General features: G+C 41.5%; 4 protein-coding genes across 6 annotated transcripts; 2 read left to right on the top strand and 2 right to left on the bottom strand.

The window, feature by feature from the left end:
- Positions 1 to 7,392: 7,392 nt before the first annotated feature.
- Positions 7,393 to 50,122, top strand: MRPL3 (mitochondrial ribosomal protein L3). Its single transcript, XM_036758610.1, has 10 exons — positions 7,393 to 7,542; positions 10,363 to 10,547; positions 11,714 to 11,805; positions 12,657 to 12,755; positions 21,174 to 21,273; positions 32,730 to 32,790; positions 40,572 to 40,680; positions 44,153 to 44,230; positions 45,703 to 45,780; positions 49,735 to 50,122. Exons 1-10 carry the CDS (start codon positions 7,475 to 7,477, stop codon positions 49,888 to 49,890), a joined length of 1,026 nt encoding a protein of 341 aa, XP_036614505.1. The 5' UTR covers positions 7,393 to 7,474; the 3' UTR covers positions 49,891 to 50,122.
- An 81,749-nt stretch (positions 50,123 to 131,871) lies between these two features.
- On the bottom strand, positions 131,872 to 400,035 carry NEK11 (NIMA related kinase 11). Its single transcript, XM_036761946.1, has 16 exons — positions 399,891 to 400,035; positions 397,488 to 397,761; positions 335,460 to 335,625; positions 319,378 to 319,496; positions 304,844 to 304,908; positions 303,408 to 303,534; positions 280,294 to 280,443; positions 280,115 to 280,193; positions 278,916 to 279,001; positions 273,554 to 273,673; positions 270,578 to 270,671; positions 263,687 to 263,864; positions 221,942 to 222,168; positions 199,346 to 199,406; positions 179,522 to 179,618; positions 131,872 to 134,116 (listed from the first exon to the last, which is right to left on the bottom strand). The coding sequence occupies exons 2-16, from the start codon at positions 397,655 to 397,657 to the stop codon at positions 133,909 to 133,911; spliced, it is 1,947 nt and encodes a 648-aa protein (XP_036617841.1). The 5' UTR covers positions 397,658 to 397,761; positions 399,891 to 400,035; the 3' UTR covers positions 131,872 to 133,908.
- A 23-nt stretch (positions 400,036 to 400,058) lies between these two features.
- ASTE1 (asteroid homolog 1) lies at positions 400,059 to 409,740 on the top strand. 2 transcript variants are annotated; one of them, XM_036758684.1, is made up of 5 exons: positions 400,059 to 400,390; positions 402,939 to 404,264; positions 405,856 to 406,066; positions 407,607 to 407,799; positions 408,839 to 409,739. In XM_036758684.1, exons 2-5 carry the CDS (start codon positions 402,960 to 402,962, stop codon positions 409,158 to 409,160), a joined length of 2,031 nt encoding a protein of 676 aa, XP_036614579.1. In that variant the 5' UTR covers positions 400,059 to 400,390; positions 402,939 to 402,959; the 3' UTR covers positions 409,161 to 409,739. The 2 variants fall into 2 exon arrangements, with proteins under 2 accessions (XP_036614579.1, XP_036614580.1); XM_036758685.1 differs by lacking the exon at positions 400,059 to 400,390 and adding an exon at positions 402,257 to 402,332 and having other exon boundaries at positions 408,839 to 409,740.
- An 18,553-nt stretch (positions 409,741 to 428,293) lies between these two features.
- ATP2C1 (ATPase secretory pathway Ca2+ transporting 1) lies at positions 428,294 to 536,434 on the bottom strand. 2 transcript variants are annotated; one of them, XM_036759225.1, is made up of 28 exons: positions 536,078 to 536,434; positions 535,440 to 535,648; positions 496,663 to 496,773; positions 495,536 to 495,652; positions 493,286 to 493,375; positions 491,955 to 491,990; positions 483,495 to 483,556; positions 482,922 to 483,030; positions 470,585 to 470,740; positions 470,047 to 470,115; positions 468,154 to 468,229; positions 462,856 to 462,922; positions 461,906 to 462,030; positions 460,830 to 460,927; positions 453,858 to 453,953; positions 453,680 to 453,769; positions 451,833 to 451,937; positions 448,969 to 449,125; positions 446,476 to 446,646; positions 444,045 to 444,142; positions 441,651 to 441,701; positions 438,365 to 438,531; positions 435,314 to 435,382; positions 434,326 to 434,442; positions 433,398 to 433,545; positions 432,674 to 432,769; positions 430,525 to 430,666; positions 428,294 to 429,142 (listed from the first exon to the last, which is right to left on the bottom strand). In XM_036759225.1, exons 2-28 carry the CDS (start codon positions 535,443 to 535,445, stop codon positions 429,000 to 429,002), a joined length of 2,772 nt encoding a protein of 923 aa, XP_036615120.1. In that variant the 5' UTR covers positions 535,446 to 535,648; positions 536,078 to 536,434; the 3' UTR covers positions 428,294 to 428,999. The 2 variants fall into 2 exon arrangements, with proteins under 2 accessions (XP_036615120.1, XP_036615121.1); XM_036759226.1 differs by lacking the exons at positions 535,440 to 535,648; positions 536,078 to 536,434 and adding an exon at positions 522,185 to 522,205 and having other exon boundaries at positions 428,303 to 429,142.
- Between the last annotated feature and the right edge of the window lie 40,282 nt (positions 536,435 to 576,716).

The following is a 576,716-nucleotide window of genomic DNA, read 5'->3' as shown; positions in this document are numbered from 1 at the left end:
AAACTATCACTCTTTGCAGATGACATGATGGCATACTTAGAGAACCCTAGAGAATCAACCAAAAAACTAGCTGAAACAATTAACAGCCCTCTCCCCTCCACAGCCCTTCCTGGTTCCCAGGTCCTGGCTCTTTGCCATATGTCCAGATCCTTCTTCTGTCCACACCATAGGACTAGATAACCACTCAAAATCTATCTATAATCTTGGCAAGTTCTAGTGAGCACTTCCTTCTCTGCCACTGTGGACAGTGCTAAAGGGAGTGTGGTTTCTTCTTGTGATACCTTCCAGACCTCATCCGTACCCAGGCTGCCTGACATCCACAAAACAGGGTTTGTTTGGTTTTTTTTTTTCATTTTTAGGATGCCATTTATTGTAAGTGGGACTTTATTTTCAGAGGACTCATGAACTATAATTTAATTATCATAACAGTGCTGTGTCTCAACCATCAGTCCCACAGCTAGTATCTTTAATATCGACAGTTCAGGAACTGTGAGTTGGTTTCCCATGGCAGGAAGTCAGAGTGCCAGCCTTCCCAGCTTCTGTTTCATCTCTCATTCCCCAGTGACAAAGCCCTTGGGAAGACATAGTGACAAAGTCCTTGGGGAGTCATAGCACCCTCAGTAGAACACATACAGGCAGACACATTAATATGAAGATGAGAAGGAGAAGGGGGGAGACAGAGGGGAAGGGAAAGGAGGAAGGAGAGGAGAGGAACTTAGAAACTACTTAGTTTGAACTAAATAGTCCTGCTTCAGGATTGCGTGGTTCTCCTTAATATCAAAGTAGGATTTGGAAAGAGGAAGAATAATATAGAATTTAGAGATGGAGGGGACCTCAAAGGCCATCTGGTCTAATCTCCTCTTTTTTTACATGTGAGGAAACAAAGTGACATATGATACAGATTACAATGTGATTGTACAGGGGAATCTATCAAGTTAAATTATTGGTGTATTTATCATGTATTAGTACTACAAATTGAAATTAGCTGAGCCCATAAATTAATAGGAAAAAGAGTTGGGACTAGATTGTTTTGGGAAAAATTGTACAGTACTATCAATGAATTCAAGATGCTAATCACTACAAAATCCCATCTTTATAATAGTAATACTGACCCTGTGGAAGACAACATAGAGGAATTCTTCCAGGAAGTTATTCTATGGAGCATTTAAGGAAGAACACTGAGGAAAATCACACAAAATGAGAAGTATAGATAGTAGGTGATTGGCACCAATGGAGGGAGTGAGAAGGTCACAGATTCACTAAAGCATGGAAGGATTTAATGAAATATATATGAAGTGCAGTGATACTATATGGATGTAAATGGTGGAACCCCACAATGTCAGGAGAATCTGCATTGCAAGCAATTCGATGGGCAATGGAAAGAAACATGATCAGGGTAAGTAGGCTGAAACACATGGTCAAAGATGCCCCCTGGTACACAGGGAGATTGTCAAGGATACAAACGATGGGACAGGTGGTTTCACGAGAGTGAAAAGATGATCATAAAAAAGACAGCCTCAGCAATGCACTATTACCCATGAAATGTTCAAAGCCTCAAAGGAAAAACTCCAGTGCATTGAACGGATCTGTCACTGAAGGTCCGTAAAAAGACATGGATGAGAATTGCACATGGCAAGAAGCCCTGAGAGAATCATGCACCCCAAATGGCAGGGGTCTTTAATGGAGGAGATCATGGTGCCAATGAAGTAGGGGAATTCCCAGGTAGCCACACTGAGGGGTGGTGCAAGTCTGACCGTCACGAAAGGGTTTTCATTCCAAAAATACTAATGTGAAAGTTAGAAAATGGCAATAAACTCCAGTACTTGCTATGATACCTAAGAAGGAATAATTTGCTTTCCTTGGAGAGGCGCAGTATGGTGAAGCAGCCTGCAAACTTGGAGACAGGGGAGGTCTGGGTTTGAACTCCATCCTATACTTATTGGCTGGGTACCTACGGGGAGATAAGGGAACCTCTTAGAGCCTTTTAAGTTGTAACTGAACTTCTATCTTGGACTTCATTTGCAGTATGTAGATCAGAGATACCACAGCACAGAGGATAAAGAATGTCAAGTACGGCGTCCAAAACGTAATAGGCTCTTAATAAACACTTAACTGATTGACGGATGGAAGGCCAAGCCTGGAGCCAGGAAGAGCCGAAGTCAGGGCTCACCTCTGCCATCGCAAGCAAGCCATTTCACCTGTCATTGTGCCCCCGGGAAATTCTCTGAGACTGTCAATTATAGATGAGCCCTGCCGGACTCCCTTCATGGGAGAAATACCACAATCTTAAAATAATGGAAATAATAATAAACATAGGACCTACTTCTCAATGTCACAATAATAATTATACATATTCCCATTTGATCCTTATTCTTTATCACTTTACATATTTATCTTTATAATGGATCATGTATATCTTTATTACTGATTATATAATATAGAACATATATTATCATATGATCAGCAATAAAAATATAACAAATCTTTATATCTTAGTTACTGATCATATATATCTTTATTACTGGATATATAACACATATGATATTACATTATCAGTAATAAAAATAAATAAAATAATAAAGAATAAGGATCAAATGGGAATATTATATATATTATTGTATGTAATATATAATATGGAACTATTATATATAAAATAAGGATTTATCATACAATACCTATATTATACATAATAATAAATACACGGAGCTTTCATAAACCTTGAAGGGAAAGGGAATTAGCATTTATACTTCGCCTTCTGTGTGCCAATTACTGTGCTAAGCACTTTAGAATTATTTTCTCATTGGATCCTCACAACAACCCTCCAAATTGATACTGTGCTTACCCCCATTTTATAGTTGAGCAAACTGAGGCAAAGAGAGGTTAAGTGACTTGCCCAGGGTCACATGGCTAGTAAGTGTCTGAGACTGGATTTGAACTCCAGTCTTCCTGACTCCAGACTCAGCACTCTATCAACTGTGCTACCTAGCTGCTAAATGCCAGCTATTCATTATATTTTTGTCTTAATATTAATAAGGAGGGCACAAGGAAAGACTATAAAGGGGCAAAGATACAGACATCTCCTTTTCCCAAGCACCTGGTAACCCCTACCTTGGCCCTACTGCCTCAGTCATGGTTTTGGTGTTTGCTCTATTCCTTCTGCTTATCTGGGAATACCAGAGGAGTGGCCTCAGCCTCATCCTTCCCCACCTCTCTTCAGTATTTGACACTGCTGACCACCCTCCCCTCCGGGAGAGTCCTGCTTTTCTCGGTAAAGCGACACTGGTTTCTTGGTTCTCCTCCCATCTGCCTGAACAACCCTTTTCAGTCTCTGCTGGATCATTATCCAAACCACACCCCTAACCACGAATGTCCCCCAAGGCTCCATCCCAGATTCTCTCCACCTCTTTTCTCTCTGCATTCATTCACTCCGTGATCCCGTCAAGTTACTATTGGTTCAGTCATCTTGGTGAAGATGTCTTCCAAATCTCTAAATCCAGCCCAAGGCTCTCTCCTGAGCCAGTCCCACATCGCCAATTGCACACTGGACATTTTGAACTGGATATGCCATAGACAGCTCAAACTCAACACATGGAAAACAGAACTCACCGTCTTTGCTACCAAACCCTCTCCATTCTTGAATTTACTCGTTTCTTTCAAGGGTACCACCATTCCTGTAGTCACACAGGTCCATAGCCTTGGCATCACTCTCCACTCCCCACCCTAAACCCCATATACCCATTCAGCTGACAAATCCTGTCATCTTTGCCCACATAACACCTCTCCCACTCATCCCCTTCTCTATACTCACACACCACCACCCCCATTCAGGCTCTCATCACCTGGATTATTGCAATGGTTACTTAATGGTTCTCCCTGCCCAAAATTTCTCCTCTTTCCAATCCAAACTCCAGACAGTTTCAAGAATGATTTTCCTAAAGAGAAAATCTCTTAACCAAGAGAATGTTGTATACAGTAAGAGCAATATTGTTCAAAGAATCATTGTGAACAACCAAGTAGTTCTGAGTGTTATAAATACCCACATCAACAACAAAGGACCCAAGAAGGAAGGTGCTATCCATCTCCAGAGAAAGAACTCATAAATGGAAGTATGCATAGTATAGTTTTACACATATTAATAAATCAGTGTCAAATGGTGAGCTTCTCTAGCGTGGGGTGGGGAGGGAAGGAAGGAGACAGTTCAAAACTTAAAAGGAAACCAAAAATAAATAAATGTATTTTTTTAAAGAGTAAATCTCACCATATCGTTCCATTATTCAATTATCTCTACCTCTTCCCTTTTACACTTTCATGAAGAATTATAAATTCTTTTTTTAATGTATAAACTCTTCACAACCTGACCCAACCTACCTTTCAATCTTTTTACACATTACTCCCCTCCATGCACACTTTAGTCTAGTCAAACTGGCCATCTTACTCTTCCCCATACACAACATTCATTTTCCATCTCTCCCATCAACAGGATCCTCCATCATCCCCACCCCATTCCCCTTCCCGTGGAATCCTTGGTTTCCTTCACGACTCAGCTCAACTACCACCTTCTGAATGAGGCCTTTCCTGCCTCCTCCCCCACCCCTTACACATCTTTCTCCACAAATTTGCCTTGTATCTGCTTCTTATGAGTTTTGCACATACTTCTCTCCTATAAGATGTGAGCTCCTTGAAGTCAGGGAATGTTTTGCTGTGGTCTTTATCTCCCTGATGACTGGCACTTGGTAGGTTAACTGATTGACTGATGGGTGTACCAGCAACCAAATAGGAGTCAAGAGACTTGAATTCTAGCCCTAATTTTACTCCTAATTCTCTGTGCTAATCTTCCACATTCAAGGTTCTATATGGAAGGCACACCTAATATATAATACATTCCTTCGCTTTAAAGATCAGAGAGTAACATATTTAGAGCTGGAAAGGACCTCAGAGATCATATCCAATCTTCTTATTTATAAATGGGGAACCCACAGCCCAGAGAGGTTTAAATGACTTGGCCCGAGGTCACCCAGGAGCTCACAATCAGGTTGGCAAAGAAAGATTTTCACACATGCAACAGACCTACATGGGACAGAATGTAACAAAGGCCAAAATTATTTATAATCAAGGGCAAAAACTTACCAGTGTGTGTTCAAGGCCAGGTAGAGGAGGAACAAGCGTTGGCCAGAGTTAATGGAGATGTTGTCATGGAAGAGTTGGGCCTTGAGATGAGCCTTGAAGGCTGGGTAGGATTTGGACAGAGGGAAGAGTGAGGGAAAGAGTATTTCCAATTTAGGGAGTGAATCCTGGAACTCACGAGCTTGTGTGGTGTAGCAGGGAGAGAGTTAGCTACCGTTAGAGGCCCAAAGACCTGAGGCCAAGTCTTTACTCTGATGGGTAACAGCTGTGTAACCCTGGGTAAGTAATTAAACCTCTGACGCTCCAGGCAACTCTTTGAGACTAAAAGGGGCCAAACTGCATGGGTCGTGTATGAGAAGTGGCTTTTTCTCAATTTAGAGTTTCCTCAACCGTTGAAACCACAGGTACATGCCATGTCGACTCTCCGCCATTACAGCCTTCCCAGGCCAGGATTCCCACTTATCAGCTCCCAATGAACAGTTAAACACTTGCCAACTAGAACTATTAGAAATATTGAAAGACTGCAACTAGAATGTCAATAGAACACAGAAAATAAATTGGATGAAACAGTGATTTCAGGCAGAGATTGCCTAATCCATCTAAAACTGTCTATATAATAGAGGCGGGAATCTGCTCTGGCATCTCAGCTGTGGAACTCATTGGCTTAGATAGAATGTGGGATTTGTGCCGTGAGGGCAGCATCTGGACGTTAGTTGGAGTTTCCCTCCCTCCCAATATTACTATTCCCCTTTTTAAAGTGGGAATAAATGCCCTGCCAGGCTTTACACATTAATAAAACCACAAGGACATCTTGCTGTCATGAGCCCAATAAGCTATTTTAAGTATTTTCTCCTGGGTCTTCTCTCTCATTTTCCAGTTACCGGCATGGGTGGGGGGTGGGGGGAGGGTGGAATGTCTCATCAATTTCTTTCCTTCTGTTTGGGTTCAGCAAACCATCCAGGCCAGTTGCTGGGAGGGTGATGCAGTTCCTAGTGGGGTCTAAGCACCACAGACAGCAGATGCTGGGGCTGCATGACCCGGGGTGGGGAGGGGCCTTTGGCCCCAGCTCATTCTTAGAAGTCTCTATCTCTCCCTATTCCTACCCTCCCCACCCCCACCCCCGCATTCCTTGGCGCTCACACAACACTTTCCAATTTGAGCTGGAGGCTTGCTGACCCCGGGACCATGGCTCTGTGCAGGGCCACGTGGAGGCTTCCCTGAGTGATAGATCTCCAGATACAGCAACTCTTGCTGTTACTTTCACTGATTTTCGCTATTATTTCTCACGGATGATAAAAATCACTAGACCCGACCAGCAGCTGGAACAAGGTTGTTGTTGGGTTTTTTTTTTTGGTGGAGGGGAGAGGATTGGACACGTTTCCGCTTGCCCTTCACTCACACCACATCCGTGGTCAATGTGCGTTGACTCCCCCGGAGGAATCGGCAACGGACAGACCCCGGGGAGGGAAGGTTCCACAAGGAGGGGTCTCGCTGTGCCCTTCAGGACCTGGTCTGTGCCCGGGCACGCAGGGTCGGTAGATCAGGGTCCGAGCTCTCCTGGTCTGGTCTTTGGAGTCCAGGCCCGACTCCTGTTTGCTTTGATTTTCCCATTTCCCCGGAATCAGACCGGGTTCAGAGGACGGAGACCCGGCCTCCCCCTCCTCCCGTGCTGGAGGCATCAGCTGTCTGAGCCACATCCTGGGGGTGACGGGCACTGGCCCCTGGGGCCCTGGGGTGTATCTCACTGGGTCCTCAGCACAGCCTGGCGAGGAGACCCCACTCCTACTCCCCCTTTCTACAGATGGGGAAAGCGAGGCCAGACAAGTGCAGTGACTCGTCCAAGGTCACCAGGCCAGACTGTCCAAGGAGAACCTAAGGCCCTTCGGGGGGTTGGCTCTTTAAGCGGACGATGCAGGATAAGAGGATCTGGGTTCAAATCCCAGCCTGGCAAAGCCACTCAGCTCCCTTCCAGCCTGTTTCCTCATCTGTAGCAAGGGGGCAGTTAGAGTGGAGGAGCTCAGAGGGCCCTCCCAGCTCCCCTCTAGGACGGTGCGGGCACAGACCCCGTCATTCCGGTTTGAGGGACTAGGACGACGACACCCCCCACCCCTCCAACGTCGTCAGTCCCCACCCGAGCTGGGGGAGGGGGTGGAAAGGATAGGGGTGGCCGAGTCCTCGGCCCCACGTGGGTAGGGAACTGCGGATTCTGGCCGGTGTTTCCGGCCGGACCACTTTGTGTGAAGGACCGGAAGAGGGGCCGCTAGGAGCGCCGGTTCCGGTGCTGGTTTGCCGGGGAGAGAAAGAAGAAAAGGCGGCGGAGCGCGCTGAGCTTGAGGCGGCTCGCCGCGCCATGGGGGGCTGGAGGCTGTTGGCCCGCGCAGCCGAGGGGCTGTGGGCCCGGGCCGGCGGGGGCTGCGGGTACGTGGGCCTCGGGGCCGGGGGCTCGGGTGGGAGGAGGCGCGGAAGGTGGGGGGCCAGGGCTTGGGCCGCCGAGGCCCCCCTCCTCCCCGGGGCAGGGGAGGAGGCGGGGCACGAGGGAGGGAGGGGGAGGGTCCTGTTCAAGGTCACCGCGGGAGCGCGGCCCGTCGTGCCCTCTAGGGCTGCGACTGCTCCGTAGGCGCTTAATAAGTGCTCGATTGAGGGTCACTAAGTAACAGTCAGTCGGCAAACGTTTATTAAGCGCCTACGATGTGCCATCACTATACTGAGTTATGGGAATGCAAAGAAGTTAGCCGGCATTTATTAAGCACCCATGATATGCCGACACTGTGCAAAGTTATAGGAATGCAAAGAAAGCAGCCGGCATTTATTAAGCGCCCAAGGTGGGCCGACACTATGCTGAGCTTTTGGGGATACTGAGATAAAGAATCAAATAATCCCTTTCTTAAAGAGTTTACATGGTGAGAGGGAGAGAACGCGGAAGGCAAAGAGAGCACCCCTAAAACTGCACTAAGACTTTTGGGACGGCACGTATATTTAAACAGAAAAGTTAAAAGTGCAGGAGGGGCGGGGGCAGCCCCCTTTGAGAAACAAAGGCCTCGGCCTCCAAATGCAGCATTCCCCCCGCCCCCCCATAGGCTGTAAATCGTCCGGCGGGTTAGAGCAGCACCGGTGCAGAGGCCGAAGTGAGGGGGTCCCAGTGGACCCCCGGCCTCGGGTCAGCCCTCCTTCTGGTTAGCGTGCCAGTGATGGGGAGGGGCATCTGAACCTGGCGCGTCCCGTTCCACAGCTTGGGCATCACTCAGCGTACATTCAGGATGGTAGCCCCTGGGATTCTCTGTAAAGGACAGCGTTGTTCTTTTGGGGATGGTTTTGGCCCAGGTGAGAACATGGAGGATTTCTCTTGATAGGGTGATGCCCTGCTGCTGAATCCATGCTCAAGGCATGTGGGGCGTCATCCATAGGAATACTACCCCCTTACCTTATTACTTTAGCATGGAGGTGTCTAACAGCAAGATTAAAACGTAATAGGAGAATATTTGGTAATATAAGAATAGGGCAGATCATAAAAAGAGACAGTGTTACTATGTGGCCGTCTAAGTTAATTGTTGCCTGCTAGGATCTTTATGTGTGGTCTAGGGGCTCTGGTTCCATGTGATCTTAGTATCACTGACACCTCTAAAATCAAGGAAAAAAATTATCTAGTGGCGGCTGTTAAGGTGAGCCTCTCAATTTTAGTGAGGTTGATCTTCAAGCCCCCCCTCGAAGCCTTCATTTCACTTTCATTCCACTCACAGTCATTCTGGTTCAGTCCTATATGACTCTCACCTAGACTGTGGCAGGATTTGACGCCCAGCCGGTCTCCCTGCCTCCAGGCTCCCCTTTCCAGTCAGTCTTTCTCACAGTTGCCAGATTGATATTCTTAGAGCATAGGTCTGAGCCAAGCCCTCCCCACTCAGGAAGCCTCAGTGTCTCCCTCACATCCAAGGTCAAACACAAACTTCTGCATTCGACCCTTTAGCAGCTGGATCCTGTGTAATCCTGACCCCTTTCATACACTCACTCTCCCATCCAAACTGACCTACTTGCTGATTTCCTTACATGCTGTTCTGTCTCCCTTCTCTATGGGTTTGTGCAGGCCCCCCTTCCCCAGAATGCTCTCCATCCTCACGTCTCCTTATGATCTCCAGATATTCCTGAAGTACCCATCATTCATGTTCAAGAAGCTCTAGGGACTCTTCATTGATTGCTTCTAGAGTAAAATGTCAACTCCTCTTTTCAGCATCTGGGTCCAGCCTCCTTCCAGGCTGATGACGCCATCCTTCCCCTCGCACTCTGCACTTCACCAAACTAGCTGGCTCCTGCTTCCTCCCACCTCCATGCTTTTGCCCAAGCCACGGGTGGGGAACCTGCAGCCTCCAGGGTACCTGTGGCCTTCCAGGTCCTTGGGTGCAACCTATTGACTGAGTCCAAGTTTTACAGAACAAATCCTTTTATTAAGGGGATTTGTTCTGTGAAGTTTGGATTCAGTTAAAGGGCTGCACTGGGGGACCTAGAGGGCCACATGTGGCCTCGAGACCACAGGTTCCCAACCCCAGGCCCGAGCTATTCACCCTACCAGGAATGCTCTGATGACCTCACAACCGCCAGCTTTCTTCAGCACTCATGTAAAGTAGTACCTCCTTCAGAGAATCACAGAATTGGCTCATTGAAGAGAATTCCTTCAAAAGGCTGAAAATATGTATTTTGTTTTTATCCTGTATCTCTGAACATGTATCTCTTAACTGATATCCATGAACTTATTTAATGCTAAGTGTATTGTGGTAAAATTGATTTCTTTTGTAATCCTGTGTGTTTCATGCATTGAAGAACATAATTCTGAGGAGTCCATAGGCTTCCCCAGATTGCCAGAGGGGTGCACGACACACAGAAGGTTTAAGAATCCTGGCAGCCTAGTAGAATAGAAACTGCTTGAGGCAGAGACTCCCCCACTTTTGTATCTGTAGCCCCAGTTCCTGGTGAATGGTTTATCATTGTTGAATCAAGTGAATCAAATTGGTAGAATGTTCTGGAGCTGTTAGAAATCAGGATTACCCAATTATCAGTGAGCATTTTAGTAGACTTGATAAGCCCCTAAGGAATGCTGCTAGGGCTTCAGATTAAAAAAGAGAGAGGGGTGACTTTTCAGTTCTTGTAGCTTTAGTTTCTTCTTTGGTCATTAACTTTTTTTTTTTTTGCCATGCTCCTCTGTGCCAGATTAGAAGGAATGATTTGACCTGTTTTCTCTTACCTTGACAGGTCACACTTCAGCCTTATTGTGAGAAGCACCCATGGGGCCAGTGATACCTGGTGGCATGAACATCTGTCTGAAGAAAATTACGAGTTTCTTAAACAGTTAACTGCTGAAGAGTATAAGGCCCAAACAGCAAGTAAACTGTGTCCTCTGAAAGATGAACCATGGCCCATACATCCTTGGGAGCCAGGTACATATCTTATTGGTTTGAGGATTTTAATTTTAGGCTCTGGTCACATTTTTTATGTCAGATACACGCATTTATATACTTATATTTCCAGTCTTCTGGTGGAATAACAACTACTTGGGGATGAATAAATGGTTATTTAATTGTATTTGGGGTTTGAGTTAAATGGTCTAAACCTCTAGCCTTTCATTGATAAGGTTCCCTACAAATAAATTATTTTTGAACGACCTCTTGTATTCCAGAGTTAAACTGTGTAAGGAGCAAGGATCATTTTGCGTAGATATTCAGTTTTTTAGAAAAATTACTTAAAAGCATTAAAGAAGATGACTAGGAGGGAGAGGCCCATGTTAATTGTGTGTTAGCTAGAGCATCGATGTCCATGGGATGTGTCTGTATCCAGGGGCTGCCATAGATTCTGCTTCTGTGGTCTGGTAGAATGCTTGCTATGAGTTCTTCCACGTGCTACAGTGAGCCAGGCCCTGTTTGTGCGCTTTCTGCGGTGATCGGAGGGGCTAAGTGTAGCTTCTTAAGAGCTTGTGCAGCAAAGTCTTCCTCGTGACGGCTGGTTTGATAATTTGCTGTGACAGTTTCCACCCTCCTGGACTCTCCCAGGTGCCCTGACTGTGGTCCTTTTTGGGACTTGAGTTCAAGAACATCCATTTAATACACTGAGAGTAGGTAGAAAATTGCAAAGAGTAAAAGTGAGCTTAATGCTTCAAAAAGTGTTGTGTTTGAGCAGGCAGCCCCTTGTTGGTTTGTATTATTCCTATACTGTTGGGTATGCTTGTACCAATAGCTGTGTTTCATCCATGTATGGACTATTTATATGTCTGAATAATAAATATTTGATATGCAGCTGGTGGTATAGTGTGCCGAGCACTGGGCCTGGAGCCAGGAAGACCTGAGTTCAAATCCAGCCTCAGACACTTAACCTGTTTGTCTCAATTTCCTCGTCTATAAAATGGGGACAGTAATAGCACCCACCTTTTGGGGTCGTTGTGAGGATCACATGACACCATGGCTGTGAAGCCCTCAGCCCAGTGACTGGCACACTGCCAATGCCATGTCAATGCCAGGTATTATTTGTGTTGAAGCCGTATTATTTGGGGAGAAAAGTGACTTTAATGTAGTGTTGCAAAGGGGTGAAATCTTTGTTTTTTAATTTCCAGGTTCCTCAAGAGTTGGTCTTATTGCAGCAAAATTGGGCATGATGCCTTTATGGACCAAGGATGGTAAAAAATATGTTGTCACGTTACTTCAGGTAATGAATGAAAAACAGAGTAGAGCCAAACAAGTGTCAAATTAATTATATCTAATGATTATTGATAGACTCTGTATATCGTAACTGTTCATAAATATGATTACGTGCCAACGTCCTATGGAAGACTAGAATATTTTGGCTGGAAAAGGAAAGAAGGCAGGAACAGAGAGGGCCTAGGATTTCATCTGTAGGGGGAGCCCCAGTAAGGATACACCCCAAACCAACGCAAATTGGTCGCTGCTCTGCAACTTATAGACTTGGGGAGTTCCTTAGGACAAGGACTTGAACCGAGGTTGGACTGCCTCCACAGCCAGCCTCCTCACACCCCAGACCAGACAGCTGTGGCATTGGTGTGTTAAGGAGCTGAGCATGTTGATGAGTTACTTTGATGGGTCTTAATAATGGCTTCTCAGATTTTGCCAGGGATCAGCATCAGGCTCACTGATCTATATGATTCCCTTTGACCTGGAACAAAAACAACTTAGTCTAGATCGAGTCAGGGTGCCCGATCACATCAAATAAACATGCGACTTGATTGACCCTGCTCTATGTGTTCTGGATTGTCCTGATACAAATGAGAACTTTCATTCATCCACTCATGGTTCAAACTGAGATTGTGCTTTACTTCTGTTTAATTCATCATGTGGGTCAGCCTCGAACTAGATGCCTCGTGGCTTCGTCCGGCTCCCCAAATGAGAGCTCTAGTTCCCTGTTAGAGACACGGTGACAGAAGTTAGGTTCCTACTTAGTTTAGTAAGTTTATGTAGCCATAGTTTAAGTGTTATATGAATAATGTCATTTAACTGGGATTCTGCATTTCAACCTTCTGCTTACTTGGGTTTATCTTTAAGGTACAAGACTGTCATGTCCTAAAATATACCCCAAAGGAAGAAAGTCAGAGGACTCGAGGAACCCTAATAGTAGGAGGAAGGAATGTATCCCATTTCTCTGTAAGTTACTATTTTAAATAGAGGAAGTAATTTGCATGAGTTAGTTATGAATTGTTTTGTGTCTTGAAGCTGTAATACTACAGGTTATTTTTTGGTCTATGAGCAAATTACTTAAATTTCTCTGTCTTAGTCTCTGTGGAAAATCATATTTTCCTAAAGGAATAAAGAGTTTGAGGTCCTAAAAAAATCTAATTATGAATCAGATTTTTTTTAAAAATAAAAGTCTTCAGATAGAATGCTAATGTGACATAATTCTGAGCTTTTCTAACTTCTATTTTTAAATTATATCACATGTCTTAATTCCTGAAAATAACCAACTCCTCCATATTCATGTTTTTCCTTAGCTCTTGGAAAGAAAGTAGATGTATTAGCTTAATGTAGGTGAGATATATTTTTCTTTAATTATAAATTATTTGTAAGCAGACAATAAGCTTAGGGTATAACACGTCTCACCTACTTTAATAGCAACAGACATTGTCTTTAACCAAGCCCAGAAGAGCAGTGGCTAAGCAGGGAAATGGTTCCTTTTAATTTGACCGGTTCTGTGTGTGCAGTGCACGTAGCCATTTAATCAGTTGTGATAAATGCTAGGAGTACAGAGATAGAGATGAAATTGTGCCTGATGACAGGGAGATAGCTAGATTCTGTACTGAATTAATATGAGCTAAGTTTTGGGTACAGCTCCAGAATCTGGGGCCATCAGGAAAGACTTCAAGTGAAAGGTGGTAGGTACCCAAGCAGAGGTCTGAAGGATTTTAAGCAAATGGGACTCACAAGAGGAGAATCATTTTGGCAGTCACAGAGAGGCTAGCCTGGGGACGGGGGAGGCTTGGGACAGAGGGGCCAGTTAGGATGCTGACATTGCTACAGTCCAGGTGGTGAGCAATGAGGCCTTGAAGCAGAGAGTGGTAGCTGTGTGAGGGAGAAGGGGCGGGATACCAGAGAGATAGGAGATGCAGAAGCACCTGATTGGATATGGAGAGTGAGGAAAGTGAAGAGTAGATGTCAGTGCCAAGGTGGCACAGCTGGGTACCTGGGATGACAGTAGGGCCCTAGAGAGAAATCACATATTCAGAAGCAGAGAGGATTGGTGGGGGAAGGGGAGATAAGTCCATAAATGCTTGTCAGATTGAACTGAAGGTGCCCTTTGTGGCAGCAGCAAATATGCATGCATGTCTCCCTCATCCTGACAGGACCTTCACTTGATGTCGCCATCTCTGCTATCCTTACCCCCTGCCTCTCCTACACTCCTTTGAGAAAGCTGTGTGCCCTTGGTATCTCTGCTGTCTGTCCTGTCACTCTCATGCAGAGTCTCTGTGTTCTGGCTTCTGGTCTCAATTCAACAGAAACTTCCCCCTCTAAAGTTGTCAGCCATCTATTCACTTGCAGATACCATCACCTTTTCTCAGCCCTCATCCTTGACCTCTCTATGGCATATGACCCTGTCAATCACACTCTTTTCCTCAATGCTTTCTTCTTTCTAGGTTTCTGTGACACTGCTCTTTTCTGGTCGTTTAAGGCTGCCCTTTTCTTTTTGGCTCTCTGTGCTGTCTCTCTTGGTAATCTAATTAGCTCCCAAGGCTTCAGTTATCTTGCATATGATTCCTAGATTTCTTTACCTTCCCCAAACTCTCTTGTGAGCTACATACTTTCCCCCTACCACCCCTTGCCTTTTAGGCAGCTTGAACTGGCTGTCCCATTGGCATCTCAAACTCAGCATGTCAAAAATATAACTCAATATCTTTTCACAAAAAAGTTTCCCCCTTCCAGTCTTTGCTGTTTTTTATAAGGGTACCATGATCCTCCAGGTTACCCAGACCCACAAACTCAGTGTCATTCTTGGCCCCTCACCTGCACATACCACACATCAGATCTTGTTTCCGCCTATACAACAACACAGGAGTGTGTTCCATTTTTGCTGCTTAGAGCTCCAGGCCTGTTAACAGAACCTCTCACCTCTTGCCCAGACTAGTGCAACAGCCTTCTGACAGAAGCTAGCCTGGTCTTGGGGCCTCAGGTCTCCCCTCAGCTGCCAAGAGGATTTTTCTGAAGCTTAGTTGTAACTATGTCACCCGCCCACCCACCCACCCACGTCAGGTACCTCCAACTCCTATCTCCAGGACCGAGCAGGAATTCTCGTGCTTTGTATTTCATAACGTGGCCTTTCTCTCCCATTCTCGTGCTTTACATTTGTTTCTCTTCCCAGCACTCTCAGATCCAGGCTCCTCACAGAAGAGTCTCTATCTCCTGCCTTAGTGCCCCCGTCCTGGCTGTCCCCCTGCCTGGCATTCTCTGCCCTCTCACTTCCTCCCTTAGCTTCCTGACTACTTCTTCCACCTTCTGCTGGAGTCCTTTCCTGGCTCCCCTCACTACTAGTGCCTTCCCCTCTCAGATTAGCTTAGTGGGCATCTCTTAATTTACATGGGGCTGAGGGCAGGGACTGTTATTTGCCCTTCTAAGGCAGCTACAGAGTATAATGGAGAGCACTGGACCTGGAATCAGAAAACCTGTGTTCCAGTGCTGCCTCAGTCACTCACTAGCTGTGTAACCCTGGCAAGTCACTTCCTCTCTCCGAGCCTTAATAATAGTTCCGGCCTCCTAGGTCTGTTATGAGGATCAAATGAGAGAACACAAAACACACTGTAAACCGCGAAGCACAACGTCTATGGGTGACAGCTGCCGTAATTATGGTTGCTGCCAGCATTGCCATTACTCAGAGGGCTCCTCCCCTAGTCAGTTTCCTGCCCTGATCACTTGGCCGTGGCCTCCAACCTTGCTCCCAGGTCAGAGCTGCACAGCTGCCGCCAGCTTCTGTCCTTGCCCAGTACCTGCCTCAGGCCAGTGATTGTACCTTGCCCTAGGAGGCAGCCGGCTAGTCAGTGTTCCTGGGTGCACGTGTCCTCCACGGTCAACGCTGGATCTGCCCATGATCTTAGGGATCATTGAGGTACTGCCACTTGGTTTCTGTTCCCTGCAGATTCAGGTCCTCACCTTTGGAATCAGGGGCCACCTCTTGCCTCAGTTCTTCCATTCCCCAAATTGGAAGGTTCTGTGTCACACCTTCCTGGATAGACCTTGGCCCTGGTGCCCAAAGATCTCTGTCCATTGCTTTCTGCTGACCCGGGCTGGAAAAGCAAATCCTTGTGATTTCTTCTTGGATTTCCCAGTTGTAGCTTGGTCTGGTGCTCATTCCAGACCTCCTAGGAGTATTTGGGGAGAGCTTCTTCCTTCTCTGCCATTCTTATACTCTCCTGTATGGAAATGTCAGTTGTTCCCCCCTTCCCTACCCTTATGTGGGCCTACTACCCCCTTTAATTAAAAGGAAAATACTTTGAGGACTTAATGAATTCAGGATCTGAAGACTCCCTTGGTATTTTTTAAACCATAGTAAGGTTTTTAGGGAATATTTTTTTAAATGTTAAATGTTTATATTTTTTAAATGGGGTCCAGACCTCAGGGATGCAGTTCTTTAGACTGATAAGTTGGTGATTTTTCTATAATTACTTTTTTAATGGGCAGTTGGTCCATCACCTTAAATGTTACAACTATGTTTGTAAGTGCCTTTCTTTTTTACAATGCTTTATCCTTTTGCAAATGGTTTGTAGCCTGTACTGCTTCCAGTGAACTTTGCAAATTAAACTAGAAATGGATTCACTTTTGAATATTTTGTTAAATTTATTCCAAAGATGAGGAATGAACCAATGGTCCAACGTGTGCTTAGAACCCCTCTCTAAACCAGTATTTACAAAATTGTTCCACAAAATCATGCTGTTTTTGGCTTTGTGAATATGGGTACTATGAGAATGTTTCTATGCTAGTGATAGTTAACATTTTAGATGGGGAAATATAAACTGAGATGTTAAAAATATGTATTACATGTGGCAATTTCAATATGAAATTCTGCCTTCAGCATTCCTCCATCTCCATCCCCCTCCACACATAGATACACCTTACTTTGGTACCCCAGAAGTACTGGATCTCCAGGTATGGGTTCTTTCAATATACTTCAAGCCCCAGTACTGCATGGCCAAATTAATTTTGGAAGTGTTCTTCTAACCTCTGTCCGTTCGTACTAATGATGAGATTTGACTTGCCCCACATTCATTAGTGAGTACTACTGCAGGAAACACTCCCGTGGAGCCCTCACATTCCCTCCATTGTTCCCAGGCCAGTCCTGCTCATCCAGTGAGATTCCGGCCATATTTGGCCTTATTTTGGCATGGCTTCTCCACAGGATCCCCTCAGCATGCCAGAGGCTTTCTTTGAGGCATTTCTATATTTTGTGGCTATTGGTAAGTCACTTGGACTATTCAGCTGTTTTCCTTTGCTCCAGTCTCCTTTTCTAATTATGTACTCCTTGTTGATAACCCTTATGCCACCTGGAGAGTAAGCCGCCATGTCTGCTGGGTTTTTCTGCAGTGCCTTTTGAGTCATCTGCAGTTTTTGCTTTTAATGATCCGTCTCATCATTAGCACAGTAACCACCACATTTGGACCATAACACCTCAGGCCTCGATTTACTTTTCAAAGTTGGGAACAAGACCAAGTATACACTGAAGAGATCTTTGCCAGAGATCTTGCTAAAACAATCTGAAACATTACAAATCACTTTATGCCTATCTCAGGGGAAGTAACATAGCAGAGGAATGGAAAAAGCCTGGATAATAATTGTGGCAGTATTTTTCTCGCCCAAAGCAGTACAGAGAACATCAATCACTGGTGACCCATGAACAGATTTCCTTATCTTTTTAGAATCTTTCACAGACTCATTCACTCCATTAATTGAAAGACCAAAAAAATACAAGTGTGCTTGCTTATGCTTGCTCTCTCTCTCTCTCTCTCTCGCTCTCTCGCTCTCGCTCTCTCGCTCTCGCTCTCTCTCGGTTAATTGTAAAAGACATTTGACTGAGCAGAGCAAAATACAGCCTTAGACTCCTTTCCAAAAAGGGGTCTCTTGCTTAAGTACACACAAGACTCCTTAGTAATTGCAACCCAAGAGATACCATTTTGTTCACCAATCTTCTGGTGATTAATGTCAGTTAAGGTAGAAAACAGGAAGTTGTATGGTTTTCAAAGACAGTCTTTATGGGAAAGAAGATGTCTTCCACGAGGTCTGAATAGAAGAATTCCCCATAGATTGCAACGGAAACCTCACTATAGATAGATAATATCGTATTCCCGAGTCTAAGGAATGTTCATTTTCATAAAATAGAATCGTCTGGGTGTCTGCTTGGGGCCTGTGTAAATAATAATTTTTAATGACAGCTAGGTGGCTCAGTGGATAGAATGCCAGGCCCAGAGTCAGGAAGACTCATTTTCCTTAATTCACATCCGGCCTCAGACACTTACTAGCTGTGTGGCGCTGGGCAGGTCACTTAGCCTTATTCACCTCAGTTTCCCCATCTGTAAAATGAGCTGGAGAAGGAAGCAGCGAACCATTCCTTTGTCTTTGCCAAGAAAATCCAAATGGGATCGGATGTGACCAAAACGACTGTGCATGTCTGCTGCGACGTGACCAGATACTGACCTTCGATTGGGTGTGGGCTTACTTAGGAACTAGTCTAAATCATTTTTTTTAAATCAGACAAAGAAAAGCATTTTATTAGTACTGGGGGAAAATGAATTACAATATGAGAGCATGGCAATAAATATCAGTCTCTTCAAATGACTCTTTATAATGATATATGAAAATAGGTTTTATGCAATTCTCTATAAATAAAATATGCCTTTCTGTAGAGTAGAGAGAGGTCTTTTTTTGAAAGAAAATCATCATTAGCCCACTTGCTGTTTGCCTGAGGACTACAGCATAAAATAGTAATTGAAAAATAAAAACTAGGAGTATAAAATATTTAGGCATTTTAAAATAAGTTTATGAAGACTGCATGTTTTTCTTGGGCTAGAGTTTTTTTAAACTTGATAAATTCATGTCTATAGTAAGTTAAACTAAATTCAGTTGCTTTTTTTTGCTTACTTTTGCAACATTAAAAATGCAAATTTAAGAAGTACATCGTACCTATAATTAAGGATGCTAAATGGCCCAAAATTAATGTAAATCATTTCATCTTAGGAGCAGAGAAGTATTTCCACTTTGAAAAAAGATAATTGCAGGAAACTTAGTAGGTCATGGTAGCAACCTCCTTATAGGTGGAACTATTCAAATGTTGCATGCCATCAATGTCCCTTAGGTTACCTTTTGAGAGTTTTCATTTGGTTGTTTAAAAAAACAAAAAAAAACTTTAGTTGTAGTGTTGCTGTTATTTCTTCCAGGCTTAATATATTTAGTTTCATTTGAGTGATAACCATTTTTACCTGAGAAGTTTTGTGCCTAAAAAATAGCTTTTGAAGTATTTTGCCATTTCATTAAAGATAATAACAAAATAGCATATTATTTTGTTTCTTTTTTGTGTGGAAGTGGTTGGACTTCGGCATTCTCATATTTATGTTAAATATAAAAATAGCCTCAGCGTATATTTAAAGGCTAATACTTTAAAACCATAATATTCCTAAAAACAGCATCATTGTTTAATTGTCATATGGATTGTTCTACTGTCAAAGTGAGTTTTATGTTCTGTCTTGAAAGTTATTAGACTGATTCCCATTGATCTGATCAGAAAGGAAATTCAGCAATATAGTTTTGCTATCGAAAGTTCCATGTCCATATTTGGTTTTTGTTATGAAAATAGGCATGATAGAGGTCATTGGTGAAGAACAAACAGACCTTGTAAAAATAGAAGAGATAGCTGTGCTAGTTTTCTATGGTGGGGACATAGATAGAAGGTAGATGAGCTGTAGAGAGTCCTTTAGAATAACTGAAATAAATTATGTCTTCGTCCCTTGGAGAATAAGTTCTTAATAAGAAGACCCTTAATTAATAATTGATTCATTCAAAGAAGAATTTTTAATAGTCTTCTATTAAAGGCACTGTTCTGGGTGCAAAGGGGATATAAAAATGATTGACAGTCATCCCTGCAACCAAGTGTTTGCTAGTGTGTTACTGAGAATGAACTGTGAGTGCTCGATGTGCAATCAGGCTTCAAATGCTGCAGCTGACACTTCCTAGTCGTGTGTTGATGGACAGATCCATAATTACTTCAAGTTATAGACAGGCCTGGAGTTTCCACAACTATGAAATCAAAAAGTTCCTAAGGTTCTAAGGAAGATCCATGTGTGTACAGATAATGGTCAAGGATGTGATCAGTGCTAGGGCATCTTTAGAGAGGGAGAACACCCATTGGTGGGGAGAGCCATGGGAAACTTCATGAAGAGGTAAGATTTGGGGCTGGGCCTCAAAGGACGTCAACTGAATAAGTGGTTCTAGGAGAGAGGGCTTGGAGGTGGGTGGAGAGTGGGAAGAAGCATAGGCCATGTTCAGTCATGGCAAAGAGTCTAGGCTGATGGGGCAGAGTGTGCAAAGGAGATTGAGAAACAGTTTAAGAATAAAATCAGTAGCATGGAAGAGGCTGACTGTCCATTGTAAAGTTCGAGAACAGTAGGTAGGTAAGCTGACGTGGCCCCGCGTAGGTCTGTGACCTGGGTGATGGGGGCCTTCCTTTCAGAAGTGTAAATCACAACTCGCCCATCTCTGCCAGTCCTCAGAACATCTCTCCTTCCCTCCTGTAAGTTCTCCACCAGGCGTCTGCCCAGCCTTTCATTTTCGGCACCCAGGTTGTCCATCTGCTGTCCTGTGCTCCATTTTTCTGTTCAGTGGTATTTTTCCCTGGTGATAACCTTAATTCTGGTTGTTCTTTGAAGTTCCTTTTGTGTTGTAGGTTACAGCTTACTCCAACCCGTCACATGCCTTCTCATGGCCTGCTGGGTCATACGGTTTTGATCACATTGAATGTTGACCTTAAAAAGATGGGCCTTTAGGTGGAGTAAAGAAGGTCGTGGGATTGAAAGGGGTGGAGGAATTGGGAAGCTGGGAATCTTGAAGTCCCTTAGTGCAGAACACGAGCCACACCTGAACTGGATAAAGAAGGGAGAGTGAGCAGAGAGGGAGGGCAGTGTAGAGTGCCCCCACAGCATCCATGACTGGGTCTCAGAGGAGGAGAAGTCACTGAATTAGGGAGTTTATGGGAGAGTCTAAAATGGCACTGGGGAGACAGAGGTTTCAGCTTCTCTTCCAGGCCCAATGGTTCAGGGTCTGGGAGAGAAGATATGGCTATGCTGGAGAGGACACCAGATGCAGCATTGTCAGGGTGGAGCCAGCTCTTAGCACCTGCTTTCAAGTCTGCCTTCGACTTAGCTCTTAAATTCGGGAGTTGTGCTAAATAACTTCTCACGTCCCCTCTGCCTCACTCAAGAAAGGCAGTAGGAAAGTGGCTCAGTAGCATGGGTGGCATTAGCCTAGAGTATGTTTTTACATTGAAAACTCTTCTCATGTGCTTTATTTCCCTAATGAGTACTTCTTTCCCCCTAGAAATCTGAATCGTTAATGAAAATGTACAGAGACGTTGGCGTGCCGCCAAAACAGAAATTCTCATCATTTCCTGTGACCGATAATGCTATAATTAAACCAGGTAACTAATTAAAGACCTAATTCTAGCACTTGGCACAGTATCTGGCACATAGTAGGCATTTAATAGGTGTTTATTGATTGATTGAGGTAATTGGTGGTCAATTGTAGGGGGAGATGAAAATACCTTAAGTATAATTGGTTTGATGCCGGGCCTTTTGGTGAAATTCGAGCAAAGTACAAGGCACTGAACCTTTGTTTGTATATATAAAAAGGTATCTGCTTTAATAATCACAAGAGACAAATTAAATCTTTATTTTTACATGGGGCATTTTATAGCAGACTTCATTTTTAGTAACAGAAAGAATACTTTTTTCTGCAATACTGAGAGTTGCCTATTTGGAAAAGCCATTCTAAAAAGAAGCATTTAATTTTTAAGGTTCATCATTTATGTGTTGGGATGTTCCATTAAATGAATAGTTTGAAGGTAATTAGGCAGATTAACATTTGGCTCTGCCAATAAGTAGCTCTGTGTCCAGTGAGGTGGAGATTAAAGAGGGGGTATCTTAACATCTAAAAGATGGATCGAGAGGCAATTAGACTAGGCCTCTAGATGACTGGAAATAACTTGGAAGACAGTGTGACTTCAGCAAAGCTTGCTGAGAATGAGGAAGTAGAAAAATTCTACTAAGGCTTGATAAGACCCTTCACTTTAAGTCAGCATCCTTTAATACTCTGTGATATTGGCACAAAAGGCATAGGGAAGAGTAGCAAATGTGGGTCAGGAGCAAGAAATGAGAGAGGCTGAAGATGGTTTATCGGGGTATCAAATTCAAATAGCATTCCTGGCAGACTGCATATTGACTTAGAAAACCACAAATTAACATTATCTGTGTTGTACTGTGCTTTTATTCATTTTGTTAAACATTTCCCAATTAGTTTGACACTGCTGGTTTAGCCAGGGTTGGGAAGCCTGCAGCGTCCAGGCCACATGTGGTCTTCTAGGCCCTTGGGTGCAGCCTTTTGACTGAGTCCAAGTTTTACAGAATAAATCTTTTTATTAGGGAGACAATATAGAAGCCTGTCTTTCAAGCAGAGATTTTAGAAGTATCAGACATAGTGAGTTCCAGATTACATCACAAAACTAAAGTTAATTATATTTTAATAGTCAGAAAATGACTGGTTACTGATGCAAGTCATTTCTGAATTAGCTCTGTGTGGTCAGCTCATCAACTTATTAGCACCGATGTCAAGATAAATACTAAGTTAAAAGGAAGAATAAAATTAAGATATGCCATGCAATTGAGAACTGCAACTTGATATATTTTTAAATGCTACTAAAGCTGAAAAAATAGGAAATCAATAGATTAATAAATGTCAACACAGATGACTACTATTTCCTTAGAAGTTAACTATTTTCAATCCATTGCCATAGTGAAATCAAAAGACCTTAAAAATCACCTCAGTTATTGGGGGGGGGCGGAGCCAAGATGGCCGCATGAAGGCAGCATCTTACCGGAGCTCTCTCACAAGGTCTGTCAGATTCCTATAAAAAAAGTGAATTTGAGCAGATTTGAGAGAGTCAGAAACCGCGAGCAGTCTGCGTGGGGCAAATTTCCGAGCCGGGAGAGTCTGAAAGGCCGGAGGAACGAACCTGCAGGCTCGGAGAGTGCTCGGTGCGGAGCTGCTCCAGACCAAGGCGGAAGCGGCTGGCCGAGAAATCCACGTGGGAGACACACGGGGAGAAAGCTGGGCGCCCGAAACCGGTCCCAGCCCTCCCAACACAGGACGGCAGTCTGTGGGAGCGACGAGAGGCGGCGCAACGCCACCAGCCGTGAAAACACCCAGTCCTGACGCTTGCAAAACCCAGGAACTCGGCTTCTTGAACTTCCGGAAGACTCAATGGCCAGGTAAACGGCTCTAATCCCTCCCCCCCTCACCCAGAGAATTCCTCGGGGACAAAAAAAAAGAGAACTGAAACAGAGGAGAGAGTAGCGGGGCCTCACAGGACAAATACTAGAAGCTCATTAGTCCCAGAGGGGCAGAGTGGCAGGGGTTAACACCGGGAGCCCAGACGTAATCTTGCTCCCCCAGGGGAAGTGCCAGACATCAGCTCAAACAACAAACAGCTGAGACCATTGCTGAAAAGCAAGTGCTGGAGAGCACCCACAGGGAGTGAGACGCCAGGGAGCCAGACCCTTCCCCCACACCTCAGGAAACTGAAGGTTATAATTCTAGACTCACAACCCCCAGAATAAGAAAGCTGGGACAGAAAGCCCTGAGACCCACAGATAGAAATTCGTTGAAACGCCAGGAAAAGGGAAAACAACAAACATGAAGAAGAATACAAAAAAACCAAGGACAATAGATTCTTTTTATGGAGACAGGCAGGATCAAAATATCGACATAGAAGAGGATAGCAATGACAGGGTAGATACATCAGATACCTCAAAAGCTAATATGAACTGGTCTCCAGCCCAAAAAGCACTGCTGGAAGAGCTAAAGGAGGATTTTAAAAACCAAATTAGGGAGCTAAAAGAAAATATAGAAAAAAGGGAGAAAAAATCCACTGATGAAATCAAGTCCCTAAAGAATAAGATTGGCGAAATGGCTACGGAGATTCAGAATCTAGAGAGAGAAAAGGACACCCTGAGAGGTGAAATCAACCAATTGAAAATGGAGGCTCAAAAGCAAAATGTAAACACTAACTCATTTAAAATTAGACTTGAGCAAGTGGAAGCTAATGAATCTATGAGGCATCAAGAAGTAATAAAACAAAACGTAAAGAATGAAAAAATAGAAAAAAATGTGAAATATCTGATTGGCAAAACAACTGACCTGGAAAATAGATCCAGGAGAGACAATTTGAGAGTTATTGGTCTACCGGAAATCCATGATGAAAAAAGGAGCCTTGACAGTATCTTCGAAGAAATTATCAAAGACAACTGCCCAGAGGTCCTAGAACCAGAGGGCAAAATAGTCATTGAAAGAATTCACCGATCACCCCCTGAAAGAGATCCCAAACTGAAAACACCAAGAAATATTATAGCCAAATTTCAGAGCTATAAACTCAAGGAGAAAATACTGCAAGCAGCCAAAAAGAAGCAATTCAAATATCATGAAACTACAGTCAGGATCACACAGGATCTCTCAGCTTCCACATTAAAAGACAGGAGAAATTGGAATATGATATTCCGAAGGGCAAAGGAGCTGGGACTACAACCAAGGATCAACTACCCAGCAAAACTAAGCATAATTTTCCAGGCAAGGCGATGGACATTCAATGAAATAAGGGAATTCCAGACCTTCCTGATGAAAAGGCCAGAACTCAATGGAAAATTTGATCTCCAAATACAAACCTCAAGAGAGACATAAAAAGGTAACCAGGGGGAAAAACCCCACAAACCTCATTAACCAATAAGCTTAGGTTGTTTACATCTTTATGTGGGATTATATCATCTTATGTATGTTTTTTATGTATATATATATATATGTATGTATATATATATATATGTATATATACATATACATATACATATATAAGTCATTCTTGTGAATGGTACAACTATTATGACAAATGAAAGGGATATACATAGGTTGTGAATGCCTGTATAAATTAACTGATGTAAAGATATAAAATATAAATAAGAGATATAAAGGGAGGGCTATGAGGGAAGTGGTAAGGAGGTTGTAGAAAAGGGTAAATTACACCAAAGGAAGTGGCAAAAAAACATATTATAGTAGAGGGAAAGAAGGGAGGGAGAAGAGCAGTATTTGAGCTTTACTGTCATCTGATCTAGTTCAAGAAGGGAATAACATACTCTGATAAGTTTAGAAATCTAACTTGTCCTACGGGAAGTGGGAGGGAAAGGGGGGTAAAAGGGAGGGGGGAGGGCAGAAGGAAGAGGAGAAGTAGCAAGTGGGTAACGGTAAGATAAGGGAGGGGCATAAAGAGGGAGGGTTACCTGAGGAAAGCGGCGGTCAAAAGCAAAACTTTGTTGGGGAGGAGAAGGGGAAAGGGAGAAATAAAAGCATAAACAGGGGGAATTAGGATGGAGAAAAAGACACAGATAGAAATCATAACCCTGAACGTGCAGGGGATGAACATTCTCGCAAAACAGAAGCAGATAGCAGAATGGATTAAAAACCATAATCCTACAATATGCTGTTTACAAGAAACGCATCTGAAACAAGGGGATACACATAGGGTTAAGGTAAAAGGCTGGAGTAAAATATATTGTGCCTCAGCTAAAGTAAAAAAAAGCAGGTGTAGCAATCCTAATCTCAGACAAAGCAAAAGTAAAGATAGATCTAATTAAAAGAGATAAGGAAGGACATTATATCCTGCTAAAAGGCACCATAAACAATGAAGCAATATCATTGCTTAACATATATGCACCAAGTGGTAAGGCATACAAATTCTTAGAGGAGAGGTTAAGGGAGTTACAGGAAGAAATAGACAGCAAAACTATAATATTGGGAGACCTCAACCTCCCCCTTTCTGAACTTGATAAATCTAACCTCAAAATAAATAAGAAAAAAGTTAAGGAGGTAAACAGAATTTTAGAAAAGGCACATATGATAGACCTCTGGAGAAAACTGAATGGGGATAAAAAGGAATATACTTTCTTCTCAAAAGTACATGGCGCATACTCAAAAATTGACCATGTACTAGGGCATAAAAACCTCACAATCCAGTGCAGAAAAGCAGAAGTAGTCAATGCATCCTTTTCAGATCATGATGCAATAAGAATCATTTTTAATAAAGTACCATGGAAAAATAAGCTAAAAACTAATTGGAAACTAAATAATTTAATTCTAAAGAGTGAGTGGGCCAAAGAACAAATCAAAGAAACAATTAATAATTTCATTCAAGAGAATGACAATAATGAAACAACATACCAAAACTTATGGGATACAGCAAAAGCAGTTCTTAGGGGAAGTTTTATATCTCTAAATGCCTACATGAATAAAATAGGGAAAGAGGAGATCAATGATCTGGGCATACAGCTGAAAAAGCTAGAAAAAGAGCAAATTGAAAACCCCCAATTAAATACCAAATTAGAAATACTGAAAATCAAAGGAGAGATTAATAAAATTGAAACCAAGAAAACTATTGAATTAATAAATAAAACAAAGAGCTGGTTTTATGAAAAAACCAATAAAATTGATAAGCCTTTGGCCAATTTGATTAAAAAAAAGAAAGAAGAAAATCAAATTACCAGTATCAAAAATGAAAAGGGTGAGGTCACCTCTAATGAAGAGGAAATCAAACAATAATTAGGAATTATTTTGCCCAACTGTATGCCCATAAATTTGACAACCTTAGAGATATGGATGAATATCTACAAAAACATAAACTGCCCAGACTAACAGAGAAGGAAGTGAAATTTCTTAATGACCCCGTATCAGAAAAAGAAATTGAGCAGGCCATCAACGAACTCCCTAGGAAAAAATCTCCAGGGCCAGATGGTTTTACATGTGAATTCTATCAAACATTTAAAGAACAACTAATTCCAATACTTTGTAGACTATTTGGGAAAATAGGTGAAGAAGGAGTCCTACCAAATTCTTTTTATGACACAAATATGGTACTAATACCCAAACCAGGTAGAGTTAAAACAGAGAAAGAAAATTATAGACCAATTTCTCTAATGAATATTGATGCAAAAATTTTAAATAAAATATTAGCAAAAAGATTGCAGCAACTCATTACGAGAATAATACACTATGACCAGGTAGGATTTATTCCAGGAATGCAAGGCTGGTTCAATATTAGGAAAACTATTAGCATAATTGACCATATCAACAACAAAACTAGCAGAAACCATATGATCATCTCAATAGACGCAGAAAAAGCCTTTGACAAAGTACAACACGCATTCCTATTAAAAACACTAGAAAGCATAGGAATAAGTGGAACCTTCCTCAAAATTATAAATAGCATCTACCTAAAACCATCAACAAGCATTATTTGTAATGGGGATAAACTAGATGCATTCCCAATAAGATCAGGGGTGAAACAAGGATGTCCATTATCACCCCTATTATTCAATTTGGTACTAGAAACATTAGCTGTAGCAATAAAAGAAGAAAAAGAAATTGAAGGAATTAGAATAGGAAAAGAAGAAACTAAATTATCACTTTTTGCAGATGATATGATGATTTATCTAGAGAATCCTAGAGAATCAAGTAAAAAACTACTTGAAATAATAAACAACTTTAGCAAAGTTGCAGGATATAAAATAAACCCACATAAATCCTCAGCATTCCTATACATTACTGACAAAGCCCAACAGCAAGAGATAGAAAGAGAAATTCCATTCAAAGTTACTGATGGCACTATAAAATATTTGGGAGTCTATTTGCCAAGACAAACCCAGGGCCTATATGAACATAACTATGAAACACTTTTCACGCGAATAAAATCAGATCTAAATAAATGGAGAAATATCAGTTGCTCATGGTTAGGCTGAGCTAATATAATAAAAATGACAATTCTACCTAAATTAATCTATCTATTCAGTGCCATACCAATCGAACTACCAAAAAATTTTTTTACTGAGCTGGACAAAATAATAACAAAATTCATTTGGAAAAACAAGAGGTCTAGAGTATCTAGGATATTAATGAAAAGACATGCTAGAGATGGTGGTTTAGCCACACCAGATATTAAACTGTACTACGCAGCAGCAGTCATCAAAACTGCCTGGTACTGGTTAAGAAACAGGGGTGTGGATCAGTGGAGTAGGATAGGTACACAAGTAGGTGAAATCAACAAGTTTAGCAATCTACTCTTTGATAAACCCAAAGAAGCCAGTTTCTGGGCTAATAATTCACTATTTCACAAAAACTGTTGGGAAAATTGGAAAATGGTAGGGCAAAAACTGGGCATAGACCAATATCTTACACCATATACCAAAATAAAGTCAAAATGGGTTCATGATTTAGGAGTAAAAGTTGATACTCTAATTTGGGAAAGCAAGGAATAGTTTACTTATCCGATTTGTGGAAAAGTAAAGAATTCATGACCCAACAAGAGATAGAGAGCATTACAAAATGCAAAATGGATAATTTTGATTATGTCAAATCGAAATGTTTTTGTACAAAAAAAGCCAATGCAACAAGAATTAGGAGGGAAGCAGAAAATTGGGAGAAAATCTTTGCAACTAGTATCTCTGATAAAGGCCTCATCTCTAAAATATACAGGGAGCTAAGCCAAATATATAGGAATACAAGCCATTCCCCAATTGAGAAATGGTCAAAGGATATGAACAGGCAGTTTTCAGAGGAAGAAATTAAAGCTATCTACAGGCATATGGAAAAATGCTCTGGATCGCTGCTGATTAGAGAAATGCAAATCAAAACAACTCTTAGATACTACATCTCTCCTGTCAGATTGGCTAAAATAACAAATCAGGAGAATGATAAATGCTGGAAAGGATGTGGGGAAATTGGAACATTGTTGCATTGCTGGTGGAGTTGTGAGCTGATCCAGCCATTTTGGAGGGCGGTGTGGAACTATGCCCAAAGGGCTATAGAAATGTTCATACCCTTTGACCCAGTAATACCACTTCTAGGGTTGTATCCCAAAGAAATCACGCAAGCGGGAAAAGGACCCATATGTACAAGAATATTTATAGCAGCTCTCTTTGTGGTAGCCAAGAATTGGAAATCAAAGGGATTCCCATCAATTGGGGAATGGCTGAACAAGCTGTGGTATATGAAGGTGATGGAATACTATTGTGCCATAAGAAATGGGGATGATGCAGACTTCATAACAACCTGGAAAAACCTACACGACATAATGCTGAGTGAGTGGAGCAGAGCCAGGAGAACGTTGTGCACAGCCACAGATATATGGATTCCGTGAGGACCAACCCTGACATACTGCGCTTTTCTCAGCAACCTAAAGGGCAAGGACAACTCCAGGGGACTCACGATGGAGAATGCTATCTTCATTCAGAGAAAGAACTGCGAAGTTTGAATACAGACTGAGGCACACTACATGCTCGCCTTTTCTGCTTCTCTTTTGTTTTTGTTTTTGGGTTTTTTTTTTTTTTTGGTTCTGTTTCTTCTTTCTCATGATTCATTCCATTGGTCAAAATTCTTCTCCACGACTTGACTAGTGCATAAATTAATTCAGTGCGAAGTTATACATGACAGTTATATGAGACTTCATGCTGTCTTGGGGAGGGAGGAGGGAGGGAGGGGAGAAAAACTGGAACTCAAAACTATGTAGAACCGTGTGTGGTAAACTAAAAATAAATAAAGAAATTTATTAAAAAATAAAAATAAAAAAAAAAATCACCTCAGTTAAAAAAGTAGTCCTTCCTGGCAAAGCAAAATAATATGACAGCCGATAGCAAATGAGTTAAAACGATGAACAAAGGATGATTAAAGATTATGTTACATACAGGATCATCTGAAAATAATGAGAAATAGTAGAGAGAAAAAGCATATTTGCAAAAAGCTCTCCTGCAAACTGGCCTCATCATCCAGAAAACATCTGCTTGAGGATGAAGCGGAGAGTATGAAGTGGGGAACAAATTTATGAAGGACGGATATCCTTAGATAACGGTTCTCTTTATCATGGACAGTAGAACAGCCACATTTGTGTGCTATGGTACCCCCAAAAATAAAAACAGAAAGCCCTGGGCTAGAACAAATGTGCACAGACGAGGAAGTCCATATTAGAGAAAACACAAACTGCAAAATGTTGAAGGATTGAGTCTCAAAATATAGGCAACAGGAAGATCCCAATGGCTCGGGAAAGAGTGTGGACTTTGTTGTTAACAAAAAAAAAAATGTAAAATGGTGACCCCTATGCCTACTTACCATAATGTACGTATATGTTGAAGCTAACCTCAACAATATAGAAGAATCACAAAATTATTTTACATCTTTCAATAGCAGACCCCAAGGTGGACTGCATGGTACCAGTGAATGACGTATACTTTAAGCACTTAACTCTGTGCACAGTGCACTGAGCGACAGGCCTGCTCTCAAGAGGAGACGTCCCATGGGGAAGAATTTGGAAAGTTTCATGGCCTGCCAAGAATGCCACATCCCGTGGGGCTTACTGTTGGACTCCAGAGAAACGATTGATCCCTTAGAACAGAATGCTTTATTAAAAGGTTCTCCTCCATTAAGATGATTCTCATTCATGTCAGAATCACGTAGGATTTGTTGAAAGAGGTAACAAATGCCCTTTTTCATATCAAATAAGACACAACAGTGAGATACTCGTTCTCCAAAGTTGTTTGTTGCTATTGGGGAGGCCATCCAGCACAGAGAACAAAGCAGAGATGGGCCAGGCAGTCCTGTTTGTCCCTCATATTGCTCTAATGATTCCGTCAAGCCTAGGAGCATTGCAAAGCCTCATAATGAGATCCACGATCGTTCGAAGAGTTCAAGCTAAATAGAACTACAATAAAAACAAAGGGGGTGGAGAATGCTTGCTGCGCAGCTTGTAAACAGACAGACCCCAGGGCTTTTCCATCAGTACACGAATACCTTGGGCAGGCACGAGTGGACAGACGTTGAACAGGGCTAACAACTGAAAATGCTCTAGGGGAGAATGGACCAGATTGCCTTTGAAAAATGACTTCTCCCTGAAACAGAGACCTGTTTTTTCAGTTACAACAATTGTAACAATCACTGGAATTTTCATGGTGCTTTAAGCTTTGAAAAGCACTTTACAGATATCCCATTTTATCCTCACATCCACCCTGGGAGGTGGGTGCTGTTACATTTTACAGATGAGGAACCTGAGGCAGACAGAGATTAGGTAAGTGTCACACAGCTGGTAGCCATCTGAGATCCAGCTTTGAGCTCAGGTCTTCCTGACTCCAGGTCCAGCCATCGAGCTTCTATAAGCTAAAGTTATTCAAGTAATTATGTATGACTGGGAGTCATAGAATTTCATACTCTCTAAAGCTGTGGTGTCAGACTCAAATAGAAACCAGATTCCTGCAGGCCACAGGTTGACTTAGAAAACCACAGATTAACATTAGCTATGTTATATTGTATTTTTATTTATTTTGTTAAATACTTCCCAGTTACATTTTAATCTGGCTCTGGCCACACTGGAAGTTTTGCCCGCTCCAATTTTGACATCTCTGCTCTAAAGAATTGAAATTTTAGGACCCCCAAAGAACATGATTCCCTTCTTATATCTACCCCACAGAATCCCTGTCTTCCCTCAGATAGTAGCTCAAGCATCACCTTCTACTTAGTATACTTCAGGTCTTCCCAGATCCCATCACCGATTAGAACCTTTCCTCCCAAATGACTTTGTATTTAACTACTTTGCCTTTGTTTGTATTTATTCTGCATGTACACATATGCAAATACATACAACCACATTGTGGGTCTCTGCTGTTATCTCCTAATTAGAATGTAAGCTCTTCATCAGGAGGCATCATTTCATTGGTTGTGTTTGTATACCCAGTGCCTGGCACATAGAAGGTACTTAGTAAATGCGTGTTGATTGATTGGTGGGCACGAGTAGGTCATAGCACATCACCAACAAACAATGGCCTGGCAGAAATGTCATAAAACATGTCATCAGACAAACACATGGCCAGTAAAGGAGGCGGGTCAGTCCTGCAGCAAGACAGTGATAACCACTGGGCAGTCAGCTTCCTCATTTGGTAACTTCCTGATGTCAGGATATCTAGAGCAAGGTCCTCAGGCTGTTGGGCAGGACTTTTGTCGAAGATTGGTGAGAAGATGTGATTGGTTGCCTTGCATTGTGTTTCTTTGGAGAGAGTACCCACATTAATGAAACCAGAGCTAGCCAAGGCAAAAGCCAGGTTCTGTAATTCTGAGTACCTCTCATGATGTTAAGAACAAAGGTTCTCTGTAAAGATTGGTGGCTAATTGGTAAATTTGCATCAAAAATTAGATACTTCTCCTAAAAGGCAATTTTCAATTTTAAAAAATGTGTGGGGTGATATTTCATATTCTATTACAAAATAAGTCTTGCTTTTTAAAATGATTCATCACCGAGTTCTTTTGAATAAACAGTTTCTTTAGTACTTTTTAGATGTTATTTTTGTGCGTGTTTTCAGAAACACATATATTGTATTGAGGTATAATTCTTTTCTGTTTGGAATTTGCCAGCTGCTAGGCTTTCTCTGTATAGTATGGTCAAGACAGTTAGCGTTTATTAAACACTTAAAGTGCATCTGACACAAGAAAAACCAAGACAGGCCTGGCCCTTGAGGAGCTTCATCCTAATGGGGGAAGTGGGAGCTGAAAGGGGGTGGGGGTAGCAGTGGCAGAAGTACTTCTTGTGGGGGCCAAGGCTGGAGAATCCAAAGTGTGGAGCGAAGTGAAGGCCAGCTTGCCGGGGGCTAGGGGGGCGTCACCAGTAGGAGGCATGGCCCCCAAAGGAGGTGGCATCTTCTGGGTAAGCGGGCAGCCAAGGTGTGGTGGGACAATTCAGATGGCATTCTGGATATGAATTTGTTTTGCTGGTTGAGGAATCTCATGGAAAGTTTTTCCTTTATAAAGGCACTCCTCTGTATGCTGCTCACTTCCGCCCTGGACAGTACGTGGATGTCACAGCCAAAACGTAAGTCCAGCAAGGAGCTCTTTTTCTTTTCTTTCTTCTCCTTCATGTATCTAGAAGCCACTGGAGAAAATTCATTGAAAATCTCATGCTTAAATATTACAGAACGTATATGTTTTAAAGCATTAAAATATGAAGGCCACTGGTTCCAATTAAAACTGAAGCAAATTAAAATGGAGCTGAGGAAAAGGCAGCATTCTAGAGGGAGGGGAGGTAGAGGTGTGTGTGTGTGTGTGTGTGTGTGTGTGTATTGAGCCAATGATCTGTTATGAAGAACAGCCTAAAACCCACATTCATTCTGGTGATGGGATGTGCATGAAAAGTCACCTCTGGGGGCCTATGGTATTCAGAGGATTGTTTGAACGTTTCCGGTGTTAGCATTAGGCTGTAGGAAGCATCAAGAGAGCTCACCTTGGATCTGGGGAGGCCAGGGTTCAGGCCCCACCTTGTCACATCCCAGCTGGGGGACCCCTCAGAACCCCAGGCACCTTGGTTGACTCCAAGTTCTAGGGAATGTATTGACCTGCATTGATTGAGGCCAGTTCCTCACCTGAGAGTTTCCTATGCAAATGAAATCACAAGTCCAGGAGAAATAGCTCAACTGATTATGAAAATACTGTTTCTATCTTGCTACTTCTCCTTCTAACTTGTACTGAGGAAACTTTTACATAGTCATGTGAAAACTGAATCTACCTAATATACCTATGGGCAACAACATAAAAATCCTGATTATGCATGTACTGCCAGGGGGTTAAATGCTGGGATGGCAGTGGGGTGCGGAAGTAAGGGAATGTCCATAGCAGCATTTTTGTGGTGAAAACCCATAGACCCTTGGACCTCACCTTAAAAGGGAAGGGGGAGCCTAAGAGTCTGAGATGAAGAGGTTGACCATCTCAGGCAGGGCAGACACGCTTAGCAAAGATGGACAACCCTGTGGGGGACGAAATGTCATATTGAGTACAACAGGTGGCCGAGGTGAGGTGGAATGTGGGAACAGAGCACTGTGAAATCAGTGTGAAAAGGTGGCTGGGCCCCAAGCTCCCCTGTGCTTAGAAATGGGAATCCCAGAGGCTGAGGAGCCTTAGGTTACATAGATTTGGGGCTGAAGGAACCCAGCGATTGTGTGTCCAGTGCCATCAAACTCAGAAGTGGGAACTGCTAAAAACCATTGACCAGGATGTCTGTGGGCTGTAGATTGACTGGCAGAACCAGCATGTTTATTATTTCTTTTTATTAATGTATCAGCATTAAAATCAGACAGGAATGACATTTTAGTCTGATATGGGCACCATTTGGAAGTGTTGTAGCTTGCCTTCCATCCAGGGCTGCAGGCGTCACACCTTGGTGTAGTCCATCCTTATTCTACAGGACAGGAAACTGAGTCAAGGGGCCTATTCAGGTGACTTACTTGCCCAGGGCTGTGCAGGTAGTAAGTAATGCAGACAGTTTGAACCCTGGTCCCCTGAATCAAGGACTCTTTCCATTCTAGTGCCTCTGGCCAGGAATTGGTTTGCTGGAGCCTTTTCAGAGAATTTCCATTCCTTCCTCAACACATGATAAGATTACCTGTGACTCCACTGGAAATGATGGGGGTGGAAGTGTCAGTGTATCAGCTCTTGGGGAAAATGCCCTTTGCCCTTGAAATAGCTGAATCAATGAGCTTCCAGTCCCCCTCAGGTGAGCACAGCTCTCTTGTGGGGTGGGATCTGTGTTTGCTGTAGGTGTAGGACTCTAGAGGTCGTCCTTAGAGGTCACTGAGGAAGACGTCCTGGTTTTACAAACGAGGAAACTGAAGCCTCATGCAGTTTCATGACAGGCGTAAGCAGACAGCCAGTATTACGCTCCCAAGCCTCTTTGCCTCTAGACTGCAGCCTTGGTTTAGGGCTCTCCTGATGGAAAAAATGCTTTTTTGAACTTTGGAGTTTGAGGCCATTCTGGATCCATCTGTATGTAGTGGGATGGTCTGGATGTTACTTTGAGATGGGAGGAAGACTGGGTGCCACAGAATAAACAAGACTTAAAACTGTCTTTCTAATGGAGCTGTTTTTATTGGCCTTGCTATGTTCACCATAACATTTCCCTCTTTACTTCGATATGTGTTCAGTTTATCACACAAAAACTCCATTTATAAAGAAAATAGTATTTCACTGCTTTACTTATGTTTTCACATAGCATCCTATATAAAAGTACTTGAATTAATACTGATATTTTGGTTAAAATGAACCTGAAAATTGAATTCTTTAGGAACTGGCTAGTTTTAGTATCTCCCTTTTCTTTGGATAAAGGAAGAAACTGATTTGAAATTAAAGTCTAATTTCCTTATTTCCTCCCTAATACTAATGTTCACGTTTTGATTATGAAATGAAAACTGTGACATTTGCCTACAAGGAAAATTGAGTCTTCCAACATTTTTAAATATTCCCAATATTTACTGTCTTCAACTTGCAGATTTAGTTGTTGAGCTAAATATACATAGAAGAAGAATTTTCTCTTGGGTTTACAAAAATTACCCTGGTGCCAATGGGATCTATTTACTTTATTTCCACAGACCTGAGGCTATTCAGGGCTTTAAAAACTGAGTAGGACTTTTTAAAAAAAATCCAAATTACATGTAGCTTTTAAATGTGTGTATGATGGTAAACTAGAGGCTGCCCACTCTTTTAAGTAAAATGCTTTTAATAGGATTTTTTATGATAACAGCAACAGAAAATCAGCTCAGATAATAATATTGAGGTACTTTGGTTTGGATTGTCATCATTTGGGATGCTACTCTAAGTAATCAATCTAATAAAAAATGCATTGATACTTTTAAATAGGTCTTTTTCAAAATATGCCAAAATCCTGAGTGACTCTTCTTATGTGAGGCTGCTTTTGAGAGGGATCCACATTCTCAACAAAAGATTTTTTTTTTCTAACATAAAAAGATTTTTATTTTTCTAACATAGGTATTTGCTCATCTAAATGCTTTGAGAAGATTTAAATTCAATTTCAACAACATAGGAGAGACTTGATATCTTCTCTATATCAAACACATCCCGATAGAAGGATTTTGACAGTGCAACTAAGGCGTTGGAAAGTCCTGGTCTTTGAAAAAGCACTCTTTATCTAGCTCAGTCCAGGCTTAACATGAAAACTGTTCATCAGGTTTTTACCCAAAAAACCCCAAACCTCTAGAGTTTATTCCTGTTGTGATAAGGGGAGTGATCCCATTGTATCAGATCTTGCCGGTCTGAGTTCTCATTTGCGTTACTGACGTTACTCCTTACTGTACCTGCTGCAGTTTGGTTTGCGTGGTGGAGGTTAGACCCCCTCACCTCCAGGACTTTAGAAGAGAGTGGTGATTTTTTTCCGCTCACTGGTATGTATGAAGCAGTGCTCCATCAGCTCTTGGGATGAGCTTTGAACCCATGACAGTGCTGTCTTTGTATGTGGAAGGTAGGCCAGGAAGTGGGGATAAATGGGACATTCCTTGATGTGCTCATGGTTGCTTCTTATTTATTTGGAAATTAAAATGAAATCTAAAAGCCTCAACTGTCTATTTCATCCATAGCATCTCTTAGCCCCTGTTTTTTAAAACTGGTCATCACTGAGTAGGCTTTGAATTAGGGTCAGCCATGTGGCCTGGCTGGGTGGGGAGAGGCCAGTAGGAGTCAAAGTTCATATAGCACCAGGCCTGGCATCATATCATCATCCTGAGTTCAAATCCGGTCTCACATCCTTACTAGCTGTGGGGCCCTGGGCAGGTCACTTAACCCTGTTTGCCTTAGTTTCCTTATCTGTAAAATGAGCTGAAGGAAGTGGCAAACCACTGCAGGATCTCTGCCAAGAAAACCCCAAACGGGGTCATGGGGAGTCAGTCACGACTGCAAAATGACTAAACAACGCCCTGTGGCCCAGCACGGAACAGTATTATTTACCACTTTTCTCTCCACTCTTGAAAATATGTAGAAAACAAAGTGATGGGAATAAAGGTGCTTTTGCACATTTGGAATAATCTGGGCAGTTGGCAGCTTTTGGTCCACTCTGTGAAGAGATCGTAAGAGATCCTGGAGACCAACACTCCACTTTATGAAGGAGGAAACAGATTCATGAAAGAAGCATTTGATTTATAAGATCACACTCCACGGCAGAGGTGGGGAGAAAACTCAGTTTTCCCGATTCCTTATCCAGCATTTTTCTTAATCTCAGTCTCAGAAGTTAGAGGTTCAGTTGTCTGGAGAGGGCTCAAAAATTGAAGGATTGAAAGTGGGTTAATCCTCAGCAGTAAGTGGATTTTTAAATGGAGCAAAAAGCCCTACAGTGTCATAACATGCTGATTACTTATGTCCTTCTCACAGATATTTCCTATATACAGGGGGATGTAGGGCACAGGGCAAGTGTGATCAAGCCTTTGGAAGGCTTCGAAGGCTTCAAAATAATTGGATTTGCAAATCTTGTAAAGTCTTGAAGTCCTTTAACAACTGTGATGAAAAATAATTTTAAAATGAATAGTTTAAAGATAAAATGATACAATCTAGAACAGTCTTTTCTCATAAATCACCTGAGCAAAGCATTTGGGAGCATTACATTTCAGAATCAGTGAAGGGTAGGTAGGTTTTCTTTATTGCAAACATGTTTTGTTGTCAGGGGGCTTAACTTCCTAAGGTTTTTTGTTTTGTTTTTGTTCAAGGTCAGCATCCTCAGACTTTGTTGGTGCTGACAAGATGGCCATTTGCAAAGAGCAGTGGATGTCTAGGCTGTGTGATGAGCTTAGATTGTCAGCTGTGTGTGACTTGAGCCAATCACTTGACCTTTTCCAGGTACCCAGGTTTTCATCCTTAGCCTCTTCCTCAACCCCTCATTCTCTCCCTCTCCATATCTAGTCATTGCCAAGTCTTGCTGGTTCTGCTACCACATCCCTTGGCTAAGCCCCCTGCTTTCCCCATCTTCATTGAGGCCCTTAGCATCTCGTTATTACAGTGGCCTCCTACTTGGTCTCCCTGCTGAGGTCCCTCCCTTCCCCAGTCTTCCAAGCATCCTTTAGACATCCTTTTAGAGCACAGGTCTAACCACGTCATTCCCCTCCTCAATAAACTCCAGGGGCTCCTTCTTCCCTTTGTGGGCTCATACAGAGTCCTGTTTGGCTCTCAGAGCCTGGCCTCAGCCTACCTTTCCAGCCTTATGCTGTAAGCAAACTGGCCTTCATGGTTTCCCCATGACCCTCCGTCACTGTTTCTTTGCACAGGCCACCCCCAGGCTCCCTCCCTCCCCGCCCCCTCTTAAGATTCTCTTTTCTATGACTGCTCAGTTCATGTTCCATCTTCTGCCTGCCACAACACCCTCCCCTTCAAAAAAAATCTTGTACTTTTTTATATATACTTAAAAAAAAATACACGGCTGCATAAACCCATGTTCTCCTCCAATAGATATAAGCTTGAAGCCAAGTTTTTGTTTTTATCTTTGTTTTGAGGTCATTTAGCCAGGAGTCTAGTCTGTGGTAAAGGGGGCTCTTAATACATGCTTATTGAGTGAGGGATTGAGTAAAATGTTCATGTAGTAATCAGTCAGTATACGTTCGGTAAGCACCTACTGTGTGCCGTGCACTCTGCTGAGCAGTAGGGAGAATTTCCTAGCGGACAGTTTACAAGTGTTAGACCTTGTAATGACGCTATGCAATATCCTTTGATGTCCAGCTGGTTTTCATTTTTCAGCCTGCTTTTACTTTCTGTTATCTGACATCCTGCACTGTTTGCCCCATGTTATTATGACTTTTGATGTGAAGTTGTCTTAGATGCTTGTAAGTTACTTACCAGATTGTTTTGTTAGTTTTTTCGTTTAAACTAAGTAAAGGTTATTATTTATTTTTGTCTAGAGAAAGAATGGTTAGAAATGCTAAGTTCACATAATACCTGCATCACCCAGGAGTCAACGCCTGTACTCTATTCTCTGTTCCCTCAAGTAAGCCAGTAATTTAGCAAGCCTGGTTCTCAGCCTTTTGTTTAAAGTTATTTATTGAAGAGGTTTCCATTGTGTGTAGTAGAACATTTAGATTGAAAAACAGTCTGTAATTAGGCATAGATAATTAGTATTGTTAGTGCACCACTGTCATCTTAGATCATTTATTCTTAAAGTGAACTAAATTATCTTCTATAATTTACAGAGAAGGGAAGGAGAGAGAGGGGAGGAGGGGGGAAGAGTTTTGTCAGGAGAATAAGTCTAGCTAAAATTACTTTGAAAAGATCTCTAAAGCTTTCTACCAAATATTAGGCAGGAAAATATAGGCAGATTTTTTTTATGGGTTTTCATTTTTAGATCTTTTTTTTTTTCTTAGAAAGTGCTTTGGGGGTTTCGAGGAGAGGCAGCAAACTGCCCAGCAGGGGGTTTGACACCTTGCCGCTCTAGATGCTGTTCACCAGTTTCAGTCAGTCTCTTACATCTAATCATAGAGTATAGATTTTATATTATGTAACTGTCAGGTGCTTATCTTAGCCCTTTGATCAGGAAAAAAAGCATCACTTTAGATTCTGAAGATTAGAAAAGGAATACAGTAAATTATGCATACTCTGATATGTGTGTAATTGAATGAGAAGGGTGCAAAACTATAATCTTTAAAAGCGGCACAATTCTTGATTTCTCTAAAACAACATCTGTTCATTCACTACCCTATCTTAAATCATCTGCAAACATTAACATCTCACGGCCGGGGCCATCTTTGGGACTCGTATCATTTGGGCTTTGCCCTAGACATACTACAAGATAACTGGTGGATCCTTTGGGGGAATATATGTCCCTCTTTTATGTATGTAGTTTGATAGATAATTGGACACTTGCCTACGTTAGCCGTCAAAACACAGTGGCACGTAGACAGACACAATCCGAAAGCTTGTCCGTAAGTATATTTATCTTGGACAGCTGCTGCAGATAAGATGCTGAATTGGTCTCAGAATTGACTAGGCTTAGTATAGTGGGCTAGATTCTATTTGGGAAATTGCACCATGCTTTTAACTCCATTACAATCTTTTATTCTTTTCATCTCCCTAATATTAGAAACTTTCTGTGGGGACTGACCATGCTTCATTCCTCTTTCAGGTCCCTCATATCAGGGATCTGAAAGAACATTGCAGAGTTAGCACCCACAGGGAGTTTATATATTATTACATATGATGTAATTAGAGTACCTAGAATAACGTCTCATATGCTCAAGAAATACTCAGATTGATTTTGAAATTTACTATGATTTAATTTAAAAATTAAACCTTACAAAGCATATAAATTGAAAATCAATTATTTACAAAAAGATTCTTCATAATTCTTACATAGCATTTTCCATTCGTGGTTTTCAGATAGGATTTTACTTCAGCAGTTTCTGGTACTTTGCATCTGTTCGATATGAAGAGGTAGTGATATAATCTGTTTTGTATTTTAAGAGTTTTGCACAAAGTTTTCCCTCTGACAGTCTAACTCATTTTCTTGCTCTCAAAACCCATTACTAACTACGTGTAAAGAGAATTCTGTGTGAAATATTTTAAAAGTGGTGATTTTTTTTTTTTTTTTGCTTTCAAAAGCATCAGTAAAATGAACTTAGGACATTTTAGAGCCCAGCTCAAATGTGCTTAAAACTGTTGTTCACCTTCTAACCCTTCCGTGAAATTATATCTGCTTAATTTGAGGGTGAAATGATATAGTAAAAACTGATATAATTTCCTGTACATTTTAAAATTTTAGAAATCATTGCCTTTTTAAAAAATTTCCCTGTCTTCTACTTTATTTGTGAATCTGTGATATGTCCTTTTGTTTGGTTCCAGGATTGGCAAAGGTTTTCAAGGAGTCATGAAAAGGTGGGGATTTAAAGGACAGCCCGCCACTCATGGTCAGACCAAAACCCACAGAAGACCTGGAGCAATAGCCACTGGGGTAAGTACAGACAGGCCTTTTGTTTCTGTCCAAGCCCCCTTTATAAGGGCATCCTCGTGGCTCTGATGCAGCTCAGAACCCTCTCCATGTCAAGAGTAGATTGTAACCATGAGTTGCCGTGGTCTCAGATATTCAGCATTTTATGGCCAGTGTCTGGTGGGAGGAGGACCTTGGAGTTTAGGAAGGTTGTCATTGAATGGCCACCAGTGGGCTTTTGTACCTTTCCTTCCCCACAGAACTTGCCAGATCTCACATTCTACTGCTGTGAACCTCAGGAATCTGAATTTTTAAACTGATTTTATTGAAAGAGAAGTTCTGTGGGTTACATTTTGTTAATTGGATCTAGCTATGAAGCACCTCGCTGCCTTCTCACTGAATTCATGGTCATGGAAATAAGCATGTATTAAGCACCTACTCTGTGCCAGGCACGTGTCTTTATGAGTGTCTTCTCATTTTAAATGTCCTATGTAAAGACATTTAAGGGGTGTGAGTAGGTTTTAGGCTACAGCCCACGGCCAGCCATGATTGATGTGCCAGGACCACAGAAGACATCATCAATGATAAGAAAGTGGATTGGTTTTATAGAACGTGAGGGATAACAAGCTTGAGCATTGGCATATTGTGCAGGAAATTAAAACAACCAAATGAAGCCTTCTTTCTAGCACATTGGGTTGATCTTTGGAAGAAATATTCAAAGGTATGTATAAATTAGACAAAAAAAAGCATGGAGCATTGTGATTGACACAGCTGAAGGCAACACTCACACTGATACCATTAGGAATTCATTGAAGATTTCGAGAAGCATAAAGGATTCACATATGGCCTTGAAGGATCGAATCCCTAGAATGTTGGCCTGAATTTCCAGCATGTGCTGGGGCTTCATGGTGGCTTCTGCTCCACTCCTGTCAGTGCATGTTCCCTTCTGTGTAAAAGCATGAGACAACTAGAAAGTTATTTGGCTTCCTGGAGTATATAAAGCTTCAACACCTTGGGCTCTCCCTGCTTTCATCTCTGTGTGCTTGCTGGGATGGACTGCTTCACAATCAGCAGTCTACGTGACCTGCGGGTGATCAGCTGGACAGGGTTGAGGATTGTGGACTTGAGAGCTGGAAGCGTTCTGGGAGGTCATGGAGTCCAGCCAACAAGCCCCAGAGAGATCTGCTTAGTGGCAGAGCTGGGCCTCAATCCGAGGTCCTCCAACTCCAAACTTGGCATTTGTTCCACTGTTGGAGGAGAGGAGAAGAAATGGAGGAATGAAGAATGGGACGAAGGAGGGAAAATCAGGAAAGAAAAGGTTGTCAGGAATGGTTTAAAGAGGAACAGAGAAAAGACCCAACTCTTTGTCTTTAACCTCGCCTTCTGTGGTTGTTGGCTGCCTTTGTCGTCAGTGCCCTCTGAGATGAGGAATGGGAGCATGAACGTTGGGCTTTCTTTAGATGGATGGCTCCCCTTTCCCTGCATGCATTCATTCTTTCCTTTGTGACCAAGATCATTTTCTTTGGATGCCGCAATCTGGACGTTGAGTCAGTGGAATATTATGGGGAGTCTGTATTATTTGAGTATCACCCCAGATTTAGGTACAAGTGTATGATGAGAAGTCAGAGCAGTGAATCTTTACCTTGCTTTTCCATGTATTACCTCTACTGCTTAAACCAGTCCTAGAGCGCCAGCTTCCTTTTTATCATCTGCAACATCTCAGATCATACTGATCCACATAGTCTATCCCAGAACATAGACAGTGTGGAGAGACTAACAAATCTTTGAAAGGAAGAAAATGTGTACACATGTAAGTGCATTTGATGTGTACACTACAAAATTAGTTCCTATCACTGCTCTGTTTTGGAGACAAAGAATCATAGGCCTTCTTCAGCTCTGCAGGAAGCCAACACAAATGGGTACTTCCTGCTTTTCTCAGTTGCAAAGCCAGCAGTCCCCAGGAGAAGGTTGGGGGAGCTTTAAGTGCCCTGTGTCTTAAGAGCTGTGAGCCGGTGTTTGTGGAGGTGACTGGAGCCCACAGCATCCAAAGGATCTTTTCCTTCTGTACCTTGCAACAGCAACAGATTCTATGGCCATAGCCTCCTCCAGTGCCCATGGGTGAGGAAACAGAGGAGGCCTAGTCAATGGCTGTGGTTCTAGACTATGAGCTCCTCCAAATTTGGGGGCAAAAAATGGGGCTAAAGAAAACTATGCCGTTCCTACAAACCAAGATCTCCAGCGAGGCCTTTGGAGTAATGGGAATGTGGGTGTCTGGAGGTAGAGCCCACCTCCTTCGCCTAAACCACTTCATCAGTTCCAGATGGTCTGCTGAATTATGTTGGGATGAGTACACAGTCACACATGACAGCCAGCTGGTACAAAGGCATCCTTTAACTTCTAATTGTCAAGGGCTCATGGTGACTGATCACGGTGTGGGTTCGTGGGGCTTTTAATCAGGTGATCTTGTCTAAAAGCATTCAGCTAATACTCTGAAGAACTTGGTGCATGACATTGTAGACTTTTTTTTTTTTAATCTAGATGATTTTGGTTCAGATTTGTGATTTCAGAGTGTAGGAAATTCCCTATGTGGAAAATTCCTCTGCCCCAGCAGGACAGCAGTGTCTCAGTTCCTTATATTCTTAGAAAGTTGCCTCGGGCCATTATGTGACATGCCCAAGGTCACTGAGCTGAATGTGTTGGGGGCAGAACTTGGAACCCAACCACACTCTCCTGTCCCAGCTAACTGCATTTGGGGAGACTTTGGTGCCAGAGTTATTAAATGTTACTAAGTGCCAAGTCTCAGATAACGTGGCTGTACGGCCTCATCTTGGAGCCTCCATCTTTCTCCATTTATTAACACCTACAGAAGTTTTACATCTTGAGAATTCCCACGCTGCAGGGAAGCTTATGCACAGTTCCTGCATGAGACGGCGACCCAGTCTGTTGTAGCCGTATCATCATTAGAATCAAATTGGCCTTCGCTGGGTGAAGCTGTTTGATTATGTGAATCAGATATTACCGGGACCCGACAAACAAACTCACTATCCTAGCAACCAGTTCTGCCCTCAAGGAAGAAGTAACATCAAAAGAATGGGTGAGAGGATTGGGGCTATTCAGAGAGCAGGGACTCATTTAGGTCGTGGCATCTGAGTGTAACAAGAGAGAGCTGTTCTGTTTTCTTCTCTTAGTGACTGTGTTGTAGGAAGGTCCTTTTATTTTCCTTTATTACTTTTTCCTAAGCAGCACCTTGCTGTGTTGTTGCAGTACAGTCTGTCATTGATATCGCTAGTAAAATCTCTTCTGTCTCATCCAATTTTTATCTTGTCACTCTAATTTAGAAAATAATCCTTTTAGACAAAGTATGTTTTGAATCAATATGTAACTTACTGAGGGTGTTTAACACCTTTTGATGTAATGGATTTTTTAATTTAATTAATGCCCTTAGAAATCAAGAAAGTACCAGATTCAACTTACTTTTCCTTTTTCTTCCTCATAGGACATTGCCAGAGTTTGGCCTGGAAAGAAAATGCCGGGCAAAATGGGTAACATCTATCGAACAGAATTTGGACTAAAGGCGAGTTTTAGATGTGTAAAGAAAATGCCTTCTGGGAACATTTGCACTAACAGAAAGATGCAAGATCTATTCATATATACCTAGATGTGGTTCTTCCAGTAGTTTTTTTTAGAAGAAGTACACCAAATGCTGCTTTTTTTTTAATGGAAAATTAAAATTCTCAATTTCTTGAGAATCTGACATTTTTAAAAAGTTTAGCCTGAGAGAGTTACATATGTTTACTCAGCTTTGTAGTTGCATACAGTTGGCAAATTTTATGTGTGTAGCCTTAAAGGTATCAGAAATAATTAGTAATTCGCTAACACTATCATCCTAAATGACATCAATGTAGTTGGATCTCCTGCTGAAATTTGTGGGTTTCCTTGAAATAAATCATCCGTAAATCTATAGAAATGCCCAACCCATCCCCAGTTAGAACTCAGAACATACAAGTTGAGTTGTTTTATACGAATTGAGTTCCAACCTGGTAAAAGTCAGAAGTTGGTTGGCCTTCTCCTTAGAGTTAAAGCTTTTCAGCTTATGCAAAAAATATCTTGGATGCTTCTTCTAAAAATTTATAAACAAATTTCAATTTTATTTCAGCAAACCAACCTCACCTTTCATGAATGATGATCCCGCACATTAGTCTCATAATTAAATTTCAAAAGAAAATCTGAAGTGAATCTTAAAGCCATTGATTATTAAACATCATTTTTGTGACTCTGGGCAGGGTCCAGGTTCTCTGAGCCAAGCATTCCTCCCTCATCTGTCAAGTGAAGAGTTTCAATAGATTTCCGATGATCTGATTCCCCATCCAGCTCTACATCCTGTGCTCTTCATGGTTGTAGAACTGGAAGGTGTTGGCTTGCAGAACTCTAATTATGTTACATCGGTTTTTGTGTATTACATCAGTCCTCTTCTCAGGAATCCAGGTGTGATGAAATAATTTTCCTATCTAAATTAAACTTAATGAATTCATTCTCCTCCAGGGAGAGAGAAGAATGGACCCTGGCCTCCCCTGGTTTCTTAGAGAGAGTCACAACAAAATGAGCTTTTGTCATTCAAAGTGGAGCCTCAGCCTCCATCATTTAAGACAAGATGGTTTCTTCCAAGCAGAGTTCAGACACTATTTGCTTTACCACCATTTGATACCATTCCTAATACCTTCTTAAAGAACTTCAAGAAAGTTCAATTAGAAACCAGCTTGGTATTTGGGAATAGTGCCAGGGTTCAACAGCATAATCCAAAGGATTGTGGCCCCATGATTTTTTCTATTGCTTATGCTTTCCTGCAGTCTGTATTGGAATGGTGTGAAGCACTTGTTTGATTCTTAGAGGGAACAATCCAAGGGCATTTTATAGGTGATTGTTTTCCTTGCACCTCACCAAAGCTCCTGAAAGTGCTAGGACGCACTTTGGACGCTCCTGTGTGCGTGTAGAAAGCAGATTTCAGAATTATCTAAGTGAAACTTTAATTTTCATTTTATGCCCTAGGTGTGGAGAGTCAACACAAAACACAACATAATCTACGTGAATGGTTCTGTGCCTGGACATAAGAATTGCTTAGTAAAGGTAAGTATCATTTTTTTAACTGTCTGGGCTTAAATATGTATGATCCAAAGTTTAATACCTTGAGTGAGACTAGGGAAATCATGAATTCCTCAAGGGTAATAACCTTCCTTAGCCCCCAAGCTGTGTGAAAACAGCCAGTGGTCCAGATTCGACCCTTGGGCCCCAGTGTGCCAGCCCCTGGTTTACTTTGTTCTCAGTCTCTTGTTTGCCTTTTCCAGCTTCTCCTTTCCTTTTCCAAAGCAAGGGTTCACATTGTAAAGGAGTAAGGTTTCTGTAGACTCTGCCAATCCTCCCAGGCTTTGGCCTCTCTCCTCTCTTTTCCCCTCTCCTCCCTGTTTCCCATCTTTGCATTTGAGGGATCAGATACCAGCGCAAATGTTGGAGAGTCTTATCAAGTTCGTCATAGAATTTCTCTGCTACTCTGCATCCCATGTTAGTATGTCAATCTGAGTTATTTTTGTGACAGTCCTTGGGCATATACTGTCACTCGTCCTGCAGGATGTGGTAACTCCATGTCCCATGAAGTAACACAGCTTGTGGCCAAGTGTCTGTGAGCTGCCCTCCCACCAAGCTGAGACTCTCCTCTCCCTAAGTTTGGAGCCACGCCAAAGTTGATGATAAGTCAGCCGTTGTAGCAGCTTTCAGTTGAAATTTGTGGGCAGTCCAGAAACCAAGATTCTTAGCTCCCACTTCCCCTTTACACTAAAGCAAAGGGGAATGAAGATGCATGGGACCAAGAGCTGTTTTTGTTTCTCTTTATTTCATGGGTTTCCATGACCCCCTCCCCAAGAAAAGAATTTTTCTGACGTATTGATGGTGTGCCTCTCTTGGATTAGGTAGGTGGGTCCTCAGAAAGAAGAAATGAAGTGGGGCATGATGGCCCGCACCTGTAACCCCTGGCTCCTGAGAGGCTGGTGGATTTCTTGAGCTTGAGAGTCTTAACTATAGTAGGGCTAGAGCCAATTATGTGTCTGTACTAAGTGCAGCATTGATGTGGTGAGGCCCGGGAGGAGGGGGCCTACAGCAGAGAAGTTGGAAGGGAATGAAGCCAGAGGCGCATGGAGAGGGTTGGCCTTGGCAGGGAGAAAGGCCACCTCCCACCAGCAGCTGGGGGAAAAGAGGGAAGGAAGGAGAATTTCAGGGGGTTGAAGATGAAGAGAATGGGAGAAGAAGGAGGGAGCTCACCTAGAATGGCATTAGTCTCCTCAGGGAAGGAAGAAGTGATGTTCTCAGCTGAGGAGTAGAGTGTGTGAGGGAACAGACGCCAGTGGGTCACAGGGAGAGTGATGGGGGAGTCTCCCCCAGGGTAACTCAGATTGGAGAAATACATGGGTTCAGTTCTCTCCCAGCTAGCCAGACCCAGTCACCCTCCTGACATCCTCGTAGACCTTCCAAATGTGGAATGTCCAGAGGAGGATTCATCATCTGGTCCCCAAACCCGCCTCTTTTCCAAACTTCCTGTTTCTGTTGAAGACATCAATCTTCTACTCTCCCACACTCATGGCCTGAGTATTCTCAACTCTGCCGACCACTCGCACCTCCAGTCACTTAATGAATCTCATTATTTGTACCCCCACAACATCTTTCCTTTACTCACACAGTGACCACCAGACCTCAGCCCTTCACCATCTCTGGCCTGGATTATGACTGTCGCCACTCTAGTCCATCCCATGCCACTGTGGACTTGGGAATGATAGATCTCCTCTGGCTCACTCGTGAAACCTTCACACTGGCCTCCACCTGATTGTCCTTTTCTTTCTCACACATGGTAGTTCTTCTCTTGTTTTCCTGCCTTTCTCCTCCCATCAGAACTTGTGTCTCTCTGCCCTGGCAACCCTGGGCTCTGAGAGATGAGCTGTCACCTTTCTGTGTCTGCCTCTAGCCACTGCCAGGCCCTGTCAAAATGTGGCCCCTCAGCATGACCGTTAGTGCCCCTGGGTTTGTCTTCCCCTCTTAGAAAGCTGCACTTTACACTTGGAAAGTGACTTGGTTATAGCATAGGTCAAGGTGAGTGCAGAGAATGTCATGGTTTGTACCTCTTTCCTAACTTACAGTAAAAATCCATAATGAAATGGGGGTGGCGGGGGGGCAGGCTGGACTGTCTGTCAGGTTGACCAAGCTCCATTGATATTGGAAACCTTACAACTCTCAACCTAGTTACACTTGACGCCTTAAAAATTGTTCAGCTCTAGTTGGGTAGCATCATTCCCTTGGGACATGTATTTTATGAGCCTTTGAATTTTTTAACCTTATTAAGTATAATACTAGGACTTTTATTGACATTAAATTCAAGTGAAATAAGAAAATTAGCTTAAGTTATTTTGATAATTTCATGAACAATCTTAGAGTTTAAAATCGATCTATTTTTTGTAGGTACAACAGCCGTGTACTTATTCAGCCACTAGTCATTTTCTTATTGCCAAAGTGATTATGCCTCATTTTTTCCCGTGTGTGCATAATTATATGTAATTTTTAAGAATTCTCTCTGAATGATGACTCTAGATAATAAGTCAAATGCTATTGAGAAATCACGGATTTTTTTTTTCCAAAAATATTGTCAACATTTTAGAATATATCAGTATTTTTACTGTAACTAAATTTTCTGTGAATTACCAGGTAACATTATGATGTCATAACATAACAAAAAATCACCACCAGAGATAATCTATAAAGTGTCCTTGGCTCCTTATGAAGGGGAGGGCCAGGACATAAGCAAGTTTTAAGTACCAGCTGTGTGCCAGGCATTATGCTAATCACTTTAGAATTATTTCATTTCATCTCTATAACCAGCCCTATGAGGTAGGAGCTATTATGATCCCTGTTTTACAGTTGAAGAAACTGAGGCAGAGGTTAAATGACTTGCCCAGAACCACATCCAGGAAGGGCCTGATGATGCTGGATTTCAGCTATTATTTAGCACCATAAATAGTAACAGAAATGTGTGTCACCATTAAGGAATGGCCTGTATGTAGATTCAAAATAGAACAGGAGATGTATGTAGACAAAGATATAAGGGGCTGCTACAAGGCACAGTGGATAGAAGCATTGGCCTAGGAGTAAGGAGGACTTGTTCAAATCCACCCTCAGACACTTGACACTTATTAGTTGTGTGACCCTGGGCAAGTCACAGAGCCCAGTTGCTTCCTCAAAAAAAAAAAAAATATATATATATATATATATATAGTATATATATATAGTATATATATATATACCCACACATAATTTATACATACTTTATATGTATCTACTCACACACACTCACACACACTCTTATACTGATGGTATCTCAGACCCACATTTCCACTTGCATTTTAAGATCCAGATGAGGTACAGTTCAAGATGTAGAGATTAAAAATTAAAATTTAAAATTTAAAGGTCAGTAGATTTGATGTTGATGCCTTCCTTTCCAACTGAACAACAGCAGCAGCTTGTCAGCATTTGGGCAGTGGACAGAGTGCTGGGCCTGGAGTCAGGAAGACTCGTCTTCATGACCCTTAACTAGCTGTGTGACCTTGGGCAAGTCACTTAACCCTGTATGCCTCCATTTCCTCTTCTGTAAAATGAGCTGGAGAAGGAAATGGCAAACCACTCCAGTGTCTTTGTCCGTTACCTCCCCTCCCCCCGCCCCCAAAAAAGAAAAGAAAAACAAAAGGGATACAAGTTTTTGAGTGAATGAATTTTGTGTATAATGTGCCACTACAGTTGGTGCTTTTGAATTTAAAATTTATACAGATTAGAAAGATCAGTGATCTCTGGAATGGCTGATAATCAGTGAAGCAGGTTAGCCAATGATGAAGAAAGGAGAAGGCGTGGCCAAACTGTCAGTGCTCATCTTGTCTCTCAAACCATAAATAACTTAGGGGATTGTTTTGTTTTGTATAATTCTTAGCACAATCAGCACTTAGGTCACCTTAGTGACAGCGTCGATTAGTAATGTATTACTTCTTTTCCTAGATCCGGGATTCTTCCCTGCCTTCCTATAAAGACTACGCCAAAAATTTACCATTCCCTACCTATTTTCCTGATGATGAAAATGGAGAGGAACTACCAGAAGATTTATATGCTGAGGATGTCTGTCAGCCCAGTGACCCTTCTATCGTATACACTTAACATCCCTGCACATGGCGGACTCTCATTCTCTCTGGACATCACAGAGCTATAACAATGAGCCAGTGACCCATCCCCCCCACCCCTTTTTCTCACTAGAAGCACACTGGGCCTTTTGTGTCAAGTGAACGACTCAACTTGGACTGTTAAATCATGGTATTAAGCAGAGATGATTGATGGTTGAATTTTAAGCTGAGCAGCAATTTGCATATTAAAAAATCATTTTTTATAATAATGTTGTGGACTTCATTCTCTCCCTATCAAATAGGTCCAATTATATTAGTCATTTTTCTTTTCAGAACTGAATTCCATTTAGTCAGTTTTTCTCCTATACTTTGAGAGATTAACATAATGGGCTAAGGAAGCAAGGAATAGCCAAACCTAGTGTGTTTCAGCTGACTTGTATAAAGCGGCTCCCTAAAGCATCCTTGTCCAGTCTTGTGCAGTGTACACCTTCCTTCTCCCTTTACCATCACCCCACAGAGACACACAGGTTATAGGAAGGACCACACAGCCATGACCTGGGTCCCTGGTCAGGTTTCTGGCATGAAGGGAAATGATCATAGGCAGTCTGGGAGATTTCAGCACTCATTCTGAAGCAGGGATAGCAATTTTTAAAACCACTTTCCAAAGCAGCCTATGTGTGTTTGTCTTGTCAAACACATGCCCTGTCCTACCGTAGAAATTCCACTTATTCCTTCCACATCAGTTACAGAGCATCTTCTTTATAAAAGGAATTCTGCTAGGTCCTAGAAAAGACCCCAGGTTTGGACCAGACAGGACTCCTGCCTTCATAGGCATCGAAAAACAGAAATACATCCCTGGGATTCAAACATTTTACACAGTAAATGCCTTGTGAAGAATCCCAGTGCCACGAGAGGAGGAATTACCACCCAATATTTACTCACAGCTTCTCCTACCCCACTGCCCATCAAGTTACTAGCATTAGCAGCTGTGATGTGGGAAGTCTCATGGAGTAGGCGACGTGGGAGTTAAGCTTCACAGGATCAGTAGGACTTCAGGCAGATGAGAAAGGACCTTGTAGTCCTGAAGATCAGTAAGCAAAGGCCCAAAGCCGAACTCAAGGTGCATTCCAGTAACAGAGAATATGGCTTAGTTTTATTAAAATATTCCTAGATGAGAAAAACACAAGTTAAGATTGAAAACATACAGTGGCCTCAGATTATACTAGTCCTTGAATAGTATGCAGAGACTGAGCAGTGACAAGAGTCTATTTTTTTTTTTAGTAGAGGAGAGTTCAGCATTAGCAAGATTATTTAGCAGCCCCAGAAAGAGGTGGGGGAAGGTTCATTAGAAGCCTTTTGAAAGAGTCTAGGCAAGTTGAGGAAGGCATCTATCATCGTGGTAGCAGTGGGGATGAGGAAGTGAGATACGAGTATGTGCCAAATAAGGCTGCCTTGGTGACAGCCATCATTAACAAGCGTGTAGACCCACACAGCTAGCCCTTCGCTTTCTAGGAGTCCCTGAGAATTGGCCCATGTCGCCCGTTTAACTCATCACCCACTGCGTAAAGCTGCTTCGATGTCTGTAGTGGTTGGATGGAGAAAAGTTCCACTATCCCCGGCAAGATAAAGAATCCTACAATAGCCAAGGACCACATCTCTTTATTTTGACAGAATAGCTTTCGATGGTGCATATGCAAGTCTGGGGTCTTAGATCAGAGCCTGTCATTTCAGTTTCATGGAGATAAGTACGTAGAATGAGAAACTTTGGAAAAAGATTTAAACCACATTTGTCAATTAAGCTGTTCGATGAATAAATGGATGCATGAAAGAAAATCCTCAATGTGCCAAGCACACCCAGATGAGACATGGAGATTTTACCCAAATTGTATATTTTGATAGAAACTGGCAGCTAGGTGGTTGCACAGTGGATAGAGCACCACGGTTAGAGTCAGGAAGAGTTCAAATCTGGCCTCAGACACTTCCTAGCTGTGTGACCCTGTGACTTCACCCTGTTGGCCTCAGTTTCCTCATCTGTAAAATAAGCTGGACAAGGAAATGGCAAACCATTGCAGTATCTTCGCCAAGAAAACCCTCAGTGGGGTCACAGAGTCAGATGTGACTGAAAAACAAACTGGCAAACACATAGTTTTAGTTAATGACCGCCTCTTTATGTTCAATAAAATAAAATCCCAAATATCCAGTATCCAGGCTATTTTGCTTATCCAGTCTTACCTACATTCATTTTCTTAAGACGAATTTATCCCAGTTTTAAGTGGAACAGGACCCCCATATGTAATCATTGCAGAGGGGTTTTCAATTGGCCTACTGTATAGTTTTAATAAAAGGTCCTTTTTCCTAAAAAACACTGATCTTTAGAAGGTTATATGAAGGTTGTTGCTCATTGTATATGGCTTGACACTTAAAATATTGATTTATAGATTAAAAGTGTGTTGCCTTCCTCTGCTCCTAAAATTAGCTGCAGATCATAGGAATTTAATGACCTAAGAAGCCTCAGGGAACGTGCTTAGGTGGGACTGCAAAAAAAGCTTGGTCATAGGAAAAATGGGATCTCTTCTGCCTAAAGTGCCTTCTTTGGAGTAGCAGAAGGGATCCCAGCATTTTGGGGAGGGGAAGAGGTGGTTTCGTCTTTAAAGGAAATGACCAGACCAATGCAATTTTCCACCCTTATCCTTGCCAGCACATTATGTTATGTTAAGCATGCTCTTCTCTGCCATTTCAAATAATGAAAGAACTGTAATCATAAACTATTAATTTTCAAATTAGTAAAATTTTGATAAGAGACAAGCTGCCAAATACTGATAATGCGAATTATCACTATTATAAAGAATCCAACACACTTTTTAAGGAAACCAGCCTGACTCCTATAATTGATTAAGATTCAGTGTTCCCGGGACTGCTGGGTCACATGGCCGGTAAAATGGAGGACTAGACATTATCTCCACTCCTCACAACCTCTCAACTCTCTCCAAAAGAGAAATTATGTACCAAAGATAAATCAACTTCAGTTCTCTCCATTATCTAGGACACAAAGTACCCCTAGAAGTCAAGAACCCTATGAATTAATACCCAATATTTACTCAGCATCTCCTCTACTGCCCATCAAGCAAGGCAGCACTAGCCACCTGACCCTAGCAAGGTCTTGCAATAGAACATGACTCCACACTCCAATGCCCCCATCCCCTTTCCCAATGCTAGAGAAATCCAAACTCCAAAAGGCAAGAATTTTGCTGGGGCTTCGATAGCTCATATGGCAGTGTTCTGTGCTTGAATACAGCTCAGCCAGAGTGGAGCAACAGAGAGAATGGAGCAGGGCATGTATCAGGGCTTGTAACATAGTTCACCTCTATACTTTGTTCTTAGCTTCCTTCTAATGCCACAAAGGTCCACCCTCCAAATGGCAACAATTTGCCCAGACTGAAAAAGAATCCATAGATTACCTCCAGGAAAAAAAAAAAACCCAAGGCTGCAAACTCCAAGACACATAGTGGTTACATTGAGTAGTTCCATTGAGAAACAAATTCTGCCAAGGATCAAGAGAAAAGCCTTCAAATACAAAGTAAAAGAAATTCAGATAACACAAGATTATTCTTCACTCACCAGAAAAAGCAGGAAGGAATGGACTAATATGTTCCAAAAAGCAATGATGCTCAAGATGTAGCCTGTGACCTATGGTTAAAATTTGAGCTTAATCATAAACGAGAAAAGATAAATAACAATAAAGAAGCATTTGAAACAGTGTTAGAAAAACCAGACCTAATGAGATTATTTGCTTCAAAAGAAATGGAAGTAGGTGAGAGCAGCAACAATGGACTACAACAACAAGCTGACATCAGAGACCCCATTAAGAGACTTCCTTCTAAATGTACATCAGGAGACAAGGGAGGAAGCAGAAATCAAATTAGATGTGACGGTGGAGAAACATGCCTGAAATATCACAGACTAGACTTTATAACACGTGGCCTACAGGTGAATTAGTGCTTTTTGTTGAACTAAACTATAAAATAGGGAGGGGGGTGCATAAAAAGAGGAAAAGGAGGAAGAAAAAGAAGAGATTGAAAAGAGGAAGGAAAAAAGAGAAATCTTGGGTGAAGAGATATATTCTAGAAAGGTAAACGAGGACCTTACCATAGATGTCATCTGAAAGGATCTGGTGCTTAGAGAGCCCACTAATCCTGCCTCAAGAGAAGAAGAAATCAGAGCTCCTGAAAGCAATCAACACCCAAAAGAGAGGGGAGGGCATGGACCCAGGAAAGAGATGTTGAGGCAAATGGGGAAAATTACCAAAAGTAGGGCAAAGGAAGAATCATCAAGGAAGAATCACCAAGGGGCATTATCTTCTCTATCACCTGCATCAACTGACATTTTTCTAAGATTGAGGCACAACAGAAAAAAAGCATTCAGGGAGCAAACCCAAACTAGGTACATCAAAAGTTTTAATTTCACGAGGAATACAGAGAATAAAGACAGAATTAAATGAGTATAAGGGCTTTGAACCAAAGAACAAAAGTCTATAATAGATAGCAAGGAATGATAAATAATTAATAGGGTGAAGTGGGAGGAGAGGAGGAAACAGCATAGAAAAAAGCACAGAAAAAGAAATTTATAAAAATGAACAAAGCAAATTGAATGGGAGAAGGGAGATTCTCCTTAACTAAATGAGAGGGGGAAAAAAGAAGGGCAGAATAAATTAACCAGATAAAAGCAGGAAAGAAAAAGAAACTAATAAGCAAACATCCAAAGAGAAAAGGGCTAACAAAAGTAAATATCAAATAAACGAAGCCATTCAGTGCTTATGGCTGGGCTGTGCCAATGTAGTTAAGATGACAAAACTACCAAAGTCAATTGGCACTTCTAATGCTATACCAATAAAATTACCAAGGGGATACTTTGTAGAACTTGATTAAAAATAATAAAATTCATTTAGAAATACAGAAGATCTAGAATGTCAAAGGAAATGACCAAGAGAGGTAGGGACATATGGGGGATGGCATTTCCAGACCTCAAATTACATTATAAAACAGCAGTCATCAAAAATCATCTGGTACTAGTTAAAAAATAGAGAGGTAGACCAATGGAGCTGACTTAATGTGGGAAAATCATAAACAGTGGAGTTCAATAAACTGGAAAACATAAATTGCCAAGGAAAGACCTCCCTATCTAATTAAAAAGTGCTGGGAAAACTGGAAAATGGTCTGACATAGATATTCCACAAAATCATATTCCACAATACATATTCCAAATGTATTCATGGCCTTAATATTAAGTATCAAGCTATAAAAAAAAATTAGAAGAGAAACAGATCACACACCTCTCACAGCTATAAGGTGGAGATGTGTGCTTAACCAAACAAGGGATAGAGGCAATTAGAAAAGATAAAATAAATAACTCTGAATACATGTAACTGAAAAACTTCTGTACAAACAAAAGGGAAGTGGTAAAAAAAATGGAGGGCATATGAACAATTAACACACAGATATACGTATGTACGCATATGCACATACATACATATGTATATACATGCATATGTAAAACTGCTAGCCATTCCCCAATAGATAAATGGTCAAAAAATATTTACAAAAATTTCTCAAAAGAAGAATAGAAAAGTATTAAAAGCCACACAAAAGAATGCTCCAAATCACTAATAATAAGAAAAATAGGAATTAAAACAAACTTCAAGTTTCTTCTCAAACCCTGCACAGACTGGATATAAGGTGAAATTTTTTTGTCATCTTGGGGAAAAAAAAAACCAAGAAAGGGCAATACTTAACACTGGTGGGGTTATGGGATGATAAGCTCACTAACGCATTATTGGTGGAGCTGTGAAATGGTACATCTTTTTTGGAAAGCAATTTAGCATTATGCAAACAAAGTGACTAAATGTCCACATCCATGGTGCCAGAGACTCCACTTATACACCAAGGAAGCCGATGATAAGAACAAAGTTCCCATAAATTTATGACAACTTTAAATATTTATGCTTATAAATGTTTGTATCAGCACTTTTAGTGAAAGCAAAGAATTGAAAACAAAAATAGATGCCTATCAGTTGAGGAACTGCTAAACAAACTGTAGTGATGAATGGAATAGAATATTACTATCTTGTAAGAAATGATCAATGGGTGGGTTACAGAGGAGCATGGAAAGATCTACATGAAATTATGCAGAGTGACGTAAACAGAACAAAGAATCAACTGACAGTAACAGACAGTTGAGTCGTGTCCAACTTTTCATGACCCCATGGACAAGAGCACGCCAGGCTCAATGCCATCTGTGGGTTTGTTTGTTCTTTGGCAAAGACAATGGAGTGGTTTGCCATTTCCTCCTCCAGTGGATCACCTTGAACACAGAGAGATACACAGTAAGTACAATAGTGTAGATGGAAAGTCATACAACATACAACAACAAAATCAAAAGCGAATATTGCAAAATTACAAAGATCAAGTAAGACTCAAGAGATAAGAGGACACTCCCACCCCGACCTCTGCAATTGTGTCAATTCTTTGTAACCTGATTTGGGGTTTTCTTGGCAAAGATACTGGAATGGTTTGTCATTTCCTTTTCCAGCTCATTTTACAGATGAGGAAACTGAGGTAAACAGCACTAAGTGACTTGCCTAGGGTCACAAACTAGTATGTGTGTATACACACATGTATATGTATGCACACACATGTGTATATACACATGTATATACACACACACAGACATATCTTGGAATAAATGAAGCTCCTAATCCCAAGCTCTGGATGCTGTAAGGAGAGAGGAAAGCAAACTGGTTTGTTTTCTGGTGTGGCAGCTCTTTATTTGAGGACTTTCTACTGCTCAGGGAGGAGCCTGGCTGAACCAGAGAGTCTCCATTCCAGTTCTAAACTTGTTACACTAAGCCAAAATCACATCCTGCTCTGTAGCAGTCTACCATCAGTCATGTGGACCAAGACCTCACAACAGGCATGACCCATGGTCATGGCAGAGTTCACCCATCACTTCAGACCATAAATGGGAGCTTAGAATCCATGGGAAAAGGAATTTAGGGCTAGAAGTGACCATAGGGACCATCTGCTCCAATGCCCTCGCTCTATAGCTAAAGAAACAGGCCCAAAGACACAACTGGTTCATGAGCCATAGACAGTAATACCCAGACTTCAAGCCCAGGGTCTCTCCAGATCTAGTGCTGTATCCACTGGGCCCCATGATTATCTCTCCCACAGGGACCTCTTCACTCTCAATAGTCATTCAAACATTTGTCTAATTGAAAAGGTTGCTTAGGACAACTTAGTTGCTACTCACAAAACTTTGATCTAATGGAAAGGACTGCAGCTCACTGACCACTCTGGACAATTTCTCCATTTTCCCCATCTGGAGGAGGATTTCCAAAACCCAAAAGCCAGTGTACTAACAGAGAACTTTCATCTTGGAACAGCTGGTGGCAGCTGAGTAGAGAATGGATTGGTTGGGGATAGACACAAGGCAGAGATATCAATTAGGAAGGGATTACAATAGTTCAAGTAAGAGGGGATGAAGGCCTGAGCAGGATGGTCACCATATGAGTGGCCAGAAGATAGAAATGACAAGACTGGGTAACATGGAGTCCGCACACTCAGCATGGCTCACTCCATGTTCTCTCCTAACAAGTTTGTACTAGAGTTAAGTCAAGGCGCCGTAACAACAGACCACTGGGTTGTTTCCACACCAGACAGAATGATGAGGGATATTCAGCATCTGCCTGCACAACCTCGAATTCTTGGAATAACAGGGGGAAAGGAAAGCGTCACTGTCAATTACAGAACATTAGAGCCCTGGGTGAGAGTGCCTGGCCCAGATTTCCTGATTTCTTGCTTCGTGGTTCTGCTCTCTTCCTCTGCTCTCAGACATCATTTCAGAAGGACCAGCAGCTGCCTTTTGTACCAGTCATTTCTTTTTTTTCCCTTTTTGTGATTAATGAGGAAGCTCATGTAAAAAAGACAGGCTGAATTAATCTTAACACATGCATTCCTTAGCAGCACAAAAGCAAATTATTTCAACTGGGCTGCCACCTTTGGTTCAGAAAAGGCTTGTGAGATTCACTGGCACATTTGGGGGTATGAGTGAGACAAAGATGAATAATGTATCTTTGGAGCCCTAACCAGGGCAGGGCATTGACATGAAAGGGGTTCTACTCTGAGATGGACCGTCCTGGCACACTCCTCTCTACTGACAACCTACTCCCCCCACCCAAAAATTTTTTTTTTCAACTGACTTCACCACAGGCAAAAGAATTTCTATTTGTCCTTCAGGCTCCAGAAGCAACTTTTATGTGAAAAGTGTTAGTGTTTATGGATGTTCAGAGGGAAGAGGAAAAGAAGAGGAATGAGACTTTTTAAGCTGAACTCCAAACTTCTGACCTAGAACTGACAAGGATTCCTGATCTGGAGAAGGGGATAATTGAATAGCACTCCCTCCTAGCAGTTTTGACACAGGTATATTTCAGAGTCAGTTAATGGGACCAAGACAATAACTGCCTACTTGTGCAGCAATATAAATTTGACTCTGAAGAAAAACTAGTTTATTTCACAGGAAACGTGTCAGTAAAATTGTCATCATCTCTGACAGAGAGAGTCCTAAAGGTCTGGGGTGTTGGATGTGATTTATCCAGGCTGCATTGCTAACTCAAGCTCTGTTATTAATAGCCAGTGTATGTTCCAACCCACCTCCTCGAAAACTGAGCCTTGGGGAACTTGACAGTGTCATGACTGTGCAGCCGCATTCTGAGGCTGATGCTAAAATATTCATTGTAAAAGAAAGTAAGAATATAGATGACAACTGGATTGGGCATGCCAGATGTTTGGTGAAAGCAGGAATCAACATGTATAGTGACTACAAAAAAAAAGTTGGAGAAAAGCAGCCACATTTTAAAGTAACTTAATTCCCTTCATTTGGAATGTTTTCCAAAAGCCAATTTTGCTTATGGGGTAGCTGGGTGGCACTGGGTTCAGAATCAGGAAGACTCCTCTTCGTGAGTTCAAATCCAGCCTGAGACACTTACTAGTTATGTGATCCTGGGTAAGTCACTTAATCCTGTTTGCCTCAGTTTCCTCATATGCAAAATGAGCTGGAGAAGGGAATGGCAAACCACTCCAACATCTTTGCCAAGAAAACCCCAAAAGGGGTCATGAAGAGTCAGACATGACTGAAATGACTAAACGACAACGAATCTGCCTTATAAAATAATTTCTCTATCAAAGAGCCGATGAGAAATTCTTAGCCCACGTGGTAATAGAGCAAGGGTTTTTGATCTGGGATCCACAGAGAGATTTAAGGAAGGTTTTGTGATCTTGCATGGGAAAAAATTGCATGTTTATTTTCACTAACCTCACACTAAAATTGAGCATTGCCTTGAACAATTGTTTTTAAGATTCTGAGAAGGGGTCCCTAGGCCCTGCCTACTGCCCAAAGTGTCCATGACACCCACAAAAAGTCTAAGGACCCTGTAATAGAGAAATTTAATGGCTTTTGAATTGACCTTTGAATCTCAGAAGCAAAAGGTAGTTCAGAGGCTGTCCAGTCTGGGGGGGGGAATGGTGATAACATATCAATCATGATATTATAAAAATAATAGCATTTACTTCATGAGGGCTTCACGAATATAATGTAAGATAGCGCATTATACAAATGCCAGTTATCATCAATCAACTAAAATTTAGCAAGTGCCTACTATTAGCACACCAGGGAGACAAAGGCAAAAAAAATAATACACAATAATAAGTGCCCGCTCTCAAGAAAGTTACAGCGTAAGGGGCAAGACCATATGTACACAATTATGTACGAACAAAATATATCCAGGATAAATTGGAGATAATCTCAAGGGGAAGGCGTTAGCATTAGGAGGGACCAGTAAAGGTCCCTTGCAGAAGGTGGGACTTTAGCTAATACTTGAGGAAAGTCAAGGAGGCTAGGAGGTGAATGTAAGGCAACCATCACCCCAACCATAACTAAGCAGGAATCCCTTAGAATAAACCCTAGAGGGATTGGAACTAAGAGGTAATTTAAGTCAACAAACGTTTAGCAAGTGTCTACTCTGAGCGGGCACTGTGCTAGGTTTAGGGTGTTGGGAAAGGGGAGGGTATAAGGATAGTATTTACAACAGCTCTAAGACACGAGTGTAGAAAGCTGCAGCCCAAACATGTGGGACAAATATTGAGGACAAGGAGAATTCTGAGACAGCTAAAGGTATTTGGACAGGGAGAGACTTGAAATAAAGGAAGGAAGAAGTCAGGGGATTGTGGGATTTCAACAGGCCCAGTTGATGAGAGAGGGCATTCTAGGGATGAGGAAATACAAGAACAATAGCATAGACGTGAGAACGTGCAAGATAATTTAGGGGAAGATAAGTGGTCCGCTTTGGCAGGAGAACACTACTTGTTGGCTTCTAATTGGATTTTTGAGTGTGTGTGTGTGTGTGTGTTTTCTGTTTTAAACATTAACTGAAATACAAGTAAAAAATCTAAAAGGCAAGAGAAAAGGAAAGTGTAAAAGCTAGCTTGAAGCTTAACATAAAAAAACCCCTAAGAGCCTGGCAACTGGTCCCATCACTTCCTGACAAATAAAGGGATAAGAAATGGAAGCAGTGTCAGATTTCATATTCTTGAGCTCAGAGATCACTACAGAACAGCAACCTTGACCGTGAAATTAAAAGATACTTAGTCCTTGGAAGGAAAAGGCAAATCTGGACAGCATACTAAAAAGCAGAGACATCACCTTGCAGACAAAGGTCCGTATAGTCAAAGCTATGCTTTCTCCAGTAGTAACGTATGACTGTGAAAGTTGGACTATGAAGAGAGCTGAGCGCTGCAGAATCAATACCTTCTAACTGTGGTGCCTGGACAGCAGGGAGATCAAATCAGTCAATACTTAAAGAAATTAATTCAGGCCACTCACTGGAAGGTCAAATACTGAAGCTGAAGCTTAAATACTTTGGCCACATTATAAGAAGACAAGACTCATTGGAAAAGACAGTGATGTTGGGGAAAAGTGAAGGCAAAAGGAGAAGGGGGTGGCAGAGGATGGGATGGATAGATAGTGTCATGGAAGCAATGGATATGAGCTGGGACAGACTTTGTAAGTGCCATGGTCCATGAGATCAAAGAGTTGGACGCCGCTGAATGACTGAACACCAACAAAAGCATTGACTGGATTTGGCAACTGATGTAATATTAGAGGGAAGGGAGAGAAATTGAAGGACAAAAGGAAACGCACTATTGGGGGAATAATGCTGCCACAACCAGAAAAAGAAAACCAGGAGAAAAGATTTTAAAGGAAAAATTAAGCTCTCTTTGGGACATGGTGAAGTACCAGTGAAATACCCAGCAAGTTCACAATTGAGAGGAAAGAACAGGACTATAAATATAAACTTAAGAGTCACTCACGTACAGATGATACAGTTAAAGCTGGAGAGAGAAGAGAATATAGTTAAAGAAGTGATCTTAGTGTCGAAAGACCTGTATTCTAGTCTAACTTTTAGTATTTATGAATCTGAATAAGTTATTTCAACCTCCCTAGGTCTCAATTTCTTATCTAAAATGGGGATGTGTGTGTCCGTGTTGTGTGTGTCTGTGTGTGTGTCCCCATATATACATACGTATGTGTTTTTACATGTATATATATATATATATCTCCCCATACACACACATACATACACACACACTACACACACCTCAAAGAATTAGTCAGGATCTCACTTTGTAAGCCCTAAAGTGCTATATAAATGTGAGATTACTATTATTAGAGACCAAGGAGAAGAGGTCTAAGGGAAAAGCCTTAGGGATTCCTAAATTAGAGTGAGATGAAGGAATGAGAGTTAGAAATCAGGAAAGTCAATTGGAAATAAGCTGATTATCTTTATGGATTATAAGGCAGATACTTTCAATTAAGATGACTTCCTCTAGGCTCTCTCTAGGTGCTGTCTAATTTTTTTTTCCATACAAAGACCACAAGCCACTGGTTTCTCTTGTTCCTTTCCCAAGAAGCAGTCGTTTTCCTTTGGATTACTCGAACATGCCCTCAATAGCCAAACCCAAGGACAACATCTGACAACATCCCTATTGTGAGACCACCACCCAGGTGAACCAAAGAAGACCTTATATGGTTGCTTACGAAGTTCTCACAATAGCAGACAAATATTAAGGCTGAAAAGCTCAGGTCAATCTAGCTATCTTTGCTATGTTTGGTTGCCCAGCTCTGGCATGAGAGGGAACATACCAGAATGTCTTTCTCTGGTTTGATCTCATGCAAAGCCTTATAGTTAACCAAGTATGTACCATCAAGAAAGGGAGAATTATTGTTAACTTTTAGTCTCTATTTTTTGTGCTTCATTTTAAACTAGGAAAACCCTGGTCTCCAGCCCTCAACAGGCTGGTCTTTGCCATATCAACAAAGTCACAGTCTTTTAACCACTTTTTTGAGCATTCTTATCAAACCAGGAACCAAGGGTGTGCCAGAATCAGCTTCTTTCACAAGAGCTAGGTGTTAAATTTTCTATGTGAACATTTACACCTCCAAAAGGTTCAGGGTGGTCTTAACACCTCCAAAAATTGCAAATACTACTAATCAGGGTTTAATTTATTGTCTTAATTGTCTAGACTTAAGAGTGATGGAGAAAATGTTAATAATGCAGATTAAATTTAAAAGTGTGTTACAAATCCATTCCTCCCTGACCAGAGAACAGGTTGTTATGCATTTACCAGCACACGACTGCCAGGAGCCCTCAGAAATTAAACTCAAAGTTGAAGAGATTGAATTGAAATTAGACATACTGAAGAGGAATAATTGGTATAAATTGGCAACTGGTTGGTCATGGGCAGATGGCATGGATGATATCTGTATACAAGCTTCTTCTTCCCAAGAAAATGAAAATGCTTTGAGGGCAGAGGGAGTTTTTGTTTTTGTGACTAGCACATCGAAGTGTGTGGCATATAGTATCTATGGAACAGATGCTGTTGAAAGAAGAAGTCCCTTAATCACCGTAGTTCTTTTCTCAGGACTTATCCCTTTGGCCTCCTACATCCTTTCTTGGGAAGGTCAAGATTGCTGCTCATTCCAATAGGATGCAGCTGAGCACACCTTAGTACAATCTCCAATGTGTGTGCAAGAAGAGGTTTTCATAGATAGCTAGAAAACAGCTTTTCACCCTATCCCAGAACTGAAAAGGATTTGTACATGCCGATGCTTTATTTCATAGGATTTTCTATCTCCCTCCTTATCTCCACCCTTTTTGATAGCTCAATACTCAAGAAGAAAGTGGGTTAAAAAACCAAAAACAACAATTTGCCAGTCTGCAGACTGAGGGACAGGGTGAAGGGCCATGTTGCTTGTGGGAAAGAATGCAGAAAACCAAGGAGGGGGTGTTGGGGGGCTGTGCGTAGCTGCATGGGCACATACGGCTCATCTGCTGAGCGGAGGGCCGAGGGCAGTTTCATCTTGTCCCTGGCTGGTCGAGTCTATGACAAGCCTTCAAGAATCTCCAATTTACAGTTCAGTGAAATTGCTCCATTTCGGCAAAGCTGTCTGTCTTATCACTCTCCCTTGAGGAGGGGGAAAACAGAATGGGGAAAAAATAGGAGAAAAAGAAAAGAGAAAGATCCCTTCACTTTTTTCTCTGGAATATAAGTCAACTGGCTCCATCAACACCGAGTTTATTACCCATCCAGCCTGGCTTGACTGCCTGAGCACCAAAATGCTTGCTCTGACCTGAGCTTGGGTCTTGGCCCTGTCTAAGAGAGTCATTGATCAAAGCTGTATATAGCCTTTGTCAGTGAAATATTCAGCTGTCTTCCTGGGCAGGGATCCTTTAACAAGGCCTGAGGTCCTCGAACAACTAATGAGGGCCAGACATTGTTGAACCATCTTCTTAAAAATAAAGCATTGATTGGGCACTTAATTGATTTGAGAACTGAGCCAACTCTGCAAATAAACCGATTTCCTATTTGTATTTTTCCCCTGAAAGACCAAATAAAAATATCACAGGCAATGAGCATCATATGGGAAAGAACCAAACTCACTGGGCCTCTAAGGTCACTTCTAGGTCAATTAACCTATGCTTATAACTGTCTCTGGGCACCTGAAAAGAGCAAAGGTAAGTTGGCCACAGTGCCTATGAATTGGGCATTTATCACTTATTTGAAAGATTGAACTGAAACATTCTTCTCAGCTGTGCCCATGTTCAGAGTAATGTTTTGCTCATCATCTTCCCAATCCACAACCTGAGCCCCCACCAACGTTCTCCCCTAAACTAGACCATGACGAATCAAATATGAATTCAAACAAAAAGTATTAATTAAAACAGACAAATACAAGGAGTTGGATCAGGTAGTAAAATGTCTCAGCACCCATACACCAGTGGCTACCAGAATGCTAAGCAACTATCCTCATTCCTCTTTTATTCCCAAACTAGCAGATGGACAGTTTTAACTCTTGGCTTCAGCTTAGAGTTCAGACCTCTGTTACCTAATTAGCTCCCCTTCTCACTCGCTTGGCAGGGTAGAAAAACATTTACCTCATGCCAAATATACAGAAGCTGCTGGGGTTCTAGAGCCACCATCAAGATCTAGATATGATGCTTTAGTTCAGGGACAATATGCTATGTCTTTACATGCTCTCTTCTCCATACAGCCACTACTCCCATCTTCACTGCCTCTCCCACCATATCACCATGCCTGAAAGACTCTCCTAGAGCTTTTCAGATTCTATATGCAGAATCTGAAAATCTATATGCAGAAAAGCCTCTTCACCCCATGAGAGTGTGGGCAGAATGATGTCATAGTTCTGTGGGTTCATGAACATCCTTCTAGAAAATAAAATTCAAAGGATTTCCTTCAATGAATAAGATTCCCTCATCCCTAAGCACTGTGGGAAATATTCCACATAGGCCCATATTCTGCCTAACTAGTTTGTCAGTTTTAAACATAGGACTGAAAGAAAAATCCTTCATTTTCTGAAAAATAGTCATGAAGGACAGCTGGTTCTCCACAGCCCTCCCTGCCCTACTCCCAGAACCCATTTTCAGATAAAGTTCTGAATTGTTCTGGACACATGGATATCGACTCCTAAAAGATCAGTCTTACTGTACATGTATAACCTATATCAACTTGCTTGCCTTCTCAATGGGGGTGGGGAGAGAGGAATTAAAAAAATTTTTAAAGAACAAATGTTAAATTTTTTACATGTAATTGGAGAAAAATAAAATATTAAATTAAAAGATCAGTATTAGAGATTCCTAGCATGAAGATCCTACAGTCTTCCTGTTTGGGACTGGGAGTAGAGGAGGTACCAAGGGGTAAAAAATAAAAAAAAAATAGGGGATGCCACCAAAGAGCACACTGAACTCTTTCCTTCATATAACTATCCAAATAATCTTGCTAATACTTAGGTCTGACCATGGCATTCCCCTGCTCAAAACCCTTCAACAGCACCCTCTGACTTCTAGAATAAAAGACAATTTAGCCCAGCTTTTAAAACCATAATCTTGCTTCAACCTACCTTTCAAGCCTTATATCATCTTTAATCCCTGTCACACAACTGAACTACTTTCTGAGGCTGCTCCTCACACTTTCAATTCATTTCTTTTCTATTTCTGACTTTTGGAATCCTCTTACTTCAAGGTTCCATTGAGGTCCACCTTCTCCAGGAGAAGCCTTCTCTAATCCCTCCAAGGTTTCTTCTTCCAATAACTTTGTACCTAATTGTGTATACATTCCATTCCCCAATAGAATGTGTGCTCCTTGGAAACAGGATCTGTTTCATTTTTCCTTTGCTTAGAGTAGATGTTTCATAAACATTGGTTGAACTGAATCGGACTTGGTTTCAAAGATTTGATACAAAAAACAGCACACAGAGGTTGGAGTTGTATTTTCTCATTAATAGAGAGGGACTTACACCAAGTCACCCACATTCACTCAGTACCCTTCCCATCCCTTTTAGAAGTGGCTGTCCAGTCAGCTGTGGAAATGTGTTCAATTAAAGTCAGGAGAGCAAGACTAACTGGCCCAATTTCCTTGGCACACTGTGTGTATAAGACTGGTGAGAGTGGAAGTGGGGGGACTGGCAATGGAAAAGAACATTGTCTCTAGAGGATCTGGGTTTGAATCCCACCTCTCACCTGACCTGACACTATCTGTGTGACCTCAGGCAATTTATTTAGCCTCCTTGGACTGCAGTGTCTTCATCTGAAGAAGGAGAGGGTTGAACTAGTGGCCCTCTGGATTGATGATCCTATGATCCTTGAAGGGAACTCACTGAGCTCAACATGGGATCCTGGACAAGTCCCACAGGTAACCTCTCAATGCCCCTGGCAGAGTCTGAGGAGGGGCCCATCTGCCTGGGGGAAGGGTGAAGCCACACTGGGAATTCCCCTCCATCAGTGTCCAAAGAGCAAATATGGAAACAGCGGGTTAAATAAAAAGTGTTTTGAGTAGATGTCTGGAAACATTTTCTTAACTTGAAATACCGTTTAAGGGATATTTTCCCCAGAGAAGTAACTAGGGAGGGGAAGACTGACTACCTATCTTCTCAGCCCTTCAGTTGTAGTCATTTGAACAGAAGCAGGCCCAGCCTGACCAGGACAGGCACTTTTAGGTGCCACCTGAGCCTTTGTGAATCTCCGCTAGAGACCAGGGATTGATGTTTCTAAACAGAGCTCACAGACAAGACCCTGAATCTGCTGTGAAGCCGATAATGGCTCAAGAAAATAACTAAGCTGTCTTTTAGAAACCTCCATTGTCACAGCCAAGGGCTTCGGAGGATCTTAATTACTTGTCACAAGACACAGCTCAAAGGCTCTCACGATGTCACTGGCCAGCCTACTATCATTCCCATCATTCGGTATGTGCTTACTCAGTCCCCTGGGAAGCAGGAGGATGGGCAGACTCAGGGAATATTTTCCAGATAAAAAATATTTTTTTTCCTCAAAGTAAAAATTATCCCAGACCTGTTCACTTTACCTTTTTTTTATTCGTCTTCATACTTTGTGCTCCTGTCTAGAATCAATAACCATTCTCAAAGACTTGAAATGAACACAGATGTTTACTCAAATCCTCCTCCATGTACCCACTGTACCAGTGGTGCAAAGAGTATTGGCTATGGAGTCAGGAGAGGTCTTGGATTCAAATCCTGCCTCTGACACTTACCAGCTGCATAACCCCAGGCAAGTTACTCACCCCATTTGCCTCAGTTTCCTCATCTATAAAATGAGCTGGACAAGGAAATGGCAAAACACTCCAGTATCTTTGCCAAGAAGAACCCAAGTGGGGTAATGAAGAGTCAGACACTACCGAAAACCAACTGAATGACAACAGTCGTGTTATCTTAGAACGTGCATTTAACTCCTCTGGACCTTAATGTTCTTATCTGTAAAATGAAGGTTTAGACTGGGCAGCCTCTGAAGTCCCTCCTAGCCCTGCATCTCTGATCCATTGTGGCATGGAGCTGATCCTGGGTTCCCAAGGTTCACAAGCCCCGTCAGGTCCTTGAAAGTAGAAAATGCTTGGTCAGCCTGGCTAAGTCCTAAGACTCCCATCATTTATGTGTTGGCCACCAGAACATGGTTTTGGTTTTTCTCCCACATTAACTCATTAAAAGGCCACCTCCTATAGCACAGGATCAACATGGGGGGAGGGAGCTCCAACAGCGATGGCGACCTCACTGGATCCCAAAGTGGGGAATTCATTAATTTACCTAAATAACTGATCTTTAAAATGGTCCTGTCATCCCATGTCATCCTATATCATCCCATGTCATCCTACTACCTGCCATACAAAGACTTACTCTTTTTCTTAAAACTCTCAAGTTCCAGTGGCTGTCCTCTATTTTGAGTATCCTGGCAGTTGGGGGCAAGTCCATATTCACTGTATCCGTAGACTTCAATCATCTGTCCTTGGCCTTCATCTCTCCAAATGAAAGCTCAGTAGTTTTGTTGTTGTTAGGCATTTCATTGTACCTGACTCTTCATGACCCCATTCAGGATTTTCCTGGCAAAGATACTGGAGCGGTTTGCCATTTCCTTCTCCAGCTCATTTGACAGATGAGGAAACTGAGACAAACAAGGTTAAGTAAGTTGCACAGGGTCACACGCTTAGTGTCGGAGGCCAGATTTGAACTCAGGAAGATGAGTCTTCCTGACTCCAGGCCCAGCGCTCTGTCTGTGCACTGTGGCGCCACCTAGTTCTTTTTTTTTTTTTTTTTTAGCCTTACATCAAAGACCAAGCCACTTGGTCAGTTTTGCAGCCCTCCTCTGGCCCTACTCCAGCTCCATTGTGTCTTTCTTGAGGAGACGTGACATTCCTCATTGAGCAAATAAAGCTAGTTTTTCATAAATGATGCTTTCATAAAATCAAGAACTCAGATGAAACACGTGACTCTATCATCCCTCTCTCAGTTGAAATCAATCACAGGTCGCTGACCACATCTCCATTTGGAAATGTTAATGGCCACCTTTCTCTTCCCCTCTGTGACAGGCAGAACTGCAGAGAAATCGAAGACAGGCATGAGACTCTTTGGCGGCAGACCGCACACCATTTAAATCAGTCAGACTCCTCTAGATATCACGGAACAGACAAAGGGCAAAGGCTCACTGGTGTACTTGGAAATGATACTTTACTGTTTTCGGTCAATTGGAAATACATTATAGGACAGTCTCTGGTGTGAAAGCAGCCCAAAAAAACTAACGCCATTTTAGGAAGCCTGAAGACAGTTCTAAAAACTAGTGCTTTCCATGTTATCTTAACTTCAGTCTTACACTAACCTGGTAAGGTCAACATTACCAATTTCATTGTTGCTGTTTTATTGTTCAGTCATTTCAGTAGTGTCCGACCCCATTTAGGGTTTTGTTTTGTTTTGGCAAAATTACTGGAGCAGTTTGCCATTTAATTCTCCAGCTTATTTTACTGATAAGGAAATTGAAGCCAACAGGGTTAAGCAACTTGCCCAGGGTCACATAGGTAATAAATGTCTGAGGCTGGATTTGAACTCAGGAAGAGGAGTCTATCCTATCTATTCCTATCCACTATGGTACCTCACTTAACTCCAATTCACTTGCATGCCATGGCGTCACCTCCCTGATGTCGTGGTCCTCTTCGAGAACAAAGGACAAACACCACCAGTCTAACTTGCCCCACAGTAGCATGACCAGCCTCGGATAGCCCCTCCTTTCATGGTAAACTCAGCCATAACCCTCCCCAGTCCCTATCCTCATCCGCCATTTCTTTCTTCGCCCCCTGGAACCTTCCTCTCTTACAAACTCCCATTTTCCTAAGTCTCTCCCTCTCATACTCCTTCTATCTTCTGGTGTTCCCTGAAACCTCCCATCCTCCAGAAGGTAGTAGCACATCTCAGCACCCTCTCTGAGGCTGGCTGGCCCTTCTTCCTCACCCTTGACACACGGGGCTAGGAGGAGGTGGCATACTCCTCGTTCCCCCTGGAACTACTTTCAGACCCTCTCTCGGTCACTGTCTCTCAACAGCTACTTCTTCTTCTTCACTCCATCCCGTCTAGATCTTTTGTGCTGACATCCAGGGATCTCTCATTAACTTTCTCTCCCCCTCCATAAATTCACATAGTCTTTTCCATGCTAACCCCCGCCCCCTCAAACACTCTGGTCTCTCAGTTCCTGAAGCTTCTAAACTGCCATGACCACTGTCTTCAATCTACCTCGGTTATGCATAGGAAGCGGTACTACCACCACCTTTCTTATCACCTTGTCTCTCTCTCCTTTACCTCCCCCTGTTCTAGCTTCTGTAGCCTCAATTTAAACTAGGCTGGATTTTTTTAAGCATAAATGTGTGATTACGAGCTGAATCGGGTTGATATAAGACATATTATTGAAGGCTAAAAAATGTCCCTGGAAGCCTTCCTAATTAAATGAAAAACACAGGACTATTGCCTTGGGGACCTACAGAAGCCTTGTTTTTAAGCCTGCCTATAAGAGCAAATGCGTGTACATTTATTTATCCCATAGGTGCAGCGCCTTCTACATGTATACGTAGCACATTTAAAAGGAGACCAAACAAGTGTCTGAAGAAAACAGAATAAACGTTTGTGGAACTGAAAACACCACTTCTGCCCATCCCCACATGTGGCCCAGGCTGGGGAAGCTTTTATTCACCAGTGACTGCTGAAGGCAGATTAGAAGATAGGAAGTGGGATGTCTTGTATGAGGAACAGCAACAAGAGAGATTGGACTGGACCAAAGAGCGTGGGGAGGGCAATTGTCCATCACAAGTCTGCAAAGGGAGGGCAAGGCTAGGTTGTGTGAGTGGTGTTAAAATTCAAGTCACTTGCCCTCCCTGGGCTTCAGTCTCCTGATCTGTAAAGTGGAGGGGGGGTGGCCTAGATGACCTCCCCATTCAGAACTTAACCTCTCTCCTTCGTTCCAAACCAATCCATTCGATCTTGTATCTATACTCTGCAGAAGTACTTAGGGGGCTTCCCAGGAGAAGCTTCTCAGTAGAAAACACTCAAGACGCACTCATGGGGACCACTTTGGTCCATCGTTCTGCTTTTCCCCCTTTCACTCCTTCCCCCCTCTCACACCTCCATTGCCTGGGCTCCCTAAAGCCCAAACCCCCAACACTCCGGAAAGCTCTTCCGTTTTCCCATCAGTAACTAACAGAGCAAAACACTGCTCTAGGAGCTGGGTGTTTGTTTCAGAGGCACAAAATCATTGGCAGGGGCAATTCTCAGTTTTGCAGGAGCAGAAGGAAAAAAGAAAGTTCACCTCAAGCTCAAGGAGAGAAAGACAGAAAGAGAGAGAGGGAGAGGCAGAGAGGGAAAGACAGACAGAGAGGAAGAGGGAGGGGGCAAGAGAGAGAGACAGGCGGGGAGAGAGACAGATGGCAGGGGGAGAGACAGACAGAGCAGGTGAGAGTGACAGACAGAGCGGGGAAGAGAGACAGACAGAGGCGGGGAGAGAGACAAACAGAGGCCGGGAGAGAAACAGACAGGGGGGAGGGGGAAGAGAGATGGACACAGAGACCTACTGTCATTAAAAAAGTCACAACAATTTTGATGGAATTAGAGAGGGAAAAAAAGCCCCAAATTCTTTTCCATCCGTGAGATAATCCCCCCAAAAGATGACTACAATCTTAAACTAGGTCAGATTCAAGTCCTCACCTTCTCTAGGGCATCCCTACAAGGAAGGAAATTGAAGTGCTTTCATTTTAATAGCATTTAAATGACTTTTGGCATAGAGTTTTAATTATTCTTCAAAAAGTACTGTATTTTTGCTGCTCTCTGTTGGGGGGGGAGAGAGAGAGAGAGAGAGAGAGGCAGACAGAGAGACCTACTGTTATTAAAAAGTCACAACAACTTTGACAGAATTGGAGAGGGAAAAAAACCCAAATTCTTTTCCATCCATGAGATAATCCCCCCCCCCCAAAATGACTACAGTCTTAAACTAGGTCAGATTCAAGGCCTTGCCTTCTCTAGGATGTCCCTGAAAGGAAATTGAAGTGCTTTCATTTTAGTAGCATTTAAATGATTTTTGGCATAGAGTTTTAATTATTCTTCAAAAAGTATTGTACATATATTTGCTGCTCTCTGTTGGGGGAATTCGCTGGCCCTAGTTTCCATTTTTATTTTCTTCTCAGATTAATTAATAGAGTAAGATTCCTTTAAGCAAAAGTCTCCCCTTGCGTCAGTCAGTTCTGTGAAGCACTTTGTGGACAAGGGGGCCGGCTGGTGCTTTGGAGAACCATGGCCAAGGGCATGAGAAAAACCATCCTTGGAGAGACTACACTGTAAATCTGGGAGGCTGGAGTCTAGCAAGACATAAAGGGTGGAGTCCAGTAGTAGTGGTCAGGGAGAAAACCAAGGAGAGAGGGAAAAATGGTAACTTTGAATGATGTTACAGTTAAATGCATTTAGCATGCTGAATGGGGATGAGAAGGGAAGAAGCATTTTTAAAAAGCACCTACTATGCGCCAGGCATTTTACCAATATTATGTAATTTGATCTTCACAACCACCATGATGCATTATGATCTTTATTTTACAATTGAGGAAAGAAAGGCAAACAGGGTTGAGCCACTTGCCCAGAGTCACACAGATACTAAGTGTCTGAAGTCAAATTTGAACTCAGGTCTTGCTGACTCCAGGCCCAGCACTCTATCCCCTGGGTCACTGGTTGCATAACTAATTGAATTATTTTTAAAGGAGAGGGTGGAAAAGAACTGAAAAGCCCCCTGCAGCTCTAAATCTATGATCCTTTGACCAAGGAATAGTGAAAAGGGCCCTAGAAAGGGAGGCAAGCAGGAAGCCTGGGACCTAAGCCCAGTTATCAGTGGGATTGGGTTTGTACAAATCACACGGTCTTTTCTGGGTCTCAGTTTCTTTTTGCATAAAATTAAGTGGTAGGACTCAATCAGGAATTCTAAACCTGTGCTCTGTGAACCTGGTTATTCATTTGTTTTTTCCCTTAATTTTGATAATTTTATCTTAATATAACTGGTTTCCTGTCGTTCTATTTTGTCTTTAAAAACGTGGCTCAGGGAAAGTGTCCCTAGGTGTGACAAGGACCCCTGGTTCAGATAACTTTGAATGACATTCCAGGAGCTCTTCCAGACCTCCTCAAAGGCTTTCTGAATAAGACTTTCTTTCCTCTGGAGCCAATGAAGCAAAGGAATCACAAAATCTCCGTGAAGGAAGGATTTTTGGCATTGGTGAGAGGGTAGAAGGACATCTAACTAAAGAAGCTGCAGAGATGGTCAAGAATAAGGAGGATCAGAGAGACAAAGACTTAGGGTTCAAGATCCCTGCAAGTTCCAAATTCTTCAACGCAGCGTGGGAAGAGGTCTGGCTGGGGCGGCGGAGCTTTACTGCAGGACCAGGGGAGGGTGATGGCAGCAGGAAGGAGGCTCAGGCCCAATCAGATGACTCGGCAGAGAGACCTGCGGGAGCACAAGTGTTTCTGGGGTCCCCAAAGAGGGCAGTGACCTTTCTACAAATGTCAGTAGCCTAAGCTCACCGGCAGAGTTCAGCTAGGCAAACAGCGGGGCCCGGGGTAGAAGGTCCCTGGACAAATTGGCCAGCAGTCCATTTGCCCTGCTGAGAGCTATTTGCTTAGTACAGTGGATGGGAGGAAACAGCTGACCAGCCCTGGCTGCCCAGTGCCTGTGCTCTAGAGGTGCAGCCTGTCCTCTCTTGGCTCCCACCATCAGCCTGTGGACACAGAACCACCATTTTGCTTCCTGTGAAGAATGAAGCCCACAAAGACATAATCTGGTGAACAAAGTGAGCTGTCCCTAGGGTAGCAGGGATGAAGTGGGAAGGGGGCTCCCCTGGGACATCTGAGGATCCTGGAGGAGTCCAGAGAGAAGCATAGAAGGAAAGCCCGCCTGACTCAGTGGCTGTCAGGCAGACCTACATCGAAGGTCTAGCTCCGATATGGATTTGCTGTGTGACCCCACAACCTCTCTGAACCTGCTTCCTCTGTAAAAAGAAGATGAAAATCATCCCAAGTAAAAATGGCTACATAAGGCCAGACGGGAGGAAGGTATTTCCAGTGTGAGAAGTGCAGGGCTGAGGTAAACCCCTGTAGCATGGCAGAGATGTAGGATCCCCTCCAGGATCACTGCCTCGTCATGGTGGAGGGGCTTGTGGAGCTCAATGAAACCAAGCCATGCTGTGCACGGCCACCCAAGAGGGACAGGTCATAGGGCAGAGTTCTGACAAAAGGTGATCCCCTGGAGAAGGAAATGCAAACCACCCCAGTATCTTTGCCAAGAAAACCCCACGGAAAGTACTGGCGGGCCATGGTCCATGGAGTCATGAAGCTGGGGACAAGACTGAACAACAACAGGGTGATGGAGGATGCGGGGACCAGGATCCTTGAGACCCCATTATTCTATATGCCCAACTCCTGCTCAGCATTCGTGTACAGGCAAAATCAGAAGTCAGTGAAACATGTGAAGGCAGCCTAGAAGCGGTGGTGAAACAAACAACCCCCTTTTCTGCAGCATTTTGAGAATTACAAAGTGCTTGCCCAACAGCCTGGTAAAGCAGGTGGCCCCATTCTGCAGATGAGGGGGTTGAAGACAAAGGGGCTTGTAAACAGTAGAGGTGGGATTTGAAGCAGCTTCCCTTGCCCCATGTCTTCCATAACCATAAGCTGCCTCCCGCAGAATATGTAGCCTGAGGAAGAGGCTTACCTGCTTTGCCACAGGTGATGTAGGGTAAAAATCTAAAACCCAGAGAGTAGAGCCCCCTTTGGCCTCTGCCCTAGTCAGGGACCAGCTGGCACTCAAGTCAACAGCCTGGAGCCATCCAGGAAGCCTCTGTGAAAAGCATTGGGTTCACTGAGAAGGGGGTGGACTGGGTTGGAGCACAGCCTCATGGAACAGGTCAGGATGCAGGTAGGGCCAGATCTTCTGTTGCCAGGCCCCAAGCAAATAATTTCCTCATCCTATTTCCCTCCAGCTGTATTACAGCAGCTTGGAGTCAGAGGACCTGGGTTCAAACTCCAGCTTGGCCACTGTCTGTCTGGCAAGTCACTCTTCCCTCCTAGGACCCAGTTTCCTCGTCTGGAAAGCAAGCATCTTTGTAAATGACTTTTGTGGTGTGAGCCCGAAGTCCTGTGATTCCCAAGGGGTGCTATGATGAATTGCTCCCTTTCAACAGGGAATGAGAAAGACGGGACAGAAAGTCTCCAACAGATCTTTAAGGCAATTTCATAATCACTAGAGAAAGATGCTATAAGCAAAACGGAACAGAGGACATGAAAAGGAGGGGGAGAGAGGGAGGGGGAGAGAGGGAAGGGGAGAGAGGGAAGGGGAGGGGGAGAGAGGGAGGGGGAGAGAAGGAGGGGGAGAGAGGGAGGGGGAGAGAGGGAAAGGGAGAGAGGGAGGGGGAGAGAGGGAAAGGGACGGGGAGAGAGGGAAAGGGACGGGGAGAGAGGGAGGGGGAGAGAGGGAGGGGGAGAGAGGGAAGGGGAGAGAGGGAAGGGGAGGGGGAGAGAGGGAAGGGGAGAGAGGGAAAGTGTGTGTTTTGGGGAAGAAGGGATGCTTGGTGACTTAGAGGGGATTGGATTTGGATCCCCTTCCTCTCCCTGCAGGCCAAGGCTCAGTGAGATCCCCCAGCAGCCTTTGAGCGCTGGAAGCATCAAGGGGAGGACCCCTGAGAGCTGGTGGGAGCCATGCATATGGATGGGCACATTTGAGGACGGTGACCTTTTCTCTCCCCTGGCTACTGTAAAAATAAATGCCTGTGACATCAATTCTTAATGAAAATGAGCCCAGCAGTATAATGAAAATGCAGCTGAAGAAGGGCAGAAGAGAGGGAAAGAGGCGCTGGGCTTCTGTATCTCACTGATACCGAAGGATTTCGTTATTTTGACCTCAGTGTTCCTCTTTGATATTAAGGGCTACTGTCCATCGCAGAATCACTGATAGGTCTGGGAGGAGGTGGTGGTATGTTGCGGGTAGGAGGGTGGGGAAGGAGCACCCTGGCAGCAATGTGATGTTTGACTTGGAGGCTGGAAGACCTTAGTTCCAATACTGCCTTGGACACTTACTAGCTGTGGGACCCTAAGCAAATCACTTAACTTCAGTCTGCCTCAGTTTCCTCATCTGTAATAATAGCACCTACCCCATAGGGTTGTTGTGAGAATCAAAAAAGCTATGCAAAGCTCTTCACACATCTTCAAGCATTATATATATGGTAGCAACTGAGGTTATTATCCTTTGTTCTCCATCATTCAACACAGAGTGATGCTTTACCCATGAAGGATAAGCTGCTCTCAGAGCCTCTTGCCTCCTCTGGGTCATCTCTGCCTCCCTTTACCCCGCCATCTGTCAACTGATGGCAGAAGGAGGCAGGGACAAAGATGGGCTTTGCCTGGTACCTGGCCAGCTTTCTCCTCCTCTCTTGAAGCATCAGTCATCACCACAAACCCACTGTAGTTTTATTTAGAGGCTTGGAGGCCTTTCCCAGCCAGCTGTTAGCCCTCCCATACCTCCCACCCCCAGCCCATACTACTTTGTCTGGAATTATTCAGGATCATAGATGTAAAGCTGGAGGGAACCCAAGAGGTGGTCTAGTCCAAGATAGTGCATATGGATCAGACCCGTGATTTCAATGGTAAAGCGAACTCTCAGGTGAGGAGACTCGCTCTTCCAGTGCAGATATAAACTGGTACCCTCTTTCTAGTTTAGTCACCCAGATGACTAAGTTATGTGATTTGCTCATGGTCACAGAGCTAAAGTATAAGAGAGAAAATGGACTTGGTTCCAGGTCTTCCTAACTTCAAGGCTGGTTCTCTATGCACTATGCCTTCCTGCATCTCATCTGGTCTAACCCACCCATTTTAGTGATGAAGAAACTGAGGTCCAGAGATGTTAGGTGACCAAGGTCATATGTATCATCAGGGGTGGGATTTATGAACTTGTCATAATTCCCCAGTCAGAAACAAGGCTGGTGAAAGAGTTGAAAGATTTGCTGACATAAAATGGTTGCCTTGGGTGTTCAAATCAATTCGGCTTCTGACCTTATCATTCAATTAAACTTTCCACTCCAAAGTTACCAGTGATCTCTTTAATGCCAAATCTAAGAGTTTTTCTTGACTGCTCTGTAACATGGTGCTGTTGACCACTTTCTCCTCCCAAGTACTGTGTGTGTGTGTGTGTTTGGTCTCCTCCTGACCACTGCTCAGTGTCTAATGTTGATCTTTATCTCTATCATGTCCTCTAACCACAAGTGTGCCCTGGGGGTGCCTATCTGGTGTCCTCCTCTCTATGATTTTGCTTGGTGATCTCCACTCCCATACATATTATCTCCATGAAGATGATTCCCCAAGCTCTTTACGTAGCCCTAGTCCCTTCTTCTGAGCTCCAATTCCACATCACCAACTGTCTGTTGGACATTTAGAACTGGATATCCCACAGGTATCCCAAATTTAATACATCTGAAACAGAACTTTTCTCTCCTTTCAGAATGTTTCCATTACTGTTAGACATCCCCATCTTCCTGTTCCCCAGGTTCATAATCTCATCAATTCCTCTCCTCATCTCTCACATACCTGATCAGTTCCCAAATCCCATCATTGCCTTCTCTAGAACACCTCTTGCTTCTGTCTCCTCTCTATTCACACAGCCACCACTCCAGTTCAGACCCTTATTAGACCTCCTTACCAGAAGTTGGCTAGGTGGTACAGTGGTTAGAGTGCTGGGCTTCGAGCCAGGAACATGTGAGTTCAAATCCAGCCTCATACACATACTATGTGACCCTAGGCAAGTCACTTAACCTTTGTCTGACTTAATTTCCTCCACTGTAAATTGGAGATAATAATAATACCTACTTCCATGGTGAGGGCCAAATGAAATAATATTTGTGAAGTGCCTGGCACATACTAGGCACTATATAAATGCTGTATAAATATAAACTACATAAATGCTAGCTAGTATCATTATTATTATTGTTTCTTGCCCTGGACTGTTGTAATTGCCTTCTAATTGGCTTCCTGCCCACCCCAATCCACTTTCCACTCATCTGGCAGTGGTTTTTCCACTGTAGGTCACTCCACGTCCACCATACTCTCAGCTCAACGAGCTCCAATGTCTCCCTCTTACCTCCAGGATGAAGTAGGAAGCCCTGTGTTGAGCATCTAGAACTCTTTACAACCTGGCCCCTCCTCCCTTTCTCATCTTCTGTTCCCCTCCATACATTCTACAATTGCTCATCGCAGTGCCCTAGGTCTGGAGTGCTCTCCCTGCCCATCTTCAGCTCTGAGAATCCCTAGCTTCCTTCAGAATTGAGTTCAAAGGATGCCTCCTTGGAGAATTCTTTCCTAGTGGCACCAATTTCTAGTAATTCCAGATACTTTGTAGTGAATCCAATACATTTAAGTGCCTACTATGTGCCAGGCACTGTGCTAAGCACTAGAGATAGAATTAATACAAAGACAGTTCTTACCCTCAAGGAGCTTACAGTCTATCATGTATGTCCCTCTTCATAGTCGTGCTTTCCCCCTCTGTTAGAAGGTAAGCTTCTTGAGGGCAGGGATGTTTCCTCATACCCGGCACATAGTAAGAATTGAACAAATCCTTGATTGACACCTAAAGCAGTACCTTGCTCATGGTAGGTGCTAAATAAATGTCTTATTGAAAGAAAGAAGTAGGCTGTGGGCATCAGTCTTGAGCTTAGAGGATCCGGCGTGACTCCTGGCTTCAATATTTGTTATCTCGTATTGTGTCATGACTAACTTTGATAGACTTGGCTCTTCTCAGCAATGCAAGGTTCTAAGACAGCTCCAAAAGGCTCACAATGGAAAATGCTATCCACATTCAGAGAAAGAATTATGGAGTCTGAATGCAGACTGAAGCAAACTACTTGCTCTCTTTTTTGTTTTGTTTCCTCTTTTTCATGGTTCATTCCATTGGTTATAATTCTTCTTTGCAACATGACTAATGTGAAAATATGTTTAATGTGAATGTATACGTAGAGCCTATATTGGATTGCATGCCATCTTGAGGAGGAGGAGAGTGGGGAGGAGAGGGAAGGGGAGAAAATATGGAAAAAATTTGTGAAACTGAATGTTGAAAACTAAAAATAAATTAATTAATTTAAAATAAAAAAAAAAAAGAAAAGAAAGACAAAAAAAGAAGAAAATTTGTCTGGGCCAGTGGAGTCAAACTCAAATAGAAACAGGGCCACTAAACCAAACATAAGGATTCCTGCAATCCATACACTGACTTAGAAAATCGCACATTAACATTATGTTCTTTTGTATTTTTACTTATTTTGTTAAATATTTTTCAGTTCCATGTAGAGGTTCTATCTCCACAAATGGACTGCACTCATTGAAATCAGGGCCTGTCTTATACTTTGTCATACCACCTCCCATGGTTCCTAGAGCTATGTTGTTGTTGTTCAGTTGTTTCAGTCAAGTCAGACTCTTTGTGACCTCATTTGGGGTTTTCTTGGTAAAGATACTGGACTGGTTTGCTATTTCCTTCTTCAGTTCCTTTTTAACAGATGAGAAACTGAGGCAAACAGGGTTAAGTGACTTGCCCATGGTCACACAGCTAGTAAGTGTCTGAGGCTGGATTTGAACTCAAGTCTTCCTGATCCCAACTGGCACCTCTATCCACTGCACCACCCTGCTGCCTCTAAGCCCTACACTTGGCATATAAATAATTGTCGACCGATTGGATGATTCGTTTTCCCAATAGCAGGCCACAAGCTGCCCCACGTTGCACAGAGTCACTGGTGAGGGACCCATTCTTTTCCACTGGGAAAATGGTGGATTTTTATCTCCTGCTATTAACGTCAGTTCCAGGTCGAAACCAGGCGGATCCCACAGCTTCCCTCCATTTCGAGCAGGGGGCAAGAAGAAGCTTCCTACCACCGCATATGGCACATGGGAGCCACGGACCATAAAAGCCAATGGCATAGACTGGAAACATACTGACCATCTCAGAGAAATCAATCCTTGGAGGCCACCCCGGGGGAAGAACTAACAAGACCAGAGAAATTCCTTTAAAATGAACCAGCCTGGTACAACTGTCAACACGAGGGATAGACTTCTGCTGGCTGGCTTGAGGGATCCTCTTAGCTCTGACTTATCACCTACTTGAGCATCTTTTATCTTTAGAAGGAGAGGTGTGGCTTCAGAACTCACCAGGGTGAAGGTGAGGAAGACAGATTGCAGAGCAGTGAATAGCTTGGGTGTGTAGGCGGGCAGAGACGCTGGCCAGAGAACTGAATCCCAGTGTTAGAGTCAGCAGGACCGGGCTTTGGATCCCACCCTAGAAGCGGTGTCACCCAATGGCTCCCAGCCTCGTTCTCCACATCTGTAAAATGGGCATATTACCAGCTCCAAATCCGACAATGCTGTTGTAAAGATCAGATGAGAAAAGGTACAAAATGTTATATGACTGTGGACCATTATTACCTGGGAGTCATTCGACCACGCTGAGCTTCAGATTCCCCATCAACAAAGTGAGCTGTGGGACCCAGCGGCTTTCCAGGGTCCCTACAATTCAAAATCTATGATCTGATGGTAACATCTCGCATCTATACAGATGAGGGGTTACGTGGAGCCCTTTGGCAGGCCAGTGAATCCCAAGGACCCCTTCTCAGAAGAACGGCGGGGTTTTTCACAATGGAAGGACATGCTACATTTCAGTAAGAGTTGGGTCAAAATAAAGATGTATTATTTTTCCCCACCCGAGTTTATGACCCCCTGAAATCTATTCAGGGAACCCAGGCTAAGATCCTCGATAGAAAAATATTTTCCACACTACAGACCCGTAAACTGAGACTGAGCGATTTGCCTGTGACCAAGAACCGAGATAAAAGGGTGATGGGGAGGAGGGAGAGACGTTTAACGGAATTTACCTACGGTCCCTAACTCCGGGAGGCGGGGAGGGGCAAATGAGGTCATTTATTTCTACACAAATTATTATTGTTGCTGTTGTGATTCACGATCCATAGGCAGGGTTTCCGTAAGTCACCATTTAAAGTAGAGTCATGACCGCCATCATTGGCACAAGGCTCTACTGCGCGCGACCTTGGACCTGGTTGTGGTTTTCTGGCCGAGTGGCCACGCGAGGAACTGTAAACTGTCCTCTTGGGAGCGCCCGTTGTCTCTCTGTGTATCATGTCCCTCCCTCCTCTAAAATTCAACCTGCAGACTTCCAAAGATCGTCAAGGTCACCAGCGGTCTTCCAAAGATCATCTAGCTGGACTTTCTCATTTTAAAGAAAAGGAAAAGCGGGTCCAGATTGGTGAAGAGATTAGCCCAGGGTCTCACAGCTAATAAGCGTGGGATTCAAACCTGGATCTCCCTGATGCCAGGTCCAGCTTTCTAACCACTTTACCGCACTGTGTCTCGGAAGGTCCTACTCTGGCTGTCTCCTCTTCTGGAGGACAGAACCCACATTCTCTACCTTGATGCTTCTCCACCTCAGACGGTCAGTTCTCCAGCAGTAAGCTTTGGGATTATACCATGACTTTCAACTTAGAGCTCAGATAAAGCTGTTGGTATTGAGCTTGGGTCTCCAGAAAATGGAGAGAGTCACAGATTGCTGGGTATATTTGTGAAAGAGGCAGAGAGAACAGATCTCCAGGGCCTCAAGCTTCCCCACAGACCAGCAGAGATGGAGCTTAGAGGCAGAGGACTCAGGTTTGAAATCTTTCCCTGCTACTGAAGTACTGGGATATCTTTGCTTCCTGGTCTGTTTCCTCATCTATAAATGAGAGGGCTGGGTGAGGTGAGCTCTGAGGCTCCTTCCAGCTCTAAAACTTATATCTTTTTGCCCCCCTCAGTAGCATCCCACCCTCCACTACCACATCTGCTCCACGGACCAAGGCTAGTAAGCTGGACTACAATGGGTCAGACCATGGAGAACTATGGATGCCAGACTACTGAGTTTGAACTTGGTCCTTTAAGGATAAAGGGGGAAGGGGGAGGTGGCACAGGAGGTTTATATGTGGATCTCTGAGTTGATCTGGTCCAGAACCTAACGTTTTTGGTATCACAGAACCCTTTGGCAGTTTTATGAACCCTATATAGCCCTTCTCAGAGTAATATTTTTAAAAAATTCATACTTAAAAGAATTACTAAATTTCAATTAGAAGTTAGTGAAAATAAAGTTCAATTTTTTTTCCCATCCCAGTTCACAGACCATCTAAATCACTGATCTCTTAGGAGGGGAGGAGATATGTTGACCGCAGTTTAAGAACTCCTGCTCTAGACCCACGTGTACAAAAATATTCATAGCAGCTCTTTTTATGGTGGCAAAGAATTGGAAATTGAGGGGATGCCCATCTATTGGGGAATGGCTGAACAAGTTGTGGCATATGAATACAATGGAATACTATTGTGCTATAAGGAACGATGAGCAGGCGGACTTCAAAAAAATCTGAAAAGACTTCTTTGCTAAGAAAATCCCAAACAGAGTCACAAAGAGTCAGACACAACTGGACAACAACATAAAAAGATCCAGGTACTGTCTCTGTCTGTCCAGCAAGGGCAGTAATTGGCAAGGGAAGGCTTGAAGGCCCTTGTTTAGAAAAAAAAATATATACACATGCCAAGGTGAGTTTTGCTAAAAGCCTTAGTGCCCTCCCAGAGATCAAGACCAAGACAGTGAACTTTGCACCTAAACTGAACCACTGTTGAGATGGAAAAAGAAGACAGGATGTCTCTAGCCATAACCACTTCTAAATGTAGCTGAAGAAGGGAAAGAGAAAAGCATTTTTATGGAAAACACTCTAAAACAAAGTCAGACTGAAAATGATTCCCCAACCCCAATTCCTCAGCTGTTAATGATGGCATTTCAACACAAAGAGGGTGGTGCCCATACCTGGGATAAAAGAAAGAAGAATGGATAGGGTGGAAGAGAATTCAAGCCCACATTTCTTTGACAACATATTATTTAGACTTAAGAAAACATCATGGGGTTTGTAAGTGTTAGTGTTCTGTATTTCTAATTCCTCTTTTGCATTCCTTAAGAACTCATCTGGAACCACAGCTCTGTATCATAGGAGAAAACCTTCGTGAGCCTGGGAGCTCCCAAGGCCCTGGCCCTCGCCCTCTCCTCCCTCCCTCCAAGCTAATAACAACAGGTTATTTCAGTCAGCACGATGTAGGGGAGGCCGCCTAGAGAGAGCTGGTCTGGAGCCAAGAAGAGCTCAGCTGAAGGCAGTTTTCTAAGATTTGAGGTTGTGGAGACACTACTGAGCTCTTCTAGTGGAGGGCATTCTCTCACCTGGAAGTTCCCTATACTAATGAAATCACAAGCCCTAGGAGTCAAAAGACCTGGATTCTGCTCTGTCACTCGTTGCCTCAGTGGCCTTGGCTAAGTTGCCCAATATTTTTAAGCCTCAGTTTTTATCATACCTGTAAAATATGGTGATAATGTTACTTGTACTAAGAGTTGTCCTAAGTATAACACCTTGAGCCTCACATTCTCCCAACCCCCAATGCCTCACAGGTAGGATCCCAGAAATCTTCCCCAGGTCTAAGGTAATTTGTATGATAGCATGTACCCAAAACTGCAGTTAACAAGCCCCCTCTATTTTATTTACTAAGATCGACCAGAGAATATCTTAGTTCAAAGTAAAAGATGTTTCATTAAGTAGCATAACAAAATAAATTCTAACCATCCAACAAACATGTTATCAGGTGCCTACTATGTGCCAGGCTCTATGCTAAGATGAGATTTCCCCCTTCACAACCCACCCCTGACTTCACACAAGAGTATATTTTCTCATGGGTTCCCACCAGTGGGAGAAGGAACATATGAAAAGGGACACTAATTCAGCTAAAATCCCACCTTCCACAGGAAGCATTTCTCAATCTCTTAATTCTAGCACTTTCCTTCTATCATTTCCTTTTTATCTTGTATATAGCTGGTCTGTATGCATTTGTTGCATATTCTCTCCCCCATTAGCCTGTGAGCAGCACCTTGAGGGCAGGGACTGGCGAGTTACTTTCTTTGTATCCTCAGCACTCACACAGCGCCTGGCACATAGTAGGTGCTTAATACATGTTAACTGGCTAATACGCATGGCCAGGGAATCTGCATTCCCTTAGCGAATCATACCTCAAACACTGCCTTGCTGCCGATGTCCTTTAGCGATTTCATTGTGCCATTCTCTGCTAGTTGTCTCCAATGAACTGTCCTCTTCTGGACACCTCTGCTCCCTGCTAGTCACCTATGGCAGAGCTGCTGCTGCTGTGCCTCACCGCTGGTCTCCAAGCGGTTTTTAACTTCTTTACTGAGATGCTGCTCCCCGCTGCCTTTAGATGGTCTTCAGCTTCAACTTGGCCATAGGGAGGAAAGGTCTAGTAGCCCTTTAGCTTATACACAGTAGTCCTAAAGACCATCTTTAGCTCTCCTGTGAAACAGACCAGAGGTACCTGGCCAGAAAAAGCCTTCTTAAGTCTATCTTTTAAACAACCTTAATCCTACCTACATTGGCACTCCGACTTTGGTCATAGACTTAGGTTTGACCCAGAGAGAAACAATCCCCCAGCTCCTTGGAATGACTTGAGGCCAATCACAGCTGATGCAAATCAGCTGACTTTCAGTTAGTATTCCTGCATTCTTGCCAGCAACAAAACTACCGGCTCTGCCTAAACTCGGAAAATGCTTTATACCTTTTAAAACCCAGCACTGGGGTGTTACTACTATTTCTTGTAACACCGATAACATCAATACTTTAATGGATCTGTGATCTCATTTATGTGAATGCTTTGAGCCAGGTGCTGGAGCTCTTGAAGCCCAAATAAGCACCCCTCTGGCTTTCCCTGCAGGTTTACTCAACACTGTGAGATTAAACCCGGGCTAACAGCTGGCTAAAGTAAAGAAGGATCAACACGCTTAGCCTCACAGTCAAATTCACTGAATTCACTGTCTTTCCCCCTCTCCTCTCCAGCCATCTGGGATGGGAAACTGACAAAGAACAATTTAATTGACTGAGTGGAAGCTCAGGGGCACCCTCGGAGACACTGGCCAGACAACAGAAATAGCTGATAATTTTCTGATATAAGCAAAATCACTGTGCCTTCTGTTCTGTGGTTCTAGTAGAGGGAGCAGAGAGGAGCTAGGCGCAGCTAGGTGACGCCATAGTGCACAGAGCTCTGGCCCCTACATCGGGGAAAGACTCATCTTCCTGAGTTCAAATCCAGCTTCAGATACTTACTAGCTGTGTGACCCTGGACAAGTCACTTTTGCCTCAGTTTCCCCATCTGTAAAATGAGCTGGAGAAAGAAACCGCAAACCCCTCCAGTATCTTTGCCGAGATAACCCCACAATGGGGTCACGAAGAGTCAGGCAGGACTGAAGAAATGACTGAACAGCAACAGAAGTGAGGAGCAAACCCCAGATCAGGATTAGTTGCTGTACTTGTGTGCCTTGCAGTCCATCTTGAATAGGAAGGCTCTCTCTTCCTTCTGTCCTGCCTCTGAAGATTATTCCTTGCCAAGGCTAATCCTCCACTTGTGCCCCTTAATCCCATCTCCCACACCTTTCTTCCTTCTTCCTCCATTAATCCAAGCCTCTCTCATTAATGTGGAGTATCTCCCATTCCATAGGTTTCTTCCTTAGCACCCTACATTTCAACTCTCACTAAAAGAATTCTCTTTTTAGAAGAGAGAAGGGAGGGACTTTCAACGTGATCTAATGCAACCCTCTCATTTTGCACAGGGGGAAACCCAGAGCAAAGGAAAGATTTGACCAGGCTTGCAAATATGATAGTAATGGCAGGACCAGAATTCGAACCCAGGCCTTAAGGTACTAAGTTTAGTGTTCTCATCCCCTATACATCCTCTCCTCCTCACTCTTCTACCACACACTGAAAGAACTCAAAGATGCTTTGTTTCAGCGATCCCAAGTAACGCAAGCTGATATCGAATGAGCTGGCCCAAGCTCCTGAAAGGTCACGGTTTATACTAAAGGTGAAGGCATAGCCGTCTATCCTTTAGTGTCTCATAAGAAGGCATTTTTGCTTATGTTTTAAACTAAGATGAATAAAAAATTCATTTCAGTCTTAATGGAATGCCTTATTTTGTTTAGAGCCAAGTGCAATGGAAAGAATACTGGGGCTGGAATGTCAATCTGGGCTCAAATCCCGGCTCTGCCGTTTACTACCTACGTGGTTCCAGACAAGCCACTTCACCCCTATGTGCCTCAGTTTGCCCATCTGTAAAATCTGAAGGCTAGATGAGAATATGGCGAAGAGGATTCCACTAAATGCTTTTTGAGAACCCTTCCGACTCAGATTTTGTGATTTTGTAAAGTTCAGATCATCTCATATACAACGTCTCTGACAAGTGGACACCCTTCAATTGAACATGCATAAACTAAGTAGCTACTACGTGCTGAGATCTGGCAACCCAAACTGAGTTGAATTGAACTGAACTGAACTGAATTGGCATTTATCAAAAGCCTTCTAGCACCACAAAGCTGCTCCCACAGCCTCGGCAAGTTCACTCAGTCATGAGGGAATTAGAGCAGTGAACAGAAGTGGGAATTGAGTGAACCACACCGACTCCATCTTACGACTCAACTCTGTATCTAACTCAGGTCCCTTTCTATTCAATTACGGGTCTAGTCCAATTTCTATCTTGTGAGAAAACTTTATTCCATTGTGGGAATTGGGAGTAAAACCTTATTGCATCATATGAATCTAGTACTGTATGGCTGGGAAGCTAGACCACCTCTTCCTGCTGCTTAGAGACCCTTAATTAAGGACTTGGGTTATTCTGACCAGAAACCCAGTCAGATCCAAAGACTGATGTGAGGAGTTTTCTCACAGTTATACATCTTGAGCAAGTTACGTGTCTTTTCTGAAAACTGGCTGCATATCGATCAATCGGTTGTTTCCATTTTCCTTTGCTTGTTCACAGACACTTAGGTGGAGTGGGACAAGCTCTTTTTCTGATTTCAGGGAATTGTACTTGTTTACTCTCCCCCTCCAAATTTGGAACATCTTTAATCATTCCTCCAATTAGAAATCTGATTACCTAATTTTGTATTCTGGTTAATTGTTTTCTTTTAATCAATTGGTCTTATCTGATTAATTGTTTATAATTCATAAAATCTGTCTCACTCTGTATTCAGGATCTTTGGACTGACTGGGGAATCCACTGAATCGTTCATCAAACCTGTTTTGCTAATAAATCATATAGCTCAGATTGTTTCCTCAGTTATTACTAATTAGCCATCAGAGTCACAAGTTAAGGATTTTCAGGAGTGGCCAGCAATCACTACTACTACCTGTTCCTTCCCTTTGAAGCACATAAGAAATGTTGGCTGAAGCTCTTTTTGCAGTGGCAAAGAATTAGAAATTGAAGGGATGCCTATTTGGTGGGGAATGGCTGAACAAGTTGTAGTATCTGATTGTGACGGAATGCTGTTGTGTTATCAGAAATAACAAACAGGATGGTTTTCAGAGAAACTTGGAAAGACTTCCATGAACTGAAGCAAAGGGAAGTGAGCAGAACCATGGTACACAGGAATAGCAATATTATAACAAGGATCAGCTGTAAAAGACTAAGCTACTCTTTTAAAAAAATTTATTGTTCATTTATTTTTAGTGATCATTTTTTAAAATTTTGAGTTCCAAATTCCCTCCCTTCTTCCATCCCCTCCCCCACTCATTGAGAAGGTAAGCCATGTGATATCAACTATACATGTGAAGTCATGCAACACATATTAACCATGTTGCGGAAAAAAGGCAAGAAAAATAAAGTGAAAAAGTATGCTTTAATCTGCCCTCAGATCGTCAGTTCTCTCCCTCTGGAGGTAGATGACATTTTTTTTCATCATGGGACCTTCAGAACTGTCTTGGATCATTGTATTGATCATAGTGAGCAATAATAATAATTTTTAAAAAGAGTAGCTAAGTTTTTCAGTGTTGATCATCCTTACGATACTGCTGTTACTATGTACGATGTTCTCCTGGGTCTGCTCACTTTACTTTTCATCAGTTCACATTAAATTGATCAATACAATGAGCCATCTATTCCCTCCCCATCTACCTCTCTCTCTCCCTCTCTCCCTCCTTCCCTCCCTCTCTCTCTCTCTCTCTCTCTCTCTCTCTCTCTCTCTCTCTCTCTCTCCTGTCTCCCTCCCTCCCTCTCTCTCTGTCTCTTTCTCCTCTTTCTCTCATCTTTCCCCCTCTATTGTCACATATGAAAATTCAGGTAAACTGAGAGACAATGGTCTGAACATGATCGATTTATTAGTTTGGCTAAGACTAATCAATATATTGGGTCAGTGGCCTTTCTCAATGATCAAAGACCCTGAGTGAGGGCTGGCAGGGTCTTTTACACTTAGGTGTGTCTTCCTTCTGATTGGCCATCATTCGGACCATCCCTGGCAAAGGTAAGAAAATCTTAATTGGTGGTGTTTTTCATCTTGTCCGACTCTTCATGACCCCACTTAGGCTTTTCTTGGCAGAGACACTAGAGTGGTTTGCCATTTCCTTCTCATTTTACAGATGAGGAAACTGAGTCAAATAGGAGTTAAGTGATTTGCCCAAGCTCATACAGCTGGTAAGTGTCAGAGGCTGGATTTGAGCTCATGAAGATGAGACTTCCTGATTCCATGCCCAGTGCTATATTCATTGCACCACCTAGCTGCCCTCTAATCAAATGTCAACAGGTCAGATTCCTTTGGAGGAGGCTGTAGCTCAGCATTCCTAGCCTCCTCAAGCCACACCTAGAGAATCAGTCAATGAACAATAACCAAGTTTGTAGCAACTACAACTGTTCTAAGAACTGAAGCAACAAAGAAAGACAAAAGCTGGGTCTCTGCACAGTTTTTGGATAGTCGGGGAGTTGAGTTCAGCTTGGGGCGACACATGTTCACAGGGAGTTAGACCTTCAGGAGAGCTCCAGAAGAAGGTGACCAGGATGGGAAGATCGGATATGGTTTCTTGTGATGAACAGATAACCCAGAGGAAGTTTAACAAAATTTCTCAAGGACATCAGTGTTTTAATGTTGGGTGGTAGATAGAGCCTTGGGCACAGACCAAGACCAGAGGTCAAATCCTACCTGTCTGAGACACTTGACCGAGTGACTCTGATCGAGTCATGTCACCTCTGCTATCCCAAAGTTTCATCATCTATAAAAAGGGATGATAAAAGCACCTAGAACACAGGGCTGTGGTGAGGATCAAACAAGAACAGCCCATGGTAATGCATTTTGTAAATCTTAAAAAATGAGAGAAATTCTAGCTATTATCATCATCATCATCATCATTATTATTGAAAAGATTCCAAGATTCGGAGGGATTATTTTCTAATAGCAGAATTCCAGGCACCAGTGAGAGAATTAGGGTGGGAGGATTTCTTAGGCAGGGGGCTTTTCTTTCCTGCCTTCCAAGACAACTCAGGGCTGTTCTGATCATCAGAAGCTCCCTTTGGCCTGGTCTAAGCATGGAAAGTAAGTCCATGCTTGGGTCACCCTCCTTGCAGGTCCTGAAGCATCTGTCAGATGAGGCACTCAAACCACTAGACAAATTTATTTTTCTGGGCTCGTTGGATGGGTATGTCTGTCTCAGGATAATCCTCCAGAAACAGTCCAACTGCTGTGTTTTTTAGAACTATAAATGAGGAAGGAGCTACAGGCAGTGATGCCAATGAGCCATAAGTGTAACATCTGTCAGAACATGGGGGTGAGCAGTATCGGGTAGGCTATGCTTAAAGTATTTCTTTGAGTATAACCCTTCTCTGTTTGGGAAGGTTGGAGCAGGAAGAGGTCTCAGAGACCATATACTACAAACCCCCATGAGGAAAGTGAGGCCCCAGGAGCAGCTGGACAGAGTGGACAGTGGACAGAGTACTGGGCCTGGAGTCAGGAAAAATTGAGTTCCAATCTTGGACACTTTCTGGCTGTGTGACCCTGGGCAAGTCACTTAACCCTGTTTGTCTCAGTTTCCTCATTTGTAAAATGAGCTGGAGAAGGAAATGGCAAATCATTCTCGTATCTTTGCCAAGAAAACCCCACCAAGGGGTCACAAAGAAGGGGACATAACAGAAAATGACTAAACAATAACAAAACTGAGATCCAGAACAGATTCTCAACTGATATGACTTCAGAGTTTGCCTAATTCAGTGTATTCCTCCAACAAGGGGTCACCTAGTCTTTGCCTGAAGAGCTCTAGTGGGGGTGAACCTACTCCCTCCCAGGGTAACCCATTTGACTTTGGGCTAGCACTAATTTCTGAGAAGTTCTCTCTCTCATGAAACCTCTTTACAATTTTCATACATTACTGCTAGCTCTGTCTTCCGGGGCTAAACCAGGCAAATCTAATTCCTTTTCCCTGGGATAGCCCTTTAAATACTTAAAGAAAGCTCTCCAGTGCACCTTTTCCCCCCATAAGAATTCTCTCCTGAGTGTTAGAGCTCTCCAGTTGTGGTCACTGAATCACAAATCAGAATTATGAGGCCTCATTGACCAGATGGCCACTTCCTCAACAAGACAATATTCTAGGTCAGGGATGGGGAACCTGCGGTGGCCTTGAGGCCTGTTCTAGGTCCTTCAAGTAATCCTTAAATGGCAAGGTCTCAAGGACCTTCCATCCTCTCTCGGATGCTTTCTAGTTTACTCACAGCATTACTAAAAAGGACACTCACTAATCTGCTTGGCTCTTTCAGAAAAGCCCAAGCACTGACTTATTTTATAATTCCTTCTATCCCACAAATTAAGAAATCACCAGACAGAATCCCATTCGCAGAAAGCCTCTCACAGCCCTGTCTTTCCTCCTTTCCAAGCTCCATGGCTTACTTCCATGTTAGAAAGAAATTTAATGGACAGTGAAATCTCCAAAGAACATCTCCCAGGGGGTATTGCTAGAAGTCAGAAGGAGAGGAAGAGGAAGAGGCTTTGACATGTTGCCGCTTGGGATTCCTTGAAATGGATGTTTTTATCTATAGAATTTTAGGTCTGGAAGTTAGAGATCTTGTAATGCAGGCCCCCCCATTTTGTAACTGAGGACAGCAGGGCCCAGAGGGGGAAGGGAAGGGAAGCCTAAGGTACCGCTGCTGTGAAGGGGTAGAGCCAGGATAATTCTTGGTGGTTAGGCCTTCACAATTTACCCCATAGGGTTCTTGTGAAGAGAAAATGAGATAATGGACATAAAATGCATTCTAAACTATGGAGCCCTAGGGTGATAATAGCCAACATTTACACAGCACTTGAAGGCGTGCTAGGTACCTCACATAGATTAGCTCATTTTGAGGCAGGTGCCATTCTTTTTTTTTTTTTTTTTGTAGTTTTTTAAAAAATCATTATTTATTTATTTAATATTTTTAGTTTTCAGCATTGATTTCCACAAGAGTTTGAATTACAAATTTTCTCCCCATTTCTACCCTCCCCCCCACTCCAAGATGGTATATATTCTGGTTGCCTCATTCCCCAGTCAGCCCTCCCTTCTCTCATCCCACTCCCCCCACCATCCCCTTTTCCCTTACTTTCTTGTAGGGCAAGATAGATTTCTATGTCCCATTGCCTGTATATCTTATTTCCTAGGTGCATGCAAAAACTTTTTTTTTGAACATCTGCTTTTAAAACTTTGAGTTCCAAATTCTCTCCCCTCTTCCCTCCCCACCCACCCTCCCTAAGAAGGCAAGCAATTCAACATAGGTCACAAGTGTATCATTATGTAAAACACTTCCACAATACTCATGTTGTGAAGGACTAACTATATTTCGCTCCCTCCTATCCAGTTCCCCTTTACTCAGTTTTCTCCCTTGACCCTGACCCTTTTCGAAAGTGTTTGCTTTTGATTACCTCCTCTCCCTATCTGCCCTCCCTTCTATCATCCCCCCTTTTTTATCTCCTTCCTCCTTCTTTCCTGTGGGGTAAGATACCCAGTTGAGTGTGTATGTTATTCCCTCCTCAAGTCAAATCCGATGAGAGCAAAATTCACTCATTCCTCCTCACCTACCCCCTCTTCCCTTCCAACAAACTGCTTTTTCTTGCCACTTTTATGTGAGATAATTTACCTCATTCTATCTCTCCCTTTCTCCCTCTCTCAATATATTCCTCTCTCATCCCTTATGATTTCTCTTCTTGTTTACCTTTTCATGCTTCTCTTGATGCTTGTGTTTGAAAATCAAATTTTCTATTCACCTCTGGTCTTTTCACTGAGAAAGCTTGAAAGTCCTCTATTTTATTGAAAATCCATATTTTGCCTTGGAGCATGATACTCAGTTTTGCTGGGTAGGTGATTCTTGGTTTTAATCCTAGCTCCATTGACCTCCAGAATATCATATTCCAAGCCCTTCGATCCCTTAATGTAGAAGCTGCTAGATCTTGTATTATTCTGATTGTGTTTCCACAACAATCAAATTGTTTCATTCTGGCTGCTTGCAGTATTTTCTCCTTGATCTGGGAGCTCTGGAATTTTGCGACAATATTCCTGGGAGTTTTCTTTTGGGGATCTATTTGAGGAGGCGATCTGTGGATTCTTTCAATTTCTATCTTACCCTCTGGCTCTAGAATATTAGGGCAGTTCTGCTTGATAATTTCTTGAAAGATGATATCTAGGCTCTTTTTTTTTGATCATGGCTTTCAGGTAGTCCAATGATTTTTAAATTATCTCTCCTGGATCTACTTTCCAGGCCAGTGGTTTTTCCAATGAGATAGTTCACTTTGTCTTCCATTTTTTCATTCCTTTGGCTTTGTTTTATAACATCTTGATTTCTCATAAAGTCACTAGTTTCCACTTGATCCAATCTAATTTTTAAGGTAGTATTTTCTTCAGTGGTCTTTTGGACCTCCTTTTCCATTTGGCTGATTCTGTTTTTCAAGGCATTCTTCTCCTCATTGGCTTTTTGGAGCTCTTTTGCCATTTGAGTTAGTCTATTTTTAAGGTGTTATTTTCTTCAGTATTTTTTGGGTCTCCTTTAGCAAGTCATTGGCTTGTTTTTCATGGTTTTCTCACATCACTCTCATTTCTCTTCCCAATTTTTCCTCTACTTCTATAAATTGCTTTTCCAAATTCTTTTTGAGCTCTTCCATGGCCTGAGACCAGTTCATGTTTTTCTTGGAGGCTTTTGATGTAGGCTCTTCAACTTTGTTGACTTGTTCTGGCTGTATGTTTTGGTCTTCTTTGTCACCAAAAAAAGATTCCAAAGTCTGGGTCTGAATCTGGGTGTGCTTTTGCTGCCTGGCCATATTCCCAACCAACTCACTTGACCCTTGAGCTTTTCATCGGTGTATGACTGCTTGTAGAGAGTACTTTGTCCCAAGCTTGAGGGGCTGTGCTGTTGTTTTCAGAGCTATTTCTACACAGCAAGCTCTGCCACACCAGTGCTCCTCCTCCTCCAAGAACCACCAACCTGGACCATAACTCAGATCTAGGCAGGCTCTGCACTCCTGCTCTGATCTGCCACTTAATTCCTCCCACCAGGTAGGCCTGCAGCGGAAGCAACTGCAGCTGTAGCTCTGTAAGCAGCCTCAGAGCTGCACCACCTCCACTGCTCCCGGAAGGGGTGGCCGAACCTGGAACTCCTTTCACTCCTCTGTCCCCACAGTTTTTCCCACTAACCTTCTCTGTTGTCTTTGGTGTTTGTGGGTTTAGCAGTCTGGTAACTGCCACAACTCACCGATTCAGGGCGCTAGGGCCAGTTCCACCAGGCTCCTGGTCTGGCTGGTCCGGGCCTGGCCCACGCTGGGCTCTGCTTCGCTCTGCTCCCAGCATGGTGCAATAGACCTTACCCAGCGACAATCCAGGCTGTCCTGGGCTGGAGCCCTGCTTCCCTCTGCTATTTTGTGGGTTCTGCAGTTCTAGAATTTGTTCAGAGCCATTTTTGTATGTGTTTGGAGGGTCCTGGGGGAGAGCTTTCCCTGCTTTCCAGCCGCCATCTTGGTTCCACCCAGGTATTATTTTTATAGAAGAGGAAATCCAGGGTGAGATTCCAACCCAGCTCTTACTGATTCCAGGTCCAGCTGCCACTGTAGAAATGAAGCCTATTGCTATTATATATTAGAGGCAGCCTTGGTATAGAAAAAAAAAATCACTGGTCTTAGAGTTAGGAGAGATCTGAGTTCAAATCCAGGCTTGTTCGCTTGCTGATGTATGGCCAAGGAGAGCCACTTAATCCCACCTCTGCCATTTACTGCTTGGGTAACCTTGGGTAATCACAACCTCTCTGAGACTCAGTTTCCTCAATTGTGAAATGAGAGGGCTGGTCTGGCCGGTTTCTAAGATCCTTTCCAAGTCCAAATCTGTAATCCTATGGTATTCTCCAGGCTTCACTTTCTTTCCTGATCTGCAAAGTGGGGACAATACCTATAGGATTTCCAGAACATTTGTGAGAATCAATCAATCTATATACATACATATATATAATAATACATACTCATATAATATGATATGATACAATACGATGCAATACAATGTGATACAATAGAATATAATATAATGTATTATGTATTATATGTACATCTTGTATAATCTATAATTTACATGTGTATATATGTATGTATATTATATATATATATATATATATATATATATATATATATATATATATATATATATGTACATAATGCTTTGCGAACTTGAAAGTGCAACAGAAATGTCACCCATTATTAAATCAGTCCCTCACCATTTCTGCACCCTTTTCAGGGTGAGGTTGGGTGAAAAGTGGAGAATCCTTGCCAAGGTTTTCAGCCCAGCTTTCTCGGATGCCTTCAAGTTCTGTTTGAGACATCTGTTTTCTCCTTCTATATTCCCCTCCTCCACCTCACCGACCTCCATCTGCTGACCTAACAGAGGTAGAACAGCATGGGAAAATGAGAAATTTTTCTCTGAGGCAAAATAAGGCCTTGGCTGACAGCCCTGAGAAATCCTTGAAAGAATCCACTGTATCTGAAATCATCCCAGCAAGGGGAGCAGCATGTTATTGGCTCCTCAAATAGCTCATGAGCTCTACCACAGACTCAGCAGTGGCTAGGAGGTAGAGAAGCCAAGACAAACAAATGAGATACAAGAGAAGCAAGAAGAGAGGCCTGGAGACTCTAACTTTGATGAGGAGATGGAGAATGGCAGAGGCTGAGATGAGAATCATGTCCTAGCCCAGAATGACATCCTAGCTAGATTCTCTATGCTGAACTTTGCTGTCATGGGTTGCACTTGGGGGGGGGGCAGGGGAGGGGAAAGAAGGGGCTTAGGAAAAGAATTCAGATAGGAGGAGGGGATATTGTAGGGAAGATTCTTTTGTAGGTATGGGTACTTTCTAAATTCTGAAATTCTACAATTCTGTGAAGGCCTTATACTTTTTCTGTTGAACTAGGGATGTCTATAGAGACACTCTCTGTACATTTTTGTCCCTTTCCATGTAGCCAGCATAAAGTAAACCAAGGCTCTAGCCTATGCTCTCCAATTATAAGTTCCCATCCATGAGACTTCTCCAGCCACTGTAGACCTACTATGTTTCCCACATTTGGAAGACCTCCACTACCCATATGGAATCTTCATTCATTCATTCATAGTTTATTGAGCATCTAGTACACTGGGAAATTCTCTGCCTAGACCCTGGAAGAAATTCAAAGATAATTAAGACATGATCTTTGCCATGAAGTTTTAATCTACTTAAAGTCCAAATTATGCCTTTGCTACTTACTACTTAGGGTGGTGGGAGGGGGAGTGGGCAATCAAGACTGTTAAGTTACTCATGAGTAGGCAGGGCAGCATGGAATCCAAAGTAGTTCGATGCCATTAACAAGGTCATGTAATTAATTAGAAGCGGAGCTGGCCTAGAATTCAGATTTTCCGACTGTGCTCTTTCCATCATAAAATCACATACTTTTAGGCTTACAAGACCTAAAATCTAAAGTCTTTAAGTCGAAAATTGAAAGTCTTTAAATTATTTTAACCAAGACCCATTTTCCCATGTCTGTCTTTCCCAAACCAAAGAACAAACCTCTCCCCCCTTTGCCCCACCCCCAAAACCCTAGCAATCTCAACTTTTACTTAATTCTAACATTTATGAAGCACCTACTGTATGCACACCATAACATCGGGCACTGAAGAGCTGAAACAAAGCAATCTTTCTCCTCAGTTTACAATCAAATAGGAAGTTATGATGAATAAAAAACAAAAACAAAACCTCTTCTTGTTCCTCAGTAGATCACAGCCTACTCACACCTTCTATCCAACGTGACTCATGTCTACGTCTTCCTATAAATCTTCCAAAAGTGGCCCGCTCAATATGCTGGAAGCCTTCCTCTAGTTCTCTTGACAATAAATAGCTACCAATGAAACATGCATACTGTGTATCAGTGGGTCAGTCAATAAACGTTTGTTAAGGACCTACTATGTGCTAGGCACTATGCAAAGTGATGGGTGTGAAAGAAAAGCAAAAGACAGTCCCTACTACCAGGGTGGTCATTTCTAACATCGGAGACAACACACAAGCAATTCTGTACAGTCAAGCTATATATATACACAGGATAAATGGGAAATAGCCAGCAGGGAAGGCACTAGAACCAAGGGGGGCTGGGAAAATCTTCCTGTAGAAAGTGTAGTTTTAACTGAGACTTGAAGGAAGCCAGGAGGCAGAGATAGAGGGAGGGAGGAGCATGTCAAGCATGGAGGACAGCCGGGGAAAATGCCTGAAATGGAAAGATGGAAAGTCTTGTTTGAGAAACAGCCAGGAGGCCAGCATCCCTGGATCAAAGGGTACCTAGGGGGGTATAAGGTGAGTCACCCCATTAATGGCTCCCTTTCTTTTCCAGTTGTACATTTTCTTGCTTTACATTTGTAGCACATGCTCTAGGACTACTATCCCACTACATTCCCACTTGTACTGAGGAGTGGACTCCTTACAGTATGGCTACTATGCACCTTCAAGGCTCTAGGGTTAATGCTAAAACTCATGAGCCCCCACCAGTGTACTTCGCACTGTGATTGTCAGATTGGTTTGCTATTTCCTTCTCCAGCTCATTTTACAGATGAGGAGACTGAGGCAAACAGGGTGAAGTGACTTGCCCAAGGTCACACAATGAATAAGTGCCAGAGGCTGGATTTGGACTCAGGTCTTTCTGACTCCAGGCCCAGGACCCTATTCACTGTGCCACCTAGCTGCCTCTGATAACCATCAGACAGATTCCATGAGCTTTTAGAAAAGGGTATTTACTGAAGTGGATATAGTAAAAAAAAAATAGCTGGTACAAATATTCCCCTAAAAGTTTGTGATGCACTCCTCCATAAGTACATATAAAGTCCAGGCTTAGAGAGCACAGGTGACAAAGCTTCAAAGTTCCTGGAAGTCCTTTGCTAGATTTTTCACAATGTCTTTTTAGATGGAATGCAGCTTTTCTGTTGGGCTATCTGTAAAGCCTTGGATCTGTGTCCATTCTATCCTTGCCTCCTAATGTAGCCACCGCAGTCAGCTATTCCAAGGATCCTAAGATGGAGAGTCCAGAATCCCTCTTTGAAATTCACAAAGTCCTCCTCTGACCAAGATGGCGGGTGGGAGTCGTAGGTTGAGATACTCCTTCTCAAGGGTTCAGCTGTAAGGCTCTCTCCTCTCATCTTGCTTGAATCTTCTGGGTCCTGAACTAGATGCTGTTTTTTTTAATTATTATTTTTTAAAATGGATGTAATAAAACAAGCCATTTCCGTAACATAGCATAATAAAAAAGATGATTACACATATGGACCTCACAGGGTATGACCAGCCTCCAGTTACTTTTACTACTCCAGTTGACTTTTTTCACACTAGCCTAAAGCCTATGGTTGATTGATTGATGGAGACATGTTCTTGTCTTGTACAGCTTTTTAAAAATTATTTATTTTAAGTAGAATGGAGTGACGATGAATTCACTCAACCAGCCTCCTCTCTTACACACTGCTTTTATTTCTGAGTCGTTGATGTCCAGGCCTTGAAGGTGAAAGGGACTAAGCATGGAGCAGAAGGGATCTGCTCACCTTGGCACAGCTTAGCACTGTAGAGACCTTGCATCCAGTACATTTCAACAGAACCCAGAACAACAGCACCAGAGGGAACAATGTGAGAACTTGAGCCTTAAGGCAATGTTTGTGTCTTTTTTGCATTAGTCACTGGGGATTTATTCCAACTTTGGCAATAAAGGAGACTGCATTGAAGAGAGTTTATTAAATTTTTTAATGTGTCAATTATAGGCAACATTATTATATTTTCAGAGACTCCCCATTTATCTTCAGAGCATTTATTTTCCCCATGAATTTAATGCCCTCCTAATCTTGTTAAACATGCAGGTTACTGACCTAGTAAGCAAAGGACATAGCCAGAGGCTGGAAATAGGAACTGTCCTTATGAAGAGATCTTCTACTTGCAAATCAGATAAGGCAGAAGTTGGCGGTCCAAAGCCAATGATGCCAGAGTTGTGTTGAAAGCGTCACAGGAAGCCAGCCAATCACTTCTGCAATGCAGAAACAGGCTAGAACACAGAACCAGGGACTCATGGGGTCGGAAGCATTCCTTCCACCAGGAGTGGTAGCCATTCATTCACTAGGACTCTGGAAGAATAAAGAATGCTAAAGCCAACTAGAGGAAATCGGAGGTGTTTCCTTGCCACGGATTTGCCAAACAAATGACACTTTATCAAATGGTGAATTTGTAGCTAGTTTTGATATCCTGAGTAACTATCGCCAAAGAACGCACCACCTAGTGGCCAACCCTCTGGTGGTGAGCTTTTCCATATTTAGTTAGGATGGTCCCCAGACATCAGAATCTATCTGTTATCACCACCATACTTCAAGATTTTCTCAAGAGGTAAGACTTTTCCAGAGCTTGTGCCAGCTGGCCTGGACTCTGAGAACCCAAAGTCACCTCCACGCCATGAAGAAACGTCTACCTCCATGGAAGCAGTAATTACAACGATATTATGGATTTATGAAAGCATTGAGACACAGTGGGGCAGTGGTCAGAGAGCTGGCCTCACCATCAGGAAGACTGTGTTAAAATGCTGCTTCTCACATAAACTGGCTCTGTGATCTAGCCAAGGTCCCGTTAACTCCTCCAGACTTGCCAAGTTATATCATTAGAGGGAGATTTTTCTCTTGAGTTTTTGATACCCATGAAATAATTCCCCAACACCATCCCATAACAAACAAATAAATGCTTCATTCTCTAGACAAACACCTCAGTATCACCTCATAATTAACCCTGCTCCATTGCCTCCCCCACAAAAAAGCATAAGTTGAGGAAGTCCCCCCAATCACAGCAGTGAGTAGAAAGTTTGGGTCTCCCCCCTGTACTGGTTTTCATCAGTGTGGACAGTCATTCCAATTACACAGATCAGACCCCTTCCACAACTTTGTAGTTATCTCCATAATGAAAAACTTACATTCCTTGGTGAGCAAGATACAAGTTCTGGGCTCCGGCCACCAGGTTAGAAACAGAGATCAGGATCAAGGTCAAGAACCCTGGAAATCAGACTGAAAATCAAGTTTAAGAACAGAGGAGAAGATTGGAATCACTGACTGGGTAGGATTTGAGTGAGAGATAACCGAGCAGTGAGGCAACTGCTGACACACTGGACAGAGCACTGGCCATGGGGTCTGGAACGCCTGAGTTCAAATCCAGCCTAATCATTTAATAGCTGAATGACCATGGTCAAATCAACCTATGTCTAATCTAGACCCTATAAAGTGGGGATACTAATAACACCTACCTTCCAAGATTGCTGTATCAAGTGAGATATTATTTGTAAAAAAAACCCCAAAACCCAAACAACCCTTGGCACAATTCCTGGCACACAGTAGGCACTATATAGACACTTATTCCCTTCCTCCCATCAGGAGAAGAAAGAATGATTCGGTAGAAAGAGCACTGGCCTGTTCCCAGGGACCTCAGTTCAAATCCTGTACCTGATACTACCTGTGCATCCTTGGACAAGGAATCCACCCTGGGTCTCAGTTTCCCCATTTGTAATATGATGAGCTTGGACTAGATGGCTACTGAGGTGCCTCCCAACTCTCAACCTATGAATTGAATGTCTGGGGTCCCTCAAGTATCTCAGAGTGAATCTTCCTTCCTGTGCCTCTGGCTTCAAGGCTAGTCTCTGTGTACCCAGCATGGCTGCTTACTCCCCCCAGGGTCCTGACATAGAGGGAGCTCTTGACCCTAAAAGCCTCAGAGGTCCATGAAAAGAGGGTCTGGTCCCCAGATGCATAGTTAGGGCATTGCTGGGAGCATTGTGCTAAAGTTTGCTTTGGGGGATCCCAAGGTGATGTCACACCCTTGTCTCTAAGTCATCATTTTTGAATCAATATTTAGAGAATGTTCAGTAACACAGACTATAAATCTAAATAAGGAATGTTACCTTTCATCAGAGAATCTCAAATAGTTAAGACTCTCTGGAGTTGAAAGCACAGATCTGGGCAGAGATATAGGGACTCTGTGGTATCTGAATTCTGGAGGCATACTCTGATATTCATTGGAGAAAACAGTTTCTTTGCTGGAACAAATAATCCCACACCCCTCCAGACTCCAGCTTCTGAAGGTCAGAACCTCGGTTGTCTATCAGATGGGAGGATTTTCATACTGGGAAGTTCACAAGGCTGCTCCACTCTCCTTGGGAAGATTTGATTTATTAGGTCTTTTCCCCCATTGTAGGCTGCACTCCATATCCACTGTCAGCCAGAATTAATCTTTCCTATTTCTCATTGATTTCTAGAGTCTTGTTGTTTGTGATCTTGAGAGGTTTTTCAAGGAAACGTAGCAATCTTATAAAAAAAATCTACTGGTAAAAAAACCAAGAGCCTTTACTGCAGCCTTCCCCCACAGAAGACTATCTCAACCATTTATCCGTTACTACCAGGCACAGGAAGTAGAAAGCACTCTAGCTCTGTGAATTTGGGCCTCAGTTTCCTCATTTGTAAAATCAGAGAGCTGAGCTAAGTGATCTCTAATGTTCTGTGATTATAAGTTTCATTTCCACCCACATACACACATGCAGCTCTTAAGTCTCATTAGGAAAGATTTGTGAGATAAAATTAAAGGAGCTGGGAAGAGTTTAGCAGAAGAGGTTGTTTCCAAGCATATGGGGGAGATACACCTGGGTCTAGGGAGGCTTAAACAAGAAGCAGCAGCTGTTATTCCCGTGGGACGGATGTTATGGAGGCTGGCTGATTACTGCTAGGTAAATCCTGCCCTTAACTTTGAGCTCCATGTCCCGTAGCCTCTGACACACCCTCAGGGCAGGAAATCTCACACGGACATTTTACCTGATTCTCTAATGAAATGTGCTATTAGCAAACTACAGTAGTGTAAAAACCAAAAGACATAAATGAAACATTTATTTGTAAAAATTCATTTTTCGATGGGAAATACACCCTGGAATGTAGGCGCTCACTAGCAGGGGAACAGCTGGGATCCTTGGAAGATACACAGCAGGAAATAATGGTGCCCTGCTCTTTGTGAGTCACAGCCACTCCCTGTTCTACTCAGAAGATGCACCATCTCCTTTCTTCACCCTTTGTCTCTCTTGGGGGCACTGGCTTCCCTCAAAACTCAGCTTAAGCCCAGCTTCTTCATGAAGTCTTTCCTGGTCTCCCAGTTATAGAGCCCTGGACCCCGAATCAGGAAGACCTGAGTTCAAATGTGGCTTCAGATACTTACGAGCTGTATGACGCTGGGTGAGTCACTTAACTTCTGTCCACCTCAGCTTCCTCAACTGAAAAATAACCCCTCCAGGGCTCAAATGAGACGATACTCATAGAGTACTTCACACAGTGAAGCACATAGTAGGTGCTTGGTAAAGCTTGTTTCCTTCCTTCCAGCTGCTAGAATACTCCTTTCCCAAACTACCTTCTACTCATTTTGTGTATATGCACATGCACACACACACACACACACACACACATATACACATATACATATATGCACATAGATATTCTACAAAGACTCCCGTGTCTGTATGTTGTCTCCTTGAGGGCAGTAACGGTTTTGCTTTTGTCTCTGTATCCTGAGGGGCTTAACAGAGGGCCTCCCACATAGTAGGCCCTTTATAAATTCTTATTAATTTATTGATTACAAATGAAAGATACGGCAGGCTTTGGGCGGGGTGGGGGGGCAGATATAATCTCCTAGTACCTAGCATTCAGTAATATCACCCACTGATGCCAGCATCTTAACCCTCACCTATTCTTTGCTTCAGAGGCTAATATTCCATCTTTCTCTTCTATTTACAGGTTTCTTTAGAGAAATCACCTTTTCTTTTCCTCTTCGTCCCTTACCCAGTTCCAAATTGGGTCAACTTTAATACAGCCAGAAGAAAGAACAATGGCTTCTGACAAATGTTCCTTTGGGGGCATCAAGAAACCATCCCTGATTCCTTTAGAAGCCAGGCCTGAGTCATCCCCACTGCGGGACTGTTAAGCTGAAGTTATTAAGACTATAGATTTCTCCCCTATTCAGACAGCAGAATGAAGGGCTCCCAGACATACTTTCAAATGGAATGCTCCCCCACTGCCAAAGAGTCACACATGTCTACCACCCCTGCAGGACTTCCTTGGACCTGAGAAGAATTATAAAAACAGTTTAGAAATGAGGTATACACTGACAGTTTCCTTTCTGGACAGCTAAACTGGACTCCATGGCCAGTATCAGAGGGTCCCCGTAATTGCCTGAGCTGACCCCTCCCTTCACAGCCACCCTCTTTGCCTGTCTCATTATGGTTCTCCTTTGTGATCTGATTCCCCAGATAGTACAATCTGGCAATATTTTGCCTTTGCATGGTGATTTGTTGACGATTACCACCATGGCTTGGCCAGATACCCTGCTCTTAAATAAAACAACTTGGCCAGATTTGATTTAATTTCCAAGAGGGCCTGGAGCAGAAAAGGCCAGGAAGGAAAGGCCTCTAAAATTCTGTTCTGGTTGAAGAAAGAATTTTGAAGCTGATAAAAGAGAAAGGATACAGGCTTTTCTTAGATAATGGATAATGGGCTTTTCTTGGCTTATTAGGATTTAGGGGAATAGGAGATAGTGACTGAATCTGGGACCTTTACTGGGAGCAAAGTTTTATACTAACATTCCTGAAAGACAAGGAATTTTAGGGTAAAGTACTCATATGAATCATCCAGAAGAATTATTATTAAACTGCTTTCAGCATTTCTGACTCATTGTTAAAAATGGAGGAGAAAAAAAAAAGATGTAACCTGGATTTGATTTGAGAAACAATGAAAGGATTAAAATTAAGCGACCTCCTTCTCCTCCTTTAAAATGGTTAGAAGATTCAAGGAAGAAATCATCTAATTCAACCCACTTTTTTTTTTACATATGAGAATACTGAGGCCCAGAGGTGTTAAAGTGACTTGTCCAGGGTCACACAGGTGGTCCACAACCATCCCCCCTCCCCATAATACACTCCTCTTGCACTCACTATCAAATTCCTATCTTTCATAGCCCATGTAGAGTTAGGAAGACCTGAGTTCAAATCTAGCCTCAGACATCTACAAATTGATAACCATGGGCAAATCATTTAATTTGTCTGCCTCAGTTTCTCCAATAGTAAAGACATGGAATCTCAAAACTTGAAAACTATTTTCACAAGAATATAATATTACCAAGAGGAGGCTGAGTTGAGCACTTGTCTCCATACTCGGTCAGCCCAGAGCTGTTCTTGAATAGAGGAGGTTCACTCCAAGTCAAAGCGGGCAGGGACTGTGCTAGTCTCATCAATGCCAAAAAATATGGCTATCCAGAGGTGGGATTCCCACAGTGGGACTTCAGCCTATCTTTCCAGCTTCTCTTCACATTCCTCCCCTTCAAATACTCTAAGCTACAGCCAAACCACACCTCTTGCTGATCCTTGAATCAAAGATCCCTCTCCAGCCTCCTACATTCCCTTCTCACCTTGGCCTCACCAAAACCCTCTTTCCCCTTTTGGCTCAATTCAGGTACCACCTCTGACAAGAAGTCTTCCCTGATTTCCTGCCTCCTCCATCTTCAATAGCTACATTCTTCAAATCACCTGATATTGACTGATCTGTGTACATATTTCATCCACTAGGAGTGGTTCAGCCATGACTAGAGATGTTCAAGCAGGGACAGGAAACCACTTGGTAGGGATGTTTTAGAATGGACTCCTGCTCAGGTACAGACTGATGAGATGCCTTCCGAGGCCCCTTCCCCCTGGGAGATTTGGTGATTCCCCAGTAGAGCAGAGTAGAAGGTATGTCAGATGAGGAGGCAAATGACCTGGCTCTGATACGTGTTGCTGCTGCTATGCTGACCCCCAAAATGGAGCACCCATAGGTTGCAAACTGGGCTTGGCCCTCCCTGTGATAAAACAGCCTTAGTCACTCATCTTCATTCCTATTTCAGCCCCTTTTGCATATCCTCTCCTCTTTCCTACCTCTTGCTTTAAGAATTGTAATCAAACACTATTCTGGAAAGAAGTCAGAGAACTACCCCATAGTCCCACTTACCATCTGTAAGACATCCCCGACCAAAATGTCCCCCTTGACCCCCCACTCCTCATGTGTGATGTCTCCCCCCATTAGAACATAAACTTGAAGATGGGGCTGTCTTGCTTTTCTACTTGTATCCTGAGCACTTGGCACAGAGCTTGGTACATTGTAAGCACTAAATAAATGCTTTTTATTTAATCATTCATTCATACTGAAAGTAAAAGCCAGGTGCTTGGATGAGAAGATGGGAGAGCTGTGACTTTTAACTTACAAAAAGGTCTATTTTTTCCTATAAAAATGAAACATTGACTCCCCAGTTGAATAGACATATACTTGTGTGAATCACCTATCAAGGGGGTAACTACAGCACCCGTTCCCTCTCTGAAGGGCATCTAACAGAAGAGTAAAAGAAGACTTGGGTCAGAGGATTGACCTCAGAACCGCCACAGTCTTTACCAATCAGATGGGAGGAGACAGACACCAAGGCAAGCCCAAGACAGGAGGCAGAGAGAGAAAGCCTGGTCTAGACAAGTGATTAAGGGGCGAAATGATGTTAGGGGAGAGATCAGAAGCTGGGAGATGGACTTAAGGGCCCAAGAAGATCCCCTAGCAGAGAGAAAGGGAACATGACAAACATGATTCATTACAACATTTCTCCCCATGGAAGAGACAAGCCTTGTGGTTGGAAGCTTGTGATGGAGAGATAATGATCACCGTCAGGGAGACAAGTCTGACTGTCTGTAGGAAGCAGAAATTCAAAGGTGTACTGGATGTGGTGAGGCAGAGATGGGGGGGAAAAGATCTGTTCCTACTTTCAATTCTATCCTCATAGCACAAAACTAGGGCTGTTCCTACACACAGACAGAGGAGGTCACTGAAAATGATTCAGAAGAAGGGAAGACAGGGAGATAAATGCTGCCCCTACTTTCATAATTTGTCCAGTGACTGGGACTAATACTATTAATACCTACCTCCCAAGGTTGTTACAAAGAAAAGTGCTTTGAAATTCTTAAAGTGCTTTGGAAATGTTACTTGAGAAAAGGAAAAGGAGGAGAAAGGAAGAGAAGGAGGAGGAGAAGGGGAGGAAGGAGGAAGAACAGAAGGAAAAAGAGGAAAGAGGAGGAAGAGGAGAAGAAGGAAGAGGATAAGAAGGAAGAAGAGAAAGAGGAGGAGGAAAAGAAAGAGAAGGAGGAAGAGAAGCAGAATGAGAAGGAGGAGAATTTCCACAACAGGCAGCTTGTATTTCTTTTAAAATTACATAGTAAATCCAACCCATTAATTTCAAAGCTGTCCTGATGGTCTGTCTCTCTCCAAATCTCCTTCTATTTTCTTTGTTGTTCTTTGATAATTTTCAGTCATGTTTGACTCTTGGTGACCCCATTTGGGGTTTTCTTGGCAAAGATACTGGAGTGATTTTCCATTTCCTTCTCCGGCTCATTTTACAGATGAGGAAACTGAGGCAAACAGGGTTAAGTGACTTGCTCAGGGTCACATAACTAGTTTCTGAGGCTGGATAAAATGAGTCTTCCTGGTTCCAAGCCCAGGGTTCTATCCACTGTACCACCTAGCTGTCCCTTCTATTCTCTTTAATGCATTTTAAAAACTGCACTAAGACAAGGAATGCCATAAACTTCTTTTTCGGGGAGGGGACGGAGTTTGTATTTGAGTTAACAAATGAATACCTTTCACAACATAGCTGTAAACTGAATCAGATTCAATAATGAACTCACTTTTTTCTATACAAGGGACATTAACATCATGGCGGCTCCCTTAGGCCTATACAGAGTATGCCAAAAGTCTTAGGGCAGTGTTAAGCTATGAAAGCCTTTACAGCTTGCATTAAGTATTCTCAAACACTTAGAGTTCTGGGTGTTGTATCGAGCAAAAATTTAGAGATGAAACCTGCTCAGTTTCCTGAGAATTAATGAAGTGCTTAGGAAAGCAAATGGAACACTTTGACAGCTAGGACATGAGTAAAAGGTGTAATTAAAGCAGGATTGCCCCACCTCCATACATACACACACACACATGCACACATACATGCACACATGCACACACACACATGCACACACACACACGCACACATACATGCACACACGCACACACACACACACTTTGGAGGCCTAGCCATGTTGTCTCCGGCTTTCCCTGGCTCTCTCATCTTACAGTAGAAGGGGAAGCTGGCCTGTTGCAGGGAGCCCATCTGTTTCTACAGGACACCTTCCTCCCCAACCCTGCTTTCTGCACTCTCCAGCCTTCCACAATTACATGGATTTTAAGTTGCCACTGAAAGGAAAGTTTCAGTGGAATGTTGCTCTCATTATAAATAAAATATTAGGGCACCGAAGTAGTTGGATAATGTATATGAGGGAGAAAAAAAAGAAAAACGAGAAAAGCATTGCCTAGCCATGTGCTAGCGTAAGCTCTGGCTGAAGGGTAATTCCAGGATATTTAAAATGCTTCTGCTCGACTGACTTCCTGGGCTAGAAATAGGGCTGGGGCAAAGAGACTAATTACTAGAGCTACCAATTTACTTTCATCTGGAAGTGGTCTGGAGTCATCTTGTCTAACCCCTTCATTTTACATATGAAGAAACTGAGTCTCAGAAAGGTGACTTGGCTTGTCCCCCAAACCCACTGGTAACAAGTAACAGAGATAAGAACTGCACCCGCGTATCTCTGACTATACAAGCGTTCTTCCCACAACGGGGTTGGCCATAGCAAAGCCCAGTTTGTCCTCAGGGTCCTGGAATTCCCATTCCTCTCTGTCTGCTCTCCAGTCATGCTCCCTCCCTCCTTACTTCTAATCTGCCTTCCTCCATTCACCTAGGCTAGAAATCTATTAATTCAGAGTAGCAAGTCTCCCAACCCACACAGCATAGCCAGGCCACTCTCCAGAGCACGGGAGGCTATATCTCTCAAAGGATGTTTCAAGTTTCAAAAAGCGTTCTAGTATTTTATAGAATTATAGAATCTTAATTCCTTATTTAAAAAAAAACTAAAAGGTTACTTGGGAGGAGGGAGAGAGAAGTTCCCCACAGCAGGGGAGAGGTTCTGGATGGGTCAGGGTTCTTAATGGTGTTGGTTCCAGCCCCCACTCTGGTATGTTCTCTCCACTCAGCCCCTTATCAACTGCCCAGAGCTAGTTAATATCTTCTCTATATCATAGATACTGGTGACTATTGCTGTTTTCAGTCATGTCTGACTCTCCATGACCCCATTTGGGGTTTTCTTGGCAAAGCTACTGGAGTGGTTTGCCATTTCCTTCTTCAGCTCATTTTACAAATGAGAAACTGAGGCAAACAGAGTTAAGTGACTTGCCCAGGGTCACACAGTATGCATCTGAGGCTGGATCTGGACTCACAAAGATGAGTCTTCTTGACTCCAGACCTGCCATTCTATCCACTATGCCACCTAGCTGACCCACCGAGCCAGCTAGGTAGTGCAACAGATAGAGTGCCAACCATGGAGTCAGGAGGACCTTAATTCAAATCAGGCCTCAGACACTTGGTGTCTGTGTGACCCTGGGCAAGTAACTTAACCCTGTTTGCCTCAGTTTCCTCATCTATAGAGAAGGAAATGGCAAACCACTCTAGTATCTCTGCCAAGAAAACCCCAAATGGGGTCACTGAGAGTCAAATACAACTGAAATGACTGAACAAAAGTGGTGAGTGATTCACTGTTTATTTAATCAGACGATTTCTTCTCAGAATCTATTACTCAATTGATGCCAATTATCTTTTACAAAGGGAAATTTACTGAAGCAATATCACAAAACCCAGCACTGGGCCTCATTCCCCCCCGTCCACTCTGGTCCCTTGGGAGAGCGGACTCAAACTCAGAGTGCGGATGGTGAACATCCTTTCCACCACCAAGCTCACTTCTAGGGGTATCAAAGTTGATGCATAAGTTGCCCCCTGACTTTCAGGACATGGCACCTCAGCCACTGGGCTGGCTCAAAATGGTCATTCCTCAGGATCACCTCCTTCCCAGGCTGGGTTGCCAGGCCTCTGGTGGCTTTTCTAACCTTCTGAGATCTCATAAGGCAAGATCAAGAGGAAAAAGACACGACAGGAGGGGCTCTATCCCAGACACAGGCTTCCCTGGGGGGCCACAGGCTAACTGATCTCATGGGGGAGGAGGACACTGACCTGCCAGTCCCCTAGAAAAGGGAGAGCTATCTTTACATGATACAAAAGAAAGGAAAGAGAAAGATTTAGCTTATTGGTGGCTTTCATAGGCACACTCATTTCTGGCTCAGCAGGCAGTTAAAAGGCTTTGCATCATTTCCATCATCGGGGCATTTCGGACAGAAACAGTCATCATGTACTGTGAAGCATAAGGCCCTCTATTCCACTTTTTCAAAAGCAGGATCTTTTTATCATCTATGTAAGGTGGCACCACGTTGAGCAGACTATACATACTCCCATGACTAATCCCTCATCAGCCAGTCCCCTTCCTCCTCCCATCTAAAAATTTGTGATTCTTGGCAAATCAATCTTGGTGCATTTTGAATACATTGTCCATGTCCTTAATGGACATGGAAAAGAGACTTCTGGAGTCCCAGGGAGGCATAAATGTTGTCTTCTCATTTGTCTCTCCAGGGCCATACAGAAAGAGTCCCCAAATGATTAATGAAGCATGTATACATCTCAACACACATAGGTGAAAATCACAATTATCTTCAAATATGGGGTTATGTAGAGTTAACAGAGGATATATCACAAAGAGGAAGGGGAAAGGAAGAGAAGGAAAGAGAAAGCAAGGGGAAAGGAGGAAGGGGGAGAGAGAGAAAGAGCGAGAAAGAAAGAAAGAAAAAGAAAGGAAGGAGAAGGAAGGAAGGAATGAAAGAAGGAAGGAAGGAAAGGAGAGAAAGAAGGAGAAAAGGAAGGAAAAGAGACTCAAGCCTTTTCATCTCAAAAGATCCTTACAGGCTTACCAGACCACATAGAGCTCTTCCCTAAGAGATTTAAGACTTGGGGCCAACTGGCAATCACCAGGCCCTCATCTCAGGTGAGAAATTAAACCAATTTGATTTTGTTGCAAACTGGCTTGTACAGGGATGGGTAGGCCTGGTTCTAGGGCACTCAGCCTCCCCCTCTTCTGCTAAACCTCTCACTCTGGATCCACATTCACAGAACAGTTTTAATGCTGTAAAATTCCCCTGGGTTCCTAGGATAATAACAGGATCCTCAATATCCCCCCTCCACTTATCCCTGAAACACATAAGAAATCCAGTAGTAGGTCCAGGCAAAATGTCCACGTATAAAGTGACTTGCATGGTAACAAGGATCACTAACCTTGGAGGGCTCACTCTGGTTTTCCAACCTCAGCATCTGAGTTTTTCTCTGCTGTTTGACTGAGGAGTTGTTAGAGGCATCAGCAGTTACAGCAGCAGTTGTCAGGAGAATTTAAGATGAACCTTACAAATATCCTGTTAATTTGCTCTCACTCAGGATTTTTGAAAATCTGAACGGTCCTCAGGATGAATACCTCCCAAGCAAATTTTAAAAAAAATCTTTAGAAAAACCTAACGTTCTCTAGTTTCCTAGCTCCTACAAATCCATTCATTGTGTTTGTAGAACTCTCCATCTCCACCTAAGAAACCTCACCATTTGGATGCCTCTCTGCCACAGTCTCTTCTGAAGAGAGAGAGAGAGAGAGAGAGAGAGAGAGAGAGAGAGAGAGACAGAGACAGAGACAGAGACAGAGAGACAGAGACAGACAGAGAAAAAGAGACAGAGAGAGACAGACACAGACAAAGAGAGACAGAGGCAGAGAGAGAGAGATAGAGACAGAGAGACAGAGACAGGGACAAAGAGACAGAGAAACAGAGAGACAGAGTGTGTATATGCAATATACTCCATATATACTCACATGTATATACATATATACAAGCACACATACGTATGAATGTCTCATATATAATATATATTTCTATCGTGAATATAAACATATGGACAGATGTGCATGCACGTGCGCGTGCGCGCGTACACACACACACACACACACACATTTATCTATCTCTTCTTCCTGCCAAAAAAGTTAATACCCTTAGAGTTGGGCTCCCCTGCCCTCCACTTCCCTGGGTTTGATGAGGCCTCCACTCCCATTACTGCCCACTTTTCCATGGCCTGAGTGTCCTCACTACTTTGCTCTCTTCTGCCTGGGCTGTGTCTCTGTCCTTGGACTTGGCCCCCTTGGCTTCCTTTTAAGGAGCACAAGACACACCCTATTGGCCTCTCTCCCTCCTGTCTCACAGATTCCATGGACCGGCTCTTAAAGGTCACGTCCGCCCCTAGAAGCCTTTGAGGTCAAGTGCCAGACATTTCTAACTATTTCTTGCTGGTCATTTCCTTCCATTTCCTGATTATTGCTTTAAAAACGAGCTCACAGGACACCTGTGGTCTGAGGCCTAGCTCTCCTAGCCTTCCATGCTAAGTCTCCATGGGCAAGGGTCCTGGTCTCCATCAAGGTCAAGTCCTTCTTTCTTGGGCACAGGCCAGGTGGGGAGAGGAGGGGATGATGCTCCTATTATCATCCTCATTGTTCATGTTTCTCCAAAGCATGGCAGTACCATAGATAGAGAACTTGCCTGCCTCAGGGTCAGGAGCACGTGGCTTTCCATCCTCCTTCAGACTCTCAGGAAGTCACCACTTCCCTGCATGTCAGCTCCTTCCCTCTAAAATTAGGGACTTGAGCTCAATGACCTCCAAGGTGCTTTCCGGCTCTAAGCCAATGGTCTTAAGACCCTAAGTCCTGCCCCTGACCCATACTGGCTGTGGGGCCCTGAGCATCCCTCTAAGCTGATCTGCTTTGGCAGACAGCTTCCTCACCCAGAATTCACTCTATGAAATGAAATCATGGATTGATTAAAAAAAAAACAACAACAAGAAAAAAACCCACAAATGCTCACATTTATGCAGCACCTGAGGGTTTACAAGGCACCTTCTTCACAAAGACCCTGCGAGGTAGGGAGGGTGCCTCTTATTATCCCATTTCACAGATGAAGAAACTGTAGCTCTGTCTCACCAAAGGCCACCCAGCTAAGAAGAGAGTGAGGGTGAGATGTGATCTGACTCCCATCCAGAATCTCCCCACTGCTCCTTGAAATCACTTCAAGAGATCAGGAATTATATCCACCCACTTTGGGGGTCGCCCTTCTGAGAACTCAAGTGTCTAGCAATCCCTGCCTGATCTGCCACACTCCCTCCTCTTTTTTGTCCCCACTTTCTAATCTTGTGACCTTAGCCTTGATTCACAGGGAATATGATGATGTCAGTAAATAGCTCATTCCCATTCCCCCTTGGGGGCTCTGGAAGAGCCTAGCCTAGGCTAAGGAATCAATGAGAACCCACTGAAGTTGCCAACGTGACTGAAGGATGCTGTGGGTACTTCAGTGGTAGAAGTAATGCTTGGGGTGGGGCAGTAGAGGGGACTCCCTTGTCAAGTAGTCATGGTTTACTTACCATCAATCACAGAATCTCAGAGTTGAAAGGGACCCCAGTAGCCAATCCCTGACACTCAAAGGGAAGTCTTACTACACCATACCTGGCAAGTGATCATCCGTCCTCTAGCTGAAGACCTCCAGGGATGGGGACACCTAATGCCTCTCACCATGGCTCATTCATTTTCTGGACAGCTCTAATAGTTATTCCTGGATGCTTGAGTCCTATGGACCCAGCATTGTGTTCCTTCCCTTTTACCGTAGTGATGTCCCCAGGCAACTGAGGCCAAGAGAAATCCTTGGATTTGGAGTCACTTTGAATCCCAAATCTGCCACTCCTAAGCATGCTATTCTTTTAACCCTAGTTCTTTCAAGTAGAAGATGAAGATGCTTAGACCTACTTTTGTTGTTCGGTTGTTTCTGACTGTTCATGACCCCATTTGGGGTTTCCTTGGCAAAGATACTGGAGGGATTTGCCATTTTCTTTTCTAGCTCATTTACAGATGAGGAAACTGAGGCAAGCAGGGTTAAGTGACTTGCCCAGGGTCACACAGCTAGTAAGTGTCTGAAGCCAGATTTGAACTTAGGAAGATGAGTCTTCCTGACTCCAAGCCTGGTGCTCTATGCCTATGGCACCACCTAGCTGTCTACTTGAGAACCAATGTGAGGGAATGGAAAAAATTACTGGGGCTGTAATCAGAAGATGCAGATTCCAATCCCAGCATAGCCAGGTAAATCACAGCTTCTATGGGTCTAGTCCCACATTTATAAAATTAAATCCATTGTTCATATCCCTTCTAGTTCTAGAACTATGCTACTTATAGACTGTATGACCTTAGACAAGTCACTTGTCATTTCTAGGACTCAGTTTCCTCATCTTTAAAATTAGGTGAGACTAAATGATCAATAAGATTTCATCCTGATCAGAATCTCATAAAATTAGAATGTGCATAGGAAGACTTAAAAACAAACCATGAAGCACCATGGAATGCTGGCTATTATTAGAAGCATAAATCATACTTCTTTAATGTTGCTTTGAATGAGGATCAGCACTAATTGCGCATTCCCATTCTCTTCCTACCTCTAAGAAAATCTTTGTAGTCCATAGTGGAAGGGTCCTGAAGGATCCTCCTCAGATCTCTCTCAAGGCATGAAAAAAGGAGGACACTGCCCCCCTTTACATCTTCCTTCTCCCAAGAGCCCAGGCCACCATCTTGCTGTGGGAGGCAGCCACCTGGCAGATGGGGACTGCAGCCCACAGAAGGATATTAGGAGAGCAGCCAAGGGAGGCAGAGCCGCAGCTGGGAGCTCCAGGGTTCCGTCTTTCTGGGAGATGATGGCTGGGGTTCAGGATCCTGGGATGGCTCTCAGAGCCTAGCCATCTGAAACCCATCATGCATAATGAGGAGGAGGTGGATGGGCCTTGAAGGTCGGAGTAAAAAAAAAAAAGATATCTGGGAAGGAGCTGAAAGAAAAAGGGGAAGGGGGCGTGTTTCCTCAGCTCTGGTCCTTGAACTGCCCACCTCAATAGGACAAGAGAAAATTCAACAGCTGAGCCACCTCCCACAACATCTTATCTCCGTGAATCAAGAAAAGAACTGAAGAGAATAACAGAACCCAACCTTGTGGAAAGGACTAAGCATTTCTAAGGCACCTACTATGTGCCAGGCACTGTGCTAAGTACTTTTACAAGTAGTATCTCCTTTGGTCCTCACACCGACCCTGCAAAGTAGAGTAAAATTAAAAATTGATTTTAATTCTATTTTGCTAAGATTTAATCAACCTAGATTTAATATTCTCTTTTCAGGTTTCTTCCCTTTGTCAGCTTCACCCACCACTTGATGCTCCAAAAAAGTGCCTAAAGGTCAAGGTTTTGTCTTGTGATTATGTCCACCTTTGTAACCCCAGGGCAGCTAGATGGCATTATGGAGTCAGGAAAACCTGACTTCAAATCTGTCCTCAGACACTCACTGGATAAGTTGCTTGACCCTGTTTGCCTCAGTTTCCTCATCTGTAAAATGAGTTGGAGAAAGAAATGGCAAACCACTCCAGTATCCTTGCTAAGAAAACTCCAAAATGGGGTCACAAAGAGTTAGATAGGACTGAACAACTGTAACCCCACCCCTCACCCACTTTCCAGAGAAACTTGATTAACCTCATCAGTTTAAACTATTGTAGCAACACCTCCCATGGCTTGGGAATCTTCATCTTGTGCCTCCAATCACACATCTTGGCTATGATCTAGGGGATTTCAGAACGGAAGACCCAAATGACGTAATCCTAATTCTGACTATGTCATCAATAGCCAATTAGAAGAAAACACCTGTGTTGGTGGAGATTTTGCTCTGTCATCTTGCTAACTGTAATAAAAGACCCTATCAGTCCCTCACTCAATGTCTTCAGTTATTGAGAGGCCATAGATTCAGTTTATTGGCTGTTGCTGTTCAGTCATTTCAGTTGTGTCCAACCCTTTGTGACCCCATTTGGAATTTTCTTGGCGAAGATACTGGAGTGGTTTGACACTTCCTTCTCCAGTGGATCCAGTGGTTCCATTTTGTCAGGCAATCCGAGGTTAAGTCACTTGCCCAGGGTCATACAGCTAGGAAGTGTCTGAGGCTGGATTTGAACTGGGGTCTTCCTGACTCCAGGCCCAGTGCTCTATCCACTGCACCACCAGCTGATATTGGTTTCTGCTAGCCTAAAAAATCGATCATGCTCAGAACTTCGTCTCTCAGTTTACCTTAATTTTCAAATGTTAACAGTGGGTGCTATTAGGATTTCCATTTTACAGATGAGGAAACTGAGACAAGCAGAGGTTAATTGTTAAGCAACTTGCCCACGGTCACACAGCTAGGGAGTGTCTGAGGCCACATTTGAATTCAGGTTTTCATGACTCCAGGCCTGAGCTCTCTCCAGTGCACCAGAAACATCAAAATCCTCCCCCTCTGCTTAACATTGGACTGGATAAGAAGCCAATATGCTTCCTAGTATAATTAGAAGTGGTATGTCTAGCCCCTTCCTCAGTAATAAGGCTTGTTCAAAATATAACTCTGGTTGCTGCCTCTTCCCGCCTATAATTAGCTGCTTGTGTGGGTAGACGTTTGGGTGAATTTCCTCCACTGCTCAGCATCAACATGGCACTAAAAACCAGAGCCAGGTGGCTAAAATTGCAGAGTCCACTACTTGCCCAAGTTATGGTAGCCATTCATTTGAAGGAGAAATTTTGAATCATGAGGATGGACCACAAATGATGGGACTCTGAATTTTTCCATTTAGTTTCCAAGAAATCAGCTCCTTTTCATACTATCTGTCTGTGCATCAGGCAAGGAAACAAAACTAGTAAACTCTTAAGCCTTTTCCCCGCTCCTCTGCATGATCAAACCATGACCCTAGAAGCTACACCAAGATGGAGCCCACAAGCCACTGGGAGATGACAGAGGTGAATGCCCCAGTGCTGGACAGAATGCAGAAGGGAGAAGACCATGGACAAATATTGCAGACTGCTCCTCACATCTTCAGTCCAGATGCGTGTTTTTCAAGCCATCTTGATAAAGTACCCTTCTCTCACAACCTAAGAAACAGGGTGGCACTGTGAGACCAGCTGACAAGCTGGTGCCTCCCCTCATAATCCATGCTCACCTACTTCAAAGCTGCCCCTCTAGTTGTGCCAATAAGGAGCTGAAACCCAAGATAAATATGGAGATAGGAAGGGAATACCTCTTCCTTTGATGAAGTTAAATCACCAGACCCAGATAAACTAGGAACATCACAGGGTATGAAAGGAGGGAGGGAAGGAGGGAAGGAAGGAAAGAAAGGAGGGAGGAAGGAAGGGAAGGAGGGAGGGGAGAAGCAATGTAGGAAAGAAAAGGAGGAAGAAAGGAAGGAAGGAAAGAAGGAAGGCAGGCAGGCAGGAAGGAAGGAAGGAAGGAAAAGAGGGAAGGAAGGAAAGAAGGAAAGGAAAGAAAGAGGAAAGGAATGAAGGAAACAGGAATTTATTTCTACTTTATGCCAGACACTATGCTAAGCACTTTTTACAAAGATCGTCTCATTTGATCCCTATAATAATAACTAACATCTATATAGTGCTTACTATGTACCAGACATTGTGCTAAGTGCTTCATAAATAATAGATGCCATTATTAGCATCCCTATTTTACAGATAAGAAAATGGAGAAAAACAGGTTAATTAACCTGTCCAGTCACCCAGCTAGTGTTCGAGGTTGTATTTGAACTTGGGTCTTCCTGGCTCCAAGCCCAGAACTCTAACCACTCATGCACCACACTGTCTCATCACATTCATTGGTGTGCTATGGAAGGTCCCCTCAGCAGGAGATGGGGCATAAAAACCAAGGAGCTCTTCTTCAAGTGTCTGACCAACGAATGGCAGTCCCAATGGAAACTGGGTAAAGAGAGAGAGTAGCTATGGCTTGTGATTTGTTACCAGAAAGCATGGCCAAATCTCTAGCCATGAAAATGAACATGAGAAAATTCAGGCTGAAGCTGAGGTCTGCCAATGTCTTTGTGGTTAAGGCTGAAAAAGGCTGAAATGTGCATTCTGCAGGTCCTGAGACAGAACCCTCACCTCTTAACTAGCAAACGGGAAGCAAAGCCTGGATTTCCCCAGTCTCTTTCTATGCGTCACCTCCCCAGGGTACCTCCATCAAGAGAGATGGCTGCATCCCTGACCATCTTTCGCAGCTCCAAAGTCAGCCCAGGGTGACTGAGCTGTTCACACACTAATGACCTTAACCTTCTCTCCATCACCTCCAGCACTTCAAGGTTGACTTGTGTCCTAGATCCTGACGGTTTTCTTTTTAATGATTTCCAGCCTGACCCATCTGATCCTGAGAAGTTTTCTCTCTCTCGCTCTCACAGGTCCTGAAGGAGATTGATTCAACTATGATACACGAGAGAGGGAAAGACTGCAAATAAAGGGAAGGCTGATAGGCAATGGACAGAGCATCAGTCTTGCCATCTGGTCAGGCTTTTCTTGAAAGAAATGTGCTAATGATGACTTTTTGATCATGGTGCCAGGCTGATGGGGGTTGGCTCTATGGCCAATACAGACAGAGCTTAAAGTCATTCTCTTCCTGGAATCCTTTCAAAGGTGGTGGATGGTGCCCTTGCTGCTGGAGGTTTCCCACTTCAATTCAATCCAATCTCAAACATTTATTGTGGACCTACTATGTGCATTGAATTAGACATTGTGCTGGGCACTGGGGAGGCAAAGGGAAATTGATAGACAGTCTTTGTTCTCAAGAAGCTTATGTTCTATTGGCAAATATGAGAATTTGAGATGAAAAAACACCAATTACCAAGGGCATCACTAGGAAGGGAGATTTCACTGGCATCCAGGACAACCCTGTTAGAAGAGACAGTCCAAATTCAGCTCCCAGGAATTCTTATTATGGTCGTTGTTACTTCTTAAGCAGGTTCAGATAAGATGAGACTGGCCAACCCCCTGGGGCAATTGAGTTTCCCTCATTAGACTTCCTAATAATTGGCTCTGTCCAAAATTAGAATGCACTATCTTTGTAAGGATAATGAATTCTCCGTCACTGGAGGGGTTCTAACAGAACCTGGATGCCTACTTGTCAAGGATGTTGCAGAGGGGATCTGTCGACCTCAGGGTTAACCTTGGTGTCTTGGGTCCCTTCCAATTCTAAAAATCAATGAGTCTGTACCTCCAAAAGTCATTCCTGGAGCTAACCCAGGTTCCCACAATACCTATGGGCCTTCTTGCTATGACCTAATCCCAGAAGACCCAAACCAACCCATGGACAAATTAGGTCTGGTCTGTCTCTCGATGAGTAAATTAAAATTCAATAATGACGTGGGAGTTACACTCTCACCAGGCAGCTATAGACACTCATTCCCTTTGTAAAGGTGCCTTTCTCTATTCCTTCTCCTTAATGTCCTTCAAACAGAGCTACTTTTGCTGCAAAGGGGAATAATTCCCTGTAAATTTTAATAGCTAACTTCCAGCTTATCCAGAGTCTACAATAGTAGTTAACTCTTGGAGCATACCCAGGGAAAGCACAAGCAGGAGAAAAAGGGGATGTGAAGGGAAAAAAGGAGCATACTTTGAAAAAGGGAATTGTAGAGGTATGAAGCTTGGAGAAACCTGCAGATACCAGGAATTACAGCTTCATGAGCTATCCCATCTTCTCTCCTCTTTCTATACCTTCCTTGTCTTCCTCTCTGTCCATCTCAGAGAACTAGATCAGTGGTATCAAATTAAAACAGAAATTAATCCTTGCTGATGGCATATTGACTCAGAAAACAACAAATTAACATTATCTATATGGTACTGCATTTTCATTTCTTTTGTTAAACGTTTCCTGGTTACATTTTTAATCTGGTTCTGGCCCCACAGGGAGTTTTGCTGCACCAAGCTGGACACCTCTGGATAGCTGATCTTTCAGATCCCTTCTAGCTTTAGCATTGTATGACTATGAGTCTTCTCTATGAGGAAAAGGTGTGACCTTCCTTATGAAGCTAACCCTTCTACTTGTGCTCTTGACCCCCATCCATTGGGGTGCTGGTGTTTAACAACAGGCTCTCACCAAAATAAAAAAATGTACCCAGGACACACTCTTAACTTTAATATAATTAACATTTCCTCCTCACTTTCTCAAGCCTATGACAGGCTTACACAACCTGTGGCCTGGCCTGCAGGCAGTTTACAACAAGCCGAGGGATTTCCTCTTCATACAAGGGATCTTTTCTTCTACATTTTTCACAGGCTGCCGGAAATCCTTTGGCAGGCCACAGGTCATGCAGGCCTGGTCTATGATAATCAAGAAAACACAAACAGAGCCCTGATCTGTAGAATTTGCCTATTTCTGAAGTGTTAATGCTCACACCAAAAATTTAACACTAGACTCTCTACTTGATAAGAGCTGACTCCACCACGTCCTTATCCCCACATCTTCCCACTGCCCCTGGGACTGTACTCCCTCACATATCCCCTCTTTCTTCAGCATCTTTAAGCTCTCCCTTTCTGAGGGGAATGCCAATGAACAGTCCCAGTTCTCTTCCTATCTTGAAAATATATCACTGGCTGACACTTAGACACAAGGAAGGTTCTGATGTTCTTGAGGGAGTCTCAGTTGGGGACACAAGTGAATGAAAGTGGGTAACAAAACAGAGTTTACTATGCATCAACTGAATAAAAAAAGCAGGAGTTGCAATCATGCTCTCTGACAAAGCAAAAACAAACATTCAAAAAATAGAAGGGGTTAAATAAGGAAATTAGATTATGCTGAAAGCAACTATATACACATATACATATATACCAAAACATATACATGAAATAAATTTATATGTTCCAAATGCCATAGCATCCAAATTCATAAAGGAAACATTCTGTTGTTTAATCATTTCAGTTGTGTCTGACTCTTCATGAGCCAACATTTAGGGCTTTCTTGGCAAAGATATGGACTGGCTTGCCACTTCCTTCTCCAGCTCATTTTACAGATGAGGAAACTGAGGCCACATATTGCAGCTAAAGCAATCAGTGAAAAAAATCATATCTCTATAAAGATGTTAACAAAATAGGAAAAAGGAATGAACTAAATATTCCTTTTTAAAAAAAATTAGAAAACCAACAAAGAAATCTAAAATAAACACAAAAGATATATTAAGAGTCGGAGGAGAAATACATGTATTAAAAACAAAAATTATACAAATAAAAAATTAAACTAAATTCTGGTTCTTTAAAAATAAAATTGATAAACCTTTAGCTAATCCGATTAAAAAGAAGAGGGCAGAAAACAAATGAACAAGGTGAAATAAAAACAAAACTAGAAAATAAAAAGAATAATCAGAACACATAATGCATAGTCATATGCTTTTGAGATCACAAAAAATACCAGAGGAATATCTTCAAAAATATAAAATACCTCAACTTTCAGAAGCTAAATAGAGTTCTGAAATAACCAAGTCTCAGAAATGGAAAAAGAACTAGCTATGAAGGACCTACAAACAAACTAACAAAAAAACCCACCTGGGCCTGATGGATTCAACAGGAGAATTCTATTAAATTTTAAAAGAACACTTAGTATTTCATATTTCACAAGTTATTTTCAAAAACTGAGAACAAAGCACCATACCAGGATCCACTTTTAACACAAATATTTTCCTAATACATTAACCAGGGAAGGATAAAACAAAGAAGGAAAACTACAGGCCAATATCATTAATGAAAATTGATTCAAAAATTTCAAACAAAATCCTATCAAACGTATTACAGGACTTTATTCAAGTAATCATTCATTATGACCAAGTATGATTTTTACTAAAGATGTAAGGATGGTTCAACATTAAGAAAACAATCAACAAAACTAATCATATTAAAAGCTAAAACATCCAAAATCACATGACCATCTCAATAAATGCAGAAAAAGGTTTTGACCAAGTAAAGAACTCTTTTATGCTAAAAATACTACAAAGTATAGACTTAAAGAGATTTTTTTAAAAAGTCATGAAAAGCATCTATCAAAAATCAAAAGTAACATCATATGCAACTGGGACACACTAGAACTTTTTCCAGTAAATATGGGAGTGAAGCTAGGATGTCTACTCTTTTTACTCTTATTTAATACAGTTTTGGAAATGGTAGCAATAAGAAAAGAAAGATATTAAAGGCATAAAAATAGGTAAAGAGGAAATAAAACTATATTTGGAAAATCCTAGAGAATCTGCAAAAATACTAATTGAGATAATAGTTACAGCGAAGTTATAGGCAACAAAATAATGAGTCAAAAATCAACAGCATTTCTATATAATAATAACAAGACAAGAAGAAAAATAGGGAAATTCCATTTCAAATAAGTACAAAATGTGTAAAATATCTGGGGATCAACCTACCAAAGCACAAAAAGGACTCATATAGAGTCAATTACAAATTACTCCTTAAAGACATGAAGAATGACTTAAATAGCTGGATAAATATTCAGTGCTCATGCATAGGCTGTACTAATAAAAATGACACTACTACCAAAGTTAATCTGCACTTTTAATGCTATACCAATCAAATTACCAAGGGGATACTTCATAGAACTCAACAAAATAATAACAAAATTCATTAAGAAAAACAAAATGTAGAATATCAAGGGAAATGATAAAAGAAGTAGGGACAAAAAGGGAACAGCACTTCCTGACCTCAAACTATATTGTAAAGCAGCAGTCAGAAGAAACATTTGATATTGGCAAAAAGTAGAGACATAGATTAATGGGACAAATTAGACAAGTGAGAATCAGAAAGAATTCTGATGTTTGATAAAGTGGAAAATATAAATCACCTAGGAAAAAACTCCATATTTGATAAAGATTACTGAGAAAACGAGAAAGCAACTGGTTGAAATTAGGCTGAAACCAACACCTTATACCATATTCCATAATACGTTACAGATATGTGACCTTAGAATGAAAGGTCATACTACTAAAAAAATTTAGAAGAGAAACAGATCATATGCCTCTCATATCTATGAGTAGGAGATATATTCTTAACCAAACAAAGGAGAGAGAGAATTACAAAAAATAAAATAGATAATTTGATTACATGAAACTGAAAATCTTCTGCACAGACAATAACAATGCAGCTAGGAAGAGAAGATAAATGATCAAATGGGAAAAAAAATCTCTGTATCATATTTTCTGAGAAGGTTTTAGTATTTAAGATATGTAAACAAATAATAGATGTGTATGTGTATTGTTGTTGGTGTTATTGTTCAGTCCTTCAGTCATATCTGACCCTATGTGACCCCAAGGACAAAGGCAAAGATACTAGAGAGGTTTGCTATTTCCTTTTTCACTGTGCCCCATTTTGCGGATGAGAAACTGAGGTAAATGGGTTAAGTGACTTGCCCACAGTCACACAGCTAGTAAGTGTCTGAGGCTGGATTTGAACTCAGATCTTCCTGACTCCAGGCCTGGTGCTCTATCTACTGCACCACCTAATAGTCATTCTTCAATAGATAAGTGGTCAAAATATATGAACAGTTCTCATAAAAGAATTGAATAATATTTACAATCACTGGAAAGACTACTTCAGATCACTAATAATAATAGAAATGTAAATCAAAACAACCTTGAGGTTTCACCTCATACCCTACAAATTGGCAAAGATGACAAAAAATAGCAATAGTCAATATGGTAGGGGTTTGGGAATGATAGGCACATTAATACAGTCTTGTTGGAGCTGTAAAATGGTACAACCATTTTGGAAAGCCATTTGGAATTATGTAAATAAAGTGACTAAAATGTCCATACTCTTTGAACCAGAGACTCCATTACTGGGCTTATACCCAAGGAAGTCATCAATAAGAAAAAAACCACCATATACACCAAAATATTTATAGAAGCATTTTTTGTGATAGTAAAAATTGGAAATAAAGTAGATGCCCATAGACTGGGTAATGGCTAAACAAACTGACGTACATGAATGTAAAGGAATATCATATATTTTTTGTGCTTAACTCTTTTTTTTTTGTTTCTTTAAACAGTATTTTATTTTTTCCCCCAATTACATATCAAGAAAATTTTAGCATTCAATTTTACAAAATTTTGAGTTCCAAATTTTTCTCCCTCCCTCCCCTCCCCTCTTCTGAAAATGATAGTTTGATACGGTTTATACATGTGCTATCATGTAAAATATTTTCACATTCATCACAGTTATGGAAGAAGAAACAGATCAAAAGGGGAAAAAATAGGAGAAAGAATAAAGTGAAAAAATATGCTTTTATCTACATTCAGAGTCCATCAGTTCTTTATCTGGATGTGGAGAGCATCTTCCTTCATGAGTCCTTTGTATTTGTCTTAGATCATTGTGTTACTGAGAAGAGCTGAGTCATTCACACAGTGTTGCTGATACTGTGTACAATGTTTTCCTGGTTCTGCTCATTTCACTTTGCATCAGTTCATATAAGTCTTTCCAGTTTTTTCTTTTTTTAAATTCTTTTTTTTTTGCAGGGGAGAAGGCAGGGCCATTGGGGTTAAGTGACTTGCCCAAGGTCACACAGCTAGTAAGTGTGTCAAGTGTCTGAGGCCACATTTGAACTCAGGTCCTCCTGACTCCATGGCCGGTGCTCTACTCACTGCACCACCTAGCTGCCCCCTTTCCAGCTTTTTTTTTAAAAAATCTTCCAGTTTATCATTTCTTAGTGCACAGTAGTAATCCAGTACATTCATATACCACAGCTTGTTCAGTCATTCCCCAATTGATGGGTGTTCCTTCAATTTCCAATATTTTGCCACCATGAATGGAGCTGCTATGAATATTTTTGCACATGTAGGTCCTTTTCCATTTTTTATGATATTATAAAGGAATATTATCACTGTGCTATAAAAAGTGATGTATGTGATGTATACAGGAAAACATGGAAAGATCTATATGAACTGATGCAGAGTGAAGTAAACAAAGACAAGAAAACAATATACACAGTAACTACAACAATATAAATTAAAAGAACCACACGCCAAAATAAAAAATCAACGTGTCAAAATTATAAAAATCAAACAGTATTCAAATGATGCAATATAAAAAGATGCCACCAACGTACCCCTCTACCGAGGTGAGAGATCCATAGGTATTATACATTGCACATATTTGGGGGGTTTTTTCAATGTATTTTTTTTCGTCTTTTAAAAATGCTATTTGTTATATGGGATAGTTCTCTAGGAGAAGTAGGAAAAGGGAAGGAATACTTAGGATAACTATGATGTAAGCAACAAAAAATGTCAATGAATTTTTTAAAAAAATACTAAACATCAGTGCAGCCCATTAATTTTACTTTGCACCCACTTTCATTTAAAAAGATGAATTTCAACGCAAAATATTCTAAATTTTCAGTCACTTTCTCTATGTCTTCATCAGAATTTTTTGACCATTTCTTCCTATTCATTTCTTCTCTTATGGGGTCCTAATATATGTCCTGTTCCTTTGGTTCAATATATATATATATATATTTTGGTTTTATATTATTTCATAAATGCCTCTCTCTTTCTGTTCCTCATATTTGTCAGGCTTAAAGCATGATGACATTCCCTGGCTTTCATGTACCATGATTGATTTAATTCTTCCCCTATTATTGGGCATTTAATTATGTTGGCTGAGTTTTCAAGGGTTTTGCTGCTGTTGCTGGTGTTGATTTTTCTTTCAATTACATACACCACTCCAACCAAAACCAAAAAAAAATCTCCGAACAGATATCTGTTCACTGAACACAGAACAGAGGGTTATTTTTGATAACATTCTCAGTGTGTCTTCCCCAAACTGTAACAATTGGGTGTTTGCTCTTCTTTTCTAATTCCTTCCCAACTCCATGACCATGACCATGGGCAGAGGGTGGAACAGCTCCTTAAGAGGGTTTCAGAATCAATGTGAGGGGTGCATAGAAGAAAGGACTGGATAGTGAGTGGTCTTGGAGTCAAGAAGACAGGTTCAAACACTTAATAGCCATGTGGTCTTGGGCAGACTTGGCATCTCTGATCCTCAATTTCCTCATTTGTAAGATGGTGAGAGTAACAGCATCAGCCTCACATGGTTATTTTAAAGCTGAATGATATGTACTGTAAAGCTTAAAATGCTATGTAAATGTGAGTTATCATTATTCCTGTTACTATCCCTAAATCAATCAATCAACAAGCACTTACTAAGCACCCAGGCACCATGTTAACTGCTATGGATACAAAAAAGGCAAAAACTGTCCCTGCCCTCGAGGAACTTCTATTCTAATGGAGGAGGCAAAATGTACACATATATAAAAGAGACATACAAAGTAGATCATAGAATCACAGACTTAGAGATAGAAGGGACCTCAGAAGGCAGGCGGTCCAACCCTCTCATTTTACAGATGGGTAAACTGAGGCCCACAGAGATTAAGGGGCTTGCTCAATGTCAAACAACAAATACGTGACCTTAGCAGGGAAGGCAAAAATAGCACATCTGAAAAGCAGGAGCTTTTCAGGGAGATGAGAGTGCTTGCCTTTCCTTTAAGTCAGCTTTAAAGAAAGAAGTCCACCTTTGGAAGTTATACTTAATTGAGGCATAGAGTCCTGAAAGAAGAGAGTCTAGCTCTTAGGGCCTGTATGCAGCCTTCACCTTGGGAGTGTTTTGCAAAAGCCCAGGTGGTAAAGTCTCCAGTCCAGTGACTAGAGAATGTCCTCTGTTAACTTTTTTGTTCATTCCTCCTTGGAGAATGTAACCATCTCCTGGCTAAAATTTGGCCTTTCTATAATATCCTGTGGATGAAGTCAGGCTGAGACAACTAAATATATTCCCACTGTGCCAGGCCCCAAGTAGCCTTCCAGATAGGATAGGCCACCATCTCTATTATTTACCTGTCCCCCAGAAAAGTACAAAGAGTGATTCTTAGACCATCATATGCACCGAGTTGTCCTTGGGGTACTACAACTTTCCATGAAAAGAGATCTTAAGAGTGAAATGTTTTCGAGTGAGAGAAGCTGATGGTTACTAACATTATAGGAATACTGAAGTACAAGGCTTTAATCACTTGGCAAATGTCAGCTCATTAATATTTCATATGTTGTCCCCGTGAGGGAAACATTAACACATTTCTTTTTAGATGGCAGCCCAAGACATCGCAAGGGAAAGACACCATGCAAGGTGCATTGAGGCAGCAGTGGGGCTGGGAATACTTGCCAATCAAATACACTGTGAGCCTGGCAGGTGGGAATTGGGGGTTGGGGGAGACCCACTGACTCACAGCCATCTGGTACTAGAATTTAGGACTGTCTTTAGCTCATCCCACAGGTTTCTACTTCTTTGGTATATGGTTTCAAGGGGCATCACTAGGGCAGATGCCAGCAACTAGGTTGGTAAAGACACTCAGCCAATGATGTTTACTGACCATCCATCACTTCCTAAGCACTCTTACTATCAAATAAGATGTTGTCTTCTAGAAACCTTAGGTTTTTCTCAGACTCTAGGAAATGGTTTGCACATAGTAGGTGCTTAATAAATGTTTTCTGTGAACTATGGAGTCGGAATGCAGAGCGAAGCAGACTATTTTCTTTTTTGTTTTGTTTTGTTTCTTATGGTTTCTCCCATTCGTTATAATTCTTCTATGCAACATGACTAATGTGAAAATGAGCCTAATAGGAATGTATGTGTAAAACCCATATTGGATCACATGCCATTTTGGGGCAGAAAATTTAAAACTTAGGGAAGTGAATGTTGAAAACTAAAAATGAACGAATTAATTGGGGGAAAAATTCCAAAAAAAAAATAAATGTTTGCTGCATAAATGAATGAAGGTACTAGTCTCTGCAAGGGAATAGAAAGGTGGGTGGGACAGTTCCTGCCCTTGGGGTATTTAGAAGTATAATGGGGCAAAGAGAGGGTGGACCCATAGTCTCTGAGCTCCCTTCCAAGTGAGTTCCCATGGCCTGCACAGACCCCCCTGAGCTCTTTCCTCTGCCTCTGTGACTTCCAAGCATTTGGCAAATGTTTATTCAGCACCTGCTATATGTTAGGCCCTGCTTGGGGAGGGGGAGAGGCAAAGGAGAAGAGAGTACGATGGCAAGAAGACAAGGTTCCTATTTTCAAGCAGTCTTGGATGTAAACTTTGCAAAACTGTAAGTGAGCATAATTCTCCCTATGTTATCCAATGTCCCTTATTCAAGGACCACAGACCTCCAGCTAGAAGGGTCCTCAGAGTTCATCTAGTCTAATCTCTTCATTCTATAGACAAAGAAACTGAGGGGGGCCCCGTGGGTAGAGAGCTGAGCCTGGAGTCTCATCTGATCCTCGTACAACACTGCGAGCTGGAGCTGTTATAATCCCCATTTTACAGATAAAGAAACTGAGGCAAACAGTGGTTAAGTGACTTGCCCAGGGTCACACAGCAAGCAAAGATCTGAGGCTGAATTTGAACTCAGGTCTTCCTGACTCCATCTACTACACCACCTAGCTGCTGTAGGTCTCAGTTTCTTTTTTTTTTTTTTAAATGCAATTTATTTATTTAACATATTTGGTTTTCAGCATTGATTTTCACAACAGTTTGAATTACAAATTTTCTCCCCATTTCTACCCTCCCCCCCCACTCCAAGATGGCTTATATTCTGGTTGCCCTGTTCCCCAGTCAGCCCTCCCCTCTATCACCCCCCTCCCCTCTCATCCCCTTTTCCCTTCCTTTCTTGTAGGGCAAGATAAATTTCTACACCCCATTGCCTGTGTATCTTATTTTTTAGCTGCATACAAAAAACTTTTTTTGTTTTTGAACATCTGATTTTAAAACTCTGAGTTCCAAATTCCCTTCCCTCTTCCCTTCCCACCCACCCTCCCTAAGAAGTTGAGCAATTCAACCTAGGCCACACATGTATTATTATGTATAACCCTTCCACAATACTCATGTTGTGAAAGGCTAACTACATTTTGCTCCTTCCCAACCCATCCCGCTTTATTGAATTTTCTCCCTTGACCCTGTCCCCTTTCCAAAGTGTTTGTTTTGATTACCTCCACCCCTATCTGCCCTCCACTCCATCATCCCCCCGCCTTTTATTTTTTTTTTATCTTCCTCCCTCTTCTTTCCTGTGGGGTAAGATACCCAACTGAGTACGTATGGTATTCCCCCTCAGGCCAAATCTGATGAGAGCAAAGTTCACTCATTCCCCCCTCACCTGCCCTCTCCCCTCCTCCCATAGAACTGCTTCCTCTTGCCACCTTTATGCGAGATAATCCACCCCATTCTATCTCTCCCTATCTCCCTCTCTCAGTATGATACTCTCTCATCCCTTAATTTGATTTTATTTCTTTTAGCTATCTTCCCTTCATCCTCAACTCACCCTGTGTCTGCTCTCTCTTTTACATATATATATAAACACATATATATATACACATACATACACATACATACATATACACATAGATACATACATACATACACATTCACTTATATATATACATAAACATATATATATATATACATATATATATACATATATATATGCATATTCCCTTCAACTGCCCTAATACTGAGGTCTCATGAATCATACACATCATCTTTCCATGTAGGAATGTAAACAAAACAGTTCAACTTTAGTAAGTCCCTTGCAATTTCCGTTTCTTGATTACCTTTTCATGCTTCTCTTGATTCTTGTGTTTGAAAGTCAAATTTTCTATTCAGTTCTGGTCTTTTCACTGAGAAAGCTTGAAAGTCCTCTATTTTATTGAAACTCCATATTTTGCCTTGGAACATGATACTCAGTTTTGCTGGGTAGGTGATTCTAGGTTTTAATCCTAGCTCCATTGACCTCCGGAATATTGCATTCCAAGCCCTTCGATCTCTTAATGTAGAAGCTGCCAGATCTTGGGTTATTCTGATTGGGTTTCCACAATACTCAAATTGTTTCTTTCTGGCTGCTTGCAGTATTTTCTCCTTGATCTGGGAGCTCTGGAATTTGGCAACAATATTCCTAGGAGATTTCTTTTTGGGATCTATTTGAGGAGGCGATCCATGGATTCTTTCAATTTCTATTTTGCCCTGTGGCTCTAGAATATCAGGGCAGTTCTCCTTGATAATTTCCTGAAAGATGGTATCTAGGCTCTTTTTTTGATCATGGCTTTCAGGTAGTCCAATAATTTTTAAATTATCTCTCCTGGATCTATTTTCCAGGTCAGTGGTTTTTCCAAGGAGATATTTCACATTGTCTTCCATTTTTTCATTCCTCTGGTTCTGTTTTATAATATCCTGATTTCTCATAAAGTCACTAGCTTCCACTTGCTCCAATCTAATTTTTAAAGTAGTATTTTCTTCAGTGGTCTTTTGGACCTCCTTTTCCATTTGGCTAATTCTGCCTTTCAAGGCATTCTTCTCCTCATTGGCTTTTTGGAGCTCTTTTGCCATTTGAGTTAGTCTATTTTTTAAGGTGTTGTTTTCTTCAGTGTATTTTTCAGTATTTTTTTGGGTCTCCTTTAGCAAGTCATTGACTTGTTTTTCATGGTTTTCTCGCATCCTTCTCATTTCTCTTCCCAATTGTTCCTCTACTTCTCTAACTTGCTTTTCCAAATCCTTTTTGAGTTCTTCTATGGCCTGGGGCCAGTTCATGTTTTTCTTGGAGGCTTTGGTTGTAGGCTCTATGACTTTGTTGTCTTCTTTAGGCTGTATGTTTTGGTCTTCTTTGTCACCAAAGAAAGAATCCAAAGTCTGAGACTGAATCTGAGTGTGTTTTCGCTGCCTGGCCATATTCCCAACCAACTAACTTGACCCTTGAGTTTTTCAGTGGGGTATGACTGCTTGTAGACTAACGAGTTCTATGTTCTACGTTTGGGGGGGAGGTGCCAGCTCTGTCAGACCCGCACTCCTCCTTCCCCAAGGACCCTCAGTCCAGACCAGGCTTAGATCTGCAGCAGGCTGTTGCACTCCTGCTCTGATCCGCCACTTAATTCCTCCCAGCAGGTGGGCCTGGAGCCGAAAGTAACAACAGCTGTAGCTGCCCCACCTCCGCTGCCCCCGGGGCTGGAAGCCGAACCGGGAACTCCTTCCACTCCCGCAGCTTTTCCCACTAACCTTCTCCGCAGTCTTTGGTGTTTGTGGGCTGAGAAGTCTCGTAACTGCTGCAGCTCACATATTCAGGGCGCTAGGGCCCCCTCCGCCCGGCTTCTGGTCTGGATAGTCCACGCCGCTCAGGCTGGGCTCTGCTCCACTCCGTTCCCAGCTCCCAGCTCCCAGCTCCGAGCTCCGTGTGGGATAGACCTCACCCAGAGACCATCCAGGCTGTCCTGGGCTGGAGCCCTGCTTCCCTCTGCTGTTCTGTGGGTTCTGCCGTTCTAGAATTGGTTCAGAGCCATTTTTATAGGTTTTTGGAGGGACTCGGGTACGGAGCTCACTCTAGTCCGTGTTTACCAGCCGCCATCTTGGCTCCGCCCCTAGGTCTCAGTTTCTTCATTTACAAGATGACCCTCCAAGGTCAATCGCAACCTTTCCAAGAATGGTTCCTGAAGTTGTGAGGAAAGCAAGTCATACCTTTACTTCGACCTTCACAATGATGACCACCAGTCAATGCTCCTTCCTGGAAAAAACAAACCTTTCCTTTGAGTGGAGACTAACCATATCAGCATGACTGTGAAACCATACAAAAGTAGCACAAGAAAATCCTCTGTATTACTTTGAAGTCACATCCTATACACATCACACACCACTAAGATGTCATGGTCATTCATCCATTTAATCAATATATAATTAGTGCCCACTATGTGGGTGTGTTCCAACCTACCCACGACCCAGGTGACCTTGGACAAATCACTTAACTTGCCAAACTCATTTCCTCATCTCTAAAACAAGAGGGTTGGACTAGCTAGCCCATGAGGACCTGTCCTGCTCCCCTGGACTAGGTGTCAAATCCCCTTCATCTCTGCTCCCTCCTCCCCCCCTCTCTGGGCAGCTCTGTTTCTACCTGTCAGATTGGTCAGCAGACCCATCAGTCATTAACACTGCTATTTCTCTCCTCTGGGGCTGCCGCCGACTTCATTTGTCTGCCTCTCTGGACTGAATTCCAGCCCAGGCATTGACAGCTTAGTTCCTTATCCCTGGGTTTATGTAGACTTAGTTCCCGAAGAAACCTATTGGTCACAGGCTTAGCCCAAAGACATCAAGCGATTAATTGCCCCCCTTCTGTGTCCCCTGCCTCAGCCTCTTCCAAAATTGGGATTTCAGAGGTACACATAGGAAGCAGACAGATCAACTAGCATTGTTAAATACACACACATACAACACATACACGCACAGAGTGCACCAAAAGTCTCAAGCTTTAATAGCTTAAAACTGCATTGAGATGTTTCGAACAGCATACATACACATATATGTGTGTATATGTATATATATATGTATACATACATAAATGCATGTCATGTTTCATATACATACATAATACATGTTACTCATAAATTATATGTTATACATTATTTATTAAATAAAATTATGTCATATAAGAATATATCATAGAAAGTTATATTATGTATGTGTACACATATCTGTATGCATGTTTGAACACATATATTACATACATTCATATGTGTGTACACATGCATACATACAGACATGCACACATCCATGCATACATATTTCTTATAGAGTACTATGGCAGCGAGATCCCCCTGAGCTCCTTCCCTCCCTAACCACACAGTTAAATGGTTGCACTGTTCTTTGGCTCAACAGCGATCATGCGGTCAATCTCCCCCACCTCAGTCCACTCTGTTCCTCTTAAATACCCACACCACTGCTTCACAGAAAGAAGTCCACGTGGAGCTGAGCATTTTTCCAATGGTAATAACCAAAGGTAATTTTCTTCTAGTCATTTTAAACCTTTCGCAGCTCCAACCTGCAAGCCCAACAAAACTATAAATTAGAGCAAGCTTCATTTCCAAGGTGCAATGCCGTGATCAGGCTTCACATATCTCCTCTTTTCTTCCCTTCAAGCCTGACATGATGAAGGACAAATCTCAAGAACAGATGTTTCCCATTTCTGCCTGTCTTTTTGTAAACACATTATAAAAACCAGTGGAGAACCACCAGTCCCTGTCCCCTGGATGCATTTATCTACTTATGAAAGAAAGTAGAGTCCTTACACATCCATTCCAGGGTGATTGCCTGCTAAGTCTCATAATAGTCTGCCTTTTGTTTTCTAACAGGTGCTATAAAAAGCATGAGCAAAGAGATCCAGAAACTTTTATTAACTTCTGCGTTATGGCTTCTCTCCTCCCTCCTCACCTTTTAAATGCCAGCTTCTGGTGTCATCCTAAGTTAGGCCTTCAGGGAGTGACTTCATTAGGGTGAAGAGAGGATAATCCACCTCTTACTATGACCCTGGACTGCTATGCCCACACACCCTGTAACTGGCAGGAGGTGACTGGAGAAGAAACACCCCCAGTGCCTGCCTGGTAATGATCACAAGTCTAAAATCTGGGGGGTTTAGCTGGTTGCCCATCTCCAAAATGAAGAACTATGGCAATACCTGATGGTTGTAAACTATGTAGGTCTAGATTTGTTAACCTGGGGTTTGTGAACTTGGTTTAAAATTTATTTTTTGATAAATGAATTTCAATACAACTGGTTTCCTTTTTAATCCTTTGTATTTTGTTTTATGCATTCAGAAAATTATTCTGAGACGAGGTCTAGAGGGCTTCATCAGACAGTCCAAGGCCATGTATGTGTGCAGGTATAGATATAGATATAGATATAGATATAGATATAGATATAGATATAGATATAGATATAGATATAGATATAGATATAGATAGATAGATATAGATAGATATATAGACATACATATATAGATATACATATATATACACACATACATATGTACATATATACACACACATATTATATATACATGCACATATATACACACACATACATATATATACACCCCACACACATATATACATGTGTGTATATGAATGTATATTGTGTGTATGCATATGTATATATGTGTGTATGCATATGTATATATGTGTTTATGTATTTATGTGCATGTTAAGAACCCTTGGTATAAGAAATCTTTGAATGAAAAAAAAACACAGAGTTATACTCCCATCAGTCAATAAGCATTTATTAAGTGCCTGCACCAGTGCTAAGTACTGGGTTTCAAAGACAAAAATAAAATAGTCCCTGCCCTCAAGGAGCTTATATTCTGTAAGAGAAGACAACATGTACGTCATGTATTTATAATGCAAGGAAATATACTTACCATACATAAAAGACCCTCAGCACATTCAAGGATTTTTTGGGTAGCAAAGTATGAAGTTCAATTTCATGAGAGTAAATGGGGGATGGGATTTTGAATCCTGATCCCCCGTTATATCTGTAACTTCTTTTCATTAGTATATAAATTCAACAATTCAATAGACATACATTAAAAACCTTCTATGAGCACAGCACTTTACCAGGTACTAGGGATTACAAAGACAGAAGGAAACAATCCCTGCCCACAAGGAGTTTATATTCTGATGGGGAAACGCAATGTGTTCCCAGATATATAAATACAGCAAGTACAAAGCAATTTCAGGAGGTGGAGGACATTAACAACTGGAGTGGGGGGTTCTGGGGTGGGGAATTAGTGAGGTCTTTATCAAATTGAGCCATGAATGAAGCTAGGGATTTTAAGAGGCAAAGGAAGGAGGACATTTCAGGCAAAGGAAGGAAGAGTCTGGACAAAAGTTTGGAGATGGGAGATTGTGTGCTAAGTTGAGGAAACACCTAATTGACCAGTTTGGCTGAAATGCAGAACCCATGAAGGGGAGTTATATAAAATAAGTCTGGAAAGATAAGTTAAAGCCATAAATTTACAGATTCGATGAAAAAAGATCTTTGGAATCTTTGAAGGGATTTTAAAAAATTGAAAAAATATTCATCTCTAAAGAAACAAATTTGTTTAACATATCTAGCTTAGAAAATAGTAGCACTTCATGGAATATAAATGTATTTCAGAAAAACTTTAGTGGAAAGGCTCTAGTTTAATTTGATGCTAATTGTTTTTCTGAACTTGGTCAACTCTAACATATATAATCATAGCTTCTGACATGAAAGGAACCTTATGGTACATCTAGTACAACATCTCATTTAATGAGGAGTTTAAATGCCAGGCTAAGGAGTCTTCATTTCATCCAAGAAGGTGATAGAGAAGCTCTAAACATATCTGAGCAAGGGGGTGAATTATAAATATGAATTTGGCAGATGTTTTGACATTGGATTGGAGAGGAGAGAGACAGGAAGCAGCTAAGTCTTATATAGGAGTTAATGCAAAAGTCTAAGTGAGAGTCAATCAAGTCTGGAACCAGGGCAATGGCCATGGAAATGGAGAGTAGACCAATTGGAGAGATGTCACAGAGGTAGAAGAGACAAACTTGGCAACTGATTGGATATAAGGGGTGAAGGAAAAGGAGGAGTCAAGGGTGATGCTGAGGTTGCCCACCTCAGGGATTGAAGGATGGTGGCATTTTCAACAAAATTAAGAAAATATGGAGAAGAAATGAGTTTTGGGGAAAACAAAGGCAGGGAAAGAGTGTTCCTCTAAACCCTGACAATTTCCCTATGCTGGGAGTGCAAAGTCAGTGATTCCTGCTGAGGCTCTAAGGGCACTAGCAGCCCAATGGGCATGGCCCATTCCCAAGAGGCCTATCTTCTAGATGTGGTTTCTAGAACTGCAACTAGAAATGACAACTAGAAGAACAGAATGTTATAACTTGGGGGAATGTAGAGATCGTTTAGCTCAAACTATTTGTTTTACAAGTAACTGGGGCTAAGAGAGATAAGTAACCCAAGATCATAGAACCAGTTAATAGCAGAGATAGCACAAGACCCCAGGTATCCTGAATTCTAATCCAAGATTCTTTCATTATTTCATGCTGGCCACTTCCCCCACTATGAAGAGTTTAAAAAAATACATTTTTATAGGCTGCTTTGGGAAATGCCCATTTGCCATGTGGGGTACTCCAACCTTGACTGTGCTACGTTGACTAACATGTAACCCACCCAAATTAAGAGAATAGACAAAAGTATATTTGGCTAACTCAAGGAGAAATTACCCCATTGGATAAAGAAATGAAAACAAAGATGGCGTTCCCAGTTATTGATCCATTCCCCCAATATGATACATCTTGTGTATTTGTTAGGTTTAACCGTTGGGATTTGTCTCCCATTTGGTCTGTACCTGACTTTGTCCAACACTTAAAGATGGTTCTAGAGTCCAGAATCTTCCCTTGTTGGTTTAAGCAATTGCTCCTCAAAATAGATGAGCTGGTCCACCTCAAAACAGTCACTGGCTCGTGGTACCACTTGCTCCAGAGATTTCCTGATCTCCTCCTCGCTGGCATTCTGTCTTCTGGCCTTCTTGAGGTAGCCGTAGACAGTCTCAAACACTTCCAAGCCCAGCTTCTGAATGGCTGTTCTGCACAAATAAGAAGGAGAGAAAACTGACAATCTACATATCCCTCTACAAGACGGGGACTCCTTAAGGACAGAACTATTGCCTTCCATCCCTGTATCCCCACTACCTAGCATAGAACCAAACATATTTCTGTCCAACTTTGCAGTTTCATTGGTATTTAAGAAGCCTCGGTGAGAACATTCCTCTTACCAACAAGGATCAGCAACTGTTCTACAGCAGATTGTCTTAGAGAGTTGTTTGAGGCACTAAAACGTTAAGTGACTTTTTCAAGGTCACACATTCTGAAGTAGGACTTGACCCCAGGTCTTCCTAAGTCCATGGTCAGGTCTTTATACACTACACTACATTTTTTTGTACATAATAGGTGCCCAATCAATATTCGTTCAGCTCGATTGAATCTAGTTTAACTGAAATGCCTTTGTTAACATTCATCTTTAGGGTAGCCACTGCTGGCTGATCTAGTGAGTCCTTTCAAGCAACCTTAATATTCATGCTAATAATTAATGATGGAAATATTGATACTCGTACTACTGTCCACACCAGTACAGTCTAGCACTTGGCATAGTGCCTGAGACAGAAGACCATCTAGTGCCCTAATGGTTGTTCATCCTTCATTCTTTTATGTTTATTAACTAATTTGTTTTTAATTTTCAACATTCATTTCTATAAGATTTTGAGTTCCAAATTCTCCCCCCACTTACTCTCCCCCCTCCCTAAGATGGCGTGCAATCTGATACAGGCTATACATATACAATCATATTAAACTTATTTCCACATTAGTTATGTTGTGAAAGAAGAATAGGAACAAAAGGGGAAACCACAAGAAAGAAAAAAACAAACAAACAAAAAGAGAGAAAATAGTATGCTTTGATCTGTATTCAAACTCCACAGTTCTTTCTCTGGATGTGGTTAGCATTTTCCATCACGAATTTTTTAGAGTTGACTTAGATCACTATATTGCCGAGGAGAGCTAAGTCTATTAAAGTTAGTCATCACACAATGTTGCTGTTACTGTGTACAATATTCTTCTGGTTCTGCTCACTTCACTCAGCATCATCAGTTCATGTAAGTCTTTCCAGGTTTTTCTGAAATTCTCCTGCTCATCATTTCTTATGGAACAATAGTATTCCATTACATTCATATATCACGACCTGTTCAACCATTCCTCAATCGATGGGCATCCCTCAATTTTCAATTCTTTGCCACCACAAAAAGAGCTGCTATAAATATTTTTGTACATTTGGGTCCTTTGCCCGTTTTTATGATCCCTTTGGGATACAGACCTAGAAGTGGTATTGCTGAGTCAAAGGGTATACACAGTTTTATAGCCCTTTGGGCATAGTTCCAAATTGCTCTCCAGAATGGTTAGATCAGTTCACAACTCTACTAATAATGCACTAGTGTTCCAATTTTCCTGCATCTTCTCCATTTATCATTTTCCTGTTTTGTCATGTTAGCTAATCTGACAGGTGTGATTGTGGTACCTCAGAGATGTTTTAATTTGCATTTCTCCAATCAATAATGAGTTAGAGCATTTTTTCATATGGCTAGACATAGCTTTGATTATTTCATCTGAAAATTGTTTATATCTTTTGATCATTTATCAGTTGGGCAATGGTTCTTATTTTTATAAATTTGACTCAGTTCTCTATATGTTTGAGAAATGTTCCTCTTTATCAGAGAATTTTGTTTCAAAATTTTTTCACAGTTACTATTGCTAACTGAATTTCCCTCCATCCTACTTCCTCCCATTTATTTTATTCTCCTTCTCCTTTCACCCTGTCCCTCCTCAAAAGTGTTTTGCTTCTGACTACTGCCTCCTCCAATCTGCCCTCCCTCCTATCACCACCACCCCTCTTTCTCTTATCCCCTTCCCCTCCTACTTTCCTGTAGGGTAAGATAGATTTTTATGCCCAATTGAGTGTGTATTTTATTCCCTCTTTGAGCCAATTCTGATGAGAGTAAGGTTCACTCACTCCCCTTCACCTCTTCCCTTCCACTGTAAAAGCTTTTTCTTGACTCTTTTATCTGAGATAATTTACCCTATTCTACCTCTCCCTTTCCCTTTCTCCCAGTACATTCCTTTCTCATCCCTTAATTTCTTTTAGATATCATCCCTTCACATTCAACTCATACTTGTGCACTCTGTCTATATATACTCCTAACTAATAATAATGAGAAAGTTCTTGTGCATTACAAATATCATCTTCCCATGTAGGAATGTAAACAATTTAATCTTAGTAAGTCCCTTATTATTTCCCTTTCCTGTTTAACTTTTTATGCTTCTCTTGAGTCTCACATATGAAAGACAAATTTTCTGTTCAGCTTTGGTCTTTTTGTAAAGGATGCTCGAAAATCCTCTATTTCATTGAATATCTATTTTTCCCCTGAAGGGATTATACTCACTGTTGCTGGGTAGGTGATTCTTTGTTGTAATCCTAGCTCCTTCGCCCTCTGGAATATCATATTCCAAGTCCTTCAATCCCTTAATATAGAAGCTGCTAAATCCTGTGTTATCCTGACTGTGGCTCCATGATACTTGAATTGCTTCTTTCTGGCTGCTTGCAATATTTTCTCCTTGACCTGGGAACTCTGGAATTTGGCTATAATATTACTGGCAGTCTTCAATTTAGGATCTCTTTCAGGAAGTGATTGGTGGATTCTTTAAATTTCTACTTTACCCTCTGATTCTAGAATATCAGGGCAGTCTTCCTTGATAGTTTCTTGAAAGATGATGTCAAGGCTCTTTTTTTGATCATGGCTTTCAAGTAGTCTAATAATTTTTAAAATTATCTCTCCTGGATCTATTCTCCAGGTCAGTTGTTTTTCCAATGAGATATTTCACATTGTCTTCGTTTTTCATTCTTTTGGTTTTGTTTTATTGTTTCTTGATTTCTCATAAAGTCATTAGTTCCCATTTGCTCCGTTCTAATTTTTAAGGAATTATCTTTCTTCAGTGAGCTTTTGTACTTCCTTTTCCATTTGACCAATTCTACTTTTTAAGGAGTTTTTTTCTTCAGTGAATATTTGTGCCTCTTTTTCCATTTGGCCAATTCTGCTTTTTATGGCATTCTTCTCCTCATTGGCTTTTTCTGCCTCTTTTACCATTTGGCCTAATCTGTTTTTTAAGGTTTTATTTTCTTCAATATTCTTTTGGATCTCCTTTAGCAAGCTGTTGACTCTTTTTTCCATGATTTTCTTGCATCATTCTCATTCCTCTTCCTGAGTTTTCCTCTCTTACTTGATTTTCAAAATCCTTTTTGAGCTCTTCCATGGCCTGAGACCAATTCATATTTTTCTTGGAGGCTTTGGATACAGCAGCTTTGACTTTGTTTTCTTCTGAGTGTGTGCTTTGATCTTCCTTGTCTCAGAGTAACTTTCTATGGTCAGATTTTTTTTCTGTTGTTTGCTCATTTTCCCACTCTATTACTTGACTTTTAACTCTTTGCTAAAGTGGGGCTCTGCTCCTAGAGTGGAGGATGAACTGTCCCATGCTTTGGGGGTTTTGTGTAGCTGTTTTCAGAGATACTTTTAGGGACCTGTAAGTTTTCAGTTCTTCTAAATGATATGTGTTTACTGCTCTCCTGGACTGTACTCTGGTCTGAGTGACCACAAGCACTCCTTTCTGTCCTGAAACTGTGATGAGGGTCCCTGCCACACTGTAGCCACAATCTCTGCTGTTCTAGTGCTCCTCCTCACCCTGGGACTGCCACCCAGGTCTGCGATCCAGATCTGAGTATGGGCAAAGCAACAAAGTCCTGCCCCCAGTGCCAGCAAAGAGACCCCTGTAATCTCCTTCTGACAAGTTGTTTGACTCCCTTATGGTCTGCGGGCTGAGAGCTCTGGAGGTAGCTGCTGATTCAGTCACTCCCAAGGCCTGCTCCTGGTTTGCTGGGGCTGGGTCTGTGCTGCTACAGCCTGTGCTGCACTGTGCTCCACTCTTACCCAGGTGCATCAGACTTTTCCTGTCAACATTCTAAGTTGTCTTTGTCTGGAAAATTATTTTGCCCCACTTTTTGTGGGTTCTGCTACTCCAGAAATTGTTTTATTGTATTATTTAAAGGTGTTCAGAGGGGTTTGGGGGGAGAGCTAAAGAAAGTTGCTGCTTTTTCTATACCGCCTTGGCTCAAAAACTATTTTTTAAAAACTATTTTTTAAAAACAAGTTCACAGATCTGAGGTTACAAAGCCTAGTACTGGATGATTTCCAAGGTCTTTTCGGGCTCTGAATCTTAGAGTTCTATGAATATAAATTCTCCATCTTTTTGATCCTTTTTATTTAGAGAATAATGAAGTTCCTTGCTCCAGGGGCTTGACAGAAGGATGCCAGGGCTTTCCCTGGTCCAAGGATATTAAGATTTTATTCAACAAATGCACTTCACTCCCCATGTTCCCATTTGGTATGAGCGTGGGCACACACATACACACACACCCCTCCATTTAAGGAGAGTGCCCTGGGTAGCTGTCTCTTCACTTCCCACCTGCCTATATTCCCAGACCTCAATAGAATCTCATCATCCTGCAAGATCATATCCTCCTCAGTGCCCCCTGGTCCTGAGACCCTTCCCTCTCAACTGATTGGACAGTTGAGAACACCTCCCAGATCCTCCATTCGGGAGGGGATCCAGGGTATCATCTTTTTATTCCCCACCTCCAGATTCCCCACCCCTAATCCTCTAGATTTCATCTTCGAGTACCTCTCCAACTTTTTATCTTGCCCCATTAGATCTTAAGCTACAAGAGAACAGGTGTTGTCTCAGCCTTCCTTTCTATTCCTACCCCTTAGCACAATGCCTGGCACGTAAGAGGTACTTAATGTTTATTGACTAACTGACCTCTCTCACGGTCCTTCGATCCATCACTTCTTACAAACAAACTCTTAGGAATCTGCATGTATGTGACTTATTTACATGGTCTGAAAAGGCCCAGGAAGTGGGTAGGGAGCTTTGTCCTGCTCTGCAATGTTACTGCTACATATGAACTCCTCTGCATAAAGAACAGGTCAGTTGTGCTGCAAACACGTTCATTTTAAGAAAAGGGGAAAAAATGATGGATGTCGTAGAATTGCCTTGAAAATATTACAGTGTGAATTTATTCTGACACTTGGAAAACAAGCTGCAGTCTTCTTGCCAGTGACGCCTTCAGATATTTATGGAATTTGTAAATAGAAAAACTCTATTTAAGGGGAACTTGGTGGTGTTATCTAACATCCAGGAGGCATTGAGGGCTCTCAGTCCCATCCCCAACAGAAGAGAAGTGGATTCTGCTTCACAGGCAGTAAAGAAAAAAAACAACAACAACAAAAACTTGACATTTTTGAAAGAATGCTTTAAAAGTCTGCAAAGCCCTGATCAGGGCACTTTGGCTCTTTCCAGCCTTAGAACAGGTCAAGGAGGTAGGGACCACTGAAAATAGTCCCCATTGTACCGAAGAGGAAACTGAGTCAAGCTAGTAAGTGTTGGTGGCAGGTTTTGATTCCAAATCTCCCAGCCTCCAAATCCATCACTTTAACCACTACGCTATGATGTCACAATCAAACAATGGGCCTGGAGTCAGGAACTCCTGAGTTCAAATCCTCCCTCAGGCACTACATGCATGACCCTGGGCAAGTGATTTAAGTTTCCTCAGTTTCCTCAACTGTAAAGTGGACAAAATAAAAGCACTTACCTCCCAGGATTGTTGTAGGATTAAATGACATAATAAATGCAAAGCTGTCTATTAACCTCATAGTGCTATAAAAATGCTAGTTAGCTATTAGGAAAATGAGGTAAAAACGGATATATTCAAATATGCAAATGGATCTGTGATTTCATTGATTCAGGAGTTCTCTCCAGTGATTCAGGCTGCGTCTCCCATCCTTGTCTGCCCACACTATGCATCCACATTGTCCTAAAAGTTCATCACATGGGTTCTATACGAGGTTCCAGAGGCTTTCCTCATTTTCCTCCCAACGTCTCAAGAGTGATGGTGGAAGTTCTGGCTGGCCACGCGGTATCCTTTGCTCTTGCCTTAGAACTGGCCCATCTTCTCTTCCTATGCATCCTGAACTCCCGTTTTTTCGTTTGGAGTTCCTCATAGGTTACAATATGGTAGCTGGCTCACTCCCACCATTCACTTCTCCATTGCCCTCTCTGTGATACTCACCTTTATTCTTTGGAGGCAGTGGTGTTCCGTGGTTTGCTACCACAAAGCAACATCAATAAAATGTTAAAGGACAATGAAAGAAGCCCTTAGGTAGAGAAAACTGACATAAATATCTTTTCCATCCATTTCTTCTTTCTGATCGATCCTATCCCCCAAATCAACCATTCTGCTCCAGGAGTACTCTTCCCGGTTAGAGGCCGAGAAGCAGCTCTGCTGCCAAGGCCAGCTTTTGAGTAAGCCTCTGTTCTGGATATCAGGGATGTTTCTGTTCTCATGTTTTGCTACGCATCTCAAACTTCATTAAACCAAGATGGAACCTCTAGTTTTTATCTGCTCACTTGGGGCAGTATGATGTAGTGGATAAGAAGATTGACTTAGAGTCAGGAAGAACTGAGTCCAAGTGGCAACTGGGACACTTACTAGCTATGTGACTTGGGCAAATTACTTAACCTCTCTGGGTCTCAAGTTTTGAAAAATGGGGTTAAAAATTTTTTTACGACCTTCCTCACTGAATCTGTTGTGAGTCTTCAGTGAGATAATGTGTATAAAATGTTTTGAAATCCTTAAAGTGCCACACATGTTGGTTTTATTGCTATTATTAGTCTTCTATTTGTCCTATTAAGACCTATCAGTATTAAAACCCTCCAAGCCACCCCTTACTCACTACACTCCACAAATGCAGTCCTTTCTTAACTTGCAGACAATGCAAACACTGCATCTTATCAATTTGGGGCATTTGTTCTATGCTTATGGATATGTTTATTTTTATCAAGTCCTCTTAATATTTATCTCTATTCCTGAGCCTCTTCCCAGGAGCCCATGTCCCTCCGGGCTACACACTACACCTGTCTGGTTCTGTAATATATGCCAACAATCCTCTTTTAATCCATATTTCCCAATTGCAGAAATAATGAAGAAGAAACAAAAAAGGTCATGTTTGGAATGAATACATTCTATATAATCAGGGATGATCCAGGAACTTCCATGTTCAAATGCTAAAAATATAGATAATAAGAGAGTTTGGAGCCTGTGTAGGAGGGAAACAGTCCTTATGGAAAGAAATAGTTTTCTAGACAATCAACAGCTCTGCAGCCCACCTTCCATAATTCAAAAGCTAAGCCAGGCCCTGCACGTGGATTTTAACATTTTATTTAAAAAAAAGTTGTTGCCTGTGGCCTTTATGGGCAGAATGTTGCAACTAGAAAGAGAAATCTCCAACTTGGGGGTTTTGAAATTTCCTTCCCTGCGGTCACTTCCCCACCATGAAAAGGGAGCAGATTTGGAATCAGATTCCACTTACTATCTGCATGACTCAACCGCTCAGTCCCTCGATTTCCTCATCTGTAAAAGGAGAAGGGTGGACTAGGCGACCTCTAGAGCCTTCCAGTGCTAAACTGATGGTCACAGGCTCCGCAATCTTATTCAATGGTTCTACGGCTGACAAAACAAGAGCAATGATATTTCATATTGGAAGCCCCTCTCCCCTCCTTTATTTGTGATTCCTCTTCCCTACATGACCCTTTGGCTTTCATACCATACAAGCAGAATATCAAATCTGTTTCCATAACTGACATACGTATAAAGTAGTTTATGCTCAGAAGCACTTTGATATACAGTCTTGCCCCCGGGGTCTAATTCTGGTTCTGCCACTTCCAGGCTGCTTGAATTTGGGCAGATCACTTTCCCTCATTCTCAGGTCCTTCATCTGTGACACCAGGATGGTGGACCAGATGGCCTCTAATCCAAGCCAATTCAATAAGCATCCATTACTACGTCCAGAGCATGGTGGTGGGTGCTGAGGATACAAAGTCAAAATGAATCAGGTGTCTTCCCTCAAAAAGATAACATTCTGGTTGGGGGACAGAGATCGTAGGATTGGAGATCTGGAGCTGCAAAGGTCCTTGGAGGCTTCTGGGCTCACTAATACTCTTAATTTTTCAGACGGGGAAACCGACATACAGAGAATTTAAGTGGCTTGCCCAAAGTTGTTCAATGGGTATCAATGGCAGAATTTAGACCCAGATTTTTCTAACTCTAAGTAAATCCAGTGCCCTATCCATGATACCATACCATCTCTAGAAAGGTGGTTCCATTGGTATACAGAACTCTCCAATCAGGAAATTCCCTCCAACAATGAAGGTGAGTGACTTATAACCTCGGAGAATTGTCATTGCAACTTATAGTGAAGGTGGCATCATAGTGCACTGAGTGCCAGGCCTGGAATCAGGAAGACTCATCTTCCTGAGTTCAAATCAGGTCCCAGACATCTAGTAGCTGCGTGACTCTGGGCAAGTCACTCAATCCTGTCTGCCTCAGTTTCCTTATCTGTAAAATGAGCTGGATAAGGAAATGGCAAACCACCCCAGTATCTGCCAAAAACAAACAAACAAACCAACCCCAAATGGGGTCACAAAGAATTGGATATGACTGAAATGTCTGAAAACAAGAATTAAGTATCAGACATAAAGAATAATGTCACACCCAGGGATGTACAACCAATTTGTGTCAGAAGCAGGGTTAGAATCCAGGTCTTCCTGGCTCTGAGGCCAGCTTTCTCTGCTTTAGGCTATGCAGTTACTACAGGTGGTATATAACATGTAAGTATGTATGGGGATAATTTGAGATGGAAGGAAAGACCATTAATCACTAATGGATTAAGGAAATGTTCCTTCCAGGTAAACAAACAAACAAACAAACCTGGCAGTCTATATTTTTGTCAGCTCTACAAAATTAGGACATTGGCAGTAGAAGCCTGGGCGAGGAGGAGGGGCTCAACAGGGAGGGAGCTACCAGGAAAGATCATTTTGGAACGTGAGCCTCCGATGGGGAAGGATCTTGCCCTTCCTCTCCCTCTGGTTATTCTGTGTTCGTTTTATCTGTGTTTTGTGTCTATCTACTGAAGAAGGAAATGGCAAACACTCCAGTATCTGCCAAGAAAACCCCAAATGGGGTCACGAAGAGTCAGACACGACTGAAATGACTGAACAAGAAGAGTCTGTGCATTTTGACTCAGCATTTGAATGGGGGCTCCTGGAGAGCAGGGATTGTTTTATTCTTTGAATTCTTATGTATGCCTGGTGGTTAGTACAGTGTCTGGAAATATAAATATATATATATGTGTATATATATGTACATATATGTATATGTGTATATATATATATATATATATATACTTAATAAATGCTTGTTGATTGAAACATGGGGCTGTGAGAGTAGAAGCAAGGGCAGCAAACAGGCTAGGCAGGAAAGAGAGGAGGTCTGCAAAGACTAGAAAAGATTAACATAACTTTCCTAAAAGGAAGTGGCTCCCTCTCGCTAGACTCCTTTATTGTGGGAGATTGCTTTACAGAATCACAAGATGTGAGACATGGAAGGGACCACCAAGGCCAAAGAAACTTCCCTGAGTCTTTAGATGGCACTTGCTGTGTGCCACGTCCTATGCTAAGGGCTGGGATACAAATCTAAGCAAGCAAGACGGGCCCTTCCCATGAGGTGCTTCCATTCTAATAGATGATAAAGCATAGAGAACTGGAAAGGGGGAGAGGAATATCGTTTGAAGTTGGGAAAGATGAGGAGAAAGCTCGCTGATCAGAGCCCAGGGTGGTTCTGGGGAGGGTCCAAGGTTCTGTGGGGATGGTGGCTAGGACTGGGAGCTGGTGTCCTATACCCAACAAGTAGCCCCCAAACCTCTGTCTGAAGACCCTCAAGGAAGGGGAACCTTCTGTATAGACAGCCCATTTTCCTTTCGGACTGTTCTAATTGTGAGGAAGTTTGTCCTGATATCAAGCTTTGCCACTTTCATCCATCATTTCGGATTCTTTCTTCTGGGACCAAAACAAGCACAAATTGAGATCATTCTCCACCAGTCCTTCAAATACGTGAAGACAGCTATTATGTTCCCTTATTTCCACTGAGTCTTTTTACCAACCTAAATGTATTCCCTCCCTTCAAATGATTCTTATGTGGCCCACCACCATCCAGGCTTCCCTCGTTTGGACACTGTCTCTCTTAAACTATGGTGCCCAGAAATGAACACAGCCCTCCAGATGAGGACTGAAGAGGCTGAGTATGATGGGACCATCCCCTCCCTATTCCTGGAAGCTGGCTGAAAGCAGAACCAGTGTTTGCATCAGTTTGTGTGGCTATGACATCACATTATGGACCCATGTTCAGCTTTCAGTCCACTAAAACCCCAAGATCTTTTTCTCAGAACAACTGTCACCTATTCAGGCCTCCACCATGTTAGAAGGCTATTCAGTCCAGGTTGGACTGGGCAGCATCTGAGCTCCTTTTTCATTCAGATTCTGCGGATACCAAAGGAAAAAGAGACCGTGCAGAGAAGAGCACAGAGACCACTGCCTACTTCCCAGCTTTGCCAGAGGCGGACCTAAAGAAACACCACACTCTATTGTCCCTGGGTCCCAGGTAAAGCGTCAAAGACAGAAGGACCTAACAGCCCTCAGTCCCCCTGTGGGCGTCACCAGCTGCGGTAATGTCGCTCAGCAGATTGTCACTGTCTGCCATGGAAAGTTAAATACAGCAGGAGCCAGTGGCTGAGGACATTTCTTAGCGCCTTGCTTCAGAACAATATTTAGCTGCATGGCAACAATTAAAATTTAACCCCTTCCTTTCCCGGAGAAAAACAATGAGCACTTTGCATTCGTGGGACAGAGAACAAGGTTTCTTCTGGCCAAGGTTAGAGCTATAATTCATTTGCAGTGACTCAGAAAAACTGACACAAATGTAAAAACGCCTATGTACCAGGGGCATACTCCTTCCCATAGCCCTCACCTCCCCCCAACCGCAATCAGGGCTGTGACATGGCTTCATCCGCCCTCTCTTCCTCCCCAGCTGATGCCAGGTACAAGCCTAGGCACAGACTCTGAAGGTGAAAGAGACAGGGCCATGATGAAGGATAAAGGCACACAGTCTGGCTCCTGCCAACAGTCAGGACCCCTGGGCCCATGACTGCCAATCTACCAACAGTCTGCCGAAGTTACTTTTTCACTACTGAGGTCTGGATTCTTTCATCTAGAAGTACCACTCAGCCTCTGACTTGGATATAAATATATACACACATACATACAATATATACTCCCACACTTATATTCACATATATACATAGAGACATGTGTGTATACATGCATACATTGTATATGTATACACGTATACATGGGTAAATATAAGTGTACACACACATACAACATAGTAATAAGATATTGTATATACATAATTTCTATATTAAGCCAGTGTTTATGTGTATATCATATACACACACACACACACATATATATATATATACACACACACATACACACACGTATGTTGGCCAACACACAGACACACACACACACACATATTTGGCCAATCAGTCAACAAGCAGCATGTATTCATTAAGCACCTACTGTGTGTCAGTCACTATGTTAAGAGATAAGGATAGAAAGATATAAGCAAAGTAGTGCCTGACCTCAAGAAGTGTATACTTTAAAGGGAAAGATAACATGAACGTAAATCAGGCTATACCAAAGAGATTCAAAATATCCTGGGGAGCCAGAAAAGGCCTCACATCAGAGATGAAGGCATGCACTCCAGGAATGGTGGACAGCAAGGGCAAACACAGAGGATTGGGAAAGGGAGAAAGTCCCATGTGGGGCCACTCTGGCTGGATCACAGGTGGTGCAGAGGAGAATAATGTTTAATAAGGCTGGGCCAGGAAGCTGGGGCTTTAAATGCCAAACAGAATTATTTGCTCCTAAAGGTTACAAGGAGCCACTGGAGTTCATTGGGAGAGGGAATGTCATGACCAGACCCATGCTCCTATCTGGATAGACTGGGGTGAAGAGACACTTGAGACCACCTAATCCTTTTCCTTTTCCTCATATTATTTCAGAATGGGATCAGTTACATGTACAAAAGAAATCCGCAAGAATTCATTAATTTCTCTAAAAACTGATCCCAAAGTAAGGGAGTTTTCTGTAACTAAAATGGCAGCTTTGGATGGAAATGAGCTAGAAAACATCTCAGAGACCACCTAAGCCAACCCCCGCCCCATTTTACAGAAGAGGAGACAGAAGCAGAGAGAGGTTGAGTGACCTACCCAACAGTCCCACTCATGGAGTGAGTAACAGAGCTAGGATTTTAATCCAGATCTCCTGACTTCAAACCTAGCACTTTTCACTGTGCGGTGAAGTCCACTTCCCAAATCCGAGACTTCCAGAATCACACGTTGCCTCTGATGGAGAGTACAGAACGCTGCAGATCCAAACCTATAAACCAGCTAGAGCATGGCCCACTTCCCAGCTCCAGAAGAGAAGCAAATGGGGCACCCAGATCCAGGCCCTGCCAGCCTACTGGCTGCTGTACCAACCACCCCACCCACCTCCCCAGCCAAACAGGAAGAACAGGCAGGAGGGACTAAGGCCCTATGACCTTGGCCCTCGCCTGTTGACAACCCTCCCTTCGAAACTAGGATTCTATCATTCTTCCGTCACCAACTACTACCCCTATGGCTGTCATCTCCCCCTACCTGTTTCTCCCCCATCCCCTTTATTACTCAATCCATAGCCACATAGGAACAAACTATTCTCAACCCTCACCTCCATTTCTCTCATCTCCATCCTGTTCAACCCTACCCTGTCCTTCTAATCGACATGCTCTCTCCTCTATTAGCATGGAAGCTTCTTGAGGGCAGGGACTATTTTTACTTTTCTGCCTTTCTTTATATTTCCAGTACTTAGCCCAATGTCCAGTACATAAAAGGCACTTAATAAACGTTTATTGATTGACTGATCATCCATCCCTTCCCCTGTGGCCTCTGGAATTCCTGTTTCATAGTGAACAAACTCCCTCTTTCTATTGAAGATGCCACCATTCTTTCCATCACTCCTCCTTCATGGCCATTCTGGCCATTCCCCCCTTCCAACTGGCTCTTCTCTCTACTCACCCAGCTGTCCCTTTACTTCAGGCTTTCATCGCCTCTCACTTAGATTTTTGCAATGGCCTCTTCACTGGCTCCCCGGCTTCCAGTCTCCCCCTTCTAGGTCATTCTCCAAAGCTGTCTTCCTCAGCTGCAGATTGGACCTACTCAATAAACTTCAGTGGCTCCCTATTAATTCTCAGATAAATAAACTCCTCTCTTTAGTTTTTAAAACCCTTCTCAACCTGGTCCCAACCTTTCTTTCTTGCCTCAATGGACGTTACTCCCTATCTCAAACACGGTGACCTTTTCTCTGTTCCTCACACACATCACTCTGTCTCCAGTCTTTGAGCCTTTTCTTCCACATCTGACCGCCCTCCCTCTTTACCTCTGTTTCTTAGAATTCCTCTCTTCTTTCAAGATGAAACTTGGGCATCACTTTTCTTATGAAGCTCTTTCCATTTCCCTCAAATATTATTGCCCTCTCTCCCAAACTACCCTGTGTTTAACTACTATATGTACATGTACGTATGTATGTATATATGCACTCATGTTATATATGTACAGATATATGGATTGATACAGCTATATTTGCATTTAAATTTACTCTGCACTTGTATACATATATACTACACTTATCTGTAGATATATGTATATGTGAGTATTTATATATTTATGTGTGGATATATGTATATGTGTGTATATTTATCTATCCAAAAGTAGGGATCATTTTATTCTTTTTTCTTGTATCCCCAGTTCCTGGCACATAGTAGGAGCTTAATGAATACCGATTGATTGAAATATAAAACTGGCTGAATAGAAGCCCTGAAAAATGACAGAATTGATTTAGCACAAGAAGATAAGATAAGAACTCCTGGTACAGACCAGGAGAACAGGAACTAGCCTCTTTATCAGGGGCATCAGAAAATCCTCCTTATCTGCAGGACAGCCACATTTGATTTTTATCCCATTTTGGCTAAATTAAAACTTTTCTATGTAAATATAAAAGATCATGTTCCCCGTGGCTTCTTAATAAACGCACAATTCCTTTTATTGCATAAAGCCTCTGACGACCACAGACAGCCCAGCAATAGAAAGCCTTGGGAAATCTTAAAAATAACGGAGGCAAGTGTAGCAGAGGGAGAAAAGGCAGTGTCCAGGCAGGGGACGAAGAATGTTTTATAAGCCTTGGAAAAGATGGCTGAGGGAAATAAATCAAGTATTCTCCAATGGGCTTTATTAACCGACTGAAATACATTTGCAAAACAATCATCAAAGCCGGCACCTGCTCCAGGAAGGAGGTAATACCTGGAGATGGAACGGTGAGTGAGCGCACCTGCCTTTGGGCACTAAAGATAGAGGGAAGGAAAGAAGCCTTTATTAAGCACCTACTATGCGCCGGGCACGTTAAAAATATTATCTCATTTGATCTTCACAACAACCCTGGGACATAGGTACTATTATTGTCACTGTGGAGTTGTCTCAGCTGTGTCCAGCTCATCATGACCCCATCTGGGCTTTCTTGGCAGGGATACTGGAGTGGTTTGCCAATTCTTTCTCCAAGCCCATTTTACAGATGAGGAAACTGAGGCAAACAGGGTGAAGTGACTTGCCCAGGGTCACACAGCTAGTAAGTGTCTGAGGCTAGCTTTGAGCACAAGAAGATGAGTCTTCCTGACTCCAGGCCCAGTGCTACCCAGCGCTCTACCCACTGTGCCATCCAGCTGCCTAAAAGAGATGTTGTTATACCTGGCTCCCATCTGTTTCACAGTAGGGAAGTTTCCTATAAGGGCAGTGGCTCACTCCAGATGGCCTTGCACTGTGGCCTAGTTCTTGATACAGGCCTGCAAAGGACCTGGACAGGTTCTGTGCTATCTTACCTTGGGAGTAACTAAACACTGAAACGTTCTCAAACTGCCGGATGTTGCTTCCCAACACATCCCAACGTAGCCAAACCCAAGAGGAAACAAGGGGAGACAACAGTATAGTCACAACGTATCTTTGGTTTACGAAGATCAGAGACGATTCCATCCCTCCCCAGCACACTTGCACCTCTGATAGAGTTACCTCATTTGACTCTGTATCATTGGCAGGCTGGGCAGTACGATGGCTAGAACAGGGGATTTGTTTCTCCTTTTGTGACACTGGGAAAGCTGACTCATTCCTCTGGGCCTTGGTTTCTTCCTCTTTAAAATGGGAGTGGGAGTATTAGAAGAGGAGAGCCCTGAGTTTACATATTTCTAACTCCAACTTCCTAAGGAAACACCTGCAGGGTCCCACTTGACTCATGAGAAAAATAAGATGCTGTTTTTCTCAATTTCTTTATCTTTTTTTTAAACAGCCAGTATCTCTAGACCTATATCAAATAATGGCAGTTCTATAAATACTAGCTATTGCCGTAGAGAAGACAGAGGGAATAAGAAGAAACAAAAAGGGATTAAAATTATCTCTCTTTACCGATGAGAACCCTTGAGATACAACCAACCTGAAAAAGGAACTTCAGGAAAGTAGCAGGATCTAAAACAAACCCATCAAAATCATTAGTCCTTCTGTTTATTATTAACAAAACTGAGTAGGAGGAGATAAGAAACATATTCCATTCAAAAATAAACCTCCAACTGTATAAAACAGCTGGGAGTTAGCCTACCAAGACATGCCAAACTCGTGTGACTATAATTACAAAACACTCTTTACAGAAATAAGTGTATCAACAATGGAAAAGATATTACTTGCTCATGGTTGGACTATGCCAATGTAATTAAAATGATACTCCCTAAATTAGTTTATAGATTTGGAGCCATGCCAATCAAACCAGCCGGGGGTTGTTTTAAAGAACTAGAAAAAATAATGGCAAAATTCCTACGGAAGAACAAAAGGTCAAGAATCTCAACGAAAACAATGAAAAGAAATTAGGAATGAAGGAGACCCAGCAATGACAGATCTCAAACCATCCTATAAACCAATAGTCATCAAAGCTATTTGGTACTGATTATAAAAATAAAAATGGAACAGATTAGCTAAACAGAATGCTGAAGCAACTAAACATAGCAGCATAGTGTTCAATAAATCCAAAGAGCTGCGATCACTTGGGTAAGGATTTACCTATTCATTACCTATTCAATCAAAACTGCTAGGAAAACTGGAAAGCACTTTGGAATAAATCAGGTTTAGACCAACATCTTACACTTTATTCCAAAATTAGCTTCAAATGGACACATGACCTAAATATAAAAAGTCATTACAAATAGAGAGGGGACAATTATTTTCACAACTATAGATAGGAGAACATTTAAGAAATACATTTTATGATATATTTTGTTTTTATATCACCTCCATTTCTCCTTCTTTCTCCCTTCCAGAGAGTCAGCCCTTATAACAAAGAATAAAAATGGGAGGGGGCTGCAAAGACAGAGAAAGAGAGGCGGTTCAGCAGAACTAACAATCAAACTTTCAAAGTCTGATGAAATATGGGGGAGAGTCTTCCCACATTTCTTCTCTGGAGTCAAGATGTGTCTTTAAAATTTCACTACTTTCATTTTTTTTGTTTTTTTAAAAAAATAAAATCTTATGAATATCTTTTGTTTTTGTTATCATCTACATTCCCCAATGTGTCTCTCTTTCTATGCCTCCTCCTAGAAAGCCCTACCTTTTTTCAAAATTGTTGGGGGTGGGGAGCAAAACCTATGTATCAAAAAAGTCTGATGTTACATGCATTTTTCATACTCATAGTCCCCCATCTCTGAAAATAAGGAACGGGGAGGAACCTTCTCTGATCTCTTCTATGGGGCCAGGACTGGTCATTGTCATTTCATGACATTCCATTTCAATTGTCTTTTGTTGTTCTTTTCATCTAATTTGTTGTAGCCATTGTCCATGTTGTTTTCCTAGTACTTTTATTTTATTTTATTTTTTGGAGGTGAGAAGGCAGGGAAATGGGCTTTAAGTGACTTGCTCAAGGTCACACAGCTAGTAAGTATGTCAAGTGTCTAAGGCTGAATTTGAACTCAGGTCCTCTTGACTCCAGGGCTGATGCTCTACTCACTGCACCACCTGGCTGCCCCCGCCCCAGTACTACTTTTTGCATCCATTCATATACATCTTCCCCTGCTTCTCTAGAGTCATCGCTTTCAACATTCCTTACAGCATAGCTGGCCATTATATTCATGCATCATGATTTGTTTAGCCATATATTAACAAACGGACATCTACTTTGTTTCCAGGTCTTTGCCAATGCAAAAAGTAGTGATATAAATATTTTCATGTATATGTTCTTGTCCAGTCATCTTTCCATGTCCAATTCATCATGACCCCATTTGCAGTTTTCTTGGCAAAGATAGCAGAGTGGTTTGTCATTTCCTTCTGCAGCTCATTTTGCAGATAAAAAAACTGAAGCAAACAGGGTGAAGTGATCTTCCTTTTTGTCACTGAATTCCTTGGGATACACACCTAACAGTAGACTCTCTGGGCCAAGGGAATGGACATCTTAGTCACTTTCTTTGCATAATTCCACATTGCTTTCCAGAATGGCTGGACCAGTTGTTGGGGGGAGAATTAGGTAGAAGTAATCAAAGATAAAATGGAGAATTCTGATTATAAAAAATTTAAAAACTTTTGCATAAGCAAAATCACCATAGTCAAAATTAGAAGGGAAATAGTTTATGGAAGAAAAAAAAACTTTGTAGCAAATGTTTTCTTATTAAGGCTTATAACTCTATAGGAATTAGATCCAAGTATATAAGAGCCATTTCTCAATCTATACATGGTAAAAGGATATGAACTAGTTTTCAAAGGAAGCAAAGCAAGCCATCAACAAACATGTGAAAAATGTTCTAAATCACAAATAATAAGAGAAATGCACATTAAAACAACTATGAAGTTTTACCTTACACCCAGCAAATGACAAAGACAACGGCGATTGGTGGAGGGAAGATGGGAGGACTGGCACATGACGGTATTGCTGGTACAACTATGAACTAGTTCAACCCTTCTGGAGAGCACTTTAGAAATATACCCCCCAAATCACCAGACTGTTCATAAGTTCATGCTCTTTGACCCAGCAACCTATGAGGCACATATCCTCAAAAAAAAAAAACAATGAAAGAGGGAACAGAGTCCTGTGTCCAAAAATACTTATAGCAGCACTTTTCTTAGGGTAAAGTCAAATCAAAGCACTAGAAAGAAAGAGAATCACCATCAATTGGGGAATAGCCAAATAAATTGTAGCACATGAATGAATAGGAATATTATTGTACCATTGTAATTAGCAAATATGACACACTGAGTAACCTCAGAAGACCAAGTTGAATTGTCACAGAATGAAGTGAGCAGAACCACAAAAACAATTTAGACAATGGCCATAACAACTTGGAAAGACTATAGTCTTCTGACCTATTCAGGGACCAACCATTACTTCTGAGGGCTGATCATGAAGCACTGATCAATCAACAAACATTTATTAAGTGCCTACTATGTGCCAACCTCTTGGCAGAAAGAGAGGTGATGGACTAGAGGTAAAGAATGATGTTAGATATTCATTTTCAGTCATAGTCAATGTGCTGATTTTTTTACTTGACTATATTAATTTGTTATAAGGGAGAGTTTCTATGTGAGGGTAGGGAAAGTTAGAAGGTCATGATATTTAAAAAAAAAACCAGAAAGGAGCATCAATAAAAAATTAAAAAATACAAAGAAGGAAAAAAAAATCAGGTAGAGACACGCAGGGTGATTTTGTTCCTACAATGTTAAATTATACATATATATATATATATATATATATAAGTTTGTGGATTCATAAACTATTTATTTTGTTCTTTGTATATGGAAATGTTCATGTTTGTTGATAATTAGTCAACAAAAATTTATTAAGTGCCTACTATGTGCCAGGTACTGTACTAAGCAATGAGAACACACACAAAAAAATGGTAAAATGCTCCCTCCCCTGAAGGAGCTCACAATCTAAAGAAGGAGAGATAACCTACAAATAACTATGTAGCAAAGTGCCTTGGCACATAGTAGGCACTTAATAAATGTTTATTGGAGTGGATTGTACAAGCAGGCTAAGTTCATAATAAAAAAGAATTTAAAAAAAACTGGGATACAAAGGGACCAAGGTCACAGAAGGTCAGTGGTAGATTCAGAAAGAAATAAATTAGGTCCTCTGATTCTTGAAGCTCATATCTTATCTGCTGGATCAGATTGACCAAGAGATGAGTGAAATGAAAAACTGTCAAGACCATTGATTTACTATTGACAGCAGACGCCAAAGTTGTAATCACAGACTGCTTCAATCTTTCTTAGCTCAGGGCGTAAAGCAAGGCACATAGAGATGACTGGCTAACCTGCAGAGGTTCACTTATTGCTCCCTAAGATTAAATGTGATAAAGGACACAGTAAGCACCGCATCAAGTTCAGCCTACGGGAATGCTGACTGCAAGGGAAGGGGGCCAACAGGACTGTCTCTGGGGGCCCTCAATGCTTGCAGTGTCTTGGGGATTTGGCTCCATCAGCTCTTTTCCTTGACTCCTAATTTTATGCCAACCACAAGTCATCTTTTCTGTGAAAGGAGTCAACTTCCTGCCCTTCTAAAGATGCACTTGCAAAGATATCTAAATTTAGCCTATTAACAAGTGATGCAAGCCCCATATGCATGCATGCTTTTTTGTCTGTTTGTTTTTTTGGTGTCAGTGATGAAAGACGACATAGATTGGGGGGAGGGGTGAGCAGCGCTAGTGAAATATTCCCAGTGAAATGTTTCCAGTTGAATTTATAGCTACAAGTCTTGTTTGAGGAGGGTGTGTGGGGAGGGGACAGTTGTCTGGTTTCCGTGCCTATGGAGAGAGAAAGACTAACAGGAAGGATGGGCCTAAATTGTATCATTCAGATTAGAATGTTCTGACCAGAATTGTCTTAAGACCCTTCAGAAAACAATGCCAGGACAAGGGTTGAAACGGCTGATTACAGACTATTTAAATAGCAAGAGAACTTAGTTCAATGCCCCCATTTTATAGATTAGGAAACTAGAATCCTGAGAAATGAAAAGACCTAAGGTTGTACTTCAGGGAGGGGAAAAGAATAAGCATTTATCAAGCACCTATGGTGTGCCAGGCACTGCGCTGAGCACTTTATTATCTCATGTGATCCTCACAACGACCCTGGGAGGTGGGGGCTATTATTATCCCCACTTGACAGCTGAGGAAATTGAAGCAAACAGATTAAGTGACTTGCCCACGGTCATAGAACTAGCAGGTGTCTGAGGCTGGATTTGAACTCAGGGCTTCTTGATTCCAGGCTTGGTGTTCTATCCACTGCTGCCACCTAGCTGCCCAAGTCAGTACTTTTACTTATGTCATTGCTTATAGATGCTTAGATGCCTTGGCACATCCATATTTGGTTTTGGATCCCCGGAGTCTGCCTACCTTAGTGCCTGGCATGTAATTTTTATGCTCGACTTTTAATGAATGCTTATTGAATTCAAATGAATGAGGCATTTTATAGTATAGATATGGATGAGGTACAGTTTCAGAGATCTTAAAATCATTCTTATTATGGGCAAATGTACACAATGAACATCAGAAATGATTAAAAATGACTGGGCAAGGACCTTTTATTAATTGGCCAGAAGTACGGCAACTGTTTGTAATAAGCAGCGGAAAGCTCTCTCCCACTCCAGCACACGGGCAACGGTTTCGGAAGGACATCCTATCTTTTCCTCGGATTCTTCTATCTATTTTGTGAAATAAATGAGAGAAATTTAAACAGCCTGGTCCTGGCACTCCAAGGGAAGGAAGAAGATGGTGTCCCTTCCTGTACATCTTCTTTCTTTCTCAGCCACACTCCTTGAGATAAGCCACCCACTTCTAATTCTCCTCTTCCTTTCTTCCTACCCCATGGCAATCTGGCTTCTACCCTCAATAAGCTGAGACCCATCCTTGCCATTCTCATCCCTCTTCACCTCTCTACAGCACCGGACACTACCGACCACCTTTTTCTCCTGCACGTTCCCTCCTCGCTTGAGTTTTCACGACGCCGCTCTCACTGGTTCACTCCCTACCTCTGTGATAGTTGCTTTACCAAGTCATCATTCGTATCACACCTACCAACTGTGAGTATTCTCCAACACTCTGGTCTTGGTCTTGTTCCTCTCAACACTCTCTTTCCTGGTGATCTCATAGGCAGATGACTCTAGATCTACTTAACCAGTCCTAGTCTCTCTCTCCTGAGGTCTAGTTCCACATCACAAAATGATGCCAAAGACAGAATCACCTGAGTAGTGGTCCATCTATCCCAAAGAAGTCTAAGCAGAGAGACTGGGGTTGTGGGGGCTACTTACAAAGAGCTTAATAATAGCAGGAAGTGGTGTTGTTTTTAAACCAAACACTCTGAGACATCATAGACCAGGTTGCTTGGTAGGTCCTTTGTGGGGGACAAATAAATGTCAGCTCTTTGAGGACCCCTGAATTACAAAGACACGAGGGGAGCAGCAGAAAGCAGATGGGCTATGAGCACCATCTTCTGGAAAAGAGGTTAACTGCAGGGAGTAAGGGACAGAGATTCAGGAAGCAAGCTATGCCAAAGACAATGTTGTGGCAAGATGACCAACGATGACTGCTACCTTCTGGAAGTGGAGGACAGCTACACCTCTCAGGCTTTCTCCTCCTCAGCTCCTTGCATGTCCAGAATCCTCAACTCCTCCCCTCTTTCCAGCTACGATATCACATCAGGGTTGGGTAGTGAAAACCCCAATGAGACCAGTAATTCTTCAGCATTTCATCTCCAAAGAGGTTGTCCTGGGCTAGGCCAAGACAGTAGAAGATTATAGCAGAAACTAGCACCAATAATATCAAACAGTAACACCTGCTACAAGTAGCGTGGAGGTGAGCTAGGTGAGAGCTGTTGAGGGGAGCATCATTGCAAGGAAACAAGCTTTGACTGCTCCCCATTAGAGCTGTACCTAGGCCAGTGTTGTAACTCATGGAAGTTTGCTTATTGTGTCTGTTGGGGGAAGGGGAGGGAGTTCTATCTGTTTGAATAAATTTTAAATAAAGATTTTATATTTTGAGCCTTGTGAGCCTCTCTGCTTACAAGGGGAGCTGTGACTGCCCTTGGGGAGTACCAGATGCTTGAATTCCCAGATCATATGTGTGGGGGCAATGAGCTAGAGATGTAAGAAGCTGACAGAGTATTCCTGAACCTTTCACGTCAAGAGGGAAATTCTGTCACACGAGTCATCTCATATTTAAGATTGGATACTCCATCCTGGAACCAAATCTGAGCATTTGGTTTCTATTTTCATATGTTGTCTCTCCCTGACCCACTATAGGCCTGGATTGTGGTGAACATGGGATTATAAATTTAGAGCTGGGAAAAAACCCTCATGTTATAGATAAAGAGCTGAGGCCCAAAAGGATTAAGTAACTTGTCCAGGGTCTCACCAGTAGGAAGTACTTGAGATGGGATTTGAACCTTCTTATAGTATGAGGATTTGGTGCTGAAGTTTCATTTTTTATGAAAAATATTCCTCCCTGCACTTCCCGTACATTAGTTGGGGAGTTATTGTTTTTTGTTACCGTTGTTCTTATATTTTTAAGCTGTACCTTGAGGAGCAGCACACAGCAGCTAAAGAACGAAGTGGGAAGGTTTGTTTTCTTGGGGGGGCGGCGGAGCAGGAAGTGTTGAAAAGGGGTTTTTTGTGGTATGTGTCCTAAACAGGGGAGAGGCAGGCAGAGATCAGAGGGAGGGATTTATTTTTATCCAGCAAGTGTTGGAGGGATTGGAAGTGTCAGCCAGAGGAGTGGGGATAGTGTTGCTTTTTAAACTGGGCTGAGGGAAAGCAAATGGGAAAGGGGATTTATTTCTAAAAAGGAAAGGTTGGGAGAAATGGAATGAATAACAGAAGATCCCGTTTTTTTCTGCGTTGTTTTGAGACAGGAGTTGGGGAAAGGGCCTATGAAGGGAATGGTAAGTGCAAAAGATCTCGGGTTAACTTTTTAAATAACTAAAAACCAGGCATTTTCTGTGTGTGTGTAGAAATATGTGTGTGTGTGTGTGTGTGTGTAATATAATATTTACACACATGCACACACACACACACACACATATTTGAGTGGAGAGTAAAACCATGACAGAAATAAGTGGAGAAATAAGGTAAGAATTCATTTGTTTTTCAGGGAATCCAAAGAACATGGTGAACAGGAAAAGGCAGCAATCAGTATTTTAGGAAAATGTAGAAGTCAGCCGCTTAGGAAAGCCAGATTTTATTTGATTAATGAAGCCTTAGGCAGCCAAGGAGATTTGGGGGAAAAAAAGCATTTCAGAGGACGCTGATCAATGATGAATGGCTTCAGGAAGTGCTATTTATGAAATATGGATGTACTTGAGCAAATGTTAAATGATAATCTCGATAACGAGCTAGTGTAGGACAGAGCGTCTGTCACCCGTTATCACCGTCCATCTCATTCTACACCATAGCCAGCAAAAGAGCACGGCGACTGCTGTTAGTAAGCTATCCTCCTCCAGCTGAAGCACACACACTCCTTGGTTCTTTTGGACCTTTCAGGCATTCTCAAGTTTAAATTGGCTTGGATGTCAGCTGTAACCTTTCCTAAAGATGGTGACGACTGTTTGACATTGTTAGACGGTACAACACACGGGGCTTCCAAGTTCCATTTTAGCATGTAATATCCAGTGTTGGCATTCTTTGGGCCCAAGTGGCATTTTTTCATCTAAAGTTCACACCTGAAAGTGCTCCACAAGTGTTATTTGGTGGAAGACCTTACACATTACTCTTCCTGTTAGATTTCCAGGGAAAGTGAGAACAGTCTGATTTCTGTGGCTTGAGGGCACAGCTTCAAAACAATTTGAAGGCTAGCAGGAAGAAAAAAAATCTCAGTCTCCATTTGTCATCCAACCATCTCGTAGCTTTGCTTTTAAAACTTGTCATGTGCTAATAGAATGTGTTTTGAAAAAGGCTAGGGTCTAGTTCCCACTACGATTTGTGTAAACCTAAACAAGATTATATCAAATCTTTGGGGGTGTAATGTACAAGATTGAAAAGGGAACTTACAGCCCTCTGATTGGAAAAAGACAGTCACTGGGTTTGAGTATGCAGATGCAGGGACTTCTAAATGCAGTACCTTTGAAAATCTATGCTTCTGCCCAAGCCAGGAAGGCAGGAGTGCAAAAAGAGAGTCAGAAAAAGCCAAATCATTCACGAAAATAAAGGGAAGTTTAGCCCTCCACCCAAAAGCTCGTTTAAAGTGGCTCAAAGCACCCAGATTTCTCTTTCTAGAAAGATGAACCAATATTTCTCATCCAGCAAAGGTGCTTGAAACTGAAGGCCCAGTGAGGGGTTTTGATTCCCAGAAAAACTTTCTGGGTGAGGAAAAAAAACATGTTCTACTCAAACATGGAATATTGAATGAACAAAGGCATGTGAATTAGGTTGTCTTGATTTAAATTGGGGTGGGAGCACCTTTTAAATTCATATCACTCTCATCTTTTAAAATAGTCATTAATGATACCAGCTAATATTGATACTTAGCTATTCAGACAAACAGTTCTTTATCTATTTAAGAGAATAATTGAATAGAAAGGCATATAATCATAATGCTAATCTCCTCAGGAAACAATTATTTGAGCAAAAGACCATAACCTAGGTGCCACACTGCGGTCTCTCGAATGCCAAGGCTGCACAGGTAAGCCTACGAAGTGATACTCCATGTCCCACTTTTATCCTGGTGACTAAAAAAAGCAAATCTCACTTAATCTTATAAAGTGACTATATTACTGCTACATCAGTGGACTGAAGCAGTATTCCAAAACTGAATGAGGAATGACACCAAATAACACTAATAAGCTCAATAGGGCATGTGACACATTCATTAACATGGTGGGCACCAAGAACGTCTGGGAGCATGGGACAGGCAACCAACTTGGGAGGATGTTGGCCAGATTCCATTCAGACATAACCATCTCTCTGAGAACACTCCCAGAGAGATTGCCTTGCACTCCTTGCCATGGAACTCAGGATTAAACAAAATGAGATACTCAATGGCCCTTTCCTTCCCTAGTACAGACCACAATCTTTCCACACCTTTTCATACTGAGTGATTCTTGTATGTATCTTGCCATAAATCCTCCGCAGGGAATCCAACCAACCTTTTGGGAGGCCTTCTGGTTCTATTTTAGCAACAAGTCGAGCCTCTGACATTTAGTCCCTATGCTGTCTGGACAAATCACTTGTCCTCTGCCCGCCACAGTTCTTCATCTGTAAAATGGAGATTGATGATAGCACCTACTCATGAGGATCAAACTTGCCAGTGTAAGACTTGTGAAATACAAAGGTTTCTGGGGGGATTTTCCATCCAATGCCTCCTAGGCTCTCAGGGATGATTGCAAGATAATTATCTGATGATTAACTGCATTGCGGTCTCCTGTTTTTATGGTCAATTGCTAATCAGGCATTATTAAAGCACCATTTACAACATCCCTGTTCTAAGAAAAGCCTAGAATGGAATAGCACCAAGTGATGACGCATGAGCTAACCTGTAGTCTATTTTAGGCAGTGGTGAAGGATGCTTCATAACCCTAAGGAGGCCCAGAGAGATTATTCATATTTTCTGACCCTATTGACACAAGGCATTGAGAAGCCGGTAAGCAGCCCTCTCACTTCAAAGGCTTCTAGAACCATGATGGTTCTCCTGCCCAGGCTCCCGGAGCTCTGTCTCCCTGGGAGGAGACCTCTGAAGCCACCCTGCCTAGATACACTGAGCTGCTTCTGAAGACTGGGTTTTAAGGTCACAGAGCCACCAAAGGGCACCTAACACCAAACCTCCCAGGGACTGAAAATCTGTGTCAAGCTAACTGGTTGATTCTTCTTTCCGACTTTGATATTTCATAACAGCTAGCACTCATATAGCGCTTTAAGGTTTACAAAGAGCTTTATAAATATTCTCTCATTTGGTCCTCACAGTAATCCTGGGAGGTAGGTGCTATTATCATATCCATTTGAAAGATGAGCAAACTGGAGCATACAGGTGAACTGTGAACTCGGGTCTTCCTGACTCCATGTCTAGCACTCTATCCACTGTGCTACTCAACTAACTGCCACAAGGATTTTGTGGGCACTGGAGCCAATGCTGGAGGTTTCATCCCAGCCTTGCTCTCTTATCCTGGTAACTCTGCCTGTCCTCCCCTAGACGTCCTACACGAGGGTCTGTCTCACACACCAGGGTCTTTCTCTAGGTCCCTTGACATTGTGTGGATACCAACAGAGCACAAGGCCATAATAAGATCATAGATTAACAGCTGGAAGAGACTTTAAAGGCTACAGAGTCCAAACCCTTCATTTTTACTGAGGAAAAAACTGAGGCTTAGGCAGGTCAAGTGACTCGCCCAGGGTCACACGTCTTGGGAACGTCTGAGGCAGGACTTGAATCCTTCCAAGTACAGCACTCCATCTACTCTGCCACCACACGCATGTACACACACATAGATGCATGTCATCCACCTATCACTCCCCCTGCCCCCAGAATGTAAGTGCCTTGAAGGCAGGGACTCTATCCCAAGGACCTATCTAACACATAGCGGGTGCTTAATAAATGCTTATCAGTTGATTCTCTTCTTGTACAATTCTCCACTGGCAATATGATATAGCCTCTCCATCACCCTTTGGATGGCACCCAACTCTGATTCTTTGGAGACTGGGGTACTCCATGTCTCAAAGCCATAAAAGGTCACCAGAAAAAATGGTGGGGGCGATAAGGAAAGGAATGGAGCTGTGATTTCACTGGTACAGGGGGACTCCATAGTGAGAAAACTCCATCGACCCATTCAGGTGGTGACTTTCTCTACAGCTTAGGGTCTGAAAGGTTCTCTGGGACGCCCAAAGAGTTAGGTGGCTTGCTGGGGGTCGCAAAGCGGCTCTGGGTCCAATTCTTTATCTACTATCCAACTGCTGTTGTTCATCATTCATTTTCAAAGAGGACCAATGGCATCATGGGGTGATGTCTGACTTGTGAGTGAATTCGAATTAGATTTAAATGAAACAGAACTGGACAAAGTCACCAGCCTCACTCTCTCTTCCAAAGTCGCTGAAGGCCAGTGGCAGGACTGGTGATGGTCTAGGATGCAATGGATGACCTTGGAATCTTTGATGTCTGACCAAGCTCTAAGCCCTCCACAGAACCTGCTTCATCTGCTTTTGTGGCCATTGGAACAAGCCGTTCTCATCCACCCATGGTGCTGGGGGAAGTCTTCAAATGCTCAGAGTAGATGTCCCCCTAACTCACTGGCAGGTTTAAGGTCTGCCGGTTACTCTTAACCTGGTTTAGTCCATCTGCTGAGAAAAGTGTGGCCACTGTGCATGCTACAGCTTCCTGGAGCCACAGCTGAGAGCTGGGTGACAGGTGGACACCAAAGGTGGATGTGTAGCGCTGAAAAGGGCTTGGCAAGCGCTGGCACCAGAGGTGCTAGCTAGTCCTCCCTGATTACCCACACACCCCAATACTACCTCATGCTGCCTTATTGAAGAATATTACCGTTAAAAGGTTGTTCAGAAAGAATCTCGAGGTAATTAAAAGCACTGTATAATCTTTAATTTAAAAAAAGATAAGAATTAGGCTTCCCTTTTTCTAGCCTTGGGGGTCTTCTACTGTTCTTTAGGAGTTTTCAAGAATGACAGCTCAAGATTTATAAGTATTTAATGTGAACACTCCTAGGCCCTGCTTGCTGATCTGGGATGAAAAAAGCCAGCTTTTTAAAGTATCTTCAACTCTGCCACCTTGTCCTACCTGGTTTTCTACCCTCCTTCCACCCCCATCCCTATCCTTAAAGGAGAGGTCATTCTTTTTTGGTTTGAATAGAGGAACAAGGTAAATAAAATGTAAAGCTTCTGCCCACTCCTTCCCTTCCCCCTACATTGCTGCCTGGTTTTCTCCTGACATCTTGGGACACTAATGTAGTCCTAGCACCATTAACTGGACTCATATATTGAGTAACTTTTTCCAGGAGTCTTGGTGATCCAAAGTGAGCATGATGTGGGGCCCCAGGAAAATAAAGAGGAGACACATAGGTAGCATTTTGAGGTTTCCATTGTACTTTGTGTGAATTGGGGCATTTGCTCCTTGAGACAAGAGCTCATTAAGCACCTACAATGTGGCAGCCTCTGGGCCAAACGCTTTATAAATATTATCTCATTTAGTCCTCACAACAGCCCTGGGAGGTAGGTATTGTACTCATTTAACAGAAAAGGAGACTGAGGCTCAAAGCTAGGAGCGAGAAGGATGTGAAGAGGCAGTTTTCAGACGAAAAAAATCCAAGCTATCAAGAGCCCGATAAAAAATACTCTAAATCACTAACTTAATACAACTTTGAGGCGCCACTTCATATCTATCAGATTGACTAAACTGATAAAAACAGATACTGGAGGTGCCATGTAAACAGGTATACAACTATCCTGGAAAACCATTTGGGACTACAGCCAAAGAGCCATTAAACAGGGCATAGTCTTTAACCCAGGAATACCACTCCGAGGTCTACACCCCAGAGAGATCAAAGAGGAAAAGTAAATACGGGTACAAAAATATTTATAGGAGCTCTCCTTGTGGTGGCAAAGTGCTGGAGACTAAGGGAATGTCCATCCACCAGGGAGGGAGTGGCTGAACAAGTTAGGGCATATGACTGGGATGGAAGGCTATTGTGCTGTAAGAAGGGATGGATGATGATGGAATGGTTTCAAAAAAACCTGAGAAGCACCGTATGAACTGACGCAACATAGAGTGAGCAGAACCAAGGTAATACTTTATACAACAGCAGTATTTTAAAGATAAACAAATTTCAGAGTCTTAGTAACTCTGATCCACACAATGACCAAACACAGTTCTAAGGACTCATGATGAAAAATGTTGCCTACCTCCAGAGAAAGAATTGATTAAAGGATCTCTCTCTGTCTCTCTCTCTCTCTCTGTCTCTCTCTCCCTCTCTGTCTCTCTCTCTATCCCCCTCTCTGTCTCTCTGTCCCTCTCTGTCTCTCTCTCTTTCCCCCCTCTGTCTCTCCCCCCGTCTCTCTCTCTCTCTCTCTCTCTCTCTCTCTCTCTCTCTCTCTCTCTCTCTCTCTCTTTCTCCTCTCCCTTCCCTCCCTTCCTCTCTCCCTCCCTCTCTCTTTCCCTCCATCCCTCCCTCTCTCCCTTCCTTCTTTTTTGGACTTGGCTAACGTAGGGATTTATTTTGCATTATTATACATATTTGTAATGGTTTGTTTTTTTTTTTTTTGCCTTCTCAGTAGGTGGGGGAGGGAGAGATTTTGGAACTGAAAATAAAATAAAATTGAATTTTAAAAAGATAATATCTTGATAAAAACAAACTATTTGAAATGCCTCATTTTCTTATTAGTCGATTTCTGCATTTTTCCTGTGTTTGCCATCTAGCTCTACACAAACACACCGGGAGTGTCCTTTTATCTGAAGGCCTGGGAAGAGTGAAAAGATATTACTGGTCCCTGACAAACAGGGCTAGAAATCAAAGGGTGTGAATTTTAGAGTCTTGGCAGCTTCTTCTCACATTTAGGTCTGAAAGGCAGTTTGCCATTTAGTGGGGAGGAAATTCAGGAACACGGGACAATGAAAGCGGACTCCCTCCGAGGCCGTAGAGGCCGCCTGCTCCTCTGACAGATGCCCTCCGGCTGCACTTCTCCGACTGAAAGAGAGAAAACAGCTCAACCAAGCACGGCAGCCCTAAAATCAGCTTGTTTCTTGCCATTCTTCCATCTCCGAAGTCCACGAAGCGTAGAGGCGCTTGTGTGACCACAGGAGCTTCTGGAGCCGCCCTGACCATTCTGTCAGCCAGAGCCCCTCGACATGTAGGCGTCTGTGGAGACCGCTCCGAGCCTGGGGCCGGGAGGTCGGAGATGCCGGTGAAGGCTCAGTACGAAAGGCGGCCTCGGTGTGTCAGCAGGAGGCGTCCATCGCGGACATAGAGACTCCTAAACCAGACCGCTCAGGGCCCGCCCGCAAGTACTGTACTCCAGGCAGTCTGGCGGCAGTGTCTTTGTGGTAACCTGGCCCTGCGCGGCTGCCGACTGAGGCCGGAGAAGGGAAGGATCCACTGGGCGATCCATCCCCGAAGCTGCGCGCTAAACCCACGTGTATTTCTAAGTCACCCCCAGGAATGGTAACAGTAATGATGACAACAACAGGAGGAGGAGGAGGAGGAGGAGTGGTGGTAGTAGTAGGAGTAGTGGTAGTAGTAGTGGTAGTAGTAGTAGTAGTGGTGGTAGTAGTAGTAGTAGTGGTGGTAGTAGTAGTAGTGGTGGTGGTAGCAGTAGTAGTGGTGCTGGTGGTAGTAGTGGTGGTAGTAGTGGTGGTACCAATAGCAGCGGCGGCGGCAGCCTTTACACAGCGTTCACTACCTGCCAGGCACTGTGCCAAGCGCTTCACAAACACCATCTTACTTCGCCCTCACAACATTCCTGAGAAGCGGGCGCTATCATTACGTCCATTTACAGCTGAGAAAACTGAGGCAAAGGGGGTTAAGTGACTTGCCCGGGGTCACACAGCTAGTAGGCGTCTGAGGCTGGATTTGAACTCAGGTCTTCCTGGACCAGCACTCTACTCGCTATGCTACCCGGCTGCCTGCGCCTCGCTGTGTGACCCTGAGGAAGTCCCTCACCTCGGCCTAGCCTCCGTTTCCTCCTCTGTAAAACAGGAACAATAACAATCCAGACCTCACAGGCTCGCGAAGAACAAATGAGATAAATTAAGTAAAACGTCATGTGACCCTTATAACACCATATTTAATTGACAGCTGTTATTGTTGTTACAATTTACTTCTCATTTTAGTGACCCCCCCCCCCCCGGGGAGGGGTCACTATTATCACGGGTAATTGAATACACTATATGGAGGGCGGCTAGGGGGCGCCAGAGTGCACAGAGCACTGGGAAGAGTCCTCTTCCTGAGTTCAAATCCAGCCTCACATATTTACCAGCTGTGTGGTAAATATGTGCCTCAGTTTCCTCGTCTACAAATTAAGCTGGAGAAGGAGAAGGCCAGCCACTCCGGGATCTTTGCCAGGAAAACCCCAAATGGGTGAAAAAGTGTCAGATGCAACTGAAGAAAATGACCAAACACCATCAGTTAATGGATCTTAAATCAGGAATGATACAACGCTTTGTGTCCATAAAAATTCCCCTTTTGACCTAAAAGCCACACTCAGCTCTATTTAAAGAGGAATGATAATAATGGACTTAAGGCTAGGCCAAATCACAGTAGGCTTCAGTGACCAATCTGAAAGGCAGCATATTTCACAAAAATTATTCTTGATGTTGTACTGGTGATGTGTTTTAAACAGGGAGCAGTTTTCGTGACGCTATCAAATGTTCTAGGCTTCTCGCTAGCCTTGGATCAATTTCATATATTTTCAGCACGTGAGTAAGCCATGAGTGCAGGACTGAGTCAAAGGATCTGTGGTAATAAAGTAGGTGTAAATATCATGAAACTTTTGAGTGATTTATTCCCTAACCATCAAGTTGACGATAGCCCTTGTACCCTCGGAGACTTTCCGGCATACTTTTTCTGCTCCTCAGCCAATATAATGTATTCTTTATTTTGTTTCTCATCCTTAGTTCTCAAGGAAAACTAATGCCATCAGGAGGGTGATGTCTTGGATAGATTTTTTTTAGTAACAAGCTATGAATGCTCTTTATAGAGCCCACTTGCCTTTATTTTAGAAGAGTCACTGATGTTCTCACATTTTGACAATAAACACATACTCCCTTCTATTAAGAAAGATGGGATCTGGTTAGTATCAGAGAAGGCTGGTATTTCATGTGCCATTTTGAAATGTTTAACTCTGAATCTTACCCGTAGAGTTGCTGAGTTTTGCAGAGATGCTTTCCCTTCCTTGACATAACCATTCTGTCATTCATCATATTAACATTATGCAGGCAGGTTGGACTTCTTTTGACCACACAGATGACCAGAAATTTCCGATTATCATCTTTCTTTGGTGTTTCTCTCTTCTCTAATTGCTTTTCAAGCCTTGATGGCACAGTTTTTGATTGATGGTGAATGGCTTATTTTGTTCTTTATGCTGCTATGACTCTATATCACCTAAGCCTTTTAGCTTTCACTTTCATTTATTAGTAAGGGTGTCAAGAACTCTGGGTGCACTTTTATTTCCTGATCCTATTCTGCATGGCATCTTTTTCATTGCTTTTAATCAGGGCATTAGTTTCCTAAGGCAAAGACTGGCTAGATACTGATGTAATTTTCCATTTGTCTTTCCACACATCTCGGTCTCCCATTGGTGGTATTTGATGCTTGTCCTTAGAAGTATTCATAGATGGCTTTATTTTTCCTCCCATCGTCCTTACCATGGCAACAGCTGCAGCATAGGTTATTACGGGCATGTGCTGAAATGTGTTTATACTCTTCGACAAATATTGTGGAAGAATACGTTTGTTCACAACAGTTACAGCAGATTCCAGTTTTTATTTTTAAGTTATTTTGTTTTGGCATCCTTAGTCTGTTAGTTGGATTCATGCCATCAAACTCAGAAGGGGATTTTCAAGATTCTATTCTCCTTAAAATCATCGAAGATGCCAGTGTTATTTTTTCTAGCATTTCATTATTAGACAGCAGCCGGAGCTTGGGTTAAGTGCAGATTTTTAATGACTTCAGGTTCTTCAGCATTAAGTAACTCCTCAATGTCTGCCCGTATTTTATCTAATCTGGGCTGAGGAATTAAGTTACTTCTTCTGATTGCCTACATTGATTTGCGATACACGATTGTGTACTTAGAGCTGAGGATATGGCTGACAAAAAGCACAGCAGTCTTGCCTATAAGTGGTAAGATCTGTTTTAGTTTTGTTAGGAAAATCATAATAATGTCTTCTGTTTACAAAACACTTCCAAGTTTGTAAACACTTTGTGTATATCATCTCATTTGATCTTCATATCAATCACTCTCAACCTTTTAGCTTTCACTTTCAATTGTTAACTAAGGTATTAAGGATGTCTGACACTCTTCCATTTTCTATGTTCCCATTCCACACATTCATTTTCATTACCATTTATTTTATTGTCCATTTGTTAGTTGGACAATATGATTTCTTTCTGAAGGCAATTGGGGTTAAATGACTTGCCCAGGGTCATACAGCTAGTTAAGGTCTGAGGTGGGATTTAAACTCAGGTCCTCCTGACTCCAGGGCCAGTGCTTTCTCCACTACGCCACCTAGCTGCCCTGGCAATATGGTTTTGATGTAATACTGGTACATATTTCTGACCGCTCCTAGTCCATCCTCCCCATAGATGCTAAATCAATCTTCCTCATGCTCACATCTGACCAAGCCATCCTTCCCCCCTCCCCCACTCAATCAATTCCAGCATCAACCTATTGCCTTCGGGATCAAATAAAAAATTCTCGTCTTTTAGAGCCTGCTATTACTTGGCTCCTTCCTACCTCCATAGTGTTCTTACACCTTACACCTGCCCACCTGCTCTGAGATCCAGTGACAGTGGCCTTTTGGCTGTTCTTCACACAGGACACTCCATCTCCTGACTCTAGGCATCTTCGCTGGCTGGCCTCCGTGCCTGAAATACTCTCTGGCTTCACCTCTGCCTTCTGGCTTCCTTCAAGGCTAAAATCTCGCTTTCTGCAAGATGCTTTGTCCTGCTTAATCTTTCCCCTGTTGCTTATCTCAAACTCATCCTATACATATGTTGTTTGAACAGTCATCTGCATGATATCCACCCACCCCCACTCCCCCAATTTACACCACGAGTTCCTCGAGAGCTTTTTGCGGTTCTTTTTCTCTCCTGCTTGGTCTAGAGTTTGACACATAGTAGGCACTTAAAAAATACTAGTCGATTAATTGATGGACTGCAGAATCAATGTATTTGAGCCTTCAGTCTGTTTTATGTACACTCTATGTTTTCCTGCTTTAGAGGCTAGCACCATCTAGGCTAAAGCATTTCTAGTAAGTGGGATTTTAGAACCTGTGATGTGTTCCAACACATCTTCTTATGGTACCAGGACATAAAGGAGAAGTGGGTGCTCTGCTGTCCTCCACGTCACACTAATTAATACTGTGGTTTGCTGCAATACTGGCTCTGCTTCTATTTCTAGCTTTTCGTAGGAAACATGGAGTACAAATTGTGCTTTAATAATCCTCGATTAAGCATTGATCATAAACACAGAAAACCAAAACACAGTTAATTAACATACCTCACAGGGAAATTTATTCATTAAATCAATCAAGGGTTTCATTGTTAATTTGGTCCAGAGATCATTAATATAAGAATCTGCATTTTCCCTCTTTCCTTGTGTGTGTGGGAGTGGCTTTAATATTCACACATTTTGAATAAAAACCAGTGATAAATATTATTTTCATCCACATCAAATTCAGACAGCAGAACCAGGAGAAATAGGTAGGAGTTATAGAGGCAAGTTTTAGAATAATATGAGGAAGGGGCAGCTAGGTGGTACAGTGGTGCACTGGCTCTGCAATCAGAAGGACCTGAATTCAAATCCAGCCTCAGACACTTGCTAGCTGTGTGACCCTGGGGAAGTCACTTAACTTAAAAAAAGAATAATCTGAGGAAAAACTCCATAACAACTGGAGCTGTCCAGCAATGAATGGAATGGACGGACTCAGTAAATAACGAATTCCCCATCACTAAGGGTATTCAGGCAGCGGCTGGATGATCCTTGAGTGGGGGTGTTTAAGAAGAGATTCATGTTCAGGTACAGGTTGGAGTGGGCAACCTCTGTGGTCCTTCCAACTCTGAGATCTTCCAATATACATTAGAGCTTAAATCCCACAAGGACAGAAGCCATAACTTCTATTTGTACTGTGACTCCTCTTGGCACCAACAGCTGTCCTCTGCAAACAACAAGCACTCAATAAATGCTGAGGCATGACTAGAGAAGTTCCCTTTTTGCTGATTCACAGCTCCAGAACTTTGTTGAAACTAGTAGGCAATAACTGTATTATTATAAAATTATATATTATAATATTAATATTCTATTTATATAATATAAATATATTTAAATATCATATATTTATATATCATATATAAATATATACTTATATATTATATTAATATTCTATCTATATAATATAAATATATTTATATATCACATATAAATATATACTTATATATTATAAAATTATACTATTCTATATAACATATAATGATATAAATAAGTAATAAATAAAATATATTACTATAAAATGAAGACAGCTAGGTGATATAGTGAATAGTGTTGGAACTGGAGTCAGGAAGAACTGATTTCTCATCCTGCTTCATATACTTAGTAGCTGTGTGATCCTGAGCAAGCCATTTAAAATCTTTTGGCCTCAGTTTCCTCATCTGTAAAACAGGGATAATACATACCTCACAGTGTTATGAGGATCAAATGAGATAACCTATTTGTAAAGTGTTTGGAAATCTTAAAGTACTACATAAATGCTAGCTATTGTTGTTAAAATAGGAAGGGTAGAAAAAGACATTCAAAGGAGAAAAAAAAATCTTATTTCCCCAAATGAGCATTTATCTGACTGAAAGAACGGCTTACAAATTTTGGGGAAGTGGGTTGCATAACTAAGGACTTCCTATAGGCTCTTTGATGATGCACTGGGCTAAGTCTTGGGGAACTTTTGAGCATTGCAGCAAAGACAGGGAATCTTTGAGTCCATGTGGCACTAATGAACACACAGCAGCAACCTCAGGATGAGTAGGCAGTTTTCACTCATCCCCTTCTCTTGAATCTAAGTCATTTTAGCACATTTCTTAAAAGGATAAGACCACTTTCTAGAGTCAGAGAACTATTCCTGACTGCACCAACAAACTGCAAATTATACATTTTCCCCTTTGTGAGACAATGTGAAAGCCCAGGCTCCACGGCCCTTTTTGAAATTCTCAATGCCTTCCATTCCTGACCAAGTCCTGACCTGACTTCACTAAGGGTGTACTTTTTTTTTGATGCAACAAAGGTAGAGAACAGAGATATTTGAGCCATCCTCGTGATTGTTAGAGGAAGATGGGATATGCCAGTGACCAAAGATTAGAAGCAGATCCTCGAGGTAATGGCAAGACAAGAGCAGTTCAACAAAGACGTAGGGAGCGATATTGATCCTGTTCAGGAAAATACATTTCACTCATCGCCTATGAATTCATCACAAAAAGACCTTGATAATGAGCTGGCTTTCCTCATGACTTCCTGGAAAGTTCTCATAACTATGTGCTTTGAACAGAGACACCTCCCTCCTAGGGTTCTTGTGAGAATTAAATGAGATAACAATTTTAAAGCACTGGAACCTAATAAGCACCATATGAATGTTAACTATCATTATTCCTAGGAACCCGCAACAGCAGCAAGTGGGAAGACTAAGGCCCTGAGACCCTCAGAGGCCTAGGTATCTGGATCCCCAGAGCGGCATCTAGATATTGAGCATCTGTGGGGACCAATGAATTCAAAGGCTAGAATGGGTGAAAATGGAGGCTGGGAGAGATCAACGCCAGGAAGAGACCTATCCTTTTCAGAAGTTTTTTTTTTTTCAATAGTCACATGCCCCATAATCAAAGTTTGCCCACAGAGGGTCCGGGGAACGAGACCAACAAGACAGAACTAGCCAAGACGCCTCTGGTCTGTTCCACATCTGGGAATAAAAAGATCAGGCTCCGTGCTGAGTTCTGCCCTGTTTCTAAAGTGGCAAATTGAAAACTCATTAGATACAACGCTCAACTAATAAGGCAATAAACACGGAGATTTCCTGTTCAACCTGTGGTCCCCAGCAGCGCCTGTAATTCTTGGGACTGAGCAGATTGCAGGTATTTGGAAATAGCTTAGAAAACAGCTGTAGTAATTTATTACAAATGTATCATAAACATGATGAATTGTTTCAAAATAATGCTGATTACTCCCCAAAAGGAAATAGTAGAAGCTGTGTGTAGCCTTACTGAAAACAATACAAGATACTCCATTTATGTACTTAACTAGGATTGAAAACACCAGTAAGAAAGAGTAACCGCGAGAATTGTTTTACAACGGCCAAGAGTAACACGGATAGAGACATCAGAGGCATGTCCGAGTTGCCCATCTTGAAGTGGTGAGGTTGACAAGAAGGTCATTAAAGGAAGCCCCTGCACCCCTCCATCCATTTCTTTTGTAATAATAAAAGGATCGTTTGTAATTAACAACAAGGTATTTTTTTAAAGGATCCGGACAATGGATCCAAATTTAAAATTGCTTGGAATTTTATTTCTACCAGATTATAGCTTTTGACTATCCATTAGCCAAAGAAAATTTTTGATCAGACTAATGGACTCATAGATGGGAGGTATCTTGATTACTACAGAGAACACGGACAGCATCTGTAATCTCCTCAAAGGCAAGGACTGTCCTTGCCTCTTTGTGTATCCCCAGTATTCAGGAGAGTGCCTCGCACATAGTAGGTGTTTGCTTGATAAATGTCAATGAATTGATAAATCCAGTTTGATGTGATAAACCACTCCTGGGTTGCTTCAGAGGATCATAGATTTAGAGCTGGAATAGACCTTTAGCGTCATCATCATACAGGCCCCTCGTTCCAGAGAGGGTCTAGGGAAGTTAAACAACTTACCCAAGGTCATATAAGTGGCAGGAAGAGAGGCTGCATCTCTGTCCCCAAACCGAGGGCTCTGCCAAAACAACCCCACTGTACTCACCTGCCTAAGAATTTCATTCCAAGACGCGCTCACTCATAACAGCAGGCTTGGTCTAATGTCAAGAGAAACCCTTATTCTCGAAATTACAGCCATCCAAAAATGGCTTGAGCTGCTGTACCAGGTGCCCCTGTCTCACAGTATGCTATTAAGTGATAACACTTGGGTCAGGAGATGGCCTAACAGCCCACACTTCTATAGCACTTTAAGCTTTGCAAAGTGCTTTACAAATATTATCTCATTTTATCCTCACAACTTTGGGGGAGAGGGAGGTGCCACTCTCATCCCCATTTTACAGATGAGAAAACTGAGGCAGACAATAGTTAAGAGACTTGCCCAGGGTGACACAGTTATTAGGTGTCTAAGGCAGTATTAGAATTTAGGACTTCTTGAGTCTAGATCTAGAACTCTATCCACTGCCTCATCTAGTTCCCCTACAAGAGATCACCATGCAAGATTCATGTAGATGAAAAGGCTTCATGCTAGGAGTCAGGGGGATCTGATCTCCTTGGATGAAAGTGAGCTCCTTTTCTCCGACATTTTGTCACATTGCTGTTCATTACACTTGTCTGGTATTTATCATATACTACCTGGCAGAGCTGTTATCTTTTTAAAGGTGTGATAATCTTATTCCTCCAGGGATATTGTAAATCACTTAAGGACATCCCCAGGGTCAGAATCTCATAACTCTAATATTGTTTCTTATATGCCACTCACTGTCACAAAGCTTTCTATACCTAAGCAAAAATGAGAGAGAGAAGGAGGGAGAAGGGGAGAGGGTGAGGAAAGGGGAGACTGGGAGATCAGAAGGGAAGGAGGGAGACACACACACACACACACTTTCACAGAGGGAGGGAGAAGGAGAGGGGGAAGGAGGGAGGGAGGGAGGGAGAGAGGGGGAGAGGGGGAGAGGGGGGGAGAGAGAGAGAGAGAGAGAGAGAGAGAGAGAGAGAGAGAGAGAGAGAGAGAGAGAGAAGAAGAAGAAGAAGAAGAAGAAGAAGAAGAAGAAGAAGAAGAAGAAGAAGAAGAAGAAGAAGAAGAAGAAGAAGAAAGGAGGAGGAGGAGGACAATGAGGAGGAGGAGGAAGAGGAGGAGGAGAAATAAGGAGATGAGGAAGAAGAAGGGGGCAGAGAGAGAGAGAGAGAAAGGAGGGAAAGAGAAATATAAAGAGAGAGGGGGAGGACATGAACATAAGAAGTAGAATTGGAGTAGGACTCAACTTCTCTTCTTCATTGGTAAAACGAGAGGGTTGGAATAGTCAATCTCTAAAGTCTCTTCTGCGCTAGATCTCCGATCCTAAGCAGTGGTACACTGAATACTTTCTTCTGTTAAATTTCAGCTGTCAGATAATAGCTTAATGGAAATTTAATAGAAGAAGGTACTCAATTTGTACTTAAGTGTATTTCTTTTAATCTTACTCTAGGGTGTATCTCTCATTAAATAGAGGAAATTAGCTGTGACCTTGAATAAGATCCAGTGTCTCTGAGATTTGTTTGCTCTTTTGTAAAATGAGAATATTTGCATTACCTCATAGAAGGTGAGGGGAGTTTATTTAATTTTGAGATAGTCTTATTTTTAGCTCTGTTCCACCCTAGCTATTTTGACATAAAAAACAACTAGCTATTTGTTTACTTATTATCAGGAGAAAGTTTCTTACAAGCGGAAGCTATATTTCGCTTTCTAAAATCTTTGTTCACAGTCTCTACATCTTATCTTCCTCACAGTCGGCAGAGAAAAAAGGGAAAGACTGCAGAGAAATGAGCTTTCTCTGTGCATCATGTTTCCCTGTCATTATATTTTCCCCCAATGAAGAGAGAATTCCCTTGGCAACCTCATCACTAACTCAATTTCATCTTTTCAAGTGACCTCAGATGCTCAGAGGGGTTAAAAAAAGATATTTTGCATAGAATACAAATTTATTAACTAGACTCTCAAATTCTAACTCTGTTCAAGTCTCTTAAGTGGGCTTTTCTCTTCTAAATAGTTTAAAACACATTTGATCCCAATCAGTGTCCAGTGAGTCTGGCAAGCACCACAGAGAGAGTGTGGGGGGCTCAAGTCACCACTGAGCAGCAGTTTGATATGGAGCTACTGGTTGTTTGGCTGCCAGGCAGGGCAGATACAAGAACAGCTGTGGAGTAAGTTTTCCTGCACCAGAACAACTGAGAGAGGGTGAGTAGGACTTGGTGCTGGAACGCTAAAACTCAGAAACAAGCACATTCCTTGAGCAGCTAGAAATAATAACTAAGAACTGTGTGTGTGTAATTTTTTTAGTTAAAATAGCCTGCCCCCAGAAGGTTCCTTTCTCTCCCTCACTTCCCATGGCATGCATACATGAGCTCCTCCATAACCTGGCCCAGCCCTCCTCTGCTTCTCCAACCCCAGCCTGACATCTCCTCAGCAGTAATCTCTTACAATGTCCCAGGGTCTCTGCCTGGAAGAGCCAAGGTCTCCAGGTCTCTGCCCTCTACCTATTAATCTGTTTTAAGATTTAGATCCTGTACCAAGTGTATTTTAAGTTTACTCTCAATGCCAAATCTTGCTGGTTATACCCTTGACCACTAGCTAATAATTTTCCACTTAGCTAGTGCAACATTGGTCAAGTTAAGCAACAGATGGTCATCTGAATGCCTCACTTGAATTGTCTTTCTATTCTCACGTTCTTTCATTTAATGTCCTCTTCAGACATGGAGAAACTGTGCACAAGACTTGTCATCTTATGTCCCATTAAACTATTCAGCCCAGGATTTACCAGAAACCACCCAAGAATGCACCTCCTGGATCATCATTCACATTTAGTCTCTTGCTAAATCAGCTATTTTGTGCTTAGCTCCAAATAAATCAGATAAATCACCTTTAGGCTGTATTTGAATTACTGAAGTCATCATAGACTGGCCCCGCTAATCAATTAATCCCCTATACTCCAGAGTAGGTACCATGAGCAGTCAAGTTGCCCAAGAGTCCTAGACATTCCACAATTTTTCTCTAGATGTCTTTTCAGCAGATTAGTAGATAAAATGTTTATAAGAGAAAAGATACTCTGGGTTATGCACACAGCTACAGCTGTGTTCCTCTGTTTTATTCTGCCAAACCAATTCTGCCCAAAGGCGACAAGGCTATGGCCAGACTTGCATCCAACCAGCAATGGTATCCACTCTCCTTTCTCCTTAAATTGCCCAGCTAAATGATATTTCCACATGCTTCAACGGTAGTGGGATTCTTCTGCACAAGATTCAGTTACTTTCTATGGTCTCATCATTCCTCTGGGTTCCCCTATATACAGTGTCAACAGAGGCACCGAGGTGAAGGACTTAATGTTGTAGAAAGGAGGCTGGAGAAGAGGGGTCCTCCTTTTTATGAGAAAGCTTTGTTATTTCCCTTAAGGTTTAATATCATTTATCAGGAATAGGGTGAGGAGGTGGTTTGCTGACAATCACATATCTGAACCAGGGGAGAAAAAGTGCAGCATTTCTCTTCCCATTGGGAATCAGGAATTTAGGAAATGAAAGAGGAGGGTATGACGTAGAGGGTTCAAGGGGGGCCACTTTGGAGATCTATAAATATATTCTACTCAGACTAGAGACTCTAAGCCAGACCGCCAATAACTGCTGTTGTTGCTTTTAAATACCAAGAGTTCAGTTTTTATCCTGCTTCCACTAGAGATGATGAATCCTAAAGTGCCTTAATTCTGTCCTCCTCATCATCGGCGCTCTTGTGTCTGAAAGCAGGAGAGCTATAAGGGAAAGGGGGAGGGAGGGAGAACAGTCTTAGGGTGACCTCCTTGAGAAAATGGGATTAATCAAGCATTCTGATTCATTTCTTGTAGAGCAGCTAATCACAGTCTGAATGAACACAATCAGGACCACAGGTGAGAAGAGCAATTTCCAGCCTCTTCCCCAACTCAGAGAGAAGTCCTCCAGGCGCTTTTCATATTAAGAGGTGTAACTGGATTCATCTGGGGTGATATAATTAAAAGCCAGAAACAATGGTTTGAAAAATAGTGATAACAACTGTAAAGGGAATAACAGTCTCTGGCTGTGTCCCCCAACTATGGACATGCAAGAGTAATAACAGGCATTTATATAGTTGCAAAGTATATTACATGGTATTTCAGTTCAGCCCCACAACCTCCCTGTGAGATAGGTATTATCCCCGTTTTAGAGATGAGGAAGCCGAGGCTGAGAGAGGCTCCAGGCTCAGGATGCCAGGGGTCACATAGCTAATAACTACATGAGGGTGAATTTGAACTTAGATGTTCCTGACTCCAGGCCCAGGCTCTTCATGCTGCACCACCTAGCTATCATAAGGCAGAAGTCCCAAGAGGTCTACCCAAGGGAGAAGGTACGGGTCTTCAGCTTTTGTTGACCATGAGCTTGACCATTGAGAACCCAAGTTTGGTTTCTTTTACCAAAATTCTGTAAAAAAAAAAAAACCAACCACTCTGCATTATCTCTGCTCTTCATTGTCACACTCAAAGGTGTTGTCCTTTGCTAAATTTAAATTTATGCCGGCTAAAGTATAGCTTTGAAGAAAATGCTAAGAAACATGCACTTGGAATCCACATGTTACTGAATTATGAAATCCGAGAGCTAGGGGAACCCTTCTTCACTTGGCTACTCTACATTGCTGTCAATGACCTTTCCTTATTATGGTTTCCAATTCAGATTTACCAAATTAGAAGATGGAAAAAAAGACCAAAAAATTCCCAAAGCCATCAAGGACAGAGCTGAAGAATGATTTTGTGTGTGTGTGTGTGTGTGTGTGTGTTCTTAATCTGGATGAATCCCATAAGCAGCATATTCTGGGGTTTTTAATCTATTTTGTAAAATTTTTTTTCACTTTTATTGGAGAATTTAGTCCTTAACATTCAATGTCACAATATTACTAAGTTTCCTTCAGTTCTTCTATTGGAGAGGAACACACAGTTTCTTTTCTGATACTTTTAATGGATGTGTAGCCTCATTGATGTGGTGACTTCCTCCAATGGGACAGATCACAACCCATCTGTGGCTTGTCATCTTTCATAATGTTATCCGTGTTGTCCCATAAAATCTGTTTATCAGTCAATCAGTTGCTGAAAAGTCCTCTCTCACGACTGGGCCACTACATTTTCAGTCATATTTGTTTCTAATGATAATCTTTATGCTGTTTCTCTTGAATAATCCTTTCTTGTTAATATGTTGTGGCCTGCTTGTGCCCATCATGTACCTAACCAGTCTTCTTTGCCAAACTGAGTCTGTAGTCCATGAACACAGCCAGATCTTTTCAGACAAATTGCAAACCACCTTCTTCATTTTGTACTTGTGAGGCTGTTTTTTTTACCTCAAGTGTAAAACTTTGCATCTATCACTATTAAATTCCATCCACTGTGATAACTAGAGGGAGATTTCCATTGTTATGTGTGAGTCATCTTGGCAAGGATAGGCAGATTCTGCAATAGGAAGGAAAGTATCACAGGATGGCAAGTCTTCTGCTTTTATGTTTCGTAACTTCCCTAGTATAAGGACACCCCAAACCTTGCTAATTCATATTAAAAACCAACTGGCAAAGTTGCTGAATGACTAGGGAAGAAACAACAGACCCTCAACCAATAAATGCTAACTGACAGACAAAGTATTGGGACAATTTGTATTGGCGGGTGGATTTTAGCTGTACTTAATTATTACAATCCAGCAGAAAATAGGTTGCTGTGCACTTGGCCAAAGTAATGAAAACTTAGTAAAACAAAATATCTGATGGTGATTCAAGAAACCAACCAAAAAAGTGAACCATCTCCTATTTCTCCCTTCCTGAGATTTATAAATCAGAAGACTGGTGAATCTTTATTTTGTTTAAACAAAGATCTCCAGCTAACAAACAACGTTGGTGCTGGAAAAGATTACTGGAGTCATTCTAAATTTCTACGCTTTGAAATATTTGGCGTTGGGATTGCTGGTCTCTCTCATAAACTCTTCAACTGAAAGATAGAAGAGGTAGCAGACTTCCCCAGTCCAACCTCTTCATTTTACAGTTGAGGAAACTGAGGCCCAGAGAGCTTGGGGTTTTTCCACAGTCACACAGATGTTGAGTAGAAGCGCTAGGATTCAAAGCCAGGCTCTTTGGATTCTAAATGTCAAGTTCTTTCCCCTGCACCAGTATTAGGTCATAAAGGATCTGATTGCACAAAGCATCTAATTACATTAATCAGCACTGGATTAGAAAATAACTTTTGTCTTGTGTTTTCAAACTTTTCTCTAGATCAGTGGCCTCCAAACTATTTTGACCAAACAACCTTATCAAAAAAAGAAATTTTGAGCACACTTCTCAACATGTATTTAGTTTCTTATTTGTACTATTATGCACATTATAAAATACAAAAACAGAATTAAAAAAGGATGACATCTAGTTGAAATAATATTTGATCCCAGAGTCAACAGAAGTTTATTGAGCAGAGGAATGACATGATTAGGTTTGTGCACAGGGATGGAGGATGGCATGGAGTGGGGAGAGCCTAGAGGCAGGGAGGTTAATTAGAAGGCTGTTGTAGTGGTCCAGGGAACAGGGGATGAGGACCTGAACTAGGGAGGTGGCTTCCTGAATAAAGAGAGGAGCAAATCACAAGTGAGAGATACTACAGAAGTAGAAACAACATTACTTGGTAACTGATAGGACACGTCGGGTAAGGGAGAAGGAGGAACTGAAGATGACATCGATGTGGTGAATCTGAATGATTGAAAGCAGGACGCAGTCCTCAACAGAAATAAGGATGCTTGGGAAAAGCGGAAGTTCTGGGGGGAAAACAACATAATCCATAATCCTTCTATCCCTGCCCACTCCAGAAAAGGAGAGGGGAGGGGCTCTTCCTCCTTGGTCACTGACCCAGAATTCAGAGCCCCCACACCAACAATGACCTTCAGCAGCCACGAGATGATCTGGGGGAAGGGAGATAGGTATGCAGATGGCGAGGAGGGAGAAATTTTCTCAATGGCACCCACAAAGCTGCTGCCTGTAGGGGCCTGAGTAATGGTTGCGTTCTAACAGCCTCCTGGGCCTACACCTGGCTGTTAGGATGGGTAGTGGGAGCCTGATTGCTGAGGAAGGGGACAAAGCAGAAGAATAGTGGGAGATATGGATAGGTGTGGTTGCATTTGAGACAAGCGCCATAGCCATCTATTTCAGGGAGAATGATGTGTAACTCTGTTCCCACTCTTCGACTGGTTGATCATATACCGCTTGGGGTCAGGCCCGTTTTGGGAGACTACTGCTCAAGACAACAATATAGCGCAAAAACAACAAACTCATTAACATCCAAATTAGACTCTTGTGCCAAGACTAGCTCACATGTATCCACTTATTCAATAACACAACAGGAAGCAGAAAAGGCTCAGAGACAAACCCATGGAGTCAGACAGGGATGATTAGGAGTAGGGGTTGGGTATCTCTGTCCTCCAGTGACTCCAAAAAGGGATTCAGATATGGCAGGTTTAGGACTTCTTGACAGGATATTTTTTACTAAACCAATTCTACTCCCAATTAGGCATTTGTGCTTAGGCAAATCCCCTCTTTTAGAAATGGATTTGTTGGAATAACATCCCAAGACTGTCTGATATTTGTTGTGACTTGGGCTACCTCCCAAACTCCCCAACGTGGCGATACACTACTTACTCTCTCATGAGCTTCATCTCGGTTTCAGACACAGTGTAGTTAAAAAAGCTTGGTCCCTGGGACAAGGCTAGAGCCGATCTGGTGACACTCCGGGTACCTAGAAATCAATGCACAGATCCAGCTTCAACCTCAAGGCAATATTCAAGGGCAATCAGAAAACACAAGAGAATTCACCTTTGTGGGAAGGCAATGCTCCATTAATTAAAGATGAACTTGATGATTAAATGCGTGGAGAAGATTTCTTCCTGAGGACAGGAAGATTTACAGTTTTAATATGCACAAGGAACTCCAGGACCGATTGGTTCTTTCAAGGATTCCTCAGACAAAACCACATGACTCAAAGGGGGAAATGTTTACAATCGGAAAAAAAAGTGGACAGGAAAAGTAAATAGAAAGAGAAATGTTTTTGGAGAGGAGCACTGTTATCTTTCTGATTGTGTTTATTTGAGTGACTGTATCTCTCTTCCCTATAAAATTAGCGTCTGCTTTGCCTCCTTTATAGGGGTTTGGGGAAATTGATGTTTTTGCAAAGGAAAGGAACATTGATAGCTCGGCGAGTTCAGTGGCACTGAGTGGCAGATGTCAGCAAGAGATTCACATGGGCTACAGAGGGCTGGAGTCTTGTCACGGAAAGGAGGGTGGTGTCTGAAAAGGACCCGTATCTGACTTACAAAATAATCCTCCCTTAAGTACCCTAAGAAGGCGGAATAAGGCGCAGATGCTTCTTACTGCGATGGCCCATGTAACCGCATTTTCCCTTTCTTTCACGTAAGTCAACAGGTTGGATACGATGCTGTTTTGCTAAGGTTGATGAGGCTTCTCTTGAATGGATGAAATCCTGCCTGTATCATTTATTATCAGAAGTCTTGAAAGTGGATTCCAGCCCTGCCACCTTCTATGTAGGTTACCTCTAGGGGACTTCACCTTTCTATAAATCAGTTTTCTCATCTGTAGAGTGAGGCTAATAATCCCTTCCGATCCTAAATTGCATGATCTTACCCATGCCAATGACCTAAAGAGGCCTCAGAACAGTCATCAAATCAAATCAGTCCTAACCTTCCCACTAAAAAGGGCAGGACAATCTGCTGGTTCTTTATGATTTGTATTTGTATCCCAAGTCCCTAACATATAACATAGGAAACACTTCATCTATACTTGGCAACTTGGTGGCTCAGTGGTTAGAGCTCTGGGCCTGGAGTCAGGAAGACTTGAGTTCAAATCTGGCCTCAGACACATACACTATATGTGTGACCCTGGACAAGTCACTTAACCCTGTTTGCCTCAGTTTCCTCATCTACAAAATGGGCTGGAGAAGGAAACGAGAAACTACTTTGGTATCTTTGCCAAGAAAATCCTATGTGGGGTCACAAAAAGTCAGATGTGACTGAGCAACAGCAATCTATACTTGCTAATTCATTCTTTAAGATCTGTGTCATCTGCAACGTGATACAGTTAACAGAAGATAGGATTTGGACTTAGAAGACATCCCTGGCTAACTTTGGGGAAGCCATTTAACTTTTTAGGCCTCAGAGAACCTCTAAGGTCCCTCCTAAATTGACAATCCGCAAATCTCGTATGTAAATGCCAGTTATTATTTCTATTACCCCCATTTAGCAGGTGAGGGAAACCGAGGCTGCCAACACCAAATCTAAAGCTCTTTTCACTAGTTCAGAGTGTTGTAAAGAAATGGGAAAGAGACAGGGAATAGGACCAGGGCAGATGAAGACATCAAAAAAGAAATCGTTATGATGCTCCAATTTGGTTAGCAATGATGCTTGGGGTTAGAATTACCTTCAGCCCACTCCTGGCAATTTTGGGAGCCTTTCTGAAAGCCGTGGCCAGACTGAAATACTTACCACCCTCTCAAGGAAATGGCTTTGACCTTTATTTGCATAAACCCTGAGTAATGGCCAGCTGTCTCTGGCAGAGGAAAAATAGGACCCCTGTCTCCCTTTCCTCCCCTCCGCCCCCAACCTCTTCTTGGAAGCCAAACAGATTTCAAAGCACAAGAGAGCTAGGACCATACACTTTAGAAAAGAATAGGAGATTGGAAATGAGAGTTTCGGTGCAGATTTCAAGATCCTTGGAAAAGTAAAAAAGGAACAGCAGCTCTTGTGAAAGAAGAATGGCCCACCCTTTGTCAGCCTCCTTATCAGAACGCAGCAACAGCCCAGGCCACAACTGTACAGGGAAGGTGAGAGCAAGATTAAAGGCCAGAGGTAAGAGAAGGTGTGTGTGTGTGTGTGTGTGTGTGTGTGTGTGTGTGTGTGTGTGTGTGTGTGCATCTACGCGCCCCTCACATACTGACGCTTTACCAAGATATAAATAAGCTTCCTTTACACCAAGGTGATGAGGAAATAGGGGAGGAAGAATTCAGTTTAGGGAAAAGTAGACTGACTCACATCGCCCTTTTGAAACTCCACTTTGCAGATCAGTCCTCTCCTTTTTACAGTCAATATGGACTCAGGGTGCTGTTTCTGTGGCATGAAGGGAATTGTTTGCCAGGCGTGGGTTATGTCAGTCAGCTACAGAAGGGTGAGTCCCCAGAAGCTCACACTGGTAAGTATGAGTCTCAGTGAGAAGCAGGAATTGAAATGAATTTTGCCATAAAAAGCAATCTCTCTTAAAGTCCTCTTCTGATGACTGGCAATGTGGCGTAGCGGATAGAGCACAAGACTTGGAGTCAGGCAGGACTGGGTTCAAATCCTACCATTAGGCACTAGCTATGTAATACAGGCACATCACTTGACTGCTCTGTGCCTCAGTTTCCTCATGTGTAAAATGAAAGGGTTGGACTTTATGGCATCTAAGGCCCCTTCTAGCTCGAAAGCTATAATCTTAAGACCCTACAGTGGCACGAAGGCTATGCAGAAAACAAGCCTTGGCTGGCTCTACCAAACTGGAAATCCTTGGAGTATATAGCCTTGGAGAGAGGCCGTAGTCCTGCCATTCGAAGACCTGCCTCCATAAGCTCAAGGAGATTCATTAATTTCTTCAGCCACAGCAACCCTGGCTACCAACATAGGGGAATTAAGGGAGTGGGCAAGAGTAAGGGGTCACAATCTGCTACAGCGGACGCTGACAACATCTGGGATCCCCGAACTACTGATATTCCCCAAAGCAAAGAGTTAACAATGCCTAGGGAGTATTACGAAAAGGAGTTCTCCACTTGGTCTTTTATTATAACAACTACTAGAGACCGAGGCTTGTAAGGATTGTAGGTGCCACTGGCAAAAGCACAGGGGATAAGGACGGTTTTAGTGGGATTTACTAGGGCCTTCTTCAGGAAGAAAATACAGTTAAGAATGGAGGCAGCAGCCTGGTGGTGTGAATTAAATTCAGCTCCAATAAACTCTGTTTTAGCTTCCCTGTTTCATTCACTGCATTTCTTGCATGAGTTCCTACTCGATTCTTCATTTCTATTCCTTATAATCCACTGACATTTTCACCTCTCCGCCAGCCTCCCTTCTCCTCTGCTCTGTCCTTTTCTTGTATTTTCATTTGTTACTCGTGGTCTTCTCTGATTCTTGTCCTTTGCTTTCTTCTCATATTTGACTCTCGTTTTCTCTTCTGATGGAGGAAAGAAGTTCGGAGTCCCTGAGGTCCAACCCCTACAAGAATGGAGACCTCCAGGGAGGGGAAACTCTCTAGTCCTGAGACATTCCATATATGTCCCATTCTTACCTCTTACACCACATCCACCACGCTGGTTACTTCACACCTGGAGTACCACAATAGCTGCCTGACTCAAGTCTCTCCCTGCTCCAGTCCAACCTCCATCATCTAGCAAGCTGATCTTCCTAAAGCCCATGTCTGACTGTGCCACTTCCCTTCCCCTGTTCAAACAACTCCAGTGGCTCCCAGCTACCTCCAGTATCAAATACAAAATGCTCTGTTTGGCTTTAAAGTCCTTCATGATCCGGCCCCTTCCTTCCTTTTCAGTCTCCTTATACCTTACACCTGCTCACATCCTCTGTGACCCAGTAACACTGGCCTTCATGTTGATCCTCACACTAGACATGCCATGTCCTGACTCCAGGAACTTTTACTAGCTGTCTCCCATACCTTGAACTTTCTCCTTCACCTCTGATTCCTGACTTCCTTGGTTCAGCTCTCAGCTAAAGTCCTACCTTCTATGGGAAACTTTTCCCAAACCTCATTAATGTTAATGCCTTTCCTCTAAGATTATTATCGCATACATGCCCTATATGTGTATTTTATATATATATGTGTGTGTGTGTGTGTGTGTGTGTGTGTGTGTGTGTGTGTGTGTGTATATATATATATATATATGTTCTTTGTACATAATAGTTTGCAGTGTTGCCCCCTCCCCATTAGACTGTAAGCTCCTTGAAGCCAGGACTGGTTGGGTTTTTTGCTTGTCTTTATATCCCCAGAGCTTAGCATGATAAATATAATTGAATCAACTCATTCCACTTTTGTACAGTTCAAACTATTCAGAGGTTTTTGAACCATTCCATTTACCTATTACCTATTAAAGTTCAAACAACTTTAGTCATTTTCCTTCTTGTATCCTGCATTAAGGACTTTTGTTTGACTTCTTATTTTAATACTTATATGAATACCTCCAAAGGTGGAGTTCACCCATGGGGGCACTCCATCCATCAGTGCACATGAGGCCCTTCCACACTTCAGTCAACGGTGTTTCATGAGTTGATGTGGCTGATGTTCTGGGCCAACATTAGATGGGCTGGTCCTCAGATGGCAGACACTCAATCCATCCACAGGTGCAAACCCAAAGTCTTTCCAGCTTTCAAGACCTTACTGACTACACTGGCAGTCACCCAGAGTCACCCTTATGCCAACATGAACCATGGCAGTAGTGCTTTAGAAAGTGTGTAAGTCAAGTGCTACCTCATTCCTATCATTGTATCCCCAGTGCCAAGATCATGCCTGGCACAAGCTTAAATGCTCATACATAACTGGGATCTCATCAGTTTAGGAATTCCCTCCAATGATGACCACTGCAAAGAGTCCATGCATACCCATTTCACATGTCAACTGTTCATGTTCTCTCAAAGGTCTGCCACTTAACTAACTGGGAAAAACATTCAAGAAGAAAGCCATCCATAAAACCATGGTGTCGGATGTCTTTGTATAACAGCACAAAATAAGGGTCATAAATATGGTGAATAATAATAATTCTTAATGGAAGGTGGCAAATTTGGTCTCTTAAGTATCCCTAAGACTAGGGATGACTGTATTTTGGCACTGAGAAAGTACACTTTATTAAAAAGAAATAGGATAGGCAAAAAGGGTATGGGATGTAGGGAGAAGACAGATTATAGATTGTATATTTTAAAAGATGCAGCCCTCTGGGCAGGAGAGTAAAAAGAATGGATTAGATATGAAAATTATGTAAATAAAAGATTACTAAACAAATGTAAACAAAAGTTATCAATAATAACAAGAGAGACATTTCAAAAGAGATATTCATGTGGAAAAACCTTGGAACCAAAGGGAAGAAATATAATGAAACACATTTTGGATGAAAATCAATTCAGGTAAAAACCAAAAATGGTGTCATCATGGGGGAATGTTACAGACCAGCTGGTGAAAAGGAGAAGGAATGGGGAAGATTTGGAGAAACAGGCCACAGAGAAGCATGACATTGTAGTGCTGGGTGACTTCAGCCATATGAGTATCCATTGGCACTCTGGCTCTGCCAGTATCAGAATGACTGACAAAGATGTGATTTACCTTAGTTATAATTTAGAATATAAGAAGCCACAAGGAGACCTACTCTTCTGGACTCAATCCCAGCCAACAGACAGCCTGGGAAAATGCTCAAAGCAGGGAGATGGAGTATGCGAGGGACGTCATAGAGGCCAGAGTCACTGCACCACAGTGTATGTGGAGAAGAGCAAAGTGTAAGAAGACTGGGAAGGTAGGAGGAAGCTAGGACCAAAAGAGAGGGTTTATATTTTGTAAAAATAAGAGACTCAATCAGTAAATCTCCCCAGCTGTAATATGGGACTGGGGATGATCATAATACTTGACACCAACCTCAAGGGGATGTTTTGAAGATTAGATTAAAAAACAATAATATGAAAAGTGCTTTAAGCACTTTAGAGACAGCTGTATTATGAATGCCAGGTATACAGTCATTAAAGGTCACATTGTCACAATCACCATTATTTGTTTTCATTCTCTCCTAAGCAGATTTCCCCCTCAAGAAGTATCAGTTTGATAAGGACAGACATTTCATGCTGGTATGCATATATCATATACATACATATATATATATATATATATATATGAGATATATGTATACACATATATATACACATGCATAAATATATGTGTGTGTGTGTGTATATATATATATATTGATTGATTGCTGGTTGTTGTCCTTTGTTCTCAAAGAGGACAAAAATGACATCACTAGGTTGGGATCTAGGGGCAGTGTGTCTGACTATGGCTGATCAGACCAATATGAGCTCAGAAATAATCCATGTGAAACTTTGGAATGGAGATGGCTCTAAAATTGCACATCTCACATTTCTTATGAGCTACTGCAATTCTGCTTCACTCATAGAACACAGTGCCATCTTTGATGCAGACATGCCATGCTAGGTGGTCCTTTGCCAGTATCTCCCATGTCACACGATCGATTCCAGAGTTCTTCAGAGAGACCTTGAGAGTGTCCTTGTATCTCTTCTTCTGACCTCCACGTGAGCTCTTGCTTTGTGTGAGTTCTCCATAAAATAGTCTTTTAGGCAAACATACATTTGGCATTTAAACAACGTGGCTAGCCCATCAGAGTTGCACTCTCTCCAGTAGAGTTTGAATGCTTGGCAATTCAGCTTGAGAAAGGACCTCAGTGTCTGGTACCTTATCTTGCCAGGTGATCCTCAGAATCTTCCTAAGATATGGAAGCGATTCTGTTTCCCGGCATGGCTTTGGTATACTGTCCAGGTTTCATGGGCATACAAAATGAGGGCAGCACAATGGCTCTGTAGACCTTCAGTTTGCTAGGCAACCTAATACCTCTTCTCTCTCACACTTTCCTTCAGAGCCTCCCAAACACTGAACTAGCTCTGGTAATATATGCATCAACCTCGTCGTCTATGTGTATATCCCGGGAAAGTATACTGCCAAGGTAAGTGAACTTATCCACAGTATTCAAAATCTATCCATTGGCTATAACCAATGGTTCCATGTGTGGCTGGTGTGGCACTGGCTGGTGGAACATCTGTGTTTTCTTGGTGTTGATTGTTGAATTAAAATTTGCACAAGCAGCAGAGAACTGATCCATACTTTGTTGCATCTCAGCCTCAGAGACTGCATTAGATACACAACCACATGTGAACAAAAAATCATGCATCAACTCTCCCTACACATACACATGCGTGCATGCACATGCACACACGCGCGCGCACACACACACACACACACACACGTATTTATCTCTTTTTTCCCTTAGATACCACTTCACGCTCTTCATGACTTTTAATTGTTTTATTCTTCAATATTCTCTTAGCTTATGCCCCCTGCTCAGGTCTCGCCTAACCCACTACCTAGTCTTGTCCCAAAAGCTTTCAGTTATACTTTGTGATGACAATATTCTCTTTACCCTCAACCTCTGACGCCTCACCTCCTCTTATACGGGCTCTTCACCCTCATCATGACCTTCAGTCCCTCTATTTTTTCTTCTATCCTATCACCCTCGTTTAGGGCTCCCTTACTTCCCTTCCCTGTCTTGTGCAGATAGCCAGCCATTTCAATGGTACCCTGTGGCCATGATCTCTTCCCTCCTCTTCTGCCGCCCTCTAGCTCCTTCAATTCCTTCTCGTCCTTCCAGTCCATCAGTTTCATTTCGTGCTCTATCCAGTCTTTGCCCAATGACCATCAACTTCAATGATTCTCTTGCCTCCCCTTGAATCTCTTACCTCCTTGACTTTTTCTCATGCCCACCCTGCCTCCTCCCAGCCATGGGTTACCTCTAACGGGCTGCACTTCTCCAGCTCCCCCTACTCACACTGTGATCATTTCCAGAACTGACTCTCTTTATTCTTCTCCTGTTCCTGCTCCCACAGAGCACCACCACAAACACAAATAACAAAAAGGAGAACAGCTCCATTAACATTGCACTTTAAGGGTTAGCAAAGCATTATACCTATGTTAAGAGAACAGCTGGGCTACAAGGGAAGTATCATCCAGGATTTGTGATTTAGAAGCTAAGCCTCACTCAGACCCATGACTTCCTATCTCCTGTCTGCCTTCATTCTTCAGTGCATACCTTTGAGCTCATTACTCTTTTGACATCTGTTAATTAATAATTAATGCACTATTGATTGACTCATGATGGCAGTGCAGAAACCACTGTCTGATAAAGAATACTCATTCACTTTATAAATGTGCACTGAGCGCCTACAGAGAGCCTGAAATCTGTAGCCTGATGGTTAGAGAGCTGGCTCAGAGTCAGGAGAACCTGAATTCAGATCTCACCTGTGACACAATATGGCTGTGTGATCCTGAAGGCAAGTCACTTAACCTTTCTATGAAAGACTAGAAACCTTAGAGAAGGTACTTTGTGACATTGGTACACAGGGCTTCCTCACTGGCAGTCCCTCATGAAATCACAGGTCTGGTTCAAAAAAATGCCCAATGTGACTGGCTAAGTGCCAGGGGAAACACAAAGATAAACTAGACAGTCCCTGCTCTAAAGTTGATGCCAGAAAAGTAATTTATAAGCCCTTGGACTTTCAGCTTCCCCATCTGGAAAAGAAGCATTTACAATACAATACTAATTAAACTTCCAGGAATACTGTTATGTGGACTAGCTCAGGGTTTTGCAAAGCTTTTGAATGCAGAAATGGTAAGTATTCTTATTATTGGCTACATTAAACCATGGGCACAATGGCTTTTAAGTTCTTCAGGCACCATTTAGTTTGGAATTATAGAAAAACAAAAGTGCAGGCTTGTTAGTCTATGCCCAGCAATGTATTAAAAGAAAGACACTATCCACACAAAGGGAGAGAAAAATGAAACTGCAAAGCAATATTTTGCCACATGCAACCAAAATGATTACAGCCCAGAAATTGTGTCAATATGACAAGCTTTCAGTTCTGTACCCAGACAACTACTGGAGATATATATATATGTGCTTACAAATGGGCCTGGCTTCCAAAATGCATGCTACAGTCTGTACAATAAGCATTCTTGAGCCTCTAGGTTTTACTTCTATGGATTGTTAGACTGATGTCTTTTGGGTGACTACAGATCTCACTGAGGAATCCCTGTAATTTTCTGAGACTTGATATAATGAATCATTGCCATCCAGAGATAAGCCCACCTGATGTATTTCACTCTCTTCGACCTGGACACCTTAGAACATTCTCCATGACACTAGTGAACATATCTGTTTTATCTGTCTTATGACTCGCTTGCTATCAACAGCCCAAGATAATTAATATTATATTAGTATGTTAATATAATAACATGTAATATAAACTATCAATGTGATATTATAATAATAAGGACAATAACCTGGGCCCAGATTTGAAGAGGAAGAAAAGATCAGGCCAGGTTGCATTTGGGAAACTGCATACTTTCAACAAGTCCAAAATGATCTGTGACACAAAACCCTTCTTTCTAATACAAATATTCTCCCAGTGGTGCTACGTGGCTATGAATCATAAAAGAACAGTCTCTGAAGAATCGAGGTGACCCTATGGGCAGTGGATGGTGGGCACGAGTAATTTGAAGCAATGCAAATATTTTTCCAACAGTGACCCGTGTGGGGGCAGCTAGGTGGCACAGTGAGTAGAGCACCGGCTGTGGAGTCAGGAGGACCTGAGTTCAAATCTGGCCTCAGACACTTGACACACTTATTAACTGTGTGACCTTGGGCAAGTCACTTAACCCCAATTGCCCTGCCTTCTCCTTCCAAAAAATAAAACAAACCAGTGATCTGTGTGCAGAATGTGGCATGAGGAATATCACCCAGGAAATGCATAGATTGGAAGAGGAGGCAAGTTGGTCATGGAATGGAAGGGAGGGAAGATAGATTGAGAGTCCAAAATTGTACCAGGAGCCATAAAATGTAAAAAAGATCTAGACAAAGGTTACCATAACATTGGGCAGACAAAGGTCACCAAGGAAGATGAGACACAACAAAATTGAAATTAGACGATTAATAACCCTACAATGGCCTCCAAGTGTTCACATGAAAGGAAACTGATGAGACAAACTTCCTTGTCTTATTTTCATAAAATGCCATAGCATCACCCCAACCTTCGGCAGCCCCCACCCTGACCAGTGAGCAGCCATCAACATCGAGGCAAGACTCTCCACCAGCAAAAAATTACAACTCGCTGAAGGCTCAGATGATGGCTAGCATTGTTTAATAGTCAAGTGTTTTTAAATTAAGGTACGTACATTGGGGTTTTTTTAGACATAATAATATTGTACACTTAACAGACTACAGTGTAGTGTAAACATAAATTTTATAGGCACTGGGAAAACAAAAAATGAGTGTGATTCACTTTATTCCAATATTCACTTTATTGCAATGGTCTGGAACCAAACCCACGATCTCTCTGAGGTGTGCCTGTTCTGACCAACCAAACGACCGCTTCCTCTGCTTTCTCTAATTAACCAAAAAAGGAAAGAAATCCAACTGGAGAAGAGGGTTCTAAATGATCCTTAAATTACAAAATCATCCAGTTTTTGAGATAGTCTGCGTCTGTCTGCCTCCATTGCCCAAACTTACTGTGCAGCATCTTCAGGTAGTGTGTTCATTGTTCACTGCTGCCACCATTAAATTCATGAAATGTCTTCCAACAACCCAGTAAGGCAGGTGATGTATTAGACAGAGCGCTGGGCTTAGAGTCAGAAAGGCCTGAGTTCAAATCCTGCCTCATACATTTACTAGGTGTGTCCTCAACAGTAAAGTGAGAGAGTTAGACTTGATAATGGATGGAACAGTGGATAGAGTACTGGGCCTGGAGTCAGGGAGACCTGAGTTCAGATCTGGCTTCAGTTGTGTGACCTTGGGCAAGTCACTTCACCCCGTTTGCCTCAGTTCCCTCATCCTTAAAATGAGCTGGAGAAGGAAATGGCAGACCACTTTGGTACCTTTGCCAAGAAAACCCCAAATGAGGTCACGAAGAGTCAGACACAACCGAAATAACTAGGCAACAGCAACAACAGCCAGGTCCGATTCCTCTCTAAATGTATGGCCCGGTTGTCTCAGTTTTATATATGAGGAGATAATTGTTCAAAGAGGTCAAATGGCCCGCCCATAGTCCCAAAGCTATTAGATACCAGCGCTGACGTGCAAATCCAGGCCTTGTGACACCAAAACCGTTTATCTTCCCAATATATCAACTGCAGCGCTTTTCTAAGAAGATTAACTGAGGGCAGGGATCGGATGCTGTATATGTTTGGCTAATTTCTTAGATTAAAAACAACTCGGTCTTAACATGAGTGATTTCTATTAGATGTTAGATCAGGAACACATTTACCAAATAAATGAGCAGTCCTGCCCTGGACAGCTATGGATGGAGCCCATTCAAAGCTTCACAGACAGTGGGGATGTTTGGGGAGGTACTCTACCTTGGACCCTCCATGGCCCACTCCACCAAGTCCTGCTTTGGTTTTCTGATATATCCCTCGTCCCCTGCCTCCACAGGCCAAAAGCAAGCAGAGTAGTTTTTAAAAAATGCTTTTCAACACTCACTTCAACTCCACAGGTATTTACAGAATCCTAGGATTCATTATGAAGCACCCACTCATTCCCATGCTTCCTCCCCCTTCCAGCTGTGCTTCTGACTTTACCACTGGGCCCCACCCACCCCTATCCCCTTACAAATTCCCTTTTATGTATTCTTTTCCCCCATTCCAGTGAAACTCCTTGAGGACAGGGACTCTTTCTTCTTTTATTGTATTTGTAACCCTAGCACTTAGCACAGGACTGCACATAGCAAGTGGTCAAATGAGCTCTTGTTACTCCCTACGTACTTACTGTTTTGGGCTCTGGAGATAAAGACAAAGACAAACCAATTCCCTGACCTTCAAGAGCTTATATTCTTCTGTGGGGAACATCAGGTACATAAAAAAGTAAATGAAAATATGTGACATATGAGTCCATTTTTACATAGGCAATGTTAAATAGAGAAATAAGTCATTCTATGGGGGAAACCAATTTTGTCTAAACTATTCATATTATTTATCTATGTGCATCCATACTACACTGACATCATGGAAGGAAGTATGGCCTAATGGAAAGAAGACTGGATCTAGACCAAGGATTTTTAACCTGGTATCACCAGGTGCCACAAAAAAATATCAGGGTATCTATGATGTTAGATGGGGGAAATTTACATATTTATTTGAATACAACTGGTTTCTTTTGTTTTATGCACAAACAATATTCTGAGAAGTGGCCCATAGGTGTCACCAGACTGAATACGAAAAGGGGCCATGACACAAAAGTAGTTAAGAAACCCTGCTCTAGGATCAGAGGACTTGGCTTCAAACCCCACCCATGCCATTTACTACCTATATGACCTTAGGTGAGGTGGTTCGCTTCCCTGGGTCTCACTGTCCTCATCTGTAAAGTGAGAAGGTCAGACCACATACCCTCCAAGGCCCCGTCCAACATGTCTAGATTCACAATCCCAACGTTCACTCAACATTCCATTTTATACAGACAACATGTTCCTTTAATAAGGAAAGAAGTATTCCATAAGACTTTATTCTTAAGACAGCTCCAAAGACAACTTTCTGCTTTATGTGGGTTGGATAAACCCCACTATGAATTCCTTTTTTCTCCGGGTGAAAGGGACATCCAGAATGTTTCTTGTTTGGTGTAGGTTAAGAAGCAATGGGATTGTAGGAAATTATTTGCTTTTATTACGAACAAAACCTCTACATTCTTCCCCCCTTTAATTCTTTAAGTTTTAAAGACTTTCCTACATTAAGTGGTGAAAGGATGGGAACCAATGAGTATCAGACATCGACGCCAAAATTATCTGCTCAATTTTCTAAATCCCCAAGGATCCCAAGCATTCAAGGACAGCACCTCATAGAAACTGCTCTATCAGTTAAGAGAAATTCTCCCTTAGAGGTGGAAGCAGACGGGCTTACGGTTAAATGACTCTTAGTCACAGCCGCACTTTAGAGAGCAGAGTCTGAAGAGCTTACGAGAACAAAGTTCCTTTATTTTTTTTTTAAGACGGGATTTGGTGCTTAGTGCAAATAATGATAAGATGAATATCTTACATCTTCTCTGGTCTGCAGCAGTCATGTCTGGTCGGGATTAAGTCTTTAGTAGCCAAGCTTTGAGAAAGGATTTAGGGGTAACAGCGTTCAAAGGCCCAGTTGGTTAGGCAGGTCAATGTGCTAAGGAAGTCCTAATGGACGGCGATATTCTAATTATGGCTCTGGTGGCATTCATTATGTGCCCTTGAAGTATTCTGACAGTACTGTTCTACCAAGGGCATACATAAGCAGACTGTTTGCTACAGGTTAACGCAAAAGGAGGCTATGCTTGTTATGTTGTTTGGGCTCACAATCTACAGAACGAAAGTTTGGAGGCCGAATTTTTGTTTCTGTGCAATTCAGCTGAAGTGAAGAAACAAGAGAACCCTGTGTTTCTTCAAAGGATTAGAAAAGGGTGAACACAAGATCATCAGTTCTGGTGTTTTTGTTGATCTGGGTTTGAATATTTGGAGCAGGGAGAGAAGGAATGAACAAATGGATGGATGAAGGAATGAAATAAGGGCTGAAGCAAAGGACTGCTTCATCATCAGAGCATATAGACAGATAAAATATCTCATGCTGACATTATGTTACCCTGGTTGGAACTGCCCTCCCCCCGAAATGGCGTCACAGGGATCTAAAAGGGCCTCCCCAGGAGTCATAGAGTCTGGTTGGTCTAGAATACAGACTAAGATGTACAGAAGAGTCCAGATCTTTTCTGGGTCCTGTAGCTCAAAGGGGAAACATCCACCCTAGAACCAGTGCACAGAGAGAAGAAAAAGGAAGTTTTCAAGCTAGGCCAGTCTACATGCTACTCCTTCCAAACGCAGCAGGAAACATGGGAAGGATGTTACTCCTTACACCAAAATCAAGGCAAACCAAACAGAACTTTCTTCTTCTTTTTCTTTCCTGAGGTGGGTAAGGGCTGCACCAGGGAAGGTCCAGACCCCTTTACTTCATGCTCCCCCTCTGATCAATGAGGTAGATAGAAAAGAGAAAGAAACCAACTCAGGCCAACCAGGACAGCAGCTCGTTGTCTATGTGTCTTATTGTTCTATACCATTTATTTATAATTAATATTTTGGTATCTATGTGTCTTACTGTTCTATGCTATCAATAATTAATATTAATTAAAAATAATATGCCTATTAACATTGATTTTGTCTAATTCTATGAGTTTGGAGGATTCAAGATTGAAAGAAGGAGAAAAAAGGAGAAAATGGAGACTCATAAGAAAGAGAGCTAGAGAGGAGGGAGAGATACAGATAGAAAGAGGGAGAGAGGGAGGAAAGAGAGAAAGAAATAGAGAGAGTTGAAATTTGGGGTCATTTCTGTGTATATTCCAGAGCATACCTACTAGAATGTTTTTGAATCTAGAGTTAACTCTTAAAAAGACGAGCCTTTGGACACCAGGGATGGAGTAGGCAGGTATCAAACAGCATTCAGCATCCTGCATACACTCAGAACCCTGTTCCAAATATACTGCATCAAATGTGGTATTTTCATTTTTTTTGTTTTTTGGTTTTTTTAATTAAGATTTTTTATTTTTAATCTACAACACCCAGTTCTGCATGATTTTGAGTTCCAGATTTTCTTCCCTTCCTGCCCCCCTCCCTCCCCAAGACAGCATGGAATCCCATATATCTTCTACATATAAGTTTGCATTGAACTTATTTATACAATAGCTGAGTTGTAAAGAATTATGGCCAATGGAATGAGTCATGAGAAAAAAGAAACAAAACAAAAAAAAAACAAAAACAAAAGAGAAAACAAAGAAAAGAAAAGAAAAGAAAAGAAAAAGAGAGCAAACAGTTTGCCTCAATCTGCATTCAGACTCCATAGTTCTTTTTCTGGATGTAGACAGTTCTCTCCATCATGAGTCCCTTGGAGTGGCCTTTGAACCTTGTATTGCTGAGAAAAGCAAAGTCTATCAGGGTTAGTCATCACAGAATCAATATGTCTGTGGTTGTGTATAATGTTCTCCTGGTTCTGCTCCCCTTGCTTAGCATTATGTTGTGTAGGTTTTTCCAGGTTATTATGAAGTCCGTATTTTCCCCATTTCTCATAGCACAATAGTATTCCATTCATATACCACAACTTGTTCAGCCATTCCCCAATTGATGGGCATCCCTTGATTTCCAATTCTTTGCTACTACAAAAAGAGCCACTATAAATATTTTTGTACATATGGGTCCTTTTACCACTTGTGTGATCTCTTTGGGATACAACCCTAGAAGTGGTATTGCTAGGTCAAAGGGTATGAATATTTTTATAGCCCTTTGGGCATATTTCCAACTTGCTCTCCAGAATGGCTGGATAAGTTCACAACTCCACCAGCAATGCAACAGTGTTCCAATTTTCCCACATCCTCTCCAGCATTTATCACTTTCCCGTTTTGTCATTTTAGCCAATCTGACAGGAGAGATGTGGTACTTAAGAGTTGTTTAGATTTGCATTTCTCTAGTCATTAGTGATTAAGAGCATTTTTTTCATATGCCTATAGATATCTTTAATTTCTTCCTCTGAAAACTGCCTGTTCATATCCTTTGACCATTTCTCAATTGGGGAATGACTTATATTCATATAAATTTGGTTCAGTTCCCTGTACACTTTAAAGATGATGCCTTTATCAGAGACGCTAGTTGTAAAGATTCTCTCCCAATTTTCTGCTTCCCTCCTAATCTTTGTTGCATTGGCTTTTTTTATACAAAAACTTTTCAATTTAACAGAATCAAAATTATCCATTTTGCATTTTGTAATGCTCTCTATTTCTTGTTGTGTCATGAATTCTTTGCTTTTCCACAAATCTAATAGGTAAACTGTTTCTTACTTTCCATTTGCAGAGGTTTCTTTCTCTAATGCTAGCATTTGCTCTGTGATTGATTTAAGTTCAAATCTTCCCTTGGATCCTATTAACATTCTGGCATATAATAACAGCCATAATTATTAATAAACCACAACTATAATTGTGTAATTATCATATCACGGTGCTTCTCACAGTAAATGTAATTACAGGGAAGCAATGTGATAGTCTCGGCACACCTGAGCAATTTCAGAGACACGGCTCCCACAAGATGAAATTAGATCGTCTTCATGGAGTCCCTTGAGTGACATGGAAGCTTTGGGGTGATACAAGGATATAAGGGTAATAGACTGACATTATCTTGTCACCATTTAAAGAAGCTCTGCATTTCCACAAATGTTTTCAGTCATTTTTTAGTTGTGTCTGACTCTTTGTGACCTCATTTGGGGTTTTCTTGGCAAAGATACTGGAGTGGTTTGCCATTTCCTTTTCCAGATTATTTTATACATGAGGAATTGAGACACACAGGGTAAAGTGACTTGCCCAGGGTCACACAGTTAGTAAGTGTCTGAGGCCAGATTTGAACTCGGGAAGATGAGTCTTCCTGATTCCAAGCCCAGTGCTCTACACACTTGGCACCACCTAACTGCCCATCCCCAAACATGAGACTATCTCAAATATTCCCTCATGAACAAGTTTTAGATATCAAAGAGTGCTCTCTCTCACCAACTCATTTTCTCCATTCATAGCCAAAGGGACACTTCCTTTGGAGTAGAAGGGTTATTTTATCTTGAGGCTGCCTTGTCTTCTCTGGTCATATATAAGAAGGGAGCTGAGGAGGGTCTGCAGTCATGGAAATTCCATGGGCTTCAGGGGACCTGGGTTCTAGTTCCCTTCATCAATCAGTTCTATGACCTTGGAGAAATCACTTAAACCCTCTGATCCTACATTTCTCCATTTGTAAAATGAGGGGGCTCGATTTGATCAGCAGTGTCAAATTCAAATAGAGATGAATATTGACTTAGAAAACCATAATTAACACTATCTATGTTGTATTTGTATTTATTTGGTTCAACATTTCCCAAATACATTTTAATCTGCTTCTGGAGTTTGATACCACTAGACTAGATGATCTCTAAGGTCCCTAAGGTTCTGGAATCTGATCCAATCCAGCCCAGCCTAACAAGGATTTATTAAGCTCCTACCATGTGGCAGGTCCTGTACTAAGTGCTGGGAATACCAAAACAAAATGAAAGAATCCCTGCCTTTAAAGTATACATTCTGCTGGGGAATCAGAGGCTCTAACATGAAGAATAAACAAGAATATATATGATTATTCGAAGAGGGAGAAAATACTAACAACTAAGGAGATTTGGAAGGGCTTCCTATAGGAGACAGCTTGTGAGATTCTAAAAGGTAGGAATAAAGAGAAAGTCCTTCAGGCATGTGGCAGAGGCTGTAGCCGGGAAAGGGATAACAAGATTGAGGAATAGCAAGCAGACCCATCTGGCTGAAGCTCTATTAATACCAAGATGCCATGAACATGTTTTAACAAGCAATAGTGCTCTCAATGTGTACGATGGTGTTTGTAGGAAAGAAGGAAAACAGAGTTGGCTTCCATATAATTCTTGCCTTTCTTGCCACTTGAGGTCTCCCTGACCCTAGAGAATCAAGAGTGGGCTGTCCCTCACAAACCTGTGACTAAACAACTATGAGGATAGATTAGGGGAGACAAAAACAAGACACCTTGTGAGTCATGGGGTCCCGGAGAGGGAGAAATCCTTAAGAAGCCAACGACCTAATAAAGCAGTGAATAAAGGATAACCAAAAGAACAATAAGAGCTCGAGAAGTGCTCTCCCTTAGACTGGCCACTATTACTGCGCAAGCTGTCTTTGGAGTGTGTCCAAAAGTCCACGGTCACCTTTGGGAGACATCACAGTCCTGACATTTCCCACGTGAGTCTATCACTCCTCTCCTGCTTCCATAGCAGCAGAATGACTGTTATCTGGCATTAGGGGGAAATCCCAGAGAAGCTATTTGGAAAGAGAATTTAGAAACAAGACTCCATCCTTGAAGGTCCGTGTTCCATTTATTGAGATTGACACCCCTAAAGAAATTTCAGTTTTGTTTTTCAGACCTAATATCTTTCAATAACTGACTGACCTTCATGGCTATGGTCCTTTCAGCTTCAATGAAAGCAATCTGTTTCTTTATAATGTAAGAGTCAGGGAGATTGCACTTCTAAGGAAATCCTGTAAAATCTCTTATTATGTGGGGCCAGGTAGGCCTCACACTGGATTATGAGAGCCTAACAAATTTGAATACCTTCTCAACCTGGGAGAGTAGTGGGACATTGAATAATTCTGGGTTTTTTTTGTGGGGAGGGGAGAGAGAAGGTGTGGAGAGGTTGTTAACAACATCATATCAAATAGAAAACCTGAGAGTGATTTTCACAGGCCTCCTCGAAGTGGTAAGGCTGACTTAAGAATGAAAGGGTCCTCTCTGAGCTGTGCAACTCTGTCTGGATGAGACATTTAATCTCTGGGCTTTAGTTTCCTCATTTGTAACCAAAGGAAAACAAGGTGTGTGTTAGGGGCAGTGGGGAATGGATGAATGATAACATCATCACTAAAGATCCTCCCAGTTCTGACACTCAATTGAATAAACAAGTGTTAAGCACCTACAATGTATGTATGAGGCAGTTAGGGATACCATAGAAAGAAATAGCATTCATTCAAAGACTATATATTCATTTGACTGGAGGATACAATATGGACACAAAGGGCTATGATGGTTGTCCTTTCCACTTACAGTCTTGTAATCATTGTGTATACTGCTTTGTTGGTTCTGCTTGCTTCACTGAATAATTTTACATAACTCTCTCCATAACTTTCCTGTATTCACCACTCACACCTTTTCTTAAATTACAATAATGTTCTGTTCACATTCATTTAGCACAATTAGCCATTTCCCAATACATAAGCATCTATTTTTTCTAATTCTTTTCTATCACAAAAAAATGATACTATAATATTTTGGGGGCATATGGGAACTTTCTTCTTATCAGTAGCCTCCTTGGGTTGTAAGCCCAGAGTCTCTAGGTCAAAGCATGTGGGTATTTAATCATTTCATTTGCATAATTCCAAATTGCTTTCCAAAATGGTTGTACCAATTCACAGTTCCACCTACGATGCATTGGTATGCCTATCTTACCGCAATTCATCCAATATTGATTATTCCCATCTTTGTCATCTTTGCAGGATGTGACGTGAAACTTCAAGATTGTTTTGATGAGCATTTCTCTTATTATTAGCGTTATGGAGCATTCTTTCATTTGACCGTTAATAGTTTGCAATTCTTCTGAGAACTGTCCCTTTACATTCTTTGATCACTTATTAGGGAATGAATTTGGTTTTAGATATGCCTGTAGATATGGATGTAGATCTAGATGTAAATAGAGACATACCTCCTACTTGCTGATGTGTCCTGAAAAACGAACTCTCATGAGAGGAATTAGACACAAAGATTTTTTTCTTATTTGTTTTTCTCTATCACATTAATTTTGTTTGTACAGAAGCTTTTCAGTTTAGTGTAATCCGAGCTATCTGTTTTATCTTCTGTAATTGCTTCTATCCCTTGTTTGGTTATGAACACATCAGAGATGGAATTTCAAATGTGAGGAGTGTCTAACATTATACAATAACATAACACAATACATAATGTTTCAACAGGACAAAGAGATCTCTATCAAACACTATAAACAGAATCTGAAAATTTGATGTCAACTCACCTACGGAGCTGCATGCCAGGACATTTTCCAAACACCTGACCAGTGCCTCAATGTCACTGTCCTGTGAACACAAGAGAGAACAGAAGTTGCCATAAGTACCAAAATGTGCATTCAACCTGTGACCTACCTACACAACAGAGTAAAAGCAAAATCCACGACCTTCTTGACCAGGAATGTTTTCTACCAGTGCCCCTTCAGCAACATGAAGTTTGCCATGACATTCAATATAAGAATCATATTTGTTATTGACCTTGAGGCACCATAAGCCCATAGCACCTACATGCAGGGTGCTCCTGGGAATCATGCTTGAAATCAAAGACCACTCCAGGTCCTAAGTCGATATTAGCTTTCTACCAAGAAGGCCTGGAATAGTGAAAATATTTCCTACCATCTGGGAAGAAGCAGCTTCCTAATTATGGCATCTTTTCAGGGCTTGTGGCTGTCACAGTAGGAAATTAATATTTGATGATTCACCTGTTTCATTTCAAAGGCAATAGCATATTTCATAACGGCAATCACTGGTGGGGGTTTTTTGCATGTACTTCAGCTCAATGTGCTCTTGTGAAGCATCGCATAAATATGACCAGTTTCTTCTTTTAACGGCTGATGTGATTTGGGTAGCCGTTATTCATGCATGATGGAAAGTGAAATTTAATCTCACCTCATGCCCAGCATGTGGAGGGAAGAAGAGACTGAGACAAATGAACATAAAAGAGAAGTCTAGAGGAAAGTCTGAGAACAACATTCATGGAGGGCTCATTGTGGACACAGAGGACTGGAAGATGCTGCGGGACAAAGTTTCCCAATTATTTCCACCCATGGTTAGCTTTCTAAATTTGCCATGGCCCATTGTCTTCTGTGGGGAAAGAGATCTTTGAAAAGTATGCAGGAAGAAGGAACCAAGAGGGAAAAGAGAGAAAACAGGAAGAAGAACAGCTTGGCTTGACAGCTTGGTATCATGCTAGAGTGCTGGGCTGGGCTTCATGAAGACTGGGGTTCAAAGCTTTTACTTGTTGTGTGACTCTGGGCAAGTCACTTAACCTTCTGCAAAATGGGAATTATTAGCAGTTGTAGTCCCTCCCTCACCAGAGTTGTAAAGCTCAAGTGGAATATTGCATCAAAGTGTCTGGCCAACTTTCAGGTTCTAAATGTCACTTGTCACTATTACCCTTCTCTGAATTCTGTATGTTGGTTATTATTGCTATTCTGTGAGCTCTAAATGCCAGTTATGATGACTACTGGCATTATCATCAGCATCCTCTAATTCTTTATATCGGTTATTATTGTTCTTATTCTATAAGTCCCATATATCAGTTATTATTAGGTTGAGTTCCATGCATCAGTTATTATCATCGCCGTTGTTACTCTTTAGGTATTCTCTAAGTCCTCTAGGTCAGCAATTGTTAACATTGTTATTATGGGAGTTCTACACATTAGTTATTGCTATTATAATGGTGAAATGCCACAAAAGTCTAGCCATGACATAAGATCTAGGTGGATCAGTGTTGTTAATATTTGGAAGGATGGAATCCCAGACACACAGGAAGAAAGCAAGGCAAGGGCAGACCCTAAACCAAAGCCTCCCTAGATGACCTTGTATTGCCACCCCTCCTCAGGGAATCATCAAGGGTGGATTTGTCCTTCATAGATGGCAGCTCTGGGAATCACACCCTCTCTCCCCTTTCTCTGATTTGGCTCATCCTGCTGTCATGTTCATAACACAGCATCTGTAAGTTACATGCTTGTTTTCTTACTAATGTTGTAAGACACTCCTGGAATACAAATTATATGCAGAAGAGGGGGGAGAAAGGTAGAGTTCACAACTTTCCACCAGTACTGCATTTTAAACCCTGTCAAGCTTAGGTCCTTGTTTTACCTATCCTCCAGTCTCTAGTCTCAACCTATCACCCCCCTGCCCACTCTCCCTCCTACCTTAGGTAATTAAAATCCTTAGCTTGCTTCAAGGATCAGCTTGAGTACTTGCTTCTACCACAAGCCTTCCCTAACCCCTTACATCGATAGTAAATTTATTTATCTGTTAGCTGTTTAAATATCCCTTGAAGGAAAGGGCTGCCTTCATTATGTCCATCTCCAGTACCACGGACAGTGCCTTGCACTTACTGCACTAGGCGTGTGATAAAAGCTAGAGAAGCAGGAACTTGGTCAAGCAAGCTCCACTAGCCTCAATTCAAAACGTCCTTTCTCAGATTCACCTGAAGCACCAACTCAATTCCAGTCACCAGAACCCTCCCACGATGATTCCTCTGTTGACCTTGACTCAGTCCATTGCTTGTTTTCCTGTAAGCTGAGCTTCAACCATCTCAACCAGCACAGATTTGGACCTCCTCTTTTCTGAAGCATCCTCCTTTCTGAATTCAATGGGCACCCAAAATTCCCTGTGTCTATAGTGGTAATTATGCTTTGCACTAGCTTGCCCACTCTGTCCTACTCAGGAATCATATCCACCTACACAGGTGTCCTGGAGTGCCTGAAGTGCCACAAAATGCCCATTAGGGATCCTCAAGCACTCTCATCATCACATATACCTCTTCTCTGCAAGCCACTTCCCCAGACGCATTTCTGTGAGGGTAAAATTTATAGAGGACAACAACACACTAGTTATTGAATTTTAATTCCAGGCTCGACATGCTCCCAAATCTACCATTGCTTTTTTGTGGTACTTTTCCTATAATATTGCTATGCACAAAACCCATACATCTAACTTCTTCAAACCCAGATTTTCCCCTTGGACTTCACTCTAAGAAGTCACTCTAGCATCTACCCACTTTTTTTTCCTATAACTGCTGGGAAAAGGGGAGGGCAAAAGGCAGGGTGGAGTTTGCAGCATAGTTTGGTGGAAACAGTCTTGGGAGTTAAAAGATCTGGGTTCAAATCCTGTCTCTGAACGACCTTGGCCCAGTTGTTTAACCTCCCCTGGCCTGAGTTTTCCCATCTGTCAAATGAGGGAGTCATGCTAGATGGCCTCTGAGGCTATGTTCGGCTCTAAATCTATGAATGCAATTAACAAATAAAGACTTTTCAGTTACAGATTTACAATCCACAATTTTAGGGCAGCTAGGTGGCACAGTGGATAGAGTTCTGGGCCTGGAAACTCATCTTCCCATGTTGAAATCTGGCCTCAGACACTTACTAGCTGTGTGACCTGGGCAAGTCACTTAACCCTGTTGGTCTCAGTTTCCTCATCTATAAAATAAGCTGGGAAAGGAAATGGCAAAGCTCTCCAGTATCTTTGCCAAGAAAACCCGAAATGGAGTAATGAAGTATTGGACATGCTTGAAAAACGGCTGAACAGCAACAAAAAATTTAGAGCCGAATTAGGTTCCTTTTGAACATTTCTTTACATTTTTGGATGTGGCTAAAGTGGGAAATTGTTTTACCAGACTATGCAGATATGTAATGAGAGATTTGTCGGGAGGGGGGTCGTCTATATGTTGGTTGTTTTTTTTTTTTTAATTTGCTTAATGTGGCAGAGGGATCAAGGAAGAGACAGATAATAAAAAAATACTTATTACTTGAAAAAATTGTTTTAAAATACAGTATCAACTTATAAATAACCAAGAAAATCCAATCCAATCCAATAAACATTTATCAAGCCATAATGACTTCCTGGGAATTAGGTCTCCTAGAAAAGGGCATCTGAAAACCTTTGTACTTAGTTATTGGCATACTGAGTGACATAGGCCAGGATCAACCCACAATGACTTTGGGATGAGAGAAAAACATTTTTGGAATCACTTGTGAATATCACATATAGAGAAGAAGACCTAAATCAAATACTGGGTTAATTTGGCTATTAAAATGCATGTTTTTCTGTCCTATTTAATTGTTCACCTATGCAAAAAAGACTGCAAAATACCTACTGTCTATCCATGATGGAGGTTAAATAGGGAAATGGAAACATCCCATGTTCATATTGTGATTACTGACCAGACTGACCTATTCTGATGGGAGTGGGGGTGTGGGATGTGACATTCTCACTCTTGTTTCTTGTGTCACCTATGATAAGGATACAGGCATGGAGCTCTAAGAAGCCCTGTTGAACTGCATCCCCCAGTTTTGTGCCATACTGGTCAAGGAGAGAAAGGAGACATTCGGCTAATTACTACCTCCTTTTTCAATTCCTTCAAAACTTTCTGGGACAGATTAGGATGAAAGAAGCTGAATTGTTTTCATTCTCATCTTCAGGGAATTAACCAACAGCCCTGAAGCATTCTGATTCAGTTCAACAACAAATATAGTTGAATTCTTTCTATATGCAATGCTTGGTGCTAGGGCCCTGAGGGTACAAGGATGAAAAATGACACAATCTCAGAATTTATAATCCAACAGGGGAGAAAAGACGGGCACACAAATAATTGGGATGCGTGGCTAGCAGCAGAGAAGTCCAGGCAAGGTGTTATGAAGAATTATAAATAGGGAATAATTTCTTCCAGCTTGGCCTGGTAGGGTGGAGGGAGGAATCAGAACAAGCTTACCATAGGTGTCACCTGAGTCGGACCTTAAAGGAAGGGAGAGGCTTTAACAATCAGAGAGAGTGGCAAGAGGTGTCCTTTCCAGGCATGGAAAATGGCATGACATGAAGATGAGAAGGAGCAGATAAAGAAGTCTAGTTTAGCTGGAAAGTGGAGTACAAGAACAGTTACATGGATGAGATATGGCTAGAAGGGTAGGTTGGAGTCAAGACTGTGGAGGACCTTGCATGAATTATTTACTAGGGAAGGGAAATTTACTGAAGGTTTCGGAATATAAGACTGACATCAACAGAGGTGATGATCAGGGATACTACTCAGGGAGTCATGTGAAGGAGGGATTGGAGGATGAACAGATTACAGAAGCAGGTAGACCAGTTGACTTATCATGGTTATTACTGTAGATAAGAAGACATATAGACCTGAGCTAGAAAGGATGCAGTAAGAATGGAAAGAGAGGATGGAGAAGGGAATAAGCAAATGATTGGATATAGGTGGTAGGGAAGGAAGGAAAGAAGAAGGAAGGAAGGAAGGAAGGAAGGAAGGAAGGAAGGAAGGAAGGAAGGAAGGAAGGAAGGAAGGAAGGAAGGAAGGAAGGAAGGAAGGAAGGAAGGAAGGAAGGGAGGGAGGGAGGGAGGGAGGGAAAAGGAGATCAAAGATGACTATGGTTTTGAACCAGGGTGACTGGGAAGAAGAAGATTAGCTCAGTTTTGGCCATGCTGAACCTGACATCCAAATAGAGATATGTCTATCAGGAAATATTGGACGACAACTCTCGGAAGGAATTTGGGAAAGGGATCAATTTTGGAGTCCTCTGCCTAGAGGAGATAACCAAACACATGAAAGTAGATGAAATTACCAAGACAAGGTGTAGGTTAAAAAGAAGATAAAGGAGAGAATATTGGTGGAATCTACATTTAAGGTGGGGGTGGGTGAAAATGAGGCGCTCACAAAGGAAACAGAGAAGGCACATTCAAAGAAGTGGAAGGAAAATAAGCAAAGTCCAGTGTTATAGAAGCCAAAGGAGGAGAAAATAACAAGGAAGAAGTAGTCAACAATGTCATATACCAAATAGAGGTTGGAGAGGATGAGAACAGGAAAAGACTGCTGGATTTGGAAAAAAAAAAGGTCAATGGAAGCAGGAATTTAAGAAGAGTTTCAGGGACAGAAATCAGAAAACAAGGAATTGAGGAATGAGTGATGGTGAGGAAGTGAAGGTGGTAAGTACAGACTACCAAGACATTGACCATTAAGGAGCAAGGAGACATAAGAGAGATGATAACTGAGTTCCAGATGACAGAGAGATCAGGAGGATAAAAGGCAGGGTTGCATTACAAATCATTTAAACACACACATATACATATACATACACATACAACGAATAAGGATGCCTTTGACTTTATCTTGAAATGAATTTCTTTATTTACTTTTCTGCTTACTTGGACTAATTTGACATCTTCCGATATTTCATCACCTGTACTGCAATAGCTTAATAATTCACAGAATCTTAATTAGTTGTGGCAAGAAATGTACATAGTGATTAATGAGATAAAGGTTATTTGGGCCTTGAGACTTAGACACTAAGGCTTTTCCCACAAAGATCTGAGAAAGTGACACCCTTTTCCAATTTGCTGAATAATATAGTTTAAAGTACTTGAATTCTATTCTACATCACTGTTGTGATGTGCACCGAAAATCATATCAAAAGTCCACTTTTTTCATATTCAGTCTAGGTTAAGGTCATATTAAAAGTACAGAAGTGGGAGGGGCGGAGCCAAGATGGCCGCATGAAGGCAGCGTTTTACCGGAGCTCTCTCACAAGGTCTGTCAGATTCCCATAAAAAAGTGAATTTGGGCAGATTTGAGAGAGTCAGAAACCGCGAGCAGTCTGCGTGGGGCAAATTTCCGAGCCGGGAGAGTCTGAAAGGCCGGAGGAACAAACCTGCAGGCTCGGAGAGTGCTCGGCTGCGGAGCTGCTCCAGACCAAGGCGGAAGCGGCCGGCCGAGAAATCCACGTGGGAGACGGGCTGGGAGAAAGCTGGGCGCCCGAAACTGGCGGAGATCCCCAGGACTCCCAACACAGGACGGCAGTCTGGGGAAGCGACGAGAGGCAGCGCAACGCCACCGGCCGTGAAAACACCCACTCCTGACGCTTGCTAAACCCAGGAACTCGGCTTCTTGAACTTCCGGAAGACTCAATGGCCAGGTAAACGGCTCTACTCCCTCCCCCCCTCACCCAGAGAATTCCTCGGGAAAAAAAATAAATAAATAAATAAAAAAAGAACGCTGGAACTGGGCAGAAAGCAGTGGGGCTTCAGTGGTCAAATAGCAGAAGTTCATTAGTCCCATAGGGGCAGAGTTGGCAGGGGTCAACACCAGGCGTAACCTTGCTCCCCCAGGGGAAGTGCCAGACATCAGCTCAGACAACAAACAGCTGAGATCACTGCTGAAAAGCAAGTGCTGGAGAGCACCCACAGGGAGTGAGACGCCAGGGAGCCAGACCCGTCCCCCACACCTCAGGAAACTGAAGGTTATAATTCTAGACTCACAACCCCCAGAATAAGAAAGCTGGGACAGAAAGCCCTGAGATCCACAGATAGAAATTCGTTGTAAAGCCAGCAAAAGGCAAACCAACATGAAGAAGAACACAAAAAAACCGAGGACAATAGATTCTTTTTATGGAGACAGGCAGGATCAAAATATCAACATAGAAGAGGATAGCAATGACATGGTAGATACATCAGATACCTCAAAAGCTAATATGAACTGGTCTCCTGCCCAAAAAGCACTGCTGGAAGAGCTAAAGGAGGATTTTAAAAACCAAATTAGGGAGCTAAAAGAAAATATGGAAAAAATGGAAAAAAGGGAGAAAAAATCCACTGATGAAATCAAGTCCCTAATGAATAAGATTGGCGAAATGGCTATGGAGATTCAGAATCTAGAGAGAGAAAAGGACACCCTGAGAGGCGAAATCAACCAATTGAAAATGGAGGCTCAAAAGCAAAATGTAAACACTAACTCATTAAAAATTAGACTTGAGCAAGTGGAAGCTAATGAATCTATGAGGCACCAAGAAGTAATAAAACAAAACGTAAAGAATGAAAAAATAGAAAAAAATGTGAAATATCTGATTGGCAAAACAACTGACCTGGAAAATAGATCCAGGAGAGACAATTTGAGAGTTATTGGTCTTCCGGAAATCCACGATGAAAAAAAGAGCCTTGACAGTATCTTAGAAGAAATTATCAAAGACAACTGCCCAGAGGTCCTCGAACCAGAGGGCAAAATAGTCATTGAAAGAATTCACCGATCACCCCCTGAAAGATATCCCAAACTGAAAACACTAAGAAATATTATAGCCAAATTTCAAAGCTATAAACTCAAGGAGAAAATACTGCAAGCAGCTAAAAAGAAGCAATTCAAATATCGTGGAACTACAGTCAGGATCACGCAGGATCTCTCAGCTTCCACATTAAAAGACAGGAGAAATTGGAATATGATATTCCGAAGGGCAAAGGAGCTGGGACTACAACCAAGGATCAACTACCCAGCAAAATTAAGCATAACTTTACAGGCAAGGCGATGGACATTCAATGAAATAAGGGAATTCCAGACCTTCCTGATGAAAAGGCCAGAACTCAATGGAAAATTTGATCTCCAAATACAAAACTCAAGAGAGACATAAAAAGGTAACCAGGGGGAAAAACCCCACAAACCTTATTAACCAATAAGGTTAGGTTGTCTTCATCTTTATGTGGGATTATATCATCTGATGTATGTTATATATATATAGATATAGATATATATATACACACACACACACACACACACACACACATATAAGTCATTCGTGTGAATGGTACAGCTATTATGACAATTGAAAGGGATATACATAGGTTGTCAATGCCTGTATAAATTAACTGATGTAAAGATATAAAATATAAGTAAGAGATATAAAGGGAGGGCTATGAGAAGCGGTACGGAGGTAGTAGAAAAGGGTAAATTACACCAAATGAAGTGGCACAAAAACATATTATAGTAAAGGGAAAGAAGGGAGAGAGAAGAGCAGTATTTGAGCTTTACTGTCATCTGATCTAGTTCAAGAAGGGAATAACATACTCTGATAAGTTTAGAAATCTAACTTGTCCTACGGGAAGTGGGAGGGTAAGGGGGGAAAAAGGGAGGGGGGTGGTCAGAAGGGGGAGGAGAAGTAGCAAGTAGGTAACGGCAAGATAAGGGAGGGGAATAAAGAGGGAGGGGTAACTGAGGAAAGCGGCGGTCAAAAGCAAAACTTTGTTGAGGAGGAGAGGGGGAAAGGAAGAAATAAAAGCATAAACAGGGGGAATTAGGATGGAGAAAAAGACACAGATAGAAATCATAACCCTGAACGTGCAGGGGATGAACATTCTCACAAAACAGAAGCAGATAGCAGAATGGATTAAAAACCATAATCCTACAATATGCTGTTTACAAGAAACGCATTTGAAACAGGGGGATACGCATAGGGTAAAGGTAAAAGGCTGGAGTAAAATATATTGTGCCTCAGCTAAAGTAAAAAAAAGCAGGTGTAGCAATCCTAATATCAGACAAAGCAAAAGTAAAGATAGATTGATTTAAAAGAGAGAAGGAAGGACATTATATCCTGCTAAAAGGCACCATAAACAATGAAGCAATATCATTGCTTAACATATATGCACCAAGTGGTAAGGCATACAAATTCTTAGAGGAGAGGTTAAGGGAGTTACAGGAAGAACTAGACAGCAAAACTATAATATTGGGAGACCTCAACCTCCCCCTTTCTGAACTTGATAAATCCAACCTCAAAATAAATAAGAAAAAAGTTAAGGAGGTAAACAGAATTTTAGAAAAGGCACATATGATAGACCTCTGGAGAAAACTGAATGGGGATAAAAGGGAATATACTTCCTTCTCAGAAGTACAAGGCACATACTCAAAAATTGACCATGTACTAGGGCATAAAAACCTCACAATCCAGTGCAGAAAAGCAGAAGTAGTCAATGCATCCTTTTCAGATCATGATGCAATAAGAATCATTTTTAATAAAGTACCATGGAAAAATAAGCCAAAAACTAATTGGAAACTAAATAATTTAATTCTAAAGAATGAGTTGGCCAAAGAACAAATCAGAGAAACAATTAATAATTTCATTCAAGAGAATGACAATAATGAAACAACATACCAAAACTTATGGGATGCAGCAAAAGCAGTTCTTAGGGGAAGTTTTATATCTCTAAATGCCTACATGAATAAAATAGGGAAAGAGGAGATCAATGATCTGGGCATACAGCTGAAAAAGCTAGAAAAAAAGCAAATTGAAAACCCCCAATTAAATACCAAATTAGAAATACTGAAAATCAAAGGAGAGATTAATAAAATTGAAACCAAGAAAACTATTGAATTAATAAATAAAACAAAGAGCTGGTTTTATGAAAAAACCAATAAAATTGATAAGCCTTTGGCCAATTTGATTAAAAAAAAGAAAGAAGAAAATCAAATTACCAGTATCAAAAATGAAAAGGGTGAGGTCACCTCTAATGAAGAGGAAATCAAAACAATAATTAGGAATTATTTTGCCCAACTGTATGCCCATAAATTTGACAACCTTAGGGATATGGATGAATATCTACAAAAACATAAACTGCCCAGGCTAACAGAGAAGGAAGTGAAATTTCTTAATAACCCCATATCAGAAAAAGAAATTGAGCATGCTATCAATGAACTACCTAGGAAAAAATCTCCAGGGCCAGATGGTTTTACAGGTGAATTCTATCAAACATTTAAAGAACAACTAATTCCAATACTTTGTAGACTATTTGGGAAAATAGGTGAAGAAGGAGTCCTACCAAATTCTTTTTATGACACAAATATGGTACTAATACCCAAACCAGGTAGAGTCAAAACAGAGAAAGAAAATTATAGACCAATTTCTCTAATGAATATTGATGCAAAAATTTTAAATAAAATATTAGCAAAAAGATTGCAGCAACTCATTACGAGAATAATACACTATGACCAGGTAGGATTTATTCCAGGAATGCAAGGCTGGTTCAATATTAGGAAAACTATTAGCATAATTGACCATATCAACAACAAAACTAGCAGAAACCATATGATCATCTCAATAATCGCAGAAAAAGCCTTTGACAAAGTACAGCATGCATTCCTATTAAAAACACTAGAAGGCATAGGAATAAGTGGAACCTTCCTCAAAATTATAAATAGCATCTACCTAAAACCATCGACAAGCATTATTTGTAATGGGGATAAGCTAGATGCATTCCCAATAAGATCAGGGGTGAAACAAGGATGTCCATTATCACCCCTATTATTCAATTTGGTACTAGAAACATTAGCTGTAGCAATAAGAGAAGAAAAGGAAATTGAAGGGATTAGAATAGGAAAAGAAGAAACTAAATTATCACTTTTTGCAGATGATATGATGATTTATCTAGAGAATCCTAGAGAATCAAGTAAAAAACTACTTGAAATAATAAACAACTTTAGCAAAGTTGCAGGATATAAAATAAACCCACATAAATCCTCAGCATTCCTATACATTACTGACAAAGCCCAACAGCAAGAGATAGAAAGAGAAATTCCATTCAAAGTTACTGATGGCACTATAAAATATTTGGGAGTCTATTTGCCAAGACAAACCCAGGGCCTATATGAACATAACTATGAAACACTTTTCACACGAACAAAATCAGATCTAAATAAATGGAAAAATATCAGTTGCTCATGGTTAGGCCGAGCTAATATAATAAAGATGACAATTTTACCTAAATTAATCTATCTATTCAGTGCCATACCAATCGAACTACCAAAAAATTATTTTACTGAGCTGGACAAAATAATAACAAAATTCATTTGGAAAAACAAGAGGTCTAGAGTATCTAGGGTATTAATGAAAAGACATGCTAGAGAAGGTGGCTTAGCCACATCAGATATTAAACTGTACTACAGAGCAGCAGTCATCAAAACTGCCTGGTACTGGTTAAGAAACAGGGGTGTGGATCAGTGGAATAGGATAGGTACACAGGTAGGAGAAATCAACAAGTTTAGCAATCTACTCTTTGATAAACCCAAAGAGGCCAGCTTCTGGGCTAATAATTCACTATTTCACAAAAACTGTTGGGAAAATTGGAAAATGGTAGGGCAAAAACTGGGCATAGACCAATATCTTACACCATATACCAAAATAAAGTCAAAATGGGTTCATGATTTAGGAGTAAAAGCTGATACTATAAGTAATTTGGGAAAGCAAGGAATAGTTTACTTATCAGATTTATGGAAAAGTAAAGAATTCATGACCCAACAAGAGATAGAGAGCATTACAAAATGCAAAATGGATAATTTTGATTATGTCAAATTGAAATGTTTTTGTACAAAAAAAGCCAATGCAACAAGAATTAGGAGGGAAGCAGAAAATTGGGAGAAAATCTTTGCAACTAGTATCTCTGATAAAGGCCTCATTTCTAAAATATACAGGGAACTAGGCCAAATATATAGGAATACAAGCCATTCCCCAATTGAGAAATGGTCAAAGGATATGAACAGGCAGTTTTCAGAGGAAGAAATTAAAGCTATCTGTAGGCACATGAAAAAATGCTCTGGATCACTACTGATTAGAGAAATGCAAATCAAAACAACTCTTAGATACCACATCTCTCCTGTCAGATTGGCTAAAATAACAAAACAGGAAAATGATAAATGCTGGAAAGGATGTGGGGAAATTGGAACATTGTTGCATTGCTGGTGGAGTTGTGAGCTGATCCAGCCATTTTGGAGAGCAGTTTGGAACTATGCCCAAAGGGCTATAGATATGTTCATACCCTTTGACCCAGCAGTACCACTTCTAGGGTTGTATCCCAAAGAAATCACACAAGCGGGAAAAGGACCCATATGTACAAGGATATTTATAGCAGCTCTTTTTGTGGTAGCCAAGAATTGGAAATCAAAGGGATGCCCATCAATTGGGGAATGGCTGAACAAGCTGTGGTATATGAAGGTGATGGAATACTATTGTGCCATAAGAAATGGGGATGATGCAGACTTCGTAACAACCTGGAAAAACCTACACGACATAATGCTGAGTGAGCGGAGCAGAGCCAGGAGAACGTTGTGCACAGCCACAGATATATGGATCCCGTGAGGACCAACCCTGACATACTGCGCTCTTCTCAGCAACCTAAGGGGCAAGGACAACTCCAGGGGACTCACGATGGAGAATGCTATCTTCATCGAGACAAAGAAATGCGAAGTTTGAATACAGACTGAGGCACACTACATGCTCGCCTTTTCTGCTTCTCTCTTGTTTTTGTTTTTGGGTTGTTTTTTTTTTGGTTCTGTTTCTTCTTTCTCATGATTCATTCCATTGGTCAAAATTCTTCTCCACAATTTGACTAGTGCTTAAATTAATTCAATGCAAAGTTATACATGACAGTTATATGAGATTCCATGCCGTCTTGGGGAGGGAGGGGAGAAAATCTGGAACTCAAAACTATGTAGAACTGTATGTGGTAAACTAAAAATAAATAAAGAAATTAAAAAAAAAGTACAGAAGCGTAGCTTAGAGTTACAAGAGACCTGAACAACTATCTAATCCAACCATCTCCTTTTTACAGAGAGGGAAACTGAGGCCCAGAGGGATAAAGTGTCTTGACCATAGTCACATATCTTTTAGTAGTAATGGGGAAAACAATAATGGAAGTGACCCATCTCCCCTAATAATTTTATTAGGAGCAAAATATTCTATTCCTCTTGAATAATGGTAGGAGACCAAACATGCCAGGATTCCTTCTTTTCCCACATAATCTTGGAATGTTAGAGCAAGGAGCAAACACTGTATTTGTGATCAAAGGACCTGAGTTCAAATTCAGATTCTGTCATTTGCTAACTGCGTGACCTTGGGGAAATCCCTTCCCTCCTAAGCACCTGTTCAGTTCTGAGCCTATGGATCTATAATTCTATAAGAAAGAATTATCATTTCATAAATGAAAATGCTGAGGTCCAGAGAAATGAAGGTTCCCATCCAAAGGTACCCAAGAAGAGCTGGGACTTAAACCCAATATACATTTTATGGGGATTAAAAATAAGACTCATTAGCATCATTCAGATCATCTTTACCACTTACAAAAGAAAGATGAGATGTGCAAGTTTAGAGACATTTCCATTCCAAATGCTGAAATGGACTATTTGTGCCCAACCCATGGTGAAGCCTTCTGAGCTCGTACTGGTCTGATTGGCCACAGCTGGAAAAATACTATCCCTTGACCCCAACACAGTGATGTATCTTGGTCCTCTTTGAGAATGCAGAACAACAATTAACCGCTTACATTTTAAAAATCAGTACTAAAATGACATTGCAACAATAAACATGTAACAATTTTGCTGGATAAACCTAAAAAAATCAGCCACCTTGACTGCTTTAGGACAAAATTATATATGCTCATGGAATACTAACATCTAAGAAATTAAAATATAAGATGAATATATTAACTACACACTGACCTGTTAAAACAATAAGAATGTAGCCTAGTGTTACATTTATTCAGTTGAGTTCAGTTACATTTATTCAGCCGAGTAATAGCACCCTCGCCTCAAACAAAAACCCCATTAAAATGGAAACTGCTCATCATTCCCTCAGTAATATGTTTTTTTTTATTCTGAAATCTTCACCGGTAACATTTTAATATCAATATTACAGGGGAATTCTGAATGCACTGCACATCCCACTGTTTTCCTCGTCAACTTGGTGCCAATGCAATTAGCACATTCGTGCTCCCTGGAAAAATACAATCTTTAAACCGTGAGGGACTTAGAAGCTTAGAAAAGTCATTGTTTAATTTTTTATAGGTTTATAGGGTTATAGCTATGGAGCTAGAAGAGAGCTTAAAGATTATATTCTTAGATCACAGATATAGAGCTAAAAAAAAAAAGAATGCGCCAAGGCCAAGGTCACCTTGAAAGAAAAGAATCTCAGACTCCTAGAAGAGACTTTAGAAATCAAGTACAGAGTTCTCTTACCCTTGTTTGTGTCATGGACCTGCTTTGGCAGTCTGGTGGCACCTACAGATTAGTACTCAGAATAATGGTTGTCATGAATAAAATAAAACACATAGGATTGCAAAAGAAAATTATTATATTAAAATACATCAATTATACTGAAGTACAGTCTGTAAACAGAAAGATTACAATCATGTGGGGCTTAGTGATGGGTCTAATAACTACAGTAATTTTAAATATAAATGATATTTTAAAAGATCTGCAACAACTGTAATGTGATATGAAAATATCTGTAATTTCTATTGGTGACAAAGTCACAGGCACTGCTAATGCTGGTGTGGGCTTTCTTCCCCTACATCCATAATGGATTTTTTGTTGTCATTCTGTCATTTCAGCCATGTCGGACTCTCCATGACCCCATCTGGGGTTTTCTTGGCAGGGATACTGGAGTGGTTTGTCATTTCCTTCTCCAGCTCATTTTACAGATGAGGAAACTGAGGCAAACATGGCAAAGTGACCTTCCCAGGGTCACATATCTGGTGAGTGTCTGAGGCTGGATATGAATTCAGGAAGAGGAATCTTCCTAACTCCAGGCCCAGGGCTCTAACCGCTGCACCACCCATTCGTAATGGAAGGAAATGCTAAATTTTTGTTAGAAGTTAATGAAAATAAAGATGTAATATTTTTCCCCATCCAAGTTTACAGACCCTCTGAAATCTGTTGGGTTAAAAATCTCTGATGTAGTCTAAAATCTTCTTATTTTAGAGATGAGGACACTAAGTGCCAGAGAAACTAAGCAGCTTGCTTAGACCATGGAGGTGCTAAGTTGTAGAACCAAGATTTAGACCCAAGTGCTCTGCCCACAAACACAGTGGCCTTCTTCTTCGACCACACGATTCAGGCAGAAGCTGACATACTAATGAGCTTAATGGACCAGATTTTCAAAAGCCCCTTCTTGATTATGCACTTGGTTTAGAGAAGAGATGTCAAATACAGGGTCCTCCCTAGTGCTGCTTGGACCAGATTAAAATATAATTGAGAAATATTTAACAAAATAAATAAAAATACAATAGAAAATGGATAATGTTATTATGTAGTTTTCTAGGTCAATATTGGAGAAGAAAATGGCAAACCACTCCAGTATCTTTGCTAAGAAAAACCCAAATGGGCTCAGGAAGAGTCAGACAAGACTGAAAACATCTCAACAACAACCAAAAGGGAGTCAACACATGGCCTTCAGGGATCCTTGTATGGTTGAGAGGCAAGTTCAATACAACTGGCTTAGAGAATACCATGATGAAAAGAGAGTTAAAAACTACATTCCCCTACTCAAATTCTGGCTCATTTCTAGGCAGAAGCTCACAATATGCAAGACAGGGAACCCAACATCCTGTGTTTAAATTCAGCATCTTACTTAGAAAATCAAAAAGCCTAGGAGGTTGGGAAAATGCATCTAGCCAAACTGAGAATAGGGTTCATCTTTTATATCTATTAATGACCTGTGGACATGGCAAAATGCTGTCTTTGATCTTTCATTGTATTCAAACACAAATGCAAAAATCTAAAGCTCACAAAACAGTGGAATCCAATAAGTATTCAGTCATACACTGGTGTTTGCTTCTAAAAAAAAAAAAGATTGAAACATCAACTACTACGCTTAAGCTGTTGATCCCTATTTTATCATCCTGAAATGAATTTTTTTTCCTTTTAAATTGTTTTTTATTGTAAAGGTAATTGCTATTAACAAAAACAAGCAAAACACATTTGCTACATAAGGGGTAAAACATTACATGAAGCCTTTAGCATTTCATAGCGTAGAGCCATATGAATTAACAACATTTTTTAAATGATTTTATCCTGTGTCCTTTCCGAAATAAAATTTCCACTCAAATTTGCTGTTCAAATATTTTTTAATGTTGTAAGGGGACCTGTGGCTTAATTAAATCTCCTCCTGAAGCTGTTTGTAGCTATCTGAAGTTGTTGCTAGTGGTAACCTACATCTAAGTAACTCAATAACTGCATTTTCTGTGAATTGAGCTAGAAATGAGTTCCCCCTGTGTGAGAGGTGGACACCACTGATTCATTTAAAGTGTTAACTGTAAAAACAAACAAATAAACAGAAAACAGAAACAGAGAGAAGCTCAGCCTTGAGGCCTTTACATCTCCCAGATGTAAAGATATTTTATGTCTTATCTTGTGTGTAGAAAGAAAAACAAAATCAAAGGACATGGAGTGAGGAGAGAGGCAAATAAACTTCTCGTCTCTCCCACTTCCTATCCCCATCCCTGGAAGCTTCTTCCTTCTGTTGGGAAAGGAAGAGTTTGAAAGAAATGTCTTTCGGATAGAAAGGCTAGCAGGCCTTTGCTGATGATTAAGTTTACCTACGGAGGATGGAGGGCAAACCTTTGGGTCAGGTTTTTCACATAATAAATAAGAAAACTTTTTTCTTTTCAAGATTAAATTCTGGGACAAAGGAGAAAAAACTGAAGTACTTTAAGGTTTGCAACATGATCTCACATATAATGTACATAATCTTAAACGAGATCTTCATCAGACTGGACAACAAAGGGTCTTCACCTCTTTTGTGTCATGGGCCTCTTTGGCGGTCAGTCTGGTGAAGCCCATTGTCCCCTTCTCAGAATAGTGCTTTTAAATAGATGATGTAAGACACATAGGATTAAAAAGGAAACTGGTTAAAATAATAAAAAAAAATAACTGGGGTTTGTATAGTTCTTTAAGGGTTGCAAAGTACCTTACAAATATTATCTCATTTTTTACCCTCATAACAACCCTGAGGGGTGGGTGATATCATTATCCCCGTTTTAAAGATAAGCAAACTCAGGCAAAGCGATTTGCCATGGTCACTCAGATACCAAGTGTCAGAAGGAGAATTTGAACCTCTAACTCCAGGCCCAGTGTTCTATCTCCTATATCACCCAACTGCTTCAATTGTATTGAAATACGGTTGTCAAGATCCTAAAAAAGTCGCTAACCCTAGGTTAAGAATCCCTGCTGCAAGCACTTTTTGTGGTGGCAAAGAATTGGAAATTGAGGGCATGTCCATCAATTGGCGAATGGCTAAACAAGTTGTGGTATATGAACGTAATGGAATACTGTTATGCTACAAGAAATAATGAGCAGGCAGATTTCAGAAAAATCTGGAAAGACTTATATGAACTGATGCTGAGTGAAGTGATCAGAACCAGGAGAACATTATACGCAGCAACAGCAGCATTGTGAGATGACTAACTTTGACAGACTTACCTCTTCTCAGCAATACAATGATCCAAGTCCATTCCAAAAGATTCGTGATGGAAAATGCCATCCGCATCTAGAGAAAGAACTGTGGAGCCAGAATGTAGATCGAAGCATACTCTTTTCACTTGTTTTTTGTTTTTTCTTTCTCTTTCTTTTCTTTGATTCTGATTCTTTTTTCACAACATGACTAATGTGGAAATGTTTAACACAATTGTACTTGTATAACCTGTATGCGATTACTTGCTGTCTTGGGGGAGGGTAGAGGGGAAGGAGAAGGGGCAAAATTTCAGAACTCAAAATTTTACAAAAATGAATGTTGAAAACTATCTTTTCATGTAATTGGAAATAATAATATTATGAAGTTAAAAAAGAACCCCTGCTGTAAAATATCCACCTCATAATGGGGGATGAATAATTTTTTTCAATAGGTCTGGAAGGGAATGATGTTCTCTGATAAATATACTGGCATAATGAAAAGCAGAATTACTGTAGAATGACAGAAATTTCCAAATGGAGAAGGAATACTGCAGTGTGATCTCACATCATGCCTCATGGCCCAAAAGATTCAGAAATAGGGCAGCTAGGTGGCACAGTGAGTAGAGCACGGGCCCTGGAGTCAGGAGGACCTGAGTTCAAATCTAACCTCAAACACTTGACACATTTACTAGCTGTGTGACCTTAGGCAAGTCTCTTAACCCCAATTGCCCTGCCTTCCCCCCTCCAAAACAAAAAAACAAACAAAAAGATTCAGAAATTTATCCAAGAGACAGAGATAAACATGCTTCAGTGGCATAGGAACTCCTCTGACTTAAACCTTTTGAAACATTCTGGGATACCACCCAGGCTAGACTTGGAAAACAGGACATCAAAGGTATGTTATAATATCCAGCATGATCATCTATGGCTTCATGATAAAGAATTTAAAAATATATGTCAATACCAAATTGTGATAAACAAGTGGCAGCTGCCAAAGAAGGAAATGTCACATATTCAGAGTTTTTTTGGAAATGTGAAAATTATAAGGTTTATTGTAGAAGTCAGTAAATGTAGTTATTTGCCCCAGTTAATATGCCCTGACAACCACTTGCCTGCAAAAATCCACCTAGTATTCCCTGCTCAATGCCCACCAGCTCTCCTCAGCATGGGCGCCATTGTTTATTTTCAAGAGTGTATCTCCACAGAGCATAGCCATCTACACTTCTATAATTGCAAACACCACTGGAAAGCTGCTGTGTGCATGCTAGCCCACCAAAGATCTAGTAGAAAAGGTCTATCTTAGTTAAACACCCACGAACTTCTGAAGGAGGGGCCTCCTTCATCCTTGCAAGAGTCATACTGCCCAGTGACTCACCCATCCTCAAGTGTAGGATCCAAGGTGACTGCTCTGAAAGACCAAACTCCAGGCACTGCGCTGCTTCTGACTCCCTTTTATCTAAACAAATGTTTCCAAAAGTTCTCCAATCCACAGAAACTGAAGCTGAAGATTAAGGTGACCTTATTCCATGGCTTTTCCTTCAGAAACACCTCTCCTGTTTTAATCCTGTGACTTGATTTCATGAGATGCCAAGGTCCTTGATTATTTGCATTCATAATTCATGAAAAAGATGTAAGTTGCTTTTTAGCACAGAACCATCTAACAACAAAGAATGGACCAGGGCTCCCCTTGAACTTGGAGTCTTTCCTTTCAAGGTACATGGATGATCAATCACTATGGAAAAAGAGGTTTTATGTATATGCAGAGAAAAGAAACCAGAGATGGACGCATCTTTGCTAAACTGGGCTGTAGCCAAGTGCCACCAGCCTTTCCTAATACCACACATCCTTGCCTTTGAATTATGAGTCATTGAGACTGTCAATCTGTCCAGAGTTCACTGTCAATATCTTGTTTGCTCTCTATTATGAAAAGCTAACTGCAGCTGCTTTTCATTAATGACCAGGTAGCAGCATTCTTTAGGGTGGGCAGAGGGGGAGAGGAGGCCCTGGCCTGGACTGTGCTGGGTTTTTTTTAATCTATGTTTTAGCAATAGAATCCTTGGCATTCTGGATGGTGGTTTGAAAGCTTAAAGAATGAGAAGGAAAGCCAGAGCAAAGCTGATGAAGCCACATCCTAATATAACTGTGAGAGCATGCTGCAATAGATTTTTTTAGGAGCTGAAATGGTTTTGGTTATTTCCATTTGCTACGATCCATTCAGCTCCAGGAGTCTGGAGAGTCTGCTCAGGTCCTAATCAATCTTTCCTCCAACATTTCACTTATTCCTGATTAACTGGTTATTGCTTTATACAATCTCAGGCCAGTGGCTGAAATGAAAAATGATTGGAATAACTGAAATAAGAGGGTTATTTCTCCTAAGAATGTGGGAGAAAAGTTTCCTTTTCCAAAAGGAATCCCTTAATATACAACATTTGAGCTTTTTTGTGTCCTTTCATTTTTGTCTTTGGGTCCCTAGTGCCTGGCACATAGTAGGTGCTTCAACAATGTTGGTTGAATTGAATTGAACTATGCTAATTTCTCTTCCTTATTAAAAACCAAACTGAAAAATCTATTCTTTGGGAGGGGGTCTGTACTTGTACTTTGGGTGGGGGGACAATTCAAACCAGCAGTTGTTCTCTAACTTAAAGGTTCCCTAGAGCACAGCTAGGAAGTATCAGAGATGAGACCTGAACCCAGGTATTCTGATTCCAAGCATATGCCTTTTTCTCCACTAGACCATGCTGGGTTTCCCTAAAACCTAATCCTGCAGCTAATTCCCACGGTCAACTGTATCCTGTTCCACATATGTAAAATTTGGAAGGGGGGTGTCATACTAATAGTAATTAGAAAATATGTACACTTACTGGCCACAAAACCCTTCACTTCTGTTCTGTCTTTCATCTCCCACAAACCTCACGCTCTCTCTATATTGAATCATCACAAACTAGGTTAGAGGGACCAGGAGGTTATGATACTGTGCTTGAAATAATGATGCAAAAATAGACAGGTGGAGTCTGTGATCTCCATAGCCTAAGAAACTATGAACAATTTTTGCATTAAATCCTGAAAGGTCATTTGTGTCTTTTAGTGCAGTGTCTGCTAGTAATTGGACTTCTGCCTTGTCACAACAATAATTATCCATCCATCCTCCTAATGCCTTTGAATGCATTATCTGTGAAAGGAGAGCCAGAGTGGGCAGCGCTTCCAGGGATGCTCGGATGACAGGGGTTGAAAATGAGATGATGTCTGGAGAACCTGTGTAAACTGTAAAAATGCTACGCAAATATAAGTCCCCATTATTAACTGAAGAGAGATCAGGCTGATTCATGCTCCCGAGAGAGGGCTAACTTACGGGGAGAAATGGAAAGTGTCTCCCCACAGTTCCCACATAACTGACTGAAAGTCAGTCAACATGGTCCAGTATATGAGAAGGCCTCCTGCTCTCCCCCCAAGCTCAGAATGCCTTCCTGCTACCCCTACTTCGTCTCTCCCTGAGACCCTTACCAGAGTCTCGGTCAGTCCCATCCCCATAGGAAATGTCTGTGTTGTTTTGCTCTTCCATGTTGTATACTACTCCAGTAATTTGCTATATTTGTCTAGTTCCTCCCCATGTATTAGGAGACAGTGATGGCTTAATGTCATTGCCCCTGGCAGTTCATAGTGGGTCACAAAGAATACTTATAAGTCAGTCCCAGTGAATATCTGGTCACTGGACCCAGATGGCTCTGGAGGAGAACGGGAGGCTGGTGACCTCGCACAGCCCACCCTCACTCAAATCCAAGTCAACCGCAAGTCATGTCATCATTTCCCTGCCGTCATAGTCCTCTTCGAGAACGAAGGACAAACTCAACAACACGATGACAACAGTAAGTCAGTCCCAATGATTTTTTTGGTGGGGAGAAGGCACTATTATCCAATGAAACTTTATTTTTCCATTGAGTGAAAAAAGGGGGATGGTTTCCAAATATACTCATAATGCAATATCAATTCTGATTTTAAAAAGTAGTTTAGATTTAGTATTTATTTTTAATAGGGATCAAAGGTGCCCACTGCGGTTGGAAATATAAGGTATTTATGGTAGACCAAAGCCCAAGGACAAGAAGGGGATATATTGGGGCAGCTGGTTCTTATATGCCCCTCAAGTGGCATACTCTTAGGGCTCGATCTATCACCACCTCCCAGACCTTTTCCCCCAGGATACCCCTGAGTGTCTGTTTTGGCGGACTAGCCCAGTGTGCGGTGGGGAAGGGGCTGGGAAAAAATGGGTGGATTATCACTCAGCACCTACCCCAGATAGAATCATTGTTAGGCAGCTAGGCATGTTGGACTTGGAGTCAGGAAGACTTAGTTATCTCATCTGTAAAATGGACATTAAAATAGCACCCACCCCCAGGGTTGTGGTTGGATCAAATGAGATCATCTGTGTAAAGTGCTCTGACAAACTTACGTGTTACATAAATATAATATATTAAATATAAATATTTTCTAATTACTATTAGTATGACTGCCCTCTTCCCAATTTTACTTATGTGGGCTAGGATACAGTTGACTGTGGGAATTAGCTGCAGGATTAGATCCAGAGCTCTACCACTGGGCTGCCTTTAACGGGACCCCCCATGGGAAGCTGGACCAGAGCAGTGAGAGAGAGAAAGGAAAAAACCAACTGGAAGGTTATTGCAGTAGTCCAGGGAAGAGACAAGGAGGGAGTTTCATCTCACTTTGGATGGACTCTTGTAAATTACACCCCCCCCCCATGCCCAGGGCTACTCCATCTTTAGTCTCTTGGGAGACTAATGGAATAAGTGGAGATTTTGACCATTCCAGTCCTTCCGAGGACAACGCATACCTGATGACTGGTCCTGAAAGTGCTCTCTGCTACTTCCTCCTCCGCCTCCTCCTCCGCCTCCTCCTCTTCCACCTCATCTTCCTCCTCTTCCTCCACCATCTCCTCCTCCTTCTCCACTTCCTCCTCTTCTATCACCTCTTCTATCGGATCCTCCTCACTTGCTTCAGAACAGGAATCAAAGACACCCACATAATACTCTTCAGCTTCCAGGGGATCTTCTGGGATCTCTGAAATGAGACACGGTCACAAAACAGCTGGTTAGAGTTATAGTTACAGGGAGGAAGATGGCAGTTTCCCCAGAGATGTGGGATCTCCCATCACATCAGTGGTGCCTTGTGAGAGCATGAAGTCTGGTCGCTTACAAATACAATCAAGACAAGAATGGGGGGAACGTGTGTCAAAGCGGAGAGTCAGCAAGAATGGAGGAAGTGCCATTCTCAGCTTCCTTTTGAAACTCCAGGCGAGAAAGCCATGAAACAGTGATGTCACTACTGCTGAAGAGGGTTTCTGTCAGAAATCGGGTAGGGAATATTGGCAGTGAGGGGGTCCAATGGATGGAGCGCTGGGTCTGGAGTCAGGAAGATCTGAGTTCAAATCCAGTCTCAGGAACTTACTAGCTGTGTGACCCTGGGCAAAAGACTTCACCACTGTCTGCCTCAGTTTCTTCATCTGTAAAACGGGATAATAACAGCACCTGCCTCCCAGAGCTATTCTGAGGCTCAAATAACACTTTAAAGTACTATAAATAAATTAATGAATAAGCCTTAAAGTATGATATAAAAGGTTCAAGTCTTAAAGTTCTATATATACCTAGTTACTACTGTTATTATTATTAGGGCAGTTAGGTGGCACATTGGATAGAGTGCTGCACCTGGAGTCAGGAAGAATCATCTTCCTGTGTCCAAATCCAGCCTCAGACACTTACTAGCTGTGTGACCCGGGGCAAGTCACTTCACCCTGCTTGCCTCAGTTTCCTCATCTGTAAAATGAGCTGGAGAAGGACATGGCAGACCAGTCCAGTGTGTTTGCCAAGAAAACCCCAAAATGAGGTCATGAAATGGGACCAAACAACTGTTATTATTAATAAAATGCATACTCACATCAAGAACCATGCAAGGGGATAATGTCCTACGTGAGCAAAATAACCTTCCACATTACCAAGAGCCCATCCTGGGCTTATACAGCATACCCAGTTAACAAGGCCACTGTTGCAACACACACCCAATGGCTGGTTCTGTACAGGTTCCCTTGTACTTCCTCTTCCAAGGGAGAAAGCAAAGGAAATGCAATCCCCTCCAGTTCTGTTTATCAAAATGTTTTCTTGGCCTGTGTGCAATCACTTGTTGCATTAATGTTCACTTTTCCCATCAAGGGGAAAATGTTCTTTGATAAATAGCTTTAATTTCCTCTTCCCCTACAGTGAGCCTCATAACTGATGCATCAGGGCAGCGCTCTGGAATTCCCACACATTTAGTAGGCAATGACGGAGTGTGTTTACGAAGAAATCCAATAATGACTGCCTCAGAGACTGCATCCCCAACGTTCCAGATGAGCGCTGCACGGAGAGAACGGAGATCATGTAGGATACTAGTACTAGGGAAAGGATTTTCATTTAGCCCTTCTTCAGTTAAGCCCCAATCACCATCCCTTCGGCTGTGATATAAAAATACCAATTAAAAATCCTTATAATCATAATTATTATACTTACTTTGTAATACTGAATTATTATACTACATTATATATAATTAATATGGCTATTTTAAGAAGACCTATATGTTATTACTAAATTTATTATGTTAATGACAAGTCGCATCATTTATCATTAATATGACAATTATAGGAAGGAATCATGGGATACCACAGTCTATAAAGAATTTAAGTTGTAGGTTTCCTGAAGGGCAGGGAAGAAATATACGGCGGCCTACAATTGTGTTCAGCATATTATCCAAGAATTGCACATTAGAAGCGGCATAAAAGTAATGAGAAGGATGTATGACCAGAAAAGAGATGGTCTGTCCAGTCTTGCAGCAAGAGAGCAAGTTAACAGATGGGCAGTCTACATACTAGGCTCATAAAGCTTTTTCTTCCAAGTAGCTTGGAGATTATGAGTCCTGTCTGGGATGGAGACATCTATTAAAAATGTCCTAAGTTTTTATGGATCAGTATCACATCTAGGAAGTTGTGGACAATAGTTTAGTCCGTGCTAATGGTCTGGGTTCTAGTATAGTTCAGTTTATTGGTTGAGCTCTCCAGAGGTCTGTATTTGTAGCACTGGAATTTGTCTTACGTCTGTCTATAAAAGTTAGGGAACTTCTGATGTATAATTCCAGACACCAAGCCTTATGAGGTGGACAGTAAGTGCATCCTCTCTACTATTTCCTAGCATGATCTACATTGATCACTAAATCCAGTCTCCTTAAAAAAAATAACCTTCTGTAGTTTCTGGTGTCAATGACCTAGCTCTGAATTGCCATCATAAACTTCTATTTCCTCAAATAAATCCACATCAGTCACATGTTCAATATTTCTTTATCAAAATGTTGTTGGTCTAGTTCATATGGATGTCACCCATGAAGGATCTTTCAATCTCATTCTTGGGACTGAATCTTAATGCTTCAGAGGCTCCATCCAAAGGTAAGCCAGTTTCAGTGATATTGGACAAAACCAACATGGGCATATTTACACCCACGACATGACTCTCCACCACCATTCAGGTATGCCCATTATCAGCTTCTACTATTTCTTGTTGAACTGATATCTCCTCATTCCAGAAGCACTTCTGTAGGTATTTTACCTGTCTGCCATGTTCCCTAATGTGTATTCATCATTTTCCTTTGCTTGGGCTGACTTAGGCAGGTGGGTCCTATATTTTGCTAATACTGTGCAGGTTTTGTTAGGGCACTTTGGAAATCAGTTCTGACCCATTCGAACAATTCCAAAAGGATACGATAATACTGCAGAGGTGTTAACTGCTTAAATATGCTTTTCCCATTAGGTTTTAATTTCAGGATGCCAATAAGTCTCTTAACATTCAGCTACAGCATCCTCATTAATATCTTTATGCTGTGTCTTGCTTGAAGTAGACCGAGTTATTTATGTCTAGCTTTCATCCACTGATTCAATGTGATCTATAGATTCAGGCCCCAAACCTTCTGCCTCTATCTTTCCTTAGCAAACATTAAGAATTTTACACTTATCAGGTCCAAATGACAACTTGCTATCAGTGGGGAAAGATTCCATGTGATGAAGGACTTGGTGAACGTGTGGCCGTTGTTGTTTTTGTTATTTTATTTAAGGTGGAAAAATATTAGAAAGGTATTTTGGTCAAGATCATTCTGCACCATTCCTGTGCTCTGGTATGTTTACGGTATATCTGTATGATTTCCAAAGAGCTTTTGGCACATTTTCCCATTTTCCGTAAGGCAGGCAGGGAAGATATTTTCAGCAGTTTGCCACTGAGGCAGCTGAGGATGCCTCACTTAAATGACTTAGTCAAAGCCAACACGGCCAGTGTGTGGAAGGGGCAAGACCAGGACTCAGATCTCCCATCTCCTAGTCCAAAGCTCTTCCTAGGAATAACAGAACTAGGTCTAGAACTTGGGTTTCCCTAAGGTGATGGGTTTTTCCCAGTTGATTAAAAAAAAAACAAGAAGGGACCTCAGAAGCTGTAGATCAGTGATGTCAAAGTCAAATAGACATGGAGCTTACTAAACCATACATAAGGATCCCTGTGGGCTGCATGTAGACTTAGAAAACCACAAAATTAACGTTATGTCATATTATATTTTTATTTATTTTGTTAAATGTTTCCCAATTACATTTTAATCTGGCTCAGGCCACCCTCGGGAGTGTTGCTAGCTTCATGGGCTTGCAGGCCACGTGTTTGACACCTCTGAGCTAGTTTAGACTCTTCATCTAACAGATGAGGAAACTGAGGCCAATAGAGGTGAGATGATCTGCCGCAGGTCACCCAGGTAATGGGCGACAGAGGTAGGACTCAAGTCCTTTGAGTCCAAAGCCAACACCCCACCCAATGAGCCATGCTGCTTTCTAAATTGAATTAAATTCAGCAAATATTTATTAAGAGTCTGCCGTGGGCGAGGCACTGCTCTAGACACTGAACCCCAATGTACTGCTCTCCCATGACGTTAATAATCTTTTGTCCTTGTCTAGGCCTTTGTGTTCATCTGATCATCTTTATAGGTAGGAGCTCTTTACAGGGCCAAGGCCTGTATCATCTCCTTGATAATATTGAGAACTACGTGGCTCGCAAATGATACTTTTGAACTTCAACACGTATAAATTAAGATCTCCTGATGAAGATACTCATTTTGACTACCAGGTCACCCAGCGGCCGAAATTTCTGATTTGCTTCCAAATCTTCACTTTCTTGGCAAAGACAATGGAGAGGCTGGCCATTTCCTTCTCCAGTTCCTTTTACAGATGAGGAACTGGGGCAAACAGGGTTAAGTGACTTGCCCACAGTCACACAGCTAGTAAATGTCTGCAACTGGATTTAAACTCAGGTCCTCCTGACGCCGGACCTAGAGCTCCATCCATTGCACCACCCAGCCTCCCGGGACATGGTAAATGCTTTAAAAATTACTACTGATGTACTACAAGGCCTTGGAGGTCCTTTCCGGCACTGGATCTATGATCTTCTTTTCCAGCTGTATCCCCCAGGAGCCCCCAGGTCAAAGACGCGAGTCAAGGTCACCCAATGAGTCTCCTGGCACAGCCTGTTAGAATGTCAGGTTCACCTAGCTCTCTAGACTTTGCTTTTACCATAAGATTGGATTCTCTCTCTCTCTCTCTCTCTCTCTCTCTCTCTCTCTCCACAGTTAATAATAATATCAGAACTAATTAATATTTGCTAAGCACAGAGAACAAATGACTTGAAATGTGGGAAATTTAGCAGACTAGTTTTGCCTTTTTAAAAAATTCTTTCTAGAAAAGTACTAATATCCAAGTTAATACTTTTGAAAGAGGGTTTCCCAAGTTCTATACAATAAAATAAACCCTTTAGACAAAAAATATTGTATTTATGTTTTTAGCCTTGGGGGAAAAAAGGAAGTGAAACTCCGCAGCTGTTAAGAGATTTTTTTTTTCTGTGCTTAGGATAGTGTCATTACATGGAAGTGATGAGCACAAAATGATAGCTTATAAAATGATAGCTTAGAAAGGGTCAGAAACCCAAGCCCTGTCACTGCTGCTAATTCATGGCCCTTGCTAAAGGGCCCATTTCCCCCTGTAAAATACAGAAGAAGGTGTTTAAAGGGATAATATTTACTAAATTATCAAGGCAGTCGCCACAGTCTTGAATGGGAACAACTGAGTACACTCTGAAATGATCAAACTGTCTTAGACCTAGCACTGGTAGGAACCTGAGGAGCCATCTCATCCACATGCCTAATGTTACAGATGAGGAAACTGAGGTAATTTAAGATCCTAAGGTCATAGACGTCGAGCTGATAGAAATCTCAGAGGTCACCTAGTCCAAGCCCCTCATTTTACAGATAGGGAAAATGAGGTCCTGAGAGAGGGAGGAAATTACCCAATGTCAAGGATGAGTAGGGAAGCTTTCTTGACTGGGGGCCTGGCTAAAGTTTCTCAAATTCATTTTACAAATAATGTGGATGAGTATGGTGGCAGTAGAAAGAGTCCTGAATTTAGAGTCCTTGGCCTGGATTCAAATCCTGACTCTGCCACTTATTGCCCATGGGCGTGGGAACGTGTCACTTCGATACAATATTCATTTATTAAGCACCTACTATGTGTCAGGCACTGTGCTAAGCACTGGGGATACGAAAAGAAGCAAAAGACAGTCCCTGCCCTCAAGGAGCTGACAATCTAACAGGGGAAGACAATGTTTAAGTAAACCAGTACAAAGCAAGCTATAACCAAGATAAATAGGACACATTGAACACTTTCTCATCTGTGAAGGGAGGGGTTTGGGTTAGAGGTTCTCTACCGTCCCTTCCTCTTTCTGCTAGTAGGAGAAGGGGAGATAAAGAGCAGGCTAGATCACCTTGGGGAAATCACACTTCCTCCATGGTGCTTTCTCCCATCTCACTCCCCTCTAGCTAAAAAATGCTAAGTCTTCTTTGGGGATCTCTCATGTGCTCGGCACACTGGAACCTGCACTCTGGATGTCTTTTCCCTTTACTCTCATGCACCTTCCTTGAGGGCAGGGACTGTGTTTGATTTCATCATTGCATCATGCACAGACCTCCTGATATACCAGAACTTTTTTATTTCCTTTTCCTTCCTTCATTCATTCAACGGTTAAAGCACTTATTATATTAAAAAAAAAACAAGATTCGCTTACTAGCTCATATAAAATGGAGTCTTCATAAATTCTAAGCCTCCAAATTATTTTTTTAAAAAACACTGTCAGGGTTCATACGACCTATTTTGAACAAATAAGGAAAAGCCAGTCCTTCCTGGGAAATTCAGCATTGATTTTAGCAGGAGGTTACCTCAGTAAGACTACAGAAAAATGCATCTAAATTCAGAGGCAGCTAGCGGGTCAGTAAATAGAGCCTGGATATGGAGTCAAGAAGACTGAGCTCAAACCTGGCCTCGGACACTTTTTAGCTTGTCACCTTAGGCAAAGCCTGCATAATCTTTCTTGGCACCATCTTAACCATCTTAATTGAATCACTGCCTGCCTCAGTTTCTTCATTTGTAAAATGAGAATAGTAATAGTACCCACCTCACAAGATTGCTGTGAGGATAAAATAATATTTGTAAAGCCCTTTGTTAACCTTAAAGGGAAGGAAGGGCAGCTAGGTGGCGCAGTGAGTAGAGCACCAGCCCTGGAGTCAGGAGAACCTGAGTTCAAATTTGGCCTCAGACACTTGACACTTACTAGCTGTGTGACCTTGGGCGAGTCATTTAACCCCAACTGCCCTGCCTTCCCCCCTCCAAAAAAAACGGAAGGAAACAATCACTTATTGGAAATCTACTATATGCCAGGCACTGTCCTATGTGTTTTACAAATATTATCTTATTTGATCCTCGCCACAAGCCTAGGAAGACGGTATCATCATCATCATCATCATCATCATCATCATCATCATCATCATCATCACTACCACCCCCATTTTACAGTTAAGGAAACTGAGGCAGACAGAGACTTTGACTTGTTCAGGGTCACATAGCTAGCAAGTGTCTGAGTCCAGATTTGAACTCAGATCTTCCCAATGTCAGGCCCGGAGCTCTATCTACTCTGCGCCTCTTTGCCTCTTAAAGCACTACATGTTGTTTGTTGTTGTTCAGTTGTTTCAGTCATGTCTGACTCCTCGTGACCCCATGGCCATCTCATTTTACAGATGAGGAAACTGAGGCAAACAAGGTTCAGTGACTCGTTTGGCTGGATTTGAACTCGGGAAGATGAGTCTTCCTGACTCTGGGCCACTATGGCACCACCTGGTTGCCCCAGCACTACATAAAGGCCAGCTCTTAGTAGGAGTAACTGTACTTAAGTTATGCACATAGAGCGCTGGTCCTGGAATCGGGAAGACCCGGTTAAAACACTACCTCTAGGACCAACTAGCTGTGTGAACATGCACAAATCACTTAACCTTTCTGAGTCTCAGTTTACTCACCTGCCAAATGGTAAGATGAAAACTGCAGGACACATCTAAAGAGACAGAGTAGTACGTAGTGTGTAGAGGGCAGGCATAGGGTAACAAAGGCCTGGGCTTCACCTCTGACGTGGGTCCCACTGGCTATGTGACCCTGGGGATGTCTCTTAACCTCTCAGTGCCCCTAGGCAAGCATCTAAGACTCTACGTGGCAGAAGTTCTCCAAGGTAAGAGTTCTCTAAACTGGTGAAATCACAGGTTTGAACCTCCTACATACATGCGCGCACATACACACACATACACACACACACACACACACACACACACACACACAGTATTTACTTCACTTTGTTGTGGTGAAGACCGAATGAGATAATTTGGGAAGGCATTTTGGAAACTTTAAAGCATTCTGATGTAAAGGTCTATCGTCGTCATCATCGGTAGCGGCAACAGCACCACTATCCCAGGTCCGGACCAAAATGATGATTACTGAAGGTGGCAATGAAGAATGAAGTGGGTGTGAGGAATGACCCATTTTCTGCATTCTGCTGTCCCAGGGTGGGTGATTCCCAAGCTCTTGTCTTGGTACTTTGACTACCCAGATTGGCAGCAGAAGACTTCTTGTTGGCAGGGAGTGTGTGCTGGCTGCCTCGTGACTGCCTCCAGCTGGCGCCTCTGTAGAGTGCGGCTGCCGAGACGAATATTTTCCAGGAGACAGGGGGTGGGAGAGGGCAGTGATGACCCCAGGGTCTACAAGGAGAAGAAATCCCATTTGGCTCACAAGGTGATTTTCCTACCAAGAAATAAACAAATTGCTAAACGTGCTCTGGTTTACATGAAATGTGACTGTTAATTAGCAAATGTAGCCAGGGAACAAGAGAAGAGATGAGATCATGGACTCATGTTGCTTTAATAGCAATTTAAATTCTTTGGCAATGTAAGAAGCCCATTTACAAACTCAATCTTTGGCAATGTGCTTGAGGGACAGGAATAGAGAGCTATACTATTCTATGGAATCATTTCATCCTGGGGCTTAGAGCTGAAAGGGATCTCAGAAGATCCTCTGGTCTATCCATCTGCCTGTAGGAGGGAAGGTAATAATCCATTTTATAAGAGAAAATGCCTACTGTGTGAAGAGTTTGGTCATGGTTCTTGGGGTGTCCTGTTCTGGGTGAGGAAGAACCACCAGCACAGGCACCCTTCATCCTTCCCCTGCCTTTCTTTATTAATCATTATTTCATCTGGTGCCCTTTTTAGATTTTTGCTGGAATACATGTAGAGAGTTGACCTCCTGTACAATCTTTCATGCTACCATCTTAACCCAGAAAGAGCAATTCAATTCAATTTAACAAATATTTTAATGCTGAGCACTGTCCTAAGTGCTGGGAAGATACAAAGCTTAGCTAATATGTAGCCCCAGCCCTCGAAGGTAGAGAAAAACACCCAAAAACTGAAGGGTTCACCAGCCAAATGGAAGAGAAGCTCCACGAGAGGAAAAAAGAATCAAAAGACTTAAAGGAGAGAAAGAACAATCCAAAGTAGTATCAAGAGGCTGGAAGGTAGAAAAATGCGACAGAGAAGAAGGAGAATTAAAGGTCTTTGGACCAGTTAGGGTTATTGTAATAGAACAGGGAGGAGGAGGCTTGTCTTGGGACCTCATCAGCGTAAGAAAATACTAAATAAGGGCACTCTCTCCACTGATGAAGTCATCACTTTCTTTGCAATACAGAATCTTAAAGAACTGTCTAGAAGATGCAGGATTAAATGTCTTTTCTAATATCACAAAGTCAATGTTTATCAGAGGTGGGACTTGAACCCAAATATTCCCAACCCTGGGGCCAAATCTCTATCCTGTATGCCATGTAGCTTCTCTTTATAACAAGCATGGTGTTCTTTCCACACGAGGAGAAGTTGGACCTTCTGAAGGTCAAGTCTCAAGTTCTCTAGAAGAATAAGGGGAATTCCCAGGTGGTAGAAGGCATGAGGATTTCTCTTTCTGGTCCCAGGAAAAACAACCATACCAAGATGGCAGCCTGGTGGCCAAGGAGGGATATTCCCTCTATTCTCTACCCCAGTCAAACAACGTCTGGAATATCATGCGCCATTTTGAGAACTGCGTTGTAGAAGGGTCACTAACAAGTTGGAATGAGTCTAAAGGTACATGACCAAGACCATGAAGGGACTCAAAATCATGTCATTCTAGGGATCATTTGAAGGAAATGGAGATGTCTAGTTTGGAGAAGAAGGAAGACAGGAAGCTATCTCCAAGTACTTGAAGTTCTGACATGTAAAAGAGGGTTTACTTTTGTTCTCCTTGGAGTCAGAGGGCAGAGCCCAGGATGCCATATAGAAGTCATATCCAGGAAGTTTTCAGATCTTTATACGAAAAGAGTATTTGAGGACATTTGATCAAATGAAGATGTCACTTCTGGTAACTTACATGAGAACTTGTTGTCCTAAATATTAAAAAAAGTAATGTACAGTACTTAATTTAGTCCTATATAAAGGGTCATGAATATGCATTTTAACTAAGGAAATTGTTTCTTTTCACAGTCTCATGTGTGACTTCTGTAGGCTAATCAGTGTGGTTAATTTTAGCCCTGGTACAGAAGGTTTATTTTAGAAAAGGTCACAGTACTAGCTTATAGCTTATAGTTTGATAGAGGTGTGGCAGCTAGAGACATGTAAGAATTTAGCAAATAGAGGTTTTAAAAGAAAAAGACTGAATTGGCTGCTCACACTTAAGTACATTTTCTTCTAGGAGTTGGTCTGGTGATACTTTGGCAGGGTTGAAATGATCCCTGGACATATGGTGCATAGACTTCTTGTTGTGGTTCATCCATCCTTCCTTCTCAAAGAAGACCCATGGCATTGTGTACAATGGGGAGGAGGCTGGTCCAGATATCTGAGAATGGGTTTTGCATGAGACACATTCTAGTATTTCCAATCATTATGTGTTGAGAAGAAAAGGGGCATTACAAAGATACTTAGGTTTGATTGGTCCAATGGAAGCAGCATTGAGAGGACCTGGGTTCAAATCTTTATACTGTCACTTATTAACTATGAGACTTTGGGCAAGTCAGCAAACCTCAATGCAACTCAGTTTTCTCATCTGTAAAATCAAGGAGGGGAGGTATTGGTCACATGAGATCCACTTCTGAGGTTCCTTAATTGCTCTAAATCTATGATGCTAAGATCATCTCTTGATAGGACCGTGAAGACAAGTTCCAGTCAAATGGAAGAGAAGCTCCATAAGAGGAACAAAGACTTAAAGGAGAGAAAGAAGAATCCAAAGTAGTATCAAGAGGTTGGAAGGCAGAAGAATTTGGGACTGAATTGCAGCTCCTTTTGGTGGCTTCATCAATACCTCATTGGAGTAAGTTTAAGCAGGTATAGAGTCTTGGAATCTTGTAGGTAAAACAGACCTTCACTGATACCTGGAGAGGTTTAAGCATCTATACTTCTTCAGTCACAAGACCTGAGAAGAGACATCAAAAAGCCAGAAGTAGAGTTTCCCAATTATCACCACCCCTCTCCCCTACTCCCCAAGACCTGAGTTCAAATCTGGCCTCAGACACTCACTAGCTGCATGACCCTGGGCACGCCTCAGTTTCTCAACTGCAAAATAGAGATAACAGCACCTACCTCCTAAGGCTGTTGTGAGGATCAAATGAGACAATATTTATAAAGCGCTTAGTACAATATCTAGCACATAATAGGTGCTTAATATAGGCATGCATGTTTCTTTCTTTCAAATTCATGGACTCTCTGAAATGTACCCATATAAGAGTCCATAGCCCAACTCCATAGATGGACTCTAAGGTCCCTTCCAGAGCTAGACATATGGCACTAGGAAATCTCTTTTTCTCTAAGGGGAGTTTATCATGAAAAATCCTCCTCCTCCTTCTCCAAAGTATTTATTGTTTGTTTGCAGTATCCTCTACTCTCCAAGCTCCCCTGAGTCACCCCAGAACTCTAGTATTTGCAGGGACGCAGGATGGGGGAGCACAGCACTCTCACCACCAGCAGGATGCCACATCCTGCTTCCTTTGTATTACTGCTCCAGGGATTGTGAAGGTTTCAATTTTCTCAGAACCACCTACGTTTTGTCAGCTCACACAGCCTCAGTTCTAGACAGTGGAAGAAACTGCAGAGAAAAAGACCCCATATACCCTAAGTGAATCTTTTGAAGATATCTTCAGTACAGAGCAGCCCTACGTGAGAATGTGGGAGCTCCCTTCACTCACTGTATCAGAAGCAGAATGGGACCCCAAAGCATCACTCAGTAAATGTTTCACAAAGCCCCAAGTTGCCGAGAGTGAAAGTCAGAGCCTACTGCAGATGCTCCAGCAATGGAATAGCTCTTTCATAAACAGATACAGATGCGATGGTGACTTCCAAGGATGGAAAATAACTGTCTGGAGGCAAAGGAGTTGGGCTTGCAGCTTGCCATTCTCCCTCCTTATCCGGTTTGGTGTTTTAGCTAAAGCATGTAGCCAAGAACAGACCTGCTGCCTCCTAGGACTCCTATGTCTCCTAGCCCAGGGAATCTACTCAACATGCCAGAGGTCTTCCTTGTTCTCTCCTGATGATGCTGGGGCACAGGCGGTACACTCTGGCTGCCCACACGTGCCCTCTCATTCTTGCTTCCTGATCAGCCCTTTCTTCCCTTCCTGTCATACAACTCCTTGGAGATGCCTCTTCCTCCTGAGCTTCTTCAGTGTCCCTCATTGCTTTTATGATGTAGCCCATTAAACACTTCTCCATACAATACTCATTTTCAATTCTTCAGAGAGAGCTACTTGTATCCCATACCTTATTGCCACAAATGCCAATGCTAGCAGAACATTAATATTAAAAAGATGGACCTTCACTTTTAATGGAAACTAAGAGGGTTTTGAAATTTCCTAATGACAATCCAGACTGCCCTCCTCCTCCTGTTCAACTGGGGGGCTGGCCCTTTGTCTAAATGTTCTGTCTGTCCCAGATGTACTCAGAAACAGAAAAGACTTTAACCTAGACCCTCACAATTTTAGACCAGCAATGCACTTTTGGTTGATTCTAAAAAGTCAAGAAATTTTATTTATTAAAATGAGAACATTGCCCAATGAACCAAACCTATGGAGAAGCTAAATCTTATCAGTCTTGGTCTTCATTCTCTAAATGAAATCAGAAGAAAGGATGAAACTTCCACTGACATATTCCAGGCACGAGTCCTAGCCTATGGAGTCTCAGCGATAAGTATTGATCAGATTGGTCCAGTTCCCTTTGTTTATTTTCCATACTTTATGCATAACAAATGCTTATTAAAACAATGAATGAATTTCCATAGATATTTGAGCTCCCGGATTGCATTGCTGGCTCTCTTCTTGGGTTATTGTCTACTGCAACATAATGCTCCTCTCTACTCATACTCTTCTTCCTCATTCCCAAGCTTCATCATCCCTAGTGTGGCTGATAGACGGTAGCACTTTCTTCTACCCCATCCTCTTGATCAACTTAGCAGACTATGGGCAAATATGTTTTCCCTGACCCTCAGTACTGTGCTCCATCCCTGAGCAAGAGACCATTATTTCTATATTTTAAACCCTGCTTCGGAATTCCATATCCCATTCTCAGATACCATCTTCTTCTAAATGTTCACTTCCTAAATCTGAAGCCCTTATCTTTCATCAGCATTAGTGTGGAAGGTACAACCAGCCCTTCCCCAAGTCTCCAGTTTCTTTGCCCAAACATTATCATTGCCATGTTGGGAAGGCCTCTCCCTCCTCACCGATGCATCACAGAATCCCTCCCTTTAAGTTACAGCATAAGTGTTATCTTCTCCATGAAGCCTTTCTTAATTCCTCAACTGCTAATACCCTCCATCTCAAACTACTTTGTATTTAACTTATATTCTCCTCATCTTTATTCTGTTTATACTTGAACATATTTTAAATTTCTTCTATTTATCTGCCCACTACCTAGAATTAGTGTCTGGCACATAGTAGGTACTTAATAGGTGTTTGTTGAATGATTGTTAATTGTCAGTCAATAAACATTTAGTAAGCACCTACTGTGTGCCAGGCACTATGCTAAGCACTGGGGATAAAAGAAAGGTAGAAGACAGTCTCTGACTCCAAGGAGCTCACGATGTTATTGGGGAAGATGACACATAAAAGGAAGCTGAAAAGGTGGGTATAGGGATAGGGTAGGGAGGGTCCCCAGTGCAGGGGCATGATGAAGGCCAGTGGAGTACAGGAAATACAGACATGGCTGGCTTGGGTAAGTCACTTAACCCCTGTTTACTTCAGTGTCCTCACCTATTTAATGAGGATAATACTAGCCCTCACCTCTCAGGGTTGTTGTGAGGGTCAAATGAAATAATAACTGTAAAGCACACTGCCTGGCATATAGTAAGCACTAAACAAATGTTAGCTATCATTATTAATTATTATTATTATTATTATTACGGACTCACCCTCCCAACCTTTGGCAGTTTGAAATTCATAAGATTACTAAGGAAACAGTATTAAATTACAGTATTGAGACAGTATTGAATTGCAGTATACCATTTATAATACACCATATCATATATTGAAATAGCTATTAAAATAAATTGAAAAAGCAAACAAGCAAAAAAAACCCCAAAATAACAATTTCAGTGACCTCAAGTGAAGAGCCTATTTTCAGAGAATTACACGGACAATGTCTGCTTTTTCCTGTGGCAGATAAGAAAATACATCCCCATAGGGGAACCCTTCTGGAAACAATTAATCAATCAACAAACAAGGGCTTAGCCTCTCTTCCAATCACACTAATGAGGAAAAGGAGCAGGTTTCCTCATTCTCAGTAACTTTCTGACTTTGTTATGTTAAGGTCACACATTGATTCTGTGTCAGAACTGGGAATGGAACCTAGGTCTCTGGATATTCAGTTCCCTGATTCTTTATACTTAAAGAACTGAGACTAGCAAGGAAAGGGAGGGGGAAAACCTAATTATAAGATTTGGTTCTTTACTGGAGGAAACCATTAATGTCAAAGATGATCTAACTCCTAATAAAGTAAGGAGCTGAATCTAACTCAAGCTGCTTCCCAATGGGTCAGAAGCCTGGTTTGGGGAAACACTTGACCCGTTCTTTTTATTCAAAGCCCAGGAAAAGAAAGGCATTTCCACACCCTGCAACATTCCCATGTTAGCTGATGATCAGGGCCTGCTGTACCAGGCATCAGCATAAAGTTATTTCACGAGTTAATTGAGTGCCGAGCATTCAGGGAACCTTTGGAACAATGTTTAACACAAAGCCAGGTAGGACGTTGATAGAAACCATCAGGTACAGGACACGGAGACTCAGCAAGTAACAGAAAACCATTTCCCTTTTGCCTCAGGAGAGCCAATTACTGAAAAGGTCATTTGGTGACATTGGGAGCAGCAGGGTTCGCACTGCATCATTCATTAAGGGAAACTGAACAAGCAAGAAAAATTGAAGGAGGGGGAACAACTGTTTTGAAAGTCAAGGGTTACCGTCTCCGTTTTCTGTACAACAAGAAGAAAGTATTTTTGTCTATCCTGAATTAGATTCCTTTTCAGGTTTCCCTTTTCTCCGGGGCTGGATTGCTTGCCGCAGCGGCATGCTTGCCTACAATCAAACACAGTACAGTGGAAAGCAGACAGCACTATAGAAATGCTAGCTATTATAATGATGATGAAGAAGAAGATGATGATGATGATGATGATGATGGTGACAGGGTTGGTCTAGATGACCCTTATCTAGCATCACTTCCAATTCCCTCAGCCTTTGATTCGATAACACTAAGCACCAAAATCTTTTCATAAATCACAGAGGCAAGCCACCTACCTCGATGACAGTCGGAAATTATGTGGCAGTAGCTCAGTAGGACCATATGCATTTCATGCTTTAGGTTTTTCAACTTTTAGTAAGGCTAAATGTACCATAAGTTTCTATGAAGGAAAAGGAAGCATCTGGGAAATGCTCTTCTCCTTAAGAGTCAACTTCCCCAGCAACATCAATGGGCTTAAAAAGTGTGCCCAGAATGTAAAATTCAATGTGAGGAAAGTAAGTAAATTAAGCAAAAGGTCCAGCACACTATTTACTCTACCATGCTTCCTTTCTAAGAGCCAATGATGTAGGCTTGATGTCATCCCAAAGTGGAATATGTTGCCTTAGGAGGGAATTGCCGCCACCCCCCCCCCCCCCCACTCCTCGACAGACATCTTCTGGCAAAGGCCAAATGACTAAGTTAATTTACTTTGATGGATATTAAGAACCTATTAGATATGTTTCCAGCTAGGAGATATGAAGACAAAAATGACACAGCCCTTCTCCATGAGGGACTTATCCTTCTGCTAGATGCTTTTCAGGGCATGTTACAGGAGGAACTCTTATTTAGTTAAAGGGATAGAGGCATCCCACCATGGAAGTCCCTTCCAACTATGAGATTTTGTGACTGTTTGTAGCCAGAGGGATCAGAGGTTTCACCGTCCTCCTAAAACTTTAAATGTCAGTTTCTACACAAATCCAGTTGTTGAGATAAATAGAAAAATGTTTTGAGTCAATATGCATCTCTCCTGGTAGCTTTGGAAAATATGCCTTAGGGGAAAGAGGCTGACAGATGACTGAACCTGGTTCAAAGATTACCTGAGTTTTATTCTTCCAGACCCCTACAGATTCCTCCAATAAGCCAACCCTTCAGTTTTGTCATTTTAAAAATGGAGATATAATGTCCATTATTTTCTTCCCAACCTCCCTATAGGAGGCATAGGGTCTTGAGAATTAATAAAATAATATATGGAGAATCCTTTGAGCATTTCCAAAACAGGGCTCAAAAGAAGAGAAAATTTACCATTTGCTATTATGGTTTGTGAAGCACCTAGGGACTGTAATGGATACAATGCCAGGCCTAGAATCAGGAAGATTCTATCTTCCTGACTTCAAATCTGCCTTCAGACACTTACTAGCTGTGTGACCCTGCACAAGTCACTTAACCCTGTTTGCCTCCGTTTCCTCATCAGTAAAATGAGCTGGAAAAGGAGGTAGCAAACGGCTCCAATATCTTAGCCAAGAAAACCCCAAATAGGGTTACAAAGACTCAAGACACGACTGAAAAAGCACTGAACACTATGGTTTGTAACCGGGGTTAAGTCCAGCTATTAAGCACAGAAATTGATAATCTTCTTTCCTGATTTCTTTGTCTAAGTGATGCTATTTATTTCTTCCTGCACAGCAAGAAGGAGGGAGAGAGAGACAGACAGACAGACAGACATAGAGACACAGAGACAGAGAGAACAGAGAGGAGGACAGGAGAAACATATTATTGAGTGATTTCCAGAAAAAAAAGTTTTCTGGGGAGAAGGAAAGAAAGGATAAGGCCAGGGATTTGTGGATCTGTGAATTCACTAGTATAAGGAATTCCCAGGTGAGGAAATTTCCTCCAGCAACACAGGTCCAAGCCTTTTCTAGAATTTAGTGAATTGCCTGAAGCAGTGGGAGGCTTAGTGTCAGGTCATAGACCCAGCATGTGACTGACCCAAGGCTTCCTGGCTTCAAAGTCAACTTTCTATCCACGAGGTTCAACTGCCTCTCCAGGGGTTTTATATGTCCGTTTAAAAACCAAAATGAAACAAAAACTGCACAGAATAGCAGAGAAAACAGTGTCGAACCCTCTCATTCTTGTTTTTCAGTTATTCAGCACTATGAGGGAATGCCAGTCAAAATGTAATTATAGACAATGTCTTGCTATTAGCTTGCTGCACTAACTGGAAAGAAAGCAACCATTTTAAAGCATGGAGGGAGAGACACACATTACAGAAATGGTATATAAGCTACCTCAAGGCTCTGTAGGAGCAAGAAACTGCAGAAAAGCCTCTGGAAATTTCCACCCAACTAGTAAATCTTTCCAATTTGACAGGTGCAAGAATGAAAAGGATTATAAATTGAAGATTGCCTGCTCTTTGGTTGTTTATTAATTTAGAGTTGTGTTTATCCCATTAGAATATTATACACTGTTGACAGATAAACCCAATTTCCCATGTACGTTATTCAAATAAAAGAAGAATGCAAAGCTTCCCAAAGGACCACTTTTTTTAAGCTACGAGAACACAGGTGGTAAGAATATGGCTGTAGAAGCTGAAACACCGCGATGGGTCTAATTCATTCCTGTTGATGTAAAACAATCAATCTAAAAAGATGTCTGGCAACCTCACGTCACAGGGGCAGGAATGAATTTTGCAATGTCTGAAGTTGTTATTTCAGTGACAGCAGAAGCTGAGATTCAACTGGTCTTTGATACATCGATTGCATTTGTTGCAGATACAGCTCCCTGGAGGCTTCTCTATCCCCACCCCACCCCCCAAAAGCTGAATAGTAACACAAAGACATTTATCAAATAATTTACATCTCATTTAGGCTCCTGGGATGATGTAGGAACTGCTGTGCCCAGCAGACTCTGGAGTGAAATGGATGGCATTTTGCTGACTGGGTTACAAAGTAAAAAGAACAGAGACAGAGAGAGAGAGACAGAGAGACAGATGGATAAATGAAAGAGGGAGGAGGGAGAAGGGGAAGGGAGACAGAAGAAAAGAGAGAAGGAAGGAAGGAAGGAAGGAAGGAAGGAAGGAAGGAAGGAAGGAAGGAAGGAAGGAAGGAAAGGAGGGAGGGAGGGAGGAAGGAAGGAAGAAAGGAAGGAAGGAAGGAAGGAAGGAAAGGAGGGAGGGGGAAGGGAGGGAGGAATTTTACAAACTTTAAACAAAATATTAATGTAAGGTATTTTTGTTTTACCATTCTTATTTAATATTTCATCTTTTCCCAATTTCATGTAAAAACAATTTTAACATTCTTTTTTATACCGTTCCGTTATTAAGGCCATAATAAAAAGAAACTACGCCTGGCTCATATATACCTAGAGCATAGTCGATTCAAGCATAAAACCGCTCCTGCCCAGCAAGCTTCTGGCCCCTCCGGCTCTCCCGATGCCCCGGTGCCTCCTGTCCCCTGCCTTGTTAGCACTTCTATTCTCTTGTAATTCAGACTGAGGTTTTTCCTTTACGGATTCTCTGCGTGACACCGTCTCCCGCTGTTTCATTACCCTTTGCTGTTTATTAAAACTCTGCTTAACAAGGCAGCTCGAGGAGCGGAATAATGCCAGATGTCCCGAATGTCCACAGCCGGCTGTTTCAGTCCCTGTGGGTAAAGAGCCAGGACACTGAGTAGGAGATGACATCCACGTGCTGGGCTGAGGAGCTCCCTGGCTTCTCACAGAGGCAAAGCAAGCGAGCCCGGCTGGTCACTTAATGAGAAAACAAATGGTCAGTGAGAGCGTGTTCTCCCCTTCAGATGTCTGTGTCACGGGAAGCTCCCTTTCAAGGCTAGGCAGGAGCTCAGAGCACAAAAGCTGGCCCTGGGAAGGGCGTTTGGGCCACCGTTTTCTGGAATTATTCTTCGACCCAGCTAACAAACTTATACTCCTAAAGTGAAAGTCGGACCAGATCACTCCTCTGCTCCTCAGGGACCTGCCATGGCTCCAGGCTGCCTCACATTTGACAACGCCCTTCCCAACATGGCTCCAACCCATATTTCCAGAAGGACTCCTCCTCGGTGCTCTACCCCTTCTACTCTACATTCCATCCAGATGGGCCTATTTGTTGTTCCCTGGGCAGAATCATCCATCTCACACCTCTGTGCCAATGTAGAAGCTATCTCCAGCACCTGGAATGTTCTCCTTCCTTACTTCTGTTCCCTGGAATCCCTAAAGGCCTTTCAAGGTTCAGCTCAAGGGACAAAGAATGCAAAGAATTCTGGATCTGGAAGTAGAAGATGTGGGTTCAAGTCATATCTCTGACATCTGGGCAAACTGAGGCAAGTCACTGAACCTCTCTGGTCCTCAGTTCCTCATCTGTAAGATGAAGGGGTTGGGCTTCTCAGGGCCCCTCTGGCTCCAAATTTATGATCCTCCTCCTCACTCAAGGGCTTTCCTCACCCCGCCAGTGGCTAGTGTTCCTCCTTCCCCCTTCCCCAGAAATTACCAAGTTTATATTCTGCATGGGGCTTATCTATGAACGAGTCCCACCCCATTCCCTAACCTCTTGGTATGATGTAAATTCCCTGCAGGCAGGGGTTGTTCTGATTGACCTGTGGTCCCAGATCCCTAGCACAGTGCATGTCCTGGAGGAGATGCCTAATAACTGCTCCCTGAATTTAAGTGAATTGAGCGTGACTGAATAGAGTAGAATCCATGATTAAATAAAACTTAACTCTTCCGCTAGTTTATATCTGGAGGTATTGTGAAGTTCAAATAAGATAATGGATAATAAAGGACTTCACAAACTTGAAAACACTATGTAAATGTTAGTTATAATAATAATAATAATTATTATTATTAGACTACAGTTCCTAAGCCTTTGGTCTGGTGGTGACTTCATTCCTTGAGCTTCCTATCTACTGCATTCCTTCTGAGCTCAAGTAATGTTTACAGGGTGTGCTGGTAAATGTTGGGCAACTAGGGTCTCTGGAAAAAAAAAAGATGTAAGCACAAACACTTTTAAATTTGCCATTTCCTTCTCTGGCTCGTTTAAAGAATAAGAAACTGAGGCAAACAGGGTTAAGTGGCTTGCCCAGAGTCATATAACTAATAAATATCTGAGGTAAGACTTGAACTCAGGTCTTCCCCCACTCCAGGCCTGGCACTCTATGCACTGCACCACCTAGCTCAGTGACAGAAGCAGGAGCAATAACACTGTGCTGGTAAAGGTTCAGCAACTAGGTTCTCTGGAAAAAAGATGGATGCATAAATACTTTTAAGTTTAATCTGCATTGGCCAGACCTAGCACTCTCCTGTTTACATCTAAGGATATCTTGCATGCACCAGCTTGTAGACTGTAAGCTCACTGAAGGTAGAGACAGTTTCTTTTTTTGTCTTTGAGTCCCTAGCTCCTAAGGGACTTTTACTTTTACCCTGTAAAAACAAACAAACAAACAAACAAAAACCCCTTTTACTCTGTAAAAAAACCAAAACCCTCAAATATTTTTATATCTCTTTTATTTCCAAATTTGTCCCTTTCTCCCCCATTTTCCCCCTTCCCAGAGAACTATGAATTTCAAAAGAATAAAAATTAGAGGCGAGATCAAAACTAATCAGCACATCTACCAAGTCAAGTCGACAAGCACTTATTAAAGTGCCTGCTACGTGCCAGGCACTGTACTAATTGTCTGGGGGTACAAAGAAAGGCATAAATAGTCCTTGCCTTCAAGGGTCTCACAAACTACATGTAAACATCTATGTAAAAACAAGATATTTAGCCAATAAATTGTAGATAATCTCTGAAGGAAAGTACTAACATTAAGGAAGACCGTAGAAGGTGAGATTGTAGCTAAGACTTGAAAGAAGTCAAGAAAGCCAGGAGGAATATGAAGAGGGGCAGAGTCTAAGAGTATATGCGATGTTCGACACCTGTGGTCCCCACTTCTGAAAAAAGGTGGGGGGAAGAAGTGCATTTCTTTTCTTTAGGGCCAATCTTGACTACACAGTATTTCTCCCATCCTTTCCATTCCTGCGGCCACCAGCCTTGTTCAGGCTCTTATCAACTTGTGTTTGTACTGCTTTAAAAGTCCATTTATCTACCTCCAGTCTTTCTGTCCTTCCCTCCAAAAATCTATCCAGTGTACCACCGCCGTATTAATGTTCCAAAAGTCAGAGGCAGATAAAACCAGAGCCTTGCACAGAAATTTCCAGTGCCTCCTCATTTCCTATAGAAGAAGTTCAAATTCCTCAACCAAGATTCAACTGCATCTAAGATCTGGCCCCAGTTGACCCTACCTTTCCAATCCAGTCTTCCATAACCTCCCTACATAGATTCTACATTCTAGCCAGGTGAGTCTTCTCCTTATTCCTCATGCATGCCTCCTTCCACCACTGTGTTCATGTGGTTTCCTCGGCATAGAATGCTCTCTCTTTACTCTGTAAGCTAAGGGAGCCATTAAGGTTTTAGAAGAGGAGAATGAGATGATTAAAGTGGTGGTTTAGGATGGTTTAACCTGGCAGAAATATGCAGGATGGATGGAGGAAGACAGAGACTCAGAGACAAGGAGACCAATTAGCAGGCTGTTTTACTAGCATCCCTGCAGAAGGAACAGAATGGAATTCTGCAAGACAGCTCAGCGGGCGGGTGCCAGCATCTCAGACAAATCTAATTATGCTAAATGAGTAGTGATATCTTGTGATGCCCAAAGACACGACTGGCCATAAAAGTAAGCTGAGCCTTGGATGATAACTTTTCAGAGGAAATTCACAATACCACATCTATTCTCTTGTGTCTTGAAACGTTTGTGTTTCCTAATAATTATTAAGTTCATAATTTTAAATAATTCATTTAAAAACAACTGCTCCTGAGTGATGGGAATAAGTTGCCTTTGCATATGAAGCCCCCTGGCGCTGGAGATGTGTGTCTTGAGGACTCTAGGTCCCAGGCCTGCTAAATGGAGGTGCTACTTCCTTCCTAGGGTTATGCTTGAGAGTTAGATCTGCTTACAGCATAGCTGTTCCAGCTTCATCTGTCTGGCAGAAAGGCAGTGTAGTTTTCCTTCAAATAATACCCAGGAGGCTAAGAGTCTAGATGCTAACTCTATGACAAAGTCACTTAACCTGTGAGGGTCTCAGGTTTTCTTATTAAATATAATGGGGGTGGATAATTCATTGTTCCACCTTCTCAAAGACTGGGACATAAAGGTACTATATGAATACAAATAAAATGGATTATCTTGTATTTGGTTCACTTCAAGGAGAACCCAAATGCCCCCTTCATGTGGACACAGTTTTTTCCTTGTTATCGATATGGACTCTACGACCTAAAGCCTGCTACAACTTTGCACTTCCCCCTCTCATCCCACAAACAAGAGGAGAAAACCATAGTAGGTGACATTTCTGATAACATGGCTAAGGATCTTACAAGCATCTTCTCATGTGATTCTCATAACACCCATGTGAGACAGATACTATTAAGACCTTTTTATAGATGAGAAAACTGAGAAGATTGAGACATTTAGTGACTGACCCATGGTCACAGGGTTAACATAAGAGTTGGGTTTCGAATCTAGATCTTCCTGGTGTTATATTATAAAATATAAAGTTCAGTTTCCACACAGATGAAGCCATAGGGCCCCTCTTGTGAAATTTTCTACACAGAGGACTTGACAACCTAAAGGCTGCTGACATAGGGTCTGTGGCAGTCTTGTGAAATAAGTTTCTGCACAGATGGAACCATAGGGTCCCTCTTGTGAAACAAGTTTCCATAGAGAGGGCCCTAACCTTGTAACAGCCCAAGGGTTGCTGGGATAAGAAAAAGACCTTAAAAAGAACCTGACCCCTCAGCAACGTATGCTTGCTTGGTCAGCAACATAATAACTAACATGGCATATAAGGAATGATATAACCAGAGACCAATCCTGACCAAGAGGGGAGGGGGTTTGCTAGGGGGGCACTAAAATCTCAATTTCTGTTTCTGTAAGATGCACTTTTCCTTTCTGAGGATTTGTGCCCACTTCTTGAGAACCAAAAGGGGAAACCCTTGAGCCTCTTGAATAAAACGCTTGAGATGCCAACTTCAGAATTGAGTTTGGGGTCTTCTTTATATCACTGGCTCCAGGGTCTACTACATAATAAACAGCAATCTGAATAAATAAAAAACACCAGGAGGAATACATTGTGGCTGTCTCCCTCCTCTGTGCCCACCGGGATCCCTTCTGAATATGAAAAGGAGAAAAGAATTCAAAAGCCTAGATGTGAGAAAACACCTGATTTTATTATAATTACAAAATAGCAGAATCTATTATAACTAAATTTATTATTTCTACATTTCCATTATCACATTAATAGGGATGCCTGCCACGCTCTGTATTTTAAACTAGAAAGTTCTTCCTAAAAATGCCAAACAAGAAAACCGGTGAATATTTTCTAAAGCTGTATGAACATAAGCTTTGAATTATTTTCTCAGTTGAGAATATGGATTTTGGTTGATTTATGCTCCCACCATAGCTTATGACCACTAGTCACTACAATGAAGGGAAGAAAAGTCATTCTCACATCTTAGAGATGGCTGGCTACCGATCAGACTGCAGTCTGTGGTCTTGAAAAAGACCACAAAAAAGACCACAAATCTGTTCTCTATTAACCTAATTAATTCCAATGGGGATAAAAACAAAAGTCCTACTTGTCAGAAGCCCAATCTACCCAGCACAGGTAACCACAGCCATAACTAGAAATGTCTATGCCCAGGGCAAGCAAAATGGAGCCCTCTGCCACTGGAGCAGAGGAGGGGAGTAAGAAACCTCTCTGTGGAGGGAAACAGAGAACCTGGGCCACTGTCCCAAGACTGCTGTGGGGAGGCTTCAGGGGTGGGGAACAGGGTAGGGCTGCGGGTAAGGTGAGGGAATTCCACTCAAGCCTGTCTGGTAGCTAGTTGCCTGGGTGCTATTAAGAAAATAAATATTCATGCTCCCTAGGTGCCAAACTCTATCGTTTCTAGAAAGTGGAAACATTGCAAGTCTTTTCATCTTTCTCTGGGTTTGGCTTCCTCTAAATTTACTGCCCTGAGGCAACACCCCAGTCATCCTACCTAGCCTACTTATAGGTTCGAAGTTAACTGGAAAGCAAGACTAAATCTTCATAAAATGATGCATCGTCTTTAAAATGAAGGGGTAGATAACATGACCTCTGAGGTCCTTTCCAGTGCTAGAAACTATGATCCATACATATATGTATGTAGTATATATGCGTGTGGTCTTCCAAATGTAATTTTAGGCTTTTATAGCTTTAAATTATATACATATGCACATATACACTATGTGTATAGAGTACAAAGGAGAGATGGGAGGGGAGATGTTTTTTAAAAGACCGAGTTTCCCCATCTCTGTCAGCCTGGATGAGCAGTAGAGGGTTACTCACACAGCCCTGATCCTCTCCTGATCAGTGTACAGCAAAACACAGGAACTTGGTGTGACCTGGGTCAGTTCACCCCTCCTTAGGCAGCCTGGTGGCTCCACAATCCAGGCTTCAACACAGTGGTACCAGACTTAGTGCAGCCACCCAGTCAGACTTCCTGAGCTCCAGAGATTCCCCAGTCTCAGCCTTGCAGGGAGCAGGAATCACAGGTGTGTGACTCTACTCCTAATTTAAAATTTTATAACTTGTTATGTTATAAAAGTTATAATCACTCACATTCACACATGCTGTGTGTCAAGGAAATTCTGGGCTGTAACAGATTTTAAGTGGAAGATAACCTTTAAGTATGTGCCCTAATTAAAAAGTATATGTGGACTTGAGAAAATACAGCCATCTGCTTGATTCCACATCTCAGTGAAATTCCTTTTGATGTTATAAAAGGTAGTGATAGCTCACCATTTTCAACATGCTAACTGTATTACAGATTTTAAAAGAAACACTATCTTATCCATTTCGTATACACGGTCAGTCATATACTTTCTTAAATACTTCAAAGAACTATTTATTCATTATAAATGCTAATTTCTCATTACAATTATTAAGGATTTATTTCTATATAAATGTGGTACCTAAATGGTGTAGTGGATAGAGTACCGGGCCTGGAACCAGGAAAACCTGAGTTCAAATCCAGCCTCAGACACTTACTAGCTGTGTGACCCTGCACAAGTCACTTAACCCTCTTTGCCTTCGTTTCCCCATCTATAAAATGAGCCGGAGAAGGAAACAGCAGACCACTCCGGTATCTTTGCCAAGAAAACCCCAAATGGGGTCACAAGGAGTCGGACGCGACCGAAACAACTCAACAACAGCAGTTCTATATAAATATCTTACTTAGCGAGTGAGCTTTGACATTTAGCTAAATCAATCAACAAATAGTCATCGAGTCTCCATCATACGTGTATGAGAGACTAGTCACTACTCAACGAAGGCTTTTGGATTAAAAGTTGGTCCTGGGAGTACACGGAACTTTGTGAGCCTACATGTGGGGATTCATAATTGAGGGCCCTGATCTCCACATCAAAGTGTCTATAGTTCTCCTATGATTGCTGCCTATTACTACATTACAACTACAACTATTTCCATCGGGCTTCTTGGTAGGAACTAGACATGCGTACAAAGGGCTCCTGTGACTTAAGCTTGTTCTCACAACCGCTTGGCTATATTCAAGTGAGAAGGCACTAATGGCTGCAATCTTTGGGGGGAGGGCCATGGAGAACACCAGCGGTCCGCTGTCCCCACCCAGGTCCACAGGAAGCCATGAGCCCACGGCCCTGCTGTTGCTTCTGGTCCCATATTGTTTCCTGCTTTAGGGGAAGGAGTGCTGGTGATGGAATGGACTTGAGAGTCTTGTGAAACTCTGGGGGAACACCAATGATCTGGATGCTAGAATCCATGCCAGAAGGGTCAGGAAGCTGAACCTGGTGGAGAGCAAAGCTACAAGGGACCTGCTTGCCCCTGTCCAGCAGTGGATCAGGACCCAGAGGCTGATTTCTGCAAGCAGGGGAATGACTTTGACCATATTTAGAAGTGAGCTTGGAGGGGTAAATGTTTTGTAACAACCACTTTAAGCTGGAGGTCACCCCGCCCCAGGACAGAGTGTGCCTTCATTTGGTGGAGGAGAGAGGTGTTTTATATTCCTATTTTTTGTCATACATTTTTAATAAAATATAAGTTTTGTATTTGTAAATGGTGATTGATGTTAATTGGTTAAATTACCCTATGGCACTAATCAATGGTATTGATAACAGTGAGGAGATAGTTAACTGGCATTGGTTAGATGATACTGCAGGGACAATGGGCAATCAATATTCAGGGAATGCAATGGAATGAGAAGCTAAGCCAACAGCATTAGAGAAACACATCTCCAAACCCTCAGAGGACCACTAAAACACCAAGCACAAGAGAAATACAGCCCACCTCCTGGGGGAACAGACTTGTCAGTGCCAGTGGAAGCTGGGATAAGGACCCCCAAAGCTTATAGGAAGGCTTCATACTACTCTCAGTAAACAATGCAAGAGAGACAAAGAAATATAAGTTATGGACTTTGCTCTTTCAGTGAAAGCATCATATAAGACGATGGGACTTTAATTATGTCTTGAAGCCTTCATGTATGAGTATTAACCACTGAAGGACAGATAACATGGATAACATAGTTGACATCTGTTAACCACTGAAACATGGATAAAATCTGAATAAATGGAGAAAAGGAGAGAGGTGTGGGCACAGCGTGTTTGGGGCCAAGCAATTCAACCAGTCTGGCCAAAGTTGAGTGGCTGTGTTGGCCTATAGTGAGAGAGAGGTTGAACAGATATGGAGGGAACACTACAAAGAAAAACCACTAAGATAGATTTAAGAACTGATCAATGCAGTGATTCCAGAGGACTGATAATGAATCTTGGTACCCATTTCCTGAAAGACTCAAGGTGAAGAATCAGACACAGCAAATGTGAGAATTTGTTTTGCTTGATTATGCATATTTGTTACAAGGGTTTTTTTCTTATTTTTTTCAATTGAGGGTGGAAGTGGAAGAGAGAAGGAGTTAGAAAAAGGGTTGCTCCTCACCCCTAGAAAAGAAAGAGAGCCACTAAAGCATTTTTTAAAGGCAGAAGAGAACAGAAGGAAAGCCAGAAGGAATCATAGGCAAGCAAAACAGCTTTGAAAATTACATGTTGATTTTATTATATACTTAAAAGGAAAAACAAGGCATATATAAATTCATAATTGCATGTACCATCCTTGTTTCTGTTCTGCTTTTGTATATGGAAATGTTCATCTTATTTGGTATTTGTTAAGTTCAAAAATTTTATTTTAATGTTTAAGGGTATGGATTTGATCAATAGCCCTACCTACCTAAAATAACTACCTTAATTAGGCGAGAGCACCTCTATTGAATCAATCGAGGATATTAAACTAGATGTGAAAAATCATTAATCAATTTGAAAGGAGTAAAAGCCATAAAATAAAATGAAGCTGGATAGGAAGTTGATTGGGATTAGCTGAAGAGATTCTAATGTACTTTGTGCATTTTGCATTAAACATGAAGCCAGTTGGGAATATGAACGATTAGATATTATCATCCAATGTTCCAGGTCCTCACCAACTCAATGGTGGAAGCCACTCCTGCCAGACCCCTGAAACCGAATTGCTTGGGGTAGAAGATAAGAGTCTTTGACTTTTTTCCCACCTCCCTTGACTAAAGGATGACCTTATGAACTTCGAAGGGTCAGAGGATTTTGGACTTTTCCTCAACATCCCAGTGTCCCTAGAGCAACATCAGCTGGCAGCAGTGTCTGCACCCGTGGTGGGCAAACTCAAATACTGAAGAAAGGCAGCTTTAGGACTCTCCAAGGAGCCTAGCAGGAAGTTGGGGCACACCTTGTCCATGGCGCATCTCTGCCAAAGGGAGAAAGGACTTGTGGCAATCAAGAGCTGTGAGTTACCCCTTTGTTTTCTTAGTCTGAGCCCACATTCACTTGGAATCTAATGTATGGGAAGAGAAATATATTTCTAGTTTTGAGGGATGTTTTTGTACCAACTGCTTGTACTGTACCTCCTTAATAAATACCTATTTCTAAATGCTGATTAAGTCTGGCTAGCTAATTTTGGCAATTGATAATCAAAGGGGCAAGTGTACTGTCAGGGACTTGTGAACTAAAAGTACTAGATAAAACACCCCCAACCTCTCAGTGTTACCCCTAGGATCTTGAGGGAAGCAGTAACCAATTGCCATCTGGGGATCCACTCGGACAATGTGAAAAGGAGTCTGGGATAGCAGCCCGAGTCTGTAGAACAAAAGATATCCAGGTTCCTTGCATGTCTTTCCTCCAAGATACCATGTAAATGTGCCCATGGCCCTTCCACTTTACAATAATTACAATATAGACTGGAATATAGAACGAGTAGTATAAAGTACTTGGCAAAATCCAGGGAATTGTATCTTTTCTTGTGTACAGAGCAAATTATCATAGCTCCTCTTCACGGAGCACTCGGCAATTCATACAGCACTACACAACTCTGTGAAGGAGGTAATGTATTACCATCTCCATTTTACAGATTAGAAAGTCTAGTAACTTGTTTACCATAATATGCCTAAGTGACAGCTCACACTTAAAGACAAAGGCAATAAATACCCTATCCACTGTATAGCTGCATCTTGGGAATTAGGGAAAGCAGAAAAGAAAAAGGCTTCCTTTGATAGAAAAAGCAAAGAGAAGGATCACACAGAGTTTTTATTTATTTTTTAACCCAACTGTTCGGGAACAGAACCAAGGATTCATGTTGTTATGTTTTGTTTCTTCCTTTTCGGGTGCCTCAGAATCATAGCATCCTAGATAAACAGTGGTAAGGAAGCTCAGAGGTCATTTGTCTAAACCTTTATTTCATAGATGAAGAACCTGACTGTCCCAGAAGAAGTAGAGGCAAGATTTGAATCCAAAATTCTCTAACTCCAGAATGCAGTATCTTCCTATTGCATTGTCTTGTGGCTTTATAGTATGACTGTCTCCAATGAGACACACACACACACACACACACACACACACACACACAATGTTCTAGATGACCCCCTAATTCACAAAACTCATCTCCTTCTGGTGACTGGTTATTCTAGTGCCTGGAAAAACAGATTATTTTTTACAAAGGATGTCCCAGTGTCCTTTCTTATGAGCCTGTTTTGTTTTCTGGATCCACTAATAGAGTACAGAGAAATTAGGGCCAAGATGTGTGTCTTTTGAACTGGAAACATGCTCATAACAGATGAAGTTGCAGCAAAGAGAATTAAAAGACTTATTATGATAAGCTCCCCCCTTCCCAAATCCATCCTAAACCCTCATTTCTTCCAGCCAACACTTGAGTGTAACAACTAAAAACGAGTTAAAAGAAAAAGCCCGATTGATGAGACTGAGTCAGGTTCCAATTTTATTTTACACCTGTATCTGGGGGTGGAGGGTGGAGCAGTGCCGAGGGAGTGAACCTCATTAAGGATGGAAAACTGATCTTTATGGACACAGATTCAGAGATTCTGTAAATATGCCTTAAAAATCAAAGTGCTCTCCCAGTCTGAGCTTTACAATAATGAGCCTCATTTCACTGAGTACATAATATAGCTTTTCTATGCTAGGATAGACTTCTTAGACACACTTGAGCAATACGATTAAAAAAAAAAGACCTTAAATGATACAACTAGTACATAAGTTGGCTTAGATGAGTAGTTCTCAAACTTTTGGGTCTCAGGATCACTTTACACTTTTAAAAAGATGGAGGAACCCAAAGAGCTTTTGTTTATGTGTGTTAAAGCTATCGATATTTATGGCATTAGAAATGAAAACATCTTACTATTAGTCTGAAAATAACTGTGATCTTGTGGACCACTTGAAAGCATCTTTTGGGGACCCCCAGTCTTCCCCAAACCATGCTTTGAGAACTTCTGGACTACCTGGCATCTGCAGTCCACCTCTGCTTTGAGATTCTGTGAATTTAAACAGTGAGAAAGGAAAGACTGCTTTCCATGAGTATTTATGGATACCATATAGTTTACTTTCTCAGATGCTCACAATTTTCATCTAGCATAAAACAGGATTATAGGTTCATAGCATCACAGATTTACTTTGAGGGCCATCGAATCCAATCTCCTCATTTTACAGATACGGAAACTGAGTCACAAAGAGGTGGAGAGACTTGTCTCAGGTCACACAGCTAGTAAGTGTCTGAGACAGAAGAGTCAGCTCCCATGCTTATTGCTTCCAATTCATATCATTCAAATAGCTCTGCTTTAAAAATTCAAGAGCTGTATCTATAAATATCCTTGTAATTTTGTGGGAACCATGAAACATTTTAAATTTAGTAACATAAACCACACTTCATATCAGGATCACAAGGCATAAAACTCAAGTTGGAGGTAAATCATCAATGTATTTGTGTTTCTATTTGTTTCTTCATCAGAATGCTGGTTATTAGGGCTGTTGCTTTCTTGTCTCTTCAAATCTCCTAACGGTGCCCACTTATACAAAACTGGCTTTGGTATAAAGACACAAAAATGCCTGTAACCATGTTACAAATTCAAATACAAAAACAGTGTTGGAATTCCACCTCTGATGTTTACTACCTCTCCAGATCTCAGTTTCTTCATCAGTAAAATGGCGGGGTGGGGGGGGATGGGACTTGAGGGCCTCCTGACTCCCAGCTCAGTGAAAAAGACTTGATTCATCTGATATACAATCTCCTGAGACAGAGACAAAGCACTGAATGTGTGTGATCTATCACTCTGAACATGCACTGATTAATTCTTTAATAAAAAGCCCATTTCCCAGTCAGAGTATGGATTCCAACCACTCCCCGGTGGCTCTGCAGCAGGTGAACGAATGCATCAGGCGTGACTGGAGCAGACAGCCAAGCAGATGGGTTTGGGCTGCCATTCCATTACTGTTTTCTTTGCAGAATTCCTTGACTTTCCTCATTAAATACAGAGTCTGGCAAAACAGTCTCAGAGACGTGGCTCCTGGTGATGTAACACAACAATGGCACCCACATATAAGTCACTGGAATTCAAGTATATTAGGAGGCCAAAAAGCAGAGGGAGGGAGAGAAAGCAACCTGAGGAGTTCAAGCCTGTCTTTCCACTCAGAGGGAACATGAGACGGGAGATGTGTCTTCTTGGTCAATGTCAGTTTCCTTGAGCCTCCTAGAGGTGAATATCTCCCCCAAGCTGAGCGTGGATCTAGAGGGGGGTTCTGAAAGTTTTCGGCATCACAGACCCCTTGAGCAGTGTGATGGAGCCCTCCCCAGAATGGTGTTTTTAAATGTGGGGGAAAAATACATAGGATTACCAAGGAAGCCAGTTATATTGAAATACAGTTATTAATTTTTTAAACCAAGTTTACAGATTCCAGGTGAATCTCTCCTTCGTCATGATTATTAGTATGTACATTAAAAAGGGATTGTTTTTTACCATTCTTTCAATCCTAAGTGTTTAGCAATGTATCTAGCCCTCAATAGGGGTAGCTAGGTGGTGCAGTGGGGAGAGCACTGGGCTGGGAATCAGGTAGACACCTCTTCCTGAGCTAGCTATGTGACCCTGGGCAAGTCACTTAACTGTGTTTGCTTCACTTCCTCACCTGTAAAATGAGCTAAAAAAGGAAAAGACAAACCATTCCAGTATCCTTGCCAAGAAAACCCCAATTAGGGTCACCAGGAGTGAGATATGACTGAATAACAACAGGTCCTCAATAAATGCATGTTGATTTGACTTAAGTTGGTCTACTTATTCTCCTTTAAGTGATAATGCTAATAGGAGGACAGCCTTAGCTGGCCTTCCCAGCTTTCTTGGTCAGTTGGTGGGGCCTACCGTCTCCCTTTTGATGTCCTTGGCAAAACAGGAAGAAGAAACCATTATGTGACCATGTAATCCCCCTCTGGTATAATCACACTTAAGTGTGAAGCCCTTTTAAGAAGGTTTTTTTAAATCCTAATCATCCTGCTGACTCATAGTCAGCTTGCAGTCCCCTTAAGCCCCCAGATCTTTTTCACACCAACCGCCATCCAGGCCCATTTCCCCTTGAACCTGTGACTTGTAGAACTTTACATTAATCCCTGTTAAATTTCATCTTATTGATTCAGCCATCAGGCTGACCTGTGTAGTCTCTTCAGCGTAAAATTATTGCAACAGAGAAAACAATCTCTTCCTTCTGGTGCTGATAATCTACGAGTCTATAAAACTGTGAGTAATGTGCTGTTAGAGAGCCTGGGTGCTTCTGCCCACCAGCGCCACCGGATATCCCTATGGGTATAAGTTATGCTCCTGCCTGAGATACCCCTTTGGAGCTATTTCATGGGCTGTCTCCTCAAACTCTTCCCTAAGCATCTCTACACATTTTAATATTTGGGGCCAATGATTCCATCAATAAACATTTATTAAGTGCCTTCTATGTGTCATGCACTGTGTTAAGTACCGGGAATACAAAGGAAGGCAAAAGACAATCCCTACCTTCAAGGAGCTTACAATCTAATGGGAGAGATAACACATACCTAACTGCATGCAAACAAGCTATCTCTACAAGACAATTAGGAAATGTCTGTCTTCATCTTTAAAGACCCTAAAGGCCCCTTTGGGCCCCATGTCACTGCTCTGATTGGCTGACTGAAGGACAAATGGCCTGGAAGATGAGCTGGGTGAGTGGACTGTGATGCAACCATGGACAGGTCACCAAATCTCTCTAACCCTCCATTTTCTCATCTGTACAATGGAGATGTTAATACTTGTAGTTCATGATATTTGACTATAGTGGTCACTCTACTCTGAACTCTTCAATGGTGGCATATTAAGTAAAGCTGGACCTTCTTTGCCTGGCATTCGAAGCTCTCCACAGTCTCATGCCATCCTATCTTTCCCATCAATTCCATTAGGTAATGACCTTTTCCTCATCAGACCTCGTCTTCGAAGTTTTCTTACACACTTGCGTTGCTGTTTCTGTTGTTGTTTCTCAAAGAGGACCAATGGCGTGGTATTTCGTAGAATATTGATCTGTGCATGGTTAATTCCTCTTTGAAATTCTTTGGGTTCCATTACTTTAAGTTCTGTGAGGACACAGATTACATATTCCCTCAACTCTGCATCTTACCCAGAGACTAGCACAGTGCTCCGCATATAGAAGACATTTAACATTTGGTGAATTAAATACAGAGAGAAAAATGTAAGGCATATTTGAGAGAAGTTAATTTGGTTAGATTTTTTAAAATGCAGTTTACTGTGATTTAAACTCATCCATATCCAGCTTCATTTGTGCATAATCAGAAAAATGCTGATGCAATATTAATACCTTGTGAAACTATTTTTTCTCCTGCTTCTCACAATCATCACTAGACATTAGACAACAGTAAAAAGGGAGTGAAAAATCAGTCAATTTTGCTGTCTACCAAGAGTTCCAGTAAATGATTTGGCTAAAATAAGGGCTGGGGGAGGTGGAGCCAAAATGGTGGAATATTGGCATGAGCTCAGCTGAACTCTCCCAATATGCCTCTCCAATAACTTTAAAATAGCACCTTATCAAATTCTGGAGCAGCAGGGACAACAAAGGTCAGAGTGGGACATTTTTCCAGCTGAAGATAACTTAGGAGGTCAGCAGGAAAGGTCTATGACAGCAGGGTGGTGGTCCACCTGGAGCGCAATGCATGCGGCCATAACACCAGCAGCAGCACATAGGGGCAGCTACAACAGCAGCTTCTCAGTGCACAGATAGGAAGGGGGTCAAACAAGAAATTACCGGGGCCTCTTTGCTGTTGCTGGGTCCAAGGCTCTGTTCCATTGCCCAGACACAGGAGAAATGGGAACCTGGTCACAGGTCCAGGGCCAAGAGGAGCACCAGCACTTGTGGCTACAGGGGAACAAGGTCCTTTCCTGGGTAAAGACCAGAACGTAGACCAGGCGAGCAATGAGCACACTCTCCTTGGATCATACAACTTTGAAGCACTGAAAACATACATTCCCCCCAGGACTAGCTCTGAAAACAGCAGCATGAAAAAGCTGAAGCTTAGAGCAGTGTTTTCTCTATCCTGAGAGCAGAAACCAACTTTAACACAAAGATAAACATTAAAAAATAGGTTGGAAAAATGAGTAAACAATAAAAAAAGAACCTGACCATAAAAAGTTATAAGTGATAGGGAAGATCAACACACAAACTCAGAAGACAATGATGTCAATTTAGCTAAAAGCAAAGCCTCAATGAAAAAATATGAATTGGACCCAAGCCCAACAAGAATTCCTAGAAGAGCTTAGGAAGGATTTTAAAAATCAAATAAGAGTAGTAGAGTAAAAATTGGGAAAAGAAATGAGGATGATGCAAGAAAATTATAAAAAGTAATCATGCTGAAAACTAAAAATATTAAATAATTAAAAATAAATTCAAAAAAGAAAATTATAAAAAGAGAATCAATAGCTTGGTAAAAGAGGCATAAAAATACTGAAGAAAATACCTTAAATACCTTAAAAATACCTTTAAAATACCTTAAAAAAACAGAATTAGTCAAATGGTAAAAAAAAAAGGTACAAACATTCACTGAAGAGAAGAACTCCTTAAAAAGAAGAATTGGCCAAATGGAAAAGTTACAAAAACTTAGGGAAGAAAACAATTCCTTAAAAATCAGATTTGGACAAGTGGAAGTTAATGACTCCATGAAATATCAAGAAACAAGATAAAGTTAAAAGAATGGAAAAAATGATAAATATCTCATTGGAAAGATAACTGACCTGGAAAATATATCAAAGAGAAATAATTTAAGGAAAAAAAGAAAAAAAGAGAACCAAATTATCAGTATGAAAAATGAAAAGGGTAAATGAACTACCAATGAAGATGAAATTGAAGCAATTATTCAGAGCTATTTTGCTCAATTATATGCTGATAAATCTGACAGTCTAAGTGAAATGGATGAATATTTACAAAAATATATATTGCTCAGATTAACAGAAAAGGAAACAGAATATTTAAAGAATTGTATCTTAGAAAAAGAAATTAAACAAGCCATCAATGAGTTCCCCCCTCTCCTCTCAGGCCTTGGGATAAAAAGCAGGAACAAACATCTGTGGCCCCTGGATGTGGAGGAAGCAGAAAGGGGAGAGAACCAAGAGGCTTTGGCCACGTTCTAGCCCACTTCTATCACCCCCTACACCTACGCCCTAAATACATCATGAACCACTAACCAAATGTACTGAGATTCATTCTGAATGACAGCCTAGCTTGGATGCTTTCAGTAGATTCTTAGTTGAGTGTTTTCAACCTGCTTCCATGAACTTTTTTTCACTATTTTGATAGCTGTATTCTAATAATCCTTTGCATTCTTATTTTATGAATTTAAAAACATTACTCTGATACTCACAGGTTTTACCAGACTGTCAAAGGGGTCACAAAAAATTAAGAGCCTCTGGACCAATCTCTAAGGAACCTGAATTTCCGTATTTTGAAGATGAACTTAGCCTTGGTCCATTCCTTCACACATTCTGTGTTCCAGCTGGACCGGCTTCCTTGTCAGTCTCTGAACACAACATTCCCTTTCCTGCCTTAGGATAGGTTGCCCCTCCCCAATCCTTGGAATACACCCCTTCCTGACCTCTGCCAAGTCTGAGAATCCATACCTTCCTCTGAGGCTCAGCATAGACACTAGCTCCCAGAAGAAGCCTTTACTAGTTGCTAGTAATCCCTCCTCCCTCTTCAAATTATGTTATATGTACTTATTGGTGTAAATGAGAGAGTGGAAAAACCACCAGACTTGGGCGTTAGAGGGCAGGAATAAGATCCTGTCTTTTTCCATTTACTACACGTGAAACCTAGGGTGGTAAATCATTTAACCTCTCGGGTCCCTCATTTCCTTATTAGCTAATAAGCAGCAATAAGGGTTGGATGGTTCCCTTCTGGCTCTAAATGTATGATCCGTGGTGTATCCAACACCCTAGAATATAAGTTGCTTGAGGGCAAGGAGTCCTTTTGGTCATGTTTTTATATCCCCTTCCCCTTCCCCCCTCCCCCAACTATGACAAGGCCTTGCAGTAGAGTAGCACTTAATAAATACTTATTGAACTGAACTGAACCAAATTGACTATTGCTGTGGAGAAGGAGGGAAATAAAAACACTTAACCCATCATTTCTCAAGAATGAATTTTCCTTCCCAAAGAAGCCTTGCAAACACTACTTTCTGCTTTTTTCTTGCTAACTCAAGGTTAACAACATTATTGTCTGTCTTTATTCCCTCCCAGCCTGTCTCAACATCCTCCTCCTAATTTCACTCAGTAAATCAATGACTGGGAATTGGATTCATTGAGTAGTATTAGGTTTTTCCCTTCTTAAGAGAAAGTTGGGCACATCACTTAACAAAGTCAAAAATTGTCATTCGCTTCCCATTTCATGGAAAACTCTTCTGTTGATGCTTTACTGGGAACGGTCATATCAATTTTAGACAGCTCCCCGACAGTCAAGAGGATCTGTGGTCCTCCAGAAGTTGAACAGGTGTCACCCTCTGAGTACTCAGCTGTCCACTGAGCAAAGGTCAGCAGGGAATGTGCCTGAAGAGTTGTTGAAACGACCAACATGAAGGGACAGCTCATTAAGGCCGGTTGGCCGGGAGTCAACAGACCACTCCAGAGTGATGGTGGACATCTGAAGAGTTGGCTTAAGGAGCCATGCTTTGAACCTGCTTTAGTCCTCTGAGTTCTAGATTTCTCAGCAGCTCGCCCATTCCCGACATGGAGGGAATAAATTTCCATAACTCAACCATTTGCTACAGGGCTATAGTGAAATTGTGATACGCTGATTTCAGGGGTCTGTTTAAAATTAATGTACAAATTGCCAGCAGCATCTATAAAGGGATTTAAATATTTATGATTTCTTTAAAGTTCTAAAGGCTCTGTCTTATTTGATTATAACAGCTACTTTGATCTCTAATGGGATTCAACGAAACAACTGTTGCATACTGCGTCCCAAATTTAGATGCACAAGCCTCATCCTATCATTTTTCCCGTCACTAACTCACAGCCTAGAGGGGAAACCCAAAAGAAAGTGAGACTGAAAAGGATTTCCCAAACCAGAAAGGGCAGGATAATTATAAAGACAAAAAAAGGCCTTTTTCACACATAGAGACATGTCCTTGGGCAGACTAGCAGGTTGAAAAGTAACCTTCCCAAAAGGCAGGGGATCTGCAACTAACTTCTGTGGATTTCCCTAGCTTGCAGACGCCTCATTTCATGTTTGAGATACACAATCACCCACAAGCTTGTAACTGTTCATCATTCTAATTAACTATCAAACCAAAATGTTGGGTTTTCTTCCCCAGACTTTGGTAATGGATGAGCCGAATGCTCATAATTAAATTAAGATACTTACAGATGCGGCAATTGTTACACCAACTTTATAGTTCTTAAAAAGAATAATTATTTCCTATTCCATTTCAAACAGATTCTATTCTCATCCTGACCAATCGCATAGATTCCTTAATTCCATTATAATTCTAATTCCATTCAGTTAAATATGTTATGTTTTGGGTTTTTTTGCTTCAGAAAAGCCAGTGGAAATAAAGAGTTGACAGACTCCCCTTGAGTTAATAACTATTCCCTCTGACAAGTTATTTCTCTCAAACTCAGAAATTACTATATTGGAATCTGGAGACAAAAACCAACAGGGCAAACAACTTGTCATTTACAATCATACGTTAAAAAACCATTGAAACAAGGTCACAAATAAGGATCCAAGTGACCATTGGATATCATCTAGTTCAACCCCCTGATTCTAGAAATATACTTAATTCTAACTCATGAAGGATTTAATTGAGAAAGGATTTATTAAGTGTCTGCTATGTGCCAGGCACAAAGCTAGCCACTAGGGACATAAAGGAAAAACAAATATTCTGTGCCCTCAGGGAGCTTATGTTCAATTGGGGGAAACAACCTACGCACAGAAAAGTAAATTGTGCGTATGTGTGCACATGCATACGCATGCGTGCATGTGTACATGTTTGTATATATGTGTATCACAGATATATATGAATGTGTATCACAGATATATGTATATATACTATATATAATATACATGTATATAATATAGTAATTTCTAGGGGAAGGGAACTTGCAACTGAGTGAATCAGGATGGACCTCCCTTAAGACAGGATGGCATTTGAGCTGAGTTTCAAGAGATGTTAGTGATTCCATGGGCCAGAGTTGAGCATTAGAAGCAGATTCAGGCATAAGGGATAGCCTGGGCAAAGATGTAGCATTGGGAAACCAATGTTCTGTGTGGAGAAGAGTGAGATAGTTCGGTTAGAACGTATGGTGAGTGAGACAGAGTAATGGTAATCAGGCTAGAAAGACTATGGAAGGCTTTAAATGGCAGAGAAATCTGCATTTTGTCCCCATGTTGATGAGGCTCTACCAAGGAGTAACACAGCAGCCCTGTACGTTAGGACTATCAGTTTGATACCTGAGTGAAGGATGGACTGGAGAAGGGAAAGACTGGATTCAGGAGGTCACTGCCGCAGTCTCAGTGAGAGGTGATAAGTACCTAGCCTGGGATGACTGTGGCTTTGGTGTGGGTCGATAGATGGGAGAAATCTTGAGGAGGTGGTTGACCCTTCCATGTCTAATACCTATAACTGTAGACTTGCTCTTCAACATCTCATTGACTCGGGAGGAGAGAGTGAGACTTTGCACAATTCTCAAGACATCTCTGCTGGTACGTCATTGGTCCTATTCAAGAACAAAGGACTAACATGACAACAATAACAATTCTTTCTCTGTCTGTATGCCAACAAAGGGCTCTACCCTCCAAGAGAGCACATGTCAACTTCTCATGCCGTTTTATTGCCTTTTCAATGTTGGATTCTAATAGGGAGAGGACCACTAGCCAGTATTACTGATCCAAGGCTTAGTTTTGGAAAAGAAACATAAATAATAATGTTAAACATAGAGCAACCCCTGGAAAATGCCTAAGAAAGTTCTAAGATATGAATCCACTTCATGCACATATGTTTATATCAATAACATATCCTGTGAAATTGCTTTCCTGATACATCATTTTTGGAAGCCACAAATTGCAACCCAAAGGTCTTCATGCTCTAGTTTCCTTATAGCTGAAGAAGAGACCACCGACTTTAACAAAAAAACTAGCAGGCTAAGCTTACCGTGTGAATTTGAGCTGAGCTAGACAGCTGATCCAGACTTAGAATTTAGAAAAGGAAGGGGCCTTAGAGGTCAGCCAGTCCAACTCCCTCATTTACAGATGAGAAAACAGGCTAGAGAGATGAAGGAGCATATGCAAAGACACATGGAGAATAAGAAGCTGACCTTCCATTTGAACCCAAATCCTCTAGCTTCTCTCAACCCTTGTTCCCGTATTTAGAAAGACTGTTGACCTTGCAGTCATGGGACCTGCTGCCTATGACCTGTAAGACTTTGGGAAAGTCATTTAACCATGCTGGGCCTCAGTTTTCCCGTCCCGTCATTTTATATGAGAATAGGAGCTAGATCAGGGCTGTCTAACCTTAGGTTCTTATTAAAACAACAGACAATATATTTTGATTTGCCATTTTAGTGAGAGCTGTGTGGTAGCTCAGCTTCTTTTACTAAAGCATTTATGTAAATTTCTATGCTTGTAGGTGGGCCACATAAATCACACTGGGGGCCACATGCAGCCCTGAACTAGATGACCAGTAAGGTGCCTTCCGGCCCTGGGTCCTAGGCCTGGATTGGCTGTTCACCTCAGGCCAAGTTCAGAAATGATTTCACTTTACTTTCACTTGACAAACAGATCTATGATCTTGTGATCCTACTTGAGTCATTCATCCCCTAAGGAGGTGACAGAATGAGTTACCTGCCCTCCACTGACCATCCAGGACAGTGATCTTGAGCTTCCATTCCTGGCAATAAGCAGACATCCATAATTTTGATTCTCCAAAATATCTTCAGGTTAAAAATAGGGAATAGGGACCTAGATGTGTAATGCCTTTGGTATGGGAAACTCCCAATCAATCAGTCATTTAGTCAACAAGCAGTGCTAATGTACCAGGCACCATGCTAAGAGTTTGGAATATAAATACAAGCAGATAGAAAGATAGCCTCTGTCCTGCAGGAGCTTATATTCTAATGAAGGAAGATGATTTCTGAAGGAGTTGTAGGGGAAGGGAGGTGGAAAAAGACAAAGGTACCTGGCGGCCTGGGCTTAGTAGATGAAGACTTGAGTACAGGATGGCCTGGAGAAGAATGAGATACAATTGGCCTGAGCTTCCTTCTTAAATGGGGGTTCTGGGAGGGGCCATCCAATCAGAGAATCAGAGGGCAGTGTGGAGGCTACTTCCAATGAGTGGACTTCTGGGCTGGAGGATGAAGAGCCCAGGCAAGGTAGCATACAGTGCAGCCTTGGGTGGAATCACCCCCTACCAATGCAGGTCAGACCATTCTCTGCAACTTCTATTCCCAGTTACTTAGAACACTAAAAGGTTAAATTCATGTTAGAAACAAGATTTGAATCTGGCTTTGAGGTTGATTCTCAGCTATCAGTGAGGGGAGCTTGGTGGCTTATCTGTGATGAAAAGAACAAAGGCAGATTTGTTTTCTTTTGCCCTATCAACTTTATTTTTACTTATTTTTAATTAGCAATTTAATTTAGAGAGACTTCTTAGTCTTTCTAAAAAGCATAGATCTTATAGAAACTATTTTCAAAAGGGGATAAGATCAAACTGTAGATACTTACCGTGTTTCCAGGTTCTGAGCTGCTGCCACTACACTAAGATGATTTTGTGTGGCACATCCCACCAGGATAAGTATTTCCCAAATTCTATCCACCGTTATGGAGATACCACAATCTATGGGGACTGACTGAACAAACGGTAGTATATGAATGTAATGGAACACTATTGCGCCATAAGAAATGGTGAAAGGGAGGATTTCTAAGAAGCCTGAGAAGACTTGTGTGAACCAATACAGAGTGAAGTGAACAGAACCAGAAGAATGATTTAGACAGTAACAATAACTCCATAAAAATGGACAGTTTCAAAAGACTTGAGAGCTCTGATCAACACAAAGAATGACAGCCACTTCCTGACTGAGAGGCCATGGATTAAATACACAGAATAAGAATGAGAAACACGGTTTTGGGCAGGGAAAACATGATAATTTGTTTTGCAAGACTGTGCACTTTGTTACAAGGACTGTTTTTCTTTTCCGGTAAGGGTGGGTCGAGAAGGTGGAAGGGATAAAAGATAAATCATGCTCATTAAAAATAAATAAAAAGAAAGTTAATATAAAACAAGTCGGACTGAAATCTTTGTTCTTCTTACCACAGATAAGCCATCCCCCTCCCCTCCCACTGATAATAAGCTGAATTTACATATTCATTACACAGTTTCTCTGGGAAGATAAGGTCCTGTGGTAGGGGGAGGAAGGGTGGGGCACCACTTTTACAAGGCCACCATACCAACAAAGTGATGATGCTTTCTGAAAGATAGCACAGATTAACAAAAAGAGTACTAGCCTTGGAGTCAGACACTTATTAGCTACACAAGCCTTGGCAAGCCCTCTCTCATGCCTCAGTTTCTGCATCTGTAAAAAGAGGGAGTTGGATGTGATGACCTCAAAGGTCCCTTCCACCTCTAAGAAGTATGATCTGATGATGCAAATAAAATGCTGAATTCTCACCATGATCCTCTAGTTCATGCGTAGACAGTCTGTCTGAAGCTGCCCCCTGACTTGGCTCCTGTCCCGCAGAGCCCTGGGAGGTGACTGGCTGAGAATGAGTCAGGGGCAGCTCTGCCGGTGTCTCCTCTTCACTTGGCTCAGATTCAATCAAATGTCCTGAAGCCTGTTCATCAGATTCCTTGGAGGAACACGAAGGTATTTGATTAGCAACTAATTTAAAAGAAAACACCAAGATTACAAGGACAATCTTTTTTTTTTCTTGTCTTGGAAACTGCTTAGAATGAAACAGACAGCCCTGCCCTCCCACCTTCCTTCCTATTGATAAAGGTATTAAAAATATGACATATTAAATTCCCAGGAGGCAAGATCATGTCAAGAAAAGGGAATTAGAATTTGAGTAGGGAGAGCTGGGGCTGCTCTCTCTCACTAACTAGCTGTATGACCTTCTGCCAGTCTCAACCTCTATGGAGCGCCTCCTTATGTTTAAATGGAGGCAGCTGGACTAGATGAGGCTAAGATGCCTTCCAGCTCTAAAAATCTGGAGTTCTTGAGCCGATATTTGCCAAGGTAAAAGCAATGTAATCCTAGAGCTAATGGGAAACCTGAATATTTGGGGAGAACTCAGAGGGTCCAAATCTCTAGAAAGAAGCCTGGTATCAATTAGCATTTCAAATGATTAAGACTGTTCCTGCAATGAGTCCTGAGGCTAGCGATGAATTGACCCATTTTCTTTTGGCAAATAGTTAAAATACACACACAAATAAAAGCTGTCATGCAGAGATACTCCAAGAATTTCTCCTTACTAAGAGCAGAAGGGAAAGTTCAAACTAATCTTCTTAAATTAATAAGTAAAATGCACCAGCGCCCTGGCCAGGGTTGGCATTTGGGAGATGGCAGTCACGCGGCTTTTTAAAAGGTGTGCGTGCTGTGTGCCGTGATTGTTTTGAGATGCAAGGGAGACCAGCAGGTCCCAAATTTCAAAGGTTCAAAGCTGCTCCAAGAACAGTTTTAAGAACAAAGGGAGATACTGTGAAGCCTGTGAAACGGGGACTTTCACATTTCAGAAAGTGCTTCTGTTCCCTGGAAAAGGGAGCCTCAAAGTCTTTGGTCTCAGAAACCACCAAGGGGGTTACCATGGACTCTCCTTGGAGCATTTGCTCCCCCTCTGCAAGAAGAAAGAGGGGCTTGATTTAATCTATCTCAAATACTTCATCACATATGGAGCCCCAAGATGTGCAATATCAACATATCAATCCTGGTAGTTACATACCTCACACGGAGACATGATTATGGTCCATGTGCATTTTACAGGGAAGAGCTGGATGTGTCTGTCTCTGTCTTGTACAGACCTAGTTATTTCTATGTTTGTCTCTCCCATAAAAGGTGAGCTCCTAGAAAGTAGGGATCATATATTTCCCTCTCTTTACACCCCCAGTATTTAGCCCAGTGTATTTAGCATACAGTAAATGCTTAATAAATGCTCATGACTCATTTCTCTGGACATCATACACGTAGGGGAGTTCGCCCTTCAACTTAACGAGATAACAGGGCCTTTGGGCCTTCCCTCACTTCTGCAATAAGTCCATTGACTACTCCTTTGAGATGGGAGATAAATGGCCATATGTCACGATTTGGTTGGCTCAAGCCACCATGGGTCAGAACCACCCCTTTGTTCCTGTCCTAGAAAGGGGGTGGGAGGCGTCAGTGACAGAATCAGCCCTTTGCTTCGGTATAGAAACTAGTCAGTCCCTTGTCGGTCCCTTTCCCCGCTGGTGAGACTAGCGGGCCTCTGAGATGGTATTATTAATAATAACAATAATTAATAATAACAATAATAACAGCTAGCATTTATGCAGTGCTTTAAGGTTCACAAGGTGCTTTCACATACACAGAGTCCATATAAATAAAGCTTTAAGTTGCCCTAAGACTTTTGGGACACCCTGTACTGTCTCACCTGAGCCTCACCACAAGCCTGAGAGGTAGGCGCTTTTATATGCCCTATTTTATAGATGAGGAAACTGAGGCCGAGAGAGGTTAATGGCTTGCCCAGGATCACACAGCTACTAAGTGTCTGACACAGGATTTGAACTCAGGGGTCTAGCCATCTCAATTCCCTTTCAACTCTGAGAATCGGATTCTTACTTTGGTTGCATCGCTTTTTGGGGCCCTTTTTTCTTCTTATCGGATCACAGATCTGCAGCTGGGCTGGACCTCAATGTCCATTCATTTTACAACTAAGAAAACTGGTGATTTGCCCAAGTTCCCACGTGTAATGAATCTTTGTATACTTTGCTACAAGGGACAGCCACCCGGGTAGGAGAGGGAGGGGGGATGTTTCTGTAAGAGAGGGTGATGTGAAAACAAAAGATACCCATAAAAATGTAAAATTCACCAGAAAAAAAGAGTGCTCCCTCCCAGAGGAGGTGAGAACTGGGGCTCAGAGCTGCTCTGGGCCCTGGTTATGCCCCGACCCTCCCTGATCATCTCAGTGGCCCTCGTGAAGACAGCTTTCCTGATGTGGTCTCATGTTCAGTTTTCAGGATTTCAAAGCCCGGCCTAACCCAAGCAGAGCCTGTCCACCAGAGTCAAAGTGATGGCAGGGAGGTGTCAGAACCATCCCCTGGAGGACCTTGCCCCTCTCCTGGAGCCTGACTCTGAGAACCTTTGCCAACAGCCATCCATGGGCAGGTTCTTCTGATTAAGCAGGCCTGAGCGCCTTCTTTTCTCAAGCTCTGTCTCTCTCAGGGCTGCAGAGGTTGCTGCTTGTGTAAAAAATAAAAAACAAAACAAAACAAAAATCTGCTTTTTTTTTAAACCACTGTCTGGACAGGGCAGGGAGGGGGATCAAATGAAGAAAGGAGCCCCAAAGGGACACTAAAAAAGTGAAGTGCCATCCTCTCCTCCCCCTTCTTCTCCTTCCTTATCTTCCTTTCCTTCATTCTCTCTCCTCTGATTGAACCATTTTTCCTCTTTATTGCACTGTGTCTTCTTACTTGTCTCTCAAATTGTACCTTTTCAAGGGAGTGAAAAGCCCTTTGGTCTGAGTACAATGCATGGGGCTCCCCATTTCCTCTCACCTTTGTTCTCTGGATATCATTAAATGGGTCCTATGCCACTTAACCTGCTACCTCCTGGTCTGGTCTCTTTCCTTCATTGTTTTTAATGGAAACCCCCTTGGGTTAGGCCTCTTTTGCTTCTATCCCCACTGACTTCATTTGTTGTGTTTCCTAAACAGACCATAAGAAAGTCTGCTGCCTCTTGGTCTCTTCAGGGCCTCATCTTCCTGAGGTTCTTAACCCTTTTTGTGTGTTACAGACCCCTCTGGCAGTCTGGTAAAACCTATGGACTCCTCACAATAATGTTCTTGAAAGCATAAATAAAACACATGGAATTACAAAGAAACCAGAGGTTAGCACAAATGAGGACACAATTTTTTGGGGGGTGTTTCCCATCTAATTTTACATTCCCCTGAAATCTCTCCACGGACTCCTTGGGGGTCTGTGACCTTGCCAAGTTCAGAATCCTTCATCTACACATACATTACTTCTCAAAGCTCTAGCCCTTGCTTCTTATTGATTGAATAATATCTATTTCTGTGAGCAATGACTTGTTCTATCCACCCTTGCCTACATGTAGTTGCAACAGCAATCTGCCTACCCAGAATTCAGCTGCCTGCAACCTGAACCCACCAGGAAGGAAACATAAAATATCTCTGGTTTCACAGAGACCATTCAGTAAAGCACACATGCTTTATTCACTCCTTCAGAGCCTCACTCAAAGCCCATTTGATCTTATTGCAGACAGAATTGTACGGAATTTCGCTATCTCTTTTATGAAGACATCATAGATTAAATGTAGCAAATTGGAGGCGAGGAAAGGGACTGCTTTCGTCAGCCAAGAACAGAGACAGGCAAACTATAAAGTAGTGAGAATTCACAAAGCACAGCAGGCTGGGGCCACTTAATGTGAGGGCAAACTGGCTTATAACGTCAACAAACCAAAGACATCACTATGTTATATAGCACAGAGCAATAACTGGTATCCATGGTGATGAAGTATGTGGAGGTAGATAGGTAGGGAGGTAGAGAGAGAGATGATAGGGAGGAAGGAAGGAAGGGAGGGAGGGAGGAAGGAAGAGAGGGAGGGAGGGAGGAAGGAAGAGAGGGAAGAGGGAGGAAGGGAGGGGGAAGGAAGGAAGGAGGTAAGGAGGGAAGGAAGGAAGGAGGTAAGGAGGGAAGAAAGGAAGGGAGGATGGAAGGAAGGGAGGGAGGAAGGAGGAAAAGAGACAGAGGTAGACAGATAACAGATACATGGAAAAACAGATACAGATAGAAAGATACACAGAAAGAAAGAAGTATAAAGATGTATACATACATATATACATGTATCTATATACACACATATATATACATATACACATGTGTATACGTATATGACAGTGGTAGGTGTTGATACCCTAGAAATCTTCTCTCCTAAATAATAATTATACCAGAAAACAAAAAGGACACAGAAATATTTATCTCTTAAGAAGATAAATAGGGGGCTCAGAAAGTAAAATAAATGATCAGACATGGCCCTGTTTAAGATGATGGTATTAACAGCATTTTTAGATGCCACAGAGTTACTTCAAGAATAAGGTATTAAGTAGCTTATTAGATCCCTTAAAGCACATATTTCTGTGTCTTTGCTTTTCAATTTCCAATCTCAGGAAATTTATATGTTTGTGTCTTTGTCCTGTCCTGGTCATTTAGGAATAAGTTGCTCCTCTATAAATTGCTCAGCCCTTTCACCCGGAGCTGGGGGGATGGACAGCTAAAGATGACTAGCATGACTAATAAAGATTCATGGGCCCCTCCCCTGACTGGAAAGGAATCCCACCAATGCTCGTGCTTAGGATTCTCTGACTTACTCAAGATGAGAACCTGGGGTTTACGCCCTCTGGAAAGGAGAATCCAGACCTTTGTCTGCCTCAGTATGCAACCCTATAGTCCCCTAATATCTGCATCCAGAACCCACTGGCTGCCCACTGAGAGCTGGGATTTGGCTCAATATTCTTGTGTTTCCATGCCTCTGAATCTGGTCAAAGTGGGAGTGAGGCAGAGAGAGTGTGCGTCTTGTATGTGAATGCATACTGACTCCAGTGGGTGAGGAGAGAGCAGAAAGCTCCACTCTCTACCTTGGAATGAAAGAAAAAGAGACAGCTTCTAAGAGCAAGAATAGATGCTGGTGATCACCTGAGGCATAGCCTGACTTTTCAGAACGTAGAAGCCTTAAGACCCCTGGTCAAACAAGGCAAGAGAAAAAAGCCTGCTGTGACCTCCTTGAATGTCCTCTTGGTCACCAGCTCTCAAGAGCACGGCAGGCAATGAGCAACCCTCGGCCCCTAGCCCACAGTGCTGTTTTTGGGCTCTAACACCAGCCCCAACCATGACAAAGGATCCTTCTGCTGACCAGAAATGGGTTTAGACAGCCAGCAGAATCAGAACGCAGGTGAGACTTTGAGGATGACCCTAGAGAATCAGAGGAGGTGAATATACTTCCGGAGGATATGGGAGAGCCTGGCATACTAGGGGGATGTAAGACTTTAGGACAGGCTCCTCCTAGACAGACAACTGGATTTTGAAACATCCTCTGTGCCTCTGTGCAATGCAATTACATGCAAGTATTACTTTTACCTGGGGGCCATTTTTTATTGTAAAACGATTCCTCATTTTACAGATGGAGAAACTGAGTCTGCAAGGTTAAACCCTGGGCCACACAACTAGACCACATCAGAGGCAGGTTTTGAACCTGGGTCTTCCTCGCTCCAAGTCCAGTGCTCTACACAGATTGTGATAAGGCTGTGCCAGTGGGGCACAAGCTTTGCTAGTTCTGCCCAGCCAGAAAGGCTTCAGATACAGACCCTGGGATGAGCCATATGGTCGGATGTCCGGGGACTGGCCTAGATAAGTTTGGAAGGGCTCGTCCAATGAGATAATAGTGGTGAAGCACTGAGCACATAGTAGGCACTGCATCACTGCTTATTCTCTTCCCTCTAACCAACTAGATGGTCTCACAGGGATGAATTTTCCCTAGGGTTGCAGCTGGGCATTTGCAAAATCAGACCAGCGTAGGTCAGCATTATCACAATGAGGGTAAACAATGACAAAGGCAGGACATCCTGGACCACTGCTTGAACAACATTGGGGGAGGGGAAATGCATGGTAAGGCAAGAAATACAGCAGACAGAGCACCAGGCCTGGAGTCAGGAAGAGCTGGGTTCCAATCCTGCATCAGACACGTACTAGCTGTGTGACCCTGGGCAAGTCACTTAACCTAAGCCTGTCTCAGTTTCCTCATATGTAAAGTGGGAATAATTACAGCACCTACCTCCCATGGTCGTTGAGAGGATAAAGTAAAATGAGATAACATTTGCAAATTACCAAAGCTCTGTATAAATGCTATCATCATCGGGAAGTATGGAGCAGACACAGTATAGCCAAAAAATTTTTGAAAAGCGGTTGCTGTGAATTCAGAGGATCTGGGTTCAAATCCTGCCTCTGGCACGTGCTAGCTTTGTCATGCTAGGCAATTCACCTAACTTCGCTGGGCCTCAGTTTCCTCATCTGTAACCTGACGGGGCTGGATGAGATGGCCTCTATGGTCCTATGGGGCCGAGTGAGAGGAGGGATAGGCCTCTACAAATGTGCTATGGGGAGATTGAGCTCTTCGATATATAGTAATCTGCCTAATCTGATGTGGGCCAATAAACATTTAGATACATCCCGATGCTCCTCCCTGGAAAGCCACAGCAGGTGGTGAGTCAACGGTGCCGATCCTGGGTAACCCAAAGGTAGAATGTGAAACCCAGAACAGGTACGAGGCATTGAGTAAACACTCAAGAGGACTTACATGCAGCGCGTCTACACCCAACTGCTGGAAGTGCCGGGATCGCAATGCTTGCATTCGCTTGGCATTATCCTCGTATTTTTCTTCAGCTAACTTTCTGCAAATCAACAGTGTATACACAGGTATAAGTAAAATACGTGAGGGTAAAATATACACCAGCATCACACAGGCCGAGTCTGTTTTCCTCCCATAACAGAAGGGAGATTTCTGGCTGCCAAGATAGGTCCGAGTCCTGGACAAAGCTTCCCTCCCTCCCTGCTCCTACCTCTTAAATGCTGACCCAGAGTTTATATGGCATCCTGGAGTTGGGATTTGCCTTAGAAAAGACACATAAGAGACATCTTTAACAGCCCTTTATGCCCCTTAAACTTCACAGAAAGAGAAGATATTCAGGCTCTAGAAATATTTACCATAGAGTGACAGGTTTGGAGTTTTCAAGTCTTTGGTTCAAAGCCTGCTTCTGGCATATCTCTATGACCCTGGGCAAGTCACTTATCCCCTAGGTTCCTCAGGAAACTCTCTTTGGATTGAAGGAGACAGCAGAGTCCCCAGCAAAGGATCCCGGGAGCAGTCACAAGACCTGGGGTCCAACGTGCCCCTGGCACTTACTCCATCTGCAGCCTTAGGCAAATCAGTGCCCAGTTTCCTCATCTATAAAATGAGACGGCCTCTAAGGCACCTTCCAATCTGGAATCTACGTCACAAAAGGTTTGCTCTTGATCTGTAAGTTCCAACACCTACAAAACCACCAAACCTTGGGATGTTCACACTGAAAAGGAGAGAACTATTGTGTCATGGATAATGATGGCCTTTAAGTTGGGAGAGTCCTGAAAGCAATGTATCGGCACATTTTACTCCAGTTAAATGGAGATGGAGACTTTTCTCCTTGCTAAATAAAGGTTAGGCAAAGGATAAAATGCATTTTTCATTCCTTCCTACTTGAGTTACTTCTCTGTTGTTACAAGCATTTTTACAAGAATAAGCAGATGAACTCTGCAAATGTCCATTCCTGATGATGCTGTGAAAACCTTGTAATGTTTTTTACAGCCTTTCCCCCTAAAAGCAGCTTGCTCGCACGCTCTCTCTCTCTCTCTCTCTCTCTCTCTCTCTCTCTCTCTCTCTCTCTCTCTCTCTCCCTCTCTCTCTCTCTCTCTCTCTCTCTCCCTCTCTCTCTCTCTCTCCCCTCCCCTCCCTCCCTCCCTCCTTGTGCTTCCAAAAGATGCTGGCAAAAATGCCCAATTTCATCTGTAGGTTTTCAAATTCACATTCATATAACATAATATAATAATTTTTGTAAAGACTAAAAACAAAATGCAAATTGTTTTCCCCCTTTGTACAAAGTCAAGCGATTTTCTTTTCTTTCCTTTCTTTCTTTCTTTTTTCCTTTTTTTTTTTAGGGGAGAGGTATTTTTTGGTAGGATTAGGAAACATTCTTCATTCAATAATCCAGGGTTGGACAGTATAAGGGGCCAGAATCAATGAAACTGACAGATCCTTCTGAGACTCCCTTTCAGCCACCAGCGGCAGCTTCTCCTTCCTAAATCGCTTTACCAGGGAGACTGACAAGGAATGAAAGGTGCAGGAATGAGTTCCCTTCCTTTTCTTTGCTTTGCTGGCCATCTCCCATTGCCAGAGGTGATAAATGGCAATGAAGCTGCCAGGGAAGGCTGAAGGTAAGGACTGAGATAATCCACAAACAGCTTGGGCAGCTTCTGAAGAATGGAGGGTCCAAGGCCGTTCAGAAATGGAAGTTTCCCTATAATTACTGCCTCCAAGAAGCAGAGTGAACTCTCAGCATGGCCTGAATACAGGCTTTATGAAAGGTCTCATTGCACACTCAAAAAGTTCTCTCCTTTCCAATTTCTTTCAACCGTTTTATACAAGTAAGTTCTTCTCTAGGAAGATGAGTTGTGGTATACTCGCACCCCAGAGAATTATACGTTATAGGAAAGCCTCAAGGAATTTCAGAAAGTGGCAGCTGAATGGGAAGTAATCCTATTCAACCCCTCCACAATTTCACCATCTTTTGCTAGTTGATGGTTACAAAAGGGGTCAGTTAAAATGCAACTTCTCAATTCATTAGGGCAGTTAAGTGGCATGGTGGACAGTGCCAGGATGACCTGGATTCAAATCCAGCCTCAGACACTTACTAGCTTTATGACCCTGGGAAAGTCCCTTTCCCTCAGTTTACTCATCTCTAAGACGGGGATGATGACAATAACATCTTCCTCCCAGGGCTGTTGTGAGATCAGATGAGATAATATTTGTTAAGTGCTACAGAAATGTCCGCTATTAGGATTAGGATTACTGTTCTATTCAGAGACATAACTAGGAATCCTAGCACTTTGAGTCAATCTATTTGGAGGTAGGGGAGTGGCCAGGCAGGCAGATCCTAGAAAAGATAACCTGACTCTAAGTACAACACCAGGAGAGCGCACAGCTTGTACCCTCCATCCTGCCCTGACCTCTGCGGCCCTTGATCCCACTCCTCTCAGGACCTGCTAGTTGCCCCTAATCTCGTGGGGGTACACGTCTGCCAGGAAAAGAGGAGCCTATCACTTCTCCCTTCTCCCAACTCAACCAGACCATGACTGCGCTGCCCTGTACATTCCCGGGGCCAGCCTTTCCCCCAATCCACATAAGGGGTATAAGCTGGGGGCCCCTAAGACATAAGAAAAGAAGTCTTACAACTACTATGAGTCACTCCTCACTAAAACTACTGCAAAGAGGAAGCAGCTCCTCCAGGCCCCACCTGACCAATGTGGATACTTGGGAAAAGGTCCTGGCTGCACTACCCTAGTTATGGCCCCGATTCTATTTTATTAGTACTGGCCTGTTAGCCAATCCTTCATTTAATAGGGAGTGGCACACCTGCTGTTAGACTACAAATCATGTTAATTCTGATTCTTCTAGTTTGACGAATCACACAAGATGCTGGACAGTTATCTGCGAGGGTTAAGATCTTGAAAGGCATCTTACTTAAGCTTCTTTTCTTTCTCATCAGCTGCATGGAGCTTCCTCAGTCTCATCCTCTCTCGCGGTGTCATTTTCTGTACTTCAGACAGCTCCCGCAGGGTTTGTAGATGGATCTTTCTCTGCCTATAAATAATAAAAGGCCCCCACAATACACCCACATTCCCATGCCAAACGCGATTGGGAAGAATAAACAAATGTTTTACATTAGCATCATTCTATTAATGAGACAGCTGAAACATCTCAGAGACATCAAGACAAAAATCACAGAGTTTGGGCAATGAGCCAACCAGGATGGAAGTTAATGGGCAATCATTTTCAAATTAGACTTTTATTTAAAAGCAAATTATGTAAACTATCCAAATACCTGCTAATTTTGTTGTTAATGACTAGTTTTTGTAATTCATAATTTCACAGCTTAGAGCCCCAGTCAGCTGTGGAACACACAGGAAAACACTTTTAAAGACTGTGGGCTATTTTCTTTTTTCTTTTTCTTTTTTTTTTTTTTTTTTGCAGGGAGGAAGGCAGGGCAATTGGGGTTAAGTGACTTGCCCAAGATCACACAGCTAGCAAGTGTGTCAAGTGTCTGAGGCCAGATTTGAACTTAGGTCCTCCCGACTTCAGGGCCGGTGCTCTACTCACTGCACCACCTGGCTGACCCTGTGGGCTATTTTCTATCAAAAGACATCAAGGGATTCTAAGGAACGTTTCTTATACCCATTTTGAAATATAGTATGCACTCGGTATGGGGAGAGGTTAAGTGAGAATAGCTTGGTGTCTCTTACAATGAGTACTCTACGTCCTTTGAGTACTCAAGCAGCAATCCACAGGGTACTGGGCGATTCACAGGAACATCAACTTGGATCGTATGTGACTGACTGAATGAATCCACTTAAGGTAAGGTCTTTGTGCTGTATGTTCAGTGGTTTTTCAGTTGTGTCTGACTCTTCATGATCCCATTTGGGGTTTTCTTGGAAAAGACACTACAGTGGTTTGCCATTTCCTTCTCCAGCTCATTTTACAGATGAGGAAACTGAGGCAACCAGGGTTAAGAGACTTGCCTAAGGTTACACAGCTAGTAAATATCTGAGGCCAGATTTAAACTCAGGCTGGTGTTCTATCTACTGTGCCACCTAGCTGCCCCAAGTTGGGAACTTCTCTATTATTAAAGAATGAACATAATAGGAAAAAAGACTAAAAAGGGGGGTTGAGGGGATGCAAAGAGCAGTTTGAGAAAGAATGCACCCCAACCAGAAGGCTGTAAGACCATTCATTCCCATTACAACTCTCTTAAAGGTAGTTTACATAAGCTTTGCATCCAAACTTTCTAGGTATTTTCATTTCCCCCAGCACCTGTGTCTTGACTATAGAGCTCCTGCCTTTTCGCCATTATAGGACTGATCAGCATCACCCTGTTGGGGCGTGACAAAGGAAGGCAGGGATCATGGCGGCTCAGGGAAAACCAGGCTTTAGTGGACAGAGAATCAGTTTCTCGTAGACTTGGGGGTGGGAAAAGGACATCCGGAAGAACTGGATTTGGAGTCAGAGACCTGTCTACCTGTCTCTACCACTCTAGACCTCAGGTTTCTTATTTGAAAAAAAGGGGAGTTGAACTAGATCTCTCTGGTCCATTCCAGCTCTAAATATACAGGCAGAGATTCTAGAGCAATCCCAAGGACAGGGCTGGTGCCAGGCAGATTTGGTGATCCAGGGTTGGATTTGATGGCCTATGAGGGTCTCCACCACCCCTAGCTCTATGATCCTGTAATCAAAGGGATCTTAACCTGGGGTCCACGGACATTTTTTTCCTTTTTAATATAGTATTTTATTTTTCCCCAATTACATGTTAAAAACAATTTTAACATCTTTTAAAAAGTTTTGAGTTCCAGATTCCATGAGATTTAAAAAAAAATATTTTAACAACTATATTTCAACATAATGAATTTCCTTTTAACCCAATATATTTTATTTTATGCATTTACATACAATAGTCTGAGAATGGACCCACAGTCTTCACCAGACTGCCAAAGGGGTCCCCACACACAAATAAAGGTTAAAAGCCCCCATTACCATACTGTTAACTCATGAGCAGATGACATCGAAAGTACCTTCCAGGTCTCAGTTCACAGTCTCTAATTATCAAACTAACTTCAGGCTTTAGTAGGCCTGTGGGGAAGATATTTTGGAGCAGAGCATCTTGCATTATATGTCCACACGGAAAGATGGCCTTATCTATTGATATATAGTTTCATTAGCCCTAGACTGATCCCAGGCCCTACAACTCAAATACTCCTTGGGATCTTTATGGTTTTCTCCAAGGTGGACCCAAGAAAGTAGGGTTCTATTCTACCCAAGGCTGCCTGACTTACTTTCACGTGAATAGAAACTCTTAAGTCTCTATCTAAAAGGTCCTTCTCTCCTGACATGCCTCAGATGTGCCCCAATACATTCTCACATCCCTGGAATATCTCTGGAGCCAAATGCAAGAGTTCCACCTTAGCAGATGGGGAGAACAAAGGTCAGGGAATTAAAGGAGAAACAAAAGACAGCTCAAGGTACACAGGAAGTCATTCATGTGCATAGTGTGCTGAAGTAAGGAACTTTTGGAAAATTCTGTTTGGTGCCCTAAAATTCACACTTACACCATTATCTGGAAACCAATCTAGAACCTAGAAATGAAAGTGGGGTTGCTTTCCTCTAGCACTCAACAGATAACTTTTTTGAGTTATAATATCATGGGTCATAGAGGGAAGAGAAAACCCACATGGGTCTTCACACTCCAAAAGATTTGATAGGGGAGAATAAAATGAGATTTGGGAACTACTTCTGGATTTGATTTCTCTAAGTTATTCTGCTCCTCTATAAATATGGAGAAGTCCTAAAAACATCCCCTCAGGTGAGTAAAAGGATCAGAATCCAAATCAACAGCTAGTCTAAGTAAGGAGGGGAAAGTTAAATCCAATGTCACTTTGAGGGGAGTCACTGGGAGGCCGCGTATTGAATTCTGGTCCCCAGGTTTTATATGTTAAGATGAGATAGCCACACTTTCCAGTCTGCACATAAAGGCAATGATTCCAACGGACTGAAATCGAATTAATTATTCTGATAATTTAGGCCAAAAAAACCCCAATTTTTGATGAAGCAATAGAAACAGGTCTCTTTTCTCTGCTTCTGTCTGTAGAAACCTAGCTTGAGTTCAAAATTCTTCTCTTTCCTGCTTATCTTACTTAAAAGAGCCTTGGGGCAGCTAGGTGGCACAGTAGATAGAACACCAGCCTGAGTTTAAATCTGGCCTCAGATTTAAATCCCCCTCCTCACACAGAATTTTTTTAAAAGCATGAATGTTTTATATGCAAGTAATACAAAATACCCTTGTGGTCAAATGGCCATAAATCAAACACTCTCCCTGAATATAATACTGTCTAAATATTTCCCACCAGGGCAGTGTTATGCATGCTAAAGAAATTGTTACTGAGTGAATAAGGTTATCATGTTTCTAGGAAAGGCTTCGACTGTACTGGTCATTCTGTGTTCCTGGGGACAAATACGGTGCTGAGGGACATGGTGGACCCACGGCTGGTCACAGAAAATGGGCTTTAGGGGTGGAAACCTATGCAGCCGTCCCCTAATAAGTCTCTTTAAAGGCAACTGTGAACTGCCCTCAGCAGCTTCACGCACTGGTGTTATTCCTCCACTTAGATGGAATCAGTGATGGCAAACACACCATGTTGGGACAGGTACTTGACCAAGGGTCAGGAGACCTAGTAGTAGTACACCAAGTGCTGGTACTAAATGTTCACTGTGCAGTCTGCACCAAGGCCATGGTGTTCCCATAAGTACAAAAATTTAATTCAATGATTACTAAAAATCCCTCCAACTCTAATATTTTGTGATTCCATAGTAAATATTATAGCTGTTAAGGTTGGGGGGAAAGAAAGTTTTTAAATTTTCACATAAATAAAGAGAGGGATTCAGAGAATGATGTGGAGATGGGATTATCTCTGATCTCTCTTACTGTTCTCATCCATGTAGGGTAGAATACCAGTTTCAATAGGGGAGGGAAGGGAAAGGAAGATTTATTAAGCACCTACTGTGTACCAAGCACGATGCTAAGTGCTTTATCAATATCTGTCGCATATTTGTGATGATGATGACCACTTCTCCAAGGATGTAAATTAAACAAGACAGAACTTGGATAAAGCCACAGACAACATGCGCATCACATCTGAAATTGACACAAAGCCATATTGGACAGCTCCCATGTTGGAAGTCAGAGTCAGGAGCCAAAAAGATCTTGGCAGGTTACAATTTGGGACCAAATCTAATTGGAATAAATGTAAAGTCTTACACTTTGAGTTTAAAACTCAGAATTAGAGGTCTAAGATGGGGAAGACAGAGATAAACAGTAGTCAATATGAAAAAAGATTTGCAGGTTTTAGTAGACTGCATGCTCCAAAGGATCCAACATTATTTTTATGAGAGAGCAATGTGTTAGGAAAGACACTGATAAGCTAGACAACATGATTGACTAATTGCCAGCTATGTTAGAGGGAAATCCTTCAGGAGTGGGTCCCTTTCACTTCTGGAATCCTAGGATTCTTTGATCCAGAGGAGGACAAGAGAGATGGTGATGGGCCTCTAGACCACTGCACATAAGGAGAGTTTGAAGGAACTAGAGATGGTTAGCCTGAAGAAGAACAGACTTGGGCAGAGAGTTTGAGGAGGGGAGAGCCATCTTTAAATGTCTTTAAGCATCTGAAGGGCCATCACATGGAAAAGAGATTAGACTTATGAAGTCACAGGACCAGCTCTTCTCTCAATAAAGCAGAAAGCTGGGATGACATAAGGTGGAAATCCAAAACAAGTTCTAATTAAAGACTTTTAAAAGCACCTATTCTCTAGTTCTTATTTCAGTATCTTAGAGAAACACTTTAAAAAGTTTTTCCATTGATTCTCACAGGGATTTTTTTTCAAAAGAGAGTTATGAATAACATTTTGCCAGTTTTAAGTTAAGCAAACAATAAATGAAAGTCATTTGTGTTTCCTGTATGGAAGGCACATCAGCGTAAATATCACTAAATGCTTTGGGTATTAATTTCTCAATATATTTGCAAGATAATCACAGTGATATCCTGCAGATGAGTGGGCTATGTATTGGTTTAAGCTTTTATGACTTCTATTTGCTTCCACCGTGGAAAAGGACTTTGGGATACAACGTCACCAAGCCACCCCTGCTTCTCTGCATTCGTGGACTCCAGGAACACTTCTACAACAAATTCAGCATTAATAGACCTATAAAGATAAATGTGCTTAATGATCTTCCAGCCGAAGTGTAGCTTTTTTTTTAACAAAAAACCAATTTACTCACATGGCATTAATGAGATGAGCCGATTCTGTCTGGCAGTTCAAGTTCTTGTCTTCCAGAGTCATGCTAGAATATTTACACATCATGCACTGCAAAAGTACAGTAATCCTGATAAAGTTAATGATCCTTCTGGAGGCACAAAATTGTCATATGACATTTTCATCTACTTCATCTCCAACCCTCAAATCATCCACACACTAACAACACATAATTAATCAAAGCAAAAGCCTGCGAATGAGGTGACTGTTCACTTTTTCCTCCTTCTCTAATGAAGGGGTGCGTCTCAGACAATATAGTCCAATAGGACACTAGCTGATAACTTCACTGCCCTTCCCTCTGCTCCTTAAAAACTGCATTTCATCCATCAAAGCACGTGGACATCATCTCGTTGATGAGATGAGAGTGCAGTAAAAGTTTTTGGAAGACAAATGGTCTCTCTGAGATTCACTTAGGTCAAATAAAGAGATAGACTCTAACCTAAAAGAATAAGGACCAAAGTATTCCTAAAGAGTGAATAATTAGCTTCCTTCTCACCATCTACAAAAAGCCAGCTCACCATTTACAGTGTGCCATTTACACAGAAACAGCATAAATCAACCAATAAGCATTTATTAAGCACTTATTCTGAGCCAGACACTATACTTGGGGTACAAAAAAAGGCAAAAATAGTTCCTGCCCTAAAGGAGCTTACATTCTAAAATAAATTTCTCTAATTATTGAAGAATCACTAAGATCTATAACAAGAGAGCAAGATTAATTCAAATCAATAAACATTTATTTGGCACCTTGAGTGAACTATATGCAAGGTACTATCTAGGAGCTAGGGATTCAAAGACAAAAAAGAAACAGTCCCTACCCTCAAGGATGGTCTAGGAAAATGCAGATTTCAGTATAATCTTGTCTTTCTAGACACATATGCACTGAGTGTTTTGGTGATAACACTAAAATCTATGACATGCACGATGGCCTTTTGGCTAGTGTGCAAACTTCCACCTTGACTCCCTCCATTTCGAGATACGCCAGGGATCTTTTCCTACGAAGAAGCTGTCATGTCTGAGAAGTCTCTTCCTGACATTTCAATCTCATTTTTCCTATTCCCAATGAATCCTAATGCATCTTGATCCCAAAAGCATATCTTCAAGGCACATGATTCTTATTTAAATGCTAATAAGGGCTCTTCTGTATCTTTTTCATATAAATACCTGCAGTTGTTCATCAATGTAAGGGATTTTTAAAATTTCTGTCGCTGACGGTCTCAATGAAGGACTCTTGTTCAACATGCTGTAATGTTTAAAAAGAAAAACAACATTATTTTCAAAGACAGAAAATATAAATGAAAAGCCAAAGTCATATGGGTGAAGAAAACCTGTATTTCATCTACCTTTGCATGATGGCATTCAGCTCCTCTGGGTATCTAGCAGGAAGAGAAGGTGTGTCACCTTCAACGATTTTTAAAACAATGGACAAGAAATTGTGACCGGTGAATGCATGATTCATGCAGCACAGCTCATACAGAATGCATGCCAGTGACCTAGAAGAACGAAGGCAAAGATTTTAAACGGAGGTATGAGGTAAGGTGTGATTCCAGATGCGTTTATCACCCATAGTCACGAGCCCATTGGAGCATGACTGTGAACCACCTCCATGTACTTTCTTTGCCTGATGGAAAATCCCAATTCCACACTGGTCCAATCTATTTCAACATAGATTTGCAGAGACAGAAGTGAAATGGGCAAACAGAAGCTAATCTCTCTATGGAATGAGAGAAAAAACAAGCATGAACACTATGTCAATCTGAGGCAGCCCTGACAGGGCAGGGAATTCCAATCATTTAGAACCCTCAACTCTGCTTTTTCACTGCAGAGAAATCAGCATTCTTTACTAAAACAGTTGGGGGCATGGTGCATGGAGCACTGGACTTGGAGTCACAAAGACCTGAGTTCAAATCCTGCCTCTGGCACTCTTCAGGTATGGGACCTTGGGAAAATCACTGAACTCTCAGTCCTCATTTCTTCAGCTGTAGAACAAGAAATAGTAATAATAAATACTATCACCTACCTAACAAGGTTGTTATGAAAATCAAATGAGATCACACACACATGTGCTGTTTATCATTATTTACCAATCTTATGACATCCTCCATCCCTCTTGCAAGTAGATAGCTACCTGCATGGACAACTGAATGTTCTAATGCTCATCTGAGATGCAGCTGGGCTTAATGGGTAAGGAACTGGCTGTGGAATCAGGAAAACCAAGGTTCAAGCTCTGCTTTTGGCATATGCTGCTAAGTGGTCATAGACAATTATCTGACATGTTGGTGCTCCCAGGCAATTTTCTCGGACTATAAGTTACAGAAGAAGTATTTATCTGTATTGGTGAAGGGAATTTTCCCATTTACATTTCCCCACACTGATGACAATCATCCTATTTTTTAAAAAAACTGCTTTGAGTACGACAGTCCAGAATACTCAAGTCCTTGATTTGTCCAAAACAGTTTTGAAATAACCCTGAAAGAGAGCGTGTCTAGGCCATAAGAAAACCTTCTTAAAGAGATTTGGTCAATATTGCTACTATAATATTGTAATTTTTCAATGGATTTACATAGAAATATGTAAGATTCAACACAATCCAATTTGACCTAGCCTTTTATATGAGTCCAGATAGAAATCTGAAGGTAGAAGCTGAAATACTCCCTCCTCTGGATTCTGCCTTCGGTGTGATCAGGAAGGTCAAGCCACACCTTTTCTTCTCCAACCAGACAACTCCTACTCACTAGTCACTGCCCTGGACTCCACACCTTCAGAGATCTTTCTTTGTCTAGGTAGAGGAAGACTGGATGAAAACGTATGATCCAACCTCTCAGCCCTAGCCCAGAAAGCAAACTCCAATTCATTTTATCCTAGGACAAAGAAAAAACAAACCATCCTCTTGGATGGGAGGGAGAGAGAAAGAAAACAAGCATTTATTAAATGTCCACTGTGTGCCAGGTACTGTGCTCATAAGTTCTTTACAAACATCTCATTTGATAACCTGAAATTCAAATTGGAAAAGGAGGGCATAAGTGGTACTTCACTAGCTGCCCAAATTCTCACCTGGGGAAAATCAGCCTCTCTCCACATGCCTGTTCCTCTAGCCCAGGGGATGAAGGCACCAGTTGCCTCCATGGAGCCTGGATTCATTTTCTCCATGCCTAACATCTCTGCCACCACCATGTCTCACTTCCAAAATCTCAACCTTTTCTCCAAACACTTCTCTTGAAAGACTCTCTAAAAATGATCCATTTGAACAAAAACATTTATAGCAGCTCTTTTTGTGGTGGCAAAGAATTGGAAACTGAGGGGATGCCCATCAATTGGGGAATGGCTGAACAAGTTATGATATATGAACGTAATGGAATATTATTGTTCTATAAGAAATAACAAGAAGGATGATTTCAGGAAAACCTGCAAAGATTTAAATGAACTGATGCAGAGTGAAGTGAGCAGAACCAGGAAAACATTGTACACAGGAACAACCACATTGTGTAATGATTAACTTTGATAGACTTAGCTCTTCTCAGCAATGCAAGGATCTAAGACAACTCCAAAAGACTCATGATGGAAAATGCTATCCACATCCAGAGAAAGAACTATGGAGTCTGAATGCAGATCAAAGCACACTATTTGTAGTCTCTCTTTTTTGTTTTGTTTTGTTTCTCCTTTCTCATGGCTCCTCCCATTGGTTCTAATTCTTCTTTACAACATGACTAACATGAAAATAGGTTTAATATGAATGTATACTTGGAGCATGTATCAGACTGCATACTGTCTTGGGGAGAGGAGAGGAGAGGGAGGCCGAGAAAATCTAAAACTCAAAAACTAATGGAAGTGAATGTTGAAAATTAAAAATAAATAAATTAAAAACAAAAACAACTGTGAGTGACTTAGCTATTCTCAAGAATACAATGATCTAAGACAATCCCAAAGGACTCATGATGAAAAACACTATTCGCCGCCAGAGAAAGAACTGATGGTGTCTGAATACAGACCAAAGCATACTATTTCTTTTCTTTCTTTTTCTTTCTGTCTTTCCTTCTTTCATTCATTCATTCTTTCTTTCTTTCAGAATTTTCTTCCACCAAATGACTAATATGTAAATGTTTTGCATGATTACACATGTATAACCTATATCACATTGCTTACTGTCTCAGAGAGGGATGAAGGGAGAGAGGAAGGGATAGAATTTGAAACTCAAAATAAAAAAAATGTTAAAAATTGTTTTACCTATAATTTGGGGGAAGAACAAAAGACTATTTAAAAAGAAACAATCTCTAACACCATCTCCTTGAAACTACATCTCTTAGAAACCCATGAAGCCAGGCTGTGAATCATTCTTCCTGCCTAAAGAGTCCTCCTATCTCAAAGCTTACTACATTGACATTTGTTATTTACCATGTTGAAGGCACTGTGTTTGTCACTGGGCACACAAAGATGAAAAATAAAAACACAGCACAAACTAATAAGGAAGATACAAGAACAAAAAAAAGAATAAAAAACTATTGTCAATAAATTACTTTGTGACATCAGTAATCAATCATATCATGGTCTGTTATGTATTTTAATTGCATGATAATGATCCAAAGTATTCACGATCACAATGCTCTTCATCTCCTTACAGAGAAGAGGCAACGGACTCAGGATGCAGATTGAGACATATAGCTTTTGGACATGGCCAGCATAGGAATGACTATTCTTTTTCAACTGAGGGGAAGAGGCGAGAGGGAGAGAAATTAGCTTTCTGTTTATTGAAAACAAAATCAAATGTGTTAAAGGAAGTATTGAAGTCCCTTTAAAATAGGACAGTGAGTATCCAGAGCAAGCAAACACTTTGGATATCAGAAATTTGGTAGCTATCAACAAGGAGAACTCACTGTCCACTAGTTTCTAAATACCTTGGAATGGGAAAAGCTCACTATGAAATTGGCTCTAAAGAAGAACCAAGAGTGCTCAGAGGCAGGACAGATTACTGTGCCAGAAAGCACCTTGAGTACCTTCTGTTTGATGGACCACAAGAGAGGGGGAGGCAGAGGCAGAGGCAGGGAAGGGAACTTGGAGAGGCAAGCACAAAGAACAGTATTTCTTCTGATGAACAATATTCTCTCCTGCTAAAGTGAAAATCAGAGTAAGTAAAAACCTGAGGCAGAAGCAAGGCTGAGGGGGGTTTTACACAGGGTAAAGCTGACCACAAGCATAGAGGAGCCTTGGGCAAGTCGAGAGAGAGCCACGGGTGATGTTCATTTTACTCAGATCCTGCCTAATTTTCATTTCAAGAGATATCTTTTAAAGAAGCAAACATAGGTGGGATGGGAACAGCTATTCTAAGAACTCCATCAGTTCCCAGTCCAAAGGGGCCACTGGCCATCATGAGACAGATTACCTCCGTCGTTACTGATGGCACCTCCTATACTTCTAGCATCTCATTGTTCTTCCATTGGTTCTTCCATTATCTTATTTGTCTTGAAAGAAAAAATACACTAAGCTTTGCTTCTTGTTGGATTTGGTCCCCACTTCTGCCTGGTCTTTTGGGGCTCCCAGAGGATGCCAATGGCAGGCACTAGTGCTCTGCAAGACCAGATCAGGGCTACTGGGCATATTAATACTCCCACCACCTACCTCATGGGTTCGCTTTAAGGGTCAAATAGCAAAATGTAAAGAGCTTAGAAGCCATAAAGCTCCTCATGTAGGCTAACATGCATTACTATTATTATTATCATCATTACTATAGGAATTAACTGCATCAGTAATATTATGTTTTCCTGTTCTGTTTTCCTTGTGGGCAGGGGAAGGAGAGAGATTTGTATTGTATACTATATATTCCAATTCCTGCCTTTATTATTGCAAACTGGGGGTCTCTAAACTCTCAATTCTTAGAGAGGAACATGGCCCAATAGTTAGGTTGGAGGGTGGAAGGAGAATTAAAGCAAGAACAGGAAAGACTAAAGAAAACTGTCAGTAGTTACTTGAGCTGAGGGCGCACCTACCATCCTAGCCCTGCCTAGTGGTGTGTTGGGAGTTGGTTCAGATTGTTTCCTGAAAGCTAATTGTTAAATTTTCAGAGCATTCATACCTTAGAAATTAAAAAAAGTTACAAATTAAGGCTTGCTTTATTGTTTTGCTGATTGTCTAGATTTAAAAAAGTGATGAAAAAATGTTAATAATGCAGATTAAAGTTTGAAATGTGTCATTACTTTTTATTCTGGAGAGCTGATTATTAAACATTTACTAGCACACCCCTGGTCCTACCAATGGGCAAGGTACACTGAAAGCCAGAATCAGGAACCTGAGGAGAGGACCGACCACACAAACCAAAAGATGAAATCAGTCTAATAGCAAGACATCATGTTGGGAGCTTATTTCATTGGGAAAGAAAATTACAGAAAAACTGAGATTCCTACAGCTTGACCAATCACCTAGCATTTACTACCTGCTAGGTATCAGGTCAAATGCTATGTGCTGGGGATACAATGAAAAGACAGAAATGGCCCTTGCCCTCAAGGAGCTTACATTCTAATGGGGAAGATAACATATATAAATCAGAACAGACAAAAGGAAATACAGAGTAAACTGGCTTGAAATTGAGAACACACCTAGTAGCCTGACTTGGGAGTCTAGATCTCTAACTCTAGCCCAGTCTTTAGGGAGTGAATCCTGGAATTGATTGATTGAAAAGTGAATACACAGAATACTGGGATTGATACAACTTTCCCTCCTTTTTTTAAAATCAATTGATTGTCATGCTTTGTAGCAAATTCCTTTAAAATATATAACAAAGTGGGGGGGGGATGTGTTGTTTTCTGGGAGGTAGGGGGGCAATGTTATGTTCCTTTCTGTAAGATGGAGTAGAAGTTAGGATACCCAATCCCAGAAGGAAATATGGTGGCAGCTAAAGACCAATAATTAACAGCAGCAAATGAGCCTGGGATTTCCTAGATTAAAATGGCAACATTTAGGATCTGGTCATGGGGGGCAGCCATAGACTCTTTGGCTATGGTGACAAAATAATTAGGTTTTCTATCTTTATAGAAAAAGCATAATTGGGTGGAAAATTACAATATACTCTATGTGATATCCATGAGAAGCCAAGCTGTTCAGACCTCAAGGACATAGTTTAGGTAGCAGCATCTCCCTGGTGATAGAGAATCCAAATTACAATGAGAAAGTCAAAGTATGTTGATCCCCTGCTCTACGAAGTATAAATTCAGGACTTGTACATGGAGATGTCCCAGGCAGGATTGATTATTATAAAGATAAAAAGAATGAGTTTATGTTGTAAAGTAATGAGAATGAATGTTTGCTCTTGTATTTAAAAATACCATCACAGAAATGATTTTGTGAAATTTTGTGTGAACAAAGAAAATAGTGCGACATTATCATGGGAGTGGGAAGCATAAAAATCTAGAGGTAGAAGGTAAAGATAAACCATCTTCATGCTACAAATTGTCAGAGTTATGAATAGTAGGCAAGTGAGGGCACTTTATATGAATTGCTATTGAACTGATTTTAAGCAGTTGATGTTAAAGAAATTCTAGCATACCGAAAATGTGATTTATAAAGAAGTTGGCCAAGGAGAGAAACACGTTTCTCTTGCGATGATATTTTAAAATACAATGATTAAATGTCACTAGAAAAATATTGTTAAGACCAGAGGAAATAACTCTTATCCACAATGAACAAATTTGGCCACATCCTTACAATAAGAACCATCTTAAAAGAAAAAAATCTTTATCTAAGCTGAAAATTAATTACACAAAAACTACCATATAAAATTGCTTATTGTGAAAGGGGTTTGAGGGGGTTTTTATGCATTTCTTTCAAATGCTCTCTGGTTCTTTGCCTCAAATCATTCATGTCTTGCTAAGAGCAAAATGATAGTCTTTACCTAGGTGTTTGCAAAAAGTATCCTCTCTATTCAGATCCTTCTGATATTCTTTGAAATACTAAAATATTTAGGCCCTCAATGTATAAACTATTCTCTAGAATAAAGTCAGACACGCCTGGAATTTACATTCAGTCATCACAGCTCCAATGGGCACATTCAATACATGGATGCAATAATGTTATAATTGATACTCTAGTCACATGGATGTTGGAGGTGCTGCAGCACCAGTAGAAAGAGTAATGAACTTGGAATGAAAGAACCTAAATTTGAATCCTGGCTCTGTCATGTACTGCCTGGGTGACCTAGGGCAAGTGGCTTCACCTCTCTGAGTCTCTCAGTTTGCTCATCTGTAAAATGAGGGCATTAGACCAGATGGCCTCCGGAGCTCCAGATCTCCAATCTTAGGCTCCAGCTAATGCAACTTCCAAACATATTTAACATGTGTCCAGTTCCTTGGATCCATACTGCACCCTCACAATGCTTCACAAATAGGAGCTGATGGACCAATGCAAACACATCATCATGACTGGAAGAACAAATCCAAGTACACACCCTACTGTTAATGGCGGAGTAGCAAAGTAGGAAACCAGAACATTCTTATTATACATTAGAAGAACCCAGCTCATGAATAATTTTGACAAAACATAAGTTTTATGGGTTTTTTTTTGTTGGGACCTAGGACTCCATCAATATGGGGAACTCTTGATAGAAAACACCTTTAATCTGCAATTCCTCAGCCTAAAAGAGTTGCCTGAGGGACTGAAAAAGTGACATGCCCAAGGTGAAACAGCTAGTATGCAAGTGTCAAAGTCAAGATTTGAACCTGAGTCTTCCAGACTCTAAAGGCCATTATACCAGAGGTGTCAAACAGGAGGCCTGAACCAGATTAAAATGTCATTGGGAAATATTTAACAAAACAAAGAAAAATACAATAGAACACAGACAATGTCAACATGTGGTTTTCTAGTGGTGCCTGTTTCTGTTTGAGTTTGACACCAAGCTGCCGCTCATTTAATGAATTAAAATGATATAAATTGAGGCATTGTCTAAAAAAAAAAAAGGTTATCCTCTTTCTGCTACTTCCTCACCATACCTTTGTGTGGTATGAGTGTGCTTAATTTTATTTAAAAGGCAACAATTCATTCCAGTTAACATCTGGACTATTTTTTTTTGAGTTCAGAATTAAACTAGTTGTTTATCAGGAAATGATTTCCCAGCGGCCAAGAATTACTGAAGCAAGACTCTGCTGGAGGGAAGATGGGGAAATTACAGCTTACTAGATAGGGTGCATAAATTGTTGTTCATCCTTCGTTTTCAAAGAGGACCAAAGACACTGGGGTCAGGGCACTGTGTGTTTGGCTGTGGTTGATCAGTCCAATGTAGGGTGGGTAGTCAGGGTTTGAAGCTTATTCCATTCAGATTATGTAGGAGAATACACTTTTTTTTTTCAAAGATGAATCCAATTCAGACTCAAGAACTTATCATGCTGAGTGAGGCCATTGTATTCACACCAACGCCTCCTAACCTGCTTTTTCCAGGCAGGATGAAATGAGAGAACAGTGATTGATTCTGGATTTCTTGAGGGGAAAATAAGTCAGTTCTAGGTTTTCATGGAATTTTACAGTCTTGAGAAAAATGAAATTGAGGATCATGCAAAAGGCCATGGAGAGGTTCATGGTGGGCATGAAAAGGGTGCAACATGTTACAAATGAAAAACTACAAAGCAGAAGTATAAAGAATATCATCGGGAGAAATGTAGGACTGAAAAAAAGAGATGAGTCCATTCCATAGCAAAAGCAAAGGATAACTGATGGGCAATCCATGTGCCTTACTGATCCATACATAATGTCCAAGGATTAAGAGGAAGTCTCCCAGTTCAGTGGGTTTACCCCTATGGAGGGTTTACAAGAGGACGTGGATGTCCATTTCACAGCATGGGCAGGCAAGGCTGGACTGCTGGAGAGGCATGGATCATCACTGTTGGAGAGATGCCTCCACTGATGAACACACAGATCCACTGACATAATGGGATAAGGTCTAGGTTTGGCTCTCCTATTAACTTCTCTCCCCAAATACCCAAGTCTCCGCCTGATTTGTGCTGTTGTTTTTTTTCCCCCTTACTCCTGAATCTTGAACAGATGTTGCCAATAACTATGTTTTTTTAGCCTTAAGCGACTGACAAAGTTTGTAGCAATAGATTTTAAATTTAATGAGAAGTTTAAACTATTTTTACTGATGTACATTGTCTTTAATTTATGTAATGTGAATTCTATGTGCTTTTGTGCCCTGAAGGCTGCAAATCCATATGACATTCTTTATCACATTCTATAGCTTTTAGTCCTCCCCTTGGAAGTGACTTTTAGTGAACTGACTTGAAATTGAAACTGACTGGTTAAAAAGAAACACTAACCCCAAGTACATATTCTGCGTGTTTCTACTAGAGAAGTTGATGCTCTTAATAACAAATACCATAAATTCTAACAGGGGAAGGTTTGGTTTTTTAATATACTTTTAGAAATGGCTACAATTTTCATTGGAACAGCTATTTTTGAAATTAGTAAAGCATTACTGGCTTAGATTAAATGATACAATCATAGAATTATTTACTAAACAGATATTAGAATGAAGCTGCCTACCTGCCTCCCAGAATTTTAGAACATTTTCTAAAAAATAGGAAGTATACAGCTTTGTTTTCTTTGGGGCCACAGAGTGTTAGGGTATTTACTTAAATTGTATGAATGCTCTCTGGTTACATTTAAACTCATCTTCCTTCTGCCCCTTCAATGTGCTTGTTTTCCAAGGTTATATTCTTGGCTCTCTTCTCCTCTCTCTCTCTCTCTCTCTCTCTCTCTCTCTCTCTCTCTCTCAGCCATCTCATCCACTCCCACAGATTCAAGCACACCAGCTTTGCACATGACACCTAGATCTATTACTACATCCACTGATTATCCCCAGAACTCCAGGCTTGTATTTCTAACTGCTTCCTGGACAGCTTCATCCAGTATCCTGATGGCACCTTAAATTCAACATGTCTAAAACTGAATTAATCATCTTTTCAAAAACCTACCCTTCCCTCAAATTGTGTGTGTATGTATGTGTGTGTGTGTATCCAGAGAGAGAGTATGTGTGTGTGTGTATCCAGAAAGAGAGAGAAAGAGAAAGAGAGAGAGAGAGAGAGAGAGAGAGAGAGAGAGAATGTGTGTGTATGTATATATATACAGAGGGAGAGAGAGAGAGAGAGAGAGAGAGAGAGAGAGAGAGAGAGAGAGAGAGAGAGAGCGCTATAGTTATCTTTTGGTTATCTCATAACCAGGGAGGGTCAGTCATCCCATCACTAGTTTACATTAATTAGTTCTAGAATTACCACAGTAACCAAGAGAACACTGTCTACTGGATCAGGCCAGCTGTGGGAACTGAGATAAAGGACAAGTGTGAGGCTTAAAGTACTGGTCTCTTATAGCTGTGCGTGGCCATGGTGGAAAGTATACTAGACATGAAGTCAAAGGGGCAGGGTTTTAGGTTCATCTCTCCCACTAACTAGCTATGTGAACTTGAGCAAGCCAGTGCACCTATGAAAGCCTCTGTTTCCTCATCTATAAGATAAGGATGACATTGTTTGCACTGCCTTCTTTGCAGGATTGTCAAGAGGCTCAGAAGAGCTAATGTATGCAAAGAACCTACAAAAATGTAAAATATTCAAATTAGCCATAAAGTATTATATAAATTAGAGCTCTATGTGTGTGAGTTCTAAGACCTTTCAGATCAGTGTGTACATTATGAGAGTATTTGTGTGTGTGTGTGTGTGTGTGTGCGCGCACGCACCTCACATCTGGTCTTGAGCTTCCTATACCACAAGATTCCTATGACCTTGCTTCATTCTCCTTTGTTCTTTCTGTCATCCGGCTAACTACATTGCAAGCAGGGAAAAGGGTAGTTGAGACAACAGTTAAGGTGACACAGAGGAAACTGTGAGCTTTCTCTAGAAGCCAGGATATAATTTGCATTTTATTTTTTCAAAATACAACCAACTGTGTCTAGGTGAGTAAATCAATTCCAGAGAGGCTTAAGTTAAAAGAGGCACTGAGCAATAAATGGAAGGCTGAGATCAGGTGTGATCCTAGGCCTGTTTATTACACCTGAACTCCATAAAAATTACCATCTGTCTAAGCCCACCAGAGCTACCTGGAGGATTGCTGCAGCTTTGGCTGATAATGAATTGCAAATGTAATGGGGGCAGTGACTTATCTCAAGGCACCCCAAACCATTCTTAGCTATCTGTTATCACAAAATCTGCAAAGCCCTGAAAAGAAAATGAAAATAGTAATAATACATAATCCTGTTACACAGTAAAACATTCAGAGAACTTCTCTTCTGTTTCAGAATGTTTTGCTGATCAATCCCATCTAGATGATACTCAGATTTGGAAATAGATGCTTTTAGTTTATTCTGATGTGTTCATATCTTTCCTTCATTTGCTCATTCACTTATGCATTCAACGAGCATTTATTAAATGCTTACTAGGTGCCAATACTGTGATAAGCATGGAGGATAAGGCAGGATGAACCAGATCGCAACCTTCCATTTCTTGCCCACTGTCTCTTTTAATTTAAGTCTCTCTGGATTTATTTGTCTAGATACAGTTAGTTGTAGCTTAGAAAAAAGAAAATGCAAATCATATTCTGGCTTCTAGATAAAGCACATATTTTCCTCTGTTTCACATTAACTGTCCTTTCCCCCTGCATTTAGGATAGTTAGTCTAACAATATGATAAGACAAAAATGAAACAGTCCCTACCTTCAAGGTGCCTCCATTCTATTAGTAAGAACCAACATGGACACAGAAAAGGAAACAGAATATATATGAAGCAGACTCACACCATATACAAAGATAAATGTCAAATAGATGCATGATCTAGATATAAAAAATTCATATCATAAACTTCCTTTTACATCTATGTACAGGGGAAGAGTTCATGACCAAATATGTACAGGGGAAGAGTTCATGACCAAATGAACAGGGATAGAAAGGGTCACACTAGATAAAATGGGAAATTTTAATTATGTAAAATTTAAAAGTATTGTGCAAATAGTAATATAATTAAATTTAGGAGGAAAACAAGGAAATGAGAAAAAAATCTTTGCAGCAAGTTTGTCTGACAAAGTTCTTGTATCCAAGACATATAAGGAACTGTTTCAGATATACAAAACTAACAGTCATTCCTCAATAGAAAAAAGGTCAAAGGATATGAACAGGCAGTTTTCAGAGGAAGACATCCAAGCTATCAATAATAATATGAAAAAATGTTCCATCACTAATTATAAGAAAAACGCAAATTAAAATAACTTTGAGATTCCACCTCACATCTATTAGACTGGCAAGAGGAAAATGACAAATGTTCAAAGGGTTTCAGGATAACAAGAACATTAGTCCACTGTTGATGGGTCTATGAAATGGTTGAGCCATTCTGTAAAGCTATTTGAAGCTATGCTAAAAGTTACTAAATTGTGCATACTCTTTGAGCCAACAATAAATAGACCACTTCTGGACCCATTAAGAAGGAAAAGGCCAAAGACGGCAGCTGAAAAGCAAGGAATTGCATGAGCTTCCCGCCAGGTCCCTCCAAAAACCTATAAAAATGCCTCTGAACAAATTCTAGAACTGCAGAACCCACAAAATAGCAGAGGGAAGCAGGGATCCAGCCTAGGACGGCCTGGATGGTCACTAGATGAGGTCTATCGTGCACGGAGCTGGGAGCGGAGCAGAGCAGAGTACAGTGTGTGTGGTGGCAGGACCAACCAGACCAGGAGCTGGGTGGAACAAGCCCTAACGCCCTGAATCAGTGAGCTGTGGCAGTTACCAAACTTCTCAACCCACAAACACCAAAGACAAGAGAGAAGGTTAGTGGGAAAAGCTGCAGGGACAGAGTGAAAAGAGTTCGCAGTTCAGCCACTGCGCCAGGGATAGCAGGTGTGGTACAGCTACAGAACTACAGCTGCAGTTGCTTCCGGCCCCAGGCCCACCTGGTGGGAGGAATTAAGTGGTGGATCAGAGCAGCAGTGCAGAGCCGGCTTAAGATCTGAGTCAGGTCGAGGCTGGTGGTTCTTGAGGAAGGAGGAGTGCTGGTGTGGCAGAGCTGGCTATACAGAAATAGCTCTGAAATCAACAGCGCATCCCTTCAAGCTTGGAACAAAGTACTCTTTACTCTATGAGCAGTCATATCCTGACAAAAAACTCAAGGGTCAAGTAAGTTGGCTGGGAACATGGCCAAGCAGCGAAAACGCACTCAGATTCAGTCTCAGACTTTGGAATCTTTCTTTGGTGACAAAGAAGACCAAAATATACAGCCAGAACAAGTCAACAAAGTCAGAGAGCCTACACCAAAGCCTCCAAGAAAAACATGAACTGGTGTCAGGCCATGGAAAAGCTCAAAAAGCATTTAGAAAAGCAAGTAAGAGAAGTAGAGCAAAAATTGGGAAGAGAAATGAGAATGATGCGAGAAAACCATGAAAAGCAAGTCAATGACTTGCTAAAGGAGACCCCAAAAATACTGAAAAAAATATTGAAGAAAAGGACACCTTAAAAAATAGACTAACTCAAATGGCAAAAGAGCTCCAAAAAGCCATTGAGGAGAAGAATGCCTTGAAAGGCAGACTCAGCCAAATGGAAAAGGAGGTCCAAAAGACCACTGAAGAAAATACTACCTTAAAAATTAGATTGGAGCAAGTGGAAGCTAGTGACTTTATGAAAAATCAAGATATTATAAAACAGAACAAAAGGAATGAAAAAGTGGAAGACAATGTGAAATATCTCATTGGAAAAATCACCAACCTGGAAAATGGATCCAGGAGAGATAATTTAAAAATTATTGGACTACCTACAAAGCCATGATCAAAAAAAGAGCCTAGATATCGTCTTTCAAGAAATTATCAAGGAGAACTGCCCTGATAATCTAGAGCCAGAGGGTAAAATAGAAATTGAAAGAATCCACAGATCACCTCCTCAAATAGATCCCAAAAAGAAAACTCCAAGGAATATTGTGGCCAAATTCCAGAGCTCCCAGATCAAGGAGAAAATACTGCAAGCAGCCAGAAAGAAACAATTTGAGTATTGTGGAAAAACAATCAGGATAACACAGGATCCAGCAGCTTCCACATTAAGGGACCAAAGGGCTTGGAATACGATATTCCAGGGTCAATAGAGCTAGGATTAAAACCAAGAATCACCTACCCAGCAAAACTGAGTATCATGCTCCAAGGGAAAATATGGATTTTCAATAAAATAGAGGACTTTCAAGCTTTCTCAGTGAAAAGACCAGAGCTGAATAGAAAATCTGACTTTCAAACACAAGAATCAAGAGAAGCATGAAAAGGTAAACAAGAAAGAGAAATCCTAAGGGACTTACTAAAGTTGAACTGTTTTGTTTACATTCCCACATGGAAAGATGATGTGTATGATTCATGAGACCTCAGTATCAGAGTAGCTGAAAGGAATATGCATATATATACATATATATGTGTGTGTGTGTGTATGTATGTATATATATATACATATGTGTGCATGCATGTATATATGTAGGTATATATATACACATATATAGACAGAGGGCACAGGGTGATTTGAATATGAAGGGATGATATCTAAAAAATCAAATCAAATTAAGGGATAAGAGAGGAATATATTGAGAGAGGGAGAATGGGAAAGATAGAATGGGGTAAATTATCTCGCATAAAAGTGGCAAGAGAAAGCGGTTCTCTAGGAAGGGAAGAGGGGGCAGGTGAGGAGGAATGAGTAAATCTTGCTCTCATGGGATTTGACCTGAGGAGGGAATACCATACACATTCAATTGAGCATCTTACCCCACAGGAAAGAAGGAGGAAGAAGATAAAAAAGGGGGGATGATAGAAGGGAGGGCAGATAGGGGGAGGAGGTAATCAAAAAAAATATTTTCGAAAAGGGACAGGGTCAAGGGAGAAAATTCAATAAAGGGTGATAGATTAGGAAGCAGCAAAACATAGTTAGTCTTTCACAACATGAGTATTGTGGACGGGTTTTACATAATGATATGCATGGGCCAACATTGAACTGCTTGCCTTCTTAGGGAGGGTGGGTAGGGAGGGAAGAGGGGAGAGAATTTGGAACTCAAAGTTTTAAAAACAGACATTCAAAAACAAACAAAAAAAAAGTTCTTGCATGCAACTAGAAAATAAGATACACAGGCAATGGGGCATAGAAATTTATCTTGCCCTACAAGAGAAGGAGGAAAGGGGGATGGGAGGGGAGTGGGGTGACAGATGGGAGGGCTGACTGGGGAATGGGGCAACCAGAATATACACCATCTTGGAGTGGGTGGGAGGGTAGAAATGGGGAGAAAATTTGTAATTCAAACTCTTGAGAAAATCAATGCTGAAAACTAAATATATTAAATAAATTAAATTAAAAGTGTAAAAAAAAAAGGTAACTGAAAAGGCAAAAAAAAAAGAAGGAAAAGGCCTATATATACAAAAACATTTATAGCAGCTCTTTTCATAGTGGGCAAAAATTGGAAACTAAGGGGAGGTCTAGTTGGGGACTGGCCAGACAAAAAATAGTATATGAATGTCATGGAATATTATTGGGCCAGAAGAAATCATAAAATGGATATTTTCAGAGGAAACGGGGAAGATTTCTTTGAAGTGACACGGAGTGAAGTGAGCAGAATGCCAAGAACAATCAAAACAATGAAAATGTTTTCTATCCAATATTAAAGAGACAAGCAACTTTGAAAAACTTTAGAACTCTGACCAATTGAATGACTAACCACGTGTGCAGAGAATGGAAGCTGAAACATGCCACGCACTTCCTGCTAAAGAGTTGAATTTAAAATGCAGGGAGACACATGCACTTTCAGGTATAGCCAATGTAGGCATTTGTTTTTGCTGGATTATGCAGGTTGTTGATAAAAGCTTTCTTTTTCTTTTTGAACAATTGGGTGGGATATCAGTGGAAGGGACAGATTATAAATGCATGTAAAAATAAATAAATTTGTCAAAATTTATATACATACATATATGTATGTGTATATGTGTATATATGTGAGTATGTGTGTGTATATATTATATATGTATATAAACATGGAGTGGCAACAAAGTGATTCTCAGTGTGTTTGGAGTCCATCTTTGAAGGAGAGAAAGGAAAGAGAAAGTTATTGAATGATAACATATCTAGTGCCTACCCCTAGTACAGTACTCACACTTATCAGTATTTAATAAAAGCTCACTGAATTGAATTCACTAGGAAAATGTACATCCAGTACCTACTTATATCTGTTTTGGACCAGTCTTATATTTTTTTGATTGTTCCCTACATATCTTGGAATATAAAGATCCTTATCAGAGATATCTAATGACAATTTTTTTCCCACAGTCAACTAATTCTGTTCTTATCCTAGTTGTGTTGATTTGATCTTCTTCGTCCAAAAGTTGTTTGATTTCAAATAATCAAAAGAATCTATTTTATCTTTGTGATTATCTCTATCCCTTTGCTGCTAAGAATTCTCTCCCCAGCTGTAACTGTGAGAGGTATCTTAGTCTGGTTCTCATCCAATCTTTTTTAAATGACCCTTTAATATTTATGTCGTTAACCCATTTTGAGCAAATGGGTGTAAGATGTTGGTCTCAACCTCATTTTTCTCAAAATTCATTTCAGTTTATCCAGCAATCCTTGTCAAACTAAGACTTGCTCCTCAAGTAATTTCAGTTCTTGAGTTTATCAATTACTGGGTTAGTAAAGTCAATTGTGTCTGATTCTTCATTATCTAGTCTTTGAAACTCACCTTTTCTATTTTCTACACCATTACTATATGGCTTTGATGATTACTGTTATGTTTGTAGAAAAAAAAACAAATTAACAAGAGCATTAGATCTTCATTTAATCAGAGGTCCAAATATAAGTTTTGGATGAAATTCAATTTTAGTAAAAATTCTTCCTGAATACAAATAATTGAATTAGACCTCATGGACTCATGTTAAAAGAGTAATTTTTTAAATAAGTTTGGGACTAGATCTGTTATTTTGGTCAATGAACATTCATTAAACACTTACAAGAGAGCATTACCAGATTTGGGTGATAGCCACTGAAAAGGCAGAAGGTAGAGTGTGGTACGCAGAGAGTATAAATGGGGAGTGATGTGTAAGAAGACTGGAAAGGAAGGAAGGGGCTAGGTTATGAAGGGCTCTGAATGCCAAACAAAGGATTTTGTATTTGATCCTGGAGGTGACAGGAGCCAGTAGGTAGGAGGAGAACGAGGAGAGGTGGTGTCCCAAAAATTTAGAGAGAAGAGAGTATCAGGGGAGAGGCAGTGATCCTGTCAAAGGCTTCAGAGAGGTGGACAAGAATGAGGATTGAGAAAATGTCATTAGCACTTAAGAGATCACTGGTAACTAAAAGGAGTAGTTCCAGTGGAATTATAAGGTCAGAAGCCAGATTACAGGGCCTTAAAGAGGAAGGGAGAGAGGAGAGAAATTGGAGGCACTTACTGTAAATGGCCTTTTTGGGGGAGCTTAGCTAAGGAGGAGGGAAACATGGGCATGTCTGTAGGCAGTAGGGAATGAGCCAGTAGATAGGGAGAGATTAAAGATAAGTGAAAGAGTGTGGTTGAAAGAGGAGGAAGATTTGTTGGAGGAGATGGGACAGAATGGGATCACTTGAATAAGTAGAGGGGTTATCCTCGGTAAGGAGTAAGGTTACTTCATGATGGCAGAAGGCACCTGAGTGACAGAAGAGGGGAGAAGAGGGAACCTGCAGCAGATGGCCTTAATTTTTTATGTAAAATATGAGGCAAAATTCCCATTTGAGAGGGTGGGAGGAGGAAGAGGAGCCATGGGAAGTTTTAGGAGGGATGTTGTTGTTTGTCCTTCATTTTCAAGAGCATTTAAGTGAGGCAGAGTTGCACAAAGTCGTCAGCCTTACTCTCTCTCTTCCAGAGTCACTGAAGTCCAGCGGCAGGACAAAAATCAGGATGACTAGCGGTGGCCCAGGAAGCTGTGGATGACCTCAGCTTCAGCTCCCTTCATGGCCACTTGAATAAATTGTTCTCATCCGCCCATTCTGCCAGAGGAAGTCTTCACATGCTTGGGGTGAGAAGGTCTGGAAGAGCCATTGTGGAGAACTGGATAGTAAATGGATAAAGGACCTCTAACAGGATTGTCTAGCAGTGGTTAGATCCCAGTTGAGGGTGTATAACATGAATTTGTAGTGGACTCAGTGACACAGTTGTAGGATTTTCTCACCTTCATTTTGCAGCACATGTGTAAGAACATATCAGATTTGGTGTAACTGGGGTGTTTATTGCATATTGGAGAATGATATGTGAGAAGACTAGAAAGGGATAAACTAGGTTGGGAACAGCTTTAAATGCTGAAGGCATTTGTGCTAAGCACTGGGGATACAAATATAAGCAAAAACAAAGTCAGTGCCGGCCCTGGGGAAGATGACACAGAAAAGGGAGCTGAAAAGCAGGGGATATGAGGGAAATTACCCGTGTAGGGTCTAGAAAGTCAGAAACAGAGTTGGGGGGAGAATGAAGGTGGCCAGCCTGGGCCTCTCCCCAAAATGGAGACCTCAGGAGGAAGTCAACAATAGGAGTAGGGGCAGACATGGCAGAGGGATGTTCCATGGTAAGGAAGTTCCATGGTGGGATGGCAACTGAGCGACAGTGGCAAAATCAAGAAAGGAAAAAGCAGAGTCAGGAGGGCAATACTAAACAGGGTTTAAATTCAGAAGTCATAGAAAGCCACTAGCATTTATTAAACAGGGAGGGGGGTAATCAGAGGGGGTTAGCAGCATTCTAGGAAAATCACATCTCAAGAATATTATGATATTTGCAGTCATTGGTGCTAATACAAAACATATCATTCACTCACGAGTATTTCCCAATTGTAATGAAACTATTCTCCCATAAACAGATGTTCCAACACTGAAACCTACTGCTGAGTTCTTAACCTTATAAGACCTAAATTTTCTCCTAGGGCCTCCCAGAGATTGCCCATCACACTTTTATATCCATCGCTGTAATTAGAAGTTCACTTTTATCCTTGCCGTTCTCAGTTTTACAGTAGAAATTCATTAACAGATGAGACCATCTTTGATGCGGATATAATCAAAGTAATTACCGTGTTCATATTAGGTTTGTCATTTGGGGTTGAGGGCCGCTGGCTTCTCAGCTCTCATCGTCTGGGGTAGGAAATCAGCCTTAATCCCACTGCAAAGGAAAGATGCACCCCTCCCTCCCCAGGTTAATAACACCCGAGAGGTTGTGACACGTGAAGGTCGGCTTGACTCAGATATTTATGTGACTGTGTGACTGATGTATCTTCAATAGAGTGTAAGGGACTGAGGCTGCTTCTGATGTGCTATGTACAAGAAGCGTAGGTGTGGGAAATCACAGATACTGCTGAGGACAAAAGCATCTTCTGGGTTTACATCATGTATATATGGATTTGCTGTCATTGGATGTCATCTATCAGATACAAAGGTGGGTTAATATTTGCCAAGAAGGAGGAAGCTGTTTTCTTCATTGTTGCAAGGAATACCAAGAAGCAAAATGATACAAGAGGATGTGTAGGTAGAGGATCTGAGAGACAAAAGATCATGGATTTAGAGTGGGAAAAATTTCAGAAGCCATCCAGTGTGACCTGGTCAGTTTGCAAGATGAGGAAACCAAGGCCTAGGGAGGTGAAGTGAATTGTCCAAAGACACACTACAGACCTGCGATTTAATTTCCCTGACCCCAAATCGAATATAATTTCCATTGCCTAAGGCTTCCTCCCTCCATGCCTTCCAGGAAGTACTTCTCCTTTATTCAGAGAGAACAAGTAAACTGCAGACCCAGTGACTATTACAATGGAAATGGAAAGACTAGCACCAGCTACAGCTAGTGGTCCTGCTGTTGTTGTGTTTGTCCTTCATTTTCAAAGAGGACCATGACATCAGGGAGATGATGACACGACTTACAGCTGACTCTGATTTGAGGGAGGAAGGGCTGTGCAAGGTCCCCAGCCTCCCTTTCTCCTCCAGAGCCATCTGGGTCCAGTGACCAGATATTCACCAGGACAACTGGAGATGGCCTAGGATGCACTGGGAGACCCTGGCCCTTTCAGGCTAAGGCCTTTTCATGTACTCACTTAGAGTAAGGTTAACTATCACAAAGCTGAATGTGGTGTAATTATGTTGATCAGCCTTAGCCCTGAAGAAGAGAAAATGCATCTCTTTCTCCTTCTTCACAGAAGTGGAGGACTATGGGTATAGAACACTACATGCACTATCAGACTTGATTAATGTGTCAGCTTTCTCCATAGTTTTCTTTTTTTTTCTTTGTTTTCTTCCTTCTTTCCTTTATTATTCCTTGTTAAAAGGCATAGCTCTCTGGAGAGAGGACAGGGAGAGATATATTTGGGAACTAAGGTAATACAAAAAGAAAAGATTTTAACAATTTTTAATGTAAAATAAAATGAACTAATTACAATGATAGGTCTAGGACATTACCCTGTACTTCTGAGGTACCATACATAGGCTCACAGATCTGGGGATGATTCCCCAATATGTGGCTTACTGTTTGGGATGTTCACCCATCTCTAGGTGCTGTTAGCTAATTTCTTTATTAATTATCTACTGTTCTGATATTTCCACTTAAATGAACAGAAATGTATAATCTCTCATCAATTAATCAATTAACTCTGAACCTTCACCTCAGATCCTAAATAAACCAAAGAAACCTCTTTTCCCATAAACATATACTTACTTCTCAAATGTCAATATTACGGGCTATATAATTTACTAATGGTATAACAAACAATACAAAGACATATTTTAATATTTCAACAATGTATTTGTTGTGAGAAAAAGTACTACCAGAGTCACCTCTAACCATCAGCTTCAACTGTTGACTTCTTCTCAGTTCTAGAAACATAGTCCCATCATTCAGTTCTCTCAGATTGGTAGTTAAAGTGTCTCAAGAATTCTCTTTAGGATACCTCTCCACATCATGGGAGTCAAACTCATTCTTTTCAGGAAATATCTTTTCAGTTGTTTCTCTGAGATGACAGCTAACTCCCTCAGTCTTTCAGGAAAGAAATCTTAGTCTTTTCTGTGCCTCATGGGGGTGGGAACAATATGATTAGTTATTCTAAAGAAAGCAGGCTATGGGGCTAGTAATAATCCCTCTGTAACAATTAAGGAATGTTAATTATTTTATAGGACCCATCAACATCTGCAGACCTTGTTAATGGACCTGAGTTAGCAGAAGCTCTGGTGCTCAGGTAGGTTTGTTAGGGAGATAAGACCTTCCTTAATTATACAAGGACAGACAATATACCTTTTGGGAACGATGACAAGTTAACTTATAACTTTAAACTAACTCAGAGGAAAAACTGACTCAATTATAAAATTAATGCAGCATAAAATTAGTTGAAGTCCTACAGTGGAAAGTAGAAGTAATATCGGTTTTATATCGGTTTTGCTGTTTTCATAAATATAACCTTATATTGATGGATGAGAATATTTATAATTCACTCTTGTTGTTCACCCTTTGTTTTCAGAGGACCAAGGACATCACAGGTGATGTCTTGACTTGCGTGTAAATTAGATTTAAGTCAGGCGTAGTTGTACCAAGTCATTAGCCTCAGTCTCTCCGCCAGAGTCATCGAAGTCCAGTGGCAAGCCAAAAATCCAAACAACTGGCAATGGCCCAGTATGCAATAGATGACCCCATTGGTGTCTTCTACTGACATCCAAGTGAAATCCTTCCATGAATTTATAGAGAGTAATAGGATTTGAGGCAAGTCATGGCCAGATTAGAGAATTATTCCTGTCTGTCCTATTCAAAAACTGACTGAATATCTCTTTATCCAGAAAACATGAGTCCTGTAAAAATTTCCATATGACTATTTTTTGTCCACAATCAGGAGGAGGGATTACTATATTTTATCATTTTTTTAAAAAGAGAAGTAAAATATCCCTTCTATTTTGGGCCCACATCTAAGTTCATTTCAATACAAACTTATTAATTTGTCCAGGTCATGGTTAAGTTGCCCCATCAATAATTAGTAACCTGAAATATTTACATACTGCCTCCAGAGGGGCGTTTTTACAGTACAATATGATCCTCGATTTACCCTTGCAAATGACCTCAGAGTTCATCTAGTTCCACTGCTCATTTTACAGATGGGAAAACTGAGACCCAGAAATATTAAGTGACTTGCCCAAAGTCACGTAGTGACAGATTTGAACTCAGGTTCTCTGACTAAATCTAACACCCCCTCCATGCTATCACATTACTTCCCAGTGAACTGCTTTCTAAAATAATAATAACACATAATGCTTTAAGATTTGTAAAGAACTTCACAAATATTCACTTTATTCTCACAACAACCCTGGGAGCTAAGCGCTATCATTATCCTCATTTAACAGAAATGGAAACTGAGGCAGGTAGGGGTTAAGTGATATGCCCAGGGTAACACAGCTAGTAAGTATCTAAAGCCATATTTTAATTCAGTTCTTCCTGACTTCAGGTCTGGCACTCTATACGCTACACCACTTCTGTCTGTGAAGAGCCCATGTCCTTTTTGTTGTTATCACTATTCAGTAGTTTCAGTCTTGTCCGCCTCTCTGTGACCCCATTCGGAGTTTTCTTGGCAAAGATACTGGAGCACTTTGCCATTTCTTTCTCCAGCTCATTTTACAGATGAGGAAACTGAGGCAAACAGAGTTAAGTAACTTGCCCAGGGTCACACTGCTAGTAAATGTCTGAGACCAGATGTGAACTCATGGAGATGAGTCTTCCTGACTCCAGACCTAGCGCTCTATCCACTGCCCCACCAAGCTGCCCATATCTCTTACAAAAAAAGTAAATGTTGGAAACATTTTTCAGAAACGATTTTGAATAGAGGCTTAAACTGGTTTCATGATATGTGCTAAGGATTTCCCTGGCACATTAACAAAAGAATCCTATCACTGCACCTGTCCCATAAAACCCATTAACTTTTCAAAGGAAATTACTTAAATGCATCAAGACGAAAAGGGTGTCAAAGAGAAGTAATGCACTTTCTATGAAGGTGGCACATAATTTTAAAATGAAAGCCAAAACTAGCAGTGCTTTCTGGTTCCCAGGTGGGAGATTTTTTTCACAGTCTGTTTAATGTTCATGTCTCAATGCACCTTGAGAACTTCCTTTAATGATGATGATGATGATGTGGATATAATGATGACTGATATTTATACAGCACTTTTAAGGATTAAAAGGCCCTCCACAACCGTTATTTCATCCTCCCAACGACCCTGAAGCATAAATGATAAAGGTATTATTATCCCCATTTTCAGATAAGGAAACTGAAGTTGTATCAGAGGATGGTTCTGACTCAAGCTTTCCTAACTCCAAGGCCAGTGATCTTTTGACCACACGAAGCTGCCTCTCATGAAAACACCGCAACAGTCAATTAAGCTCAACTGAAGTAAATCTTCTAAGCACTGCAATAAATCTCCTACATTCTGTAATAAAATGCAGAAAAAATCCAACCACCAAGATCTTAAGATCCCCTCACTCACCAAATGTCAGACTTGGTGTCATAACCTTGATGCTTCAGCGCCTCAGGGCTCATGTAGTAAGGCGTCCCAGTGAAAGTCGTCGCCAGGTCGCATGATCCCATTAAGAGCCGGGAGACTCCAAAATCCCCTCAAAACAAAAATTAATTTTATTATTACTTTTAAAAAATCAACCAAATTAATTCAATTCATTATTGTGCCCTAGGAACTAATGGAATTAACATAAATTTTTTTCCTCCAAAATATTATTTTTCTTTGTTTCAGAGATAAAACATGTGCTCCATTGCTCTCCTCACAAGGCCTAGAATTCTAGGGAAAAGGCTCAGCAGAGGGTGGACCCTATGGAGGAATTATGGAAGAATGGTGCACCAAATGAGAACGCATGGAACAACGAGATGAGCAGCTGTGTCAAGGTGTCCATTCAAATACTCAAGCGTATTATTTTTCAAAGGAAAAAAAATGAAAGCCATATTGTCAATTCCATAACTATATAATAATGGCAACTACCTTTAATGCTTCAAAAATTTATTATTTCATTCTTATGACACCAGCGAAGCTCAAGGACTATATGCAATTTTAGTAGATTGTCTTCAAGGGCTGGTGTGGCCAAAAAAACAGTCACTACTCTGCTGCCAAAGAGGTGATGAACCTCAGTGGTAACCAACATTTGGCCAACAATGTACTCTTCCTTAGAGAAGAATCCTAAGGAAATGAACATCTGGTACAAGTGAATAACCTGGCGCAAAGACAAAGCTAAATATGATATAGTCAGTAATTTTGGCAGGAATAGGAAAAGCTTCAGCCTTGCCAGCAAAAAGGAAATTTCATGCAAAAATAAAAACCTATAGTTTTCCAAGGCAAAACTATAAAATCTAAAAATCAGATTTCTGCCAGCCACCCCCTGCTTATTCTTGCCTAATTACTATTGCTAGGTTTTATGTTTGCTTATTCTATTAAAAAAAAGTAGAAAAGTTTAGATTACTAAATCTAATAACTAATCATTGAGGGTTGGTATTGAGGTCTAAATAATTACCAGAAAGGACAAAAGGTTAACAAAACTATTTTATCCACACTTTAATTATCTGTAATAATTGCTTGTGGACATGAGAAAATAAGCAGAGAACCTGTAGTAATCCATTAAACCAGGAAACAAGTCTAATTAACTCCAAATTTTCTACATAAGTGGGCATATACTTTTTTCTCCCATTTAGAAGAGCAAAGGTTAAAAAAAACAACATGATGGATTTAGGTTTCAAATCGATTCAGGCTTATGTTTTATGGTTCCTGATAAAAATGAGAGATTATGATATTTATAAACTAATGAATTCCTATTAACATCGAGCCACTCCCAATACCATCCAATTTAATTTGATATGCAAATACAGTTAGAATTCAGTATTTCACTACCGCACAATTCTCAATATAAGGAAAAATCTTACCAATTTTAAGTAGGTTATTTTTCAAAAAAATGTTCTTTGCTTTTAGGTCCCTGTGAAGTATTCTCCTGGGAGAGGAAAAAGAAACTCAACTTCATTTCAATCATGGAACTACAAATTTGCAAATACAACTATGCTGCAATTGTGAAGTCCCATGCCTATTTTTTTCATATTCATGAAAAAAACATGTTGCGATGGTTTGTTTGGAAAATGGAGCCACTAGACACAAAATAAAAGGCATTGTCATCATTTTTATCAAAAATTCACAATGTAGGGAAATTGATTTTAGCAAAAGATATCATACAACAAAGAATACATATTATTATATTATACTATAATTAAAAGATACGTTCACAGAACTCTTGGGAATTTATATATGCCAAGAGACAAATAAAATCTCATGTAAATAATGAATAAATAAAATCTTCACATCTCTCTCATCAGAATGTAAGCTCCTTCCTTCATGGGAAGGACTTTTTTGGATTTTTTTTGTCTCTTCAGTGCCTAAAACAGTGACTGGCATATAGAGAACCAAATGAAACAATATCAGTCAATCAACAAGCATTTATTAAATATGTGCCAGGCACTGTGCTGAACTCCAGGGGTAAAAAAAGGAAAAAAAATAGCATCTGCCTTCAAGAAGCTTACATTCCACTGGGAGACACAACAGGTACACATGAATAAGGTAATTTCAGGAGAGAAACTAGGAAAGATTTTATGCAAAAATGTGTACCTGAGTTGAGGCTTGAGGGAAACTAGAGGATCCTAAGAGGGAGGAAGTTTTCGTATGGAGGACATTTTGGGCAGAATCATGAAATTTGGTGCTGGAATGTAGAGGTTGGGGAACATCTAGTGGGCCAATCAGCCTAGAACAAAGAGCTTCAGGTCTCCTGGAATATCCTTTGAGAACCTGGAGTCACTCTCACAACATAGTGAAGTACATATTTACTCCACACTTCTCTGGAGGAAATTTCAGTTCTTCAGCTTTTATCTAGATTGGATGTTCCTCCATCAGCCTGGATCATAAACCTTCAAGAGTTGCCTCTGTCAAAAAGGTTCATCCTCACAACGATTCCCTTTTCTCTTTCTCCTCTATACTATCTCCCTTGGTGATCTCTTTGGCTTCCATGGGCTTACTTAACATCTTTGTGATTTCCAGACCTCTACATCCAGCTTTAGGATCCCTCCTGAGCACCAGTCAGTATCACCAAATGCCTTTTAGACATCTAGAACTGGATGTCCTGTAGGCATCCAGAGCACATCCAAAATGGAACTCCAATATCTTAGCTTCTCAAACCTTCACTTCCAAACGTCCCCATTGCTGTCAAGGGCTCACAACCTCATCATTCTCAGCTCCTCACTCTCATTTAACCCACACATCCAGTCCCTTGCCTCATCTTACCATTTCTACTTTTACCACATCTATACATCCTCTTCTCTCCACTGTATAGTCATGAACCTAGTTCAGGACCTCATTACCTTTCTCCTGTACTACTGCGATAGCCTTCTAATCTTGCTCCCTGCCTCAATTCTCTCCCCACTACTCAGCCGCCAAATGGATCTTCCTAAAGTTTAGGTCTGGCCATGTCAAGCCCCCTACTCAATAAACTCCAGGGGCTTCCCATCACCTCCAGGATCTGTGTAGCATTTAAAGTTCTTTACAGCTGGCCCCTTCCTACCTCTCCTATTTCCCTACACTTGACTCCCCTCCACCCACTCTATGATCCATCCACACGAGCCTATTTCTGTGCATCGAAGAAGGCACTACATCTCCTATCTGTCCTTCTGTAGAGGCTTTCTCCTGTACCTGAAATACTCTCCATTCTCACCCCTACACATGAATTAAACAAAAACAATTTCAACAACAGGGATTCTTTGTGGCTTGACTAGGGTCCATAACTTCAGAAAAGTATAAAAATAAGATTAATTCAAGAAATAAAAATAGCAGCATCTTGGGTTGATAAAGGATTTCTCTTTAAAAATAACTCAAAATATTTTAATACCTGTTAACCGATATTCCCTTCCCCACCCATATACACCATAAAACATCTATGAGAAATGATGGGACATCTCTCATCTTTACTTCCCATTTAATTTTTTCAAAATTAAAAATACCTTTACTTTTCAGACAGGAAAACTGAGACAAAAACAGTAAAATTAAATGCTCATAGTTGCACTCTTAATTAGTGGCCAAATGAGGAACAGAACCCAGGTGTTATTATGTCAGTACTTTTTTCTCTAAGCCACATTCACTGCATATTGTCAAAGACTCTAGGCCTAAAGGTAAGCAAAAGGTATAATTTTCTATATGAGTAATGAATTCCCCAGTCCCACACTTTGGCCATTTCGTACAAGGCAGGTCTTTTGCCATACAACCTGTGGAACACAACAATACAATTCTAACTGAAAGCCTCATGGTTCCATGGTTACCCATAACATCCAACAGAAATTAGGCAATTTCAATACTTGTGACAGGAGTGGAGTGGATTTCATTTTGGTTTTTATAGCCCCTGGGGCTGGTTTTTTCCAAAGTGCTCCTTAATTCTAGCCCAAGAGGCTGTGATCCCATGATCCTAGGAAACATCCCCTTTTCTGGAAACCCAAAGCATAGATCAGTATTATTTAAGCTGAAGTCGAGCTAAATCATACACAGAAGAGGTAACTGCCTGTATCATGTGACCTAGAGAGCATCACCCTTCAGGTACCACCATCATGTCTCTTGACCCTCAGCCAGACACTCCCTGAAATTCCCATGGTTGCTACAGACTCCCATTTTGCAGATCTCCAGAAATTCCTTTTTTTTTTAATGGAGCTTGGGTCTTCCTATTTTGCCCAGGCTTGCCACTTATAGGCCCAACCCCACTACTGATTGGCACCAATTGGCTCCATTTCTGACCTAGGCTCTTCCTGAGCCAGCCTGGATTCCCGCCACCTCTGCCGCCATACTGGTGCCAAACTTAGTACAGACACCCAATCAGCTTTATTCCTGCTATAACTGAGAATTGATTGAAGATTAATAATCCAATCACCTTTCAAAGCCTTAATGAATGAAAGACAAGGCAGGTTATGAAGTGAGAAAAGAAGTCCAGGGTATAAAGTTATGAGAATCAAATTAGAGTGTAGAAGGCGGATGTATCCTGTCCTATGCCTTGTGGGACCAAATAGTGTGTAAAGAATACAATGTTTTTATACAGAGGGCTCTTCTATTCCCCTGTTTGAAGCTCTGTAGGGACAAGCTTCAGGCAACTCAAAGGCCAAGGACAGGCTGAAGACATGGCACCTCAGGAACAGGAAGGCAGAGGCAGAAAAAGGACACCAAAGGTAAATCAGCCACTTCATTATTTATTCTGGGTCTGGTCTTGATTTTGATGAAAAAGTAAAATGGAAACAAGGGTTCAAATTTAGATTAAGTTCTTTTCCCAATGTAATGACTATCAGGCCAGAGAGATTCTCTTGATCACACTAATTCCTTGTTAACAATGTAATCTTTGAAATTCTAGCATTAATGATGGCTCATTGATGAGGTATGGACTCATCTCCAAGCAAGGTACTCAAGGGGCACTGACGCCATGTTAATGACTTAGACTCTCCTCATTGACTAATCCTTTAAAAGGAAATCCAATGAAACAAAGGTGGTCAGACATACAACCTTGGTGGCCCGGTGGTCCCTCAAAAGGAATCACCTGCATCAGTGACACATGTACCCCTGGGAGAGGAGAAAATCCCCCAGAAGTGGACAAAAGCAGTGTCAGAGCAGCAAAGAGTCCTTGGGCCAAACCTGGAATTAGAGGAATGTAAACCAGCAACAGCAGATCACAATGAGTTCTTCTACCATGCTTCCTGGCCAAGCAGAAGCCAGAGGAAAACAGAAGTGAAGGATAAAGCCATCATTTGGAGAAACAAGACTAGACTTTGACTTTGACTGTGCTGTGAGCTGGGTGGACTGTGCAGGTCTGAGGAAAAGATGTCAAATTTCTGGTGACTCCTGCTTTTCCTTTTTAGGGATACTTAACTCTAGGTTAGCACTACAATTCCAGGGAGATTGAAGGGCCTGCCGGAGAGGGAAGAAGAGTTATCTTAATTGTATGTGGTGTGAGTTATACCATTATGAGGCAGCATAATACAGTTGGAAAGAAGCTTCCACTTTGGATTCAAATCTCCCCTTCAACTTTTATCTGAAAGATATATGGCCATGGGAAATCTCTCAGAATCTTAATTTCTTCATCTGTAAAATGAGGATAATAACTATAGTACGTAATATTCACCGCTGTTGTGATAAAAGATATGATGCATATATGATATATGGTATTTTGCTAACTTTAATGTAGTATTTAAATATTAATGCATTAATAGGTAATATTAAAAGTTATTAATAAGTAATATTAATGTTATTTAGGTAACATCAGAGTGTTACCTAATTCTGCCTGTTCTGGGAAAAGGACCCATATGTTCAAAAATATTTATAGCAGCTCTTTTTGTGGTGGCAAAGAATTGGAAATCAAGGGGATGCCCATCAAAGGAGGAATAGCTAAACAAGTATATGAGTATAATGAAATACTATTGTGCTATAAGAAATGAGGAGCAGACGGACTTTGGGAAAACCTGGAAAGATTTATATGATCTGATGCTGAGTGAGGGAAGCAGAATCAGGAGGACATTAGACACAATTACAGACACATGGTATCTCTGATGACTAACTTTGATGGACTTGGCTCTTCTTAGCAATGCAAGGTTCTAAGACAGCTCCGAAAGACTCATGATGGAAAAAGTGATTCACATCCAGAGAAAGAATTACAGAGTCTGGATGTAGATTGAGGCAAACTGCGTGTTCTCTTTTTTTGTTTGTTTTTGTTTCTGTTTTGTTTCTTCGTTCTCATGGTTCATTCCATTGGTTAGAGTTCTTCTCTACAACTTGACTATTGTGAAAATATGTTTAGTGTGAAGGTATATGTAGAACCTATATTGGATTGCATGCCATCTTGGGGGGAGGCAGCAGGAGAGGGAGGGAGAGAAAATTTAGAACTCAAAAACTTGAGGAACTGTATGTTGGAAACTAAAACTAAATTAGTTAATAAAAATAATATTTTATTTAAAATAAACAAATAAATCTGCCTGTTTGATCTTGACCAGGGCTGGAGTTGAGGAAAAAAGGTACCAGAACATTTGCCTACATGCAAAAAATTGGTACAATTTTTAGTCTTTCATTTCCATGGCAGCCAAAAAATAAAACAAAATAAAACAAAATGTAACTTCTATCATGGTTGAATTTTCTCTAGATAACCATGCCAACCAAATCCTCATGACTGATATGAGACCACTCACAAAGTTTATCTCAGCAGCTGGCTCTCTCTGCTCCTTTAACCTTGAAAAGCTCAGACCTATGGCACCACAGGACAAACACCCTCTCTGAAAAAGCCTGATTCTGTCTGATATCCTTTGAAATCTAGGTTTATTTAAACCCCAGCCCTTCCAATTAACAGTTACTCTTTCATGATAGATCTAAGTATTTTCTGCTCTTAAAACATCATTTATTTGAATTTATGTCATCTCTCATAGAGTAGGTACCTTAAAAATAAATCCCACTAATACAATTAAAAGAGGCCCTGTCTGCTCAGAGGGGCCAGGCAGAAAAACAAAACCATAAACAGAATGCTAATCTCTAATTCTTAACACTACTGCTTTCCCTGGATCTTTTTTTCATTTCCTGAAGTGATACACTGAGATTATTTTGAAGATATTTTGCATAGAGGAGCCAAGCCAACCATTTCTGGTGCATCATTTTCCCAAGTAATTTACTTCCCATCTCAGGTGAAAGCAATCTATGTCTACGTCTACGGCTCATTTTAATATATACTGCTGGCAATGAAAGGGAAGACACAAGCATAATAAATACTTTACAGACAGCAGAATTTTCATGGACTGCGGTCTGAAATATGTGTTTGATGCTCAGTGAAATGCACTTTTGAATTTGAATTGCTTTCCCAAACAGTAGCTCTGACATAAAAGTTCCTGAAGGAGAATTGCCTTGGACCGTCATTAAATTTGGAGCTGGAAATTAATACAGACATTGAACAAGATAATCCATTGAGGAGAGCCATAGTCACTAGATTCAGATCATGGGATTTAGAGCTGGGAGAGCCCTCAGAGACCATCCTGTCCAATCTCCTCATTTTTTACATGAAGAAACGGAAGCGCATGGAGTGGAAGAGATTTACCCAAAGTCACTCAGATACTAGGGCCAGGGGTCAAACCTTGGTGCTTTAACTGAAAATCTCACATCCCTTCTACTATGTTCTCATCAGAAGAATGAACTCAAATCATGGCTGAGACTTAATGTATTTAATATCTGTGTGATCTCAGATCTGTCAGTTAAATGACCTTGAACCCTCTTTCAACTTCAAAATCTATATATTAAACAACCACAGACACCGGCCTTCTTGCTGTTCCCCACACACCCCACTCCATCACCAGACCCCCAACTTCTTTGCACTGGCTGCCCCCTTGCCTGGCAGGTGTGCTCCCCCTGTTCACTGGTTTTCCTAACTCTGTTCTAGAACCGTTTCAAATCCGTGTTTTATTAGGGGACTTTTCACAGTACCCCAACAGCCCTAATATGACATCAGATTTGAACTTCTTCCCCCAAACCATGCCAATCAAATACTGCTGGTGTTTCCATTCACACTGCATATAGCTTGTCTGCACAATTTTTGGCATGTTGTCTCTCTCCTCAACAGCACGGACAATGTTTCTGCTTATTATGTGTATCTTCAGAGTTTAGCACAGAGAAACCACTTAAACAAATGCTGGTTGACTAACTTTGAAACTTCTGGTTTGTTCGTAAAAGGCATAAAGTTCATAAAAATATGCCTCTTTAGGAAGCAGCCCCTTGTCAGAGGTTTTTGATAAAATATAATAACTTCTTAGAACCTTCTACAGCAAAGAAACTCCTTTCAGTGCAAATGAAGCACTGACCAGGGTGGACAGGATAAATTAGAATAAGAAGCATGTTTACCAGGGAGAGTGTTTAGTGACTGGAAAGCAACTCTCATCTGCTTTTTATTTTTTTTATAGATGCAGGGAAAAGTAATGAACCCTGATTCTTAGGAGGTCAATTCTCTGCTTCTATTTTTCCAGAAGAAGGCTAGAGTGCAGAAAAAGGCAACTTAAGGCCTTCAATGCTATAATTGAAAGAAAGCAGCTTTGTCTCATGTTAATGAGAGACTGGCTAGCTAATCAGAGTTCAGCACTGGCTAGCCCTATGAGAAAGCCTGTGCCTTTGAAGGACTCCAGCCCTTGGAAGCATCCATGAGCTACAAAGCAGTTTAATATTGCTGTAATCATCCGATGTACAAGGCCTGGGGCTTTTTGGCTCACCAAATACCCAGGTCCACACATAAAAGTTTTCCTTAAAGGGAAATTTTAAAAAGGTTAGATTATGCAGGGATACAATAATAATACATGTTTAGTGGAAAGAGAAACAGGATTTGTTTTTCAATCTTTTTTTCTCCAAATTGAATGCCATTATTTTTCCAGTTAAAAAGTATTTATCTCCTACCCACCCCCACCCACTGAACAATTAAAATAATTCAAAAAAAAGAAAACATTTATAACCAATCTGTACATTCAAAACAAATTCCTACATCAACCACATCTGAAAACGTATTTTAAGTCTATCACTTCTCGCAGAGAGGAGGTGGGCAGCATGCTTCATCTTCTGTCTTCTAGAATCCGTCTGCACTGCACTGGAGATGCTGGATTTGAACTGAATTTTTCTTGTGCTTTTAAATCTTGATACAGAAGGCATCCTTTCACAAGTGATATAGTGTGGTGTTATAGTAACTACTTAATTGCAAATGTCATTTTAATGGATTTATACTTTCGCAGAAAACCTATAATTGGCTAAATTGTTCCCTATTCCTGATTTCTCTGGGTTAGTCGTTCTGGAAAATATCCTCACCCACTGTCACCAATGAGTGGTACCACTATTCACTTGGAGCTGGTGACCCAAACTGATGGCAGAAGAGCCGGGAGGAAATAATTAGCCTCTACAGGGCGGAGACTCTAATACTATTAGGCAGCAAATCTATTAGTAAGCTTAGCAACATCATCAAATGCTCCATTCTGTGTATAAATGTGACTTCTTACACCTCCTTGCACTGCAGTGGGCTCAGCCACTGTCCTAGGGAACAATGAAAGTGGGAGGGCCATTGAGGCTTACTGCGCCAGGCAGATCACACGTGCACCCACAGGCCTGCTCAAGGGGCTAAGTGGACGTCATTTTGGCGGATGCACCTCAGCATCCTGTTACCTGTCTGGGACTGAACTATGGCCTGCTCCTCCTTAAGTCAAAGCTCCTGCTAGCCCCATCTTAGCCCTTATAATGGCTTCTAGTTTTGAACCTACTTTGGATGGAGACATTGGATCCCAAGCCTGACCTTTCTGGGGCAACAATCTTTCTTCCTGGATCTTAGTCTATTTGATAACTTCTAGGATCTAACCTTCTCCTCCTCACTTCATCCATCCCCAAACGGGGGAAGGGTCAATCAGCACAACAAACCATCCTACCCACTCCCTAGTCTTATCCCTTTAGGGGCTTGATTTTAACCATAGCAACTAATTATATATGTGTGTGTGTATGTATGTATGTGTATATATATATGTACATCTTTATATATATATATATATATATATATATATATATCTTTTTATCCATAACATCCCTGTGAAGTTGGCATTCCTCATCAAATAAGGAAACTGAAGCAGAAAGGGATTAAGTGACTTGTCCAGGTAGTGTCTGAGGCAGAATTCAAACTCTGATAATGATGATAACTAGCATTGATGTAGTAATTTAGAACTTTGTAAATATTATCTCATTTTAACCTCAAAACTCTGGGAAGTAGATGCTTTAATGATCCCCATTTTGCAAGTGAGGATACTGAGATGAATAGATTTTAAGTGACTTGTCCAGGGTCACACAGCTGGTATCTAAGGTTACATTTGAATTCAGATTTTCCTGAATTCACTATGTGCACTATGGTGCTATCTGGCTGCATCTGGTCCCACTTAGTATGGAAAGCAGAAAAACAGCCTTTTATAGAAAATAATGCTTTACATCTTTATCCATAGGACGGCATCTCTATAAATTAATATTTTGTCCCTGTATGTGCTACCTTAAAAAAAATAAAAGTAAAACTAACCATGGTCTCCACTTACTTTTAAACTGAGATATCAGACAGCCTTACACAGACTAGCTTAAAAGGAAAATGAAAAATAATGAGGTCTTCCTAAAGATAAACTAGAATCAGCAAAATTATTTCTAAATAACAACCATGCTAAATGCCTTTTCATTCTGACCAGTTTTGAGCACGATAAGAGGGATCAGCACCAGGATGGAAAGATCTCAATTATGCAAAATGAGTTTAAGTCCTAAAACTGCTCCATAGAAAAATTTAAGATAGGTTAAAAAATAAAATCAGGATTTACTCTCCTGCTGGGTAAGAAAGAGCTATGCAAACAATTTAAATAATGTCAAATCATCAGATAACACCAGAGGGGGAGAAATGGGAATGCTGAGCCATTAATTTTTTAAGATGGTCACTCAATACATCATGTTGGCCAGGCCTATTTCTGTAAAATACTGACTGCGAAGCTCACAATGTATCCCCTAAGCATCAATCTGCTTAAGATGTCTCAGAATCAATTTCTAATCTGGCAAAACTCTAATATTAAGAGATCCTGACTCTAAGAATAATGTCTCAGCCACTGCTGCTCCCTTTGTACTCAGAAGCTAAGGGAATGACCAAGCAGATACCATGACCAAGAGAGAGAGCTATCAGGCATCCCCACCACCACCAGAATAGTGAGGAGAAGGAGGAGAAGGAGGAATACAAGGAGGAGGAGGAGGAGGAGGAGGGGGAAGGGAGGAGGAAGAGGACGGGAGGGGAGGAGGAGGAGGGGAAGGAGGAGGGGGGAGGTGGAAGAGGAGGAGGGGAAGGAGAATCGAGGAAGAGCTGTGATTTGTACCAGCCAGAGTACCACACTGATTAAATCAGGAGAAAGAGACTGGAGAGATGGAAGAGAAAGAAGAGGATCAGGAAAAGGAAGAAGAAAATGTAGTGAGAAGAGGACAGGAGGAAAAAAAGAAAGAAGGATGAAGAGGAGGAGGAAGAAGACAATGATGGAGGAAGAGGAAGAAAAATAAGGAGGAAGGAGAAAATAGAATAAGAAGAGGAGAAAGAAAAGGGGAAAAGAAGGAGGAAGAAGAAAATGAATGAAGAAGAGGAAGAAAAAGCATGTGGGAAACAATAGGAGGAATTCTGTTTCCACAGGACTAAAAGTACTCCTCCCAGCTTTGAGTGATAGCAGAATTTAAGTCAGAGGTGACTGGTTCTAATCAGAGTTGTGATCTAGCAGAACCAGGCTTCTGTTCAGGCAAAAGGTTAGAAGCTTGTATGCATGTTTAACAAGCTGTTTGAAGGGACATGAAGTGAGCAGTTCAGGGGGTTACATCTGGCCAATGGAAAGCAAGGTGGGAAATTCAAATTGGGAACAGCATAAAAAGGCTGACATTTGTCTAAACAAACTGTATTCCATTAAGGGAGCTAGCCATTTATTCAGAAACAATAAATGTAAAATAAATATAACAAAAACTTTCCTGGCTTTCCAAAGAATATTGTTTATTCCTAGACTAAGAATATTTCCACAAGCAGGAAGAAGGAAGAAGAGGAAGAAGAAGAGTGCAGAGACTACTCCCATTTTGTTTTGGCCTCCCTAGTGCCTAGCTCAGTGCTGGGTTGATACTAAGCACTTAATAAGTTCTTATCAATCAACTGATTCCATAAACATTTATTGAGTCCCTATTAAATGCAACACACTTTTCTAAGGGTTGGCAATGCAAAAATCCCTGCCCCAAATGAGCTTACATTCTAAGGATGGGGAGTTGGAGATGGGAAGATACAACATACACAAAAAAACACAGAGAAATATAAAGTCATTTCAAGAGGTAAAAAGTTCTAAGAAGTGGGAGGGTATTCAAAAGGCCTCCTGTAGGAAGCGGCATCTCAGCTGTGTTTTGATGGAAGCCAAGGTGGGAAATGGAGGGTAGTACACAGGAAATGGCTAGTAAGGAAGCCACTCTGTCTGGAAAGGAGAGGGCGTGATAAGGAGAAACATGAACTAGGGCTGGCTTTAAAGGACAATGGGAGCTACAGCATGAGGGCATTCAATACCAGCTTAAGGATTCCATGCTGTTTCCTGGAGGCAGTTGGGAGCCACTGAAGGTTTTTATTAGTGGAGTGCCACGATCAGATCTGTGGTTTAGGAACATCAGTTTGGCAGCTACAGCAAAGATGGTTTGTAGGAGTAAGACACCACAAATAGAGAAACCAATTAGAAGGCTGTCATGATTGTTCAAATGAGAGGTAATGAAGGTTTCAATTAAGGCAGTGGCCATATGAAGGAAAAGAATGGATGGACTGGAGTGGGAAGAGCCTTGAGACTGGCAGGACCGCCCCGCCCCCAGCAGCTATGGCAGTAGTCCAGGTGTGAGGTGATGAGGATCTGTACCAGAGGGGCAGCAGCATCAGAGGGGAGAGGGGGACATATTGGAGAGATGCCTTGGCAACAGCGTGCATATGGGGGATGAAGGAGAGTGAGGAGTCCGGATGACTCGTAGGTTATGAGCCTGAGAGACTGGGGAGATGGGGATGCCCTCTACAGTAATAGGGATGTTTAGAAGGTTGGGGAGGGGGAAAGTTTAGGGGGAAAGAAAACGAGTTCAAATTTTGGACATGTCGAGTTCAAAACGTCTACTAGACATCCAGTTTGGGATGTCTGAAAGGCACTTGGAGACGTGAAATTGGAAGTTAGAGAAGTTAGGGCAGGATGGGTAAATCCAATGACCAAGTGAAGTAATATGGGGGAGAAGAGAAGAGGGCCCAGGACAGGGCACTGTGGGACATCTGTGGTTGGAGGGTGTGACCTGAATGAGGATCCAGCAAAGGAGAGAGCTGAGGAGTGGTCTGATAGGTAGAACCAGGACAGAGGGGTATCAAACTACATTCTTCAACTAAATAAATCAGTGCTATATCCTTGCTGGGTAGCCAAGTAAACTGCCTTTTGTCAACTATTAGCTGGTCTACAACAAAGGTGCCAAATATGCAGCCCACAATACTCCTGACTGTGGCCTGGACAAGATTTAACTGTAATTGAGAAATCTTTAATAAAATTAATAAAAATACAATAAAACATGGATAATACTAATATATGGTTTTCTAAGTCAATATGTGGCCCACAGAGACCCTTATGTATGGTTCAGTGGTCCCCATTTTTACTTGAGCTTGATACCCCAGGTCTATAAGGGTTTTATTTTCTTCCATTTCCAAATCTGAAGCACCACACTGGTTTGAATCAGGCCTGGCCTACAATACACACTCAACAAAAATAGGGAATTTTGGAGGAAACATAATGAGTTCCATTTGGCCATGATACAGAGTTAGAGATGCCTATGCGGACACCAAGTGGGAATATAATCCATACTCAGAGAGAAAGGATCAGATAAATGAGGTAATTTAAAAGAAACGAGGGGATCTCTATATTGTTCTATTATGCAGACATCAGGCAAAAGAAGGAACATTTAATTGTCATTCATAAATGGTCAAATAAAAACATAATTGCTCTTATAGCCTTGATTCTCTTAATTTGGCTGTAGGAGTCATTCCTAAGCTAATATTAACTAAGATATGAAATTAAAACTTGTATGAGAAGAGTAAACTGTAACATTAGCTCCCTCAATGACAGAACTAATGAAAATTAGCTTCATTCGTTAGATGAAATATAAAGCATCAAATTTCAGATCAAGATATAACAAACATTGCATATTCATTCTGCTTTATCACTTTTCTTCCTTTATTACTCAGCATTGGAGAAGAAATAATCATCCCAACTTTGGCTGTTCCTTTATTGAACTGATTTCAGATAAAGTTCAAAACTTATACAGTACCTCCTAATGAAATATCCATAAGCTTTCTGGAAGGTGATTTTAGAATGAGAAGTGCACTTAATTGTTTCGATGAAGAACCAAACATAGAAAACAATCTCTAGGTCAGCCAACTTTAAATTGATTTTTAGATGAGTTTACATTTTGACCAAAAAGCAATAAAGAAATGACAGGCAGAATATAGTCCTACAGTCTAAAGACCGATTTGAATCATTGTCTTACTCTGATCAAATGGGTGCTCTTACACATAGTGAGCTGTCTCAATCAATGGTATTTAATTAGCATTTTAAAATTTAATTCAAAGTAGTCATGGGAAATAACAAAAAATGGTGATTTAAAAAAAATGGATGAGCTCTTAAGTCCTAAATTCAGCAAAAGCTGCTTAGTGTAGTCTATAAAAATATTATTTGGTATACTTGTATCAATGTCTCCCAAGTTGGTTCAACATCACTCAAAAGACAGTTCTGGGTTACTCATAACTCTGTGGATATTTTCATCATCTAACATGTGTTTGAGAAGATAGGTGGAGAAACCCAGGATAATCCGATTACTTTTTGTTATCAGAAATCATCCATAACATGTGTTGGAGCAGGCTGACGGTCAGGGATGGTCAGACTTTCGTTCATCCCAGGGACCATCACGGTAGGCAATGAAGGCCGTGAGGCTGTTGTTTCGGTTTTCCAAATGATTAACTCTGTGTGAACACTTCACAGGAGTTTGGTTTTTTCCTTTCTTCTTTGGACAGCCATCCCTGCACTGGTTGGTCTACTCTAAGGCTATGTATCTTAGAGAGTATTTAAAATCTTTTTAAAAAAAAATCACTTGAACATCAGAAAGAATGTAAGAGTTTCTAGGCATAGTTCAGAATAGTAAACACTCAAATTGTAGATAAGTAAAATCCATAAAATACACTTTGGCCTTCATAACTGGAGATTTTTGTGTGGAATTGGCTTTTGGTGTGGATATTAATTTAACTGAAGAGCAAGTATATTTTCTGCCTCAATTACCCCAAAATATTGTGCACATGAATCTGGCCAAAATGTTCCAAGATGTCAGGGTGACCAAATGACTACTTCGAGGACTAATAATTTTATGACTTGATTTTGGCATAAGACACATTAACTGTATAAAATAGGTGCCTTAACACTATACATAGCATATAAGATATCACTAAATGTAAGTTTCTGTTATTTAAGGACAACTCTTTAAAAACAACTTTAATGTACCCTATTAAAGCAAACACTATATAAGCAAATACTATGCTTATAACTATTGGTTGACCAGTTTTCCCAAATGTTCATGAACACAACCATGGTTAGATTCTTTTCCATTCAATGAGCATTTATATAGTGCCTGGTAAAGAGGAGGTTTTTGTTTGTTTGTTTGTTTGTTTGTTTTTTAAAGTATTTGCTCTCAAAGAGTTTATATTTATAAGGGCAACTGATCACTTGCCCTTTTAATTTTCGTTCGAATGTAAAATAATTCTTATTTGTCAAATACAAATTCACATAAAGCTGCTCATAGTAGCTGGCAACTGTACCTTTCGTGCATGTAGTCAACTCCCAGTAACAGCTGGATAAACCATTCCATTATCTGGTTTTCAGGAAAAGTGTTTCCAGCTTCTTTGTACTCTTGAATTTTACAGTCCAGATCTCGACCCTGGAAGAAAAGTATATTCTCTCATATTTTTCTCAATCGAGACATCAAATTCAAGGCCTTTTTTATCAAAGCTAGTATGAAAGGATGCCAATAACCCTAGGCCAAAAAGAAACAGTATATACTTACTATCTGTGTGACCCTGAGCAAGTCTTTTAATCTCCTTAGATCTTCTTTTTCTCCTCTGTAAAATGAGAGATTTGGATTTGACCTTTAAGGTCTTTTCCAACTCTAAAGCCTACCAACATATCTTATGAATTACTATCAGCATAGACATTTATCCTCATTCCACATTCACAAAGATATATAAGTTTAGATAGAAAACAAGCATGTTTACAAACTTACATATATATCTACAGTTTTATATATATATATATATATATATATGTACATACACATAAAGTATGAAAGTACACAAGCACACACATGCACACACATGCACACACACACATGTGCAATTGTAGGAATATGTGATCCAGGTCTATATGTAGATTATATTTGTTTTTCCTGTAAGTGTAGTTTTATGAGCATGTGTGAACTTTATTATTATTTCTTTTGCCTTATTATTAAGTAAATGGTTAAGTTTTAGATATAAAGGTGTCATTATTATGAGTGGCTGGTTTTGCGTAAATAGAAGCACATCAATGGGGGTTCAAGAATTGTGGTGGCGAATAGAACAAGTATATTCCTCTACAACCCTTAAGAACTTGTGGTAATGGTCCCTCTCTAGGAACCTACACCTCCCAGAGTGAAGGCAAGTTGGAATGAACAAGCTAACCCAGAGAATAAGCAATATACACACAATCTGTGTGATTGGTGTAAGGTGCTACAGTGTGGATAGACACTCCAGGCTCCCATTCTTCAGAAGTTCATGCTAATTACTCAAGCCATACTAACCTAATGTTCCTACAATTGACTCAAAGCATTTTCACTAATCAGCCTAGAGCCATGGAAGAACTTTTGATGTGAGGAGCTACATAAATACCATAGACATATATAGATGAAAAGCAAGGTAGTTTAGTAGAAAGAGACTTTGCTCACAGTGAGTAAGACCTGGGTTAAGTCCTATTTCTGGCACATACTAGCTGGGTGACCTTAGACAAGTTAGTGTCCCAGGAAACTAAGACTTTAAGTTGCAGAGTAGGTTCCAATGAACATGACTACACATATACGTGTATATGTGTGTATGTATATACATATGTGTATGCATATATATGTGTATATACTGTATATGTAATTACATACGTGTATGTTTATGCTTTTCTGATGGAACTCTATCAGCATCGATAGCCTCTTGATGGGAGGGACTGTTTCATTTTTGTCTATTCTACCGGCACATAGTAGATATTTGACAAATATCTGCTTGATTAACTACATAAAAGTATAAAACATCATTTTTCCATCCTGACTTTTTCTTCTTATCCTAAACTAGCAATGCGTCTTTTAAGCCCAGACGGGACATTAACTTTCTTTTAGTTTATCTCTTTGTCAGATTCTTAAACAGGAGTCAAACTTATCCTTACTTGCTGCTGCTGAATCGCCTAGATGTTGAGGCGTCTTTCCTAACTGCCTCACTTAAGACAATGAGTGGCAAAAATATTTCAATGTAATATCTACTTCCAGACAACAATCATCGCTTCTACTGTGCTCAGTGGTGATAACCCAGCACAGACATTAGAACCTATTGGTCTGAAAAAGAAAAAAAAACTTTACCTCTACCCCTACCTTTTCCCAAATCTAGGTTTCTATGAGGATGGCCCATAAATCACACTCTTACTAAAAGAGTGCCACCAAAAGTGAAAAAAAACTGAAAAGAAGGGTGATAAATCAATAAAATGTCTGAGTTAAAGGAAATATAAAAAGGAATGTTTGCTCAATGAAATGAATATAGTAGAGATCTTAATGAATAAAACCTAAGCTGATCCCACTGCTTAACACTTAATGATTTATACTTTGTGTACAATAAAAGAAACTTTCACCCCAAAAAATATTTCTTTAAAGCAACATAATCATTAATTCGGAAAAAACTGTGATTTAAAATTTCACCATTCCTTTCTTGAAACTGCTTTTATAAGGAACAATACTGATGCTTTTGATTGACTCTCACAGCAATTTCACTAATAAGTTTAAAATTACAGTATTTCTTAGCTTGTTTGATTTTTCTAAGCATTCCTAGAAGATCTCTTAGTGTGATTTCTAATGATGACCTTTTTTTCTGACATGACTGTAATGAAAAGGGGATTTGTTTCAACTTGAAGCTAAAATAAATGCTGACTTACTCCAAGTGGGATAAGTTTACCTAGATATTACCCCTAAAATACCACTTCACTTAACATGATTTTATATTATCTCTTCCCCCTTTGTAACAAAATCATCTAATTTTAGAATTCAAAGGGCTCTAAATAGGTAATCCAGTCTTGAAAAGGAATCCCCCAGCCCACTACAGTCCAGTGAGGACAGAACCCTCTCCTCTCTCCTCCCCCAGGGAGCTCATTCTACTTTGGGAAAGCTTTGATTGTTAGGGGAACTTTTTCTTGACCTTGAACCTAAATCGATTTCCACTCTACTCCTTCCTTCTGCCCTCTGGGACTAAGCAGACAAACCTCCTTCATGTGACAGTTATTCCATAAGGTCTTCATTTCTCTAGATGTATGTCTATGTATGTGTATATGTATACGTATACATATACGTATATGTATACGTATACATATACGTATATGTATACGTATACATATACGTATATGTATATGTATGTATGCATCTCTTCAGTTTTTCCAACCAATTCTTTCCATAAAGACAAGCCCCTTGGTCATCTGGACGACTCTCCAGTCAACGTTCTCTAGCTTCCAAAACGTGCCCTTCCTAAATTTCAGCACTTAGAACTGAATATCATACTCTAGAAGTGGTCTGACCAGGGCAAAGAACTGAGGGACCATAACTCCTTATTTCTGGGTGGAAGACTTCTCTTAATACAGTTCAGGCTCACAATTTTTTTTGACTGCCACATCACATTCCTGACTCCTACCGCATCAGAGGTCGAATAAAACACTCAAATCTTTATGTTTTGGAAAACATCTCACTCACACTATGGGATCTGAAACATTAAGAATAGCGTCGTTCCAAAGTCAATCAGTAGGACCTGTCTTTTCTATTCGGAAATGTCAGTGAGATGACAATACCATGGTGATGAATGCCCCTGTACAAATACTAAAGATACTAAGAATATCTAGCTTTCTGTAGCTCTTTAACATGGACAGAGGGCTACCTTGGAAGTACGTTGTAAGATGCTATTATCCTCATTTTACAGCTGAGGAAACTGAGGACTCAGAATGCATAAACGACTTTTGTCTGAGATACATTGATGATCAATAACTCAGCCAAGACTCTGACTCCAAATGCAGTACTCTTTTAACTCTATCATGTTGGTATTCCATCTATACTCCATCTTTGTTCACATTGTAAATGCTAAAAGGGGTTATTCTAACATTAGATGAAAATTAAGCCTCAGAGACATACATACGTATATACTTTCATTAATATAAGATGACAAAGCTAGTCTTAAAAGTGAAAAGGACGACATTCTCTGAAGGATACTGAGTAAGATGAAACTGAAATTTCAAGACCGAATGCATTAGAAAACCTCTAGGGTCAGTATTTACAAAGAGTTGTCTTATGTTAAACATCAATGACAAAAACAGAAAAGAAAAGAAGAGCTAACAACTCAGAAAGCAACGGTAAAAGCCAAAAACATAGCTAACATCTATGCCATTACTGAGAATGCTTTGTCTGTTCCTTTGGACAATTAAAAAGATAAAAGATGTACTAAGCAAAGGCAAGGCCAAATAACATGACAAGAATCCTTTCACCATCATTTTTTAAAAGTTTGTGGCACTGCTTAGAAAAATACCAGGCAATGGAAAATAAAAGCCCTGTTATTATACTGTAAAACCCTGAAGACCGACATTTATCTTCCTTTGAATTTTTTCATCTCTACAATGGACTTCATAAAGGAAAGCCAGGAGAGATGTCAAACCATATTATGCTCTGAAAAGCCAAAAGAGAAAATCCAATTTCTAAATGGTTACTGCAGTACATCATGCAATATTCATGGAGTGTATGATTGATAATGTAAATGGGCATTCATGATTTCAGTTGCTAATTTTCTTCAAATCCCCTTCAAGTAAGTGTTCTTCCCACTGAGCTGAATTTACATGAACAAGAGTAAAGTGGCAGAACTTATTTTTATTTCCAGAAATGGAGTGAAATAATGATTTAATCCATAAAGTACTGTTTTAGAAAATCCCAGCCATTTAAGTGAATTACTCCACTCTATTTTGAGGAAGGTACTTAATGTTCTTAAGGCATCCAAAGTCACAAAAATTAAATCTCAAGGGTTTTAGCAGGTAATTTTTAGTTGTGTATTTCTTTCCAACAAATGTAGGTTTGCTTGCTAGCTTTTAACTACATATATTTATAAATATAAGTGAAAAATAATTGCCAGAACAATGGACAAAGGCTTTTGGCATGTTAAAAACAAAGAAATAGGCGCCTACTTGTACTAGGTTATGAGCCAACTTAGATCTTGGATAATCTCTGCTCCCCAAACCCCATGGATGGATTCTGCTCACTAGATTCATTACAGGGCAGACTCAGGAGAATTTCTGTAGGCCATAACTATCTTAACTATGGTTTAAAGGAGATCCTGACAGTCTAGAGGCCTAATGAAGGCCAGGTCCTCCCAAAGTTCCCAAATTGCCCTGTTCCAGGGATACTGAAGAAAGATGTCCAAAGGTTCAAGGGTTGAAGAAGATTGCTTATGTGTATCACCTAAGATAGAAACTATAAAGCACAGTCACAAAGAAGGAAGAATAGCAGCTGAGACATCCAGAAACTGACAGGAGACAAAAATTCAAGAAAGGAGCCAAGAGTAAGTTTGTGACTACTTTCAAGTGTCTATACACAAATGCCCAAAGTTTAACAAATGAGGAACTCAAAGTCAATGACCTCAGAGATGTCATGCAGACTGGATGAAACCCATAATTAATTGAGTATACCTTTTTCGGAAGTAACAAGATGAGTAAAAGGAGCTAGCGTAAAGTAGCATTATATATTAAGAAGGTATCCAGGAATCAGAGCTACGAAGTATGGAGAGTATTTGGGTAAAGGTCAAAGAAGAGAGAAATGCAAAAAAATTTGTCATCCAACTAATAAGAAAAAAAGCATTTATATAACACCTACTATGTGCCAATGCTTTACAAATATCTTATTTGATTCTCACAGCAACCCTGGGAGGTAGTTACTTTTATTATCTCTATCTTACAATTGAAGAAAATAAGATTTACTGAAGTATACTACAAACCACCTCAACAGAAAGAGAAAACAGGGGAAGAATTTGGAAAACATTAAAATCCTGGAACAGAGTCATGATATAAGAGTCATAGGAGACTTCAGAAGTTGATTGGACTTCTCTCCCTGTCGAAAGCAGAGTAGCTAATACCTTGTTGACCTGCCTTGTGATAATTCCATCCTTCAAAAGATGAAGGAACCAACAAGTGGATATTGTATTCTGGATCTGATTCTCACTAACAGGGAAGTGTTGGAGAGGGAATGATGGAAACCTCAGAGGGAAATGAACATTAGATTTTGGGATGGGAGAAGATATTGGGGCATAGTCTGGTGCACACCCAACTTTCAAAGGGTTCAGAAGAAAGTAGAGTCCCATGGAGTAAAATGCTTCAAGGGAAGTCAGGCCAGGAAGGATAAAGGGAGACACTCAAGAAGGAAATTCTGAAGACACAAAGTGAAACAGGACGAGTGAGGTGGAAATATTGGATTTGTCTGAAGAGACCAATGTGGATGCACAGGGAACTCACCAATCAACTTACATTTTTAAAACAACAGCACTAACCATTGAAGCAAGGGCAAGTAGGAGAGGATGAGATGGTCCCCGAAAAAGTAGCATCAGGAATCCCACAGCTCAGAATAAGCTACGCTTGGTGAGAGAAGCTAAGGATAATGACAACAACAACAAAAGCTGCTTTAAAGCTATACTGGGAATAAAAAGTGATCAGAGAAGGGACAGATGATGAAAACCGAAGAGTGAAGCAAGAGCCAGTCAACTCATTTTTTTTTGCTTTCTTTGCAAAGGAGAATGGTGTTTACTCTACAAATGACAAAACAAAAATGACTAACACGGATTTGATATCCAAGATAAGTAGGAAGACAATAAAAGAACACTCAGCTGTCAGAGATCAATTCCAGAGGAAGAACGTCTTCAGATCCTGAAAGAAAAACAGCAGATGTGATATCTGAGCCATTGTCAGTGACATATGAAAAATTATGAGAAAGGGAGAGATGCCACAAGACTAAAGAGAAAATGCTATCTCTATTTTTTATTTAAAAAAACAGTAAAAGACCAGAGTCTACAAACTATGGGCCAGTAGGCTTGACGTTGTGACTCCTGGGAAAGTTCTAAAATAGATCATTAAAGTGATGTTTGCTGAATGGTTAGAAAGAGGGAGCGGTAACACAGCTTCATCCAAAAGAGACTAACCTCATTTCCTTTTTTGCACAAGATTCCTAATGAGATGAAGAGAATGATGTGGATATAGCTTACCTAGATTTATGCAGCACTATTTACAAAGTAAATCACACTACTCTTAGAGAAAAAAGAGAGATGGATTAGAAGATGACACAAACAGATGAATTCATAACCAATTAGATGGTTGAACTCCAAGAGTCATTTTGAATGGATTAATGTCGACATGGCAGGAGGGCCCCAGTGGAGCACACCAAGGAAATCTGTCCTTTCGTCTGTGCTATTAAACATTTTTATCAACCACTTAAAGGCTTATGTGTTAATACTTGTCAAATTTGCAGATTACACAAAGCTGGTAAAGGTTAGAGTTACTAATAGGTTAGTTTATTATGTGATTCTGTAAAAAAAAAATTAAAACAAGGAGTAAGGAGTTAAGAATTTATATCATGCCTACTGTGTGCCAGGCACTGTACTAACTACTTTTAAAAAATATTTTAATTGATCCTCACTACAACCCTACAAGGTAGGAACTGTGATTATCCCCATCTTACAGTTGAGGATGCTGAGGCAAACAGAGGTTAAGTGACTTGCCCAGGGTCACACAGCAAGTAGGTGTATAAAGTCGCATTTGAACTCAGTTCTTCCTGACTCCAAGTCTAGTGCTCTATCCACTGCAGCACTTAGCTGCCCTTGGGCATGGCTAACACACTGGTTCACAGAGTTAGGATCTGAAAGGATCTTGGCAGGCTAAAGCATTGGGCTCGCTCTAATAAAAGGAAACTCAATAGAGACAAATGTAAAGTCTTCCATTCAGGTACAAAATCACCTTCACAAGGATAAACTAGGGAGAACACGGGCAGACGGCAGTTATTTTGAATAAGATCTGGGAGTGGTAATGGACTGAATATTGACCGTGAGTTGGCAGTGTAATATGAAGGCCAAATAAGTGAATGCAATCTTGGGCTGCATCCAGAGGGTTGTGACCCCCGGGAATGCGGAGGAGATGGTTCCACTGTGCTTGGCCCTTGTCAGCCGGACGTCATCTAGAGTACCAGGTCTGGCTCTGGGCACCTCGGTTTAAGAAGAATAATGATAAACAGAGGAGGGCAGCCACCATGTCAAAGGGCTTAGGTAACCCCATCAAGTTAGGGGTAATGTTGGCAACTTGATACCTAGGGGGGATGTCAATGGAAAGGCAGCAAGACTTGCTGGTGAGAAAAACGAAAAACAAAAATGAGGAATTATCACTTCTAAGAAGGCCACTGCCCTCTGTGGTATCCCATGACCTCTCCCTTATCGTCCCTTTCTCTGCTGGTCTTCTCCCCTATTTCCTTGTGTTGATTGAACCTCACCTGAAGCCAAATGCTGTTTGTTAACTTTCCCTCCGTCAGCCTTGAACCCTTTGGTTTAGCAGATGTCAATGCTGTAAGCTGGCAGCTGCTCACCAACCATCATCAGAAACACAGAAATAACTATTTGGGAGTTTTAACCAATGAAGTAAATGGGTGAATTCCTCAATTTTGACTGTGAGGAAAAGGATAATTTTTTTAATGGGAATGCTGCATTTTAATGAATTATTTGCCTCTAGTCCATTTCTCTATTTCATACAAACAGCGAGGTCATGAAAGGAACACAAAAAAACCCAGCAAAAATTCTATTTGCTACGAGATGAAGAGCATGACACGAATAGAACTTACCCAGGTTGATGCGTGTGAATAACCACATAAAAGCAATCAAACAAATAATGAAAAATAAAGGTTTTGTGTTTCATTATCATAGAAATGAAATGATGATGATGATCATGGTGATGAAGATGATCGTCATCCTCATCATAGTTAGCATTTACATAGCATTGTAAGGTCTGCCAAGTACCTGAGAAATTGTATCGCATTTGGTCCTCAGGACAACCCTGGGATGTAAGTACCTTTATTATTCCCATTTTATAGTTAAGGAAACTGAGGCAGACAGCAGTTAAAGCAATTTGCCTAGGGTCACCTAGCCAGTGAGCAGCAGAGGCCAGATTTGATCTTATGTCTTTCCCTAACTCCAGGACTACTCTATCCCCTGTGCCACCAAGCAGCCATGTGAAAAAGAGTGAGGGTTTTTTTATTCTATTTTTCCTGCACCTGGCTGAGTTAAACCGAGCCCCCAAGCCGTTTAAGGTTTGGTAGCTTTAGCCTCAGATGATGCCAGGAGGGCAGCACTGCACCGTGGACAGAGATCCCTGGATTTGGGAGGCTGATGATTAGGTTCAAACTCCCCAGTCCCACCCCCTCCACACCCAAGTCACAGCCTCTCCTTTGGGTGGGGGGCTGCATTCAATGACTCCTCTAACCCTTCTAGCTCTATGTCCATGATCCTGATCAAAGAAGTAACCCACATAGAGAGGGAACAAGCCCCTTCTCAGGATCGAGGCTCTCCAGTGGCTGCTGTCAATATCCTTGTGAATCCCAAAGACTGTTTTTAGTACTTGCAGATTCCTGGAGAGATGAGGCACCCAGCTCCCTTGTCCTGGACATGCTTATTTTCCACAATTACGATGAAAGCACTTTGACAGCTGTCCTCTGTTTCCTTCTTATCCCACCACTGTGCCTAGGGCGGGTTCTCAATACAGTCCGCTAACCAACAGTATTATATAATTAACCATGTAAAAGAGCTACCTTGGAAACAAAGAGATGATGTAAGTGGTCCTCCACGTATTTACCAACATCTGCCCTTTCCAATCTGTAGCATCCAAAGCTCAACGTGATTGGAGAAGGGGAGGCAGGAGGGGGAAGAGAGGAAGAATTAAGAAAAGGTTCGTTTCCTCTCTATCTTCCACTGAAGGCATCATTCATTCAGCCACCATCTATCAAGCTCCAATTCCATACAAAGCCCTGAGCTAAATCCAGAAAGGAAATACAGAGATAATTACAGCCACGTAGGTCCACAGGAGGGGCGTGGGGAGGGTTCTTTAATTAAACGTCATAGCGGTTCTGTCCACACTTTTCAGGCCGCAGAAAGTGTATACTGCAGTAGAAATAACATTGACTTTACAGTCAGAACTTGAATCCTGGCTCTGCCATGCACTCACTACCTGTAAGAGAGTGGGCAAGTGCTTTAACCACTCTGTGCCTCAGTTTCCACATCTCTAAAATGAGGGGGTTAGACTAAATGTTCCTTTTCAGTCCTAAATCTATATTCTATGATCAACAGTTCCAAATTAGTCTTAGGTGGCTGAAAGGCTAGAGAGCTCTCTTACATACCATTTTATCATAAGGATGATTTAAAGAACTATAATTTATATTATTCTCATGAGGACCAGATGCTGCTCACTTCACTTGCAACTCAACTTACTCTCCAGACTGTTCCACCTTCCTCCCAGATGCCTTTATGCCTCCCCACCTCCTTGTATGCTTTGTCTTCCCCTATCTGAATGCAAGAACTTTGAGATATGAAACCACCTTCTGTTCCAATGGTTAGCATAATGCTTAGCGCATTTGAAAAGTATTCTATCTATCTATATCTATCTATCTATCTATCTGTCTGTCTGTCTGTCTGTCTTTCTGTCTGTCTGCCTATCTCTCTAATCTGTCTACCTAATCCCACCTCCCTCTGTATTTAATGCTCATTAATTAGGGCCAGCCTTCTCTGCACAACACTGTAATTACTAAAACTAAAAAAAAAGGGCACTCCATTCCTCTGATTTTAACAGCATATCCCTATGTGGCAGGCCTGTCATTTCAACTATTAATATTTTCCCTAAGAAAAGAAGGGGTGTTACCTGGTTTGTGTGATTTGAAGGCAATTGTGGGTCTAAAGATGGATACACCTGGTAACAACAAGGGTCTAACACATGCACATGTATGACGTCCTTTGTACTGGTCCCAGCAGCTTAGACTCTTAGCAGAGCCCTGGGAATCTACAGATGCTCCGTTTGCCCTTCTAGCTCCTGTTGCCATGGCAACCCACCACCTGTCTGAGAGAACAGGTCAATCCATTTTGAAACTATCCTTAATTTTTAAATTAACACATAGAGGAAAAGATGTGTCTTTTTTTCATCGAAGCCATTAAGAAGTGTTTTAAAACAGAGAATTTTTTCCGGGGGGGGGGGAACCCAAGCTGTTACAAAGTCACTGTGATAGCAATAATACTGGTCATCACTTGTCTCAGAAACAGATGGCAAATCAAAGAGGTTAAAGAAAGAGAAATGCACAACTATCCGATTGGCTAATATGACAGAAAAGGAAAATGATAAATGGTGGAGAAGATGTGGGAAAATTGGAACACTAATGCATTGCTGGTAGAGTTGTGAACTGATCCAACCATTCTGGGGAACCATGCCTAAAGGGCTATAAAACTGTACATACCCTTTGATCCAGCGAGACCGCTATTGGGTCTGTATCCCAAAGAGATCATAAAAAAGGGAAAAGGACTCATATGTACAAAACTATTCATAGCATCTCTTTTTGTGGTGGCAAATAATTGGAAATTGTGGGGATGTCCATCAATGTGGGAATGGCTGAACAAGTTGTGGTATATGAATATAATGGAATACTATTCTGCTATAAGAAATGGTGAGCAAGCGGATTTCAGAAAAACCTGAAAAGACTAAAAGACTTACATGAACTAATGCTGAGTGAAGTGAGCAGAACCAAGAGAACATTTTTACACAGAAACAGCTACATTGTGTGATGATCAACTATGACCAACTTAGCTCTTCTCAGCAATATACTGATCCAAGACAAGTCCAAGAGACTCATGATGGAAAATGCTATCCACATCCAGAGAAAGAACTAAGGAGTCTAAACGCAGATCGCAGCATATTATTTTCATTTTTTGTTTTTTTTTCTTTCTGATAGTTTTCCCTTTTTTCTGATTCTTCTTTAACAACATGACTAATGTAGAAATATGTTTAATACAATTGTATATGTGTTACCTATATCATATTGTTTGCTGTCTTAGGGAGGAGGGAGGGAGAAAAATATTGAAACTCAAAATCCTAAAAAAATGATTATTGAAAACTATCTTTACATGTAATTGGAAAAGATAAAATACCATTAAGTGGGAAAAAAAGAAATTAAGTGACTTGGTCAAGATCCCATGCCTAATAAATCACAGAACTAGGATTCAGACCCAATTCTTTTCATTTCAACTCAAACGCTCTTTCTATACCATCTTTCCTCATAAAATCTTCTATTTTATCTATTTTCTCCTCTATAAAGGTTTCCCTGACCATATGAAAGTAATCCCTTTTTTCTCAGTTTCTCCGTATGCTACCTTGCCTAATTTGTCCTTTACTATCTCATACTGTATCTGGCATGTTTTGTATTTGTCTACAAGTCATATTTTCCTTTTAGAATATAAATGTCTTGAGGGAAGGGACTATGTCTAAGAGTAATAACAATAATAAAATCTCCATAGTCTAGCGTAATGCTAAGGAAGGAAAGGAAGGAAAGGAAGGAAAGGAAGGAAGGGAAGGAAGGGAAGGAAGGAAGGAAGGAAGGGAAGGAAGGAAGGAAGGAAGGAAGGAAGGAAGGAAGAAGGAAGGAAGAAGGAAGGAAGAAGGAGGAAGGAAGAAAGAGAAAGAAAGAAAGAAAGAAAGAAAGAAAGAAAGAAAGAAAGAAAGAAAGAAAGAAAGAAAGAAGGGAAGGAAGGAAGAAAGAAAGAAAGAAAGAAAGAAAGAAAGAAAGAAAGAAAGAAGAGAGGGAAGGAGGAAGGAAGGAAGCTGAGAAACACATGATGAATGAGTAGCACTTTAGTTTTGTGTTGTACTCATACCTCTGAAGTCCTGCTATGAGACGTCATTCTGGTAGAGAGGTGACCCTGGACACGCTTGAAAAGTTGAGACAGTGGAAGTCAAGCTTTGGCAGGCCATAAGATCTAGGGATCACAGATTTAGACGCTACCAAGCCCAACTCCAGTTTACAGATGAGGACATTGAGGCACAGACCCTGTGCAACTCTTATAAGACCATAGGATCACAGATCTGGAGCTGGAAGGGACCCTGGGGGCCATCAGGTTGGCAACCCTCTCACTTTACAAGTGAGGAAACTGAGGCAGGGAGGAGTAGGGGACTTGCCCAAGGTGGTCCAATGAGAAAATGTCTGATATGGGCCTGATTATAAACTGGTACGACAGTGTTAAAGACTGCCTTTGCTTTTAATGAGACGAGACAACAGAGCTTTGATTTTCCTACAACTCGGACACAAGAAGAACTGTTATTTCCTGAAGAGTATGCTCGGTCACAAGACACCCTATGTGCCATGTGTCAGGCAGAATGCCTGGATATGAAGAGGACAGAGGCCAAATGCAGCCAGCTGAGGCTGCCATGATTGTTCAGTTTCCATGCCAGGAGTCCTGGAGTTCCCTGGATTTCTTTAGCAACTTTCTACATGTGACTGATGTCACCCCTTACCCTGCTGTTAAAGAGAACTATTTAACTTAGCTCTCCACACTCTTTTATACTCCCACAATCCAAGATGTTTGGTTGTAAAGGATGCAAGCTTAACGAAGAGCCAAAAGTATAGTTCCCATACTGTGGGCCATGTGGTTAGTTATTATAACTAGCGTTATTAATAAGCATTCAGCTGATGTTATAAGTCAGCATTCAATGCTAATAATAACAACAATATCACCACCCCTCTGGATTTAACACGACTACTAAAAGCTCAATGTGCTTTCACACACGCAACTCCATCTCTTGAACCCATTAAAATGGAGGGCTTTTAACCTCGGGTCTGTGACCTGAGTTTTTAAAAATACCTTTGTAACTATTTTGATATAACTGGTTTCTTTTGTAATCCAATGTATTTTATTTTGTGAATTTAAACATATAATTCTGAGGAGTCCACAGGCTGCCCTGACTGCCAGAGGGGTCCATGACACAAAGAAAAGTTAAAATCCTCTGTCAGAAGGTAGGGTTCTTGTGAATAGTAATTGTCTCGTTCTTTGTATTTGTATCCCCAGAGGAGGCACTTAATAAATACTGTTGATTGACTGACTAGCTAATTAGTAGATCTTCATGACGTCCCTTGGAGGAAGAAACAGGCATTTTTTACAGTGGCCCCTCCTTATTCCTAAGGAAGTGTTCTAAACTTTTAGAGAAAACCTCAGAACTCTGAAAAGAGAGGAAGAAGAGAAAAGGAGAGGAGAGGAGGGAGGGGTAAACATAGCCATGCTTTCTCCTTTTCTTCCCCCTCCTATTCTTTGTTTTATTTTTTTTTCTCTCTTCCAAAGAGAAGAGGGATAAGACACTGGGCAGAACTGCTGACCCTAAACTGATTACCTTGAAATTAGGGAGATAGGCCTTAACTAGAAGAATATTAAAATTTTCAGCCTTACAAACTGGTCCCTGCATCAAATCAGGCATTGGCTAAAACTAGGCCCTAGGCAAACTGAAAACTAGAACTCAGATGAGTTTTTATTTAATTAAAGCAATTTCTCCATAAAGCATGAATAAGGTTTAATGGGGGGGGGGAGATTTGCATTTTAAATGACCCAGCACCTTGTAACCCAAATGAATCTACATTAGGGGAATGTATGGAGGTGGTACTGTTGAACTGGGATGGTCTAACAGATTCTCCTTGCCCAAATCTAGTCCCTTTACAATCTTTCCCTTCCCCTGTGCTGTTCGCTAGTCTGCCAGTGTGAAAAAACACATGGAACTGACATTAAAGGCAAAAATTCACCCACTAAGTAAATACCATTCAATGCCTATGAACTATTATGTTAAGTGGCTATGGAAACAGAGGTTTCCATAAAGGTAAACACCCATTAGGAATTGTTTGGGTTTAAAAACAAAGCAATGAACCCTTATTTTTTCTTTTTTCTTAAAAAAACACACTCTAGAACAAGGCCTACTTGCTAATTCCTGGCCACTTTCACACCAAGCCCCCCTCCACACTAGACATCATCTTTACTTCCCCCCCACCCCCCAGCAGAACCTAAAAGGGCCTCAAAACCAAATAACGATTCATTGCTTGGGAAGAGAATTTTTAGGCTAAGTTAACAAATGGTTGAAAATCATTATAAAAAAATACTCAAATATTTAACATAGAAGGCCATGGGCATTTCCACTTCATAAATGGATAAAAGAAGGCACAGAAGTGTTAAATGGGTAATGTTTCTGTAGGAAGAAAATGGGTAACTTATCTAAAGGAAAACTAAGGTTTTTGCTGGGCAAAATATAGTACCAAAACTATATTTTGCATCAAACTGACAGATACACATAATAAAGATAGGAATTTAGGCTAAAAGGATGGAAAACACCTAGCTTGCATCCTTTACAACCAAATCATCTTGGATTTTGGGAGTATAAAAGAGTGTGGAGAGTTAAGTTAAATAGTTCTCTTTAACAGGAGGTTTTGAGCTCCCAGGGAGTTAGAAAAGGATATATCTAACCTTTCCCTGAGGTTACTCCACCTGCTTTTTGTCAGCTGAGTGTGGTGGCTAGGACTAAAGAGCTTGCTGGCCTGACTCTACCTAGGAGAGGTTTTAGCCATCATACCCTAGCTGGCGGAAGCTGAGATGGCTTGGATGGCCCCAAAGAGATGAGCCCAGAAAATGGTGGCAAGAGAAAGGCTTAGAAGAGACACCGTGTCAAACAAGCAGTGGGCCCAATGAACCACTAGAGCAGTGTGGTCAGCAGAAATACCACACCCAGTGAGCCCAGAAGAACAAGCACCTGAGATACCTCAACCTAAGAAGAGCAGCATTAGGAATCACCAGAAGACACTGAGAGTTCTGCGTAATCAGAGATGTGAATTGGGTCTCTAAACATATTCCCCACACGTGGGCCCTTCATGCATGATCCCTTTGCAAGCATCTTCCCCACTGGTAACATGTATATTTATGTGAGAGTGTCCCTTAGGTGAATGGGGAGCAGGGGGATTTTCTATCGCAAATCCTACAAAGCTATTCATGAGTTAGAGTTTGAACTACCTGGGTCCTCTGGCTTGCTAGAGAAAAAGTAAATATCATTCGGTGCCCATAAACTATCATGCTGAGTGGTTGTGGACCCAGAAAGCACCTCAACCCCAGAGTAGTTATTCTGCGAGCCCTGTATATGAGAAGGGAATCCCACAGGTGCTATACATTCATTATCCCACATCACTGAATTCAAATTCACATGATATTACTGCGGGAACTGTTTGAGTTTAAAAAAAAATTAACTAGTTTCCTAAGGCATTCTCCTAACATTCAGCTACAATGATTCTCTTTAAGTAGCATATGATTTTAAGGAACCAAAAGAAGAAAACCCTCCCTTGAAACTTGTTAGCTTCCTAGAGGTCACTGCTCTACAGGTGTTCAGATCCATCCAAAGTCTGGTGCCCATGTTCCCAAGATGGCTTTGTTTGAGAGACTTTCTCCAGCAGGATGACTCCAGTCTGGTTTCCAATGGAGAAGAAATGTCCTTATCAGACTGCAGAATTAGCTCAACATCTTACCTCACAGTACTCAGTGATGATGCAGAAATTATCTCGTTCCACAAAGCTGGCATGAAACTTGACGATGGCTGGGTGGTCAAGTTTGGAGAGGAGCTGCGCTTCCAAGTTTGCCTGAACTGTTTCATTTGGCTTCAGGTCTCCAACAGATATTTCCTTCAAAACCTTTCTGCAGTGAAGGACAGAAGAGAAGAGGATAGGATGGCTAAGGGCATGGAATCAGTACACATCACACTGTATCAAAATGTGACAGTCATCCTGGTGACTCTAATGCCATGCAAATCAAAGGCAAGGATCACCGGCACACTCCTGAACCCCACACCTGTAGACCAAGGGCCATTCATTAGGTGCTTAAATTAGGCGCAGAATTGTTGGTGGAGCAATTTGGAATTATGCCCAAAGGGAAATAAAACTGTGCATACCCTTTGACTCAGTAATACCACTGCTAGGTCTGTATCCCAAAGAGTTCAAAGAGAAGGGGAAAAAACCTATTTGTACAAAAATATAGCAGCTTTTTGTGGTGGCAAAGAATTGGAACTTGGGGGATGATGTCCATCAATTGGGGAACGGCTGAACAAGTTGTGGTATATGAATGTAATGGAATACTATTATGCTAATAAGAAATGAAGAGCATGATGATTTCAGAAAAACTTGCAAGGACTTACATGAACTGATGAAAAGTAAAGACAGCAGAACTAGAACGTTGTACACAGTAACAGCAATACCGTATAATGATCAACTGTGAGTGACTTAGCTATTCTCAGCAATACAATGATCCAAGACAATTCCAGGGGACTCAAGATGAAAAATTCTATCTGCCTCCAGAGAAAGAACTGATGGAGTCTGAATGCAGATTGAAGCATACCATTTTTCACTTTATTTTTGTAGGGTTTTTTTTGGTCTGTGTTTTCTTTCACAACATGATTAATATGGAAATATGTTTTACATGAATGCATACGTATAACCTATACCAAATTGCCTACTGCCTCAGGGTGGGGAAAGAGGAGGGAAAGAATCTGGAATTTGAAATTTTTTAGATGAATGTTAAAATTGTTTTTACATGTAATTGGGAAAAATAAAATATTATTCATAGAAGAAAAAAATAAATTAGGGGCAGAAAACAAACAACTTCTGTTCTAAGATCAGAGCTCACATTCAAAATCAATAGTCTCTTAGTGACTCTCCCAGACTCTAAACTTTGCCTGTTTGTTTCACTCGACCCTAGCTAACTTACCCACCTTAAAGTCTGAGCCTTTCAACTCTGTCTTTTTCTCTAGTAGTCAATCCATTGTCTGCCCACAATTGTTAATGTCTAGATAGCCAGAGTCTCAATCCTGGCAAATTGTGGCCAGCCTGCTATTGACTGTTATTATACACTGTGTTTTAGTCTATAAAATGTTGAATTACAGTACAAATAGCAAAAATCCAAGAATGGAAAAGAGAGCTTATTTCCACGAACCCCACCAAAATTGATTTCTGCTTGCCATATAAGCCAAGAATTATGGCAGAGGTAAGGGTGACTCTAAGACAAAGTAATTTAGAAAGCCAACTTTTCAAAAGTTAATTTTAAGGCAGATTAAGATGATAGGACTACAAAGGATGAGTGCAGATAATTTTTTTAACCATAATCTTGCCCTGAGATTCTGTGCTGTATGTAAGGCAAATCTACTTGTTTCATACTTCTAAACCAATACAAGTTGGATTCTCTACCTAATGTCAGTGGAACCCAATACCACCAAATACCCAGACTCTACTGAAAAAGATAACAGAAGAACTAGACATTTTGTTAGAGATCCTAGCATATGACTGCCAAGTCAACAAAGATTCGTTAAGCACCTATCATGTATCAAGCACTGCGCTAAGTGCTGGGGGAATGTATAGGAAATAAAACAGCATTAGCTCCGGCTGCTCTCAAGATCAAAAGGAACCTGGTAGAAGTCATCTGGTCCAACTTCTCCCCTTGCCTGGTTTCTCCCATTGCCCTATTACAGATGAGGCAACCGAGTCACGGAATCACATAGGTAGCCAGTAGCAGAGCCAGGTTTCCAAACCAGGTCCTATAATTCTAGGTTCAGAAATTCCCCAGGAAGAGAAGGGGAAATCATTTTTTTTACTCTGATCACGTAGGATGTCCCCCACAAAGTCCAAACAGGTAGATGATGGATTCCCTATTCATGTTGAAGGTTTCCAAATGCTCCTATTTGCCAAAGAGATTGTGCTAATTGCAAAGAATGGCAGAAACACTACAAAGTCTCCTTGGTGAAACTCACAATAATCTGAAGTTGGTTTAAAGAGTCATGCCAGAAAAATTCCTCAAGGAGCTGTGATTTTACCAGCCCAGGCACTCCTTCCATCAAGAAAAACCATAAGTCCAACTATGCTTCAGTAGATAGATGGTCTTTGTTGAGTTGCTGTTACCAAAAGTTCATCACCCCACAGACTACCCAGTGACAGCCTCATTTCTTTAGAGTCAATAAAACCATATCTGTTTTTGAAATCAAACCATTTGATAATGAAAGGAGAACTTAGCACAACAGGAGCCAACTAGACAATGGTGAAGATTATAGGGTGGCTCTCAATGGGGGGGGGGGGCAGCCATTACTAAGGCTACCAAATGCAAATTAGTCCTCATAAATTTAAAGGAACTCCTCAAAACCAAAGCAGGGATATTAAATGAAACTCTTCATAAAGTAGAATAGGCATGTCTTGGGGTATGGCTATTTTTCATTTTTATCTTTGTGGCCCTAGTACCTGGCATGGCAATTTGCATCCATACAAATTGAGGTGGAAGTTCCCACCACCTCATCAGATCACTGCCCATCCTGACCCCTGCACCCTGGGCACCTTTTGTCCATTCCCTTCAGTAAGCTCACTACCAGGATTCCACCCAATTTGCCGAGAGACCCTCCCCAATTCTTCCTGGAATCTCAAGAATGCTAGGAGAGGCCCCAGCTATCATCCCATTACCTAGCCCTGGACCAAGGGGTAGTATGTTTTCTTTATCACTCATACATCATTCTATTTCATCTTTGAAGTTCTCATGTTAAGTGTTAAAGCTAACTTACATTCAACAATCTGCCTCTCCACTGCCCTCTGTAGGATACTTTTTTAATTTTTCAGAGATTTCACTTCTTCCATCATTCATAGTTAGACAACAAACCCAACAGAATACCTCATCCTTTCCTGCTTCTTTGTAGAGGTGGGATAGAGTGGGGTGTCTATGAGTGTGGAACACTACACATAATGGCAGACATTTTCATTATGTCAATTAGTTCTGAGGAACCCATTCCTTTTGTTATCATTTTATTATTTATTTTATTGTTTCTTAATTGTTTTATTATTTCTATTCTTTTATTTGAGGAACCCTCTCTTCTGTTCTTTGCTACGAGACATAGCTCTCTGGGATTCAGAGCAGAAGAAATGATGTTTTGTGAAATGCAGATGCCATAAAACCAAAACATATCAATAACATTTTAAAAAATAATAATAAAAAAAGAAAATTTGCTTCTGGGAGGATATTGGGGTCATTAAAGGGATCATACAATTTCTTAAAGGCAGTCTTCCCCCCTAGTTAATCCTAGACCCAAATCCCAATTGTCCAACCTAATGCATAGTAATAAATATTTGTTGAACACAATTGAATTCTTTCTTGCTATGGTAGCTAATGCAGAATACCTTTTTCTTCTTGGGATGGAAATGGGTTCTAAAGCAGTGCTAACTTGGCTAGGGGTGGTCCTCAAGGGGATAGATATATGGTCCATTATCATTTCCATTCTACAGAAAGAATGTGCTATCAAGAAATTGGGCAAAATGATAAAATGCTGATTTTGATTATTATATGTACAAAATGGAGCCTGTAATCATCTGTATCTCTCACCATATATTTATATACATAATTATGATTTTCAGTAACTACCTGTAAAGCAAAAATAACATCTTCATATCGTTCTTTTTCCTCTTCAAGTAATTGGCTGCTGCCCATTGTTGCATAGTTGTAAAAGTCACAGGAGCGAAACAAAACAATACAAAACCTTTTACAAGCTAAAGACACTCTCCTGACATTCAGGAACAAACACAGTAAAACCCCATATGATAGCTTCCTTCCAAACATCAATTACCGAGTAACAGACCATGAATTTTTACATATAGTTGCCTGAACCCATCTGGCAGCCTGATGATAAAGCATAAATTCAGATTTGTCTGCAGCTTTTCAGATTGGGTTAGTGCCATCAAGACCAGGGATATCTGTTGTAATCCTCTCCGACTGACACCAGGGCAGTCTGCCTTCCTCCTCACAAAGCTTGTCACTTTGCAAAGCTGACAGTCAGTCTCCTCCATTATAGATTGCTTCATATTAGATGTGCAGAAGCCAAAGCCAGAAATAAAAACTTGACGCGTCAAGGATAGCTTGTCATTGGCTCAGTGACTGATCTTTGGTAACACAACAAATGTTGATCAAAAATGCAACTGCTTGGGAGAAACTTTATGCCAACAGTAAAAGGAGGCTTCCAGACAACACACTTGGAGCATGGAGCCCTCTATATTTTTTTTCCTTTCTGATTTAAAAAAAAAAAAGTCTAGTTTTGTTCCAATACCCTAGTTTTTCTGTTTGAAAGTGGCAAGATGACAAATTCCATAAAGTACTTTGGAAATCAATGGATTGCGAATTTTTCTTCCTTGAAATCCAGTTTCTAATTTTAAATCCACATAACCAGCACTTAAGACAGTGCTTGGCACATGCTAGCTGCATAAATAAGTGTGTATTGATCATTGTTTATTGTTTATTGATTAGTGTTTGTTGATTGATATCATCACCATCAATCAACAAGCATTTATTAAGCACTAGTTGTGTGCCAGGTACTGTGCTCATCATCATCATGAATCAAACAGAATTTATTAATTGTCTAATATCTGCCAGGTATAGCTGCTTATAATCGTCATCATCATTGATCAACAATCGATTAGGAACTTCATTGCTGTCCAGTCATTTCAGTCACTTTTGACTCTTCATGGCCCCAGATGGGGTCTTCTTGGCAAAGATACTGGAGTGGTTTGCCATTTCCTTCTCCAGCTCATTTTACAGATGAGGAAGTGAAGCAAACACAGTTAAGTGACTTATCTAGAGCCACACAGCCAGTAAGAATCTAAGGCTGGATTTGAACTCAGGAAGATGAGTCTTCCTGACTTCAGGCATGACACTCTATCCACTGTACCACCTAGCTGCCCTAAGAATCTTCTGTGTGCCAAATATTGTTCTATCATAAAGCAACAAGCATTTATTAAGTGCCACCTGTGTGCCAGGTATCGTACTCATGACTATCATCCAGCTGCAAGGCTTTTCTCTCATGTAATAGTATGGATCTCCATTGAATACTCCTCTGATGATGACTGAAGAGCCTGGAAATAAGACCTATGAGGAAACTTACAAGAATAATAGCTAATATCAATCACTAACGTTCATATGGTGCCTACTGTGTGCCGGGCACTGTGCTAAGCACTCTACAAACTTTGTCTCATGTCACCCTCACAACGAGCTTGGGAGGTAGGCAGCCTCATTTTACAGATGAGGAACCAGGACGACCCAGCCTGGGGAGAATACCGAGGAATGGGAGAAGAGTCCTTCATCCCCCGACTTTATGTGAAGGAAACGTGGGCAGGGAGGAAGGCAGACCAAAAGTGAATACGCTCCCTTTTTCTCCCCAAGAGAATGTAAGATCCCTGGAGGAAGGGCCTGTTTTTCCTTCTGTTGCTGAATCCTAGACAGCTAGATGGCACAACGTGTGGCCAGAGCCAGACCTGGCATCAAGAGGGCCCAAGGTCAAATCCAAACTCAGACACTTACTAGCTATGTGAACCTGGGCAAGTCACTTAACCTCTAGGCCTGCCAGGGTTTCCATAAAATGGAAATACACAATAGCACCTACTCCCAGGATTGTAGTGAGGATAAAATGAGATACCTGTAAAGTGCTTTACAAACCTCAGAATGCCATGTAAATGCCATTATCATTACTGTTGTGGCTATGCCCGGTACCTCCCACGGCACTCGGCGCTCTGTCCATTGTAGCTGCTTAATAAATGTTAATTGAATTGTATAGTACAAGCTCCTTTTCAAAAGATTTTTAATAAAATAAATGTTTGTCCAGCTAGCAGGCAAACAACTGATCTAAATGACTTACATACAGCCACCTCTTTGATGAATAATGGTCTATGCCCCTATAATTTAATAGTATGTGGAAATTTGATTTTTCTAAATTTATTTCTTAAAAGTTAAACTTTACCATAGCTCAGTGAGATAAAGGGCTTATTTTCCCCAATGGCACCTATTGACGTGGTAAAGAAATATTCTTTGGGTTGATATATGATACTGATAAAGAAAATCATATAAATTCCTGGGCTCCGAAAGCCAATTTTCTTTCCTCTCTGACTGTAAACACTTTAAAATAATTTCTTTATCCCTAGCACTTAGCACAGGGCTGGCACATAGTAGGCCCTTAATAAATGTTTGTTAGGTCTCTCTGACTCTGAACATAAGAGAAGAAATAAACAACTTCAATGAACTAAAATTCATTTTGTGTTCTTCTCTTTCCATCCCCTCCAATACACTTTTACTGATGAAGAGTTTAGAGATCCCAGAATTCCTGGTTGCCTTCTTCCTTAGGGAGGAATGATGTACTGAATTAGTCAACAAGCTAAGATCACAGAGGCTAGCCCGGCTGTAAAATGCATTGTTTCCACATTTCAGCTACAATTGGAGATAGGGACACTAAGCCCCCCCAAGCCTCTTCACACAGTTTCCAAATCTCAAGGATCAGAAAATCTATTTCAAATGAAAAGGGGCTTCTCAGATTGATCTGATTTTGCCTCGGAGGGTTGAAGTCTTAAACGATGCTACATCCTATCAATCCATTAACAGGGACACATTTAGGGTCAGGATGTTGATTCCAACCATTGGCATGGATATTCCATTGGCATCTCAAACTCATGATGTCCAAGACAAAATTTATTATCTTTTCCTTACCTCCAACCTGTTCCTCCTCCAAAAGCCTCCATTTGCTGAGGGCAACAACATTTTTTTTCCCATCACCTACATTCATAGCTTTATGGTCCTTTTTGATTGTCTCCCCTCTCTCAACCCACACATCTAACATCAATCACTTGTCTTGTTGATTTTCAACTCCAAAATAGCTCCCGTATCTATGTCCTTTCCATTTACAAAGTACCACTGTAGGTCTCACCTCCATTGAACTTCATTCAACTGTTTTAGAAAGTCTCCTGGACTCCAATCTTTCTCCTTACCAACACATCCTTGATAAAGCTTTCAGAATGCCTTTCCTAAAGCAAAGGTCTGGTCATTTCAACATTCTATGCAGAAACCATCAGCGGCTCCATATTGTCTTTAGGATAAAATTCAAACTCCTCTGAGTCTGGTCCTCCATAATCTGGCTACAACCTACCTTCACATCATTCCTGTCAAAGGCAGTTCTAGTGCCCACACTCTCCTACCTCAGATTCAGTGTTGGATTGTATGGAGACCCTCACAAGTCATTCAGCAGTTAACAAGAGGAAATTTACTTTGCCCTAACACAGCAAGGCTAAGCAACAAGGATACGATGGTCCTTGGCTTCTCTCATCTAACTCCATGTTGAACTGCATCTGGTCATAAGAAAAGGATTTGGCAACTCGTGCGGTCTTCAGAAATCCACCAAGTAGGAGAGGCCCCAACTGCAAATGTATGGAACTTTTTATGCCCTTGGGTAATCGGGAAGCAGCATCAGGAAAATGGGCCAATCATATCCTGGCACCATTTTGTCTCCTCTTAGAGAAAACTCACGAGATAGAAAGAGGAGGGGAGGGACTAACCTAATGTTGTGAGAAGATAATGATAGATATTGGTCTTATCACAACCCCTACATGCACTCTACATCCCAGCCAAAGGGCACCATTAATTGTCCTCGTCTCCACCCCTCTCCCCACCCCCTGCCTTTAACACTTCATCTCCCATGCATTTGCAAGAGCCTTCCCTTTGACCAGGAGGGCAGGCTCAGCTCAGGTGCTATTTCTATGAAGCCTTCTGGATTCCCCCAGTTGTTGGTTCTTCATCCCTCCTTAGACTATCTCACTTTTATTTACCTGCGTAGGTGCTGGAAGCTCCTAGACGGCAGAGCCTACTTTGCTTTTCTCTTTGTGTCCACAGCCCCAAACACCAGCCATTGCTCATAACAGGAATTTAATGTTTGTTGAATTGGAGGTATTTTCAAAAGATCAATCTATAATAAACACATAATTCTATTTCCCATTTGTTCCTTCCTCCTTTCATCCATACTCAACTTTAGTAGGACACAAACAAAAGAGGATTTTGTCTTACATTTAATGTTCTTTATCTACCATGCCACACTGTCTCTCACTTCATTTATATATTTGGATAAATAGCTTAGACGGAGCAATATCAAGACCATTATTGAGTGATAAAGCTATGAATCAACCGTGGCCTACAACATATGCTCTTTCATATAATTCCAAAGCATGTTATTTATTTTCCAATGTCATTAGCTGATATCACTCAAGGTTATTCGGAGGTGATATGCAATGAATTATAAAAATGAGCAAAGTGATTCTCATTTGGGAATCTGTGATTTGACAGAGCAATGCCAAAAATTCAATAGTGTTTATATCACATGCCAGTACAGCATATGAAATTATGCTGATTGCCTTTTTTAAAGTATTTTAAGGGATCAAAAGGTACACAGTAAATGGAAATTTCAGCCATGGAAGGAGTGACAATGAACCATAAACTGAATGAATCAGAAACACCTAATAATCATGTCATTCCCAAAATTTCACTCTGCTGAGATATGCAGAATCTGCTCAGCGCCATGTCCCTAGGCTTAACGCAGAGCTGAGAACCCATGAGAGGCACCCTGTTAGGTGAATGAAGTTGGGTAGCCACAGCCCGTGAAAGCACAGTATTGACTTCATCATGAACCATATCCAAACCTAGTTCAGAAAGTGGAGGGAGGGCAGAGAGGGTGATTTAGATATATTTAGAATCCTCAGAGAAAGGTAGGAAGGAGGAAAGGTACATATATACACATTTTAGTTCCTTTTGCAGAAAAAAAAATTTAAAGGGATAGCCCACCATATTATTTTAGAATCTAAAAGGGACATGAAAGATTGCTAATAAACCAGCTGCTAAAACTACAGAAAGCTACCTTGCAAATACGTGTTCACTTTGCATTTCATGCATCTCTTGCACAAAAAAATAACTATTATTCCCTTCTTTTCTCATGCCACAGATTGAATAGAGCTTCAAGACTTCTCTTGGTGAAGGTGTTTAATAAATGTTTGATTAATGAATGACTGAATGATGAAGCTAATAAAGGCTCATTTAATATAGTGGATGACCAGTGGTACAAAGGAAAAGAGTGGGTGAACTCAGAGAACCAAGACCCAAGTTAAAATGCTGGCTCTTCCATTTAATAGCTAGGCGACCTTGGATGAGGTTTCATCATCTGTAAAACGAAGGGGTTGAACTAGGTGCTCTAAAGTCTCTTCCAACTCTAGACCTATGGTGCTGTGGTCCCATGGGGCAGCTGGTAAATGAATGGGTCCTTGAAGATCAGGTAGTCTGACCTCCCAAGGAACGCATCAATCCTCTTCTAAGAAGGGAGTGTGGGGGCAGTGATGGGGCATAATCAAGAGGTAGAATGGGCTAACATAAAGAGAGTAGCGCACTGGGAGCAAGATTACTGGAGTTCTAGTCCTGACTCTGCCTCTGAGTAGCTGTGGGACATGAGGCAAGTCACAACCTCTCTAGCCTTCGGGTTCCTTATCTGGAAGCCTTGTGGGTCTTCTAGCCATCCCCGCCCCCCACCTCCTTTCTATGCAGGCATCCCCTCCACAAGAGGTATTTGGTCAGCCAACCTCGGCTTAAGCATTTCCAAAGATGAGAACTCAAAAGCTAATGAAGCAACCCATTCTATTTTTAGACATTACCAATTGTCAGACACTTCTCTTTGCTACTGTCATTCAGTCACGTCCTACACTTCATGTCCCCAAAGGCCTTAGCATACCAAGTCCTTCTAACCTCCACTATCTCTCAAAGTCTGTCCAAGTTCACCTCCGTTGTTTCCATGCCACTATTCACTCATCTCATCCTCTGCCATCCCCTTCTCCTTTTGCCTTCTATCTTCCCCAACATTAGGGTCTTTTCCAATGAGTCCCGTCTTGTTATGTGGCCAAAGTATTTAAGCTTTGGTATTTGTCCTTCCAATGAATAGGCTGAATTGATTTCCTTAAGTACTGACAGATTCACCCTTGCTGTTCAAGGGATTCTTAAAAGTCCTCTCCAGCACCACAATTTCAAAGTATCAATTTTGCAGCACTCAGCTTTCTTTATAATCCAACTCTCGCAGACATCATCTTTTAGGATTTTTAAATAGTTTAGCTGGAATTCCATCACCTCCATTAGCCTTACCGTTAGCAATGCTTCCTAAAGCCCACTTGACTTCATTCTCCAGGATGTCTGTCTCTAGAACAATAACCACACAACTGTGGTTATGAGTGATGTTAAGATTCTTCTTCTATGGTTCTTCTGTATTTTCTTACCACCTCTTCTTGATCTCTTTGATTTATAAGTCCCTAACATTTTTATCTTTTAACACACCTTTTTTTTGACTGAGCAATGAATTTCTTTCTTTTTGAAATTTTATTTATTTTTAGTTTACAACATTCAGTTCCCCAAGTTTTTGAGTTTCAAATTTTCTCCCCTTCCCTCTTCTCCCCCCTACCCACCCAAGACAGCATGCAATCTGAAATCTCCACACTAAACATATTTTCACAATAGTCAAGTTGTAAAGAATTATAATCAATGGAATGAACCACGAGAAAGAAGAAACAAAGCAGAAACAAAAAAAGGGAGCAAATAGTTTGCTTCAATCTGCATTCAGACTACGTAATTGTTTCTCTGGATGTGAATTGCTTTTTCCATCATGAGTCTTTTGGAGTTGTCTTATAACCTTGCATTGCTGAGAAGAGTAACATGCCTGTTTTTGCATGAAACACTCTCTTGATATCTCTACTTTTCTTGAAGAGATTTCTTGCCTTTCTCATTCTATTGTTTTCTTCTATTTCTTTACATTGCTTATTTAAGAAAATCTTCTGTCAAAAGATAAAAATAACATTGTTGAAAAAAAGGGTTTGCTGTGACCAGTGAGTTACCTTGACAAAACTCTATTAGTCTCTGGCCTGCTTCATTTTGTACTCCAACGCCAAGCTTGCTTATCATTCCAATCACCTTTTGATTTCCTACTTCAGCATTCCAATCCTCTAAGATGAATATGACATCTTTTTTGATCCTATTTCTAGAAGATGTCTTAGGTCTTCACAGAACTGACCAATTTTGGCCTCTTTGGCATCAGTGGTTGGGACATAGGCTTGTATTGCTGTGATGTTGAATGGGTTTGCCTTGGATTCAAACAGATACCATTCTGTCATTTTTGAGATCGTACCCCAGCAGTGTTTTTTTCACCCATGTATTGACTATGAGAGCTACTCCATTTCTTCTAAGGGATTCTTGTCAACAGTAGTATATGCAGTGATCACCTGAATTAAATCCACCCATTCCCATCCATTTAAGTTTGTTGATAGCCAAGATGTTGGTGTTTAATCTCTCCACCTCTTGGTTTGACCACATCCAGCTTGCCTTGGTTCATAGATTTCACATTCCAGATTTCTGCACAATGTCAATGGCTGCCACATCAGATTTTCTTTCACAGCTGAGTGTCCTTTTGGTTTTGGCTCAGCCACTCCACTCTTTATAGACCTACTTGAAGTTTTCCTCTGCTCTTCCCCAATAGCGTTCTGGACACCTTCCAACCTCTTCCAGTGCCATCTCTTTCATCATTTTAATATTGTCCATGGGGGTTTCTTGGCAAAGATACTGGAGTGGTTTGCCATTTCCTTCTCCAGACCTTCTGTCTGAATCCTCCACTATGACCTGTCCATCTTGGGTAACCTTGCACAGTATAGCTCACATTTGAGCTAAACAAGCTCCTCTACCATGACAAGGCAATGATCTAGGAGGAGATAACATCTTATGCTGGATCAAAATCTACTCCCTTGTAAATTCCACCCATTGATCCCAATTCTCTTCTCTGCAGAATAAGTCTAATAAGTCTAATCCTTTTTTGATACTACCTCTGGCAGGAATGGGGAGTCCATGGGCAGGAGCAGATCAAATCTGTCTTATTCATTTTACCAGCTGATTTTCTAAATTCTAAAATCTCAAAGTCCCCTGGCCCCCTCATCCTAAGGTGAAATATTTTAAAAGTACATAACTTGCACATGCTTCTGGCCACAATTTCCACTAACAATATCTTATCTGTCATACTTTCACAGTCTTTCTGCTACATGAATTTAATCATTTCTGTTGTAAATTCTTTAATGTAAGTAGGAGCCCTTTTTCGCAGTTTTCTGAAAAGTGTCTCGGATAAGATTTAGTCTATATTCAAGTGTCTCTGTTCAGTTCTAAGATTATATTAGCTTTTTTGGCAGTGTCCCCAGGGCACCGTGGGCATATATTGATGGAGCTTACTGTGTGGTAGAAATATGATGAGCTACATGACCTTGGGTAAGTCCTTTAATTTCTCCTGACCCTGGTTTCCTCATTTGTATTGCTATTGTTTGGGACCAATGACCTCAGGAGGGTGACGTCTTGACTTGCAAGTGTATGAGGGAAAAGGAACCCTCAACTTTCTAATTCTAAAGTTATGACTCTAAGAACCAAACCCTACCCCCCCACACACAAAAATTAACATTAAACTAGGTCTCCCCTATCTCAGATTTGTTGTCCCTGTTCTGCAAAATTAAGTATCCCTGTTAATTGTGGAAGAAGTAACACCAACATGGCAAGCAATCAAATAAGGGAATTTTTTCTTTTCCTACTTGGTGTTCATAAAAATAATTCATTAGAATTAACTAGAAAAACAGTGCCATTATATAACAATGAGATGGTATTGTCTTTAAATGTTTTTTAATTATGATATTCTCGTCAATATCCTTTGCCAGTTCACAAAATTCAGAATTATTCTAATGACCGGAATCAACCCCAGTGGGTGCTGCTGCTCACATATAAGCCTCTTGTGCTATGTTTTGGGAGAATGAATGCAGGGTCCCCACCATATCTCAGAACTACTTGTGGGAAGAAGGGACCCCAAATAGAGCACCTTGTTGCCCCTAAGAGGAGAGTGTCACTGCAAGCAACTTTAGCGTATTTACTCCAGTGGAATATTTATATATGTCTTAGTTAATTATCTAAAAGGTTCAGCTACGTAATACATGTTTTGTGTCAAAATGTTCAGCTATTTGGAGGAGGAGAAGAGAAAAAGCATCAGTTCTCCTTAGAAACAAGAGTACTGATATTACATACTGATGATCATCAGAGCTCCTGGAACATAATTTGAGAGCCACTGGAATGATCTAAATATTTTGTTTATGTCCACAATGCAATTAAAGAGTGACCAGGTTGGGGGGGGGGGGCGAGGTAGAGCCAAGATGGTGACTGGAAGGCAGGGACTTGCTTAAGCTCTCCCCCAAATCCCTCCAAACACATGTAAAAATGGCTCTGAACAAATTCTAGAGCTGCAGAACCCGCAAAATAGCAGAGGGAAACAGGTCTCCAGCGCAGGACAGCCTGGATGGTTGCTGGGAAGGGTCTATCGCACAGTGCTGGGAGCAGAGCACAGCCCACCATGGGCTGCACCAGGACAGACCAGACCAGGAATCAGCTGGCAGAACAGGGCGTAGTGCCCTGAATCAGTTAGCTGTGGCAGTTACAAGACTTCTCAACCCACAAACACCAAAGAGCAGGTTAGTGGGAAACTGCGGAATCAAGTTGAGACCAGTCGGGCCACCAGCCCTAGGGGTGGCGGAGGTGGTGGTGGTGGTGGTAGCAGCAGCAGGAAGCTCCTGAGGCTGCTTCCAGAGCTCTAGCATCAGCTGCTTCCCAAGTCCCTGGCTCACATTGTGGGAAGAATCTAGTAGCAGATCAGAGCAGGAGTGCAAGGAGCACTTTGTGGGCACAAAGGAAGGTTCTCTTGCTGTGCCCTGCTTGGATCTGGACTGCGATCCTGGTTGGCAGTTCTTGGGGGAGGAGGAGCACTGCTGTGACAGAGCTTGGGGTGATGGTGGAGTAGAAGTAGCTCTGAAAACAGCAGGGCTTAGACCCTAAAGCCTGGGACAAACTATTCTCTACTCTACAAGCAGTCATACACTGACAAAAAGCTCAAGGGTCAAGTAGTTGGCTGGGAACATGAACAGGCAGTGAAAACAAACTCAGATTCAAAATCAAACTCTAGATTCCTTTTTTGTTGACAAAGAAGATCAAAACATACAGCCAGAAGAAGTCAACAAGAGCCTACATCAAAAGCCTCCAAGAAAAATATGAATTGGTCTCAGGCCATGGAAGAGCTCAAAAAGGATTTGGAAAAGCAAGTTAGAGAAGTAGAGGAAAAATTGGGAAGAGAAATGAGAGAGATGCAAGAAAACCATGAAAAACAAGTCAATGACTTGCTAAAGGAGACCCAAAAAATTACTGAAGAAAATAACACCTTAAAGAATAGACTAACCCAAATGGCAAAAGAGCTCCAAAAAGCCAATGAGGAGAAGAATACCTTGAAAGGCAGAATTAGCCAAATGGAAAAGGAGGTCCAAAAGACCACTGAAGAAAATACCACCTTAAAAATCAGATTGGAGCAAGTGGAAGCTAGTGACTTGATGAGAAATCAAGATATTATAAAACAGAACCAAAGGAATAAAAAAATGGAAGACAATGTGAAATATCTCATTAGAAAAACCACTGACCTGGAAAATAGATCCAGGAGAGAAAATTTAAAAATTATTGGACTACCTGAAAGCCATGATCAAAAAAAGAGCCTAGACATCATCTTTCAAGAAATTGTAAGGAAAACTGCCCTGATATTCTAGAGCCAGAGGGTAAAATAGAAATTGAAAGAATCCACTGATAGCCTCTTGAAAAAGATCCCAAAAAAGAAAACTCCCAGGAATATTGTTGCCAAATTCCAGAGTTCCCAGGTCAAGGAGAAAATACTGCAAGCAGCCAGAAAGAAACGATTTGAATATTGTAGAAACACAACCAGAATAACACAAGATCTAGCAGCTTCCACATTACGGGATTGAAGGGCTTGGAATATGATATTCTGGAGATCAAAGGAGCTGGGATTAAAACAAGGAATCACCTACCCAGCAAAACTCCAAGGCAAAATATAAACTTTCAATAAAATAGAGGACTTTCAAGCTTTCTCAGTGAAACGACCAGAGCTGAATAGAAAATTTGACTTTCAAACACAAGAATCAAGAGAAGCATGAAAAGGTAAACAAGAAAGAGAATTCATAAAGGACTTACTAAAGTTGAACTGTTTTGTTTACATTCCTACATGGAAAGATGATGTGTGTAATTCATGAGACCCTTCTCAGTATTAGGGCAGTTGAAGGGAATATACATACATACATACATACATATATATATATATATATATATATATACATATATATATATATATATATAGACAGAGGGTACAGGGTGAGTTGAATATGAAGGGATGATATCTAAAAAATAAATTTAAGGGGTGAGAGAGGAATATACTGAGAGAGGGAGAAAGGGAGAGATAGAATGGGGTAAATTATCTCACATAAAAGTGGCAAGAAAAGGTAGTTCATTGGAAGGGAAGAGGGGGCAGGTGAGGGGGAATGAGTGAATCTTGCTCTCATCGGATTCAACTTGAGGAAAGAAAAACATACACACTCAATTGGGTATATTACTCCACAGGAAAGTAAGGGGAAGGGGATAAAAAAGGGGGGATGATAGAAGGGAGGGCAGATGGGGGAGGAGGTAATCAAAAGCAAACACTTTTGAAAAGGGACAGGGTCTAGGGAGAAAACTGAATAAAGGGGGACAGGATAGGATGGAAGGAAATATAGTTAGCCTTTCACAAGATGAGTATTGTGGAAGTGTTTTACATAATGTTACACGTGTGACCTATGTTGAATTGCTTGCCTTCCTAGGGTTAGTTAGTATTTCACAACATAAGTATTGTGGAAGGGTTTTACATAATGATACACATGTGGCCTATGTTGAATTGCTTGCCTTCTTAGGGAGGTTGGGTGGGAAAGGAAGAAGGGAGAGAATTTGGAACGCAAAGTTTTAAAAGCAGATATTCAAAAAAAAGTTGTTTTTGCATGCAGCTGGGAAAGAGTATGTATAGGTGATGGGGCATAGAAATCTATCCTGCCCTACAAGAAAGTAAGGGGAAAGGTGGTTGGGGCGGGGAGGAGTGGGGTGACAGAAGGGAGGGCTGACTGGGGAACTAGGCAATCAGAATATATGCCATCTTGGAATGGGGAGGAGGGTAGAAATGGGGAGAAAAATTTCTAACTCGAAATCTTGTGGAAATCAATGTTGAAAACTAAAATATTAAATAAAAATGATAAAATTAAAAAAATAAGAGTGACCAGGTCAATAAGAATATGAAGACACAATCTTCCAAGTATAATCACTCAGCTTAGTTAGTTGGCTAACTTGGGTTGTTTTAGGTTTTGTTTTATTTTTTTCAGACCTATGATTTTATTTCTATAGGATGAGGAAACTCCGTAGGAAGACCTGTATCTGCTTTGCAACTTGTAATCTTAGAGCAATATCTGGAGAACTGAGTGGTTAAGTGACTTGTCCATGGTCCCAGAACCAGGATGGAATCTAATTCAGTTCTTTCTGATTCTGCTTCCCAAATCTCAATGACATCACGCCACGTGGGTTCTGATAAACATTAATTTTGCTTTAAAAGTTCAGCAATCTAATAACTCACTCATGTTCATTTCTTATTCACGATGACACAAAACAATTCTGGAAAGAAAAAGAATTTCATCAGATATGATGAAAAGCCACAGCATAAAAATCATAAGGCGGTGACAGATTCACAGGAGTAGTGGAGTGAGGATCAACAGAAGGGACACATTTACTTGCCTTGGATGAGTTAAAGAAAAATAAACCCTATGTAAAGCAAAAATGAAAACAAAAAACCCCAGAATGCTTAATAAACTTGCTGATTTAATGACTGACCCCCCAAAAATAATGTTAAAAAATTACCTAAGACTTCAATGAAACATTATCAAATAATATTAAGTGCAATTATGTGAGTCATATGCCAACATTATGATGGTCAAAATGGAGTTTGCAATCCAAGTGCCAGGTTCACTAATATTTGAGATTTCATCATCTTAATTGCAATATTTCAAATTGGATTAAAATTTAATAGCCTGACTTCACTTTAATTAAAGTCTAAATGCTGAAATGACTACTTTATCTTGAAAGGGGGAAGATTATGATCCATCTATATTGGCATATATCCCATGAAAGTTTTAAGCAACTAATTTAAAGTTTCATACTTTTACATTTTTTTAATATATAATATTATATATGTACATATATACCCCTCTTTAGGTTCCACCCACAGAGGCATGGAAAAGGTAGAGGAAGAGTACTAAGGAGACAAGGAACTACAGGAATCTAGGAAGCCTTTTCCCAAAATCCCACCACAATTTTTGTGGTTTTGGACTTGAACAAATGACCCAGAAAATGAAGCCTTTAAATGTGTGGGTGCTCAGAGGAGTAAGACGCTGCAGAAGTCACCCTGGAGTGGCTGACAGAGTCACAGGAGCAAGCAGGGTTGTGTTGTCATCAAGAGCAGAGGACAGACGTGGTAATATTTAAAGCTCCAATCATGATCCAAGCTCTGATCAATGACTGAGTAGAATCTGACTCTCTGACCAACCATGAGGCAGGAGGGGAGACAATGAAACCCTACTCCTCTCCTTCCTCTCTCCAGAGGAGGAAACTGAACATCCTGTGTGTTACCTACTGACTTTCACCCCTGATTTCCATCCATTCTTGTTAAGTTGTGTGAAAAGCAGATGGGAAGCTCAGTCTTCTTCTAAAAATTCACTTTTACTCTCAGCCTTTAAAATGAGATGAACTGTTGGGACAACAAAAAAAAAAAACCCAAGCGATATAATGTATTTTACTGAATGTGTATATAAATCTGTTGGGGATTTCATTTTTAGAGACAAAAGATATATTTGTTCATCTGAGCTACACTGAGGGCTAAGCATGGAAGGAGCAAGGCAGAAGAGCCAGTGCTTGACATTCACAAGCACTGTACAAGAACATGAGATCAAATATTCCCGAAATAACTCTATATTCATTCCCATTACATAGAAGAGCCTATAAGTAGCACAAGGGAGAAACATCGCAGTTGATTAGCCTGAGAGTGCTTGAGTGGCTGGCTCCCAGCGCATTTCAAAAACAGCCCAACCTCTGATGGGAAAGTAAGGACCCAACGAGAAGTAGCAGTAAGAAGGCTTTGACTGAGCATGTGTGATTTGCGAGGCAGGGCCATCCTAGAGACCTAGTGATGCTAGGAGTGCCCAACCTCACCTGTGGGTTCTCTTGGTGGTTTATATATACATATGCATATACATGTACACATATATACATATACACACACATATGCATGCCAGCTGCCTTGGTGGTTTATACCTCAATAACACTTAACAGATGCATAAAAATAATATAAACACATAGATGCCTATATTTATGTGTGTGTTTACAAAAACAAAGAGGGTAAGAGAAGGGGGGAGAAGAAAAGGGAAAATAAGGGAAGGAGAAAGAGAAGATGAAAGGGGGAAAAGGGGAAGGAGGAGAGATATGCAGAGAAACAGAGACAGAGGGATATACAGATACATGGGGAGAGATATGAGGAAGAGAGATAAAGAGAGAAGCAGAGAAAGAAAGGGAGAATGTATACAACAAAAGTGTACTTTTTGACGCCTAAAATATCCAGGGTCTATACCACTCACAAAAAATGGACTGGCTTCCAACACCTGAAAGGATCTTGTTTCCCTAGATGACAATTTATGGATTTTTTTATTGATTTGTAACATAAAATAGTCACTGGCGACTGCAGATGAGAGAAAGAGAGTGATGTGTTATTAGCCCTTCTCAAATTATTTCCAGTTCCTTTTTCTGGGAATGGACTTGAGGAGATGGCCTGACTAAATGAAGTTTTTTCGACAACACAAGCTCCTGCTGCTTTGTCCTGAGAAGGTTTCTGCAGAATTTGACACTGCTTAGCAGGACTTTTCAAAGTAGCCCAGGATCAGGCGCCACTCCTACACATCAAGCTGCTGACCAAGCACATAATACAAAAGAAAGTTGTAAGTGCTTTCCCTTGTACATTACATCTAGAGAGCTTAGAGTTTGCTTTAGAAAAAAGTAATTCAAAGTGATTTTCAACTAAGGAAATCAAACTTTGAAACGGTAGACTCACAAAGCTGTAAGGTTTGAAGAAGCTTAAAAAGCCAGAGGGGCAAAGCATTTTATGTCTAGAAAAGATGTTAGAAATTGTTATTAGAGGATCACACATGTAGAGCTCATAGGGTCCTTGGACATGATCCAATTGAACCCCCTTGTTTTGCAGATAAAGATCCCAAAGCCAGAATGAGTTGTCCAGGGTTAGTACATCCAGTGGGCCTCCCTGTCTCTGCCACCTGGCTACCTGTGTGAACTCAGGAAAGATGTCAACTCTCTGGGCTTCAGTAAAATGAAAAGGTTGGACCCAATGACATCTGAGGTCCCTTCCAGTCCTCAATCCTATGATTTTGTCTTCAGGTTAAACTAAAATAACTGTAGAGCCAAAATCATCTTGGATAACCCATTTCAATGTTTAACTTTATACCTCTCCTAATCCTTACCATGACTCCGGATCCTCCTTACTCCCCCAGTCAATCAATCCCCTTCTGCCTTCATCTGCCTCCCTACAAAGCCTGGAAACATGGTCAGCTACTTCAATGACACCACCCCTGAACCAGATTTTACCATCCCTGCCTGCACAATCTCCTAACCTCGTAATAGCCCCTGCCCGGACTCCACAACATCACCTTTCCTGACTGCTACTTCTGGCCTACAGAGCAATGCTAGAGATCCTTGGAAAACCATGTTGGTCAATCCTACAGCAAATCTATGCTTCATAAACCTGGGTGAGTCCTTGCTGATGCTCTGTTCCCCTTTGTTCATCTCTTGACTCCACATTCCATTTCCCACAACTATTCTGAACTTTCTCCCCTTTCCACAAACCCCCAAACTCACTTATCACTTGCTCAATTCTCTTTTTCTTGTCCCTATGCCTCCCTTCACTCCCATTCCAGTAACCACCAAGTGCAAGCCCCAGTATCGCCCTCCCTCTTTCCGTGGCTTCTACAGCACGGCACTTTACTGGCTGTCCTCCCTGTAATCACTTCTCCTTTGCTAGTACCTCTGACTCTTTTCACTCCCTTGCATCTAGGCATTTTTCAAGGATCTATTCCCAAGGATCTCATCTATTTCACAATTAAACTCACTTTCTTGATCCCTGACTTTCTCCCCCATCCTATCTTGTCTACTGAATCCCACACTTGCAATTCAAACTACCTGATAGACCTTTCCACTTAAATATCTCACAATACCACAGATCTAACACCTCCGGAACCTAACTCATCATCTTCCCTGCCAAAACCCGCTTTTTCCCCCTGATGTTTCTCTTCTGTCAAAGGTCTCCCAGTCGCCTGTGTTTGAAACTTTGAAGTTACCTTTGACTGCACCTTTCTCCTTTTGCTGGTAACATCAAATCAGCTGTTGATTCCTTTCAATTATAACTCAGTAGTATCTTGCACATCTGTCCCCTTCTCTTCATTCCAACTGTCACCAGCCTAAAAGCAACAGCCTCCTATGTTCTCCACCTCAAGTCTCATGGTTATATATTTCCCTTTCCCTCCACTCACAAGAATGCCACATAGGTACAGGCCCTGTCACCTCATGCCTGGACTCTTGCCATGGACTGCCGTTTGAGTTTTTCCCTACCCTGATCCATCCTGCACTGGGATGTCAAAATGATTTTCCTAAAGTCTGACCATGTCCCCCTACTCAATAAACTCCTTCTCCCTCTAGGATCAAATATAAAATTCTCTGCCTGGCCTTTAGAGACCCTCCTAACTTGGGCCCTTCCTCCTTTCCCAGTCTTTTTCCTCCTTATTCCCCTCCATATACTCTAGTGACAACTGCCTATTGGCACTCCACACACAGGACACCCCATTGATCAAGTCCATGACTTTTCAGCGGCTGTCCAACATTCCTGGAATGCTCCCCCTCCTTATCCCTCACTACTAGACTCACTGGCCTCCTTCAAGAGCTCAAATCTCACCTTCTGCAGGAAGCCTTTCTTAGTCCCCCTTCCCCTCCTCTATTCACTGTCTCTTGGGGAATGCATTTCATTTATTCTGTATGTCTCTCCTAAGCCCCTAGTCATTGGCATGTTTTCTCTCCCATTAGACTGCAAGCTCCTTGAGGACAGGAGCTGTTTTCACTTTTCTTTGCATCCTTGGTGGTTAGCACAGCGCCTGGCCCATGGTAAATGCTTGTAGACTGACTGACTCCACCCGCCCCAATCTAATATATGGCCCTAATCAAAACCTTCAATAGTTCTCTACTGTGCACCAAGTAAACTCCAAATCCCACAGCATGGCATTCAAGGCTCTCCAGAGTCTAGAGCCAATTCACCTTTCTCACCTTTGTTCCTCCTTTTCCCCCACACTCTCAAATCCAGGAAACCGTGCTATTCATGACTCTCATGCCTTTCCATGTACCTAGAATCCCTTCTGCTTCCTGAACTCATCCAACCTTTAAAGCCCAGCTCCCATGCCGCCTCACTCATGAAGCCTGCCCTCATCCTCCCGACCCTGAAGTGATTTTTCTCTTCTCTAAATTCTCTCGGGGCTTTTTTCTGTACCCCTAACACATACTTACCACCTCCACTCTCCCTTGCATTAGGGTTCATTTGTGTACACATCCTTAACTCTAGGAAATCACAACCTCCAGAGTGAAGCGGCTCTAGAGGAGAGAGGTGGAGTCAAGACAGACCTGGGAGCAAATTCTCCCTCTGACTCTTCCTAGCCACGTTACCACACGCAAAGTGTTTAACTGCTCTGAACCTCGCTTTTTTCATCGACAAGATGGGAACACCACCACCAAGAGTACTCGTGTCAAAGGATTAGCCCAACAATCAAATGAGATAATATTTTAAAAACACACACTCTCTTATCCTTAAAGTGGCTATGTCAATGTTACTTGCTATTATTCCTACAGGCAAGGATTGTGTCTTAATCACCTTTGTGTCTGTGACAACACCTAACCTTGTGCCTCATACATAAAGACGTGCTCAATAAAGATTTGGTTTTCAAACGGACATAAAGCAGGGAAGGATGGTTAATAGGATACATAATGGGAACAAGATTGGAAATTATCTTGGGTGGGATGCTAGGGACAGAATAGGGATGACAAGGTGAAATTTAACAGAGGTAAATAAAAGGATCTATGTTCAAGTTTTTTAAAAATCAATTTTACAAATACAGGATGGAGGAGACCTCACCTCAAGGGAATAACTATTATGGGGGTGGGGGGCTGAAGAATATGGGTTTTAACTGAAAATAAACTCAAAACTGCAAGAGGGAAATTTGGCCACTAAAAAAATGCAGTCCTAGGTTGCGTTGAGAGAAACGTAGCATCCAGATAAAAAAAGGTGATTGTATCAATGTATGCTGGGCTGGAGAGTTAATGCCTAGAGAATTACATTCTGTTCTGGGCAGTTTGTTTTAAGGCAGGAATTTGACAAAGTGAAGAACGTTGACCAGACTGAAAGTAACGGGCCTAAAAATCACAGATCTACAACTGGAAGGGAACCTCCATCAATCAACAAGCAACTGTTAAATGCCTACTATGTGTCAAGCACTGCATTAGGGACATAGTAATCCCTACTCACAAGGAATCATCTAGTCACTGACTCATAAAAACATGTAAAGCTGAAGAGGGCCTTAGAGATCATCAAGTTCCCCTCACACACATTCCATTTTACAGATAAGGAAATTGAGGATGACAGAGGTTAAGTGACTTGGGTCGCCCAGCTAGTAAGTGTCTGAGACTGGATTTGAACACGAGTCTTCTAGACTCCAGACTTGGTACTCTATCCACTGAGCCATCTAACTGTCTCTTAGGAGAAACATGACAACTGCCTTCAATTATGTCAAGGCCTCTCACAGATTCAATCCTACCACCTTTTTTGTTCAATTTGGCAAATATCGAAATGGCTACAATATACAGATCCCTGTGTGAGACACCGGTAATTTAAAGATGACTAATGATACCCTTAAGGAGCTTACAATCCATTCATACAAATGACATGGACAAAGACAAGAAGGATGCAAGTTAAAATGTGATAGATGCATAACAAAAAGTGCTCCAGGAAAGAGCGACTTTCAGCAGGAAAGATGGCAGAAGGCTTGAAGGAGGTGCCTGAGCCTGGCATTAAAAGAAGAGAGGAATTTAAACATTTGGGAATAAGGAAGGTGTGCATTCCAGGCCCAGAGAAGGAAGAGGCTTTCTAGTTTCAAAAGTCTGCCTTGGTGCTCTGTCCTAGGGCAGAGCTGTCCTGACTGGTGGGTGGGTGAAGAAGTCCAAACTTAGCCAACTCGCTGTATTTAGCCTGTCCCAAAATATTCTTCACATTCCATCAAGCAGTCCACCAGGAAACCAGGGCCTACCCAAAAGCAAGGATGTGACTCTCAGCTGTCGTACAGCTCCACAATCCTGGTGACTCCCAAGATCTAAATTCCCTGTGCTAGCTGACATTCCCCCATTAGACCAAGCTCCTTGAGGAAGGCGGTGTTTCATTTCTGTCTATGCATCCCCAGCAACTAAAGCTGGGCAGGCACTTAATAAATGCTTGTTTATCATTCATTTTATGCAAATCTACAAAAAAAGCATCTGATAGTTTAGTCTGCTTGACATCTTAGAGCATAAGCTCCTTGAGGGCAGGGACTATGTTCCACCTCTTTTTGTATCTCTACCATTTAGCACAGTGTCTGGCACATAGTAGGTGCTCAATAAATGCTTTCTGATTGAATGACAATTACAACATATAATGGGAATCTGTATGACATTGTCCTGGAAAGAGAATAGTTGCTCAGAGGGTTTAATTAGGGCTAATGGGTGAAAGTTGTAGGGCAGTAGATTTTGACTCCATATAAGGAAGAACTATTAGAACTACCCAAATAGGGGGGCAGAGCCAAGATGAAAGCTGGAAAGCAGGGACTTGCTTAAGCTCATCCCCAGATCCCTCTAAACACCTGTAAAAAATGGCTCTGAACAAATTCTAGAGCTGCAGAACCCACGAAATAGCAGAGGGAAGCAGGGCTGCAGCCCAGGAAAGCCTGGATGGTTGCTGGGAAGGGTCTATCACATGGAGCTGGGAGCGGAGCACAGCAGAGTCCAGCATGGGCTGGGCCAGGATGAACCAGGCTGGGAGCCAGGCAGAACAGGGCGTAGTACCCTGAATCAGGGAGCTGTGGCAATTACCAGACTTCTCAACCTACAAACACCAAGGACAACAGAGCAGGTTAGTGGAAAGACCACTGGAAAGGAGTGAAAAGAGTGCATAGTTGGCCCTAGCCCTGGGGGTGCAGAAGTGGTGTAGCTCTGGGGCTGCTTCCAGAGAACCAGCTGTGGTTGCTTCTGGCCCCAGGCCCACCTGGCAGGAGGAATTAAGCAGAGGAACAGAGTGGGAGGGCAGAGCCTGCTTGGATCTGGGTCACAATCTGGGCTAGCAGTTCCTGGGGGAGGAGGATTGCTGGTGTGGCAGAGTTTGCTGTGTAGAAGTAGCTCTGAAAACAGCAGCGCTTGGCCCCTAAAGCTTGGGACAAAGTACTCTCTACTCTACAAGTCATACACTGACAAAAAGCTCAAAGGTCAAGTAGTTGGCTGGAAACACGGCCAGGCAGCGAAAAAGGGTGCAGACCCAGATTCAGCCTCAGACTTTGGAATCTTTTTTTGGTAACGAAAGCCTCCAAGAAAAATATGAATTGGTCTCAGGCATGGAAGGGCTCAGAAAGGATTTGGAAAAGCAAGTAAGAGAAGTAGAGGAAGAAATGGGAAGAGAAATGAGAGTGATGCAAGAAAATCATGAAAAACAAGTCAATGACTTGCTAAAGGAGACCCAAAAAAGTACTGAAGAAAATAACACCTTAAAAATAGACTAACTCAAATGGCAAAAGAGCTCCAAAAAGCCAATGAGGAGAAGAGTGCCTTGAAAGGCAGAATTAGCCAAATGGAAAAGGAGGTCCAAAAGACCACTGAAGAAAATACTACCTTAAAAATTAGATTGGAGCTCAGATTCAATCTAGCTCAGCTTATACTGAATCTGGCCCGCTTGGGAAAACAGGTGTCACAAAGGGTGGGATTCCTTAAGACAACTCAATATGAGGAATCCTTAATAAACTTTGTCTTTTCCCTTGGCTGAGAAGGCTTGAGTTGAATTCTTTCGGCACAACCCATTGAGGCAGGGACAGCTCTACACCCCTTGCCAGCAGGAAGCAATTTCAGAAGCTGATACCTTCGTCTCTGACCCAAAAGAATTTAGGTCCCATTTATTTGAGGGGGGAATGATGAGGGCACAGTCTCTGGTAACCTCCTTGAACCTGGAGGACAGTCTCTGGGAACCCCCTTGAACCCTCTTTGAATCTTCCAACTTGATCTTACTATAACCTTATACTATCATTAGGCCCAAATCTCTGCCTAGCCTTGCTCTTTATTGTCCAGCTACTTCCCACCCTTGATACTATCAATATCCATGCCTTCAGCTACTTCCCACCCTTAATCCCATTCTCTTTGTTCCTGGAGTCTGACCTCACCTTAGTCCCAGGAGTCTGACCTCATCCCAGTCCCAACAAGTTCTTCCTTAGACTCCTCCTCAAGGCCCTCCTTAAACCCCTGCTCTAGTCACCCCAGACTATCCCTCAATCCCTCCCACAATCTGTGTGTATATAAGTCTCATCTTGCCTCCATGAAGGTACTCAGATGCAATCTAGCTCAGCTTAGATTGAATCTGGCCTGCTTGTGAAAACAGGCATCACAAAAGGTGGGATTCCTTAAGACAACCCAATATGGCGAATCCTTAATAAACTTTGTATTTTCCCTTGGCAAAGAAAAAAAATTAGATTGGAGCAAGTGGAAGCTAGTGACTTGATGAGAAATCAAGATATTATAAAATAGAACAAAAGGAATGAAAAAAATGGAAGACAATGTGAAATATCTCATTGGAAAAACCACTGAACTGGAAAATAGATCCAGGAGAGATAATTTAAAAATTATTGGACTTCCTGAAAGCCATGATCAAAAAAAGAGCCTAGACATCATCTTTCAAGAAATTATCAAGGAAAATTGCCCTGGTATTCTAGAGCCAGAGGGCAAAATAGAAATTGAAAGAATCCACCAATCACCTCCTCAAAAAGAACCCAAAAAGAAAACTCCTAGGAATATTGTTGCCAAATTCCAGAGCTCCCAGGTCAAGGAGAAAATACTGCAAGCAGCCAGAAAGAAACAATTTGAGTATTGTGGAAACACAACCAGGATAACACAAGATCTAGCAGCTTCCACATTAAGGGACTGAAGGGCTTGGAATATGATATTCCAGAAGTGAAAGGAGCTAGGATTAAAACCAAGAATCACCTACCCAGCAAAACTGAGTATAATGCTCCAAGGCAAAATATGAACTTTCAATAAAATAGAGACTTTCAAGCTTTCTCAGTGAAAAGACCAGAGCTGAATAGAAAATTTGACTTTCAAACACAAGAATCAAGAGAAGCATGAAAAGGTAAACAAGAAAGAGAAATCATAAGGGACTTACTAAAGTTGAACTGTTTTGCTTATATTCCTACATGGAAAGTTGATTGTATAATTCATGAGACCTTTCTTAGTATTAGGGTAGTTGAAGGGAATATACATATATATAGACAGAGGACACAGGGTGAGTTGAATATGAAGGGATGATATCTAAAAAAAAATAATAAAATAAAATTAAGGGATGAGAGAGGAATATATTGAGAGACGGAGAAAGGAAGAGACAGAATGGGGTAAATTATCTCACATAAAAGTAGCAAGAAAAGGTAGTTCATTAGAAGGGAAGAAGGGGCAGGTGAGGGGGAATGAGTGAATCTTGCTCTCATTGGATTTGATTTGAGGAGGGAATAACATACACACTCAGTTGGGTATCTTACCCCACATGAAAGTAGGGGAAGGGGACAAAAAGGGGGGACAATAGAAAGAAGGGTAAATAGGGGGAAGAAGTAATCAAAAGCAAACACTTTTGAAAAGGGACAGGATAAAGGGAGAAAACTGAATAAAGGGGGACAGGATAGGAGGGAGAGAAACATAGTTAAGTCTTTCACAACATGACTATTTATGGGAGGGTTTTGCATAATGATACATGTGTGACCTATGTTGAATTGCTTGCTTTCTTAGGGAGACTGGGTAGGGAGGGAAGAGGGGAAAGAATTTGGAAATCAAAGTTTTAAAAGCAAATGATCAAAAAAAAGTTGTCATTTTTTTTGCATGCAACTGGGAAATAAGATATACAGGCAATGGGATATAGAAATCTATCTTGCCATACAAGAAAGTAAGGGGGAAAGGGATGGGGGGGGAGGGGGAGGGGGGAGACAGAAGGGAGGGCTGACTGGGGAATGGGGCAATCAGAATATATGCCATCTTGGAGTGGGGGGAGAGTAGAAATGAGGAGAAAATGTGTAACTCAAAATCTTGTGGAAATCAATGCAGAAAACTAAAAAATATTAAATAATAAAGTACAAAAAAAATAAAAATCAAAAAAAGAACAAGCTGCCTAAAACAGTGATGAATTCCCATCAAATAATCAAATGAGATAATATCTGTAAGCACAGTGCCTGGAAGACAGTAGGAGCTTAATAAATTTGTTCTCTTTCCCTTCTCCCCTTCTTCAAGAAAGCCAAGAATTTTGGGGAGAGGATACTTACACTAGGGTTAAAGTTCAGGCAATCTGATCCCTCAGGTTCCTTCCAGTTCTGAGATCCTACAATTCTATGATACGTCCTTACAAAAGCTACTTGGCATTACGTTTACATGTATAACGCATATGGCCTTTCCGACTGGTTTTTTTTTTTTGGTCTAGACTTATGATTTTATTTGTGTGGGGAACTCCCAAAGTGTAACTCTCTACCAGTTCAGATCAATAATGCTTCTGCAACTTATAGTCTTAGAGAAATTACCCAGGGCACTGAAGGGTTAAGAGACTTTCCTAGAGTCAAAAAGAACATGTCAGAAGTGAACTTCCTGACTCTGAGACTCTCTGTCCATTAGGTCAGGGTACATCTCAACCTTTATCTCTACTATATGGTGCAGAGACAGCAAATCAAACATTTGTGTAGTAAGACAAGGTCCAGATAGATGGACAGACTGATGCAGGGAGGAAAAAAATCAAAGCATGAAGTTTATGCTATCCTTTTCCCACTTTCGAGATCAATAAACTTAAGTTGAAAAAAAAACCTCTGAACTGAAGGTCAAATAATGTTTCTCAGTAGTTTGGTTTGACTTGTCAGAGACTGCATGTCTTCCCAAACAGGCCTGTGTTATCCTTGCCTAATTCTAACTGCACAATAAACATCCCTCAAGACTCATAAGGAAAAAAAAGGAGGAAAGAAAGAAAACCAAATGTGAGCTCTCACCTAATCAGCCAGAAATCTGGCTTTTGTTGCCTTCTCGTGCTCAGGCTTCTGCTCTCTCTGCTGATTTCTCCATGGGAATTTGTATTCACAGGCTGTCAGCTTCTACTTTTAAAAGTTTCAGTCAAGTACTGTTTTCAGGAAACACATAAGTCAGGTTGTTATGGTACAACCACAGTCATAGAGGAGAGAGTGATTCAGCTGAGACCATAGGGATGCTGAGAGAGGGCAAAGGCCCTGAGAGCCAGGAAGAACTGGGTCCTCTGACCCTAGTGATTGTGTGCCTGCCTGATACAACCCTGTAGCCTTAGACTAGAAAATGTAGAGAAGGTACCCGTCTTCATTGGTAAAAAGAGAAATCATGGATCCCACTCACAGAAATATCTCTCATAGTCCAGTCAGGGGTCTTGCTTCCTAATTCTATTCTAAAACGCATGCTTTACCTTCCCTTTTCCTAAATCCAAAATCCTTAAACCTTTCCAGCAAAGGCTACCATTTGTACACAATCAACTAAGAAGCACTATACACAATTAACACAATAGTGGAAATAGAAACTACACTAAAAGACAACAGGACTTAAATGAATTTGCAAAGATTAATTTTGGTACTTCCCTGTGCTCACTACAGAGCCAGCAGACTGTGGGTCTGGAAGCTTCATCTAGCGTCTGATAAGTCATTTTGCCTACTGGTTTTACTTGTTTTTCTTAGATAGGGTTCAGGGTGAGGGTGAGGGAGGCATGAGGAATAGATTTGGAAAAGACTGTGGTATAAAAAATGCATAAATTTTTGTCTTAAATCAGCTGCAAGCCATGATATTTTCGCCAATAAAATAGGCTTCTTCCTCATCTACCATTTCTGTCATCAGCTCTTTAATATCCACTGTTGTATCAGGCACACGCAGCTTGAAGTCTCGTATGTTTCCCCAATTAAACCCAGATGGATTCCCATTATCTTTTAAAACTCCACATTCTAGTTCTTTCATGCTAGCTGTAGGTGAAGATGGCTAGAAGAACCCCTATGTGCAGCTTTAAAGCCCCAGAGGCCAAGGCTGCCGGAGAACTCATCTGTCCAAGGGACTTCTTCCATCATTCCGTTCCAAAGGTACCCCACGGATTTAAGGACCGGCACATGGCAGGTAACCCAGCCCCTCTTGTGGACCAAAATCAGATTCCTACAAACCACTAAATGAGGGGCAGCCAATCCCCAGGGAAGATACAACACAAGGAAGAGACCAATCAGTGTTCTTGAATATCCTGACTCAGTAAGCCTCGAGCTTCTCAGCAGAGTCATAGGAGGAATAGTCATTAACAACTGAGATTAGAACATTAACATTCAAGAAGCGAATACATACATGATCTCGCCAACCCTCACGACCACCCTGGGAGGCAGGTGCTGTTATTATTCGTATTTTATAGATCAGGAAGCCGATTCTGAGAAGGTTCAAGGACCTGCCTATGATCAAACACAGCCTATGATCAAACACAGACAGGATTCAAACTCGGGTCATCCTGACTTACAGCGTCCAGGACTCTTTGCACTAAACCCTCCAGCTGCCTACAAAAGAAATAGAAGATATACTTTATGCCTCTGGGGAGTGTATAGTCCAGTGAGAGAGATAAGGCACATGGCCCCTGCCCCCTCCAAAGAAGTTAAGGAAAAATTATAAGTTATCATATAAGCAAGTACATGAGAGCACAAATTTTAAGTGATCAATATCCAAGCATGACTTTGTATGTGCCTCATAGTTAAAAGAAAAAAGTATATGCACAGCTAGGTAGATAGAGCAAAGGGCTGGGAATCAGGAAGACTCATCTTCCTGAGTTCAAAACTGGCCTCAGATACTTCCTAGCTGTGTGACCCTGGGCAAGTCACTTCACCCTGTTTGCCTCAGTTTCCTCATCTATAAAAATGAGGTTGAGAAGGAAATGGCAAAACCACTCCAGTATCTCTGCCAAGAAAACCCCAACTGGGGTCATGAAGAGTCGGATACAACTGAAATGACTCAACAACAACAAAAAGGTATCAATAAACTCTATTGGCTCCTTTTGGGTTGGTCAGTCAATAAGCATTTAACGAGGCTTACTGTGGTGCCAGGTGCTGTACTAACTACTAGGAAATTTAAAAAAAAAAATTGTCATTGCCCCCAGGGAGCTCACATTTTAATATGACAGGCAAAATGCAAACACCTAAGTGCGCATACAGGTGAACCGGAGGTAAAAGCTACTGGTCAGGCAACAGGAATTTATTCAGCATTACTATGTACCAGGCACCATGCTAAATAAAGGAAGGCCAGACACATCTAGATTCCAAAGGAGCTCACAGTTTAATGAGAAAGAGTACAGGCAAACAACTCCATACAAACAAGCTCCATATGGGATATACTGGAGATTATCAATAGAGGGAAGGTACCAGCATCAAGAGGAAACAGGATCTGCTTCTGGCAGAAGGTGGGATTTTAGCTGGGACTTGAAGGAAGCCAGGAAAGCCAAGAGATAGAGACGAAGAAGGAGAGAATTCCAGGTATAAGGGACAGTCCATGTAAATGCTCAGAGATGAAATGTCTTGTGTGAGCAAAGAGGAAGGGGGGACGGTATAAGAAATATAAAAGATACGTCTTCTCATCTGTTCTGTAATGACTGCAATTAATCTGAATTCTGCTGAATTTTAGTGGCATCATAAAGGTGGCCTTGGGAAAAGATTACTTGGCAGCTGTGTGGAGGATTAATTGGAGTTGAGTAGCTAGAGGATTACTGACCTAACAGACGAATGGTAAGGAAGGCCCAAAATAGGGTGACAGTTATGGAAAACTTAAGCGGACAAGAATTTGTCAAGCACCTACTTATGTTCCAGGTACTCTGATAAGTACTGGGGATGCAAAGAAAGGGTAAAAGTCCCTTCCCACAAGAAATTCACAATCTAGTGGAGAAGAAAGATGACTTGAGAGGTACTGGAGGGAAAAGCTAATGTCTTTTTTCATAAGAAAAAACCAGGAGTTGTAAAAAAAAAAAAAAACCATCTGAGGATGCAAACTCCGGGGGCCAAGAGGATGAGAGTGAGGAATCTAGCGCCTTCATATGGGAGTAATTGGGGGAGGGGTAGAGGTGAGGAGCTTGACATAACGAGTTCCAGGTACTGAACTACCAACAGTCTCATTTGGCAACCTTGCAACTAAACCAACCCCACTTACCAGAATTAGGATTTTCTTTTAAAGGTTTTCTGTGGATGCGCTGCAATATGTTTGTTAACTCGGTTAAACATCAGAAAGTGTTATTAGGAAAGTCTGGTGAATTATACCTTCGCCTCTCCAAAGCCTGGGGGACCCAAGTAGAGAGGTCCCCACAGATAAGTGGAAAGAGCAGATAAGTAAACTGAGGGTCTGGCCATCGATCAGGATGAGAGATTTAGGAGTCACCTCCTTCCAGGTAACAGTTAAACCAGGGAGAGTAGGAAAGGACTTGAGAGAGAATTTAAGACAATGTGGGAGGTGTTATACTACAGTGGAGAGCGTAGTAGACCTAAGTTCAAATCCCTACCTACATGACCACCCACAAGTCCCTTTTCCCCTCTCTGGGTCTATCTGCAAAATGGGGTTAGACTCCATGCCTTCCACGGTACCTATGGATCACATTTCAACCCCAGAATATATTACCTGACCAAACTTGCATTCGATAAATTGTCAAGAGGCTGAAAAACACTTCCTAAACAAGAAAAAAAAAAACCCTACCAAAATCTTAGAACAGTAAGAAGATGAAAGAATATTTTCCCTCATTTGTTGCGACTTCCATGACTTCTATTTCTAGGGTCACTTTACGAGTTTACAATAGGTCATTTTAATGCGGTCACTTCACCTGGGTTAATTATCTGTAGTCTCTCTTGGCTGGTTTTAATCCCTTCTACTTAGCAGACTCTTATTATGAATCAGATTGCAGTCCTGTGTCATTCTGTCAGTGACTACATGTTCTTTTTGCTTCCCATTTCTAAGAAATATCACCCTGAGCCGATTAGAGCATGGGAGCTCTGCAGAGGGAGTCGATTCCCAAGTGCTCAACCCATCAGCCCATTGTTACAGGTCAAACTCACCTGGGCCTGGTCACACAAGCAGCTTTTCATTTACAGTCTGTGGTCAACAAAATGAGGCCCTGCTCCGATCTGTGGATTCCCTAACTTCAGAAAACTGGCATCACAGAAGCCAAAAAGGCCCACAGGATTGGCTAGTGCCACCAAAACTCTCCCCATCAGGCAAGAAGAGATCTGAGAACTTTTGTTACAGTCATTCATAGAAAGGTAAGCAGAGTCAGGCAAATGATACGCAGAGTGGGAATGAAGACAACTGGAAGGGCCAGAACAACTCTGATCCGTTATAATAAACAATCTTGGTCTCCAAGGATAGATGAGAAACACATTTTAGTGGGTAACGATGGTGGGGCACATCTCTGAGTGGGTTGGTTTTTATTTTATTTTATTTTTGTTTTTATTGGTTTGTTTTATTGTTAGTTTTTATTTTTATTCATTTTATTTCTGCTTTTATTGGTTTGTTGGTTTATTATTACTTTTTGGTTCGTTTCTTTTAATTTTTGTTTTTATTTTTGCCTATGTAACAAGGGAGGATTCCATGGGAGTGGAGAAGGGTATGTTAGGAAACGGCTGGTATAAAAATAAGGCATTGATAAAATTATATAAAAGAAAAAAATAATCAAGAGGGTCAACAAAGGGATGGAAATAACTTTATCCTTGGGACAAGTGAGGAACAGCTAACATCTCAGAAGCACTTCCCAAAACATTTGCACGCTAGTGTCTTCCCTCTGCTGATCATCCCCAATTACTCCTGTCTATATCTTGCTTAAGATTAGCTAGGCGGTGCCATAGTGCACAGAGCACTGGGCTGGGAATTGGGAAGACTCTTCCCGAGGTCAAATCCAGTCTCAGATACTTCCTAGCTGTGTGACCCTGGGCAAGCTGCTTCACCCTGTTTGCCTGAGTTTCCTTATGTGTCAAATGAGCAGGAGAAGGAAATAGCAAAGCACTCTAGGATCTTTGCCAAGAAAACCCCAAATGGGGTCATGAAGGACTGGACAAAATCTTGCTTATGGAGAGCTGTTTGTGCATAGGTTGTCTCTCCCATCAGGTGGTGAGTCCTTTCATTTCTCTATGCCCAGCACTTAGCCTAGTAATCAGCACACAGCAGATGCTTAATAAATGCTTGCTGACTGGACCTGAGAAAGAGAGGTAACATGGTATCAGAGAAAATGTGCTACATTTCAAGCCAGTAGAGTTCTGGGTTTGGATCCACTTCTGGTATTTACCAGTTGCATGCCCACAGGCTGAGCCTCAGTTTCTTTCCATTTGTGTTATTTGCGTGTGCATGACTGTGGAGAGACAAAGAGAGATGGAGTATGGGAAGAGAGGGACGTTATCTCTAAATATGATTGGAGCAAAAGGCATCTCTACACAACTTGTCCAACTGAGTTCCACTTAATGGGTGCAGTAATGGAGGAGATGTGTGTGTGCGTGTGTGGGTGTGGGTGTGTGGGGGGGGGGGGTGGCTGGGTGGATGGGTGTGTAGGCTTTTTTCCTCCTGGACCTGTGGTTTCACGGTATAGGGAACGTCTAATGAGGAAAACCCCTTGATTCACAAAGGTCAGCAACTGCTTTGCAACTTAATCTTAAAACAACTGCCCGGGAGCACTGGGAGATGCTGTGCCTTGTCCAGAGTCCTACAGCAGGTGTGTCTGGACTAGGACTCTGAGGCTACCCTCCCTTTGGTTATACTACCTACCCCCGCCCCCATCTCTCTCTCTCTGTCCTTCCTCCTCTTCTCTCCTCTCTCCTTCTCTCCCTCCTCCCCCACTCTGTCTCTTCCCTCCCTCATCCTCTATCATACACACAACACACTCACACACACACACACATACACACACCCTCTTCTTCTCCAACTCTCTCTCACATTTTGTCTCCCTCATAGACCTGCACCCTCACATATTCAAATCCTGAAACAGACCTATGATCTCTTTAGACATTGTCCCTAATAATGCAGCTCACAATCTCTCCACCCGTCCCTGGCCTGTCCACAAGCCCCTCTCTGAGTCAGACACAGAGGGTCACCCTTCCTCGGTTTCCCCCAGCGTGTACAGGATGCCAGCCAGTGCAGCATCTGGATAGGGCATCTGTTATCCCCTGCTCCTGCCACGTGACCATGCCAACATCTTGCCCAATCATACATTTCCTTGGTGACATCCTTTACTCTGGCTTTTTGAAATGTATTTGTTATGCCTTCCTCACATACACTGTGAGCTTCTCTACTGCCCTCTGGGTGATGCTAATTTTTAACATGCAGGGAAGAGGGGAGGAGGGAAGGGATGACTGTTCTGCCCCACCATTCACAGCCAACCAGCGCCACCAGTAGAATATTGGTATTGGATTATGGGCCTGTTTTGGGGACAAGTGTCAAGGAGCATAGCAATCTGCAGAGAAAAGACTTCTCTGTATAAATCTTTTGCCAAAGGAAACAGCTAGAATAATACCTTCCCCAGCATAATCCACATCCTGGGGAGTTTGTGGGAGCTACCAGTGAAACGGGCATTAAGCCCGGGGTCCGCTGCACCTGGTGCACGCTCACGTGCTTTCAAAGGACTGGGTATGGTGGAATGCCGCCTAATGTAGCGGACAGAGAGCTGGCCTCAGAAACAGGGACTCCTGGGTTCAAGTCCCATTTCTGACACGTACTGTGACCCTGGGCAGGTCACTCTTGGCTCTCCGGCCAACCCTCTGGAGATCAAGCTGCAGAGCACACTATACAATGCCAGTCTGCGCTGGGAGAGGGAGCTTCCTCACCTAGGACTTGCCTACACCGGTGATATCATCGTTTCAATCCCTATCACCCAGACTGTAAGCTCCTTGAGATGCAATATTTTATTATTATTTTATTAAATGTTTAAAAAGGAAGTGCTGTGCAAAGTGCATGAGGACTGAGGCGAGTCCACTTCTTATGAGGATGATATAGAGTTGATGGGACAATGAGAAAGACTGAGAGGTCTCCAAAGTGAATGCTAGGATGCTTTAACAAGATTTTTATAAAGTTAGAAGATTTAGAGCTGTGAGGACCTTAGAGATCACGTAGGCCAGGGGTTCTTAACCTGTTGGTGTTTGGTTGGGCCAGACGTATCTGACTCTCCGTGACCCCATCTGGGGTTTTCTTGGCTGTTTCCTTCTCCAGCTCATTTTACAGATGAGGAAACTGAGGCAGACAGGGTTAAGTGACTCACCCTGGGTCACACAGCTAGTAAGTATCTGAGGCCAGATCTGCACTCAGGTCCTCCTGACTCCAGGCTAGGCACTCTATTCACTGTGCCACCTAGCTGCCCAGTAAGTGAAAGAGACAGGATTCAAATCCAGGTCCTTGGACTCCCAAGACCTTTTTTTTCCACAACTACAGAATGCTCTTACCCAAATGAAAATAATGAATGGAGATTTAGAAGACCTGGGCTCAAATCTTCACTCCCAGACTCTCAATTCACTTGGCTCACCTGTACGACCTTGAGAAAAGCATCTAACCTTTCTGGGTTGGTCTCCTCCTCATTTCCTGGAATAAAAGGCCTCTGAAGCTCCCTCCAGCTCTCCCTCTTGGGTCCTATGAAATTCCTGAGTGTTTATCATCTGTACCACGCATTTGGCACCTCCTCGAAAGCCAGAACTGCCTCATATCTTTGAATTTCTTTCCCCCAATCCTACCTTACACACGAGAGGAGAGCATGAACTACATTACTTATTTACATGTGTTATTTCTTCTACTGGAGGGTAGAGACTGAACTCAAATATTTTTGCATTCCCCACGGTGAATGAATAAATGCACTGGGACAGTAATCAGACATAGTGGAAACCTCAGAAGGGGTTTCTGCACACACCTCACGGAAGAGCTCACAACGGTAGAATTAATATTGAGACAAATTTTGAGAAATGTTGCTTTTAGACAAATTCCAAATTTTGAAGTGTTATAAATTTTTGGGTATGATTTCCTGATAACAGGTAAGGAGAAAAAATTGTAAAACTCAAGATTCTTTGAAAAACAATTTTTGTACCTGCTTTTCTCCATAATTCTTTCCTCCATTCTCCTTAGGCCCAATTATCCTGATTATCTGCCCCTCTATGACCAACCTGAAGTACAACAGAGAGGAGCAGAATAAGGGAGAAGACTGAGGTAATGGAGTTCAAGTCAGAGGTGCTGGGTTCAAATCTAGACTCTGCTACATATTTCCTATGTGAGTCCTAAGTCACTCTCTCTCTATGGCTACTGTAAAATGAAGGGGTTGGACTAAACTTTAAAGGGGTTCTAAATCTCTGCTCCTCTTAAACCTAGGGTACCACTCTTCCTCGCCATTACAATGGATGAACAAGATTGGATTGAAGTTTGATTCAATTTCTTATATAAAGATTTTTTTTTACTTAATATATAAAACTCTGTTTGCATATACGAATGTAATAAGAGACTCCTGTCTAAAGCCTAGAAGGGGCAGAACTAATTAATCCCAACTAAAATGATGGGTAAAGATAAAACTAATACTTCTCTAAGATTATTAACTGATTTCTTCTTTTCCTAGGAGAAAACTAGAGGTGCTTTAAATACCTTTTTTTAGCCTTTTATTCACTTAAAAATGTGAAATATGGATAAATTGCAATTAAATGAAAAAAAAATCATTATGGATTCCAAATGAAGAGTATCATCATTAGAAATACTGTTCCACATGGAAATATATATATATATATTATGTGTGTGTACACACATATAAATATACATATATAGAGATACGCACCTACATACATATATATATGTGTGTGTGTGTGTGTGTGTGTGTGTGTGTGTGTATATATATCTTTCCTGATAAATGGTCTTCATGTTGTATTACTGCCATCTGCTGTACATGGTTGTCAGAAAGTTGTGAGAATGAGTTTTCATTCTTTTCAACCCACAATCTGATAGGAAATGGAATGCCACGCATACCTACCTCCTGCCAATTTCAATGGGGCGATTACAGCACAAAAGTGTTGTTGCATATTCCATTAGCTCAAATGCTGATAGAAATGTCTGCACGGAAACCAGACTTGCTTGTACCTCTTTTGGTTTGCTTCTACAAATAAACCATGGGAAGGATGTAGAGCTAAACTGCCTCTTGGCACTGAATACAAGTACTAAAAAGCTCCACAACTGAGGTGCCTTGACAGCCATTCTCCAGAAAGACCATTTAAAAGCCTCACTTGGGGGTGAGAGACTAGTGCCATTTATAGAATAATAGATTTTCCATCGGAATACCAAAGTTTGATTCATGCCCTGTGGACCATGTGCACCCTTTACCATTTCTGCCATGGACCCTTAGGCAAGTCTCTCAGTCTATTGGCCCTAGTCTCCTCCTCTCTCCAGTGAAGAGGAGGGACGACAGGGCTTCAAAGGCCACAAATGCCAACGCTTGATCTATGGTCTTATGGGCCTTTCTGAAGATCAGCTTCCTCATGTATAAAATGGTGATAATACCACCTTATAGCAGGGATTCTTAAACGTTTTTGGGTTAAGGACTCCTATGGCAGCCTGGTGGCCTCCTTCTCAGAACATTTTTAAATGCATAAGACAAAACATAGAGGACTGAAAAGAAAAAATTTAATATGCAATTTATATACACACATATGGAGAGAGATAGAGGGGAGGGGAAGGAAGGGGAGGAGAGGGCCCAGGAAAAGAATTCTTGCCTTATGGGATTGTTGTACTAAAAAAGGTTCTGAAAATATGATAAAATAGTAGATAATTCCCCCCAATAAATCTTGGCATGTGCTCTATTATCCATTCATCCAACCATCCATCATAGTAAAAGTCACTGGTCTGTCTCTGATGATATCCCTGACTTTTGCCACCAGATTACAGGTACACGGAAGGCAAGGTTAGCCTCAGTGCGTGTGGGCATGTAAGATAAAAATATGTAAACCATTTTATATACCATAAAGCACTATATAAAGTCAATTTTTTTACTGTTTGATTGGGTAGCAAGAAATTCCAAAGAAACTTTTTGTTTTCCCCCTGAAAAGAGATACCTGCTATAATTTAAACCCAAAGGTTTTCAACAAAAACAATATTTTTCTTCTTTATGTATAGCCTAATATAATTTGACCCTAAAATAATTCAGAAATTTAAAAATTAAGCTTAAAGTCTTCAATTGCTTTCGACACATTATAAAGTGATTTCATTTTTTATTAATCAGTCTGGATCAGAATGAAGCACACTACTTCCTCCTTTATCTTCAGAATAAAATTAAGATTTTATTTTTCAGTATTTTTTAAGTCCACACTTTAACTGGGATATTTTTATTAACTAAATATATGAAAAGTAGGACACTCTGAACAGACAACATCTAACCCAAGCAAATTATCTGCTTCCATCTTTTTCTGTCTAGTCCACCCCATCCCATCATGATTTTGTTTGAAATAAAATGATACCACAGAAGAGAGTACTGGTAAACTCGGTGTGAGAAATATCTATGGGGAAGGGGCAAGGAAGGCTGCCATTTAACCTGGCAGAAAAGCTTGTGCCTACTTGCATACCCCCTTCCATGTACCTCCCCCTCCAAAAAATAACACCTTTGTGTTTCCTACTCCTCTCTTACACTAAAAGTTTTACTTCCAGGTCTACATGAGGGTGGAAATAGAAAGGAAAGGACATGATTAGATGAGCAAATGCAGCAAGACCGGCAGGGAGCTGTTTGTTACTGTTTTAATCAATTCAGCCTCAGATGAATGTTGTCTTTGGAATACCTTCAGAGAAATAAATAGGCAGTGACTGCAAGGGCTGAAAACGACCCGGCAATCTACTGATTACGTGCTGGATATTCATAAGTGACAGAAGAATTCCACCTTTAAGGTTTTATTTCAGTTGTAATAATGTGTCATAAATAATTGATCATTGTGTAATAAATTATTCAGGTAAGTGCACAGTTTCCAAGGAATCATAGCATGAGGCTAGATTAATGGCATAATGTGAGGGAGAGGCAGCCATGGGGATGACACCCCACAAGCACCCCCTGTTGCAGCCGAGCTGGGTGCTTTACACCTCCCAGCATGGGCCTTCCACCACAGGGACGCATTAAGACCTCCTGAATATTTATAGAAAAGAAATCCCCACTGGGCACTTCTGTGGCTTGTCTAAGTGCCATTATGAAATCATGAGACCTGACCCTAAGGTTCCCTTTAGCCAACTGATTGGGGCAATCATTACCCACCGAGGCTAGCCCTGCCTTCTCAATACCCGTGGCCCAGTGGCAAAAGTCAGGGATATCATTTGGACACAGACCAGTGACTTTTACCAGGATGGATGGATGATAAATAATACATAGATTTATGGGGGGAATCCTCCACTGTTTTATCATATTTTCAGAACCTTTTTTTTTAGCACATGCTTACACCCTCCTAGGAGTTCAATCTTCAACTCTTTTCAAAAGATAGCTCACTTCTAATTAAAATCTTTCAGCATTTATAAAGTTCTTATAAAACTCAATGTAAAAGTCTATAGATGTAGCACCAGCTCCCAAGGGCTATGCTAAGTCAACTGATCTTAAACTGCCTGACAAATGGCATCTTGACAAATGGCTTTTTTCCACTGTTTCATTCTGAAGACCAAAGAACTTAAAAGAAACCATTTCAGTGAAACCACTAGGCCTGTACTTGGGAGTCAGAAAAACTAGATTAAAATCCCAACTCTGCTAAATTCTGGTCACGCGACATTGGGCTATGAAATGGCAAGAACATACTCTCCTTACAAATTCCACTGTCTACATAAGGCCTCTTCTGATTCCTGGTGCTACTGGCTACTTATTCTGTACCTATCTCCTACATATTTATATTACACCCTCTCCCCAGAAGGCAGCTAACTCTTCCTCTCCTCAGAGTTCTAGGGGCAAACCCCAAGGGACCAGAGTTTCTCAAACTGTTACATGCTTCCCGTTTCCAGTCACCCAGTAGATCTCCAAGAGTTTTTAGTAAGAGTATTTGCTAAAAAGGGTACAGTAAGAACAGCAGAAGGCCTACTTCCCTTCCTCCAACCTAGGAGTACCCACTCCTCCTGGAGACAGTAGGTTCATACTGAAAGAACAGTCTCAGGAAGGCTGATGCGGCCTAGGAGCACTCCTGGGCCTTCATGGAGTCCTCATGGAATTCCTCCAGAGTAGTTCTCTCTTGTGCTCTGATGATCAGACCCTATCTCAGGTCCATTGCTGGCCTTTTCTCCTCAGGGCCGCACTCTCTGAAGGCCCCTGGTAAACAGCTGCCCACATCTATCTGTAGAAGCCATTACCATAAACACTTGTGGCCTCTGCTACTCCCCACACTTGCCAAGCAGCTGAGGGGGAGGATGCCAGGTCTTCTCATGGCTCTCCTAACATTTCAAATTTCACAAGGTATCTAGAATAATGCTTGACATATAACAGGCACTTAATAATGCTCATTAATGGCTTGGGCAAGTAATTTTTACTATGAGCCTCAGTTTCCTTATCTACAAAATGGGGGATTAATAATATTTACACCTTAATGACCATGGGGGATCAAATAAGATAGTGCATTTGAAGTGCTTTTTAAAGCTTAAAATATTATATGAATAAAAGCCATTTTAAAAATTCATTGCACTGAGCCCCACTTACTCATCCTTAGATTCTAAACAGCAAAACTTAATATGAGACTGGTTTTCCTTGCCTTGAAATCTACAGCTATATGGGGTTTGTTGCAGGATGAGAGAGAATTCTTCAGATGATAAGGCTTTTCTTGGGAGGACGATGGGAGTAGTGAAGGAATAATTATGGATCAGTGTCCTAGAGAAAGGAGAAAAGGGGCATCCTTCAGGAAAATTTTCAAAAGTCATATGGAAATTTCCTAGGGAAGGTCAAGTATTTGACCCATATCATTCCCACTAGCAACTGCAAACTTGAACAACATTTATAAAATTTAGAGGACTTGATCAAACTAAGTCCAAGGTTTGTATTAATTAAACATTTTAAGATGGTAGGCAGATTTTGACATGATCACCAAAACAATGCATAACTCTGTTGAGAAGGTAGTTACTTACGCACTGAGAAGAAAGTGTCTGCCAATGATTTCATAACTGCTAATTCTTAATAATATGCCACCACAGTATCATGTAAGCAAGGGTGATGGAAGCAGTTGGAGAATAAAAAGTGATTGTGTGTTTATTAAGCTACAGAACAAAAATTCAATGTCACTGAATTTTAAAGCAATGAAAAAAATCACACAATATGAATTGCATATTTTTAATGCATGATTAGCAGAGTGCACAAGCTACTTTTTGGAGCCCTTCAGTGTCAGCAGTGTCTATTTGCATGCACAAATATAAATCTACAAAGCTCTCTTTTCAAAAATCACTCAAACTCAACTTAGAGACCACTGACCCAGAATCTGTTAACATTAGATTATTTTTAACTCTCCTCACTTGCTAGATGCCCAGACTATGCACTTCAACCCAAGTTTGAAATTCATAAATTACTTTTTCAAGTATGAAAGAAACTAATAATCACTGATAAAAATTCCAAAACAACAGCGTAACAGTAACACTTTACATTTACAAAGTGGTTTTAATCTCCTGTCTATCCAAGCAGGAGCCTCATTTAGCACCTAAAGGAATTAAAAGGTGATGCTCTGGAGCACAGATCCTGTGGGGCACTTGCACCAAATGTGCCATTACAACTTCAGCTTAGGATACATCTCAGTTTAATGTGAGGCAGACAGAGACTCTGGAATACTGCACCTATGCTCATTGGGGAGGTAGAGGAGAAGACCATCACCTGGTAGTTTCCTTTTTTAACTAATTATTCTTGACAACTAGGCACCAAGTTCAATTGTTTCTACAATAATGAAATATACCTGCTGTCAGTATTCTCTAAATTTTGGCACCCTGGAACAAAGCTCCAACCATCCTGTCCTAGGTACAAGGTACCTTCAAGAGCATGATTCCACCAGTTCATCTTTGCGACTGATAGCAAAACAATTAAACGATCCCCAATATTTTCTTTAAAAAGTCAATTTATAAACAGTGGCAAGGTTAACTTCTTGACGAGGAACTATTTGCTGCTCACCTCTGCCTAGTACCTGTACAACTGCAGATGCATAAAGGAAGACACCAATACCCAGGACACATCCATTCAAACCACTGTTTAGGCATAAAATGAATGAAAATCAGCAGTCCTAGAAAACCCATGGGGAAGGTATTGAGTATAAACAGAACCTTCTGATGAATTTCCTATTGGAGGTTTTGCTTTAGAGTTTACGATGTTGTTTTTCTTTAATTATTATTTTGATAACTATATGTCAATATAATTGGTTTCATTTGTAATCTTATGTATATTATGCATTTAAAATGTTATTCTGAGGAGGGGTCCACAGGCTTCAAGAGACACAAAAAGATTCATGACAAAAAAAGTTAAGAACCTCTTGCCTTGGGGAAAGCTCTCAGAGAAGAATGGTAGAAAAATGGAGAGGCTACTAGAAGGAATCTCCAAAAAGGAGGGTGGCGGCATCACAGACACATCAGTATGACAGCTCCAACAGAATGAGAGTCATGAAAATTAAGAGTAGATGTGATTTTCCAACACTGGCAATTTAAAAAAATGGATTTTCAAGGAAGTCTGTAGAAATTCCTTCTTTGTAAGCTTTTAAAATAATAGATGTATTCCTACCACCCTAAAATAATTTAAAATACTAATCCATGCCCAGAAAATGCTTGCTAAAGGAATGCAAGAATAAAGAGGCAGAACAAGGGGGAATAGTCGGCCTTGATTTCCCCCTTATGAAAGATGGATTATATGAAGATCAAACATGCAGTAGAAAGCACCCCCTACTCAGAGTCAGGAGATGTCTCTTCTGCCTTGAAGTCATTAAGTCACTTGGGTCAAGTCCCATCCCATCACTGGGTCTCACTGGTGGGATCTGCACAATAAATGACCAGGACTAAAGGCTCCCTGAGGGAAGGTCCCCTCCAGCTCTCTATCTCTGCCATTCCCTCTGGAGAACAGGCCATAACAGGAGGCAAAAGGCCCTCCTCATCACATTAATTTACTCATTCTATCCCCAGATGGAAGATGTCACCTCAGAAATGATGTTCCCTTATTGAACAGCCCTTTTACTTTTGAGGGAACCTCTGAGCAAGGAGAGACAGGCCGAGTAAAAAAGCTGCCTTCTCCTTGCTCCACCCCCATTTATTCTTTTTATATTTTAAAATCGATTATACTGACACTGATCTCAGAATCAGATCAGGGAAAGACTCGATAACATATGATACTTAGAGTGAGAAAAGTGCTACATAAATATTAACTATTCTTAATGTTACTGGCTTGATGTTAATGGCTTGATAGCGCTATAAGAGGAAATTCATGTATGGAAATAAATTCATTTGTGAATCACATTTTTTTTCTATAATGGGTAATATGTATATCTAACTACCATTACAAAGAAACCTGACTGTCATGATTACAAAAGAATACACTTCATTACTCGAATCAATGAGCAATATCCTAAGATGAAAATCTGATCTCTCTTGCTATCTATTCACTTTTAATTACATCTTTTCTCAACATTGATTGAACACTATAACAGAATGAAATTTCCTACTTATCCATCTAAAATCTTTAAAAAAGAGAGTACAAATCCAAGACTTTGGACCCAAAGTTCAATATCAGAAAAGTGTAAGCATTAGCAGAAACCTCCGCTATTTTATCTGGATGACTGGCCAATAGAAGGTAGATGCTTAAAAAGGGATTTTGAAGGAAAACAGAAACTTTATTAGTAACACCAAACACTGGCTTCGAATTCATACACATGAATAAAAATAAAAGGGCATACAGGTGGAAAAAAAATCAAAGATATGTGTAACATATACAAGAAAGTGACAAAGAAGTGAACTTAAGCGAATCTTCAAAAGACTTCATTTTAGAAACTCACCTAAGATATTGGCAATTTTACAACACAAATGATTAGTATTGTATATTCAGACACAGAAATGACAAACTAACCTCTTCCTACTTCTTCAAACATCTTACATTTTACTCCCTCTAGGAACTGTATGCATGATCCGGACATACTGGTCTTGTCACTGTTCCTCTCATACAACCCTCAAGTTTTGCACTGGGTGTCCCCTATGCCTGGAAGGGTCTTGCCCCTCACCTCCCACCTCCTGGATCCCCACTTCAAGACTCAGCTCAAATACCATCTCCTGCAGGTGGCCCTTCCTGGACATCTCCCCAGGGCCTTCACTCTGAGATGAACCTTACATTTGGTCTGTATATTTCTTGTATAAACATAATTACTTACATTTGCTTCCACCATCAAAATGTGAGCTCCTTGGGGGCAGCTAGGTGACACAATGGATGGAGTGCTGGGCCTGGAGTCAGGAGGGACCCGAGTTCAAACGCAGCCTCAGATACTTACTAGCTATGTGACCCTGGGCAAGTCGCTTAAACCTCATTAGCTAAAAAAAAAACCCAAACTTTAAAATGTGAGCTCTTTGAGGGCAGGGCCAAAATTTTTGCCTTTCTGTGTATCTCCAGGTCTCAACCTAGTGACTAGTACATGGTCAGTCAATGAATATTTACTAAGTGCTGGGGAAAAACATGATCTCTATCCTTGAAGAGTCATATTCAAAAGGGGCAAGACAACATGAAAATAATGAGGTACATACAAGGTTTGTACAGTGCAAAAAGAAGGTCATGTCAGAGGGGAGACAGAGTGGGTGATCAGCAAAGGTGGGAATTGGGAAGTGGTGAAAAGGACAAGAGAGCATTCTAGGGGGATTCATTCATGGGGAATAGGCAGGGAAAGGGTGCTAGGGCAGTGAGATAGAATGTTAAGGCTCAAGGAAAAGTAAGAGGGTCAACACCTAATAAAAGCTTGTACAGGCATATCTTGTCTATGAAAAAAGAAGATCTACTTTCTATTGATCCCCAAAGATTAAGTTTGGATTTTTCTCCTATACAGGCTGGTCATCTTCTCTCTATAACTTAGAGGTCATCTTGTCCCACCCTACCATTTTATAGATGGGGAAATAGGACCGTGTTGGTGAAGTGATTTACCTAAGGTGACACACGTAATAGGAAGAGGGGGAATCTGAGCACCCAGAGCCTACGCCTTTTCCACTGCACTATCCACATACTCCGTCACCCATTTTTTTCTTATTTCACATCTTTGCCACCTTCTCTACTTATTCAACCTATAGCCTACCCCTTCAAAGAGTGAATCAAAGTTCTTCTCTTCACTAAGCTCTTCCTTGATGAATCTCCACTCTTAATTGCTCCTCCACTGTATGCTCTCTAAACTCATATACTCTAATTACAAACGTGTCTGGACTGGTGAAGAATCTGAATTATGCAATGATCCCTAAGAAATACAATCAAATTGCTTTCAAGGACACAGAATAACTAAAAGAAGTGAGCATTGCTGAAGTTTTAAGGAGGACTTGCTTTATGGAAGAGATAAAATCATTTATTTTACTGTTACTACAATTATTTAAAATAATATATAAATATGAATAAAATTATTTGTTATTACATAAGTGGTTGGTTCCAACGGTTTAGAAATGCTAAAATCATTTGAATCAATTCAACAAATATTTGTTGAATGCCTATCAAACAATCCCTGTTTGATCTTTTAAGGCACTGGTCTTATTTTAAGCTATCTTATTTTAACCCATTTAATTTTAAGCTATTAATTTCCACCCCAAAGGTGGAATATGCTAAGCAAATTAAGTTTTTAGCCCAGTTTCTTTCAGAATTAATACAAATTCTGAAGGAGTTGATTCCAAATTTTTATATATTTTATTTTGTATTCAAAATGGTGCCTGGTGCACAGTAGACACCTAATGTCTGGCTTGACTCAATTTAAATGAGCTTTTTGGGAAGAAGTGAGTTCCTGCTCCATTTGAGGTCTTTAAGGAAAGGACTCAGGTAATTTGTAGAAGTAATTTTTCAAGCATGGGTTAGACTATTACATGGTCTATCACATTCCCTCCTAACTCTGAAATTGTAGGCCTGTTTGTTTAATAACCACAGTACTGCTTGGCATGGTACTGACATTTGGCTTTGTAAGGGGTTCTTACACTATTTTATGTAGGGATATGCATACTTTACTGCACTTGGATTTTAAGCTCACAGGAGAGAGACTTTAATTGCTATTTTCCCTGGATCACTTATCAGCACTAGATCAGATGTGTCCTTCTTAATAAAACTCCTAAATTTATATTTACAGAAATAACATATCATGATAACAATTCTTCATGAATTACTCAAAGGCCAATAACCACTAATGGGCCTGACAACAGCTGTCAGTGACTTAATTTTAAATGGAGGGATCCATCTTGACCTGCAGACAAAGCCACTGACTAAATTTAAAAAGCAACCACTCAGGAAAAGGCTCACCCTCCAGAGGGATCCAAGCCTCCTCTCTTGGTGATAGCCTCACCAGGTATAACGACTGATGTGACCCCACTATTGGGTGCTTTTGCCAACAATATCATTGGTGTTCATGGCTCTAAATTTTGTACAATTTCACTTGTGCCCAGTTGGTACTTGGTCCAAAGAGCAGTCCTCTGCTTCTTGTGCGTCTTTTTAGAAAATGGAGATGATGGGTCCACTTAGAAGTCAATGCTTGCTGGGCTGACCCTGGTGTAGGAAGCCCAAGAAGTCTGTTTTCTTTAAACTCTCAGCCATCTAGGTGCAAGGAGGCACTGCACAAAAGGTGTTGAACCAGCACAGTGAGTTTTACTATTCACTAGCAAGTTTTTGTTTTAGCTAAAGCAGTCATTGAAGGGCAAAAACGTGGCGTGTGCATGTGTGTATGTACCATCTCCCCAGGAGACCGAGCACCAAGAGCGAATACATACATACATCGGAAAAAAGGGTCCAGGGACATTTTAACATGACAACCAAAAGTATAAAATAAATGAATGAAAACCAGAGTAGAGAAAAATGCAAAACTTCCAATGTGATCAGCTTATACGATTTGGGAAAAAATAATTATTCATTATATCTTTAAAAGTATACATAATGCAGCAGGAAATGGCAGCTGAAGAGGTTAATGCCACCTCAGGCTACACAATACCTTCTTTGCACATAGCAGGAGCTTAATGAACATGTGTAGATAGATGGAGAGGTCAAAAGTAGGCACAAGATTATGCCAATATACACTGCCTGATCAGACCAGAGATGGAGTCTTGTGTTCTCTTCTGGGGACCACATTTTAGGAAGGACATTGATCATTTGGAGAGCATCTGGAAGAGAATAACCACAATGGTGAATGGCCTGAAGATCCCACCACAATCTGGATCACCTAATGAAACCAGAGACACGTGCCCTAACAAAATGAACATATGGGACATGGATGCTCTCTTCAACTATCTAAAGTGCTCTATGTGCATCCAGATAGCCCAAACCTTTCTTCAGTGGCCACCATGCCCCAATAAGTGTTCTCTCCCTCTACTAAAGTGTAGGCTCTCTAAGGACAGGGATTGTCTCTTTTGTATTTACGTGCTCAGTATGTAGCACTGTGGGCAGCAAGGTGGTGCAGTGGACAGAGCACTTGTGCCTAGAATCAGAAATTGTCTCATTTCTGTGAGCCTCATTCTGCCTGGCCCCAAAGAACTGGTCTAGAAGAAATGCATCTAAGTTGTGAATGTGGGGGGAAAAAAAGAATGCTCTCAGGATCAAGGATAGTTGAGGAGAAAAAGAAACTAAACCCATTTAAACATACCAAACTGCCACACATGTTAACAATTTCTGTATGTAATTATTTAACCTTTTTGAGGGAGAAATATTACGAGCACTGAAATTTTCTCATAGAAAACGCATGCAGAATGCTTGAGAAACCCTGAAGTCTCCAAATGTCCCTAATGGAAACAGCTTCACTTTCTACTTTTGTGTGAAGAAATCTATCTACAACATTTGAAAGGTACTCTGGGAGGGAAAGAAAATGAAAGCAAACCTTCTGTAGCCACTGGGACCCTAGAAATACTCATCCCACTAACCTCCCATGTTGCTGACTTAGTTCATCAACTCTGCAGTCTAGGAGAAACGTTCACTATGAGCCCTCAGAGACCATATTAGTGTGATAATTGAGAAAGGGAGGTAATAGCAAGGGTTCAAAATAAAATTAGCCGGCTTATAATACTTTATGGAAGAACGCTTATTTGATTTGGGAGTTTCTGCAAAGGTTTCATCTCAATTTCCTTAGAAAACAAAACCTAGGCAAGTGGGAAATTTACTTATCATTCTTTATCATTCCCCCCCTGCTCCGCCCTCTTCCTAGGAAGATAGGAAATGAAACTAAGAGGAAGGGAACATGGGAACAGAATGAGGACACAAATAATTGGTGATGGTAAATACAGAAGGACAAGAATTTATACAGCAACCAGCATCACTTAATGAGTAGAGGACATTAGGTCTAGCAGCATGCCAGACCCACTCATTTTCAATAAAGAGAGATTTGTTTCCCAAATATCTATTACATTTTCATGAGAATATGCTAGGAAGAGAATTACTGGAAGTGTCTATTTAGATTTTTTAATAGTCACAGAGCTTATATGAATGTTACAGAAAAGTAAGAGATATTTCAAACTTTTACAATCACAAGCTACCATGGTTTGAATCCTCCTATACCACAGACAAGTGGATGAAGCTTCCAAAGTCCCAGTTTCTGCAAAATGGGGAGAATACCTTCCCAACGCACCCTCACAGGCTGTGAGAAGAGCGCTTTGCAAACCCTGAAGTACTTACTATACAAATGTCAATTATGATTAACTGCACTCTGACAATAAATGATGGAAATAATATACCATTTTTTATTTCTTCCTATATTTTGCTGACTATTTTAAATATTCTGATGAACTCCCATGGACCTAAATTTAAGCTTTAAAAATATCCACTGTGATGCAGTGAACTCAAAGTAACAGGACCCACCTTCCAGTGCCAGCTCTCACTCCTGGTGTGATACTCAGCAAATTACTTAACCCTCCTGGGCTTCAGAAATCAGGGGTTAGACTAGATGCCTTCAGTGGCCCCTTCCAGCTCCAAAACTCCAGTTCTACAGATCCTATGAAACACATCTAGATAGCCCAAACCTTTCCTTGGTGGCATTCATCTTTCCTTGGCCACCATGCTCCAGTAAGTGTTCTCTCACTCTACTAAAGTGTAGGCTCTCTGAGGACAGGGATTGTCTCTTTTGTATTTATGTGCTCAGTATGTAGCACTCTGGGCAGCAAGGTGGTGCAGTGGACAGAGCACTTGGGCCTAGAATCAGAAATTGTCTCATCTTTGTGAGTTCAAATCTGGCTTCAGATTCTTACTAGCTGTATGATCCTGGGCAAGTCACTTAACCCTGTTTGCCTCATTTCCTCATCTGTAAAATGAGCTGGGGAAGGAAACGGCAAATCACTCCAGTATCTCTGCCAAGAAAACCCCAAATAGGGTCATGAAAAGTTAGATATGGCTGGAACAAGTGAACAACTTAGCATTGTGCTTGGCACACAATGAGTCCTTAATTGATGCTTTTTCTTTCATTTATTCACGTGCTAGGGCTGAAGACTGATGTTCTCCCTCAGCTAGGCGCTCTATAAATCACACTGGCACCAGCACCAAGATATAGTGGCGACAGCAGAGGGAACATCAGAACAGGGAGAAGTAATTCTGTTTCAGTTGAGTGAGGCAGATCTCTAAATCCCCAGAAAGCAAAGAGTCTCAGTTCAGCAATCAGGAAAGGGGGGAAAAGTGTAAATCCCGGGGCTAAAGGCAAGGTTCCGCCCCCCCCAAAGAGGAACTGAAACACCAGAACCTGGCTCCATTTAGATTCTGTATTCAGGGCTGTCACAGAAATCTAAGCTCCAGTTTACTCCAAAAACACTCACCATGTAACTTACTCCTCTGACTTAACATATCACCATCTCCAGAGATTCTGCAGAAGATATATGTGCTGCCCATCTATACATTGGCACCGTTAGATTAAGTGATTTACTAGTTTTCATTGATCAGAGAACTAGGTCCTTAGAAAATGGGTTCTGGGAGCCAGGTCTGCATCAAGGCCTGCTTGAGGGTGGGATCAAAGTAAAGGAGCCCAAAGTGAAAAACACCAGCTTCATCATTTTGTCTGAGGTCATCACTGCAATAGGCAAAAGCAGTGTAGGAACAGGGGAGGTTGCACAGAAGTCTTTTTGGAAAAGGAAGTAGAAAAAATTGAAAGAAAGGATTTGTGTCGTTCAGTAGTTTTCAGTCGTGTCTAATTTTTCGTGACCCCATTTGGGGTTTTCTTGGCAAAGATACTGGAATTTTATGGATGGAGAAACTGGGGCAAACAGGGGTAAGTGACTTGGCCAGGGTCGCACAGCTAGGAAGTGTCTGAGGCTGGATTTGAGTTCACAAAGATGAGTCAGTTTCTGATTCTAGGCCCAGGTGCTCTGTCTATTGCAGTGCCCTCCGAAACCTACATATACTCTCTAGTTACTCAAACTTCCATGATGCAATAGCTCTCAGACTTCGTCCCCCTCTGCTACCATCTTCCAGGATAAGTTTCTAGGTAGATACATGCCTCAGTTATTTCTGTAATATCATTTGCCCTGTTTTTTTTCCTATGGAGAGAAACCCATGATTAAATTAAGCCTATGCATTTTAATTCTCAATTTGAATCAATGAGTACTTCTCAAAATTTATTGAAGTTTAAAAGAAAAATTTTAACAGCAACCAAGTTCCTCAAAGTAATATTTAAACAGATCTAGAATATAAAAAGTGGTATTATTTTTGTGATTATTATTTTTGCTGAATTGACAGTGCTAATCCAACAAGGATAAAACCAATTACATTTTTTGTAATATAATTTCCTTTATAGCAGCTTTAAAATTCTCTCCCATAACTCATCCACTCAAATGAATGATTATATCCCTTATTTCCTGGAGGCATTTTTCAAGATCAGCAAAAACATTAGCTTCAATAAATACACATGAAACTAAAGAATGTATAAGAATCAGGCTAAAAGAAAATCTATCCAACGTACTGTATTAATTTGCATAAGGATATTTCCTGTGGTATTTTAAGTGAATGATTTTACATTTCTTCACGCAGTGGCAACACAAGAAACAAAATAAAAAATTAATTAATATTCTTGTTTTTATTAATTTCTTTCTTCCTCCCAAATGCTTATTGGTGATTCATTCTTCAAAGTAAGGCTTTTCTGGCCCCCTGCCCAGGCTCAAAAGGGATTGAGGGTTTCCCTGTGCCCTATTCATCCTAAAATATTTTGTTTTACCTACCAATCATCTCTCTTCTATAAATACTAAAAAAAAAAAACCAACAACCGAGCTGGGCACATGATTTCTTTTCAACTGCTGCTTCAAGCGGCTGAGGCAGAATTGTAAATGGAAATAATTTTCCATCGCAATCCTGACACCATTCATTGCTGTGCAGTAGAAACCTTCAGGATGATGAAATGACTCCCCAGTCAGGTGAAATGCTATGGCCAGGCAGCAACTATTGCTTTCCTTCCCTCCTTCCCACTTGATGCAGAACTGAGACCATCCAAGGGGACCCTCAATTTTAAAGACCCCACCCACATTCTGCCAACAGGATGTTTGCAAAGCCCAAAGCTGGACAGGTTCAATGCTGGTCTTTCCTTCACATACACAATTTCGGGAAAGAAAAAAAAAAGGATTACAATATAAAAGCATTTTAACTGGAAAAAATTTTAAGTGAATACCACAATGGTTTGTTTTGGTGGTTTTCACTTCATATATTAACCTGCAGCGGGGGGCGGGTAGGGGAAAAGGATGAAAAAAGTCCATGGAGATAACTGTGTCTAGAGATCTGAGAAGAAGGAAAGTTTGGGGGGAATAAAAATCCCTTTACAGCATTGAGTCCCGAGTGTAACATAAGCCCAACCTGCAGGTTTGTCATTCATTGCTAACAATTTGATAGAATTCCAGATTATAATATATGAGTAAATTGTATAACAGTTCAGAAAAAAAATGCACTCATTCAAAACATAAGCACAGTAAAATACAAATATGCTAAAAAGTATTTTGAATGACTCAATGACAATAACTTAAACAGATTACTGAAAAATAATTACATTGGAGAGAAAATTCATATACAAAAATGTCAGCAGGTAATCAATCAATGAGGATTGATTAAGAATCTACTTGGATGCAAGGCACTGTGCTAAGCACTGGGGAACCAAATACAATAAACACCGGACCCTGCCCTCCAGGAGCTCCCATCAACAGGAGGGACGACATGGAAATAAGGAGCACCTGCCAGACATGTGCACAGCAGACAGAAGGCAATCTCTGAGGGGAAAGCCCCAGCAGTTGTGGCTACCAGGAAAGGCCTCCTGCACAAGGTGTTTGAAGGAAGTGAGAAAAAAGAGCCTTCCAGGCATGGGGGGCCCAGAACTGAGACGGAGGAGTCTAAATATTGTGTTTGGGGAGCAGCGAGGGTAGCAGGGTTGTGGACACGATGGAGGTGGGTAAAGTATTAACGGAGGCCTTTCTGTCTGATTCTGGAGCTAAGAGGGAGCCGCTGGAGTTTCTCAGGGGAGGCCTGCCTCCTCTGTGCAGTCAGAAAGGCACGTTAGGAGAATCATCTCAGCAGCCAAGGGCAGGATGGATTAGGGAGAGGTTACAGAGAGGGAGGAGTGGAGAATGTCACCCTCAATTATAATGAGAATGAGAAGTTTTGGACGCATTGAGCTGAAGATTCCTATGGGACATCAAATTTGAGATGTCCAAAAGGCAAATTGTGTGTGTGCGTGCGTGCGTGCGTGTGTGTGTGTGTGTGTGTGTGTGTGTGCGTGTATGTGTGTGTGTGTACGCGTGCGCGCAAGAGCATACCAAAGAACTGTCTCCAGAAAAATGACTCTTGAATCCGTGGGAGCTGACAAGTGAGACCGAAGGAAAGATGGTCTAAGACAGGCCCTTGGTGATGCCCAAGATTAGTGGCTGTCACAGAGATGACCATCAACAAAGGAGATGGAGAAAGGGTGGTCAGAGGGGTCACAGGAGAACCAGGACAGGCAAGAAAACTCCAAGGGATAAAAGCTATCCCAGAGGAGGAGGTGATCAACAGCGAATGCTGAGGAGGTTGAGAAAGAAGAGGATGAGCCGGATGTCATCAGATGAACAATGAGAACAGAAGCCAGCCTTCAGAGCGGAGAGAATAGGAAGTGGGGGCATCTGTCCTGGATGACTTTCTGGAGGGACTTAACAAGGAGGGATACTGATGATAGCTAGAGGGGGTGGCTGGATCAAGTGAGGTACAACTGGTAAACATTATCCAAAAGAAAAAAAAATTGTGAATACCTCTAGCTTTATTGGAAGCCAGCTTGCTATGAAGGAACATGTGGAGCTGGATGGCATTTAGTACAACTGTCCCATTTTACAGAGAAAATAGGGGACCACAGAAGTCAAGTGACTATTCCAAGGTCACACAGATGCCTTAGGAAGTAGCAGAATTGGTATTGAGCCTAAGATCCTCTGGATCCAAAGCTGCACCCTTTCCACACACTATGCTGTCATATTCTAAATCACAGAAAGATTACCTCAGAGATTGTAAACTCTATTCATGCATTTTTGTAAAATCCATTACTCTTCCTTAATTATATCTGACACTTTCAGACAACTGTGACCAATTTTTTATTAACTGTAGGAGAACAAAAGTCTCTTGGTTTTTAAAGTAGGAAAAAGTTTGACATGGAAGAGCTACTGGGATTTTAGTTGGGTTTTTTTAAATAAGGAAAACCAATTTGTTCATCTCAAAATGTGACACAAATAAACCTGAAAACTGATGAAGTCCCTTTTAATTACCATTGATCATCTCCGCAAATACAACCATAATTTATATCTGACCTAAATACACCTAAACTGAATGTCATGAAATGACTCTCATCTGGGGGGGTTGAAGCTTAGGTAATCCATAAAAATTTTCCATGGTTAAAGGGCCTACTGAAATAATAATTAGTTTGAAATCCCAGTTTTCTGCACCTCCCTCAAATCCATCCCTCTTCCAAACTTCCTAAGAGCATCTCTATCTGTCCCATCACTCAGGTTTGCTCTTCATTTCACTTAACCCATTCATCCAAAGAGCTGCCAAGTCTTGTCAATGCTCCCTCTCCAATCTCTCTTGGATCTGTGCCCTTCTCTCTACTCCCATGGCCTGGACCCTCACACCTCCCAATGTGCCCCTCTATGGAGCATTTTCCTCTCTGATACATTCCTCACTGAGCCGCCAAAGTGATTTCTTAAAGGGATGAACTGACTACATCACCCCCTTATTCAATTAACTCCCAGGGCTCCCTATGAGAATGGTTTGGCATTAAATCCCTAGTCAAGCTGGCTTACCTAGTTTACTCGCCATTACTCCCCCTTCACACATTCTTTGGACCAGCCAGACGGGCTCTTCTTGCCGTTCCTCACACACAAAGCTCCATCTCCCATCTCTGTCTTTACGCCGGCTATCTCCCATGCCAGGAATGTACTCCATCCTCACCTCTACCTCCCTCACTTCCTTTACAACTTGGTTCAAGCTCCAGCTTCTGCAAGGACTTCTGCTCAGTCCCCTGCCCTGAACGGCTGATGCTCCTCCTCTTCACCTGCCCCCAAAATTACCTTGTATGTTGTGTCTCCTGAACTATTTAATCTTTGTCTCTGTAATAAGTGCTTGTTGACGGGTCATCTCATACCCACCGACACTTTCCCACAGTCGATGCTCTCACACTATTAGAAGTAAGGAAACTGTAGATCAGAGACAAGATGGCTTTGGAAAGGTCAAAAAGCAGAAAGAGCCACTTCCCTGGCCTCAGAGTGTCTGAGCTCTAGTTGCCACCCGTGTCGTTTACTAAGGACGTGCCTTAGGCCGCACCATTTTTCCTCAGTGCCCCTGTATGTAAAGTGAATGCCCTGGACCAGAGGGCTGTGACAGACCCTCCCAACTCTCAAATTCTGTGATCCCTAAGATCCCCTTTCGGATCTAAATTGAAACCTCGGGCCCAGCTCTAAGACCAAGCCTCTCACAAAGACAAAGCCCAAAAATCTCCTGGCTGCCATACTTGAGCAGAAGGAATGGCTCTTTCCCCCTCAGTGCCAATGTACCACCCACTCAGCCCTGTGACCCGGGAGGCAGGGGAGGAAGCACCTCCTCAGAAGAGAGAAGAGGTGGTGTGGATGTTCCTGTCCTGGCGCTGTTCTATCTGGCATTGAGATCTTGCTGACTCCCAACCATCCCATGTGACACCATCCTCTACGGAGAAAGCAGCTACCTCGTCTTCTCTTCCCACAGCTCTGTGCCATTCAATCTGCAAAAGTGGCACCCAGCCAGCCTCCTTCAGCATGGAATCCCGGGGCTGAGGCCAATGCCAATGGCCCAGCCAGGCTGAGGTCCTGGCCCTTCACAAGCATGATGATGGAGAATGCTGCCTCAGCCTGCACTCCTGCCATGAGTGCCCCCAGTGCCATGCAAGATTCTTCACTACAACCTCACTTCCTCCTGCCCAATGGCTGGCAGACTTCCCTAATATCCGTCATACAAGCTCCTTCTGCCTAAGAGAATGTGCATTCTTAACTCGGCCTCTCAGAATCACCACCCTTCAAGGCTCATCTCAGATGTCATGAAAGTCAGGAGGCAAAGCCATCCAGGAGGAGGCCGAACTCAAGAGAGGATCCCAGCAGAGTGTGAAGACTAGGGCTGAGAGGAGCCTAAGGGACTTAGGAGTTAAACTGTTCCTTGGTGACCTTGGAAGAGGCAACTTCGGTGCACTGGTGAGGTCAGAAGTCAGAGTGCAAAGGGTTGGGAAGCAAGTGGGAGATAAGCAAGGAGGGGTAGGGAGTATAAACAACTTTTTTCTAAGTTTGGCTCTGAAGGGAATAAGAGATCAATACAACAATAGCGTGAGTCAATAGAGTGAAATGAAACTTTTTTAAGGGTAAGGGAGAAATGGACATATCTGTATGGCATAGGGAAAGAGCCAGCAGACAAGGGCAAAGAAGGGATGAAGGAAGGGTGGAGCTCTTGGAGTTAGGAGAGGATGGGATGGAGAACAAAAGACAGTCTTAGAACAGGAGCCACTCTTCATCAGACACTGGATCTAAGGAGGAGAAAATCAGAATCCTCTCTCCTCCCTTGGCTTCCACAATACTGTTCTCCCACTACCTTTTCTTCCTCACTCTTCTGCTACATCATCCATCTCTTGTCCCCCAGGAATAAGAACCGAGACTCAGTCCTAGGCCCTCCTCCTTCAATACTTTCTCACTTCATTAATGGCATATACTCCCATGGCTTCAACTATCCTTCCATGATCTGCCAGTTTTTTCTGTATTATTTTATACTCTCTTATATTGTATATGCCAAACTTATATTGTATATGCCAAACTGGACTATATATTCCATTTTCCATTTTCCATGTGGATATTTGGAATGAATTAAGGAATACTTATAGGTCTTTGTGATGCAAAAAAAAAAGAAAGAAAAAATTTACCAGTTGAGAAAATATCCCCACAGCTATTCCCAACTGTTCCCTTCCTCTGTTTTTACTATCTGACTCAGATTTTTATTAAGACTTTGAAGCAGATCAGAATAAATCCTCTCCTTTCCACTTCCCATGTCATGTGCCTTCACTATGAGTGTTTGTTGAATTTCTGTTCCAGGCCCCTCCCCCTCTCCCTCTCCTCTCTTGGTGAGGACACGACCAGCTGTCACGGCTTTAATGATTCTATCAAAGCAGATTACTCACAGGTACAGCCATCCAGCCCCATTCTCTCCATTAAGTCAGCCCCACATCCCCAGCTGTCTGGAGACACCTCAAACACAGCACATCCAAAACAGATCTCCTTATCTTGCCGCCAAAACCTCCCCTCTTGGTAGATTTCCCCTTTTCTGTGGAAGGTACCCCCATTCTGTTTCCCAGGTACATAACCTCGGCTTTGCCCTCAACCCCTCCCTCTCCCCACATACGCACTCTTGCCAAATCTCACTGTTACTGCGTCCACAGCACCTTCCCCTCACCTCAGTGCAGGCCCTCACCACCTGCTCCCCACATCCTCCTACTGGGTTTCCCAGCCTCAAATCTCTCCCTGCTCCACTCCATCCTGCACACTGCTGCCAATGGGATTTTCTGTAAGTACAACTCTAACCACCTCGCTCTCCTTTTCAATAAACCCTAGTGGCTTCCCACTGCCTGCCTCTAGGATCCACTGGAATCTCCAGACTGGCCCTTAAAGCCAACCCCACCCCAGCCCATGGGTCCAGTCCCATCACACATCCCCTGCTTCCTGAGCTCTACTGGCCACCAAACTGGCTGCCTTCTGTTCCTCACCCACAACACTCCCTATCCAGACTGGCACCCAGGCACTGGTTGTCCCCCGGCCTGAATGAAGTCCCATCCCACTGCTGCTTCAGAGAATCCCTGTTTCTCTCGAGATGCTCTTTGAGCATCACCTTCTTTCTACATGAAGTCTTTCCTAATCCCAACGACAAGCAGGCCCCCTAACTGCCTTATATTTAACTGTATTGTAGGGCATTGAGGGGCACCACAGTGTACAGAGTGAGGGCCCAGAGTCAGGAAGACCTGAGTTCAAATCCAGCCTCAGACTGGTCTTTTATATTTATGAAATGAAAGACATTTACTAGCTGTGGGACCCTTGGCAAGTCCCTTAGCATCTTCTGCCTCAGTTTCCTTACCTGTAAAATGGGTAGTTGTGAGGCTCAAGTGAGATATTTGTAAAGTGCTTACCACAGTCCTGACACACAGTAGGTGCCATATAAACATTAGCTATTATCACTGCATTTGTTCTTTTATACTCAGTAGGTATTTGCTTATAAAGGTACTTGTCTCCTCATGAGAATGTTTGAGAGCAGGGACAGCTTCATTCTTCCAGTTTTTATCCCCAGGGCCTACAACCACCAGTCTAGCAGGCAATGAATAAATGCTAATAGATTATTTTTTTACTGACTGTCCTTTCAATCATATAGCCTGCTTCTGGAGGGCAATTTCAAATCTCATTTATGGATTTCCTACAGCGTTGATGTTCCCTGATGTTGGGAAAGATTGAAGACAAAAGGAGAAGGGGACGGCAGAGGACGGGATGGAGAGACAGTGCCATGGAAACAACAAACACGAATTTGGACAGACCTGGAGGGACGGCGGAGGATAAAAGGGCCTGGTGCACACAGAGAGTCGGGCACAACTGAACATGCTGAGCACAAGTGCAAAATAAAAACTGACTGACATTCTAAAAGGAAAGAAACAAATATTTAATGAACACATGTGTATACTACCATACTGGGGATCTAATCAGCTCAAATTCAAAAGAATTAACCTTCCATTTGGGTACTCTCCAAAAGAGATCTTCCTGAAAACTAAGTTAAACTCCTTAAGCATGCTACACTACCAAATAACGATATAACCCATATTTTGCACTCAGTCAAAATTACCTAATAATAATAATAATAAGCATAGTTGTTTTTCGGAGCAGTAAAACTTTTTAATTGCATCCAACATTTTTAAAATGGTAGTGTTTGTTTTCCTTGATTCACCTGAATAATCGTTTCATTTTCGACAAGTTTTTGAGTCTTTGTAAACTAAAATAAAAATCACATCTTCCAACTTTTCAACAAAGAGAAGGACCCTATAAACTTGCACATTTCTGAGAATAGAAGTAGTAGTGATCATATTAGCTACTACAGCAAAGTTCTTTTAATAATAAAAAGTATCAGAACTGTTCTTTTATTAATTTCATGACATGCTGAAGTTAAGAAACTTTGCTACCAAATGCCATTATAAGAGACAGCTGCTCAGTTTAAGAATTAAATTCAGTTTTAACCTGAGAACCAAAAAGAGAGAATTCCAAAACAAAAAATGTCCAGAATATTCATTAAGTAAATGTCCCATCTATAATTATTGTCCAGTTTTATCACATTGTCTCAACAAAAACATGCTGCTGATATTCTAATTAGAGTACGTATCGCACAAGTGTGGTATATTGCTGCCTCCAAGTGGCTTAATGACAAATCACAGAGCTGGAAAAAGAGGTGGAGAAGCTTCTCCAGACTGGCTCAAACAAAATACCAAAAGATACCAAATAGTATGGAGTGCACTTTTTTTTTAACGGTCATGCAGACTGGATCTGACTCACAGGCAACCAGCCTACTGTTTTCTGACAGGGATATCAAGGGCAGGGGACTGGTCAGTCCCTGACTGACATCAACGTCAGAACCTCAGGGACGTCGCCCCAGATAGACAAACAAAGAACTAATCGTTTAGGCGTTCTCCTGTGATCTCAACAGGGGTGGTCTAGTGAATATTAAAGGTAAACGAATTATCATGCCCTCCACGACAGGAAGTTAACTCTTCTGGGGAGGAGAAGAGAAGGAACTAGCATTTATTCAAAGATATGCAGACAGGCACCCAAATATGACACTACTTGCGGTAGATACAATGCTTAGTTTTAAATACCAAAATTGATGCCCTTGTTCCTCCATTATAAACCGTTACAAAATGGTTCATTTTAGAAATACCAAAAACCAAAATGTAACAAAATGAATCATTTATATTTCAAGTGCTAAGATACTGACTATTTTGGGTGGGGGGGGGGGGGAGGGAGGCAATCAGGATAAAGTGACTTACCCATAGTCACACACTAGTGAGTATCTGAGGCCAAATTTAAACCTGGGCCTCCCGACTCTGGGGCCAGTGCTCTATCCACTATGCCACCTGGCTGCCCCTTGACTTTTAAAGTTAAGTAACAGCACTAGTACTATTCAAGTTCACAAATCTTATCTACAGTATATGAACTGGGCAAGGACAAAAAGTGCTCGACCAGGAGCTCTAGAAGAGAAATTGCACAAGGATGGCTGTGGGTTTGTTTTTGTGGTTCTTTTGCAGAGGAGGTGCTTTTATTTCTATGAGAACAGAATTTTTATCATTACATAATTTTAAAGAACTTAGTTTCAAACATACATTGTTTTCGTACATCGTGAAATGCTATTTTTAAAAAGTCACCTGTAGAGTAACTGACCACACACACAGGTGCTTTGGAAAAGACTGAGCAACAGAAAACATGATCCCAAAGGCTGTTCTGGGTGAGTCCTTGGACTCCCCAATATTTTAGGCCATCCCAGAGTTTGCTTTATAGAAGTCTAACTGGAAATGTAGTCACTTGCAAAGCAAGTCTGGCATTTTGACTCATTAGTCCATTTCGTTCACCCTTTCTGTGGTGTTTCAGATGCACAACTGTCTTTCCTTTTAATCCTGACTTTCCCTACTGCTGTCTCTGAAATCTCATTGAAAAAATAGAACCTCACTGGCCAACAGGAATTTAGATTTCATCTCCCACCATTAAAGTTTCTCTTTGGTAGAATGTTATCTTCCAGAAACCTCCTGGCATCAAATGAAAGGGAACATACTCAATCGATGAGAGATGATGAGACCGCCTGGAGAGGATGTATATCTAAGTACACATTTCTGTATGTGTATGTTGGGGCGGGGAAAGAGACAGAACCATGGGGGGTATCCATGCTTAATGGGTAGGAGATGGAAGGCTGCCCAGCACAACGGACTGAGAAGGAACATTCAGAGAAGTTCCCACAGAAAATGGGTGTCACTGCGTCACCACAGCCAAGAAAGGACCCAGGAGGTACGTGTCACTGACGAGGGTCATAACCTAGAGGGATCAAGTAGCACAAGGACTGAGAAAAGACCCCTGCACTAAGCAGCTGGTCACTGGGACCTTGGAGAAGGTTTTAGTCCAGCGGAGGGTTCAAAGGCCAACTGCGAAAGGCAAGATGTCAATGGGGAGTGAGGAAATTAAAGCAACAAGGACAGCTAGCAGTTCAGCCCTGAAGGCAGAAGACGGCAGTTTAAGGGGTGTCAGAGTCAGGCTTTTCAGTCATGGAGAGATCCGGCCATGTTGGTAGGCGGCAGGGAAGGAGCCTTTGTATGATGAGAGATGAAGGACTAGAGAATGAGAAAAAACGACCAAGAGGTAAACCTCGAGAGGAGTTCAGCGATGTTAAGACTGTGATAGGCCCCTAATTCTTATTTTGACCTATTTTTTCCCAATCATGGCTCAGCTTTTTCTATAAATTTTAATATCCATGTGCTGAAATGCCTTTAAATGTGCCAAAACACTGGGTGAAAATAAACAAGCCCGATTTTCTTTCTCTTTCACTACATAATTTTTGTAGAAAACTGCACTTTGATTGATTGTCCACCACCCTAAAATAGCAAAGAGTTGTCAAATCTATGGGTAGATACAGGGCGGACAGCTGAAGATTCTCATGAGGAGTATTTACTTACAATTCTTCTCCTTGTTTTGCTTTCTTATCTGAAACCAGATAAACTGTTCCAAAGCTTCCACTTCCAAGTTTCTGTTGAAGTACGTATCTCCTTGCAATCAAAGTCTTTGAGTAAGTGGAAACTGTTGTTGATACACTCACACACTTGGCAGCTTCTTGGAATTTGAGCATCACTCCAAATTATATTGAATATGTTTATTCATTTATAAAGATTTAAAATGCAGGTCTCCTAAGAAATGTTCATATTCATCCAAGTGGTGATCACAGAGCAATTCCTTAAAGATGAAAATTTCACATGTCAGATTTGACATAGTATGCCAAAATATTAACAAAACACTCCAGTTTGTCACTGTCATACAGACGCCGCTTCCATGAATTCAGAGCTGCACGTTACCTTGAGGAGTCACAGTGTTCTCAACACACATCAATTTCCCAAGTTGTATTTTAATTGTAGCTAAGGGATATGTGACACTGTCTTTAAAAAATCACCTGAAATCTTTTGAGGGCAAAGAAGTTGGAAAATGTTTATTTATATTGGCACTGATAAAAACTATTCAAAGTTTACTGATATGTAAAAAATGCTTTGTCAAATAATGATCACTAATTTGTTTTTTCACACTAGAAAGTTCTGGAGTGGAAATATCATTAGAGATCATCCAAAATACAGTGATATAGTGGAGGGAATGATTCAAGTACTCATTCTAGAGACCTGGATTTGATTCCTACCATTTATTAGCTTTGTGACCCTGGGCAAGTCCCTTTAAATCTTCGTACCTGTTTCCTTTTCCACAAATTGAAGATAACAAAACGTCACCATCTGCCTCACAAGGTTGTAAGAAGGAAAGAGCTTTATAAACTCCAAAGTGCTATGTATATGAGTTATTATTTTATAAACTGATTATCTAACATTCTCATTTTATAGTTGAGGAAATGAGTCCCAGAGAAGTCAAGGGACTATAAAATGTTTGTTTTAAATGATGCAGAATGCCTGATTTGGGGGAAGCACTTTACCATATCTAACTTCTCTAAAGTCCTAATAAGTTGCAAAAATCTGTCACTTATAATGACAACACAAGGTGTGGAAGTATTATAAAAGCCATCTGTTGTGGTGCTGGCATATTCTGCTAACAGCCTTTGTGATCAGCAGTGGCAATTAATCATGAACACTGATGTCTCAATTTAATTTGTCAAGTCTTGCTGTACTCTTGTGAAGAAGCTATCAGTAGCCTTATTTTAGAGGAATGAGCCAAAAGAGAAGCTGATTCTTGCCCCTTTCAGCACTGGGATTACAAGTTGAAAGCTCTGGGCTCTTTGCCCTCTGCTCAACCCACAATTCTCTCTAAAAGTAACAGATTTTATTTCTGGTTCTGTGTATAATACCAAGAGGATACAGAGTAATTTTAAAGTATCAAGATCCGGAAAATGAAACATTAGAGAAATGTATTGCTTATGTGACTGAAAATAGCACTTTCAAGGTTAGAAAAGCTCCAGGTGTATCATTTTTGTATTTGTCTCTCTTTGGGTATAGAAGCATCCTTTCATAAAAGGCCCTTTGCCCAAATTACCAGTGAAGAAAACTCTGTAGTATTGTCCTGGTGACTGTCATTTTCAAAATTTGACCCAGTGGGCTTTGAAAAGGTCTGATCTGGAAAACAGAATGTTTATGGGACTAGTGTCCCATCAAGTCACGAATTTATTAAGCACTACATTCCAAGCACTGTGCTAATAACTGAGGATACAAGGAAATGTAAAAACAGGGTCCCTGCCCTCAACTAACTCATCTCCTTTTCCTGCAGGCCCAAGGATTCATCTCTGCCTGCCAACCTCACAAACTGAATTAGCTTTGAGGGACGCTGGCCTGTAAATTGTACTGGAACTAGGTTCCAATCTACCTAGCCTCTCAGACTCAGCACTCTGCGAGCACTTCCCGAATGACAGCGGCCAAGCTAGTCAATTACCTTAGTCAATTACCAGATGCCTGACTCCGGACACCCTGTCGACCTCAGTTTTCTTATCTGTAAACTGGGGATAATAACAGCACCCATCTCCCGGACTGGTTGTGCGGATAAGACGAGATACTGGTAAGCAGGTGTATTATTATTACTATCGTTGTTGTTAGTTACGGGGACCTCACGCGCCTGAGCTGGGAGGCCCAAGTGGAGCGAGGCTTCTACCCCCAGCCTGCTTGCTTGCCTTGTCTCGCAGGGCTGGAGAAGAGACCCTGAGAAGGAGGCAGTCTCCAGCGGCCCAAGGTAGGGAAGGGGGCGACCGCTTCCACGCGCGGAATCTCCACCCCCCCCCCCCAGTCGCTTGGCACCTGGCAAGGGTCACCCAGTGAAACACGGAGAAGGCGAGCGGGGGAGATGGAGAGAGGCGACCAAAGACGGAGGGCCGAGCCGCTCACCTGGACCTGTCCCAGGAGGAGAAGGAGCTGCGTGAGCGGAGGCGGCCGCGGGAGCCGGGGAAGGGGCCCAAGCCTCGGGGCAGCCGCGCCCGCCTCCGCCTACTTTCCCAGCCACAGACGACGCCACGCCCCCGCTCACGTGGCCAAACTGTTTGAGCGGCGTCGCTAGGAGACGGCCGCGGGGAAGTATGGGAGGCGGCCATGACGGCTCGGGAGGCGGGAGGAGCTCAGGCGCGCAAGCGAAACGTTCGGTTCTCACGGGGACGGCTCCCTAGCGTCCCGTAACCTCCCTGCCCTCTCACGTGTCACCCATGGCCCCACATAAAAGCCTCCCAGGGGCAACAGTTGTGGGGAGTAGGGGGAAGAGCGCTGCACGTCACATCCGGCCACTTCCGGTGCCTTGATCTCGCGCGAGCCGCGTTCCGCCGGGACTTCCGGCTGTGCGCCCCATCCTCGAGCTTTCTGCACAGCTGGGCTCCTGGGCGCGCGAGGAAGAGCAGGTGGGGCCCGGGGCCGCTGCCCGCCACGCGGAGGTGGGAAGGAGGCCCGGATGGAACGCGGGGGGTGGGTGGGGCGCGGGAGGGAGCCCCCGCCCCGGGCTGTCCCGGGACTGAGGGGCGGGGCCGAGCCCGGACTCCTCCCCTCTTCTTTTAGTCCATGAGCAATTATTGAGCCCTCCCTGTATGCGGACCTGCTAGGTGGCGCTTGGCCTGGAGTCGGGAGGACCCGAGTTCAAATACGACCTCAAATAGCTGTGTGACCTTGGGCAAGTCACTTTACCCCACAATGAAGTCTAACATAGACGTCAGTCGGCCTGGTGCTGCTATTGTACGGGGTGCCCCAAGAGCCTCGGCCTGAGCTACGCTTTTGGGGGCTCCCACGCTCTCCTGGGCGCCCCCACATTTCTGCATCTTGGAGCTGATGAAAGAAGCAGCCAAGCTTGTTCAGTTGTGCCCACTCTCCCAGGCTTTTCTTGGCGTGATTTTGCCTTTCCCTTCTCCAGCTCATTTTGCAGATGGGGAAACAGGCAGAGTGAAGCGACTCACCCAGGGTCACGCGGCTAGGAAGTGTCTTCGGTGGGATTTGAACTCGGGACAGGTCTTCCCGACTCTCCAACGCACGGCTTTCTGCTGTGACGGACCCTTCTCAGAGCAGTGCTTTTTAAACCATTGTGGGGGGAGGGGAAGGAGAAATTTCAGTTACAGATTTTTGAACATTTTTTCTCCATATCCAAGTTAATGAGATGTATTGAAAAAAAAAAAAAGGATGGGATCTGTGGGCCTTGGGTTAAGAACATCTAGTAAACATTCCTGAAGAATATTTCCAAAAAAAATCCAAATGGTACCAACGAAAAATGCTTTCTGGGGGTGATCAATACGGTCCCAAATATAATATTCATATGCAAGGCAGGCACGGCCCGATGACAGAAGAAAGGTCATCTCTCTGAGGTTTGAAAGACCCACACGTCAAAGGAGGGCTCTAGAATCTCCAGTCACCACTTGCCACGCAAACCTATCCCCTAAGATTCCCTGGGAAGTGAGGCTTACTTCCAAATGACTGGACAGCTGATTGCAATTCCGAGTGGCAGTGGAAACTTCCATTTTGTTCTGTGGCCGATGGTAATCAAAGGTGCTGAGACTGAAACACCTGAAATCAGGTGTGCCTTCTGACCAGTGAAGCCCCCACCCTGATAGGTCAACAGGTAATGAGGAGGTGGGCTGACCAGGAAACACCTGAAATAAGATTTTGGCCGTGGCCCCCTTCCCATCTTTGATTACCATTGGCTACAGCTGGTGACCAGCACAGGGACTTTGGAGGAAAAGAGACCCGTTTGGCTTAAGGTCTCCAGGGAAAGGTTCCTCCTTTGTGAGTGAGTACACACTGGTGAAATCTTCTCACCTGGTGATCTTCTCCAGGTAAGAATAATACATGTCCTGTGCCTGTTCTGGGTGTCTCTGTGTGCTGCGGCTACTCTCACAGTGAGGTTGTCAATAGGTTGTATGTTTTTATAGATGCTAAGATTATTCTGGTGATTCTTGGGTTAGCTTTCTTTGAAATTCGTTTTAAGAAAGTTTAAAACAGAGGCAAATTTCAAAGTAGCATCAGTGAAGTTTCACAGGGTTGGTTTTTTTTGTTTGTTTTGTTTTGTTTTTTTGCGAATGCACTTTGATGAGTAAAAACCAAGCTGCTTTTTCCTTGTTGTGGCTGATCGGCTGGAGAGGGGAGGGTGGTCCTGATGGTTTGTCTTTGGCTCTCATTCTCCAATTTCTTTAGGTTAGGTCTCCAGGTTTTAAAATGTTCCTCCCTCTTGCCTTCATTAGCATAACCAGAGTACCAGGCCTGTAGCTGGACTTTCCAGCTGAACCAGATGACCCTTTGCAGAGGGATTCCTGTAACCTTAAGAACGAGCATTCTTGGAGACCATACCTTAAAAAAAAAGAAGTAAGAATTTCTGAGGGTCTTTTTTTTTTTTAAATAATGGAAATTGCAGCTCAAAGAATCCCTACATGGTCACCATCTGTGGCCAGTGAAAATTCTGAGAGACGGTGCTCCAAGTAATGAAGAAATTAAATTATTATGTAGGCTGGTCAGCAATCAAATTAATGGTCAGTTTTTGGTCAGCCTATTTAATTAATAAACTTCATTACTTGGAGCCCTGTCTTGGAATTTTCATTCACCCCACAGTTCACAATACAAGTGGATAGTAGGTGATCATGAGTACATTTTCTTCTAGAACACAACCTTCCAGACTTACTAAGTGTTTCATTCTCTCCCACCTCAGCTTATGTTTCTTGTTCCTCTAATTTAGCTAAATTACAAACACTTTTTTAAAAAGGTCCTTTTTCTAAACAAAAAAGAAACTCTGGTATAGTCAGAACTCCTAACATAGATTCTAATTGGTTCTTAGGGTGGTGGAAAGCAGTAATTCTTATACCCAGGGTCCCAAAAGTCTTAATGCCGTTTTAAGCGTGGGACAGATATCCTGTAGAGTCTTCAGGATTTCCACAACTTTATTCAAAACTTGGTGCATGTTTTTCTCTCTTGAAGGCAGTTCCTTAAACCACCACTATGGGTATTCGTGGACTGATGAGTTATGTGGAAGATCACAGTAGTCAATTCTTCATTGATTTGAAGTTGAGGGACACCAAAATCATCATTGATGGCTATGCCCTTTTCCATCGATTGTGTTTTGATTCAAATGTGGATCTCCGGCATGGAGGAGACTATGATTCTTTTACCGATGTTACACAGAGATTCTTTGAATCGCTCTTTGCTTGTAAAATTCATCCATATGTTGTATTAGATGGAGGCTGTGATGTTTCAGATAAAAAACTCCTTACTTTAAAAGACAGAGCCCAGGAGAAGATCCAGGTGGCCTATTCCCTTTCTGTTGGGGGGAGAGGAAATCTTCTACCTTTACTTATCCGAGAGGTATTCATTCAAGTCTTGAACAAGCTTCATGTAGACTTTGTCCAGTGCTTCTCAGAAGCCGACAGAGACATTATGACACTTGCTAACCACTGGAATTGTCCTGTACTAACAATGGATAGTGATTTTTGCATTTTCGACCTGAAAGCTGGCTTTTGTCCTCTGAATGGATTTCAATGGAAAAACCCGACTGCGATTAAAGATACATTTCACTGCTACATCCCTGCCAGATGCTTCTCCGTAGATAAGTTCTGCAGTCATTTCAACAACATGAATAAAGCCCTGCTGCCTCTCTTTGCTGTGCTGTGTGGTAATGACTACATCAATTTGCCTGCCCTGGATACAGTCTTCAGTAGAATGAGTTTCACCCCCGGAACCTCCAGCACCAAAGGGAGAAAGCACCAGAGGATTCTGGGACTCCTGAATTGGCTGTCCCATTTTGATAACCCCCCAGAAGCCTTAGATAATGTTGTGAAGCACCTGAGAATGCATGACAGACAAGCAGTTAGAGAACTCCTTTGGGCTTCAATGGAGGAATACCAGCCGTCTCCAGTGAAGCTGCAGGATTTCTTCCAGCTTGGTGCTTATGTATCTCCCTGCGCCACTAACCTGGGCTTACCAGAATGGATACAGCTGGCTTTGGCAAAAGGGCAACTTTCTCCTTTTGTTTGTGACACTTTGTCATTACAGCGAACTATTCTTCACACACAGGTGGAGAACATGAGGTGTCCAAGTGCCCATGTTGTCTCTGTGTCCATTCGGAAAGTCATCTATGGGCTTCTTCAGAATTCTTCTCCAAATGTGAATAATGTGTCCCAAAGCACAGTGGCTAAACAACCATTGGCTTTCAGTGAGGTAGAGAGGATTGATAAGAACATTGCAACAAGAGTTACTCATGCAGCAAAGCTCCCAGAGGAATATCGGGAGTTAGGCAGATTGACCGAGGTAAGTGTTTCAGGACCATGGTAGCAACAGCCCTGCATGTGGGAGCTATGGATCATTAGTGACCATTTTATATTCTAGAATGTGGGCTGTATGAAATCTAGAGCCTCGTGCCCCCAACAGTAATAGAGAAGTTAGGAAGATGGGGCAGGAATTGGGGGAAAGATGATGAGTTCAGTTTTGGAAATGTTGAGTTTAAGAAGGCCACTAGCCATCCAGTTTGAGACATCTGAACGGAGTTGAAGGTGTAAGATCAGAGGTCAGCAAAGAAGTCAGGGCAGGAGAGGTAGACTAGAGAATCCTCAATAGAGATGGAAGTTAAATCCATGGGACTGATGAGGTCACCAAGTGAGGTCGTGTAAAGGGGGAAGAGAAAAGGGCCCAGGGCAGAATCCTGAGGGACGCCTCCAGTTAGAAGATGTGATCTGGAGGAGGATCCAGCCAAATAGAGATTAAGCACCTTGTCCTAAGTCCTAATCAGGTGAGTAGAATCAGCCTAAACACCCACATTCCCCCAAAGCCTAGTACGGTGTTCTTTCTACTATACCACACTGCCTCCACCTGCGCAGAGAACCACAATAAAACCATCCTCATTCATTGAAGTGATAAGAGATCTTAGCGATAATACCATGGCTCCCAAAAAGTCTTCATGGAGTTTTAAGCATAAGTAGGTTAAAGCATCTTGTGGAGGACACACTATATAATCCAGTCTAACAGATGGAAAAAGTAACTTGGTCACCACCCACAAAAGCTATAAGGTCAGGTCCATCACTCCACTCCACCACTGCCTCCAAAGCAGTATATAATAAGGGCCCTGGAGTGAGATAAAGTGCTCAGCACAGTGGACAGAAGGGAAAAGATGGCTCTGCTCTTATGGCTAGAATCATCAGGAAAGGGACTGTAGAGGAGGGAGCACTGGTGTGGTCCTCGGACAGTGGATGATATAGAAGGCACAGTGTGGCCAAAGGCCTGGAGGTGAGAAAAACACACTGGCAAGTCAGGCAGTGTGGCTGACACCTGGAGCTTCCGAGCCCTGTTTCTCCTCACCAATTTTCTCCCACTGGGCACTATCTTCCCAGTCCCCCAGGCTTCAAACTTCATTTAATTACTTTAAGGCGAGGATCTAATCAGCTTAGAAAAACCACTGGCTCTGGAGTCAGGGATTCAAATCCTGCCCTGAAACCACCTTATGACCTTGCACACTGCCCCTCCCTGGGCATCTGTTTCCTCATCTCTAAAATAAGGGGTTAGGTTAGGTGGCCTTCAAGGCCACCTCTGGCTCTAGACCTGTGAACCTATGAACAAACTTAATTTTTATAAAAATAACGCTGGCCCCAAAAGTTTTGTGTAAGACTCCAGTTAAATGAGATAGGATACATGCAAGGCATTTGGTAAGCCTTCAGGGGCTCTGCAAGGGTTAGCTATTTTTGTCCTTTCAGTAGCACAGTCCTTTCAATATTTAACACCTTTTTAAAGAGATAAACTTAACAGTTGAAATTCATATTTCAACTGTATTGTTTAATCCTATACTTGCACTTAAGAAAAATGCCAAGTTCCTCTCAACATGACTGAGAATCCTGTCTGCTGTTTTCAGCTTTCTCTCTCTAAGCGCAAGATTCTTCTGCTAGAAACCCTGAGAGTGAAAGAGGGCATCTTGGAGCCAATCCCCGCTTCCCTGAAGCTCCCTATGGCTGTCACTTGCTTTTGGTTGCAGTCCTTAGAAGCCAAGCCAAGATTGTATCATGTGCAAGCTTTACTGATGGGAATGCTGTCTGGGCAGTTGCACAAGATAACCAGTGAGCCTGGTAGGTAGCTGTACTTATACCCTAAAGTTAAAAAGGCAGGGGAGGGGGGAGACACATTCTTTATCATTTCCTAGCTTCTGATGTGATAGACCAACATCTGCTACCTTGATCTCCCTGACCCTTCACCTTCAATGGTAGCTTATGCAAATAATGTGTTTTTGGTATACAAATCATTTGCCAGTTTCTTCTTCCTCCCAGTTCAGAGATAATGGTCATTACCTTTCACCTGAGATGGTTATTTATCATAGCTCTATAATAAAACAAATACCTACAAGTACAGAAAATTATATGGTCATATCCTAGCTACACTGCCATCTTTACCGCCACCCCGCCTCCGCCATCTTCAGTTGATATATGAGCAACAATAGGAAAAGCAACATCAACGTCTCTTCTTTCTGCTAGAAATAATTCATTTTGAGAAAATGTCATTGTTATCGAGTCATCCTTTGTACAATGAAGGTATCTGATTCCTTTGAAGAAAAGGCCTGGATATGACAGCTTTTCTTTACCCAAGTGCAGCAGCAGTTCTGAATGAGTTGTCATTGTCTGAATTTTCAGCGATTACCTAGTTTCATAAGAGCCTACTTTTTTCTAGAATAATTTAAATGGAAAGAATCAAAGAAACAGGACCCTCAGCCTTGTACAAAAATACCCAAGAGTTGTTCTGCTTAGAAGGCTCTTTGTCTTAACTGTATCTTTTCATAATTTTATTGCTATGTATGAGCCTAATTAGAGCTAGAAAGCAAAAGAAGCAATTGCCTCACTGTTGTGGGGTTTTGTTTTTTTTAACCCTCATGTTTTATTTTTTCTGCTGCGTAAAAGGCATGTGAGAAAAGGCCTAAGAGCAAAATCTGCTAGCTCTCTTGCCGAGTTCAACAGAAAGGCCCACGTCAAGGGTGTGTCCATTTTCCTTTAAGGACTGTGGACACTGAGCATGGGCAGCCTCAGTGCCCTCCTGCTCACAAATTTGAAACAGGGTAGGGCCTTTATGTATTTTCCACGTGCTCCATAGAGCCTGTCTGTGTAGATCTTCCTTTGATACTTGCGGAAGCTGATCGTTCAGTTTGGGCTCCCATTCCTGTTAGATTTTATCATTCCTCTTGGATGCCAGCATGGAGGTATTTACCCAGAAGGGTGAGCTGTAGCACTTTTCTGGTTTTCATGAAAATGGATTTCAGTTAGATTCTTACAAAGAAAACGTTCATTTACATTTCACAGACCAAATGATTTAGAGTACTGAGGCATAGGTTTACGTAGTCTAAGACTGTCCTGGAAATCTAACCAGTGTTCTGGAAACTAGCCTAAGCTAAGTATTCTGCATAGTTAAGTTTAAGATTCGGATGAGAATTTTCAGTAGAGTATTTGAATTCAAATGCTTTCAAGGCTCAGGTATTAAAATAGCAAAGTGTCAGGATAGCAAGATTTTTCATAATTTAAAAAAAAATAGCATTTCCATTTGGTCATTCATTGCCTTTGAAACTTATGGAATCTGTATGGGTGGAGAAGATCTGAAAGCCTTTAAGCGTTCTTTTTCATCTAGATAATGAGGAATTGTATGTGGATGGAGCTAAGCTGCTCTGTGACCAGTTTCTTAAAGTGAAAGAAAATAAACTACAGAGAAGATTGGATTTGGATACAGCCCACGTTTTCTGTCAGTGGCAATGCTGCCTCCAGATGGGATTCTATCTGAATCAGCTTCTGTTGACACCTTTACCTGAGCCTGACCTCACATGGTAAGTTAAGCCAGTTACAATACCACCAGGCCCAGAAAAGTACAGAAGATAGGGATAAGGATTTCATCCATCACTATGTGACAATAGCAAAATCATTCTTTCCTGGTTCTCTGTCTGTTAATGGGTCAATTTGGTCATTTTTCAGAAGCAATACTGTCTTTCTGTCTTGAGAGAGCTCTAAACCAGTGAATTCATAGTGCCAGACCAAAAAATTAGGACTTAACAGTTGGTCAGTTTGGGCCTGAGTCTAGATGTTTTGTTTTGTTCTGTTTTGGGTGGTAAGTCCTACCACACCCCTATGAAGTTTCAGCAATTTTTCTGTAATTAAGAGTCTCAAGAGAATTGGCTGGGACGCTGAAACATTTAATGGTGTGGCCATGGTCAACCTGGGTTCAGGTTTTCCTTGTTTCAAAGTCAGCTCTGTAGCATACCATGGTACGGTGGAAAGAACCCTGGCCTCTGGAGCCAGGGAACCTGGTTTTCCATCCTACTTCTATAACTTTGGCAAGGTCCCTTAAATTCCACAAAGCCCAGTTTCTTTGTACTAGCTGGCCTGAGGACCCTGCCAGCTCCACATCTATCCACCGGGTCATGCCTGTGTCTTTAATAGACATACCTAACCAGTTTCTATTGTTGAGTGATACTTGTTTTAAAATGAACTACTTCAACCTGTTTCTAAGAACTGGCTTTTCTAATCTAGTGAATTTGTTTTGAATTTATTGGCAAGCCTGCTCAGCCTACCACCATCTGTAACCTGAGCTTCTAGCATTTTACTCACTAATTGGTACTTTAGATGCTTCCAGACCAAGACTTTCATGACCTTTCCATCCTCAGCAGGACCGTGGCCACAAGTTAGTACTTTTAGGCAAGACTTTACAGTTTCACAGGTAAATAAATAGGATCCCTTGGGTGTCAATTTTTTACCTGACTGTAGCTTAATGTGAAGTGCCAAAATTCTCAGTGCAGTTTGAAGCTTTAGTATCTCAGTCTTCTCGTACCTCAGTGAGAACATGAAGTGCTTTCTTTTCCACTTGGACAGGCTCTACAGTGGGACTCTTATCCATGGACTCTCTCAAGAACTCTCCGCTTCATCCTCAACAGAAAGTCTCCTGAGCGTGTGCCCTGTAGCAAGGCAGCTTTATGACCAGCTCTTCCATGCACTGAAATCCACTGTCCCTTCAGAATGCTTTTCCCAGAGGGAGCAGTCAAAAGCCAGAAAGAAGAAACAGAAGAAAAATCGTGCCAGCCCGACAAAGCACCGAGCAGGCATCTCCCTGGAAACCAAGTCCTTACATGATCATGTCAGCAACAGGTTTGGGCTCCTCAGAGTAGAGGACTCAGAGGACCAAGGTCAGGGGTGAGGAGTAAATCCAGAAGTGTTTTCAGTCTCATGGATTGTGACTTTCCAAGTCATTTCCTTCCAGAGAGCAAGCTGGAAAGGTTTATTCTCTAAATCAGCCATGCTGCAGGGATTTCACCACACCCATCACTTGGTAGTACTCAGTACAGTTGGAACCTGGGGAAGATGTCAGTACAAAATAATAATTGCTGGAAACCTCTCTCATGGTCCACAGTAGTTGGCTAATACTTAAAATAGATTATCGAACTGCAGCAGCTCTGGCTGTGTGTGGATGTGGTGTGTATATATGTAGGTACGTATATGTATAGATGGACACAGATGCACATATGTATGTGGAAGTGTGTGTGTATACACGTATGTATATACAGAGAGAAAATTTTTAAGGTTTTATATTGTATACGTCCCTGTAAAATGTATTTTACCCCTGGAGATGCTACAGCATAGCCCTGGAACTGCCACAGGTTTAACTATTACGGGGAACCAGGTAATTGCCATTTTTAAAATTATTTATTTTTATACTACTTTTTATATGTTTTCATATGCCATTTACACTGAAATAAAATTGCATAGCATAAAACCAGAATGGTTTGGTAGTGTGTATTTTGTTGCAACCAGAGCAGCCCACACACCTCTGTGTTTTAATCATTGGACTGTGAAGAGAGTAACAGGGACTGTGCCATGGAGGACAGCCCACGCTTCAGGGAAAGGTTTTCAGTCCAGGAGACCTGGACTTTTCAAAGAGCAATTCTCATCTGTTGACTCCAACTTTTGCCTCAAGCTCTTGGTTCTGGACCTGCATGAGTATTTTTTGGCATGAGACCATCTATAAATTAATGTCATAGCTGTAATGCATCTGAAAATGGATTATGGTATTCATCTGTGAACCAGGTCTGAGGTAGTAAGATTTAGTCTTTTAGGAAGTGGGAAACATAACAAGCTGCTGTGAAAATGAAGAAGCCAGGAGCTTTGGGACAGACAACTACTGATGGTTTTTAAATAGTCTCCAGATAAGCATGTTCCTTGAAGCCTTACATGCAAATTTATGTTTCTTAATTGGCCATGGAACTGTTTTCATATTTTTATACATTATTCATTTTGGTTTTACTCACTAAGAAATTTAACTTATTTAATGATTATCACTGGCATTTAAATACTTGGTGGTCATTATGTATTCATAAGCTACTGAGACTTTGGGAGAAGTCTAATAAAACAGAATAGGCTAAACAGCATAGTATAAATAAAAGCACAGTCAGATCCATGGAAAGGATGGGAGAGAGATTACACCTACTGTGATGTGGGAAGTTATTTATTGAGGGCAGAGAGTGGTTGACAGGAGCCTCCAGTAGGTCAATCTGTGATGGTGAGTACTCGCTCTCAAGCCATCATCTATCTATGAGCACTAACCAAATCTTCCAAGGCATGAAATTAGTGGGAGAAATGTAGGCCTTGATTTGTCTCCTAGCTATTTGCTTCCTATTGGCAGGATTTTTTTAAAAAAAGTCTGTCAGTAACAGACGGATAAAACACTAATCTAACAAGGGAATCGAAGGAAGGATGTTAAATGTTTTGTATATCTACAGTTAAAATACTCTTAATTTTTTCGATGTGAATTGATACAATCTTTAAAAGGTCATTGGCAACAAGTTTATTTACATGTAAGGCTGTTTTTTTAAGGTTGATTTAATAATTAGTGATTAATTTTCCCCATTAGTCAGACTTAGAGCGAGCATAAGGTGAGGATGTTATTGCCAATCTTGTCAAGATCTGGACATTCTCTAACTTTGAGTTGCTTGATAAGTAGTGATAAAGGCCTCGGCTCTGTGCCCATCTTACCCCTCCCTTGCTCTTCTCTTTTCTTGGGATGGGCTTTGCTCACTCACCTCCCCTACACTCGAAAAGGTGGGCACCCTGCTACAACTCAACACTTGGGGACCTAGGAGAATACTATTGAGGGGGTACTATTTAGCAAAGTATCTCCTGAACCCTCATTGCTGTGCTTCCTGTTTAAATCAGTCACAATGACACGATTAACTCAAATATGAAACATTTACCCAATGAGAAGACAAAGGCAAGAATCATGAAAACATAAGTTAAACCATAAACCTGGGTCATACTCTCCCACCAATGCACAAAGGGGAGAATGGACACAAACTCAGAGAAATCCAGCAGTGAAACATAAGAAGGGAACCTCATGTGCATGGGGCAGCTCGAGCCACAACCAGACTCCATTACAGGCCTGGATATTTCTAGTCTTCTTAGGGAACAGTCCATACTATAGCTCCTTTGGGACAAACCCCACCTTGAAGCTCTCTCTCTTCTGTTGGATGAAACTGCTTCTCTGCCAGTCTTGGGCTTGAAGTAGTTAACATTCCTTTAGCTTACAGCAGCTGTAAGTCTGGGATCTTCAGGCTTCCCAGGTTGGCTTTCTGGACTCTCTTTTCTCAGTTTCTGTGAATTAAAAGCTATCTTCTCAAGTAGCTTCTGACACTTCAAATCAGGGTCACCTCATGTATAGCAACCCATCTTTAATTTAGGTTGAGAAACCCCAAATCTATAACTTGTCAGATATAACACGAATACTTAATATCCAATAGTCCCTTGAGCTACAAAACAGTTCTTTGATTCAGTGGCCCCCAGCAATAAATTTTCCAATTCTAAAAGGTTTGTATGCAAATCGTTTGTTGGGGAAACTGAGCTACAGCCACCTTTACTATTAGCCAGTGCCTTTGCCTCTGAGGGCCATGCTTTCATTCACCTCCTGTCAGAATTCTTCCTCTGGCACGTTTATCTGAAGGGCTGCTTTTCTTGCTAGCTTTAGTGATTTTCCTCAAACTGCTTTTCTAAGTATGTCACACGAAGTGTCCTTTTTCCTGTTCATAAAATATCCCCATAAGAAAAAGGCAGTTATTTAACACTGGTAATTGATGTGTTTTCAAATTTCCTGTTCATGTTTACATCCTTATGACCTTGGGGTAAATTAAGGATTTTATATAAATGGTTTTTACTGAGTCAGACTGGAGCTTAAATTCAGATTTTTTCTTGTTACTTAAAAAAAAAAAAATAGCCAGACCTGTAATTTCAATGTAAGGAACTCCTGATGATGAAACGCCTACTAATAGAAATCTGCAACTCTTCTGAACTTAGTCTTACAGTTGCCTGGTGGCTCTTAGAGGTTGTGAATCCTTGGGTCACAGAGCCAGTATATATCAAAGATGGGACTCAAACCCCGGTCTTGGCATTTCTGAGCCTGCCTCTCTAAAAGTTATTTACTGCACTTTTATTTCCTACTCCCTATTTTTAAATCCTTTATTTGGTAACTGGCTAGCACCTTTCCAGATTTCACACATTCTTCTTTGCTACTCTGTGTTGTACTGGGTATTTTTAGTAACCTATAACATACCCTAGAGATTCTGGGCTCACTACATCTGACTTCAAATCCAAAATTCATTACATTATACTATGCTGTATCATCTGGAGACAATCTCAAAACATTCTACAAGTTTGAATTCCGTAATTAAAAGTTATCTATGTCATAGTGATAGTCGGCCTATTTGCCTCAGTCAGACTGAGACCTGCTAAAGACCTTAGCTTTAAAAGGCCAAGGTCTTCCCCTGCATCTGGGGCCATCTCTAGTCATCCTGATGTGTATCTGGCCACTGGACCCAGGTGGCTCTGAAGGAGAAAGTGAGGCTGATGACTGCACAGCTCTCCCACCTGCATGTCATGGTATCACCTCCCTGAGATTGTGGTCCTCTTCAAAAATGAAGGCCAAACAACAATAGTGTATATATCATGGCAACACGAAACAATACTGATTCTCTATCAGGGTGATCTTCTGAAGCTTTCTGCTGTTTGCATTCAATTCACTTCCATTTTAAATGAGGTGTATCTGAAGTTTGTGGCTGAAGTTTATTTTTTTCAGGAGAGGAATATTATTTTGTGTGAAAGATCATGATTTCAAAGGTGGAAGAGACCTTATCAGTCACCTATTCTAACCCACATCTGAAAAAGAATTCCTCCTACAGCATACCCAGCAGTGGGTCATCCAGTCTTTGGTTTAAGACCACCAACCAGGAGAAACCCGAGATAGTCCAACCCACTTTTGAATTGTTAGGACATTTTTCCTTACATCAAGACTAAATCTGCCTCTGTAACTTCTTCTCACTGTTCTTAGTTTGGCCCCCTGTGGCCAAATAGAGCAAGTCTAGTAACATTTTCAAATCATTTTTAGTTAAACATGTCCCATTCTATTCTCCCCATTTTCCCCAGCATAGTTTCTCAAGCTAAGGATCTTCAGTTCTCTCAAATGATCCTCATGGCATGGATTGAAGAGCCTTTGCTGTTCCAGTTAGCCTTCCTCTGGTCTCCCGCTTATCAATGTACTTCCCAACCTGTCAGATTGTATTGAGACTATCATCTCGCTAAGACTAGAAGCTGTGCCCCTTATCATCCTGTCATTAATTCCATCTATGACAGAGTCATGAGGAGTCTAGAGAAATACTTGTATCTCCTCCTCCTATTAGAATGTAAGCACTTCATTATCATTATTATCCTTTCCTGTTTCCAATTGCTCAAATGTACTGACCTTTGTAGGCTTCTCTCAATTCCTGTAATTGCATTTCAGAGTTTCAGCTCGGCTCTGGTCTTTTCATCACAAAGAATAGAATGCTTGAAAGCCTTCTATTCCATTAAAGGTCTATTTTTTTTCTCACAAAAAAAAATTATACTCAGACTTTCAAGGTAAGTAATTCTTTCTTGTAAGTCTCTTTCTTTTCCCTCTTGGAATTCCTTATTCCAAGATTTTCTCTCCTTTGTTATTAATAGATGTAAGATAATTACTGTGACTTCTTGCTACTTGAACACTTTCTTTCTGGATGATTGCAATTTTTTTTTTGGCTTGGATTTTGGCTATGACATTCCTGGAATTGTCAGTCTAGAATTTCTTTCAAGAGGTGATCAGTAGATTCTGTTTTCACTTTACTCTCTGGTTATGGATAGTTTTCATTTATAATTTTTTTTTTGAAAAACATAATTCAGGCTTTTTTGCCATAGTTTTCAGGGAATCTAATTATCTTTAAATTGTCTTTCATTTTTCAGGTCATTTGTTTTTGAAAGTAGATACCTTACTTTTTTTTTTAATCTTTTGATTTTGTTTTAGCATTTCTTTTTGTCTCATGGAAGTGATGATTTCTCTTGGCCCACTCTAATCAGTTCACAGGACAACTTTCTATTTTTCTTCTAGATTCTAGATAAGTAAGGTTCTCCACCTTCCTTCACAAAGTACATATATTCCTTCCAATTCTTTCTTCCAGAGCTCTTATTTAACATATAATTTCATATTTTATTTCTTCTAGGTACTCTTGTAGACTTTGTAGCCAAGCGTATTTTTTCTCTCAAATTCTGTTTATCGTTTTAGTGGAAGTACTTTCTTCTTATAGGTTTATCTCTTGGATATCTTATAATCCATAATACTTCTTTAGAGTGTTCAGCATTTTCATTTACTCATATTACCAGCTGCAGTTTCTGATTTGGTACTTGGTGTCAGGCTTTTCCTGCTCCAAACTCATGAGTGGAGTGGTCAAGAATGATTTGGCCCTGACCTCAGTTATCCAAGTTTTATCCTATCCACTGGCTTTTCCCTCACCTGGTATATTCACTCATAGCTCTGGAAGCTTTCAATGGGAAAGCTCTATGATCTTCCTGACCCATGGGGATGTCCCTAGCAGTCTTCTGACCTCCTAAAACATACTCTATCAGAAGATCCAAGTCATTATCTACCCTGTGGCTTCCCTCGCCTGGATGCTACTGCTGGTGTATAGCCTGGATGCTCCGTATCACCTACAACATATGTGCTTCTCTTTGTAACATCCTAGATTGAATAAAACTTACTCGTGTTTCTCTTTGAATTTCTTCATCTTCCTTTTTCTCCTTTGGAATACCATATTTGATATTCACTACCAAGTTTGATCGGTTGCCCATTTTAAATTGTTGCTGCCATAAAAAATGGGAGAGCTCGGTACCTATATGATTTTACACACAGTCATCTTAACTGGACCACAGAGTAGATTCTTTAAAAATGCACGTTTCACTGAACTGAATTGAGCAGCGAGAAGATTCACTTGGATAGAAGAAAATGAAAATCAAGGTAGGGAGGAATTATGGCACCCAAAGGCTAGGTTAAGGAATTTAGATCTTATATGGTAGGCATAACTCATATTTTGAACAAAAGGATGACATCTTTTTTCTGTATTACTGCAACTTTCTTAACCAGTATCTTAGCTTCCAAGTTCTGCCTAGTCTAATCACTCCTAGACACAGCTGTTAGAGTGATCCTTCTCCAATGCCACTTTCTCAATGATACCACAAGTACTATTACTGCTATTGTACAGATAAGAGTTTGGTATCCAAGAGAGACAACTAACAAAAATATAATACCAGAAGCCATTGTCCCCAGCTGCATCAAGAGATACGAACAAACAATTTTTAAGAGAATAACTGCAAAGTATACACGACCACATGAAAGAATGTTCAAAATTGCTAATGATGAGGAAAATGCAAACCCAATCAATCCTGAGGTTTCATTTGACATCGAGCCAATGAGCAAAGACGACAAGAGATGAGAATCTTTAATGTCGGAAAGGCTGTGGAAAGACAGGCACACAAAAACAACGTTGGTGGAACTATGAATCCACACAACCATTCTGGAAAGCAATTTGTAATTACGGGAATCAAATTACTAAAATGTACAGACTCTTTAACCCAGAGATTCCCATTGTAAGGCATATGCCCCAAAGAAGTCACTGATAAAAGTAAAGGTTCCATATTCACCAAAATATTTATAGCAACACTTCTTCGTGGTGGCAAAATTGGAAGAAAAGTAGATGCCCATCAGTTGGGAAATGGCTAAACCAATTGTATGTGAATGGAATGGAATATCATTGTGCTATGAGAACTGACAGATATAACCAATTTTCTGTAGAAAAGCATGGAAAGATGTCTATCAACTGATGGGATGGGAAGTTGGCAGAGCCAAGAAATCAGTATACACAACTACAACAACGTAATCCGCTACTACAAAACGATCAAAACTGAATATTTACAAAATTACCAAGATCAAGCTTGGCCCCAAAGAAAAGACAGGAGAAGACATCTCCACGTATTCCTTGGCAGAGGCTAGCAACCATGGGCATGGAACATTTCATATAACCTCAGAGTATTTTTGAAGTATTAATTGATTTTGCTGAATTATTTTCTTTTCTCTCCTCTCCCCTTTAAAAAATTATTTGATATATGGGATAACTCTCTGGGAGAAGGGAAGATAGCTACAGAAGGAAATTAAGGTGAGTAAAAACAAACCAATAATCTTATTTTTTTAAAGGTAGGAGAACCAGATCATTAGTGTCACTCAAGCAAGGAAAAAAAGCGTTTCAGGGAGAAAGTGGTTAAAGATATCACAGGTAGCTAAGAAACTCAGAGGGAAGAGAACTGAGAAAATATCCATCTTATTTGGCAAGAAAGCCGTTAGTGACCTGAGAGCAACTTCATGGAGTGTTGACCATGGAGGCCAGATTGCAAGGTTTGAAGAAGTAGGAGGAAAATGCCAGTTTGATAAGCTTAGCTACAAGAAGTGGGAAAAAACAAGGAAGGAGCTAGAAAAGATGGCAGCATCAAAGGAAGGAGTTTTATCTTCTCAAAACGGGAGAAACCTGGCCATGTTTAAAGGCAAAGGCAAGGAATCATGTTCTATGGACAGCCCCTCTTCAGTATTTCATGAGCAAGTAGGTGGTCGCATGTCACCCCCTTGCATGGGTACCCAGTCCAGGTTACTGCCCCAATAGTCCATTATATGCCAGTGCCTCAGATGCCCCTTTCAGTTGTCATCTCTACCACATTTGATGTACACTCCAGATTTACTGAGGTTCCACCTACCACATAACTAACTCATTCATGGCACCTATTTCAGTACATTCTTTTAGGTCCAGAATAACTAGAACAACAGATACTCCCAGGGACAGGAAGACTGAACAAAAAAACAGCTGTAAATACATCTTTTGTCATGTAGCTCTGGAGTTGAGCAGACTGAAAGTTTTATCTTTCATAAAGCCTATGCTTCCTGGAACCAGAACATGTCAAAATTGTATTCCTTTTTCTATCACTATCAGGAAGATGGATGTTGTACATTTATGTATTTATTCTATAATGTCTTTTTCAAGATTCCATTTGGGTTAATCTAACTCAATCTGTCAGCTTGTACTATGTGCCACCTTAGAAGTGAAATTTCTCCTGGGTAGATTTAATAAGGGAAGAAAAAACATTCCTTCATGTCCACAGCCATTTTACTGAGCCACAGATGATAACTGCCTTTGCTCCTTTTCTTCATGGTTGCAATTTATGTTTAAATCTAGGCCAAACCTAGCTATAGAAAAAATTCAGATAGGGACTTCAACATTTGGAAAGAAGCAAGTTGGCAGTCTTCCAATCTGTTAAGGACAAAATGAAATCATAGGATCATAGATGAAAAGTTGTAAAGAACGTTTAGAGGTCATCGAGTCCACACCCTCATTTTGCAGGTGAAGAGACTGAGAACCAGAGAGCTGAAGTGATTTTCCCCAAGTCACACAAGTAGTAAATGGCAGGCTCAGAATCCGAACCTGGGTCCTTCTAGTCAATGTGCGGCTTTCTTTCCACTTATCCTCTGCTGCCACCCCATAATCCATGTAAAAAAGTATTTTAAATTTTATCAAGGCCTGCACATCCCAGAAGGCATAATAGTGATTATTATAGCAATAATAATAATACAATAACAATAGCGGCTAGCATTTAGCAACTTAAATATCTCATCCTCACGACCCTGGGGGATGAAAAGTTGTATTATTAATATCACTGTAATTCCTACCAATCTTTGCTTATGTTTGAAAACAGCCAGCTAGCTGACACTTAGTCTCCAAAGCGACTCTGACAGGTGGGGGCTCTACCTGCTGGGTGAGGTCTTGGTTTAAACAATTTGGTATAAAAAGCAAGCTAGCTAGAAATGTATGATGCTCAGTACTCACGTACACCATTTGACGTTTTTGTTTTTGGAGGGGGAAGGCAGGGCATTTGGGGTTAGGTCACACAGCTAGTAAGGGTATCAAGCGTCTGAGGCCGGACTGGACTCCAGGGCCGGTGCTCTGCTCGCTGCGCCCCAGCTGCCCCTCAGATACACCATTGGAGATGTACTGAACGCTCACCTTCAGGGCTAGACAACAGCAGGGTGGAAAGTGCACCGGCCTTGGAGGCAGAGTGCCTGGGCTAAGGTTTTGTAATTCCTTATTCTTTGGGGCATCATCTATCCTGAGGCATACAGAACCATCACATCCATCCGCCACCTACGTGCAGAAGCGTCACATCACATCCAGCATCTTTGTTTCACAGATGAGGTGGTGGGATCCTAGAGAAGGTGAATGACATGCAAGGTCCACGTTGGGGGTGAGGGGAAGGTCCAGGGTTTTAACGCCATGATTCTTGGAGTTAAAATCTAGCATTTTCCCCACCAGTCTACCATTTTCCCCACCAGTCTACCATACCTGCATCTCATCAAACTTCCCCCCCACCCACCCCCCGCCAAAATTATCCCGGGGCAAGACTTAGTGGGTAAGATTCACCAATTAAGATGTAAATAATGTTAGTGCAGCAGGTAGAGTTCTGGATGTGAAGTCAGGAAGACCTGAGTTCAAATCTAAGCTGAGACACTGAGTGACCCTGGGCAGGTCACTTAACCTTTGTCTGTAAAGTGGGGATAATAATAGCACCTACCTCCCAGAGTGGTTTTGAAGATCAAATGAGTTTTTTTTGAGGGGGGAAGGCAGTGCAATTGGGGTTAAGTGACTTGTCCAAGGTCACACAGCTAGTGTGTCAAGTGTCTGAGGCCGGATTTGAACTCAGGTCCTCCTGACTCCAGGGCCAGTGCTCTGCTCACTGCGCCACCTACTTAGCCCAGTGCCTAGCACAAAGTAGACTCTTAATAAATGTTTGTTCCCTTCCCTAACCTAATACTAACTATACAGAGTTGCTACTGCTGTTTGTCCTTCATTCTCGAAGAGGATCATGACATCAGGGAGGTGATGCCATGACATGCACATGATTTGGATTTAAGCCTCATCTTCTCCTCCAGAGCCATCTGGGTCCATTGGTCAGATACAGATCAGGATGACTGGAGATGGCCCTGGATGCACTGAGAGACCCTGGCCTTTTCAAGCTAAGGTCTCTAACAGGTCTCAGTTTGAGGCAGCACCTATTCAGTGATTAAAGCTTAATAAGGTGCAGAGTTAAGAGAGTGAGAGAAAGCAAGTGGAGACACCGTTAGGGCCTTTGCCAGGACTTGGATTTTATAGGAGAATCAGATAATTGGACGAAGGAGGGTAAAGAATGGAAAAGTCAGCTGTTTGTGGAATTATTTTTTTCCCTGTTCTTTCTTACATTTTAAAATTCTGTTAGAACAGAACTCAAATGGACCACAGTATGCTCTATTATACAAAAACATTTCTAAAGATCAAAACAAATGGCAGTTTTAATGTTCAATCGCTTTCCTCTCATGGGTGGCAAAACTTACATATAAGATAAAAAACAGGGTGTTTTTTTTCTTTTATTTACCAAACGAGAGGATTGGACTCTGACGTCTACTTTTTTTTCTAGCAATAAAATCCCATGGTTCAATGTACTATGCCTCCGTAAGCAGAGATTTGCTAATGAGTACCATACAAGCCAGCCTACCTTCTCCATGGGACGTGAATGGCAAATAAAATGATGAGCTCAGCATCACTTTCCACTCACCTGGCATAGACTGGGATTTGTTCTGAGCAAGCAGCTATTCCCAAGGCTAATGATAATGGCTTACCAACATTTATTCCAGTGGTATACAGGATAATTTTGCTGCTACATGCCTGATGCCCCTACCATAGAGATCTATATCCTGCCAAATGTTAAAGGAACAGATGTCCTACTGATGCTTCTGAGGTAATTGCTTTCCAGTCAGTTACCTCAGTAATAAAGACTCATTTTAAAAGCAAACTCGATTCGATAGAGCCACGATTTGGTCTCCTGATGTCAGCCATATTGGATCATCACTTGTCTTTGGGATGCTGCCCAAATTTTTAAAAACCTGCATGGAGAAACGCAACTCCCTTCTTTTACATTATCCCCTTGGACAATGTAAGTCAGCTTACTTTGTCATAGTAAATATATAGGGGGTAGAAATACAGATTAGGGATCTGGTTCATATTCGAATGCTTTGTGAGACATTGGGGCCACATAGTCAACCTCATAGGTATTTCTGACACAGCTAAATATGATTGGATTCAGTTTTATTTATTTTTTAAAGATAATTTCAATATTTTAAGGGGGAAAACTGAACAGAACTTCACTACAAGTCTCTAATCAAAATTCATCTCAGAAACCCATCTGTGGTTACTAGGTTAATAAATGAAATAAAATGATCTTTTTGAAAATCGTAAGAATTGGATGTAGCTTTTAAGTCTTCAGCCCATTCTTCTTAAACATTTCTGCCCTACGGTCATTAAACATCAAATATGTTGGCCACCCTTACACATGCTGGCATACCCTTGTTACCTCTTGCCTTGTCCTGCTCAACCCACCTCATTTCAAGGGGGTGGAGGGAATGCCCTGTTAAAATTTTAGAGAAGTCTCTACCCTTCATAAATTTAGGGAACCAAGTACAGTACTACTGGTGGCTCTCATGGTATCAGAGAATCTTAGATTTCAAAGTGGCCTCAGTGACCATTCCAGGTCAGGCTATCCTTGACAGGAACTCACTCTACAACACAATCTAGGTAATGTTAGTTTATGGTTTTCTAAGAATCTAAGTCATTATGCTGCCTGGACAGATCCATTTCTATTTGAGTTTGGCAACTGTTCTATTCTGATGCCATCTTGCTCAATGCAGGATGTTTACCCAACACCACCATAAACATGCTATTCCCAACAAACATTCTATATGTGCCAGGCTCAGTGATGGGTTTGTAAATGCTATACTGGGGTCAGAATTGTTCTTTAGAGCTTGGGGATTTAACTGGAAGGGCAGAGAACTTTGAACTGCATTCAAGGAGGATCATGGGAATCAGAGCTGGAAAGGGATTGATATTGCCTCATCCAGCCCTTTCATTCTGTAGCTAAGGGAATTGAGGCCCAGGACTACAAACACACCTGGACTCTGAATCTAGGCCCTGACTCCATATCCAGTGTTCTCACCACTCTTTCCAGTGAAAACATTTTTAAAAATCTCTGATGACACAGTTAGCACATGCTAAATGTTCTGAGTATTAGTTACTTTTTGCCCCAAGTCTCTCCTACTCCAAGCATCTACCACTCAGCTGCCAGAAGGATCTTAATTAAGTTTAGGTCTGACCATGTCCCTCTCCAACTCAGACTCCAGTGACTCCCTAGGACCTCCAGAATCAAATACAAAGTCCTCTGACACTGAAAGCCCTTTGTACCATGGCCCCTTCCCACCTTTCCAGTCTTATTAAACCTTATCCTCCCCCACGTACTCAGAGACCTAGCAAAACCGGCCTACTTGTTTCTCACACAAGGATGGTCCAGCTCCAGACTCTTCACATCCACCTCCTGGATTCCCTGGCTTCCTTCAAAACTCAGTGAAAATACTAATTCCCAGAAATTGAGGGGGGCAGAGCCAAGACGGCGGGTGGAAAGCAGGGACTTGCCTAGGGCTCTCCCCCAGGACCCTCCAAACACCCATAAAAATGGCTTTGAACAAATTCTAGAACTGCAGAACCCACAGAATAGCAGAGGGATGCAGGGCTGCAGCCCAGGACAGCCTGGATGATCACTGGGTAAGGTTTATTGCATGGAACTGAGAGTGGAGCGTAGCAGAGCCCAGCGTGGGCAGTGGCAGGACCAACCAGACGAGGAGCCAGACGGAACAGGGCCCAGCACCCTGAATCAGTGAGCTGTGGCAGTTACCAGACTTCTCAACCCACAAACACCAAAGATAATAGAGAAGGTTAGTGGGAAAAAACTGTGGGGACAGAGTGAAAGGAGTACCTGGTTTGGCCACCACCCAGGGGGGCAGCAGAGGAGGTGCAGCTACAGAACTACAGCTGCAGTTGCTTCAGGCCCCAGGCCCACCTGATGGGGGGAATTAAGTGGCAGATCAGAGCAGGAGTGCAGGGGCTGCTCAGATCTGAGTCGTGGTGTGGGTTGGCGGTTCTTGGGGAAGGAGTGCTGGTGTGGCAGCTTGCTGTGTAGAAACAGCTCTGAAAACAACTGTGCATACCCTCAAGCTTAGAACAAAGTACTCTCTACTCTACAAGCAGTCATACCCTGACAAAAAATTCAAGGGTCAAGTAGTTGGCTGGGAACGTGGCCAGGCAGTGAAAATGGACTCAGATTCAGACTCAGACTTTGGAATCTTTCTTCGGTGACAAAGAAGACCAAAACCTACAACCAGAAGAAGTCAACAAAGTCAAAGAGCCTACATCAAAAGCCTCCAAGAAAAACATGAACTGGTCTCAGGCCATGAAAGAGCTCAAAAGGATATGGAAAAGCAAGTTAGAGAAGTAGAGGAAAAATTGGGAAGAGAAATGAGAATGATGCGAGAAAACCATGAAAAACAAGTCAATGACTTGCTAAAGGAGACCCAAAAAAATACTGAAGAAAACAAAACCTTAAAAAATAGACTAACTCAAATGGCAAAAGAACTCCAAAAAGCTAATGAGGAGAAGAATACCTTGAAAGGCAGAATTAGCCAAATGGAAAAGGAGGTCCAAAAGACCACTGAAGAAAATACCACCTTAAAAATCAGATTGGAGCAAGTGGAAGCTAGTGACTTTGTGAGAAATCAAGATATTATAAAACAGAACCAAAGGAATGGAAAAATGGAAGACAATGTGAAATATCTCATTGGAAAAACCACTGACCTGAAAAACAGATCCAGGAGAGATAATTTAAAAATTATTGGACCATTTGAAAGCCATGATCAAAAAAAGAGCCTAGATATCATCTTTCAAGAAATTATCAAGGAAAATTGCCCTGATATTCTGGAGCCAGAGGGTAAAACAGAAATTGAAAGAATCCACAGATCGCCTCCTCAAAAAGATCCCAAAAAGAAAACTCCTAGGAATATTGTTGCCAAATGCCAGAGCTCCCAGATCAAGGAGAAAATACTGCAAGCAGCCAGAAAGAAACAATTTGAGTATTGTGGAAACACAATCAGGATAATACAAGATCTAGCGGCTTCTACATTAAAGGCTCGGAATATGATATTCCGGAGGTCAATGGAGCTAGGATTAAAACCAAGAATCACCTACCCAGCAAAACTGAGTATCATGCTCCAAGGCCAAAGATGGATTTTCAAGCTTTCTCAGTGAAAAGACCAGAGCTGAAAGAAAATGTGACTTTCAAACACAAGAATCAAGAGAAGCATGAAAAGGTAAACAAGAAAGAGAAATCATAAGGGGCTTACTAAAGTTGAACTGTTTTGTTTACATTCCTACATGGAAAGATGATGTGTATAATTCATGAGACCTCAGTATTAGGGTAGCTGAAGGGAATACATATATCTATATATACACACACAGAGAGCGAGCACAAGCGCGCAGAGTGAGTTGAATATGAAGGGATGATATCTATAGAAAATAAAATCAAATTAAGAGATGAGAGGAATATATTGAGAGAGGGAGAAAGGGAGAGATAGAATGGGGTAAATTATCTCGCATAAAAGTGGCAAGAAAAAGCAGTTCTGTTGGAAGGGAAGGGGGCAGGTGAGGGGGAATAATGAATCTTACTCTCATCAGATTTGACCTGAGGAGGGAATAACATACACACTCAAATGGGTATCTTACCCCACATGAAAGGAGGAAGGAGATAAAAAAGAGGGGGATGATAGAAGGGAGGGCAGATGGGGGAGGCGGTTATCAAAAGCAAACACTTTTGAAAAGGGACAGGGTCAAGGGAGAAAACTGAATAAACGGGGATAGGATAGGAAGGAGCAAAATATAGTCTTTCACAACATGAGTATTGTGGAAGGGTTTTACCTGATGATACACATGTGGCCTATATTGAATTGCTTGCCTTCTTGGGGAGGGTGGGTGGGGAGGGATGAGGGGTGAGAATTAGGAACTCAAAAGTTTTAAAAGCAGATGTTCAAAATAAAAGTTTTTGAATGCAACTAGGAAATAAGATATACAGGCAATGGGGCATTGAAATCTATCTTGCCCTACAAGTAAGGGGAAAGGGGATGGGGGGGAGTGGGGTGACAGAAGGGAGGGCTAACTGGGGAACGGGGCAATCAGAATATACGCCATCTTGGAGTGGGGGGGGAGAAATGGGGTGAAAATATGTACTTCAAACTCTTGTGAAAATCAATGCTGAAAACTAAAAATATTAAATAAAACAAACATGAGCAAAAAAAAAAAAAAAAAGAAAATACTAGTTCCCAGTAGGTCCTCACACTGCTAGTGCCTTCCCTTCAAAATTACCTTCCATTACACTGCCTGGATCTTGTGAACACATGGTTGTCTGCATAATATCTCCCCCATTAGATGGGGAGCTTCTTGAGGCCAGGGATTACTTTTTGTCTTTCTATCCCTAGCATCTAGCCCGGTGCCCAGCACATAGCAAGCATGTAATAAGTGTTTGTTGACTGATCATAAATTACCTCTCACTGAGCCCTGACATGGGGAGAGCATGTTAGCAATAACAGATCTTTATTGTAGGGGTAGGGAAATATCCAGCATAGGTCAAAGGCAGTGGTGATTGCCTACAGTAGTGATGCCAAAGTTAAAAAAGAAATGATGTAAACCATCATATCCGTGGCTTCTAAAGCCCATGAGTCAGTGAGATGTTCCAACCAGACAGACAAGAATTGTCTCGTGTATTTTAACATACACATCTGTTTCTGAATAAATGCATACAAAATGACTACGTGCCAACTTTTTGTAATGAATCCATAACCCATTTTTCTTCTTCCAGGATTTGGGTGGGGCAAATTAAATGCAAATAAAGCCAGACTGTGCCCAAGTAAGGCTTCTTGAACACTTTAAGATGTACTGTGGTAACAGTTTGAGTCTTTCCTCCACCCTAACATATCATACCCTCTCTACTACACTAAAGATGTCATACCCATTGTGGCCAAGCAGTCATGTAACGACCAACCTTCTGGTGATTGCCTCTCCAAACTGAAGCAAGTTGTTTGTGTGGACAAATCTGTCATTAGTCCTGGACCAATGTTCAAAAGCACTGGGGCCTGGTGGGATTTGGAAGTGCTCATGTTCTTCTGACATGGCCTTGAAGAAGCCAGGGTCACTCCTTTACCAGTGACCTAGCAGGAATGTTGGGGGAAGTAGGCTGAACTGTGAATTTTGTGATTTTTCCTGGGGCGGGGGGGGGGGGGGTTCGGAATTTAAAGAAAATCCAAGAGGAAGTGTGACTTTACATTAAAAAGAAGAGCACTAGGTCTGGAGTGAAGAGGACCAGGCTTCTTACTTTACCCCCTTGGTGACCCTGAGGGAAGTTCCTCTGGTTTTCATTTTCTTATCTGAAACATGAGGGGGTTGGCCTAGATGACCACTGAGGACATTTTTAGCTAGTTCCAAATCCTATGAACCTACTAGATTCATGCATAGTTTCAGGAACCCATCTGAAAGGGAAAAGGACGAAAATCAAGATTATGTTTAAAAAAGCACGCGGCATGCTGCTGTAAAGTGGGGCATGTTCATTAGAGGTCGTGATTCACTACAAACATACAAGCCAGTCACTCTCAGAGCCAGGCACTCCAGCCGGTGCCTCTCCCGATGCTTAATCCAAGTTCAGCAGAAAGATACTCATCAAGCTGCTTGCTTTAATCTGCCTCACCTCCAGTGAAGGGCCTCATTATAACGTGGAAATGACATGGGATTCTCAAAGGCTGTGCTGGTGGAACGCAAGCAGATCCTCCACCACGTGAAGGAGTCGTAGCACGGCCCCCAACGTAAACTCTAAGTCTTTCCCTCAAGAATCAAATCAGCTAAATCCAAAGGTTACTTACCCAAAAGTTGGCCGTAGGGTCTCATAGTTTTGGCCACAGCAACTCACCCAGTCTAGTAAGGCATGAAAGGACAGGACTCGGTATCAGTGGAGTGGTGAGATACCCACAGAGATAGAGATACAGATGCTTGAAATCATTTTAGCGGTCAGTGGTCGACTGCTTGCCAGTTACAGGTTTGTGGATTATCCAAGCTTCTTTTGTTCACTTCTTTCCCATTACATTTTGGTCCTTTTATGGCTAGATAACCTCATCCAGTAGTGTAGAGGGAATGAAAAGTTAGTCAGCCTTTAGTCAGTCTTCTCTAAGTTCTCCCTGCCCCCACTAATCACTTTTCACACTTAAACCTCACCTAGAATTTTGCTTGGCAATATGAACATACTTCTCAAGTAAACACTGTATATCTTGTCTTCTTTATTAAGACTGTCAAGGCCACGGAGGCTGGAACTGTGTCTTATCTAAACTCCACATCCTCTCAGTATGGTGTGCTGTAACAATGCAACTCCTTAATTAAAAGTTTGTTGACTGAGTATGGCCAAAGCCTCTAAGAGATCTAAGGCATGAGGTTAAATCTCCATGCCTTTAAACGATCCATACTACTCCAAGTAGACATCTTTGTGAATATTTCTCTACTGCAGTTTTGTATTCTCACTTTGGAAGTCAGTCTATGTAACATATTTACACACATTCCCTAATTTCTCTGACAACATTTTAACAAGTAATTCCAAATACTGGCTTACAATGACGTCTGGAAGATGTCACTAATACATGAACATGGCTGATAAAAGAAAAAACTTGTCACCTCAATAACTGAGAATGAGGACAGGCAACCTCATTTCAACCTCAACTGTCCAACAGGGAAATAATATCTATGAAATAAAGGACAAAGGCTCCAGTTTTGACAGCACACTTCAAGTCCATCTACGGCAAAGGAGAAAATGCTTAGTGATATGGATAGGTAGTTAGAAATCTCTAATGAAGACTAAATATGACCTTTAATTTCCATCTAGACATATCTGATGAAACATACTGATTCCAAGCTAAATTAACTAACTGAAAGAAAGCATCATAGCCCCTAATCATTTAGCATTAAAAGACAAAGTGAGGCATGAGTTGTTGTCTAAGCTCAGGAGCTTTCTAATGAGTAAACCCAAGGACAGAGTTTCTTTATGTTACCGTCAGTAATCCCCCAAGGGCAATTACTTACGCTTTAATGTTTATTATTTAATCTTAGTGATTAAGCTGGCATCCTCCCACACTTTACAAGAATACAGAATGCTATTTAACTGTGGAAAAAAATATTTTTAAAATTGAGTAGTTTAAGAAAAACTAAACAAGTACTTTTTAAGATTTATTTTTGCTGCAAGTTAAAAATACTCAGCAGGGAGTCAGAAAATCTGCATCAAATTTCCAATTTCGAATCTTCTCTGCACCCAAAAATGAATATCTATTCTGAGTATGTTTGCTGTATGACTAGTTTTGAGTGAATGGAAGTATTCAGAAAATGAATCCCCTACTGTTTCTCCAACTTGCCAACTCAGACAGGATTGGTGGAAATAAGGAGAGAGGAGAAAGACACACAAAGGCAGAAAGTAGGCTCCAAGTGACTAGAGGAGCTATAAGAGGGACATGGAATGCCTCTCTCTCCTGTGCAAAAAGGAATCCTTTATTTATATCTAAATTAATGACTTTTGGTTTTGTTTTTAAAACAGATTGTACGATTTAAAGAAAGGCCACATGAAAAGTTACAGGACAATTATTAAAAATAACAATTAAATAAGAGTAAAAAATTATCCAAGCTGAAATTCCTGAGGCATCTTGGACTTTAAGAAATGATGACGCTATGTGATGAAGGGTATTATGATTTGAAAAGAGAAGGATGTATATAGCACATTAATACAATTCATTATAAACTTGAGCCAACCACTGGCTTACATGTTTAGCTGTGGCTCAGCATAACAATCGTGTTGACCCAGAAAGGGAAGAAAAGTTATTGGACTGTCCTAACTTTGGGCCACTTAATGATCCCGAGCCCAGACGTGTGAAGGTTTTGCTTGACCCCAAAGATTCACATCTCCAAAGAAAATGCAAGCATATACACTTACTATGAAAAGCAAACATTTACTTCAAATCGCAGTATAGGTTTTTCAATCACAAAAAGAAAGAAAAGAAAACAGTGATCCGACAGTGGTCACATCCTGTGCAAAAAACCCCATAGGATACCAAAGTGGCAGCAACGAGAACTGGAGCTGTTTACATGGCAAAATAAAGTAAATAAATACAGTAGCTGAAGTCTGGCACTCACTCCTGTGACTCCATGTCTAAACCAAAGAGAATGCCTTTTAAAGGGTTAAATTTATTCGTGTATTAGTAACAAAGCCCCACCACCATAAAGTAATACAATATTTAAAAATAAAAAAGAACTAAAATATTTATATCTAAGATGGACAGTTTATCTATACAGTCAGACCTCTTAAGTGCAGAAGGTGGGTCAGGCTTTGCCATTTTCCTTCCTCATCCTCATTTGTTTTAAATTAACCTCCTACAGACTTCATAAAGTTCCCATCCCAGAAGCCAATTTTATCAAGGAAAATGATATCCAAGTTGCATAATCTGTCGGCGACTCTCAGCAGCAGGCAGGGCGGGTGAAGTCTCGCTCCTTCAGCCATCTCTAATGTCAATGTTCACGTGAAGACATTCCGAACGTGTCCTCAGAGCCCCCCACGACGCTGCCTCTCCAGCACATCCTCAGGCCGCAGCTCCTAGCTCGCTCGCACTCGCAGATAAAGGATGCAATATGCATCACACGTCAAGAAACGAGGAGGAGGAGGACGATGACGTGGAAGGGCCGTGCTTTGGGCTCCTGTCCCTTCTCCTCTCCACCTTCTTGATGATTTCGGACACTATGCACACCGAGGAAGTGAGGCCCAGCAGGAAGAGCAGGTCTGAAAGACAGAAGCCAGGGTTAGCTCCTGAAAGTCATCTGGGACACAGCTGTGTCTGCGAGGCACCTGGCTGGCCCATGCCAGTGGACCTTTCTGTGGCACCTGCTGGCTGTAAGAGCGCCTTCTCACCCTCTGAGCCTGTGAAGTTGGGGAGCTCAGATACACATGGGGTGTGAACAGAGCCCTTCAAGTGACAAGGCATGAGGTGGGGCATGCCCATGGTAAAGATGAGCAAGGAGGCTGAGCCTCAGGAGTACTGCACAGGGGGCTCGGGAGGCCAGCCAAGGCTTCATTTCCCATCAAGGGCACTCTGTGGATTCCAGGCTATCCCCCACCCCTTGCCCGCCCCTGGCTCCCTGCTCCAGTATGGCTTCTACCTTTAGAGAAAAGCAGGGACCACTTTTCCTTTTCCTCTTCAATTCCCCAGAGCTCAGCAGAGTGCCTGGCTCTTAACAAACATGCACTGTACTCTACCATGCTGTACTGCAGCAGAGGTCAGGGCAGCCTGAGTTAGACGTTGGCAGTTCCAATTCTGGCTCTGACACTAACTTCCTGTATTACCACACAACTTACTAGCACCTCAGGGTTCTCATCTCTAAAATGGAGAGAACAGTACTTGTACTATGTGACAGGGTGCGCAAAGTACTTCTCAAACTATTGAGTGCTATAGAAATGTCAACTATTAATAGCCATCCAGGTCTCCTGATGCCTAGTCCAGGACTCTCTTCCACTCGACTGCAAAGTCATCTCGGGTGACCATCCTTTCCAGAGTTCCAGTGGAAGACAAAGAGCTACTATCAGTGGTTCCAGGTATTTTACTGAAAAAGATCTAGAGAGACCAGGGAGGTGCTGGCATCTATCCTACTCTTCTATAAAGAGTAATAAATCTTTTTTTTAAATAAAGGAAGATGGCTTTAAAACAACAAGCACACTGATTGTCTGCTTTCCTTTTAAAGCCACAGTTAGTTAAACAAATGTTAAGGGTGAAGCAGGTGTACAAAGAAATCAAAACTAGCTCATGTTTGAAAGGAATCTGAAATAAGAAAAACTTTGATGGCAGCAGAATTTGTTCATATGATCTACATTCCAATGAAGCCTTCCACAGAAACAATATTTTGTAGTGAGTGGTTCAAAATGTTTACAAAGAAAATGCACAATTTTATATCCTACGTTGGTATGTGGGGAAGTCCCAATGTGTAGCTGTTAGAGGCCTAATTGTGAATTAGGGGTCGGCTTCCCCTTCACCAACCCAAAGGAAAGAGTAGTAGACATCCTTTTCAATTGAAAAAGCCTTGAAAACTTCACAGACCTATCAGTGGTGACCTTGATCTTAATAACTATAAGCATTCTCCATATTCTATATAGTTATTTCTTTTCCTTACCTAGTACGCTGAGGCTCTCAGTCTGAAAAACTTTCTGAAGTGGGGGGAAATAAATAACTAGCAATTGCCCCATGATGGATCCAAGTACAGCGTAACAAAACATTTTATTACTGCAGAGTCCAGTTTCAAACACAGACTTGGTCTGAAAATAGAACAACACAGTTACATGATTTCTACGCTTATATTCTTGGTAAGAACTCTATGTCGACAAGTTCAAATCTCATGTAAGATTAAAAAGGTGTAGGCAGGGCTGACCAATGTCTACGGCTGCCTTGCTTTCCCCCTTCCCTCTCTACCCTTTAAGGAGCCCATGACACTAAAAAAGGTCAAAATGATTCTTCAAAATTAAACTGTACTTCTGAACACTTACACAGGAAGAACTGAAAACATTGTTAAATGAGATACCAGTAATAAGAAATTTGTAATAATTCACATGGCAGAAAGGTAAGCAATAGTCAGACTATGAAAAAATGGTTCGCCTAGCAAATACAATAAAACAAGCCTGGTAAATTGTTACTTTTACACAGAGAACTCTAATGGCAGGATCCTTACATAAAGACATATCACAAATGATTAATGCACTCTATGTAAAAACTTGACTCTTCACTAAAGCACATCCCTTAACTACTAGTACTAAGTAACATCTTTGCCCTGGCTTCTCCTCATAGCTTATATTCTTGAAAGTAATATATAGCATTAAAATATATTTCCTAATTACACCTTTTAAATAATTTAGAGTTAACTAATTCCCTCAGTCAAGATTGAAGAAATAATACTGTACTTAGAAATTAATACAGTGGGATGCTACAGGGATAAATATATTTAGTGGACTTTCAATGAACCCTTAGAAACTTTGTTTCAACCTTAAATTAATTTACATTTATTTTTAAACACTGTGTACTTGACAAAAGTTTTACTATCATATATCATTCTAAAAAAACATTTTTTAAAAAGGAGAAATATAAAATTTTTTATTGATGGAAAAAAAAGTTAAAAATTTTCAACTTCACTTTTTCTGTTTCTTGTTTCATCTAATCTGCTTTTGCAAAATTTAAATTAAAAATTCCCAAATGATGGATCATAACTGTAAGATATAAAAGACTGAGTTTATAAAATGCATCTAGGGGGTCTAATATTTAACTCTGTGACTTGTGTTAATACTAACCAAAATGGACTCTACGATGTTTTCTGTATGTACACTGACAATGATGGCACTATGAACCAGGAGTAACGTAGCTAGGTACTAGGCCAAAGTACAATAAAATGTGGGCAAGTCCCAAACGGCAGCTCAGGTCCTATTTTTCTTGGTCTTTGGCTTGAAGGAGACATAAAGACAATGCACTGCTCTAATTTGCCCTCTAATTACTTGATATAGAAAAATCCTGTTAACTTGAAACTTATGAAGCATTCTATCTTATCAAGACTTTTCAGGATGGTGTGTATTAAAACATTTCAATCTTGCAAAAACACTTCTCACCTGGGGAAAAATTAAACTTGCGAGGAAAAAAAACAAAAACCAGTCGAAATTAAATCTCATAGCACATCACTCCAGCAACAGCTTAATGAGAAAAACATGTATTTCCACCCCAAAGATTAAACCCTTCGGGGGACCTGAGCTTATATGCAGCTATGTGTGGCTTAAGCATATGTAGAATTTGTACCACCATGTTTATATGCTGCTACTACTAGGAGTACTGAGTTTATTTTACAAATTTTTTACAAATTATTTTACATTTTACAAATATCTCATTTTATCCTCAGGACAACCCAGGGAGGCAGGTTTATTATTATCCCCATATTACAGATGGGAAAACTGGGGCAGGGGTACAGTGACTTGCCCAGGGGCAAACAGCCGGTTAGTCAGGTCTTCCTGACACCAGGTCTAGCGCTCTAGCCACTGGACCCCCTAGAAGGTATGGCTGACGTTCACAGGGCATATATAAAGACTCTGTGCTGCTTTTTCTGTATTGCTAAAGTTCTGAACTGATCATTCATTAACTCTTTCCTAGTCTCTTTTGTAACCAATAATAGGAATTTGCAAGAAAGCTACTTGGGGTTGGAATCTGTGGCCATGGTACAGGAAGGATCTGGCCTCAATAATGGAGTAACCCACTGAACCAGCTCCCTAAGTATTAAGTCAGTGGCATACCTGTGATCTGGAACTGAGAGCGTTGAACATGTCAAAAAATACAAAGCAAGTGAAAGTCATCGTTGTATCTCGAGGTGTTATCACATTGTCCCGTAGCTGCCAAGAGGAAAAAGGGAAACAGCCTCCTTAGGAGCTGCTCTGAATGCCTGAACTCAGCATGCACTTTAAAGAGGAGCATTTCCTTTATCGTCTTACTAAACAATTGTACTCTAAGGCACAAAACATTGAAAAAAAAAACCACCCTGAATCAAATTTCTCACAAGTCATTTAAATAAATCATCCCATAAGCATATGCACAACCTCATTTTTAGAAAAAGCTAAGAACGTTCACATAGTGGACATTTTCAATGACCTCTGTTGCTCTAATTGGATTTTTAGTGAACAAGAGGCCACCATTTTAAAGACTCTCCAAGGAAGCCTAAATAATAAGGCCCTGCCCTATCTTTCATGCTGGAAAAGAAAAGAAAAAGAAAGAAAACTTAAGGTATTATCAAATAATAAGTACATCTAAACACTACCTAACCTGCCCACCCTGAAGGAGCAAAGAGAAAACTAGAGCCACCATGTTATTCTCAAACTGTTAAAGGAGAACATTTTCTCCTTTACTTCTTCACTACTGATACCTCCCCCTGCCCCTTGCCCTCCTAGATCATGATTTTGGTAGCATTAAGACTAATCTGAGTCTCATTACTGAGGATGGGAATGTTCTGCTCTGTATTCCTACCTCTCTCCAGAAGACAAATAAAGTTCCACACACAATGATTATTGATGAAACCAGTATTTTAACAATCAAATTTTTGGTCAAGATGCTGTCCTTCCAGTTTCTTGGAGGTTGACGAATCACATCTTTATCCACAGGCTCTACTCCAAGGCTTCAAAGCAAAGAGAAAAACCAAACAACTTCAAATATTTGATTTCTACCTGGGTCCTAGAAATAATGCCTATAAATTAGAATCAAGGAATCTGAGCGATGGAAAGAAATTCTGAGATCATGTAGTCCAACCCCCTCATTTTTACAGATGAGGAAACTGGGTCCCAAGGAAATTGGTTTGCTCAGAGTCATACTGTTAAGAGTTCACTAGGCTCTTTCCATTCCACCACATTTCCAAATAAAAAGTTGTGTACTACTACTATTAATAAAATTTTATTATTCTAATGTGTAATTCCTTTGTAGACAAACACTTGTATAACACTCCCTGAGGAAAATATTTCAATATTAATCAAATGTGTCAGAAATTCCACAAACTGACCAAATTCTTTTAGATTCAAAGTTATTTCTCCAATATTGCTTGAAATAAATATTTAACCCATCACTGAGGGCTTAGGTCTTGCCGTGCAAAGGATCTGACTGTATTGACAAATATTGCTATGGGATCTGTACTACACTTCTCCTATTGTAAGCTCTCCTCCTTTTCCCACGGAGAACACAAGTAACATTCTAGCCAATGGTCACTCAGCACAAGTCAGCAGCTGAGTTAGGGACTGAGCACACATACATCACTGTAAATGGAACCATTCCCAGATAATGAAAAACAGCTTTTTAACAGGGTTCACAGTATGGAAAAATAATGAACTAACATATAAAAAGAGTCCACATTTTAAGTCTGATACGACCTTTGCTTTTCCAGATTCCATTTGAAACAGCCCATTACCTCTGAGCTGGAGGCCCATCCATGATAATATTGATCCACAAAATCTGCATGGCATTTAGAGGATTGGGAAAGTTCATTAATGTTGCCAATGAGATTAAAGTTAATGCAGCAATGCTCCTGCGGAAAAAAGCCATTAAACAAAGTTGTGAGCATGGCAAATTCCTGCTGATTATACAAGACTAATTTCTTAATAACAATTATTATACCTTGGTTTTAAAGATAAATTTAAAATTCAAACAATCATAAGCTCTAAGATAAAAACACAGCAGGCATTTGAAGAACAAATACTCAGAAGTGAACACGCAATACTGTACTTCGTAATACAGCTTTTGATCACACTTTAGACAAAAAAATTGTTTTGGTTCCAAATGGAAATTGCCATATTTGCTAAGCCCCTTAAAAATTAGTGATGATCTATAGGTCCAGAATTAACACTGTTTAAGGATCATAAACAGACTAATTAATGACAAAAACCAAGCACTTATTTGGTAAGAAAAGAAGCTATGTGGGGCAGCTAGGTGGCGCAGTGAGTAGAGCACCAGTCCCAGAGTCAGGAGGACCTGAGTTCAGATCCGGCCTCAAACACTTGCCACACTTACTAGCTGTGTGAAGGCAAGTCACTTAAACCCAACTGCCCTGCCTTCCCCCCTCCAAAAAAAAAATACGAAAAGAAGCTATGAGCAACTGTTAAACTCTGACGATCTTTAACTTCTTTATTCTAGACCTGATCGTAAGTACAAAGGTGTTGCAAATACTATTAGATATGTGGACGTTTCTAATTATAACTAGGACCTACTAATGACGCTATTTGTGATTCAGAATAAACAAATTAACTATATTTTTTACTTTAATCTTACTCTGCTTTCCTGAACATTCAGATGTAGACATGACACTCAGAAACAGAAAACAGCCACTTCCAGGCATTCTGCATTAACTTAATAACAACAACAACAAAAAAACATTAAGAGAAACAATGGTGCCAACTTACGTGCTCAACTGGAATCTAACAAAATTTTTAATGTTATTGTAAATCCCTTTCCCCTCTTCGATTGCAGACCTAAAACACATAAAACAATTTTGCATGAACATTTCTATTAGATAAGGTGAGTTAAAACTTAACCCAATTTTAAGGAATCACATTTTAGGAGAGATAAGAGAAACAGAACAGTCTAGGTACTGTAGGGGAAAAAAAAGGCAGGGTGACAGAGAAGAAATCAATAAATATCTACTGAAAGAACAACCCCAAACTGGGAAATTTACTTTGAAAATAAATGAATTTCTAACAGATCAAATACTTAATCAGTGTGTCATTAAAATTCATCTCTCAAAGAAGCCCTCTGTCCTAAGTTAGTTCATCACTTTCACAAACATTTATTAAACATCAACCCTGTGCAAGATACTAAATAATAAAGATGACATGATCACTGAACTCAAGGAATTTATCATCTAGTTATAGCTGATCAACTCCTGCTCATGTAAATGGTGCAGGGCATAAAATTAAAGGTGAGGATTACCTAAAGAGCAAGGGGGTCAGCAGTCCCTTTCAGTCCAGAATTGTCCAAGTTAAAGCATAAGACGGACATCCAAAAGAGAGATGATAGCCAGACAGGTGGAGCTGGTCACATGGCGGGAAAGCCCGTGGAGAGAGAGAGAGAGCCCATGTGATCCCCTGGTACCCACCAAATGCTGAGAGAACTAGAAAAGGCCTCCAACACACTGGACATAAGCCTTGTGCAAGGTCTGCAAGAGGTAAGGACAAGAGCGGCACAAGGTTGAGAACATGGCGGTGGGCTACAGTTTCAGTCACTGAGAAGATCTGTAAGCCGACGACATCACAGGCCCACGCACTTGCTCAAGAAGACAGGTCCATGGAAAGGATGAGGGAGGGCAAATCCAAAGGCTTGCAGCCTAAGTTCTGACTTGGCACTTACTCATTCAGCATTAATGAAAGTTCAGTTAAAAGACAATTTTTGTCCTCACTGAGCTGACCACTTACTAGTGGTTACTAATCATCAGTCAGTCAAAAATCACCTACTATGTGCCAGGCACTATACTAAGCACATACAATTAATAAAGAGTCCCTCCCCTCAAGGAACCTACAATCTAATGGGGAGAAAGCAAGGAAATAAATACATGCCTCTCAAGCTACATACAGAATAAACTGGAAATAAGTAACTGAGGATTAGAAAAGAATTCCCATAGAAGGTGGGATTTTAATTGGGACTTGAAGTAAGCCAGGGAAACCATTAGGTGGAGGTGAAGGAGGGAGAGCATTCCAGGCATGGAGAGGGGGGAGGGTGCAGCCAGAGCCAGGTGTCTTACTTATGAAACAGCCAAGAGGTCAGTGTCACTGGATTGAAGAGCACATGTTAAGAAGGAAGTTGTGAGAAGATGGGAAAGGTAGGAGGGGGCTGGGTTATGAAGGGCTTTGAAGGCCAAACAGAGCATTTACATTTGCTCCTAGAGGTGACAGAGAACCACTGGAATTTATTGAGTAGAGAGGTGACATGGTCAGATCTGTACTTTACAACAATCACTTCAATGACTGAATGAATGATGGATTGGAGTGGGGAGAGACTTGAGGCAGGCAGGCCATCCAGAAGCTCCGGCAATAGTCCAGGAATGACATGTGAAGGGTCTGCACCAAGGGGGTAGCAGCATCAGAGGAGGGAAGGGGGCATATTCGAGAGATGCTATAGAGGTAAAATCAATAGATCTTGGCAACAGCCTGGATATGGAGGAGAGGAAGTAAAGAGTCCAGGATGACCCCTGGGCTGTAAGCCTCAGGGGCTGGGAGGAGGATGTTGCCCTCAAAAGTAATAGGGAAGATGGGAGGGGGAAATGATTTGGGGGGAAAGATAAGGAGTTCTGATTTGGACATACTGAGTTAAAGATGTCTACCAGACAGCCAGTTGGAGATATGAAACTGGAGGTTAACAGATTCAATATTCAGCACAGAGATGGCAATTAAATCCATGGGAGCTAACGAGATCACCAAGTGAACTAGTATAGAGGCAGAAGTGAAGAGGGCCCAGGACAGAGACCTGTGTGAGACACTCAAGGGTAGTGGGCGTGACCTAGACAAAGATCCATCAGACAGGTAGAAGGGGAAGCAGGAGAGAGGGTGTCCCAAAAACCCAGAGATAACATCAAAGAAAAGATGATGTCAAGAGGTTGCAGAGAGGTCAAGGAAAATGAAAATCAAGAAAAGGCCTTTGGATCTGGAGATCAGGTGAAGGGTGACTTTGGAGGGTTTATGAGTTACTTAATTTCTTGACCTGAAAAATGGGAGTAAGACTGGTGCTGCCTGCCCCAAAAGGTCATGGGTAAAATGAGATACTAGCAATGAAAATTCTTTGTAAAGAATAAACTGATATGTAAGTAACTGGTCCTGTTAAATATTAAAATTCTTATTTTTTCCTTCATGGTACAATGAGTCACTAAGGTTTATTTTCAGCCCCCCCCCTCCCCCCCCCCCGCATAAGGTAGGTAGTACAAAGATTATTATTTTACTTTTACAGATAAGAAAACTACCAGGGCAGAAAAGGAAATAGCAGCATCTATAGAAGGTTTTACTTTTAGGATGGGAAACTTGCAGGCATGTTTGTAAGTGGAGTCAGTCATATCCAGCTCTAGACATTTCAAAGTTCAAATGGGGGGGGAACCATATGTGAAGATGAAGGATGACCCCAGGTTCTCCTCAGTCTTACGCCGGTGTTAGTACAACATTCAGTTTCAGAATAGTTGAATCCTAAGCCCTTATGAGATAGCCACAATCTTAACGGGAACAGGGCTAAGGACCCTGAAAACATGTGCTAAATGTTTACAATTCATGATAAAACTGAAAAAATTTATCTTCAAGGAGCTAAATACTAAACATCTGCATATAAAACAGAAGCTTTATTTTCTATTCCAGTATGCCATCTAAGTTCCTTTAGATGATAATATTTAAATAACTCATATAGAATTTTCTCATGGAATTCCCTGGTTGAGAGGTAGAAAATTTTGTTTCAAGTAACTTCTATGAAAACAAACTTACATTATTGTTTGAAAATCATCATCCACCAGGATCATATCAGCAGCTTCTTTACAAACGTCTGTTCCCGCCTGTCCCATCGCTACTCCGATATCTGCAGCCTTCAAGGCAACGGCATCATTGACTCCATCTCCAGTCATTGCTACAACCGAACCATTACTCTGGAGGGACTGGAGAAAAAGAAAACCCAGTAGAAAGGCTTACAGGTAAATCTATCCATTTTCAATGACTTTTTTCCACAATTAAGATTGTACAATGTTACACTACATTTTATATCAAACCAAGAGAGCTGGAATTTCTAACTTCTACTTACAAAATGATCCAAATTAGACCATTTCTCCGTTCTTCCCCAAATCTGCCTCACATAAAACTCACGTGTAGCCTACAGTAAGGAACATTTTTCAGCACAGAGCTTTCTCCTATGCTACCAGCTTTCTGATGCAGAGATCTCTACCTTCCCCTTTGGCTCTCCGTACCATTCCAATTGTATCCATCCTACCCTGTCCCATACCAGACTTCTGAAAATGCCACCTGTGGCTCCCTGATTTTCGTGTCCCACAAGCCTACCCTAAGCAGGTAAGTCAGTTATTAAAATGTCCCTGTGTGTTATTAAGTATGACTGACAGAAGTACCTAGCAATGGACAATTTTTATGTCGATAATAACAAAGGCTGGAGGTCCTGTGGAAAAACAGACACAATGGGATTCTAGTTTACTGCTGGTGGAGTTGCAAACTGATGCAGCTATTCTGAAAAGCATTTGGAACTACCTGAAGAAAGTTACCAAATCTGAATATGCTTTTACCCAGTTATACCACTACTTAGCTTATATCCCAAAGAATTCAAAAAGAAAAAAGGATCTATATGTAATCTTTTTTGTGGCTGCAAAAAAATTAGAAATTAGGAGGCTGACCTCCGACTGGGGAATGAGTAAACACAAGTATAATGAATATTACAGCTAGGTGGCACCATAGTGCACAGAGTGCTAGGCCTGGAGTCAGGAAGAAAGACATGAGTTCAAATTTGGCCCCAGACACTAGCTCTGTGTGACCCTGGACAGGTTAATCTGTTTGTCTTAAGTTTCCTCATCTGTAAAATGGGGCACCTGCCTCCCAGGGTTGTTGTGAAAAGAAAATGAAAATAACTGTAAAGTGCTTAGCACAGTCTATGCACACAGTAGGTGCTATTTAAATATTAGCTATTATTATTAATGCCATAAGAAGTGTTAAAAAGACAAATTTCAGAGGGGATGACCTCTCTGAAATGACAGAGAAAGAGGTGAACAGAACTAGATGAATAATTTATGCAATGACAGCATTATAGAGAAAGAGAAATGAAAGACTTTAGAAATCTGATCAACACAATGATAAACCACAAATCCAAAACCACACGCAAGCACGCACGCGCACACGGCCAACGTAGAAATGTGCTTTGACCTATCTGTTGTATGTGGCTCTGTTTTTCTTGCTTTCTTAATAGGGGCTGGGAGGTGGGAGGGAGATAATGTGAACCTGAAAATAAACAAAACCAAACTGAATTTCTTTGAAGCCCCTCTACTCCTCTGGCTCAGCAGAGAAGTTCTAGATAACTGCTGATGCACATGAAGGTTAGATAACTTACCCAGGGTCGCAGCTACCAAGCAGGGATGGGACTTGAACTCAGGTCTGTCTGATGCCAAGCTCAATATTGCTCCCTACAATTCCTTGCTGCCTTCTAACACTTAGTAATATGCAAGGTACTAAATAAAAAAGAATGCTATTGCTCTTCTGTGTCTGACATATCAATTGTTCAGTTTAGCCAGCTAATAGACACCATGGACATCTTCACGGTGCCCAATGTTCAATCCTCTGCTACTCTTCCCCTGCTCTCATCCCTTCTATTCATTCAGTTACCAGTCTATGTTTAAATTGAAATTAAAGATGGTTGGAGGTGCAGCCTGGAGTGAAGAAGATCTGAGTTCAAATCTGGTCTCAGATACTTACTAGCTATGTGACCCTGGACAAGTCCCTTGACCTCTGTCTCCCTCAGGTTAATAATGGCATCTAGATATGGACTTCATAACAACCTTGAAAAACCTACACGACATAATGCTGAGTGAGTGGAGCAGAGCCAGGAGAACATTACGCACAACCACAGAAATATGGATTCTGTGAGGACCAACCCTGACAGACTTTGCTCTTCTCAGCAACACAAGGTGCAAAGACAACTCCAAAGGACTCATGATGGAGAATACTATCTACATCCAGAGAAAGAGCTATAAAGTATGAATGCAGATTGAGGCACACTTTATGCTCTTTTTTTTCCTTTTTTTTTTCCTCTCTTTTGTTTTGGGGGTTTTTTGGTTCTGTTTCCTCTTTCTCATGATTCATTCCATTGGTCATAATTCTGTGTTATACACAGAAGATATATCAGATTCCAAGCCGTCTTGGAGAGGGGATGGGGGAGTGGGGGGTGAAGAAAATGTGGAACTCAAAATTATGTAGAACCGAGTGTTGTAAACTAAAAATAAAAACTCTCAAAAAAAATAATGGCATCTAGCTCTCAGGGTTGTCACGAGGACAAAATTTGTAAAGCTCTTTCCCAAACCTTTACATGTCACGTAAACAGCACTATTAGTAAAAGCTTCCTGGCTCCAGGTTTTTGTTGTAACACACACATTTTCTTTCTTACTGTCAATTTAAAATTGACTCTATTTCAAAATGACTGCATTCAGTTTTCTTCCACATCTTCCATTTTCCTTTGTTAACTCTGTACGCCAGTTATATGTTTTAACATCATCTGTTTCTCATCCCTACATCACACTTTACCAAGCCTTCATGTAACAGGCCTTGATTCAAAGTAATACTAAGATTCTTAAAAAAAAAAAAATTGATTTTTCTGTCTTTCTTCAATCCTAGCTTGGCTGACCTCACAAAGCAGCCCCAACCTGAGCCAGGCCAGGGTACACTTGGAGCCTTTCTGGTGGGGCTGACTGTCCCAGAACCTTCGGGACCCAAGGGTCACTCCCAGCCCTCAAGGACGCTGTGGAGGAGATATTTATTCTTGGAATGGAAGCACTATATTGACAACAGCTCAGCTTCAGGCCCCAACAGCAAGGCAGCCTCTCTGGCCACCACTCACACCTCCCCCTAGGACTGGCCATTTGTATCTACTTTCTAAGCCACTGTCATTTTCCAGCCACAGAGGAAGGAAATGTATATTATAAACCTCAAAACTTACCAACTAACAAAAGTGTATAAACAAAGAAGCACAGTTGCGAGCAGAGGTCAACCGTCTGCTTCAGGCACCTACCTTAATGATTTTCAACTTGTGCCTTGGACTGGCTCTGTAAAAAACCGCGACCTAAAGAGAGAGCAAAATGGGAGAGTCTCAGTTCTGTGGACTAACCAAGTGACAGATACATAGCTCATTCCTTCTCATTACTCACTAGCCTCACTTTGCCAAAATCGGGATGTTTTACCTTTCTAAGACAGCTATGATGGCAGAAACCTCAAATCACCAAAGAAACCACCCGAGTTAGACAGGTCGTCTGGGCTACCCCTCTATTTATAAGCCACGCAGCGACAGACTGAACCCCCGCTTTAAGCTGTCAAGAAACAAACAAAAAAAAAAGATGACCAATTCTCTTGGTTCCACACTGTGGTTCCTTGTGGTCTTCGTATGCCCAATGCCCTTCCTTCTGTCATTAGGGGAGCTGGAAAATGGAGGGTCAGTGGTTGTTGTATAGTGTTTCCCTATAACGTGAAAGTCTTTCCTGATTCTTTTTTATTCAAGCTCTAGTAAGTTTCTTTCCTCTACATCTTCATTCTTTTGTCTAATTCATTTCATTTTACTGCCATCATCTAGACCTCCAAATCCTTTCCAAAAATGACACAATTCTAATGACAGTCTAATGCGAGTGACAAAATGCAAAGTCAGTATTCACAGTACCAAAGATAATGAGTTTTTTTATACAATGTTTTCAATAACTAATTTTCAGTTTGTCAACAATATGTGGATTACCCAGGTTCTCAATTTCCTCTCCCATATTCTGCCTTTAATGTAATTTTTTTTAGTATTCACAATTGTCTTTATGAGGGGCCAAATCACAAACAGGATAAGGAAAATAAGATGAAATACCAAAAATCTGCCACATTTTACCACCATTTGGCTATCATCTTTAAGACAAAAGGTTTGGTAGAAAGAAGTTTAATTGAAGGACAATAAGATTTCAGTTACCCTTGGATTCATCTACTTTGATCCAGTACTTCTACAGGGATTTAAGTGTCCTTGTGGCATTAAATTCTAAACAATAAAATAAAATGAAATGAAAGCTGGGTCAGAACAGGAAAAAAAGGGGGGAGAGTCTTTTAAATGCAGAAACAACCTGAGAGAATTCACACGTTCTCCTCCTGAGCCTGTGGGAAATAATTAAAATCAATAAAAATAATTTTTAAAAAAGAAAACCTTCAGCACAAAAATCTTTCTTTGCCCTATTGCCTAGGCCTCCTAGGGAAAAGCACCTACATGTCCGTACAGGTAACTGTAGTTAGAGGAAAAAAAATCAAGATGAACACACGCTCCAGAAGCCTGCTGGGCAGGTGATACTCATCGTGCTGCAGACAGAAATCTAACCCGACCCGTCGGGATGGGGACGGTGAGAGAAGCAGCAAGAAATGAAAGGGACCCCGAGGTTAGTGACAACGACTACAGAGAGAACAGAGCAGCGGAGAAAGTCTCAGGTTAAAGAAGTAATTGATGGAGGAAACAGGCAAGGATGTCCCAAACGCAGGTCTTGGCTTTAAAAAAAATTTTTGTTTGTTTTCTCCCAGAGTTTCAATCTGTGCTAAATCTTATGGGACATACCTGGAAGGTAACTGTGAAAACAGAGAGTGAGCTGAGGGCGGGGATCAGGTTAATCGCTGAGGGCTGATGAAGGCGGACGAATGAATGCCAGAGAAGGACCTATGTCAATGTTTTCCTGTCCTTTCCTGGGAGGTCACAAAGACCTGAAGGATGCCATGGAGGAGCCAGCCTGCTGACTCAGACCCCCAGGTCCTCTCCTCCCCCTCTGGCTTTGCTGGCTACTTTATCTTCCCAAGCCCCAGTCCTTTGTCCTCCATTTCCTTCACTCCCACCCAAGAAATCCACAGCTACTTTAGTCCCAAATCCAGATGACAAACAAAGTTAAAGAGCTAAGATAAGATATCAAAGTCTTAATTAAAGTGAATAATTCTGTCACAAAGCATATGAAAGACAAGAATTTTGCAACTACAAACACTCCTAGGGCCTTTTAAGATAAAAACACCAATTAATTTAAAATTAAGCCACAAAATCCATTCTGAAGGCTTTCCAGTCTACTTCTTAAGAGAATCTCAAATGGATTGCTTATTTTAGTCATTTATAGACGTTTTTCCCCTGAAACATTTTTTCCCCTATAAGCAATTCAAGTTTGTAATGTGCCCATTTTGTTTAAATTTTGTTGCTTTTGACTACACATATCTGTAATTTGTCACGTAAAAACAACTTTTAATTGTTTTTCTTGTCTTCTCACAATGGGTGGGAAAGGGAGCAGGAGGAGAGAGATAATTTGGAACTCAAAAATAAAACTGAATTTTAAAAATTAAATGAAATTTTAAAAAAATCATATCCCTCCTTCCAAAAAACACAAATGTAATATAAAATGCTGCTGCTTTTTATACATACCTTTGGTGCTATTTGTGAAAGCTGCTGCACATCCATTGTATCGATTTCTTCTCCTGAAACTGACTGGGAATTTTTGGAATACAATCCCAAGCGACTGGCTGAAGAAAAAATGGGGAGTCAGGAGGAAGAGAGGAAAAGAAAGGAAGAGAGCAAATCAAACAACTGAAACTATTGTGTTCTTAATGGATTACTATTGCATCCAATTCTCTTGTTAGTGTTCTGGACTTTTAGGGATTTTTTCAACTTTTGAGGTGTAAAATAAGTCTTTTAATAAAAGTATTCTCTCAGTGATACTACACGGCTATGAAAATGATGCATTTCATTACAAAGTTACAAAATGATATTGTATAAGTCCTCAGGAGCAAGGATTCTTCTATTTTTTGCCTCTATAGACCCAGAACCTAGCATAGTACCAGACAGAAGGTGCTTAATGCTTGACTGGTTGGAGGCAGATTTAAGCATGCTGCTGGATATCACCATATTCCATGTGCAAAGTGGCCTTGTCTGACTGGAGAAGGTGGGCCAGTCATGCAACAAGAGCAGAAGGGAAGGGCCAGAACCGCCCAGGCGTCCACAAAACACCAAAAGGCCAGAGAGAAGGCAGCCTCTGGTACACTGGGGAGTTGTCTACGGAGGCACTATGGGCAAGGATCTGGAAAGATGGAAAAGCATGGACAGGCTAGGGTCCATACCAGAAGTAGCGAGGCCAACAGAATGTAAGCTCCTTGCTTTCTGTCTATAGCACCTGGGTTGTAGGAAGAACTAAATGAAATTATAGGTCCATTTGAGTATAATCTAAAACAAAAAACTTAACCCCAATTTTCTTAACAGTCCTAAATGAATTCTATATGTCATATAAAAATCATTACATAGCAAATTATAATTCAGTCCCGTCAGCATCAGTAGAAAGCTCTGCATTGCAAACAGTCTCCACTTCAGAGATGAGCAAGCTGACAATGGAGATGAACCAGTTCTTCCTGTTCCCAAACTGGCCATGCCATCCATTTAAGCTCCTACCCAGTGAGCATCTACTGCCAACCCAGTGGCTGGGGTCTCATCCCAGCTAAGATTTAGGTTGGACTCTATGTTCAGGAACTGGAATTGAGTGGCAACTAATCAACCTAAGGGGTGGCTAGCAGAAACCCAGCTTTAATAAAGTAATAATGAGCTGGATGTAATTAGCACACATAAGCAGTATGAACTTCGGATTATCTTGTGATATATTATATGCAAATGCATAAAAGTTTTGGGCCAGTTTCATTACTTCAACAAGGTAACACACTCCTAATAATCTTACTGATACAATTTATTTGTGTAGTGAGATCAACTTCCCTTCATTTGCTGCAGGTAAAAATTCTACCCAGCTCTGGTCCTGTCAGAGAGAAATAAGTTTTTTTCTTCCCCCTATATCTTTCCTTTTGTGAAAATTCCCTTATTAAGATCATTTAATTAAAATAGCATTGAAACAAAAACTCTATGTGATGAGCCATGAAAATATAAAAACACAATTTACTTGAGAATGAAATCAATGATAATCATCTAGACGACTCACTCAAAGTTCAGGTCTGAAACTTATTCTTAATATCTAGCAAAGGAATCTACAAAATGCAACATTAATAAATGCTGAATGGAATAAGAACTGACTCTTCCCAGAGTGTTACAGGGTTTGGAGCACTTTCACACCCCCTACACACACACCACCCCCACCAGGTAGACAAGACAATCTCGTCTCCATCTCATATATGTGGAAATAAGGTTCATAGGCAAAGGGAATTGACAGTTATTAAGTAAAAGGCAAGACCTCAAACTTAGGTCTTCTAACTATCTCTGGGCTCTTGAGAAATAATGAGAAATAACAATTGCCTCTCCCAGTAATGGCATATAAAATATGCTTTAAAGCCCATACGTTAATTAAAAAGGAAAACTGAAGATATTTTAAATCTGCTTAGCAAACTTCAAAATCAAGAAATGCCTTGAGACCTAAACAACGTGGTAGACAGGGCAAAGCTGAAGGCTCATCCTGACTCGGCTACTGATTTGCTGGGAGACTTTAGATCAGCCAATTCACTTCTCTGTGCCTGGATTATGAGATGAGCATAAGCCCTTTCCTGACATACCCCTGCAGGGCCATCCAGTCTCAAAGGAGACTGTAAATTGAGGCTAAGAACATCAGGATAATTAATAAACTGGCTCTTCATGAATGCTGTAGAATCATGTGATCCAAATGATTTCCACAGACTGTTTTGCTAACAGTACTAGTACTTATCGAGCACTACTGGACGGATGGGTCAGTCTTTACTTTACAGTCATGTGTCTCAAACATACAGATGCTCGTGTGAAATAGAACCTGCTGCTTCAAAACACCAGCAGCACTGAACTGCCAGAAGAGTGGGGCAGCAAAGTTAAAATGACCACAGTGGTCTTTCCGTACCAATGGCGATCGCAGTCTCCTGGGAATCTCCTGTCACCATCTTTATGGACACTCCTGAGGCAATGAGCGTGGTAACTGCTTCTTTCACTCCAGTTCTGGGAGGATCAATGATTCCCACCAGGCCCAGAAATGTCAGCTGTCCCAAGTCAGGGCCGGAAGCCAAGGCAAGAACTTTGGAAGAAACGACAAAATTCAAGGAAAAGAAATGAGCCTAAAAAATCTTGTTCAAATACAGCTATCAGAGTGGAAAGTATGCTAAATATAGAGAATGATGATGACCAAGCAAAATTTCCCCTTAATCACTTAACATCTGAGTGTTTTATTCTTGTAAAATGTATGCCAAATCAAATATAAAAATGTGAACTCCTTGGCGATCCAGTGCCCCAGGTGTCCTTGCTGTACCTTTGACAGACATTCCCTCTGCTGCCTCCAGGCCAGCAGGCCTCTCCCACCTCCTCTCTGGCTCCTGATTTCCATGGCTTCCTGCTGGGCCCAGTGAAGATCCCACCTTCTCCAAGAAGGCTTTACCCACCCTCCTCAATGCTAATGCCATCCTTCAGTGAGGACTTCCAACTGATCCTGTATTGATTGTTTGTACGTAGCTGTCTGCATGATGTCTCCCCAGTTAGACTGTGAGCTTCTTGACAGCAAGGCCTATTTTTTGCCTTTCTTTTTGTATATTCATTGCCCAAAAAATAATAGGTGTTTCATAAATACTTGTAGACAACTTGATCTGCCAATTTATAAGCAAAATTATACCATATTGAAATATTTCTATTTAAGAGCCCTATATACTGCTTTCCTTTTAAAATGAACTGAAAAAAAAATGAAGTTTTCTGTCCATCAAAAAAATGATGAAAAGGATTTTAAGAATACTTATACTTCCAAACTTCAATATAACCAATTTTAACTACATTCTGTCTCTGTGTCTTCCTTTTCCCTGTTCCCCCTTTAAAAAAAAAAAGTATGGGTAACTGAATTAGATCTTGGCCCATCAAAGTTTCTGGAAAGCACTGACATTATTTTCATTTTGTTTCATCTTTCATACCTCCTCACGCCCATTTTTCATGAGAAAGAAGCAGTTTCATTTTTGCTTATTTGTTGAAAATAATTTAGGATTCTCCATTATTAATTTTAAAAGGAGATAAACCAAACATTTTATATTTTTAACTCACCCTTAAAATAAAGCAAAAGAATTTAGTTTTGATGTGGCCCCGTGTTGAACGGTGACTCAACAGGCCTTGATGGGGAAAATTCTCTTTTACTCCTTATTCCAAAGAATAGGGAATATTGTGATTTCTCCCAAGAAACCTAATCCAATAATGGGCCTGGGGAAAAAAATTCACCAGATTTCTAGGGTTGTCCCTCCTATCTGTGTATCTTTGCTCTCCAGGATTTGCCAACTGAAAAAAATGACTAAAATTCTACTCCACTTTCTTCCTCTAACATTAGCCTGATTCACTGCACAGCCCAGTGGCACAAAAAATTCAATTTATTTGGGTCTCTTCTGCTTAGATGAAAGCCAAGCACACAGAGGTATGGCCAAGAGCACTGCACTCGTCATGAGTAGGATGCTTAACAGTTCGTGCCTTTGACTCCACACCTGCCAGGACAACGATCCAATCCCAGTCCATTAGACTTCACTTAAGTGAATACAATATCCAGGCTTTCCAGAAGATCTGGCTCCCCGGGCCAGGCATCTGACAGGGCCATGGTTTCTCTCCTAGCTCTGACCTCCCCATGTGTTGAATCCCTGCAGAGAACGTTCACAATTATTCTCCAAAGGCAAGAATGTTAAGACTGCATCTGTAACCTGAAGCTAAGGCTGAGCATCCGTGAAGGAGGGGAAATGCCCTGTTCAGACACTGGTAAACTAGATCACTGCTTCTGTCCTCAAAGCACAGTCACAAAGGCCAGGAGTGGGGAGACGGTATTTGTTTAGAACTATGGGACTGCAAAAAGGCCTTCCCACGGCCTTTCTCCACCCCAGTATGGTCCCCAAGACCTGAGAAAGAAAATCCTCCCCAAGTCAGATTGTATCAGAATAAGAAAGCCCTAGCATTTCTAGCTAACTAAACATGAGAAAGGCACTGGTGAAGATAGAAATAAAAATGAACTTATGGCTACAAACATGGCCTTAAATTTGTGCCGACTGCTGACAGTGAATAGCCGGAAAAGGCTCGGCCTCCATGCCCTCCCTCAACTCCCTCCTGTAGATGGACAATCTTCTGATGGAGAATGAAAAACTGGATAAGTACGGCATATTGTGATTATACAGTCTTCATCTTCACAAAAATGTCCTGGCCCCAAAGAAAATGTCCGGAGGAAGATAAGGACATAGTTAACATAGTTCTCCTCTGGGCACAGAGGAGAAAGGAGGATGAAGGGCTCCAGTATTTCTGTTAAAACATGATATACATTGTACTAAGTGGAAGAAGTGAAGCTAAAAAGCATTTCTCCCCCTCCCTCCCCAGGCCCCCGGAGTGCAGCTACCTCTCAGTCCTGCAGAGCCCATGGTGGCCTTTTCCTGCTGGTAGACATCCTTCTGCTGCTGAGTGAGTGCCAAGGTCTGTCCTTTGCTGTTGTACGTGGTGCAGTATCTAATCACTTGTTCATATGCACCCTTCATAAAACAAATTTCTGGGTTGTCCTGAGAAGAAGAACAGACATGACAAGGCAGTGGAATTCCTACTAGACTACCATGAAGCAGTATGATGTTGGCACTATCCTGGCCACAAGCAGATTTCTGCTGTGAATCCCTGCATCTCCCTGGAAATTTTAAACAGCCTCGTCCAAAAGACAAGACTATCAGGTCCGCCTTGCAGCCACACAAAAGAAACCATCCTTATATAAAACTAAAGCCACAAATTTATTGACATTTTAGGGATGCAGGAATTCTGAACATCTAGAACTTATTTGTATGAATTCTTCACTCAATATCAGGGGTTCTTAACCTGAGTTTATAAACTTAAAAAAAATTTTCATAATTACATTTCTATATAATTCATTTAATTTTTAATTGTACATTTTATTTTATACCTTTAAAACCATTATTCTAACAAAGGGTCTACAAGTTTCACTTAACTGCCAAAGGGGCACAAACATCTTTAAGAACTCTTGTGCCAACAGAGACAATCTTGGCACACTAGAAGAGGCTTTCTTTTTCCCCGCTTAGGGTGTAGAGTGAAACCTGCAATTTCATTGATAAAGGGAAGCCTCAATAAGGGATCTCTCTACCAATACAGACCTACAATCACTCTGCAACTTAAAATACAAGATAATGCCTTAGTATTAAGAGGTTAAGTGACCCACCCAGGGTCACACGGCCAGCATGTGTCAGAGGTGACACTTGAACCCAGGATTCCCTAACCACTTCACTACCACCCCCCAATCCATCCAGAAGAGTCACAAGAATTATTTACATATTTCTATTTTTGTTACATGTATGACATGCTGGAACCTCCTGAGTTATGTACCTTTTTAACTCCAGGATAAAAAATAATCAACAAGTCCTCTCTATTTCTTTCTTTCATTAAGAACCATTAAAAATGTCTCTGGACTGTTCATCATGCCCTCCTTCTCCAGGAAACTCATCCGTGGGAGATCTCCCTTGGCTGCAGGATTGAGTTGGCCTGGTCCTCACTTCCCATCTATGTCCTGACTGGACCCCTGGACCGGAGGGCAAAGCCACGGGCTCCAGGCTTCCAGTGAAAGACGGGGCTGTGATGAAAAATTCTCAACACCTCCAGAGAGAGAACTGATGACAAACTCAGTATAATTTCTTCACTTTATTTTTCTTGCCTTTTTTTTTTTTTTTGCAACATGGCTAATATGGAAATGCTTTGCATGATTTCACAAGAATAACTGGTATACTGCTTGCCTTCTCAGTGGGTAGGGGAGGGCCTGGTGGGAGGAGAGATTTTAGAACTCAAAAACTTTTTCTAAATGAATGTCAAAAATAAATATAAATCAAGGGGAAAGAGAAAGAGGGGGCTGATCAGCAAAATCTTCTCCCCATTTCCCACCAGTTACCCTGCTTTTGGACTTCTGTGAGACTCATCTTTCCCTGTTTACTCCACCTTTTCCTCCTGCCCCAAGCCCACTTCTCAGCTTCTTTTTGTGTGTCACCATCCTGAGTTAGACCCTAAGCTCCGTGAGAGCAGGCACTGTCTTGGTTTTTATTTGTATACATAGGCTTACCACAGTGCCTGGCATGCAGAAATATTTAATGACTGACTAAAAACAAACAGCGAGTCTCTATCCCAGCTTCTGCATTTTGTGACCCTAATTTGTTCCCCTGATGGAACTCTTTTTTTTAGCCACTGCCAAAATGTTTTAACAATTTCTGCTTTGTAGTACAGCTTGAGATCCAGGCCTGCTAGGTCCCCTTCCTTTTTGCTTTTTTTATTATTCCCCTCGAAGTTTCTTTTTCCTTTTTTCCCTCCATAGGAATTACATTATTACTTTTGCTAGGTCTATTAAATAACCCTCTGGTGGTCTAATTAGTATGATACTGAATAGGTAAATTAATTTAAGCAGTATTGTCATTTTTATTCTATTGTTTTGTCCTGTTCTCTGCTTATTTGGGTCTGTCTTTATTTCTGTTACAGGGTGTGGTCAATAGACTCCTCAGGATTCTACACAGGATCTAGTTATTTTAAATGGCTTTTCTCTTTCTAGCTCTTCCTGCTCACTACAGACACGTAGTAAGTCAACATGCTGAATGGAAGGGAAAAAAAAAGCCCCAAAAGTCTCTTTCTGCAGTTTTAGTGAGGTTGTACCCAAGAATGCTGGGAATTAGAAGGGTCCCAGAGAAGTCTTGGTCTCCCCCAGCACTGGAGCAGCTGGGTTGGCGCTCTTACAAAGTGTAGACAACAAGAACTCTCAGGAAACCTTCCCTATGACTTCTCAGACATACGCCAAGGGAAGATAGCTCAAGTTGACCCAAGACTAAGGACATCTGGAAAAGGAAGCCTCCAAAGCAGAGCCGGCAGCATATGCTTAAAGAAAACAGCTCTCCGCTTTTCTCCCGCTGTGTTTATTTTCTAGGAATTTATAATTCCTGCAAAGGTTAAACTGGAAACCCATTTCCTTTGCTCGTAAACAGAGTAGTTTCATTAAGACGATGTAACTCTCTGCTCCTGGCTGTTGTTCCCTACTTTAAAAAATGGAATTTGTTTATATTTGCAAGTGAGAAAGCAGGAGAGAAGGCTTCATCCAACTTGAATTACACAGGGCTCTGCTGACTTTCCATCTAGGTTCTGATGGTACAGACAGCACGATACTTATCTAAATTTATCAGAGGGGAAAGGATGATGTGTGACGATACCAGGGAGAGCCATTCAAAGGAAGGGTACCTGCTGTGTTCTATGCACACACTTAACAGCCATCCATTTTTGCTCAGAACTGAAGGGATATTCTGCTTTCCTTATATAGTCCTGCTGAAGTCCATCAAGACCCATCTGCATAAAATACAAAAGGAAAAATATTCTTTTAGCCAACATGACAATATAAGAAAGGACATGAATTGTTTTCTAACTATGCCTCAGACATAAGAACATATGCTAAAGAAGCCAAGGTCAAAGGTTCAAGCCTCATCACACATAGATTATTACTATTACTACTAATAATAGCTAACCTATGCACCAGACACTGTGCTGAGCACTTCACAAATATCACCTCATGTGATCCTCACAACAACCCTGAGAGACAGTTGCTATTATGACCCCCATTTTACAGATGAGAAAACAGAGGCAGACAGAGATTAACACCTCTATCTAGGCCATGTAATAAGTGTATGAGGTCAGATTCAAACTCTGGTCTTCCTGACTCCAGGCCCCATGCTCTATCCACTGTACCACTAGCTGGTTTTGGGAAAGCCAGTATATTTTCAGTCTCTCTCATGTCCAATTCATGCTACCGACCCCCCAACTTCTTTTAGGACCACAGCTGTGATGCCATGGGTCAGCAACTGAGGGGAGGGAGTTTGGCAACTTAACCCAAAGTCTAACGACTTTCCAAGGATACTGCAAGCCCTGTGAGTCAGGCAGGACTAGAACCAGGGTCCTCCTGACTCCTAAGCCAGTGTGCTAGCCACTGACTGCAGCGCAGAAGGGATGCCAGAACATGCCTGTCCCAACATCCCAGCTGCTAGGAGAGGCAGAGGCACTCAGGTCTACACACACCAAGGCTGGCTCTAACACAAAGAGCCCCCAAAGGTGCAGGCTCCCAGCCGCCCGCGGAGGTGCGAACACCCTGGGCCAGAGAACAGGGCAGGTGAGTGCTTTCCAACCTGTGAGCACCAGGGTCAGGCTACAAGTGCAGCCAACCCCAGCCTGGGCAAGACGACAGGGACAGGGAGGCAGGCGCAATCTCAAGATAACAATGTGAAAACCAAAATAAACAGGAGATTCTTATGCTGTGTCTATGAGATTGAAAAAAAAAATGTTTTCTGATACATTTTCTGATGCATTTTTAAAAAATCTGAATCCATTTCACCAGCCTGCCAAAAGCCTCTCATGAGACAAAGAAGGTGAAAAACTGACCCCAAAGTACCTGTCTTTCACCAAGTGACTCACCTTATCTTACCTAAGAGTGTCCTATTGCTGAGCCACTTTCAAGGCTGGGAGGGTGCTTCAAAACCTCGGCCACCCAATCCCGCTCCTCCCTCCCCGCCCCCCACCCCAGAAGTCCATATACATTATTTCCTAGCAGAGGCAGCAAGCATGAGGTAGAGGAGACACAGTTGGTTTGACTTCGCTCATTTGTTACAAGGGTTTTTAGCGGTGGGGAAAAAGAAGTGAGGGAGCAGTTGGTTCACAAAAGCGATACCAAACAAAAAGGGGGCCTTTGAAACATCTTTTAACTGTACAGAAGAGAAAGAAGTTCCAAATGCAGCAAAAGCGGAATAATTTCAAAAGTTATGCGTAGAATTTATTAAATACATTTTAATAAAAGCAACTAACATGACACAGATTCACAGCTTTATATAGAATCCGCTTGTGTTCTAATGTGTATATAAAAATGATCTTTCTCATATTTAAGTTTCAGAATAGAAAAAGTATATTTAAAAAATTAAGAAGGTGTATGGAATTTTTCTCTGGATCACTTGCAAGCAGAGACAAAATCAGTGCTGCTACAGGACCTCCAAGGACAAAGTCTTAGGTGGTACGGAATTGAAAACGAGTAACTTATAAACACATACCTTCATTGCAAGAGCAATCAAGGCTCCTTCTGTAGGCTTTCCCATTAAAGTGCTGTTCCTAATTACAGCATCGTTGCACACGCAGCCAGCCTAAGAGAAACACACATGTAACTACAAAGCCATTGGAACACACCAAGTCGTCTTGAGAAGTTACTCTCTTTAGCAGCGAAGTGCTTACCTCAACAATTCTACTAATGGATGGGTGATAGAATCCATGAACAACATCTCCGTCAAGTATGACTTCACCAAACTGATTGTAGCCTACTCCAGTAACCTAAGAAATTATATAAACTTGTATCAAAATTACTGACCAGTAGAGAGGAGAGAGCAAACAGTTAGAGGTCATGTTCAAACTAATTTATGCCACAATGATGCAAAAAGGATACTCCTAGGAAAGCATTTGAATTTGTTCTTCAAAATTTAAAAGACTCAGGACAGATTCCACTTGACAGGCCAACAAGTTTAATGTTTTCTTCGTCTAATGAGATTTGATTAAAATGTGAAACGACTTCTATTAGTGATTAATAAGACTACATCTACAGAAAGGTACCACTACCTAAAATCTTTTTACAGCTGTTGTATATTAACCTCACCTCAGCATCGATGTAATATTATAATTAGTAGTAACAATGACTCCCATATGATACTTGTAAGATTGCAAGTTCACAAATCAATGCTTAGTCAAGTGAATTGAAATAGAGTGAATGCAGTACACACCTTCTTTAATACTTCCCTCCTTCTCAGTGGGACTCATCCAGCTGAATATATAACATGAAGGTGACCTAGAGTTTTTCTTAACATTAAGTGATAATGTGGACCAGAATCTCACAAGACAGTGCAGAGAGGTTGGGATGTGAGCTGCTGAAGGAAATATCAACTACGAATCCACTGCAAGAGTTCAGACTGTGTGCAATGGGAAAAATGAGGAGCAAATGAGAAAATAGTCCCACATTCAGTGAATTCATAAGGTCTCTCTCTGGTATGAATGCTCTGATGTTGAGCAAAAGATACATTCAGGTGATAGGCCTTCCCTTGTACATTACATTCAGAAGCTATAAATTATTTGAAGTTGAGAAAGATCTGACTTGGGATGGAAGATCTTCCCACACCACTCACATTCATAAAGAATTTCCTCTGATGCACAGTAAGATTTGGCTTCTTCCTGAAGGCCTTCCCACATTCACTACTGTTGCAACAATTCAGCTAGCAGCTGTTGTGGGAGTGAAAGACCAACACAAGCCCAACAACAAGAACGCTGCCAGCACAGGTTCTTTTGATCTGCTTTACTAAGGGAAGTAACATTAAGGGGTTAACAATCTTATTTTAATCCAACATATACATATAGACTCACTTAGTTCAGGAGGAAAAGCCAGCAACCTGAACTGCAGAGCAAATACAAATACAAACATACATTATAAACAGACCAAATCACAACTCATAGTTACCAAAAAGTATCAACATCTGAGTTCAGCCAGGAGGCTGTTAGAGCAGCTGCCCAGAGTCCCCAGCCTCCAGGAGTGAGAGCCTCCAGCAAATAGCTCTGTTCTCTCTTTTATACAGTCTCTAGCCATCACCAAAGTCATCTGAGCGACCAGAACTCAGGCTCCTACTATTGGCTCTGGTCTTAGCAACTCCCCTCAGGACCCTGAGGGCTTCAGGCCCACATAGGCTCAGCACCTAGTAGACAGGGATTTGGGCCTGGGGCTTTATAGCTAGTAAGGTTCAATCAAAGACAATTAAGCATTCTAAAAGGTAAAAAAGTCCCCTTAGTTGCCAATGCAACTACATACCTAAGGTTTTTCTCCAACATGAATTTTTGATATCTGATAAGATCTCGACTGCAATGGAAGGCCTTCCTGCACTTCTGAAATTCATGAGGAAACTTAGCAGGATGAATTCTCTGATGGACATAAAGTAGTATCCTCCATCTAAAGGCCTTCCTACTTGCATTACACTCTTAAGGTTTCTTTCCTGAATGAATACGCTGATGTAGAGTAAGGTGTGCCTTTCTGCTGAAGGCCTTCCCACATTCACTACATTGATAAGGTTTCTCTCCAGTATGAATTCTGTGATGCTCTGTAAGTGCATTCTTATATCTGAAGGCCTTCCCACACTCATTGCACTCATATGGTTTCTCTCCAGTATGAATTCTGTGATGCTCTGTAAGGTGTGTCTTACTCCTGAAGGCCTTCCCACATTCACTACATTCATAAGGTTCGTCTTCATTATGAATTCTGTGATGCTCTGTAAGTTGAGTCTTATATCTGAAGGCCTTCCCACACTCACTACATTCATAAGGTTTCTCTCCTGTATGAATTCTGTGATGCTCTGTAAGTTGAGTCTTATATCTGAAGGCCTTCCCACATTCACTACATTCATAAGGTTTCTCTCCAGTATGAATTCTGTGATGCTCTGTAAGTTGAGTCTTATATCTGAAGGCCTTCCCACACTCACTACATTCATAAGGTTTCTCTCCTGTATGAATTCTGTGATGCTCTGTAAGTTGAGTCTTATATCTGAAGGCCTTCCCACATTCACTACATTCATAAGGTTTCTCTCCAGTATGAATTCTGTGATGCTCTGTAAGTGCATTCTTATATCTGAAGGCCTTCCCACACTCATTGCACTCATATGGTTTCTCTCCAGTATGAATTCTGTGATGCTCTGTAAGGTGTGTCTTACTCCTGAAGGCCTTCCCACATTCACTACATTCATAAGGTTTCTCTCCAGTATGAATTCTGTGATGCTCTGTAAGTGCATTCTTATATCTGAAGGCCTTCCCACACTCATTGCACTCATATGGTTTCTCTCCAGTATGAATTCTGTGATGCTCTGTAAGGTGTGTCTTACTCCTGAAGGCCTTCCCACATTCACTACATTCATATGGTTTTTTTCCCGTATGAGTACTGTGATGTTCTGTAAGCAGACTTTTATATCTGAAGGCCTTCCCACATTCACTACATTCATAAGGTTTGTCTTCATTATGAATTCTGTGATGCTCTGTAAGTTGAGTCTTATATCTGAAGGCCTTCCCACATTCACTACATTCATATGGTTTTTTTCCCGTATGAGTACTGTGATGTTCTGCGAGCAGACTTTTGTATCTGAAGGCCTTCCCACATTCACTACATTCATAAGGTTTCTCTCCTGTATGAATTCTGTGATGCTCTGTAAGTTGAGTCTTATATCTGAAGGCCTTCCCACACTCACTACATTCATAAGGTTTCTCTCCTGTATGAATTCTGTGATGCTCTGTAAGTTGTGTCTTATATCTGAAGGCCTTCCCACATTCACTACATTCATAAGGTTTCTCTCCAGTATGAATTCTGTGATGCTCTGTAAGTTGAGTCTTATATCTGAAGGCCTTCCCACACTCACTACATTCATAAGGTTTCTCTCCAGTATGAATTCTGTGATGCTTTAAAAAATGTGTCTTGTATCTGAAGGCCCTTCCACATTCACTACATTCATAAGGTTTCTCTCCAGTATGAATTCTGTGATGTTTTGTAAGTCGGGTCTTATCCTTGTAGGCCTTGTCACATTCACTACATTCATAAGGTTTCTCTCCCCTATGAATTCTGTGATGCTCTGTAAATTGTGTCTTGTCCCTGAAAGCCTTCGTACATTCATTACATTCATAAGGTTTCTCTCCAGTATGAATTCTGTGATGCTTTAAAAAATGTGTCTTGTATCTGAAGGCCCTTCCACATTCACTACATTCATAAGGCTTCTCTCCAATATGAATTCTGTGATGTTTTGTAAGTCGGGTCTTATCCTTGTAGGCCTTGCCACATTCACTACATTCATAAGGTTTCTCTCCCCTATGAATTCTGTGATCCTTTGTAAATTGTGTCTTGTCCCTGAAAGCCTTCGTACATTCATTACATTCATAAGGTTTCTCTCCAGTATGAATTCTGTGATGCTTTAAAAAATGTGTCTTGTATCTGAAGACCCTTCCACATTCACTACATTCATAAGGTTTCTCTCCAGTATGAATTCTGTGATGCACAGTAAGTCCAGTCTTATATCTGAAGGCCTTCCCACATTCACTACATTCATAAGGTTTCTCTCCAGTTTGAATTTTCCGATTCACAACAAGATGCCCCTTGCTCCAGAAGGCTCCAGAAGGCCTTCCCACATTCATTACATTCTGAAGGTTTATCTCCAGTAAATTCTCTGCTCCCTGGACAGCTGCCTCTGGCATCCAAGATGCTTCCTTTCTTTCTAATTGGTAGATCACATCTGGTTTGGAAACTGCAAATCCCAAAGACACCAAGTTCCTATAGTTCTCCAGCATCACATCCCTGTACAACTTTTTCTGAGATGGGCTCAACTGTAGCCACTCCTCTTGGGTGAATTCCACAGCCACATCCTTGAATGTCACTGGCTCTTTCTGGGGCCTGGCTGTCAGCACAGGAGCCATTCCCTCTTCCTCAAGGCTCCCAGGGCAGAAGCCACAGAAGGGAGAGTCACAAATCCTAGGGTCTGCTTGCCTATATCCTCTCCTCCCACAGTTTTGAGAGTCCTTGCAGTTCTCAGAGTCCTTTCAGTCTTCTCTCTCTGGTTTCTTTGTGGCTCTCTGTAAAGGCAATCAGTGAACAGGAAGATCTTTCCCTCCTATTTGAGTGGGCTTCGGGGGTGGGGCTCTCAGCGTCCTGGAGGGAGCAGCTAGGACTGGAGCCAATGGAAGCCTGTGGTGGGAGGAGCTTGCTGAACGGTTGGAGCAGAGCTAAGGGGCAGTTGGTGAGGCAGTTGGAGAGAGCAGTTGGGAGCTGAAGGAGAGAAGAAGCAGTCAGCTAGCTGAAACACAGCTTGGAGATTGTGGCAGAAGTGGCAGCAACGGTGGCAGGCACTACAAAAAGGCAGAACTGACCCTCGTGGAGACCAGAGAGTGCTGAGCAGGGGCTTGATGCCAGTGGGTGGTCTTCTTGCTGGAGGGCCCTGGCATTGGGGGGGGAGCACCAGTATGGCTTGGCTTGCTACCATAATGTTTTTCTGTGGCCTCCTGGTCACTACTGTGAGATGGGGATACTGGTTTTGAAAGGTTCTTGCCAGGATGTCGAATTGGGGACACTGGTCCATGGGTCTGCTACTTTTGAGTTTCAATAAATGCTTTTAACTCCTCTGCCTTCTACTTAGAGAATTCCTTATATCCTGCAATTCTTGACCATTCAGGCATATTCATGGTTGTCTCTGAAGTCACAAATTCTGCCTTAATGATACAGACATCTACCTCGATGCATCCTACCGAAGTCAGAGACATCACACAAGTGTTCAAAGAAAAATTCTGTCCCAGGTCACAAGCCTGACTGTCTACATACTATGCAAAAACCAACACACTGAAGTTGTGCTTTTAACAAGGAAAGACAAGTTCCGGCAAACTGTTTAATGCTAATCTTCATTTATGCACGTGGCTCTGATGATACTTTTATGTCCCAGCTTCCATTCATTATTAATAAGACTACTGCTACAGAAAGTTATGATCTAAATCTTTTTAAAGCTGCAGTGTGAGGAATTTATGACAAAACAAGAGATAGAGAACATTATGAAATGCAAAATGGATAATTTTGATTACATTAAATTGAAAAGTTTTTGCACAAAGAAAGACGCAATCAAAATTAGGAGGGAAGCAGAAAACTGAGAAGGAATTTTTATAACCAATGCCTCTGATAAAGACCTCATTTCTAGAATATATAGAGAACTGAGTCAAATTTACAAGAATACAAGTCATTCCTCAATTGATAAATGGTCAAAGGATATGAACAGGCAGTTTTCAGAGGAAGAAACTAAAGCTATCTATAGTCATATGAAAAAATGATCTATATCACTATTAATTAGAGAAATATAAATCAAAACAACTTTGAGGTACCACATCACACCTACCAGATTGGCAAACATGACAAAACAGGAAAATGATAAATGTTGGAGAAGATGTGGGAAAGTTGGAACACTAATTCATTGTTGGTGGAGCTGTGAGCTGATTCAAACATTCTGGAGAGCAATTTGGAACTATGCCCAAAGGTCTATAAAACCTTGCATACCCTTTGACCCAGCAATACCACTTCTAGGTCTGTATCCGAAAGAGATTATAAAAATAGGAAAAAGACCCATATGTACAAAAACATTTATAGCACCTCTTTTTGGGGTGGACAAGAACTGGAAATCCAGGGGACGCCCATGAATTGGGGAATGGCTGAACAAGTTGTAGTATATGAATGTAATGGCATACTTTTATGCTATAAGAAAGGATGAACAGGCAGACATTGGGAAAACCTGAAAAAACTTATATGACTAATGCTGAGTGAGGTGGGCAGAATCAGGAAAACACTGTATGCAGTAACAGACCCAATGTGAAATGACTGACTTTGATAGACTTACTCCTTCTCAGTAATGCAAGGAGACCTAAAACTAGTCCAAAGGACTCATGATGGAAAATGCCATCCACATCCAGAGAAAGAACTATAGAGTCGGAATTCAGAGTGAAGCAGACTCTTTTCTCTTTTGTTTTGTTTTTTTTCTCATGGTTTCTCCCATTCATTATAATTCTTTTATGCAACATGACTAATGTGAAAATGTGTTTAATAGAAATGTATGTGTAGAGTATATATCAGATTTCATGCTGTCTTAGGGAGAGATGGAGGAGAAAATTTAAAACTTATGAAAGTAAATGTTGAAAACTGAAAATAAATTAAATATAAAAAAAACAAAGTTGCAGTGTATTAGCCTCACCTCAGCATTTACAGGATATTTTAACTCATAATAACGGTGATAATGATTAGTTGATGATCATGCCAAGGCTCAATGGGACTGAAAATACTGCTTCATTCTGTCAGACACAGAATCTGCTAAAAATGCTAAAATGAACTTCACACAGCACTCAGCTGAGGACTGTCCTAAGACTTTGGGCACAGCCGGTGTAATATATTCAGTGAACATTTCCTAACTGATCTACCAAAACTCTTCAAAATGGCAACAAGAAAGAAACCAGCTTTGCTGAAGACAAACTTAAAACTACTCGGAGGAAAGCTGAATTTGTGAGCAGGTTAAAATGACGCGTGAAAGGGATGCCTTCAATGACAATGAAAAAAAGAAATAAAATAACGAAGGTATGCCTTGAATAAAAACAAAGAAGAGAAATCCCTCAAGTTACCTCAGCATGCTGTCCATCTGAAGTAAAGATGTGAGTCACTGTCATTTCGTTCTTCGTCAGCGTCCCAGTTTTATCGGAACAAATCACATTACAGCAACCTTAAAGAGGACAGCACAGGGACATCAGAAAAGGGAACAGCGGGTTGTGCACAAAGGTTTTTTGATGAACATAAATAAATGAACCTGGAAAGCTAAGCTATTCAGAAGATGAGTGAGAAAGTGACTTGACCACTGGAGATGGGATCCTGGATACTCACTTGCACTATGAAAATAAGAGAAGCTGGGCTCAAAGTCATATCCTCATCATGCTTGTTTCTCAACATAGGTTACCCAATATTCCATTCACGGTTTAGAAAACAATGGAAATGCAGACTGTTTTTCCATATTAAACATTTTTTCTAAGTGCTTCCCCCCTCCCTACTCATTTCTATTTTCCCATAATGATCCTGTCTATCAAATCTGGGGATGGCAAAGGCAGGATGGACACTGGAGGTAACTCACTGGGTTCCTGGGGTATAAACATGAGAAACTTCTGAGAACTGAGAAATCACAAGACATCTGACAGTTTATATCATGGCAATAAACTGCCAGACAGGCAATTTAAATTCAAAGTACTTTTGTATGTCCCAGATGCAGAATAAAGGGCCTTTAAAAAAAAAGAGGGCTCCCAAAGAGACAGTGAAATCACCAACTTATACATAAAGCAAAAAGTAGCCACAGCACAGCAAAAGTCCCCAGGTAATCCAAGATGTCTGACTCTTAACCCATCTTTGTGCCAGTGAGTCTTGCCAATATCACCTTTTTGGTAGTATCAAAATGAAAAGTTTACTGACCTGATGGCTAGCATTTTTGTTTATGTGTATTTTAAAAAGATTTTTAAAATCAGATGCTGTATACAGCTGTCAGCCTCTGCCAGTGTTCTCATGACTGAAGTCACAAGTGGCTTTGCTATGATGGCTTGCCCTCCATGGCCATATTCCAGTGATGGTACAGTAAGTCATAGAAACAATTATTCTAAGTTCAGTGCTGACCTTGCTCATTAATTCTCATCCAGTCAATGCACTCAGCATGACTTACCTAGAGTTTCAACGATCGGCAGCTTTTTGACAATGGCCCTTTTCTTCACCATCCTCATGACACCAAGAGCCAGAGTCACAGTTACCACAATAGGAAGGCCTTCAGGAATGGCAGCTACAGCCAGACTGCAACAGAAAGTCACATGTCAAATGAAAAGCATGCATACTGGCTTTCTAAAAAAATGGTACAAATTACTTAAATTGGAGGTAATAAAATACCAAAGAATTAGTGCTGCTGATTTGTGTCTCAAAAGAAAAGACACAAGAAGACCCTCCTTCCACACTCCTTTGCGTAGAGTAGGGGGAGGTCCACAAGTGTTGTGTATTGCAAATTTTCTCAAATTTCTCCATTTTATTGATCAGTTGTGCCAATTTTTCCCCTTTTGTTATCTTAAAAAAAATGCTATTTGTTACATGGGATGGCTCGCTGGGACAGGGAGGGAGAGGGATTCTGGGGAAAACTATAATGATATAAAAAAACAAAAGACATCAATAAAAACTTATTTTTGGAAAAAGAGTGCTGCTGGTCTGACCTGCATATACACTAAATCAGTAATATATAATAAATCTGTGTAGAATTTAGCAGTACATGAATGGACCTGAAGTTCTTTCTTAGTCTCACTGCAATCTATGAAACTGTTGGAATTTTAAGGGTTCTTTCAAAAAACCAGGAAAAGCAGGGGTGAAATCGTAAGATCAACAAAATACACAGCGATCTAGAGAAAAACATGATCGGGTGTAGAATTTAAAACATGTACCAGTATTTACAAAACAGATCCTCTTTTGGACCGTAAAGATGTGGGGAAGAACAGAGCTTTTCTGTCTAGTCTGTAATGCACCAAGTACCACAATGGAGCCCAAATGACATTGTCCCCTCCTCTTAGAAAATTGCTCAAGATGTCACAACCATCAAGCAAAACCCGAAAGACTCAACGCCAGCTTCTCTCTCACCTCACGCCAATAGTAAACATATCCAGGATATGTTTTCCTTGTAACCAGCCAACCAGCATGATAATACCTGTAACAGAATCAAACAGGTCCTGGCCTCGTTATTCAAACTCTGGGGAAGAGCATCACGACAATTAAGGCTGTACTGAAATCTCATGGCAGACAGAGATCACACAACCATAGATCATAGACTTAAAGCTGGAATGGACCTTTTAAGTCATGTAGTCCCACCCTCTCCTTTTATAAATGAGGAAACTGAGGCCCAGAGAAGTGACTTATTCCAGTTCACAAAAATAGACAATAGGCAAGGCAGAATCCAAACCCAGGATCTTTCACACCAAATCTAACACACTGCAATATGCTGGCTTATGAATTAGGGAAGGTTAGATTACAACTGGATAAGTTCAAATTTAACACTACGGAAAAATTACATCATGGCGTCTAAAATTTAAGAACACAGAAAAAACAGAGCCCAATATGTGAAATACGTAATAACCTAATTTTCTAGGAATGGATCTACTCTGTATTTCAAGAAATATCTACATCATTTTATTACCTCAATACTGAAAAACACAATGAATTAAGACTGACACAGTATGAAAAGAGAACTGATTTCAGATCAAGAGTGTGAAGCCTTCTAATCAAAGCCATTTGGGGCTAGCACAGGGCCCAACACACAGTAGGCACTTAATAGATACTTATGTCCTTCCTATAGTCACATTTCCTAAGACCACACTTTTAAAAGGTACTTTGATGGCACTACAAAATAAAAAGAACTCAATCAGAAACCAATTACTTCCCTCAAGCTAGCCTTTAAAAGATGCCAGAAACTCACTTGGGGCTGGAGAACAGAACTTTCCGGCTTGGGCCAGGCAGGGGTAGTAGACTCAGCCCAATCCTTTCTACCTACAGTCACCTGCCCACACAATGAGAGATGACTGCTCTTCACAATGACACCACCGATTCTGGCTCTGAAATTCTGGCTTGGAATCTACAAATAGCAGGGCACACTGGGAGGAAAGTTTGGGAAAGCGGAGCTGAGCTGTTTGGACCACTGCTAATCCATGGCCAGAGAGGCTTTGTTACACAGTTCTGTAAGCTTATAGTTAGTAAGAGGAAGCAGAGAATAAATTAAAAGTTAATTAACTTCTTCCTCATCCCTTTATGATAAAAGTAGACAAGTTAAAGAAGAGGAATAAGGTTAATTTCTTAATTCAAATAAAATATCAATTCAAATGCTGAATTATTAGATGTGCCAAGAGAGCAAACTGCATTTTCAGCTGCCTCAGCAGGGTTGGCCAAGTGGGAAAGGCTCTAAGTACCAATCCAATTGCAGACTGTTTCTGCCACCTCTGGGTCAGCTTGGCCAAACTCATAGAGGCTGATCATCACACAGACGGCTGTTCACCAGGCAATATTTATCAGGACTGACTCTAAGGCATGTGAGAGCTGTAATCTGTGGCTGGGAAAGAAGCCGTCCCACAGATGGCATCTCAACGTTCACTTCCAGGTATGTTCTGTGGCAGTCCATTATGAAGCGTGTGTTTTGAAATCTCTACCCCTCTGGCCCAAGATTCCTTCAAGAAGTTAAATGGATGACTGAACCACTGCAGAGAGGTAGTATGTGATGGTTACATGCCTCTTTAGAGGTATGAATACATTCAAGAATCAGCTGATTTTCACTTAATTCTTCATAAACCTCCTTACTGAATACTAGTGGTCTCTCCCCAGTTAGCTTGTATTTAAATTTGCTGTATTTATAACATCCCAGCTTTAAAGCTCTACAGGGCCTCATAAGTCATCTAATCCATTTGTTTTATGTCACAGATTAGGTAAACTGAGGCCCAGAGAAGCCAAGTAGCTGCCTTGGGCCGCAGAGGAGATGAGGGGCTGTGGCTGTGGCAGGATCTGAACCCAAATCCGCTGTCTCCAAATTCAGTCTGTCAGCAAACACTTATGAAGTGCTTATCACAGGCCAGGCACCATACTTCTTCCACTCTGTTCACACTTACAGATGTACTTCTTGTCTCCCTGTTTTAGAACGTAAGCTCCTTGGGGGCAGGGATTGTTTTATTCTGTGTATTCACATTCCTGGCACCAGACATAGTATCTGACACATAGTAAATGCCTAAGTGCTTGCTGATTGACTAATTTATTGGAAGTTCTCACTGACCCCAAGGGATGTGAAAGTCCTAAAACAGCCACTGCCAACAGTCTTCTGATTTGCAGCCTAAATCAGGTCTCCTTTCACGAGGTAGCTGGTTGGCACAGTGGATAAAGTACAGGATGTCAATTCAAGAAGACCCGAGTTCAAATTCAACCTCACAAAGTTGCTGGCTGTGTGACCCTGGTCAAGTCACTTACCCCATTTGCCTCTGTTTCCTCACCTATAAAATGGGGATAATAAGACCATCTTCACCCCAGGGTTGTTGTAAGGATTAAATGAAATATTTGTAAAGAGCTTTGCAAACCTTAAAGCACCATATAAATAGTAGCTATTCTTTTTGCCATTAAAGAAATGGACATTTGACCTAATTTATACCCAAGCTACCAGACACATAAACGTTATTTGTAAGACTGTGTACAGCAAGGGACTCCGGTAATAAAGTTCTAACTTCCCTGGGTGTAGGGCAAAGAACAGGATGGGGGAAGAACCCCACACTACCCACAAGACCTTGGGTGTGTTACTAAACTGCCCTGAGCCTGTAGGATCTCAGTGTTGAGAGAGATGCCCCCAAAGGCCACTGAGTCCAAGCCAGACTTGATGAGAATCTCTGCTGCAACAGCCACCCAAACACTTACCAGCGTTCCCTCAAGATGGCCTATTCCACTCTGTCCTGTTGTCCAGCCCACATGTGCCCCCAGGGATCTTCTACCCATTACTTCTAATTCTACCTTCCAGGAAGAAACAGAATAAAGTCCCCTACACACGACAGCCCTTCAAGACATCTCCTCCAAATCTACCTGCCCCCTGCTCATCTGTGGAATTGAAGCCATTCCCTCTCCTGGCTGCCACCCACAAAACATTCTCAAGCACACCAAGGTTCTTCCTCAACTATGACACCTAAGAAAGCACACTCTTCTAGGCGGGGTTGGACTCAACTCAGATGGCAGCAGAACTAGTGGCTCCTGAACCCAGGACACAGCCCACAGTGCACTAGCTTTTCACGGCTGCCTCACACGGAGCTCGCCTCTACGACAACACCCAGCTGATCTTCACTTGCCTAGTCACAGCTCCCCCAACTTCTACATGGGAAGACGAACACAAGCTGAAGACATCACATTCATTCCTATTAAATTTCATCTTATCTGATTTGGCCCAAAGTTTTAGTCAGTCGTGATTTTCCTTTGGGCTGTCATTCAGAGTGTTACTGCTCCTCTTTGTTGGGAACCATTAGCAAATGCATTCTGCCACCGCATGGAAGGGAATCGGGAGCAGGGGACAAGAGGAGGTGAATGTGGGACTCCTCTGACCATTCAACCAGCTACAAATCACCCTAACCCAGCTATCATCCAGCCTTGTTCTCTACATCATTTCCATAAGAGTAACATGAAGATTCAAATACTTTCTGAAAATCTAATCAAGCCATAACAATAGCATTCATCTGATGTGATTGCTGTAGTAATCCTGTCAAAAAAGGAGACAACATTAATTTGCCAGCGGCCTTTTCTTGATGGAATGACGCTGGTTCTTTGTGCTCAGATTTTCATTAACTATTCTTTTAACAAGATAGTCTAAAATCCTGCCAGGAATTGACGTCGAGGTCACTGGCCTACAGTTCCCGGATTCCAGGTCTTTCCTTTTCGGTGTACTGGGACAAGATTTGCCCACATTCAGTCCCATGGTACTCCTCCCATTTTCCAAGAATATTAAAGGCCACTGGATGAAGACTCAGAATGTTCCACAGACTATGGGGACTTGAACGCATCATGGAGACCTGATAAGTGCTTTCTTACTCACCTTCCTCATCTGGGATATTAACTCTCCAACTACCATCTTTGTTTTCTCCCCAAAGCTCACTGTCCTTTACATCATCCAAGTGGTTCATTTCTCTTACCGCTTCTACCCTGAGCACCAATCAAACTCCCCTTGGATCCACCTCTCCTCCCCCAACGGAGCTTAAAAATCCAGTCTTTGTTCTTAGCTTTCCTTGCTAGCCTCAGTTCTTCCTTAATTCTATCACCCCTGACTCAATTGTCACAAGACTGTGCCATGTTTTGTATTCACCCTCCAGTATATGCCCTGGCTTCCATATTCTCAACGTTTTTTTTTTGGGGGGGGGTGAAGGAGGGAGGGAGGGATGGATGAAGAGGGAGGTTTTATATTTAAGTTTTATTGATGCCTTGTTTTTACTCCAGTCACTTCTCTGGTGCCCCAGTCCTCACACCATACCCAAACCTTGTAACAAAGAAAATGTGAAGTAGGAAAAAAACCAACCTGACAGAGTAACCTTAATGGGGCCAGACTGGTGACCAGACTGTGGCTTCTGTGTGGTGTGGCTCTGTTTACATGATGGTACTCTTTGTGGATTTGTTCTCCTGATTTGGTTTACTAATTCACTTGACAACATTCATAAAGACGACGTCTTCTATGTTTCTCTGGATTTTTCATAGTCTTTTTTTCTAGCATAACTGTATTCCCTTACCTTCATATGCCATATGTTCAGCTATTTCCCTAACAAATGGGTGTCTACTGTTTCCAATGGCTTATCAGAAAGTCTGGTTCTGGTACAGTTGGGGCCTTTCTGTGTGTATGTTTTAAACATTTAAGTTGATGGGCTTCCCTGCACAGCCACATTGGTCTCTCTTGATGACTACCTCTGTTTTTAATAAGAAATAGTTTTCTTGACAGGGGTTTGGAACTTGTCCTGAGAGTCCCCTATCTGCCTAGGCCGATTTCCCCTCTAAAATTTTAGTGCACAGGATTCTAATAATATGGACTCTTAACTCTTTAAAATCAGCTCTCCTCAAAGTCTAGGATCCAGGTCAGACTACACTTGGCTTTCCTCTCTTTTTCTCTCACAAATTCTAAACTGTCCCATTTGCCCTCAAGGTTCCCACCCCTTTCCACTCCACCCACCCGATGAGAAGCCGATCCTGTTGTTGGTTCTTCTGTCTTTGAAAGCAGAAAATTATCATTAAGGAGAATCAAGAAATTATTCCAAATCTATAAAATGAGAGAGTTGGACTAAATCATCTCTAAAGGCCCCTTCCAGCTCTAATTTTTGTGATCCATCAATTCTATCTTTCCAATATTAAAGACTAAAGAGCAACTCAGATACATACTCACTCAACTCTTACCTATTATGCCAAAGGAATAAAAAGAAAGTTGTTTTCCTAAAAGATCCATGCTCTTCTGCAGTGGTGTCTTCGGAGCCTTTGCGAATGAGAAGAGCAAAGGAAACCATCATGATTAGGTTTCTCAAATAGCATCTTTGTGCAAGTAAATTAAAATATTGTCATGTTTAAGATTCACTGAAGATTACAGACTTAAGATAAAATGAAATGATGTGAAAGCACTACGACAAATCAAAGTCAGTATAAAAACCAAAAGCTTAGCACACATATGTTTCACATGTGGGAAATGCCTAGAACACTGTAGGAGCTCAACAAGGACTTCCTGAAGGGAGGAATACTCAAAATATTCAGGTTATGCTTCTCAACAAGCTTCCCACTGGATTCACTAAAAATTCTATCTATGACACAATGGTTTCTACAAACTGAAAACTTCACACTGGACTGCTGGCACAAAGGCGCAAGCAGACAGTTAAAAGCACCAACCACAGCTGTTTGCTGAACAGAATATAAAACAAGGCCGCCATCTAGAGAAACAGCACGTTGTAGGTTCTGTAATATCGGGTAAGTCTAGAAAGGAAGAACGTACAACTGGTCAGCCACAGCAGAGATGGAAGCATTTGATAAAAGATTTTGGTTTGGTTTAGAGTTGCAGTTAAATGAATTTACTTTCTAGGATAACTTTCTAGGAATTATGACAAAACCAAGAACTTCAGTTAAGTGACAACAAAGACATATTCAGGGGCAGAGTGAGCTTAATGGAAATAAACTAACACTGTCTAACCCTAGCTAGAACTAGGTAAGAGTCAGCTAACTTTTTTAAACTGGGAAATTTATGTGAAGAATATGCTTTTATGGAGATATGTATTGTGTGGATTATTTATAATTTGAAATTATAATTTCAAAGACTTAAAGATGTGAATGATAAGCACTCAAAACCAGAATGACACTTTGGAAAACTAATCATATGTAACTAAGTTGTACTTATCATATAAATATATTTCTTTAAATAACAAGAATAATTTTTTAAAAAATCTTGTGGCAATCAATTAATACCAGTGCATAGTTTAACAGATTTTTCCCCCACAGGAACACTGATGACAAGGTGAGGGGGAAGAAAAACAAAGAAAAGTCAAGCACAGGCAAGTTTTGGAGGCTAGCCAGAGACATTGGGATATTCTCTCTGACAACCCGTTTTTCTGGAACTTCATCTTTTCAGAAGGACACAGCTTAAAAGAACAACAGTGGTGGTACAAATCTGTGGTCCCATCAAACTTGGTGTCTTTAGGCAGAAGATACTGAGGCTACTGAAGCCAACCAAGGCTGTTAGACCCTTTCTAAGCCCAACGTCCTGAAGGCAGTATTGGATCCTAAATATGTTTCATTCGTTCATCTACTCCTTGTGAGGCATCTACGGTTCAGACCCTGACCTTCTCTGGGATAAAAATAACCATAAAGCCTACATTGTTCTGAATGTTAGAAGTAGTGTCCACACCAATTGTTCCCCGTGTGAATTTCTCAGGTACCAGGCCAGGGGTGATAGAGATGACCAACGTAACACCATTGCTTTGCAAAGGGCCAAGAACTCTAACTTTTGTTCCACCAGCTCCTTCAGCCCAGTTTTCCATTCAATACGGGCAGCCTCATGTGCCCCCTGCCTCACCTCTGCCTCTTAGAAGCCTGTACTGCTTCCCCCAAAGCCTAAGTGCTACCTCTCTCTCTCAGCTAAGGTTTGATTGCTTCCTCCCAGCTCAAGGGCAGACTTCCCCTGCCTCAGTTTTCCATTTCTTTATTTTGTATCCACATGTGCTTATAGTTTCCCCTGAACATAAGCTGTGCAGCACCTAGCATGCAGTTGGCATTTAATAAGTGCTTGCTGAGCAACAGAAAAGTACTCACTTCTTCTGCTTGCATCATTTTAAAAACCTCGCCAAATTCAGAGTTTTCTCCTGTTCCAATGACAATTCCCTAAGAGAAAAAAAAGTTTAAAATGTATATTCAACATTTTCCTTTCAAACAATGTGAAAGACAAGGAATTTCAAATTGTGCTGAAAAAATTAGAATAGTAACTGCAACAGCTGTCAGAGCTTTGTACTGAGCACAACGATGACCAGTAAGACTCCAGAGGTCTTGCACCATTGGTATGCCAGAGAGTTTACAACTGTGCCTCTAACAGTGTGTTGTTAACAAGGAATGGGACAGCAATAAACAGGCCATCTCTTCCAGAGAGAGGAGGTGTAGTAATGTAAGGTAAACTGCTAAATGTCCCATCAAGCCTTATCTTGTTCCCTCAACTGCTACAGTACCCTGGAATAAGTCACATCTACCTTTTAAAACATGAATGAGGAAAAAAGCTGCTTTTTGTTGTTTAAAGTCTTCGCTCTTTGAAATTTAATGATGTGGAATTGGCTTAAAGTAAGAATTTTTTTTTAATTACCTTCGCCTTCCCACACCTGACCAATGTCCCCATGAAAGCAATGTTACTTCTTGAGGTGAGATCTCCATTAGTAGCCGCAGGCTGAGGTGTTGTCAATTTAGAACAAGGAGTCGTCTCTCCTGTCAGACTGGATTCGTCGATTGAAAGATCCACAGCCTGTGAGAATGAAAACGTACTGAGTTAAAAGCTTAATGCTTTTTTTTACATCACACTGTGAACTTATGCTCTCAAAACCTAGAAACATCAATGTCTCTTGGACTCTCCCTCATGGATCACTTTTAAAGTGAGCAGATGGATATGGTACAAGATGAACTAAGAATAACACAGGGGGAAAAAGCCATTTAGTTACAGTGATAACAAAAATTCATAGGGGAAATGATATTGTTAGGCCTTTTATCCTAATTTTACAAAGTAGCCTGTTGGTACTTTGATTAATACTGGGTTTTAAAGCTATAAATTAGAAACTTATTATGATTTCTCTATATTGGTGACTAAACCACATGCAGGTTCTCTTCATTTGTTAGTTCTTCCTTAGTCTTTCAGTTCTTTTACTTTCACTAAGTGTTTATGGTAGTGGAACACTGAGGATTACTCTCAAGTCTTTGTTGTTTTGCTGTTCAGTCATGTCCAACTCTCCACGACCCCATCTGGGTTCTTCTTGGCAGACATACTGGAGTAGTTTGCCATTTCCTTCTCCAGCTCATTTTACAGATAAGGAAACTGAGGCAAACAAGTTTAAGTGACTTGCCCAGGATAACCCAACTAGTAAGTGTCTGAGGCTGGATTTGAACTTATGAAGATGAATCTTCTTGATTCCAAGCCCAGTGGTCTATCCGCTGCACCACTGAGCTGCCCACCCAAATGGGGTTAACTCAGTAAAAGCTTAGAAACACATAATATAATAAAATATGGTATTACAAAGAACAGATGGCAGTACAGCTCAAACAATAAAAGAGAGGAGACAAGGGTTGAGGTTCAGGCTTCCATTAGTTAACAATCACCATGTACACCAAGCCAGTGAGTTGGTTTCCCCTTGCTATAAGCCTTCCTGAACACACCGGAGAAGCCCTTCACTGGCTCTGCTGCAGAGGGGATTCCTGCCTACGTGGTGGACTAGTTGGCCATTTCTGAATTCAGATGATTCACTGTGAAACACTGACGCTGACTTTGCTTCACTTTGACCCTCATGCCATCAGGAACAGGAAGTGGTGGCGGCAAGAGAACATGTAAGGTTCTACACAAAGCGACATGAAGGAAGGCACAAGGTATTTTCAAAGATCTGCTTATTAGGATTTTTCTGAGGAAACAAGTTTTTTAAGTGCTATTTGTTTTATGTAATTCTTTATGTAGCAAGAAAGTTGAAAGAAAAACTAAAATATTAATCCAGCAAGATGGAAATAGTTCCATAAATACCCTGTGCAACAAGACACAGATTTTCAACATTTTTTTCCCAAAGCTCTCAGTTTTCTTTTCTTTCTTTCTTGGTTTTTTTTTTTCTTTTGGGGGGGGGGGAGGGCAAGGCAATCAGGGTTAAGTGACTTACCCAGAATCACACACCTAGTGTCAAGTGTCTGAGGCTTCATTTGAACTCAGGTCCTCCTGATTCCAGGGCTAGTGCTCTATCTACTGTGCCGCCTAGCTGGTCCCTAAAGCTCTCACTTTTCTTCTCACATCTGTCCAAATCTCCTTTCCAAGGCACACTTCTGGCCATTCCACAACCTCCCCTGGCATCCCATGGGATAAAATGCCAGCCCCTAAGCAGTCATTTAAGGCCCTGTCCAAGATGGCTCTAGCCTTCTTCTAGAATACACTCCTTTATTCTACATTCCAGCTAAATCTCGTCTCTTTTCTGATGCTGTCCTGTCCTGGGGCCTCCATGCACTCAAGCAAACAGCAGGCTGCCAGGATGAAACAGCGACCTCCTTCCTCATCAATGCCTATTGACATTCTCCTCTCCAGGCAGCTCAGATAATGGCTTCTAGAAGCTTCCCCCAAAATGAAAGGGCTCTGCCTCTGCAATTTTCCGTAGCATTTAGATGCTGTCTGGTGCCATTCTAACTTGTCTACGCGCACTGTCATCCCTAGCAGACCATGTACTTCCTGAGGGCCATGACTGTCATTTTGCATCTTTGCGTCCCCAAAGCCTAACAGAGTGCCTGGCACACAGTAGATGCTTTGTGCATGGGTTGAATTGGAGGTGCATATGGATGTATGCAGCACATATGTGTACACATACATATATGTACACATATATATGAAATAAATGCATATAGCAGATCTTTTTAAAAGCTTAGCACCCTTTTTTTTCTGGATACAAAGGAAAAGTCTATTTTCCCGTTAAAAGCTATTTTTTTAAATTTACTTTTTGTTACATTTTAAGTTTCAAACTATCTTCTTCCCTTCCTTTCCACCCTGCACTAAAGAAGTCCACCATTTGACACGGATATTACATACATGAGTTGTGTGTCTGTGTGTCTGTGTGTAAAACTACACCATGCATACTTGTATTTATCAGTTCTTTCTCTAAAGGTGGACAGCATCTTCCTTCCTAGGTCCTTTGTAGCTGAATTGAATATTTATAGTACTCAAACTAGCTCGGTTATTCTTGGAACAATATTGCTGTTACTGTATACAACATTCTCTGAGTTTTGCTCATTTCAATCTTTTTAAGGCAAGTCTCTCTGTGTTTTCTAAAAATCAGCCTGCACATCACTTCTCACAACATAGTAATATTCCATCAATACCATGCACCACAACTTGTTCAGCCATTCCCCCATTGAGGGGCATCCCCCTCAATGTCCAGTTCTTTGAGAGCTGCTATCAATATTTTAGAGCATGCAGGTTCTTTTCCTTTGACCCTGATCGCCTTGGGAAACAGACCTAATTAGGGCTAGCCCTTTTCTAAGTTCTTACAGATACTGTGAGTCCACACAAAGATACAGAATATTTGTGATATGGATAAATTATATGGATTATCAAGTACTTTTGTCTTTAAGCAACAGATCATGAACGTTCAGCTACAGCAAAATCAGAGCCACAAAATCAATCCCCCGTTTTAAAAGAAAATAAAAAAAAAACACCACATTTTTGATTAGTCCTAGACAAGAAACAGCATGCTCCTTTGCTTCTGATGGATCACAACAGTAGTAATTTCTCAAGTTCAAGAATAACTGGGGTTCAAAATTGGGCTGTCTTCAGTAGTGATTTATTCACCATCCCCCAGGATCCACAAGGGGAAGAACAAGAAAGAAAAGGGAGCTCAAGGATCTCTCTTTTCCTACTCTAGTTACACTTCTATTTATTAATTTATTTACTTATTTATTTATTTAGGAGGGAGGAAGGCAGGGCAATAGGGGTTAAGTGACTTGCCCAAGGTCACACAGCTAGTAACTGTGTCAAGTGCCTGAGGCCAAATTTGAACTCAGGTCCACCTGACTCCAGGGCCGGTGCTCTACTCACTGTGCCACGTAGCTGCCCCTCTAGTTACATTTCTGATGCTCTATTTAAAACGAGCCCATACCATTCATTATACACACCTTATCTGGCTGGCTTTGAAAGATCTTAATACAAACATGTGTGGACTGGTTTTGCATTATGATGATTGTTACAAGAAGTGTTGTCGTTGGGTGTGTGTCTGTGTGTGTGAGTGTGAGAGAGAAAGAGAGAGAGAGAATGTACATGCCTTCACTCAATGAGACTGAGGGGTGGGGGTGGTAGGAGTGTTCAGGAGTTAGGAATAACAAGACCAAAGAAGAAAAGAGAAGTATGTCATGGAAGCATTTTGTAAAATGCCCAGGCTGGGGGTGAGGAACCTGCAGCCTAGAGGCTACACAACTCCAGATTCAGGACAAGGGCCTCACTTGAGGACCTCGAGGGTCACACGCGGCTCAAGGCCGCAGGGTCCCCAGCCCTGGTCCAGGAGAAAGGTGATGCTTTTGGGGACCTGGGGAAGCAGCGAGTCTTTGCCAGCAGCACGATACATTTTTTCAGTGCCGGCTCCGCTCCACCATTGTTCTGTTTGTGTTTCTACACAGAATCCTCTTTCTCTGAGCTCCTTGGCATGCCCTCTTTAATAGGTGTCCATGAAATTCAGAACAGAATGACTTCTACAAACACATTCAAAGAAGCCCACAAGTGCTTTCATACTTAGGTAAAACTCTATGGTGTGGAGAATTTAAATAAAAATGAAAACTAGGGGGGCGGAGCCAAGATGGCAGCTGGAAAGCAGTGACTAGTGTGAGCTCCCTACCAAGTCCCTCCAAAAACCTATAAAAAATGGCTCTAAACCAATTCTAGAACTGTAGAACCCACAAAATAGCAGAGGGAAGCAGGGCTCCAGCCCAGGAAAGCCTAGATGGTCGCTGGGTGAGGTCTTTGCACACGGAGCCGGGAGCGGAAAGCCCAGTGTGAGCCGCGCAGACTAACCAGACCAGGAGCCAGGCGGAGCAGGCCCTAGCGCCCTGAATCAGTGAGCTGCACCAGTTACAAGACTTCTCAACCCACAACACCAAAGACAACAGAGAAGGTTAGTGGGAAAAGCTGCTGGGGACAGAGTTAAAGAAGGACTTTGCGGTTAGGCCACCCGCCCCAGGGGCAGCGGAGGTGGGGCAGCTACAGAACTACAGCTGCAGTTTCTTCCAGCCCCAGGCCCACCTGGTGGGAGGAATTAAGTGGTGGATCAGAGCAGGAGTGCAGAGCCTGCTGAAGATCTGAGTCCAGTCCGGATTGGGGATTCTTGGGGAAGGAGGAGTGCTGGTGTGGCAGAGCTGGCGCATCCCCCCCAAGCTTGGAACATAGAACTGTTTGCTCTACAAGAAGTCATACCCTGCTGAAAACCTCAAGGGTCGGGTAGGTTGGCTAGGAACATGGCCAGGCAGCGAGGACATACCCAGATTCAGTCTCAGACTTTGGATTCTTTCTTTGGTGACAAAGAAGACCAAAACATACAGCCAGAAGAAGTCAACAAAGTCAAAGAGCCTACAACAAAAGCCTCCAAGAAAAGCATGAACTGGTCTCAGGCCATGGAAGAGCTCAAAAAGGATTTGGAAAAGCAAGTTAGAGAAGTAGAGGAAAAATTGGGAAGAGAAATGAGAAGGATGCGAGAAAACCATGAAAAACAAGTCAATGGCTTGCTAAAGGAGACCCAAAAAAATACTAAAAAATATACTGAAGAAAACAACACCTTAAAAAATAGACTAACTCAAATGGCAAAAGAGCTCCAAAAAGCCAATGAGGAGAAGAATGCCTTGAAAGGCAGAATTACCCAAATGGAAAAGGAGGTCCAAAAGACCACTGAAGAAAATACCACCTTAAAAATTAGATTGGAGCAAGTGGAAGCTAATGACTTGATGAGAAATCAAGATATTATAAAACAGAACCAAGGGAATGAAAAAATGGAAGACAATGTCAAATATCTCATTGGAAAAACCAATGACCTGGAAAACAGATCCAGGAGAGATAATTTAAAATTATTGGACTACCTAAAAGCCATGATCAAAAAAAGAGCCTAGATATCACCTTTCAAGAAATTATCAAAGAGAACTGCCCTGATATTCTAGAGCCACAGGGCAAAATAGAAATTGAAAGAATCCACAGATCACCCCCTCAAATAGATCCCAAAAAGAAATCTCCTAGGAATATTGTCATCAAATTCCAGAGCTCCCAGATCAAGGAGAAAATACTACAAGCAGCCAGAAAGAAACAATTTGAGTATTGTGGAAACACAATCAGAATAACCCCAGATCTAGCAGCTTCTACATTAAGAGATCAAAGGGCTTGGAAGACAATATTCTGGAAGTCAATGGAGCTAGGATTAAAACCAAGAATCACCTACCCAGCGAAACTGAGTATCATGCTCCAAGGCAAAATATGGACTTTCAAGCTTTCTCAGTGAAAAGACCAGAGTTGAATAGAAAATTTGACTTTCAAACACAAGAATCAAGAGAAGCATGAAAAGGTAACCAAGAAAAAGAACAAGAAAAAGAAATTGCAAGGGACTTACTAAAGTTGACCTGTTTTGTTTACATTCCTACATGGAAAGATGATGTGTATGATTCATGAGACCTCAGTATTAGGGTAGCTGAAGCGAATATGCATATATATATATATATATATATATATATATATATGTATATATATATATATTTATATGTGAGTGTATATGTATGTATATATGTATGTGTGTGTATATATATATATACACATAGAGAGAGAGAGAGAGAGAGAGAGAGAGAGCGAGAGAGCGCAGGCACAGGGTGAGTTGAAGATGAAGGGAAGATATCTAAAAGAAATAAATTAAAATTAAGGGATGAGAGAGGAATATATTGAGAGAGGGAGATAGGGAGAGAGAGAATGGGGTAAATTATCTCACATAAAAGTGGCAAGAAAAAGCAGTCTGTAGGAAGGGAAGAGAAGTCAGGTGAGGGGGAATGAGTGAATCTTGCTTTCATCAGATTTGACCTGAAGAGGGAATACCATACATACTCAATTGGGTATCTAACCACAAAGGAAAGAAAGAAGATAAAAAAGGGTCAAGGGAGAAAACTCAATAAAGGGGGATAGGTTAGGAAGAAGCAAAATATAGTTAAGTCTTTCACAACATGAGTATTGTGGAAGGGTTATACATAATGATACGCATGTGGCCCATGTTGAATTGCTTGACTTCTTAGGGAGGGTGGGTGGGAAGGGAAGAGGGGAGAGAATTTGGAACTCAAAGTTTTAAAAACAGATGTTCAAAAACAAAAAGAAAAAAGTTTTTGCATGCAACTAGAAAATAAGATACACAGGCAACGGGGCGTAGAAATTTATCTTGCCCTACAAGAAAGGAAGGGAAAAGGGGATGGGAGGGGAGTGGCGTGACAGAAAGGAGGGCTGACTGGGGAACAGGGCAACCAGAATACACGCCATCTTGGAGTGGAGGGGAGCGTAGAAATGGGGAGAAAATTTGTAATTCAAACTCTTGTGAAAATCAATGCTGAAAACTAAATATATTAAATAAAAAAAATTTAAAAAAAAAATGAAAACTAAAGGATCCGATCCACAAAAGAAGCTAAGGAACTACAGAGAAAAGAACACACCCTGATGTGTGCATGACTTTTGTAGCTCATCCAAGCAGCATCTGCTCAGTTCAGGCTCCTTGAAGAGCAGTTTTGTTAACAAGACTGATGAAATACTTATGACCAAAAGACAAGTGGAAGAAATAAGCAAAAGGAGGCAACAAAAACTTGCACCCCTCACACTCCCAGGAAAGAACAAAATAAAACAGGAGGACATAGGCCACAAAGACCAATTGGGTCCCAGCGTGGATCAAAAGCCTTGCCCAGAAGACAGAATTCACAGTATAACTTGGAGAACTGGCAGATAATGCACATCCAATGCCAAGTATTTTCAAGGAGTTACATGGAAATGATCTGCATCCTCTAGAAAGTCTATCCAAGAACTGGCATCTCTCAGTTAAGTACATTGCTCAGCTCAAAACAGTTAGAAAGGCCAGCATCTCATTCACACACCTTTTTAGGATACATTTTCAGTGATTATTAAAAATGCTAGTTTCCTAAAATTAAAGTATGCAAGTTTAAAATCATTCACTTTTGCTGAGTTAAAATAAGTCAATTAAAAACTGATACTGTAACTCAAATTCTCAGTTGCAATTATAAGCAATACAAGGCAACAGTAGAAACCCTAGAGTTGGATCAGGGGGCCCTGGCAGAGTATCCTACCTTGTTAAAGTACAGATTTGCAAGATAACATGCTTTCCTATTTGTATCCCTGGCACTCATCCCAGTGCTTGGCAGACAGTAAGTGCTTAATAAATGCATATTCATTCATCCATGAAGAATGCACCCTGAAGAGATCTATAAACCAATTTATGAAAACCCAAAGGAGCTCCCTTCACCCCACAGGCAGAGCGACAATTTGGGTGCTGTCTTGGGAGGAGAGAGGAGAAGACTCCATCTCCTGCTGCTTCCCTGAACTCCCTGGGAGGCCCTCCCTCTGACTGCCCCCAAGGCCTGCACTACTGGACCAAGAAGGGCTTCTATTAGAGCAGGAAAAGGAAAACAGCCACGTACAAGAAAAAACTCGCAGCTCATCAAGAGCCTGTGCTCCTGGCACAGCCTGACACCAAGGCAGACGTGGCACCTCAGCACAGAGGGAAGACCAGGAGAAAAGGCTCATCTGAGGAACACTGGTGAGAAGCCAGAAGACAGTCAGTGTGGACGAGCACTCCTATTTTTAAAAATTGCAATGACAACATGGCCAAGCTCTTGAATTCTGCTTCTTCAACATCCTCATCAGAAGTAAAAGGATTGCCATCAACAGTGACTTTCTCCCCCTGAAGACAGACTACAAACAAGAGAGCCATTCTTAAACTCAAACAATCCTTTTAAAACTTGCTAGGTCCACTCGAATGAATAAAACCGAATTAAGAGTAACCACTTCCAGTTCTTAGAACCTGTGTAAACGCTTTTATGTACCTATGATAAAGGCGTGGATACAACTGTTTTTATCCCACTCAGAATTACTCCTCTAATCTCCCGAGCTGTAAATGCACACTCTCCCCCCAAAATCATCCAGCACTTATTTTCTCTATACTTAGAGGTGTACAGGCTGTCTTCCCTGATATAAGCAGGGAACTGGCAGGGGCCAGTTCATTTCTGTCTGCATGGCTCCGAGGCCTAGCACATCCTGGACCTTTATTAAGCGTCTGATGTTTCGGCAAAGACTCTTATTTGTGATTCTCAACAGTAATAAAATTCTCTCCTTCTTTAACATGTCAATACTTGTCTGGCCATTCCTCAACCACTGGCAATACTTTCTTCTAGTCCTTTATTGTCACACGCAGAGCAGCCAGAGCTGCTCTTTTATCAATGAGGTCCTTCCCCCTCTGCTTGTGAATGTTTTTCCTTTTTTTTGAACACCTTTCAGGATACTCAAAAAAGGGAGCATTACAAGGTAAAGAAGAATGATCATTTTTTACAACTCCAAAAAAAATCGCTGGCAGCAATGGAAACTGGTAAAAAGTACTACGACCAACTTTGGAAGTGCCATGGTGCCATCCGCTGGATTTTATGATTTTCATTTATCTTTGCTAATTTAATGAATATGAACTAGGACAGGCCAGATGGCTCACGTGGCATTTTTATATGTCAGGCTGAAGATTTTTCTAAGTGTTTACCATTAGGTTTCCTCTTACATAAATTGTCTGTCACTGGGCCTCAGTATTGATTAACCCTGCAGTCTTATACCACCATGTTCCATGGACATCCTGGAATGAAGATATTCTCAGTCGAGTTTAATGGAAATATTCCACTACCACCATGATCTGTTTTTAACTTAGATTTATTATTTGTCCTTTTTTTTTAAATCAAACCTGACAACCCTGTAAGGGTTTCTTGACAAGTAAAATAATTTTCCTCTTTAGTGGAGAAAAGATAGATTTTTTCCTCATTTTATCTTTTAAATAAATGGTTCTAAATCCCAAATAGTTTAAATGAATTTTCACTAGTTTGCAGTCATCTCACTAGGGTATAATAATGCCTCACATAATCAGACTATTTCATGGAAAAATAATTTAGGAGAAAGTTGTCCCTAAGACCTGACAGGCACCAACTTGGAGGCAGCTTCCTTCTACACTTCCTCCAACATGGGGGAAGTCCTCCCTCCCTCCTCTGCCGAGAAGTCGGTGTCCCTGTCCCTGAGACATGATTGGCCCTGGCTTCCCTGACCTAGCTCTGTGGTCCTCTAAAGGCATAAAAATTCCCAGCCATCAAGAGTCTAGGCCTCTCAGACTTGGCAAGTGCCTGTGATGGTACAATCAGCCAGAACATGAGAATGCACTGATCAGATAGTGAGGGAGGCTTTCTTGGTGCACGTCCTCCCTCTGGGAGGGTAAAGTAAATCTACTTTCTGTTAGCTATTCAATGACTTGCGAGAGCCTCATTTTGTAGCAGGGCCCAACGCTTCTCCAGGCAAGTGAGTCCCCACACTGGGCACCTCCAAGAAGAGGATCCCCCTGGGGCCCTTGAGCCTACCAGTGATCTCAGCCAGGAGGTAGCTGGGAGCTTCCTTGTGTAAATACTCACTGACATGCCCTTTAACAAAAGATTCTGGAATTACACAAGTTAAAGTCATACCCAATGGTCTAGAGCTTTGTAGACTCTAATCTGTTTGTTAAAAATGGGGAACACTGGCACGTTTCCCGCCTCCCTGTCCTATGCCTTCAAGGGCCCCCACAGAAGTGGGGACAAAAACACCCTTCAGGATGGCAAAGCTCACTCCCAGAACCCAGGCCCTAGACAGCAAAGTGCACTGGGAAAACTGGGTCCCAGCAGGACTTGCGCCATGTGTTATCTTAGAGAACACAGCAATGTCTACGCCTCAGTTTCTTACCCAGGAAGATCTGAGCTTAAATCCAGCCTCAGACACTTCCTAGCTGTGTGGCCCTGGGCATGCCATTTCACCTCTGCCTGCCTCAGTTTCCTCATCTGTAAAAGCACTGGCCTGCCAGGGTTTCTGTGATGATCAAAGGAGACACCTCACACGAAATGCTTTACACGCCTTCAAGGGCTATTACTGATGCTGCTGTTATTCAAAATCTGCAGTGGCTTCAGCAAGATGACACTTTTTTGGCCATCAGCTCAGTGTAAAACCATTGGGGAGTAGGACGAGATCCTTCAGTGGCAGGGACTATTAAAAGTACAGTGATCCGAAAAGCACAGAAACTCGTAAACACAACACTTTATAAAAGAAAGGGATAAGGCACCATGCAAATTCTAGGTAGCAGAGTTACGACAATTGTGTAAAAAAGAAAAGAAATAGGAAGAGTCTCGATGACAACTCCTCATCGATGTTAAACCCAACATTACAAACATACAACATTACCAACCCCCCATCTCTAGAACATCTTCTATCTTAACCATTACCAACTTTATCATGCTTTTGCTAAATGTTTTAGTATAGAAACGTTATTTTCTCTAACCAAGCAAAAAATGTGGATGGCAAGAATCAATTAGCATTCCAATTCCCAATGAGCTCCCAGCACAAGAAGTGAAGTGCTAAGTTTACCCAAAAAAAAAAAAAAAAAAGCTGAGGTTATGTGGGAACAAAATAGAAGAGAATGAGGGGAAAGAGAAGTATTGGACGCTCTGAAACACCTGATATGTTCATATTTAAACAGAAATATTAAAATCTGAGACATCCCAAAAGTCTTCGTGTGGTTTTCAGCTCACTGAAGCCTCGCACCGTAGGCAGAAGGCTGGTCCTGGAGTCAGGAAGACCTGAAAACATACTAGCTGTGTGATTTATCCTGTTAAGGAAGCCTCTCAACCTCTAAGTTGTCCAGGCAACTCTCTAGGAGCTTTTTGTTGTTGTATTTCAGTCATGCCCAACTCTTCATAACCCCATTTAGGGTTTTCTTAGCAAAGATACTGGAGTGGTTTGCCATTTCCTTCTCCAGCTCATTTTAGAGACAAGGAAACTGAGACAAACAGGGTTAAGTGACTTGTCAGAGTCACACAGCTAGTGTCTGAGGCCAGATTTGTGCCCATGAAGATGAGTCTTCCTGATTCCAAGCCCAGCACTCTATGAGCTGCCCTCTAAGATGGTAAGTTACAGCAAGGTGTGATCCGAGCTGATGGATGAACTTTCCAACACTGTGTGTACTGCACAACATTTGAAGATTCAACCTCTTCCTCCTCAAAAACATTTTTTTAAATCTAACAATTAAGATATATTCCAAAGTCAAATATAATTTTTAGTTATTCCACTCAATTTTTATAAAAATCAACATTTTGTTATATTGCCTTTTTATGTGGGACACCATCATTTCACCAGGAAGAAAGAAGTGAGTAAATGGAAGGAAACCAGCCTATATGAACAGGTCAAGGAAGGAAAAGGAATAAAACGAAACTAATGCAAAAAAAAATTAGCGTAAGAAAAAAATAATTCAAGATTGGCAGGTACATGCTATCAAATGCTTCATTATTTAGAACCATCAAACTCAAGCAAAACAGTTAACATTACAAGGTTAAAACCCATGAATTCTCTTGCAAAAAGATGCTATTTGTTTCAGGATTAAATTCTTTTCCTATTTAAAGTTGAAAAAGTCTTTCCCAGACTTCCCCAATCTACAGGCACATTTCCTATCAAGTTCCACAAAAATTTAAATTTATTACAATGCCCCCAACTATTTACATGTGACCCAAATCTAGCATTCCTAAGGCAGAAATCAGCATTCACACCCAAATGCCAACGTTTTTACCCATGGAACTATCGCTGTCTTCTCATTTTGGGTCTATACCACTAGACTTTTTCCCTTCCCACAGGTTACTATACATACCTCAAACAAGCGTAAGTCAGCAGGGACTCTGTCTCCCACAGACAGACAAACTGTATCCCCTGGAACCAGATCTCGTGCAAGTGTATGTTCCAACCTCCCTTCTCGCACACTATAATTAAAAATAAATTAGTCAGAACTGAGAGACCACTGCTCATTTTAAAATAAATCTTCTCAGCAAGGTGAGACAAAAATGATTATGACCATCACTATTATGATTTGTCACCTATTAGAAATAGGACAGGAAATACTTTTAAGAAATGAAGCATCTAAAATGTGATATTAAAAACTGAAAATTAGAAAAACTTTGTCTTCCGTGGCAGAAACTATACTTGGGGCATAACAATATTTTAAAATGCTCTAAATTAAGCTAAAACATTTAAGTTCAATATTAAGTCCATGGTTTCAAAAATTCCACATTTTTGTGTAGTCAATGTAACATTTTTCCCCAAGTTGGTTCAACATCTTCTATATTATTGGATCAACCTAGATCCATGATGAATTCATTCTAAAGAGTACCTCTCGCCCTCCATTTTAAAAGGGGAGAAACATTCATGACAGAAAGAAAAGTCTTACCAATGACATTCTGGTGGCACAAGTTTACTCAATTCCTCAAGCGACTTTTCAGAACGATACTCCTGTTAAAATGAGAAACACAAATCAAAGGATGAAAGATTCATCTTCACATAAATTTTAAGTCTTGGTTTCCTCGTCTGAAAAATACCATCTAACCATCAGGATGCTGTGGGGGCCAAAGAATGCGACAAAACCGTCAAGGACAATGTAAATGTAAAGTAGCAGCGCATCATTTCAGGTAAAAAACTCCACTAAGTAATCACCAATGATCGACCAGAAAGGCTTTCATCTCCATCACTAAACTGGAAATCTTTCTCAATTCTACATACTCCTTTCACTGAGGGCATACATTTCCCAAAGAAGCCTGTGAAAAACACTCAATTAAAGTAAATTATAGTTAGCTTTAACAACCTTATTGTCTGTCATTCAATTTGACTAAAAGTATGAAGATGAGTATTTGATATGGGCCCCTAACTTAAATTATTTGAGAAAATTAAGAATACTAATCAGTTGCAAGAAAATCATGAAAAACAAGTCAATGACCTGCTAAAGGAGACCCAAAAAGATACTGAAGAAAATAACACCTTAAAAAATAGACTAACTCAAATGGCAAAAGCAGAATTAGCCAAATGGAAAAAGAGGTTCAAAAGACCACTGAAGAAAGTACTACCTTAAATATTAGAATGGAGCAAGTGGAAGCTAGCGACTTTATGAGAAATCAAGAAATTATAAAACAGAACCAAAAGAATGAAAAAATGGAAGACAATGTGAAATATCTCACTGGAAAAACCACTGACCTGAAGAATAGATCCAGGAGAGATAATTTAAAAATTACTGGACTACCTGAAAGCCATGATCAAAAAAAGAGCCTAGATGTCATCTTCAAAGAAATTTTCAAGGAAAACTGCCCTAATATTCTAGAACTAGAGGGTAAAATAGAAATTGAAAGAATCTACCAATGGCCTCTTGAAAAAGATAGCAAAAAGCAAACTAAGAATATTGTAGCCAAATTCCAGAGTTCCCAGGTCAAGGAGAAAATATTGCAAGATGCCAGAAAGAAACAATTAGAGTACTGTGGATATATAATCAGGATGACACAGGATCCAGGAGCTTCTTCATTAAGGGATCGAAGAGCTTAGAATATGATATTCTGGAAGTCAAAGGAGCTAGGATTAAAACCAACAGTCACCTACCCAGAAAAACTGAGTATAATATTCTAGGGCAAAATATGGACTTTCAATAAAATAGAGGACTTTCAAGCTTTCTCAATGAAAAGACCAGAGCTGAATAGAAAATCTGACTTTCAAATACAAGAATCAAGAGAAGCATGAAAAGGTAAACAGGAAAGAGAAATCACAAGGGACTTACTAAAGTCGAACAATTTTGTTTACATTCCTACATGGAAAGATATTTGTAACTCATGACCTCTTTCTCAGTATTAGGGTAGTTGAAGGGAATATACATACACATAGACAGAGGGCACAGGGTGAGTTGAATATGAAGGGATGATATCTAAAAAAAAATAAAATTAAGGGATGAGAGAGAAATATATTGGGAGGAGACAGAGAGAGTGAACAGGGTAAATTATCTCACATAAAAGTGGCAAGAAAAAGTAGTTCTATTGGAAGGGAAGAGGGGGCAGGTGAAAGGGAATGAGTGAATCTTGCTCTCACTTAAAGAGGGAATAACATACACACTCAATTGGGTATCTTATACTACAGGAAAGTAGGTGGGAAGGGGATAAGAAAGGGGGATGATAGAAGGGAGGGAAGATTGGGGGAGGAGGCAGTCAAAAGCAAACACACTTCTGAAAAGGGACAGGGTCGAGGGAGAAAACTGAATAAAGGGGAACAGGACAGGATGGAGGGAAATAAAGTTTTTTACACCATGACTATTACGGGAGTGTTTTGCATAATGATACATGTGTGGCCTATATTGAATTGCTTGCCTTCTCCAGGAGGGTAGGTGGGGAGAGAAGAAGGGAAAGAATCTGTGACTCAACACTCTAAAAACAAATGCTTCCCCCCCCCACAAAAAAAGCTGTTTTTCAATGCAAGTGGGAAATAAGATATACAGGCAATGGGGTACAGAAATCTATCTTGCCCTACAAGAAAGTAAGGGGAAAGGTGATAAGATGCAGTTGGGAGGGGCGTGACAGATGGGAAGGCACACTAGGGAAAGGGACAATCAGAATATATGCCATCTTGGAGTGGGGGGAGGGTAGAAATGGGGAGAAAACTTAAACTCAAAATCTTGTAGAAATCAATGTTGAAAATTAAAAATATTAATAAAAATATTTTTTAAAAAAGAATACTAATCAGTAAGTCCAGACATTTTAAGTTGTTAAGAACCATCACAATGAAGAATCAATTTAAATAATATTCAGGTCAGGGGTGAATGGAGAGGGGCAGCAGAAATAAATGCTGGCATGCTGTCATCATTATGAGTATCTGAAGACACTACAAATTCAATTTTCCTCAAAAGATCACAAAGAAAGAACATAAGCTCATTAAATGAGAACAAGCCTCTGATACCCACAACCAAACTGAGGGAAAGGAGAAATCTCAGGCCCTGGCTTGGAAGGAGCAGAGCCTCCTCTCACTTCTGGCTGGACAGGGCGTCAAAGCCATCCCCCATGTGCTCCCGCAGCTCACACATGCTACCCCTCCATTAACCTATGGGTCACAGATTCCCCATGGACACTTAATGCTCCATGGGCTGACACAGTAAACCACGCAGAGAATCACCCTACTATAAAAATTGGCTGGTTCAGCCTGACTCTGGGCCAAAAGTGCAGGCCACAAGGAAAAATGACCTAGAGAGAGCTAAACCAACTCTTAGCACAAAGTGAATCTCCAAGGTACAGGAGGCTAAGTGGGATGTAAACACGCCAATTACCCAGGACCCAAGATCTTGCACCTTTACCCCAAAATAAGGCCGGGAGACACAAATGCCCTGGCTACTAGATCCTAATCATGAAAACTAAGGGGCTACACAATCACACTGCTCTTTTAAAATCTTCCCTAACTTGAATGATGCCCACATTTCTACGCTAACATATCTATTTATAGCTTTCTAGATGATAAAGTATAAACAGGAACAAACACTGTGTCATTCTCCAAACCCAACACAGCCTATCAAGAGTTCATGTGTAGGGATAACAGGAACCACCACAATTTCACAACATTGTGAAGGATGACACCCTCTCCCCCACCATCTGGTGGCCTAATAACAGAAAGTACTCGACCCGCAATCGGAGAAGAAACGTAATGAACTATGCAAGGACACAGGACAAGAAGAGGGTCCAACCCCCTGTCCTGATGACTACTTTTTGTCTGTGGATAAGGAGCCCTTGCAGTCGCATTTGAATCGTTACCTCAGCTCTGCAATTTTGGCCAAAAGGGCTTCTTTCACAACTGCCTCATCGTGTGGTCACTTCCCCTTGTCTTGTTCCGATAACAGACACTGCAGCTGCACGGCCAGAGCTCTCTCAGAATTCCCCTTTTCTGCCTTCCTCTGCGCCCCCTCTCCAGTGCAAGGTGTTCCTCGGATCTCCTAAGCAGCTGCACAATGCAGAAGGGAGCCTCCAAAGGGAGAAATGGAATGTGGACCATTATCAGCAGCATTGCTGAGCCTGCTAATTCAGGGCTCGGCTTTCACTTGGCCTCCTACACCTGACCCGCAGTCAACGGACCCTTGCTGACAGAGATGCCTAGAAAAATCCCAATAGAGTCATTCTGAGACAATTTCGAGGGAGAATCCAGCCATGCCACGGGAGGAATCAGCAGCTCTCAGGGGGCCTGGAAGACTGCCATCCACCCTGGCACAGCCCTGTGGACCACAGCATGGACCTCCAGACACACAGCCTGGAAGGCGTAGCCCTCCCGTCCTGTCTGGACCAGCCAGAGCCCACCCTCATCCCACTCTTCTTGCAGCCATCCCTCTCTCCAGGGCCCACCAGCCATCTCTTCCTCTGGGAACAGAATTAAATCAGTGTTACACTGACAACCAATACTGAGAAGTACTATCTCGTTTGCATTTTTAAAAATGTGTGACCCTCCCCCTCTGACCAGGACACAACTCGCATACTACGCACTAAACGATTTCTGTCATCCATTCTGAAATATCGACAGTCTCTCTCAGGGTTTAGAAGGAGATGGGGAACCAAAAAAAGATCACTGAAGCCACACAAAAGCCCCCCACACACATACACCATCACCACCATTTTTGGGAAGTACAAGAATCCACCACCGGGCTCAGATACGGCTGAACACAATCTTTCTAAAGCTCTCAGGTTCCTTACTAAGTACCAAATTAATACCGATGTAGCATAAAATGGTACATCACAAAACCTACATCATGCACACGTACCAGACTCTCCCTCCTTCACCGTTTCAAAATTAGAATTCTAGAGCAACAAAGGACCTTTCACAAAATGGGACTTATTAAGGAAAAGTCAATGACACAAAAAATAAATACTATTTCAACAATGAAAAGCTCCATCTCAATAGGGCTCCAGTATTAAATTCTAATTTTAATATCAACTAAATCTGGCCATGGGAAATTTTAAAATGAATTTATAATTATCTACTTACTATGTTCTACACATAGACTACAATCCTTCCAACTAGGTCATTTTCACAGGAGTATGGCGTGCCACAGGCATGCTGGATACAGCCATACAAATAATGAGGTACTACTGAGGGCTTGTTGATCAACAAGTATTTCTACAAATAAGGCCTGGTCAGTGCAAAAGGAGGGGGATGGGAGTGCCTGCTCGTATGTGGGAGTGCCACAAGGGCAGCTGGGCCAGGCCAGGGATATCAAGCCTAAACAGACAGTAGGGCACTAAGCCACACATAAGGATCCCTGATCACACACAGACTTAGAAAGCCACATATTATCAGTGTTTTACCGTACTTTTATTTACTTTGTTAAATATTTCCCAATTAAGTATATTCTGGTTTGGGCCAGAGTGTTATGGGCTGCATGCTGCTCAGCAGAATGAATCTGGAAAGGCAGGTCAGGACCAATTCATGAAGGGCTTTAAAAGCCAAAGAGGATAGTTTCTATTTGATCCTAGACACAGAGTTTCTTGAGTAGAGGAGCGATGTGGTAAGATCCTTGCTTGAGGAAAATAAAATCACTTCGGTAGACATTTGGAGCATTAAAGTCGGAGCATCTGGGAGTGAAAGGCCACATGGAAGTTATGAACCAGGGAGGCTGGAAGGACACAGGTGAACTCAGCAGACAGATGGACGTCCAAAGGAGTGAAAGCTGAGTTCTGTTCTGGACATGTTTAATTGGAGATCCCTATAGGACAATTAGCTTAAAATGTTTGGTGGGTTGGTTGGTGATGTGGGACAGGAGCTCAGGTGAAAGACTGAGACTGAATACATAGTTCTGAGTCATCTGTAGAGACATAATAGCTAATGAGGTACCTAAAACAGAGTAATGAGAGAAGCAGGACTGGGACAGAGCCTTGGGGTGTGATATGGGGTGATGAACCAGCAAAAGGGATTAGTCACAAACATAAGACAGGAACCAGGACAGAAGAGGGTAACAAAAGCCCCGATAAAAGAGAATCTAGTAGAGCATGGTGAGCAGTGACAGACTCGGCAGAGAGGTCAAAAAGGATTGGGGCTAAGTAAAGACCCCAAGGATCTGGAGCCTCAGAGATCACGACGAACTCAGGGGTGAGCAGTTTCAATGGATAAGGCCAGGAGCCAGACTGCCAGGAGATACGGAATGAAAGGAGCAGACAGCTCACAGCATCTCTCTTCTCAGTAAAGTGTATGGTGACATGCTCAGTCAAAAACTGTGAGGATGAAGACATGAGAGAAGTCTGGAGAGGAGGACAACAGCTACCTTGCTGCAGTAAGGGCAGGTTAAATAATGCCGCAGGAGGGAGACCCAATCACCCCAACTCCACGTCCTCCACCACGAGGAGGAGCAGAGGAGGCCAAGGGTAGGAATGAAGGTTGGCAAGCCATGGGCAGCAAAAGAGCAAAGGAGGAAGGGACTGGCAAGGAGAATGGTGTGGAATTGAACACAGACTCCACGGTGAAGACGGAGAAGAACAGCAACGGTTAATTAACATTTATGATACACCTTAAGTCTGACCCAAAAATCTTAGTGAGGCTTGAGGGTATCAAGGAACACCCTGTATCACCTCAATCCTCACAACAACCCTGGGATAAGTGCTGCTGTTACACCCATTTTACAGGTGAGAAAATGAAGGGGAAAAGAGGTTCACTCATTTGCCCAGAGTCATAAAGCCAGCAAGTATCTGAAATGAAATCCAAACACAGCCCTTTCTGACTCCAAGTACACCATCTTAAAGGAAGCAAATAAAATTCACTATAACACCAAGGTATGGAGGGATCAGAGCTCACAGTAAGGATGAGGAAAAGTCTCTAAGGGATTAAAAGCAAGAGGAAGAGGGCTGGGTTTTGTTCATGATAGCAGACTACATGGGTGCTGACAAAGAGATCTTCATTGTGGTCATCTCTGTGTGTGCCTAAGGTAAAGTAGGGGAGCTCTGGGATGGGAAGAAGTTTAATAACTGGGCGGTGAGGGTGTCTCGGGGAACATTAACAGCTTTGCTGAAGTTCCCCAGTATAAGAGCAGAAGTAGGAGAACAGAGAGACAAGAATGAAAGAAGGGGCTGAGCACCAGCTGATGACAGCCGCCACGATCCTGACTGGGTGATGCAAGAATTGAACAGGGTGAACTTCAAAGAGGAAGGTGTTCCATGGTGGCTTTTCTCTATTTCTAACAAAAGGAGAAAACTAATATACTAGCGCGTGCCTGCCTCAGAGATGAGTCTGGACCCATTGAAGGGCACATGGTTGGAAATGCACAAGCTTCAAAGGTTTCCTTCCTATGGACATAAGACTTCCACTTCTCCTGTGGGGACTGCACCTTTCTTCACTGGTGCTCCACTGCCATCCCCCCACCTTCAGTTGCTGTAGCCTGTTCTGTGGGAGCATGTGGAGCTCTAAGAAAGTTATTAATGCAACTCACAGGCAGGCCTGGTTCCAATGATCTGATTTTGATTGGTTTTTCCTATCATATTGCAATGAAGTACAGAACAATTCACAAAGAAGTGAAATCAGCAACGCAGGCCCTGAGACTGATGAAAAGGTCTACAGAAAATGAATTATTAACATGCCAAAATTTCAATCGACCAAAATAAAATTTAAGATCCCCAGAACAGCATGAAATTGAGGTGCAGATGAATGAGCTCACAACCTCCTAAGGTCCTAATTCAGTGATTCAATATTGGTGTGTATTATGACATTCAGGTAAGAAAACAAACGCCCCTCTCAATCACAGGCTCTGAGCCACTGTTCATCAATATTTAGGTATTATCAGATATGAAGATATGTGGCAATATTCTTCAAGCTAACACTCAGAAAAAACTTAGTTTACATTAGTTTATACCTACGCTCATTAATAAAAATAGAAAATTTGGCATTTTTATTTCTGCATTATTAGACCAACTCAAAAACAGGGAAGCTGCTCTTCAAAATTACAAATGAAGCTTTTGTTTCCTAATCCTACTTCAGAGGGAATCACTCTTTGATCAGAGTGGACCATCCCACTGCTGGAGTAGGGAGAACAAGTCCCCTGGGTGATCAGAAACAGCTTAGGTTTTAAAAAAGGAATTGAATAAACAAGTGTACCATTCTACTAAATGGATTAGTCATTATCCTTTTAGTCACAGAAATCTATAGAATTTTCTCCAAATGGTCTCTTCATAAATACCCACTGATCTCTACCCTCCCTACTGTCTTTTTCCTGTTGAGTTACCTCTGTAGAAAATGAAAAGTAATAGAATTATGGAAGTTCTAAGATATGATCAAAGAAAAAGAATTTTAAAATATCCAGCTACATTTCTGGGCTTTTACTACTGTATGGTTTTGTTTTATGTATTTTTAAAAGCTGAGTGTGTGGCTACTCTGATAAATACAATGATCCCAGACAATGCCAAAGGACTCATGATGAAAATATGCTATCTGTCTCCAGAGAGAGAACTGATGAACTCTGAGTACAAATTGAAGTATAATTTTTTTTTTTTGCTTTTTTTGGTGATACGGCTGATATGGAAACATGTTTTGCATGATTTCACATATATAACTGATACATTGTTTGCCTTCTCAGTGTATGGGAGAGCAGTGGGAGGAACGAATCTGGAATTCAGACTTAGGAAAAAAAGAATGTTAAAAACAAAAACATAAATAAACTAACAAATAAACTTTATTGCAACCATAAAAAAAGCTAAGTGTGTTCATTACATTTGCTATACTATGTATCTCCTGAACTGTTTTTATCCCTCGCTCATTTTACTAGCCTTCGAGGGAGTCAAAGAATTAAGCATCTTTTCCCACATCATGCTACATTTATGAAAAGCTGATTAAAATGTCCATTTTCATGCTAGCAAAACAGGCTGCTTACCTGAACAAAGGCAACTGTAACAACGATAAGTATTGCCTAAAAAAACCCAACAACACGAAAGCAGTTAGTCTTTTCAAAAGGAAAATCACCCTCAAAAAAGAACCAATATTTAATCTCTCTTCAATTTAGTGCTCATATCTACACACAGGCAGTGCTTGTACTGTGATTTCACCGGGGTAGAGACCTTCCAGACCTTCCATTTCTACATCTTTGAGTACTGGAGTTTGCCCAGGATACCTAGGGACTTAGTGACTTGCCAAGGATTTTCCTGGCATTTATACAATAAGAAATAAAAAGCTTTGCTTATGGACGTGGTCATCTTGAGAATTACTCTATAGGATGAGGCTTTCCTGCCCCCACGGAAAGTGAGGCATTTCCTATGTAACTAGGAAACAGAACGGACACTTGACACAAGTTGGGGAGGGCGGAGCATATCTGCCTTGTCTGTCCAGCAAAGTCTGGTTCAATCTCAAGAGCTGGGCCTTGGTTCTTCAGTGAAGGCATCCAACCCCATGGTCTCATGAGCAAGTTCAGTTCTAATGGTAAATCATTCACATCAGTACTGTTTATATAAATATATGTAGTCAATTGTATCTTATTTGCACATTTGACCAAAGAAATAATTAAGGCAAAGTGACTTTCAAACAATTTACAGTTAGCTTTCTGAAGTCAATAAACTTCATCTAATGCATGTTTTTCATGTAAGATTACTTCTCATAGATATATCCATTATTCTTTTGCATCATTAGTATAATAAGAACACTTTGATATTTCAATCTTGTAAATAGGGTAAAGGGGCTAAAACTCTGCATCTAATTTAAGGGAAAAGTGGCAAGAGAACAACTAAGAAGTCACTACTTACTTAAAGGTCAGCTAACTAGTCCCTGTTAGAAAATTAATGAGGGCAAACCAGTTGGATAGAAATAAAGTAATTTTACAATGCAAATTATAGCTTTGAAAAAATTTTATTTTTAACTTAGCAATAGTCAGGCCTTTATCTCATGGTCATTAAAAACAAATCTACAATAGGGTGCTAACAAAAAGTGGAACAATAACGTGGTTTAAAAGTATACACTTTCAATCTATGACTAATATGATACTCAAAATCTGGCACATATAAAATAAGATTTTACATTAAGAAATATTTTGAACCTCTGAGGAGGTTGTTATTATGATGAATAAGAGAAATTGTGCACTAATTTCCTCAAACCATGGAACAATATTAAGCAAGAAACAGGTCTAAATTTCTTAGAATTCAAGCATAATCAAAACGAAAAACTAAATTTTGCTTCAGCACAGCTTCCCATTCCAAAAACCCTTCTAATTCTTACCACAGTGATGCTGACGGCATCATCAAACTGGTGCATTAACACGCTGATGACTGCTGATGCCAGAAGCAGCATTATGAGGGGATTTTTAAACTGAAAGGAAAAGTAAAACAATTAGCAGCTGAGCTACAGTCAACAAGAACAAAGTTCTTTTGGAATGAGAGAGTCCCACCTCAGAGGACATTCTAAGGGGAAGCTGAGGAGCTAGGAAACGGAGGCAGATCCGCCACCAAGGTCCATTCTGAGCAGAAGTCTTGTGCAATATAAGCACATTCACTCAGAACCTGCTACTCCCAATAAACAAAAGCTGTCTCTAGCAGGGAAATGTCCAAGCCGGCACTCAAACACAGCTGTCAGCCCTCCTTCCGGATACCACAGCAGTACTCCTAGGGAGCTGGGCTAGTGAAACAGGCTGAGAAAGAAGTGAATCAATTGTAAAATGACATGGACGGTGGTGCAGTTCTTGTGAAATTTTCCCTGAGGATGAGGCAGGAGAAAAAAGCAGAAGGTTTAGATTGAGCAGCTGGAAGAACTTCCATGACTGGGATTGGAGAGGCCAATCTCATACACACCCACCCACACAGCCCTTCCTTAGCACCTCTGAGCACAGCCTGCATTGCACAAAAGCCCCCTCCACCATAGGGATCGGGGCAACAGAGGGAGTAACAAGAAGGGCAGCAGGGATTTCTGTGATTTCTTAGGGAATAAGGCCACAGCGGTATTACAGATATGACACATGATCTGTCGCTACTAAAGATTTTTAAGGACAGAAGAATTTTAAGGTGAGGATTTTTAAGGTCACAGTCCTTTGCCTGGCATTCGAGGCACTCCACAACCTAGCATCTGCCTTTCAAGAATTTCATCATTCTCCTCCATGAACTCTACATTCCGGCCAAATTTTATTACTGCTTCCTAGAACATACCCCCTTTCTGCTGAATTTCTCACCATACTTTAAAGGCACCTCAGACCCCACCTGCCTGAGCCAGGAGGCCAGAAGCAGAGGGCCTTGTTTCACACTATTCCACTGACCAAGCAATAATACCGTGGAGCCATCCGTGTTTTCCTTTTATTCTTCTATTAGACTGTGGGCCCCCATGGAAACTGGGCCTGTGTCTTAGCTAAACTTTCTCTCTTCCCCTGGAGCCTAGCAAAAGGCACTTCAGCAGTGAGTAGATCGAAGAGAACGTCGTACACTAACTGTGACAGACTTAGCTCCTCTTGGCAATGCAAGAACCATGCAGTCTGAATGCAGATGGAAGCATACTATTTGCTCTCTCTCTCTCCTTTTTTCTGTTTCTTCTTTCTCATAGTTCCTCCCATGGGTTCTAATTCTTCTTTACAACATGACTAACATCAAAATAGGTTTAATACGAATGTATATGTTGAGCCTATATCAATTTACACGCCATCTTGGGTGGGGGAGGGGAGAGATGGGGAGAAAATTTGGAACTCAAAATCTTATGGAAATGAATGTTGAAAACTAAAAATAAATAATTTAGTTTTAAAGGCGCTTGAGGGATGGGGGCTGACTTTGGCCCAGTAAGGTACAAAAGTAAGGTGCCAAGACCCTGAGGTTGTGGGGTTGCCTCCCCACATTCTTCTTCCTGACATTCAAGAGACCAGGAGTGGTCTGTAAGTCAAGTTCAGTTTTCTCATTTAGTGAACTTTTTCCATTAACTAGTAGAGGCAGGTAAATATATTATCAAATCAAGCTATTTGTCTTTATCAGTCAAATGAAATAAGAATCTATAATGAAAAATTATAAAGAAAGTTTATCATCTTTATTAACATGTTAAAAAAAATTTAGTGTTTCCTTCAAAACTAACTTTACCAGTCAAAAATTCATACAGAATCTTAGCACTGCACCCTCTAACTCACATTATCAGGCAGACAAATTAATAAGAAAGGTCTTTTAGACACAGGGACAAACAATTTGCTAAAGACAGTCCATTCCCCTTGTATAATGGCTATCATGACCCTACAAGGAATTATCAATCACATACAATATCCCAATTCATATTCATTTATGTTTCCCAACTACTATGTGAAGATGCCCATCTGAAATGACCGCTCTTGGTAAGAGAATTTTAGGATTCAACTCAACAATCTTCTTGCAATAAAAACCAACAATACCAGCACCATGTAGCATGAAGAGAAAAAATTCAAAATTAAGATGTAATAAGTGCTGCTGACAGTGCCTGTAGCAGTTAGAGGGAGGGGAGGTCTGTTTGAAAGCAAAGGACGAGTCTTACCTGAGAAATATACTTCTTCCACAGTGGCTCATCTTCACTGATATCAAACTCATTCCACCCATGGAAAGCTCGCCTGTGACACACTTCACATTTGTTCAGGCCATTCTGAAGATCAGCCTATTGGATTGTGCAGGGCAAACTGTTATCATAAAGTCTAATGTCATGCTATTTAAGCTCTTTTATTCCTCAATGAAGGAAGAGAAATGATATAAGTCAATTATAAGCTCTGTAAAAAGGAAGTTACTAGCTTGTAAATTCTTTGTAAAATCTTTTTTCTAAAACTGACAAGAAAAATTGAATATTCTCTAAAACCACCAAGGCCTAGTTCATAGATTTGTTTCTTTGTAGGACCAATCACAAACACTGATGTGAACAGAGATCCCCATTCCTGGAGAGAAGAAGGCCATCATAACCAGCAAATAATACATGTTTCCCAACTTAATTAATAGAAAATATAAAATGAGCTGGATCATGGGACTTGAAGAGACTTAATCACATTCCTCACATCCTGACGTCAACTCTCATGACTTAATATCACAGTCAATGACAACAACCAAACTAAAGCAGCAGCTGCAACCTAAGAGTAAGTAGTTTTCCTTGGTTAAAAGCTCTATGCTAGAATTCATTCTAGATCACAAATCCTAAACTATATTATTATTTTGCCAATTTAAGTGATTTTAAAATTTGGTGTATAAATATCAATCAATAAACATTTACTAAGTGACTACTACTACAAAAAACCTTTAATTTTTAAAACTATCTTCTATCATCATTTCAATATACATTAAAGTCCCATGGTATCAAAGGAACAATATTTTCTATTTAAGATTTAGTGAGGTTATATAAAAAAGGTTATCTTAGTAAGAATATAAATAAAATGTGTTTTATTATTTTGGGGAAAAAATGGTTACATTTTAAGAGTACATCTGAACTCCACTTTTACCCTGCTCTTACATATATCATTAAGTCAAAGCAGGATTTTTAAAAAGCAGAACTATGTGAAATAATACAAATTGACCTTGTCAAATCCATTTTTTAGTAATAGAAGTACAGTTCCCATAATCTTGACTGAATGTATCACAGTCTAACTTATTGTTTAATAGCCAGAATCCCACTCCATCACTTACTTGAAGAATGCTTACAACTTCATTGACTGGTAATTCACTTGCTTTTTTTGATGTCAATACAGGAATCATTGTCTCATTTTCACCATTTGGTAATTTTTTAAAACGTGCAACCTGAGAAACAAAAAGTAAAGTCTAGACACGCAAAGAGAACATATTTCACAAGCAATAATAAGTGATGTTATCTAGAATTTCTACAAATTAAATCCCTACCGCTTATGATTAACATGCTCAGATTCAACACAGGAAGAAACAGTCTCATTATCCTAATAATTCTTCCTGGAATCACTGCATTAATTTTCAAGACTATACATCTCAAAAAGCAAAGCAGATGAAAACACACTACGTTCCACAAAGAATACATTTCACAAGTTAAAAAAAAAAAGATTCTCCCTTATACAGCACTAAAAAACCCGTGACAGATGTCTTACCTATCCCATCCTGAGGATTGCTCCTAATCCTCCAGCTCATGATCCCTAATGCATGAGCTGAATGGAGATGGTTTCTCATTGGAACAACTCCCTGCATTAGTCACATCACTGCCCACTGCCAGGGCCCCATGCTGACTGGCTGGCCTCCAGGAAGGTTAAGCAGGGCACAGGGAACCTGGGCTCTGAGGCAAGAGCTGCTCTACAGTTTCCTGGGTGTCCCCATGAGTCTCATGTTGCCTTATCTCCCCTTCTAACCTCCTAGTTCCTCAATCTCAAAACTTTCGATCTAATCTCCACTGAAAAGTCACAGACAAGAAGGTCACACCCTGAGTCTCACCACTAACCAGTTCTTCCTGTTTCAATTTCCAAGATCAAAATCTCTGACGTGCCTCCATTTGGCCAAAACCTCCCATTACTTGAGCTTTTCCTAGGCCTTGCCCCTGCCAAAATTATTCTTGTGCTCCTCAGGACCTCCAATCCCCACCCTGCTACCCCTTTCTCAACTCTTTCTCAAACTCTAATCCTGCCTCTAATTTCACTTTCCTCCTTCTTTAATCTCTGCCCTTGAGTAATCAGCTCAATTCCAGAGTTCTCCTCTTCCCTCAAACCCCCACATCTTTGTCGGATGGCCAGTTATCACTTGCCAAACTTCAGAGCAGATTTACTGCTATCACCTGCTAAACTGACGCTGCCCCTTGAGCCCTACTAGGAATCAGGCTTATTCTTGCTTTGGTCTTCCATACATACCTTTTCAAAACCTAACCGGGCAGTGATCCTCTGTGCACATCCACATTTTTGTCCTTCCCCTTTTGAAACAGTTCCCTTTGTGTCTTCAAAATCCCATGCTGACACCTTGTCACTCTTGGAAAGACTTCCCTTTTGGAGTTGTGTTCTGTGGGATCTTTCCTATCCTTTCTCTGAATACTTTTACATCAGTTCCCTACAAATTCTAGAATTCATGTCAGGCTGCCTCACCTTTTCTCTGTATCAAACTCCAAAAAGGCAGGAATGGTTCTATTTACCCTCAAGGTTCCCATTATTTCTAAACCAGAAACCAGTCCCTCCCTATTACATGGAATCAGTTTTAGTATAGAATTTCGCTCTCTTGATTCCTCTACATTTTGAAGAATGAAATTATTTTTAAGAAAAAAATTAAGAAGTTATTAGCCGCTTGGCTATTGGTAAAGAGAGTGCTCCCCAATCTGTGTCTCCTACTCCTGTTCTTCAACTTTTCATAGTAGTAGAAAAATAAGGAAATGAGTTAGGCCACGGAGGCTGGAATGAATACTAACCAGAACACTAAATTCCTTGCCTGGGCTGAAATTAATTCTACTGGGAAAAAAAGAAAAAGGAATATATTTGAAACATTACACTTTCTATGTAAAAGAAAATAATGTGCAGGCTTTTGGGAGGTCTGGCGCAAACAAAAGGTCCATCCAAAAAATGGAGATACCCCTCAGAGCACCTAACCCAGAGCTGTTTTAAGTGTTTATATGCCTTGGAGCATTACATGAGTGGGAGCTGAAACAACTACATAGCATCTATACTATATACTAAATATCTACACAGGCAGCTGAACGTGAAACGTACACAATATGTGCATAGATGAACATGGTACACACAACAAAATAATAAGGATCTGCTTCTGTAGGCAATAGCATTTACATACATACAGAATTTCTATGTTTCTATTATATAATGAAATTATAGAAGCTTTGTTATACACGTTAATTTTAATACAGGGAAATCCCTTTATAATTGAGGAAGACTAGCAGCATCCATTTTAATGGCAAATAGTTAAATGCAACTGGTTTCTAAAGTAAATACTCATTTAGCTTGGAGCATATCTGGCTCATTTGCTGTACCCACCCCCACCCCGCTACCCCCAATCCTCCACATTTAAGAAAAAAGGTCCATCGAACAAAAGAAAGTAGCTTTTGGCAAACTTACCTCAACTTTTTTCAAAGCTATTTTGGAAAAATCCCTCTTATATTTTCCCTACCTGCATCCAAAGAAATGTATCATGATGATCTTCCAATATTCCCTTATCATAAAGTCTAAAATTCTCATATATACATATATTCCAATTGTAAAATAACTAGGATGCTAACAAATGCGTCTAAAAAACCAGATTCTGAGAAAAACTTATTTAAAAAGAAAATCAGAAGTCAGGAACTAAGGGAAGCACCCACAAGAATCAGAGAAGACTCTGGGGGTCAGAATAGGAATTCCCAGCCAGGAAAATTCTCCATGGTTCTGCTTTGTAGCACAGTCATCTGTACCTATGGCACATTTCCCTCTCATGCCACACAGAAGCCGCCTGACTGAGAACCATCCGCTTTTCATGTGTGCACTCCCAGCGCCTGGCACGAAGCCTCCCTGTCTGTGTATGTTTGTAGAAGTGAAGGATGAAGGGACACATCTCAGCCCAGGAAAATAAATGAACTACAAAATGACAAAGGCCATGAAGAGATAGATTACTGATATTCTAATATCTGGGGCAATGAAATCTGGACAACCAAATAGAAAGCTAACAAATACATCAAGACTTTTGTCTAGAAGATTTTCTCAAAGTAGGTTCAAATAAAGTGGAATGGTAATATGTTATATGTCACAAACCCTCATTTCTATACTCATCTGTTCAATTTAGATTCTAAAATGAGAAAGGAAAATTATAATGTCACCCAGTCAATTGGCTCTCCTGAAAATATGGTGCAAACATATTTCTTTATATAATTTCTTAACCAAAAGGTAGCCATCTGATCTCCATAATGCTCTCTACTCCAAATATGAGAGATAAAGTTCTAAGGGTACCAAAAATCACAGGAGAGGGCCAAAGGAAGCATAGTGTGGGCTGCCAATATTTTATAAAGAGGCTAAAAATTGAGAATTTCAGGAACCAGTGGATTATCTTTTCCTATGGGACTCTAATCAATGAAGAGTGACCTTAGCTATCTATCTATATAAATGCTACCAAATACCTGTTAAATCTAGATTAGTAAAATAATCTGAAAAGAAAGCTCTAAGTTCTAAGTTCTAAAAGTTCTAAGCAGGCCAGTCTCACTACATTTGACCATTCAAAAATGATTTAGGAAGAAGCTGTAAAAAAAATCACAAAAACAATTTGAAAAAAATGTTTTTATCACGCATACAAAAAATAAATCCCTAACTTTCATTAAAAATTAAGCCATGGGAAGGAAAAAGGCTTTTATCAGTTGAAAGCTAAGTAACTCATTGCAAGCACGGTTATAGGAATTTTCATAAGTTTTAACCTCTCCTGAATTTAAACACAAGTGGAAAGATCTCAAGGTATGAGGATTATTTGGTTCTTTCCCCCACTTGTTAAGATCTAGCTCTATTATTCCCTTTTTTATCCCCAATTAAAGGCATCATCATAAAAAAATTACCCAACTACAGGACAAACAGGCAGCAAGGTTATGAGTAGGAGTCTGACTGTGATCCAACAAGTCAAGAATATGTGTCACAATTGTTTATTCCCTCTGGGAAAAACAGGTAAAGTGATTTATTAAGAAAAAAAATCTAGTGAGATTTATCTAAACCAGGGCTTCTTAAACTTTTTCCACATGCAATTCCCTTTTGGTTTAGGCAGTGTGGTGTTGCGTGGCCTGAAGGCATGCACAGTGTAAAGTGCACATGCTTTGTGTTCAGAACCAAGGCTGCAGGCAAGTTGCTCTATGCAGCAGAAGCAAGTGCTGCCAGAACACCTCAGACTCCTTACTCATCTGATTTTGGTCATCTCAAGTTCAGAAACCTTTCACTGTTGAAAACTTTTCAAGACCTGGACCCACAGTTTAAGAAGTGTTAAAAACATTCTAATCCTATTACATTCGCTTGCAACTGTTGTTGCTAGAATTATAATTCTCATCAAACCCTTTCAAGTCATTTGGGAACTATTCAGTACAACAAACATAATGTAGGACTGTCTCATCTCTTTAACGTACATGATGCAGCAATCTTTTTTTTCAAGGTATTATGAAGTATGCAGTGCAAGAAATGGATGAGACTAGCTAGAGGCATCCAGACCACCCAGACACATACCTGGATGTTCTCTACCCACCCTGCTCCCCAAATTCTGAGTTTCTAAATCCAGTTAAGTAATAACTTTTCAGCTCAAATTGGCTAAACTGCAAACCACACTCACCTCTAACCCCATGCCCAAATACCAGAGCAAGCGAAACTATCTCTGTCTTTCCCAAGTCTGAATTCAGCTTCCATAAATTATACTCCAAGGTTTATAGCTGTTGCTAAGAACCAAGATTCCACTGCAGCACCAAACCTGATGTGAAAAGCTTCTGTTTTGGTTAAGTGGGTAGAATGTTTCCCCCAAAAGTTTGGGAACAGAATAAATATGGAATAAAATATAACCATAATAACACCTAACATTTATATATATAGTGGCCACTATGGACCAGACACTACACCAAGCACTTGACAATTATCTCATTTGAGCATTACAACAACCCTGGGAGTTAGGAGCTATCAAGAGCTCCATTTTACAGATGAGGAAACTGAGGCAGACAGAAGTTTAGCTAAGTGACTTGCCCAGGTCACACAGCTATTAAGTGTCTGAGGCTGGACAAGTATCACTGTAAAGCAACAAACCAAACATTTTCAGTTATATGTCTACTACGTTTTCTAGGTCTTTCTCAGGTCACCAAAAAGAGATGAGAGCAGTTCCATAAATGCACTGGCATTATAAAATTATGTGTGTGTGTGTATACATACATATATATATACATACATATACATACATATATATATACGTGTATGTATGTGTGTATATATAGATATAGATATAGATATATAAGTATTCCACCTCAAATTTCCAATTTAGTATATCCCATTTGCTTTATCTCCTTTTGGGGCATGACAAAATGATATTATATCTCTTGCTTCAAAAGTTAGTGGGAACTCAGCAGCTAGGTGACTCAGTGGATAGAGCACAGGCCCTGAAGTGAGCTCCAATCTAATCTCAGACACTTACTGTGACCCTGGGCAAGTCAGTGAACCCCACCTGCCAAAAAAAAAAGTAAATGGGAGCATTTATTAGAATTGTACCATGTAGCCCAAGGAATCCCTGCATTCAATGTATACTGAATGCCAGTTGTGTGCTTACAACACGCTAAGCACCATGAGAGACAAAAAAACTACAAAATTCTCTCAATGAAGTTTATAATCTACTTTAGAATAATAGTAATATTAAGTTTCCTGACAACGACCTTATCAAATGGGCAGTATAAACAGTATTCCTATTTTTGAGATAAGGAAACTGGGAAGTGAGTTTGCTCACAATGACATTGTCAGGACTTAAGGTCAGAAGGTGAAGAAACCCAGATTTCCTGATTACAAGGTCAGTGCCTCTTCTCACTTGAACTATTCAGCCAATCATAGCTTATTAACATTACATTTAATCAACACATAAGGTCAAAGGCCTATGATCAAGTGCCAAAGAATAACCTCAATGCCAGAAAAGGAGAAAATCGTATGGGACTGGAAAAGTATGGGAAGGCTTCACAGAAAGTCTGGGGCAGGCAGAACCGAACTAGATCTGGGGGGAGTTGGGGCAATATAACAGATAGAAGGTACTAGAAAAAATGTGTGTTATCTATTGCACATATAACATCTGTGGTCCCTCTACATCTACAGATTATATATATATATACTCCCCATGTTGCTTTTGGAAAGCATCTTGTCCATGCCACCCAAGCCACACTAGCCCTTCTGGCTGCTACATCGCCCTCTTGTCTCATGTTGGATTTACAACCCATTAAATCCAGAGATCTTTTTCAGATGAACTTTACCTAGTCATATTTCCCAATTTTGGATTTGTGAAATTGATTTTTCAAGCACGGTACAAGACTCTGCATTTATTCCTAATAAATTTCATATTGTCTGATTTAGGCTACAAACTTTTCAGTCCAAGAACAATTTTTTTTTCCAATTTGAACTCTGTCATCTAACACTTAAGCTATTCCTCCAAGTTTGTTTTTTTTTTAATCCTCAAATCAGGTAAGATTGTGTACTCCCCCCCCCCCCCAACCCAAAACAAAAAGGGAAAAGATCCATAGGGAGAAAAACTTTTGTAGCAGCATTTTTTATTGTTATAAAGAACTGGAATTAAAATAAGTATCATCAATTGGTACAGCTAAAAAATTGTGGTCTATGACTCTAAGAGAATATTAATGCGCCATAAGAAGTGAAGAAAAGGGCAGACACAGAATCCTGGGAGGATCTGCATGTACTGATGCAGAGGGAAGTGGGCAGAATTAGAACAATTCATACAATAAACTACCAACTGTGATGATCAATCACGTTTCCTACCTCTCAGCAAAGAGCTCATGAACCAGATTGCACAATGGGACATAAATCTTCTCGTGTGGCCAGTACGTGTATTTTGCTTTGAATTATATTTGTTACAATGAAAGGCTTTTTTTGTTGTTGCTGCTGGAGGATGAGGGGGGGCAGAAGGTGTGAGAATAACAATAGTAATAGTAAAAGAAAATTATCCAAAAAAGAGCAACAGGATATTCAGAAATACACACACGAGCAGGCAAGTGCTGGAACTGCCATTTTAAAATGAGAATATACAACAACAAAACCCAATGTGAACATAGTGGAGATGGATAACTTCATATATAGTCCTCTTTCTCCTGTTCTTTGGGTAGGGAACTGTTCATGTTTGCTGAAGTTGATCAATTTCATGGTAATAAAAAGGAAGTTTAAAAATAATGACTGGATAAGCCTCATATCTTTGCCTTCAATGGAATCACTGATAAAAAATGCTTAACAACAGAGGGCTAACCACAGATTCCTGGGGCATTCCACTGGGAACATGAGAGAAGAAATAACTCTCCATTCAGCCAGTTTCCAATCTATTTGTGCTATCGTTGAGCCTACATCTCTCCATTCTATAAGCAAACACAACAGGAGACAGTCTGAAAGGCTCGGACAAAATATAGGAAGACGATCTCTCACGTTTCCCTAATCTACCTGTTCAGTGACAACGTCAGCCTGGCATGGCCTGTACTGGATCAAGCTGGGCTTGCCCTCTGGGATCACTACTTCCATTTCTGTATGTTCACTAAATTCTTCTTTAATAAAAAACTGGGGCATATGCCCTCTCCAGCACTAAAGCCCTTCTGCACATTCCCCCAATCTGACAGTGGTTCAACTCTATGAAGCAGGTACTAAAGCTAGTAAGTCTCACTTTACAAATGCCTCAGGTGCCTCACCCAACAATGCTGAAAGTAACATTCGAACTGAGGTCTCCTGAATCTCAGTCTAGCACTCTATCTGCTATACCATGGACTCTTAAAGGTAAATAACATGTTATGAAAAATGGACATTTACTTCAGCTTTTTCTCTGCTACTAAATAACTGACCTTACCAGGCTCTGAGCTATGCAGGCATTAACCTGGATATCTTTAGAAAATGTATTAATTTTTTCAGACTATTTAAATAACCAAGTAATAGTCTGAAAGGAACAATAAACACTGAATCAATCAACTGCAAACATTTCTATGTATGTTCAACCTAAACATGATCAACAGGCCCCCCTAAAATTTAAAGAAAAAAGAATTCACCCCAAACCCTATCATTTCAGATGCCAAAGACACTGGGTTCAGCCACGATAACTAGCAAGGCTATCCAGATTCATGCATGACTGAAACCACTGAAACCACATGTCCTGTGCAGTACTCGGCAACCCATCACTCTGGCTACTTCTACACGGTGGAACTCCTCCACGACGCTATCCGTAATGCTTGAGAGCTGCCGTAGCAGATAATCCTTCACCAGGCAGCCAGTGGGGTGAGGGGTTGTCCTGAAAGATGGGAGGCTCAGCCTAAGGGCAGGCCATCACTAGGCTCCTCCCCGAGGGCCTTTCCATTTGGCAGGACGAACAATCCATCACGAGGCCCCCGCTCTGAGGCTCACCACCTTGGCAGGCTAGCCAAGGTTTGTTCTCTCCTGGCACAGCCCTCTAGAACCTAGCATCACCTCCACACCACGGGGGGTGTCTAAAAATGACTAACCGTACTACAAACTCATAAGCGCCATCGTTGTAAAATTCATGAAGTTCAACAAAGAATGGTAGAAAAAACACTTAAGCTATCTTTTGGACATTAGAATGTAAGCATGTGGAAATCTTTTGTCTGGCCAAGACAGATGAATGCATTAGATGGCTGATATGACAAATTTCCATTTATATCCCTGATAATGCAGGAACAGATAAGATACAGAAAAATAAAGTTACAAAGCTAATGGACTCTCCTATTATTTACAAGCATTCAAAATCCCACAAATCTATTCACTTAATACTCATGTAAAAGAAAACCTATTCTGATGAGTCTGAGATTGTGATAAATATGAGTCCTCTCTCCATAACAGTGTTGCAATCTCTCCATTACTCTTCATGCAGTAAGACTTGTCTACAGTACTCTGCAAACCACCAAAACTGGGCTGCCCAACATAAAGGGGACACCTGACATGGCATGGACATTAATGGAGCATGAAAATGTGGATATAGTCAGTATCAGAGAGATTATGCGATAAGCACACTAGTACATTGTTGGTGGAGTTGTGAATCAGCATGACCATCCTACAAGTACTAAGCAATTTGGAATTAGGCTAAGAAAATGACTTAAAATGTCCATATCCTTTAAGCCAGAGATTCTAATACTAGCCTTATATATATACCAAGGAGGTCCCTGATAAGAACAACGTCCCCACATACACCAAAATATTCATATCAGCACTTCCTGTGATACCAAAGAATTGGCGAAATGTGTGTGTGCGTGTGTGTCTTCAGAGACAGTATTTTGGGACTTGCAGCTCCATGTCATTACTGAAGAAGAGGGATGTTAAGATGGGTCTGTTTTATGAAAAAGCACTTCAGATTTTCCAAAAGCAATGCAGCCCACTCTCTTCCTCCTCCTCTTTGATTCTGAGCCAAGTTTACTATCCATACTCATTCCTGAATCATATTGTATGTACTAAATAACCAGGTCTAGGAGTTTGTCCACCAACTACATAGTCTTGGCAAAAGATATTTCTCATATTTTTCCTGTGTGAATAATAATAACTAGTATTTATATAATGTTTTAAGAATTGCACAGTACCAAACATGTCCTATCATTTGATTGCATTTGGCTAAGAACAATTCTTGGGTAATTATGGACCCCAATTAGGAGGTTCTGAAACATTCCAGGGCTTGATGTTATTAGCACAATACTATCTGCCAGCAGAAATGGGGGTGGGGTTGGGGGAGCCAAATCTATAACTAATCTCTTGTCACTTAGCACGGTGTCTGACACACAGTAGGCACTTAACAAATGTTGACTGACTCTATAACAGACATCTTCCAAGACTGCCTTGCCTAAAACCTCTGGCAAGCAACCATCTTCTCTGTTTTATGATTCACTTAATAGAGTGGAAAAAAGTTTTCAAGGAACCTTGTAGGATTTCAAAATATGCATGGGAAACACCTTGCTGGAAGAGCACCTTTAAGGCAATATTCTGTCCTATCAAATCAAAACCATTTATTTTATAGTTAAAACCAAGCATCGTTTCCTCTATACCTTCAGTCGTCTGCGTGAATGTAAAGCCATACCATGCTGTAGAAAGAATATCATTTGCTTAAGTTTGCTCACCTCCTTCTCATAACTTGAAAAAAATGCACTTGTAGAGGCTGTTCATAAGAACCCTGTCCACCAATTTCAAAGGAAGAGAGGATGCTCTTAAAATCTTCACTGCCTGGGGAATGCTGGGCAATGAGAGCAGGGGTAGACATCAGAAGTTATTTAAATTTTCTGGCTAGCCCATGATAACAATTAAGTCTAAGATTTTTCCAAGGCATTGGTATTCTCCCTTTTTCCATATATCTTAAAAACAATCTATAATGTTACTTAAATTTTTCTCTCAGGGGTGGGTGGAGTGGGGTGAAAGGATGCCCTCAAGCCTCCTCTGCATATCCTTGGACTAATCCAGCTGCTCTTTCCATCGGTTTTCTTTAGTTCCATTTCCTTATGCAGCATACCCAGGATTAGTATGTAAAGAGTCCAAATATGGTGTTTCCACTGTTCCTGATGATAAAAAAAAAACTGATATAAAATCGCTGCAGATTTTTTTTTCACTTTTAGTTGGTTTGTGTCCTCCATTCAATTTCATCCTTAAATATCCTCAGGATAACATGTATTACTTGAGTCAATTGAATCAAATTTCACCATGGACATCTGCCAAAAGAAACCTATAGGTCTCATTCTGCACCCTAAGTCCTTTATCTCTCAATCAGGAGGTGAAAAGCATGTTTCCTCATCAGTTCTCTGGAACTGTGATCAGGCATTATACTAATCCAAGTTCCTAATTGTATAAAAGTTGTTTGATTTTACTGTATTATCACTGTATAAATTATTCACCAACTTCAGTTCACTGCACTCTGCATCTGTTCATACAAGTCTTCCTAGGTTTCTCTAAAACCACCCCTTTCATCATTTCTGACTGCACAAAGATATCCCATCGTATTTCTATAGCGTAACTTGTTTGGCCATTTACCAGTTTATGGCTACATCTCTCAGACTGCCATTATTTGCCACCTGAAAGAAAGCTACATTTTGGAACATCCTCTATTAAGAGTTTGTTTTGCTTAGGATTAATCACTCCCTTAACTCTCATTCCCCCTTCTCTTCTTTCTGTCCCATTTCCCTCTTGGGTGAAATGTATTTTGTATGCAAGTATGCATGTACATATGTATATGTGTATTGTTCCCTCCTTAGACCAGTTCATACAAGTTAAGGTTAACGTGTCAACTGCTCCACTCATCCCTCATTTGTCCAGATGTCTACTTGAGCACCTGGATTATATGAGGTAACTCTCCCTAACCTTCCTTTCCCTTTCCTCCCAATGTATTCCTCTTCTCCTCTCTTAAGATCATCAAGACCTAACTACTAGGCCCTATCTAACTAGATTCCCTCAAAGACCCCTGATGATGATAGGATTTAGAGGGGGCACACAGATCATCTGCCCATATTGAAATGTAAGCAGCTTATCCATGGTTAGTTCTCTGTGACTATTCATTTGAGATTACCTATGTGTTGCTCTTCACTCCTATGTTTAACCTTCGAAGCTTCTCCTCAGTTCTGGTCTTTGGTCAGAATGTTTGGAAGTTCTCTCATTCATTAGAGGTCTATCCCCCTTCTCTGCCTTATAGGACTATACTCAGTTTTTCTGGGTAAGCTATTCTTGATAGTAAGACCCTTTGCCTTGTGGAATATAATATTCCAAGCTTTCCACTCCTTCATGATAGTTGCTGCTAAATGGTATATAATTTTGACTGTGGCTCCCTGATACTTGAATTCTTTCTTTCTGGGTGCATGAAACATTCTTTCTTTGACCTGGAAGCTCTAGATTTTGGCTATGATGTTCTTGAGAGTTTCCATTTGAGAGTTTTGTTCAAAAGGTGGATTCTTTATATTTCCACTTTGCCCTCTGGTTCTAAGAGATCTAGGCAGTTTTCTTTTAAGATTTCTTAAAATAAAATGTCTTGGCATTTTTTTGGGTCATGGCATTAAAGCAATCCACTGACTCACTTTTTTTTCCCAGGCTAGTTGTTTTTCTTCCATTTTTTTTTTTGGTCTTTTGATTTTGTTTTATATTTCTTCTTGTCTCATGGGTCAGACATTAGCTTCTTTTTGGTCCACTGTTATTTTCAGAGAATTATTTTCTTGAGTAAGATTTTGTACCTCTTGAACCATGCTATTAATTCCCTTTTCAAGTCTTTCTTCCATAACTCTCATTTCACTTATGACAATAGCTTGATTCATGCTTCATCTCTTCCAGGAATGACAGTTGGATTTGTGCTCGCACTGTGTTTTCCTTTGACATAGATGTTTTGGTGTCATTCTGGGTTTAGGTCTTGAGCATCCCTTTCACCACAACACCTTTTTATGATGGGATTCTTTTTTTGTTTGCTCATTGCTCCAGCTGACTTCCTGACTTGGGACTTGATGTGAGGGTTGGGCACTTCTGAAGGGAAGTTCTGGACTGGTCCTCTTGCTGCTCTCTTGAGACACTGGATGTTATGTTTACTCCAGGGTCTCAGGTACAGACAGCTCAGGCTGGGGACCTGACAAGTTTTCAGTGCTCCCAAAGGGGTCTCATCACTGCTCCCCTATTCTGCAAGTTCCTTATCTGGCCAGGTCTGAGCAACAGCAGACTACTTATGAACTAGTTCATATCAGCCAACTGGGGAGCTCTGCAAGTTCAGTGACAGGCTCTAGGCTCCCCTCTGGTATGGGACTACTGTCCTGGCTATTCCTTTCCAAGCTTCAGACTGGTAAAGAAGGTGGACCTCAAACCCACCTATGCTCCTGGGGTCTGGGGAGTCATAGCTGCTGCTTACTTCTAAACAAGCTTCTTCACTACATTTTCCCTTGTGGGATCCCTATCCCAGAATTCACCTGCCTGGGCACAGGCCCCTTCCTCAATTCACCATGGATCTCTGACTCAGAACTGGGTAGGGGGTAACAAAACTACCAGTCGGCACCTGTCATTATGCCCCACATAGGTGCCTCCCAGGACGCTGGAGTGCTCCCAGCCAGACCCCAGGCCTGCACATCTCTTTCTGCCTACACCAACTTAGGCTGGAAAAATGACTCCCTGTGATGTTGTCTTGGATTTCTCCATCAGAGGTTGGTCTGGTGCATTTTCTAGACATGTCTAGAGGAGCTTGGGAGGAGAAAAAGCTTAGTAAACTTCTTCCTGTTGTTTTGCCATCTCGGCTCTGCCCTGTCCTGGACAGTGTTTCCATGTGTAATTTCCCAGCATTTCTTGGGCATGTTTTCCTAAGTCCTGAGAAAAATCATCTGAGAAATCAGGAAAAAGGATTGTAATTTCCTGTGAGAATTAAAATTTATCAACATAGATATGTTACTAGTTCAAAGACAGCCAGTAATGTTAAATCGAAAGCAAGAGCAGGGAATGTAACATGTGGAACTGAAGATTAAGGTCAACATTCACCAGAACTGTGACACATGAAGAAGTGGTATTGCTTATAACTCTCTCCATGTTCCAAGTGTGTGTTCGTAGACTTGTTTGATGCTAACAATGAGTCATTGTTGCAAATAAACATAAATATTAATAAACAGAGTACACTCTATAAACATTCTATAAGCAAGAAATAAACTTTGGAAACAAGTCCTTAAATTGGCAATTTTGACACATGATTCTGTATGATGCTGTTAACCTTATTGGGAGATGTGAAACTTATGTTACGCAAATACTACCCAAAAAGGTCTGTGGGCCATTTTCCAGTATTTGATTATTCACTATAGGCTATACAGTTCTTTGTACATTATTATTTATTTACTAAACAAATCTGTTAGATATCTATAATAAGCAAAGAATATGAACATCGTCAGAAGTATTTAAAGATGAAAGAAATCAGCTTGTTGCCAGATGTTTTAAATCACTGTCATAATATACTGGTTTACAATAACAGACCGTACATTTATTATTATATCTTTTTTTAAAAATAGAAAACCTCTGGAACTTTTAGCATAACCCAAACATAGAAGAATGATTCATTGTTTATTACTGTTTATTAATTATTCTTTGAAAACATTTTCTTTGAAAATGTGTTATGAAAAATACAAAATAAACTGATTCAGGAATCTCCAGGAATTCTTGGAAATTCCATATGCTTATCACCAAATCTCAAAGATTAGTATCTCTGGGGAATCTGGGAAAGCGAGAGATGGAATGTCAAGTGCGAGAACAGCATGTAGAGCAGCTGGAGGCTGCCTGGAGAAAAAATGGAAATGAATAATACAAATGGAGGCCAGTAAGGCAGGATGGAATCAAGATGTGAAGAGTGCTAAGTGCCCAAGAATAAATATTTGCCCCTAGAGTTAATAGGAAGCCAGCGGAGCCTGGGGCAGGGGGGTAGACTTGTTGGACCTGGGCTTTACGAAAACTCTGGCACCTGCGTGGAACATGAATTAGCAAGGCTAAGATACTTTAGGCAACCAATCAACACACATTTATTAAGCACCCTCTACTTATGAAGCACTACTATGTGCTGGGGACACAAACACAATAAATGAAACAATCCCTCCTCACAAGTAACGTACATTTTAATGGGGAGACAGACAACCAGGCAGACCGAGAAGGCCGCTGCAACAGTTCAGGCAAGAGGCAACGAGGGCCTGAACTAAAGCGTAGCCTGTGCCCAACACGACAGCCTCGGAACTTCTGGTCATTTCCATCTACTCTTCGTTTCTATTTTCTGTGTCACATCCTCCAACTGCTGCGAGCTTTGACAGGGTGACACCTTGGTGGTATGCAAGGTATCTAAGATATGTCACCATGGCATAGCGCAACCAAAGCTATGTTTCCAGAAGTAAGCACGTCCAGCATAAAGGGCAAGAGATACCGTAAGGGTACAATGATGCCTTGGGCCTCCCAAACAGTAAAGTGAGAAGAAGGTTTCCAGAGCACTGGGTAGGTCCTCTGTAGGAGTGTCAAACACAGCAGCAGCACTGACCAACCAGACTAAAATGTAACTAGGAAGTAATTAACAAAAAAAAAAATACAACACATGGATAATGTTAATCTGTGGTTTTCTAAGTCAATATGTGGCTCCTGGATCCTTATGTATTCATGGCTCCTATAGCTGAGTTTGACACCCCTGCTTCCGAGGCAGCAAAGGGGCGCCACAGCGCAGAGCACTGGGCCTGAAGTCAGGAAGATCTGAGTTCAAATGCAGCCTCAGACACACTGTGTGACCCTGGGCAAGTCATTCAGCCTCCGTCTGCCTCCATCTCCTCAACGATAATGTGGGGATAATCATACCACCTACCCAACAGGGTTACTGCGAGGCTTAAATGAGATCACGTGTGCAAAGCACTTAGCACTGTGCCTGGTACACAGCTGGCACTTAATAAATGCTTATCCCTTTCCCTGTTGCTGTGAAAGATTTGCAGAAAGACAGAGATAAGAGTCAAAATGTCTACCACCTGGAGAGAATGGGAGAGGGCGGAGTCGTGACAGTGGAAAGGGGAACAATTCAAGGCAAAGGAATCATAATATAAGAGTAACTGAAGCAGTCAGCAAGCACTGAAAGCCTACTATGTGCCAGGGGCTACACTAAGGCACCTGGGATACTACGAGAAGCTGAAGCCGCCCCCACTCTCAGCAGCGAGCACTTACAGACTCTTTAGGGTTTGCAACGTGCTTCACAAAAGGAGGGGCTCATATCATCCTCATCTTGCAAAGGCTTGAGGAGGTAAGGGGACTTGCCCAGGGTCACACACAGGGGCAGCATGTGAAGTCACTCAGGTCTTCTGGACTCCCAGGTCCCACCCCCTCCACCTGGCAGGCCAGCCCAGCCCTTCCCCACCTACGGCCCTCAGTTTGTCTATCAAATGGGACGGGGGAGGGATTCTCGATCCTATAATCCCACAGGGATGTGGGTGGGATGCCCCCCTCCCCAACCTGGGGAAGTGCTCACTGCATGAGGATTTCAGGGCATAGCTGAGCATGGTCACTGTCTGCACTATAAATCCTGCCAGTATTTTTAAGGAAGTCTGATAGTGAGGAAAGGGTGGTTTATCTTGGATTTAATTGGTCTATAAATATGTGGTGCTGGGACACAACGTGGCATGTGGGTGAAAAAGGAGTTGCACGGGAAGGAGCAACACAGCTGTCCTGCCTGAGCCTCTCCTCCCAGTCCTCGCTGGGAAGAATGGCTGCAGTCCTGAGTCACCCCATCACACACACAGCTGAGTACTAGGAAGAAGTAATAAGAACGCCTGTGATCCAAGCCAGCCTCAGGCAGCCTGAACCTGAGTCTGCTTCCAACTACCCCTGCCCATCACAGGAGTGTCCTGCAGCCGGGACTGGCCACAGGATGGCATGTGGACTTGGAGGGTGAGGTCTGCTCCGGTGGAGTAACAAAATACTGGCTCCCAAATGTCAAACTGAGAACTATGGGCAGAAGTGATGAGGAGGCACACGTGGGCTCCGAGTAAGGAAAAGCATCCTACAATCAGAGACATTTCCAGACGGAGAAGGCCACCCAAACAAGCTCCTCTTCCCTGGACACACTCAAGCAGAGACCGAGTACTTCAAACACATCAGAGGAGACGGGTGAGAGGTTTGACTTAACCAGCTCTGAATCCAGAACTCAACAAGAGCCCTGACATGAGGTGGCATCAAGACTGAGGATACAGGCCTCAGGGAGTGTGGTGCTGGAAGGCAGCCTCTTTGTTAACTGAGGCCCAGCTCTTTCCTGGAGTCATATAGTGCCACAGCAAAGAACCAGGGAACAGCAGCACAGTCAGACCCAAGGCTATTAAAACACTAGCCTGAGAAACAGGAATTGGTACACTTGACCTTCATAAGCAAATAAAGTCAGGGTTATCAGTAGATTTTGCTCCTGCTCTCACTTCCAGGAATGAAAAATACTCTCTGAATAGAGGGAAGACTTTCCAGATTAATATTTCTTATCTGTTGGCCATCTAGAAATTTCTCTAAAATAAGATGGTTCTATGCATTTTTTCTCAGGAGAATATAAATGGCTAATTCAGTCATCTGAGAGTAGACATGGAAGAATGTGGCAGAGTACCATACACTCCTCCACCCATCTTGCCGCCAAGTCTGGTTACGTCTACCTCCACATCTCTCTCCCACCTATACCCATCTCCAAAATAGACCACCAGCCCAGCTCAGGATCTCAGGCTATGACATCAGCCTTCCAGCTGGTCTCCCATAGAAACAGATGGGCTGCAATCTGCATCACTGAAAGGAATAAACACATTGATGAGATCACAAATCCAGGGAAGACCAGAGCCTGTTCACAAGGCATTTCCCTGGTTATGAACAGATGCATTTCAGGAAGGCATATCACATCCTATTCATTTAAGGCAACTATCTATTTATCAATGACCAAAGGTCATACAAGGAGTAAGAATCAAAGGGAAATCTGAACCCAAGTCCCTCACCCCTCCTCTGTGGGCATCCCACATCACTTTCCCAGGCCACCTCTCCAAGGGGACTGAGACACGTACATAAACAACTCTAATGCCAGGCTCCGGAAATGAGCAATTCCACATAAGAGATGAGACAAAGAAAGAATCATTCCTAGCGAGTGTTTGAGTAGCGCTCAGCATAAGCTGCATGTAAGAACCAAGTCATCAAGAGGCAGAAATGGGAGGTGGGGGGAACCAACACGGAAAGACATGGGGCATCTCTTAGAATCCCAAGTTTCCTTCCCAAGTCGGCTCAAGGACCCGCTTCACAAAGCCATTCCAGGCCCAGGCAGACTCTGGACCACAGAGTACTCTCCCAAGTCCAGCCAGTGGCTTTGTCACTCAGAGGAGGAAAAGATTCCCACTCCATAGTCTCGTCACCGTAGCGTCCAAACCTTTCCATTTTCTCCACAACCGTTGGACAAGCTATTTTAAGAAATGGTTTGCTACAACCTCAATTGCCTCTCCATCATTCCCTGGACACAGCAAGCTACTCACATTTGTGGAACTGTCATTCTGTGCCAGGGGCCATATCTGACACTGGGGATAAAAAGACACAAAGAAACCGACCCTGCTCTCGGGGGGCTCATGTTCTGTCAGGGGAGACAAGGAGACAAAAAAATGACATAAACAGACTCAACACAAAATAAATACAAGGCAGTTAGGGAAGAGGGGCACTAGCCATTGGGGGACAGGGATAAGGAGCAACACCCTGACAGAAGATGGAGCCAAGGAGGAAGGACACGCCAGGTGCAGGGAAAAACACCTCAAAAGCACAAGGACCAGACAGTGAAAACAATGTGGCTGTACCAGAGCAGAGGACAGGAAGTGATGCATAAGGAGGCCAGGAGGCAGGTGGTGAAGAATTCTGATAATAGCTTAAAAAAAAAAAAACTAACATTTATGAAGTGCTTATTATGTGCCAAACACTGTCAAAAAATGAGGCATTTACAACTTAAATTTTATCCATGAGACAACAGAGAGCCACTGGAATCTACTAAGTGACATGGTCAGACCTACTCTTAGGAAGATCCTCTTGGCAGCAATGAATGTGAAGGACAGACTGGAGCTGGAAGAGACTTGAGGCTGGCAGGCCAATCAGGAGGCCACTGTAATAACCTAGGTGACAAGTAAGGAGGGTCTGAACCATGAAAAGGGCCCTGTTCTTGACTTCCTGGACTTCAAAATTGTGCTTTCACTTATCCTGGACCTTGCCTCCCTGCCTGGGGCCTCCTCACCCTGTAACATTCCACCGTCCCACTCTTACCTTAGAGTATCCCTCCACAAGGCCCATCGCATCTCCTTTCTCCCCCTAGTTTCTCTTGGGGCCTCATTTTGTAAAGGGTGCCAAGGCTGGTCTGCTTTCACTTCTCTCCTGACCCTTTTCCCGACTTCCTGGATTTAAAAACCATGCCCTCATGTCAGATACCTTCATTCCCCACTTTTTTCCACTTTTCAGTACCTTTTTGTGCATTATCTTCACCCATCACAATGTAAGCTTGAGGGCAGGAATTATCCTTCTTTTTGATTCTACTTGTACCCCCAGTTCTTAGCATGGTGCCTGGCACACATTTGCATGTAATAAACCCTTGTTTCCTTCTTTCTTGTGCACAGAGAAAGAAGGGGTAAGCTTTAAGGGGTTACAAACCACAAAATTTGGCAACTCACTGGATGTGGGCTAAGGGAGAGGACTTGACAATACAAAGGCCACGAACCTGCAGATAGGAAAGGATGGTGGTACCTTCAAAATGAGCAAGGAATTTTGAAAGAGGGGAGGATTTCAGAGAAAAGAAAATGAATTCTGTTTTATACATGCTGGAGTTTGAAGCGTCTCTAGGACATCCAATTTGAAATATCCAATAAATAATTAGTGATATGGAACTGAAGCTCAGGGAAAGGCTGGGGCTGGAAATAAAGGTCTATGAAACATGCATACAGATGGTAATTTAACCCCATAACAACTTATGAGGTCACCAAGAGAGCATGCAGAGAGAAAAGAGGCAGAACCATTAGGGAGCATGAGATGAATGATAACCAGCAAAGGAGTCTGAGAAAGGGCAGTCCGAGCAATAGGAGCAGAACCGAGACAACGAAGTGTCACAAAAGCCAAAAAGAAGACTGGCTAAAGGAACTGGGCATATTTAGCTTGAAGAAGAAAGGGGAACATGAGAGCTTAAAGGGCTGTCATGTGTCAGAGGGGCCGGGCTTGTTCTCTTTAGGTCCATAGGGCAAAAGCAGGAGCAATAAATGGAAGTTTCGCAGAGGCCGATTTGGGCTAGAGTTCACCCAGTTTTTCAGGAGCACTGTCCAGAACAGAATGGACTGCCCGGGGGCGGGGGTGAATGTTCTCCTGCTTGGAGATCCTGAAGTATAAACTGGATGATAACTGGTTGGGTGTATGGCAATGGAGGTTCCTTTCATCTACAGGTTAAATGAGATGACTGTTGATGTCCATTCCAATAATAAGGCTGTGACTGTGTAGTAGGAGTAACCTCTGGACAAATGGTGGATGAACTGGGAAGAGAGAACAGAGCTAAAGAGACCAATTCAGAGGTTGCTACGACAATTGAGCAAGAGTAAAAGGACCTCCGTTAGTGATGGCAGTGAAAAGGAGGAAGCAGATGGAAGGGACTGAAGAGGAAGGAGAGAAAGAACTTGGCCAATGAGTACGAGTGGAGAAAAAGGAAAAGGGAGAGCCAAGAATGAGTCCAAGTTATAAAGACTGGAAGAAGTGTGGCATCTTCAACAGAAATGGAGAAATAAAATGAGGAGTACATTTAAATAAATCTAAGGTCTGCTTTTTGAGCATGTTGCATCTAAGATGTTAGTGGGACGCTCTTGCAACTGGGAATTACAGATCGTCTTGAATACAGAACTACCGTGAAGGAAAGACAGGAACCACAATTATTTTGCTACATCTTGAAGCAGAAATCCCCTAACTACCTGTTGGCCTAACAGCAGAAAGTAAGGAGAAACAAAATGGAACAAATTATGCAAAGATGCAACAACACGAATGGTCTCAACCATTGTTTTAACAACTATTTGTTGTCCCTGGATAAGAGACACATGCAGTCAGATCAAAATGGCAACCTCAACTCCGTAATTTTATCTAAAAGGACTTTTTCTCACGGCTGTAAAGGTATTTATCACCTGCCCCTGAACTTGGAAATCTTCTCATTCTGATAAACCATCAGCTTCATGGCAAGTATTTCCCCAGAAGTCCCCCTCTTCTCCCTTTCTCTGCCCCTCCTCTCATGAAAGATGTTATTACACATCCTAAGTTGTGCACTCTAAGTGGGCCTGAAACATTATAAAAAACTACATCTGCACCCCAAGAAGCCAAAGGTGCCATTCAGTAAGCACCCTCAGCTTGCTAACGATTTCTTTCAGTTGCGTCTTCCATTTTGGACCCGCAGCCATTGAACTGTTGCTGATGGGTAAGCCTCTCCTAACAAGTCCTATTCCTCTCAGTGAAGAGAATTCCCTGGCGTGACTCATCCGGTTCTTCCAAGAGTAGCAAGAGCTTTACAAAGATGTGTCCAAACCTCTCCAATTTCCCCTATGGGCAAGGGCATTCCAGTTCAAGACAGACACAACTGGCTCTCAATTGAGGCCTAAAATCCAGGTCTACAGAAGAGAAAAAAGTAACCATTTTTAATACTTATGAAGATTTCAATCATGACTAGAGCCCACTCTGAAACTGTGGTATCTTCTCATAGCTCGCTGTTCTTTCATCCACATCCCTTGCCGTTGTTTCCAGACCATCCCCCCTGCACTGGCTACGTTATCCCCCTTCCCCAGTGTGACCCAGGGTCAGTCAATTTAACTATTCACGATCACCTTCTCTCAAATCCCCAGCCCCCTTACAGTGTTGCTGATTGTGCCCTGGGAAGTCTCACCCTTGGATCACTCCCATCATCTGCCACCTTCACTTCTATACACTTGCTGCTAAACGGCCCTAGAGAACATTATAAAACCGTGTTAAATGGGTCTATCACAAAACTATTAGATAACCTCAGTCTTCACTGCTGCCAGGCAACCCTTTCATGCCTCCCTAATTAATGCCTATCCATTCACCAAGCAACTCTTCCAAATCTTTCCATCCCTCCACGAATCTCCCATGGCTTCCTCTCCCTACCGTCTCAACTGAGAATCTTGCTCAAATTGAGGCCATTCACTGAGAGCTCCCCTCCTCATCTCACATCACCCAGAGGCCTTCTGCCAAAATTTCCACTTTGATCCTGTCTCACATGAACAGGTGGTCCTTCTCTTTGCCAAGGCAAACTCTACATACACAAGTGATCCCATCCCATCCCATATCATCTTCTCCAGCAGACTGACCCCTCTATTATCCCAATTCTCTCACTCTGCATCAAATTGCTCCCCATCTATTGGCTGCTTCCCAGTACTTACAAGCATGCCCATGCCTCTCCCATCCTTAACCCTCCCCTGATCCATCTACATGCAGTGGCTGTCACCCCCTCTCTCCTCTCTTCTGTGGCTGAACTCCATGAAAAGGCTGTCTACAATTGGGACTTCCTTTCCCCCCCACTTTCTTAAATCTTAGGAGTCCAGCTTCTGATCTCCTATAGGATTCAACAGAAACTGCTCTCTACAAAATTACCAATGACCTCTCAATTGACAAATCTAATGGCCCCTCTCCATCTCTCCGCAGCTGTTGACACTGTTGATCACTGGCTGACATTGGATACTCTCTTCTCTCTAGGTTCTGTCTAGAGGACACTGTTCTCTCCTACCTATCCGACCACTCCTTCTCAGTCCCCTTTTCTACATCTTCATCACTAACCTGCAGAATCCTGGGCACTCTTCTCTTCTCCCTCTATACAATTTCACTTGGTGATTCCATCAGTTCTCATAGATTCAATTATCATTTCTAAGCTAATGATTTTTAAATATACTTATCCAGCCATGAGCTCTCTGCTGACACTCAGTCTCCCATAGACATCACAAACTCAGTATGTCTGAAACAGAACTTCCGGTGCAAAGAGCAGTGACCTAACCTTTGACCTCAAGCCTTCCATCTCCTGCTGTACTTGTCCCTTGAGGGAAGAGAAAAGTTGGTGGGGAATGGGCCTTCTTTCTCCTGATGTGTAGGTTCTGGCTCTGCTGTGCTCTTTTCCTGCCCAAACTCCACCTTCAGCAGGAAGAAGGGTAGTGAAGCAGGGCCTCTCATCTCTTGATGCACTTCCCTCCAGCCTGATCTCCAACCTCCAGTGAGAAGAGGGGCCCTCTCTACTCAATGATGAACATCCTCACACTTGGTCATACTCTTCACAACCCAGAGACTCTGAGCCCCTACAGATCATCTTCCAAATCCCATTCCCCACCTCCATTACCCAACTCCTTCGTTCCCAAGCCCCTCAACCAAGCACCACTCAGCCCTTCCATTGGGCCCAAACTTCCCTCATCATTAATCTTTTCCACTCCCAAGCCTTATGTCCATTAGCTCTTACTGAAATCTGGCTTCCCTCAATGACACCACCTCCCTGGACACCCATTCCAGTTCCAGTTGAACCTCCACTCTCTCCTTGGCTCACTGGTCCAGGTGGGCAAATAGAAATACTCCATACTCACCAGTGCCACTTCCAGGTTCTCCCTGCACTTCCATCACTCAGTAATCTCTCTTCCATTGAGGTTCACGCTATTCTTTCCTACCATCCAATGAAAATCTTAGTAGTAGTTGTTTACAGACCTCCGGGTCATTCCCCTTCCTTCCTCAATGAGTTTAGTGTACAACTCCCCATTCTTCTCCCCTACACAATTCCTGCCCTCATACTAGAAGACTTCAACATACATAACTCTCCCTCAAACACCCTAACCACTCAGCTCCTCAACTTATTCACTCCATCCCACCTCAACCACACACAAGTTTATGTTAATACCCTTGATCTTGCCAACACCTACAAATGTACCACCCCCATGTCTGAAAATTCCAAAAAACCCTTATCCAAACAAAACCTATTGGCTTTTCACCTCTCCCTTTGCCTTCCCTTACCAAAACATACTATTCAGCTACATTGTGACCTCCAGTCCCTTTACCCCTCAATTCTCTCCCTGGCCATCTACCTGCACTATTCACTCTCTCTTCTTTTTCCCATGTTGACCCCTTCATAAACCAATTCAATTCTACACTGTCCACCTTTCTTGAACCCTATCCTCCTCACATCACAACTAAGGCCTACAGAGTCTCAACCCTAGATCACTCCCATGTTCAGTCTATGCTCCTATACATGTGCTCCTGAAAGAAGGTGGTGGAGAAAATCACACAACCATTCCAACTAGGTCCAATAAAAACTTACATTATGCAACCTCAACTGGGCCCTCACTGCTGCTAGGCAATCTTATTATACCTCCCTTTATACTCTCCTCATACCTCTTCCATACCTTTTCATCCCTCCTCAAACCTTGCATGGCTCCCCCACCTGCCATTCTCCTAGCTGAGAGCCTGGCCTCATATTTTATGGAGAAAAATTGAGGCCATTAGCCACAGGCCCCCTCTTCTCTCCTTGTCTTCAGCACCTATTACTCAGATGCTTTCTGTCTCTAGCTCCTCCCTTCACCCCTGTGTCACACGATGAGGTGGCCCTACTCCTTACAAGGCTACCCCACCCCCAAGCTGTTGGTGCAATCCAATTCCATTCTGTCCCCTCCAAGAGACTGCTCCTCTTGTCATCCCCACTCTCATTTATTTTCAATCTCTCCCTGAGGGCTCACTCCCGACTGCTTATAAACATGCTTATGCCTCCCCCATTATCAGTATTAACTGATCACCCCAAACCCAGCTTGCCCTCTGATTAACTATACACATACAACTAACTGGGCCCTTCCATACCAACACAGGGCCATAATCATTCAGCTAGCTTCTGGAGGGTAGTTTTGCTAAAGGCTCTGAGTACAAATTGGAAAACACATCTGTCCAAAGAAGCTGGTGCTCAGAGTGCAAAATAAGTCCCTTCATCAGCAAAGGAAACCATTTTACAGAGACTTGGCAACAAGCAAATCTGGGGAAGGAGTCTCACTGAGAAAGTACCAGGGTCTGCAACACCAGGAGGCCCAGAATTAGCCAGAAGTGACTCTGAAAGAGCACTCTGATCCTGACTCCAAAGCAAATGACAGGACTACTGGACTTTGTTCTGACAGATCCCAGAAAGTTCTCTGAGATGGGGGGAAGCAGATCCTCAACTGCGTCTTTATGGACTTACAATGGAACTGTGATGAGCTACTCTGGTTACAAAGCATTAAACTTTTCTGATTGTTTTATTAGTTGCAAACTAGAGAATGGAAACAATGGTGCCACAAAAATAAATAAAATCTAAATCAAACTAATTTCAGGAATCTTCTGACAGAGAACACCTGAACCCAGGAGATAGTGCACCTGGGCAGTGCACACAATCTCAGGAAAATCATGAAGCAACGGGAAGGAGGAATAAAGGAAGAAGTCGCTCCTCCAGTGGACGCTTCCCCCAGGGCTCCACCCCGGCTTTCAAGGCCCTTCTCTGGATAACCTGGATCCGAATGCTCCAGTCAGGCTGGCCCGCTTGCTGTTCCTCACTCTGGAGCCTCTTCTGCGGCTTCCACATGCTCTCATCTGCCCTCTCTGCCCATTCATGAAATCCTCTTTGTCCAAGCCCCAGCTCAACTACTACCTCTTCCATGAGGTCTTTCCTGAGCCTTCCGCTCAAAGTAATCCCTCTCTCCTCCAATGGTGCTCAGGACACAGTCTCCTTTGCAATTTAATCTCCCTCTAAAAGAGAGGTAAGCTTTTCTCCTAGACTGTCAACACCTGCAAGGGCAGGAGAGGGACCTAGTGTCTGGTCTGGCCTAGGCATCTATAACATATTTTGCTCCTGATACATTGTGATTTCAATGTGGATATTCAGAGACACTGGCCAACTCAGTTTTTAATTCGGTAATCACTATTTACCAGCACATGACACAATGCAGGATAACAGATTTAAGAGGCCATCTTGTCAAAGACCTTCACTCTACAGATGAGGAAACTGAGGCCCCCCAAAATGAGTGACTTACCCAAGGTCACACTAAGAAGCGACAGTAAGATCTGAAGTCATGTCCTGACTCTCAATCCCGCGTTCCTTCCACTGTTCTGCACTGCCTCTGTATTAATAAAACAAGACTCATGACACCTGAATTAACCCATTAATAAGGCTGTTGTAAAGACTGGATGAGATCATATCTGGGAAACTTTAAAGGGCGGTACCAGGTGGGAACTCCTGATCTGCCACCAGCTTTGCTCTTCTATTCATCCGAGTTCAAACCTGTGGAGTTGACTCGATGACCCTAATCTCCCCACCTCAGTGCAGTCACTGAACCCATTTCTCCCATTCGTCACTCCCCAGTCCCACGCTCACGGCTAGTCTAAGGTCTCTAGGGCCTAAATGACTGCCCAGCAGCGCCCCAGCCTCCCTGCCTCTAGCACACAGGGCTAACCGTTCCTATTCTGTTAAGTCATCACTCCCACGAACACCCTACAATGGGTCTCTACTCCCCATCTTAGAAGCCTGGACTTGCTGATTTTTATCAGTGGCTACACCGATGAAATCACAAACCACAGGCCCAGATCTGCACTGTGCCCCGCCGCCCCCCCCCCCCCAGCAAAATACTAGGCCAGACTGTTTTATTGTTACTGATGGTATGAAATGCAACATTACAATATAGCTTGATTTTTATTTCCAGCGATAAATGTAAACTTAGAATTAAGTTATTCTAAGTTACTCTGTAGGAATCCTAGAGTTGGCAGGGACCTTGGAAACGATACAGTCCAACCTACTTCATTTAATAATTACTTTTACAACATATCAAATCATAATCTTGCCTAATTGAATATCTCCAGTAATTGGGAATGCACTACCTAATGAAGAAGCATGTTCTATTTTTGGAGAGCTTTATTAGGAAGCTAATTTTTAGTGGGTTAAAACCTACCCCTCCTCCTGACCTCTAACCACTGATGGACTTACTTCTAGCCTTTGAAAATTAACTTGACAGGCTAGAACATTGGGTGAAATTTAATAAGATAAACTACAAAAGGATAATGTAAAGTTTTATAGTTGGATTCAAAGTCCTGATACAAGGTAGGGGAGGTATGGTTAACAGTATTTTACCCAAAAAAGATTGGTGCTTTGAGGGACTCTAAGTCTACTAATGATGAATCCAGGGGGAGTCAAAGAAATTCACCCAATGTTGGGCAGCACTATCAGAGGGGCAGCATCCACTAGGAAGGGAAGGTAATGATAGTCCTGTTCTGTTCTGGTCAGATTACACCTGGGGTGCGTCATTCGGTTCTGATCTTAGTATTTTAGGAACAACATCAAGAAGCTAGAGCAAAGATTTTTAATCTTTTTGTGTCACAGACTCCTTTGCTCATCTAGTAAAGACTCCTCACAATAATGCTGTCAAATGTATAAAATACATAGGACTACAAAGGAAATCCATTATATTTAAATTCAATTACCAAAATATTTTCATAAATTGGTTCACAGACCCCAGGTTAAGAACTCCTGCCCTAGGGCATGTCTAATGGAGAGCAACTGGAATACTGACAGACCTGGAGTGCAGGCTATATGAGGGTCAAACGAAGAAGCTGATGACAGAAGAAAATACCCAGGGGTGTGAGGGTATGTCAGCTACCTTCCAACATATGAATGGCTGTTAAACATTTCCGGCTAGGCCCCAGAGGGCAAGAGTAGATAAATGGATTGGAAGTGACAGAGAAGCAGGTTCAGTCTTAATGTTGGGGGAGACTTCTGAACAATTAGAGCTGTCTGAAGTATGAATTTAGCACCTCAAGAATTTGTTATTTAGTTGTTTCAGTCATGTCTGACTCTTGGTGACCCCATTTAGGGTTTTCCTGGCAGAGATACTGGAGTGTTTGCTATTTCTTTCTCTAGCTCATTTTATAGCTGAGGAAACGGAGGCAAACAGGGAGAAGTGACTAGCCCAGGGTCACACAGCTAGGAAGTATATGAGGCTGGATTTGAACTCACAAAAATGAGTCTTCCTGACTCCAGGGCCAGTGCTCTATCCACTGCACCACCTAGCTGCTGCAAGAAATAGTGGATCTCTCCAATACAGGGCAAATGACCACTTCATGATCCTGTAGAAGGGATTCTTTTTTCAAGGTAGACAAGATGGCCTTCCAGGTCCCCTCAAACTCTGAAATTCTTTCAATCTAAAGCTCCACCGAGTAAGTTTATTCCTGTTCCTAAAAACCGCAGTCTTCAAATACTCAAAGCACTGTCATGTCCCACTCATTCACCTTTCTTTGAGCTCCTTCAATCGTTCCTCACATGACAGGGTTTCAGGTTCCCTACCCAAGGGCCACCATCTTCTAGACATGCTCCAAGCTTGCTGACAGACCTTTTAAAATGCAGCAGCACCGAAAACAATATTCAGTGTAATTTTATCACTGCAGAGCAAAATTCTCTCCCCTTATTCTATACACTATGCCTTTATTAATGTAGTATAAGACAACATTAGGTTGGTGGATGTTTTGGCAAATGTTTGCTGAATCCTATTGAGTTTGTAGTCAATGAAAAAACCCTCAGTTCTTTTTCACACAACTGAGTAGTCACAGCCTTCCCACCATATACTTGTGCTGATTTTTCTCATCTTAAATATGGGAAAAACATTGACCACTATTAAATTCACTGTCAGATTCAACCTATCACTCCAGATCATCTGGTATTGTAAAAACCAATTCTATCATCCAGCAACTTCAGTCTCTCTCCAAGTTTATCACAATTTTGTTAATTATATACTCTTTATGTCTCCACTGGGGCAGGTAGGTGGCACAGTGGATAGAGTGCTGGGCTTGGCAGCAGGAAGACCTAAGTTCAAATCCGGCCTCAGACGTTTACTAGCTGTGACCCTGAGCAAGTCACTTAACCTGTTTGCCTCAGTTTCCTCATTTATAAAATGAGCTAGAGAAGGAAATAAGAAACCACTCCTGTATCTTTGCCAAGAACACCCCAAATGGGGTCACAAAGAGTTGGAGACAACTGAAACAACTTCAACTTCATTGAAGTTAACTAATAAAAATGCTGATTAAAATAGAGCCACAGAACCTGTATTTCACTAAAGATGTCCCAGCACATTGACACTAATCCATTCATCAAAATTACAGATTACAAATCTAACTGTACTGTCATCCAGCCCCCATTTTATACAAGAAGCTACCATTAGAAACTCTGTCAAATGTTTTGCAAGTCAAGATCTACCTTACTGAAATCACTGCCTTATTCCACCAGATGATTAACTGTCACAAAAGGCTGTAAGCATAGCTTTTTGAGAATCCATGTAGGCTAACCTGATCATCACTGCTTTCAATTTTATAAAGTATTTGCAAACCATTCCTCTAAATGATCCAGCCTACAGTTCAGAGGGCAACAGAGTGAAGCTGAAAGGTGTCTGGATTAGGGGTTCCTCGTGCATCACAGACCATTTCAGCAAGCTTATGAAACCAATGGGACCCTTCTCAGAAGAATGTTTGTTCCCTACATTCAAAACTGAAGGAAATTATAAATTTCAATTAGAAGTTAGTGGGGAAAAATGTCATGTTCTTCTCCATCGAAATTCACAGATGTCCTGAAATCTATCCACAAACCTCTGTCAAGAATACCTTGTCTAGAGTTTGCAAAATCTGCTTGAAGAATCTGTCTACATTTTCATGGTGTCTCTTTGACAACGGCTCAGCAAACATGCCTGCAAATTTGTGTAACTCCTAAACATAACAACTCAAACAGGAGTTGAAGTTAATTCCCAAACAAGTTTCTTCTAGAATAGTTAAGCTTGAATTCCCAAACATGTTTGTTCTGCATTTTCTAGTTGGTCAATAAACATTCATCAATCATTTACTACATGCCAGGCACTGCACTAAACACTGAGGACACAAAGAAAGGCGAAGCCATCCCTGCTCTCAAAGGGCTCCCAGTCTAAAAAGGGAGACAACATACAAACAAGACATACACAGGTGAGATAGGAAATAATTCAGAGGGAAGGCACTGGAATGCATAAGGACTGGGAAAGGCTTCCTGCAGAACGTGGCATTTTAGCCAGGACTTGAAGGAATCCAGGGAAGCCAGGAAACAAAGACAAGCAATCACGACAAGTATGTATAAAATTCCATACATGGGAGGTGGTGGTGGTGTTATTCAGTTGCGTCCGACTCTTTGTCACCCCATGCACAAGAAGAAGCCAATACTGTCCAAGAGGTTTTCTTGGCAAATGATCCTATAGCAGTCTGCCATTTCCTTCTCCAGCTCATTTTATAGATGAGGAAACTGAGGCAAACAGGGTTAAGTGATTTGCCCAGGGTCACAGAGCTAGTGTCTGAAGCTGGATTTGAATCCACAAAAAATGAGTCTTCCTGAGTCGAGGAAGACAGGGTATTTTACATTTGAGAAAAACTGAGGTCTGGTTATATTAACTGTTTTGACTATGACACAGCAATTAAGTGCAAAGCCCGAATTAGATTCTGGGCCTCTAAAAAGCATGTTGTTCTTGAGCTCTGGGTGCCTCCATGGAAATGACACAAGACTCTTGCAGTACCCCTCTCTCTTCCTTTCTCATCAAGACCATTCCCATTATCAGGAGACAGGCTTTTAAAACCCATTATCAGGAGACAGGCTTTTAAAACCACCAGTCTTCCTCCATTCTCAACCCAATTGGGCAGTCTGCCCTTCCAGGTGCTTAAACCATGGCAGAGCTATTTTTTTTCTGAGCTTTAAACAACCTGCCTTCTCACAGTCTAGGGAAGAGATCTAACAATGCCCAGGATGACATGGGCATCATCTAACAAGGGTAACAGAGGTTCTGTCTCCACTAATTCTTTCTTGTTGATCAGAACTGGGCTCACTGCTGCTGTTTCCTTTCTTCTTCCATGTTCTGAAAGCTTAAGTCAGCAAAGCAAGTGAAGACTGTAAGACTTTGTTTTTTCATACAGTGACATTTCTCCTTAATGACTAGGGACTACTTACTCTTGCCCCTTTTTATCTACCAAGGATCTCACACATAGCAGATGTTTAGTTAAATGGCCACTGAACTGAACATGCAGGTAACTCACCTCCTAGCAAGCACGTCTCCACTCCTTGCCTGTCGGACCAGATGTGATCACCAAACTCATCAATCTCCCTCCATCTGATATACCACACACCCACAATGATCTTTGGGTGCCTCCCTCCCTTTGCCACTACCCAATTCTCTCTACAACGTTAAACTCGAAGGATGACAAACCCGATGGAGAAACATATCTTCTTGATAGGGAAGGGTGTTCTGCCACTCTTCCACCTGGTCCTTCTCTTTTCAACAGAAACAATATTTGGGTAGTACCTACCATGAGCAAACCCCTATGGTAGTGCTGGACATCCACAATCATCAACATCATTCTAGCTGTGACGTACCCTCTCAAAAAGTCCTGATCATATCCAACACTGACATTTCCTAGAGGCGTGGCCAAAGCCAAGTCAATTCACCTCCCTAACTCTCAAATGGGGAATAGGACTTTGAGCGCTTATTCTAGAGAACCGCTCTGAGGCGTAGATGAGATCAGGAACACAAAACACTTTGTAGACCTTCAAGCACTGTGTGAATGTCTTGTCATTATGCAAGCTGCTGTCCCTGGTGATTATAACTCACCCTCAATCTCACACACACAAATTCTACAGGTCCTCAAGGCCAAGCTCAAGCCCACCTCCTCCACAGAGCCTTCCTTCATCACTCCAGGCTCAAAAATACTAGAGTGTCTTTAGAGTCTGTACCACCCAAAAGAGCAAAGTCCCACTAATTTTGCTTTTCCAATTGGATTACATGCTCTTTGAGGTCATATTTCTTCCTTATTTTCTGCAGTACCAGCACAGTAAGAACTCAGTAGGTGCTCACGATGTAAGAGGGGTGTAACAAATGAATATTAACCTCATGCACATCACTATGCTTTTGATATTACACATAGTGTGATTCCAAGATGATTTCCCCATTAAGGTACCATACTTCTGGGCTGGTTTCCCCGCTCAGTGGGTACCCTCCCACCTCCACATGGTCACAACCCAAGGCTACATCACACAGCTCCTAGCTCTTTAGTAAAGTGACCCCCAAGTGTTCTCTCCTTCTCCAAAGTTCTTCTAAGATTTGGTCACTTTGTTTTCCCTTCATGATGTTACTGTTGTTTCGGACAGGATAGCAACTGCTCTTCCCCTCCTCTCTGCAGCCTGGGGCGGATTTAAGACAGGAGCTGTGTGTCCATTCCATCTGTGTAGCCCCAGGACCCACAGGGGCCTAGCACATAACAAGTACTTAGTAGGTACCAGCTGACTTGAAAAAGTAAAGGAGCAAAGCTTTGAGTACTTACATTAAGTTTCCAAAGATACAAGAAATTTCAATGCTGTAGTAACTTTTTAAAAAGTTTCTCAGATCAGTACACATAGATAAAAGGGGGAGAGGCAAAGAGCAGAGAACAGCTAGGAAAGCATTAAGGGATGGCACGGCCTTCCTCACCCTGGAGGCCCCCCACCGCAAGGCAGGGCCGGGATATGGCGCTGCCAGCAGCAGGCAGCTTAGCTGATCTCTCTTTTGCTCTGAAGTGATTTTCTATCTACTTGGTTTATATTTTGTATTAATGTAACCATTCATATTGCTTCCACAGAGTAGAACCTCCTAAGCCCCTTGAGGCCAAGTCTACAGGTATTTAGTAAATACTGACTGAGTACTGAGCCTACAAGGAAAGACAAAACTGGCTCATTTGGGTCTCTATATTCCCATTACCTAGCTAACTAGTGAGCACTGGGTCTGGCACACAGTAAGTGCTTAATAAAAGCTTGCTGAATTCAATCTCCCCATTTTACCAAAAAAAGGAAAGGAAGCCTGGAGACTCTCACAGAGCTAGGTAAAGAGGGCCCTCCCGATTCTAGTTTCAGCCCACAAAACCTCTCTACCCATTTGGTTCCATATTTCTTTGCACTGGTTCTGATAAGAGTACAGATTATATGAAAACCACATTAGAAAGCTGGTCATCAGAATATGACTTCAGGTACTGCTGTGAAGTTAGCTAACTTTCATCTCAAAGGCGAAATCTGAATGGGGTGGGAGACAGGGAGGGAGGGATTATGGACTGGAGAATGTATTTGACTGGTGATCACAGGATCTGGGTTCAAATCCTAGCCCTGTGACTTACTACCCTATGTGATTTTACAGCAAGTTCCTTAACCTCTCTAGGCCTCAGTCACCTCTTCTGTAAAATGAGGGGAATGACCCAGATGACAGATCCAAATCCTACTGTCCTCTGCCTTTGTTTTCCCTTGAGGAAGAAATGCTCCCTCCAGCAAACCCCTGAAAAGAGAGGAGGGGGGGAACATACACACAGCATACCTACATTTGCTCTAAGGGAATAATGGGCAGGGGCTGAATTAGGCAAGTCAGGTCAGGTTTCTAAAGAAAACCAAATTCAAACCACAATTCTTCATCTGCAAAATTCCAGACGAGCAGAAGTAAAATCTACACACCATCCAAGTATTTACTCCAGCTTTCCAGAGTGAAAGAATCCAAAACAAAGGAAATTTAAAAACGTATATTATTGGTATCCTTAAAAATTAAAACACACGCATACACACACTACCCTAGCGGGCTGACAGTAGACTGCAAATAAAAGATCTCTGGTCACCTGTTCTGAAGTAAGGAAAACAGGGTACAACCTTTACCTCAGTTTATTCCCCCTCCTTTTTATTTTTTGGAAGTGGAGTAACAAGTTCCCCTTGATATGACCACCCCGTTGGATTTATTTTATTCATCTTGTCCCATTTCTTAATTTTAAAATAGAACTATTGTTACCTCAAGAAAAATTAACATATGCATCTCAAAAACTGGATTTAAGCATAACAGAATCAAACAAATGTTTCAATTTCAAAAAACAGCAAAATGTGTGTACAACATTAATATCTGGGAACAGTACTTTGTGTATTTGCTTCACAGACTGTGGATGCCCTTTCTAAATGCATACATGTGTCTTCATTAAAAAGACTGAACACTAGATAAGAAGTAAAAAAAAAAAGTAATCTTAAATTTGAGTCCTGTTTGCCAATCAATCATAACAGCATATTTGTTTCCAATAGGATACCTTCACTAAAAAAAAAAAACCACATCAGTGCCCATGAATAAGTAATAATGTTGATTACTATCGATATATTTGAATTTACAAGCTTATTTCACAGCAGGAATCCAGGGTGAGTCATGAACTGACCTACAATCAAAGGACAGGGTTTACACTTAAGCTAGCCAACAAGTATTCTTTACAAATACAAAGAACCTCCAATCATTTGTTAATTTTTTTCTTTTCTATCGCAAGTATTATCATAGTTTGGGGATATTTTGGGAATACAATATGCCCTATTTAAAAGCAATGCTCTTCTCCCTTCCTATTATACTTAGGTTTCTGTAACCCATACAATTTTTTGTAATTTTCACAATACAACCTTTTCCATAGCATATGATAAACTCCAACTAAATAAAAGGGATCCCACAGATAAAGTGATAGTAATTACTTTAAGCCCAAAGAAACAATTTATATCAGCCACTTACTCTTTGCAAGGAATATTAAAGTCTAGCACTGTTGAGGAAATAGATATGTATGAGACCAACACTAGCTATGTGATTCAGAGCTGAATGCGACACTGTCCAATGCTATATTGTCTTTATTCTTTCCCAGAAGTTCTTTCCTGTTAAAATGACAGCATTAATCTCAGACCTCACCCAACAGGTTTTTCTCAATTTCCTTTTAAGTAATAACCATGTGAAGTCTTAAGATAAACCTAACTTAGAACCAATGCTTTTAATAACTGAATACCAAAAGAAAAAAAAGTGAACAGAAAGAAAGGAAGAAGGTCTCAGCTCAGGGAGGGATGGTGCATTTTTCTTTGTGACACCCAGCAATCAGCTTTCCTAGACTGGACATTGAAATTGTTCCTACCATGGCCCCTGTCACCAAGTTCTGTGTTCCTCCCTTCTCCATCCCCCAAATAATGTAATGTATACTTTTAACTAGATCATTCATACACTTTAAAAGCCGATTAGCTTTGTGGCTAATTAAGTTCTCAAATAAAAATCAGCTTAGGCCCCAAGAGGAGTTCCCTAGGAGACACTTTTGTTCCATATCATTTCAGTGAGTACAGAGTTGAATTCTGTTGACATTAAGTGAATGATAAAAACCCAGTGAGCTAAACCAAGTGTTCGGGGGAACATTAGGTAAGGAGCCCGCCCCCAGCAGGCTCTGCTCCCCCTGCTTCTCAACTGTTCACTGATAGCATGAATGAAGAACAGTAATATTCTATTGACAAGAGTAAAAACAAAATAATTACTTCTATGCCTCAGGTTATAAAACATTTCTATAACCTGGCTTCTTTTTCCAATTAAAAGGACATACTTAAAGTGGTTTATCATCAATACCTCCTTACATTCCCTCCAACAAAGGAATTTTTAAAAATTGGCACTCCTATTTTAATGCACATTCCTAGACAACTACCAGATTTTTAGCCAGGAGCTACAGCAAACCTACCTTAAAACATTGAATTTAAATGAAATTTGCTGCCATTGTCTATTACGGATTTCTTTTTTTTAACTCAAGACATATGGGAAATTCCTTTCTAGATGTGTTAGCCTTACTCATAATCAGAGTTCTGCATAGATTTTAAGAGTCTCCTCTACATCAAACGAATATACAAAGTTAGATAAAATAGTTTTCCGTCTACCCCCAGCCCTCCCCAGGGGTATTAAGTATCCTTTGAGAGAAAGTGTCCCTTTTCTTCTAAAGGAAAGGAAAAATTCATTCTGGAAAACAAAATGCTTTATATGACATATTAGCTGTGAACATGTTTTCAACTGCTGTACACCTTTAAACTGTAAGAAATGTTTTAGCTGCTATAAAGTAGCATTTGAAGCTCCCAGGGAAAAAGAGAACTTATCCATCCATTCCACACTCCTACAAATTGGGAGAGGCTGCATCATTATGCAACAGTCTACAGATGACTGACCAGCACCACTCCAAAGAGACATTCTAGGGCTAACCCCACTATCCCAGAAATGGAGAAATAAACCCTCAGCATCTTTTGAGAGCTGGCGAGGCAGCAGCTCAAACCTGTCTGGGTCTCATCGCCACTCAATTGGTCCATGGAAAAAGCCCTGGAGAGGCAGCAGCACCACAGATGACAACCACCTCGATCCTTGCCCTTCCCCCAGAGTGAGCTGAGGGCTCCTCCCTCTGCTTTCTTCTTCCCCAGCACCTTCTGTATAAACCTATGCACCCGAGGAGACAATCGGCCACAGCTGCATCCCTCTATAGGCAACAGTCAAGGGAAGACTACAGATAGCAAGAGTTGGACGTGTGAGAGGAATGTCTGGGGATGGGCCACGGGATTTTTAAAATGTCATAATGATAATGGCAAAAACAAGTAAAGCAAAGAACATTTAATTTTAGATCACAGATCTAAATGAAAGCTAACTCAACTCTCCCAATGAGAAGTTCCAAGTTTGAGCCTGGATGTAGATGTCCTTACTCCTTAGCCACGGCAGATAAGTGGTGCCATACTGCAGAAGAACACTGGGAAGTCTCATCTTCCTGAGCTCAAATCCAGCCTCAGACACTTCCTAGCTGTGTGACCCTGGGCAAGTCACTTAACCCTGTTTGCCTCAGTTTCCTCATCTGTAAAATGAGCCAGGGAAGGAAATGGCAAACCACTCCAGTAGCTTTGCCAAGAAAACCCCAAATGGGGTCACAGGAAACTCAGACACAACAACCCACTGGCCACGTTACCTGGAACAATTCACCCGCCATCTCAGAGCTCTGCTTTTTTTAACTAGCCAAATGGGCAGGACAGACTTGCTATCTGCTTTTCAGGGCTGTGAGAAAAACTTGACACTCTAAGTGCCACAGAAATGTTAGGTTTCATGACTTAAACCACTATTTGAGTATAAGTGGTATCAAACCCAGACTTAGATTCTCTCCTACAAGCCAGGACATTGCCCTCTCCCCCTTTCTACATCACACAACCCGCAACTCACTTGTAGTTAATTAAGAGTTCACTCTACTATTCCCTTCCAGGAAATAAGGAAACAAAAAACAAATGTTTACAAATCGGCCCTCTTTCTGCTTCTGTACAGTTACAACGGGAAAGCAAAGTTCCTAAGACACCAAATACAGCTGTTTAATGTAGATGGATTTCGATATTTCATGTCTTGACTATTTCTGCTAGAAAATGAAATTGCTCTCCATACTTACGAAAGAAAAAAAAAGGCCTAGCTAACCTCATCAAAAAGTGACTTTTCAACATTGGCAGACAACCTCACCTTCCTCACCAAATATTTGTGCCATACACAATTAAAATAATATTTACACCTCTTAAGTGACATCTTCATCATTCTGGAGTGTACATCTTCCAACACATATTAATGGTCCAGCACAACCTGACTGGATCCCTAAAGGATACATAAAATTCCACCAAATACACTGAAAGGTCAGATTATATTTCCTACATGACTTAGGGTTCTCAGGTTCCTACATGTATAACACCTGATATTTAAAGGCTATTTTAAGCCTTCTTCGATTTAGAACAGACTTTCCCTCAATCATAAAACCAAATTTCAAAGAAAGTTCCTTTGTGCCAAAAACAGTTTCAAAACAAAGGTACAAGCTTGAGTCTGTACCCATAAGCATGTCTTACAAAATGCCAGAAAATCCAAGTAAAAAGGGATCCAACCACAGTACCCAGGCAATCTAAATAATGTTTATTCAGGCATTGGCCAAACAATAAAGCCACACAAAACAAAACCTACACATACACAAAAAAACCCCAAGGTCCACAACTAGTAACAGTATCACACATACACTGATTTCTAAGGTACACAAGTTGGCGATCTCATTCTATTTCAAAACCGGTAAGTTAAAAAACAGGACTCTGAGGTACCCTAACATTTAAATCATAAGAATTTGTTATAAGAATTACTTCATTACCAGACAAGCTTTATAAAGAAACCTTTCAACATTTTTACAGCCCATGCCCATTAAGGTCAGAGATAAACAAAGCACCTCTTAGGAAGGGACTCAAGATGTCTAGAAGAGAAAATAAAATACTGATTTCTCTAAAAAACGAAGAGTTCACGAAATGTGGATTTATCCTGTTATTCAAAGAACTGTTTTAATCATGACCCTGGCTTTCTATGAAGCCATCCCCCTGGTACAAGCACTGGTCATGATGAAGCAGCCTGAATACCTGGAAATAAGGGCGTTTGGCTAGGCTCAGAACAGGTGTCTATGTCTCACCGGACCTAGGCACATCGTTCTCAGCTCTGCCAGGAGCTGCAGTGGTCCACCAGTGGCACAGAATCGGTGGAAGTAGCAGGGACTGGAGGAGAGGCACATGCTCAAAGGAGGGTCTTGGAGCTTTAGTCTGAACCATAGGGGTCTTGGAATCACAAGACCTTTGGAGAGGAGGGGGCCCAATGTCAGCGGGCAGGAACAAAGAGGGCTCCTGACCCAGAGAAGCCTGGATGAGGTTCTTAAAACACACATGCGGGCCCGTCCAGCAGAGTGAGGGAAGAAGGAAAGCCCCGTCCTGAAAGCGCATCCCCGCGAGCCGGGGAGGTAAGGGCGTTCTCCTCCGGGGATCCGAGGGGCAAGCTCGGACCAAGTCTGCGCCCGGTGGGGAGGTCGGGATGAGGGAGGGAGCGTTGGGCAGGGTCTGGACTCAAAGTTTCCTGCGGGGGAGGGTCACCGGGAGGTGCCTGGCCCCGGTCTGGGGACCGAACAAGTTGTGGGAGAGCTCGGGGGTCCAGCCCAGCGGGGATCCCCATCTAGAACCCTGGAAATGGCTGGTTCTGAACACAAAAGGGGGGAGTGAGGAATCAGACGTGATGGTGGTTAAGGGGGGCTGGGATGCGGGGGGCTCTCTGGAGCTCGTGTGGCCCCCGGCCCCTCGAGCCCGGAGGAGCGCACACAGGGTCCCAGGAGCCCCGGCCGGCTGCACCGAGAACACGGGGACACCGGAGGAGAGCCCCGGACAGCCGTCTCCCCTTCCCACCCCACTCCGGAGGCCGGCCCGAGTGGGATCTGCGGCCAAACTTTTCCACGCCCTGTTACCTGAGCACGCCCCACGGTCCGAAGCCGTCAGACTGGGCTTCCGCAGACCCCCACCCCCACTCCGTCCCTGGGCGGCCCCCGCCCCACAGAAAGGGGGAGGGGGCCACACCCTCCACTCCGGGCCAGCCCACGGAAATTGCCCACGGCCTTTACCTTCATTTTCCATCGAAACTGCCCCGGAGTTGCTGCTGGCTACAAAGTCTCTGGGGTCAGCGGCGGGGCCCGGGGGCGAGCGGGGGAAGAGGAGGAGAAGGAAAAGAGAGGGGCAGGGGAGAACAGCCCCGCAATGCCCGCCGTCACCCCCGCGCGGCGCGGGCCACGCGTCCCACGGCTGCTCCCACCACCCCCTGCAGCGGCAGCATCTGCAAAAGAAACCGGGAGAAGCGGCGCTGGCGTCGGGGCGGAGGCGACACCCGCGCCCACCCACTCCCCCGTGGGCACCCCCGCCCCCAAACACGCACACGCGCGCGCCTGCTCCAGCCTCCCGCCCACGCCGCGCCCCTCGGGGGTCTACTCGTAGGGGAGGGTCGCGCACCCCACCTCACCCCTCCCCAGGGACAGAGGGGCTCCCGGGGCAGACGAAAGGGCGGAGCCCCCGCGCCCATGAGACTCCTCCCGAACACGCGGGGGACGGTGGCGCAGGCCGACGCCCCCATTCCTCCCCGCCCATCCCTTCCCCCCTCCCAAGCGCGCGCCCGCGGGGCCCGCGTGCTCCCTCCTCGCCCCTAACCCCCCTCCCGCCTGCGCGCGCACCCCGGCACCCCTACAGGGGGCAACCCCTGGAGACTCACCCGCCGAGAAAGACCCGGAGGGGGCGGCGGGGCGGGGCGGCCCGGGACGGGGGTAGGAAGAGGAACGCCCCGAGCTTCGAGAAGAGGAGCCGGCGTGACCGCGCGTGCGCGCGCTCCCGCGGGCGGAGAAGCCGCGGGAGGGAGCGCGGGGGGGAGGAGAGAGGAGGAGGGGCTCCAGTCACGCTCGCCGCGTGCGCGCCTGCCCAGCACCGCCCCGGGCCCCGCCCCCTCGCCCAGGCCCCGCCTCTGGGGCCTTTTCAGCGTCTCTCAGGACTTCGGACCGGCTCGAGCAGAGCGAAGCGCCCGCTTCCAACTTCCGCAGCCGGAACAGGGAGGGGCTGGCATAACGGCGGAAGTGACGTAAGGACTGAGGGGCTGGGGGCCCGACCTCTCACCACCCCGCCCTCCTCCACCTCCCCTCTCTGACCCCAGCCCGCGCCTCTGCGCAGTCTGACCCAGTCCCGGGCTCGCTCTCACTGGGCTCCTCCATCCCCTGCGCCGGGCCTTGGCGACCGCCCTCAGCCGCCAGAGGGCGGGCGAGGTGCCCCCGGAGCCACCGCCCCCCAGAGCAGAAGGCCCCCTCGTCCAACGCCCCCCTTCGGCCGCTCTCCTAGGGAAGGCCCCGAGGGCCGGCGCGGAGTGGGAGGGCTGCCCCTGGCCTGGAGGATTAGCGTAGGGAACGGGGGACACTGAACAAATCCACCCGCGCTCCCGACACTGCAGCAGGCCAGTGGAAGGGTCCTTGCGCCCCGCCCCACTCGTGTCCGTGACCTTGACCAGCGGTCCCCTTCCCCCCCAGCCTGGAGGATGTTCGAGGATCAGAAGGCTTCCCACCCACCCGAAGCCAGGTCGCTCGTGCCCACGTCCACTAGAGGGCAGGACACCGACGTCCGCCTCCTCCACCAGGGGCTTGAGGGCAGCCAAACGGGGCACGAGGGTCCTCCTCCCACCCAGAGACTCTAACATCTCCGCGCAGCCCCCCAGAGACCCCAGGCTCAGAGCCCGTGATATCCCCGGTGACGTTCTCAAGAGGTGCTCCCTGACAGATGAATGGACCACGCGCAACAAAACACGAGTGACTAGGACCCCCGAATCTATCATGCCTCCCCAGGGCCACAAGACCTCGTTCATCGCGGTCAGGCTTTAATTCACTTGTTGAGTGAAATTTTGCGGGGAGGAGGAGGAGGAAGCAGAGATAAAAGCTCCTTTAGACAGTGGAGTCAACATGGTAGCCGTGCTAGTTGTAACCCCGGGAGAAGTGTTTTTTAATCTCGCGTGCCAGGACATGCAGGGACCAGCAATAAGTACGTGCCTGGAGATCACAGTTTGAATGGGGCATGCCTGATGCCGGGTATAACAATGCCACAGGTTTGCCCCCACCTTCAGCAGAATACTATGGGGGGATTACATAATCATAATTATTATCATAAGTCAGGGGGCAGTTATTGGTTTCATAAAATTTCATAAAAGGCCCTACTGTGAGTCCTTCTCTACAATATTTAAAATAGGGTTTGATAGAAAGCAATTGACATGAAACTTTTCCAGCAATGTACTATATAATAGCAAAATGTACCAGCTTTAGCATTTTAAGAAATAACTCCTCTAGTAACTTGGCTTAAAATACAAAAGGAAAGGCCCTAAGACAAACACAAAAAAACTTTGTATTCACGTTGGTTAGATCCAAAATGGACTGGTAGTGATCTGATTGACTCAGACCAGTTATAAGTACAGTAGCATTGTTCCTTGAGGCCAATTAGCCGGTTAGGTCAGTCAGCTTCTTCCAAAGAAAGAGAGCCGCTAGTCAGTTACTCATCCCCCAAATTCATGAAATGGATCAGGCAGAGGCACTAAAGCCCAGACTAATTCTTAGTAATGTGTTAATACCATCATCTTTTTAAACAATTATTTCAAAATGATCTTTCATACTGATTCTTCTGTGAAGTATACATGAGCACAGGCTTAAGTTTCCCCCCCCTTTTTCACCTTCTCATATCTAACTCAAGTTAGATTGATTTCTATCAAAGAAAAGTGAAAAGTGCACAATACATTTCACCTCAATCAATCTGATCTAAGAATTCCTTCCATCCTCAATTAACTTTGAAGCATTGGCCTACAGAATGAAGGATTTCACATGCAAGAAGTGGTTTCCATAGAACTTTTATCATATGAGTGAGGCTTTTAGGGAAAGGAAGAAATTGAGAAATACGGGTTCTGCTCTTTTAGTTAAATCAGAGTTAGTAGCTGGTATTTCATAAGCCTGTATAGTAAAAGAATATGTAGCCCTTAAGGGTTTTAAAAATGAACCTGGTAAAGGTTCTATTAAGTAGTGATGTTAAGCACTTTTAATAAAAAAGAGGACCTTTAGGGATTGCTTTATAGGCCAGCCAGAGAATAATCTTAAGAGATACCTTTACAGGTAGTTGACTAAAAAGAAATTTGTCCCTTTTAGCATAATTTTTTTTAAAAAAAGGACACAATTACTTTTTTAAAAAATTGCAACAGCATAACCAAAATATTTTCTCCTACAGAAAAATGGTCATCTTTTGTGCCAAGTTTTAAAAATAATACATTCTTGCCAGAAAGAACTCATATAGAGTCAGTATCTAGCAGCAGGCAATAGAATTGCTACATACCTCTGTGGGGTAAACTTTTAGAAGTGCTCAAAAGAATAAAAATGTGAAGGAAACATAGAAATATACATCTAATAATACATCCGTAAGTTAAGCCTAGACCAAACTGTTGTTTATATGCAAATTAAATTACTTTTGCTTAATGAATTAAGTTGCATTAACAAAGCCCAGAAGACACTTGAAGGATCTTTTAGTTCTCAGAAACTGAAGGGCCTATACAATTCCCAGGGTCCCTTTCCTAACCTGCCCATGTCAGGTGTAAGTGAACAAGATGAACTAAAGAAGCACCAGGCCATAAATCTCAAGTTTTTAGGAAGGACATTTTTTCCTATATCCCAAACATCTGGACTAGTATTCACATATATCATGTCTCCTGCTGATCTCTTCATGTGCTGTGTTTCACCTTACTTTTGTTCTCTAAGATGCTGGAGAAAAGATGTTCAGATATTATTAAAGAGAACAAAGAGCCATTAATACCTCTATCAGCTTAAAAAAATCACTGGATGTTGTTGGTGATGTTCTACTCTAGATTTAAATCTTCTGTATGATTTAGAGTAAAGACATACTCCAAATGTTTCTGATACACAAGAAAAATAATTTTTTTCCTTTTATAAAGAAATACCTATTTTAAGGAGTTGGTTTTTCAAAGCCCCAGGAATGGTCATCAAAAACTTGTAACACTGGGAAAAAAAAATTAACAAGAGGCAGATTTGGGCTCAGTTGAGTTAGGAAAAAAAAATGTGGAATAATTAGATCTTTCCAGAAGTGGGATGGGCTACCCTGGGGAGTATAGGGCTACCCTGGGGAGTATAAGGCTCCCCGACACTACTGATATCAAGTGGAGGCATCACCACTTATTTCCTGGTTATGTTGAAATATTTGAATTACCAAGAGCCATTCCATCTCTCTTTATATTGTTGCCCTCTATGAACAAGGAGGACTTTTAGACAGGCCCTATTTCCCTAACTCCCAAAGATAAAAAATACTTTTTTCAGGAGTAAGAGTTGTTCTACATCCCTACACTTCCAAAATCACAGGTAGGAAATAGAAAAAAAAATTTCTTTTCTTGCAAAGCTTGCTTGTTTCATGTTGTTCCATTATAATGAATTGATATGAAGGTAGAACTCTAGACATAGCTCAGGACTTCATCAGGATCCAAAAAGTTCAGCCAGAACATAGAGGCCAATACACCTCATTCCTACTGAACATACTTACAGCCCATGCACAATAGAGACCTGGGGAAAGAGATCAAACAAAAAGTTTCATGATCTGGCAGAAAAGGTGCTTGGAATTCAAGAGTTAGCAGATTTCAGAATGCATTGAGGGTATGTAATTTATCACAACAAATGAGGGTCAGGTGTGGAGTTTAGATTAGAGGTGTTTCATGGCTTAAAGCAACTTTCATTTTGAGGTGTATTTATAGGACATTCCTAGTTAGTAGACCATGTCAGAAAATACTCACAATAATTACTTTATATGTCCCTTAGAATTAGTTACAAGCTAGGAAAATTTCTAAGCTGAAGGAGAAATCTGGGGTCAGGACTAACCCAACCCAGAACAGGATTCACAACGATAGTGGAAAAATACCATTTCCTAGGTGTTATCTGGGACTCTGAATGATGTCATTACATGACAAAAAATGTCACTAAAAACTGTTTAAGCTGCAGAAATAATGTAAGCCAATACATAATTAAGTTGCTAGAGATGTGTAGGAGTAGCCTAAGATAATTCTGAACCTCAAAAGTGGGCAGAATTTCAGGTGTGAGTTTGGACTTTATGACCGCTACACATCGCATAACCCCAACAAAGAGTCATCCAGCCTCCACGTGAGGATTCCCAGAGAAGGAAAGCCCCCCTTTTCCCCAAAGTAGCCCATTCTATGTCTGGACAGCTCCAGAAGTTAGGGATTTTCCCCCTAAATTGAGCTAAAAAGACTGCCTCTGTCACCTCCCCGTATTGGTCCGATGGCCAAATAAAACCAACCCTATTCTCCCACGTGAAAGTCCTTTGAGTACTAGAAATAGATATCATAATTCCTTCAGCATCACGTGTTCATTAAGCTACACATCCTCCATTTTCTCAAATGACAATCTGAAAGCTCTCAAAATCATTAATGTCCTTCCTAAAATATGACATTCAGAAATGAACCCTCCTAAGGTGGAACAAGTCAGGTCAAGTACATCATTCTGCACATTATCCCAGTGCCTAACATGATACTAGGTTTGGGGGGATATTTTGGCTGTCATCTGTCACTGACTTAAATGCATCTTGCAGTCCATGTAAATCTTGAGATCTTTTCCTCATGGAAATTGTCTATCCATACTCCCGCCTCTCTTTTACTGATGGTTGAGCAATTGAATGCACACGTGTAGGACTCTACATTTAACTGTCTTAAATTTCAAATTGTCATATTAAGCCCATTATTCAGCCTGGCAAGATACTTTAGGGATCTTCCATCCAGTGAGTAACCCATCTTCTCCTCTTTGAAGCATTTTCCATGTTGCTTAAGAGTTCCATCAATACTTTCCACCAAGTCATTAATAAGAATATTAAAATAACCTATAGTCAAGGACTGATCTCTGGAGTACTCTACTAGAGAACTCCATCAAGTCATTTATGACTATGATTTGGCTCCGAGTCCCTCAACCTGTTCAATCAATGGCACCCACGTCTCTCCATTTGTTTCTCCAAAAGGATAGCACAACTACCAAATACCTTCCAGTTCTCAGTCTGTGCTTCCAGCCCCGTTGAACAGCGGTCCTCTGATCTGCCGTTCTAAGAAGCCTGCCAGCAATGAACAGAATGCTAATCTGACCTGACCTGTTCTTGATGAAGCCATCTTCGCCCTTGCAAGACCACAGACATACAAGTGAAGGAGGTTGCTGGGATATTTAAGACTTTGAAGGCTGGATGATACTTGGAATACTGGATGAATAGACCCAGAATAAGAAAGGAGTCACAGAATCACAACACTGCACAGTTGGAAAGGATCTCAAGGGCCATCTAGTCCAACCTCAACCCAAAACAAAAATCCCACCTATGGCATCGCCCATAGGAGGCTTATATAAAAACAGTGCTCAATACACTGAGATCTAGACCTTGATGTCTGTATTTAGTATAGTTATATAATCAGAGGCTAGAATACTACAGTTCAATTTAAAATAAAAAATAATTATTGAATAAATGTATTCAGAGCTTGGACAGTGGTTTCAGGAAGCATGATGACAAATATTTCTTAGTTGTTCCAAGCAAAGCCCTTATGTTGTACTTTATACTTCTATGGTGCATTATTGTTATTTATGCTTCCATGAGGCCAAGGGCATTGCCTTATTTATCTCCTCTACTAGGCAGCACGACGTTCTTCAAATTAGACTGAAAAGGATTTCATTCTCAGAAAAAAATGGCACAGAGGAATGACACTCATTTTCTTAGATATGATGAACTTTTTAAAAATTCTTTTTACCTTGAAAGACTAAGCCTCGTTTCTGAAATGCTTGAACATTTAAATGACTTAAGAATAATACTTTCATTTGTCTAATTCCAGACTAGGAACCAATTTTTTAAAAAACTTTTTGAAGCATGCAATGATTGTATGCATCAGTAAGCTTGTCAAAGATATATTCTGTTTGGGGGTTTGCATCCCAACATGCATTTCCACTATCTGTTTTTTAGAACATTTAAAAAACTGCTAACATTTTAAAAAACTGGATCTATTCTTCCCCAGCAGAAGCTATCAAAATACGTATACTTCATACCTTATTTTCAACCTTGATGATGATTTTGGCAGTGATTGCTAGAAATGAGAGAGAGAGAATGTAGAGAGAAAGAGAGAATGTCCTGAAGGACAGTTGCTTAATTTGCATGTAAGAGAAATGCTTATGAAAAAATTTTAATTTCCCCTTGGAAATCCTAGAATCAATATTTATTGGCCAATTGTAACACGTATAACATTGTACTACATGCTTCACAAAATACGAACAATACAACCACTGAATATTCTAATACAACATTTACATATTTCCTTATAGAACACAGTGTCCTTCTACCCATCAAGCCAACTTGGAACATCCTGCTTATACAAAATACATTCCTTCAATATATTTTCTTTTCAGCAAAATATTATTAGCTTTTCTAAACCTGAAGGCAACATGTTTTAAAAATTCTTATTTCTAAGTGTTGGTTGCTATTCAGGATGCCATATAAGCCAAAGAAAGTGACTTCTGATGTCAAGGATTTGCTAAGTGGTCCCCAATATCCATATTAGTTACTTGGCAATCATTATAGGATCCCTGCAAGATAAATAGGTTTTATTGCATGATGCATGTAGCCCCATGTTTTGCCACTTTTAGGGGGTCCTATTTCTCCACATATTCTGTGATACCTTTCTTTAAACAAGACCCCACATTATGCAAAATTTAAAAAGTGTAAAGGAAAATCATTTTTTATTATTAAAATGATAATTTTACATGTTATCATGGTAGTTAATGAATATTGTTGTGGGGAGGATACCACATACCTTGCTGAAGGCTATGAAGATTGTAAGTGGCAGAAGTGGGATTTGAACCCAGGTCCTCTACACCCAGTGTTATTTCCACTATACCATTCTGTCAAGAGGCCTGGGTTTGAATCCTACCTCAGACACTTGCTCCATAATCTTAGGCAAGGCCATTAACACTTCAGACAGTGTCTTGGTTTCCTCATCCATAATGGAGGCCAATTCTTACACTAGCTACCGTGTGGGTTGTGGTGAGGAAAGTACTTTGCCAACCTTAAAGGTGCAAGGCCTTCCGCCACTGTCCCCTCCTTCACCCAGTCTCGCCTTACTCCTCACCAAGGCCAACCCCTCTCCTTCCTCAAGTGATCTCATTCTGTCCAGTCCCCTCCAACGGATTGCCCCCTCTGGCATCCCCACTCTTTCACTTATCCTCAATCTCTTCCTCTCTCCTGGCTCACTCCCTATTGCCTACAAGCATGCTCCTGGCTCCCTGATCCTGACAAAACCTTCACTAGATCCTTCCATCCCTGCTAACTAGCATCCTATATCTCTCCTGCCCTTTGTCACTAAAATCCTTGAAAAGGCCATCTACAGTTGGTGCCTCTACTTTCTCTCCTCACTCTCTTCTTAACCCCTCACGGTCAGGCTTCTGACCTTATTCCACCAAAACTGCTCCCTCCAAAGTTACCAGTGATCTCTAAATTGCCAAATCAACACCCTTTCTCAAGCCTCATTCTCCTCCACCTCTCTGCATCCTTTGACACTATTGGTCACACTTCCATCCATACTCTCTTCTCACTAGGTTTTTGGGACATCGCTTTCTTCTGGTTCTTCTCTCTAACTGACCACTCCTTCTTAGGATCCTTGGCTAGATCCACATCTAGATTACACCTTTTAACCTTCTTCCTTCTCTTCTCCCTCTATGCTACTTCATTTGGTGATCTCTTCAGCTCCCATGGATTCAGTTGCTATCTTTATGCTGATAATTCTCAAATTCACCTGTCCTGCCCAGTCTTTCTGCTGACCCCTGATCTCCCATCTCCAGCTGCCTTTCAGACATCTCACATTGGATGTCCAGTAGACAGCTGAAACTCAACATGTCCAAAACAGAACTTTTAATTTTTTCCCTGTCCTACCTTCCCTGTTACTGTAGAGAGCACCACCCTCCTCCCCTTCCCTGAGGCTCACAGCCCAGGAGTCCTCCTGGATGCCTCACTATCTGCCCCACCCCATCCAATATGGTGCCAAGGCCTGTTGATTTCACCTTTGTAACATCTCTTATATGTGCCTCCTTATCTCTTCTGACATAGCCTCCCTTTGAGTTCAACCCTCCTCACCTCCTACCTGAATGACTGCAGTAACCTCCAGATGAGTCTGCTCACTCCAGTCTCTCCTTTGTTCAGCCATCCAAGTGATTTTCCTAAAGTGCAGCTTTCACCAAGCCCCTCCACTACTTAGACTCCAGTGGCTCCCTATGGCCTCCATGATCAAATGCAAAATGTTCAGTTTCACATTCAAAATCCTTGGAAATCTAGCTCCCTCCTACCTTTCCAGTCTTCCTATACCTTTTTCTCTGACATGTAATTTTCGGACACTCCCTTTCTCAGTTCTGGGCATTTTCTGTCTGCTGCCTGGAGGGCTATTTTTCCTCAACGTTGCCTGCTGACCTCCCTAGCTTCAAGTTCTAATAAAAATCTCACCTTCTACAGAAGCCCTAACCCCTCTTAATTCTAGTGCTTTCCCTTGGCTAATTTTTTTCTTATTCATCTTGTATTTAGCTTGCTTTGTATACAGTTGTTTGCAGGTTGTATCTCCTTTTATATTGTAAGCTCCTTGAGGGTAAGGACTATCTTTTGCGCCTGGCCCATAGTAGCCATTTAATAAATTTGCCTTAGTAAACCCATCATGATTTTTTAAAAAGAACTTTATCACCCACTGATAGTGACTCCCTAACATCACCCTTATATGTGAAGGGCAGCATTGTTTACTCATACTTCCCTCCTTCCTGTTTTTCTCTCTCTCCTAGTTTTGCAGTGTAGATGTGCTTATATAATCATCATAACTCCTAGGTCTGCTTAAACTGTTTGGGTTCAAATAGAGCCACTCTGAAGGCTTGGCGAAAGCAGCCATAGAAACCTCATTGGTCCAAAGCACAAGCCTTCATTGTTCACCATCCATTGTCCACTCTTGTAGTCACTTGGGTGCAGGAAGGAAGATTCCATCTTGGAGACCTGACCCAATGTGACCACCAATGAAAGAGGAACTTCACGTTATTTGTTGTTCCATTGTTTGTCAAAGCCCTCAGAAATATATGCAGGATGAGGGAGGGCTTTCACATGCTTAATTCTTACACTGATACTTACTCATCTGCTCTTAGGTAGTCTTCAGAGATGCTCCATAAGAAAAATCACATTCATCCTGCAGGATTGGGAGATCCCTTGGGTTTACACTATCCTCCAATGAGAATGTACTTACCTAATTCTTTCCCAGCTTGATAAACTTGTTGAAAAAGGGAGGGGCTAATTTCATGAGCCAAAAATTATTGCAACAGCATCCTAATTGGTCTCCTAACCTCAAGTTGCTCCCCACGTCATTCCATCCTACCTAGTGTTGCCCAAGTAATTTTCCTCAAGTGCATGTCCATGAGAGTCCCCTACTAAGCCAACTCAGTGCCCTCCTACATCCCCTAAGATAAACTAGAAATTGCTCTGTTTAGCTTTTAAAGTCATACACAAACCAGCTCCAGCCTGTCTTTACAGGCTCATTGGGCATCACTCCCTCTCACACTCTGCCATCCAGGCAAGCTGGTCTTCTCTCTGTTCTTCACATGACACACCCCATCTCCCACCTCCGTGTCTTTGTCCTGGCTATCTCATGTCCTTGGACTGCACACTCTCCTTAGCTCCATCTCAGAGCACCGGTACTATCTTTTGCATGAAGCGTCTCCCAATGCTTCCCAAATGATAGTGCCCACCCTCCCCAAATTATTTGTATTGAACTACTTTGTATTTATTTGCATTATTCTCTTCATATTCTGCATATACATATGCAAGGTGTCCCAAAAGTCTTAGGGCAATTTTAGGCTTTTAAAGCTTATTAAACCCTATACTTTAAGCTATTACAGCTTAAAACTGCCGTAAGTCTTTGGGGACACCCTGTATGCGTCCTTATCTCTTCTGTTAGAATGTCAACTTTTTAGACGAGGGATGGTTTTGTTCTGTGCACTCATATCCACGGTGCCTGGCACAAAGTAGGTGGTTCAGACATGTCTGTTATCGATTGATATTTCTTTTTTTGAATCAGAAAGTTTTCTTCATTTGCATTATATAAATTATTTATCATTTAGTGTGCCATATTAGGACCTAGAGCTCTGTTTACTGAACTAGAAATGCTTCTCTTTATTGTAAATACTTTGGTCTTGATCATTATACTTGCATCTTAAACTAGAGCAAGGGAGGATGTGAGAAAGGCCATTCTTCTAACACAAAGAAGGCTCTGAGAATCAGTAGAGTTGCTTATCTTTTTATTCCCTTAAATATTGGGCACAATTTAATCTCACAATTAAAACAACTCAGTTGCCTTATCAGCCTGGTTAGCGAGCAGTTCCAAAAGGAAAATCCCCAAAGAAGAATGCATTTCATATAACTCTCATAGCTGGTGCTCAGGCAGAACAGGTAACAAACAATATTTTAGTCGAACAAAATAAATACTCCGGCTTCAATACTAACTTCCACTTTTTGCAAACACACATATTATTGTTCAGCAATCCTCCGAAAACTAGAGTAGTGAGGTCAGCTTTGATTTTGAAAATACACGGCGACGAAATGCTCTCCAGGAAGCAGCGATCCTTGGTCTAAAAAGTTTTTAGATAATGTTAATAGCATAGGGAACCCAACTGTAAAGGACCAAACTGATCCTTCCAACTCAGCAGACATGTTTATAACCTAGAAGGAGGTGAGACAGTGGGCAGCATTTGGCTGGCTCCTGCCGGAGTTTGGAAATCATGGAGGGGCCAGGGATTCCTTGGAGGGAGTTAGTGCCAGGACCATGCCTTAGCAGAGAGTAAGTGCTTAATAAATGTTTGTTCATTGAAATGATTCTCTCACATAATGCCAGTTAACTCAAAAGCTGGGAAGGGGAGAAGGGGAAGAAAAGTCTTTTAATTAGACAAGAAACAACAAAATTGCTGTCCTTTTCTCTTTTTATTCCCTGGCATATTAGTATAGCTACATTTGCTGATGTTAAGGCAGACCAAAAGTTACAAAGCAAGACAACTGGCAACATAAGCCACAGTTCTATTTCTCACCATGAAATCAGTCTTTGTTTTCTTATTCCTGGTCAGGATAGCTAGAACAATACTTCATTGACCAGGTAGTATCAGGCACTTAGCCACACTGCTTAGAAGCAAGAATAATTAGGCAAAAAAAGAAAATGGAATTCTCTTTGGTTATGAAAACACTCAATGGGTCACTTGATAAATGTGGTACCTTTAAAAACTTCCATTTACAATTCCAGAGGCTACATGAGTTAGAAAACACTGTGGTGGAGAAAATGTATGTTGGCAGAATGTTCTTCCGTATGGTCACAGAGCCCTGGTAAAGTATGTCATCTTTTAAAACGCCGTCTATCATTTAGACCAATTGGATTGTAAACTCTGCACTCATTTTAAGTGGTGCTTACAGGTCAAGATCTCTTTCCATAGAAAGCTATAGCTCAGGATTGCCTAGGACATAATTCAGTGTAGTGTTCACATATTGAACATGAGAATTAGCAAGAATTCTCTCCTGGGGGAAAAGTCTCATGCATAGAAAAGATAATGCCCATGTATGACATGAAAAGCAGTTGTTCATAGCCACAATAACTTTCTTTATAAAATTATGTCATTACCCAAAAAATAAATGAGTTTGCAAAAGTTTGGTCATAGCCTGAGTTTTTTAATTTTAAGAATTTAATCAGAGTGATGTTTGGGGAAGATTATTAAGATAAATTTAACAGCAGGGGAAAAAATCTTTAGGCAGTAGTATGCTCTTTTCCTATATTTGCACGAAAGCACATCTTTAATGTGCTACAGTAATGTAATTATGGTATGTTCTGTTTAGTGCTAATTGTGCCAATAGGCCTCAGTATGTGCTCATGAGTAGTATTTCTATTTGGAAGCACAGGTTATTAAGTAAAGACCTTTTCATTTGAGTCTATCAGACACAAACTGAAAAATAGCAGTTTACTGTGAACAGAATTCAGTAGAGTGCTTTATCCATCTCCTGAGGAACTTAGTGCTGAGGAGGAGGAGGAAGGCCTCACTCGTAAGACAGTTTTATTCAAGAAACATTTCTACAGAAGATCTGAGGGCATTGTGGTAAAACTACAATACTTGTTTATTTTCATTACAGATATAACTTGTGATAAGCAACTAAAGTGAAAGAATGCAGAATAGCTTTTGAATTTTGAATGAGAAGGTATCTTAGCAATCATCTGGCCTAATACTCTCATTTTGCCAAAGAAGAATTCCCCAACTGATCTGCTTTGCCTAAAAGATCATTAGGTGGAGAGTGATGAACCCAGGGCTTTTGATTCTAAACCCACCACCCCAATGGTTCTCAAAGTATGTGGTCCCCAAGACCCTTTCAGGGGATGCACGAGGTCAAAACTATATTACCAAGATGCTTTAATTTCTAATACGTAAATATCAATCTATAACCCACCTAAACAGAAGCTCTTTGGAGATCCTCACTAATTTTTTAAAGCGGAGCTGATACTTGCTACCAGCAGTCACTCTGGTTCACCCCCTCCCCTTTTCTGTGGGCCAGGGTACTCTTCCTCTTTGTAAGTGTGACTTTCCAGCTACTCTCCTGGTCTTTCCCCTGTAGGAATGGCTTTCCTCTCAAGCCAGGTCTGAGAAAGACAAGGGGGAGCAATGGCTGCTCACCTCGGTACCAGTCCAGCTGGTTAGACAACTTAGAGAACTTTATCAGCAGCTAGGTGGCGCAGTGGATAGAGTGCCAGGCCTGGAGTCAGGAAGACCAGAATTCAAATGTGACCTCAGACACTTACTAGTTGTGTAACTCTAGGCAAGTCACCTAACCCTGTTTGCCTCTGTTTCTTTATCTAAAAAGAAAAGGAAATGGCTGGACTATTCCAGTATCTTTGCCAAGAAAACCCCAAATGGGACTGCAAAGAGTCAGATACAACTAATCCACAAAAACAAAGAAACTTAAGATTCATTGCCAGAGAAATCCTTGTAAAATCCTTATAAAAATGAATCAACAAACTTTGGCTCCTGGGCCCTGGCCTTAGATTACACTGCAGTTTGGGAGACAAAGTCAATGTTTACGCCCAGAAAGGTAAACACACTTGTAAAATAGCCCTCCCCTGCCCCTCCCTAACATCATCCTGGACTCCTGGAGTTTACAAACTAATTGCTCTAAATCATAGACTTGGTTTTAAAAAAATCACCTCCCAGACCTGGAATGGATAGGAAGCCCAAGTTCACAAACAATCAGAAGAATTGAAAACTATTAAAGGTTGCTCCAAATCACAAATAAGAAAAATGAACCCGTTTGGAACAAAATTAAACAGAACCAGGAAAATAATATTCACCATGACAAGCTAGGTGGCGCAGGGGATAGAACGCTGGGCCTGAGGTCAGGTAAGTGCAAACCCTGCCTCAGACTCCTAGTAAGTGTGTGACCCTGGGTGATAATGTGACCTGGGATAATAACAGAGCCTCCCTCCCCAGTTGTTGTGAGGATCGAATGAGATGATAATTGTTAAAGCATTTAGCAGCATACCTGGCACAGAATACGTGTTATGTGAATGTTAGCCATGATTGTACTAGGAAAATCATAAAACAACACTGCGCTGTGAGAATGCTTGGGCCCAGAAAGTTAAGAAAACTTACTGCCCTCTCTTCGTTGGGGATGAGGAGCGCTATTGTCGTGGAATACTGCACATCACAAGTAACTGATTTTACTGAGCTGACTTTTAATAAAACAAACCTCCCTGAGCACCCCCCCCCCCTTTTTCCCCATCTTTGTTAGAAGGGAAGGCTTTCTGGGTAGGGGAAAGGAGAAGGATTTATTCAAGAATGTATGTGCTGTAAAATTAAAGGCGTTAACAATAGAAGGAGCATGATACACAGGCAATGGGGCATAGAAATTTATCTTGCCCTACAAGAGAAGAAGGGAAAGGGGGATGGGAGGGGAGGGGGATGACAGAAGGGAGGGCTGACTGGGGAATGGGGCAACCAGAATATACGCCATCTTGGAGGGGGTGGGAGGGTAGAAATGGGGAGAAAATTCGTAATTCAAACTCTTGTGAAAATCAATGCTGAAAACTAAATATATTAAATAAATAAAATAAAATAAAAATAAAAACAATAGAAGGAGCAGCTAGGTGGCACAGTGGGTAAGGGTGCTGGACCTGGAGTCAAGAAGACTTGGGTTCAAATCCAGCCTCAGACACTGGCTGTGTGATTTTGGGAAAGTCACTTTACCGTGTTGGCCTCAGTGTCCTCCTCTGTAAAATGAGCTGGAGAAGGAGATGGCAAACCACTCTAGGATCTTTGCCAAGAAAACCCCAAATAGGGTCACAAAATTTGGACCTGACTGAAAATGACTAAATAGTAAACAGAAGTAATATCTCTGAAAGCCATTCCATTGACATGTTGCTGCTGAGGGTGATCAGGAAAACAAGGAAGCTCGCCCTTTAAGCAATAATAAGTCCAAGCTAGAGGCTTATCCCCGGTCCCTTCTGGGAGGTTCAGGCCTGTTTGCCAAGGGTACCTAAATGTCAACTCCCTTTCCCGATAAGTATTAACAAAGGAAGTGTTCTAGGTAAGTTTCTGTTTGAGTGGCGCACTTTGTGTCAAAAGGAGGGCTCTGGATATTCAGAAATCTTTGCCTTACCTGAAGTCTCTACAGTTATGATACAAGAGTTAGAAATAGCAAGGTGTGTATTAAGGGTCAGCTCTGTGGAATGTGCTGAGTATTGGGGACAATTGACTGTAAAACTCAATTAGGGCAGAGATTAATACAAAGGAGAAAGCTAAAGAAAGTGCTCCAAGATGTTTAAGGAGGAAGATAGCATTACCTGCTTATGTTGTGGTAGAAGGAAGAATAAGAAGAGAATCTGAAAACCGAAGTACAAATCCTGCCCCAAACACTCGATAGCTCTGGGGGTGATAACAACACCAACTGCCTAAGGCTGTAGCAGAGAGTTTTGTAAAACAAAGCGTTCTATAAAATTATAGCTGCTATCATCATTACTATTATTAAAGGAAAGGAAAGATTGCAGAAGGAGGAATTCAGTCTGAGAGCATGAGCAAAGGAATGGAGACCGAGACTGGAGAGGACGGGATGAGAATAAGAAACAGCCCATCCTGGTTAGAAGAGAGAGTAGAAGATGGGGAGTAGGATGAATAAGGCTGGAAGCAGTGACTGAACCAAGCTTGTGGAAGGTCTTAGAAGCCAAGCTCAAGTTTTTGTTTGATTCTGGAGATTCTGCCTAGTGAATGACAAAATCAAGAGAATTCAGCAGTAATGTGCCAAGCCAAAAGGCTGTAAACTGGATTCACTCACACATTCACACACACACACACACACACACACACGCACACACCAGCTTGATTATCCTGCTCATAGACTCAGCCTTGGCTAGACCATATTTTATTGTTTACATCCTTAGATGATGCAGAGGAACTTTGACAAGCTAGGAGAGGAAGATGATTGGGAGAGCTGGTTCATCAAATGTGAAAGAATTTAGTTAGACTTTCCCTGTAGCCATTGAGAGCCTTATTGATGAAAAAGCAGTGGGCCTGAGATTTAGCAAGGAGCTCAACAAAGGCCCTGATGTAGGAAAGAACCAGACTTATATAGACAAAAAGGATGATTTTAGAGTTTCTAATGAGGGTTGGAGATTTAGGGATGGGATAAGTCTTATAAGATAAGGACACTGGTAGAGGACAACAAATGGCACAAGATAAGGGAGACCAGAAATTTTATGACCCAGGGTGGAGGAGAGACAAGGAATTCCACAGTCCAGGATAAGGGGGAAGCGATAAGGTAATTCAAGATAAGGAGAAGAGACTCTAGGATGCCCTCAGGCTCAGGGGGGACCTCACAAGGCACTGAAAAAGCAGCCCTTAATATTATTTTTAATCTTTAGGGATCCACATCAAAACCAGGCCCTACAAAGAAGAGTTAAAGGAACTAGGAATGTTAAATCTAAGGCAGATTTCTACTCTGTGTAAAAGGAAATGCCCTAATAATTAGAGTACTTAAAAATTGAATAGATTGCTTAAAGCAAGTAAGTAAAGATTGCTTAAAGCAAGGAAATTGCTTAAAGTAAGCACCCTGTCATTGAAGGTCTTCTAATCCAGCACTTCTTAAACTGTGGGTCAAGACCCCACATAGGGTGAGTAACTGAATGGGGGGGGGGGTCAAAAAATTTGGCAACAATAAAAGGGTTCTGAATGTATAACAACCAAAATTTAATTCAAAATTAAACACATAATGAATCTGAGGTATTTCTGGCAGGACTTACCCATGTTGTATCTAAGACTTCACTGCAGCCTTAGTTCAGAGCACACAACATGTGCACTTTGCACTACCCATGCCATCATGCCATGCAATGCCAATGAACGCTGCCAGAAATACAAAGTTTTCTGCTCTTACAGAAACATGATAGTTTAGTTACAGAAAATAAAGACTTTTAATATTTTCCTACCATCATTCATCAGCATATAAGTATCAAATTAATATATCTTTGGATTGTATTAAAATTGTGTTAAAGATTGTGTTATAATGTTTGATTTTTAAAATTGCTATTATCTCTTTTTACACAAACACAAGTGTTTAATTGTAGCAAGTAATAACAAAAGCCCTTTAATAATTTTCTCCACATCACCATTGTACGTGTATGTATGAATATCAATTTTTTTAAATTAAGCACAAACAAATGTAATTTCATAAACTAAGGCTAGTATTTACTTGAGAAATCATTAGCAATATTTGTTTATATTTTAGGACAAAAATATTTTTTGGTTACAGATAAGTGGTTAAATTTAGACAGAAGAGATAAAAATGACAATGAGGCAGAGTCTTTGCTACCAGGTTGTAGTACACCTAAATCGACAAGCAAAAGAAACCTGTCAAATCATTTTTGCAATATGGGTTTACTTCTAATAATGATGGTATGGAAAAACCACTTTGCCTAATTTGTAATGAAGTTTTGGCTTTGGAGAGCATGAAACCAGCCAAACTAAAATGACATCTTAATACCAAGCATGCAGCATACTGCAATAAACCAAAGGAATATTTTGAAAGACTTTTAAAATCTTCAAATAAACAAAAACAATGTTTTAAGAAATTTTTTACTGTCAACAAAAAGTATTTTCTTGCAGCTTACAAAGACTTATTTAATTGCAAAAACTAAAAAGCCCCATAGGAGATCTCGTGTTACCTGCTGATATTAAAATGTCAGAAATAGTTCATGGGAAAAAGCATAGGGATGAAATTCATAAAGTTCATATCAAATGATATCATTTAATGATATATCATTCATATCAAATGATACTGTTCCCAAAAGAATTTCTGAAATTAGTAATGACCAATAACGCAGCTTATTACTAGGCTTAAGGGTAGCCCAAAGCTTGCAATCCAGATGAAACAACTGATATTTCTAATGTGGCACAGTCGTTACTTTATGTAAGATACGTTTATGAAGGAAGTATACATGAGGAATTATTGTTTTGTCACCCTTCAGAAGGGCACACAAGAAGGGAAGATGTGTACCTTAAAGTTGATAAATTTTTCACAAATGAGGGTTTACTGTGGAAAAATTGCATTGGAGTCTGTATAAATGGTGCTGGAGCAATGATGGGCAAGAATGTTGGATTTGTAGCAAAAATTAAAGCTAATGGCAATGAACACATCACTTTTACTCACTGCATGATCCATCAGGAGGCACTCATAGCCAAAAAAAAAAAAATCACCAGAGTGAGATGTGCTTCATCATACTATCACAATCATTAACTGCATTAAAAGCCATGCCTTTAACAGTCATTTGTTTTGAAAACTTTTGAAAGACATGGACCCTGATTACAAAAGCTTATTACTACAATGCAGAGGTGCCTCTCAAGAGGGCAAAGTATAAACGGATCATTGAAATTGAAAGATGAAGTTGTTATGTTTTTGACTGAGCAAAAATCCAATTTTGTTAATTTTTTTCATAATAACTTATGGCTTTAAAAACTGTTTTATCAGATATTTTAGAAAAACTCAATGATTTAAACATGTTGCTTCAAGGAAAAAAAATTGTAACATATTTATGTTAAAAGATAAGATTGAAAGTTTTACTAAAAAATTAACATATGGAAGAAAAGACTGGAAAATGGTTCTTTAGAAATGTTTATAGCTAGAGATGATTTTATAGTTAAAATAACTTCCTAAAGCTTTAATTGTAAGAGTTATAATTGATCATCTGAAGTGCCTGAAGACACAGTTTCAGAAATACTTCCCTTCAAATTTTGATTCTAAAAATCTAAGTTAGGTTCATAAACCATACTCAATTGAAATAAAAAACCTCAGTCATCTGCCATTAAAAGTTCAAGAAGAATTTGCCACGTTATCAAGCAACAGGTTTAAACATCAAGTTTCCTTAAAAAAATCATTAAATGAATTTTGGCTTGGGATTAGGCCAGAATTTCCAACAGTTTCTGAAATGGCACTAAACATACTTCTGCCATTTTGTACCATGTATTTATGTGAAACAGTGTTCTCAGAATTGACAATTACAAAATCAAAATATCAATCAACTCTGAAAAACATTGAAGATGTTCTATATCCTGCAGTATCAAATATTCTGCCAAGATTTAATTCTTTATGTAAAAATAAACAAGCACATCCATCTTATTAGTACGGAAATTTGTTTTCATCTTCAATAAATGGTAAAATTATATGTATACCAAAGAATTGTTTTAAAATCAATTTCTTTATGACTTATGATGAGTAAATGTTTGATTTGTATACCTATTTTATATACCTGGGGTTGTGCAAAAATTTCTCCTTCGAAAAGGGGTTGCCAATGGAAAAAGTTTAAGAAGCCCTGTTCTGATCAGGCTCTTCAAGCCTCTCCCCAGTCCATCTTGCCTATTGCTGTTGAAGTAATTTTCCTTAAGCTCAGATCTGACGCTTAAAGTCCAGTACAACCTGGCCCCAACCTATCTTTGGACATTACACCTCCCCCACCCCCACCACCACACATATATGCGCGCGCGCGCGCACACACACACACACACACACACACATCCTCTAAAACCCAGCCAGATCGACCTCTTTACTGTTCCCCACACTAAACACTGTCTGTGCATTTGCACTCACTGTCCTCCAGGCTTAGAATCACTCCTTTTTCCTCTGCCTCACAGGGTCTCCTTCAGGTTATAGCTTGAGCACTATCTTCTGCATAAATCCTTTCCCTACCCCACCAAGTGCTAGTACCCTTCCTACCAAAAACTACCTTGTATAAAACTTTTTATATATTTATTAACCTTGTGTTTATGCTATCTATATTTTATACGTACTTATAGTCACTCCCATTAGAATGTAAACTTCCTGTGAGCAGGGCTTGTTTCATTTCTGGTACTTGTATCCCCAGCCTTGGCACCATGCTTAGTACAGAGTAGTAGTACATAGTACGTTGTTGACTTACTGAAATATCAAAGACAATTCCAAGATTTCAAGCCAGTTGGGAAGCTGGTGCTGTTGATACAAAGCAGGAAGTTAAGGAGAAGGGCTAGCTTGACATACCAAGTTTAAGGCACAAGCAGTACGGCTATTTATCTTGAAGGTAGCTGGCTGTGATGCTACAACTCCAAGGGCAGAGGGTCTGGGTGCCCTTCACTTGAGAAGGTGCCAAAGTAAAATGTTTAGTGCAGTAATTGCAGGAGGTAGGGGGAAGAGAGAGACCAAAGGGACAGCTTTGGAAAGTAAACAAAACATCACAAAATACACTGAAATTTCTCAGTACTACCACTACCATGTATCAATGAACATGTAGCTATAGTCAGTCAGTAAACACTTATTAAGCACCTGATGTGTGCCAGGCACTGGTCTAAGTGCGGGGGACACAGAGGAAGGCAATATATAGTTGGCACTCATCATTTCATCAGATTTCCAAACTCTTCATTATAAATCAAATTTTGTAGAGTATTGGACTGTTGGTCATTAACAATGGGAGCTCCTTGAGAGCTTTGTGTCCCTAGCACTTAGGATACAGTAGGCACTTTGTAAACGTTGGTTGACTTAACACAAACTTTCTGTTTGGTGTGCCTGCTTTATGTTGTTATTTCTTTCCTTATCACAAGACAAGACACTGTACCAACACTATTTCAAAAGAGAGCTGATTGTGCTTATTTTGGTGCTAAATTCTTTCATGCCAAAATCTAAACATCATGATCAAAATTAGACATATACAAATTTCCACTAATTAAATGAGCACCAGCCTGTTTCTAACTCCTTCAGAGAAATAGCTAGCTGGTGGTGAAGTGGATTGAGCCCTGGACTTGGAATCAGGAAGACCTGAATTCAAATCCAGTCTCAGACACTTACTAGCTGTTTGACCCTTGGCAAGTGACTTAACTTCTGCCTGCTTCAGTTTCCTTAACTGGAAATGGGGATAACAACACCTGCCTCCCCAGACTTAGCACCTAGTGCCATACAGAAATGCTTATTCCCTCCCTTTCTTCCTTCATTGCCTTAATTTGCGAATCTCAGATTTCACTGTCTCAATTCTCTACTTCTTGGCATTGCTTCTAGACCAAATGGCCCAACACTTTATCAAGGCATTTTGCCAATTACCAGGTAACTCACAGATTTCATGCAAGTTATCAAACACAACTCCAAGGTGTTATGTAAAGGGACTGGACATTGCTGATGGCATTTCATTTGATCCACAGCAACTTCTTGGTCTTTTTTCCAAAGTAGGAAGTGGCTGTAATCTCTCCAGCAAATATTTCAGTGTTTCACGTCCCATATCCAATAGTCAGTAGTAGTATTTGTGTTCAGTTACACATCTCATTGTTTACTGATCACTGTTGGTTATATTCAGTTACTCTGGTTCTCCTCAGCCCTCTGTTCATAGGGATATTCTTCTCTTGTCCATAAGTACTTTTTTTTTTCTTCCCCCAGTATAAAAATATAAGAAAAATGACAAGTTTTCCCCTGGGAAATGATTGATCAGCCAGGCCACAGTTGAGTTTTTACAACTTCTCTAACTTTTTACTGCTTTACCCTGAGTATCAGCTGCCTGTTAAGCTCAGCTGAGGAGCTCCTTCTCTCTCTCTCTCTTACTCACTCTCTCTCTCTCTTCCCATGTATTCTATTTCCATTCAGGGAATTCAGAAAATTCATTAGAAAGAACTCTAGATTCCAGACCTGCCTCTCCCAGGAACTCAATTTTAAGTGGAGAGAAGCTAGATAGGTTATCTGTCAAATGAGAAAGCTGGACTAGATCATCTCAAAAATTTCCTTCCAGCTCTTAAATTTTGTAATTTTTTATTAAAGACAGACACCCCATTGCACTCAGGGATTTCCTTTATGATTTTTTTAAACATTTAAGACACATTTACGTCGTAAAGTATCTCAGGCTCATGTCTAGGAGGTCCTCCACCATTTATAATATTGGGAGGGGTGGATATTTCTGCCAGAGGCTCCTGGCTCAAATACTTTCCCTCCTTACCTGCCCTGCAATCTGAAATTCCTTTAGATTAAGGCATTAGGTACTCTTTTTTTGTTCAATGTGACACATTTTCTCCCTTCATGCTAAATGGCAGAGAGGTCACTAAAGGCACCTTTTAAGGAGAGATGGGAAATGGTGTGAGTCACAGTCTTGGTATTAAGACACAAAGTACTTGGGGTCAAGATTTAATCAAAGGCTACTCTTAAAATTTCATGGTGCATAGGAGAAATGTTTATTAATTATTGAAGTTGTCATTGCTCAGTTGTTTCACTAATGTCTGACTCTTTGTGACCCCATTTGGGGTTTTCTTGGCAAAGATACTGGAGTGGTTTGCCATTTCCTTCTTGGCTCATTTTACAGATGAAGAACTGAGGCAGACAGGGTTTAGTGACTTGCCCAGGGTCACACAGCTAGTGTCTGAGGCCAGATTTGAACCCAGGATTTCTTGACTCCAGGTCCAGTGCTCTGTGCACTATGGTACCACCTTGCTGCATCTTAAAGGAAGAGAGGGAGTCTGTGAGGGGAAAGTAAAGAGGGTGTGCATTCCAAGCATGAGGGATAGCCTGAGCAAAGCTACAGAGGTTGGACATGCCTCCCCTCCAAAATTACCTTGTGTTTACTTTTTACACGGGAGTGTGTGTGTGTGTGTCTGTGTGTGTGTATATTTTTCTCTGATGGGATGTGAATTCCCTGTCACTTTTCTCTTTTTATCCCTAGGCCCAGCACAGTACCTGGCACATAGTACGTGTTTAATAAATGTTTGTTGTTAAACAAAAAAAATGTCAAATAATCCCCAAACAACACACAACCATGTGTGCAAATACAGTTTCCATATAACTAAGGCAACTCATAATAAGGTGAAAGACCAGTGGGATAGAATTAGTCAAGAACATTAGGGAAGGGATAATTCTTGAGATGTACTTCGATGGAAGTGTAGGATTTGGATTGGTGAAGGAGGGAAGAAAGAAGATTAGTATGAGCAATGGTAGGAAAAAGCAAAAACATCACGGACAAATTCAGTACTCCCCTTCTCTCTGCCAAAGGGGAAGACAGACATTTAGCATGTAAATACTACATGTAGAATATTATACACGCTTCTGGGAGAGATAAGAAGCTTAAATAAGCTGCAGCCTCTGCCCTCTGGATGCTTACCAGCTGGTGAGAAACTATGACACAATACAGATATCTGAGATCTAAGATCATCCATGATACAGGAGTCAGAGAGCTGCCTAAAAAGTGTCTGGAGGTTCTGGGGGAAAATATGGCGGTTACAGATAGGGTAGGGTGGGTGAGGCAGAAAATCTGGAGGGGCAGTCTTTGAACTGGTCCTTGGACTTCAACAGGCAAAGAGGGGAAGGAGGACATCTCAGATGCAGGGAACAGAAAAAGCTGACTATTTCTTTCCCAAGTTATTTTCTAGATTTACCTGCTTAATTAAATGAATCAGGTACCATCATTTATCCCAGCAATTTAGTGATGGAGACAGGAGCACGTATCTCTAGAGCTCCTACTAGGTGTCAGGCACCAGGCTAAAGCACTTTGCAAGCATCATCTCATTCAATCTTCACAACAACTCTGTCAAGCAAATGCTCTGATTTCCCCCGTTTTGTAGTTGAGGCAACTGGTCAGAGGTGAAGTGACTTGCCCGACCTAACTCCATTCACTGCACGACTCTAGTGTAACACACACAAGTAATTTCTGTAAATGCTTTCCCTCTATGGTACTTATTTCAACAAGTATTTCTTGAGTACGCTGGTGACAAACTATATACTTAATCTGAGGTCCAGCCTAGTTAAGTTTGAAGCTATTAACCATTAGGTTGACCACAAAGTGATGACTTCTTTCCACCAAAGCAATTACTATGAAGAATAATGGATAAATATGGAGAATTTTCCATTGACCAGCTATGAAATCATGAAGGGAGTTGTAATGAGTGTTAGAGAGAATACTCAAACCAAGAAAGTTACAAATCCTTGAAATATCAGATAATTACAATTAAAATTTGCATGGCATTTAAAAAAGTCACACAACAAATATTTGCGTGTGCTTTTCACACACTGGGCTCGACTTCCCCATTCGATAAGATGCTCAGAAAGAGAGCAACAATGCCCTTTTACTTCTTCTGTCATTTACAAAAGCATCTGAAACAGATTGTCCGTGAGCCGACCAATGTATGACATTCTTAAGCTAAGGATCAAGTTGTACTTATTCATGGAAGAATGGACAAGAGAAGTCGTTCAGCTGGAGATTCTACTGTTGTGCGCTTTGAAGCACAGTCCTTCTCACTACACACACACACACACACACACACACACACAATAATGAGGAAACCTGAAAAAACTTGAAAATACATTTGTGGGGCCAGCCTTGCTTCCAGAATGACTACACAGCTTTTCCATTATTTTGGTTCCTTCAAGAAAACACATGCTGATAGGAATAAATAGAGCCTTCCTTAAAAAGATAACTAGCATCTACCTAAAACCATCAGCAAGCATTATATGTGATGGGGATAAGCTAGATGCAATTCCAATAAGAGAGTGAAACAAGGATGTCCATTATCACCACTGTTATTCACTATGGTACTAGAAATGTTAGCTTTAGCAATAAGAGAAGAAAAAGAAATTGAAGGAATTGGAATAGGCAATGAGGAAACAAAACTATCATTCTTTGAAGATGATATGATGATATACTTAGAGAATTCTAGAGAATCAAGTAAAAAACTACTTGAAATAATAAACAACTTTAGCAAAGTTGCAGCACATAAATCACTGGCATTTCTATATATTGCTACCAAAGCCCAACAGCAAGAAATAGAAAGAGAAATTCCATATGAAGATACTGTAGACATTACAAAATATTTGGGAGTCTACTTGCCAAAAAAAAAAAAAAAACAACACAGGGACTATATAAACACAATTACAAAACGCTTTTCACACAAATAGTCATCTAAATAATTGGAAAAACATCAGTTGCTTGTGGGTAGGCCGAGCTAATATAATAAAAATGACAGTTCTACCTAAATTAATTTACTTATTCAGTGCCATGCCAATCAAACTACCAAAAACTATTTTATAGAGCCAGAAAAAATAATATCAAAATTCATCTGGAAGAACAAAAGTTCTAGAATATCAAAGTAATTAATGAAAAGAAATGCTAGGGAAGGTGGCCTAGCCATACCAGATCTTAAATTGTATTATAAAGCAGCAAACATCAAAATCACTTGGTACTGACTAAGAAATAGAGGGGTGGATCAGTGGAATAGATTAGGTACACAAGACATAGTAGTCAATTATAGCAATCTACCGTTTGATAAACCCAAAGACCACAGCTTTTGGGATAAGAACTCACTGTTTGGCAAAAATTGCTCTGAAAACTGGAAAACAGTATGACAGAAATGGGGCATAGACCAACATCTGACACCATATGCCAGAATAAAGTACAAATGGGTACATGATCTAGGTATGAAGGCTGATACTATAAAAAATTAGGGGAGCATGGAACAGTTTATCTGTCAGATTTATGGAGAATGGAGGAATTCATGACCAAACAAGAGATAGAGAACATTATGAAATGCAAAATGGATAATTTTGATTACATTAAATTGAAAAGTTTTTACACAAACAAAACCAGTGCAACCAAGATTAGAAGGAAAGCAGAAAGATGGGAAGCAATTTTTTACAAGCAGTATCTCTGATACAGGCCTCATTTCTCAAATATATAAAGAACTGAGTCAAATTTACAAGAATACAAGTCATTCCCTAATTGAGAAATGGTCAAAGGATATGAACAGGCAGTTTTCAGAGGAAGAAATTAAGGCTATCTATAGTAATATGAAAAAATGCTCTAAATTGTTATTGATTAGAGAGGTGTAAATCAAAACAACTCTGAGGTATCACGTCACACCTACAAGACTGGCTAACATGACAAAACAAGAAAGTGATAAATGTTGGAGAAGATGTGGGAAAGTTGTAACACTAATTCATTGTTGGTGGAGCTGTGAGCTGATCCAACTATTCTGGAGAGCAACTTGGAATTATGCCCAAAGGGTTATAAAAATGTGTATACCCTTTGACCCAGCAATACCACTTCTAGAGCTGTATCCCAAAGAAATCATGAAACTGGGAAAAAGACAAAAATGTGTACAAAATGTACAGAAATATTTATAGCAGCTCTTTTTGTGGTGGCCAAGAATTGGAAATCGAGGGGATACCCACCAATTGGGAAATGGCTGAACAAACTGTGGTATATGAATGTAATGGAATACTATTGTTCAGTAAGAAATGATGAACAGGCAGACTTCAGAAAAACCTGGAAAGACATATATGAACTGATGCTGAGTAAAGGGAACAGACCCAGGAAAACATTGTACACAGTAACAGCCACAGTGTGTGAGGACTGATTTTGTTAGACTTAGCTTCTCAGCAATACAAGATCTAAGACAACTCCAAAAAACTCATGATGGAAAATTCCATTCACATCCAGAGAAAGAACTATGGAGTCAGAATGCAGAATGAAGCAGACTATTTTCTCTTTTGTTTTCTTTCTCATGGTTTCTCCCATTCATTATAATTCTTCTATGCAACATGACTAATGTGAAAATGTGTTTAATAGGAATGTATGTGTAGAGCCCCTATCAGATTGCATGCTGTCTTGGGGGAGGGGAAGAAAATTTAAAACTTATGGAAGTGAATGCTGAAAACTGAAAACAAATAAATTAATAAATTGGGAAAAAAGAAATATAAGGGGGAAAACACTTCAAATATACCAATGTCATGAGTTAAAAAAAAAAGTAAAATGGGGACCATATCAAATTACATAATGTCTTTTAAGAAATGACTATAACAGCACATTTCCATTAGGTTACTTAGCACTGAATAAGAAACATTTCATTTCTCATTGATGCATATTTTGTTTTTGTAGGAAATTCATATATTTCTTAATAAGTATGGGAATGGCACAAGGATTGGAATAGTGAAATGCTACAAACAAGGAAATTTTGCATTCCTATTGCTTCTGCGATACATTTAGCATATGCCACCCAACTTACATCAGTAATTGAGTGGCTACTCACAAGTTAAAATGTACCATAACATATATTTTTATTTCTGTAAGTGCTTTTCTGGGATCTTATAAAGTCATCATTGTTTAAAAGTATTTATGATAAATACAAAGGCAATGAAACATATTTAAAATGGAAAAAAAGAAAGCACATGCTGAGATTTGGAAATAAAGAAGTATCTAGGTATTTAGAACACGTTGCTTCATCAAGTGATGAACCAAATCCTTTCCTTTCCCATTGTAGTTTAATTTTAACTAGTGTAGAAAAATGAAAAAAGAGTGGCACAAAAAAAGCCATGTCCTCTCAAACAGGAGGAATGATTTTTACGTTCCACATGATCGACACCATGATTTTTTTGGTGCAACACCTCATTAGAAAGGATGTATTTTCTGTCTGTTGACCTTTTCTTTTGTTAGTATTTTGTGACATTCACACACTGTATTTTCAAAGAGAGCAAATAGAGGAGCATTAGAAATCAACACAATAGGAGATTTTGCAAGCCTTATTAAAAGTATTACCTATATACAATTTATGGACCCAGCTGGTGAACGCTTTAAAAACAAAAACAAAAAACCCAAACCTGAAAAGTCAGATGTGGTAAATGGCAAAGCTATCAGTTTCTTTCTAAGTTCTTTTCTAGGCTTATCTACTTATTTGAATGAATCAGGTACCATCATTTATTCTTGCTATTAAGTACAATGCATAAAAACAATTTCTACATATTCCCTTTCTTTCTCGTCAATTCAGCCAGTATTTATTAAAACCCTACTATGATTCAGACGCTGTGCTCAAACTGGGAGACAGTGATTTCATCAAGCAACATTAAATTTAAGATTTTGAAATTAAGTGACTATTTACTGCAATAATCATTTTAAAAGTACTTACGATGCTATAAAGCTATATAGCCCGTAGAGTATAGCTATATACCAAAGTACACATAGCTACATACACTATAGTTTTATACTAGTATAGCTATATATACTAAAAATGTCTTGTCTGGGGAAAGAGACAGAGTTAGCTAATTTTTCTTTGCCTAAAATGCTGCTTCCTAAATGTCTAGCTGGTCTCACATAAGGGCAAATGCTTCCTTCTGATTGGTCTTCAGAGGGAACTGACCAGTTTGAAGCTTTTCTCTATCTAGCTGCACACATTTATCAGCCAGTATCTGAATCTTTGTATTGTTGTTCAGTTGCTTCAGTCATGCCCGATTGGGGGGTATACTGGATACTGGAATGGTTTGCCATTTCCTTCTCCAGCTCATTTTACAGTTGAGGAAATTGAGGCAAACAGGGTGGAGTAACTTGCCCAGGGTCACACCGGTGTCTGAGGCCAGATTTGAAATCAGGTCTTCCTGATGCCAGGCCTGGTACTCTATGCACTGAGTCATTTAGCTCCAATATTAAGACAGTATTACTTCTTCAGTATTAAGACAGTATTATTTATGCATGTACAGTCACTTCTAAGACTCAAAATTTTAAAATTAAAATAAAATGTTGAAGATTTCAAAAACAGAGGAGAACATTAAATCCCTGAATAGCAAAGAAACTAAAATTTAACTTTGGCTGAAAACTAGGCAAGAACAAATAGCACATTCTGTGTTAGGCCCTAAGAAAAGCCTCATTAGCCAATTACTGATTTCTAACCTAATTTCATTGCAAAGCTTCTGCCATCCATCTTTCAGATACCAAGTATTTCAATCTGAGTAACTCCTTATGGCTTTGTAATTCTGATCTAAAACATCTCTATTCTCAGGCAGAGACCACCCTGATCCAGTAAAATGGTGGAGTTGCTATGATACCGGTCAGTCGAAACAATCTCCTCACATAAATCTAGTGCTCATATAAAAATGCCAGTTAGCTTTCAAGAAAATTAAAAAAAAAACATACCTTTTCTTCCGTTACCTGATTTCCCACCATTGATAAATTTTTCCTAATTGCTTGTAGAGGATACTTTACAAAATAGGCAAAGTTAGACTGTGGCAGTCCATTTTCCATCGTGACTGAAGCAAGACAATTCTTAGTGTACTGTGGTTTAAGCCACTGGCGTTGCAGGACTGGCAGAGTTTCCCAAAGGCAAGTTCAGATACTGCAGTGGGTACTCAGTGACTCCTCGACCTCCTTGCAAACAATCTGACACATCCCTTTTGGTAAAACTGTGGTGAAACCAGAAGATCAAATATGATGTCTACAAAATGACCAGGGTTGAAATATTGTTAGAGCAACATGAGCTGCGAAAAAAAAAAAAAAAACTTAAAGAGCGTGCAGATTGCCAGCGGTGGATGTGACAGTCCTATTTCAAGCAAGAGCATTCTGTTACAAGCTATATTAATGTTAGATAGATGATGACTTTCCACACCCACAGCTCCCATGTGGTTTCATCTTAATTCCTCTGACAGCTTTTCCAGCTCTTAAGGAGACAAGAAACATACTTTTCCCCCCCTCTACTTTCCCTTAATCTCCAATCTCCCCCCACCCAACTCCCCATACCCCCACCCCCACAGATACATACACTAAGATAGATACACCCTGTATCATACCAGGTCTAAATTGTTGATCAAATCTCAAGAATCATTTCAGTTCAGTTTGGGTTTTTTTTTTTTTAAGATGAACAAATCACTCTTCACTGTGTTCAAGCTACTCAGTGTCTCCACTGAAAGCTATTAGCTTACATTGTTATGCATTATGCAACATGGGCAGTAACCTGATACTTTACATTAATTGAATAATAGCTGCAAACTGATTTTGCTTTGAATTAGAGTTCTCCCCTCTTTGTATCCTTATCTCAGGCCCACAGACTGAATAGAAGAATATTAGATTTCCCCTGGCTTTATGCTTAGTATTAGGGAGTGAACATATTTCATATTTTGCTTCTGCCTACTATCTCATTGCAAAGAAGGGTTCATTCTTTGAAAAAAAAAATGACAAGGTTTTTGGCCCTGGAGGAAGAGCTAATGGTTCACGAAAATTTTAAAGTTTAATATCGCAAATACCCCAGATACATGGGCTCCATAATAGCGTTGGGCAGATCTTCTGAACAAAACCCCCCAATAGGCTTTCTTACTCTTTTAATTTAGCAGAAATTGTTCCATTAGTCACTTCTGTGAGGCTATGCCACAGAGATGCATGACAAGATACTAATAAGAAGTCATTAGGCATAGCAACCTGCTTTAATGTAGAAGCAGAAAATTATTCTTTGCTCTCCCCCCCCCTTTTTTAAAGTGAGAGCACTGTGCAGGGTAGGGGTGAGGGGAGGAAAGAGTCCCAGGTTCTGTACCCTGGCCAGAGCAGCTCTGTATGAAGTCATTGGGACATCGCTGGCTCCAATTCCTACTTTTGGCAAACACATTTGATGTGCCTAAATGAGTGCTTTGCTGTCTGTGCTCCAGCCCATCTGTCAGGATGGCACAGGGCCTACTCACAAGGTGATCTTCCACTGTCACTGGAGCCTGGCTGCTAGTCTCAAAAAGTAATTTATAGAATGCCACTGGTGGCATGTCTGGAGAGGAAAACCTGCCCCCTACCCTCACCCCCACACACCCCCGCACCACTGGGAGCACACCTCTCCTTAGGAGATTTCTCTGTATGTCTCTTCTGTAGGGGTGGGGTGGGGGGGAACCCAACAACCCAGAAAGCTGTGACAGAAGAAAAGAGAAAAGTCAAGTCTGTGAGCAGCTCTGGATGTTAAATGCAAGCTGTACTGCTAGTTATTTCCCATATCTCCATTAGCACATCGCCTATCAAAACAAGAGGCTTTTGGAATGCTATACATTCTGTGTGAAAGCAAGCCCCAGGACATGAGGGTCAGTAGAGAGAGGCAAAGGCAGCATCCACAAATGTCCTCAGGGATTTGATGGGCTACCTTGTCCCCCCTTTTCTAAACCCTAAAATCCTCCGCAAATCTCTCCTTATTTTAAGCTTTATTGCGTCATCCTCTCGAGGGGCGGGCAGGCAGCCAAAGATTCGGACACTGCCTTGCTATATGATCAAAATCTTTTCCCGTGGGCAAATATAAATCAGATTTCATTCAGGCTAGCTCCCAAGTGGAAGGGGAGGGGAAGGGGATCGAAAAGAGAGACAAAGAGAGATGAGCAAAAACTAACCAGGCTGCCCACATGAGAACTGGTGAGATGAAAACCAATGCTGGCTTGCACCAAGTGACTCAATCAACAGTATGATGAGATGGGTATTAGCGGGCTGCTTTCAAATTTCCCTTTAACACATTGTCTCTTTCAGATTCTAGGTATCTTGGTGCTTTAAATCTGTTTCTGGATTCAGATTTGGGGGCTAGAGATATCCATGCAAATAAGACTTAAAACTATGGATGACTACCGCAGGGAGGTAAACAAACAGGAATAACAGTGGTAGCTGGAGCTAAGATTTCTGTATCACTTACTATGTGTCAGGCACTGGGCTAAACACCTTACAAACATCATCTCATTTGATCCTCACCAACAACCCTGCAAGGTGGGTGCCATTATTATCCCCATTTTACAGACGAGGAAACTGAGGCAAATAGAGGTTAAGCGACTTGCCTAGGGCCACTGAGCTAGGAAGTGTCTGAGGCAGAATTTGAACCCAAGTCTTCTTGACTCCAGGCCCAATGCTGTGTGCTGTGGTGCCACCTAGCTGCCTCTGTATCCTGCCTCAAGCACTGCTCCCCTCCTTCCCCCCACCCAAGAAATACAACTGTTAGATGTCATGGTATAGTCTGCTGTTCTAATAGATATTCCAATATGTGCTCCTTCACAAGATCCGGTAGGTTTGACTAAAAGCTAAAAGGCTTTTACGTTCATCTCCTGAAAATTCCATTTGTGTTTCCATTTGTGTTTGACAAGCGTTGTCATATTCTATCTCTTTCTCTAAATTAGCATTCAGAATATTTAATGTGAATATGTTTGCACTGACTTGGCAAGGTGGTCACTTGACCAGGTTTGAGTGATCTCGATGATACATTTATACGAAAACATTTTTTAATGAATGATTTTAAATGCAAAACCAAGTCTGTTTTAACCTTCCCTAGTTCCACCACCCCTCAAGGGAGGGGAAGAGAAAGGGAGAGGTAGAGAGGAGGAGGGAACTAGTGCCCAAGCAGAGTTAGAAGATCTTTGCCAAGTATAATTAATGTCAGGAGCTAATTATGTTTCACTGTCAATTCCTTTTTTAATTAGTAGAGAGAGAATGCAGGGAGGTAGGAGACTGATTCTAGTTAACGTTGCTCTGTACAGAGAAGACGTTCACATTCAACAAGAACTTATTAAGTATCTTCTTCGAAGGGCGGGTGAGGGTAGGAGCCAGAATTCCCCAGGGCTGTCAATAAGAAGCTATAATGTTTGGTTCAAAATTTTCATAGTTACAGTAAGTGTGTCCATTATCAATCCTCGAGCATGTTAAAACACTTCTTTTATACTAGGCATTATGGTAACAGCTTAAATACACATGTATCTTTAAGTATAATATTGAAGAATTCTTACAAACTGATGAAGGATCAAATAAGTAGAACTAGGAGAGGAACGTATACTAGAAAGCCACCAACTGGGAAACAACCAACTGGGAAGATAGTAAGAACTACGATGAATGCCGTGACCATCTATGATTCCAGAGGACCAGGGATGAAAAGCACCTTCCATGACAGAGATGGGACAGATTTCAGGTACAGAATGAGATATGCATTATTTGTATATACAGGGATTGAGGGAATTTGTTTCGATTGACTATTGATATTTGTTCCAAGAAATGTTTTTCCAGTGGGATGGGAGGGAAAGGAAATAGAGTTTAAAAAAAAAATTAGGGGAGAGGGGCTGCTCTTGATATGAAATGTCACTTGCACTCTCAGAGCTAGGTCACAGGATTCTTAGTTTTACTGAACTGTTTTGCGTTGGTACAAGAGGCCTGTCAAGAAGTGGAAGCAATCTGTAAATGTTTGTAATATTAATAAAAACATCAATAAACTTTTTAAAATTAAGAAAAATTTAAAAGCAACATAAGTAGAATGTGTGCCACTTTACCCATGCTTGCTCTGAGGGACATGTATAAAAGGTCTGAAGAGGCACATGGTCTTTAGGGCCGTGAATTGGGCATCCTTGGCCTCTCAAATGAGATAGGTCATGGAAAACAAGTCGCAAACCTTCCAGTACTGTGTAAATCCAGCTCTTGTGATTACTCTGTTCCCAGCAATATGTGTGTGTATGTAGTTTTATATATATTTCTACAGATACACACACATAGAGAGATATAGACATAGATATATGAATATGGGAAAGCAAGAGGATGAAGGGACAAAGAAGTGTTGATGATGTCATAATTACACGGCAAAACAACGAAACTGCCCAGAGAAATTGCTCCCTGTCATTTGTCTCTGAACTGCAAGAAGCCCTGACTCCCTCTATTACAGGACAATTCTCACTGAGAAAACTGCTCTTTATCCCATTATCAAATCTAATCCTGAACTAGAGTAAATATATAAGCGGATAAAATGTTATGGGAAAACTGCCAAAACGAAAAAAGGGGGGGATACAAGAAGTTGCCCTGGGTGCCTTGTGGGGGGGCACGGGACCACCAGAATAATTAAGCCTTCCTGAGGTTTGCCAGGCAGGCCACCTCCAGACACCAACCTAACAGGCCTGTGGTTGATTCTGGCTGGTGAATTGCTTCCTGCGGGTGCTACTGGCCTTCCATTAAATGAAAAGAAAGGGCAGACTAAAGTTACTCCTCATCAGCGGTGCTGAAGTGACATCTTCTTCTGCCCCTAAAACGACAGCTCACAGACTTCCCAAGTTGGCTGTAGGCTTGACTGACTGAAGTCTGCCTCTGCACACAAAGATTTTCTCTGCAGCTACATGCATTTCAGCCTCCACAGAGTCCTGCTTGCCTCCTGGGAGTGAAATCCACATGTATATGATTTCATGTCTCCTCATCAAAAATAATTCTGAGGTCATTCCCCCATGCCTCCTCCTTCTCCCCCACAGAATGCTTCGCTTCCTTCTGAACAAAGCTCAAGCATGAGCTTTTTTCCTTATCCCCCGAATGCTGGTGGTCCTTCTCCTCTCCCTCCCCCCTCAAATAATCTCGTACTTTGATGTATATGCTCATAGATGTATGTGTTGTCTCTCCTGAGAGAACGTAAGCTCCCTGTCATTACTGCCACAGCACCAAAGCCTTCAATCAATCCTGGTTGGCTGACTGAATTTAATTCTAGATTTCCAGCTTAAAAAAAAAAAGATCTTGGTATCCATGAAATACCTAGATCTTCCTCACTTCAAAGGAAGAAAGGATTATGTATTTCTGAGGATTTCAAGCACTTTCTGGTACTGACAAGGTTGTAGCATGATTTCTCTAGTGCAGAGGCTGTTAACCTAGGGCCGTTGACTATCTATATACACACATACATACATACATATATACATATACATACACGCGTTTATATATATACATATATACTCACACATACATATGTACATACACATACATTTTATTTATATATGCATGTATACATACATATACACTCATATATAAACATGTGTGTATCTATGTATTTTGAGAACTGTATTTTACTATGATTGTTTTCCTTTATAAAAATCCTCTATTTTATTTCATGCATGGAGACTGACTGCCACAGGAATCTATGATATAAAAAGGATTCCAAACCCTGCTCTACTGGGCTCTGACAACCAAACCCATTTTTTTTCAGAAGTAAAAGTTTTTAAGCTGTCCCATCAGCTAAACATTTTGAATTCCCTTTCCCTCTAGGAAAGGTTTCCCTAAGCAGCTTTCCTACTCTGGGCATGAAGTGGGACTTGCTCTCTGCCCAGTTGCTGTGCTTATCCATTTTTCACATGGACCTTCTGCCAGTTTCTGTTTTCACACTGATAATGACTGTGAATTGAGATCAGATTGGTATCGAGCTACTGCTCTCAGTTCTTCTCATCAAGTTGCCACTGCACTGTCATCACTCTTGGCTTATGGGCAATGAACCCATTTGTACATTTAAGTCCCAGAATCCATAGTCCAATATCATTTTAAGTTTCTCACTCAGCTCTCCCCCAAGCAGAAGCCAAACCCACGGCATGCCAGCCTTCATTCGGGTTTCCCATGCCCCCTTCCAAATTCCATTGCTACCAGTGTCGCATCCCTCCAAGATTGAGAGATGTTTCCAGAAAGGGGGAGCTAGACGACCATAACAGCTCTCAATAGCACCCCTCCTTTGAGTACAGCCATACATTCTAGAGTATCTTTGTCCCAGGGGTGCTGAGGAGGTCAAGTGCATGCTTACAAAATGGAGCAAGATTTCACCTTAAATCCCCACTAATAAGAGCCCCAGGCCCTAAGAACACTTACTTCTGGCTGGTTTTTGAATTGGTCTGTGGTACTAGCTCTTCTTTTCCTTAGGTGCTGATTTCGCTCTTCTGGAAACATGGTTTCCCCAGGCCAGAAATACCTCCTCCCCCCAAGATCAGACAAAATAATTACTTGTTGTCTTTTAAGTTTGGGAAGAGTTATAAGACTAACTCAAGGAATTCTATGAACTTACAGAAATGCTCTTTTTTATCCTCATTTTCTATATGGGAAACTCACAACAGATTTTAGGGGGAAAAAATACAAGAAAAGAAAGAGGCTTTTCAAGGTTCTGAAAAAGCTTTCTCCAAGAGAGTGGGTAGATAGACTCACTTCTGATGAGTGGCTGAAAAGCAGGAGGTAATTGAAAACATGTGTGATTGTGTAAAGGCTACCTCATCAGGGACACTAGCCATTATCAGGGATCCCTCCTTGTTCTCGAAAAGAGCTGCCTCCATTTGTAAACTATTTCACAAAGTCAATTGCCTGGGTAAAAGTCAACCAGCCTCAGCTGTCTGGTTGGCTGAGGAGAGGGAGAATACATACTGCTCGCAAAAGGTATCCTCAGAAGAGATTCATCAGTCCATCTTGAGCTCCCCATTCCTCCCAAAGCGGAGGCAATTCCCACCTCCTGTCTTCTATTAGATGGAGTGACCACAGATTGAAAGCAGCATGGTGCTACTGACCAATCATCAAGAGCGGCTACTCTGTGCCTGGCACTGTGCTGAGGTGAAAGCACCTTCAAACAGCTTTCCTTCAGATGGGCGGCATAGCCAAGCTAACTGGACCAGGGTATGGATCCTGACTCTGCCACTTAGTTCCTGCGTGACCTTGGGCAAGTCGTTTTCCCTCTCTGGGCCTCAGTTTCTTCATCTATTAACTTAAGAAATTTGAAGTCAGTGCCTTCCAAGGGAGGCAATATGATATGTCAAAAGAGCCTTGGTTCTGGAGTCTGAGAATCTGGGTTCAAATTCTACTTCCTACTTTGGCCTGTGTGACTTTAGGCAAGTCACTTTACCTTCTGAGCTTTAGTTTCTTCATCTGTAAAAAGAAGCAACTGGACTAGATGCCTCAGATGCCCCTTCTAGCTCTGGATCTAGGATGAGCTCCAAATACAAGACCCTGTGAAAGGAGGTGAGTGGGGCCACTATTACCTTAAAGCAGAGATGACGTAATTATAATTGGGGTATAAGCCTGTTAACTCTCTTTCTCTCTCATATATACAGAATAGTCTCTAGTGCAGCACTTCTTAAACTGTGGGGCACGACCCCACATAGGTATTGTGAAAAATCTGGCAGCAATAAAAGGTTCCTGAACATGCAATGACCCAAAATTAAGTAAAAATCAAAGGCTTGCCAATATTGCATCACATAACTTCACTGCAGCCTTGGTTCTGAACACAAAGCATGCGCGCTTTGCACTCTACATGCCATCACACCACGCAACACCAATAAATGTCGCTGTCACGAGTGGAAAAAGTTTAAGAAGCCCTGCTCTAGTATATAGACATAGATATGGATACAGATATCTGCCTATCCACATACACATATATATTTATACACACCTATGTGTATATAGATATATTTATGCATGTGTACATATGTGTGTATGTATACGTGCACATACACACGCATACTTATACACGGGCCGCTAAGTGGCACAGTGGATAAAGAGCTGCCTTTGGAATCAGGAGGACTTGAGTTCAAATTTGACCTCAGACACATACTAGCTATGCGACTATACGGGGGCAAATCTGTTCTGCCATAACTACCCCAGTTGTAGGGTGGCATCCCCTCTGAGAGAATACAAGATGCCAAAGAAAGAAGGGCTCACACTAGCTTTGATTGACTAGGTTTGATTAGGGTTGATTAGGTTAATTGGGGGAGTTTACTCACAAGAAGCTAGTCATCCTGGGGGGCAGCAAGACAAAGTAACATCGTGTGTTCCCACACCAACCCCAGGCCAGGCCAGATATTATGTAGAAACAGAACAAAGGCTCAGTGCCAGGGATGGCCCAGGGCCAAGTGCAAGTTTTCCCATGGGATAGCTGGAGCTTCTTTTGCTGTTTACATTTACTCAAGGTAGTTTACATTCTGTGTGAGACTCAAGGTCACATTCCTGGGTTCTGGCTACCACCATACAGTGACCCTGGGCAAGTCACTTCACCCTGCTTGCCTCAGTTTCCTCATCTGTAAAATGAGCTGGAGAAGGAAATGGCAAATCACTCCAGTATCTCTGACAAGACAATCCCAAATGGGGTCATGAAGAGTCAGAAACAAGTGAACAACACCACACACACATATTTTACGCACATAAAATTTGTCTTTTCATCTCCATTCATCCCAACCATTAGCCATAAAGTCTTTGCATAGGAAGACAGTGATGTGAGCCATGTAAATGGTATATTTTCACTCATCAGAACCACAAGGGATGATTGATGCGTCAGTCCTTTAAGAATCTGTAATTTTGTGAGTATGGATAATAATAATAATAGTCCACATTTATATAGTGCTTACCGTGTGCCAGGCATTTTGCTCAGCACTTCATCATTAATAGCTAATTTGATCCTTAGAACAACCCTAGGAGTAGGTGCTATTATTCTACCCCTTTTACAGATGAGAAAACTGGGACAGAGGGACTTGCTTGGGGGCACGCACCTCGTAAATGCTTAAGCCCGATTTGAAATCGTCTTCCTAACTCCAGGCCTGGTACTTTATCTACTGTGAATCCTCGCTTCCCTGCAGAGATACTTCTTCCACTTTTATAACTGGTCTTTGCTGGGGGAAAAATACCCCTCTTCCCTGTGCCCAACATTTTGGGGGTGGGACTCTCTGAAATCAGTCAGGTGGGTGTTGGAATGCCAACATCACTAAGCCAGTTCTCTGAGTCCATCCAGCTTGACAGGACTGCCAGAGCTTCTCGAAGGCCCAGCATTGCCTCTAAGCCATGAAGAGAGGTCAGGGTCAGAGTTGACTTAAACCTTTAGCTAAACTTGACTTGAAGTTTCTATCTGTAGGATATAGTAAACGCAGTCAGATCATTATCTTCACATCAACACAGCTTTGCCTCTAGCCCAAAATCGAGGCCAAAGTAAGGTGCTGGTTTATTTTTTTGTGGGGAAAGGCCAAGTCCGAATTATTTGAATACAGTATCACATATGGTGAGATAATATTTGCAAAGAGCCGAGCACAGTGTCAGGTACACAGTAGGCACTTAATAAATGCTTATTCCCTTGCCCCTTCCCCTTCCACAGAGATGCAAAACACATCACCTCATTATTGATATGAATCAATATCCATAACCCAAAACATTTGCACTTACCAGCCCTCACACGGTCTAGTCTAGGGCAGAAAATATGATGAGACAATCTCCAAGTGACCAAAAGTTAAGGTTAAGGATTCTCCTACTGTCCGCTCTCCTACCCCACCATGCTTTTTCTTTCCTAATGGTTACTGCTAGTAACTATGGAGAAACAGAATTGAACAACGCAATACCACTAGGGAAGCTACAACATATAAGATGTCTTAGGTCTATGGGTTCCCACTACTTAGCATGGTGCTCCACACACAGTAAGTGTCTGATCAATGGCACTCACTCATTTATTCATTCGCTGAAGTGTAAATGGAGTTCATCCCGGCGCTTCTTAGCACCACTTTACCCACTCATCTCTTGGCTCTTGTTCTGGGGGTCTGTGAGGGAATGAAAAGTAGAGGAAACCAAGAGTTTTACTCATCACAGCTTTCTTGCCTTTCAATAACTAGAGTCGAGTGACATCGAATTGGTCTACACAAAATTTCCAGCATCCCTGAGCTTCTTCCATTCTGTTTGTCACCTTGGGTCTCTTTAGGCTGCATTAGAGACTATGCTACTTCTAGCTGTAGGCAAGCCCAAGGCAAATTCATTCTGGCCTGGGTGGTCTGTTGAGGGAAGAGTCTCAGTTGCTTCCACAGTTTGCTTCCCTCGCCTTCTCTCTTGACATGGGCTGACATGTGTCTCTCCCCCTCTGGCCTTAGTCTGGAGTATACTTTCATTTGGCATCTGCCCTTGCCCCCTTGGGTCCTGCCCAGCTCTGTGGTTTCCTGGAGGACAGCACTACTTCCCCATCTGGCCCTCAAAAATTGCTTTTTTGAGCTTTTGACTGATGCTGCAGTTTCTTCCCTGTCCCTATCTAGAAATTTCCATTGCTCTGGGAACCTAAAAAATTCTGAACCATATTTATTAGCTAACTATTAAAAGCTGGTTCTACTCTTCAGTAAACCTTGATTTATACAATTCAGTTGAATAAATACTGTGTACAAAGTACTGCTTTAGGTGGAGGTGGGGATGGGAGAGAGACAGGGAATACAAAATTTAGATAAAGCAAATTCCCGGCCTTTATGGAGCCAATAATCTAATAAGGAAATATAGTGCATTCAAAGTAAATATAATGGAAACTAAAGACATCACAGATAAATACAGAGTTCAAAACGTTTCATGAGTGGGAATAAGGGAGGGGGAAAATTGATTAAGGAAATCACAGAAGGTTTCATGAAGGGAAGTAGCCTTGAGTTGTCTTAAAAGTTAGTTAGAGAATTAGAAATTCAATAGACCAAAGGGGTAAGTGAAAATATCACAGACATTAGGAACAGTTTGAGTAAGAGGAAAGAGGCAGGAAAGTACAGAGTATGTTTGGGAGATGGCAAGTGGTTGCGTTTAACTGGAATGGAGCATAGTGTGAGAAAGCTAGCAAATTGGCACCCTTGGAGTGCCTTGAATGCCAAGCAAAGGAGTTTGGATTTTATTTGGTAGCTAAGAAAAAGGCACTGAAGATAGACTTTTTATTTCTGATGGATAATTCATGTCATATTTGGTCAGGAATCATGGTATAGTAGAAAGAATATTACATTTTGGAGTCAGAAGATCTGGGTTCAAGATTAGTCTCTTACTTCCTGTGTAAGAAATTTCAGCTCCCTGGGCTTGTTTTCTTTTCTTTAACTGGATATGATTCCTCCTAACTCAAAATCTACTTTTCCCGGACAGATTTTTGAGTGACACGCCCAAATCTATCATGCATCAGTCTTCTTTATACAAAAAGATTAGTCTGGCAATAGTGTCATGGAATCCTAGAGAAAGGGGGATCAACTGACAGTGTCCAAACTGCAGAGAGGTCAAGAAGGATGAGATAGGAGGGGTGTGTGTGTCAAGGGACCATTAGATTTGGCAATTAAGAGACCATTAGTAACTTTGGAGAGAGAAGCTTTGGTTGAACGATGAAGTTGGAAGCTAGACTGCAGAAAGTTAAAAATAAAGTGAGGAAAGAAAGTGTAGGCTTCAGAATTGGTTCCTGCTCCTTTTCATAAAACCTCAAAGCTCAAAGTGGTTCAGGAGTCATCATAGTTCATCCTAAACCTAC

The sequence above is a fragment of the Trichosurus vulpecula genome, chromosome 5 (genome assembly GCF_011100635.1).
Source record: "Trichosurus vulpecula isolate mTriVul1 chromosome 5, mTriVul1.pri, whole genome shotgun sequence".
In the NCBI taxonomy this organism is placed as follows: domain Eukaryota; kingdom Metazoa; phylum Chordata; class Mammalia; order Diprotodontia; family Phalangeridae; genus Trichosurus; species Trichosurus vulpecula.
The sequence above is the reverse complement of the archived record's forward strand: the minus strand, read 5'-3'. Positions and strand labels throughout refer to the sequence as shown.

What these genes read in the sequence shown, in the direction of transcription:
- MRPL3 (XM_036758610.1), top strand. Translation starts at nt 7,475, where the DNA reads ATGGGGGGCTGGAGGCTGTTGGCCCGCGCAGCCGAGGGGCTGTGGGCC. An exon ending in CGGGCCGGCGGGGGCTGCGG is followed by an intron (nt 7,543 to 10,362) that starts GTACGTGGGCCT and finishes TTACCTTGACAG; the next exon opens with GTCACACTTCAGCCTTATTG. An exon ending in CATACATCCTTGGGAGCCAG is followed by an intron (nt 10,548 to 11,713) that starts GTACATATCTTA and finishes TTTAATTTCCAG; the next exon opens with GTTCCTCAAGAGTTGGTCTT.
- NEK11 (XM_036761946.1), bottom strand. Translation starts at nt 397,657, where the DNA reads ATGCTCAAATTCCAAGAAGCTGCCAAGTGTGTGAGTGTATCAACAACA. An exon ending in GCAAAACAAGGAGAAGAATT is followed by an intron (nt 335,626 to 397,487) that starts GTAAGTAAATAC and finishes CCTTCACTGCAG; the next exon opens with AAAGGTTTTGAAGGAAATAT. An exon ending in TGGGTGTAGACGCGCTGCAT is followed by an intron (nt 263,865 to 270,577) that starts GTAAGTCCTCTT and finishes TGTTCCTCCAAG; the next exon opens with GAATCTGATGAACAGGCTTC.
- ASTE1 (XM_036758685.1), top strand. Translation starts at nt 402,960, where the DNA reads ATGGGTATTCGTGGACTGATGAGTTATGTGGAAGATCACAGTAGTCAA. An exon ending in CAAGATAACCAGTGAGCCTG is followed by an intron (nt 406,067 to 407,606) that starts GTAGGTAGCTGT and finishes TTTTTCATCTAG; the next exon opens with ATAATGAGGAATTGTATGTG. An exon ending in CCTGAGCCTGACCTCACATG is followed by an intron (nt 407,800 to 408,838) that starts GTAAGTTAAGCC and finishes CCACTTGGACAG; the next exon opens with GCTCTACAGTGGGACTCTTA.
- ATP2C1 (XM_036759225.1), bottom strand. An exon ending in GGAAGAAGTATATTTCTCAG is followed by an intron (nt 493,376 to 495,535) that starts GTAAGACTCGTC and finishes TTTTCCTTTCAG; the next exon opens with TTTAAAAATCCCCTCATAAT. An exon ending in ATGCCGTCAGCATCACTGTG is followed by an intron (nt 491,991 to 493,285) that starts GTAAGAATTAGA and finishes GGGTTTTTTTAG; the next exon opens with GCAATACTTATCGTTGTTAC.